At 46.6% G+C, this 487,587-nt stretch overlaps 3 protein-coding genes across 10 annotated transcripts; 1 reads left to right on the top strand and 2 right to left on the bottom strand.

Moving 5' to 3' along the window:
* Positions 1–2,817: 2,817 nt before the first annotated feature.
* Positions 2,818–140,417, bottom strand: LOC142592566 (putative phospholipase B-like 2). 8 transcript variants are annotated; one of them, XM_075704087.1, is made up of 14 exons: positions 140,346–140,417; positions 110,801–110,993; positions 109,514–109,574; positions 106,279–106,539; positions 91,939–92,185; positions 89,419–89,516; positions 88,794–89,023; positions 72,760–72,851; positions 53,348–53,508; positions 34,165–34,257; positions 34,032–34,103; positions 31,081–31,233; positions 24,841–25,000; positions 2,818–3,039 (listed from the first exon to the last, which is right to left on the bottom strand). In XM_075704087.1, the coding sequence occupies exons 4-14, from the start codon at positions 106,509–106,511 to the stop codon at positions 2,866–2,868; spliced, it is 1,713 nt and encodes a 570-aa protein (XP_075560202.1). In that variant the 5' UTR covers positions 106,512–106,539; positions 109,514–109,574; positions 110,801–110,993; positions 140,346–140,417; the 3' UTR covers positions 2,818–2,865. The 8 variants fall into 8 exon arrangements, with proteins under 8 accessions (XP_075560202.1, XP_075560200.1, XP_075560205.1 ...); XM_075704085.1 differs by lacking the exon at positions 109,514–109,574; XM_075704090.1 differs by lacking the exons at positions 24,841–25,000; positions 109,514–109,574.
* A 53-nt stretch (positions 140,418–140,470) lies between these two features.
* On the top strand, positions 140,471–228,699 carry LOC142592565 (putative phospholipase B-like 2). The gene is made up of 12 exons (XM_075704083.1): positions 140,471–140,553; positions 145,021–145,281; positions 161,516–161,762; positions 163,372–163,469; positions 163,862–164,091; positions 185,329–185,420; positions 199,747–199,907; positions 206,024–206,116; positions 206,180–206,251; positions 208,983–209,135; positions 215,665–215,824; positions 228,472–228,699. Exons 2-12 carry the CDS (start codon positions 145,049–145,051, stop codon positions 228,643–228,645), a joined length of 1,713 nt encoding a protein of 570 aa, XP_075560198.1. The 5' UTR covers positions 140,471–140,553; positions 145,021–145,048; the 3' UTR covers positions 228,646–228,699.
* Positions 228,700–243,193: 14,494 nt separating this feature from the next.
* Positions 243,194–296,148, bottom strand: LOC142558285 (dermonecrotic toxin StSicTox-betaIC1-like). Its single transcript, XM_075670439.1, has 7 exons — positions 296,047–296,148; positions 283,596–283,836; positions 268,755–268,883; positions 268,330–268,335; positions 265,830–265,955; positions 248,887–249,127; positions 243,194–243,320 (listed from the first exon to the last, which is right to left on the bottom strand). Exons 1-7 carry the CDS (start codon positions 296,146–296,148, stop codon positions 243,194–243,196), a joined length of 972 nt encoding a protein of 323 aa, XP_075526554.1.
* Between the last annotated feature and the right edge of the window lie 191,439 nt (positions 296,149–487,587).

Below are 487,587 nucleotides of genomic sequence, written 5' to 3'. Positions count from 1 at the left end.
ATTTTAGTGTCTCGTGCAAATAATGTGTGCCACTCAAAGTAATCTAGGTTAAGTAGAATTCTCTTACATGCCGCTGGTGACATCTAACTATTTGGTTAACGAAAAAAAAAAGTTCCTGCATATCTGATGAGTGTATCAATACATAATTGCATCTGTGACTGTAAAGGAAAAAAAAAATTCTGAGGTCTTAGGTGCCAAAACCACATTCTGATTATGATGCACACCTTATCGGGGGACTCTGGAATATATTTGGTCACCTGTGGTTCTTTACCGTGCCTCCTATCTATACACGTACGCGAGTGTCTTTTTTATTGCATTCTGTCTCATCAAAGTTTGGTAGCCGCACTCGGGATTGAACCCGCGACTTCGCGCTCAGTGTCCAAACAAGCCAGCCACAGATCTTCCATTGCGGAACATCGGTGACCAAGTCTCAGAAGTTTGCTTACACTAGCTGAAGCATATGGTGCACGCTAGATTGCTGACCGTAATGCCGTGAACACCGTGAAGAAAAATGTCGTACGCAGCCTGGTTGGTTACAGACTTCGGCTATTTTGATGGTAAGCGCTAGTCCGAACGCCATCAACAGACATAATTTAATGAAGTTCCCACTCGGGCAAAAGCAACCGCAGGTAAAAAGCGATTGTGGAGGTAAAGAATTCTTTCAATTAAAATGTGATTTTTTTTCTTGAGCATGCCGACGGTGTAACTGGTCCGCGTATTTCTTTCAGAAAACAAGGCAGTACGCAGTGGTGGGTGTTGGATAGTGATAACATTAGCTTAAGAAAGGTAGGTTCTATCAAGAGAAACAAGCTTAAGAGCGAACTGTGCTAATGGAAAAAGAAAACAATGCGTATGAATACATGTGTTGTCGAAACTTGAAAACGAGAAAAAATAGATGCTGGCTAAGTTTAAAAACACTGCTCGATGAAGAAATAGACAGTCATGTACAGTTAAAATTTCTTAAAAGTTACCAAAAGAAAATTACTAAAGACATGACTGTTTAAACAAAAGTGGGTGGCGAGGACCTGAGTAGCTCCTTTCAGACCATATGCCAGACTGAAGAAAGTTAGGCACTCTTCATTTAATTTTTTTTATATAATGAACATAGTGTTACCAAAAGGCACCAGCTTTTCGAAAGAGGTTCTGTAAGGTAATGTCACTCCGAGGATACACAGCCTTCAGGAATGTCTGATGGTATACACAATGAATCTCTACCATCAGCTACAACAGTCTATTCAACATCGGCATCATACAGCAATTCGTGAAGTATAATGGCATGATCTGACATTGCATCCCAATATAAAGAACACACTTGTATAACAAATACACCCAAATAAAGCACAATATTATGTATTCAGGAGACATTTTAAGAAATTTGGGGTGAGAAATTAACGTCGCGCTGAGACTCACTGGTAGCATGAGATCATAACCTGGAAAATGACGGCAGCTAATGGCATCAACATTTCTAACAAATTTGCTGATTGCATTAAACATTAACAATACATTTGAGTGCTCTTCCACTCAAATCAAGAGCAACCAAGTCATGTAACACATGATCGTGACGGAATACGCCAAATGGACGTTTTTTCACCTAAAAACGCGGCAATGAGGTTACAGCAGGACAACTCTTGCACTGCGTAAGCTATATCTATTACCGAGGTCAGTGCACTTGCTTAACACAAGCGAGTCGTGTACTCCAGACTGCACCAGCGACGTTAGCAATACCACTTGGTGCAAAACCGGCCGGACCATAAGGAACTATTTAGAGCTACTGACCGTTAGAAGGGCCTTCTAGACGTCTCTTGACCTCTGTGCGCAGTCAACTGTACAAACCTCCACTTGAATTACCGCTAAGCATGTAGGCGGCCGTGATTTCTGTCTAGCAACTTAGCCGTGCGACTTTTGTGGTGGACTATCCGGCAGATTTGCCCGCCCTGTGACTTAAGCTTTGACGAACTTGTGAGCCAGAGCTCACAGGTTCGTCCCGCTCGCATCGGCCAAATACAAGAACACGCGTATACTTTGATTTTGGGTGCACGTTAATGTACCCAAGCATGTTAAAAATAATGTGAAGGAGTCCAATAACGCGTCTTCCATAGCACCACGATTGATTTCCTGCGTTAAAGCCCATGTGGGAATCACTAAGTGTAGCCGAAATAATTCTAGCAGTATTGGTGTGCACTCCACTTTAATAGCTGGTCCACCATGCTGATTTTCCAAGATAATGCGAGTGTCCTGGTTAAATATGCTGTCAAAATCACAGCTTTTAGCATTGATCGTTTTCGATGCGATGCTGTATTACATTTCCTTGCGATAATTCATTAGGCCAATTCTGGTAATAGTTCCTGCCTTATTGCGCTGGTATCGACGGTATATCATATCCCGAGCAGTACTTTAGCAAAGTATTACAAAAACTTTAGGTACATTATAAACATATAATCTATGTTCCCAACGACTTTACTATAAATTTCATATCAAAATTCTCCGCGTAGCAACTTGCTGCCAAAGTGAATCTCAGTATGCCGATGCGCACTCGTTATAAGCTAAAACGAATTAGTGCGTGTCACAGACATGTCGTACCGGGATAATATAGTTCTATTCTAATGCTATTTCCTTTCTCGCTTCGTCACTGGTCCGAACGGCACGGTGTCTGCTTTGCAAGCGGGATCTGCCGGTCGTGAATGGCAGATGATCAAAGGGGAACGGAATCGAGCGAAAGAAATTCTCCCAAAAGACTAACCCGCTTTCTATCCGTGTTCCATCGTAGTGAAGATGATGCTCATTCCATAGAAAAAAAGTACAACAAAAGACTTGCTTGAGACAATCGCGCTATGATTTATTCATCTCCTAGTACGTGCCATCTCACTACCTGCAGGATCCCCAGTAGTTCAACACGGGGCCAAACTCCCACCGGTCGGGGTGGCCGACGTGGCTGTCGTTGAAACCACTGGTGCTCCACTGGAACACCGGCTGCTGGCTCCATGTCGGACCACTGATAGCGAAGAACTGCTGCTGTTTGAATTGTTCGTAGGTGGTGAGCTGAAAACAATAAGAAAACAAATTCATAGATGCGCACTCACACTGTAAAGTGCCGAGTATCGTGCATTGTGTGCGAGGCCCGATAACAGCTGCAGTCCAACAACGTAGCACGCCTCGAATGTTGAAGCTTCGCACTGCGTTCATACTGCTCAACGTACCGGTCAACGGTACGTTCGAGCTCGTTGGCAACTGTTTTAACGATATGAGTAGACTTGCTGGCGTGACGATGCACCCGATCTAAGTGCTGCAGCGCCGCAGTAACGGCGCCCTGACAGCCACGAGGCCTCTCACAACGCTATCATTCATTCAGATATCATTCGTACACCCGCCTACGCCCTTCTAGGGTGTGCGCGTGTATGCAAGTGCACTATACGCCAGCGGCATTAGAGGCGACGCGCATCGACGGTGCACCGGATACGCGTTCCGCCTAATAACGCGGCCGTTCGTAGCTCTTAATTTACAGTCCGCTCAGACAGCCGTAGGCACCAGTGTGCGCATGACTGCAAAGTAGCAGTGCTAGTGTTTGGCGCACAATGCGCGTGCCAGTGGCTGAACGCTGCTAACTCTGCCGTCGGGCAGTGCGTGAACCACGAACGGCGGCAGCATGACCTCTCGTGTAGGTATGATCGCAATAGCTACAAGAAGCAGAGAAATTAGCCCAAAAGACAGAACTTCCCTAACACAGCTTCCGCATAAGAGTAAGCCAAACTTCCACTAAGCGTAAGCCTAACACACACCGTCCGCAATGCCCATGCGGTGCGCTTATACTGCGCTGTCTCGGGGCCGCATCTCCAGTCCGCTTTCTTGGGTGTTTCGGTACGGGCACTACATCTATAGCCGCAGAAGTAACAGGGAGTTTCAGATCTTGCGCACCCGAAGTTAAGGGACGTCAACCAGCGGGCTTGCAAAAGAACGCAAAAAGAGTGCGAGGGATCGCGAAGGACCTACAATGGAGTTCGGGTTTGGGCAAGAAAGTCACGTTAGTAAACTATTTATAAAACTTCCTGTTGACAAGCGTCGCTCCCACTGTTTTCAACCGGAGTCACCACGTAATATGTCACCGTAGGAGCTGGCAAGACGTCAATAAACTATGTTGTGCTACCTTGTGACATCATCGTTGCAGGAGTCGATATTCCCTATATGCAATGAGGAAGGATAAGAAAAACAGAGGGTCAATCTCTTTTGTTTTCGTTACAATGACACGAATGCAGCAAATGTGGAAATAAGAAGAATGGAAGTCTACGAAAAGACATATTGCTGCAGGCAGCAACTGAACCCACAGTTTCTTCAGGGTGCTGAAGAACTACTGTCTTGCAGCTTAGTTAGTTCATACTGAGTTCTGAAATCGATGGTTCGACGACAATTAGTCTTGTCGGGAGTAGGCATAATGAAAGGTAAAACAGAGAAAAGCGAACCAAAAATGAAAAGGTTTGAAAAACATCAAAGACATGCCTACCAAAATGAAAAAAGGTTTGAAAAACTTCTAAATGGTTCCAATTTTTCTTTAAACCTTTTCGTTTATTGTCGGCGTTTGTCTGTTTTGTCTTTCATACTGAGTTCTGTAGGGTAATGTGTAATGAAATTCTGTAGTGTAGCGGATGACCTTTCCTTTCCTACCTCTACTTTTTTCGCGCACCTACACTACTGAACTGTGGGTGGTTTTTTTTATGCTAGCCCAAAATACATGTATGTGGCTTGAGTAAATGAACATCGTGGCTAAAATGTAAATACGTTAGGGACTGATTGATGAGATTTGTTGTCCAAATCGAGCATAACGGAGGTGAGGTGCAGTAGAGTACACCTTTCGTGGTAATTTTTACCGCCTTTGTGCTCTGCCATGCGTGACCAGTGCTCGACAAAAGAGCGCTCTTTATTTCACCTTATAAGAAACGCGGCCAAACCCGCAACCTCTTGCTGCTCTCCTCAACAGCATAACCACAGAGCCATTGCTGTTTTAATGAATATATTAAACATGTCTCACTTTTTCCCTTGAATACGTTCGCTACCATGAAAAGAGGCTGACGCTAGAATTTCAACAGTATACTTAGCAATTCCAGAGTACTTCTGTGACAAAAAACACAGGGGGTATTCGCATTGCGCATTAACGTAAGCAACAAATACTGAAAAGATATCACAGTTTTACTGCAAGGGCGAAGCAATGAATACGATAGCAACATGTAACAATACACAATGTAGTGTAAGAGTCGTGGCTGTATGGCAGGATGGATTGAAGTAAGCCTGAGCTGCCTAAGTAAAAATGATCTGTTGCGCTAGCGGTCCTCTGTTTGAATCCTGCCATCGGACAGCTAAGTTTCCCTTAGAGACTTTACCACTACTTTTCCGATCGGATGTGTTTCAAACCTGTTTCCTGGGCCGACCCCAGAGGTAGTCCACGGCCGCGCCAGTAAAATTACATCATTTTCAGGTTTCAGCGCTGTTACTATTTCACACTTTTTAATATTCAGCCTGAGAAGATTTAAGGTCAAAGGCATGGGCTGTCGGTGTTTTGTTTCGTGACATTTGTTTGTCGGTTGCCATTCTTAAAATTCTGAGGTACCATTTTATCAAGGATGTGAGACCTGGCATCCTGGTAAGAGCAAAAATCTAATGTGTGCATATGCCTGTGCAGTTACGGCATGTCGTGCGCGCAAAAACGCACAAAGGTCTGCTTCATTTGCAGAACGCACCAGAATACAGTTTTGAAAGTGCAACGGCGGAAGATAGTTTAAGGGAATTCGCAAAAGCGCGCACACACACACACACACACACACACACACACACACACACACACACACACACACACACACGCACGCACGCACGCACGCACGCACGCACGCACACACACACACACACACACACACACACACACACACACACACACACACACACACACACACACACACACACACACACACACACACACACACACACACACACACACACAGACACACACACACACACACACACACACACACACACACACACACACACACACACACACACACACACACATATATATATATATATATATATATATATATATATATATATATATATATATATATATATATATATATATATATATACGCCCTTTAACTGGCAAGATACGACAGATTTGGCCTAAAATTCTTATTGCTACTTTTTTTCTTTCCAATGCTGAACTACATACTGAATTGTATACAAAAAATCTATCCAAAACTAAGCCAGATGCACTATCTCAACAATACTGTTTAACTGCCCGTTTAAAGTAAATGCATGGTGCGAGATGGTTCCTATTTTTTTTTTCGAATGAAAGCCAGCAGCGCACCACCTTTTGTATTACACGAATGATGAAAAAATGAACAAGTTGCTTGCGCTCATCAAGCATAGAAACATATTGAATAGTGAACATTTGAAACCGCAAGGCCCTCTGTGCCTAATACAGCTATGGCCTCTAGGCCGAGTGCCGTCTGGAAGGAAATCGGATAGTTCCTTTCCTGCCGCAGCTAGGCAACGCGCCGCAGCCTTCTCTGGCATTTTGGAAGACGAAGTACTTCTCTTGCCGAACACATCTCGCCCGTCTCTGTGCTTTTCTGGACTTCTCACTGCACCTGTGGGGTCTTCCGCTCCCTCCATCGCGGTGATGGATGTACAACACCCCGAGGATCCTCCCAGTTCCCGTTCACCCGCGGACATCGGTTCGAGTAAGCGAGGAAATACGTCGAGTGGTAGCGAGGACACAGAGCTGTACTCCGCATCAGGTGACGAGTCCTCGGAAGACAGCTTTCGACTTGTCCAGTACCGCAAGGCCAAACGAAGAATTATCAACTCATCTTCGGCGTCCAGCTCGAACACTGTGAAAACAGCTCCTCAACGATGGCCTCGCTCCATCCTGTTTGTGCCACAGAACGCTACCGACAACCTGCGCGTCCTCAACAGGCAAGCACTCTCCGTGTATATAGAAAATACCGTGCCAAACGAGATCAAGGATGTTATGATAAACACTAGGTGAAACATCCTGGCAATCGATGTGATGAACCCGAGCGCGCTGACCATACTGCAACATGTAACGCAGCTGGGAAATATCAAGGTCCGATTCATCGTGCCAACGAATGGTGCCACAATAACAGGAGTCATCTATGACATTGACAATGAAATATCTAATGCAGACCTCCCAATTCTCATAAAACCAGCAAGCGAACACAACGTCATTGTGCATGTTCGTCGCCTCGGCAACACACGTTGTGTGAGGATAAAGTTGAAAGGCGACTGCCTTCCACCCTACGTGAAGGTCGGCCACTTTCGCCACCAGGTTCGACCATTTATTCCAAGACCAATGTAATGCTTCAATTGTCAGAAGATTGGACATGTGAAGGGTGTTTGCAGAAATTCGGCCGTATGCCCTCGATGTGCCGAACCCAACTCAGAAGACAACTGAAGCGCAACCACGTTGAAGTGTCCTAACTGTCAAGGTGATCACTGCGCCTCTTCCAAAGACTGTTCCCAGATCAAGAAAGAGATCACCATTCTTAAACAAATGGGGAGAGACAACTCTACCCACAAAGAGGCCGCTGTGAAAGTACGGCGAAGACGACGTCACCGACGAAGGTCTTCACGACGGAAAACATCAAGCTTTCAGGAAAAGTCAACTCGTCAAGCATCAACATCAGCGGAAGTTTCCAGCACTCCGAACACCGATGTTGGAAGGGAGAAAACTGCCAGATCTCTATCCACAAAGGAATGGCCGCCACTTCCACGTACACGACCGCCAGAAGAGCCACAGAAGAAGCCGCCTCCAGTACAGCAAGGTGCTGTATCCGAGGAGTCGCGGAAAACAGATGAGCAAGTGATAGCACTTATTAGGCCTTTAATGAATGCCATTGGCGTGTTGCTAAGCAACATGCACACACCGTCTGCCAGAAGTGCGCTTCAAGTACTGGACGCTCTGAGTCCGGTGCTTGCAACCCTTGAGTAGATGATGGATCCACAGCCACGGTCTTTTAGGGAAGAGGTCCGACAAGCAGCTATTTTTCAGTGGAATGCCCGCGGACTCAGAGCGCGGCTTTCGGATTTCCGTCGCTTCGTGTACTCCAATATGTTTCCCATTATCGTCATTTGCGAGCCGAACTTATCGAACGAAATCAGGCTTTCTGGATATGAATTACTTATGTCGTCAACTGTTTACGAAAACAGTAAGGTTTTGGTGTTTATTCGCCGTGACCTCACCTACACTCATCAGCCTGTACAGCCTGATGACAATGATCAATATATATGCCTAAACGTAAGGAAAAAGAATTTGGCCTTTACTTTTGTAGGCGCCTACCTATCTCCGTCAAGTCGATTTGATTACAAAAGACTACGAGACATCCTTTCCTCAACTTCCAATCCCTGGGTCATCATTGGAGATTTCAACGCCCATCATACACTCTGGGGAAGTCCGATGATCAACGCAAGAGGCAGAGCTCTGGTATATTTCGCCTCCAGTAATGAAATTTGGCTGCTGAATGATGGAAGTCCTACGTTCTTACGTGGCTCCACGTACAGCAGCTGCCTTGACTTGGCTTTCGTCTCACGAAGCCTTGTCAGACGTGCAGGGCGGTTTGCGGACATAGAGACGCACGGAAGCGACCATATCCCCACGTACATCAAGATCAGAGGATTGTCCCCTTCCAAAATACGGGATACGATTCAAAGAGTGGACTGGCCTAAATTTCAATCTATTATGGAAGAACACTGCGACGCCAATCCATCTTTCGACTTGGAAGAGGCAATCAAGAGCGCGGTGCAAGACACTATGCGTACTCTCACATGCTCTTCGAAACTGAATGAATTTTATGTGGAACTAGAACGACTTTGAGCAATCCGACGACGTGCTGAACGAAGATACCGACGTACGAAGACAATGGACGATCTACGGACCGCCAGGCGCACGCAAAAGAAGATACAGCGCCGGTTGGACAAGCTCGATTCGCAACGTTGGGCTGCCTTCTGTGAGTCGCTAGATCCACGCAAACCTTTATCTCAACTATGGAGAACGGTGCGCGGTCTCCGGACACTTCCCGTACAGCGATTCCCATTCAAGGCGCTTGCCCTCTCTCAAAAGAGATCGGAGATTGACATGACAGAGGATTTCTGCGCCAGATTACCCAGCCAACTCACAGCTACCAACATTCTATCACCTTCGAGCAGCTGTCCGCCACCACGTGATCACCGGTTGGATCTACCATTCTCAATCCACGAACTTAAGGCAGCATTAGCTTTGTGTAGCCGCACATCAGCGCCAGGACCCGACGGTATTTCCTACCGAGTTCTGTGTCACCTGGGGGAGCGAGCGAGAGGAGTTCTCCTTGAGGTGTACAATAAATCTTGGAGAAATGGCACGCTACCAACCTGGAAGACGAGTCGCCTTGTTCCACTGCTGAAGCCTGGCAAATCGCCGTTGGAACTCTCATCATATCGCCCGATCGCTTTGGCGAGCTGTATGGGCAAAATAATGGAGAGGATGGTCCTAGGACGTCTGGAGTGGTACTTGGAGTACCACAACACCTACCCAGATGCCATGGCAGGCTTCCGACGCGGTCGATCATCGATCGATAACGTCGTCGACCTGGTCACTTACATTCAACATGAGAAATGCCGTAAGCGCCTCTGCGCTTCTTTATTCCTCGACGTTAAAGGGGCGTGTGACAACGTTACGCATGAAGCCATCCTCTCTGCTCTCGCAGAGGTAGGAGTGGGTGGTCGGATGTTTCAATGGATACGGAGCTATCTATCCATGCGATCCTTTTTTGTAAGCACCGAGGAAGGCCATACTTCGCTACATTATAGCTACCGCGGCGTCCCTCAGGGCGGCGTACATAGCCCTGTGTTATTTAATCTAACACTAATTGCTCTCCTTGACCAAGTGCCAACCACAGTCAGGCTATCAATGTACGCGGATGACATCTGCATATTGACGTCTGCAGTAACACGCCTACAGTTGCGTGCGAGAATTCAGAGAGCCGCCACACAAACTGCTATCTACCTCCGTAATCGAGGACTGGAAATTTCCTCCGAGAAATGCACACTAGTTCCATTTACGCGCAAACCCATGACAAACTACAGTGTAACGATAAATGGCCAAATAATACGACGGGTCCGATCGTACAAGTTTCTAGGTGTCATAATCGACAGGGACTTGTCATGGAGCCCACACGTATCATACGTGAAAAAACGGTTGACAGGCATCTGCCACCTGTTCAAGTTTTTCGCTGGCAATACCTGGGGAATGTCGCCAAGTGCCACGTTACAACTGTACAGGCTGCTTTTTCTAGGATTTCTGCGATACAGCTTGCCAGTAATAAACAATAATAATAATAATATATGGGGTTTTACGTGCCAAAACCACTTTCTGATTATGAGGCCCGCCGTAGTGGAAGAATCCGGAAATTTAGACCACCTGGGGTTCTTTAACAGTAATAAACAACATAGGCAAAACGAATCTACGCACAATACAAAGTCTTCAGGGTCAAGTGCTCCGGCTCTGTCTAGGCCTGCCTCAGAGTGCTTCAACAGTGGCTACGATAGCAATCGCTAGAGACCACCTCGTCAAGACCCACATTGAAATTGAAGTACTCAGGACCCATAAAGGCATCTAGCCAGGACTCGTCGTCACCATTTAGCCTCTCTACCAGCGGACAGACCACACACATCTTTCAGCAAAACGATAACTGCATATGATGAATCATTGCCAGCTTGTTTCACTCCGGCTGCGAGACCTTCGATCCCTCCATGGTGCCTCGCTAAGCCAAAGATCAATCTTGCAATACCTGGTATCTCGAAAAAAGCTGATCTGTCATCACCAGCTCTTAGACAGCTGACGCTACTATATTTGTACGAGAACTGCCGTGAATCTACGAATATTTACACTGATGGATCTGTCCTTCCAAGCAACTCCGCGGCGGCAATCGTCATACCAGCGAAAGCTACAACAATCAAATTTAAGACGACCCACGCGACAACATCGACGGCAGCAGAGCTCGCAGCGCTCTTTACTGCCCTTCATCACATTGGTGATGAACCGCCACACAAGTGGACAATATTCTGCGATTCGAAGGCGGCACTGCAGTCTCTACTGTCACCTTTTCGACGCGGAACGCACGAACAACTAATATTCCATATTGCAGAGACGTTACACCATATAAGGGATGCAGGCCATGAAATAACCTTTCAGTGGCTTCCAAGTCACTGCGGGATTATCGGCAATGAACGGGCGGATCACGCTGCCTGATCAGCCCCTACCGAGGAGTGCCAAATCCCAATTCCTCTTTCTAGAACTGACGCGGCACGGAAGCTCCGCCTACTTGCTCGGCAGTGCACCGCGTCGCAATGGAATGAGCCACAAATAAGAAATACGCGACTGTACTCACTTGATCCCACACTAAGTCTTCGAGCGCCTTGACGTGGCACCGTGTCATAACATGGCGGCCGTGACTCAACGAAAAGCATCGCTGGGAAACGTGTTTGGACGCCACCTATTCCTATCAGCATCCTGCAGTGAACTTCGCCTGTACATGCCGCGCCCCCTAGCAGCGGCGTTGAGCACCCGCGACTAAGCCCTCACCGTCATTTCACCATTGTTCGTGGTGCGCTCAGGCCCGCCTGAAAGCCTGCTTTTCCAATTTTTCAATGGTTTCATCGCGGCCACTAGGCAGCTCCTCCGTGAGAAGTTTGAACAAAAAGAACAAACACAGATACTTCTGCATTAAGGAATGCCACAGCGGCGAAGGGGGTGTCGGCATCAAATTGTACCGCTTCCCTTCAAACCGGTGGAAGCAACCCGGCGACTGAAGTGGATCGTCGTGGTTCGTGTTCGTCTTGCGAATTCCTGTTAAAAGAACTAAGACGTAAATATAAACACGAAGAAGAAAAAGGAACCAGTAGCGGTATCCTTAAAAACAAACAATAAAGCGTAAACTGCATAAAAACGGATTAAAAATTAGTTTAGATAGTTGTTTAGCTCGTCTTACTCCAAAACAAATGCGCAGTGGTTGTTGCATTTCAAATGTAGCTTCGTAACAGGTGTCGGCATCAAATTGTACCGCTTCCCTTCAAACCGGTGGAAGCAACCCGGCGACTGAAGTGGATCGTCGTGGTTCGTGTTCGTCTTGCGAATTCCTGTTAAAAGAACTAAGACGTAAATATAAACACGAAGAAGAAAAAGGAACCAGTAGCGGTATCCTTAAAAACAAACAATAAAGCGTAAACTGCATAAAAACGGATTAAAAATTAGTTTAGATAGTTGTTTAGCTCGTCTTACTCCAAAACAAATGCGCAGTGGTTGTTGCATTTCAAATGTAGCTTCGTAAGCGCTCCGTGCTGGAGCTTTGTACGCACTGTGCTTATTCCCACGCTAAGATCAAGACGCAACTGCTGGCACCGGGCTCATTTCTCGCGCGTATAACCGCAGAACTAGAGTTGGAGTGCAATGCAGCACAGGTCGAGTATTCGAAAATTAGCATTTCCCTTGCGCATGCTAGCGCACATTTGTTCAGCCTTCACGTTGTTTAGTCTCAGCTGATTGCTCTCCATTATGCTTAAATGGTAATGCCCTCTCACATATGAGACCAAACGACAATACTCGAATACGCTCCAGGCACTCTCTCAACGGAGAAGAAAGCACTTACAAGCCAATTCGCCAAAACTTCTACAATTGTGAGGTGAAAGACACGCTGCAAGTAATGAATGTACAATTGACGGTTGAAAAACGTCCACGGTCGTACTTTCTCACTTAAGTGGTATAAAATAGTGATTTGCTAATTTACTTTAAGTTCAACGCGGTAAGCATGCGTGCTTTGCTGTGACAAATACTTCGCGATTGGCGGTGGTTGCTTAGTGGCTATGGTGATGGGCTGCTAACCACGAGGTCGCGAGATCAAATCCCGACCGCGGTGGCCGAATTTCGACGGGGGCGAAATGCGACAACACCCGTGTGCTTAGATTTAGGTCCACGTTAAAAAAACCCAGCAGTTCCACGAGATGTTTTTGAGACTGGTATGCACGTTTCTGGACGCACCTTTTTGCCTTCAAACAGTATTTTAGTCTCCAATTTGGTTTTCTATGAGCTACTGAAATTGCGGGAAGTAAACATGTGAAAACCTTTACTAATTTGGTTGCCCAAATTTTTATCGTAGTAAATCAGATATGACCACTACGTTTGCTAAGCAGAGATCGATGAAGCCTGCAGCTTTGTACTTCACTTTTTACTTCAGCTGTACTTCAGTATAAACGTCATCTGCGGCAGTGACGAGCTCATACAAGCAAGGATCGCCAAATCATGACCAGAAGACCATGTTCCTCAAGGCATCAACATTCCGTGGGGAATGCGACATCCTTGCAACAGAATGTCATGCTCAGAAACTACGAGGACCGCCACAGAAGCTACGACGAGCAAGCGAGACCTTATTCTCCATTTGTAGGTCAAGTAAGCCGCCGAGCTGCCGAAAATGACGCCTAACGGTCATACTCTGAAGTTAGGAACACTTTGACAAGGTGAAAGCTCCTATGTTTCAAATTGCCTTTAAAAAGTGCAGTCTATTTGTAAGAACATTCCTTGTATGTCATACTTGCGAATAAGGAGCGTAGGTTTGTGCTGTTTTCTCACGGCTGATTTAGCAAAAATGGTAGGAGTGCTGTAAATGCAGTATTTAGGGAGCATAAAGGCCTTTCTGACTAAGGCCTGCTCAGACAAACACAGCAGAGGAAAGACGGGTCCTCATGAGGAGGGTGGCGACAACTTCGACAAGAGTAAAGTTCCTGCAGTCCCCTATATACACTACTTTTCGCATAATCTAAACATATAGCGCAGTGAGCAGACATCAATGTAATATTTTCGCCGCCGAACGAACTGGGTTGCCTTTGCTGGGAGAAAATATCCCGCAAATGTCGCAAGAAGAACATGTAAAAAAAAAACCGTAACAAGAGATCGAATGCCACGTAGGCGTTACATATCCCACTCCAAAAATTGCGGAATAGGATTCATGGGCCAGACAGGCAGATGTCTGAATGAGCAACTGAGTGAACACAGAAACAAAGAGAGAAAGATACCTGAGGAGTTTTGTTTTGTAATTGACTAAAATGTAGCTGCAGTTACCGTTTTCAAGGTACGATTATTCTAGGCAGAAATTAGTATGACTTATCTCGCATAAAAGCAGACTAGAACGCCAGATATCATGATGAATGCTAATGCATGCATCACGTCTGTTGCGATGTCAAATAAATAATTTGAATTTCTGTGCATCAGCTGAAATTATAAGTGTCAGCATTTTATTTCTGCAGTCGGCGTGTACAATATTTCTTGCTTGCTATTCTTCTTTTTCTGCTTTATGAGAGACTACGCTAATATACGCATTCGCTGATGCACGGCGTAGAGGTCATAAGTATGGCATGGCACCTGCAAATAAAACATATTTTTGGAACTTTGCGTTGTGTCTGTGTTTTTCATATGCTTTCTTTTGTCTTTATCTGTGTGTTCTACAACTGCATTCAAGGAACAAGTTAAATTAGCCGTTGTATACTTAAATTTATTCGAATTGTACAGCGAATTCGTTGTAATCGTCTTCATCGTGCAGGCGTTCACGATACATATAAAAACATAGGAACTCGGTGGGGACGTAATCAATCCTTTCTTTTGCAGGCCACTCAGCTGTAGTGGTGTATGTTGTAAATGCGTACAACTGCACTAGCTCTTTCCAATCGTCGAAGTGTTGCTATCTTTGAGGTCCATCACAAGTTCGTTTACGGCGTCCTGTATCTACATCGTACCATCTGCACACATTTCTATAGTTGTTACAAATCACCGCGTAACCAGGAATACTCTATGCAGCTCAGTGCACTTAGAGTGCAGTGCAGGTACCATTACCATTTGCATAAAGTACATGGAATACGCGCAATACGCACATTTCAAGGGGAACAGGATAATCTCGTGTTGTAGATGAAGGATTATGAATCAGCCCACGTGCGTATTGGTAACGTTACGAAATGTGGGTTTTTTTCTCTTGTCAATTATCGACATCAGATGGGACAGAAGTGTGCGATGACACCCTTTATTAGTGAAAAGTTAATCGTCAGTACGGTGACGTGATCGAATGTGATGGCGGCGCATGGTCACGGAAGCCAAAACTATAGCATTTCATGGCTTTGCAGCTTTCATCATGACGGTGTGTGCTCTTTTGCTAATGCAGCTTCTCACGCACATTTTGACATATTCTCAGTGAATATTGCTTTCAGAGCTGTGAAAACTTTCGATAGTCGTTCCGGTGCATAGGTCTGGTGACAGTGGAAAATTACAGAACTATGGACCGGTGTCTCTGCTTTCTCCGTCCGCCACAATTCTAAAAAGTTCTGCTAGGCGGGAATTTGGCCTTTCATTTCAAATGCAAAATGCTACAGCAACAACATGGTTTTAAGCCTGGGCTATCTACTGAAGCCAACCTGATGTCATTGCCTAAAGGTGTTGCAGCTATTCTTGAGGACATAAATCAGGTAGACTAGGCATGTTAATTTTGAAAATCTTTTGATTTCGTTACTCATAACATTCTAGTGCATAAGTCAAATACGTATGGTGCTAGTGATATGCTCCCTGTTGGCTTCCTAAGGGCTACTTTTTATCAATGCAGAGCTTTTGTGTACTGGGAACTTTATCAGAACCCTATATTGCGAGCCGTAGTATACCCCAGAGCTTAATTTTTGGGCCTATTTTTCTAAGTGTTTTCATAAATTATCTTTGTAGTATGCTGACAATATCAAACTGTTCGCTCCTGTTAAAGACTTAAGAGCTGTCATGCTCTGCAAAGCGAAGTTAATTGGTGGTGAACTGACGCCATTCTAACGACGTACTTAGAAACTCAGAAAAGAACATCTTAATGCATTTTACAAGAGAAAAACAATCCTGTTGATCTGGTATACATTTTGGAAGGCACACTGTTGAAAAGAAAGCTATGGAACTAAAGATTAAGGTGCTCATTTTTTAGTAAGCGAAAATTCAATGACCATGTAAACCATTTCCTAAGTGCTTCTTTTTGCGTTCTTGGCTTTGTGTAACCCCGAAAAACTCATGCCTTTAGCAATTTCGATTTTTTATTGCATTGCTTCAATCTCTGAAATAACATTGACGTTGTTGTTCAGGATAAAATTAATGACACGCATATTTGTTAGTACGCTTTTCGATAATTAAGTTGTGGGGCTTTACGTGACAAAACCACTTTCTCATTACGAGGCACGCCGTAGAGGGGGACTTTAAAAATTTGGACCACCTGGGGTTCTCGAACGTGCACCTAAATCTAAGCACATGGAAGTTCTCGCATATAGCCCCCGCCATGGCCGGGATTTGATCCCACGACCTCGTTCTTAGCAGCCCAACACCATAGCCACTAAGCAACCACGGCGGTGTTGCGTTTCGCCTGCGACACGTGGTTTTGCCGGCGCGACTGCGGCGGGGCGGCAGACATTTTGGCCCGATCGTCGTCGCCGCAACACTCATCGCCAGGTGTTTCCAGGCGCGACTGCGGCGATGCGACCGCCTAGGGATCATCCTCGCATTCCAGTCATTGTGCCCGAAACAGGCGATGCCAAAGCAGGGATCTCATTCCAGTCATTGTGCCCGAAACAGGCGATGCCAAAGCAGGGATCTCGTTCCAGTCATTATGCCCGAAACAGGCGATGCCAAAGCAGGGACCATCCTCTCATTACAGTCATTGTGTCCGACCGGCAGCGCCACGACAGGGTGCTACGAGATCGTGCTCGACATGGTGCTACGGCATCGCTACGACAGTGTGCGTCACCATTAGCCCATTGTACATTCACGTGCTCGTCTTTTGAGGGGTTCCTTCTTGCCCTCAACTGCGAGAGTATAAAAACAGCTGCCCCCGGACGCCAAAAGGAGGGCTCCGATTTCTTCTGTTGAGTGAAGTGCTCTCCCGTCTCTCTACTACGGTCAAACCTGACCGCCAACTCTTTGCGATGTTAAAATAAACAAGTTGTTTCGTTGTTACCAGTCGACTCATGCTTTGCCGGGACCTTCGGATGCTTCCCGTTGTACCCCAGGCCGCCAGGCCAACGCTACCCTTGGGGCTTGCGACCCAGGTACAACCACGGGCGTCAGCGCCGAGTTCCCAACAGATCGTACCAGCAGTCAGATCCAAACATCTGGTTGGCAGCGGTGAGATCGCCTACGACTTCAAACAACTGTCTGCCAGCGGTGAGATCGCGACAACGGAGGCCAGCAGCGAAGAGATGCAGTTGACTGTATGCTGAGCAGCTCAACGACGATCCGGGAGCAGTGCAACGAGCCCTGTGTGACGACTGGTTGCCTGCAGCGGAACGACTGCGCGGAATTCCTGCCTGCGAGGTTTGGTGAGTGCGGGACTTTCTTCTTCTGAGCTTTGCCAGGCTTTTGTTAGTGTCAGAAACAGAGCTGGTAATTGTGGTTGTCGTTGCTGCCGGGTTAGTTTGCGGCAAGACAATAATAAGCAGTAGAGAAAGCAGCATTCAGAGCAGCCATGGATTTGAAGTCGTTGCGCAAACCGAAATTGTTGGAGCTTGCAAGAGAGTTGGGTCTGGATGTCTCAGACAAACTAAGAAAACCTGAACTGCTAAAGGCTATTCTTGAGTTAGAGGCTGAGGATGACGAGCTGTCGGAATGCCTTGAGACTATTGAGGAGAGGTCAAAAAGACAGGAGCGCGAACTTAAAGAGCAAAAAGAGAAACAGGAGCGCGAACTTAAAGAACAGAAAGAAAAAGAAGAGCGTGAACGTAAAGAACAGAAAGAGCGAGAGCAACAAGAGAAAAAAGAAGAGCGCGAACACGCTTTGGAAATGAAGCGTCTCGAGGTAGAGATGGAACGCGCTCGTAATGGAAGTCAGGCACACGGTGCAGGAGAACGAGTATTGTTCAAAATGACTGACCTGATGCGGCCGTTTAAGCTTGGAGAGGACATTGGTTTGTTCCTGGTTAACTTTGAGCGAACGTGCGAGAAGCAGGGGTTCTCTCGGGAAACGTGGCCACAGCGCTTGCTCACTTTGTTACCCGGCGAGGCGGCCGACGTAGTCGCTCGCTTGGATAGAGAGGAGGCAGAGGATTTCGACACAGTGAAATCGAGTCTTCTAAAGAAGTACCGGCTGTCTGCGGAGGCGTTCCGTCGGAAGTTTCGGGAAAATGAGAAAGGCAGAAGTGAGTCATATACAGAGTTTGCGTATAGGCTTATGTCGAACATGCAGGAGTGGCTCAAAGAAGAGAAAGCGTTTGGTGACCACGATAAAGTTCTGCAGTGTTTCGGGCTAGAACAGTTTTATAGTCGGTTACCTGAGAACGTGCGATACTGGGTCTTGGATAGGCCAGACGTGAGTACGGTGGCTAGAGCCGCTGAGCTAGCCGAGGAGTTTGTGACGCGTCGGGCTCGCGGAGCTAAGGACGGTCAAAAGGGTGAATTTGGCTCGAAGTTTGAGAGGCCGAAGTTCACACCCATGAGAGCAAAGGGGAACACGCGTAGTGCGGATGCGAGTGGAAGCAGTGCGACCGAACCTAAGGAGACGGCGGCAGCCGAAGCCGAACGCAGAAAGCGGTTCGAGATGAGGCGAGCGGGCGTTTGTTATACGTGCCAGAAGCCGGGTCACTTTTCGGCGCAGTGTCCGGAAACAACACCAAAAGTTGTGTTTTTTTCAATAGGCAGCACTGACGAGAACATGAAGCTTCTCGAGCCTTACATGCGAGACCTCCTCGTGAACGGGAAAGAGTGCCGAGTGCTTCGCGATTCCGCAGCTACGATGGATGTAGTTCACCCATCTTACGTAGAACCCCATATGTTCACGGGCGAGTGCGCGTGGATCAAGCAAGCCGTGGAAGCTCATAGCGTGTGTCTGCCAGTAGCAAAGGTGCTTATTGAAGGACCTTTCGGAGCGCTTGAGACAGAGGCGGCAGTGTCATCTATGCTGCCACCCCAGTACCCGTACCTATTTTCAAACAGGTCCGATGACCTCCTGCGCGAGAAGGGGCTTTTGTTTGGTGAAGCTAGTGTTCAGGCCTTAACCAGATCGAAGGTTCGGGAGCTCGCTGCAAAGGCGGTAGTTGCGGGGCCGACGTTATCAAACAACGAAAAAGGGTCAGAGGCGCAGCAAGCTGATATTCAGAGCACGCCCGAACTGAATAAAATTGAGTCTGTAGCGTTGAAGGCGCCAGATACTGGAGAGGAAAATCCCGATTCGGGAAAGTTAGAAGAGCTATCTACTGATTTGCTCATCGCGCCTACGTCAGACGGACTTGATAGGTTGCTAAAAGTCAGCCGGACGGCTTTGATAGCCGAGCAAAAAAAGGATGGCAGCCTGGAAAACGTGCGCTGCAATGTCAAAGAAGGTATCGCCAGGAAAACTGCGCGTTTTGTGGAAAGAGGTGGAGTCCTGTACCGGAAGTATCTAGACCGAAGAGGAGTGGAGTTCGATCAGCTGGTCGTGCCTCAATGCTATCGTCAGGATCTGTTGCGCTTGTCACATGGGGGTTCGTGGTCCGGACACCTAGGAGTTAAGAAAACTAAGGACCGTCTCTTGCAAGAGTACTATTGGCCAGGGTGTTTTCGGGACGCAGACCATTTCGTGAGGACATGTGACACTTGTCAGCGGGTGGGCAAACCAGGGGACAAATCGAGGGCGCCGTTGAAATTGGTACCTATCATTACGGAGCCTTTTAGACGGCTCGTTATTGATACTGTGGGACCTCTGCCGGTAACAGCCACGGGGTACAGACACATTTTGACTGTGATCTGCCCAGCGACAAAGTTCCCTGAAGCAGTGCCGCTTAAAGAACTCAGCTCAGTTGAGATAGTTAATGCACTACTGTCCATATTTGCGCGAGTTGGTTTTCCTGCGGAAATCCAATCAGATCAGGGCACAGTGTTTACTAGCGCTTTGACGACAACTTTTCTCGAAAGGTGTGGGGTAAAGCTGTTACACAGCTCAGTGTACCACCCACAGTCGAATTCCGTTGAGAAGCTCCACTCCGTCATGAAGCGCGTGTTGAGAGCGTTGTGTTTTGAACATCGAACTGACTGGGAGCTGTGTCTGCCTGGGGTGATGTTTGCTTTAAGGACCGCGCCGCATGCGGCTACGGGGTTTTCGCCAGCTGAACTGGTGTACGGTCGCTCGCTTCGATCTCCGCTTCGCATGCTTCGAGAATCATGGGAAGGTAGGGGCGACGACCCAGTCGTGGTGGAGTACGTACTTAAGCTCCTCGAACGCTTAAGAAGGGCACAGGAGTTGTCAGGTGAAGCAATGACAAAGGCCCAGCAGAGGGCCAAGGTTTATTATGATCGGACAGCCAGGGCCCGTCGTTTTGAGGTGGGCGATGAGGTCATGATATTGCGCACATCGCTAAACAACAAACTAGACGTGCAGTGGGAGGGCCCAGCACGAATTGTTCAGAAACTGTCGGACGTTAACTACGTGGTAAGTCTGCCAGGAAAGCGGAAAGCACAGCAAGTTTACCACTGTAATCTGCTCAAACCTTATAGACAAAGGGAAGCAGTGGTGTGCATGATGGTAAACGTTCCTGAAGAGCTTCCGGTCGAGCTTCCGGGACTAGGCTCAGTGACGAACAGGGAAGACACCGGTCAAGTCATTAGTGACCTTATCAGTAAAGCACCGCTGTCGCCTGAGCAGAAAACCGAACTACACCAGCTATTACAAGAGTTTGAAGGTCTGTTCTCTGAGAGGCCTGGTAGGACTTCTGTACTTACTCATGATATAGAACTTACCTCCCCAGAGCCAGTACGATCCAAGGCGTATCGGGTGTCACCCCGCCAGAGCGATATTATGGAGGCTGAGGTAAAGAAAATGCTACAGCTCGGTGTTATTGAGGCAGGTGAGAGTGATTATACCTCCCCTTTGATTTTAGTTGAGGTACCGGGCAAGGAACCTCGTCCTTGCGTCGACTACCGCAGGCTTAATTCCATCACTAAGGATCAAATTTATCCGATCCCTAACATCGAGGAGCGCCTTGAGAAAGTTAGTAGCGCTCAGTTTATTTCCACCCTAGATCTTGTCAGGGGTTATTGGCAGGTTCCACTTACAGAAGAGGCTAGTAGGTATGCGGCGTTCATTTCACCAATGGGAACATTCCGTCCTAAAGTGTTGAGTTTTGGTTTGAAGAACGCGCCATACTGTTTTTCAAGCCTCATGGATAAAGTGTTACGGGGACAGCAAGAATTCGCTTTACCGTATCTAGACGACGTAGCGATATTCTCCGCATCCTGGTCTGAGCATATGGCACACTTGCGGGCAGTGCTAACCCGCCTGCGCGAAGCGGGCTTGACAGTCAAGGCTCCTAAGTGCCAGTTAGCACAGGCCGAGGTTGTCTACCTCGGTCACGTGATTGGTCAGGGTCGTCGCCGCCCCTCTGAAATAAAAGTGGCCGCTGTGCGAGACTTTCCGCAACCGCGCACCAAGACCGATATTCGGTCGTTCTTGGGTGTCGCCGGCTACTATCAGAGGTACATCCCTAGGTACTCTGATATCGCGGCTCCCCTGACGGATGCTCTAAGAAAAACAGAGCCTCAAACAGTCGTCTGGGACGAGACAAAGGAAAGAGCTTTTAGCGCCCTAAAGAGTGCCATAACAAGCCAGCCTGTGCTACGATCGCCAGACTATTCCAAAGGGTTCGTTGTTCAGTGCGATGCTAGTGAGCGAGGCATGGGCGTTGTACTGTGCCAACGGGAAAATGGAGAAGTAGAACACCCCGTCCTGTATGCTAGTCGTAAGCTGTCCAGTCGTGAGCAGGCGTATAGCGCCACCGAGAAAGAGTGTGCGTGTCTCGTGTGGGCCGTTCAGAAATTGTCATGCTATCTAGCCGGCTCGAGGTTTATCATTGAGACGGATCACTGCCCTCTCCAATGGCTGCAGACCATCTCTCCCAAAAATGGCCGCCTCCTGCGCTGGAGCCTCGCTTTACAACAATATTCCTTTGAGGTGCGTTACAAAAAGGGGAGTCTCAACGGTAACGCCGATGGCTTAAGTCGAAGCCCCTAACGTAGGAATCAGCCTCAAAATTGTTTGTTACTGATGTTTTTCTTCCTGAGGCAGGATTTTTTTTTAACATATTGCTTTTGTTTAGTGTTTCAAAGTGATGATATGCTTTCTAGTGCAATTTTTCAATTTGTGGACGCGTTCTGAGTGACGCTAGACTACTGTAAGGAACTAGGCAGTGGTATAAAAAGGGGAAAGAGCCTGGCAGGGCTTAGTGAGGGTTGTGCCGTGCTTGCTGACTGAGCGGTTGAGTTTCAGCGTAGTTCTAACGCTTGCCGGGAACGAGAACAAAAATGTGAACTCTCCCGAAGTCACTTTGCAGTGTCCCGTGCGAACCTGAACAAGAGAACGAGGCCTTCTCTGTGCGCTGCGCTCAAGAAACGTCGAGGGACGCCCGACTTCGGTTATGAGCATCATCGAGCGACATCCCTCCGGACAGCGGATGCAGTCCCCTGTCCATCGGGATCTCCTTCCCCCGGCGGGGCGGTCTGTTGCGTTTCGCCTGCGACACGTGGTTTTGCCGGCGCGACTGCGGCGGGGCGGCAGACATTTTGGCCCGATCGTCGTCGCCGCAACACTCATCGCCAGGTGTTTCCAGGCGCGACTGCGGCGATGCGACCGCCTAGGGATCATCCTCGCATTCCAGTCATTGTGCCCGAAACAGGCGATGCCAAAGCAGGGATCTCATTCCAGTCATTGTGCCCGAAACAGGCGATGCCAAAGCAGGGATCTCGTTCCAGTCATTATGCCCGAAACAGGCGATGCCAAAGCAGGGACCATCCTCTCATTACAGTCATTGTGTCCGACCGGCAGCGCCACGACAGGGTGCTACGAGATCGTGCTCGACATGGTGCTACGGCATCGCTACGACAGTGTGCGTCACCATTAGCCCATTGTACATTCACGTGCTCGTCTTTTGAGGGGTTCCTTCTTGCCCTCAACTGCGAGAGTATAAAAACAGCTGCCCCCGGACGCCAAAAGGAGGGCTCCGATTTCTTCTGTTGAGTGAAGTGCTCTCCCGTCTCTCTACTACGGTCAAACCTGACCGCCAACTCTTTGCGATGTTAAAATAAACAAGTTGTTTCGTTGTTACCAGTCGACTCATGCTTTGCCGGGACCTTCGGATGCTTCCCGTTGTACCCCAGGCCGCCAGGCCAACGCTACCCTTGGGGCTTGCGACCCAGGTACAACCACGGGCGTCAGCGCCGAGTTCCCAACAGATCGTACCAGCAGTCAGATCCAAACAGCGGGTACACTTTCCGATAGGTAAAATGGTCGGTCCTATCATTACATTACATAAGAGTTCTTGACTCGTGCAACAAGAAAATATTTAATGGCGACACAAACAATGGGACCTGCATTTTTTTTTCAGAAGCGTATTTATGTTTCTATTGTCAGCCGATCTTGCGTCATACTTCAATATCTCTCTTCAACAACACACTCTTAAAGCAATGCTTCTGCCTGTGAATGAGCCGCTAAACCATCTTGCACATTTTTTTACCGATTTCAACTAAATGCAATTAACGTGTAGAGAATATCGAGATGGTTTTCTCTGTCGATATTTGCAGCGCCGCACGAGGAAGCAAAAAAAAAAAGCCAGAACAGCTCCGTTCCTTTCTGACGGCTTTTCCGGTCCCTCCTTGTTCATATGACGCCAACAGGGTAATAATTCTCATGATGCTCAGTAAAACAAATTCTGGTGTTTTACGTAGCAAAAGCACTCTCGATTTATGGAACGTGCCGTAGCTGGACGCGCGCAGTCGCCATATTCGTTAAAGAAATATCTCAATTGTTGAAGCGACGAGGGACGAGAACGCTAGCGCAACTGTTGACGAAAGCCGGCGGAGTGTTTTTTGAAAGAAACGGGGTCCTTGCTCACTGTGCGGTATTCATATTTGTCGGAAGGTTTCATTCGATAGGTATTGCTTGGAGTGCGATAAAAGATGAACACTAGAAGAGCCTTTCTTCTCGTTTTCTGAAATGATCTGTAGCTTTCACTGCCGTAGCATCCTTGGGGAGGGTAGCGAATACGAGAGAGAAAATGCGATGGCCACGTAGTCGTCATCAAACACCTGTAAATTCACTGCGGCGGCGCAATAGTAAAAAATTCTGGCGCCTGGAGGTGCATTGTGGACTGATAATCGCTGCCACGAGATAGAAAATAGTGGAATTAAGCCCACGCTGATGGAGACAATGTAGAGGCTTGAATAAAATTTGAGTGTTCTCGTCTTCTCTCTCCGCTGTGGCAGGAGCACTATGTTTTAGCCACAAGGTTATTTTTGATGCTATGAGGGATTACACTCAAACTAAAGTACAGTTACCCTATTCATCCAAGTTTTCCTTAGAATTCATACTATAATTACAAATTTGGTTCAACCTAGAGTGTTGGATGAAGCTTATTTTGGTCGCTTAAATGTAAGTCGGGTTTCATCTGGTTTGTACTCTGTAATAAATATTCATTTCTTCTCTGATTTTTCAATTTTGTCCGTTATGCATTCATCGTTCCTATAAGTATTACTTCGTTCGAGCACCCTGAGTCCTGTCTGATCTCCTTTCGTAGATATGTGCAAGCTCTAGAAGAATGATAATCATCATCGTCATCGCCCTCATCATCCGCGCCATCTTGGCAGCCGTTATGCACGTGTAAGTTATGTTGTAAATATACACCTTCGAGCAATGTAACACATTTCCGAGCTCACAGTGGTTGAAGAGCCCTGTAGGGACTATAACCTGAAGCTGAACTGAACTGAAAAGTACCCGGCAGATCGTCGCATACCTTCATGTCAATACCACCGACTGGCTGTGGGTACATTCTTGGAACGTCGTACTTCCCGTGCGGGTCCAGCAGGTCGTAGCGGGACGATATGGCGTACACTGGGTTGTACGGTGGAGTGCAGTTGCATTGGGAGAACGGGTCGTGGGTGTAGTCATTGTATCTTGAGAAACAAAAAAACAAACAAGAACGTCTTGGAAAGGATCACACGTACGTCACAACGAAAAAAAAAAAAACTTACTCCGCAACGCTGACAAAGCGACCTCGACAGGCCTTGCCTTTCTCTACACAGAGAGATGCTTACTTTTATAAGAAGCTGGAAATACTTGCTAGGGTGGTGGCATACGTAACATGTCTTCTTTTGTCCACAGAAAGAAGTGAAGCAGACGCTAAAAGCTGTTTGTTCTGATGGTGCATGCACCGTCAGGTATCGTACTTCTCTGTGCATACACTCCACATCGACTTTCTTCCCTCGTCAGGCAGACAGCCAGCGGCTACGCCATCCGCAACTACTTTGTCGCGAACTCAAACAAGCTTCACCTCATATATATTACGACACTGCATTGCATGTGCATGTTATTATTTTTTCGTTTTTTTTGACACGGTCTGTCTGCTCAAGCCTCGCATGAAGAGATACGTGTTCGTTGCCGCAGGAGACCTCACGCATCACCAACGGTATAGCAGAACAGTAGGCAGCACATCATTTACCTATCACACACAGACACGATACTGCGCATTGACCTTTACTACATATCCAACTCTTTATGACCCGCCGTGGTTGCCTAGTGGTTATAGTGTTGGGCTACTGAGCACGAGGTTGCGGGATAGAATCCCTGTCACGACGGCCACGTTTCGATGGGGGCGAAATGCAGAAAACACCCGTGCACTTAGATTTAGGGCGCTTTAAAGAGCCCCAGGTTGCCTAAAATAATCAGGAATCCCCCCCCCCCCCCCCCCCCCTACGGCAAGCCTAATAATAAGATGGTGGTGTTGACACGTAAAACCCCATACTTTATTTATACCTCTTTGTGCTCGCTGCACTGTGAGTAGATATAGGGAACGCGTGGTGCCTCAGGAACCTATAGGCTACACTAGGAGTTTCATGCTACTTAAACCTTGATTGAAAAGCAGGGCGGTTAGTCGGCGTATCTTTGCATTCATGCTGCTATGCAGGAAATTAGACGGAGAGGCAGAAAGGCTTTAGAAAATTTTGGACAAAGGAAAAGAATGAAATAAAGAAAGAGAAAAAAATGGTGCAGGCCTTGTGATTGAGTAACATATATTACAGTCGACAGAAACATTACGGAAAGAGTAACATTTTCCAAGAAAATGTAAATTTTCATTTGTATAGTTGTCTGCAGAGGCAAACAGTTCCGATCAGTGGTTGATAGAAGACTAAATAAACGCTGAAAGAGCTTAGTTGTTCTGTCTCATCTGCGTACAACTTAGCACTGATTAGTTCGGGATGACCATGTGGGTAGTAAATAGGATCCGCCATGTAATACAACTTTATATGCTGTAGCGACTAAGCAACACTTCAGCAACTCCGCGGCGAATATATTGGTGGATGCAATCGCAGTTCCTAGGCGAATTTCTGTGAAACGGATAGGAACACCTTGTGCTCTTTTTCGAACAAATTCGTATAGTTGCGAACTGTGTTAAAATGAAAACGCGCACATCGGACGCAACGTCGTAATTTAACTGACGCGAAGCTTGTTCATGTTAGCGGTTGACGTTAGCACAGCCTCGTAGCCAGTAGCTCTTATCTCTTTGCGTCACGAGAGCGTAGGCAATGTATGGTGCTTGTCGAGAAATAAATCCTCATTGATAGGTGTCTATATAGTGAAGTACTACTACACATATCTAAATACACTAAGGATTTCACGTCACTTGTGTCACAGTACCACATCCGATCTGGGACATTGGCCAAGACGACGCACATAACCAGTGCCACAAACTCTGTTGTGCATGCCCAGTGCCGAAGATACCCGGTGGCACGTACTTGGCCACTCCAGCTGGCTACTAGGTGAGACAGCAGCCAGCGCATAATTAGGGACCCAAGTTGTCCATACATATTTCTAAACACTAGGCGGCGAGGAAACGCATAAAAAAAGAACCCTACAGGAAGGCGGCCAACAAAGTTTAGAGTGATAAGGAGTAGGGCGTCGAACTGAAAAATAAAAAGAAGTACCGGTTCAGTTCAGGTGCTCGTTCAGCGCGCTCCAAATTTGTTCCGGTGCAGTTCCGGTTGGGCGAAATAAAAATTGGAGGACGCTTAAGCTTCGCCTTCAAGAGTGGAACGCGGTATGCTCTTGAGTCGCACAAAGACATAGTTTTCATATACAACACTTCTAAGTCCACAGCACAACTTTTTTCTAATTATTTGTTCTAGGAGCACCACGCAGACGCATGACTCCACGCCACCAGCACGGCACATGTCGCAGGGGGCGCTTTCCCCACCAGAAGCGCTACGGCGCAGCGATCACGTTAGAGGCGTCCCGCATCGGACGCTGCACCTAGGAATCGCACTGTGAGCGGAAACAGGAGCCGCGTCGCCTAAACACGAGGGTTCGAGTGACGCACACTGGAAGTTGGAAGGGGGAGAGCGAGAAAACTTATTAAACGCAAGGGTACTGGGGCATCCTCGCACCGGTGCCCGCACGGCCTCAATGCGCTCAAACGAGACGAAGGGGAGAAGCGGGCGAGTGGCGCGCCATCTGTCGGAGCAGCGCCGTACATTGCGAGGAGGGGGTCTTCAGTGTTTGCCGCAAGATGGCTCTGCGTGTGCGCCAAGCGCAGAAGAAATGTAGTGGAAACGTACTTCGCTACTTGTTTAACTGCGACTTCTGTAATTTACATGCTCATAATTACCGATATACACCACAGTATAACTTTCTACAGCCGTTTCTAAGGCAACACCGCATTCACTAGAGGTGCGTTCGTCCCGCTTTGAACAATCGAACTCACGGCTGAGTGGTAGCGTCTACGTCTCATACTCCGGAGACCCTGGCTCGATTCCCACCCAGCCCATCTTGCAAGTTGTTTTTATTTATGAATTGCCTTCCTGGATTTTTCGCTCATGGCCAACGCCGCCGACGACACCGGCTTTTGTGCGATACGAGCTCCTTAACGCTGTTGCGTTAAAACTTGACGACAGTTCGCGAATCCTTGCACAACACTGAAGCAATTAGCGAACCGGTTCGGCACAGTGATCTTTATTCTGTCCCGTGGCGACATGCTGCACAGGGCTGTCCACTTGACCGCATGGTGCACGAGCAGGCTTTGTCACGAGATGCAAGAAATGTGCTCCCTGGCACAAGGGAGACAGAAGTCAATGTTTCCATTTCCCCTGAATATCACTTAACTATAATGTTGTACAGCTACAACAACCACACAAAGACGTCCATCACGGGCAGTGTCGTCGCAAACGTGTGCGGTACGCGCTGCGGTGTCACTACGCATCATCGCTCTCTCTCTCTTTTTTTGAGTTTCTCTTCATTGTCATCTATACTGCGCACGGAGAAAACCAATCTTATAGGGGTGTTCGCAGCGCAAATTTTCGAACCGAATAGAATACGAGGATGAAGCGTAGATTCGGGCGTCCGACCACTGCCCGGCAAAGCGGACAGTGGCCGGGCGGTTCAGGGCTGGGCCGTTCTTTTTCCGTTTTTTTTTGCATACTCGTTAGAAACATGATGCGCGCTTCTCGAATAATCTTTTCGCGTTGCCGTCATCACCACAATTTTAGCAGAGGCGTTATCCAAAAAGAGGTATCGTAAAGCGGCGGAAGCACCTCTTGAAAGAATCAGTAATGACGTTTTTCTCTACAGCGTGCAGTTTACGGATAGAGTGCACACATACGGATAAAGGTTTGTGTTCATATAAAGGCATAATTAGTGAGGACACATGAATGGCCATAGGGTGGGATTAGATTTCGCGCCTTGGCAGCAGCATGGCCAGTTAATAATTTTTTTGGAGGGGGTGCTTCGAGTAATTACTACAAAACTGGTGGCGAGTATAAATTGCGGCACGTGACACAAGATGAATTCACATGGTACTACAGAAATTGCAACTCAAATTTTCTAGCCTGTAGCTAAGAAAGAATGCAACAAGTGACATTTTCCTTAGTTTACAGACCTCTTATAAAAAAAAAAGCAGGTGAGGGTCAGTAATGCTTCAGAACGATGAACAAGGGACAGTTTGTGCTAAACACCTCGGCGATCTTGTTCGTGCCATTGCACGAAGCGCAGAGCCTTACACAGATTGAACGCGGGCGAAACTGTCCAAGTCACGCACGTATTGTGACCCGGGATTCACGCTTGGAAATAGAAGAGCGCGCTGTAGTCTGCTTAGAGACGCCAATCGTGCGTTGAACCACGGCATTCCAGCGTTCTTTACAGCTGTCTTCACCGTGTACTGAAGAGATGTATGACGGCATCTATAAGCGACCACATTGTTATTGTTACAGGAAGCCGAGATGATGAACGGGTTCGTTTTCCTAGTTTCCATCCTTGATTTCACCAGATTTGTAGCTCTTTTTGCGTCCTCGGCTGCGCGTTTTATAATGTGTCTAGTAATAGTAGCGAGCTGGGCCTAACGGTCGAAGCGAGAGCTCTAGCAGAAACAGTGGCTCTGCGTTGTCCCTCAGAACGCAGTTGGCGTGACCGAGTTCCTAAGTGTAACCGTCTCAGTCAAGCTGGCCGTACACCTATCGAACATGCAGAACATACCATACAGCGCATACCTATCACCTATCCCCATTCTCGCTAATAAAGCAGCTCGTCAGCTGTAGCGACGTTCTCGTTGGGTGCACCCATAAAAAAATAATTACTTCTAAGAAGGTGCCCCTGGAAAACAATTCTGTTTTTCTGTTCATGATCTCACTTGAGCCAGTGGGAAAACTGTCTGCCGCTTAACCCTTTTGACTAGACCAGCTATGAAACTGTTCAACTCGTGACTGGAATGAGCCAAAATATTATCGCAAATGCTGCAGTAAACAGCGGTTGTCGCGGGTTGGGTGGAGTACCACCTTGCAGAATATGGCGTCAAGTGTGTAGGCTGCGGGGTGTGCGCAACCCCCCCCCCCCCTCCCAGCTGATGGTGCATCAACTAGCTTTCTAATGCGCCAGGGGAATTTCTGAAAAGAATTTGCAAAAAAGCGATCACGTGTTCGTCAAGAAGGCAGCGGCACTAAAAAATGTACGTCTACACCTGCAAATGATTGAGCTGCTACGAAGGACCCGCTGGGGTAAAGATGCCTGCCAGGAGGTTCAGGTGCGGTGGCAGGGATAGGAAGCGCAGCAACGCGTTGCCCCACATTGACCTCTCTGAGCTGCGGGCACGTGCTTAGAAGTTCCTAACAGTGAAGTCAACGAAGAACGTTGGCGTCTTGCGTGGCCGGAAGGGAGTTAAACGTAGAGCGGTTGTGTGCATTCAATCCATATGCATAGATATGTTGCCTGACTGTCCGAGAATCCGAATTCACAACATGCACCTAACGTCGCGAAATAAAAAGTGCTTGGTGAAATTTATTTATTCACTGTATGAGTCGTTATCGCATGACCCTTACGTTCATCGCTACGGATGATGCATTACTGAAGAATGCAATCAATAGCACGCCCCCGTCTATGCCGCTTCTGGGTTTCTCACTTCCGCTGCATCTTCTCTAAAGCACACGAAATATAATAGTCAATTCTGCTGGCCAATCTAGAGTGGTGTGCAGAACCTACGAGAAAGCAACGAGACCCTGCACGGGGTGACCCAACTCACATCGCCCAGCGAAAAATAAATACGCTCTGGCAGAGAGTGCAGCTAAAGTTAGGTACCGCATCCGTCCCATATATCGCGTTTTCACTTCGACCTTCAGCAGAAAACTGCCGAGTCACTCGGCTAAACCGAAAGTGACGGGAACGCGTCACCGGGCTTGAGCTGAAATCCGTCTCTCCTCGGCGGATCAACAATGAACACTCCGTCACGGTGCGAGTTGATCCGAATCGATCAGAGCAAAACTCAAAGTTACTCTTGATTTACCAGTGCAATTGCATTTTTGTGACACGGAGCAAGAAAACGTGCGGCAGGTGAACCAGTCGAATTCACTGTAAGATGCTCAAAGTTCTCAATGTTGGAAGGCTGCGTTTGAATTTCGCTATATAGGTCAGCTGTATCGATGACAATTCCGTTGACTTATGTATGGGCCGTTCATCGCCATTGGTATAGGAAAGTGGCTAGAACATACCACATTACCTCATCAGAGCCGTCATGGATTCCACGTCAGTGACGTTGGTGTGGTATCGCCTGAATATGTTTGCTCTCGGTGTCTTGTCGTAGCTGTAGTAATCTCCATACTCTTCAACAAGCTCTGTTTGACCGCTTATCACGAATATGTCCTCGAAGTAGCTGCGAAAAACAAGAGAAATCAAAATTACACTGCTTATAAGTAGTTACAATTTGCGGTTATTTACGTGCGAGCCGATTACTAATGCTCGATCACTTTGTGCTCGTGAGTGGGCCAACTTTCACACAAGTGTCCGTCATGTTTTATTGCAAAGTAAAATGTCTAACAACATAACTTTGGTTATTTATGTGCCAATATCGCTATTTTTAAATTTTTTACTGTAGGATTATCGATATTTCTTCTTACTCTTTGTAGTTATTTTCGTGTATTCGGTTTCGATATAGTGCTACTGTTTTCGCTTACTGCTACATTATTCCTGCATACATATTGCCTTTGTTTAGTGTAAAATCCTAGCCCTTGTTAAGTTGTGGTAAGAGCTAGTCAGGCCGCATCAGTGAAGTGTTTTCTCCAATCATTAAGTGTGGTATATTACAACAAAACTTCAGTTGCTATTACGATAAAACATGTTCCTCAGACAGGGAAGAAGGGCTTCGACAATCCGTTGGGCATATCCGCTAAAAAAATGAAATATCTCTTTTGCATTAGAGCGCGAAATCATAACATGTAGGCTACCTGCCTCCAGTACAAGCTTCCCCAAACTGGCTAGTATTTTGTTAATGGATTGTCACATGACACAGTATAGCAGTTAACTAGCTATGTGCAGGACGGCTGCAAGCAAGAGGCAAACAAGTGGCTTAGGCGACCAACATTTGCGCAAGTTCGTAACATCATTTATTAAATATGAGCCGCGTGCTGGATAGGAAAAACAGACAAATAGGGCAAACGGTTTGTTGTTTTCTTCCTGCGCGTCTTTCGCCTGCACTACGCTTCTCAGTTGAAGCTGCGCACGTCACTCGCGGAACTGACCGTGCACGAGCAAGCGCGCATAGTTCTCATTCTGAGACCTCCGTATTGCCGCATACTTAAACATTCTCTCTTCTGCAGACTTTATCCCCGTACACAGACACAGCGGACGATAAACATCCGGTGAAGACGCCCGACGCGGGCGGGATCACTTTCGACAGTTAATTCACGGAGCCTACAGGTGCTCGGTTTCAGGCACAAATGACGGTGCTGTATGGGCGGACAGCCAGAAGTCTCCAGATGGACACTTGTCCCGCGCAAGTAAGATAACAGACAAGAGAGCAGAAATTAGAGCACCGCAAGAGTCGTCTTTTTTGGGCGCGAGCTCGGCCCGAGTCTTAAAGTGACATGCGCAGCTCACAATAGCCTGGCTCAACACCCAGGTTGGCCCAACTTGACCAAAACTATCCGGGCCCGGCCTAGTTGGGCCTGTTAGCTTTAGACAAAGCACGGTGGAGTTTTGTGTTGATGAAAAGAGAGCACCGCACACAGATTCTTAGCAATGATATGGTGAAAGGTGGGTGAGTGTGATATATAAGACAGAAACAACTTTATTTGCCACTGCAGGGTTGGAAGTTAGGGCAGGTATGCCTAGTGTGGCTCCCAGGTGAGGGCGACGTCTTGGGCCCACGAGACGAGTGACAGTTGTGTTTTCTTGTCTGCTCTTATCAGGAACTGGTTCTAACCCTCCTAGGAGGGAGCTGGCAGTAATGATTGTGGGGGACGGCTACCCTCGAATCCCCAGAGAATGTGTGCCCGAGTGACGAACACTCCGTGGTCGCACTTAGTATAGACCGGGTCGTAATCCCTGCCAGTGATGAAATGAAGCCTAGAATGACTGAGAACGGAATCTGTCTGCAGTCTACGAAGCATGGTGGCTTGCACTCGGGCGAGGTCGGGTTGGGGAGGCGGCTAAACGCGTGTGGTCTCCTTGTAGAAGTCGGTAATTTCAGCATAGGATTTGGGGGCTTCTGCGAGAGCACCTGGGTTCGAGAGGCCGGCCGCCCGGTTACTTAGGCCTCGGGCTAAACGGTCTTCCTTGTCGGCATGAGTGTGGAGTCTGTTTAGAACTACGTGCTCCATAACCTTCCCTAGGCAAGATGTGAGCGGGATGGGGCGTAGGTTGCCCAGATCGAGTCGTTTGCCTGGTTTGGGCATGAAGATTACCTTGACACGCTTCCAGGAGTCTGGAAGGTGACCTTCATGCCAGTAGTGCTTGAAAAGGTCCGCAAGTGCTGTGACCGACTGGTCGTCGATGTTGCGGAGCATTTTGTTGGTGATACGGTCGTCGCTGGTGGCCGCGGTAGTCTTGATGTGGTTGAGAGCGGCGCGGACTTCCGACGCCATGATGTTTCTGTCCATGTGTGGGGTCTGGGAGCCTTTGTATTCCAAGGTGGTGGGAGTGTAGGTGGAGGTGTTGATGTATTTCTCTTTCAAGGTAACGAGGAGTTCCTCGTTCGTGCCTGCAAAAGCGTGTGTGACGCTGTTGAGATTCTTGCGCGAGGCAGACTTGGTGTGGGTCGGATCGAGCAAGTGCTCGAGCAGAAACGACATGTTCTTGCATCCCAACTGCCCGTTGAGTCGGTCGCAACTCTGATACCATTGTTCCTGACTAAGTTTGGTAGAGTAGGCTCCGATCTCTCGTTCGAGGCGAACGAGGCGAAGCTTGAGAGGGCGTTTGTGTTTGCGTCGGGGCCAGTGAGCGTGGAGGCTGCTGGGCCTCCCACATATGCATGAGTTTAGCATCTGTGGTGGGGCCACCCTCCTCCTGAGTGACTGTGAAATATAACTTCGTCCCTAATGAACAATCATATTAATTGGCGCAATATTTTTTTTTGTAAAGTGCGAGATTGGAACGTGAAAAGTATCTGAAAGTAAATCCCGATTCTTTTGAGAATAATGTCTGCACAAGGCACAAAACGAACCACGTACTCACGCGACGTTGTAGCTGGGCCAATACGACTTCTTTCGAAGAATGTCACTGACGTCCTTTTGGCGCATTATTCCACCGCAATGAAAAAAAGGTGTTATTACAAGTTGCACGGGAGATAAGACAAACATGTGCTTACGGCATTTGTTCGAGGATCCACAGCGTGTCGTTCACGATAGCAGTTCCAGGCTTGAACAACTTGTAGTCGACAACAATCCACTGGTTGTTGTACCTGCAAGAGTGGTAAACCTGCTACGTTTTCCGTTCAACATTGGCACGCTGCATGGAGCAATTGCTTAGAAGCACGAAAACGAGAACATTCTACAAGCTATCCAAACCACGACCAGTCTGCAAACGGTGAGGTGCGCGACGAGTTCGCGTCCTCGCCGGACCTACAATAAAGTTTATTCACTCACTCACTCACTCACTCACTCACTCACTCACTCACTCACTCACTCACTCACTCACTCACTCACTCACTCACTCACTCACTCACTCACTCACTCACTCACTCACTCACTCACTCACTCACTCACTCACTCACTCACTCACTCACTCACTCAATGTCACGTGTTAAATTGGATGACCAATAATTAAAATTAATTTCTTGATACTGAAGCGAAGGTTAAAACGACGGCATGTTACGATGCCAACTGCCTGCCCTGTGACTTCTCAAGTAAGGTAGCAATGCTCCATTGTTCCCTTACATGCAGCAATCACACAGTGGCCGTGGTGTTCTTCTGCACAGCATAAAGCAGCAGATGCCCATTATTAAACCCTGAAGCCGGTCACGCGCATTCTCAACGTATACGTATCTGCTTATTTAAAAACCACAGGTGGGCACAACTATTCCGAAGCTTTCCACTACGAGTTACCCTAGCTTAGCTGCTGACATCGGGCTTGAAAGCCGAACGATTACACATTATTCACCCCTTACCATATCATAGACGACCAGGGGTTATGCTCCACTGTGGTAAGTCATTAAAATGCTTCAATGAGATGCCACCGCAGATTCTTCAACTTCCTCTCCAAAAAAGAAAGAAAAGCTCTCAAAACAGACTCATATCGACTGCACTGGTAGGCTTGCGTACGTATATATACAATATGATACTCTGGAAGCAACATCATTGACTCATTGATGCACACGACAAAAGAGCAGGTAGATACGAGTGCCTTCTTGATCACGTTTTGTTAAAGAAAAGCCATATCTAAAGCCAGACAAGCATGTTGCATGAGAGTAATAAGCGGGATGTATATTGCCTATGCCTAGGGCATTTCTACCATTTGTACCGGCACTACTTTGCAGGCATTAACTTTTTTCACTTTGTGGGCTTCTCACACCCATGCTCTTGGGACAAAGGAACGACAGCACAGTAGTACAAACAATCACAAGGGCATATATTGCACCTTTCATAGATAAATGCCTGCTAGCCGAGTTGCTATCCACAAAACATGCAGATGGGCGCGCGACAAATCTAGAAGTGCGACTCACCGCGACCGGATAGCGAGCGAATATGTGCGCACCATGCTGGATCCCAACGCCTGGTCATTCGCGTGTAGCGTCACGGGAACGGTGGCGCGTTCCAAGGCGGCCACGCGAGACGGTCTCACAGAAGCATGGATCGGCGCACGCGCGGCACGGCACGTCAGTACTGCTTGCTGTCCCGAACCCAAGAGCGAACGCCTTGTCTTGCGGCGCCCAAGTAACCCCGCCTGTCGGCGGCGTTAGCAGCGCAACACTCGCGCCATCTCTCGTACTGCGCCTCAACCACTCCGACCGCCGCGGGCGCCAGGCCACGCCGCGAAGCCGGATTACAGGAGACGCGCTATGCGGGAAAAACATGTCAGGGGACGCGCGAGAGTCGCGCATCCCCACATCCCCCCAACCTTAAATCACTACATATTCCAGCGAAACACGTCACACGGTCTAACATCAACCCGTGCTTCGCGAACAAGATAGTACATGCAACAGTGGCCGCGCTGATAAAATGTCCACACGCTGTCCATAACATGCGAGCCCACATTGTCCCTGGGTACAGCGGTGGCGTCCGCCGGTCACAGCAGCAGCTTTGCAGACTCGACGGAACGTTTCCAGGCCAGGACTCCGGAGACGACGACGCAGTAGTCGGTACGAGGAAGCGTCGCTCGCGCCGACGCGCCCTGCTGGGAATAGCCGCCGTAACTGTCGGTGACCGCCGGCTCTTTTGTCCGCCGCCGAGGGTTGTGAGCTGGATGCAGGAGGCCGCCGAAGTCGCTGCGCCGAACTGGCCACAGCATCACCATCGCCCGGGGTGACTCGATCGTAGTCCGGGGCAGCAGCGCAGACGATGTGCATGTGACAGCAAGCCAGGGGTGACTCCAATCACGCTGCGTACACTCAACACACTCGGCAAACACTAAAGCAGTGCAAGGGAGAGGAATTATGCATGCGCATCGCCCACGTGGTACGATGTACAACTCGGCTAGCGAAAGATCGGGCAGCTACTCAGATGCTAAATTCATGTGAACGAAGCTCGCTTCCTTGTGTAGTCGAACGAGTAATTTCAATTCGTGCGAGGCTAACTAAAATGAGGGAAGCAAAGTGCAACACCTCAACGCCACGGTCCACCAAGTTGTGTCCCTCCACGTGCGACAGGCAGCTCCGTAAAGCCTCAGGCCTAAAGCGTCGCTACCCTGACAACAACCCGCATCCGAAAAACAACACCCAGAATGGGCGCAAAACAGGCAGCCGCGAGGAGACGTCAGCTCTGTTAGGTGGTCCTACTCCGCTCGGTGCACACAGCATCCGAGTTGACGGCGCCCACCGTCCCAGACGGTGTCGGAGCGCCCAGTGCCATGCCGCAATACCAGTCAGCCCGTAGTGGTACCCGTGGCCCGCGGCCACCCGGCTCCCAGAACCGTGACTTCATCAGAGTCAAAGAGATAGGAGAAGCTATTTACATGAGAAATTCGGACCACCCACGAGGCTTCCGTACTCACTCGCTTCAGGCTTGTCAATGCTCCGCGGGCGCTGAGCCTCACTCGCCAATGAGGCAGACCACGTGGCTCTCGTACCGACGAATGTCATTAAAAAAACACTTGCGAAAAGGCTTAGCACGTTGACATGTTCAAACACACTACAGCCACCGTCGCCTCGCTCAAGAAAGCACGCCGCCAACGCTAGCGATCAAAATCCACGCTAGCCCTACGCTTCGGTTCAAACAAAGGTCTCGAACGAAGCAAAACTGTTAAATCTATCGTCCGATGCCTCAAGAGGTCCACGTTGGGCAGCCAGATGTGGGCTTCTCACACCCATGCTCTTGGGACAAAGGAACTACAGCACAGTAGTACAAATAATCACAAGGGCATTTTTTGCACCTTTCATAGATCAATGCCTGCTAGCCGAGTTGCTATCCACAAAACATGCCGATGGGCGCGCGACAAATCTAGAAGTGCGACTCACCGCGACCGGATAGCGAGCGAATATGTGCGCACCATGCTGGATCCCAACGCCTGGTCATTCGCGTGTAGGGTCACGCTAACGGTGGCGCGTTCCAAGGCGGCCACGCGAGACGGTCTCGCAGAAGCATGGATCGGCGCACGCGCGGCACGGCACGTCCGTACTGCTTGCTGTCCCGAACCCAAGAGCGAGCGCCTTGTCTTGCGGCGCCCAAGTAACCCCGCCTGTCGGCGGCGTTAGCAGCGCAACACTCGCGCCATCTCTGGTACTGCGCCTCAACCACTCCGACCGCCGCGGGCGCCAGGCCACGCCGCGAAGCCGGATTACAGGAAACGCGCTATGCGGGAAAAACATATCAGGGGACGCGCGAGAGTCGCGCATCCCCACAACTTCAGGAGTACTCTGAAAACACGTGGATCTTTGAAAGCCACAAAGGCTATAATTGTATACCATATAGAGTACCGTAATGCACGCATGAAGCTAATGAACGAGTAACCTGTGAATGTTGACTATAGTAATGGCAAATAATATGAACAGAGTACACATGTGTCCGCAAGATGTCTTCGAGGTAATTCGAAGAACTAATTAGAAAACATTTGCTCGTGAATACCTCCATTCATCGTTGCAGTGGCCTCAAAAATGCGACGAATAAAAAATAAACATAGTGGAAAATGAAGACAAGAAGTTATACGGGCCCCATGCCCTGTGGGAATCGACGTAAGCGAATCTTATTGTGATGTTTGTGTTGACCGACGATAATTGGCGGCGATGTTTACAGAAAATGTTTAAGTGCTTCAGCGTTTAGTGCGACGCGAGAGCGGTGAGTTGGTGTAAAACGTTACCCCGCGTGCGCCACTTGTGTTTGTCTACGTAGTGCACAGATCAAGGAGAGACGCGTTTCCCTGAAGAGCTGTGCGCCGCTGTTCACACCTGCCTACGAGAATGTAACCACTGTTATTGCCTCACACGACGCATCGCATCGTGGCAGGAGTGTTACACTTTAATTAAATTATGGAGCTTTACAGGCTAAAACCACAGTCGGACACACCCGTAGTAGGGGAATACCGAATAATGTTCGCCACCTGGGGTTCTTTAACGCGCACCTAAATCTAAGACCCGAGCGTTTTTTGCATTACGCCCCCGTCGAAGTGCGGCTACCGCGGTCGGGATCGAACCCGAGTCCTCGAGCAACGCCGTAGCAGGAAAGCCACCGCGGCGGACACCAATGTGTTGATTTGACCTGCGGCCGCTTCCCGTATAGTGTGGCCTAGACACTACGGTGTTTTAATGCAGCTTTACGGCTGCGTGCTCTCTGTCAGTTCACCGCTTGAGAAAGTTGCGCCGTGTTTTATTTTTCAGAAATAGCAGAAACGTCACCGTACCGCACCTTCAATCTAAATTTATGCGCAACTGCTTCCGTGCCTAGTAATAGCGCGTCCTTGCGTTTTTACGTCGCATTCTCGCTACCCGCGCTCCTGGCTGCCAGGAACGAAAAGTGACATGGCTGTTATTCACTAGTTTCGTGACTGCGTCGCTTCTACGCGTTCTATGCCTTCTCTCTCTACCTCCTACCTGCCATTCTGTATTGTGGCACGTTAGTACAAAGGTAAGCGCTGCAGCTTGTACAATGCTGTTGTGGGTGTAGCGGGGGGGGGGGGGTCTCACAGACGTTTAAACCAGCATAGGAAGTGTTGTGGGGAGGCAGAGGGAGCTCTAGAGGTACTTGTGGTGACACGATGGAAAGGGCCAAAGGTGTCGCCTTCGCCCTTTCATCGCCTTTCCTCTCTGCCGAGATCCTGCCATGTACATACTAGAGTTACTGTATATGCTACCACAGGTAGCAGAGTTGCGCGTCTGTTTTATCACGCCGCTAGCGCCTCTATTGGCAGAGCGTCATCACATGGTAGTCAAGCAACCGTGCAGTGCGGAGAAGCAGATGCTCTGGCCAATTTTTGTATTTCCCGACGCCGCCGCTGCAGCGAACTGGATTGACACAAGTTATCGCCAGTCAAATTCAAAGCGAATCCGGCCGACCTTGGCGTTCGCTGTTCGCGTGCGGGCTAGCTGCGGAGAGCTAGCTATATAGCTATGTCAATGTAGCTATGTCAATCCCGTGAAAGAAAAACCTTCACTACACTACCAGAGAAGGTTACTTTTGGAATCCCTGCAGTGAAAAGGCACATAATGAAGTGGTACTTGCAGGTGTGGCTGATATCCAGTGCCTGCTAGTTGGTGGGTACGTTTCTACAGCAAGTCTAATGGGGTACCAGTGTCGATCTACTAATGGTTAGTCATTGAATCACCAGTAATGTTTTAGACTGCCTACACGTTGAGAGCTTTGGCACATAAGCAGGTATCTCTAATGCAAAACCGAGTACCCATTATCCAGTGTTCAGTGCAGCGCCGGATTATGGGCCCAGTGACGCGCGCTGGATGCTGGGCAGGCGCGGCGTACTCAGAGGCACTAGGTACTGGTGCGAAAAATAACTCTAGCGCGTTAAATACGCGGTGCCTGGACACCGTATATATTTTGTTGGAATAAAAAGAACAGAAAGCGATTTGGTGCAATAAAAAAATAAAAGAAAGCTCCGACCAGGATTCGATCGTCGTACCTACCGATCCGAAGCCCGGTATTTAACCACTGCGCCATGCCAGAAGCAGAGCGTAATTGGATAATATGCCATGTCAAGGAATGAGAGGCAGTTTTAGTTTCAGAGATGTCTCGCTCAGTCATGGTAGATGCGCTATCGCCCTGCATATGAAACTCACGCCTGTACCACAAAGAAAATATTGCTGTCCGTATTCAGTAGCATGCTCGGAAGTGCCACAACATCAATTTTCACTTGCCGCTGGCATTTTAACATTGAAAAAAGTCCTAAATGAACCGCCGACCCGGGACGCTGTATGGGCTGTTACTACTGATTTGGATAGCTGTTTCTTGTTCTTCACGCGAAGGATATGCAACGTTTTCTTAGTTCAGTGATGCCTTTCAGTCGACACGTCTGTCTAGTCATATATCTTCGTCAGAGAAGCGCAGGCTAGTGCCGGGAGCCTTCCGCGACGGCACATATATACCTGTGTTTATGACGCGTCACATCGGCGCTCATCGCTACTTGTGCTGGCACTGTAAACATGAAAAAATGGTTTATTTAAGAACATCGATGCGAAAGCTGAAATATAGAGTGATTTATCAGTGTTAGACTTCTTGATTCCTGAGCCTAGGCGCGCCGAGAGCGTACGGACGGACTCGGCGGATACGCTAGGCCGAATCTTCGGTGGGGACTGATCTCGGGGCCTTTTTCTTGACGATCTTATGCAGTCAGCTGTTTCGATGCGCTTTGTTTTCGATTAGGCGGACAAGCAGTCCAAAAGCGATGCAAAACCACCAACGGTCGATCGACAATACGGTAGGCGGATGCCGCCTGCAAAAACGGAGTGCGGCTTCGCCGCATAGATTTGGTTGCTTGCCAGGCAAGATGGCGGACCTACGCGCAACTCTGCTACCTGTGGTAGCATATACAGTAACTCTAGTACATACACGCTCCGTGCTCCCACTACCTGCCTCCCCGCCACCCCCCTCTCCCACTGCGGCGTGCAATACGGCGACGGAAGCAACGGCAGTGGTGGAAAAATCGAAGGAAGGGGCAAAGCTTCGCTGTAATGAGAGAGAGAGTAAAACATCTTTATTAATAATATTTGAATGGCGAGAGCAGTGTGGGAGGAACCCTCAGTCCAGAGTCCCTAAGATGATTCCGGCGATGTTTCGAGCCCGTTGCATCACAGCTCGGAGGACCTCGGGAGGTCCGTCGCGGAGGGCATCGCCCCACAGCTCTTTGTTGCGTAGGGGGTAAAGGAGAGTTGGCAAGGGAGGAAAGAGGTTTGCAGTGCACTCAATCGTGACGTGGAAGATTGTGGGCGAGCTGCCACAGCCAGGGCAACGATCTGCATAACAGTGTGGGTAGAATTTATTGAGAGAGACAAGATTTGGAAAAGTTGCGGTTTGTAACTGGCGTAATGCAACTGCTTCCTCCCGCGAGAAGGACGGCGGTGGTGCGGCGTGGGTGCGACGAATGCGTGTATAATGACGGAGTATGTCTTTGTAACGGAGCAAGGGATCCCCCCACTCTGAACTAGTCGCCTCACCACGGCGAGTCGCCCGGAGGGAAATTTCTCGGACAACCCCATGTGCGCGTTCGTTACCCGGCAGCGAGGTAAGACCAGGGGTCGAGAGTAAGTGGATGCGGGGAGGTGTGGTTGGTGTATTTTGCGGGATCTGTTTGAGAATTTGGTGCGCCGCTCTCGGGATGCCACGTCCTGATAGGAATGCCCGGCACGCCTGTTGCGAGTCCGTCAATATATACACTTCCTCAGGAACAAGGATGGCGTATCGAATTGCAAGAGCAACACCGAGAATTTCTCCGTAAGCGGCATTTGTGCCGCGCATTGCAGCAGAGTCTCTTAGGGATTCGGTGCCATCCAGAACTACCGAGGTATAGCCCTCTTGAGTGCGTGATGTGTCCGTGTATAAAGTATGTGTTTCCGGGATGTTTGCAAGCATGCGGCCAATGTATCGTACACGGGCTTTGCGCAGCCCTTTGTCATGCTCGGGGTGCATAGACGTGGCAATGGATGAATACTTAGTGCTTGGCGTATCGCTGACGAAAAGATCGTTGGACGGGTTTCAGACTCAAGGGGTGGGACAGAGTATCCTAGCCGTTTGAGAAGATGGCGGCCAGTAGGAGTGAGTAGCAGGCGCTGGCGATGGCTGACCCAATGTGCCTCTAAAGCTCGCCTAGTGTGTTATGTGTCCCTAAGTTCAGGAGACGGTGTGTGGAAGTATAGTTCGGGAGGCCATGGGCCAGCTTCGTCGCTTTGCGAATCATTGCGTCTATGCGAAGTTGTTGCTCTTGGGTCAACCGCTGAAATGGGAGATGGTATGTAAGGCGGTTGATTACGCATGCCTCCACCAAGCGCAGCAGGTCCTCTTCTCGAAGGCCCGAGCGCCTGTTGGAGACCCTCCGGATCATGGCCAGAGTTTGCTCAATCTGTCTGGATAGAAGGGAAGCAGTGTAGTTTGACCTGCCATCTGCTTGGACGTGTTGGCCGAGGATACGAGCACGATTAACCTGTGGTATCGTTGTGCCATCCACGTGCAAAACGGGGGAGTAGAGGAACGGCTCCTGGGGCGAATAATTTTGAGCTCCGACTTTTCCCGGGCACATCTTAAGCAGCATTTTCTCGCGTACTCGGAAACTGTATCGACTGCTTGCTGCAGTCCGTCCTGGATGGCTCCGTGGGAACCCCGTGTCCACCAGATAGTAATGTCGTCCGCATAAATAGCGTGGGCGACATCAGGGATCTGGTCGAGTAGCCGGGGGAGCCGTGCGAGCCCGATATTGAATAGAGTAGGGGAAAGAACTGAGCCCTGGGGTGTGCCACGTCCTACAAACCGAATCGTACCGGATCGATACGGTCCCATTCCTACGGTGGCTGTGCGATCTCGAAGAAATGCGCGGATATAGTTGTACATACGAATTCCACAGTGTGAATGTGCAACATTGCGAAGGATGAGGTCATGTTCAACATTATCGAATGCCCCTTTTAGGTCTAAGGCGATGATTGCTCTCGTTTGGGCGGACGACGGAGGTCCTATGACTTCTTCCGCAATTGTAAAAGCACATCTTTGGCAGACAGATGAGCCCGATATCCGAATTGAGAGTTAGAAAAGAATGATTTTTCTTCGAGGAAGGGGTGCAGACGCCGCAAGAGTACCTGCTTTATGAGCTTACCAATGCAGGATGTTAGGGAGGTGGGTCGTAAGCTTTCAACCTGAACAGGCTTGTCCGGTTTGGGACAGATCAGTGTGATGTCGGCGTGTCGCCATGCTTGGGGAAGCATGCCCTTGCGCCAGCAATCATTGAGGATATGGTTGAGGTGGTTAATATCCGCGTCACTGAGGTTCCGAAGGGTGGCGAATCGGATGTGGTCGGCTCCCGGTGCCGTGTTCCGACGTAGGTCTTGTAGGACCACCCGCACCTCGTCAGATGTGATGTCTGCATCGAGCAATTCGTTCGCCTCGCCTACATAAGGATAGTCAGGCTACTGCGGCGGCGGGCCTGTGGGTATGAAATGCTTCTCTAACTCTCTGAGGAGTGTCGAGACATCGTCCCTGTACTCGTGCATTAGGATGTGCAGCTGTTGAAATGTTTTTCCCTTTGTTGTGGTGGGATCTGTGAGTGAGCGAAGAATCGACCACGTTTTTTCTGTGCTCAATGTGCCTTAGAGGCGATCGCAAAATCCTCGCCAGTTATTCCTCCAAAAGATCTCTGCATACTCCTGAGATTCCCGTGTAAGTTGAACTATACGTTTCCTAAGTTTGCGGTGGAGTCGTTGTCGTTTCCATCGTCGTGTCAACCCTCTGCGGGCGTTCCAAAGATGAAGTAAATGCGGGTCTATGTCTGGTGTCTCGGTTGTGGTGCGCAGTGTGCTCGTGGTGGCCTCTAGATCTTGTGCGAGAGAGTCAAGCCAGCGTTCGTACCCTTGGCGCTCAGGTGGGTTCTGGCGACGTTCCCTGAATATCGCCCAATCCTTTATGAGAATTCATGAAACACCTGCCGTGATGATGATGACGGAAACAAATGAAAAAAAAATTAATCACGTCCAAAAACAGCCACACAGAAAATTTTAATAGTGGTTGTTGTATTTCACCACTAGGGGCAACTTCAAAGCAATTAGATTGCCCTATAAAGGGGGCTGATAGTTCCTGCTGTCAGTGACAGAGTTAACGATCCCTCTACTGCATGATAGCAAAGCCACCATGGTCAAAAAAGTTAAGCAGGACTTTATTTTTATTACCCTGAAGCAATACTATCAGCATAAGGAGGCAAGCGAGCATTATTTTCTTCTGCAGGTGAGCCTAACTTGCTTTTTGACGGTGCGAGGGCGAAACTTCTCTTTCAATCAGCTTGAACTAAGCGCCCTATAACGTAAGGATGTACAACATATATCAGACAACGAATGTACAACGGATGTACAACGTATTCGTTTCTTGTCTTCCGCTATTCATGTCCAACTGATTCCGATGATAACGCGCAACTCCGAGCGCTGATGAAGTGCGACAAGGAATAATGCTTGCACTAGAACAGCACAATTTTTACACTATCCGTGACCATTGTGAAGAATTTGCGCTTGTGGTTAACATGAAATGAGCTCCATCGGCAAATATGGCGGCGTTAGGTGTGGCGGTGAACTTTTATTCCTTTTGTAAACCAATAAAGATAATATTGCCGTTAACTACACCGAAAACACAGCACTCTAATTAGGGGTTATGGTCCTTCTGGTTGCATTACGTGGCAGAATGTGTTTTCGCCGTGAACAGAAATACGGTGTGGAGTGTAAGTCCTTAGTAAGGAATGTGCGGTAGCATGAATGTGACACTGCATAACTTCAGTGGTTCAAGCGTTAATTCCGACGTGTGATATATTCACTTTAGCCCGCGTACTGGTTTTTGTGCCGAGCACACTAAATAAACAAACCGTCCGCGTTTCGAACAAACCGCCGTCAGCCACAGCCGCTAACCGATATCACCGCATCAAAGCGCAGCTAAGTAAATTCCTGCGCTTTCGCTCACTTCGGCTGAACAATAATATGAATGGTAAAGCTTGCGGAGCACAGACGTCGCCAACCACCTATGTTGCGTAGGAGCCTAGATTGTTCATGAGGTTGGAGATAATGCACTGGCTGACTTCGCATACTCGCGATCGACTCTTCTGGGCTCAAGAATATTGTCACGTGGTCGTGACTTCAAAGAACACAGTAGCAATACTGTGAACGACAAAACTAACTTTTATTGGGAGAACCTGTGCCCACAAAACAGGCTACACTTAAGCACAACGATAGCGGCGAACACGGTCGGCGATCGTCGAAAATCTGATCAGCGGGTCCAGCGCGTCAGCTTTTATACAGCAGTCATCGAATGTTCCAGACTAATCGTTGGGACCTGCGTGCCTTCCACAAAGTTCTACACCATTCGCGTCACGCGATGAAATCAGATAACACAAGGTTCGGCGACAACATACAGCGGATAGAAGCATCGATAACTTTCCAGAAACTTCGGATACATGCAGGCGCGTCCCGCACTGTGCGATAAGATTTAGGCGGCGAAACGTGGTCGCCCGATAAATATAAGTACACGTGTCAATACCCCCCTCTAAAAAAGCATCGACCCGATGCTGCAAACAAACGAAAGTAATAAGGAAAAGCACTCGTAGCAAAGAAGACAACAAAATAAGAAAGTTCGTCAGCGTCGGTAAAAGGGTTTAAGGCGCACCACGTGGACCACTTCAGATCGTGCGCGGCGCCGCTGTGAATGCGAAATGCCGTCTGGCACGACCTCATAGTCCAGTGCGCCAAGACGTCGGATAAACTTGTAGGGTCCGAAATAGCGTCGCAGTAGCTTCTCACTTAGTCCTCGTCGGCGTATCGGGGTCCATACCCAAACACGGTCGCCGGGCTGGTACTCGACGAAGCGTCGTCGCAGGTTGTACTGTCGGCTGTCGGTACGCTGCTGGTTCTTGATCCGTAAGCGGGCGAGCTGTCGAGCTTCTTCGGCGCGCTGGAGATAGGAAGCGACGTCAAGATTTTCCTCGTCAGTGACGTGCGGCAGCATAGCGTCGAGCGTCGTCGTCGGGTTCCTGCCGTAAACTAGCTTAAATGGCGTGATCTGTGTTGTTTCTTGTACCGCCGTGTTATAAGCGAATGTTACGTACGGCAGGACCGCATCCCACGTCTTGTGCTCGACGTCGACGTACATTGCAAGCATGTCGGCGAGGGTCTTGTTCAGGCGCTCCGTGAGACCATTCGTCTGCGGATGGTAGGCAGTTGTCCTCCTGTGACTTGTCTGGCTGTATTGCAGAATGGCTTGCGTGAGCTCTGCTGTAAAAGCCGTTCCTCTGTCGGTGATGAGGACTTCTGGAGCACCATGTCGCAGCAGGATGTTCTGGACGAAAAATTTCGCCACTTCGGCTGCGCTGCCTTTCGGTAGAGCTTTAGTTTCAGCGAAGCGGGTGAGATAGTCCGTCGCTACAACGATCCACTTATTTCCGGAAGTTGATGTCGGAAACGGTCCCAACAAGTCCATCCCGATCTGCTGAAAAGGTCGGTGAGGAGGCTTGATCGGCTGTAGTAATCCCGCTGGCCTTGTCGGTGGTGTCTTGCGTCGCTGACAGTCTCGGCATGTCTTGACGTAACGGGCGACATCGGCGGTTAGGTGCGGCCAGTAATACTTTTCTTGTATCCTCGATAGCGTTCGGGAGAAACCGAGGTGCCCAGCGGTCGGATCGTCATGTAGGGCGTGCAGTACTTCTGGACGCAGTGCGGACGGAACAACAAGAAGGTAGTTGGCGCGGACTGGTGAGAAGTTCTTCTTCACGAGTAGGTTGTTTTGAAGCGTGAACGAAGATAATCCACGCTTAAATGCCCTAGGGACAACGTCGGTGTGCCCTTCCAAATACTCTACTAGGGCTTTTAGCTCCGGGTCGCCTCGTTGTTGTTCGGCGAAATCTTCCGCGCTTATTATGCCAAGGAAGGCGTCGTCATCCTCGTCATCTTGCGGCGGCGGGTCAATGGGGGCGCGTGATAGGCAATCGGCATCTGAGTGTTTTCGTCCGGACTTGTATGTTACAGTGATGTCATATTCTTGTAGTCTGAGGCTCCACCGTGCCAGCCGTCCTGAAGGGTCCTTTAAGTTAGCTAGCCAACAGAACGCGTGATGGTCGCTGACCACTTTGAATGGCCTGCCATATAGGTAAGGGCGAAATTTCGCTGTAGCCCAAACGATGGCGAGGCATTCCTTTTCGGTTGTAGAATAATTGCCTTCCGCTTTTGACAACGACCGGCTAGCGTAAGCAATCACGTGTTCATGTCCATCTTTTCTCTGGACTAGGACGGCACCGAGGCCTAGGCTACTGGCGTCAGTGTGAATTTCGGTATCGGCGTGCTCGTCGAAGTGCGCAAGTACGGGCGGCGACTGCATGCGTCGTTTGAGTTCTTGAAATGCGTCGGCCTGCGGCGTTTCCCACTTGAACTCGACATCACATTTGGTTAGATGGGTTAGCGGCTCCGCGATGCGTGAAAAGTCCTTGACAAAGCGCCTGTAGTAGGCACACATGCCAAGGAATCTACGCACTGCCTTCTTGTCGATGGGCTGCGGGAACTTTGCCATGGCAGCTGTCTTCTGCGGGTCGGGGCGGACTCCAGATTTGCTGATGACGTGGCCTAAAAATAGAAGCTCCTGGTAAGCGAATTGGCACTTTTCCGGCTTCAGAGTAAGTCCTGATGACATGATGGCCTCTAGTACTGTTGCAAGCCGCCTAAGGTGATTCGAAATTGCCGGCGAAGATAACGACGTCATCCAAGTAAACGAGACAGGTCTGCCACTTCAATCCTGCTAAAACCGTGTCCATCACCCGTTGGAACGTTGCGGGCGCCGAGCACAGTCCAAATGGCATAACCTTGAACTCGTAGAGGCCGTCCGGGGTGATGAAGGCGGTCTTTTCGCGATCTCTTTCGTCGACTTCTATTTGCCAATAGCCAGACTTGAGGTACATCGACGAGAAGTACTTGGCGTTGCAGAGCTGATCCAATGCGTCGTCTATCCGTGGGAGGGGGTATACGTCCTTCTTCGTGATCTTGTTCAGACGACGATAATCGACGCAGAAACGTAGGGTTCCGTCCTTTTTCTTCACCAGGACAACAGGGGACGCCCACGGGCTTTTGGACGGCTGGATGATGTCTTCGCGCAGCATTTCGTCGACTTGTTCTCTTATAGCTTCACGTTCTCGCGGCGAAACTCGGTAAGGGCTCTGGCGGAGTGGTCGAGTGCACTCCTCGGTGATTATGCGATGCTTGGCGACTGGTGTTTGTCGAATCCTCGATGATGTCGAAAAGCAGGCTTTGTATCGTCGGAGCAGACTTCTGAGCTGTTGCTGCTTGCCCATGGGGAGACTTGGATTAATGTCGTAGTTTGGTTCGGGAACCATGGTCGTCGGGGCAGATGCGGCAGAATCCGAGAGGACAAACGCATTACTGGTTTCCAGAATTTCCTCAATGTACCCGATCGTCGTGCCCTTGTTGATGTGCTTGAACTCCTGGCTGAAGTTTGTCAGCAACACTTCAGTTTTCCCTCCATGCAGTCGAGCGATCCCTCTTGCGACGCAAATTTCACGGTCTAGCAGTAGACGTTGGTCGCCTTCGATGACGCCTTCTACGTCAGCGGGTGTTTCTGTGCCGACCGAAATAACAATGCTGGAGCGAGGCGGGATGCTCACTTGATCTTCGAGCACAATCAAGGCGTGGCGACTACGAGGGCTCTCCGGCGGTGTCGCTTTATCTTCCGACAGCGTTATAGACTTCGACTGCAGGTCGATGATTGCGCCGTGTTGGTTCAGGAAGTCCATACCGAGAATGACGTCTCGTGAACACTGTTGGAGGATAACGAAGGTGGCAGGGTAAGTCCGGTTATGAATGGTTATTCTTGCCGTGCATATTCCAGTCGGCGTGATGAGGTGTCCTCCAGCGGTCCGAATTTGAGGGCCTTCCCATGCGGCCTTAACCTTCTTCAACTGGGCGGCGATGTGTCCACTCATTACGGAGTAATCGGCCCTTGTGTCCACTAAGGCGGTGACTGCGTGGCCGTCTAGAAGCACGTCGAGGTCGGTGGTTCTTTGTCTTGCGTTGCAGTTGGGTCTTGGCGTTGGATCACGGCTGCGTCGTGTTGAACTGAAGCTGGTACGTCGCGTCATGTGGTCTTTCGTCGGTGTAGTCTTGGTTTCCTGACTTCGTCGGGGCGGCGGCGTCTCGTCATTAGGTCGTCGAGATGGTTTCTTCGTCGTCTTCGTCGGCGGCGGAGGATCTTCGTCAGTTCGACGAACAGCAACCGCACCTCCATCGGTTGCTGCTTTTAGTTTTCCGGATATGGGCTCGCTGACCGGCCCCGGGCTGGGCCGGTGTATGGTCGACGCTGCGGCGACAGGTAGCGGCCTGGTGACGGCGAACGGGACGGCCGTCGTGGGCTCCACTGAGTAGCGGCGAGGTAGTCGGCGATATCGCGAGGTCGTTCGCCAATCTGTGGTCGCGGCGCGTTCACGGCGAACCCTCGGAGTCCCATCTCCCGGTATGGGCATCGGCGGTAGATGTGCCCGGCTTCTCCGCAGTGATAGCAAAGCGGGCGATGGTCAGGGGCGCGCCAAACCTCAGTCTTCCTTGGGATGCCGCGTGGGGTGACGGGTTGGCGTGCTGGCGGCGGGGTTGGTGGTGGACGACGGAACTGTGTCGTCACTGGGCCCTGCCGTGGGCGCGGAGGGGGAACGTGACGGCGGGCTACAGCGGCGTATGTCATCGCTTGCGGCTGAGGCTGCGGCGATTCAGGGGCTACTCCGAGTTGTTGTTGGAGCTCCTCACGTACGGCGTCGGCAATCGAAGCCACTTGAGGCTGCGGTGACGGGAACAGCTTTTGTAGTTCCTCCCGCACGACCACTCGGATAGTCTCGCGCAGGTCGTCGGTGGCCAGTGGCTGAATTCCTGTGTAGTTCGTAGAGTTCGTGCGGCGGTTGAATTGCCGGTTCCGCATTTCGAGTGTCTTCTCGATGCTGGTGGCCTCGTGAAGAAACTCTTCTACGGTCTTCGGTGGACTTCGTATCATAGCGCCGAAAAGTTCTTCCTTCACGCCACGCATGAGAAGGCGGACTTTCTTCTCTCCGGGCATATCCGGGTCGGCGTGGCGGAACAGGCGGTTCATTTCTTCCGTGAATATGGCGACGTTCTCGTTAGGTAGCTGCACTCGGGCGTCCAGCATAGCTTCGGCCCTTTCCTTGCGCACGACGCTTGTAAAGGTGCGCAGGAAGCCAGAACGGAACAGGTCCCATGTTGTCAATGTCAACTCCCTGTTCTCGAACCACGTTCTGGCGGCGTCTTCTAGGGCGAAGTATACATGCCGCAACTTGTCGTCGGAGTCCCAGTTATTGAAAGTCGCGATTCGCTCGTACGTCTCCAGCCAGGATTCCGGGTCTTCAGTTGCTGCTCCATGGAAGGTCGGTGGGTCCCGAGGTTGTTGCAGGACAACGGGGGTCGCTGGGGCAGCAATTGGGGTTGTCTTGGCCACGATCTTCTTGGTCTTCTCAGGTAGAAGTCCGTGTTCCGGGGGCAGCTGTTGTAGACGACGGCTTACTCGATGGACCGTGACTACGTTGGTGCTCTCTTTACGGTCCGGGCTTGGATCACGGCTTGTCGGGGGCGTCCGGTACATGGACCAAAAGCCCCTCCACCAGATGTCACGTGGTCGTGACTTCAAAGAACACAGTAGCAATACTGTGAACGACAAAACTGACTTTTATTGGGCGAACCTGTGCCCACAAAACAGGCTACACTTAAGCACAACGATAGCGGTGAACACGGTCGGCGATCGTCGAAAATCTGATCAGCGGGTCCAGCGCGTCAGCTTTTATACAGCAGTCATCGAATGTTCCAGACTAATCGTTGGGACCTGCGTGCCTTCCACAAAGTTCTACACCATTCGCGTCACGCGATGAAATCAGATAACACAAGGTTCGGCGACAACATACAGCGGATAGAAGCATCGATAACTTTCCAGAAACTTCGGATACATGCAGGCGCGTCCCGCGCTGTGCGATAAGACTTAGGTGGCGAAACGTGGTCGCCCGATAAATATAAGTACACGTGTCAATATGCAGTTCTGGTAAATAAAAAAAAAAAGACGCACACCGGACTTCCCTTTCGGCCACGGCAATTTCGGGTAAGGTTTTTTTCCCCTCCTGTCTACAGTGTGTGTACAAGAAGCAGTGAGCGCCAATGCGATGATCGCCTACGTCTCTGCAACAGCGCCATACCCCTGCACCTTGCTTTGCAGATCAAAAGAAGCCATTACTTGATAATGGATGGGTCGCGAGCATACACGGCACCATTGGCGCACTACATTGATTGTTGTGGGGAATACATGCCTATTTTCCACTACAATCAGAGCTAGCCTTTCGTTCGGCGATCGGAGAGGCATAGCTCAGCAGCTCGAGTGCCGATCCGAGAGACTGAGGGATCGCGTTCGAGAGAGCTCACTCAGCCATAGTAGGAATAATTCATAAACTCAATCCTACAGTCATCAGTATTTGTAAGGGCTACAGTCGTGCAACTTGTTGCAGAAATATGATGACTCCTCGGCTATGCACCCTCGCTTTTGACCCGTAGGGTGCACAAATGGTGTGAAAGAGGCTCGGGCAGTAAGACAAGAATTACAGTTTGCGCTCGCTAGTTTTGAACAGGGCGGGCCCCCTGCGGATATCAAGCGAGCACGCTTGCACAATTAGACCGCGGAACGCTCACTAGATACACCACTCCTTATATAGCCAAACAGGAATGCAGTATAAATAAATAAATAAATAAATAAGTAAATAAAAATTCGCCAAAAGGCCAAGCATTGATTGCGATAGCAAATTAGTGGACAGCTATACGAAGTAAGAATAGTAGCTTTGTCGGCCGTGTAATCTTGTAAATGTATACATACTTACTAACTTAACAAACATTTTAGATTGTTAATTGTTAGCGTGTTAAAAAAACGTGAACACATCTCACTCGATGACCGCGGAAACTCACTGTCAAAACGCTGGAGTGAGGAAGAGCGGCAGCAGCTGCGAGCGAATGGTGCATCTTGTGGTGCATCTCGCATGAGCGCGAACTAAGCCACGAAAATACAGCAGACTTTGTCCCCGCCGCAGATGGCTTTCGAGCTACAGAGGCTCGGGCGGACGCGCGCGGCTGCCCGGGTCATCCGGAATAGAACGCGCCCCCACCCCCTCCCTACCCTCCACCCGGAGCCAGACGGCGTCTCTTAAAAGATGCATTCCGCGCTCAAAGAAACATCCGGCACTTACTCCTTTGCGAAATATATGTTCATCTGTGTTTCGTCTACTACGAGATACGGTCATCAACACGCACATTATAGTGACACCCATGATAATCATAAACATAAACAAAGAGCTGAAAAAAGGACGGAAGTGCATAATGGCGTACTATGCTGCAGAGCAATACTTTCGTGACCGAAGTAAAGAACTAAGGCATTAGATACACATCAAGCCCAATAGATCTGGTTTACAACCCGGTGCCTCACTGCCGTCAAACTGGCATGACAGCTCGCGAAACTGACACGACAACATCGCTAATGCCCAGCACGATTTAAAGGCAGCTATGGCTCTTGCAGCTTCTCTTTTTGCTAATTCCACAATGTACGAAAAAACCGTAAATCGGAAACTATCCGATAGAGCGTCCGCGATAAGCACGCAGTATTGCCGTTGTTGCCTCGGGATATGAAAAAATTCAGATTCCTCGGCCTTAGCAACACCGACTGCCAAATCTCACGGGCTTGAGATTTTATTCCCGGCCGAGTTGCCTTCGGACATCGAAGCAACAACCGAATGTGCAGTCAACCACAAAGATTTACGGAGCACGAGATCTCGGAAAACGTTCCAATTTCTGAGTAGTCTGTAACAGCAGCAGTCAGTAAAACATAACATCAGAATGTTGTTCGCATATAGTGGTAGATGCTTGTAAATGCGGATACTAGGCTGCGTTGTGAGGCTTCCCAGACATTCAGCTTTTTCTTTTTTTCGGATTTCGTGCTGCGTAAAATTTTTGTGGTTGACAGTACCATCGCATCCGCGAGCGGAACCGGAAACTCATCACAGTGCCCGACGCGTAGGTGTTGAACGTTATGTAGAGGTCGCCCAATGTCGGGGGAGACTGCAAAGGCGCTTACACCAGCGAAATTCTTACACAGGCCGTGCAATGAGACGCTGCGCACCAGTGCAGCCATACTCACGTGCCGCTGTTTTTCTTGGCGAATATGTCGACCCATTCGCGTCCGGAGGTAGCAAGCCTTGACGCCACCATGGCGCGCACCCAGGTCAACGGCGACGCCTCTGCGTCGATCAGCAGCCACAGGTCTGGGTTGCTGTTCTCGATCGACGTCTCTGTCACGGCCTGGACGGGTTTGGATAAATTGACAGTTTTAGCAAAGCGTCGCTAGCGTACCGCGGCGCTAACGTTTCAACTTTAGGGTGCTGGAGGGTATTACACCGATTTTTTTTATATTTGATGCCTTAGCATCCAGGGTTATTATACATATAATCCGTGGCCCTAGTGTATCTATCTATGTACGCATCAAGGTAAATTTGTACCTAACCGTTTTCTCGCCTACCTCCGTGACTGGGTAGTCTACGGTCGAATGGCTAGTGCATCAGGTTGCAGTGGTGTGGAAACAGGCTTCTAAATCAACCGTCAAACCAACATTCGATCACTGCGTAGCTACCATTGGGTGTGCAGCAAGCGAGGGGAAGTATTCTCAGCGTTCGCAACGCTTTTCGTCTCGGAGGCCATGAGCGGCCTTTTTGGCAGCGCCCCTAGATGAGGCAGCATATCCAGAAAAAATCGACACAGGAGCACGGCTGGCTGCATGACACGTTTCTCAGTGCTTGCACGCACCAGCACGCCATGCATTTCGGAGGCCATGTGTAGGCTTCGCGGTGGCAGTTCTAGATGGTGCCGAGTGTTCTTAGGGAAGCGCGAAAGATGAATCCCGCTACAGAACAAGCCTCATACATAAATCGCTTTAACGGTGGCAATACGTTGTGTCGCTATATTGATTCAATGCTAACACGCATTAGCTTCGACGGTCATCGTGAGTGGGTCATGCCGGATTTTAATCCGCTAGAATTTTTTGGTGGTACTTCACAAACTTTACTGGGGCTCTCTATTTATCTGTCTATGTATGCTTGTTTATATGTTTGTACCTAACCGTTTTCCCGCCTACAGGGTCCACTGGGTAGTAAGTGGTCAAATGGGTAGAGCATCGATCTGTAGTGCTGAGGTAACAGAGTTCGAAAACAACCATCGTCATCATCATCATAATCGTCACCATCATCAGCCTATTTCATGCCCACTGCACGATGAAGGCCTCTCCCTGCGATCTCTAATTACGCCTGCCCTGCTCCAACCGATTCGAACCAGCACCTGCGAATTTCCTAATTTCATTGCCCCACCTAGCTCTCCGTCGTTCTCGACTGCGGTTCCAGTCTCCTGGCGCCAATTCTGTAACCCTAATGGCCCACCGATAAGGTAACCTACGCATTACACGACCTGCCCACCTCCAGTTTTTTCTCTTGATGTCAATTATAATGTAGTCTATATCCGTTTGCTCTCTGATCCAAAACCGCTCTCTTTCTATTTCCTTAACGTTACGCCTAAAATTCCTCATTCCATCACTGTTTGCGCAGTCCTTAACTTGTTCTCAAGCTTATTTGTCAGTCTCCAAGTTTCTGCCCCATATTTCAGCACCGCTAAAAGGCACTGATTGTACACCTTTTTTTCAAAAATAATGGTAAGCTTCAAGTCCTGAGCTGACAGTGTCTGCCGTATGCGCTCCATCCCATTTTTATTCTTCTGTAAATATCCTTCTCATCATAAGCGCCTCCTGTGGGTAATTGGCCTAGGTAGGCATACTCCTTCACAGACTCTAGGGGCTGACTGGCGATCCTGAAATCTTCTTTCCTTGCCAGGCTACTGAAAATTATATTTGTCTTCTACATATTAATCTTCAACCACACTCTCGTACTCTCTCCCTTAAAGTCCACAATCATTTATTGAACTCGCCCGCAGTGTTGCTGAACAGGACAATGTTATCTGCGAATCGAAGGTTGCTGAGATATTCGCCGTCGATCTTCACTCCTTAAGCCTTCCCAGTTTAATAGTTTGAATACTTCTTCCAAGAATGTAGTGAATAGCATTGGATAGAGCGTTTCTCTTTGCCTGACCCATTTTTTATGGGTATCTTCATACTTTTCTGGATAAGGACGTAAGCGTTCTTATCCAGAACCGTAAGTACAACGTAAGCGTGAGCGTACGTAAGCGTAAGTACAGGACGCAAGCGTCTTGTACTCGTTGAATGTGTAATGACTCTATGACTATCGGTATTTCTACTGAATCAAATGCCTTTTCGTAACCCATGAAAGCGGCATAAAACAGCTGATTGCACTCTGCGGATTTCTCAATTACCTGATTGATGACATGGATGTGATCCGTTGTAGAATATCCCTTCCTGAAGCCAGCCTGTGTTCCTGGTTTACTGAAGCTAAAGTGTTATTCTTATTCTATTAGAATTGATATTGGTGAATATTTTTATACAACACTGAATGTAAGCTAATGGGTCTATAATTTTTCAATTGTTTAACGTCTCCCTTTTTGTGGTAGTATAATGTTGGCATTCTTCTAGCTCTCTGGTACACTTTAAGTCGTGAGGCCCTGTGTATAAAGGGCCGCAAGCTTTTCAAGCACGGTATCTCCTCCATATTTAATTAAATCGACTGTGTTCTCCTTCATCTTCTCCTTCGACTCTTCCCCGTTTCATGTATTCCAAGGCCCTTCTGACCTAATCGCTAGTTATAGGAGGATTTTCTGTATCCTGTTCATTACTGTTCAAAATCGAGGTATCCCGACTCCTCTGGGTACTGTACAGGTCAGTATAGAATTCTTCCGCTGCGGTTACTATACCTTCGAGATTGTCGATGACATTACCCTGCTTATCGTTCTGTGTATACATCTTGGTTTGTCCTATGCCAAGTTTTCTTCTCACTGATTTCATGCTGCGTCCATTTATTAGTGCGTCGTCTGTATTTCTTATGTTATAATTCGATAATCCTTTATTTTCTCCTTGTTAACAAGTTTTGACAATTGCTGGAATTCAATCTGATCTCTGGAGTCGGACTGCTTAATTTTTTGTCGTTTCTTTATTAGGCCCTTCGTTACTTGGGAGAGCTTGCCTAATGGTTGCCTAGGTGCCTTGCCTCCCACTGGACTAGTCTCTGAAGCCAGCCTAGTTATGGTTTCATTCATTACCTCTATGTTATCTTCATCTCTCTGTTGTAAGGCTGCATATTTGTTTGCAAGTACCAGCCTGAATTTTTCAGCTTTTACCATTACTGCCTCTACGTTGACCTGTTTCTTCTTGACCAATTTTACTCTTTCTCTCTTCAAACTGAGGTGAATCCTAGCCCTCAGTAAGCTATGATCACTGCATCTTACCCTACCTATCACTTCTACATCCTGCACTATGATGGGGCCCGCAGAAAGTATGAATTCAATTTCATTTCTTGTTTCACTGTTAAGGCTTTTCCAGATCCAGTTTGTGTTGCTATGTTTCCTAAAGAAGGTGTTCATTATTCACAGCTTATTCCTTTCTGCGAATTCTACCAGCATCTCTCCTCTGGCGTTCCTATAATCGACGCCGTAGTGGCCAATTGCTTGTTCACCAGCCTGCTTTTTCCCCGCTTTTCGATTGAAGTTGCCCATTACTACAGTATTTATTTATTTTAAATACTTTCAAGGCCCGCAGGCGCTACAGAAAGGAGTGGTACATATACATAGAAAAAAAATGCAGATGCAGATGTATACTGAGTTTACACATTTCTCATGTCTAATTCAGCATCTTCATAAAACTGATCTACTGCATCATCATTTTAACTGGATGATGGAGCGTAGGCTTCTACTGCCTTTAATCTAGACTTCTTATGTTCGATTACGACTACGGCTACCCTCTCATTAATGCTATAGAATTCGTCAATGTTGCCCGCTATGTCCTTATGGAATACGAATCCTACCCGCATTGCTTCTTATCTGGGATACCTCTATAGCAGAAGACATGCCGTTAGGCAGCAGTGTATAAGCCTCACCAGTTCTAATCTCACTTAGGCCAATGGTATCCCAAACAATGTCTGATAGTTCCTGAAAGAGTACTGCTAAGCTAGCCTCACTCGAGAGGGTTCGGGTGTTAAACGTTGCAAGGGTCAGTTTCCATTGACTGTCCCAGAGGCGGCGACCACCTGACCAAGGCGGCGGTCACAGGTGTCAGCTCAAATTCACCTCCTCCGAGCTTGGGGATACTACATCCCCAAGCTCGGAGGAGGTGAATTGGAGCTGAATACCTTCAGATTGAAAAATAAGAAGCCGAGGATTCGAAGTTCTGGCTATGGCAACAGAGCAACCGAGACAGCTCAGTCAAATAACCCTGCAGGCGGCAAGGCCACCTTATCGCGCAGAAGTCCAGCCCTGAGGATACTACTAGTACATGCTTAAAAACTCCCTTGATTGATCCGCGATAGAGGGGTAGATAGATAGGCGGGTATAGATCGATAGAGTTATACCTTTTCGCACTGGAATGTCTGGAGTGCCGCGTCTTCCAGTAGTATCTCGGAACAGTAGCGGTGTCATAGCGAACTAGTGCGATTCTAGCGCGTTCCGTCTGAGATTGCTGGGATTTCAGACGACTAAAGGTCAACAGGCTACCCTTGTACTATACTCGCCTGCAAACATAACTTTCGGAAGCGAACGTGACGTGTATCTTCAGCTGCGACGATTACCCCGCTGCGATTGCAGACAAGCGCCCGCTTTGGATTGCCAGCATAAACAGGTGTTATTGACGCCATCCATTTCGTCGAGTGTATGTTCAGGTTTTGTCTCCAGTAAACGCACGGTGACGAACTCGGCACCTACGACAAAACTAGCATATGAACAAAAGGCGCGTAGAGTCAGTAAGCTATTGCGAACAGACGAAGTCAGCTATCCCTTCGTGCACGCAGCTTAAAGTTATTCTGTTGAAATGCATTCTAAGATTACCATGCTTGACAACCGAGAATGGTAGAAGTTGGCCGAGGACGTATTAGGAAAAAAGTAAGTACCGATGAAGAAAATAAGCGTGTGTTCTTTTCGTTCTGTAGCCAAAGCCGTGCCTACCTTGTTCCGACAGCCCCTAGTTCACGTGAGCCCTCCTGCGCTTCCGAATCTCACGGGTGAGCTGTGTGGCCGACGCATCGCATCGTGTGCCGTAATACTTAAGAAAATAGAGCTGCAGTTGCAGAGAATAGCTCGAGTCACCGAGGTGGCTTTGCACAGGCACCAATCGAGACCTAAGAGCGCGTATGTAATCTGAACGCGTCGCATGTGTCTGGTTTATCTAGGCATATTCGCGGCCACTGCCATTAGGTCTTTTTATCCATGTTAATGAGCCTTCCGGTCGAGTTATATTGCAGTTCTTTATTTTGTAAAGCTTGATGCCTTTCGCCTGGCAAAGAATGCTTCGAAAATCGTAGTGCGAAAAGTTTAGGAGCACAAGAGCTATCAAAACGTGTGCCCTCGGAGCTTCGAGCTAGTTACCTGCATTAACATCTATTTACGCTGATGAGGCATACCGCACGGCACACGGGGACGGCTTACTATAACTCAAGGCTAGATAGACATACAATATGGCATGTTGTACGTGTATTACAGGTCGTCAATGTTCAAAATTGGCCCGCCTCCCATTCCTATCGCGGGCAGAGCTGTGGTATCACCTGTATAAGCCCTTCGCCGTTCGACATTGCGGCTATAAAAACGCTCAAAGCTTACTAACGACGCGCTAAGAAGTTTTCCCCTATCGCAAAACCTTGTTGAGACCTCTCCGCAAAAACGCGAAAACTTGCCACTCGAGTTCCAATCGGTCGGCCGAAATGAACGGACGTGTCGTCCTCGCGCTCCGCAACCACCGAGACTACGCGACCTTCACCGACCGCCCTTGACCGCCCTTGCCCGGGCCGCTTTCGCCGGGAGTCATATGGGAAGCGGCTTTCTCGCCGTTTCCCACCGACCGCCTTTTCTTTCCGGGACTTTGTTGCCGCTCCCCGCGCCTCTACAGCTCTGAAGCAGTTCCAACGCGGCTGGCCCTGCCGGGGCCATAGCTGCCTTGGCGTGTTTTCTACACCATGAACCAAGAGCGCCAAGCGACCAGCTCTTCCGAGGCCCATGTTCTAAACGGGCGTGCAAAGGGCCTTCGGCCAATTCACCGCTCTGTTTCGATGGAGCATTTATCTACCGCAACGTCATTTTCCAACGAGCAGTAGACGCGATCGGCGACGGAGAACGCCGCCATGCGTTCTTTAACAACGAAGACGCCAGAGGTGGATACCGCGGGAGTGGCTGCCGATCCCATCGTCGCCAATTTTCCCTCCTAACAGCGAAAGGTGGACACTCCAACCGGGGAAAGGATGGAGGAAGGTGCTGCCCCGAACATTTACGACGACAAAACTGACGACGACACAGGTGGCTGTTGGAAGACAGTCATACATAAGCGACGCATCCGTCACACGCGCGCTAAGACGCAACCCTCCGAGAACATCTTGGGCATTCCGGACGCCTCCCAGCCTACCGTACGCAAGCGCATTCGGAATCAGAACCTGCCTCAACTTCCTTTGCACGATGAAAAGATAATTCTGCGGCCTCACGGAGGACTTTGTCTCGATAAGTGGACGCGCCCAGAACTCGCCAGTGCTCTATGGAGTGCAGCCGGCTTGACCACCGAGGATCGTCAGGACATCATATTCCGACTGCGACCTCAGCAGAACTTGGAAATCATCAGCACACCCCAGTCACACGTAGCCGACGCATTGTACAAGGTGAGGGAGCTGAACCTTGGTCAGCGGGTCTATCCCATCACGACATATTTTGCGGCCCCAGACAACTCATGCAAGGGAATTGTTCCTGGCCTTTTGCCCTGTACACCGTCTTCCAAGCTAGTGGATGAGCTTGTGGCTCCTGGAACTCAAATAGTTCAAGCACGAATGATGGGTCAAACCAACGTTGCGTTGGTAACATTTGAAGGACCTAAAGTGCCTCGCTACGTGCGTTTCTATAGTGCAGAACTCCGCTGCTACCCCATCGACCCCGCCAACTGGTTTGCAAGATATATCACAAGCTCGGCCATTCGGCTGATTACTGTCCTACGCCGCACATGGTCATTTGCGCGACGTGCGGGACTGGCAACCCCACCCCGTCACATCCGTGCACCCCACACTGCAGATCGTGTGACGGCACCCACCCTACAGCGGATCCAAACTGCCCGCGGCGTGCTAGGCAGACACTGAACAAAGCGTGGGTGCGGAAAGCTCTCGAGAAAGAGCAGCGTGAACTCCAACCCTCCAGCGACCCGACCACTACCACAGATACGGCGGAGACCCGAACGTCGCGCGCCCCATCGAAGGAGACCAGAAAAGTCAGGTCGGAGACCCGTTCGAGATCCCGTCGCAAGTTCAAGTCTCGGTCCCGATCCCGCGAGGCGTCGGTGCGCCTCCCAGAGAAGCGCCCTCCTTCCCCATCTTCCCAACAACCCTACAAGAAGGCCCTTCAGACCAACGCCCCAGCCAAGGTGACCCTGATCCCTTCAGGGATGCAGCGGACCCCAGAGAAGAAAACAGCAATGGAGGCGCCTCGGGAGGTAGGTCGGGCGGAGGGTCTCCCACAGCTCACTCCGCCCCGTAAATCTCTCCCTAACCTTTCCCCTATTACCGATTCGTTACCTAATCCCGATCCTCGAATAGAAATAGCCCGCCTACGTCGTGACATGGAGGCGCGCTGTGAGCGCCTGCAAAAACAAATGGACGCGCTCGTAGCAGACTTGAGCACTAGTATGCAGGAGGCTCTGGACAGGATAGAACGCCAAATGGAGGCCCTTCAAATAGGGATTACGGAGCAAGTGAAATCATGTATAGAGTGCACTTTCGCACGCTTACAAGCTCGTGAGCTTAGCGGTAACAACGAAAGCGCGCTTTCCGGCCGCAACCTTCAGATGTGGGCACCCGGCGCCCGCATCCCTATGCACGACCGCCTGCTTCCTCTCGCGATGATGATGGCGCCGCGTAACGCGGAGCAACTAGTGGTGTGGCAGTGGAATTGTAGGGGATTCCGCCGAAAACGAGGTTCCCTACAGCAGTATATCGCCACATCCACGAACCCTCCCGATGTCATACTCTTACAGGAAGTCAATTGAACCCCTTCTTTATCCGGCTACAGAACGCTCTCTGGTGTCTCTCCTCTTCTGGGAGCTTTAGTTTCGAAACATGTTACATGTCGCCTGCATACCACTAGCATTGATATTCCTCACCAAATATTGTAAATAATTACGCAAGGCAAACGCAGCGAGAGTCTGTTTATACTCAATGCATACAGTTCCCCCCGTTCGCAAACGCACTGTTTTCAGTACCTACTAACCGAATTTGGTAGGCTTGGACGGGTTTGTGTGGTGGCCGGCGACTTTAACGCTCCGCATACTGCATGGGGTTACGTTAAATCGCAGGCTAAAGGGACCCGCTTATGGAATGCCATCTGTAACATGAGATACACAATGCTTGCCGACCCAGAGCACCCCACTCGGATGGGCAATAGCGTATCTCGTGACACCTGCCCTGACCTTACCTTCGTGCGCAATACTGGCCCAGTCGTTGCGCACGGACCTTTAGAGGAGCACCTTGGTAGTGACCACTACATTGTAGCGACGACCTTGTCCTTACGGGGTGCGCGCAGGCCTGAGCGAAATGTGCGAATAACGGATTGGGCGAAATTCAGGGAACGTCGCCATGAACCACCTGAGCGCCAAGGGTACGAACGCTGGCTTGACTCTCTCGCACGAGATCTAGAGGCCACCACGAGCACACTGCGCACCACAACCGAGACACCAGACATAGGAACCGCATTTACTTCATCTTTGGAACGCCCGCAGAGGGTTGACACGACGATGGAAACGACAACGCCTCAACCGCAAACTTAGGAAACGTGTAGATGAAATTACACGGGAATCTCAGGAGTATGCAGATATCCTTACGAGGAATAACTGGGAAGATTTTGCGATCGCCTCTCAGGCACATTGAGCACAGAAAAAACGTGGTCGATTCTTCGCTCACTCACAGATCCCACCACAACAAAGGGGAAAACATTTCAACAGCTGCACATCCTAATGCGCGAGTACAGGGACGACGTCTCGACACTCCTCAGAGAACTAGAGAAGCATTTCATACCCACAGGCCCTCCGCCGCAGTACGCTGACTATCCTTATGTAGGCGAGGCGAACGAATTGCTCGATGCAGACATCACATCTGACGAGGTGCGGGTGGTCCTACAAGACCTACGCCGCAACCCGGCACCGCGAGCCGACCACATCCGATTCGCCACCCTTCGTAACCTCAGTGACACGGATATTAACCACCTCACCCATATCTTCAATGATTGCTGGCGCAAGGGCATGCTTCGCCAAGCATGGCGACACGCCGACATCACACTGATCCTCAAACCGGGCAAGCCTGTTAAGGTTGAAAACTTACGACCCATCTCCCTAACATCCTGCATTGGTAAGCTCATGGAGCATGTACTCTTGTGGCGTCTGCAGCCCTTCCTCGAAGAAAAATCATTCTTTTGTAACTCTCAATTCGGATATCGGGTTCATCTGTCTGCCAAATATGTGCTTTTACAATTGCGTGAGGAAGTCATAGGACCTCCGTCGTCCGCCCAAACGAGAGCAATCATCGCCTTAGACCTAAAAGGGGCATTCGATAATTTTGAACATGACCTCATCCTTCGCAATGTTGCACATTCACAATGTGGAATTCGTATGTACAACTATATCCGCGCATTTCGAGATCGCACAGGCACCGTAGGAATGGGACCGTATCGATCCGGTACGATTCGCTTTGTAGGACGTGGGACACCACAGGGCTCAGTTCTTTCCCCTACTCTATTCAATATCGCGCTCGCAGGGCTCCCCCGGCTACTCGACCAGATCCCTGATGTCGCCCCCGCTATTTATGCGGACGACATTACTATCTGGTCGACACGCGGTTCCGACGGAGCCATCCAGGACGGACTGCAGCAAGCAGTCGATACAGTTTCCGAGTACGCGAGAAAATGTGGGTTAAGATGTGCTCCGGAAAAGTCGGAGCTCATAATTATTCGCCCCCGGAGCCGTTCCTCTACTCCCCCTATCACTGTGCACGTGGATGGCACACGGATTCCACAGGTTAATCGTGCCCGTATCCTCGGCCTACACGTCCAAGCGGATGGCAGGTCAAACTACATTGTTTCCCTTCTATCCAGACAGATTGAGCGAGTTCTGGCCATGATCCGGAGGGTCTCCAACAGGCGCTCGGGACTTCGAGAAGAGGACCTGCTGCGCTTGGTGGAGGCACGCGTGTTCAGCCGCCTTACATACCATCTCCCATTTCAGCGGTTGACCCAAGCGCAACAACTTCGCATAGGCGCAATGATTCGCAAAACGACGAAGCTGGCCCATGGCCTCCCCAACTATACATCCACACACCGTCTCCTTAACTTAGGGAGACATAACGCACTCGGCGAACTGCTAGAGGCACATTGGGTCAGCCATCGCCAGCGCCTCCTACTCATTCCTACTGGCCGCCATCTTCTCACACGGCTAGGATACTCTGTCCCACCCCTTGAGTCTGAAGCCCGTCCAACGATCTTGTCGTCCGCGATACGCCAAGCACTAAGTATTCATCCATTGCCACGTAATATGAACCCCGAGCATGACAAAGGGCGGCGCAAAGCCCGTGTACGATACATTGGCCGCATGCTTGCAAACATCTCGGAAACACATACTTTATACACGGACACATCACGCACTCAAGATGGCTATACCTCGGTAGTTTTGGATGGCACCGAATCCCTGAGAGACTCTGCTGCGATGCGCGGAACAAATGCCGCTGACGGAGAAATCCTCGGTGTTGCTCTTGCAATTCGATACGCCATCCGTGTTCCTGAGGAAGTGTATATATTGACAGACTCGCAACAGGCGTGCCGGGCGTTCCTATCGGGACATGGCATCCCGAGAGCGGCGCGCCAAATTCTCAAACAGATCCCGCAGAATACACCTCCCCGCATCCACTTACTCTGGACCCCTGGTCATACCGCGCTGCCGGGTAACGAACGCGTGCATGCGGTTGCCCGAGAAATTTCCCTCCAGGTGACTCGGCATGATGAGGCGACAAGTTCAGAGGGGGGGGGATCCCTTAATTGCTCCGTTACAAAGACATACTCCGTCATTATACACGCATTCGTCGCACCCACGCCGCACCACCGCCGTCCTTCTCGCGGGAGGAAGCAGTGGCATTACGCCAGTTACAAACCGGAAATTTTCCAAATCTTGTCTCTCTCAATAAATTCTACCCACACTGTTATGCAGATCGTTGCCCTGGCTGTGGCAGCTCGCCCACAATCTCGCGCGAGGTCCTCCAAGTTGTGATACAACGGGCTCGAAACATCGCCGGAATCATCTTAGGGACCCTGGACTGAGGGTTCCTCCCACACTGCACTCGCCATTCACATATTATTAATAAAGATGTTTTACTCTCTCTCTTGCCACTTGACTTGAATTAGTCCGTACGCCGTGCACCCTCCAGTGCGATTCCACACACCGACATAGCGCCGCACGAGGTACAGTGCTATAATAAAATAATAATAATAATAATAATAATAATAATAATAATAATAATAATAATAATAATAATAATAATAATAATAATGTAAGGAGGTTTATTGGAGGAGTCCAACAAACAGGCGGTAGCTCAGAACAGTAGGTCGGGAGAGCCAGATGGTAGTGTTCGAGCGCCGATATCGTGCCCTCCGCTCTTGATGATGATCGGGATGTCATTTCTGCCTTTCTTCATTACAATTGCCCCCGTCGAGAAAGGTGGAGCCATTCTGGCGATCTAACCGATGGGGACAAGACGGTCGAAGTACGGCTTGAGGCGGTCTACGTGAACAACATCACGTCCACGTCGACGACGGTCGCCTTGCAGCGTAAGAGGTTCAATGACGTAGTTTACGGGCGAAGTACGCTCGACGGCGCGGTAGGGACCATGATAATTTGGGAGAAGTTTGGACGACAAGCCAGGGGCGCAGTGTGGTACAAGCAGCCACACAAGTGCTCCAGGAGCGAATGTTGCGGCAGGAGAGTGGTCATCATCACGGGCGTTTTTCTGGCGTTGTTGGTCGGCTGTAGTAAAGTGCTTGGCTAGTTGTCGGCAATCTTCAGCGTAACGGGCGGCTTCCGACACGGGCGTGCACTCTGAGGCATCTGGTGCGTATGGCAGCAACGTGTCGATAGTGTGCGTCGGCTGGCGACCGTACAGAAGGAAGAAGGGGGAATACGCGGTTGTGACTTGCGTAGCGGTGTTGTACGCGTATGTCGCAAATGGAAGAACCAGGTCCCAGTTGGACTGATCAGATGGAACATGTGTCGCAAGCATGTCGCCCTGTGTCCGATTAAACCGCTCAGTGAGACCGTTCGTCTGAGGGTGGTAGGCAGTACACGTCCGATGCACAATGTTGCACTGGTGGAGAAGTGCTTGGATTACATCAGAGAGAAATACGCGGCCACGGTCACTGAGGAGTTCGCGAGGAGGACCGTGTCGAAGCACAAAACGCTTGAGAATGAAAGAGGCGACGTCCTGTGCTGTCGCGGTGGGGAGAGCAGCTGGTTTCGGCGTATCGTGTAAGGTGGTCGACAGCAATGATAGCCCATCGGTTTTCCGCCGTGGTCAAAGGTAAAGGTCCATAAAGGTCGATTCCAACGCGGTCGAATGGGCGGTCTGGGCATGGAAGGGGCTGTAATGAAGCTGCGGCAGGATGCGGTGGTTTTTTTCGTCGCTGACACTCCTGGCAGCCGCGAATGAACTTGCGGACAAAGCGAAACATTCCGCGCCAGTAGTACCTTTGGCGTAAGCGTTCATAGGTCTTGAAGACACCGCCGTGAGCACACTGGGGGTCGGAGTGTAAGGATGCGCAGATTGTAGAGCGCAGCGTTCTGGGGATAACTAGGAGCAACTTCCTACCATCCGGCGAGTAGTTGCGCCGGTACAGGAGGCCATCACGGATGCTGAAGTTCGAAGCTTGGCGTCGCAGTGTTCGAGTGGTCGAAAGGGTGGGTGCCTCGGATAAAACGTCAAGAAGCGAAGCGATCCAGGGATCGTGGCGCTGTGCAGAGGAGACGGTGGCAACGTCAAGAGCTGACAGTGGGTGGTCTATAGTGGATATGGACGCAGTATCGGTGGATAGTGGTGACCGCGACAGTGCGTGAGCATCGGCATGCTTGCTTCCGGAACGATATATAACGCGGATGTCGAACTCTTGAAGTCGAAGAGCCCAGCGGGCAAGGCGACCTGACGGATCCTTCAACGAAGACAACCAACATAATGCATGATGATCCGTCACTACATCAAACGTCCGGCCATATAACTAAGGGCGGAACTTGGCAAGCGCCCAGACTAGTGCCAAGCATTCTTTCTCGGTGACGCTATAGTTTGACTCAGCCTTGGTGAGCGTTCTGCTGGCGTATGCGACGACATACTCTGCGAACCCAGGCTTTCGTTGTGCGAGAACAGCAGCGAGGCCGACACCACTGGCGTCTGTGTGCACCTCAGTTGCGGCCGTAGGATCGTAGTGGCGCAGTATAGGTGGTGACGTCAGGAGACGGCGAAGGGTGGAGAAGGCTTGGTCACACTCAGAAGACCACGACGAAAGATTTGAGGCGCTGCTTAAAAGTTTGGTCAAAGGCGCAATTATAGAGGCGAAGTTGCGCACAAACCGACGAAAGTAGGAGCATAACCCTATGAAGCTTCGTAACTGCTTTAGAGTCGTCGGTTTGGGGAAGTCGGTCACGGCTCGTAGTTTAGCCGCCGGGTCCGGAAGCACACCGTCTTTTGATACGAAGTGACCGAGAATTGTAAGTTTTCGCGCTGCAAAGCGGCACTTCTTGAGATTTAGTTGCAGTTGAGCGGTCTTCAGACACGTCAGGACATGGTTGAGGCGTTCCAGATGGGTTGCGAAATCTGGCGCAAAGACAACAATGTCGTCGAGGTAGCAGAGACATATGTGCCACTTCAAACCCCGCAGAACAGAGTCCATCATGCGCTCGAAGGTGGCAGGCGCATTGCAGAGGCCAAAGGGCATGACATTGAATTCATATAGACCGTCAGGCGTGACGAAGGCTGTCTTTGAACGGTCGGCCTCTGCTAAAGGCACCTGCCAATACCCGGAACGCAAATCTAACGATGAAAAAAACTCGGCACCTTGTAGGCAATCAAGGGCATCGCCAATTCTGGGTAACGGGTACACGTCTTTTCGAGTGACCTTGTTTAGGCGCCGGTAATCCACGCAGAAGCGAATTGATCCATCCTTTTTTTTAACGAGAACCACAGGTGATGCCCATGGACTTTGTGAAGGGCGAATAACGTCGCGTTTAAGCATGTCATCAACGTGGTCGGTAATAACTTGACGTTCCGCGATGGAGACACGGTAAGGGCGTTGTCGCACTGGCGAGTTGGAGTCGGTGTCTATGTAGTGAACAATGGTAGAAGTTCGGCCAAGGGCACGTTGGGCAACATCGAAAGAGTCGCGGAACTGGTAGAGCAGCTGGAGAAGAGCAGAGCGTTCAAATGGTGACAGTCCGTATGCGATCGACGAATCGAATGGGTCGGCAGCTGGTACATCAGAAGGATTGAGGGCACTGACGACGTCGAGGTCGCGTCGAGCTGAATTTTGCTGCACGGAAAAAATTTGGCCGATATCAATGGGTTGCACGCATCCAAGGGATTCACATTTAAGCAGTTTGATGGGATACGGAAGAGGATTTGTGAGGCAGAGAGCGCTTGTTCCATTCGAAATAGAGAGGGTCGAATAAGGCAGAAGAAGTGGCTTCCGACTTAGAAGGAGGCGTGATGGTTCAAAGAATGCAGCTTCATCACATATGCTGTTGCAGAACACGGGGAGCAAAACAGCTGCTGTCGGCGGAATTTCTGTGTCTTCTGTTACGACTAGTTTGTGTGCGGCTTGATGAACGGGGTTGTAGGACTGGTCACACAACGGAAAGAGCTCAAGTTCAGATCTGGCACAATCAATAACGGCGTGAATATGCGATAGAAAGTCCCAGCCAAGTATGATGTCATGCGAGCAGGATGAAAGGACGATAAACTCAACAGTGTAGTGCTCTTTAGCGATAATAAGTCGACTGCAGGCAGTCGAGTAGTGCAGGCAGCTATAGGCCGAAGAGGGTCTCCATTCGCTCTACGTAAGGGCATCATCTCAAGAGGCGTGGTCACCTTCCGAAGCTTGCGGCAGAATGTGGCGTCTATATCAGAAACGGCAGCACCGGTATCGACAAGAGCATATGCACGGGTGCCTTCTACAGAAACTTCGACAATATTCGACGGCAAAGTTCGAGGACTTGAGCATTTCGACAGCGCAGTTCTTGCCTCACGAACTGCGGGGGCTAGTTTCCCTCATTTTCAGGGGCTGGTCGACGACGCATGGGCGACAAGGATCGGCGACGGGGTGAAGGTGAGCGACGAGACGTGGGTTGCGGATAGTCACGTGAAGACGTGCTTGTTTGCGGACCCGGACTCTCATAACGAGAGCGGGGACGATCCATGTAGTTCGGCGAACGGGCGTCTGAGTATCCTGGCGCGCGACGGCGGCAGAATCGGGCGATATGACTAGGGCCATCGCATGCAAAACAGATCGGCCGGTTGTCGCGCGTTCGCCAGGGATTCGCAGTGATGGGAGCAGCCCATGTCACGGACGGCTGAATCGGGGATGCAGCATACGACACACCATGGGACGGTGAGGGCTGTTGAAGCTGCTGCCGCTTTACTACGTCGTCGTAACTAAGAGGCGCGGTGACAGGTTGCTGCTGAATGGGCACCGGCATGGCCTCGGAAATCTGTTCTTGGATGACGTGTCGAAGCACGGGAGCCAACGGGATTGGTAGCTGCAGTTGCTGCTGCTGTGGGAGCTCCTGACGCTGAGCAAACGGCAGAAGAGACAACTGACGGGCTACCTCCTCACGCACAAATTCTTTCATTTGTGCAGGAAGGTGTGACTGGTCAGGCACGATGTCCAGTGCAGCGAGTGGTTGACTGTGTGTGTGAGATGAACGTCGGATGAGAGCCCGCTGCCTTCTCAATTCGTCATAGCTGTGGCACAGAGTTACCACTTCAGACACTGTGCCAGGAGACTTCGCGAGAAGCATTTGAAAGATATCGTCGTCGACACCCTTCATTATATGTTGTATTTTGGCACTTTCGCTCATTGAAGCATCGGCGCGCCGGCAGAGATCGATTATGTCCTCAATATAGGCGGTAAAAGTTTCATTTGGTTCCTGTGCCCGTGTGCGCAGCCGTTGCTCGGCGCGTAACTTCCGCACGGCAGGGCGACCGAAAACGGCAGCTATTGCCTCTTTAAAAGCGGACCAGTTCTCAAATTTCGATTCGTGGTTCGTATACCAAAGCTTCGACACGCCAGCCAGATAAAAGTTCGCGGTACTCAGCTTAGCAGCGTCATCCCACTTGTTGGGTCCACTAACTTTTTCGTAGGCCGACAGCCAGTCGTCGACGTCCTGGTCTTCCGTAGCCGAAAATACCGGGGGGTCTCGCTGGCGAACAGGGCTGGGGCAAACGGCGGCCGGGAGAGATGGCGGCGGTTGGGCAGCGTCAGCTTGCATGGTCGAGTGCAACCTGCGGGATCGGAGTTCCAGGGTGTCGGTAATGTGCGTACCCAGCACGATCCTCCAAATGTAAGGAGGTTTATTGGAGGAGTCCAACAAACAGGCGGTAGCTCAGAACAGTAGGTCGGGAGAGCCAGATGGTAGTGTTCGAGCGCCGATCTCGTGCCCTCAGCTCTTGATGATGATCGGGATGTCATTTCTGCCTTTCTTCATTACAATAATAATAATAATAATAGTAATAATAATAATAATGTCTTTTGCTTCATCGCAAAATGGCGGCGCCTTCAATAGAACTGTGTAATCACCCCATAACAGTATTATATATATATATATATATATATATATATATATATATATATATATATATATATATATATATATATATATATATATATATATATATATATTCAAGGCGCAACCAAGTGTATCGCCAGTTCGAAGAAGACGATTTGACGTGTAGAGGTGTAATCGTTCTCGGCAGTCATCTTACTTATGCACCGTTCTCTCTATTGTAAATGTTATAAATACGTGTTTATATGTGTCTTCTGTGACTTTTGTGACTTCTGTCACGCAGCAAAATTGGTAAATGCCCCTACTGCAGTCCACCTCGGTGTTTCGAATACTTACGACCGCGTACGGCGCCGCTTTTACTGTCCAGGCCTGTACCGCTCTGTACACAGCTACGTTGCAGTCTGCGCGCTCTGACAGCGCCGCAAAAAGCCTTCAGTGCTACTCGCTGGAGGCCTTCATCCCATCTATGCGCCCTCAGAACTATTTTTTCGCGTCGGGCTCAATTTTTTTGAACCTTTCCCGACGTCGACGTCTGGCAATAAGTGGGTCGTTGTCGCGACTGATTACGCGACCCGGTGCGCGATCACGCGAGCTTTGTGCACAAGCTGTGCAACTGAGGGGGCAGATTTTTTTTTTACATGACGTCGTCTTCCATTACGGTACACCCCGGCATGTCCTCACTGATAGTGGCCACACCTTTTTGTCCCCTGTAGTTGAAGACCTACTTCGCTCCTGTTCTGCGGCATGAAAGTGGCAACTAGAATGGGACACTTCTATAAATAACAAGTTACACGCAATAAAACCCCTCATTGGTCAGTGGAAGTCGTGCAGTCACCAGCAACGCTTCTATGAGGTGATTCTATGTCGGCTTCGAATGGGGCATACACACCTGACACACAATTTTCTACTTCAAAACTAAAACCCGCCGACTTGCGAGAAGTGCCATGAACCACTTACAGTAATGTACATTAATATGATATGTCCACATACGGAAACAGAGACGGAAGCTTTCACAGAGTCTCTATGACCTACACATACCTTTACACCCTGCTTCAATACTGGGAGATCATCCGCTAGTGCCCTTCATTGATTTGTTGAGCTTTTTAGGAGAAACAGATTTTTCGCACAGACCATAAAGGTACGCAGCTTTCGCAGCTTTAACATTTGATTGCTTAATATTCTGTGGCTGGCTCAGCATGGCCTTAGTCGCTTTTGCGCCATTAAACCCGAATTAACTAACTCCTGTTCTGAGGAGCACAGGCTTTCTACCGCCTACCACACGCAGACTAAGGGACTGATGGAGAGGCTCAATCGCACGTTAACAGAAATGTTGTCTATGTACGTTTCTGATGACCACAGTGACTGGGACAGCATGCTACCCTCCGTGACCTTCCTCTATAATTGGTCCCGTCACAAGACCGCTGGCTTTTCATGGAAGCAGTGAAAAAAAGTTTTGGAGTAGCTCTGAGATGAGCAAATTTGACACACTGGAGCGTGAATTGTCCGTTTTGGAGCATAAATACATGTTTTGGATCAACTTGGTTAAGGTCTGTTCGGCCACCACCCTTCTATGCCCTTTGACACACTGCTTCGTTCCTCGAGGAACACTCCCACTGAATGTGCTCAATACGTTTTCGCACGGGCTCGCACGGCGCGCCAAATTGCCGGTTCCCGGCTCACCGAGTCTCAGGCCGCGCAGAGGATGCACTACGACAGCCGCCATTGGGATATTCGATTTTCTCATGGCTCTGTTGACCTCCTATGGACACCATGTCTCCGTGTCGGTTAGTCTGAAAAGCTGCTGCCGCACTACACAGGGTCTTACACGATATTGCTTCAGCTTGGCGATGTGAACTGCGAGATCGCTTCGCTGGACTCGTGTGTCCACACGGACGCTGTGCATGTGTCCCGGCTGAAGCCTTACTTTGCCGCGAGTTCACCCCCCTTATAGTTAGCGTCGAGACGGCGCCTTTACAGGCGGGGCTTATGTTACGGCGCAACCAAAAGTGGCGCCAGTTAGAAGAAGGCGATTTGACGTGTAGAAGTGGAATGGTTCTCGACAGCCAACTTGTTTATGCATCGTTCTCTCTCTTCTAAATATTGTAAATACATCTGTACATGTAACTTCTGCAACGCAACGATATATACACACAAGGCGCCGCACTGACTTTGTGGTGGCGCCACCAGAGAGCACAGCGTGTTAAGGGCACAGTCACGCGAGAAGAGCCAGGCTGCATACACGTGTAATACGCGACGCGTTTCGGTGGCGGTGGTGCTGCGGTGTGTGGTTACCTCGCTTCAGTGCGAATCGCATTAATGGCGGCACCCATCGTGAGTTGGGTTCCGCGGGAATTTTTGGAACGTTTCAGGTGCACTTACGTCAAAAACTACATTGCGCGTTACGACGCCTCAAGAGTGCTTAGGTGTCGTTAACATGTGTTACGCTGTACTTCAGAGGCTTTGATGAAACGTCACATCGAATAAATGACACGGACATATATGTAACCTGTTCACAGCCCCACGTCGGCTGTACAGTAGCATGCACGGTATCGAAGGACATCGTTTTTTCTTACCAGACCAGCGGATGTCAGGTAGAAGTCGTCCAAGGAAACCAGCTTGCCGGCGTATGAGGACATGGTTATCGTGTGGCCGGGAATGATATCACCTGTAATATAGGCACAGCCTCAGTAACCTTAAAATAAAACTGGCCGCTGCGTTAGCAATCGTGCAAGAAAACGTGAGACTTCGATAAGAAACACCAGTATTGCGCATTTGCCTGTGGATTTTCGAGTTTGAGTTTGCGTTAAGAGACTTCGGAGGACCACTATTCTGGGCAGGAGCGAAAATAAAGCTGTCAGATAGCTGGTAGAAGCTTTTGCATAGACTCGAGAGGGAATGCATGCTTTAGCAAAACTTCTATTTCGTTGTTTAGCGCCAAGCAAACGTTCATGAGCGGTATGTTGCGGTGACGTAAACATCATGCTTATAGTTCAGTGGGTTTCCTGGTTTGTTGCTACATTGGGCATATGTGGACATACGTGCCCATACCATCTCGTCCTTGTCTGTCTTTGAAGCTGTATATACAAACTTTTTCAAAAGTGCCAATACCTTCCCTTTATACTAGATCTGCATTGACATTTTCATTTTTTAAATTAGTTTCACCATTTTTGTCGTTTTTGCCATATATGAACCCTCGTTGCAAGCAATAAATTTCCGTGTGCAGTAAGCGCTGGTCCTCGCCTTTCGTGTTCCTTTCATCTTGTTTCGCTGTGTACCACCAATCTGCACCTACCATACACTGGAGACACGAGATATCAATATTCGCAAAAGTACTCAAGCAAACAATCCCTTTGTTGGAAACTATATGAACATAGGGCGGCTGCGAATGCATTGACAACCTAGCCGAAATGCTGGCGGTTGTTATAGTATATATAAAAACGTCAGAAACGTAATAGCGACTGTAAAGCTCTACTAATTTTCCGCCCCAGTTGTTTGTGAATTGAGGATTCTGTAAACATATACGCGGCTACTAAACTTGGCAATTTTAAGACGTTTGCAACTGTCAAAACTGCGACAGCACGGCTGACACGATAATTCATTACACAGAAAATGTGACCATCCCTTACGTGAAACAGCACCGACAAAACATTCCAGCCACCTTCTGTTTTCAAGGTTCTATGCACAAAACGCCAGAAAGGCTCGCGTGACTGCAAAAAAATCTTGTCATAAGCAAGAATCAAAACCAAGTTTTCTTCAACAACCAATTCAGTGTAAGAAACAAAGCGCTCTTTTATCAAGTTTTCAACCTCAAGAGAAACAAGCAGTGGCAATTTCTATGGACACAAGGTGCCATAATTGCAAGGGAAACTTTTACCAGCGCTTGCTATCAGATAATGACGGAAGTCGACTTGCGCGTCATCATGTAACACCAGGTTTTAACACCAGACAAAGCAAAAGCTATAATGGCGCTGGAACTTCTAAAACCACCTGAATTCCGTAACCGGCTGTCGAATTTATCTGACTTCTCATTATTGCAACGTACTAATGCGCGTTGACGAACTTGAGGACAAATCGCGACGCAATAACCTCATATTTCATGGCATCCGTGACTTTCGCGAATCGTGGGAACAGTCCGAATCACGCATAAGAGACGCATTAACCGATGTAATCGACAGCCTGCCTGACACGGCCATCGAAAGTGCTCATCGCATTAGTCACTACACGCCTAATAAGTTTCGCCCAATTATAGCTAAATTCACCAACACGAAAATAAAAGACAAAGTACTTTCTATGCGCGCACGGCTGAAAGAAAAGGATGTTTCTATCTCCGAAAATTTTTCGCCCGCCACCCGTCACGTCCGTAAAAAACTAATTGAGTGCGCTAAAAGCCAGCCCCAACCATGCCCTTTCCAGTTAAGGTACAGGAAACTAATAATGAATAAAAAACAGTTCGTCTATGACCCGGCAACAGACACCGTCAACGAGCATGCGCCATACGAACCACGAGATAACGGCGGGCATGCAAATTCCCAGCACGCGCCCAGTTAGGAAAACGTGAGGGGATGTGGACGAGAATCATGCATCGTATCTGTGTTCTTTACTAATATTCGAAGCATCATGAATAAGCGGACTTCCTTAGCATCTGCCTTGGAGACTTGCAACGCCAACATTTTTGTGCTTACCGAAACGTGGCTACATTCACAGATTCAAGATAACGAAATTCTTCAAACTGCGCACCATTTTTCACTGTATCTTTGTGACTGTACAATGCGTCAGGGAGGCGGCGTGCTCTTAGCCATTTCTAAAGATTTCCAATCTCAGTGCATTCATGTCAATACTGACCTCGAAACGGTTTGGGCCATCATTGAAATAAATCACCAGACGATAATCATTGGTGTTCGCTACCACCCCCAACTTATTTATCTAGTTTTGTAAATGAGATGCATGATATCATTAATATTGTTACATCTCGTCATCCTACATTACCTTTATTTTTGCTTGGGTGACAAGCATTCTCCATATAACTACCGCCCTATCTCGCTCACTTCCATTCCATGTAATATGTTAGAACATATACTTGCCTCTAATTTTTCTAGCTTTCTTGAAACTAACTCATTTTTTTCACCATCGCAACATGGCTTCCGCAAGACATATTCATGTGAAACACAACTAGTTTTATTTACGCATAAGCTAAACGTCATTCTTGACCGCTCTTCAACTGCTGACTGTATATTTTTAGACTTTTCGAAAGCGTTTGACAAAGTGTGCCATAACCTTCTTATGTTTAAGCTGCATCGAATTAACATTGATCCCAGACTGCTTGCATGGCTCGAGTGCTTTCTTTCTAACCGTTCACAGTTTGTCTTTGCTAATGACTCAAACTCTCAACCGAGCAGAGTACAGTCCGGCGACCTCAAGGGTCGGTACTTGGTTCCCTCCTTTTTTTAATTTACATGAATGATCTACCCTCTTGTGTTTCCTCTAACATTCATTTATTCGCCGACGATTGTGTAATCTTCAGGGAAATAATATGCGGCACTGATATATCTTCTCTTCAGTCCGACCTTAACGCTATTTCTACTTGGTGCCAATCATGATCAACGGAATTAAATATAAAAAAGTTGAATTTATGCGCGTGTCCAGAACTTCTAACCAGCTTCCTTCTTACTGCGTTAATAATCTCCCCTTGGACCCTGTTTCCTCCTACAAATATCTTGGTGTCCATATTACTAGAAACCTCGCGTGGTCCATGCACGCTTCTTACGTCATCAAAAACGCTAACCGCATGCTGGGATACCTAAAACCCAATTTCACTAAGGCACCGTCTTCCCTAAAATTAATGCTATACAAGTCACTAGTCCGCTCAAAGCTTGAGTACGCCGGAGCAGTTTGGGATCCCTTTCAGAAAAACCTAATTCACTCTTTAGAAATGGTACAAAATAACTCTGCTCGTTTCGTTTGTTCTAATTATAACCGAACTGCCAGCACTTCTGTAATGAAATTAAACCTTGAATTGCCATCTTTAGCCTCTCGCCGTAAAGGCCTTAGACTTTCACTTTTTCATAAGATATTTCATCATCCTTCACTTCGCGATGAAGTTACCTCCCCTCCTCAATACATTTCATCAAGGTTAGATCACAATAACAAAGTTGGAATTTCATTATGCCAAACCAATGTCATGTCTCATTCATTCCTTCCGCGTACATCTGCCGAGTGGAATCGCCTACCAGCCTCAACCGCTACTATTGTTGACCATCAGCACTTCATGGCAGTATTAGATAACATTGTATAAACAGGAGCATTTCATTCGTGTTTTTTTACTACGAATTGTATCACTGTTTTTGTATTACCGGAACACTGTATTGCTGCACTGCATGCACCGTATTTCATTTTATTTACCAGCACTCCAAGAACACTCAGATAACATTGTATAACCGAGAACCATCTATGTCTGTACTATTAACCATTTTGCTGCACTGTACTTTTTTTCTGTATTTGATGTAACCACTCCCCTCTTTAATGCCTCTGGCCCTGAGGGTACACGAAATAAATAAATAAATAAATAAATAAATAAATAAATAAATAAATAAATAAATAAACATAAGGAGCCTCTAGAAACACTACGTCCAATTTTTAGACACTTTTGCCACACTGAACTACACATTTCACTTCATTGCTTCATCGGACACTTGGTTACGCGTGTGAATATTACGCCTTACGTGGCGGTCATATCGAATTTGCATGTAGGCCACCTTTAGCCTTTCAGTATGACACGTAATGAAACCGTGCACGCGGTTGAGCCTTTTACTTCAGTGAAGACTTGACATACAAAATTAGAAACGACGTTGTATTTAGGTCCGCATGGTGCGAAGTACTTATTCATCACTGTAGCAGCTGATAAAGTATCCGAAAACATTGTGCCTCAAAAGAACAAAAGCACATTACTAGGAGTGATCTACAGGTCATCGCAGAAAAAAATGAGTTTCTGTTATAGCTAGGCAAATCACTTGAAAATAAATTGTAACATCACTACTGAGATCGTTGTATTCGGTGACCTTAATTAACCCTGAACAAAAGGAACCAAGTTTGCCAACTTCGATTACACAGATTTACTTACCAGGTGCATATTACAACAATTACATCACCAACACGCTCTACCGATTCAAGACAGGGCACACTATATCACATAATTATAAGCATACCTGACACCACGCTTTCAAGTGGAACGTTATCATCTCATAATAAAGGCCACCTTCCTGTTTCGCGACAGGGCACCCCAGTTACAATGCAAAGCCGTTTCAGACCAGTATTTTACAAAAATGTTACATTCTTTTCGATGCTTCCATGAAAAAAATTGGCATTCAGTTTACTCAGCTCTGGCAGTCGATAATAAATACGAACAGTTCATTAAAATATTTAGTAGATGAATGAAATTTGGCGGAATTGTTCTAAAGGTTACTAAACATGTGCATTGGCCATAGCCCAGGTGGCATCCCTGTGAATGGCACAACAGCTAGTGGCCCTTGTGCAATTGCTGAAAGCTGCACTAGTTACCTCACAAGTCTGACTTCCAATGTGACCCCAGTCGAGGAAAATAATCAACCATCTGACTCCAAATTGAAAACTACTTGCCCTAATTTTTCATTTTTTTCACCCCACTTACCCGCAAGAGGTCCCTAAAGTGATGTCCTTCCAGAAAACACTTCACCAACTAGTTTGGACATGTTCTTTTTCTGCGGCCTTAATAAAACATCGCTCAATTAGCATTTGTGACTACTTGTGTCATATTAATAGGTGACATGTTCCTTTCAGCCACATTTACGAGCCACCTAAAGATTTCGAAGGTTGTACTAGTGTTTAAAAATTTTAATAAGATGAATAAGCTCGATTACCGCGCGATAGGTATATTGCCTCCACTCGCCTAAACTTATTGACAAGGCGCTGTTACCTCCTTTAAGCATGTTACTTTCCAGTTATTTTCCAGTTTTTATTTTCCAGTTATTTTCGTGACGTAAACCGGCAGTGGTTATGCTCTGGCTTGTGCCTTGTTGCCACAAGCCATCTGTTGGCTTGGGCAGGCCCATTATTTTACCCTGTAAATCCACAAATGAAGAATTTATTTAATGATTTATCTGCAACACACAAAATTTATGCAAAAGAGCATTTTTAGTATATGAAAACAAGTCGACAGAGGCCGCACTACTCAACTTCGTAGAAAAAGTAAACGTTGAGACAAATAACTATGGGTGTTCTTATAGACCTCACTAAAACTTTTCATACGAATAATTACGATATAACAATGAAGAAAGTTGAGGAATATGGTCTTCGTGGCAAATCCTTAAGCCTCATTAGTATGTATTTGAGAAACTGTGAACGATATGTAGTAGTTAATATTACAGCGTCTTCAAGGCTTATAAACCACAGCGGAAAACCACAAGGATCCATGATTTCTGGCACATATCAAGGATGCACCCAGCTGTCTCCGAAAATATTGTATTTTATGGGTTGACGGCACCAATATTTTCGTAACATCCGAAACGGCAACTAAGCTTTACAAAAGAGCTGATATTGTTCGGTGAAAACTGTTGAGCTGGCTTGAATCTAATTTCCTTTGAGCAAACAGAACTTAATGCAATTATATAACATTCGCCGCTAAAAACACCCGATTTACGCACGCAAGATCTTTAAACTTTAATAGTTATCACTTGCAAAGAGCTTGTGAGACGAAACTTTTAGGAGTTGACAGCACGCTGGAGTGGCATAAGTAAATTTAGACAGTACTGAAAACGAAACAGTACCACCTTTCAAGTCACATGGCATATAGCTATATGAAACTGACATGGGACTGCCATGCAGATTACTTAGCTGTCTAGGGCTATAGGTGCTATGGGTCGCCGTAGTAATTATCTCCCTACCATAATTATTATGCTTCATATAATACAACGTTCTTCGTTAGTTCACTATGAAATTCACGTTTGGGCAAACATGGTTAAAAGGTAAACAAAAACGCAGGGCACTTCGCCGACCAAATAAAGATTTAAAAGAAAAGAAGACGATTCGGCTCCCACACGGGAGCCTTGTTCACAGGTGAAATAAACAAAGGTGCTCGAGCAGCTCGCTTAAATAGTCTTTAACACGTGACGCAGGCAGCGCGCATACACTGACGGCAGATTACCATCGCTCCTGTTCAGAGTGTGCGCCGTAGTCTGAATCATGAGGGACTCAAGATAAAGGCGTCGAGATAGCCCTTTTTCCCTGGCAAGGACACGTGCCTTCCCCCAGTCGATTGCGTGGCCGCTTGAAGTGGCATGCTCAGCCAAAGCACTGGATTTCACATTTTCTTTTTTGACGTCATAATTGTGCTGTTTAATAATATTTGGGGTTTTACGTGCCAAAACCACTCTCTGATTATGAGGCAGGCCGTAGTGGAGGACTCCGGAAATTTTGACCACCTGGGGTTCTTTAACGTATTGTGCTGTTTAAGACGCCTTTCAAAGTCACCAGTTTCGCCAATGTACACGTAGTCGCAATCCGCGCATGGGACAACGTACACAACACCTGGGAATTTCTCTTTTGGTAATTTGTCCTTAACATTGACGAGTGATTGCCGTAGTTTCTGGTTTGGAATGTGTGCCACTTGAACATTGTATGAACGCAGAATACGGCTTAGAGCTTCGCTTGTGGACGGGATATATGGTATATGGTATGGTATATGGTATGGTGTCGTTCACTTCGCACCTAAACAGCATGGAAGCAGCGATCCAGTTCACGGTAGAAGAGGAAGTCGACGGCAAGCTTCCGTTCCTTGATATGCTGATTGAAAGAAAGGGGCCTACTTTGTCGTTCGCAGTTTTCAGAAAGCCAACTCACACAGGACGCTACTTGCATTTCGGCTCCTTGCAACCTGCTTCTCAAAAGGGCAGTGGTTTCGACACTTCTACGACGCGCGGAGAAAATCTGCACGAGACAAGAAGACTACGCAGCCGACGTAAGCGTGGTACGGCGGGAACTATCAGCCTGTGGTTACCCGTGCTCTTTCTTGAATGCCGTAGAACGACAAATGGCACGTCCGCAGTTACCCTATGCTGACTCTAGTCAAAAGCGTGCCGGAATACCATATATCCCGTCCACAAGTGAAGCTCTAAGCCGTATTCTGCGTTCATACAATGAATTCAGCGTCCATGCTGCTGACGTGATGCGTAACTGGTTAGGATCATCGGTACACGGTGTTTCCTGTACACAGGGGCTGACAAAGCGTGCGACTAAAAGGGTGGAGAGTAGAGAAGGCGCCGTATATCGCCGATACTTCATGCTGGCAAGCAGTGCATTGTAGAGACTGAGCTCTGCATTATTAAAATGTCGAGGAAGCCCGTCGGCCGCAACGGAAAAAAATGCAAGCCCGACAGCTGACTTTTCAAGAACCCACAGCAAGCGTCTGTGTGAGAACAAGCTACTTTGGGCACGAAGGAAGATCCCCCAGCACTACTAGTTGGCAGAGCAGGAAAGGTGGAGCGCCTCGTAAGCACGTGCCGCGACATGGTTAATGGCGCGGCTGCGCTTGGGCTTCATGATAAAAAATGACGTACAGCGCGAATGAAAAGGACTGCGAGAGACGACATACACATCGCTGACTTCCAACAATATTTTATTGCGTTGTCACATCGTGTGCATATATACAAGAGGGGCATGCGCCGAAAATGAAAGGCGGTCACAAGGGGTGTTGTAACAGCAAGTCACTGAATTAAGAACATGGTCACTTGAAAAAAATGAACATTACGATTTCTATCTGTTGTGATACCTGACTTCACTAGTGGTCAGCGCAATAGAGGGGGCACAACGCACACACTACCCAGTTTTCTGATCGAAATCAGCTTCTATAATTTCCCGAGAAAGCAGTGAGCTGTGTCTCGCTAAAACTTCTGTATTTTCAAAGAGAGGCACGCAGCCGCAGTCCTGGCAATGGATGCCAAAGTGGCCTTGAAGAGTGTTATGGAGGTTGTTACAGGGCTCTCTTAAACGATCGTTTAAGCACCTGCCTGTCTGCCCAACATATTTACTGCCGCAAGACAGGGGAATTTGGTAAACCACATTCCTTGCGCATGTCACAACGTTTTCTGTGCCCGACAGAGCTACAACTCTGTCGAGATTTAGGCGTGTTTACGCGCTTACAGAGCCTTGCCAGCTTTTCCGGGGCTGAGAAAACGACTGTGATTCTTGCACGCTGCCCAATCTTTTTTAGCCTATGGGAGACATCATGCGCATACAGCAGCACTGCAAACCTGCGTCTTTCAACCGGCTGTTTCCTTGACTGAGCGGGCTCATCACGTTTTGTGCGCCTCAGAAGCTGTTCCGCTATGGCTGAAATTAAAGCCAAAGGGTACCAGCCCAACAAAGGCGATCAACCTGTGCAGCAAGACTACGTTGCATGTTTTGTGAGTAAGTTTTAATAATGCTGTTAACGAGACATAACTTTATAATACCTCGTTTAACGAGCTTTGAGTGTGCCGAGTTAAAGGGCAAAAGTGGCTTCTTACTTCTCACTTCGAAGCACCAGCACACATGTTTGATAGCAAGGCACAGGCTGAGATCTAGAAAGCACAAGGAATCATCAATGTGGACCTCAAGCGTAAGTTCTAGAGGCTGCAGCTCTTCATTAAATATCTCCAAGACTTCCGAAACAGCAGGCTCGAAAGCGTGATCAGTGCAATCAATAAATAGCAGGTAGTCGTGTACAAACCTGTATACTTTGAGAACAGGGGACGCGTCTAGGTGACCGTGAATATTGCGATCATGATGAGCTAGATACATATCACTTAGTGCCGGCGCCAGGCATGATCATATACAAACACCGTCCTTTGTATGAAATTTTGTTCATTATATGAGGTGAAAGTTGATTGAAAATAGAAGGTCAGCAATTCAAGAAAGCCACAAACAGAAACACCTGCGGCATTCTGAAAGCCATTTGATCCAAAGTCATCAATGCATTCTTCAACAAACAGTAGGAACTTGTCATGCGGAAGTGAATAGTACAGATGTTTAACGTCGGTCGAGAACATCTTCAGTCCCTTTTCATTCTCTCTCAAAAAATTAATAACTTCACCAGAATCTCTAACAAGGGAAGGATCACCAATGATTAGAACGTTTAGTTTACCTTACAAAAACAAGCCAACAGCTTTCTGCCAAGTCTCTGCATCAGTTACGATAACCCGCAGTGGGCAGTCAATCTTAGGCGTCTTAGCTGAAAAGAAAATATCTAGGCTTAGCTTTTAAGTTTTTTCTATCACTTTCGCTAGCTAGTCAAGATTAAGTGATTAGCATAGTTTTTTGTTTCAATTTCACGTTTGCGAGGGAAACACTGTCATCACGTTTAAAAACTGAATCAATGGCAAGGGTGGCCTTCGAATTGAAGTCACCCAACGACAGGACAGCGAAAGCACCTTCTTTGTCAGAGGGTAAAAGTGATAACCAGTTCGCTTTCAGAAACAATGTAACATATCCGATCGGGAGGACCTATGTGGAAGGTTTGCAACGCGTCAAAACTTCCACACCTTCTGCCGCACACCTTTCAGATTCGGCATCCGGGGCACGTCCTGCAACTTGCCTGACAAGTGGGAGCAGTTCATGTGGCGGCTTTCGAGGTTCCACAGCAAACTTATGCCCAAGGGCTAATAGATGCTGCACCCTTTCTGGAAGCGTCACATCTCCGACACGGCGCACATTGTTCCTCTGCAGTGGTTGCTTCTTTGGAGTAATGGCACGTAGTTGCAGAAGCGCATGCTGCCAGATATATTTAGTAGTTCTGTCGACGATATCAGACAAATCAAGCAACTTTTTCTTTGCCGTAAACGGCTCGTCAGAACTGTGAAGTTGAAAAAAAAAGACGTCACCGTAGAAGCGGCCCTGGCGCTGCCATACTGAGCGCAGAATTTTGCAGATCCGCACGCTATGCCCACAAGAGGGTTGGAATCCACTGCACAAGGCTGCCACTTCTAGAGGTAGTCAGCGCTGTGTATGTCGTCTCTCGCAGTCCTTGTCCTTCACGCTGTGTGTCATTTTTTATCATGAATTACCAACTAGCCCAAGCAACCACCCTAGCTTGTGGTTCGTTGGCATCCGCGTCTCCGTCGGCAGCCTCGTTTCTGATATGCAAGATTGTAACTTCAATCTTTACCAATAAATGAACTTCCCGTTTGATTTCGAAGGCCACTGCAACATTCCTGAACGTAACCTAGAAATTTTGCACGTTACAGAGTGGGCACGGGATAGCGGCAACCATGCAGTCGCCGCTAAACCCTTTTTGCTTCTTCATGCAGTTCATCGTGCTCCTTGGAGTATGGCTGTATCCCTCGACCTGCGCATGTGCGGTTTCACCAGTGCTAATCTATAATGACTCACCGACACCGTTGCCAGTCCTGCTATCTGACGCAAGTCAAGATCTTTGGTGCCAGCAAGTAATCCAGGGCGCCATCTTCATACCTTTGCACACGGATTCACAGCCTCCAGGAGCGACATCTCCCTTCTGGCTCTACTTAAGCAGCTGCCTTCGTCCGGCCACTTTCAGTGGGCACGGGATAGTGGAAACCATGCAGTCGCCGCTAAACCCTTTTTGCTTCTTCATGCAGGTCTGTGAAGCTCCGTCTCTTTACTCTAAACGTACGAGTAACGTCTGTCTGCTGCTTTTCCCGTGCCCAAGTGTATTTTTTGCCTCACTGTGTGAATGTGCGTTTGTTGCAAGGCTACTCATCCTATCTGGTGACGTTGAACTTAATCCGGGACCTGCAACTGACGCGCAGTACAAAGAACTTCTTGCAGCCATTTCTGCCCTTTCAGCAAAAATAGATTCACGACACACAGAGGTAATGAGTGGTCTCGCCGAATTAAAGGAAAAGCAAGCTCAATTAACTAATCAAGTGTCCGATTTAACCACTAGATTAACGACAGTTGAATCGCTTGTTGAATCACTTGAGCTTAACCCATCGTCAGCTGACATACCTGCAGTTGTAGCTCACGCCGTTAAAACTGAAAATGCCTCCCTCCTCACACGTCTCGATGATCTAGAAGATCGCTCCCGCCGGGATAACTTAATATTTTATGGTATTTCTGACACCCCGTCAGAAACATGGGCGCAGTCCGAAAAATTGGTGTGTGAATTTTTATCTCATCATCTTAAGTTTGAGGTCCCCGAGAATATGGTATGTAGAGCCCACCGACTTGGCTCGTATACTGCTAATAAGACTCGCCCGATTATAATGAAATTTTCTTGCTCAAAACTAAAGGATAAAATTCTGGCACTAAAATCTAATCTGAAATCCACCGGGGTATCTGTGGGCGAAGATTTCTGCCGAGCAACGCGCCAGTCTAGGAAAAAGCTGCTTGATTTTGCTAACGCATCAGGACAGACATACTCAATACGGCTAAATAAGTTATTTTTGAACAAGAAGTGCTACGTTTACTGTTCTACCACTGACAATGTATGCGAAGTCAACATGCCACGTGCAGCACGCTCTTCTGTTCGGTCGCGTCAAGCTATCGAAGGAAATGGTTCGACATAGCTAGCACATGCGCAGTCTAATAACACCATATCTGTTTTTTTCACTAACGTGCGAAGTCTACTAAATAAACGTGCTGCGGTGTCCTCACTGATTGATTCATGCGCTGCTGACATAGTATGTCTCACTGAAACATGGCTCTCTGCTCGGATAAAAAATAGCGAAATTTTTGATTGTGAAAAACTGTATTCATGTTATCGCTGCGATCGTGGTGTGCGATCAGGTGGAGGTGTCTTGATTGCAGTTACTGAAACGCTCACTTCAAGCTCAGTTTCCATAGAAACACCACTTGAACTTGTTTGCGTGCGCGTTGTGCTAGACAACAGAGATGTTATATTTTGCACATGCTATCGCCCTCCTACTGCTTCGACATCATTTTGCGATGACCTTCACGACGCATTGAACAAATTAATTGTCAGATACCCTAACGCTTTCCTTTTTCTTCTTGGTGACTTCAACTTTCCCGATATCATTTGGCGTAACGACACGGCAACGTCCCAGTCTTCTCAGAGTACCCGGTTTATAAACACTTGTTTGGATTTCCACTTAAACCAGCTTGTACTGAAACCAACGCGCGTGTCTGCCTCTTCATCTAACATACTAGATCTGATTCTCACTACCAACCCTGACACAGTTTCCCCAATTATTTACATAAAAGGCTTAAGTGATCACCTTGCACTCACTTTTCATATCAACACACGGGCTCCTGTTAAGAAAACTGCGAAAGTGATCCGCGATTACAGCAAAGCCGACTTGGCTTCCATTACCGCTGAAATGGAAAATTTCGCAGCTTCTTACATTGCTAATTGCGATCGGCGCTGTGTTGAAGAAAACTGGTGCATTTTCAAAAATAAATTGTTGTCATTAATCGAACGTTTCGTGCCGCAAAGAACAGTCGCTTGCAAGCCACGGTCCCCTTGGCTCAACCCCTTTTTGAAGCGACTACGTAACAAAAAAAAAGCGGTCGTTTCGTCGCGCAAAAGCTTCATGCAGTGACGTTGCTTGGTCCGCCTACTACCTCACTGAAAGTGCCTACAACACAGCCGCCGCTAGTGCGAAACAGCATTTTTATTCTGTCACCCTTCCGTCCATCTTGCAAACTAATCCTCGTAAATTCTGGACCATAGTTAACGGTACTCCAAGCAAAATAATCCAATTAACGTACCCAAATGATCAACCTGTTGCTCCTGAAGAATGCTGTAATGTATTTAATGATGTGTTCTCTTCACATGTTACCACAATGCCACGTGCATTACCGCTTGTATCCAATTCTGGTTTTTCGCCCATGGATCCAATCTCTATTGACTGGGTTGGTGTTACCTGCCTAATTAACAATCAAAAAACGTCCTCCTCTGCCGGCCCAGACTGTCTGAACTCAAAAATTTTGAAGTGTACTAATGTATTATCTGCTGTTATTTTGTCGCACATTTTCACTCAGTCATTGCAGCAGTCTGTTCTTCCACACGACTGGTGCGTGGGAAAGGTGATTCTAGTTCATAAATCAGGTAACACACACTTACCCAGCAATTACAGGCCTATCTCACTAACAAGCATTTCATGTAAAATTCTTGAGCATATAATAAATTCACATTTGGCTGAGTTTTTAGAATCAAACTCCTTTTTCAACCCCTGTCAACATGGTTTCCGTAAGTTCTTTTCCTGTGAAACACAGCTCTTAACATTTACTAACGATCTCTTTGCAATTTCTGATCTAGGTACCGACATTGACTGCGTATTTCTTGATTTTGCCAAAGCCTTTGACTCTGTGACCCATGATTTACTTCTGCTTAAGCTGTCTCAACTTAACTTGGACGCAAATGTACTCGAGTGGATAAAAAACTTTCTTTCTAACAGGACGCAGTTTGTAAACACTAATAACTGTAATTCTTGGTTTTCTAACGTACTAGCAGGTGTTCCTCAAGGGTCAGTCCTGGGTCCACTTCTCTTTCTAATCTATATTAACGATCTTCCGAACTGCGTTCTTTCCTCTTCCATAAAGCTTTTCGCGGATGACTGTGTTCTTTACCGTAAAATTACTAATCCTTCAGATTCCCAAGAGCTGCAGGACGACCTTAACCGCGTAATTGAGTGTTCTAATTGGTGCATGCAACTAAATTCAAATAAATGCAAGGCCATGCGTATATCTCGTAACACTGCCACACACACCTACTTTATTAATGGTGCACCTGTGACGTCAGTTAGCTCTTACAAGTATCTCGGCCTTCACATATCAAATAACCTTCCTTGGCACTCGCATATTGACTGTTACTAAAAACGCTAATAGCATGCTTGGTTACTTACGCCGTAATTTTAGCTCTGCCCCTTCTTCCCTGAAGCTAACTCTTTATAAAACATTAGTTCGCTCCAAATTGGAGTATGCTTCAGCCATTTGGGATCCGACTCAGTCTTCATTAGTTTCTACTCTTGAAAGTATTCAAAACCGCAGTGCACGCTTTGTATTACCTAATTATTCTCGCTATGCAAGTATTTCTTCAATGAAACGAACTCTTAACTTACCTGATCTTTCGTCACGCCGCAAATCTTCCCGTCTCTCCCTTTTTCACAAAGTTTTTCACTTGAACCCCCTTTTAAAAGAGACCCTTCTTGCCCCTCCGTCGTATATTTCTGCCCGCACTGACCACAGCCTTAAAATCGGGGTGCCATTGTGCCGTACTAACCGGTACAGTGACTCATTCATCCCCAGGACAAGCATGGACTAGAATCGCCTTCCCGCCTCAATCGCACTCATCACCGACCCTACTAACTTCAAGACCGCCAGTCAGAATGCCTTTTGTTAGTATTTTTTGTTAATACTTTTTGTTTGTATTTTTAACTGCATTACTTCTTGTTTTGACTCCACTCCTTTCTGTAACGCCTTCGGGCCTTGAAAGTACGTGAAATAAATAAATAAATAAATAAATAAATACATATATTATTTTCCTCAAGATCAAACAATTTCCCTACCAGTCTCGCATAATTTCTGTCAGGAGACAGCGAAATATCTACGGGATAAGAGATGCAGATAAAGGAGTCTTCAGTACAAAACCTTTATTTCTTCTTGCCCTCTTTGGCTTAATTGGTCATTAGTTTAATTGATTATTAGTTACGGCCAATCTAAACCCTCGCTTCAACTGATTGGCCTTTCTGATTACACAGGAAGCCTGTTGATGGTGACTTCTTTATGCATTTAGGTGCGATGAGTAGGCTTACTTTGCTGTTACCCACTGCTTGCACTTTACTGAAAGTATTTATCAGCGCAAATTCAAATACGAAGAAGCTCGGATACATTGTTGCTTTTTTTTCGCTTCATCTGCATTAGTAGCAACGTGTTCATTCATAAACGCACATTTGGGAAGGTTTCACGCTCCGATGCCGGCAATATAGCGATTACACCTCCCACGCAATTAACGCCGAGCAGGTGTTCTGATATTTTTAGACCGCGTTTTGATTTGTGCTTACCGAGCGTGTCACTCATTCGCCACGGGACGCATGCTTGCTGGCCAACGTGCAGAAAGCTGCTTTGTTCTATCACGTAAAAAAAATATTGAAGAACATGGATGCAGGGACATCTACTGATTGCACATGTAATACGAGGGCCTTTAGTAGGTCGTCTACAAGCAACGGCGAAGTTGTCATGTTGTGATTTTTCTTTTGTTACGAATTTAATGATAATCACTAGTTGATTCTTTATATCTAAATACCCGGGAATTTCAGCACAAGTTTCTCAGGTTTTCTATTCAGACGTGTGACCGTACACGCGTGTGCAGTGATTTTTTAAAATTACTGCACTTCTTCAATAATCTACAAAAGATGCTATAGTTTCTTCACTGTAGACTAAATGGGTGCCAGAGAAATTTTCTTTTTGTGTGTGTGAAAAACAAAAACGCCAGTGTCAGTCTCCGTAAAATGAAGATCAAGACTGCAATTATGTTCATGGTTGTCTTCTCAAGTGCTTCTCAAGTTACTCCTGTATGTCAAATGTCGAAGGCGCAAGTCTCACAGTTTACTATGCGGAAGGAAACGGTGCATGCAGCGACCTCGTACCGCGGCATACTCACTTGGTCCCATGGTGTCCGGCGCATAGTGCCAGGGAAATGTGTACTTCTTCTGAATTCTCAGCATGCTCTTGTACAGGAACCACGTGTTATGGGCCACGTAGAGATCTTCGTTGTCACCGACGACTTTAACCAACGCCGAACATGCTGGTACCAGGCTCAGAGAGTTCGAATCTGGAGTGCGATTCAGGGCTGGCTCAAGCTCCGACAAATCTCCCACGAGGCTGAAGAATCTGGCAAATGGGAACGGCCTTTGCTTACCGTTGCGTTTAAGTTCAGTGCATTCAAATACACTCCCGTTTCATGAAAACGAGAAAAAAGTCCTCTTACAATTATCACAGTTGCTAGTTAGGTAAAAAAAGTTGCTAATATGCGACAGTCACTACGGCACACAAGTTCAGCAGTATGGTGTGAATTCCAGCGGCTTGCGACAACGTTCATTCTTTTTTTATACTAAACGCATGAAGAACCGAAACGAAATAATGCACTTATTGACTGCTCAACACGTCTGTGTCTTTTCCCACTACATTGAATACACTGGAGTCAATGAGATTATAAACGCAGAATCGGGGATTGCCGTTTTTTTTCACTGAAGAAAAACGGCAGCTGTATAGGTGGAAGAGCTTACATCGCTCTGGTGACATTCGTAGTCTCTCGCGACCTGTCAAGCGGGACGTCCTCGAAGGCGTCGCTCAAACCACGAAGTTGCTGCACTTGTAGGTGTACCTGTCGAATGAGAAAATGAAAAAAAAGCACGATAGTTTAAATCTCACAAAAAGACATACCACGTGTACCTCATACCATGTGATCTCAATGCGAAAGGCTGAATTGTGAACTGCAGAAGGGCAGCGGATTGGGCGAGTTGGTGTTGCATGGTAACAATAAAATTCAAACAGCGCTAAACGACAGGACCAGAATGAGGAGGAGACAAACACGGCGCTGAACTTACAACTGATTTATTTGAAGTAAGAAGTCAACATTTATACGTACAAAACTGGGCACACATGCGCCCGGTGATACATCGACGATCAGATACAAACTCCGGACAGCCAACATTCGCACGCGTTGTACCTGCCTTGCAATCTACCTTTATGCAGCAATGCCATTTCTTTCGCTGACAAGATTAAAGATGTTTTGCTAACGCAACTATTAGATTTTCTGATGATATGAAATGCTTCAGCGACTTCTGTGGTAGTCTTGTCACTATGAAAAAATAACAATTTTATATCGTCAAAGAAAGGTACGCATTTACAAATACTGCAATGCTTTGCCAGGTTAGTGTCTTTTTTGTCTACTGAATTGACATGCTCCATTAGTCTAATATTGATGCAACGGCCTGCCTGGCCTATGTAAGATTGGCCACAAGATAAAGGAATTTGGTAGACAGCGCCCTTCTTGCAACTGATGTACTTCTTGACATGATTCACCTTGCATGCAGCATTCCGTTTAACGCCTTCCTGCTTCCTCTGAACTGCTGCCCCTAATTTACCCAGCTTCATCGGAGCAGAAAAAATGACTCTCACACCATACTTGGCCCCTACTCTCTTAAATTGTGAGCTTGAGTTAAACTTTCACATAACTCTGAAAGATTCAAGTTGGAAGGCCGTTAAGTTTACGCATTTTCAATGACCAAGCGAAATGGCTACAAAGCCATTCAAACGGAATCACGATGAACTTTGTTGAAATGCATATTTGATGCGTGTTTGCAGAAATGTATGTGCTCTACCAGCATAGACCAAATTTGAGAATCCGTTAGGACTCCGCACTTTGTAGGCATCGGGGGAGCTCCAGAATTCCAATGAAAGCCAGTGCTCCTGTAGGTAATGACGGTGCGGTAGAGAACCTGAAAATGATCATTGCAAAAAATCCTACCGATAAAACCTCGTTAATTTCATGTCCAATGAGCGGACTTGCCCAAGCAAGTTTTGAGGCCATTTGCATCTGCATTCTTCAAGCGTGATTGCCTGATTAGAGGCAGAGACGGTACAGCTTTCGTATACACAAACTGCATGCTAAATGCACGCTCTACCTTGTCGCACAAACAAAATGGGCAAGATGGCGACCGCTACGCCGCTGTCGATGAACTCCAACGAGCATGTTACTCTATGATTGCCATCTTATTTTGTAGGCTTCTTCACTTCTCTACTGTCGCTTTCCACCCGACGACGCACGCTGACCAACTCGTAGCTCTGTATTCATCATTTTTACAGCCTCAATGTGAGCAGCCTGCTTTTCGTCGGTCAACAAGTGTGAACCTATAAAGCACGGATGGGCTGCCATCGCTTTTTCAGCACTGCAATACAGCGAAATATGTCGTATTAAAGTCGCCTTGGACTTATGGGTAGCGAAACGGACCGTCCAGGGACCAAATGCTACTTTTAAATAAAATTATGCTAGAAACATAAACACCAACGAACTGGGTTCATGGCATTCAACCCTACGCTTTCCTGCTATTCCCAGTTCCTTCACCAGAAGCATATTTGAGTAGGTGCCACAGCTATAATGTATGTGGCCCTGGCGCAGCTTTTCTGGACGCTGACTTTCTTAAGATCTTGTCGGTAAGTGGAGAGCAAAACTGCCAAATAATCGTGTACTGTCCCAGCGATAGCATGAATGGACCACGAATCAAGGCAGAAATGCAGAACCATGATCGTGCTGCTTGTCTGAAATAAAAAGCCGCCGCAGATGCACTGTCCAAACGATACTCTTTTGCACTGGATTAGACAAACATGATTGCTGCTTTTGTAAATAAAGTTTCAAGTCTTCCTAAAAAGACTAATTCCACTCTAAGGCTGACACAGCAGTACATTGGTGAAGTCGTTCAGTAGGTGCCTAAAACTAGTCTCGCAAAGCTTCACATAAGGCTTACACAACATAGTCCCAATGGTGGTAACATAGCTTCAACAGCATTGAAGCACCCATCGTCAAGAGGATAAAAGTATCTGTGCTGATGTATTTCAAGACCCATGAATTCACCGTGACGGTATTAGTAGCGCTGTCACTCCTTGTTATACAGTAGGAAGTCACTTTATTGTGTTGCTGTTCTTTACAGTACGCCTGACATTTAACACAAAAATAAGACGTATTAGTTTCCCTTTATTTTAAATTACGGGCGTCCGCTCTTTCTAAAATTCTACGAAGCGCCTACCAAGTTCCAGTATGGGTCGACGGCTCGCAGACGCTTCTCGTTCCGGCTCGAGTACTCGAGGTTCTTTTCGAGGAAATCGTACAGTTTGGCGCAGAACTCGGTCTGGTTGTCGCAGTAGTGGGCGAACATGTTCTCCCACTGAGCCTCCATGAGACTGCGCGTCAGGTACGCCTCCAGGGCACCGGCGGCGTAAGCCTGGACTTCGTCCGGGACGTTCGGGCTCGACTCCACCTCCAGGTAGGCCCAGCTGAGAAAATCAATCGACGATGTAGCTACAGCAACAGAGTCAACGCTGGATGTACTGCAGACCTGAAAAAAAAGCATGCTTACTATCTCCTGGAGTGATACGTCTAAAGGCGTACTGATGAGGGTAACGAGAAAAGCAGCACATTAAAGCACGGAAATGCTGGCAAAGAAACTACAAACGCATGCGCTGCTTGTAGTTATTCCAGAGGACAGCGCCTTTGTTTGTAGCGGTTTCCATTAACCCCTATCCCATTTTCTTTGTGCACTTCCCCGCTTTCCGCTGCTTTTACGTCACGCACTTGAATTAACTTGCACAAATAATCATCCTAGTTTCATGCTAATACGGGCAACGTAAATATATGTCCAAATTTTATAAAGAACTCATTTCACCGTACTTTGTAGATAAAGAAGATGAAACAATACCGTAACTTCTTTCCCCGCTATAATGATGCGAGATTGCAGCATCATCTGACACTTAAAATTTACTTCATGAGCACGTTCATCGTCGGCGACAACAAAATGGTTTCGCAAAAATTCATTACCACTGCAACGAAAACTCATGAAAAGGAAGACCCGTCACAATCATAGTAAGGTGGCTACATCTCTTTCTTTTAATTTGATTTCAATGAAAAGAAAGTAAGAATTCGACCAATTTCCCCAACTTTCTTGAAGATTCAAGTGTGAGAGGACATTTTTGGCATGAAACGCATTTAGGTTGCGTTGTCAGCGACCTTCAAGTGAGCTTGAGCCAAAAGCCAGAGCCATTATCCGGCTCTGGCTTTGTACAGAACCGTATTACTTACGCTAGTTGCTGCCCAAACAAGTTACAAAAAATATTGCTTCTGAAATCTTCCTTATGTTTGTTCACTATATCATTCAACCTGTAAATTCTAGTAAGCTGAAGTTTTATTTGTCATTTCCCATAACGGACGTTCAAAAGGCGGATGCAAGGCACCATACACTTCATCATCGTCTTCCGGCGCTGAGACAGGGTTGCCTCTGCACTTTGAACGCTATCTGTCCGTGAGTTCCTCGGCGCGGGCTTTGCGTCGCCTCGAGGGATGGCGTCACGGTACGTGGCGCCTCTTACAGGCGCTTTTCTTCTTCTAAATGGGCACCGCCCACGTGGACCAGTGCACAGTATAGCGTGGCGCGTTGCAATACGGTGTGGTGTGGTGGGACGTGCCGTTGTGAAAATGCACTACACCGATTTTAAGATTGTGGCTCATATCATCTCCAACCAATCTGCTTTGCCGGTTGCCATTTCGTGCTTACATCTACTCTCGATTACGGGAGAGCCAGCAATCTTTTTCTGCTACGACTTCAGGCGTAATTATCACTTCTGGTTTAAGCTTGATAAGTAATAAAGCGGATGTCTACGAGACTGCCCAGGAGGTCTGCGCCTAGTGGATCGACTGATTGCGGCGCGATTAAAGAACTTGCTTCGGAACTTCCACACCAGCGCTACAAGGACTATGCAAGCATGAGTTAAGTGCCCTTGTCGTGACGACAGATTATCGGGTATCTGGCACTCAGCGTGTCATTATGATCTTAAAATCAGTGTGCGGCTTGTACTTTCTGCTTTGACCAATCTTCCTCATACTGTTTAACAAAAAAGCCAACAACAACGCGTGAGTTAGAAAAGCAATCAATAATGGAACTAGGTGCTAGTAGCCATAATTGGGGCACTGTATATACCAAACGTATCTACTGCAGCCCGTATTCACAGTACTTCCATTTATCGCGCATCCTGTACGTAAAACAGCCCCGCCTAAAAGATATTATTGAGTAGCGTCGTGGAACCTGTGTTATAAATGATATGTGGTGAGCCTTTATATGAAACTTGTTCGTAATTTGTATAATAATATGTGGTGCAGTGGCCAGGGCGAATGATGGAATATATATATATATATATATATATACACACGACAGCACTCCGGGAATGCAGCCACCTAAAAATCCGTTTGCCTTCATTCTTCAGCTTGGTCTCGGACTGCTGCTTCACGCCAGTCCGGGCCTTGAACCACGATATGACCGGGATAACAACGATCTCCAATGTGACCAACTGCCACGTGCCGGATGTCATGCTGATAAAGTCATGGTATTCTGTGCTGCACCCTTCGTCGGCGAGCGCAGATCGCTGGGCGCGCAACCAGCGCTCAGCGCCACCCCACAGCCCGCCTGCAAGAGCCGATCACACGCAAGCCGAGATCATTGGGCACGAACGCACTCAGAGAATGCAGCCACCTAACAATCCGTTTGTCTTCATTATTCATGTGAGAAAGCGATACGCAAAATGTATTCGCTCTAGTGACCCACTCTTGTTAGTGTTGCCGTGCCCAAGGCTGTGTGGCATCGTGTTTGAACACGCTGTGCTTATGCTAAAGCTTCTATTACTTGGCAGAGATGTCGAAAGGAATCCCGGCCCCGAAATAAGTCAACAACTGAAGGAAATAGCCGCAGATATTAAAGACATTAAGGAAAATCATCTAGCTTAAATCGATAAGAAATTGAACAGGTTGACAAGCCTAGAGCAAAATGTCGATTCTTGTAGAGAGCAAATAGCAAGCATGAATTGGGTAATAATATCACTGAAAAATAAAATCGATGTTCTAGAGAACTGTAGCAGACGCTCTAATTTGATAATATACGGACTACAAGAAGCCACTGGAAAGACACCCTTGACACTGGAACGCACAATGAATAAAGACGTTATCGAAGGCCCTCTGGAACTAAAAGCAGTAGCCATCGAACGCATACATCGGATCGGGAGAGCAGAACCTAACAAGATTCACCTGTAAGCTTCATATTACTAGATTCAAGAGATAAGCATACAATACTGAAAAAGGGGGTGCAAATACAAGGAAACTCAACAATCTATTGCAGAAGACTTCTGAAAACGCGAGCGGGATATCAGAAGAAAACTTTGGAACAGCGCGAAGGTAAACCGGTGAAAGAATGATAAGGTCTCGCTTGTTTTCGACAAACTATACATTAACAATCGCTCGTATGTTTGGAGCAACGAGCAGGATGACAAAGTGCCGCTTGAAAAAAAAAACGATTCAGAAAAGGGGCCAGAAAATCGCCGTGCCGGCAAAGCAGCGAACATCACCGGAAAAGACAAAAGCGGAGTTCTAACTCACCGAGGCGCAAAATCAGCGAACGAACACTTTTCACAGTAAATGCTAGAAGCGTCGTCAACAAACCCCAGGCCCTTGAAAACTTGATAATTGATTATCGACCTGATGTAGCAGCTATAACAGAAAAGTGGCTCACGTCCGACATTCTTGATCAAGAGTTCGCGCCGCCAAATTACTCCGTCATCCGAAAAAACTGTCCCACATGTGGTGGCAAAGTGGCGTTATTATTAAAACAAAATGTTTTGCTTTTACTGTTCTGGTTGAGACAAAAGACGCTGAGGTGGTATTTTGTAAATTGCTTTTCGAAGGTAGAAATGTTGTGTTAGGGTGTGTTTATCGGAGCCCAAACTCAGGTGACGAGTGTATCGGTGCCATTCACGACTACGTGCGACGTCACGCCCATGGTTCACGCATCGCCCTTATGGGTGATTTTAATCTTTCTGACATTAATTGGAATTACATGCACAACTCGTCAGCAGCCTCGGATGCACTATTTCATCTCAGGTTACCTTTCATCAGGCCGTTTCATGTCCAACGCGTTCGCAGGGAACTACTCAAAGCATTCTTGACCTATTACTTATCAGCCATCACTTCGATATTAAACATGTACGAAATGAAGTAAATCGTGGCATATCAGATCATGACGTATCAGTACGGTGTCACCACTTGTTGATATTACTGCCCACTTTCCTGTGTCCATAGTAAACGTCCTCCAAGACGCTGATGACAACAGCAGTCTAACATACTTGATCACGAGTTCCAGCCTTTTTCCCAAATGTGTTCCAATGCCTCCGTTGACGTAAATTCCCTTTGGCTTATGTTCAAATCTATCGTCCTCTACTGCGTCACCAACTACGTGCCTACTAAAACCAAGTGGCCGCCAAATAATAATCCCTGGATAACCCGAGAAGTAATTCAGGCAAAGCGCCATCGGAAAAGATTGCGTAGAACAACAAAAATTAAAGGAGGAGACGAATCCAGTGTGACGAAACTGCCTAATGCCATCGCGGAATTCAAGCATACAGCCAAACGTGCAAAAGAATATTATTTTAGTGTAACTATACCGAGCTTTCTTGCTAATAATCCCGGAAGGTTCTGGAGGCACTTTCTCACCAATGATAGAGAAGCGTCCCACTTACGCCCAGAGGAAGAAACTGCGAAAGCCAACGCATATAACATTTTCTTTCAATTAGTATTTACCACAGACAATAACATTATTCCCCCCATTCTAGTCAGACAGGATATAAGCATTGGCAAATTACACATTACGGACGCTGACATACATAATCTTCTGCTTAATCTTGACCCTAAAAAAGGCAGCGGTCCTGACAACATACCTAACGACTTTCTGAAAAGGCATGCGGAATGGTGCAAGATACCTCGGCATAATTTCTCGTAAGTCACTCACGACTTCACAACTAGCGAACGACGGGAAAATTGCAAAGATAATACCTATCATAAATCAGGCGACACAGCAGAAATTTCAAATTTTAGACTCATTATATTAACTAGTACATCCTGTAAACTTCTAGAGTACATAATCTTAAAGCACATAACGGTTTTTCTAGAGAGCATTGGCTTCTTGTCTCCCTACCAACATGGCTTTCGCAGTGGTTTATCAACAGTAACCCAACCAACAGAACTAGTCCAAGATCTTTCACTTATTGTCAATCACCGCGGCAAGACTGCCATGATTTTACTTGACCTATCTAAGGCATTTGATTCTGTATGCCATAACAGATTAATAGCTAAATTTGAAAGTGTTGTTGGTAAATGGCTCCTTCCAGTCTGTATAAAAGAATTTCTAGCCAATCGTTCACAAGTTGTAATCTACAAAAAAATGTTATCCATCACTGCCGCTGTTACTTCATGAGTTCCCCAAGGCTCAGTTCTTAAGCCATTACTCTTCCTAATCTATATTAATGACGTCACAGCTAACATTGGTTTTAATATAAAACTGTTCGCCGACGACTGCGTTATTTATAGCGAAATCACTAAGTATAGCGACCACATCGCACTTAATACATCCCTCAACACTCAACTATTTGGTGCTCTAACTGGCAGATGTGAATTAACGTAAAAAGTCAATGTGCATGACCATAACAAGGAAAACAAGACCATCTAACTTTACATATAAGTTTAACGGCATACCACAAACTAAAGTTGAACAACCTAAATACCTGGGAGTTACATTAACCTCAGACGTCAGGTGGCATAAACATATTTTGATTATCACCACAGGAGCATTAATCAAATTACTCTTCCTCAAAAGAAGCCTTGCGCTCTCTACGATATCAACGATTCTACTGGCCTACACAACGTTCGTTAGGCCAGTTCTCGAATATGCAAACACAGTGTGGTTTTCTCATACAACGACTAACATAATAAAATTAGAGGCACTACAATGAAAAGCTATAAGGTTCATTCCCAACAAATATAAACGCGCTGAGTCACCGACTAATATTCTAACGAAGTCTGGATTGCAAACGCTATCTACCACAGCAAAACATGCTCGCCTGAAGTTCTTGTTTCAGCTTCTAAAAAATAAGTATAAGATAGATGTGTCCAGGTACATTTCATTTTCTGAGGCTCGAAAAACACGTAACAAAGATGCGTACACTTTAACAGAATACACATGCAACAACGACACGTACAAGAATTCATTATTCCCCCTTACAGTAGCTGAAAAGAACAGACTTGATCCTGCTATAACCGCCATCGAATCGTTGTCCGAATTTATCTCACAAGTAGAAGCTGCAGTGCATAAATAAAATCATTTATTATCGCATTAATCATCCTCACAAATATTGCATTGTGTTGCTTTCGACGTCCTAATTTTCCCTTTTTTGTTGGTCGCCGTTATGTGGACATATGCTACGCTCTGTTCCCAAAATAAATGTTCATTACTGTATTACTTCTAGTCCTAAGATGATTGTTGTAACTGCCATTTTCCTGCTAATTGATCACCTATATTTCTTTCAATTCGTTTCTGCTTGGTCTCAAAGTGTATGGTTTAAGCGCATCTCTTCACACAATTTAAAAATTTCTTGACGCGTTAAGCATTATCTTTCAGTTCGCCGCTATTTCATGTATAACTGGTTACTTACATGTTCTTCACTGCTAGTACCATGTTAATAAAATGTCATGTGAAAACATGCCTTTTTTCCCTAAACTCAGCTTGCTTCTTATATTGCCATCCTTGGGCAATTGTTTTCTTTTATTTTTTTCAGTTAACTGCTCTGCCAGGATGCGTGCTGATCTAGATGTATACTGTATCGCCCAACTTCGACGCTCTCAAATGAGAGTAGCGGTATAGTACATTATATATATATATATATATATATATATCTTCATTTATCATGAACGCATAAAGCCAACAGATAATCAGGTCAATTAAAACATCCGGGAAATTAGTTGAAATTGCAATGCAGAACATAATGTAGAAATACGGTGACGAAAGTGGACAAAAAGATAACTTGCCGTCCGTGGCAGCCGAACCCACAAACTCCACAATTAGTGGCGCAACGCACACGTAATGCGGAGGTTCTGGGTTCGGCCCTCGCCGGCGGTGAGTTAACTTTTCGTCCACTTTCGTTTCCTTTCATTATTTTGTACATTTAAATTTTAACGACAGCCAATTATACGTATATAAATTCAGCAACGACCGCACATAAATTATGGCGGCACCACATTGGCAGATGAAAGCTCGGGTACAGGTGCAGAGTGCATGCAGATATTGGAAAAAATGCGTATTTTGTTTGGAAGTCTCCCAAAGCAATAGTGGATGCGGCGTTCTTGGGGAATTTCCATTGAAATATTTTCATCGTGGCCGTTTGGGGGTCCATATGAGGAATGATCAATGTCACACACACACACACACACACACGCACGCACGCACACACACACACACACACACACACACGCATATATATATATATATATATATATATATATGAAGATAGCTATAGCATTGCTAGCATAGTGTTGTATAAAATTCACTGTGTTAAAAGTTCTTCAGAGGCTGTTAACTCGCCGTGCTGGCAATAATGTTTCAATCTCTGCCTTCGTAGCTATTCTGATCGTGAAGAATTCCAACTGTCGCTGGAATTACATGCGAATTATTGTACATGTGCGCCGACTGTTTGCTGTACTACTGCCTTGTCCGTTCTTTTAGGTTACGTGAATTTTTGGCCCAAAATGTACATCCAACGTGTACACTGGGGAATAAAATTGATTTTATTTTATTTTATTTAAACAGTAGCCTCATGCGAAACGAGCATCCCGTATAGCCAAGCTGCGAGAGAAGCACGAGCTTGCGCAAAATTATAAAGATCTGTGAAAGACGCTCACGGAAGGAAAATACCCGGCAAAAATATCTGATGACGCGTTGAAGCATGCTGAAAGACTCGATCGCATGCAGCTACCCAGTGGCGAGAAATTATCTGTGCCAGCCACACAAACAAATCTCGCCCTAACGTATTCGGAATCAGACCCAAATGTAAGCCGTATTTTGGAACAAAAAAAAGAACTATTATATATTGACTCAAAGCGAACGGCTCAAATACAACTTCAGAGCACAACCCCGAACAACCTACAGGCGATCGCGCAACCTTCGCGACATGCTCGTGTCACGGAAAACTAAACTGTCTGAGCATACAGGCTGTCATGTCACCCTTGCAAGAAACCACGATGCAAAGTTTCCATTCATATGAAAACACCCCGAATGATTACTAGCAGGGCACCTGACTTTTCAATAGCAGTCAACGGTGATTTTAATTGCGACAACGCTACTGTAGTTTACTTGCTTGAATGCTGAACGTGCATTATACCAATACATTGGCCACACGTAAGCTAGCTTTCGGTTTCCTTTGAACAACCACCGAGCACATCCCAGAAGCACCCCAAATCTTTCACTGTCCAAGCACGTGAATTTGCACGGCCGCTCTCTTAAAAAGATTAAAGCCACAATGAGAGAGTCAGGCTTTAAATCGCATCACGAGCGATAATTTAACGAATACACAAATACATAAATTTAACACTATTCAAATTTAATACACAAATTTAACGCTATTCATCCGGGTATGAACTGAAATTCGTGAAAAGTGTCTTTCCTTTCACTGCTCTTACAGTGGCCATATTTTTGACCTTAGCCATCGTATTTTCATGATTTTAATTCTCATGCTATTTTTCTCAAGTTTCCATTCTGTAGCTCTTCTGATTTTGCGCCTCCTTAAGATCGTGCTACTGATGAAACGCGTGCTCAATGTTACAGTTACAATGTTACAACGCCTCTTTATCTGACCGCCTTTTAAAACATTGGTTGTCAATGTTACCAACAATCACCAATGTCACCAAACAATGTCAACATGTACTATCAATTGAACTATGGTGACTCTGTTTCTCGTTTTGACACTACGAAATATGTTTGTGGCATTATCGATATCAGAGCCCATGTAAGCGGTCTCCCTTATAACATACTGCTTAATGTGGCGAAGGCCATGAAACTATTGAAATGGTAATAAAGGCCCTTTTCCAAAATGACACCAAATATTTGCTATATATATATATATATATATATATATATATATATATAGTCATTTTTCAAGACGTCAAGAAACAACGACCTTGTCCTTGTATCTTGGCTTCTTGTGATACGACATAAAATCAGGCCCTCGGTTTTCTATCTTCTCGTCATATATGTGTATATATATATATATATATATTAGTCATATCATAAGAAGCCCTCAAACACTGACACCAAGGACAACACAGGAGAAATTACTTGTGCTTAGTTGATGAAATAAAGAAAACGATAAATTAATGGAAATGACCGTGGATAAAAAGAATTTCGAAGGTTAAAATTTCGAAATGCGAAGGTTGTGGCCTCGGTCCCCACCTGCGGCAAGTTGTTTTTTTCATCCACTTTCATTTCCATAAGTTTATCGTTTTATTTATTTTCATTTATTAAGCACATGTAATTTCCTCTATGTTGTCCTTGGTGTCAGTGTTTTTTGGCTTCTTATGATATGACAAATAAAAAAATCGGGCCCCTCGGTAAATCCATTTCCTCCTCGTTTATTACATAACGAGGGTCTCGAATCCGGCAACATTGATGCCTTCAGGTAGCATGTGTGGGTTTATTGATCAGTCACCTTCAGCCACGTGACGCCTGCGGCAGGAAGGACGTTCCACATCCGACGCCAAGGTCTGTGAGTGGTGGCGCTGGCTAACACTCCCAGGGTTCTACTATGAAACATATGTACCCAAGAAAGTGAATGGGGAAACGGCGCAGCGGTAGCTCAATTGGTAGAGCATCGCACGCGAAATGCGAAGGTTGTGGGTTCGGTCCCCACCACCTGCGGCAAGTTGTTTTTTCATCGACTTTCATTTCCATTTTTTATAGTTTTATTTATTTCATTTATTAAGCACAAGTAATTGCCCCTATGTTGTCCTTCGTGTCAGTGCTTTTTGGCTTCTTATGATATGACTAATAAAAAAATCGGGCCCCTCGGTTATTCCCCTTTCTTCTCGTTTATATGTGCATAATATATATATGTGTGTTTGTGTGTGTGTGCCTGCGGATGTCTGTGCAAGTGTGCGTGTGTACGCGTAAATAAATAGGTATGTTAACAATAATAAACACGTCCGACCGCCCGATTCATCCCGGTACCCATCGCACAGATACCTGATAGCTCAACGATTAGGTTATCTAAAAAGGCGGAATAGAGCATCCTTAAGAATTTTCCGCATGCAAGCTACCGCGTTCAGACGCTTGTAAGCTTTTCGGAACATCTACAGTTTCGCATCCGTCTGATCTCATGCATCATTGAGGCGCTACGCCTGCAACACTGATAACGCCAACGCATATGAGATGTTTGGTAGCAGAGGACGCTGTTCCTTCCAGCCAGCAGCCTTGAGTGATGCGACGCGCCAAGAGGCCTCGTATTCTTTGAACACCGTGCTATAAGTTCAAACGCCACGCTAAACTTTGCACCGAGTACCGTTAAGTCGGTGAATCTTGCTCCGAGCAAACCTGCCTGTTTTCTTACACATATGAGCCCGCACCGATCACATGTCCTATTCATCACCGGCATGTCATGATCATTATCATAAGGAAGGTTGGGTCTTCGCCGGGCCTCCCTGGCGAAATAAAGGTTCCCCTACCTCCTGTGCATCCGTTGTACTTTCTCGAGGTTCGCTCAGGTGAACACTTGCTCCTACTATCCACCACCGTGTCCCTGGACAAGATGCCCTAGACTCCCACCATCATCGCCCTGACATAGCAAGCTGCACTTTCTTTGGTATTCAGCGGCCACCAGAGGGTTTACCACCTGTTCGCTGGTATTCGAAAGGAAAAAAAAGAACACATAGGACTGCTTGGTCGATTATGACCGAATAAGTTTTGCTAACCGATGGGAATTATTTTGCTCTTACGAAGAAACGCCTCGATGCTTGGGAATAACGCATCGCTAATTCTAACACATCGCGCGTCGAGGACATTTTAGCACCTTGTCGTCGCGTCGATTCTGCTGATATCATCGCGTCAATATCATCCTTAAATGTATATAAGCTGTTACCATCAATGCCACATCCCAAGATCAACCACCAAACTACCCTCGCTGAAATCGTCGCATTGAGACAGTGGTATGACGAACGCAAATTTGTACGGTTACAGTTGGTCTCTTGTGAAAAGCCCGAAACGACAGACCGGAGCTTCGTGCCGACATTCAGGCGGTCATGCGCGCAAAAACTCTGGCCGTATATTACCTTCTAGCGTGGCGTCATTAAGAAAGAGCTAGCGTGCACGACTGCTTCTACCCATGTCCCTCGGCTTTTGAAGTCGCTGCCACACCGACGACAAATGTACGCTTAATCCCACGGCCCTACCCTGTATCTCGCATTGACGACGCATATGATCCCCTGCAAGATTCTGAGTACCTTTATTGTTCCCTTAATCTGCGTTCCCGCTATTGGCAAACTCCAGAGCAAGGAGATGACAAAAAAAAGCTTTTGCAACCTGAGATGCAGATTACGGGCCTTCTGTCACTGTCATGGAACCATAGATTTTGAGCACAGCATTATCGACGGTCTCCTGCTATACCTGAAATGAATCACTTGGTTCTGTAAGTTGAATTATATCCTTAATGTCTAATCAAAATTTGTTGAGAAACTGCAACGCTATTTAGCGTTCTAACGCTGGTCCTCAGCTCATCAGGAAAAAGTGCAGATTCAAAAGCAAGGGAATTAAAAGCTTTTTTGTGAAGCTCTCCTGACTTTAAGAACAATTTTGTGGCCTTTCGCTTTGCAGACCTCCGAAAGGACCAAACTCTCACGTAATTTCCTCCATCTCGATTTTTATTTTCACCGTTTCCCAATTCGCTTTCATCTCTCTACCAAGAAGGTTTGGTACCTGTTACCTGTTGCTTCTTTGCGGCGCTCAATTTCATTGCTCTCCAGAATGTGAAAGTGCTTTTGACCTGCTCAACGGCGCCATCACATGAAAACATTTACATCGCTTAATTGGTAAGTGAGCTGCGGCTCTCTTGCATGTGTACACCAGCGGACTTTTCTTATGTAACACAACAATCCTTCGCGCGAGAAAGTGATCGCATACTCCATCCGTGCAAACATGTCTACTGAGCCAGCGACGTCTAACGGTACCTGCTGGGTCAAGCGTGATCAGCAGCTATAGACCGTTACACGTCACTGTCTGCCTCGGAAGCACCCGGAGGCCACCGTTCCCGCGCTTTACACAAGGGTGACGCCAAATGTACATCTCTGGAGATCCGAGTAGCCTCCTTTGTCTGCAAGAATATGACCTCAGATTATTTCTAAAACTGATAAGCAGCCTCACCTTGCCATGATGTCGGCGTTCTTCTCGCTGCCTCTTTTTGCGCCTCCGCTCAACTGTCCGGAATCCCAATTGTTCCATAGGTGCTTGGACGTCTCCTCTACAGGAAAGTCTTTGCTGTCGCTAAAGACCAGCTTTCCTGAGTGGCTAACCACCATTCTTCTCTCGGACTATCTTACTCATACACTAATACCCTTGACCTACATTAGACCGTCTCTGAAAACATTCTTGGCCTCTTAACACCCAGCATCGTCGAGAACTGACAGAAGAGAAGCTGGAATGTTGCGTGAGAAGCTCGACACATTTGTCGTCCTGATGGTCAGCGCTGGCTCCCCAGTTCAGCATGCTCCCTTCTCGCTGATTTCTCTAGAGCCTTTCACAACAATTTTAGCGCTTCCTTTCTCAGTTCCCCAAAACCTACTACCTGATTAGAAGCCATTTATACTGGTCCGGCCTTTCGATAGCGAAGCAATGTACACCGCTTTTTGCGCTCATTGTCAGCGTCGCATGCATTCGAGCTACGCGCCTGCCCATCACGCACTGCCAGTTGCGTGATCCACCGTACCAGTTGGAATACGGTGGCATCGACCTTACTGCGCCCCTTCTTTTCACTATCACTGGCAATCGGCGAATAGTAAATGCCGTCGACCACCTGATTCGCGACGCTGAGACAACGTCAAAAATTTCTTCCTTCGTTCTTCAAGGTATACTATTGCGCCATGGCACTTTTATTGTCCTGAGTGACATTGGAATGCCATCATTCTCACAAATGTCAGCAAATGCGCTTCGAGCTTCTGGTACCACCCACAAGGCAAAATTTCGCTGTCATCTGCTGGTTAACGGTCACAGTTAGTGATCTCATCGCGCGCTAGATGCATGACTGCCGTCTATATTCAACCGCACCTCATAAAGTGTCACATGCTTTTGTCATTTGTCACTTGCAAAATAACATGGAGGTTAAGCGCACAAGTGCTTACTTCAGATATTTCCATTTTTCACTTCCTTACTAAACGTTTCTTTCATCACCGCATCTCTCAATTCATTTGTATATTTCCGCGCAGAATGCATTTTACGCTCTACAGCGACCCTAGTGTGATAGCATGCACAGAGAAGCCAGACAAGTCAGCGAGATTCACCGCCGCGCGGAGCTCTCTATGTGTGCAAGGAACGCCCGTGAACTTTTGAGTTTCACGTGCTTCCGTGAGACTCACGCAGACCCTTTGCGTTCTGCGCAGGCGCACTACTCACACGTAAGAGCTCTACGTACGCAAAGCCTTTACGTACGTGAAACTAAAACTGTCTAATATCGCAGATCGGTTTGAAGAGGCCCGCGCAAGCGTGCACTTTGGCCACGTCGCACACCACTTTTAAGGCGCACGAGCGCTGCCAACGCGTCCCTGTGGCACTACGGCGTCCGCGATTCACGTGGCAACGCCGTAGTAGACGCCGTGGTTGTATCCACTCTGTACGGAGCGGCGGGTGAGGCGGACGTCGAGGCATTCTAGCGGCGGCCGCAGAACACCCCTCCTCCATCGCCTGACACCCGTGCCTCGCGCGCGACAGGAGAGGGCACGCATCCGGACTGCGTTCCTCGCTCGGGCACGCGAGATTGAACCGCGTTCGCCGGCTCACCCTCGCACACTTTCACTCGCACATACAGCGTACGGCGCGCGGCGAAGGTTTTATCGCCGTTGGACTTGATACGGAACCTCACGGCGACGCCGATGGCAGGAATACACCTGGAGTGTCCTTATAATTGCTATCGCAATAAAAGCACCTCGTAAAGATATCTGTGCAAGTAATAAGAAATGAAAGTTTTGGGCTCTGCAGAGCAGCTTCAGTAGCCACGATTCATATATGCGCTGTGCAAAATATCATGGCCGCAGCATAGTTTTAATAATTTTTGTGTTTTTAACGCGTGCACTGATAGTACCGTTTAACTACAGTTCTGTCATAACAACAATATCTCCTCATCATGCTCAGTTTGTATTCTAAGTGCCTCCTTTTGCCAGCCGGTGGTGGCGATTTGTTGCACTTCCGGACGCAGTTTCGCAGGGAAAAAATGTATTCGAGCATGAAACTGCGCCATTGCTCCTGACTCACCCGCTGTTCTGGATGTCGTCTCGAAAATTCGCCCATGCCACCGGGGCCAGGTCCGATGAACCACCAAGATGAGGTGCCGACGGCGGCTTGCCGTCGTAGATTTGCAGCCGACTGGTTCCTAATTCCGGTGCAGCCCAAGCCCATTGGCAGTCAGCCGCTTCACACGCAACCAAGAAACCAGCCAGGAAAGAAAGCGGAAATAATATGCCGATGGACACCCCCGAGTGACTCATTTAGCTTTTGGTTTTCTCAGTAGAAGACCTGCACACAGCAAAAACATAAGCATACAAACATCGTAAGCGATTTCTCGATAAGGTATCTTACGAAACCCGTATGAATAATAAAATTGACCATGTTTTGTAGCTTGGAGCCCTCTGTATACATTTAGGGGGGGGGGGTGGCTTTCTGGCGTAAAATGATGTATAAATTCTGTAGACGGCACTGTATGTCTTCATGTGAACGCCAGTTTAAAAATTTGGAGGACGCTTAAGCTTCGCCTTTGAGAGAGGGACGCGATAGCGTTCAAATACCCGTACTGCTTTTTATGCTTCCCGGCAACTGCAGCTTACGCAACCGCAACGTTTACTGGAAAACACGTACGCGCAAGAACGACAGCAACTTGTCTCTTCCATAGCAAACATCCATGAGAGACCGCTATCGGACGAGTTTATTTTAGGTCCTTGGCCTAATGCAACCAGCGCAGCCCTGGTAACAAGAGCCGCTGTAGCTTTTCTCCAAGCCACTGGGCTGGACGCACGCCTTTAGAGATACCACAACTCTGTGAATTTGTATATACGCATCTCTTCCTTATACCATCATCATTCATCAGCCCTTTCCCTCCCCGTCCCTTTTCCCCAGAGTAGAGTAGCAGGCCAGAGCAAGTTATAGCTCAGGCCGACCTCTCTGCCTTTCTGTAAATAAATTTCTCTCTCTCTCTCTGGCTGCGAATGCTATGCACGAAGGCGAGCTTTCTGGTAGAAACGCGGCCTCGTGTGTGGGTCGGTCTCCTGTTATTGTATCGCACTCTTAATATTTCAGTCTGAGAAGATCCAAAACAAAGCACATGCGCTGTCGGTGTTTTTTTTTCCTACATTTGTTTGTGGGCTGCCGTTCTCAACATACCGAGGAATAACCTGTAAAGAATGAAAGACAAAGTATGAGCAAGTTTAGAGGTAGAGAAGGGGTTGGCTACGCCTGGTTGGGAATTTGATTCGCAATTCTTTTTGCCGAGGCGATGTCCAATGCGGGACGCTCGATTTTATGCGACACGGACTGCTTAACGTTATCGCGTTAATATATTGCTTAAAGGTATGATGTTTTTAATGACTTGTTATATTTAGTCCATTCATTGTTTTATTTCAAGAAGTGTCGCAATCTCTCTTCCTACTCAAGTTCATCCATCTGTACAATACCCACATTAATAAAGTTTAGATATCCTTCAATAATATTTCTTACATTTTGATACCTCATTGGAACTACTTTCCGTTCTATTCACTTGACAAAAAAAAAGGCATTGACAATTTCGGGGCCTTCGGTTGCCTTAATGAAGAATAATAGGAACACGTAGGCTTCGAAAAAAAAGCTAGCCACACCCCCAAAACGGGAAAACTTAATCAAGGCAACTAAAGCTGCAATAAATGCATTCGTATCATGCCGTTTATGCAAAGTGAAAATTGCATGCTTTGTACAATACCTAATGGAAAGGAATCTCCGTATAAAGTTACACAATTGAAAAAGTGAACACCAGGACATAAAAAGTGTCCCACCTTATGTGGACCAATATCTTAAAAACGTCCGTATACGTTATACCATGCTCACATACAGGATAATTCGCAATCCAGTTAAGTAACTTACACACCATATATTTACTTGATATACATGTATTAGTAAATAACCAGACATAACTGAACTGTTCGCATATATTCCCATTCCAGCCATTTTTTTTTCATACGAGGCATTTCTATTCAGAGTGCAACGATATTTCGTGGTTTCCTTGGGCCGATTCCTGTACAAGACATTGCAAGCACGCACACACGCGCACCCACACATACATGCACATTTCTCAGAAGTTGTTTTTATTGGCATACGCGCCGTCAACGAAACTATTTTTTCTGTCAGGATAATTTCTTTAAAAAAAAGTTCATTGTTTTGTAAAAATTTCTCGAGCAGCATGTGAAAGCTTCCCAGAGAAGTCAATGCCGGACTTCCTGCAAGGTTTGGGGTGCATATCTCAAAACTGGTGCTGGTCTGAGGGCCCTTAGAGAATGTGTCACAAGCGTCGATCAACTACTGTTTCGAAAAAAATTATTCAATAATAAGGTTACACCTTTCATGTTAAAAAATGGGTGTCTAAGGTATCCATATTAGCGCGTCAAGAAAGCACATACTTGGGGGGGTAGATGTAGAAAGCAACAGAACGGGGACTAAGCTGTTTGTGATGCAGTAGCATTGATTCTTTGGGTAGTCGGTGCGCAGGTAATCGAAACGGTGTGGCGCGAAAAAGAGGTGGACACGAAGATATATGAAATGTATGCCAACGCATTCTGAGTGCTCACCATTCGAAGGGCGTCATCGAAAGAATACGAAAAAGCAAGGTGCATTCCTGTGGCAATCGCGTCTAAAAATGTTAGCAATGCATGCATTACCGACATGCATTAACGGCACTTTTGTTTATAGTTTTGAGAACAAGATCCGGCTATTTGATACGTCGCTGTGACTTTTTGCTGCTATGTCACTAAAACCAATGCGAAGGCAAGTGCACACTTATGCCAAAATGCAGGCAACAGGAGCGTGAAAACATTAAGCGATTAAGACGGCAGCTACTGTTATATCGCCGCGGTCACATCGGTGGGTTCTGAAATACTCTTCACATTAAAAATGACTCAGCGCCCTTCCACTCTGTGAAGAAGGGTGACCAGCGAAGCTGTGTATGTGGGCCCCTTAATGACGAACTGCACTTCCGCCGCGGGTCGGCCCGGCATTGCACTATCCTAGGTATCGGAACACGTATGGGGAGTTTTTCGCTTACGACACGAAAATTTCATAGGAGGGTAGAGGTATACAGCTTCGCAGTAAAAAAAAAAAAAGAAAAAAAAATCGGCATTGGCCATAACCGTGGATAACCAGGTTTTCGTTAATATGACATCAGCATTGTTTGTGCCAATAAATGAAGGCCGGTCATCGCGCTTGTTTAGGAAGCTGTGAATATTAGAAAAAAGAAGAAAAATATTGTTACCAGAGACACCGATTTTCTTTGATAGCTGTGACGAACAGGTATCATGACCCAACAGGTGCGGCTTAATGGGCGTGAAAAGGTAAACATATATAAGGATGCACTTGTCAAGCACTATCTTTTGATGGCAGAAATATGACGCAGTTTGCTGATGTAAAGATCATCGTGGCAAAAGGAAGGGAGCTTCCCGCCAGCTTTCCTAAATTCCGACAGCCTTTTTCCGAGATGTGTGAGTGGAAATACAGTAATACTTCGTAGTATTCCGACACCACTTGTTAGAGCTTCTGTTGTCTCAGTTTCTGTGCCAAAGTCTGCGAAAGAGCTGAGGGCTTGTCTATCGTTACGGACGCTCCTGCATGCATGGGAAAGAGCCCCACTCGAAGTTGGCGATATATAGGTTCTCTCAAGATATGGCGCGAAGATAAGTCAAGTGCCGGCGATGCACGCAAATGGCTCTGCTGCACGTCGCCCACCGATATCCAGAGTATTTGACGCTATAAGAAGTTTGGGTGGCTTTTCTCGAACTTGGCGGCTGTAGTATAGTCTCGATGCCATAACACAGACGCAATATTTAGGCTGTGCACATAAATCATCGCCGTGAACGAACACACGCTCACTTATCCCAAGTTGTTTTTATTTGCATACGCGCCGTTAGCGAAGCTGTTTTCTCACGCGCGACATTTCTCTTCAAATGCACTGAAATATACGGTGTATAAGCAGCGCAATGGGATTGTGAATTGTCCTGTAAAGTGTTACCGTGGTGTAAATTATAATGACGCTCTTTAATAATTTGCCCCACATTAGGTTGGGAGACTTTGTTTGCGTTACTGTTGTCTTTGTTCATTTAAGCTACACTTATATTTCAGGGCCGGGGAGCACATGCAATGCGTTGAGCTGTTTCTTAGCGATAGCGCAGGCCAAGGCTAGTTCCAACAATGGACTCGCCGAGTACCTGTTTCGAAAGCGGAAATTTAACCTGAAGTTGCTCGCACTGCTCTTAATAATTAATAACTTGAGCCAAATTACATATCAGTCTAAAGCTAGCCATCAAGATTAGTATGGATCGAAGAAACAAGGACGCAGATCGTCTACACAGGTTTATCTGAGAAAGCTCACTCGGTGAAATGCAGAGAATTGAGGAGTTGCAACTGCGCCGACTGCTGAGCGCATTAGGAGTGACATTCCAAAGCACCGCCTCGCGATGTCTAGGCGATGTCACAATATTATCCCGAAGCTCACACGCGTTGTTTACAATCTACTCGTGGCCAACAAACGAGAAGCGAAGCTTACCGTAGGGAGACGCCGGCGCCCGTCTGTCTATGCCGCTCCACGCAGGGCACTGGCTTATCGCAACGGGGACGACGTCACGTGTTGGCGCTACTGGCGTCATCGAGCTTCCTTCAACGCTACCGTTTCAGGGCAAAAGGCGCGGGGAGACACAGGTCTCCTCGAAACGTGCTCGCATCAAATATTGTTATCCGTGCTGCAGCGCAAATAGAGAAAGGGTAAATATCCGAGAACACCTAAGCGCTTCTTGTGAGTTGTGAATGCGAAAGGATTATGTCCAACTGAACGCCGTTGAGCGGTGCTTCGAGATTGCTCGTCGGCAACGAGCGTGTTAAGATGCTTAGCCAACGCCTCGTAGATAGCACAAGGCTGGTGCACTTCGATCCGTGGCGTCATGCTAGCTTGCCCAGCTGCTATAGAATCAAACGGTGATGCTCCCGAGTAAGCCGCGGTGATTTTGACGTCACCGCCTTCGTCACGCCAGGCTTGGAAATGGAAATTTCGGTCCAAGTAGCATAATGTAATAAAGGAGAGTACACAGGTCCGCTGTCTAGGAGGCGCTGCTATATCCCAGCGGGTCTGTTTTTTATACACTCGGCTTCTGAGCGTGGAGTTGTATGTTCGAAGCTCACTTCCGCCAACGTTTTACAGCGAAAGCTGTGTATGACTAACCTTCCGCCGCTTTTCCGGCTTCCAGCTACAGACACGGGCTTAGCAATTTCTAACAAACCCATACGGGTTGTTACGGTTGGCGTGTAACACCCCGGACAGACCACCATGCCTCACCCAAGCGGTGGATGGATTCCTAATTTGCTATGGTTGTCTCGAGTGGCTGCTGGTCTCGCGGACGCCCCGCAGTGTTGACAGGCCCCTTTGTGTGCGTGCGTGAAAAACCATTTCCGAGAACTGTCCGACTGCAGGGGAGACCCTTTCCGCGAAACAACGTCGCCTAGAAGAAAGGAGCAGCCGCAAAGCAATGACAGGGACGTGCAACGTCGCCCAGGAGGAAAGGAGCAGCCGCAAAGCACTAACGGAGACTAGGTGCATGTCACGTGACGTTTACGTGAGCAAGATCCCGCCTAAGATTTTAGTGGGCCTATTTAAGGGGCCCCGCAATGTACTTTTTCAGTTCATCCATTCTCTTATTCTTATACTTCAACCTTTGAATAAACAGTGCAAGTTTCGCAGTAGTAATCGTCTAGTCCTTGCCTGGTCGCCATGGTCTACCAGACTCCTGCAGCCCACCGACAACGCCACGCTACCCAATAGTAACGCCGGTCGAGATTCAAGAAACAGGCGTCGCAACAAGGTGCAGTGCGGCAGCGCAGTTGTCAAAAGACAGAACAGATTTGAACGCTCGCCATGAACAATTGCATAACATCATGGTTATGTAAACGTTGAGAATGTAAACGGTGCCGGCGCGAAAAGACCACCGATGAAGGGTGTTCCCGCTATGCGGAACGAAAACTACAATCGCGAGCCAGGGCTCCTCCGAATGATCAAAGACGCCAGACTAGCAACGCAAATGTGACAGCCATACCACTTTATGGAGATGGAATGGCAGCGAAAGCACTTTGCTTTCCGTTTGAGAGCTTCGACAGTCGTCAGCTTGCAGGCGCATTCCTTTTCTGATGCACTGTATGCGTCCTCACGAACTGAAAGCTTTCTACTGGCGTACAGTACAGGATGCTCGTTCTCGTCATCTCTCTTTTGACAGAGCACCACCCCCATACCCCTGTCACTGGCATCACACCGAAGAATGAATGGCTTAGAGTAGTCGGACGCGTTCAACACTGGCTGACTCGTTAGTGCGTTCTTCAGCATACTAAAAGCCTTTTCTTTTGCGTCATCCCACTTTACCGTTTGTGGTTCTGTTTTTCTGAGAGCATCCGTTAAAAGACTCGCAATCTCGGAATACCGCGGAATATATCTTTGGTAATAACCCGCCAAGCCAAGAAATGATCTGATGTCCCGCTTGGTGCGTGGTTGCGGGAAGTTTTCTATTGCGGTCACTTTAACCTCGGAAGGCCGACGATGGCCTTGCCCAATACATGACCTAGATAAGCTACCTCCGTGCGCCCTAATTGGCATTTGGGAGCCTTAACAGTTAAGTTGGCCTCTCGTAGACGACACAACACGGTTCGCAGGTGTTGCATATGGTCCGCCCATGATGAAGAAAAGATAGCTATGTCATCGAGATAGGGAAGTGCAAAGTCCTCCATTCCTCGTAGCACCTGGTCCATAAGGCTAGAGAAGCAATATGGCACATTCTTCAATCCAAAACTCAGGATTTTCGGACGAAAGGTTCCCATCGGGGAAATAAACGCTGCAAGCCTGCTTGCCCTCTCGGTCAACGGAACCTGCCAATACCCTGCTGACTAAATCGAGCGTAGAAATGAAATTAGCACTGCTCACTTTCTCAAGCCTTTCCTCGATATGCGGTATTGGATAAGTCTGGTCCTTCGTGATTAAATTGAGCCTGCGGTAGTCGATACATGGGCGCGGCTCTGTTCGTGGGACCTCAACTAAGATAAGAGTTGAGGTATAATCACTCTCTCCTGGCTCGATTACACCTAGCTCTGACATCTTGTTTATTTCAGCGGTCATGACTTCACGTTGACGAGGCGAAACGCGATAAGCTTTCGAACGGACAGGGTCCGACGAAGTTAACTCGATATCGTGAACGATCGCAGTTGTCCTGCCCGGTGTGTCTGAAAAGACGTCTTTAAATTCAAACACGAGTTCCCTCACTTCGGCCCTTTGATTGGGATTCAACTCCGCCTGTTCTACTAACTTATCACTGGTATAGTCAATGTCTTTTGTCTCCGTCACTGCTATTAACTCTGGAAAGTCGACAGGCATTTCCTCAAATTGGTTCTTCAACGAGGGTTTCAGGATCATTACCTTTCCCCAACTTCAAAGCGTCGCGTGCGAGCCGTCCTGTCATAGAAGTGCTCAGCATTGTTTTGTGCGTTACGCATTTCCTGCTCAACAATCATTGTGGCAGGGCTTACGTTTAACAGTTTTCTCCTACATTCTGCCTCTCGCGACATTTCAGGCTCCGCTGCTTTCCTGGTTTCTTCATTAGCTGGCGTACTTTCCGCCTCATCCCCTATAGGGCTGTCCTGTCCAGTACTGGTTGACGAATCAGCTGTCAAACCTGTTTTCTCCACCACTGGATATTCGTACACTGCCTTGGAACGAGTTAGGGCTTGCACTGTTCCCTCACTGAACCCGATTCCCATGCGTCGTAGCAAATCCTCTGATTGGTTAGAAAACAAATATGGATACTGCGGCGGGAGATGTGACGAGACGGCGGCTTCAGTGTCCAGTACTCCGAAAGGGCCTTCAATACGAATTTTGGCCACCGGGAGACAAACACTGGAGGCCCCTACGGCTTGCCTTATCGAAGCACATTCTCCAGTGAACTGGCCTTCCTTTACGTAGGACGGATGCACTACGTCCATTGTGGCTGCCGAGTCGCGAAGCACTCTACACGGTTTGCCGTTTACCACGAGGTCTCGAATGTAGGGTTCTAGCAAGTTCAGATTGTCTGCGTTACTAGTTAGTGACATCAACACTAGTTTGGGATTTTTGCATCCTACGGAGATATGCCCCGTTTGCTGGCAGTTTTAGCAAACTATTGGTTTCTTGTCCTCGAAAGCCCTGTTCTTTTGCCTTTCTGGCCTTTGTTCGGGTGACTCCTTTTCTCCCTCGCTTTCCTCGTCACTAGTTTTCACCGAATCTGACCTTTCCATTGTTTTATACCGACTCGACTTTGACCATCGCTTTGGCTTGTCGGGTCTGTATTTATTCACCTCCTTCTTAGGAGCTTCGTTGCCATCGTCCGCACGGCGAGTTACGTACTCCTCAGCGAGATCGGCCGCTCTCGAAACTCTCTACGCCTGGCCTATCCTGAACCCAATACTTGATGTTTATTGGCAGCCGGTGGTAGAACTGTTCTAAAGCAACGCACCGCATTGTCTTTTCGGCGTCGCCGAGTGCACCCTCTTCTCGGAGCCATTCCTTCAGGTTTATCTCCAAGGTGTATGCAAAATCTGAATATGACTCACTTTTGGTCTTCTCGACTTCCCTGAACTTTCGGCTGAATGCTTCCGCTGATAGCCTGTACTTTTTAAGCAAATTTGCTTTGACTTCATCGAAGTCCTCTGCTTCTTCCTTCCCCATGCGGGCAATAATATCAGCTACCTCACGTGGCAGTAACGTAAGCAAACGTTGCGGCCACGTGTTTCTCGCGAATTTTGCCTTCTCACAGGTGCGTTCAAACTGTACCAGAAAAAGACCTATGTCCTCTCCTACTGCGTAGGGTGCCATCAAGTCATTCTGCGCTCGTTTTCACGTGCCTCTGTGTTAGGTCTCTCGCTATTTTGTGCTTTCAGAAGCTCAATCTCTAGGCGCTTCATTTCGAGTGCGTCGCGTGCAACATGGTCGCGCTCTTCTTTGGCCTCACGTCCGGCGCGCTCGCGCTCTTCTTTTTCCTCTAGGCGCTTACGCTCTTCTTTTTCCTCAAGGCGCTTACGCTCTTCCTCTTTCTCTTTAATGCTCTCGAGGCATTCCGTCAGTTCCTCGTCGTCTGCCCCGGTCGCTTCGATCGCCTCAATGATCTCCGGCTCTCTCTTTGATTCGGCAATTTGGAGGCCCAACTCTTTGGCCAAGCTCAACAATTCCTGCTTCTTTAGTGCCTTCAAGTTCATGGCTGCCCTTAGCGCTGCTAAACCTTCACTCTATACAACCTTGACGTATTCAAACTTCCGTCAACGGATTAAAGAAAAATCACTGCAATGTACTTTCCAAAAAATACGTAAAAGCCAAGTGATATCACAGTGAAGAAAAGCCGTGCACTCACCATATGCAGTCATGATCCAGACACCTTCCTTCCGAACGTTGTCGCCAGGACGAAGAGGCTACGATCTCGTAGTTGTCGTCCAAGTTGGGGTCTCCAGGATTCCGTATCCCAATCGCTGCCAGTCAGTTTGTTGCGTACTCCAGGGTAGCGTACCGTACTGCTGCCGAGAAGTAGCGGCGCCTGCCTATCGAAGCTCGACCGACATTACTTATTGGGTAGCGTGGCGTTGTCGGTGGGCTGCAGGCATCCGGTAGACCATGGCGACCAAGCAAGGGCGAGACGATTTGCTAGTGCGAAACTTGCACGGTTTATTCAAAGGTAGTTGAAAGAAAATGAGAAGAGCATGAAGTATATCAAAGTACATTTCGGAGCACCTTAAATAGGCTCTCTACAAGTGTGGGCGGGATCTTGCTTCCGTCGATGTCATGTGACAGGCACAGAGAGAGGGCCCTTCCTCCTCTGGCATTACCGAGCAAGGAAAGGAAAAGTCACGCCTCATTTCGACGAAGCCTGGTAGAAGGCCGGGTGGTAGAAGGCCGGGTGATAGAAGGCCGGGTGATAGAAGGCCCTTCGTGCGCAAGGTGCGTGACGTTAACCATCGCAGGAGAAGTCAAGCCTCCTTTCGACGAAGCCTGGTAGAAGGCCGGGCGAAATTCCTGTCACCACGTGGTGTCAGAGGCCAACCCTAACAGGCTACTAACTAATTCGTGTTGTGACAGTGCTATGGGAAGGCCACGTATAGTGAAGACAAGGTAAATATACCTGGTGGCGAAGCTTCCGTAGAAGCCCATACGTTCGAAACATGGCATTTCATCGGGGGTTCATGGGGCTTAGCGCCACCTGTGTGACGAGGAAACACTTCCACAAGAAGAAAAAATGACGTGACGCTATGCGTGTTAAAAATAGAAGTGACGTCATTTTGCCCTCAAAGACGCTAAACTTGTTTTTGTGGCCTTTCGTTAGAGCTGCGCATTCAAACGCCCACCATTTGACTTGATGGGCGTTTGGAGCCGTCAGCGCAAAATGTCAGCCGTACGGGTGTCAAAATCGCACCCCTGAACAAAACATACTTTCTTAAGAGGCGAACGAAAGCTTCAGGTCTGCGGCGAATGCATTTCGATGTGGCGAAATGCGAAAACACCAGTGTACCTAGCTTTAGGTGAACGTTAAAGAAACCCAGGCGGTCCAGATTGTTCCGGAGTCCCACACTTCGACGTGCCTCATGATCAGATCGTTGCCATGGCACGTAAAACCCCATAATTTGTTAATAATAAAGCTTCGAGTGTAAAGTGCTAGTCAGATAGTCGGACGTTGAGCCCGTCGGCCAGCGCAGTCGCACGAAAGTAGCTAAGGTAAACAATTATCTGGCTGTCGTAACTCACTACATTTGACCGAACAGGTTAGGAAGCGATTAAACTAGCCGTGCTACCAAATTCAGACAAGCGTCGACAAGCAAAACAACACAACGTGTGAGGGGGTGTATTGTAACACTTGAACACTTCAGACAGCGGTGTAAGGATGGCCACTGAAAAAAAAAGGTACTCATTCATAATGATAAAATAAAATAGTTGTCTTTTCTTTACTCAGCACGCATATATAAAAGTGACTAGGATATTTTATTTTGTTGAGGGAATCAGTGTCTTGCTACAATTAAAAAAAAGTTCTTTTTCTTTCCAAATATTTGTTTCCTCCCATAGTCGCGCTTCAATCGCTGCTCCCATAACCGCCATTAATGATATTGCTGACAATTAGTTGTGAACAACTTGCCGCCCGAAGCTTCGCGACCAATTTGGTCCCATTCCGGTGGCACGCGCTCCGCATTTTAGTCATTGTTTGCGGACGCACTGTGCTTTCTGCGCTCATTCGGTGGATGTTAATATTATGGCATTAGAAAGCTTACTTGCTGTGCTTTCTAATGAGACCTAGTATTATCGCCTAGTCTGAAGATCTTCCTGACGGCAATCAAAACAGTCAGTGTGAGCAAAAAGCTGCATTTTCGCTGTACTAACCTCCGTTGTACTGCGTTTCCGGCAAAACTGTCGAACATAACAAAATAACTTTTGCTGTGCCTTTAAACTAAATGTTATACAGGGCCTCCATGAAGAGATATTGCATGTAAAGCAATTAGGAATTTATGTAGTGTGCTATCGCGGCCGAGACAGGCACAGACAAGGCACCGCACAGACAAGCCTAGAGACACCGCACAGACAAGGCGTCCGAAAAGGCTTTCGTGTCGAACGCAACAGAGCCGAACAAGCGGGCGGTGCCAAGAAGAACGAATCTTTTTTCGCATTGAACGCGCTTGTTGTAGAGCTCGAGTTAGCAACACACTGACGCCACAGCGACGCGCCCGGCGCTTTAGAGGGACAAAACACTTTCCTCCTAAACAAAGTTTTTTTACTCTACCCATGGTATCTTCGACTGGTCGCCTCCGTGCAACAAAGCAGAGTCGCGCAGATCCGCCATTCCATGAACTGAGGAGTTAGAGGACAAGCGCGCAAGCCGAAAGTGCGACTCGCTCCGGAGGAGGAAATAGCAGATGCGAAACCACGTGAGTACTGGCAGCGTCCGATGTTTCGCCTATCCAAAGCTCCCGCCGTTGCGGGAAAAACAGGCGAACGCGCCGGTGGGACGAGCGTTCGCTTAGACGAGAGCCTGCACTGGCCTAGGTTGCCTGGGTAACGGTGGACCGTCGCCAACAGCGGCAACGCTGTGCTGTGATGACGTTGCAGGAAACGCCTCAATATCGATGACTGCTGCGACGTCAGGTCTCGGTGCGCCTCAGAGCGCTCGAAGATGAAGGAGACCGATCGAAAAGAATCAGCCGAACGCAAGGCGCTGACCCTCTTTCAACCAGCGGAAGACAACACCGCTCGCGAGACCGGTCTAGAGCGCTTCGAAAGGGCCGGCCGAAGTTGCCATTAGCCTTTTAAAGCGAAAGCTTTACTGGCCGCGAACTTGCGATTTCACCGTGACGGTGCTCCGAAGAGGCACTTGACATCCCAAGGCGTGCCTCGCCGTGGATATTTCTCTATCTCGCTCCCTAGTCACTACTACTAGTAGCACCGAGCCACAGGCGTTCCGCCACTGCGCAGCGCCACGCCTTTTGCGGCACCGCCGTTTCGTATGACGTCACACCGCGTTCCTCGTCGTTGCGCTCGCGTCCGCTCGCTTCGCCAGCTGCGTCGCATGCCTGATAACATGTGGGAGGATTGAAAAAGAGAGCTCGCGTGCGCCGCAACCACAGTTGAGGCGGCAGTATGAACGGCAACAATTCCGATAAGCACGAGGACCCCTGGAATCGACATCGGTACGAGATGAAGAGGAAACGAATCGCCCAGGAAATAGACGAACAGCGCGCCGAACTGGCTAAACGCCGCAACATAGCTAGACAACCAGACTAACCTGGAGTTGCAATTAAGATTAACCAAGGCTAACCATGCTGTGCTTTAGCATTCGCGACGTATATCCTGGCATAGCCGAGCTGAACCACTGCCATTTTTTTCTTTACGTCTTCTGGCTGATATCTGTCGGGAGGTCTTCGAGTACAGTTGCTTCTCCGTAATGATGGTGCAGCGTCTGAGTCATTAGCTGAGGTGGAAACTGTCCCTTTGGTTATTCTTGGATCAGGCTAATCTTCGTCCACGTCGACCTCGTTATACTTGTGCTTTGCTGACAAATGTGACCTGGTCCTCTCCACGTTGTCCAATCATGAGAAGAAACGCTTCAACCTGGTGTTTCCGTGCTTCCTACTGCCCTACTGAAGAGTTCACTACTTGAAATTGCCTTGTTTTCTTTGGACGGCGGTCCGATGTATGTAGTTTTGTCGTCTGAACTGCTTAGGTGTTCAGGAGCTTCTGTGCCTTGTGGTTGAGAGTGATGCGAGCTAGACGCAACACTCCATCGTTGTCGCAAGTTGTCGAAATGAGTGAATCGTACATGATCTACTAATTTAAGAAGATATGTAGCTGGGCACGCCACTTGTTCGATGATCCCCTCCTTACAAGATTCCACTTCACCTCTCATAGTATTGACATATACACTTTGTCACCAACTGAGGAGTACTCGGCTGACCCTCTTTGCAGAGTGCGTTGCTCACGATTTCTGACGATCCAACATGTTATTTGCAAAGCTTTGCACAAATAGAGACAATTTTACACCAGGCTTCAAGAAGGCTTCAGGTGGCGTCTTTGGCCCGTCGTCGTCAGACGCTGCTTGGCGACGATGGCTCAAAGCCTCCCGCTCCTGCGCAACGCTAAGAGAAGATCCTCTCATCCATGGCCAAGTTCACACTGACTTGGCGAGCGCGGCACTCCTTTTAGCCAGGCACGCGGCGAGTCACATGGTCAGGCAGCGACTCAACTGCAGAGAGCGCATGCCCCAAGCCGGCGGCGGCGGATGAGCTCGGCCATTTGGCTCGGTGCGGCGAGTGACTCACATGATACGTTGCCAAGGCTACGACGCAGCTGCGGTCAAATGGGTGTCAAATTGCTGGCGACGGCGAAAGCAGGCTCCACTAGGTTAGTAAAGCTTTCGACATAAAAGGAAACGCCAACATAGCAAAAGCCACCATAGCACCAGCCTACCTGGACTTCCCTCTTCACAGGGTGGAAGGGCTCTGCAATTTATTCGACGCCTCGCTGTTGTCAGTGCATGCCTGATTTCGCTCCGGCGCGTTCTAAGCCGCGGCCTATTATTTGATACCCATGTCACATTGTTACTTTAGATCGCCATACAGCTCGATCTGGACCTGATACAGCTGCGCGGTCACATTGGATAGCTAATTTTCCCGAATTGGATTCAGTCGATCGCGATTCGCGCATTGAGTTTGAGCTTCACGATTGCGATCGTAGGCTTTTGTCAGCACCGTCATGCCGAGTGAGCTAAACTAACTTGATTAGAATTGTTGGACCGTGTATGTGACCATGCTACGTGGTCTGTAATGGCTCACTGCTGAACACAGAACCGGGACATACTTTCAGACGTAATCGGCGCAACAATGATTCGCTTCGCGCGGCACTTAAGTGAGAGAGACGAGCTTTTATTTATCAGGTATTTTTATTCTTCACATTGTTCTCGTCAACTTGACGCACTTTGTAAACGACCGGAAAAAGCGTCGGGTTGTTAGAATGACATACGATTGTGCTTTTCTCTTCATTGACTAAATGCTTAGAGCATATCTTGGTTAAATCGTCTGGGACCCATTCGGAGCCATCTGCAGCTGAAAAATAAGATTTATTAACCACGAGATCTGAATTTCCATGACGCGAATGTTCGCTTTTTTATCATGTGCAATGATCGAGGTTCATTATGTCCTTTTCACGAGCACGCCACATACGACTCGTGAGTGTGGTGGCCAGTGGTGTAGTAATGGGGGAAGGGCGTAGGCCCCGGGTGCCAGTCGGGAGGGTGTCATATATGTCTAAAAAACCCCTCTTTCCGCCGGCTTGACTGGGTGTAAATAATAAAGAGTGTGTCGGTAACCAGGAGCCCGAGCTCATGTACTCTATGTAACAGATGTGTGATGACGCAGAATTGTCTGCTACATCTTTATCAACATATTATGTAATAAGTGAACGAATGTGCGGGCTTACAAAATTACTTCGCTAAGTGGTCGCTAAACTACTTGCCTTAGCGGAACGTTTCATGTGCGGTGCGCTCATGCTCATGCGTCTCTGAACATGAAGTCTAGCGAAGTGGCTGTGGGGTCCCTCTACTGCTCAGTCCGCACTATCTTAAAATAGGATATATGAAGTATCTGTGTAATTAGGAATTATAGAGGAAACTTTGCAGTTCGGGAATTGGAGGAAACAAAGTCGTATCAACTCAACGAAAAGTGCTTCTCTAAAGAAAGTCGTCTTGGGTGCTAGAGCGCACAGTACTGCAGCACTGTAGAGCCAGGCACTGCGGTCAGCCCAGTATGGCAGTACCGAAATATGAAATCGTACACCAGTGACGTGGGTCCCTCTATCTTATTCATTGCGAGCGCAAAGAGTTGAGCAAGCTTTAGCTGGCACCGGTCTGATGGCAACTGTTCTCTCTCTCTCTCTTTCTTTTTTTTTTTTTGCATGGTGACGTCAGGAATCGACGCCCGAAGTGTGCTCTATTTCGTTCCAAACCTTGTGGCGGTACCTTAGCTTGGATAATCACATTTGCCAATAGCAGCAAATAAAGGCTTTATGGATCAGAATGAAGAGAACTCGTAATTGACATAGCATTGGCGCCCGCGCAGTAATGAAGCAGGTGGCGTTTTCTAATAGGGTGGGGAGATCAGCGTCACTGACACGCTATTTAATTTTCGTTTGGGTTCAGGGCAGCACAAAGCTAAAATACTGCACGTCGTTGTACCTACGGCAATATTTATGAAATTGCTGTTGGGCAACATATGACTCTCAGGCTTCAATTTTGCAATTTCAATACTGCCTCTAAAATCACCAATTAAAACTTTATCAAAATATTTTCTTTGCTTGCGAGCCATATTCTTCACGAAGCCGCATTTGTATTGGCCGCCAAACCTCGCAGTCTGACAGCAGATGTGCAGATGCGCTTATCACAAGTTATCAGTGCATCACCCCGTGTTATGTAATGCAGAAAATGAAACAGCGTGTATATCTGCCGTATTCGCTATCTCTGGGAATGAAAGTGAAGGGGGGGGGGCGTCGACATGCGCAGTATCCAAAGCGGCTGTGCTGGTGCTGAATCACCAACATCTCCTCACCGGAATCGTTCGATATCCTCGCCTTCCTGGAAATACCCGGTGGGGAATTTCGCCAGACGGCCTAGCTACGCCACTGGTGGTGGCACAGTCTGCGGCGCAGCCATCTCGCATCACAGCATAAGGCTCGTGAACATCTGCTGGGTAAGTGCTGTAAGTGGGTGCATACTGCAATGAGAGAGCACGTGCCATCTTTGTGTATGACACATGAAACTCTGAATATGCTTTGGATTTCGCTTTCGAATTCGTTTGCTGGCATATGCGCTTGGCTTTTGCAAGGCAATTTCACAAATGTAAAGACGCAAGAAAAGAGGAACCATGTGAAACAACGCCACTGACTCCAGCTGCCGAAACGAGTATTGTCATGGATTAGTGCTCGCCATCGTAAAACAAGCTTCCTCAGCATAAAATTGTGCTCATCACACATGCCACTGTTATTTTGATCATACCAAATGCTAATGCTACAATAAGCGGTGGTCAGATCAGCACAGTTGTGACAAATTTCTTTTAAATGTTGAGCAGCGGACGTGGCCATGACCGCTGGCGTCGCATGAGCAGTGAAACGCGCACGTGTAGCACGATTTACAAAACAAACCTTTCTAACAAATAAGATTGAAGAAGATAACTTGCTTTACTCTCTTCAGAGCTGCGATCCATTTCTTTCGCCATTTTAGTTCGTAAGGCCTGCTAGGAAACATGTACCAATTTATCCCGTGCTGGCCTTCGTGGCTGTGAGTCTCTTACGCAGCAGTATCGCCGGTTCCACTAGTTCTTTTTCGCGCCTCCGTAATTTCGACGCTTGCCTGTGAAGCGCACGTCATTGCACTGTCGGAAGACGTATCCGAAAAAAAGGAGGGGGATGGTCCTAATTAACAAAGCGAAACGGCCCCAAACCGTGGCCGACACGAAGTGCAGTGCGCATGCAGGAATACGCGTCGAGCCGACCAAGCCGCAGAGACACCTCCCCAGTGCAGTCGTATCGCTGCGTCAAATAGCGCGCGAGTAGCCGCAAACTCGACTGTACGGAGTCTATCGGGGGTGAGGACTTACGGAGTCGCCATCTGTCGGAAGCACCACGCTTGCGTAGTATGAGGGACAACGCGGCGCGCTCCTCATAGGTTTGGCTGTCGGGGCTCAATAAGAACACCATGTGGGATCCCTTCTGAGTATTCCTGTGAGTACTCTCGAAACGAAGGAAGTTTTCTCTGTCCAAATAATAATCTTGGCAAACAAAAAGAAACACACAATAGTTTGCAGACACTATATATCTCTTTATCGAATACGTACAGTGAACACCCGCTACGCGCAGTCGCCGCGATGAAGTCTCTCGAACCGGCTTCTTGCGTGAAAGGTCGGCCATCGCTGAGCGCGAACTATGTGAAATATGTTGTTATAGTGGGCTGTCTGTATAACTAAATGGAACATGACAGAATGAAGCCTCAATGCAGGGATCGCACGGGTTCGCGGTGACCGACTGTGCATCTGCATGCATGTCCGTGCTCAATGTTTCGCTTTCGCTGCGAGCGCGTTTTCGCACCTACCGTGAGCTTTAGGCGGCAGCAATATGAGCACTTGACAGTACACCAGCAACCATTGTTGCATCAGCACTATTAGAGGTGTTCAATAATAATTTCGTTATAACTAGGGCTTTCAAAGTTTACGAGGGCGACTTGTGATGTCCCGTCGCGACGATTTAATATTTTTTTCTTAAGCCCTGGGCGTGTAAATATCATTATTTCTCAAGTTCCGTCGCACCGTATATTTATCGGCCTTCTCAGCGAGAAGTTACCCGCTGCTTCTTTTTCTTAATCCCGTACATTTCATTGTTTGGTGCTACACACACATAAGCATATGCCGTGTCTTTAGCGCACTTTTTATAGTTGCCTTCCCATTGCAATGGACCTGCCAGTATCTCGCACCAACTACTTCATAGGCCAAAGCTTCACAGCATTAGCCGGGTAGCCCTCGCGGGCGAGCGTATCAGTGCGCGCTTTTCGCTATTCACCGAACATCGCAGCCCCGACGCCGTATCAGAAATCTTCCTCCCTTTTCCCCAGCGTAGAGTAGCAGGCCAGAGCAAGTTATAGCTCAGGCGGTCCTCTCTGCCTTTCTGCAAATAAATCTCTCTCTTCCTTGTGGATGTGCTTGCTGCCCACCTGAGTTGTAGCCAATGGCTGCTTTCCACGTCTAAGTTTCGCGATCGAAGCTTTACGCATCCGCGGGTATGTGTGAAGGCTGACACGAAGCTCCGTTGTGTACGTCCTGCCCTGCAGCACCGAGCAGTAGCCTACCATCTTGGACGCCTTCGCACGCGGCCACTACCTATTATAGAACTTTGAAGGGTCATCAAGCAGACACCCAAAGCGACAAAACATCCCCACTTAATCAGAAGCGCAGTGCAGGTGGGACTTTAAACTCTCGTTTTAAGCTCGCTTCGGCGCTTTCAAAACAGCCGACGTGGCCGCTGTGTCCCCTTGATCCCTCATACCACGTCACGCCGACGGCGGCGCCAGCTTTTCCAGTGGTGGAATTTGTCCTCATATGCGTTCAGTGCGAATAAAGATGAGTTCTTCTTGGCATCACGCGCCTGTTCGGACTCCCCCATCTCTGTTGCGCTCGACACAAACGCCTTCTCGGACGCCTCCGCCTGGGCGGCGCACGAACCGTACGCCGGTTCGGACGCACGTCTCAGCCGCGATAGAACTGGAGACAAGGATGCGATGGCCGCAGTAGCATCTCGGCACGACGGTTGGTGAAGCACGGCGTAGAATAGTAGCAACGTGGGTCAGCTAGAAGCAAGAACGAGGCGAAGGACGGAGTGGTCGCCGAAAGAGATAAGTTAGCTGCTTATGCATAATGGCTACGCCTGATGCCGCAAGACGTTTGGGAAGCGTGGTCGGAATTCGAAACAGGTTGCAAAAGAAACGAAACCCGACCTTCTTCTGAGTTCGGTTATTAAATATACGGTCACAGGATGGCCAGCCAGGTGCGCTAGAGAAATACAAGCATTTCTTATGCGCAAAGATGACTTTCAATTGAACAATACTGTCTGAAGTGGGGTCATCTAGTCATTGCGCCCAAGAGTTTGCAACAGGATGTCCTGGCACTACTGCACGATGGACACCCCGGTATGACACGGATGAAGACGCTAGCTCGATCTTATGTTTGGTGGCCTTTTCTTGACAAGGACGTTGAAGACAGTATGTAACTGTCACAATTGTCAAAGTGTCCTCCCAGCCAAAACTACCGGTCTATTACAACCGTGGCCTTATCGTACAAGAGTTTGGCAACGCGTTCATATTGACCATACAGAAGGAATGATGGCAGCTGATTGAGGTGTTTTGCATGCCTGCAACAACTAGTGCAAAAACTATGCAGTGCTTGTACACTCGCTTCGCAGCCTATGGCTACCCCCAGGAATTAGTGATAGATAACAGTCCGCACTTTACCTCGGATAACTTTCAAGAGTTCCTGCGACAACGGGAAATTAAGCATGCGAAAACGCCTCCATACCACGCCTCAGCCAATGGCGCTGCAGAGAAGCTCGTTAGAACAATGAAGACGGCGCTTCTGAAGCAAGTACTCCCTGACAACGCCGCACGAGAGAGGACACTCGGCGAAAACTGGCAACGGGAAACACGTCACAGCTAGTGTTAACCCCATTTGTTAGCTGGCGCGAGCATCGGAAAAAGAGGAATGTGAAATGAGTTTACAGAAAACGTTTTTTTTTATTCTTTCCGGCTAAAAAGAAAATGCGTATAAATGAACCCATACTTTGCGACTTATTTTTCTTGCGTTACCTAGCAACAAGCTAACGGCACACCTGGCACGACCGATGAATGCGTCATGCGCCAGACAGGCCACCGGAGCCAGCGAGGCCGGTCGCGCATGTGAAGTTCGCCTGTTCGGCGAGCCGTCTCTTTTGGATGTAGCATGTTTGTTGGGCTCCCGTCGTATTCTCGCGTTCCTTTCGCACTTCGACACTGCACTACTGCACTATTGGACTACGGCAAGGTGACACATTTAGTTTGACAGTCTGCGACGCATCTCAAGCAATAGTGGCTTTTACGGTACCGAACCGAGACTTGGGGCGCAGTTAGCGAAAAACAGCTCGGCCGTCCTGGCGCAGTTAATTTGAGTTAATCCCTCGAACTGGGCGATGTTTTCGACGCTGTCTATGAGCCACAATATTATTATAAGCATTTCGGTAGTTTTCGGGCATGCTCGCCGCAGTGACTTTGTGACGCAGTTAGCGAAAAGCACTTCGGCTAAGTGACAGTTAGTTTCGCGTGTACCAAATCTTACTGGGACAAGTTTTGGGGCTTTTTCTGACCCCGAACATTATTGCAACTAATTTGGTTATTTTTGGGGACTCTTTTGATGCACGCTCGCCGCGCCTGGGGTTCTGAACAGTTAGCAAAAAAAAGAAAAGCAAGCTGGCCGTGGTGACAGCTTAGCGTGTACCGAATCTTAGTGGGACAAGTTCGTGACGCTTTTTATGGCCCCGCAACATATACCTTCTTTCAGTACTCACGCTTGTCGAACACGCGACGAGTGATTGCCTAGAGTGATAACACTGGAGTGTGTTGATTGCGCCCGCAGATGGCGCAAGAGATAACGCCGAGGAGCTCAAGAACTCGAAAATTCTGTCTTCTGAACGACTGAAAACAGGCTTTGCACCCATGCATTCCTCTTGAGTGCGAGTAGGAGGCATTTTGCGACCGTATAGCATGGTCAGGCTAAGAGCCTGTGTTGTGACCTACTCTGTGTGTGTAGCGTATAATCGCGTCAGCTGAGACCAAGTTGCTTTGGAAACGCGCAGTCGCCCGTGCATTTGTGCTCCTAAAGTGCTGGAAGCAATGCCCGGGAATGGAGGAATGCTTGGAACTCGGATGCTCTCTTCATAATTTATAGTACGGCTTGGAATGAGCCGGGTATTTTAGACACCATGTATGTAAAAGCGAATTGCTTTTGCTTGTAATGTCTCCCTTTCACAACTTGCGCACGTGTCCCCTCCCCCCCCGTTACACGCAGTATTCCTATAAGGTCTAAATACCAAACTGACGGATGCTTGTAGTTCAGTTATTTCAGCTGATGCCGCCCGGCGGAGCTTCGTACGGGAACTGCTGCTGATTACGCGATGCGATAACGTTGGATGAATGCACAAAAATTCCTGGAACGAGCGTTTATATAGAGCGAAATAAACATTTCCTGATTTACAAGGCGTTTTGCGTCTACTTTATGAAATTGCACGTGGAACAGATTCGATGGAGGCTTGTAAAGATCATTCGCAATCATTTTAATTAAATAAACGATTCCGCGCTAAGACCGGGCGCAAATGAGCAGCAGAAGCAAAAAAAAAAAGCGTGCGCGTAGCGCTGCCCGCGTAGCGCGTGTCAGCCAGCGTTCAAAACGCGCACGCCCAAAACCGAAACCGGGAGGAGTTAATCCGATTCACTTGGTGCGCTACAGTCAATTCGGCCGCTGGGTTCTATGGGAGTGTCCGCTCTACTTACGCCGCGGGGTTAAATCGTACTCTGCAAAAGCGCCTCTGTCATTTCTTGTTATCCTACCGAAACACACCGAATTCGATAACGCCAAAGACTCCAGCTGAAGCCTCCTTCAAGCGTTCGCCTCGTGTAGAGTTGTCTCTATTTATCCCAAGCTTTGCAGATAACGTGTTGGATCGTCAGAGATACTGAGCAACGAACTCGGCAAAGAGGGTCAGCCGAGTACTTCTCGGTTGGCGACACAGTGTATATGCCAAGACTCTGAGAGGTGAAGTGCAATCTCGGCAGGAGGGGACCATCGAAGAAGTTGCGAGCTAAGCTACATATCTTCTTAGAATAGGAGGACATGTAAGATTCACCCATGTTGACCACTAACGACAACGATGGACTCGCATCGCGCTCAATCACAAGGCACAGAAGCTCCTGAACACCTAAACAGCTCAGACGACGAAACCTCGGACATCGGACCGTCGTCCGAAGAAAACACGGCAATGTCAAGTAGTAACCTCTTCAGTTGGGCACTCGGAATAAGAGAACCACCAGGGTGAAGCGTTGCTTCTCATGGTTGGACAACGCGGAGGGGATCAGTCACTGCACAGTTATAACGAGGTCGACGAGGACGACGGTAATCCTGACCCTAGAATAACCTAAGGGACAGTTTCCACCTCAGCTAAGGACTCAGACACTGCACCATCGTTACGGAGAAGCAACCGTACTCGAAGACCTCCCGACAGATCATCATCACCATCATCATCATCATCATCATCATCATCATCATCATCATCATCATCATCATCATCATCATCATCATCATCATCATCATCATCATCATCATCAGCCTGGTTGCCCACTGCAGGGCAAAGGCCTCTCCCATACTTCTCCAACAACCCCGGTCATGTACTAATTGTGGCCATGCCATGCCTGCAAACTTCTTAATCTCATCCGCCCACCTAACTTTCTGCCGCCCCCTGCTACGCTTCCCTTCCCTTGGGATCCAGTTCGTAACCCTTAATGACCATCGGTTATCTTCCCTCCTCATTACATGTCCTGCCCATGCCCATTTCTTTTTCTTGATTTTAACTAAGATGTCATTAACTCGCGTTTGTTTCCTCACCCAGTCTGCTCTTTTCTTATCCCTTAACGTTACACCTATCATTCTTCTTTCCATAGCTCGTTGCGTCGTCCTCAATTTGAGTAGAACCCTTTTCGTAAGCCTCCAGGTTTCTGCCCCGTAGGTGAGTACTGGTAAGACACAGCTATTATATACTTTTCTCTTGAGGGATAATGGCAACCTGCTGTTCATGATCTGAGAATGCCGGCCAAACGCACCCCAGCCCATTCTTATTCTTCTTATTATTTCCGTCTCATGATCCGGATCCCCCGTCACTACCTGCCCTAAGTAGATGTATTCCCTTACGACTTCCAGCGCCTCGCTGCCTATTGTAAATTGCTGTTCTCTTCCGAGACTGTTAAGGATTACTTTAGTTTTCTGCAGATTAATTTTTAGACCCACTCTTCTGCTTTGCCTCTCCAGGTCAGTGAGCATGCATTGCAATTGGTCCCCTGAGTTACTAAGCAAGGCAATATCATCAGCGAATCGCTAGTTACTAAGGTATTCTTCATTAACTTTTATCCCCAATTCTTCCCAATCCAGGTCTCTGAATACCTCCTGTAAACACGCTGTGAATAGGATTGGAGATATCGTATCTCCCTGCCTGACGCCTTTCTTTATTGGGATTTTGTTGCTTGCTTTATGGAGGACTACGTTGGCTGTGGAGCCGCTATGGAAATCTTTCAGTATTTTTACATACGGCTCGTCTACACCCTGATTCCGTAATGCCTCTATGACTGCTGAGGTTTCGACAGAATCAAACGCTTTGTCGTAATCAATGAAAGCTATATATAAGGGTTGGTTATATTCCGCACATTTCTCTATCACCTGATTGATAGTGTGAATATGATCTATTGTTTAGTAGCCTTTACGGAATTCTGCCTGGTCCTTTGCTTGACAGAAGACTAAGGTGTTCCTGATTCTATTTGCGATTACCTTAGTAAATAGTTTGTAGGCAACGGACAGTAAGCTGAGCGGTCTATAATTTTTCAAGTCTTTGGCGTCCCCTTTCTTATGGATTAGGATTATGTTAGCGTTCTTCCAAGATTCCGGTACGCTCGAGGTCATGAGGCATTGCGTATACAGGGCGGCCAGTTTCTCTAGAACAATCTGTCCACCATCCTTCAACAAATCTGTTGTTACCTGATCCTCCCCAGCTGCCTTCCCCCTTTGCATATCTCCCAAGGCTTTCGTTACTTCTTCCGGCGTTATCTTTGGGATTTCGAATTCCTCTGGACTAATTTCTCTTCCATTATCGTCGAGGGTGCCACTGGTATTGTATAAATCTCTATAGAAATCCTCAGCCACTTGGACTATCTCATCCATATTAGTAATGATATTGCCGGCTTTGTCTCTTAACGCATACATCTGATTCTCGCCAATTCCTAGTTTCTTCTTCACTGTTTTTAGGCTTCCTCCGTTCCTGAGAGCATGTTCAATTCTATCCATATTATACTTCCTTATGTCAGCTGTCTTACGGTTGTTGATTAACTTCGAAAGTTCTGCCAGTTCTATTCTAGCTGTAGGGTTAGATGCTTTCATACATTGGCGTATGACCGAAGAAGCCTAATGGCATCTTCGGGAGGCCGTTTCGAAGTGCTCTGGACTGCTCTCGCGAGCGGCGTTGTCTTCCGCTGATTGAAAGAGGGTGAGCGCCTTGCGTTCGGCTGGTTCGTTTCGATCGCTCTCCTCCATCTTCGAGTGCTCTGAGGCGCTCCGAGCCCTGTCGTCGGAGCAGTCGTCGAGATTGAAGCGTTTCCCGCAACGTCATCACAACACAGCGTGCCGCTGTTGGCGACAGTCCACCGCAACCTAGGCAACTATTGGATCTTGGCGTTGAGTGCGGGAGTTGGCCGTCGTTGAGATGAAAACTGGAGGTTTATTTACATTATTTACAGTAATGAGACAAAGTAATTAACAGCTATAAAGTCATTGATGGCCTGCAGCAAATCGGACACTGCGGCCCGTGGCAAGAAGCATGAAAGAGATGAATGAATGAAGGAGTGCTTCTCTCTGCTCTCTGTATCTGGATTTTAACCCCTTCGGTGTCTCGGGGTCACGTCATTCTAGACCAATCGTCGAGCCCGCTCAGGTGTCGTCATTTTCCTCCAATGATAGGCGCCCGTGCAAGTGCAGTCACATTCGGCTCAGGGGGTCACATCAAGGGCTCCATTGTCCGAGAGGTGACTTGCCATGGCCTTTCCTCCGGGTTTGCAAGCGCTCAGCGGGAGGGGGGGGGAGAGGGGGAGACGGGTTGTTTTCGAGCGACCTTTCAGAGCTGCAAAAGAACTTTTCTCTGTACCTACATTACCTGGAACCGTGCCAGGATGCTGTTGCACTTTCGGTAAGAGTCAGGGGGACAATAGCTCGACGTGCGGCGCACGAGGGGGGGGGGTCGTCAACTTGTCTGGACGTGCGGCTCCTCGGGTGGGGGTCGCAAACTTGTCTGACAGGTCTGGGAACGTGTTAGACGAGTCTTCGCACCTTAATTCGGTGCGATGGCGATTAGATGGGGTCTGGTGAACTCGAGTGATGTTAGGAAAAGGTCCGTATCTGACGGCTCCTCCTCGCCCCGGAAGTTCGGAATGGCCAGTGAACTCAACTCGCTGTCCATGAGGAACGCTGATAGAACATGTAGGGTACTGGTGACGAGCCTCGTGTGACGAATTGTGGAACGACATAGCGCTGCACCACGTGCAAGTGCAGGCTCTTCACCTCTGACTCGCCAGGCTATTACTATGTCGAAATGAACCCTGTTTTTTTCCCCAGTTTTGATAAAGCAGTTCCAATTACCTTTCTAAACCGCCTTCCATATCTCCCCGAATGCCGACAAGGTCAGAGTTATATTGTCGTTGCAAAAGAAACGGGAGAAAGTTAAACAATTACTGAAAACGACTTGTATCACTATACACGCGCAACGTCTTGAAATTACAAGTATAACTTCCTGCCCATGGTAACACTTCCTACCTCTATAGTCAAAGGAAGGATGGTAATACGTCGGTTTACCGAAACAACCGGCTTAAACCATCCGCGTTCCCATTTAACTTGCCCTATCGCAGTTGCGTACTTATCGCACCTACTGGTGTCAATGAACAGTCTGGTCAACTCTACAAGTACGTAATCACAATTGCGCTAGCTTTGTGCTCCCTATTCAGAATGCGTACTTGTGTTGTAGACAAACGTTCCATCAAGCTTAGTCATGTTTCTTCCTTTAGTCCCTGCAGGACACGTATCTTTTTCAGAACAACTAAACTTGTGTAACTTACGCACCCCACAGAACCTTTAAAAATGCGTCTTTTAATAACTAGTTCCGTGCACGCTTACTAGAGAACTCAAAACGCGGACGTCCTCAATACACATGAGCGACCCAGTCATAAACATTCTGCGTCCTTCCGTCCGCACAGGACATGCGCTAATGGAAATAAGAACGATTTTCAGTGCAAATTAAGCGCTTACTGAAAACCTACGCGCTTAACCTTAGAAATTTCGAATACACTTCTAAAAATAAAGAAAGCTAACTAATGCACACGTGCGTTACCATAGGCCTCTCACCGATAACCTTGGCGATTCAGTTTACTCACAACAAAAAAAAAAAAGCCAATCTACACATTAATTAATACCTCGCGAAACTAAAGGTTTAGATAACACCCATCTTTCGAATGTCCGAGCTTCTCAAACGAAAACATACAAAAAGCTCATACCTTACATATTGAAAGACACTCTAGTCTCCAATCATGGAAATTTTTTATGCTCAATAATAAAACACCCAATACACGTTTTACTTCTACGGAAGCCCTCTTGGTCTCCCGTCCGAACGTTTACGACGGTCTTGTAATTTGGAACCGTACTCGAAGTGGTCGCGGTTCGAAAGCTATTGTGGCTACCCAGGAACAACAAAAGGACCGACACACTATCAGCTCATTGAAGACGTTATAGTCTCTAGCTAACTTGCGCCCTGGTGCCAGGCTTTCATCATGAACTTGACTGATCGCGTCGCGACTCCCTACAACCTCGGCTCGTCTTGCAACCTTGCGCTCCTTCGCCCCCCCCCCCCCCCGCTACATGCTGCACCCCGAAAAGAACGACGAAACGACGAGGAACATAACTGCCCCGTGCCCTTTGTCCGGGTCCGCGCAGAACATGCTTCTCGGTCTCTTTTTGACCGGTGGCTTGAAAGTGCTTGATGCGCACACGTCGTCAACGACGACCGCACCTCGTTTTCTTAGCGCCCTGCCTTTTTGCGTCTGTCGCCATCTTTGGCTGCGCTATAATATTCACCGCATTCCGATATTTACGGCGCTTCATGCAACGGTGCGTTTTCCTCGAACTTCCTTTCATGCCGACTTCTCGCGCCGCAAGCTGGCCGGCACACATATCGTCGGCCCAGATCGCTCTCCTACCCACACAGTCTGAGTGATTTTTCTTTAAATCAACTCTTTCTTTGCCGTGACTGGAGGACAGCTCAACCGACCCTGGAACAATGCAGCAGTCTTTACTCGAGCTATGCAACTCGCGTTCCTGCGAACTGCCCTTTACTGCATCGCCCAGCTCACGCTGTGCATCGGCACACAGCTCGTCGGTCTCGATCGCTGTCTCACGCGCACAGTCCGGATGATTCATAACTAAATCATCATTCTCTCAGCTACCTAGACTGGCGGACAGCTGCACCGATCCCTGAACAATGCGGTTGTCTTCCCTTGAGCTACGCAGCTCGCAATACTGCGCACTGCCCTCTGCGGCATCGTCCAGCTGGCACTTCCCTTTGGCACGCAGATCTGACTCGACATGGGTGCTCGCGTCTGTCGGGTCAGCAGTGCTCTGTGCTTCGTTAACAACCTCGTTAACATTACAAGCGACGCACACGCGCGGTGACTGTGCCAATTCGTTCACAGCTGGCCCAGCTATCTCTACAGTGCTCTGTTGGCACAGCACCTCGTCGGTCTCACTATGGCCTTTAACGGCCTCTCTTGCCAGTAAGGCATCGTTAGCAGATAGCATTTTCTGTTCACCTATGAATGTGCTGCTAATCTCACAGGCAATACTTCGTTCGTCGGCTTTTGGCGAAAATCCGCAAGCTACTTCCTAATTATTTTGCTCTGTACTACCTACAGAATTTTCAGGCAGCCGTTGGATTTGTGCGTTTATGTGCAGCAAATATTGTATCTGATTGTTCAATGCTGCCACCTCTTTCTTGTGCTTTTGCTGACGCTCACGCTCACGTTTTTGATGCTTACGCTCCCATTAATGCTCAGGTTCTTGACGCTCACGCTCCCGTGTTTCTTGTATCACCTCCCAAGCAATATTAATGCTTTCATCGTCATTGCAACTATCTTAAATTGCCTTTATGATAGCTGGCTTTTTCATCTTTTCGTCCTCCTCGACTCTCAACTCGTCGCACAATAACAAGTCTGCCTTCGTCAACATTCTAAGGTCCATGGCAGCTGCCCCGACTGGTGGTTAGAATTGTTTTCCTTAAATGAGTTGTGCGACCACACAATATGCAACAAATTCGCGATTCCTAGACCTATCGAAATAAACACGCAAAATTTGCCGTCTGGTGAATCAAAAGGCAAAAAAAAAAACCATGTGCTCACTTACGAATGCAGCACCACGTCATCTCGTTCATCGGTCCGCTGTTCCCGGTTCCTCATGGGTCGAAGACTCTTTCTTCTTCGCTGTTCCCGGTTCCACAGGACTCCCTGTGTTGAAGGTTCTTTGTTATTCGCTATTCCCAGTTCCTTAGGACTTCTTTCGACGAAGGTTCTTTCTTCTTCGCTGTTCCCGGTTCCTCAGGACTCCCTGTGTTGAAGGTTCTTTCTTCTTCGCTGTTCCCAGTTCCTTAGGACTTCTTTGGACGAAGGTTCTTTCTTCTTCGCTCTTACCGGTTCCTCAGGACTCCCTGTGTCGAAGGCTCTTTCTTCTTCGCTGTTCCCAGTTCTTCAGGACTTCTTTGGATGAAGGCACTTTCTTCTTCGCTGTTACCGGTTCCTCAGGACTCCCTGTGTCGAAGGCTCTTTCCTCTTCGCTGTTCCCCGTACTTCAGGACTTCTTTGGATAAAGGCACTTTCTTCGCTGTTCCCGGTTCCTCAGGACTCCCTGAGTTGAAGGCTCTTTCTTCTTCGCTGTTCCCAGTTCCTTAGGACTTCTTTGGACAAAGGTTCTTTCTTTTTCGCTGTTATCGGTTCCTCAGGACTCCCTGTGCCGAAGGCTCTTTCTTCTTCGCTGTTGCCAGTTCTTCAGGACTTCTTTGGATGAAGGCACTTTCTTTTTCACTTTTCCGGGTTCCTCAGGACTCCCTGGGTCGAAGGCTCTTTCTTCTTCGCTGTTCCCAGTTCCTTAGGAATTCCTTGGACGAAGGTTCATCCCTAGCGCTGCCACCAGTTATTGGATCTTGACGTTGAGTGCGGGAGTTGGCCGACGTTGAGGAGGATCTTGAGATGAAAACTGGAGGTTCATTTACATTATTTACAGTAATAAGACAAAGTAATTAAAAGTCATAAAGTGATTGATGGCCGCCAGCAAATCGGACACTGCGGCCCGTGGCAAGAAGCATGAAAGAGATGAATGAATGAAGGAGTGCTTCTCTCTGCTCTCTGTATCTGGATTTTAACCCCTTCGGTGTCTCGGGGTCACGTCATTCTCGGCCAATCGTCGCGCCCGCTCAGGTGTCGTCATTTTCCTCCAATGATAGGCGCCCGTGCTAGTACAGTCACATTCCGCTCAGGGGGTCGCTCCAAGGGCTCCACAGTCCGAAGGATGACTTGTAACCCGTGTTGCCTCCTAGCCTGCAAGAGCCGTCACAATCGGCTCAGGTGGCTCACTCCAAGGCTCCATTGTCCGAGAGGTGACTTGCCATGGCGTTGCCTCCGGGTTTGCAAGCGCTCAGCGGGGGGGGGGGGGTTGTTTTCGAGCGACCTTTCACAGCTGCAAAACGACTTCGCTCGGGACCCAGATTACCTGGGCCCGTGCCAGGCTCCCGTTGCACTTTCAGGAAGAGTCAAGCAGTGGGACAATTACTCCACGTGCGGCGCACGATGTGGGGGTCGCCAACTTGTCTGACAGGTCCGGGAACGCGTTAGACGCGCTTCTGCGCTCCTTAATTGGGTGCGACGGCGATTGGATGTGGTCTGAACTCGAGTGATGCCAGGAGAAGCGTCCGTATCTAACACAACCTAGGCCAGTGCATGCTCGCGTCTTGGCGAACGCTCGTCCCACCGGCGCGTTGCCCTGTTTTCCCGGCAAAGGCGGGAGCTTTGGATAGGCGAAAAATCGTACGCTAGCAGTACTCACGTAATTTCGCATCTGCCATTTCCTCATTCCAGAGCGAGTCACACTTTCGACTTCCGCGCCTGTCCTCTACGTCTTTAGTTTGAGGAACGGCGGATCTGCCCGAGTCTGCTTTAGGGGATGGAGGCGACCAGTCGAAGATACCATAAGTAGACGAACAAATCTTTGTTTAAGATTTAAGATTTAAGACTAAAGCGCCGGGTGCGTCGCTGTGACGTTGGAGCGTTGCTAACCCGACCTCTATAAGAAGCGTGTTCAATGCGAATAAATATTGGTTCTTGGCACCACGCGCCTGTCCGGCTCTGTTGTGTGTCTGTTGCGCTCGACACGAATGCCTTCTCGGGCGCCTCGTCTGGGCGGCGCATGAACCGTACGCCGGCTCGGACGCATGTCTCGGCCGCGATAGCACACTATATAAATTTCTAATTGGTTTAGACGCAATATCTCTTCATAGAAACCCTGTATAACTTTTCATTTAAAGGCACAGCAGATATACAGACAGAGGGACAGGCAGAAAGACAAACACACAAGAAACTTTAGTTGGTCCTGTGGGACTACGTTGTCTCAGTCGCGGGCCGCATCCGCGCCGTGAGTGGAAGAAACTTCATTTTATTATGTTGAACAGTTTTGCCGGAAACGCAGTACGACGGAGGATAGTACAGCAAAAACGCCGCTTTTTGCTCACAGTGACTGCTTTTATTGCCGTCAGGTAACACTTCAGACTAGGCGATAATACTAGGTGTCATTTGAATGCGCAGAAGGTAAGCTTTCTAATCCCATATAATTGACATGCGCCAATGAGAGCGGAAAGCACAGTGCGTACACAAACAATAACTAAAATGCGGAGCGCGTGCCGCCGGAGTTGGACCAAATAAGTCGCGAAGCTTCGGGCGAAAACCGGTTCAGAATTAATTGTCACCAACATCATCAACAGAGTAACGATTGAAAGACGACTATGTTGCAGGGAACAAACATTTGGAAAGAAAAAAAATGCCTTTTTTAATTACAGCGAAGCACAGATTCATTCAACGAAATCAAATTCCCGATCAATATGATATATACTTGCCCAGTAAAGAAAATGCAACTATATTAATGCGAAAGCCCTCATGGTGAAGTTTGTGTCAGCAGACCTGACCGTCGAAGTGTCCGCCGAAGCGTCATCACGCATATGAAGACAGATTAAAGAATGAAAATGATCAACAGTGGCAGTTGGTGAATGATAACGTTATAATAGCGATTGGTAAAGGTTGATAATGAGTCGTAATGACTAATAATGACTTGTGACTCCGGGATTACAAATATGTCTAGCGACTGCTTGTAGTGACCACAATTGATTAGAAATGGCTATAAATGTCTAGTAATGAGTAGTAAGACTGAAATGGCTCCTAATGACTTGTAATAACTACTAACGACTACGAAATGACCAATATGTCGAACGACGGCTTTTAATGACCACAATTGATTACAAATGACTAGATGTGCTTACTAGTGTGCAGTAATGACTAATAGTGACTGAAATGACTTGTGATGACTAGTAATGGCCAATATGTCTAACGGCAACTTGTAACGACTACAATTCATTATAAAAGAAAAGAAGTAAGACAAAGAAAGAAGAAATAGGTGAAGAGAAGAATGAAAGAGGGGGAAAGAAGCGAAAGGGAGAAGAGGCAAATAGAAACAGGCGAATGATAAGAGGAGGGAGCAGTAGGCTTTCGCCGTTCACCTCTTCAGAGAGATCTTATGTGACCATGTAATTTTATTTTATTATTATCAATGAATAGTAGTTTTTTCAGCACCCATCCTGACGCCGCTATCACTTGCAATGCAATGTAGCTCTTAAAGTGCGCACAAAAGCGCGCTCGTAAAGTTCATCTGTTAGAATACGCCCACCTGCCACGTTGTCTTGTTTCGCTTGTCGACATTTCTCTGAATTTGGTGGCGCGGCTAGTTTCATCGTTCTCTAACCTGATCAGTCAAATGTGGTGAGTTACGACAGCCAGATAATTGTTTACTTTAGCTGCTTTCGTGCGACTGCGGGCTTGCGACGGGCTTGACGTCCGACGATGTGATCAGCACTCTACACCCAAAGCTTTATTATTATTAAACTATGGGGTTTTACGTGCCACAACAATGATCTGATTATGAGGAACACTGTAGTGGGGGACTCCTGAATAATTTGTACCCCCTGGGGCTCTTTACCATTCACCTAAATCTAGGCACATGGGTGTTTTCGCATTTCGCACCCATAGAAATGCGGTCGCCGCGGACCCGAAGCTTTCGTCCGCCTCCAAAGAAAGTAGGTTTGCGCAGGGGTACGATTTTGACTCCCGTACTGCTGTCTATTTGCACTTAAAGCTCGAAACGGCCATGAAGTCGAATGGCGGGGCGTTTGAATATACAGCTCTAATGACAGGCCATCAATACAAATTTCGCGCCTTTGATAACAAAATGACTTCACTTATATTTTTAACACATAAAGCGTCACATAAATTTCTCTTCCACCGGAAGTGTTCCTTCCACATACAGATGGCGCTAAGCCCCATGAACCACCGATGGGCTGCCATGTTTCGAACGTATGGGCTTCCACGGAAGCTTCGCTACCAGGTATACTTAACTTGTCCTCACTATATGTGGCCTTCCCATAGCAATGTCACAACACGATCAGTTGCTAGGCGGATTCTTCTTTTGCAAATGAAAATACTTACGCCACTCCCTGCTTCGTATGCTACAATCAGCCTCCGGCAAGTGCAGCTTGTCCAACCGTAATCTTTACCGGTAAATGCTTGCGGCGAATATATGCGTGAAGACGAGCTTTCTGGTTGTTTTTTTCTCTGCACGGCCGGCGCCACCTCTGTCACCGATGCGTGGCGGCGAGTGCCATCTGCTGGTGCTGCAAGCAACCCAGCGGCGCGAGCCTCCCGCTGATTGGCTGAGTTTTTTTACCTACGGCCACGACAAACACATTTGGAGGTGGAGTTATACAGCTTCGGTGTAAAACAGAATAAATTCGAAAGGAAAAAAATGACAACCATTCCACTCTGGGAAGATGGAATGGCAGTGAAAGCTGACGACAGCAAAAGCTCTCAAACAAAAAGCAAAGTTGTTTCGCTGTCATTCCTTCTTCACTGAGTGGAATGGGTGTCATTTTTTGCGTTGCGATTCTGGCGTTGTTTCTGGTTCGGAGGTGCCCGGGATCGCGATTGTCGTTTTTGTTCAGCATCGCGGGAACGTTCTTTGTCTGTGGTCGTTTCACGCCGGCGCCGTCTGCATTCTCGCTGCTGTTCCCTCCGGCGCTCGTCGTACGCATGTTGTTTTTCGGGTGTACGAACTATACGTGCCCGCCCCACCGAAAAAGCAGCTGTTTCTAGTGCCGATACCTCTCATTTTCGCTTATATAGATTTCGCTTTTATAATGCGATAACATTGACGTCAAGCTATTGTTCACGGCGAGCGTTCTAATCTGTTTCGCATATTGACATCTGCGCCGCCACACTGCGCCCGTATGGTTTTATTAGAAGATGCTAAGTCCGTTTCGGTTTCCGAACGCCGAAAAAGCTGCGAAAGATTACTAATGTACAGATCTCGCTGTCAAGCGTTGGCGCGTGAAACTTAAAGCGTAAAGCTCACGTTTCGCGTAAATGTGAGCTTCGAACATACAACTCCACGCTCAAGCCGAGCGTATAAAAAAAAAGAGAGACCCGCTGGGCTAAAGCAGCGCCTCGTAGACAGTCAGGCTGTGTACTCTGCTTTATTACATCATGCTGCTTGGAGCGAAATTTCAATCGCCAAGCCTGGCGTGACGAAGGCGGTGACATCAAAATCGCCTCGGCTTACTCGGGAGCGTCCCCGTTAGATTCTATAGCGGTCGGGCAAGCTAGCATGACGCCATGGATCGAAGTGCACCAGCCTTGTGCTATCTACGAGGCGTTGGCCAAGCATCTCTACGCGCTCGCTTGCCCACGAACAATCTCGAAGTACTGCTCAGCTGCGTTCAGTTGGACATAATCCTTTCGCATTCACAACTCACAAGAAGTGCTTAGGTGTTCTCGGATACTTACCCTTTCTGTATTTGCGCTGCAGCTGATATTTGATACGAGCACGCTTCGAGCGAAGCCTGTGTCTCTCCGCCCCCTTTGCCCGGATACGGTAGCGTTGAAGGAAGCTCGATGACGCCAGTAGCGCCAACACGTGACGTCGTCCCCGTTGCGATAAGCCAGTGCGCTGCGCGGAGCAGCGAAGACGGACGGACGCCGGCGTCTCCCTGCGGTAAGCTTCGCTTCTCGTTTGTTGGCCGCGAGGAGATTGTCAACAACGCGTGTGAGCTTCAGGATAATATTGTGACACCGCGTGTGCACCGTGAGGCAGTGCTTTGGAATGCCAGTGCTAATGAGCCGAGAGGTTGGCGAAGTTACAACTTAATTCTCTGCATTTTACCGAGTGACCTTTCTCAGTTCAACTTGTATCGACGGACTGCGTCCGCGTTTCTGCGATCGTAACTAATCTTGATGGCTAGCGTTAGACTGATATGCAATTCGGTTGAAGTTTTTGATTATTCGGAGCAGTGCAAGCCACTTGAGATTAAATTTCCGCTTTCGGATCACGTACTCGGCAAGCGCATTATTTTCCGGACCGAGTCTTGGCCTCGGCTAGCACTAAGAACAGCTGAACGCTTTGCATGTGTTCTAGGTTATGAAGTACATCTTAAATGGACAAAGCCAACATTAACACATGTCGTCTCCCACCTAACGCGGGACTAATTCTTAAAGAGCGTCATTATACGTTACGCCACAGCAACACTTCACAGGATAATTCACAGTCCAATTGCGCTGCTTATACACCGTATATTTCAGTGCTTTTGAAGAGAAATATCGCGCGTGAGAAAACAGCTTCGCTAACGGCGCGTATGCAAATAAAAACAACTTGGGATAAGTGAGCGTGGGTTCGTTCACGGCAATGATTTATGTGCACATCCTAAATATTGCGTCTGCATCGTGGCATCAGGACTACACTACAGCCGCTAAGTTCGAGAAAAGCCACCCAAACTTCTTATAGCGTCAAATACTCTGGATATCGGTGGCCGACGTGCAGCAGAGCCATTTGCTTGCATCGCCGGCACTTGACTTATCTTCGCGCCATATCTTGAGAGAACCTATCGCGAACTTCGAGTGGGGCTCTTTCCCATGCATTCAGTACCGTCCGTAACGACAGACAAGCTTTCAGCTCTTTTACAGACTTTGGCTCAGAAGCTGAGACAACAGAAGCGCTAACAACTGCTATCGGAGTACTACGGGGTATTACTATATTTCTATTCAGACATCTCGGAAAAAGGCTGATGGAATTTAGGGAAGCTGGAGGGCAGCTCCTTTCCTTTTCCTATAGTGATCTTTATATCAGCAAACTGCGTCATATTTCTGCCGTCAAGGGTTAATGTTTGAGAAGTGGATCCTTTTATATGTTTACCTTTTAACGCCCATGAAGCCGCATCTATTGGGTCATGATACCTGTTCTTCATAGGTATCAAAGAAAATCGTTGTCTCTGTTGACGATATTTTTCATCTTTTTTCTAATATTCACAGCTTTCTGAACAAGCGCGATCACCGGTCTTCGTTTCGCGGCACAAACGATGGTGATGTGGTCATACTAACGAAGACGTGGTTAACCACGGTGATATCTAATGCTGAAATTTTTTTTTTTACAGCGAACCTGCATAACTCTACCTTCCAAGGAAATTTTCGTGTCGTAAGCGTAAAACTCCCCATACGTGGGCCGATCCCTAGAATAGTGCAATGCCGGGCCGACCCGCGGCGGAGGTGCAGTTCGTCATTAAGGAGCCCACATACACATGCAGCTTTGCTGGTCACCCGTCTTCACAGAGTGGAAGGGCACTGAGTCATTTTTAATGTGAGGAGTATTTCAGAAATCACCGATGTTACCATGGCGATAGAACAGTAGCTGCCGTCCTAATCGCGTATTGTTTTCACGCTCCTGTGGTGTATAGTTTGCAGTAAGTGCGCGGTTGCGTTCACTTTGGTTTTACTGACATGGCAGCAAAAAGTTACAGTGACGTATAAAATAGCCGGATCTGGTTTTGAAAAGGATAAAGGAAAGTGCCGTTAATGCATGTCGGTAATGCATGCATTGCTAACATTTTTCGACGTGATTTACGCACGCATGCAGCTTGCTTGTACGTATTCTTCGATACCGCCTTTCGAATGGTGTGCTCTCAGAATGCTTTAGCATGCATTTCGTATATCTTCGCGTCCACCTCTTTTTCGCGCCATACCGTTTCGATTACCTGCGCACCACTACCCAAAGAATCAATGGTACTGCATCACAAACAGTTTAGTCCCCGTTCTGTTGCTTTCTACTTCTACCCTCCCAAGTATGTGCTTTCTTGACGCGCTAATATGGATCCCTCAGACACCTATTTTGACATGAAAGGTGTAACCTTAGTATTGAATAATTTTTTTCGAAACAGCGGTTGGTCGACGCTTGTGACACATTCTCTAAGGGCCCTCAGACCAGCACCAGTTTTGAGATATGCACCCCAAACCATGTAGGAACTCCGGCATTGACTTCTCTGGGAAGCTTTCACATGCTGTTCGAGAGATTTTTGTAAAACAATGAACTTTTTTTAAAGAAATTATCCAGGCAGCAAAAATAGTTTCGTTGACGGCGCGTATGCCAATAAAAACAACTTCTGAGAAATGTGCATGTACGTGTGGGTGCGCGTGTGTGCGTGCTTGCAATGTCTTGTACAGGAATCGGCCCAAGGAAACCACGATATATCGTTGCACTCTGAATAGAAATGCCTCGTATGAAAAAAAAAATGGCTGGAATGGGAATATATGCGAACAGTTCAGTTATGTCTGGTTATTTACTAATACATGTATATCAAGTAAATATATGGTGTGTAAGTTACTTAACTGGATTGCGAATTATCCTGTATGTGAGCATGGTATAACGTATACGGATGTGTTTAAGATATTGGTCCACATAAGGTGGGACACTTTTTATGTCGTGGTGTTCACTTTTTCAATTGTGTAACCTTATACGGACATTCCTTTCCGTTAGGTATTGTACAAAGCATGCAATTTTCACTTTGCATAAACGGCATGATACGAATGCATTTATTGCAGCTTTAGTTGCCTTGATTAAGTTTTCCCGTTTTGGGGGTGTGGCTAGCTTTTTTTCGAAGCCTACGTGTTCCTATTATTCTGCATTAAGGCAACCGAAGGCCCCGAAATTGTCAATGCCCTTTTTTTGTCAAGTGAATAGAACGCAAAGTAGTTCCTATGAGGTATCAAAATGTAAGAAATATTATTGAAGGATATCTAAACTTTATTAATGTGGGTATTCTACAGATGGATGAACTTGAGTAGGAAGAGAAATTGCGACAATTCTTGAAATAAAACAATGAATGGATTAAATATAACAAGTCATTCAAAAATCATACCTTTAAGCAATGTGTTAACGCGACTGTCGTAGAAAGCCAATGTCGCATAAAACCCGGCGTCCCATGTGGGACATCGCCTCGGGAAAAAGAATTTCGAACCAAATGGCATAGCCAACCCCTCCTCCACCACCAAACTTGATCATAGCTTGTCTTTCCTTCTTTACAACGTTATTCCTCGTAATTTTATGAATGGCAGCCCACAAACAAATGTAATGGTAAAAACACCGACAGCGCATACCTTTATGTTAGCTCTTCTCAGACCGATATATTAAAAGTGCGAAACAACAAAAATTGGCAGTGGCTTAGCTCTGCTATGCCAGCATATACGTAGCGAAAGCTGAGGCATAGCATGTTTAGCCTTGGTTAATCTCGATTGCAAGTCCACGTTAGTCTGGTTGTTTAGCTATGTTGCGGCGTTTAGCCAGTCGTTCGGCGCGCTGTTCGTCGGTTTCCTGTGCGATTCGTTTCCTCTTCATCTCGTTCCGATGTCGATTCCAGGCCTACCCCTGCTTATCAGAATTGTCGCCGTCCATACTGCCGCCTCAACTGTGGTTGCGGCACACGCTAGCTCTCCTTTTCAATCCTCCGACATGTTATCAGGCATGCGACGCAGCTGGCGAAGCGAGTAGAGGCGAGCGCAATGACGAGGAATGTGGTGTGACGTCATATCAAACGGCGGTGGCGGAAAGGCGCGGCGCTGCGCAGCGGCGGGACACCTGTGGCTCAGTGATACTAGTGGCGCATGCGCAGTAGTGACTAGAGAGCGAGAGAGAAAGAGAGAAATATTCGCCGCGAAGCGAGCGTTGTGACCTCATGTGCCTCCTCGGAGCACCGCCACGGCGAAATCGCAAGTTCGCGGCCAGTAAAGCTTTCGCTTTAATAACGGGACATCGACACACGCAAGAGACCGCGTTTCTACCAGAAAGCTGCCCTTCGTGCAGAGCGTTCGCAGCCAGCGTTTACCGGTAAACGTTACTCTTACATAAGCCGCGGTTGCCAGGAAGCATGAAAAGCAGTAAGGGTCTTTGAACGCTATCGCGTCCCGCTCTTAAAGGCGAAGCTTAAGCTCCTCCAAATTTTTTGAACAGATGTGCGCACGAAGATATACAATGTTGCCTACAGCATCAGTAAAGATCATTCTATGCCAGAAAACTAAAAAATGTATACAAAACGCTCCAAACTACAAAACAACGTCAATTTTATGATTCATATGGGTTCCGCATGATATCGAGAAATTGCTGATCATATTTGCATGCTTATGTTTTCGTTGTGTGCAGGTCTTCTACTGTAAAATCCACAAGCAAAATGAGGCACTCGGGGATGGCCATTGGTATATTATTTCCGATTTCTTTCCTGGCCGGTTTTATGGTTGCGTGTGAAGCGGCTGACTGCCAATGGGCTTGGGCTGCACCGGAATTAGGAACGAGTCGCCTGCAGATCTATGACGGCAAGCCGCCGTCGGCGCCTCATCTTGGGGGTTCATCGGCCCTGGCCCCGGTAGCATGGGCGAACTTCCGAGACGACATCAAGAACAGCGGGTGAGTAAACATTTTTTTACATTTTTGTTCATGGGAAACTGCGTCTTCGCTCTAGTACAACAGTAGTGACGTGTATGGAATCATGTTGAGTAACGCTACGCAGTGCAACGAATCGGTATACCGCCACCGAGTGACGAAAGGAGGCATGTCGAATACATACTAGGCATGATGAGGAGATATTGTTGTTATGACAGAACTATACTTAAAGGGTACTATCAGTGCACACGCTAAAAGCACAAAAATTAGTAAAACTATGCTGCGGCAGTCATATGTTGCGCAGCGCATGTATGAATCGTGACTACAGAAGCCACTCTGCACAGTCCAAAGCTTGCATTTCTTATTTCTTGCACACACATATTTATTGAGTGCTTTTATTGCGAGAGCAATTATAAGGACAATCCAGGCGCATTTCTGCCGTCAGCGTCGCCGTGAGGTTCCGTATCAAGTCCAACGGCGATAAAACCTGCGCCGCGCGCCGTACGCTGTATGTGCGAGGGAAAGTGTGGGAGGGTAGCCAGCAAGGAACACGGCCCGTATGCGTGCCCTCTCCTATCGCGTGCGAGGCACGGGAGTCAGGCGAGGGAGAAGGGGTGTTCTCCGGCAGCTGCTAGGGTGCCTTGACGTCCCCCTCACCCGCCCCGTACAGAGTGGAGGCAACCACGGCGCCTACTACGGCGTTAGCGACGGGAATCGCGAACGCCGAAGGGACGCGTTGCCGACGCTCATGTGCATTGAAAGCGACAAGCAGGAGACACACGGTGCGATTCCGCGTCCGATCCAGCGTGCGGCGTTGCATGCTCCGGCATGCGGCATACGAGGATTCGGGCCACACGGTACGTGCATCCGTACGAGGGAGCGGCGCGTATAGGTCCGCCCACAGCTAGCGCTCGAGCAAGACTTCACATCCACGTCCAGAAACGCAATATAAACAATTCTGCACAACACTGCTTCGCTTTACGCGAACACTGTCAATAAAATTATGACCCTGCGAGTGATAAAACTCTTCACTACGGCGCGTTCTCCACTGACGACTCCGTTAACAGCCAGCGATAGGGCCTGTAGGCGTAGCTAGGAGGGCGCAGTGGCCTACGGCACTTGTGATCCAGCCCGAGCTCGTCGAAGAGCGCTTATTTTTGCCGAAACGATTAACACTGAACACTTAGGTCGCCCATACTCAAATACAATTGGGTTACTCGACGCAGTCGTTGTGAAGAGCAAACGTGCAAGCGAAGCGAGCTGCCTCGCTCAGACGGTCGGTTTGTGCTGTCTGCCTGCGAAATGCCCTCGCATCACGGCTCCCGATCTCGCCAGTAGCTTAGTACTGTAGTGTACTAGGCGCTCTTTTGCAGAACCGGCACACGTTCGAGATAGTTTTGCTGAACTGGCAACTATATATCGTGTCGAAAACAAACTGCAGCAGGCAAGAAAAAGAAAAGACTGCGAGAAACCAGCCCCCCGGCACCGCCTCTGTGGAGGAAACGTCAGAGAACGTCACATGCCAGCCGCGATGTCATTGGCTGCGGCCAAAGGACGGCGCTGTTGTCGGACGCGTCGGACGATGAAAATCTGCCCGGTGTGTTGAACGCCGGGCGTCCGATCTGGAACTTCGGCACGGAAAAACATCTCCATTCCGGCTACCGTGCCGGCGCGTCGGACGCCGGATCAGACACCAAATCGGACCGTGTGTCTATCGCTATGTGCGACATGGCCAAAGCGCGCGCCCCCGCGTGCCTCTGCTTTAAACCGATCTGCGATGTTTTCAGAGTGAGCACAGTGCCGGTAGCTTCGTATGCGCTGTGCTTTCGACGTTTCGTTCGCGTTGAAGCGAGAAATGCACGAAGGTCAAGCCACTTGCTGCTGCCCCGATGCCTTACTCCAGTGTTTTGACATCGAGTTTCTGCGCTCATCGAGAGGAATGTGTTCATGTTTACCTGTGCGCGCGTGACACCATGCTTGTTAATTTAGTTAAAATACGTTGGCGGGCTAGTTGGTTCGAATCCACGATAGAATGTGTAGTGCTACTGAACAAGGACGGAGAAAGAAGCAGACACACAAGACAGCGCTGGTCTCTTTGTGTCTGTTTCTTCCTACGACCTCGTTCACTTGCGCTTATATATTATATCATTGTTAATTTAGTAAGCGAGTGCTTACAAGTTATACGGCTGATAAAACGACTATCCTTACTTTGTATAGCTATCTACTAATTTGCTATCGTAATCAGTGCTTCGCTTTTCGGGCGAAACTGCGGCATTTCTTTTAGACCACACGGTATTTTAAAAATCGCCTGTGTCGGTTGCGTAATTTTCGTCCTGGAGCTGGACTACTCGAAACAGCGGAGATTACTTGCACTAGTAACGGAATTACCCAACCGACTGTTGAACACGAATTCACTAATTCACTTTTTAATGCATTATTTTACGGCTCATATTGCAACTTACGAGTTGTAGCCGATACGTTTGACAGGCATATCCACTCGGAAGGACTCCAAAGGACAGCACGTGTTCCGAGATATGCACTGTGACAGTTATCATTATAATTCAACATAGCTTCACTTACTTTATCAACAAAACGCCGTTGTATGCATTGAAGCGTAAAAGTTACTGGAACGCCCATGTATCTAGTCGCACACTGTGGAAATACCTGCAAGCTTGTGTTATCCTGAAAGCTTGTTCTATGTTGATATATCGCTTGTAGACTCAGAGTCTAAAATATGTTCCCTAATGTAATTACGGAAAAAAGTTAATTCGTAAATGTTTGTTAATCGATAATGTATTTCAATTTCCAGTGCAAGTAATATCCAACCTCTTTAATTGTTCCTACTCAATGACTAGAATTATGCTATCTGCCACAGGTCATTCATAAAAATTCCGTATGGTCTAAAAAAAGTGCCATATTGCTTACGGAAATTACACAAAGTGACGAGCAAACTATATTCACCATGAAACCGCAAGCCCGAACTAACATTTTCCGCATTCACTTCGTCCTCCGCGTCTCCCTCGCGCTTCTCAACACTGTTGCTTTGGACAGGTGCTTGGACAAATTAAACGGGGCTAGAACTTGAAGAAAAGGGGTTAACCGAGGGGCCCGATTCTTATTAATCATCTCATGAGAAGCCAACAAACAGATACACCAAGGAAAACAAAAGGAAAATTACTTGTACTTACTAATTGAATTAAAGAAATTATAAATTAATGCAATGAAAGTGGATGAAAAACAACTTGCCGCAGGTGGGGAACGATCCCACGTATCTGCATTAGGCGTGCGATACTCTAACCAAGGGAGCTGCCGCGGCGCGGTTTCCCCATACACTTTCTTGGGTATTTATGTGTCACTACTAGAACTAACCTTGTGAGTGTTAGCCAGCGCCCCAACTCACAACTTGTCACACAAGCCTTGAGTGTGGACAGGTCTTAAGAGAAGCAGCGTGTCATCAGCTGGAATGGAATAATATGACGCGATTGAAGGTGTTGTAATGAATCTCGCTGACTTGTCTGGCTTCTCTGTGCATACTATCACACTAGGTTCGCTGTGGAGCGTAAAATGTATTCTACGCAGAAACGTGCAAATGGATTGAGAGATGTGGGGAAGAAAGAAACGTTTCGTAAGGAAGTGAAAATGGAAAAATGTGAAGTAAGCAGTTGTGCTCTGAACCTCGGTGTTATTTTGCAAGTGACAAATTACAAAAGCATGAGAAAGTTCATGTGGCGCGGTTGAATATACATGACAGTCATGCATCAAGCGCGCGACGAAATCGCTAACTACGACCGCTAACCAGTGAATGACAGCGAAAATTTGTCTTTTGGTTGGTTCCAGAAGCTCGAAGCGCATTTGCTGACATTTGTGAGAGGGATGGTGTTCCAATCTGACTCGGGACATTAAAAGTGCCATGGCGCAAAAGTATGCCTTGAAGAACGAAGGAAGAAACTGTTGAAGCAGAGCTAGAATCGACAGACGCTGTCTCAGCGTAGGGAATGAGATGCTCGACGGCATTCACTATTCGCCGATTGCCGGTGAGAGTAAAAAGAAGGGGCGCAGTAAGGTCGATGCCACCGAATCCGACTGGGACGGTGGATCACGCAACTGGCAGTGCGTGATGGGCAGGCGCGTAGCTCGAATGCATACGACGCTGACAATGAGCGCAAAAAGCGGTGTACATTGCTTCGCTATCGAAAGGCCGGGCCAGTATAAACGGCTTCTAATCAGGCAGTAGGTGTTTGGAACTGAGATAGGAAGAGGTCATTTGTCGTGAAAGGCTATAAAGCAATGAGCGAGAAGGAAACGTGGTGAATTGGGGAGCCAGCGTTGACCATCAGGACGATAAATGTTTCGCGCTTATCACACAGCCTTTGAGCATCTCTTCTGTCAATTGTCGATGATGCTGGGCGTTAAGAGGCCAAGAAGATTTTCAGAGACGCTCTATGGAAGGTCAAGGGTATTAGCGTATAGTAAGATAGTCCTATAGAAGAATGGTGGTTAGCGGCTCAAGGAAGCTCAAGGAAGGAAGGTCATGGCATGTCCGTTGATGGCAACAGGTCATATACATTTAAGGATGATATACAACTCGGGTGTAGCAGAATCGACGCGGCGACAAAGTGCAACAACGTCTTCGACGCGAGATGTGTTAGAAATAGGGAGGCATTATTTCCAAGCGTCGAGGCGTTTCTTCGTAAGGGTGAAAGAATTCCTATCGGTTAGCAAAACTTTCTCGGTAATAATCGCCCAGGCAGTCATATATATGTCCTTTTTTCCCTGCGAAGACCAGTGAACATGTGGTAAACCTTCTGGTGGCCGCTGAACGCCAAAGTTGCCGCTTGCTATGTCCGGGAGGTGCTGGTAGGAATCAAGGCATCCTGTCCATGGATACGCTGGTGGATAGTAGGAGCAAGTGTTCACCTGAGCGAAGCTCGAGAAAGTACAACGGATGGACAGGAGGAAGGGGAACCTTTAATTGGCCAGGGATACCCGGCGAAGACCCAACCTTCCCTATGATAATGATCATGACATGCAGGTGATGAATGGGATATATGATCGGTGCGGGCTTATACGTATAAGAGAACAGGCAGGTTTGCTCGAAGGAAGATACGCCGACCGAATGGTACGTCGGTGCAAAGTTTAGCGTGGCGTTTGAACTCATAGCACAGTGTTCAAACCATGCGAGGCATCTTGGCGCGTCGCATAACTCAAGGCAGCCCCTGCTCGGTGGAAGGAACAGCGCCCTCTGCTACCAAACATCTCATATGGCGTCGGCGTTATCAGTCTTGCAGGCGTAGCGCCTCAATGATGCATGAGATCAGACGGATGCGAAACTGCCGATGTTCGGAAAATGTGCCCAGCGTTTGGACGCGGTAGCTTGTATGCGGAAAATTCTTAACGATGCTCTCTTCCACCTTTTCTGATAGCCTAATCGTTGGAGTATCAGATATCTGTGAGAGGTACCGGGACGAATTGGGCCGTCGGACATGTTTATTAATGTTAACATATCTATTTATCTACACGCACACACGCAGAGATGCACACATATAATGAACTAGAAGAAAGAAAAGCGAGGGCCTGATTTTTATTAGTCATATCACAAGAAGCCAAGGAACAAAGGCTTTGTCCTTGTTTCCTGGCTTCTTGTGATATGACTATATGTATAAAGGAAATATTTGGTGTCATTTAAAAAAAAAAGTCTTTATTACCATTTCAATTGGGGCATGGCCTTCATCACATTAAGCAGTGTGTTACAAAGGAGGCCGCTTACATGGCCTCTGATATCGATAATGCCACAAACATATCTCGCTGTGTCAAAACGAGAATCACAGTCACAATAGTTAAATCGATAGTACATGTTGACATTGAACAACCAATGTTTGCAAAGGCGGTCAGATAAAGTGGCGCCGAAACTGGAACATTGAGCACGCGTTTCATGAGTAGCACGATCTTAAGAAAACGCAAAGTCAGATGAGCTAAAGAATAAAAACTTGAGAAAAAGAGCATTAAAATTAAAATCAGGAAAGCATGATGGCTTTAAGATTAAAAAGATGGCCACTCTAAGAGCAGTGAAAGGCAAGACGCTTTTCCCTAACATTAGTTAATGCACAATAATGAATAGAGATAAATTTATCTATTAAATTTGAATATCGTCAAAGTTGTGTATTTGTGTAATCCCGAGCTTATCGCTCGTGATGCGATTTAAAGCCTGACTCTATCATTGTGGCTTTAACCTTTTCAAAAGAGCGGCCGGGCATATTAACGTGCTTGGACAGTGAAAGATTTGGGATGCTTCTTTGTTGTGCTGGGTGGTTGTTGAAAGGAAACCGAAAGCTACAGCTTATGTGTGGCCAATGTATTGGCATACTGCACATTCAGCATTCAAGCAAGTAAACTACAGTAGCGTTGTCGCAATTAAAATCACCGTTGACTGCTATTGAAAAGTCAGGTGCCCTGCCAGTAATCATTCAGGGTGTTTTCATGTGAATGGAAACATTGCATCGTGGTTTCTTGCAAGGATGACATGACAGCCTGTATGCTCAGACAGTTAAGTTTTCGGTGACCCGAGCATGTCGCGAAGGTTGCGCGATCGCCTGTAGGTTCTTCGGGGTTGTGCTCTGAAGTTGTATTTGAGCCGTTCACTTTGAGCCAATGTATTATAGTGTCTTTTTTCCAGAAAACGGCTTACATTCGGGTCTGATGCCGAATATCTTAGGGCGAGATTTGTTTGTGGGAGCGGCACAGATCGTTTCTCGCCGGTGAGTAGCTGCCGGAGATCGAGGCTGTCAGCGCGATTCAATGCGTCATCAAATATGTTTGCCGGGTATTTTCTTTCCGTGAGCGTCTATCACAGATCTTTATCATTTTGCGCAAGCTCGTGCTTATCGGAAGATATTCTCTCACGTCGAACGGCTTGGCTATACGGGATGCTCGTTTCACATGAGGCTACTGTTTAAATGAAACCAAATTAAAACGAGTTTATTCCCCAGTTTACACGTTGGATGGACATTTTGGGCCAAAAGTTTACATGACCCAAAAGAACGGACAAGGCAGTGGTACAGCAAACAGCCTGCGCACGTGTACAATAATCAACATGTGATTCCACGAGAGCTGGAATTCTTCACGACCAGAATAGCTGCGAACGGAAAGATTGAAACATTATTTCAATCGCGGCGAGTTAACAGCATTTCAAGAACTGTTAACACACTGAATTTTATACCATACTATTCTAGCGATGCTATAGTTATCTTCATATATATATATATATATATATATATATATATATATATATATATATATATACCCCAGGGCGGAACTGCCATATTTTTGTAAACCCTGATGAAGATTGGTCCACCAATCGAAAACTGCTGAAGTTAAATACTTGTTTACCTTGTAGCACCACTCAAGTTCTTTACGTTTGAAAGGTAGCCTGAAGAATTTCTCTTTACCTACTGTATATATGTATATATATATGTATATATATGTATATATATATATATATATATATATATATATATATATATATATATATAAGAAGGCAACAAACACTGACACCAAGGACACCATAGCGGAAATTACTTGCGTGTAATAAATGAAATAACGAAACAATAAATTAAGAGAAATAAAAGTGGATGCAAAAAGCAACTCACTGCAGGTGGGGAACGATTCCACAACCTTCGCGTTTCGGGAAAGGATGTCCCACATCCGCCACCAAGGTCTGTGAGTGGTGGCGCTTGCTTACACTCCCAGGGTTCTACTAGGGAACATAAGTATCCAAGAAAGTGGACGGGGAAACGGCGCCGCGGTAGCTCAATTGGCAGAGCATCGCACGCGAAATGCGCAGGTTGCGGGAGCGTTCACCACATGCGGCAAGGTGTTTTTTCATACACTTTCATTTCTATTAATTTATCGTTTTTTATTTCATTGACTAAACATAAGTAATTTTCCCTGTGTTGTCCTTGGTGTCAGTGTTCGTTGGCTTCTTATATGACTACTGATACTCGGGCCCTTCGGTTAACCCCCTTGGTTCTGGTTTTTATATATATATATATATATATATATATATATATATATATATATATATATTGCCCCTATGCGGTTTCGGCCTCATTGTTCGTTGGTTTCTGATGATATATATATATATATATATATATATATATATATATATATATATATATATATATATATATATATTGTAACAGATACGAAAGGCACGGACAAGAAGAAAAGAAAGAGTAGACGAAGAGGACGAGGAGTTTGAGAGGCCAGGCTGCGTTGCGATCACGCTACGATCATCGTCCATCACCTGTAAATAAAAGCATTTCTTCGCAACTCTTCGTAACGGTTGTCGTGGGAGGTGCGGGGTAATCGACACCCGAAGACGGAGGCTGAACCACAAGTTCTCCGACGGAGCCGTCGCCTTGCTGGACTCCCACCGAATCCACCGGAGCTGAATATGTCCCACGAAGCAGACGAACAACGACCCATTCCAACTGCTGCGCCGACCAGTTCCATTCTACAACTGAGAGATGCGCGTCCCTTCGCCGGAAAATCGGACGAAGACGTCGAGGAATGGCTCATCCATTATCACCGGGTGAGCGCCGCCAACAAGTGGAACAGCGCTTCTCAGCTTTTGAAAGTCGTGTTCTTTCTAACGGATACTGCGTTGTTGTGGTTCGAAAATCACGAGGAAACGTTCACAACATGAGGAAGATTTGTTTCTGAAATCAAAGAGCGATTCGGCGACTCCGCGACGAAAAGGAAAAGGGCAGAACAGACGCTACTGCAACGTGCTCAAGTGCCAGGCGAAACCTGCACGACCTACATTGAGGCAGTAATAAAACTGTGTAGGATGGTGGCCTCTGGAATGTTCGAGGAGGACAAAGTCGGGCACATCCTAAAAGGAATTGCCGAGGATGTTTATAATTTCCTCATCGCAAAAAACAACCTGGCTTCTGTCGCTGACATCATTCGGCGCTGTCGTACTTTCGAGCAACTGAAGACAAGGCGCATCACGCCGAAGTTTGGCAGGCTAGCCAATGTGATGACAGTTGCAAGCGTGGACAGCAACCAGCCCCTCGATCTGGCATCAACGATCCGACAAATAGTTCGGGAAGAGCTCAGCCTGCACGCGCAAGTGACACATCCAGGCACGCATAGCTTCCACCTACCACCAGATTTTGAGCCAAACGTGGCATCCTTCTCCCCGTATCCTGCGGCGAGCGGCACTGAGGATTATGAACTCGCGCCCCGACAGCAGCCACGTCTCTACGACAGAGGCCCTACTTATGACGCTCGGCCACAACGAGAGCAGCCGCGTTTTCACCCCCGAGGCCCTGTGACTTCTGTCAGGCCGCGACAAGAACAGCACCGACCCTACTACCACGACGCGACTTATCGACGATATAACGGATTTCAGCAAGCAGCAGAGACACGTTATTCACATGACAACGAACTTTCTCGCCGACCGCAGCCGCCTACCATTCGTTTTGAGGAAGACGCTGTGAACCGCGACCCTCTCGTGTGCTACAACTGCGGTTCCACAGGCTCGGTGTTGTCTCCAAGGTCGTCAATCACGTAGGACACCACCGATGTTCTCGCCACCCAGAACTCCTACTTCATATCACTTGCGCACGACCGATTTGCTCCCAATGGACCACTTCTTACACGAGACCAGACGCAGCGATTCGCCAGCATCTGAGCGGAGTTTGACGCCACCAAATAGCCGTTCGCGTCGCTCTCCTTCCCCTCGGCGCCGTTCTTCCTCACCGCCGTCGGGAAACTAGCATCCGTGACCAATGGAGGTGTGGTCGCCGGACGGTCTTTGCAAGAAATACCTCTGCCTGTTGTGATGTTCAAAAACAAAGTGAACCACGGCGGCCGCATTTCGATGGGGGAGAAATGCGAAAACACCCGCATACTTAGATTTAGTGCACGTTAAAGAACCCCAGGTGGTCAAAATTTCCGGAGACCTCCACTACGGCGTGCCTCGTAATCAGAAAGTGGTTTTGGCACGTAAAACCCCATAATTTATAAAAACAAAGTGAATGTCTTGATTGACGGAATACCGACCATGGCGTTAGTTGATACTGGGGCGACTGTGTCTGTGATGAGCCGCGCTTTCAAAAACCGACTAGGCCACAACGTTATGTTTTGATGGAACGACGGTACCACCTTTCGGGGAGTAGGCGGCGAGTGGCTTCATCCCCTTGGTGTTTGTGCTGTGAGTGTTTTGTTGGCTGGGAAAGTGTTTCTGTCGGAATTCCTTGTTCTTTCTCGTTGTTCGAACGACGTTATTCTCGGTATCGATTTTCTTGAACAGCGCGGCGCTTCCGTGGACTGTGGTTGTGGCGAAATATCATTGAACAAGTTATTTATATCAGCACGTTCCGAACAAAGCTCGGGTGGTGAAGACAGGGACACAGACACACTCAGTGTTCTTGATGAAGTGATTGCACCATCGTGGTGCCTGACGCCCGTACTTGTTTCTGCAACTGCTGTTGATGCTGATTGTATTGACCTTGTAGTTAGGCCTCTCCGCATAAACTGTGCTAAAAAGAGAGAGAGAGAGAGAAAATGATAAAAGAAAGGTAGGGAGGTTAACCAGGACTGAGCCCGGTTAGCTACCCTGTACTGGGGAAAGGGAAAGGGAGACGGAAAGATTAAAAGAAGAGAAAGTCCACTGGAGATATCAGTCGGTCACTCAGTCCGGATCACAGACGCTGACTCAATCCGGTCTTTTTCAAATATCGCAGCAGCGCTTTAGTGGCCTTTTGTAGCTGCGATATGCTAAAAAAGATATACTTGTGCCCTGCTCCGTCGTGTGCATGACGAAAGGAGTCGCCACATTGTGGGCGCTGAATTGTTCCGCCACGCCGGTTGTCCTTCCTCGCGGTATGAAAATCGCTCTCTTCGATGAAGCCGCATGTAGCTCAATAGCGGCACTAATTACGGACGTCTCTACAGCTTTCTCTCCTTGCAATAATCGCCATTCTGAAGAGCTAATGTTTGGCATGATCAGCAAGGCTCTCGGTACATCGGAACGCCAAGCACTGGTACAAGTCCTTGCCAGACATGGGGCTGGTTTCGACTTCACGCATGGAGATGCACCCCTTCTTTTACCGTCGTCCCGCGCTCGTCACAGAATAGATACTGGCTCAGCACACCCCATCCGCCAGAAGTCCTACCGAGTGTCATCGTCCGAGCGCAAAGTTATTGCAGAGCAAGTCAAGGAGATGATGAACGAAGGTGTCGTTCAAGAGTCATCTAGTCCATGGGCAGCCCCAGTAATCCTGGTCCGAAAAAAAGGTGGCTCCTGGAGATTCTGCGTGGAGAACAGACATCTAAACGCAGTGACGAAGAAGGATGTCTATCCACTACCGCGAATCGATGACGTCATTGATTGCTTACACACTGCTTCTTACTTCCCAACAGTTGATTTGCGATCCGGGGTATTGGCAAACACCTATGGACCCTGCCGACAAGGAAAAGACCGCTTTCGTGACTCCAGATGGTCTATTCGAATTTAATGTTATGCCTTTTGGCCTTTGCAATGCTCCTGCCACCTTTGAAAGATTCATGGACACATTACTACGTGGTCTAAAGTGGGAGATATGCATGTGTTACCTCGATGATGTTGTAATCTTTGGCCGCACATATGAAGAGCATAATGAACGCCTCAGCCTCGTTCTCGACTGCATTGAGAAAGCTGGAGTGGTTCTAAACTAAAAAAAAGTGTCGGTTCGGCGAACGTCAAACACTGGTCCTGGTACACTTAGTCGACACTTAGGCGTAAGACCCGATCCTCGTAAGATTGAAGCGGTGAGCTCCTTCAAGCCGCCACAGACAGCACGAGAACTCCGCTCATTCAATGGCCTATGTTCGTATTTTTGTCGTTTTGTTCCCCGGTTTGCCCACATCGTTTACCCGTTGACAAGTATTTTGCGACAAAATGCGTCCTTCACTTGGACAGTAGAGTATTACGCATCATTCTCTCAACTGAAGTTTATACTAACGTCAGCACCCCTCTTGCGTCACTTCGATCCATCTTGCCCGACTGAAGGCATTCCACTGATGCTAGTGGAATTGGGATAGGAGCGGTGCTTGTACAACGTCACAGTGGCGCAGAACATGTCGCATATGCCAGCCGTTTCCTGAGCAAATCTGAACGCAATTATACGGTTACGGAACAGGAATGCCTGGCAGCCGTCTTCGCCATAGAAAAGTTTCGATGTTATCTTTACGGTACACTCTTAGGCAAAGTTACACCCTTTGGCTTGCCCCTTCTGCCACACAACAATAATCGTTATCTGCCTTGATGCGTTTCCTTTCCTTAACGCTGCGAGCCCGGTACTTTCCAGTAACGAACGGCACGCGCGTTATCAGCATAGAACAGTTTACACCCATTGGAGTGCTCCTTCTGATAACGCGCGTGCCGTTCGTTCCTGGAATGTTGCGGGCTCGCAGCGTTAAAGAAAGGAAACGCATCAAGGCAGATAACGATTATTGTTGTGTGGCAGAAGGGGCAAGCCAAAGGGTGTAACTTTGCCTAAGACTGTAGACCATTCAAGATTATCACCGACCATCATTCTTTATGCTGGCTGGTCGGTTTGCGTGGTCCCTCTGGTCGCCTCGCACGTTGGGCGCTGCGCCTCTAGGAATACGACTTTGTGGTATCGTACAAGAGTGGCCGTCGTCACGCTGACGCAGACTGCCTCTCTCGGATTCCTCTTGCGACTACCGACTGCGATGCTGAGAATTTTGACGACTGTCTCGCTGCTGTTACTTCTACGTTCCCTGACGCGGCAGACTTTCAGCGAGAACAACGGGATGATGTTACGCTCGATCCGCTTTTTGCCGCCGTCCGTACTTATAAAGGCAGCGGTCGCTTTACTGTGCGTGATAAATTGCTCTGCAAAACTAATTACTCCGGGCATGGAGCGCGTTTTCTGCTTGTTGTCCCCGAGAGTCCCCGCTCCGACATTCTACGCGCCATGCATGACGATGTGACATCCGGCCATTTCGGCTTCGTACGAATGCTGCACCGCACGAAGGAGCGCTTTTACTGGCCCAAGATGTACGAAACAACCAAGCGCTATGTCGCTAGTTGTGAAACGTGCCAACGCCACAAGCGACCGATCACTGCAGCCCCCTTCGGCTACTGACACCGCCCAGTACACCGTACGAGCAAGTAGGCATTGACCTTTTGGGTCCATTCCCGTTATCTAACAACAAGAACCATTGGATAATTGTCTGCGTTGACCATCTTACACGGTATGCAGAAATTGCAGCCATACCGTCTTCCACCGCTGCTTGCATGGCGGTGTTCCTGCTGCGTTCCGTGGTCCTTCGTCATGGCCCACTACGTGTCATCATCAGCGACCGTGGTCGGCAGTTCACGGCTGATGCCATTGAAGAGTTACTTCGTTTGTGCACTTCACATTTCCGTCATTCCACGCCGTATCATCCACAGACCAATTTCCTCGTTGAAAGGACAAACAGAACGTTGACCAACATGCTTGCCATGTACGTCTCCTCCAATCATAAGAACTGGGACGATGTGCTGCCCTTCATCACTTACGCATACAACAGGACGAAGCACGAAACCATGAACTATAGCCCATTTTATCTCCTGTATGCAAGGTTACTGCGAAGCCCTCTTGACACTTTGTTACCCTTCGTTCAGCACAGTGATGATTCTGTATCGAAGACTTTGTGTCTCGCCGAAGAAGCGCGTCGAATAGCTCGTCTTCGTACTCTGGCCTCGCAAAGTCGCTCGAAAGAGCGATACGACGACCGTCACGTACAAGTATCGCTGGAAAAAGGGGACTTAGTCCTTCTTTGGACACCGCAACGCAAGCGTGGATTGTGCCAAAAGTTCTTGTCACAATATTCAGGCCCATTTGTAGTTGTGGACCACCTGAGCGAACTCACTTACGTCATAGCTCGCCTACTGTGCAATGCTCGGCGATCAAGCAGAACTCAGCTGACTCATATTGCTCGCCTGAAGCCTTTCTACCCTGCTTTTCCATCCTGACTCGCCCCACGGGCTTCGTCTCCTTGCGGGGAAATGTAACAGATACGAAAGGCACGGACAACAACAAAAGAAACAGTAGACGAAGAGAACGAGGAGTTTGAGAGGTCGGCCTGCGCTGCGATCGCGCTACGATCATCGTCCATCTTCTGTAAATAAAACCATTTCTTCGCAACTCTTCGTAACAATATGTATATATATATATATATATATATATATATATATATATATATATATGATAATTCACCCTAACCGTTGTACCACAGATTATTATAGAAATTACGACCAACTTTAATGTAAATGCTCACAACATGTAATTATAACACAGCTTCCACGACGATATTCTGTAATATCGTTTAGGCGAGGCCCTTTTATGTACAGGGTGCGCAAGAAATGCAAGTTCTGTGAAGACGGGCTGTAGTAGATGCGTTTGGAATATGCACTGTCCCAATTACGGCTACTAGCACCTAATTCCATTTTTGATTGTTTTTCTAAGTCACGAGTTGTTGTTGCTCTATTGTTAAACAGTATGAAGAAGATTGATCAAAGCAGAAAGTACAAGCCGCACACTGATTTTAAGATCATAATGACACGCTGAGTGCCAGATACCCGGTAATCTGTCGTCACGACAAGGGCACTTAACTCATGCTTGCATAGTCCTTGTAGCGCTGGTGTGGAAGTTCCGAAGCAAGTTCTTTAATCGCGCCGCAATCAGTCGATCCACTAGGCGCAGACCTCCTGGACAGTCTCGTAGACATCCGCTTTATTACTTATCAAGCTTAAACCAGAAGTGATAATTACGCCTGAAGTCGTAGCAGAAAAAGATTGCTGGCTCTCCTGTAATCGAAAGTAGATGTAAGCATGAAATGGCAACCGGCAAAGCAGATTGGTTGGAGATGATATGAGCCACAATCTTAAAATGGGTGTAGTGCAGTTTCACAACGGCACGCCACACCACACCACACCGTATTGCACCGCGCCACGCTATACTGTGCACTGGTCCACGTGGGCGGTGCCCATTTATAAGAAGAAAAGCGCCTGAAGGAGGCGCCACGTACCGTGACGCCATCTCTCGAGGCGACGCAAAGCCCGCGCCGAGGAACTCACGGACAGCTAGCGTTCAAATTGCAGAAGCATCCCTGTCTCAGCGCCGAAAGATGACGATCAAGTGTATTGTGCCCTGTATCCGCCTTTTGAACGTTGCTATGGGAAATGACAGAGAAAACTTCAGCCTACTAGAATTTACTGGTTGGGTGATATTGTGAACAAACATTAGGAAGACCTCAGAAGGAATATTTTTTGTAACTTGTTTTGGCAGTAACTAGCTTAAGTATTACTGTCATGTACAAAGGTTGGGGGCCAGAAACCGCATTTTATGAAGTTCTGACTGGTTGTTCGAATCATTTCATTTTGTTCTTTCAACTTTCCCAGAGTTTTTCGTTTCAGTGGCCAGATAATGGCTCTGGCTTTTGGCTCAAGCTCACTTGAAGGTCGCCGACAACTGCAGCTAAAAGCATTTGAAGGCCAAAATGTCTGCTTACACTTGAATCTTGATCAAAGTTGTGGAAATTGGTCGAATTCTTACTGTCTTTTACTTAAAATCAAATTAAAAGAAAGAGATGTAGCCACCTTACTATAATTGTGACAGCTGCTCCTTTTCACGAGTGTTCGTTGCAGTGGTCATGAATGTTTGCGAAACCGTTTTGAACATGCTCGTGAAGTAAAATTTAAGGGCCAGATGATGTTGCAATCGTGCATAATTATAGCGGGGAACCAAGTTATGGTATTGTTTTATCTTTATCTACTAAGTACGAAAAATAAGTTTTCTATTAAATTTGGACACATATTAACTTTGCTCTTATTTGCATCAAATTAAGATAATGATTTCTACGAGTTAATTCAAGTGCGTGACGTAAAAGCAGCATATAGCGGGAAAGTGCCAAAACAAAATGGGATAGGGGCAATGGAAACAGCGACAGACGAAAGCGCTGTCCTCGGGAATAACTACAAGCAGCGCATGCGCGTCTGTAGTTTCTTTGTCCGCATGTCCGTGCTTTATTGTGCTGCTCTTTTTCGCTACCTTCATCAGTATGCCCTTAAACGTGCTATTCCAGGAGATAATAAGTGTGTTTTTTCACGTCTACAGTACATCTAGCTCTCGTTAGCTCTCGTTACGACAGAGTACATCTACTCTGTCGTTGTAGCCAGATCGTCGGTTGATTTTCTCAGCTGGGCCTACCTGGAGGTGGAGTCGAGCCCCAACGTCCCGGACGAACTCCAGGCTTACGCCGCCGGTGCCCTGGAGGCGTACCTGACGCGCAGTCTCATGGAGGCTCAGTGGGAGAACATGTTCGCCCACTACTGCGACAACCAGACCGAGTTCTGCGCCAAGCTGTACGATTTCCTCCAGAAGAACCTCGAGTACTCGAGCCGGAACGAGAAGCGTCTGCGAGCGGTCGACCCGTACTGGAACTTGGTAGGCGCTTCGCAGAAATTTAGGAAAAAGTGGACGTCTGTAACTTAAAATAAAGGGAAACTAAGACGTCTTATTTGTGTGCTAAATGCCAGGCGTACTGTAAGGAACAACAATAAAATAAAGTGCTTGAATGCTGTTGAGGCTATGTTACTACCATTGGAATTATGTTGTGTAAGCCTTATATGAAGCTTTCAGAGACTAGTTTTAGGCACATACTGAACGACTTCACCACTAAACTGCCATGTAAGCCTTAGACTGGAATTAGTCTTTTTAGGAAAACTTGAAACTTTACTTACAAAAGCAGTAATCATGTTTGTCTGATCCAGTGCAAAGGTGTATCCTTTTTACGCTGCATCTGTGGCGGCTTTTTATTTCAGACAAGCAGCACGATCATGGTTCTTCATCTCTGCCTTGATTCGTGGTCCATTCATGCTATCGCTGGGACAGTACACCATTATTTGGCAGTTTTGCTCTCCACTTACCGACAAGATCTCAAGAAAGTCAGCGTCCAGAAAAGCTGCGCCAGGGCCACATACATTATAGCTGTGGCACCTACTCAAATATGCTTCTGGTGAAGGAACTGGGAATAGCATGAACGCGTAGGGTTCAGTGTCGCGAACCTAGTTTGTTGGTGTTTATCTTTTAAGTATAATTTTATTTAAAAGTAGGACTTGATCACTGGACGGTCCGTTTCGCTGCCATGAGCTCAGGGCGACTTTAATACGACATATTTCATTGTATTGAACAGGGGCTGAAACACCGATGGCAGCCCATCCGTGCTCTATAGGTTCACACTTGTTGACCGACGAAAAGCAGGCTGTTCACATTGAAGCCTTAAAAATAATGAATAGAGAGGCATGAGATGGTGAGCGTGAGTGGTCAGGTGCGTAAGCGACAGTAGATGAATGAAGCGTACAGAATAAAATGGCAATCACAGAGAAACATGCTCGTTGGAGTTCATCGACAGCGGCGTAGTGGTCTCCATCTTGCCCATTTTGTTAGTGCGACAAGGCAGACCGTGCATTTAGCATGCAATTTGTGTATACGAAAGCTGTACCGTCTCTGCCTCAAATCAGGTAATCACGCTTGAAGAATGCAGATGAAAGGGCCTCAAAACTTGCTTGGGCAAGTCCGCTCAATTGACATGAAGTTAACGAGATTTTATCAGTAGGATCTTCTGCAATGATCAGTTTCAGGTTCTCGACCGCACCGTCATTACTCGTGTCAAGCTGTGGGACAGGAGCCCTGGCGGTCATTGGAATTCTGGAGCTCCCCCGATGCCTACAAAGTACGGGATTCTAACGGATCCTCAAATTTGGTCTGTGTTGGCACAGCACACACCTTTCTGCCAACACGCATCAAATATTTATCGCAACAAAATTTAACGTGATTCCGTTTGAATGGCTTTGTAGCCATTTCGCTTGGTCATTGAAAATGCGTAAACTTACTTAACGGCCTTGCAACTTGAATCTTTCAGAGTTGTCTGAAAGTTAAACTCAACCTCTCAATTCAGCATTTCTCATTGAGATCACGTGGTATTGAAGTGCACGTAGTATTTATTTTTGTGAGATTTACATGGCTGCATTCTTTCATTTTTTTCATTCGGCAGGTACACCTCCAAATGCGGCAACTTCGTGGTTTGAGCGATGCCTTCGAGGAGGTCCCACTTGACGCTTCGCGGGAGACCACAAATGTCACCAGAGCTTTGTAAGCCCTTCCACCAACACAGCTACCGTGTTTTCTTCAGGAAAAAAGAAAAAAAAACAATCCCTGATTTGAGGTTTATGGTCTCATTTACCCCAGTTTATTGAATGTAGCGGGAAAAGATATTGAGCAGTCGATAAGTGAATTATTTCATTGCGCTTCTACATGCGTTTAGTAAAAAATAAATATGAAAGAAATCGCAAGCTGCTGGTATTCACACCGTACTACTGAAATTGTGTGCCCAAGTGATGATCGCACATTAGCAACTTTTTTTTTTACCTAACTATCAACTGTGATAATTGTAAGTGGACCTTTTACTCGTTTTCGTGAACTGGAAGTGTATTTGAACGCATTGAATTTAAACGCAACGGTGAAAAGATGTTACCATTTTCCAGATTCTTCAGCCTCGTGGGAGATTTCTTGGATCTTGAGCCAACCCTGAGGCGCACTGCAGATTTGCACTCTCTGAGCCTGGTGCCAGCGTGTTCGGCATTGGTTAAAGTCGTCGGTGACAACGAAGATCTCTATGTGGCCCATGACGCGTGGTTCCTGTACAAGAGCATGCTGAGAATACAGAAGAAGTACACATTTCCCTGGCACTACGCGCCGGACACCATGGGACCAAGTGAGTATGCCGCGGTGCGAGGTTGCTGCATGCACCGTTTCCTGCCACATAGTAAACTGTGAGACTTGCGTCTTCGACATTTGACATACACGAGTAACTTGAGAAGCCAATCTTGAACAGAATTACCGTCTTGGTCTCCTTTTTACCGAGGCTCGCATACACTGATGCTTTTGTTTCTCACAAGAAAAAAGAATTTTCTCTGGCACGTATTTCGTCTACAGTGACGATACTATAGTGACACGTGTACTTATCTTTATCGGGCGACCACGTTTCGCCGCCTAACAAGTGTTATCGCACAGCGCGGGACGCGCCTGCATGTATCCGAAATTTCTGGAAAGTTATCGATGCTTGTATTCGCTGTCTGTTGTCGCCGAACCTTATGTTATCTGATTTCATCGCCTGCCGCGAATGGTGTAGAACTTTGTGGAAGGCACGCGGGTCCCAACGATTAGTCTGGTACATTCGACGACTGCTGTATAAAAGCCGACGCGCTTGACCCGCTGATCAGATTTTCGACGATCGCTGACTGTGTTCGCCGCTATCGTTGTGCTTTAAGTGTAGCCTGTTTTGTGGGCACAGGTTCGCCCAATAAAAGCTAGTTTTGCCTTTCACAGTACTGCTACTGTGTTCTTTAACGCCACTACCACGTGACAATAGTGCGTTTTGTAGATTACCGAAAAACTGTAGTAATTAAACAAAATCACTACACACGCCTGTACGGTCACGCGTGTGAGTAGAAAAACTTAGAAACTTGTGCTGAAATTCCCGGGTATTTAGGTATAAAGAATCAAATTGTGATTGTCATGAAATTCGTAACAAAAGAAAGACAACAACATGACAACTTCACCGTTGCTTGTAGACGACTTTCCAAAAGACCTCGTATTACACGTGCGATTAATAGATGTCCCTCCATCCATATTCTTCAATACTTTATTTTAAGTGTTAGAACAAAGCAGCTTTCTGCATTTTGACCAGCAAGCATGCTTCGCGTGGCGGACGAGTGACACGTACGGTAAGCACAAATCAAAGGGCAGTCTAATAACATTATCAGAACACCCGCTCGGCGTTAATTGCGTGGGAGGTGTAATCGCTATATCGCATGCATCGAATCGTGAAACGTTCAGAAATGTACGTTTTGGCATAGGAATTAACACGTTGCTACTAATGCAGGCGAAATAAAAAAGAAAGCAAGAAAGTATCCGAGTTTCTTCGTGTTTGAATTTACGCTGATAAATACTTTCAGTAAAGTACAAGCAGCGGATAACAGCACAGCAAGGGGAGCCTACTCATCGTACCTCAATGCATCGAAAGGTCGCCATCAACAGGCTTCCTATGTGTAATCAGGAAGACTAATCAATTGAAACGAGTGTTTAGATTTGCCGTCACTAATAACGAATTAAACTAATAGTCAATGAAGCCAAATAGAGCCAAAGGAAATGAAGGTTTCCTACTGAAGACTTCTTTATTCGCATCTCTTATCCCGTAGACATTTCGCCGTCTCCTGGCAGAAATTATGCGAGATTGAGAGAGAAATTATTTGAATTTTGGGGAAATAGTGTATGTAACGTGCAAAATTTCTAGGTTTCGTTCAGGAATGTTGCAGTGGGCTTCGAAATCAAACGGCAGTTAATTTATTGCTAAAGAATTTGCAGTCTTGCACATCAGAAACGAGGCAGTCGACAGATACGCGGATGCCAACGAAGCGCATGCGCAACCGTGCCATTAATCATGTTGCGGGACGTGCTTGCGAGGCGCATCACGTTTGCCGCTCTGCCAACTACTAGTGCCGGGCGATATTCCTTCGTGCTCAAAATAGCTTGTTCTCGCACAGACGCTTGCTGTGGGCTCCTGAAAAGTGGGCAGTCGGGCTTGCATATTTTCCGTTGCAGCCGACGTGCTACCTCAGCATTTTATTAATGCAGAGGCCAGTCTGTGCAACGCACTGCTTGCCCGGCGTGAAGTATCGACTGTGCACGGCGCTTCGCGCATTCTCCGCCATTTCTTTCGTGTGCTTCTTCAGCCTATCTGTACAGGAATAAAGGCCGTGTACCGATGGTCCAAGCCAGTTACGCGTCACGTCGGCAGCACGGACGCTGAATTCGTTAACGCAGAAGCGAACTGTCAGGAAACTGCGATGGGTGTAGGTGTGTTTTTTTCTTTATTGAGAGTAATGCGCTTTTATTAGCAGGAACAGTTGACGGTATACCCCTATAGTAGCGAAGAACTAGTCAAGGAGTAATCGCTCCCCGCACGCGCACTTGTGGCAGCAATGATGCCGATGTCTCGGGCGCAGCAACAAGAATTGTTGCCTACAATTTAAGGAAGTCGCGTGAACATATATTCACATATGTGATAAAGGTGTACTTTTCAGGGCACTATGCAATGGTCCATGCAGCAGTCAATAACTTATGCATGCAAAAAGTTCGCAGTTTCTATTCTCACGTCGGGTGCGCGCCTACTAAGCTTGTTTTCCACGTGTTTCTGCCCAAAGCATCATTACCCGGGTCGCACAACCACCCCGAAATATCGCGTAACAATAACTTCGTGAAATACGATCTCAACTCCTCAGCAGCAAGGCGAAGCAGGTAAATTTTTACACAAGTGAGATTATGAACGAATGCACGCGACAGTATTTGTTTACTTTTTAATGCCTGGTGTATTTTCCCTTTCCCTGTGAGTCGTGTGTGAGGCTATTGGAAATGATTTATGGAAAGTCTTCGTTGCTCATCATGCGCGCCAATTCTTCACTGTTACTTTGGGAGTACCTTGAATTGAATTTATTTTCCCGCTCAGTGGAAGAGCGGAGTTGGCTCAGGCACTGATGATGCCCTACCGCAATACGCAACTTGCAGGCGCTAGGAGACTGCACCTAAACAACCGACATTAGGCGATTTGTTCGCAACAATTTGCGTGTTCTCTTCTTTTAAATCTGAGTAGCCCAGAGTAGTTCGTCAAACTTCTTGGTTCGCTTTTATTTATTCAAAAAGTAATGAATTGGCAAAACCCCCCATGTTTAAAGAAAAACATAATGCCTTTTAAGTGTATCTGGTGGTACTAAAGCTCTAGCAAAGTAAATGTTCATGGCAGCTTTCGTCTGCAACGTCCTGACAATCGTATACTTTCAATAAAATAACACAGTAAGTAAATAAAGTTGCAACTACTGCACATTAAATAGGTTTTGTCGCGGGGTCATGTATTCTGGGCTTTTACAATTTCCACCCGCCAAGGGCTTGAAGACTGCACCGGACTACTGCATCGAAATTCGAGAAGCCAGCGTGCGGTAGGAGTTCTACACGCCGAGGCACGGCTGAAAATTCAGTTTATTGAAAGTCCCTTTGATTTAACGCGTCCTTTATTTACACAAATTTCGCGATTAGAAATTGTCGCTAAATTTAAGGACATGCGAAAATTTCAGGGATGAAACATGGACGCTGTGCGGAAAGCAGAAAATTTATTTCGCCCGTTAGTTCTACTAGCTGTGCCTTAAAAACCATGACGCATTAGATTTGCTTGCCTGCGCAACCTTCCGCTGTTTCAGTTTTCTCAAATCCTGTGGAAAAATCTCCTGCATTGCTGAAAGGGAGTGCTGAACTGGGGTGAGCCGAGCCGGCAGGCAGCGGCTGCATCAGTGAGAACGTTGAGGCACTTTGTCGTATATGCGTGCTTCACCTACGTTGTGACTGTCGGCAACGATTGCGCGAACTTGGCCTGTCTTTAAAACTTGAACACTTTGTTAAAATGCAGGTCTAGGGACCGCAGATGCCTCGTCTACAGCCATCTAGCTTATAGCGGAAAGTGCCTGCTCAGTGAGTCGCGAATAATTTGACGAATACAATATAGAAGGTATTTTTAATTCACAAGCTCTATATTGCACAAAGGTATCCACACCTTGCGTATTGTATAAAGGTGGGCCCCTTTACTCTTGAAGAAGTTTTAAAGGGGGTCCCTAGAATATATGCGTTTGTATAAACACAATAAGAGAATGAATATAATAAAAAAGCCGAGAGTGTTTGGAAAAGTAGAAATCTGTTGCGTTCTTATTGGTTAAAAGATGGTAGCATGAAAGAGCGAATGTTAGTTTTCTAAGGTATAAGTTACTGTTGTGATGTTTGGTCTGTAGGTAATTTATTCCACAACTGTGCTGCCCTACACGAAGGCAAAAAATGAGCCATAATTAGTACGGCCGTTTGACACGACTAGCTTCTTCTCCGTTATTGGTCGTAGTAGGTGTGCATTATCCAGATAAGTAATCTTTATTGAAGGGCGTAAGGTAACCTTGCACAATACTTTTATAAAACAAAACGAGAACTTGATAATGGATGCCATCTTTTACGAGTAGCATGTTAAGCATGAGAGGTAAGCGAATCTAATCAAGTCCATACTTTTCATGCAGAGCATAGCTCGAAGCGCAGTATTCTTTGATACAGTAATGGGCAACAAGGTGGTGGGACATGTGAGTCCGTAAATTGTAACTGCATACGTAATATACAAATGTATGAAGTTAATGTCGAGAGTCAGAAGTGTATGTAATATGAGGCCAAGACGCAGTTTATAATTTATTTGAATGTGCTTATAGGTAGTCCATAGGCGGAGAGGCTTCATTTTTCTGGAGGAGGGGGAGGCGGTCTGGGGCCCGATTAGCTTTCCGAACCTCATATATATATATATATATATATATATATATATATATATATATATATATATATATTTTTTTTCACTTGAAGAAACTTCCTGTGGCCTCGACTAATTGAGCGCTGAAGTGACGGCGTTATGTGAGTATGTACAGGACTCATAGTAGGAGACAGTACAATTTCAGAGGCTGAGACCTCTCGGTGGTGTAACCTTCCTTCGTCTAATTGTTGCATACTTGGCTATCACTAGTACTGCTTCGCATTTCCGGTGAAAATGCAGCCTCACTCTCTCTTTTTTTCTTTTTCTGTGAGTACGAGTATAAGCTCTGCTGCGCATGAGTGCTGTATTCTGATTTCGAGTGAATTCGGCGTAGCCTCATTTCGGTTACTGAGTGAATTGTTCAGTGTTCCCCACCTATCATGCACCAAGACTTAAAAATAAAGCAGTGGCGTTACACGGAGAAAGCCTAGTCCAAATTGGTTGCAGTACAGTGGAGTAGCCGCCAGTAATACTTTCGTTACTGCGATTCAATTCGCTAATTGTAATTATTTATCTGACTCGAGAAGTACTATCCGCATTTTCAAAGTGTCAATGACTCATTTGTAGGCGCCCAAGATGACATCTAACTGCGGTGTTTTCAGCGCCGTATTAAAGTTATGTACAATATTTCTAGACTGGCAAAGAAACCTCACGAAATATGGAAAATACCACATGAGTGCGCTTACAAGGTAAATATACCTGGTAGCGAAGCTTCCATAGGAGCCCATACGTTCAAAACATGGCGGTCCATCGGCGGTTCATGGGGCTTAGCGCCATCTTATGTGGTGGGAACACTTCCGACGGAAGAAAAAATAATGTGACGCCATGTCCGTTAAAAGCAAAAGTGACGTCATGTTGTTTTCGAAGGCGCGAAATTTGTTTTGTTGTCCTGCCTTTGGAGCTATATATTCAAATGCCCCGCCATTCGACTTGATGGGCGTTTCGAGCTCCCAGCGTAAAAAGCGATGCAGGAAAAGGCCAGCTGTACTGTTGTCGAAATCACATCCCTGCACAGAACATACTTTCTTTGGAGGCCAACGAAAGCTTTAGGTGTAGAGTGCTGATCCTATTGTCGGATGCCAAGCCCGTCGGCCAGCGCAGTCGCACGAAAACAACTACACAATTATCTGGCGGTCGTAACTCACTACTTTTGACTGAACAGATTAAGAAGCGATGAAGCTACCCGCGTCGCCAAATTCAGACAAACTTCGACAAGCAATAAAGCACAAACTGTGAGGGGGGCGTATTTCAACAGGTGAACTTTACGAGTGCGCCTTTCTGCCCGTTTCAAGACGTGCATTGCATTGCATTGCGAGTGATAGTGGCGTCAACGCCCCCTGTAGCGATGGGCACTGAAAAGAAATGCATTCATTAATAATAATGAAATTAAATAAACTTGTATTTTCTTAACTCTTCACGAATATATAAAATTGCCTAGGAATTTTATTTTCGTTGAATGAATCTAACTCTGTCTCACTTGAATTAAAAAACGCGTTTTTCTTTTCCAATGTTGGTTCCCTCCAAACATAGTCGCGCTTCAATCGCTGCTCCCATAACCCCCCATGCTGATGTCGGTGATAATTTGTACTGAACCGCTTTTCGGCCGAAGCTTCGCGACCTATATGGATCGACCTTGGCGCTTACACCCGCATCATAAAGCAGCGCCCTCAACTAAGGTGGATGAAAGTAACTGCATTGCCTATCTCAAACCTGAAAAAGAGAGCGCATCACCTTGATAATACTATTGAAGAAGCAGCAACATCAGGTGTCGCGGCTTCGTAGCTACTCCTTCCTCTCATTTTTGTGTCACACTTATTATCCGTCTCTAAAGGCCGACTGATCACATTGATGACAAAAGCCCCTTGATAACGCGGCCAAAGCGCCGCTCAAAAGCAATGTAATAGGCATAAAATATTTCAAGATCCCGACTTTGCTCGCACCGCACCGAAAGAGTGCGCGCGAAGCTATATTTCGCGCCAGAAACTTGCTTCGGAACAAAGCCAAATTAAAGTGACCGTTTCATTTTTCATGAAAATGTATACGTGCTGCAAAAAACAAGATCGTGTCAAAAATAAAAGCGAAATAAACAGACCGGGAAGCGACCAACATGTAGAGAATAGGCAAAACCGATGCGTTCAACTAAGTAAATATACCGCTTCTAAATGAGACGAATAGGCAATCAAGATGTCTGCACAAAAAATAAATTAGATTTGCAGTGTGCCCTTATTATCTACGAATGCGTAAGCGCCGTTAAACACCAGTTGCTGCCTAGAAGACGTGTTCGAAGAGGTCTGCTTTTGCAGCTGCGCATGCAGCACTGTGTCCGTTTTATTACATCTTCAGTGGCTTTCTTGATGACCGACGCCGGAATTCAACGGCAAACATCCGTTATCTTTGTCTTGAGCTTATCTGACGTCCGTCTCGATCATGTAAGCGCGATCTTTCACATAACCCGAAAGAAAGAAATCGAGTGGAGAGAGGTCAGGTGACCTAGCCGGACAATTTACGGGCCCTTGCCTGCCAATCTATTGTGCATAAAAAGTCTCATCCAGCTAGCTTCGCGCTCGGCTGCTGCTGTGTGCGGTTGGCCCATCTTGCTGTTGCCACGGAAGTGGAAGATGTGATAGCAGGACTTCACTGAGAAACTCATTTCGTTCACGTAACGCTGTCCAGTCAGTGCGTGATAGAATATGATGGGACCGATTATAGCGCCGTCGTAAATTCGGAACCATGCATTGAACGACTGCTAGTACTGGTGCCGATTACACTTTACCCAGTGCGCATTGTAGTCACTACAATAGTGTGCATTATGCAAACTTATCTGGGCATTTCTGTGATAATTTGCTTCATCTGTGCACATGATGTTGCTCAATAAGTCCAGTGAGTCATCGGCTTCTGTGAGGACCCAATTCGAGAAATCTAGACGCGATTCCCAGCATTGGTGCTAGTTAAGGTGGTACGGGTGAAAGGCCGTAATTTAGAGTCCTCCAAACTGATGACTTGGAAATTGGTACCTGGGCGGCCACGTCCCGCACGCTAGCATGAGGGTTTGAGGCGATAAATGCTAGAACTTACGGGCGTAGGCTAGGACTCAAATATGGAATCCTACGCCGCTGTTTCTTGAAACTGCCGGTTTTTCTCTGGTTTTCATCATTTGTGATAGTAGTCGACGCGTTTGGTCTACCGCCACACTTCAATGAGTGATATATATTTGCAGCCTTCCTCCTGTTTTCATTTTCAGCTCCCAAGGCGAGGATTATTTTTACCTTCTGCTCAATAGAGAAAGACATGGCCGCGACTGGGATGAAACGAAAGGCACCTTTAAACCTCTGCACTGGCGTTGTGAATTTACTTGTGTGGTGACAGGTCTTGTGGCAAAAAAAGAACAAAAAAAAAACACCAGTGCAATTCATCTATGCTAAGACAACAGCTATCACAGCTTGTTTCCAACTAGCACAAAACGCGATGTGTAACTTCAACCGGGGCGCGGCAGATAAGGCACTAGCTCGATCACGACGTCTTTTTTATTTCCTTTATTTCGTTCTGGATAACTGAGAGCACGCCTGTTCGAGGGCGCTGCTTTATGCTCCAGCTGGGAGCGCAGTCACCTGGTATTCTCCATATTTCGCGGGATTTATTTATCAGTCGGGAAAAATTAGTGCGCAATTAGTACGTTGCTGAAGATACCGCAAGTTAGATGACCCTTGGCTGTATCGACAAATGCCTCATTGACAGTTTGAAAAGTAGTATAGGATGTCTCGAGTTAGATAATTATAACCACCTAATTCAATCTAAGTAAGGAAAAAGTTACTGACAGCTACTCCACTGTACTCCAAACAATAGGCACTAGGTTTTCTTCAAGTAACGCATTGTGCTGGAATGTATTCCTCTGCGGCTGAAAGCACGCTCCCGCAGGGCGCGCCGAGTCATTGCGCCTGACGCATGTATGGAACCACGTGTCACTGACGTCACGCTGGTTCTACTTAAACGGCTGTGGAAATAAAGAAGAAGAAGAAGAAGTTTATTTACCACATAAGTACACTGATGTATACAAAGCGGTAGGGATGGCAGGATAAAAGCTGCATAACGGCAGCTTGACTAGTCCCACCTCCCCGTGAACAACAGGCAGCAACATGGCAAGATAAACGCCAGCAAGGGGCTCTTTCCCCTTGCTGGCGTTTTGGACTACAGTCGTCTCCTGTCTTTCGTCGATCACGCACTGATAGCGGCGGCGTTGATACGACACGCATCGCTCTTCTTTTAAATCTTGGTGCATGATTGTTAATTGGGACACCCTGCATATATTTATGACTTTGGATGCAAGTGAGGATGTTTCCATCCCGAATAGATGTTTTAAATTATTAGAAATGTTTTTTTTTCATTAGTCGTTAGCATTGCTTACTGGAAAAAGAAGCAATACCGATACACACTATATATTCCCGTGCATTTCATATGCCATTGATAAAAAATTCTACCGAAGCGGTCACTGAAGTCTACAGTGTTTTTTTCATGGTCAGAAAAGCACGCCAAGCAATTGGAAGCGTGGTGAACTTACAGGCAACATATATATTCTCTAGGCATAAGCCATCCATACCTTTATAAATAATGTTCAAGTGGCCAGCTCCACCTACTTCTAAAATATAATAAACGTTGCCTTGTGTGTATATTTATATATATTGTGCATTGCGTTTACAGTGTAAATTTAGAACAACGTTCAAGCAAGAAAATACGGATCAGGCAGCCGCTGCTAGTGTTTCTAATGCGCGTGTCCTCCAATTGCTAGGATTTGGAGAAATAAAGCGAAAGTATGATTTAAGAGCCGTGTATGTCCGCGCCATCAGTGATGCAGTAAACTATTAACCCAGTAAATTTGCAAGTGATACAGTCGAGGAAATGCAAAAACAACCTGAAATGATGTGGGTAAAAAATTCTGGTAATGGCACTTTAGGTGTGTGCGTGTTCGGGAGAGGGGGTCCGCGCCCGGGGGTGGGGTCTCAGCCCCCCTCCCCCCCGAAAAACATTGGAGGGGGCTTGGGCCCCGGGAACCCCTCTTCCCCCCCTCCCCGTAGGCGGCGCCTCATCATCATCAGCCTGGTTACGCCCACTGCAAGGCAAAGGTCTCTCCCATACTTCTCCAACAACCCCGTTCATGTACTAACTGTGGCCATGTCGTCCCTGCAAACTTCTTAATCTCATCCGCCCACCTAACTTTCTGCCGTCCATTGCTACGCTTCCCTTCCCTTGGAATCCAGTCCGTAACCATTAATGACCATCGGTTATCTTCCTTCCTCATTACATGTCATGCCCATGCCCATTTCTTTTTCTTGATTTCAAGTAAGATGTACTTAACTCGCGTTTGTTCCCTCACCCAATCTGCTCTTTTCTTATCCCTTAACGTTACACCCATCATTCTTCTTTCCATAGCTCGTTGCGTCGTCCTCAATTTTAGTAGAAGCCTTGTCGTAAGCCTCCAGGTTTCTGCCCCGTAGGTCAGTACTGGTAAGACACAGCTATTACACACTTTCCTCTTGAGGGATAATGGCAACCTGCTGTTCATGATCTGAGAATGCCTGCCAAACGCACCCCAGCCCATTCTTATTCTTCTGATTATTTCCGTCTCATGATCCGGATCCGCCGTCACTACCTGCCCTAGGTAGATGTATTCCCTTACCACTTCCAGTGCCTCGCTACCTATCGTAAACTGCTGTTCTCTTCCGAGACTGTTAAACATTACTTTAGTTTTCTGCAGATTAATTTTTAGACCTACCCTTCTGCTTTGCCTCTCCAGGCCAATGAGCATGCTTTGCAATTGGTCCCCTGAGTTACTAAGCAAGGCAATATCATCAGCGAATCGCAAGTTACTAAAGTATTCTTCATTAACTTTTATCCCCAATTCTTCCCACTGCAGGTCTCTGAATACCTCCTGTAAACACGCTGTGAATAGCATTGGAGAGATCGCATTTCCCTGCCTGACGCCTTTCTTTATTGGCATTTTGTTGCTTTCTTTATGGAGGACTACGGTAGCTGTGGAGCCGCTATAGATATCTTTCAGTATTTTTACATACGGCTCGTCTACACCCTGATTCCGTAATGCCTCCATGACTGCTGAGGTTTCGACAGAATCAAACGCTTTCTCGTAATCAATGAAATCTATATATAAGGGTTGGTTGTATTCCGCACATTTCTCGATCACATGATTGATAGTGTGAATATGATCTATTGTTGAGTAGCCTTTACGGAATCCTGCCTGGTCCTTTGCTTGACAGAAGTCTAAGGCGTTCCTGATTCTATTTTCGATTACCTTAGTAAACTATAGGCAACTGACAGTAAGCTGATCGGTCTATAATTTTTCAAGTCTTTGGCGTCCCCTTTCTTGTAGATTAGGATTATGTTAGCGTTCTTCCAAGATACCGGTACGCTCGAGGTCATGAGGCATTGCGTATACACGTCGGCGCCTATGAGGTATTAAATGTATTTTCGCGGACGTGCTTATTGAATTGAACTGAATTTATTCTGCAACGAAGCTGTGAGAATAACCAGGCGAAAAATGCTACAGTTTGTAGCTTGAAGGGAACATGGCCACATCATACACAGGGCAGCTTCGTAGCGGTGGATAGAAAGCATGCGTTTTAGCTAACACTGTTAACAAAATGGAAAAAAAATTCGCTGTTTCTCCCGAAAGGCGAAACATCGAGTGCAATAGCAAATTAGTCGACATGTAGACGAAGCGACAATAATAGCTTTGTGGATCATATAAGCTTGTAAATATAGGCACACAAACTAAATTAACAAGCATGGTGTCACGCGCACGCAAGAAAACATGAACACAAAAACTCACTGACCGCGGGAGCTCGCTGTCAACACGCTGGAGTGAGGAAGCGTGGCGGCAGCAGCAGCGAGCGGACTGACCTTCGTGCTGCGTCTCGCATCAATGCGAACTAAGCCGCGGAAGCACAGCGTGCGGCGGACTCTCCCCCCTTCGCAGATGGCTTACAAGATACGCAGCCCAGGCGGGCGCGTGCGGCCGCCCTGGCAGAATGCGCCCCCTGCACTACCCTCCTCCCAAGGCCTCGCGTGCGGCGGAAGACGGCGCGCTTCCTCTCTGCTTCCCACGCTTAAGAGCACGAGATTGAGCCGCGATCACTGGCTCACCCTCGCAAGTTTCCACTCACACATATAGTAGATAGGGCGCGCGGCGTCGATTTTATGGCTCTTGGACTTGATACAAAACCTCACTGCGACGGCAGAAATGCGCCTGGAGTGTCCATATATTTACTGTCGCAATAAAAAGAAAAAAAAATATGCTGAAAGACACACCAATCACGATCAGATTACATAAACAAATGATCGTGGAAAAATTTGACAGCCTTGTGAAAGAAGTACGATAGTGATGAAACGAAAGGGAACTGAACTTGTCACCGGCAACAGAACTCATCGTAAAAACATTTCACGTAGTTATTTTTAATGTAGAGCAGATACGCTGAGGCTATTTTCTCTGTAGATTTAGTTCAAAATTGGCGGTAATGAATACTGACACGTGTACTTGTCTTTATCGGGTGACACGTTTCACCGCCTAACAAATGTTATCGCACAGCGCAGGACGCGCTTGCATGTGTGGGAAGTTTCTTGAATGTTATCGATGGTTCCATCCACCGTTTGTGACCGAAACTTGTGTAATATGATTGCATGTGTGCGCCACGCGAATAATGTAGAACTTTGTGGAAGGCGCGCGGGTCCCAGTGATTAGCCTATAACATTCGACGATTGATGTATAAAAGCCGATGCGCTTGACACGTTGATCAGATTTTCGACGATCGCCGACTGTGTTCGCCACTCTCGTTGTGGTTTAAGTGTAGCCTGTTTGGTGGGCACAGGTTTGCCCAATAAAAGCTAGTTTTGCCTTTCACAGTACTGTTACTGTGTTCTTTGACGTCACGACCACGTGACATCTGGTGGAGGTGCGGGGTAAGTCCGGTCATGAACGGTAATTCTTGCCGTGCGGATTCCAGTCGGCGTAATGAGGTGTCCTCCAGCGGTTCGAATTTGAGAGCCTTCCCATGCAGTTTTAACTTTCTTCAACTGGGCGGCGATTTATCTAGTGATGACGGAGTAATCGGCCCCTGTGTCGACTAAGGCGGTGACTGCGTGGCCGTCGAGAAAGACGGCGAGGTCGGTGGTTCTTTTTCTTGTGTTACAGTTAGGTCTTGGCGTCGGACCTCGGCTGCATCGCGTTGAGCTGTGGCTGGAACGTCGCGTCGTCAGGTCGTCTTTCATCAGCGTGTTCTTTGCTGCCAGTCTTCGTCGGGACGGTGGTGTGTCGTCGTTGTTATGTCGTCGAGATAGCCTTTACGGCGTCTTCGTCGGCGGCAGAGGATCTCCGTCAGTTCGACGAACAGCAACCGCCCCTCCATCGGTTGCTGCTTTTAGTTTTCCGTATATGGGCTGACGGACCGGCCCCGGGCTGGGGCAGTGTATGGTTGGCGCTGCGGCGACAGGTAGCGGCCCGATGACGGCAAACGGGATGGTCATCGAGGGCTCCACTGAGTGGCGGCGAGGTAGTCGGCGATATCGCGAGGTCGTTCGCCCTCGTTCGCCCTCACGAACCCTCAGAGTCCCATCTGCCGTTATGGGCATCGGCAGCAGATATGACCCGCTTCTCCGCAGTGGGATGAACGGGCGGTGGTCAGGAGCGCGCCAAACGTCTGTCTTCCCCAGGTAGCTGCGCTCGACGACGGGTGGGCGTGCTGGCGGCGGCGGCGGTGGTCGACGGAATTGCGGCGTTACAGGGCCCTGGCGCTGTCGTGGAGGGGGACATTGACGGCGGGCGACGGCGGCGTAGGTCATCGCTTTTGGCTGGGGCTGCGATGATTGTGGTTGCTCCTCGGGAAGTCCAAGCGATTGCTGGACTTCTTCTTTGACAATTGAGGCGATTGAGACCACTTGGGGTTGTGATGAAGGGAAGAGCTTCTGCACCTCCTCTCGTACGACTGCCCTGATAGTCTCGCGCAGGTCGTTGGTGGCCAATGATTGAACTCCGGAAAAGTTTGTTGACTTGGTGCGGCGGTCGAATTGCCGGTTCCGCCTTTCCAGTGTCTTCTCGATGCTCATCGCCTCGCGAAGAAACTCGTCGACGGTCTTCGGTGGCCTTCTTACCATTCCGGCGAAAAGCTCCTCCTTTACACCACGCATCAATAGGCGCACTTTCTTCTCTTCGGACATTTCTGGGTCGGCATGGTGGAACAGACGGCTCATTTCCTCCGTGAAGACCGCGATCGTCTCATTCGGCAGCTGTACTCTGGTCTCCAGTAGAGCTTGGGCTCGCTCTTTTCGCACGACGCTTGCGAATGTCTGCAGGAAGCCGCTTCGGAACAGTTCCCAAGTCGTTAAGGTGGCTTCTCGGTTCTCGAACGACGTCCTGGCCGCGTCTTCCAATGCGAAGAAGACATGTTGCAGTTTGTCGTCGCTGTTCCAGTTGGTAAATGTAGCGACTCTCTCATACCTCTCAAGCCAGCTTTCCGGGTCCTCGAACGTTGAACCGCGGAACGTCGGAGGCTCCCTGGGCTGCTGCAGCATGACGGCGGACGCTGGGGCTGCCAATGGGGTGGACTTGGTGGCAATCTTCCTGGTCGTCTCAGGCAAAAAAGTCCGTGCTCCGGGGGCAGTCCTTGCAGCCTGCGGCTACTTCGCTGGTTCTTGGCGACGTTGGTGTTGTCTTCCGCGTGCGGGCTTGGGTCACGGCTTTGTGGGGGCGTCCGGTACATTAACGCAAAGCACCTCCACCAGATGTCACGTGGTCGTGACTCTGAAGCCGGAAAAATGCCGCTTCACTTACGATGAGCTTTTGTTCCTAGGCCGCGTAGTCAGCAAGTCTGGTGTCCGTCCAGACCCGCAAAAGACAGCTGCCATCGCACAGTTCCCGCAACCCATCGACAAGAAGGCAGTGCGTAGATTCCTTGGCATGTGTGCCTACTACAGGCGCTTTGTCAAGGACTTTTCACGCATCGTTGCGCCGTTGACACGTTTATCTAAATGTCATGTTGAGTACATGTGGGAAACGCCGCAGGCCGACGCATTTGAAGAACTCAAACGACGCATGCACTCGCCGCCGGTACTTGCGCACTTCGACGAGTACGCCGATACAGAAATCCATACTGGCGCCAGTAGCCTAGGCCGCGGTGCCGTTCTCGTTCAGAGGAGAAACGGAGCCGAATAGGTGATAGCTTACGCTAGCTGGTCGCTGTCAAAAGCGGAAGGTAACTATTCTACGACCTAAAAAAATGCCTCGCCATCGTTTGGGCTACAGCTCAATTGCGCCCTTATCTTTATGGCAGGCTATTCAATGTCGTCAGCGACCATCACGCGTTGTGTTGGCTAGCGAATGTAAACGATCCTTCAGGATGACTTGCGCGGTGGAGCCTCAGACTACAAGAATACGACATCACTGTAACTTACAAGTCCGGACGAAAACACTCCGATGCCGATTGCCTATCATGCGCCCCCGTTGACTCGCCGCTGCAAGATGACGAGAATGATGACGCCTTCCTTGGAATGATAAGCGCGGAAGACTTCGCTGAACAGCAACGGGCAGACCCGGAGCTAAAAGGCCTAGTCGAATATTTGGAAGGGCACACCGACGTTGTCCCCAGGGCATTTAAGCGAGGATTATCTTCCTTCATGCTACAAAACAATCTACTCGTGAATAAAAACTTCTCACCAGTCCGCGCCAACTACCTTCTTGTTGTTGCGTCGGCGCTGCGTCCAGAAGTGCTGCGCGCCCTACATGACGATCCGACCGCCGGGCACCTCGGCTTCTCCCGGACGCTATCGAGGATACAAGAAAGGTATTATGGGCCGCGCCTAACCGCCCGTTGCCCGTTACGTCAAGACATGCCGAGACTGTCAGCGACGCAAGACACCACCCACAAGGCCAGCCGGATTACTACAGCCGATAAAGCCTCCTCGCCGACCTTTTCAGCAGATCGGGATGGACTTGTTGGGACCGTTTCCGACGTCAACGTCCGGAAATAAGTGGATCGTCGTGGCGACGGACTACCGCACCCGCTTCGCTGACACTAAAGCTCTGCCGAAAGACAGCGCAGCCGAAGTGGCAAAATTTTTCGTCGAAAACATTCCGTTGTGACATGGTGCCCCAGAAGTCCTCATCACCGACAGAGGAACGGCCTTTACAGCAGAGCTCACCCAAACCATTCTTCAGTACAGTAAGACAAAGCACAGGAGGACAACTGCGTACCACCCAGAGACGAATGGTATTACGGAGCGCCTGAATAAAACCCTCGCCGACATGCTAGCAATGTACGTCGACGTCGAACACAAGACCTGGCATGCCGTCCTGCCGTACGTAACCTTCGCTTACAACACGGCGGTGCAAGAAACAACACAGATCACGCCGTTTAAGCTGGTTTACGGCAGGAACCCGACGACGACTCTCGACGCCACGCTGCCGCACGTCACTGAGGAGGAGAATCTTGACGTCGCTACCTATCTCCAGCGCGCCGAAGAAGCCCGACAGCTCGCCCGCCTACGGATCAAGAACCAGCAGCGTATCGACTGCCGACACTACAACCTCTGACGACGCTTCGTCGAGTACCAGCCCGGTGACCATGTTTGGGTTTGGACCCCATTACGTTGACGAGGACTCAGTGAGAAACTATTGCGACGTTATTTCGCACCCTACAAGATCATCCGACGTGTTGGCGAACTGGACTATGAGGTTGTGCCAGACGGCATTTCGCAGTCACAGCGGCGCCGGGCACGATCTGAAGTGGTCCACATAGTGCGTCTGAAGGCCTTTTACGCTCGCTGGCGAACTTCCTTATTTTTGTTTTCGTTGATACGAGTGCTTTTCTTTATTACTTTCGTTTGTTTGCAGCATCGGGTCGATGCTTTTTAAGAGGGCGGTATTGACACGTGTACTTGTCTTTATCGGGTGACACGTTTCACCGCCTAACAAATGTTATCGCACAGCGCAGGACGCGCTTGCATGTGTGGGAAGTTTCAGGAATGTTATGGATGGTTCCATCCACTGTCTGTGACCGAAACTTGCGTAATCGGATTGCATGTGTGCACAACGCGAATAATGTAGAACTTTGTGGAAGGCGCGCGGTTCCTAGTGATTAGTCTGGAACATTCGACGATTGATGTATAAAAGCCGACGCGCTTGACCAGTTGATCAGATTTTCGACGATCGCCGACTGCGTTCGCCGCTCTCGTTGTGGTTTAAGTGTAGCCTGTTCTGTGGGCACAGGTTCGCCCAATAAAAGCTAATTTTGCCTTTCACAGTACTGTTATTGTGTTCTTTTACGTCACGACCACGTGACAGTACTTTAACATTTGGTAGCTGGGGCAAGTTTTGCTCCTCTTGACATTCCAAGGTTGTGGCTGTTGTGCGTCCAAACGGGAATATGCTGCTGTAAAGATGACAGTTTTGTTAAAGTGACATCGTTTTTAATTTTTCAAGACTATATAAGCGCCAAAGCATATAGCTGAATAAGGATTCAATCTTCAGAGCCCAAATTTTCGAAAACAAATGAGCTGTGTCACAGAGATATGTTGGTTGCACAATGTTTGTCAGTTTTGCTATACTGTCAATTTATGCATTTTTTCAGCTGAAGTGTTTCTCCAGACGTGAATTCCATACTGTACTAAAAAAAGAACATTGTATTATATTAGGCATATTAATGAATCTAGGGAGATAATTACGATGGCGACACATAGCACATATAGCTATAAATAGCTTGCTAAGTGATCTGCATCGCAGTCCCATGTCATAGTTTCAGATAAATATACGTCAGGTGATTTGAATGATGGTGCTGTTTATTTTTCAGTAATGTGTAAATATATTTATGCCACTGCCGTTGGCTGTCAAGGTAAACTCCTAAAACGTTTGTTTCATAAGCCCTTTGCAAAGGACAACTGTTGAAGTTCGAAAAATTTGCGTTCTTTAATTGGGTGTTTTTCGCGGCGAAGGTTATGTAGTTACTTTTATCTATGTTTGCTCGAAGGCAATTGGATTGAAACCAGTTCAATAGTTTTCACAGAACAATTTCAGCTCATTTGTAAAGCTTGGTAACCTTTTCGGATGTTAAGGAAATATTGGTGCCGTCAGCGTATAAAATGCAATATTCTCGGAGACAGCCGGGTACATCATTAATATATCTCAGAAATAAGAAAGGGCCAGCCATGGCTGCTTGGGGATTTCCTCTGTTGTTTATGAGCCGTTAAGACGCCGTAATATTGACCATTACTGTTGATGGTTTCTCAAATATGCACTAATGAGGCTTAAGAATTTGCCACGAATACCATATTCCTCAAGTTTCCTTAGTATTACGTTGTGAAAATTCTATGAAAATTATCTAATAAAACACACATAGTTATTATTTTTTAGATGTCTCTTTCTTCTGCGAAGTTCAGTAGTGTGGCCTCTGTCAACCTGCTTTCATATACTAAAATTGAATTTTCGCATAAATTTTGTGCGTTGCAGATAACATGTCTAAAGGAGGTAAGTGCACCTTGTTAAAAAGTTTCCGAGAACGGAGACAATATACACATCGGGCATTTGTTGAACATACTTGAAGAAAAGAGCGCTACGAAGACGCGGACTGTCCGTCATACATGTTTCTTCTTTAGTCCGCGTCTTCGTAGCGCTCTTTTCTTCAAGTATGCAAAACCAACTCGCCCACATCAAGCTTCTGCTGTTTATTGAACATATTCGTCTTATTACTTTTTTTAAAAACCTTTGAAATTTTATGGTGCGTCGTAAATGTGCCTGAAAAGAACATGCCATTATTAATATGTCACAAGTGGTCACAAATGCTAATCGGGCAATGTTTTGGTAAGGCGGCACAAAAAGTGTCTAAACTAGATGATGAAGTGTTTTCTGGAAGAGCATTACCTTAGGGACCTCTTGTGGGTCAGTAGGCTGAAGAAAGGAAGAATTAGGGCTACTAGTTTTTAATGTGGAGTCTAATTGTTGGTTATTTGTCTCGGCTGTGGTCACAGTAGAAGACTTGCGAAGTAACTATTTAAGGTTTGAGCCATTACACAAGCCTCACTTGCCATGGTGCCATTCACAGAGATACCACGTAGGCCAATGCACGTGTTTGGTTCAGTATTTGGAGATTTCTATGTTGCTCTGACGTGCCCCTGCACTTGCTGGACCCGAACAACTCTGCTTAGAAATTTGACTTAAATTTTCCAGCCTTTTCTTATATGCCCTATACTTATCTAAAGTAACGCTGTGTGGCTTTTGCTTTAGTTTCGTGAACGGAATCGTTCATATTTATTATTGGTAGTCACAGCTGAGTAAACTGTGTGCAAGTTTTTTTCATTGAAGCATCAAATACAATGTAGTATTTGTATAAAATATGGGTCTGTAAAGGCTTTGCATTACTGCTGGATTGCACTGATTCAAAAACAGCAAGGTGGTCGTTAATATCAGATGATAAAGTTCTACTTAAAAACATGGTGTCAGGTGTGTTTATGATTATGTGAGCTAGTGTGCTCTGTCTTGAATGGGTAAAGCGTGTTGGTGATGTAAATAATTGTTTAATACGCACCTGGTTAGTATATCTGTATAACTTCAGTTGGAAAACTCGCTTTGTTTAATGTCAAGGTTAATTGAGGTCGTCCAAGAAAACGATCGCAGTATAGTGAAGTTACTATTTTTTTCGAGCAATTTTCCAGCTCTAGCAGAAACTCATTTGTCTTTTTGTTCTGCCATGACCTGTAGATCACGCCTAGTAATGTGCGTTTGTTCTTGAGAGGCGCAAAGTTTTAGGATTCTTCATCAGATGCGCCACGTTGACAAATAAGTACATCGCACCGTGCGGACCTAAATGCAATGTCGCCTCTAATTTTTATATGTCACGTCTTGACTACACCAGCACACATGGTTTCAATACTTGTCATACTGGAACGTTAAAGGTGGCCGACACGCAAGGTCGAAATGATTGCCAGGTACGGCGTAATGTTTACACGCGTTTTCGGGTAACCAAGTTTTCAACGAAGCAATGAAGTGAAATGTGTGGTTCAGTGTGGTGAAAATGGCTAAAAATTCCACGTAGTGTCTCTTGCTCATTATGTTTACATGCAATAATGAGAAGTAACATAAATTCGCCAGCTGGTTAATGAATTCAGAGGGTTTTAGAAGTTCTAGCGCCGTTTTAGCCTTTGTTTTTTTTTTGCGTTAAAGCCTGGTATTACGGGATAACGCGCAAGTCGACCTGTTTTGTTATCGGGTAGACAGCGCTGGTAATATTTTTTCTTCCAATTATGGCACCTTGTATTCGTCCATAGAAATTGCCACTGCTTGTTTTTCTTGAGCTTCAAGGCCTCAGGAAAGAAAGCTTTGTTTCTTGAACTTGTGATCGTTGAAGAAAACTTGGTTTCGATTCTTGCTTATGACAAGATTTTTTGCAGTCAAGCGAGCCTTTTTGGTGTATTGTGCATAAAACCTTGAAAGTAGATGATAGCCCGAACGTTTTGTCGATACTGTTTCACGTAGGAGATTGTCGCATTTTCTTTGTGATGAGTTATCGTGTCAGCGGTGCTGTGGCGGTTTTGACAGTGGCAAACGTCTCAAAATTGCCAAATTTAGTAGCCACGTATATATGTACAGAATCCCCAATTCACTAACAACTGGGGCCAAAAATTAATAGAGCTTTACAGTCGCGATTACGTTTCTGAAGTTTCTATATAAAGTATAACAAAATAACCGACAGCATTTAGGCTACATTCTCAATGCATTCACAGACGCTGTGTATTCATACAGTTTCCAACAAAGTGATTGTTCGCTTCGGTACTTTTGCAAATATTGATATATCGTGTCTCGAGTGTATAGCAGATGCAGATAGGTGGTGCAGAGCGACACAAGGCTGAAGGACCACAAAAGACGAGGACCAGCGCTTACTGCAAACGGAAACCTATCGCTTGCAACGAGGGTTCATATACTGGCAAAAACGACAGAAGAAATGGTGAACCTCATAAAAAAATACAAATGTCAATGCAGACCTAGTATACAGGGAAGGTATCGGTACTTTTGAAAATGTTTGTATATACAGACACAGCATAAGAAAAGATGCTGCACCAAAGACAGACAAGGAGGAGATGGTATAGACACGGAAAACCGCAAGCTTTCAACTAGCTAGCTTTTGCATCACAGGCGTCAATGTAAGAGTTCACTACATATGCCCAATATAGCAACAAACCAGCAAACCTACTGAACTATGAGCATGATTTTTACGTCACCGCAACATACCGCTCATGAACTGTTGCTCGCCGCTAAACAAAGAAATATAAGTTTTGCTAACGCGTGCGTTCTCTCTGGAGTCTATGCAAAAACTTCTATAAAGTATCTGACCCCGTTATTTTCGCTCCTGCCCAGAATATTGGTCCTCCGAAGTCGCAGAGCGCGAAGGCAAAGTCGACAATGCACAGGCAAATGCGCAATACCGTTGTTTCTTATCGAAGTCTCACGTTTTCTTGCACGATTGCTAACGCAGCGGTTAGTTTTATTTTGCGTATACTGAGTCTGTGCTTATATTACAGGTGATATCATTCCCGGTCACACGATAACTATGTCCTCATACGCCGGCAAGCTGGTTTCCTTGGACGACTTCTACCTGACATCTGCCGGTCTGGTAAGAGTACACGATGTTCTTCGATACCGCACATGCTGCTGTACAGCCGACGTGGGGCTGTGAACAGGTCACATGTATGTCCGTGTTACTTAATCAATGTGATGTTTCATATACCCGTCTCAAGGACAGCGTAACACATGTTAATGACATCTAAGCACTCTTGAGGCGTCGTAACGCGCAATGTAGTTTTTGACGTATGTGCTCTTGAAACGTTCCAAAAATTCCCGTGGAACCCAACTCACGATGGGTGCCACCATTAATGCGATTCGCACTGAAGCGAGGTAACCACACACCGCAGCACCACCGCCACCGAAACGCGTCGCGTATTACACGTGTATGCAGCCTGGCTCTTCTCGCGTGCCTGTGCCCTTAACACGCTGTGCTCTCTGGTGGCACCACCACAAAGTCAGTGCGGCGCGTTGTGTATATATATCGTTGCGTTGCAGAAGTTACATGTACAGATGTATTTACAATATTTAGAAGAGAGAGAACGATGCATAAACAAGATGGCTGTCGAGAACGATTCCACTTCTACACGTCAAATCATCTTCTAACTGGCGCCACTTTTGGTTGAGTCGTAACATAACCCCCGCCTGTAAAGGTGCGATCTCGACGCTAACTATAAGGGAGGTGAACTCGCGGCAAACTAAGGCTTCAGCCAGGACACATGCAAAACGTCCGTGGGGACAGACGATTCGAGCGCAGCGATCTCGCAGTTCACATCGCCAAGCTGAAGCAATATCGTGTAGGACCCTGTGTAGCGCGGCAGCAGCTTTTCAGACAAGCCGACACGGAGACAAGATGTCCATAGGAGGTCAACGGAGCCGGGAGTAAATCGAATGTCCCGATGTCGGTTTGTACCGGATCCTCTGCGCGGCCTGAGACTCGGTGAGCTGGAAGCCGGCAATTTGGCGTGCCGTGCGAGCCCGTGCGAAGACGGATTGAGCACATTCAGTTGGAGTGCTCGTCGAGGACTCATCATCATCATCATCATCATCATCATCATCATCATCATCATCATCATCATCATCATCATCATCATCATCATCAGCCTGGTTACGCCCACTGCAGGGAAAAGGCCTCTCCCATACTTCTCCAACTAGCCCGGTCATGTACTTATTGTGGCCATGTCGTCCCTGCAAACTTCTTAATCTCATCCGCCCACCCAACTTTTTGCCGCCCCCTGCTATGCTTCCCGTCCCTTGGAATCCGGTCCGTAACCCTTAACGACCATCTTTCCTCCTCATTACATGTCCTGCTTATGTCCATTTCTTTTTCTTGATTTCAACCAAGTTGCATTAACTCGCGTTTGTTCCCTCACCCAATCTGTCTGCTCTTTTATTAGTCCTTAACGTTACACCCATCATTCTTTCCGTAGCTCGTTGCGTCGTCTTCAATGTAAGTAGAACCCTTTTCGTAAACCTCCAGGTTTCTGCCCCGTACATGAGTTCTGGTAAGACACAGCTGGGGGTGGGGGGGAGGGGTTGTACACTTTTCTCTTGAGGGTTAATGGCAACCTCCTATTCGTGATCTGAGAATGCCTGCCAAACGCACCCGAGCCCATTCTTATTCTTCTGATTATTTCAGTTTTATGAGGAAGGAAGCAGTGTGTCAAAATGCATAGAAGGGTAGTGGCCGAACTGACCTTTACCAAGCTGATCCAAAACATGTATTTGCTGCCCTAAAATGGACAATTCAGGCTCCAATGTGTCAAATTTGCTTCTCTAAGAGCGGCTCCAAAACTTCTTTGATTGCTTCCATTTTTTCCCTCTGTTTTCACATCCTGTACTATTATGTATAATCGATACGCATTTGTTCATCACTGTCCTGATCGCCGTAGCACATACGCATGTATATCACATGGGCCCACACTAGCCTTGGCTGTGGGCCCAACAGTTGTTCGTTTAGGTTGATGTACAAATTTATGATGAAATAAATAATGTCTAATGTCTAAAAGCCAGCGGTCTGGTGACGGAACGAATTATAAGCGAAGGTCACGAACAGTAGCATGCTGTCCCAGTCTTTGTGGTCGACAGAACCGTACGTAGAAACCATTTACGTCAACGTTCCCTCTCCGTCACTCCGTTTGTCGGCGGGGGTGGTAGGCGGTGGAAAGGTTGTGCTCGGCAGAACAGGAGCGACGTCGGTCTTGAACTACTCGGGACGAGAAGGTGCAGCCGAGATCAGTGAGGAGCTGCCGGGGTGCGCCGTGATGAAAGATGACGTCATGTAAGAGGGAATCTGCCACCTTAATTGCACAGCTTGCGCACAAAGCTGACGTGATCGGGTACCGTATCGCGTAAGCAGTCGCGACAACGACCCACTTATTGCCAGATGTCGACGTCGGAAAAGGACTGAGAAGATTGAGACCAACGCGAAAGAATGGTTCCGAGGGCGCATCGATGGGTGGAAGGCGTCCAACAGGCAGCACAGCAGGCTTTTTGTGGAGCTAACAGAGCGCTCAGGCTGTAACGTTGTGGTGCACAGAGTGGTACACAGGCCTGGCCAGTGCAAGCGGTGGCGTACGCGGTCGTAAGTACGCGAAACGTCGAGGTGGCCTACACTAGGCGCATTTACCAATTTTTTACGTGGCAGAAGTCAGATATAAACATGTATTTACAATTTTTACAATAAATAGAACGGTGCATAAGTAAGATGGGTGTCGAGAACGATTCGACCTCTACACGTCAAATCGCCTTCTTCGAACTGGCGCCATACTTGGTTGCGCCATGCGAATATATATATATATATATAGATTGCGACCAACGCGAAAGAATGGTTCCGAGGGCGCATCGATGGGTGGAAGGCGTCCAACAGGCAGCACAGCAGGCTTTTTGTGGAGCTAACAGAGCGCTCAGGCTGTAACGTTGTAGTGCACAGAGTGGTACACAGGCCTGGCCAGTGCAAGCGGTGGCGTACGCGGTCGTAAGTACGCGAAACGTCGAGGTGGCCTACACTAGGCGCATTTACCAATTTTTTACGTGGCAGAAGTCAGATATAAACATGTATTTACAATTTTTACAATAAATAGAACGGTGCATAAGTAAGATGGGTGTCGAGAACGATTCGACCTCTACACGTCAAATCGCCTTCTTCGAACTGGCGCCATACTTGGTTGCGCCATGCGAATATATATATATATATATATATATATATATATATATATATATATATATATATATATATATATATATATATATATAAAATACAGTAATTGTCTGAATACACAGTTCTATTGCAGGCGTCGCCATTTTGTGATGAAGCAACAAGCATTATTACTATTATTATTATTATTATTATTATTATTATTATTATTATTATTATTATTATTATTATTATTATTATTATTATTATTATTATTATTATTATTATAGCGCTTTCCTTCGTCAGGCGCTATGTCGGTGTGTGAAATCGCACTGGAGGGTGCACGGCGTACGCACTAATTGAAGTCGAGTGGGAAGTTTTCGCGTTTTTGCGGAGAGGTCTCAACAAGGTTTTGCGATAGGGGAAACTTCTTAGCGCGTCGTTAGTAAGCTCTGAGCTTTGTTATAGCCGCAATGTCGAATGGCGAAGGGCTTATACAGGTGATACCACAGCTCTGCCCGCGATAGGAATGGGAGGCGGGCCAATTTTGAACATTGACGACCCGTAATACACGTACAACATGCCATATTGTATGTCTATCTAGCCTTCAGTTATAGTAAGCCGTCCCCGTGTGCTGTGCGGTATGCCTCATCAGCGTAAATACATGTTAATGCAGGTAACTAGCTCGAAGCTCCGAGGACACACGTTTTGATAGCTCTTGTGCTCGTAAACTTTTCGCACTACGATTTTCTAAGCATTGTTTGCCAGGCGAAAGGCATCAAGCTTTACAAAATAAAGAACTGCAATGTAACTCGACCGGAAGGCTCATTAACATGGCTAAAAAGACCTGATGACAGTGGCTGCGAATATGCCGAGATAAACCAGACACACGCGACGCGTTCAGAGAACATACGCGCTCTTAGGTCTCGAGTGGTGCCTGTGCAAAGCCACCTCGGCGACTCGAGCTATTCTCTGCAAATGCCGCTCTATTTTCTTAAGTATTACGGCACACGATGCGAGGCGTCGGCCACACAGCGCATCAGTGAGATTCGGAAGCGCAGGAGGGCTCACGTGAACTAGGGGCTGTCGGAACAAGGTAGGCACGGCTTTGGCTACAGAACGAAAAGAACACACGCTTATTTTCTTCATCGGTACTTACTTTTTTCCTAATACGTCCCCGGCCAACTTCTACCATTCTCGGTTGCCAAGCATGGTTATCTCAGAATGTAATTGAACAGAATAACTTTAAGCTGCACGCACGAAGGGATAGTTGACTTCGTCCGTTCGCAATAGCTTACTGACTCTACGCACCTTTTGTTCATATGCTAGTTTTGTCGTGGGTGCCGAGTTCGTCACCGTGCGTTTACTGGAGACAAAACCTGAACATACACTCGACGAAATTTATGGCGTCAATAACACCTGTTTATGCTGGCATTCAAAAGCGGGCGCTTGTCTGCAATCGCAGCGGGGGAATCGTCGCGGCTGAAGTTACACTTCACATTTGCTTCCGAAAGTTATGTTTATAGGCGAGTATAGTAAAGCGGTAGCCTGTTGACCTTTAGTCATCTAAAATTCCAGCAATCTCAGATGGAACGCGTTAGAATCGCACTAATTCGCTATGGCACCGCTACTGTTCCGAGCTACTACTGAGAGATGCGGCGATTCGCACATTACAGTGCGAGGAGGTGTATATCTGTCGATCTATACCCGTCTATCTATCTACAACTCTATCACGCCCCGCCCTACGGATTCAGCTCGCAGTGACGGACAGCGGCCAGGAGCTGCTGGGAACATATGGGTCCCGTAACTAGGAAAGCACCCCGTCTGGTACCTGCGTGCACCACCGATTTATTTCGGGCCGAGTAAATGTTGCTTCATCATCATCACCAGTCTATCGCGGATCAATCAAAGTAGTTTTTAGGCATGTACTCATAAGATCCTCTTAGCTGGACTTCTGCGCGATAAGTTGGCCTTGTCGCCTGCAGCGTTATCTGACTGAGCTATCTCGGTTGCTCTGTTTCTATAGCCAGAAGTTCGAATCCTCGGCTTTTTTTTTTAATCTGAAGGTAGTCCGCTAGAATTAACCTCCTCCGATACACTACATCCCCAAGCTCCGAGTGGCGCCTGACACCGGCAAAAATGCCGACAGCCAGTGGGGCTATACTAATCAAGGTAGAACCATATTAGGAAGACCCACTAAGCTTCAACAAAAGACACTCCCTCACCAGAACAAGAAGTGGCGTCCCTAATGCAATATTTGGCCACTCCCTTCCGAATGACTCATTCAATAACCAATGGCCCTCAGTCCCTAGCAGCATCGGAGCACCTGACAATGGTGGCGGTCAGACCTGTAACGCAACAAAGGGTTATAAGAACCTCTGGGTCCGGACAGGCCGCCAGCGGAAACGGACCCTGTGAACGTTTAACACCCGAACTATCTCGAGTGAAGCTAGCTTAGCAGGACTCTTTGAGGAACTATCAGACATTGTTTTGGATATCATTGGCCTTAGTGAGATTAGAACATGGTGAGGCTTGTGCAGTGCTGTCTAACGGCATGTCCTCTGCTATAGAGGTCTCCCAGTTAAGAAGCAATGCGGGGTAGGATTCCTAATCCAAAAGGGCGTAGTGGGCAACACTGACGAATTCTACAGCATTAATGAGAGGGCAGCCGTAGTCGTAATCAAACTTAAGAAATATAGTATAAAGGTAGTACAAACCTATGCTCCATCGTCCAGCCACAGTGATGATGAAGTGTATCAGTTTTATGAAGATGGTGAATTAGCGATGAGAAAAGTGCAAACTCAGTATACCGTAGTAATGGGCAGTTTCAATAAAAAAGCGGGGAAAAAGCAGGCTGGTGAACAAGCAGTTGGCAACTACAGCGTCGATTGTAGGAACGTCAGAGGGGAGGTGCTGGTAGAATTCGCAGAAAGGAATAAGCTGCGAAAAATGAACACCTTTTTCAGGTAGTGTAGCAACATAACATGGGCCTGGAAAAGCCTTAACGGTGAAACAATAAACGAAATCGATTTCATGCTTTCTGCCGACCCCATCATAGTGCAGGATTTAGAAGTGATAGGTAGGATAAAGTTCAGTGGTCATAGCTTAGTGAGGGCTAGGATTCACCTCAACTTGAAGAGATAAAAAGTAAAATTGGTCAAGAAAAAACAGGTCAACGTAGACGGCAGTAATGGTAAAAGCAAACAAATTCAGGCTGGTACTTGCAAACAAATATGCAGCCTTAGAACAGAGACATGATGACATAGAGGTAATGAATGAAAGCGCAACTAGGCGGTCTTCAGACTAGAAATTCAAGTGAGTGGCAAGGCAGCAAGGGAACCAGTAGGCAAGCTCTGCCAAGCAACGAAGGATCTAATAAAGAAACGACAAAGAATGAAACAGTCCGACTCGAGAGATCTTATAGAATTCTCGAAAGTCAAAACTGATCAACAAGGAGAAAATTACGGATGATAGAAATTATAACGTAAGAAAGACTGAGGAAGCAGTAATAAATGAACGCAGCACGAAATCACTGAAAAGAAAATTTAGCATAGGACGAACCAAGATGTATGCACTGAAAGATAAGCAGAGTAATTTCATCAGCAATCTTGAAGGTATAGTAACAGCAGCGGAATAATTCTGTACTGACCTGTACAGTAGACAGAGGAGTCAGGATACCTCCATTCGAAGCAGTAATGAACAGGATACAGAAGCTGCTTCTATAACTAGCGATGAAGTCAGAAGGGCGTTGCAAGATATGATAAGGGGAAGAGGGGCAGGAGAAGATGGAGTAATCATCGATTTAATCAAATATGCAGGAGATATCATGCTGGAAAAGCTTGCGGCCCTTTATACACAATGCCTCACGACTTCAAGTGTACCAGAGAACTGGAAGAATGCCAATATTATACTACCACAAGAAGGGGGACGTCAAAGAATGAAAAAATTATGGACCCATTAGCTTACACTCAGAGTTGTAGAAAAATATTCACCATGTAAAGGGGGTTTATTCGGGTCGTAGAGAAGCAGCGACCAACGCGGCGACAGCAGGGAGGGCGCAGCCAGCGAACGAACTGGGTATGAGCCGCGCGATGGCAACGGGGCTTTTCAGCCTGCCGATCTTCGCCACAATTACCCCCGGAATTGAAGAGTAGCCATCCGGGCGACCTAGGAAGAGGTGGGCGGATCGTAATACTGCTTCAGCCGGTCAATGTGCACAGTCTCTCGCCCCCGATGACGCAGATCGGGAGATGGCGATACGCGTTCGACCACGTAGTTCACTGGTGAAGTTTGTGCAACCACTTGGTATAGCCCGTGGTACTTCGGGAGGAGCTTGGACGAAAGGCCAGGAGCAGCAACAGGCCGGACCCAAAGCCACACGAGCGAGTCGACGGGGAAGGGGTGAGGAGGAGGATTGAGGTCATTGCGCTCTTTTTGGCGGCACTGTTGAGCGGGCGTCAAAGAACGGGCCAGTTGTCGGCATTTCTCGGCGTGCCGAGCAATCGCAGAAACAGGTGAGCATTCAGCAGGGTCCGGCCGGTACGGGAGAACAGTATCAATGGTGCTGGAGGGATGGCGGCCGTAAAGCAGAAAGAATGGTGAGAATCCGGTAGTGGCTTGAGAGGCAGTGTTATATGCGTAAGTGACGAACGGAAGTACAAGATCCCAGTTGGAGTGGTCAGATGCTACATACATTGATAGCATGTCACCAAGGGTTCTGTTGAATCGTTCTGTTAAGCCATTGGTCTGTGGATGATAAGCAGTAGTAGTGGGGTGAATAATTTGGCATTTAGATAGGAGTGACTGCAGGACGTCCGAGAGGAATACGCGGTCCCGATCGCTCAACAGTTCACGAGGGGCGCTATGGCGAAGAACGAAGTTGTTTAGAATGAACGAAGCGTTGTCTTTTGCTGATGCGGCAGGCGAGGCGGCGGTTTCAGCATATCGTGTCAAATGATCTACAGCGACAACAATCTATCGGTTGCCAGCGCCAGTAGATGGAAGAGGCCCTTATATATCAATGCCGACATGGTCGAATGGCTGAGCTGGGCAGGGAAGTGTTGGAAAGGTGCGGTGGAAAGATGCGGGACACATTTGCGTCGCTGGCAGGCAATGCAGGAGCGCACGTATTTGTGGACGAAGGTGTACATCCCTCGCCAATAATATCGTAGGCGAAGCCGTGTGTAAGTTTTTGACCCTCCGCCATGACCACACTGCGGGTCAGAATGAAAAGCGGAGCATAAATCTTGTCGTAGGTGGCGAGGCACTACTAAGAGCCATTTGCGGCCGTCATTGTGTTAGTTGCGGTGGTATAACAGTCCGTCGCGGATTGTGAAATGCTGGGCCTGTCGGCGTAACGCTCACGGTGCCGAAGTTGCCGGAGGATTTGACAAAAAGTCGAATATCATGACGATCCATGGGTCTTTTCATTGCTCCGATGCCATGTCCAGGATGTGAAGTGGTGAGATGTCATGTCTGTCGGTAGAAGTGCTGCTGTCTGAAGTAACTGGGGAGCGCGAGAGGGCATAGGCGTCAGTGTGTTTGCGTCCAGAACTATAGACGACACGGCTATCATATTCCTGAATTCGGAGGGCCCACCGAGCGAGGCGGCCTGATGGGTCTTTTAGGTTGGACAACCAGCAAAGAGCGTGATGATCCGTCACCACGGCAAAACATCGACCGTAGAGATATGGACGAAATTTTTGAAGAGCCCATATGATTGCCAGGCACTCTTTTTCTGTGATTGAGTAATTGGCCTCAGGTTTCGTTAGGGCACGACTGGCATAAGCGACTACGTATTCGGCATTAGTGTTCTTTCGTTGTACGAGCACAGCACCAAGGCCGACACCACTGGCGTCAGTGTGAAGTTCTGTAGGTGCGCTTGGATCAAAATGGCGCAAGACTTGCGGAGATGTGAGTAGGCGACAAAGAGTCGTAAAGGCATCATCAGAGGCTTCCGACCAAGCAGAAAGTTCATTGTCGCCTTGGAGAAGTTGGTTAAGTGGTGTGATCACAGTAGCGAAATTGCGAACGAAACGTCGAAAATAAGATCATAGGCCAATGAAGCTGCGTAGTGCTTTCAAGTTAGTGGGTTTCGGAAATTCGGATACGGCGCGAAGTTTATCAGGATCAGGAAGAATGCCTTCTTTCAAGACAACGTGGCCTAATATAGTCAGTTTTCGAGCTGCAAATCGGCACTTCCTTAAGTTAAGCTGGAGACCAGCATTCCGGAGAGAGGTCAAAACTTGATGTGAACGCCGAAGATGGGTCGGAAAATCAGGGGAAAAGACAACAACGTCATCAAGGTAGAAGAGGCAAGTATGCCACTTCAGGCCCCGTAGGATGCCGTCCATCATGCGTTCGAAGGTGGCGGGCGCATTGCACAGACCGAATGGCATTATAGTGAATTCATACAAGCCATCTGGTGTTATAAAAGTGGTTTTAGAACAGTTAGCGTCAGCCACGGGCACCTGACAGTAGCCAGAGCGGAGATCTAAGGAGGCAAAAAAAAAAACTCCGCTCCTTGCAAACAGTCAAGTGCGTCGTCAATACGTGGAAACGGGTATACATCCTTTCGGGTAATCTTGTTAAGCCTTCGATAGTCGACGCAAAGTCGTATGGTGCCGTCTTTTGTTTTAACTAGGACGACTGGTGATGCCCAAGGACTACTAGAAGGCTGGATGACACCGCGATTGAGCATATCGTTCACCTGGTCATTGATAACGCGTCTTTCAGTCGCCGATACTCGGTAGGGATGCTCTCGAAATGGTGCATGGCTCCCAGTGTCGATAGTGTGCGAAACAGTCGTTATGCGGCCGAGTGATGCTGCTTGGCAATCAAAAGAGGAAGAGAAGGCTTGGAGCAAGCGAAGAAGTTCGTCTCGCTGCGTCGTCGTAAGGTCACTGGCAATAGCTGGCGTAAAAGAACGCGGCAGTGACTGAGGACGCGATGCCTCGAGAGCAGCAATATAAGTGGAGTCGTCCATCGTGTCAAATATTGAAGATGAGGTCAGTGGCTCTGCTCTGCCAAGGTTTTCACGGCGGCGTAAAGTAATTGGTTCAGCCGATGGGTTTGACACGCACATGAGAGAGGCGCCAGCTTTAAACTTGAGGACGGCGAACGGCAGTGGTAGAGAACGGCGGCGAACTAAGAGTTCAGATGGAGCGAAGAGTACTGTGCCGTCATCTACATAGTCACAAGAGATACTGACAAGAGTGCAAGACCAGGCAGGTATAACGGTGTCTTTTGAAACAGAGATTTTGCGACAATGGTCCTTATGGTCAGCGACAATATCGGTCGAAAACTGAAACAGCTCGATTTCGGCGCGGGCGCAGTCAATGATCGCATGATGTGTGGAGAGAAAGTCCCAGCCTAATATGACGTCATGTGAACATGATGGCAAAACGATGAATTCTATGATATAGAGGACCTCCTGAATTACGACACGGGCAGTGCAGGCGCCGGATGGCTCAACGTGCTGCGCGTTGGCAGTTCGAAGAGACAGTCCATAAAGCGTAGTCGTCACTTTTCCTATCTTGCGGCAAATACGCGCATCTATCGCTGAAAGTGCAGCACCGGTGTCGACAAGTGCTAGCGTCAATGCTTGTTCTATTGTGACTTCAATAACGTTCTTCGGAAAAGTGTGAGGCCTTATACATTTCGCTGGCACCTCAGTTCTCGCCTCCTGAACCGCGATATTTAGTTTTCCTGGCGCAAAAGGCTCCGACGCTGGTGCATGGGGCAAAGAGAGCGGCGGGGAGGAGAAGGTGAACGGCGAGCGGCGGAGAATGCGGTGTCGACGACAGGAGGAGATTCAAAGGCGTCCGAATAGTTGCGGCGTTGTTGGAAACGTGGCGCATATGGACGCACATTGTTGGGGACATTCAGTGTAAGGAGGCGACAGTGACGTGCTACGTGTCCAGCACGGCCACAATAAAAACAAAGCGAGCGATTGTTTTCCGTGCGCCAATGATCTTGAGGTCGTGCATGCACCAGTGGCCGGACTGGAGGGGATACGGGCGGGCGCAAAGGCGGGCGAAGGGGCCCGTAGGTCTGTGGTGCAGGCCTCGAAGCGACTTCGGCGTACGTCAGGGGAGTGGCAACCGGAGCCTGCTGGAGAGAAGGTGGAATGTGGTCGGCCACCTGCTCCTTGATGACAGATTGGAGAGCGGGTGCCAACGGAGAATTTGACTGGCCGTCTGTAAGGGGAAATAGAGAAAGCTGACGAACCACCTCTTCACGGACGAACTCCTTGATCTGCAGCAGTAGCGACGTGTTATCCGGGGAAACAGCCAAGCTCGACATTGAAGTCGCCTGAGGAGGAGATTGGCGGGTGGCTATGCGTTGTTCGCGGAGTTCGTCGAAGCTTTGGAAGAGACTGACGAGTTCAGAGACTGTCGCCGGATTTTTCACAAATAGCATCTGGAAGGTGTCGTCTTCAATGCCTTTTAGATATGCGGATCTTCTCGGTGTCAGCCATTGTGACGTCAACGCGGTTGCAGAGGTCGACAACATCTTCTATATTACTTGTAAATGTCTCCCCGCACTGTTGCGCACGACTACGCAAACGTTGCTCGGCGCGAAGCTTGCGAACGGCGGGCGCCCGAATACCTCCGTCAAGTTAGTTAGTCCACGTCGTGAGATCACGTTCATGGTTGTGGTGCCGCACGCTGGCGACACCGCTCAAATAAAACGATACGTAATTCAGTTTTTTTGGTGCCGTCCCAGTGGTTGTGGATGCTCACCCGGTCGTAGTCAGCGAGCCAGTCTTCTACGTCATGGTCTTCGGTACCGCTGAAGATGGGTGGGTCGCGTTGACGCAACAGGCCGGGGCAGACCACGGTTGTCACCGGGGCAGCGGGTTGTGGTTGCGGTGGTCCTTCTTCCGGCATAATGAAGAGTGGCTGCACTGTCCGGTTGCGAAGTTCTAGAATTCCGGTTGTACCCAGCAGCTACACCAATTGTAAAGGGGGTTTATTCGGGTCGTAGAGAAGCAGCGACCAACGCGGCAACAGCAGGTACGGCGCAGCCAGCGAACGAACTGGGTATGAGCCAGGCGATGGCAACGGGGCTTTTCAGCCTGCCGATCTTCTTCGTCACAGCCAAGATAAATTTCAATACAATAAGCGTAACACTTAGCTTCCGTCAACCGCCCCCCCCCAAGAAAAATAAAAAAACAGGCTGGCTTCAGGAAGGGATATTCTACAATGGATAACATCCACATAATCGATCAGGTAATTGAGAAATCCGCAAAGTGAAATCAGCCGTTTTATGTCCTTTCATAGGTAACGAAAAGGAATTTGATTCAGTAGAGATACCGGTAGTCACACAGGCATTACACATTCAAGGAGTACAGGACGCATACGTCCTGTTGTACTTACGCTTCTGGATAAGGACATTTACGTGTTTATCCAGAAGAAGAGTATGAACATACCTATAAGGAAGGGGGTCAGACAAAGAGAAACAATCTCTCCAACGCTATTCACTGCATGCTTGGAAGAAGTATTCAAGCTAGTAAACTGGGAAGGCTTAGGAGTGAGTATAAACGGAGAATATCTCAGCAACCTTCGGTTTGCGGATGACGTTATCCGGCTCCGGAACACTGTGGGCGAGTTAAATAAATGATTGTGGATTTTAAGGGAGAGAGTACATGAGTGGGGTTGAAGATTGATATGCAGAAGACAAAGATAATTTTCAATAGACTGGCAAGGGAACAAGATTTCAGGATCGCCAGTCAGCCTCTAGACTCTGTGAAGGAGTACGCCTACCTAGGCCAATTACTAACAGGGGACGCCAATCAAGAGAAGGAAATTTACAGAATAAAAATGGGATGGAGCGCATACGGCAGACACAGTCAGCTCGGGACGTGAATCTTACCATTATCTTTGAAAAGAAAAGTGTACAATGAATGCATTTTAGTGGTACTAACATATGGGGCAGAAACTTGGAGGCTGGCAAATAAGCTTGAGAACAAGTCAAGGATTGCGCAAAGAGCGATGGAACGAAGAATGTTAGGCGTAACGTTAAGAGACAGATAGAGAGAGGTGTCGACCAGAGAGCAAACGGGGGTAGCCGATATTCTAATTGACATTAGGAGAAAGAAATTGAGCTGGGCAGGTGATGCAATGCGTATGTTAGATAGCCGGACCATTAGGGCTACAGAATGGGTGCAAAGAGAAGGAAAGCGCAGTCGAGAACTGCAGAGGACTAAGTGGGGCGATGAAATTAGGAAATTCGCAAGGGCTGGTTGGAATCGGTTAGTGTAGGACAGGGGTAATTAGAGATCGCAGGGAGAGGCCTTTGTCCCGCAGTGGACATAGGAGGCTGGTGACGATGGTTATTTTCGAATTCTGTTACCTCAGCACAGCAGCTCGCTGCTTTACCCATTCGACCACTTACTACCCAGTCGCCCAGGTAGGTTGGAAAACAGTTAGACGCAAACACATAAGCAATTATACATAGAGAGATAAATAGATAGCCCCGGTAAGGTACGTGGAGTACCATCAAAGAATGCTAACGCATTAAAATCCTGCAAGACCCACTCACGATGACTGTCGACGGTAATGCATTTAGTATTGAGTCAATATAGCTACACAATGTATTGCCAACGTCGAAAACATTTATGTATGAGGCGTGTACTGCAGCGGGACTCATCTTTTGCGCTTCCCTAAGAACACTAGGCGTCATCTAGCCCTGCAGCCGCGAAGCCTGCACATGGGCTCCAAAATTCGTGGCGTGCTCGTGCGTGCAAACGTTGAGAAACGTGTCATAGAGGCCGCCGGACTCCTGTCGTGGTTTTTTCCTGATATGCTGCCTCATCTAGTGGCCCTGCCGAAAAGGCCGCTCATGGCCTCCGAGACGAAAAGCGTTGCGAACGCTGAGAATATTTCCCTTGCTTGCTGCACACCCAATGGTAGCTACGCAGTGATCGAATGTTGGTTTGACGGTTGATTTAGAAGCCTGTTTCCACACCACTGCAACCTGATGCACTAGCCATTCGACCGTAGACTACCCAGTCACGGAGGTAGGCGAGAAAACGGTTAGGTACAAATTTACCTTGATGCGTACATAGACAGATGCACTAGAGCCACGGAATATATGTATAATAACTCTGGATGCTAAGGCATCAAATATAAAAAAAAATCGGTGTAGTACCCTCTAGCACCCTAACGCTTGAAACGTTAGCGCCGTGGTACGCTAGCGACGCTTTGCTAAAACTGCCAATTTATCCAAACCCTGGCAGGCCGTGACAGAGACGTCGATCGAGAACAGCAACCCGGACCTGTGGCTGCTGATCGACGCAGAGGCGTCGCCGTTGACCTGGGTGCGCGCCATGGTGGCGTCAAGGCTTGCTACCTCCGGACGCGAATGGGTCGACATATTCGCCAAGAAAAACAGCGGCACGTGAGTATGGCTGCACTGGTGCGCAGCGTCTCATTGCACGGCCTGTGTAAGAATTTCACTGGTGTAGGCGCCTTTGCAGTCTCCCCCGACATTCGGCGACATCTGCATGACGTTCAACACCTACGCGTCGGGCACTGTGATCAGTTTCCGGTTCCGCTCGCGGATGCGATGCTACTGTCAACCACAAAAATTTTACGCAGCACGAAATCTGAGAAAAAAAGCTGAATGTCTGGGAAGCCTCACGACGCAGCCTTGTATCCGCATTTACAAGCCTCTACCACAATATGTGAACAACATTCTGATATGTTTTACTGACTGCTGCTGTTGTAGACTGCTCAGAAATTGGAACGTTTTCCGAGATCTCGTACTCCATAAATCTTTGTGGTTGACTGTACATTTGGTTGTTGCTTCGATGTTCGAAGGCAACTCGGCCGGGAATAAAATCTCAAGCCCGTGAGATTTGGCAGTTGGTGTTGCCAAGGCCGAGAAATCTGAATTTTTTCATATCCCGAGGCAACAACGGCAATACTGCGTGCTTATCGTGGACGCTCTATCGGATAGTTTCCCAATTGTGCTTTTTTCGTACATTGTGGAATTAGCAAAAAGAGAAGCTTTACGAGCCATAGCTGCCTTTAAATCGTGCTGGGCATTAGCGATGTTGTGTCAGTTTCGCGAGCTGTCACGCCTGTTTGACGGCAGTGAGGCACCGGTTTGTAAACCAATTCTATTGGACTTGATGTGTATCTGATGCAGTGTCGAAAGTATTGCTCTGCAGCATAGTGTGCCATTATGCACTACTGTCCTTCTTTCAGCTCTTTTCTTAGGCTTGTGATTATCATGGGCGTTGCTATAATGTACGTGTTGATGAAGTGTTTCGTAGCGGATGGAACACAGGTGAGCATATATCTCGCAAAGGTGTAAGTGCCGGATGTTTCTTTGAGCGCGCAACTTCTAAAGAAGCAGTCTGGCCCCAGGGGGAGTGTAGGTTGGGGGTGGGGGCGCGCTCTACTCCGGATGACCCGGGCAGCCGCGTGCGTCCGCCCGAGCCGCTGTAGCTCGAAAGCCATCTGCGACGGGGACAGAGTCCGCTGTATTTTTGCGGCTTAGTTCACGTTGAAGCGAGAGGCAACACGAAGGTCAATTCGCTCGCTGCTGCTGCCGCGCTTCCTCGCTCCAGCATTCTGACAGCTAGTTTCCGCGGTCATCGAGCGAGATGTGTTCACGTTTTTTAACACGCTAACAATTAAGAACCTAAATTTTTGTTGAGTTAGTAAGTATGCATACGTTTACAAGACTACAAGGCCGATAAAGCTACTATTCTTACTTCGTATAGCTGTCCACTAATTTGCTATCGCAATCGATGCTCGCCTTTATGGCGAATTTTTATTTATTTATTTATTTATTTATTTATATATTTATACTGCATTCCTGTTTTGCTATATACGGAGTGGTGTATCTAGTGAGCGTTCCGCGGTTTAATCGTGCAAGCGTGCTCACTTGATATCCGCAGGGGGCCCGCCCTGTTCAAAAGTGGTGGGCGCAAACTGCCATTCCTGTCTTGCTGCCCGAGCCCCTTTCACGCCATTTCAGCACCCTACGGGTCAAACGCGAGCGTGCATAGCCGTGGAACCATCATATTTCTGCAACAAATTGCACGATTGTAGCCCTTATAAATACTGATGAGTGTAGGATTGAGTTTGATGCATTATTCCTACTATGGCTGAGTGAACTGTTAGTGTGCGCACGTATTGTGTACTTCTTCTCGTCTTTCGTCCGGGTTGCGCTGCCCACCCATAGCAACATGTTCAATCACCAACTCGCCCAGCTTGCCGTGTTAACTGAGCGAGCTCTCTCGAACGCGATCACCCCGTCTCTCGGATCGGCACACGTGCTGCTGAGCTATGCCTCTCTGGCGAGCGAGAGGCTAGCTCTGATTGTATCAGGGAATATGGCTGCATTCCCCACTACATTCAATGTAGTGCGCCAATGGTGCCATGTGTGCTCGCGACCCGTCCATGGTCAAGTAATGGCTTTCTTTGATCTACAAAGTAAGGAGCGGGTGTATGGCACTCTTGCAAAGACGTAGGCGATCATCGCATTAGCGCTCACTGCTTCTTGTACACACGCTGTAGACAGGACGTAAAAAAAGAAAAAGCTTACCCGAAATTGCTGAGGCCAAAAGGGAACTCCGAAGCGCATTCTTTTTTCTATTTACCATAATTGGATATTCTTGAGGCCAGAAGAGTCGAGCACGAGCATACGAAGTCAGCCAACGCGTTATGTCGAACCTCCTGGACAATCTATGCTCCTACGCGACATAGGTGGTTGGCGATGTTTGAGCTCCGCAAGTTTCACTATTAATATTATTGTACCGGCGAAGCGAGTGGAAGCGCAGGAATTTACTTAGCTGCGTTTTGGGGCGATGATATCGATTAGCGGCTGTAGCTGATGGGGGTTCGTTCAAAACGCGGAAGGTTTGTTTATTTCTTGTGGTCAGCACGAAAACCAGTGCACGGGCTAAAGTGAACATATCACACGTCGGAACGCTTGAACCGCTGAAGTTGTGGCGCGTCACATTCATGCTGCCGCACATTATTTTGTAAGGACTTTCACTCCACACCGTCCTTATGTTCACGGCAGAAACGCTGCCTGCTACGTACAGCAATCACAAGGACCGTAACCCCTAGTTAGAGTGCTATGTTTCGTGTGTAGTTAATAGGAATATTTATTCGTTTACAAACGGAATAAAAGTTCACCGTCACACCTAACGCCACCGTATTTGTTGCTGGAAGTCATTCCACGTTAACCACGAGCTCAAATTCTTCAACATGGTCGTGGATAGCGTGAGAATTCTCTTCTAAATCAAGTATTATTCTTTGTCGCGCTTAATCAGCGGTCCTAATTGCGCTCCGCCAGCGTTATCACCGGAATCGGTTGTACATGAAGAGTGAATCGGCTAAAAATATGCGCCGTGTAACGTGAGGGTGTACAACGTTTTTCTTTTCTCGCCATCCAAAGTTTCACGTTTGCACTGTAACAAAGCAAATTAGTCTCGCCTGCAGAAGAAAATAATGCTGGCCTGCCTCCTTATGGTTATATTATCGCTTCAGAGCAGTAAAAAATGCCTGCATTTTTTTTTACCTTGGTGGCTTACTATCGTGCAGTAGAACCATCATTCGCTAACTCTGTCACCGACAGCAGGAAATATCGTTCCCCCTTTTTAGCGCAATATATTTGCCCTAAAGTTGCCTCTAGTGGTGAAATATAACAACCACTTTAAAGTTTTCTGTGTGGCTGTTTTTGGACCTGATTAGCATACTTTTTTTCCCTTTATTTCTATCTTCATCATCATCGCAGGCATGTTTCTGAATTTGTCATTAAAGCGAAGCTTTCTTTGCCTCTTCGGTTTTTCCCCTACTGCTGTTGCTTTTGTCGCTGTCTTGCTCGCCGCATTGGGGGAGCGGAGGTTAACAGGGGGGCGGCATGGAGCATGTACGTACATGGCAGGATCGCTGCAGAGGGGAAGGACCATGCGAGAAACTCCTTTGGACCTTTCCATCGCGTCCCGTAATAACCTTTAGAGCTTCCTCAGCGTCGCCACAATACTCCCTAGACTGCTGTAATTCTCCGTGAGCACTGCGCCGGTTAAACGCCGCTCGCGGACGCGGGGCTCCGCAAGGACTCTCTTCACATGTGCAACGAGATTTGAAAGCCCTATCAGCTCTGCAGTAGCGTCTATCCCCCGCCCCACGCCAAAACTCTCCAGGCATTTGTCTTCCACCCTTCGCATGCCGGAGACCCTGACCACCGAGCCGCGGGCCCGTCTAGAGGGCCTGCGGCTCGCTGGTCAGGCACGGTCTGCCCATCGCGACGTGGGAGCAGCCCACGCTAGTAATGTGGTGTCGAAGTCGCTCCTCAGGACATGAATAAAGTTCACTGCCTGCCTGCCTGCCCCCGCAAAAGCATTTCAGAAGCTGCATGGCTTACCTTTGTACTAACGCTCCACGGTACAGAATGGCAGATAGGAGGGAGGGAGAAAAGGTGTAGAACGCGTAAAACCGACGCAGTCACGAGACTAGTGAATGAGAGTATTACCACTTTTCGCTCCTTGCAGCTCTTACACATGGTACGAGCGCGGGTTAGTGAGAGTGCGATGTAAAAACGCAAGGATGCGCTACTACTAGACACGGCAGCAGTGGCGCAGAGGCTGAATAAATTTAAATTCAAGGTGCGATACACTTACGTTTCTGCTATTTCTGAAAAATAAGACAAAGTGCAAATTTGTCACGTGGACAACTGACAGAGAGTGCGCAACCGCAAAGCCGTATTAAAGCGCCGTAATTTCTAGGCGACACTACGGAAGCGGCCGCAGGTCAAATCAACACTTCGGTGCTCGCCGCGGTAGCTTTGCGGCTATAGCGATGCTCGAGGTGGAGGGTTCGATCCCGACCGTGATAGCCGCATTTCGACGGGGACGAAATCCAAAAACGCTCGTGTCTTAGATTTAGGTGCACGTTAAATGAACCCCAGGTGATGAATATCAATCTGTAGTCCCCCGTTACGGTGTGCCCGACTGTGGTTTTGGCATGTGAAACACCATAACTAAAGTATGATACTTCTGCCCAAATGCGATGTGCCATGTGAGGCAATGACAATGTTCAACCTTCTCAGAGGTTAGAAAGTATGGCGCACGACAACGCCTCATGCAAACACCTCCCCCTGTGTGTGTTCTGTGTACTACGCAGACAAACAGCAGTGCTTCACGCAAGGTAACGTTTAACACCAACTCACCGCTCTCGTTTTGCACTAAAACGCCGAAGCACTTAAACATTACCTGTAAACATCGCCGTGAATTATCGTCAGTCAACGCAAAAATAACACAAATATTCGCTTACATTGATTCGCGCACTGCATAGAGTCCGTATAACTGGTCTTCATTTTCCACTATTCTTTTTTTTATTCCTTGCGTTTTTGAGGCCGCTGAAACAAGTAATGGAGGTATTTATGAGCGAATGTTTTCCATATACATGCTTTAGATTATCGCGAAGACATATTGAGGACATCAGAGTACTCTATTCATTGTATTTGCAATTACTATAGTGAACAGTCACGTATTGCTCGTTTATTAGCCTCCTGCGGACATTAAAGTACTCTGTATAGTAGAAACTTATAGTGTCTGAGACTTTTAAAGACGCATGTGTTTTCTGAGAACTCCTGAAGTTAACAATGTTAATGCCTGAAAGGTGATGCTGGTACAAATGGTACAGTTGTCCTACGCATACTGGACAATATGCATCCCCCTTATTACTCTCACGCAAAATGCTTGTCCGGTTTTAGATACAGCTTTTCTTTTTTTGAAGAGAACTTAATAAAGAAGACATTCGTACGTATCTGTGCTTTTGTGGTGTGCACCCGTGGTTCAACGACGTTGATTCCAGAGCATCATATTGTACGTACGGAAACCTATAAGTGCTTTTAATATAAGGCTGTGTTGTGCGCTTCTTTCTTCTTCATTGGGGGGAGGGGTAGAGGGACGATTTGCGTTCGCATCTCATTAAAGTGTTTTAATTACTTACCAGAAGTGGAGCATAGCCCTTGGTTTTCTATAAAATGGTAAAGAATGAAGAATGTTTAATTGTTCAGGTTTAGAGTCCGATGTGAAAAGCTAAGATAGGGGAAGTCGTAGTGGAAATCTTCGGAATGATTGTGTCCACCTGTGGTTTTTAAACAAGCAGATGCGTATACGCTGAGAATGTGCGTGCCTGGCTTCAGGCTTTAATAATGGGTATCTGCTAGTTTATGCTGTGCAGAGGAACACCATGACCACTGGTTCACTGCTGAAGCAAGGGAACAATTGAGCAGTGCTACCTAACTTTGAGAAATCCCTGGGTAGTTGTCATCGTAACATGCGGTCTTTTTAACCTTCGCTTCAGAATCAAGAAATTAATTTTAACTATTGGTCATCTAATTTCACATGTGACATTGTCACCGTGTGCAGAGACTGCTCGTGGTTTGGAGAGCTTGAAATATGTTCTCGCTTTCGTATTTCTAAGCAATTGCTCCATGCAGCGTGCCAATGTTGAACGGAAAACGTAGCAGGTTTACCACTCTTGTAGGTACAACAACCAGTGGATGGTTGTCGACTACAAGCTCTTCAAGCCTGGAACTACTATTGTCAACGACACGCTGTGGATCCTCGAACAAATGCCGTAAGCACACGTCCTTCTCATCTCTCGTGCAACTTGATATAGCACTTTTCTTTTTCATTGCAGTGGAATAATGCGTCAAAAGGACGTCAGTGACATTCTTCGAAAAAAGTCGTATTGGCCCAGCTACAATGTCGCGTGAGTACTCGTTTCATTTTGTACCTTCTGCAGACATTATTCTCAAATGAAATGGCACTTACTTTCACATGTTTTTCACGTTCCAGTCTCGTACTTTGCGAAAAAATATTGCGCCAATACATATGATTGTTCATGGGGGACGAAGTTGTATTTCGCACTTGCTCGCCTTTCACCATATCATTGCTAAGAATCTGTGTGCGGGTGCTATGTTTTCATCAACACAAACCTCCACCGTGGTTCCTTTAGCCACAAAGGCTAACGGGCCCAACCACGCCGGGCCCGAATATTCTCGGTACCCATCAAGTCTAGGCAATAGGGCGTTGGGCCATGCTCGTGTGGGCTGTGCATGGCAGTTTAGGATTCCGGCCGGACCCGCGCCCGGAAAAGACGACTCCTGCGGTGACCTAATTTGTGCTCTCTTGTCTGTTATCTTACTTGCACGGGGCAAGTGTCCATGCGGAGACTTCTGGCTGTCCGCCCATACAGCACCGTCACTTGTGCCTGAAACCGAGCACCTGTTGGCTCCGTGAATTAACAGTCGAAAGTGATCACGCCCGCGTCGGGCGTCTTCACCGGACGTTTATCGTCCGGTGTGTCTGTGTACGGGGATAAAGTCTGCAGAAGAGAGAATGTTTAAGTATGCGGCAATACGGAGGTCTCAGAATGAGAACTATGTGCGCTTGCTCGTGCACCGTCAGTTCCACGAGTGACGTGCACAGCTTCAACTGAGAAGCGCAGTGAAGGCGAAAGACGCGCAGGAAGAAAACAACAAACCGTTTGCCCTATTTGTCTGTTTTTCCTATCCAGCACGCGGCTCATATTTAATAACTACTGTTACGAACTTGCGCAAATGTTGCTCCCCTAAGCCACTTGTTTGCCTCTTGCTTGCAGCCGTCCTGCACATAGCTAGTTAACTGCTATACTGTGTCGGGTGACAATCCGTTAACAAAATACTAGCAAGTTTGGGAAAGCTTGTACTGGACGCCGGTAGTCAGCATTGTATGATTTCGTGCTGTAGTACCGAAGCAGACATTTAATTATTTAGTGGATACGCCCAACGAATTGTCGAAGCCTTTTTTCCCTCTCTGAGAAACGTGTTTTACCGGAATACCAACTGAAATTATTTATATTGTCGTGTTTCATACTTAAAGAATGACAGGAGAAAAAAGCTGCACTGAAGCAGTCTGACTAGCCCTTACCATAACTTAACAAGTGCTAGGTAATTATACTAAACAAAGGAAATATGTATACAGGAATAACGTAGGAGTCAGCGAAAACAGCAGCAGTATAACGCGACCGAATACACGAAAATAACTACAAAGAGTTAGCTGAAATGTAGGTAATTCTACGGTAAAAATAAAAAATAGAAATAATGGTGCATAAATTCCAATAACCAACGTTATATTGTGAGACATTTTCTTTGCAATAAAAATGACGTACACTTGTGTGAAAGTTGGCCCATTCACAAGGACACAGTGATCGAGTATTAGTATTCGGCTCGCATATAAATAAACGCAAATTGTAACTACGTACGACCAGTGTCTTCTGCCGTCCTCGACTGCGCTTCCCTTCTCTTGGTACCCATTTTGTAACCATAAGGGTCCAACGGTTATCTAAACTGCACATTACATGAGCTGCGCAGCTATACTTTTTCTCTTAATGTTAATTAGAATATCAGCTCTATCCGTTTGCTCTCTGATCCAAATTGTTTTCTTTGTGTCTCATAACGTTACGCCTAATATTCTTCGTTCCATCGCTCTTTGCGCGGTCCTTAACTTGTTCTCAAATTTCTTTGTCACTCTCCAAGGCTCTACCACATATGTCGGCATCGGTAAAGTTCACTGATTGTGCACATTCCTTTTCAGTGATAATGGTAAGCTTCCAGTCAGGAGCTGACAATGTCTACGTATGCGAGCCAACCCATTTTTATTCTTCTGTAAATTTGCTTCTCATGGGGGGGGGGGGATCAGGGTTCCGTGTGATTAATTGACCTAAGTAAACGTACTCCTCATAGACTCTATAAGCTGACTGGCGATCCCGAACTGTTGTTCCCTTGCTCGGCTATTCATCATTATCTTTGTCTTCTGCATATTCATATTCAACCTCACTCTTGCACTCTCTCTGTTTAAGTCGTCAATCATTCGTTGTAACTCGTCTGCATTGTTGCTGAATAGAACAATGTCATCGGCAAACGGAAGGTTGCTGACATATTCGCCGTCGATCCTTACTCCTAAGCCTTTCCAGTTCAATAGCTTGAATACTTCTTCCAAGCACTCAGTGAGTAGCATTGGAGAGATTTTGTCTCCTTCTCTGACCACTTTCTTGACAGGTATCTTCTTACTTTTCTTGTGCAGAATTAAGGTAGCTGTGGAATCTCTGTAGATATTTTCCAAGATATTTACGTAGGTGGTCTGTAGTCCTTGATTACGTAATGCCTCTATGACTGCCGGTATCTCCACTGAATCAAATGCCTTTTCGTAATCTAGGAAAGCCATATACAGAGGCTGATTGCATTCGCGGATTTCTTGATTACCTGATCAATGACACATATGTGATCCTTTGTAGAGTAAGTTAGGAAATTTGCGGGCGCTATTTGATATCGCTTGGCGCAGGACAGCGGTAATTAGGGATCGCAGGGAGAGGCTTTCGTCATGCATTGGACATAAAATTGGCTGATGATGATGATGATGGTGATAACCAGTGTGATTTTGATTTGTTGTGTTTTTTGCAGCTACTTCGAAGACATATTTGTGATAAGCGGTCAAACAGAGCTTGTGGAAGAGTATGGAGATTACTACAGCTACGACAAGGCACCGAGGGCAAACATATTCAGGCGATACCACACGAACGTCACTGACGTGGAATCCATGACGGCTCTGATGAGGTAATATGACACGTTCTAGCCACTTTCTCTTACCAATGGCGAGGAACAGACGATACATAAGCCAACAGTACTGTCGTGAATACAGGTGACGTACATAGTGAAATTAAAGCACCGCGTTCCAACACTGAAAACATTGAGCACCTTACAGTGAATTTCGACAGGTTGACCGGCCCCCCGTTTTCTTGCTCGGTGTCAGAAAAATAAAATTGCACTGGTTGATCAAAAAGCAAGTTTGCGTTTTGCTCTGGTAGATTCGGATCAACTCGCACCGCGACGGAGCGCTCACCGTTGATCCGCCTAGGAGCGACGGATTTCAGCTGAAGCCCTATGACGCGTCCCCGTCACTTCCGGTTTAGCCGGGTGACTCGGCGGTTTTCTGCTGAAGCCCGAAGTGAAAACGCTATATGGCGGACGGATGCGGGGCCCAACTTTCGCTGCGCTCTCTGCCAAAGCATATTTATTTTTCTCTGGGCGATCTGAATTGGGTCAGCCCGTTGCTTTTTCGCAGATTCTGCACACCGCTCTAGATTGGCCAGTGGAATTGACCATTATATTTCGTGTGCTTTAGGGAAGATGCAGTGGAAGTGAGAAACTCAAAAGCGGCTTAGATGAGGGCGTGATAGTGATTGCCTTCTTCATTAACGCATCATCCGTAGCGATGAACGTACGGGTCATGCGGTAATCGCTCATAAAGTGAATAAATAAATTTCACCAAATACTTGTTACTTCACGACGTTAGACGCATGTTGTAAAGCCGGATTCTCGGACAGTCATGCAACATATCTATCTGCATGAATTGAATGCACACGACCGATTTGCGTTTAACTCCGTCGCGGTCACGGGTGACGCCAACGCTGTTCGTTGACTTCTCTGTTAGCAGCTTCTAAGCACGTGCCCGGGGCATGGAGATGTCGAAGGGGGGCAGCGCCTTCCTGCGCTTTTGGTCCCTGCTATCGCGCCAGAACGTTCTGGCCGGTATGTTTGCCCAACATTTCCTCTGGTCCCCAAAGCAGTGAAATGAAATTAAATAAAAACGGGGAAACCCGTGCCTATTAAGAAGCAGTAACGGGTTTAAATCCGATGAAAACGAAAAAATGAGGGGTTGCAAAAAACTCAAAGTGCATAACTTAAGATAAAAGCCATTGGGAAAAGAAAACGTAGGCATCGTAACTCCTCATGTCCTAAGGGTCGGTCAGCGAGGGCACTAGGGCCTCGTGGAGAGCGTTTAATGAGAAAGAAGCAGGATGCTAGTGTGAATGATATGAGCAATTGTCAGGTCGGAAGTGCCCGTAAAGAAGATGTAGACGGCAGGCTTGATTCAGCATCAGGAACTCCTGGCCCACGATTCTGGCAACAGAACCCGCAGGCGAGGGTAAACAAGCGAGCATAAAACAAAGAACATGAGAGAAAATTAATAGGTAAAGAGAAAGGAAAGAGAGAGAAAGAGAAAAAAGGAAAAACAGTATTCCATCTGCGGAATGTGGCTATATGGAAACGTGCTCCAGCAGTGGTCAGGGGTATGCTGATGTGGGCCAGGCATGTTGGGCTCGCCCGCTACTGGGGCTCAGACTTGAGACATGGGGCACACGCGGACGCCAGCAACATGGCCCCACGCTCTGGACGGCGTCTCCTTAGCATACACGGCAAGCAGGAGTCAACGCTGGCCACGAATGACCCAGCCGGTCATTCGTGGCAGCTCAATGATTTACGAGTGTTCACTTACATTTTTTTAGGGCTGCTGCCTTCTTTGTGAACACGTGGTTACTGCCAAGTTCTTTTCGAACTAGTCCTGGTGCATTTTTGGCTACTTCATACAGCCTACATACTTCATGCCATATTGCACAACGTTTTGCGCCACCCAACCACGGACCACCGCTGTTTACGGGAGCATTTGCGATAAATATTTTGGCTCATTGTTGTTTCAGTCATGAGTTGGACGGTGTGATAGCTGCTCTAATCAAACGGGTGAAGTGGCAGACAGTTTTGCCACTGATTCAAGGGAGATGATGACCAGTAAAAAACACAATTGTTGTCTCTGGGTTCTTGTACTTTCACGCGTAAACGTAGATAGTATTGTCGCGAATAGGTATACGCATTGCCACCGTAACTCACCAACATTTATGTCACATCGCTACGCCCATCAGTTAGTCTAGCATTGCCGTGCATGTTTGAACTAGGTGCTTGTTACGGAACAATCTGCACAGCTCAACAACTCAGTCGCTGAAAACAACCAAGAAAACATTTTAGCGTCCTTTTCGGTTTATAAAAGGGTGCTATGTTTGCCCATTAACACCTTCCCGCTTAAAGGGCAAGACCATTTGTTTATTGTGAGAAATAAAGTATTCTTGACGATTTTCGCGCCGAGTAAACGGGATATTTGTTGGGGAAGGACCCAAATACATTATGAAATAATCCCTAGCAGCTATCGCTGCCGAACTCCAGAGTTAACTATTTTGATGCTCACCAGGTAGCCAGAATTAAGACACAGTTTAAAAATGAGGTTTCCTTTATCGCAGATTTGGTTTGAGCAGTCGAGAAGAATAAAATGCCCTATAGCCACAAAAATAGGAGCCGTAGCCATGGTACACGATGGTACAAAGCAGCACTTTTAACGGCGTACAATATCTTATAATGCACCTCGATGGGTGGCCACTTCACTATGGGTTACTATGGTGAGGTGAAGTATCTCGAGAAGCAGTCCTGGGATTCTGTGTCAGAAATAGTACCACAAAAACCGTTGGAGTTTTATGCCAGGGTGTCGAACCGAACCTTAATCCGAACCGAAAGGTGTACTTGAACCGCAATCGTAGCCGGAAGTGAACCCGAACCCGAACCGATATTCTTAGAACCTGCCTACACCGGAACTGAACCTGAACCGCAAAAACTAATAAAGGTTACCGGTTAGGCACGACACGGTTCAAGCATATAGGGGCGCCATAACGTAAAGATATTTCAAACTTTTCCAATTGTGCAATCAGCTCTCTGGGATTGGTAAAAAATTGTCGGACCACCCACAATTCGCCTTCACCTGCCTGTTACGCGACGTCACTAAAACCGCGATAGCTTCCCGTATATTATGTGTACACACTGATTATGTATTAATAGCCCGAACAAGAAAATAATTATTTTTTACTCGGAGCCTTTTCGGCATTAGCCTGTAGCTATTAGTCAAAAGTTTTCGGGCTGCGCCCGCTTCGCCTGTCACGCGACGCCACAAAACCGCGAAAACTCACCCCGCCAAAGTGGCGTGTACGCGTGAAAAATTCATTAATGTGCCGAACGAAACTGAATTTTCTCATGAATAGCCAGAGCCTTCCGAAAGGAACAAAAGATGACTGCTTGCCGATCGCTCAGCCACAAACTATTGGCACCTGCTGGAGGGCATAGATTTATTTGCATATAATATTTTTTTTGCGTGGGAGTATAACGTTATCGAGCCCTTTCGGCACGTATGCGACATCGCCACGCCAACTTTTCATTGCTGAGGATCCGTTTTAGCGGCATTCTTAACCTTCCGTTGCACGCCGCTGTGATTTTCGACCAACCACCGCAAGCTAACGGGAAGCCGACCACTTGCAGACGCCAGCACCACCCTCCTGATCCGGTTGTCTATATTCGCTGCGTTGCCTCGCCCTATCGACACTTAGCGTGCCCATCGCGTCTTTTCAGCGAATTAGATAAGAAAAACCGCTCAATGTAGGTAATCTTATTCATTTTGAAAGTAAACAAAAGTGACGTCTTATGACCGAGGAGAGCGTTTAATTGGGCTGTTCAGACAAAGCTGAGGGTCACCGCCCGATGGTTGCGTCGGCCGTTACGGAAATTTGACGTCAGGAGATTGGAATAGTTTTAACGCTATCGGGCGCAGGATGCAAATAGATGCTAATAATAGGCGATTCTTCGAAGGAATCATTCTTCAGTCGGCGCACCCGTCCAGGATGTCATTACGGGTCACGAGTTGCGTTATGAGCGAGGAAGGGGTAGGCGATAACTATGTACTGTATGGTATGTCCTGTATCTGCGACAGGTACACGGCTACTTCGGCAGAGACGATTGCACTTCGGGACTGGGCCACGCCAGCTGCGTTCTGTGGGGCAATGCAGAACCATTGTTTGTGCTGAAGCTCCCGCTTCGACCGTTATGCCAACTCGCTGCTATTACTAGATGGATTCTCAAACGCGCAGGCCAGGGCGCACAAAGAGCAAGAAATGTGGTGAGATCAAGGATGAAAAGTGGGAAAACCAACCTGTTCATCTGCTCGGCCTCCTGTAATAATAACAATGTGGTCGCTAATAGATGTCGTCATGCATCTTCTCAGTGCACGATGGAGACAGCTGCAAAGGACACAAGAATGTCATGGTTCAACGCACGATTGGCGTCTTTAAGCAGAGTAGAACGCGCTCTTCGATTTCCAAACGGGAATTCCGGGTCACAATATGTGTGTTATTCGAACCATTTTGTCCGCATTCAATCTGTGCAAGGCTCTGCGCCACATGTAAATGCGCAAAGAAGATCGCCGCGGCGTCTAGCACAAACTGCTCTCGTTCATGGTGGCGAAGCATCAATGCCCTCATCTGGTTTTATTTACAACATAACTGTAAACTAAGGACCAATCCACTTGCTGGCTTCTTTCTTTGCTGCATACTTGAAGTTTGGAGTTGCACTTTTTGTAATGCAATGTGATTACGCCCAGCGTCACGTGCCGCAGTTTATGCTCGCCACCAGTCCAGTATTAATGACTCGAAACGCCCCAAAAACAATTGGCTACGCCAGCTATTGTCAAGGCGTGAAACCTAAGCCCACCCTATGCTTACACAGGCGTTCTCACTAATTAGCGCTGTATATGAACATAAAGATGTCTCCGTATCTGTGCACTCTATTCGTAAAGTGCACGATGCACAGAAAGACGTCATTACAAATTCTGTCAAGGGGTGCTTGGGCCGCTTTCCGATAGCTCATGTTCAAAAACACCATTGCTAAAATCGTGGCTATGGCAGCAACACAAAGGGTTTATCCAAGCAGCGTGCATCACGCTTCGAACGAGTATACAAAAATAAAAAAAATAAAGGGAAATAACACAGCACTGAACCATAGCATAGCTGTATAACTGACATGTACGACTCCTGAAGTGCCACGGCTTCCCTGTATCCTCTCATATCGCCGCGAGCACAAAGAGTTGGAAATGTAGAGATGGCTAATGCGCACTTTTGTGCCCGTGCTTGATCGGCAAACGATGCGCTGAAAGTGCCTTTTCTCCTATGCTGTGGTGGTGGTGCTTGCGGCAATGAACATGTATCTCGTCATTCAAGGCATGCGCAGAGGGGCCGTGTCGCAAAAAAAGAAAACGAATATCATGCACATTCAATGCAATGTTGTAACCTTAATGAGGTGAAGGTCGCTTGAGCTAGCGACATGGAAGCAGTTGCGGATAGCGTAGCCGTTAGCTGTTTGCCTCACAAAGGAATAATGTCGATGACAGGTGTATGCACAATTAAAGAAGTACGATGTAAGGCCTGACGCACCGTCAATTGTGCACCGTCAGAGCGTACGGTCTTAAGCGTCTGCTTTGCATCTCTACGTACACAAAATAGTTTATTGATTCATTGAGTCATTCATGTAGTTAGTTTTTTATTCATATCTAAATACGTTGGAACGACCTTTCTAGGGGATCGGCCAAGAATGGGCACATATTTAGCGGCGCATACCAGGTTGTGCGTACCTAGTGAATAGAACTGGCAGCAGCCAGCAGCAGGTTTATTTGGACACGTGCTCAGCGGAAAAAGTTGTCCATGTATATTCACAATGTATCCCGCGAAAAAATGGTGACGAACGCCCCACCACGAAGAAGAGAAAAAGCTTCGCTTTAAAAACAAGCGCGAACAAACGTTGTACTGAGGCAAAGGTTGAGCTCTTTCTTCACGCAGAACTCTCAGCTGCGGGTGTCGTTGTCACGGTATTCAAAGTGCACTGCGCACTGCGGCACAACCACTGTGGGGGCTCAGTTTTTACGAGGTTGCGGTTTATCACGTAGTCGCGGAATCAATTCCCGGCTGTATCAACCATGTGTCAGACTAAGATGATGGTCTCAGGATCCCCGGTGAGAAGTTATCCGGTACCAATTACTGCGGCTTCCTCCAAAGCACCGTTATTGTTCAAAGAATTGAACTCCATTACGAGTAAGTCATGAAACTAAAGGCGAGAATTAGCAATATTTCTTTTAGCATGAACTTGGTCATGGTGAAGGCTGTCGTCTCACAATCAAACACTGATACCCACTTAGCATGCAGTGCTTGTACGTGTGTGTGGCCATGGAGTGTATCACATATCTCGCTGACCGCCTGGAGTAGTACGTTATGCCATCACCCAGGCAAATATTTCCAGTTTCCTATTGAAGTAAGCAACTTTCTATGGAGTGAAAGGCAAGACCTGTCGAGGTCATTTTGTCAGCGTTGTGCAGTCTGAGTTTTTTGTCATAGTGATGTGCGCGTGCTCCTTTGCAAGACGCTCTTGTTTGTTTTTGTTCCTGAAGGTACAATGACTACACCCACGACCCGTTCTCCCAGTGCAACTGCACTCCGCCGTACAACCCAGTGTACGCCATATCGTCCCGCTACGACCTGCTGGACCCGCATGGGAAGTACGACGTTCCAAAAATGTACCCACGGCCAGTCGGTGGCATCGACATGAAGGTATGCGATGACCTGCCGAGTACATTTAAAGGGACTGACATTTCCATCAACGTGAGACGTTGATGGAAATGAAATTACCCTGGTTTATAATGATAGAATGCAGCACGCTGTTCGGGATTTAGGTAGGAAATATAATTTTAAATTCGCAAAGAAAGTCAGAAAAACCAGTATGTGGCGAGGCCTGACGGTGAAACCTTGATACTTCAAAATGAAGTCAAGCGATCACTGTACGTAAGTCAACTGTCATTAATTCCAGTATAGTTATTGCTTAAAATTGGAGTTCGTATATTATTAGACACTTGCACTTTATGTTATTGCGTATTACGAAGAAAAGAACGTCCACGCTAACGAGCGGCGCTCGCGTCGTCCCATACGTATGACGGTGCGCATGCTGTTGTACGCAGGCGAGCATAGCACGAGTTTGCAAGTACCCAGAGTTTTGTGATCTCCCGGTGATACGAGATGCCATCGACGAGATGTGCCCTAAATGGCTGCGTTTTTTACCTTTGTGTCGCCGCATCTGTCACACTGTAGCGATGCCGAGCTCTCCACCAACCGTCGGCAGATTGTCGGTGCCAGTACAGTATGACAGAGGCGCCGACATGAAGGAAAAAAAAAACGCTGTAGCCGACAGTCGGCAGGCCGAAATCGGTGTTGGGTCGGCCTACTGTGAATCAGCATTTACCAATAGGCGTTCCCCAGGCGCGCTGCTTGTGGCGGAGACGGTGGTCTATCGTGCAAGTGGGATGCATCGCCTCCGCTGCCGCTTTCGTCCATCGAAGCATGACCTTCGGGTGTTACTTCGTAAGGATCTAAATTCTCAGCATGCATGCGAGCTCAAATCCTTTGTTCCAGCTCACTCAGGTCTTTGAGAGACGACATCGGAAATAGGCGCACGCTTGGCTACAGCAACACGAACCATGTGTCACGTGTAAAAGCGTCGTCTCGTTTTCGGTGTGCTTGGTTTCGTTTTGACTACTCACATTCCAAAGCAGTTGGACAGGAAACTGCAAAACACGTAGCTATTATCGCAGAAATACCTTAAAACTTTGGAAAACATGAACCGCAGCAACATCGTTTTTACAAAAAAAGAAAAAGCTCCCTCACACCCACTCACACCTACGGCCGCACTTATCGCCTGCCTCCCACTAATGTCGGCCTATAATCGCTATCGCGCTCACTTATCACAGTTTCCAGCATGCTTCCAGTGAACGACTTCATCGTCACTGCAGATCGAAAAATTCTTATTAAAAATGTTCTACAGTGTTTTCCGCGTTACTACTTCATAACGAGACGCTCTGGCCGGTAAGCTTTCGATCGCACTAAAGAAAGTGGGTACCGTGAAAATTGGTTGTCAGTCCCTTTCAGTTCAGTTCAGCTTCAGCTCGTGTTCAGCTCATCTTCTACAATGTGCTCCTCAACTACTGGAGCTCGATAGCTTGTTTTAATATTGGGCGACAAACGCATATGTACAAAATAAGTTGCAAATGCATAACGGCAGCCAAGACGGCGCGGATAGTGACCGTGTTGATGATGAGGATGATGATAATAATAATTATTCTTACAGATTTGGCACGTACCTACGAATAGAGATGAGACAGGCTTTGAAAGTACTGATATTTGTAGGAGCGAAGAATCGATAACTGGCAAAGTTGAAACATCTGAGAAGAAATGCCTATTTGGTACAGAGTACGAACCAGATTATGAGACGATTCTATTTAAGCAAATAAAATAAGCTTCGCTGGACAATTTAGGTTGAAAGAAACTCAGAATTTTAATACAAATTGCAAGAAGACTTGGATCACCATAGTTACTGTTTTGGTAGCTTGAGTGTAATCACTCAGAGAGTTGAACATATCCTTGTGGCTAACACCTTGTTATCCTGCCACTGGGGAGAGCGAAGACCAGAGCACTTAAATCTTTTTTCTAAATTTGCGAGGCGGATCTTGAAGCAACGTTTTTCTTTGTACCACCAATTGGCGACAGAATAAAGACTAGTGGTCGATAGGTTCCAGGCTCCTGGACAAGTTGCAAGACTGATCAACCTCTACATCTTCTTCGTCAGTGTTGGCCTAATTCAAATGTCTTCTGTCTCGTGGCAGTATGTCTCGTGGCAGCGGTGTGTCAGTCAACAATGGACATCCAGCCGCCAGGGTTTGAAAAAAACTTTGCCGTAGCAGTGAAGTTACGTGTGTTTAATGAACGACTACGTGGTCACCGCGCTTTCTTTCTGGCATTCCATACCCTCCCCAAGGGCACTACGGCAGTGAAAGCTATGGGATGTTTTAGAGAACCGCAATAAGGGCTCCTCCATTATTCGTCTTTGATTACAATCGGTGCCATGTCAACTGAATGGCACCTTTCCGGAAGTATCAGTTCAGCAAGATGAACAAGATCCCCGTTTTTTTCAAAAAAAAAAAAAAAACACACAGCCAACTTTCGTCAAGTGTCACATTAGCGAGCTCGTCCCTCGTAGGTGTAACAACGAACATGTTTTACCAGACCTGGCGGTGGCGCGCGTACCACTACGACGCGCCTCATAAATCGATCACGGTTTTGGTGCATAAAAAGACTACAATTTATTTTACTGTACATCATGGGTATCACCCTGCCCGCGTGACGATGCCCATGGAGGCACCGGAAAAGCCGCCAGAAAGGAATGACACTGTTATGCCTTCGTTTTTGGCTTCCTCATGACGCACAGCGCTTCAAATTTCGGCAGAGAAAATATTCTCGGGGTTCTCGAAACGATAATTGCGTTTACTTTAAATCAGTAAAAAATTATGAAAGAAGGTTTAGCGGCCGTCTCAGAGGAAGAGGCATTGCTTTAAGGGTGGGTTTCGAGGCTCAATCAAGAACGGACGATCAATAGAAGCTTAAGTACACTTCTAGAAAAAAAAAATCCAAGTCCCGTGGTTTATGTCGCCGTTTAGTATTTTTCATGTTGCCATTTCCAATTCTAAGAGCAGCTGTCCTTCGAATGCGCTCATACAATGGTTCGGGTGCTTGTTTTGAGCTTGTTCTTTACTGAAACGTACGCTGTTCTGTATGTTGTATGCGTGATTTCAAAGAATGTGTGCACTATTCACTTTGCCGAGTGCCTGCAGCCTCTGCCTTACGGAGGTAGGAGCCATTGCATCTGGGGGCATGAGTCATTCATGAAGATAGTTTTCTGTCGACGTTACGACACAAATAAATCCCGTGATTCCAGCCATAGACCGCTTCGCTGTAAAAGTGAGTGGTTCTGAAAACTCTCATGTAGTACTAAAACGAACAGAACCAAGTTCCTCAATGCACCTCTCAGCAAAATTTAATAGGGCTGTGGCAAGCAATAGTAAAGGTATTCTACGTATGCAGAAGAAGGCCTTAAGGCCCTTGCCTGAGTGATTATTTTTAAAATGAAGCTCATGCTCCGATGTTTTTTGCAAGTAATGAGCTGTCCCGGGCAGTATCGAAGATACATGTATCTTAGATAACATGCAGCTTAGATAATTTTTTTGTATCTTTTATTTGTGCGCTGATACTTCTGGCAAGACATGTATCAGTATCCGCATTTCCGGTACATAAAAGAATATATTGCGTATCTTACGATACATGATACTACTGTCGCAACATTATTGTGCGAAACTATAAGCGTTGGCTGAATTCCGCTTCTCAAGCAGATACTGCTGCCACTAAGCCATCTGAATAAAACTAAAGGCAGCGACATTATATATCCTTGACAGCCTCCTTCCCGCTAGGGCAGGCGGTGTTTGCGCGTCCCTAGCTGTTGTTACAGCAGAATCACGTGAGGGCGCTCGCGCCGTCTCGACAAAAAGAAGCGCCCGAATGTCTGCGCGCACCCGACCTTTTGCTTTCTTGATTTTTTTGTTTTTAATCGCATAGATCCTATGACATTTGCTCGTAACCACCTTATTGTGCTGCGTACGCCAATGCGTGCGGCTTCTTTTGCGCAAATTCTGATGCCGCTGTAGTGTCGTTATCGAAGTTCCTCTCGCATGATGTTTGTTACAAAGTCTGAAGAATGCAAGAATGGGGTTACCTTTATTTTTTTCAGTATTACTTTGCGTTAAGAAGCAAACTGAAGTTCTGTGTTTTTTGTCAGAAAAGTACTATGGAACTGCTAAGTATGCAGTTAAAAGTCCAATGTCGCCATCTTAACTTGGTAGCGAACGCATCGAACGAGAACAAATAAACTGTTTTCAATATATTAATTAAAACTGCGATGAATCTGCGCTTATGCCGTTAAGCAGCTCAGTAAAAGATCTCGGGCTTCAGCGCTTTTTGAATAAGGCGGAATAACAAGCGCTCTTATACGCCGAGATCTGGTTGCTTATCGTTGATCCAAAGCCGGCCCAAACTACCCAGAAGGCGTCCACTACATAGTGAACTTCACCATCCTTATGTTAAATTGGGGCAATAAATCTTATCAATCAGTCCTTAACGTATGTGCATCTTAGCCACAGTGTTCCCTTACTCAAGCCGCATAGATTTATTTTGGGGCACTATACGATACACTAAATACACTATACAATTCTGTACCGCACCGCGATTCCGCACGGCAAGGGGCATGAAAAAAGCAGAGGTAGGTGAGAAAAGGCGATCCACAACACTAGAGAATTTCACTACACATTACACTACAGAATGCAGTATGAACCAACTAGCCTGCAAAAAACCAAAGTTGTATTTGAGCACTCTGACAATATTGTGGGTGCGGTTCATGCCTTGTTTGGATCGCACCGCTGGTACGATCTGTTGGGAACTCGGCGCTCACGCCCGTGGTTGTACCTGGGTCGCAAGCCCCAAGGGTAGCGTTGGCCTGGCGGCCTGGGGTACAACTGGAAGCATCCGAAGGTCCCGGCAAAGCATGAGTCGACTGGTAACAACAAAACAACTTGTTTATTTTAACATCGCAAAGAGTTGGCGGTCAGGTTTGACCGAAGTAGAGAGACGGGAGAGCACTTTACTCAACAGAAGAAATCGGAGCCCTCCTTTTGGCGTCCGGGGGCAGCTGTTTTTATACTCTCGCAGTTGAGGGCAAGAAGGAACCCCTCAATAGACGAGCACGTGAATGTACAATGGGCTAATGGTGACGCACACTGTCGTAGCGCTGCCGGTCGGGCACAATGACTGGAAGGGGAGGATGACCCCTGCTGTCGTATCGCCTGGTTCAGGCACAATGACTGGAAGGAGAGGGTGACCCTTTTCGGTCGCATCGCCGCAGTCGCGCCTGGAAACACCTGGCGGGGAGCGTTGCGGCGACGACGAACGGGCCAAAATGTCTGCCGCCCCGCCGCAGTCGCGCCGGCAAAACCGCGTGTCGCAGGCGAAACGCAACAGACCGCCCCGCCGGGGGAAGGAGATCCCGATGGACAGGGGACTGCATCCGCTGTCCGGAGGGATGTCGCTCGATGATGCTCATAACCGAAGTCGGGCGTCCCTCGACGTTTCTTGAGCGCAGCGCACAGAGAAGGCCTCGTTCTCTCGTTCAGGTTCGCACGGGACACTGCAAAGTGACTTCGGGAGAGTTCACATTTTTGTTCTCGTTCCCGGCAAGCGTTAGAACTACGCTGAAACTCAACCGCTCAGTCAGCAAGCACGGCACAACCCTCACTAAGCCCTGCCAGGCTCTTTCCCCTTTTTATACCACTGCCTAGTTCCTTACAGTAGTCTAGCATCACTCAGAACGCGTCCACAAATTGGAAAATTGCACTAGAAAGCATATCATCACTTTGAAACACTAAACAAAAGCAATATGTTAAAAAAAAATCCTGCCCCAGGAAGAAAAACATCAGTAACCAACAATTTTGAGGCTGATTCCTACGTTAGGGGCTTCGACTTAAGCCATCGGCGTTACCGTTGAGACTCCCCTTTTTGTAACGCACCTCAAAGGAATATTGTTGTAAAGCGAGGCTCCAGCGCAGGAGGCGGCCATTTTTGGGAGAGATGGTCTGCAGCCATTGGAGAGGGCAGTGATCCGTCTCAATGATAAACCTCGAGCCGGCTAGATAGCATGACAATTTCTGAACGGCCCACACGAGACATGCACACTCTTTCTCGGTGGCGCTATACGCCTGCTCACGACTGGTCAGCTTACGACTAGCATACAGGACGGGGTGTTCTACTTCTCCCTGTTCCCGTTGGCACAGTACAACGCCCATGCCTCGCTCACTAGCATCGCACTGAACAACGAACCCTTTTGTATAGTCTGGCGATCGTAGCACAGGCTGGTTTGTTAGGGCACTCTTTAGGGCGCTAAAAGCTCTTTCCTTTGTCTCGTCCCAGACGACTGTTTGAGGCTCTGTCTTTCTTAGAGCATCCGTCAGGGGAGCCGCGATATCAGAGTACCTAGGGATGTACCTCTGATAGTAGCCGGCGACACCCAAGAACGACCGAATATCGGTCTTGGTGCGCGGTTGCGGAATGTCTCGCACAGCGGCCACTTTTATTTCAGAGGGGCGGCGACGACCCTGACCAATCACGTGACCGAGGTAGACAACCTCGGCCTGTGCTAACTGGCACTTAGGAGCCTTGACTGTCAAGCCCGCTTCGCGCAGGCGGGTTAGCACTGCCCGCAAGTGTGCCATATGCTCAGACCAGGATGCGGAGAATATCGCTACGTCGTCTAGATACGGTAAAGCGAATTCTTGCTGTCCCCGCAACACTTTATCCATGAGGCTTGAAAAACAGTATGGCGCGTTCTTCAAACCAAAACTCAACACTTTAGGACGGAATGTTCCCATTGGTGAAATGAACGCCGCATACCTACTAGCCTCTTCTGTAAGTGGAACCTGCCAATAACCCCTGACAAGATCTAGGGTGGAAATAAACTGAGCGCTACTAACTTTCTCAAGGCGCTCCTCGATGTTAGGGATCTGATAAATTTGATCCTTAGTGATGGAATTAAGCCTGCGGTAGTCGACGCAAGGACGAGGTTCCTTGCCCGGTACCTCAACTAAAATCAAAGGGGAGGTATAATCACTCTCACCTGCCTCAATAACACCGAGCTGTAGCATTTTCTTTACCTCAGCCTCCATAATATCGCTCTGGCGGGGTGACACCCGATACGCCTTGGATCGTACTGGCTCTGGGGAGGTAAGTTCTATATCATGAGTAAGTACAGAAGTCCTACCAGGCCTCTCAGAGAACAGACCTTGAAACTCTTGTAATAGCCGGTGTAGTTCGGTTTTCTGCTCGGGCGACAGCGGTGCTTTACTGATAAGGTCACTAATGACTTGACCGGTGTCTTCCCTGTTCGTCACTGAGCCTAGTCCCGGAAGCTCGACCGGAAGCTCTTCAGGAACGTTTACCATCATGCACACCACTGCTTCCCTTTGTCTATAAGGTTTGAGCAGATTACAGTGGTAAACTTGCTGTGCTTTCCGCTTTCCTGGCAGACTTACCACGTAGTTAACGTCCGACAGTTTCTGAACAATTCGTGCTGGGCCCTCCCCACTGCACGTCTAGTTTGTTGTTTAGCGATGTGCGCAATATCATGACCTCATCGCCCACCTCAAAACGACGGGCCCTGGCTGTCCGATCATAATAAACCTTGGCCCTCTGCTGGGCCTTTGTCATTGCTTCACCTGACAACTCCTGTGCCCTTCTTAAGCGTTCGAGGAGCTTAAGTACGTACTCCACCACGACTGGGTCGTCGCCCCTACCTTCCCACGATTCTCGAAGCATGCGAAGCGGAGACCGAAGCGAGCGACCGTACACCAGTTCAGCTGGCGAAAACCCCGTAGCCGCATGCGGCGCGGTCCTTAAAGCAAACATCACCCCAGGCAGACACAGCTCCCAGTCAGTTCGATGTTCAAAACACAACGCTCTCAACACGCGCTTCATGACGGAGTGGAGCTTCTCAACGGAATTCGACTGTGGGTGGTACACTGAGCTGTGTAGCAGCTTTACCCCACACCTTTCGAGAAAAGTTGTCGTCAAAGCGCTAGTAAACACTGTGCCCTGATCTGATTGAATTTCTGCAGGAAAACCAACTCGCGCAATTATGGACAGTAGTGCATTGACTATCTCAACTGAGCTGAGTTCTTTAAGCGGCACTGCTTCAGGGAACTTTGTCGCTGGGCAGATCACAGTCAAAATGTGTCTGTACCCCGTGGCTGTTACCGGCAGAGGTCCCACTGTATCAATAACGAGCCGTCTAAAAGGCTCCGTTATGATAGGTACCAATTTCAACGGCGCCCTTGATTTGTCCCCTGGTTTGCCCACCCGCTGACAAGTGTCACATGTCCTCACGAAATGGTCTGCGTCCCGAAAACACCCTGGCCAATAGTACTCTTGCAAGAGACGGTCCTTAGTTTTCTTAACTCCTAGGTGTCCGGACCACGAACCCCCGTGTGACAAGCGCAACAGATCCTGACGATAGCATTGAGGCACGACCAGCTGATCGAACTCCACTCCTCTGCGGTCTAGATACTTCCGGTACAGGACTCCACCTCTTTCCACAAAACGCGCAGTTTTCCTGGCGATACCTTCTTTGACCTTGCAGCGCACGTTTTCCAGGCTGCCATCCTTTTTTTGCTCGGCTATCAAAGCCGACCGGCTGACTTTTAGCAACCTATCAAGTCCGTCTGACGTAGGCGCGATGAGCAAATCAGTAGATAGCTCTTCTAACTTTCCCGTGTCGGGCGTTTCCTCTCCAGTATCTGGCGCCTTTAACGTTACAGACTCAAGTTTATTCAGTTCGGGCGTGCTCTGAATATCAGCTTGCTGCGCCTCTGACCCTTTTTCGTTGTTTGATAACGTCGGCCCCGCAACTACCGCCTTTGCAGCGAGCTCCCGAACCTTCGATCTGGTTAAGGCCTGAACACTAGCTTCACCAAACAAAAGCCCCTTCTCGCGCAGGAGGTGATCGGACCTGTTTGAAAATAGGTACGGGTACTGGGGTGGCAGCATAGATGACACTGCCGCCTCCGTCTCAAGCGCTCCGAAAGGTCCTTCAATAAGCACCTTTGCTACTGGCAGACACACGCTATGAGCTTCCACGGCTTGCTTGATCCATGCGCACTCGCCCGTGAACATATGGGGTTCTACGTAAGACGGGTGAACTACATCCATCGTAGCTGCGGAATCGCGAAGCACTCGGCACTCTTTCCCGTTCACGAGGAGGTCTCGCATGTAAGGCTCGAGAAGCTTCATGTTCTCGTCAGTGCTGCCTATTGAAAAAAACACAACTTTTGGTGTTGTTTCCGGACACTGCGCCGAAAAGTGGCCCGGCTTCTGGCACGTATAACAAACGCGCGCTTGCCTCATCTCGAACCGCTTTCTGCGTTCGGCTTCGGCTGCCGCCGTCTCCTTAGGTTCGGTCGCACTGCTTCCACTCGCATCCGCACTACGCGTGTTCCCCTTTGCTCTCATGGGTGTGAACTTCGGCCTCTCAAACTTCGAGCCAAATTCACCCTTTTGACCGTCCTTAGCTCCGCGAGCTCGACGCGTCACAAACTCCTCGGCTAGCTCAGCGGCTTTAGCCACCGTACAAACGTCTGGCCTATCCAAGACCCAGTATCGCACGTTCTCCGGTAACCGACTATAAAACTGTTCTAGCCCGAAGCACTGCAGAACTTTATCGTGGTCACCGAACGCTTTCTCTTCTTTGAGCCACTCCTGCATGTTTGACATAAGCCTATACGCAAACTCTGTATATGACTCACTTCTGCCTTTCTCATTTTCCCGAAACTTCCGACGGAACGCCTCCGCAGACAGCCGGTACTTTTTTAGAAGACTCGATTTCACTGTGTCGAAATCCTCTGCCTCCTCTCTATCCAAGCGAGCGACTACGTCGGCCGCCTCGCCGGGTAACAAAGTGAGCAAGCGCTGTGGCCACGTTTCCCGAGAGAACCCCTGCTTCTCGCACGTTCGCTCAAAGTTAACCAGGAACAAACCAATGTCCTCTCCAAGCTTAAACGGCCGCATCAGGTCAGTCATTTTGAACAATACGCGTTCTCCTGCACCGTGTGCCTGACTTCCATTACGAGCGCGTTCCATCTCTACCTCAAGACGCTTCATTTCCAAAGCGTGTTGACGGTCACGCTCTTCTTTTTCTTTCTGCTCTTTAAGTTCGCGCTCCTGTTTCTCTTTTTGCTCTTTAAGTTCGCGCTCCTGTTTCTCTTTTTGCTCTTTAAGTTCGCGCTCCTGTTTCTCTTTTTGCTCTTTAAGTTCGCGCTCCTGTCTTTTTGACCTCTCCTCAATAGTCTCAAGGCATTCCGACAGCTCGTCATCCTCAGCCTCTAACTCAAGAATAGCCTTTAGCAGTTCTGGTTTTCTGAGTTTGTCCGAGACATCCAGACCCAACTCTCTTGCAAGCTCCAACAATTTCGGTTTGCGCAACGACTTCAAATCCATGGCTGCTCTGAATGCTGCTTTCTCTACTGCTTACTATTGTCTTGCCGCAAACTAACCCGGCAGCAACGACAACCACAATTACCAGCTCTGTTTCTGACACTAACAAAAGCCTGGCAAAGCTCAGAAGAAGAAAGTCCCGCACTCACCAAACCTCGCAGGCAGGAATTCCGCGCAGTCGTTCCGCTGCAGGCAACCAGTCGTCACACAGGGCTCGTTGCACTGCTCCCGGATCGTCGTTGAGCTGCTCAGCATACAGTCAACTGCATCTCTTCGCTGCTGGCCTCCGTTGTCGCGATCTCACCGCTGGCAGACAGTTGTTTGAAGTCGGAGGCGATCTCACCGCTGCCAACCAGATGTTTGGATCGCACCGCTGGTACGATCTGTTGGGAACTCGGCGCTGACGCCCGTGGTTGTACCTGGGTCGCAAGCCCCAAGGGTAGCGTTGGCCTGGCGGCCTGGGGTACAACTGGAAGCATCCGAAGGTCCCGGCAAAGCATGAGTCGACTGGTAACAACAAAACAACTTGTTTATTTTAACATCGCAAAGAGTTGGCGGTCAGGTTTGACCGAAGTAGAGAGACGGGAGAGCACTTTACTCAACAGAAGAAATCGGAGCCCTCCTTTTGGCGTCCGGGGGCAGCTGTTTTTATACTCTCGCAGTTGAGGGCAAGAAGGAACCCCTCAATAGACGAGCACGTGAATGTACAATGGACTAATGGTGACGCACACTGTCGTAGCGCTGCCGGTCGGGCACAATGACTGGAAGGGGAGGATGACCCCTGCTGTCGTATCGCCTGGTTCAGGCACAATGACTGGAAGGAGAGGGTGACCCTTTTCGGTCGCATCGCCGCAGTCGCGCCTGGAAACACCTGGCGGGGAGCGTTGCGGCGACGACGAACGGGCCAAAATGTCTGCCGCCCCGCCGCAGTCGCGCCGGCAAAACCGCGTGTCGCAGGCGAAACGCAACAGCCTGCAGCAGACTGTCTTGTCGTCCCCTTCCATTCCTCTTTTCGCATGTCCACATTGCTAATAAAAGAAACTGTTCTTCGCCTGACCACACTGTTTGTTGCATTGATGTCATCGCGACAACAAGAACACCCCCCCCCCCCCCGCCTCTGTTCTTCTTATTCTCCATAATTGCATACCGAGAATATCGACTTCTACAACGGTAATGTCACAAGGTAGCACACAAAAGTTTATTGACCTCTTGCCAGCTCCTACGTTCGCATATTACGTGGTGACTCCGGTTGAAAAGTGCGTGAGCGACGCTGGTCAATAAGGAAGTTTTAGAAATAGTTTACCCAAGTGACTTTGCTTGCGCGAACCCCAACTCCATTGCACTTCCTTCGCGTTCCCTCGCACTCATTTTGCGTACTTTTGTAAGCCCGCTGGCTGACGTCCATTAACTTTGGGTGCGCAAGATCTGAAACTCCCTATTACTTCTGCAGCTAGATGTAGGGCTCGTACCGAAACACACAAGAAAGCGGACTGGAGATACGGCCCCGAGACTGCTCAATATAAGCGCACCGCATGCGCAGTGCGGAAGGTGTCTGGTAAGCTTACGCTTAGCGGAAGTTTGGGTTACTCTGATGCGGAAGGTGTGTTGGGCAAGTTCTGTATTTTGGTCCACTTTCGTTGCTTCTTGCAGCTATTGCGATCATACGGACACGAGAGGTCGTGCTGCCGCGGTTCGTGGTTCACGCACTGCCCGACGGCAGGGTTAGCAGCGTCCACCCACTGGGCCGCGCATTGTGCGCCAAGCAGTAGCGTTCCTGCTTTGCAGTTATGAGCACAATAGACCCTGGTGCCCACGGTGGTCTGAGCGGGCAGTAAATTAGGAGCTACGAACGGCCGCGTTATTAGTCGGAACGCGTATCTAGTGCACCGTCGACGCGCGTCGCCTGTAATGCCGCTGGTGCAAGGTGAACTTGCGTACACGCACACACCATAGAAGGATGTAGGCGGGTGTACGAATGATATCTGAATGAATGATAGCGTTGTGAGAGGCCTCGTGGCTGCCAGGGCGCCGTTACTGCTGCGCTGCAGCAGTTACATCGGGTGCATTGTCGCGCCAGCAAGTCAACCCGTATCGTTAAAACAGTTGCCGACGAGCTCGAACGTACCGTTAGCCGGTACGTTGAGCAATACTAACGCAGTACGAAACTTCGATGTTCGAGGCATGCTACGTTGTTGTACTGCAGCGGTTATCGAGCCCCGCAAGTAAATTCACGTTACTCGGTAGTTTACAATGTGAGGGCGCATCTGTATGTTTTTTCTTATTGTTTTCAGCTCACCAACTACGAACAATTCAAACAGCAGCAGTTCTTCGCTATCAGTGGTCCGACATGGAGCCAGCAACCGGTGTTCCAGTGGAGCACCAGTGGTTTCAACGACAGCCACGTCGGCCACCCCGACCGGTGGGAGTTTGGCCCCGTGCTGAACTACTGGGGATCCTGCAGGTAGTGAGATGGCACGTACTAGGAGATGAATAAATCATAGCGCGATTGTCTCAAGCAAGTCTTTTGTTGTAGTTTTTTTTCTATGGAATCAGCATCATCTTCACTACGATGGAACACGGATAGAAAGCGGGTTAGTCTCTTGGGAGAATTCCTTTCGCTCGATTCCGTTGCCCTTTCATCATCCGCCATTCACGAGCGGCAGATCCCGCTTGCAAAGAAGACGCCGTGCCGTTAGGACCAGTCACGAAGCGAGATATGAAATAGCATTAGAATAGAAGCACTATATTATGCCGGTACAACGCTTCTGTAACACGCACTACATTATTTTAGCTCTGAACGAGTGTACATCGCCATATTAAGATTCATTTTGGCAGCAAGTTGCTACGCGGGGAATTGTGATATGGAATTCATGGTAAAGTCGATGGGCACATACGTTATATGTTTCTAATTTACCTAATGGTTTTGTAATACTGTGCTAAAGCTCAGCTCGGGATACGATAAACCATGGATGCCAGCGCAATAGGGCAAGAACTATTACCAGAATTGACATAATGAATTCTCGCAAGGAAAGACAATACAGCATCGCATCAAAGGCGAGCAATGCGAAAAGCTGCGATTTTGACAATATATTGCACGGGGCACTCTCATTATCTTAGAAAATCGGCACGGTGGACCCGCTAATAAAGTTGAGTGAACACAAATACTGCTAGAAATATTTCGGTAACATTTATTGATTCACATATGGGGTTTAACGCGCGAAATGAATCGACGGGTTATGAACAGCCCATTATTGGACTCCTTCAGATTATCTTTAACATACTTGAGTACATTAACGTGCACCCAAAGTCAAAGTATACTCGTGTTCTTGTATTTGGTCTCCGACGAAAATGTGGCCGATGCGTACGGGATGAATCTCCGCTCTGGCTCAGCAGTCACTGTGCCTCCAGGGTGGGTAAATCTGCCCGAAAGTCCACCTCAAAAGTTGCACGGCTAAGTTGATAGACAAAAATCACTGCCGCCTGCATGTTTAGCGGTAATTCAAGGGGAGGTTTTTACAACTGACTGCGCACAGAGGTCAAGACACGTCTGGAAGGCTCTTCGAACGGTCAGTAGCTACAAATAGTTCCTTATGATCCAGCCGGTTTTGCACCAATTGTAATTGCTAACGTCGCCAGCGCAGTCTGGAGTTCTCGACTCGCTTGTGTTAACCAAGTGTACTGACCTCGGTTTGCTAAAAAAAAGTTTGCTAAATAACTTTCATCTTTTTTTTCGTTTATGACCCATATTGTGCTTTGCGAATTGTAGCCAGTGATTTAAAAAGCGAAATACACTTAGAACGAAATCTGATGATCACACCAGTTCGATGATATTTGTTCCCAAATTTTCTCACCTTCAGTGCACAAAAAAAGGCGTTTTGTTAAAATGATAAGTACAACGGCGAATTTTTCCTGGAAGTTGAGCAGCGCTTATCTAAAATTGGTGCTAGTGTTAAAATTATTTGCAAGAAAATGTGCCTGGGGAGATCGTTGACCTCAATTGGTATTTCGCAATATGAATGCTCAAGTAATAAGGTAAGAAGCTTATTAGAGAAATTTTAGCAATTAAGTGCCAAGTTTGACTTCCAGTGGAGCTAAAGTCCACTTCCCCGAGTAATCTAGCCTAATAAATGGATTTGCGCAGCATGACGCGGACATTGAAAAATGCGTTAACGTTAAAAAATACACCCGGCATATGCAAAGGGGAAGAAGACGCAGAAGAGAGCGGACGTGCCCCGCATCGGTTCCGTCTTTTTGAATGATTCTGCAGGCGATTTTGGCAGGACCTCGCATTGAAGCACATCGGATTCGCGAGGTTAACGCAAATCGGCGGATATTTTGGACAAGGTGGGCCAGCATTTTTTGGACTTATATCACCTTTTCTGTGCATCGCGCGTGGCCGCCACGCTGGGCCTAACGCAACTTGGGTTTAGCGAGCCCGCCAAGCCGGCACGGCTGATTTACGTATCGACGACGAACTCTCCTCGGAGATGGAAGACGGCGAGGAAAGAATGGGTTGACAGGTGATCACCAACCGAAAATCGCGATCTGCGAAAAAGACGTGGGGAGCTGGTGGAGCCGCCAATTTTACCCAATAATCACAAGGAAAGGAGATCGCCAATAAAGGTGCTGCCGGGGCTGACAAGCTCAAGCGCCGCATTGTCAAGGCGTCAAGGATGCCGGAACTGCCGGAGGAGCAAAGGAAAATCATTGTTAGGCCTCGGGGAAGCCTCAACCTCAACCAAGTCAGCCCAGCTATTGGAGAAGCGATCGTCGAAGCGGTCGGACTTACAGCCGACCGAGCGAAGGAAGACAACGTCTGCCCCAACTTCACACAGAATATCGTGGTGGTTAGTACACCGGAGAGCGATCATGCCGAATGGTAAGTAAGAATCAACTCCGTTACAGTTATGGAGGCGGAATATGAAGTGAGCGCTTATAATACGCCCCCCGCACTCTACGTGCAAGGGGGTTATTAGAAGAGTGAACCTCACTGACAGTCAAAGTGTGATCACGAAAACGATTGTACATGAATACAACCCAACTGCGTTGGCTGCACAGCGTATCAAAGCTACGGGCTCGGTTATTGTGCTTTTCGACGGAGTCAGGGTGCCCAACTTCTTCAAGTATGGGTCAAACTTCGTGATGTGCTATCTGTACAGGAAGCAATTTAACGTATGTTACGCATGTCGAAGAATTGGACAAAGATCAGACGTTTGCCCCACACCTGATGGTATGCAGTGCAGGTAATGTGGTATGCAAGACAAAGGGGAGGATCATAGCTGCTCTCCCAAATTCAAGTTCTGCAGCGAAGGTCACCCCACAGGTGACAAGGCTTGCAAGCAGCTGCACCGAGTACCATATGTAGTAAGAATAAGAAGACAACGCACCAAAGTGGACACCGAAATGGAATTGGCCCAACCGACAAAGGAACGCTCTCCGGGCGCCGGCAAGTGCTCATGCTGAAGAAGCACATCAATATCAAGACAGCGTTCAACAATCAGGGGAAGAAACCGTTCCAGATCTCAGGCGGCGCAGAAGCGGTTCGATGACCAGGAGCTGAAGACAAACACGAAAAACGAGCCAGGAGCGACCAAGGCCCAGAAAGTCAAAGGTACTGTGAAAATCACAGGTGCAATAGCCTTGCAGGAACAAAGCAATGATGCCAGAGTAGAACAGCTGATCAGCGAGGTTATATCACTAAAGAAAGCAAATAAAGAACTTAAGAAGCAGATGCAGGAAATGAACAAAGCGTTTAGGGCAGAAAGCGGCTGTGTGGCAATAGCTAAGCTGGTGCAAAGAAGAAACAGCCACAAGGAAGGAGGCAGACCGGCGCCCAAAAAGAGAGCTGTAGTTCCGGAGGTGGAATTGCTGTGCTCAGTTCTGGAGGAGATTAGGTATGCGATTAGGGACCTAAAGTACGCGGTAGACAGTGTTAACCTCAAGGCGGATAAAACATAGAAGTGTAATAGCCGAGAAAAGGCTGAAAAAGCTAGAGCCCAAGGAGAGGATGAGGGATATGTGCCGTCGGAAGCCGATAGCGGTAGAACACTCCCAGGAGCACTAGATGGTACAGTCAAGAGAACAGTGACAGAGGGTTGCATGTAACAGGGCAACGGCAATAATAACGGATAGCAGAAAGAGAGTGTGTGGAAGTGCAACTGCAGAGGATTTCAGCAAAAAGCGTCATTAGCAGATATAATCAAAGCGGTTGAAAATAGGTTGAAGTTACTAATGCTGCAGGAAACTCTAGCGGAGCAAATCGGGCTCTCCGGCTTTAACTCGGTCTGCAAAGGCAAGGAACTAGGCAGAGAAATTGCCAGCCTGATTGACGAGAAAATTCACTACATAGAGCATGATCTTAAATTAGGGGCGAGTAAAATTGAATACATATCCATAGAAATAGTCCTAAAAGGCACAGAGGTAAAGCGCAATGCTTGTTCTGCCTCTACATATATAACAATCGCAGAGAGATGAGGCAGAGCTTCAGAGCAATTTTTATTAAGGCCATGGGGGTAGCTAAACTGCGCCCCTCATAATAGGAGGGGACTCCAACGCCCCACACCAATCTTAGGGTTACAGCTTCAGTAGTAAGAAAGGAAAGAAATCAGACATCTCATCACGGGATTACGCCACTATCTTACGACGGGCCCAACCTATCCTACTAGGTGTGGCACTTCCACTTTTAGGGACACTACCCCTGACTTATCCTTACCTTTTATCTTACCCAGGGCAGACTGGATCAACTCTGGCGCGGAACTAGTGAGTGACCTTTATAAACTACACATAATGGTGGAAACGACGGGGGAGGAGGTAAAGCATTTCACTTACATAGACTGGGATCAATTTGGAAAAATGAGACGAAAAGACAGAGAACACACACAGATAGAAAGGGGTGCATCATACTACCAGAGTAGGTGGTTCGGATTAGGGATGACTTGAATGCAGCAACTAAGGCTATAGAGATAGAGGAAGAGGTCGAACAAATTTAGAGTAGACAGGCGCATTTGACCTAGCCAAGCAGTCGATTTCACAAAGATGGAAATCGCAACGCTTAAACAGAAGACTTAGGAAACAAATTGCTCAGCTCAATAGGGATCTCGTGGAGCACGCACGATATTTGCAGAAAAAAAAATGGGATGAGGTGTGTAAATGTGCAGATGGAAGTATAAAACGTGGAGGAAATTGGCATGTGCTCAATCAAAAAGGCGCTAAATCGAATAGACGTACGGCAGTGGCGAAGCTGGTGCACCAGGAAAATCAGACTACAAGCGCAGAGAGCATAATGGAGTGATTGGCAGCTAAATACTTGCCTCTCAGGAAAGAGTATCAGCTGGGGACGATCAGGTAACAGCAGATTTGTTGAAGGATGGTGGGCAAATTGTTCTAAAAAAAACGGGCAACCGTGTATACGCAATGCCTCATGGCCTCGAGCGTACCGGAATCTTGGAAGAACGCTAACATCATCTTAATCCATAAGAAAGGGGACGCCAAAGACTTGAAAAATTATAGACCGATCAGCTTACTGTCCATTGCATACAAAGTATTTACTAAGGTAATCGCAAATAGAATCAGGAACACCTTAGACTTCTCTCAAGCAAAGGACCAGGCAGGATTCCGTAAAGGCTACTCAACAATAGACCATATTCACACTATCAATCAGGTGATAGAGAAATGTGCGGAATATAACTAACCCTTATATATAGCTTTCATTGATTACGAGAAAGCGTTTGATTCTGTCGAAACCTCAGCAGTCATGGAGGCATTACGGAATCAGGGTGTAGACAAGCCGTATGTAAAAATACTGAAAGATATCTATAGCGGCTCCACAGCCACCGTAGTCCTCCATTAAGAAAGCAACAAAATCCCAATAAAGAAAGGCGTCAGGCAGGGCGATACGATCTCTCCAATGCTATTCACAGCGTGTTTACACAAGGTATTCAGAGACCTGGATTGGGAAGAATTGGGGATAAGAGTTAATAGAGAATACCTTAGTAACTTGCGATTCGCTGACGCTATTGCCTTGCTTAGTAACTCAGGGGACCAACTGCAATGCATGCTCACTGGCCTGGAGAGGCAAAGCAGAAGGGTGGGACTAAAAATTATTCTGCAGAAAACTAAAGCAATGTTTTACAGTCTCGGAAGAGAACAGCAGTTTACGATAGGTAGCGAGGCACTGGAAGTGGTAAGGGAATGCATCTACTTCGGGCAGGTAGTGACCGCGGATCCGGATCATGAAACTCAAATAATCAGGAGAATAAGAATGGGCTGGGGTGCGTTTGGCAGGCATTCTCAGATCACGAACAGCAAGTCACCATTATCCCTGAAGAGAAAAGTGTATAAAAGCTGTGTCTTACAAGTACTCACGTACGGGGCAGAAACCTGGAGGCTTACGAAAAGGGTTCTACTTACATTGAGGACGACGCAACGAGCTATGGAAATAAGAATGATGGGTGTAACGTTAAGGGATAAGAAAAGAGCAGATTGGGTGAGGGAACAAACGCGAGTTAGTGACATCTTAGTTGAAGTCAAGAAAAAGAAATGGGCATGGGCAGGACATGTAATGAGGAGGGAAGATAACCGACGGTCATTAAGGGTTACGGACTGGATTCCACAGGAAGGGAAACATAGCAGAGGGTGGTAGAAAGTTAGGTGGGCGGATGAGAAAAAGAAGTTTGCAGGGACAACATGGCCACAATTAGTACATGACCGGGGTAGTTGGAGAAGTATGGCAGAGGCCTTTGCCCTGCAGTGGGCGTAACCAGGCTGATGATGATGATGATGTTGAAAGAGAATCAGGATGTAGGTTATCCCGAATGCTTAGAGGTAGAATGCAACTGTGTGGCAATATATATATATATATATATATATATATATATATATATTGCCACATCCTATATGGTCACTGCGGGTATGTGCCAGGCGATGAGAACGACGCTGAAGTAGCGCGCGAGTGGAAAAACAGAGACGACAACGACGTCGCGTTGACTGCTCTGATAAAGTGCTTCCATACGTCCTCTACGCCGGCTTTCCCGTCTTCTACTAGGCTGCGACACTGGTGGAGGTGCTGCGTAGGATTGCCTCATGCTCGGCACCCCTTCGCGGAGCCATACCTCGAAAACGGAATCACCTTCGTTCGTCGAAACTCCTGTTCACCGGTACAGTCGCCGCCTGCTCGGCCTGACGCCCGAGTTCAACCCTTTGCAGGACCCCGCTGGAACGCGTCTACCTACTTCCGCCATGGCTACTGCAACTCCATCGCAGGTGACGCTGCAGAATCCTAAGATACCAGAAAGCTTCCATGGCGACGCTTTTGAAGATGTCCAAGATTGGCTTGACCAATTTGAGCGTGTCGCCAGTTATAATGACTGGGGCTCCCAGCAAAAGCTGTCTAATGTCTACTTCGCGCTTCAAGACAGCGCGCGGACGTGGTTTGTGAACCGGGAGCGAAGTTTGACCACATGGGATGCCTTCCGCACCCAGCTGCTAGACACGTTCACTAGTACCGACAGAAGAGACACTGCGCAGCGCCTACTCGAATCCCGTATTCAAGAACCAAACGAGAGCGTAGCCACGTATGCAGAAGATATGACCCGCCTTTTCCGCAGAGCAGACCCTGAGATGGCCGAAGAAAAGAAGTTACGCTACCGACCACCGACGACAGTGGTCGAATTCACCAAGGAGGCTACCGCTATAGAACGGGCACTAAAGCAACGGTACCGCCAATATGATCGCGCGAACTCACCGGTGAATGCTTCAGTTCTACCTGAGAGCTACGGCACGTCTCTGCGTGAAGTCATCCGGGAGATTGTGCGAGAGGAGATCCGGCAGCTCGGGATTTCTCCTATGGCACCAGCGGTGGCTTCTGTCGCTGATATCGTTCGGGAGGAAGTTCGACAGGCCTTTTCGTCCTCCGACCGGCAGGCGGTGCCGCGACGGCTAACCGACGCGGAAGCTGTCTGTCGTCCACCTCCCGTGCCTTCGATGCTGCTGACACTGTCGACCACTACGGCGCAGCCAGCACCGCCACCCCCGACGCCATATTTTCGCCAGTCACAGCCGCCGCCAGCTATGCCGTATCGCCGCCAGCCGATCGCTGCGCCTCGGTCTTACGGCGAATCCCATGTGGGCTACCCGCTTCGAAAGACCGATTTGTGGCGCACCGCTGACCGCCGGCCGCTGTGCTTTCATTGCGGCGAAGCTGGACATGTTTATCGCGCGTGCCACTACCGCGCAGCCGGGTATCCAAGGTTTCCCAACTGCAATTACCCTGTGTTTGATGCTGCACGTACCTGCGACGACAATTCTACAAACTTTCGGCCAGAAGGTTCAGCGACGCCTCGATCACGTTCCCCTTCTCCGGCTCGTTATACCCCACCGACCCGTCGCGATTTTTCTGACGCCTCTAGGGGCAGGTCCCCTAGCCCACGCCGGGGAAACTAGAAGTAGCGACCTCCGGGGTTGAGGTTGCAAACCGTCTAGCTTTCCAAGAGCCCCCATCACCGACGACCGACGACTCTAAAACTCCGACGTCTCCAACCGCACCCCCTGTAACCGATGCCGTCAGCGCCGATCTTGTCGTTTTCATTGACGTCGATACTGGTTCGCATTTTTCGATAAGTCAAAAGCTGGCCGACAGGTTGAGAAAAGTGAAGACGCCGTGGACCGGGCCCAGTATTAGAACTGCCGGCGGCCAGTTGATGACGCCGATCGGAAAATGCACAGCCAGGATAGTAATCGCCGGTGAAACCTTCGTCGCACCCTCGTCATTCTCTTTGAGTGCTGCAAGGAACTTATATTGGGCATGGATTTCTTGAGAGAGTACGGTGCAGTGATTAATGTCCGTGACCTTGTCGTCACATTTTCTACGAGCTCAGACGACGTCGACTACGCGGAGCACCAGCGACCCCGCTTACGTATCGCCGACGACGACGTCACGCTTCCGCCGCGAAGCTGTGCCCTCGTACCTGTTATCTGCGACAACTTGAACACCGGGACTGGTGTCGCTGAACACATCGACGCACTGGTACTGAGTCAAGGCGTTTCCATCGCCAAGGCCGTAATTAACGTACACGACGGACGTGCTGAACTCCTGCTGACGAATTTTACCAGGGAACGTCGACACATTGTTAGAGGCACGGCTGTTGCGTACTTCGACGAATTTACCTCAATACAAGACTGCCTCTCAGTGGAGCACGTGACGGCCACCGTGGCCATGCCTGCCCCTGTGGTTGATATCAGTCCCACCTTGTTACCCGTCGAACGTAACAGCCTTCTTGAGCTCATCGATGAGTTTGAGAAATGCTTTTCATCTACCTGACGAGTCAGCCAGACGCCGCTCACTAAGCACCGTATTGTCACCGAAGCCGACGCCAGACCAATTCGGCAGAATCCTTATCGTGTGGCACCGAAAGAGCGCGAGGCGATACAAACGCAAGTGAAGACGATGCTTGAGGACGGGGTTATTCGGCCATCTAAGAGCCCTTGGGCATCGCCTGTCGTGTTGGTGAAAAAGAAGGACGGTAGCCTGCGCTTCTGCGTCGACTACCGAAAACTCAACCAGATCACAAAGAAAGACGTTTATCCGCTACCGCGTATCAACAATTCACTGGACAGGCTACAAAACGCACGTTACTTTTCGTCGATGGACTTGAAAAGCGGCTACTGGCAAATAGAAGTTGATGAGAGAGACCGTGAGAAGACCGCATTTGTGACGCCCGACGGACGTTATGAATTTCAGGTGCTCCCCTTCGGTTTGTGTTCTGCGCCAGCAACGTTTCAGCGACTAATGGACACGGTAGTCTCAGGCCTCAAATGGCAAACCTGTTTGGTGTACCTCGACGACGTGATTGTTTTCTCCGCCACGTTCGAGGAACACTTACGGAGACTAAAGACGGTCTTTGAAGCAATACGCTCAGCTGGTCTAACTTTGAAACCTGAAAAGTGCCATTTTGGCTTTGAGGAACTTCAATTTCTCGGTCACGTTGTCAGTCGTGAAGGTGTCCGACCTGACCCTGATAAAACCTCTGCCGTTGCCAATTTCCCAACGCCATCAGATAAAAAGGCCGTGCGACGTTTTCTGGGCCTTTGCGCCTACTACCGACGCTTTATTGCGGACTTTTCGCGCATCGCATGGCCATTAACGCATCTAACCAGAGAAGATGTCCCCTTCGTATGGGGTGAAGACCAGCAACGGGCATTTCACGACCTACGGCAACGCCTGCAGACGCCTCCCGTGCTCGTACACTTTGATGACGACGCTCCTACGATTCTTCATACCGACGCTAGTAATGTCGGCCTCGGCGCAGTGCTTGTACAGCGGCAGGACGGTGCCGAAAGAGTGATTGCTTACGCCAGCAGGACGCTATCAAGAACGGAGGCAAACTACTCCACGACAGAAAAAAAATGTCTCGCACTGGTGTGGGCCCTCCTGAAATTTCGGCCATATTTGTATGGTCGGTGTTTCACCGTTGTCAGTTATCATCATGCACTTTGCTGGCTGACTAATTTAAAAGATCCAGCTGGTCGGCTAGCGCGCTGGAGTCTTCGTCTCCAAGAGTTCGACTTCACGGTTGTCTACAAATCAGGGAAACGACACACAGACGCCGACTGCCTTTCTCGGTCTCCTGTTCAGACTGCAGTGCACGACGATGATGACACGGCTTTTCTAGGCGTGCTAGATACTGTCGCCGTTTCACGCCACCAACGCGAGGACGCAGAACTGGTTCCTCTTTTTGATTACTTAGAGGGAAGAACAGGCAGCGTGCCGAGGTTATTCGCCAGAGGGCTGCCTTCATTCTGCTTGCGCCGCGACGCTCTGTATAAAAAGAACTTTTCACCTAGTGGCAGCAGCTACCTACTCGTCATTCCCGCATCTCTTCGCGACGAAGTCCTACACGCCTGTCACAACGAGCCGACCGCTGGTCACTTGGGCTACACTCGGACATTAGCAAGAATTAGGCTCAAGTACTATTGGCCGAGACTTGCGTCGATCGTGAAACGTTACACACAGACATGCCTGGATTGCCAGCGCCGCAAAGCCCTACCCGGCAAGCCAGCTGGACTGCTGCATCCTGTTCAGATACCGCAAGCGCCGTTCGAACAAATTGGCATGGACCTTTTAGGTCCGTTTCCACTGTCTATTGCCGGAAATAGATGGATAATCGTCGTCACGGATTATCTTACGCGATACGCCGAAACAGGTGCTATCCAACGTGGAACAGCAGCCGAAGCAGCGCGATTTTTTGTCGAAGCCGTCGTCCTAAGGCATGGCGCTCCCGCAGTGGTCATAACAGACAGAGGATCTGCGTTCACGGCTGCGCTTCTGGATACCGTGTTGCGACTAAGTGGTACCACTCACAGAAAGATCACGGCTTACCATCCCCAAACCAATGGGCTGACAGAACGTCTGAATAAGGCTCTGGCAGACATGATGAGTATGTACATCGACGTCGACCACAAGAACTTGGACGAGATTTTACCATATGTTACATTTGCATATAACACGGCTCGCCAAGAGACAACACGCGTGACGCCTTTCAACCTCGTTTACGGACGCGAAGTGACAACCATGTTGGACGCAATGCTGCCGCACGAGTGCGGTGACGACGAGACTGGTGCCGAGGAGTTTACGCAACGCGCAGAGGAAGCCAGGCAGCTTGCGCGTTTGCGAATCAAAGCACAACAGGAATACGATGCCCGACACTACAATCTTTGACACAGACCCGTCACGTACAACGTCGGTGACCAGGTGTGGGTCTGGACTCCGATTCGTCGGCGGGGGCTGTCTGAAAAGCTCCTGCGAAGATACTTCGGCCCGTACACAGTTCTGCGCCGCATCAGCGATGTTAATTATGAAGTTGTCCCCGACAGCCATAACTGCTCCAAACGCCGGCGGCATCTGCCCGAGGTTGTGCATGTGCTTCGTATGAAGCCATACATTTCCTCATGACCTCAACTTTGCACCGTCTGTGCACAGCCTTCGGACGTTGGTGCATCGGGACGATGCCCTTTTTTTCAAAGGGGGGGGGGGGCAAATGCCACATCCTATATGGTCACTGCGGGTATGTTCCAGGCGATGGGAACGACGCTGAAGTAGCGCGCGAGTGGAAAAACAGAGACGACAACGACGTCGCGTTGACTGCTCTGATAAAGTGCTTCCATACGTCCTCTACGCCGGCTTTCCCGTCTTCTACTAGGCTGCGACAATATATATATACAAGGACTCAGGTTAGTACTAACCACGAAGGCAGGCGAATTTAAGCGAGTAGAAGCCATGAGAATCTTAGGGTTATTCCTACAGGCAAACGGGACAAACAGAAGAACAACACGTCGCAAGCAAGACTGCTGAAGTAGTAAGATTGCTTAGGAGAATCACTAACAGACACAGAGGGTTGGGAGAGGAGAGCGCCATGATATTGGTCCACTCTTTCGCCCTGTGTCACTTCTCATATGTAGCTGGGATGCTCAGTTGGACACCGAGAGTTCATTAACACTTTGAACAAATTAATTAAAAGGCTTGTCAAAACAACAGTGGCATTACCAATTAACACGTCAGATGATAAATTAACGAAACTGGGGTTCCACAACACAATAGCCGAGATAGTTGATGCTCAGCAAATTGCCCACAGAGAGAGGCTCTCTGGAACACGGTCAGCTAGAGCAATACACGAAGAGGTAAAGTGGTGCCCAGCCAAATACAGAACTTCACGTGAAGACACAGCAGAACTAAAAGATAGCATAAGAGAGATAATCAAGACGACTCCTTTCCCCAGAAATATGCACCCGGTGCACAACCTGGAAAGACGAAAGGCAAAGCACAAAGCTCTCCCGCAAGAGATAAAGCAAGACAGAGAAGCTGCGGCTTTTGTAGATGCTGCATGGGTCAGAGGAAAGAAAGCCTTCACGGCAGTAATAGTAGATGCAGATGGTCTCACTTGGGATGTTATTACAATCATGCCTAAAGACACGACAGCCACGGAACAAGCAGCGATAGCGTTGGCTTTAAGGAATAATAGGTGGACGCGAATCTACAGGGACCGTAAGATGGCTATTAGACATTTTACCAAAGGCTTTGTAACCAAAGGGCTGCCCAGCTGATTGGAGAGATGGACAGACGAGGGATCGAAATTCGCTGGTGTCCTGCACACACGGGTCTGTCAATCCATCACGGAAGAATTTAAATAAGATGGCTAACGCAGCTGCACCAGGACGTACTATCCGTGCACTACGCGATAAGGACTATAACAATATACAGGAGGAGAACAGGGACCAATTACTTACTTATAATGAAATCACGAAGCATTACTACATAATCAGAAGGGAATTCCCAGTGCCACACGCTAAGCTCAATAGAGCTCAAGCGGTGAGTCTGAGATTGTTACTGACAAGACCTTATCTGAGTCCAAACTTTATTAACAAGCTATATCCGGAAAGAGAAATACCAGTCAATTGCGAGAAGAGTAATGACATCATTTCTCTGGATCAATGGCATCATTACTCTGGATCATATGCTTCGGCAGTGTCCTGTGTCTTTGACAGACTGTGACAAGGAAAGAGACTGGTGGCGAAGAGCCCTTCACAATGTAGTTCTTTTAGATCAAGTACAGGCCGTGTCCAGAAGACCCATTATACGGCGGTAAGGTTAAACCTTACTGTCCCGACGTGGAAGCCGCCTGCGTCAACCTAAGGGTTGATCTTCAGGACCTTAAGTTCATCATACCATAGCATATGCAAAGCAATGACATTCACAATGACTACGCAATATAACACACACAATGACGACCATCAAACAGGCTGTTCATACTTAGAGGCATGCCACTAACATTCATACTTTCCCTAAATGTGGCAAAGATAAGCCTGTCGTCCATATAGCGCACCAACTTTGGCCTGGAAAATCCAGACCTGTGGCGTTGCTACGTGACGCACCACTGCCCGTACTGAGCACAAAAGAGAGCGGCGACGTCCAGCTCTACCCAGCGGTCTGACTGCAAGACGTCTGCTACACGATCGCGTTGACGAAGCTAACGATGCAGCATCCCGCGATAGTGAAGCACTTCACACAGACTGGCATTGCGGCGGGCGGCAACGTCGCAGACCTTTCCAAACGCCGTAGGATGGCCATCATTGAGTATAAATTGCATGCTGCGCGTGTTTCGCTTAATGTGTCAACGCTGAAAAGACAGCGCGCTGTGGACAAACTGAAATAGTGGAGCCACATACGAGCCTGTAATTAAGCAATGCTGTGGTACCTGAAGGGCGTGTTTTGAACCGAGATGACCGCGAAGAGCTGACAGAGCTCCTGGTCCCTAACACGCTTCCTTGAGCAGGCCACAGTGAAATATTATGAATACTTCGGGGAACAGAAGAACAGAAGGACGGGAATAAAGGACCCTTTGAAACGTTGCCGAAGTCCAGTCGGTCAGCGACGTTCCTTATGCAGGCTCCGATTGCGACACGCAGTCGTCTCACAGCTCATCGGATGTTGTAGAGCACCACAGAGTGCCAGCGTAATATCGGTGACCACGTAATCTCTCAACAGCGATGTTATCTGTTACACGAGGAAGTCCTTAGTCAAAGTAAACCACAGAAAGCAGGACACCCAATCCTATGCTTTTAATGTAAGAGATGAACACCTGGGTGAGATCATTTTGTGTCATAATGACTGGACTTCCTCTTCCTGATTACTATGTGAGCAGTTATTAGTCAACATAAGTTCAATAATAGCATCATTGTATTGCATATTGCATCATTCGATTACAAAACACGATTGTATGTTTGTTGAAGAGACTCACGTGATACCCTCTAGCATGTGCGCACCGACATGTGTGCGGCATGCGTCACAAATATTTATATCGTGAAGTCAGTTATCTATATGTAATATTATCATTATTTTTCATGCAACGTAAATGCACTAAAGCGATGAAAGAATCAGACAAGAATTAGCAAGTTTTTTAATATGTTTGAGAATGGGTAGCAGCGTGATTCTTGGTACCCTGGGGAAACAAACTGTTATACTTAAACAATACGCTTCCATGGGCTGTCCTGGGCGGTTGCAAGCCTGTACATATTTGAGAACTCGTCTTCCTTGAGGATACCGAGGACATTTGCTGGCACGTTGGTCATAATGCCGTCAATATTCTTCCTAAAAGAGAAAAGAAGTACAGCTGAAAGCTTTTTTCACTTTTTCCAGGAGTCGGCATATAGCATTGGTCAAGTTTTAATGCAAGAGCATCAAGCGGTCCATTGAGCGAAAAAGGTCGTCATCTTTTTTCGAGTAGGAGGGCGTTGACCAAGCGTCTCAACGCGCTCGCCTGTCCGCGAGAAGTTCGTAACTCAAAGGATCACGCAGCGGCTTCGCCTTAGCAATTCATATGACGTGCTTAGGTGCCCTTGTATTATTTATTGAGCTTATTGGTTATGGCGAAAATTTGTGTGCATATATCTGCGTAATAGCGTGGTAAAGGAAACAGACAATGAGGCCCAAGAAAGCACCGGGGAAATTAGGTGTGGTTGAAATTGGAACGTAGAAAACAATAAAGGAAACGGAAATGAAAGTGGACGAAAAGATACCCTGTCGCCAATGGGAGCCGAATCCCCTACCTGCGGGTTATGCATGTGTTGCACTGCCAGTTGTGCTACGGTGACGCTTATGAACTCGTCCACTAAATTCAGTATTTATGTTTAGTAGATCTAGCCTTAGGGATGTTAGTCAGCGCCACTCAGAGCCATCATGGGCGGATGTGGAGTATTCTTTGTGCCCCATGGCGTAACGTGACACATGATATTAGGAGAGCAGGCACGTGGCTAATAAACTCTGGTATGCTATCTATGACATTAAGGCTGTCACATTCGAGACCCTCGTTGTGATTAGACGAGTTAAGAAGGGGAACTGAGGGAATCGATTTCGTTAATTATATTGGGAGCTCAGTTTGGAGGAGGCAAGGAATACAAGTTTGGTAGCTTGAGAACGGAGAGTCGACTGGCTTTGTTCAAAAGTACAAGCACGTTTGCCGAGTGGCTATGGTGGTGCCCCAGACGGGCAGCCACTTCTGTTCCAAGAAAGAGCAGGTGGCAATGACCCCCCAAGGCGAGGCACAGCTAGGTAAACGGAATCTCTGGAGCGAGGGGAAATAACCCCCACCGCGAGGCACGGCGAAGTGGCAGACGGTCGCTATAATTATAACCAGATAAAGTCAAGAGACCATGAAACCAAGGAAAGCGTCGGGGAAATTAACTGTGGTTGAAATTGAAATGTAGAAACTTAAAATAGAAATGATACGGTGCTCTCAGGCAGCTAGATTAGTAGCAGCGCCAGACGAAGATTTTCCACTGCTTGCATCGCTCATTGTCCCATGTGCGTATCGGCCCACGCGCTCCACGGGAACGCCTGGGTCGCGCGCAGCGCATCCTCTAGCGACAGGGGCGGCATTGAAGTACCACACGCGCAATGGGTCCGAAGGCAACGTTAGCGGTGGACGCGCTCGCGACATGCCTTGTCGCCGCCGTGTAGCACGTCTCGTGCGGCACTTCGTTTTCCCCCTCCGCTTTCCTTCTCATGCATCGCTGCACCCTCCTCCTCCGCTTTGCTCTTCGCGCTCTCTTCGATATGGCCGTCTCTTGACCCCCGTTGCGCTCCGAGTTCGCTTTTTCATCGTTCGCTGTGCTCGTCCACTCGGTTTCGCCGACGGATGCTGCCGCTCAAACGCTCAACGCAGAAACAGGCGCCTAAGATCTGCCCTCTAAAAAAAATTGGAGGGCGCTTAAGCTTTGTCTATAAGAGTGCAACGCGATAGCGTTCGAAGATCTCTGATCTCACGCTTCCCGGCAACTGCAGCTTATGGAAACGTAATATATGGCGAGAAACGTGCGGTGAACGGTATGCACGAAGGTGAGCTTTCTGGTAGAAACGCGGCCTCTTGCGTGGGCCGTGATGCGGTGGAGGCGAGCGCCATCTGGAGATGTTGCAGGGGAGCGGGCGCGCCGCTTCATAGCCTTTGAGATTTGGGCGCGCAAATCTGGGACGCCATGGCTGCTTTATGAATAGTAGAAACACTGAAAAAGGTGTTTGCGTTTTGCTTTCAGTTTTCGCGAAGAGAATTATGTTTTCTCGTGTATTAAAATTACAATCTGACTCTATTATGTCTGTAAGTTGTGTGTAACTCTTACTTTACGATTTTTCTACGTATGTTACCTTCGGAAATTCAATTAGTTGAGTAATTTCCTTGCGCCACATAGAGGGCCTGCGCGTTTGGGAATGTGTGGTTTGGAATTCTTTTTGCTCCAGCGGCGTTCGAAGCTAGACGTCGCATTTCGTGCGACACGGGGTCCTTAACCCTGTCGAGAGGACTCTTCATGCGTCGAGGAAGCTTTCGCACGCTGCGTTCTTTCTTTTTTTTTTGCTGCGCCTTGGACGACGCGAGAGAAACGGGGATTTCGCAGGATTTCGTTACTATTAGGAAATGATAGCTTAAGGTGTGCGGTGGGCAAATATCGTTCTGGCGGGCATTTATTCTCAATAGCGTTAATATATGATGTGCACACATATTCCCACTACATCCACGTGGGTATGTAGAAGTGGTATATCTCTGGAAGAGTTGGTCATAAGATGGATAGAGATTATGAACAGCCACCCACTAATCCCTTTCACCGAACTTTTGAACTACGTGCATAGCGTTTGCTTGGTTAACGAACGAACAATCGTAATTCGCAGAAATAAGGGTGCCAGTTCAAAGGAAAATATTCAAGATGAAGTGTCACTGAAAGTGCAGACACGCAATGAATGTTTCAGCTAAGGCGCAGCAAGCTTTAAAAAAGGTTTTATTGCGGATAAAAGAAAATCCGCGAATTGTTTTGCGTTCGTTCGCCTGCCACTGCCTGCAGCGTGCCGCAGTTTCACGGCTTGATGGAGCAAGAAATTGTGCAAGATGCGTGAAATGATAAATTATGCAATTATTGAGTCGGTTATTAACATATCGGAGAGATTGCGTCGCCTTGCCTGGCCCCTTTCTTGATAAGTACGTTTCTACTTGTGGAAAATAAGGTAGCTGTGGAATCTTTGTAGATATTTCCCAAGATATTCCCGCAGGCGTCCTGTACTCCAAGAATACGCAATGCTTCCGCGACTGCTGGTATCTCTTCTGAATTGAATGCCTTTTCATAATCTATGAAGTCCAATAGAAAGGTTGATTATACTTCGCAGATTTCTAAATTACCTGACTGATGACATGGATGTGTTCCATCGTGGAATATACTTTTCTGAAGGCAACCAGCTGTCTTCTTGGCTGATTGAAGTCACGTGCCGCCTTGATTCTATTGGATCGGGGCACCACTTGACTTCAATCAACAAAGAATCTCCAATGCATGCATGCTTAGAAGAGGCATTCAAGCTATCATACTGGGAAGGCTTAGGAGCGAGGATCAACAACGGATATCTCAACAACTTCTCCACTACTGTTCAGGAACATTAGTCACGAGTTACAACAAATGATTGAGTGCCTTACCAGAGACAATGCAAGTGTGAGGTTGAAGATTAATATGCAGAAGACAAAGATAATGATGAATAGCCGGGCAAGGGAACAAGAGTTCATGATCGCCAGTCAGCCTCTAGATTCTATGAAGGAGCATGTTTACCTAGGTCAGTTATCCAAAGGGAATCCTGATCATGAGAAGGAAATTCATAGAAGAATAAAAATGGGTTGGACTCCATAAGGCAGGCATTACCAAATCCTGACTGGGAGTTTACCACTGTCGTTGAAAATTAAATTGAACAATCATTGCATTCTTCCGCTGTTAACAATGGGGTGGAAACTTGTAGGTTAACAAAGAAGCTCGAGAACAATTTGGGGACCGCGCAACCAGTGAGAGAACGAAGAATGTTAGGTGTAACTTAAGAGATAGGAAAAAAGCGGTGTGTATCAGAGAGCAAACGGGGATAGCCGATATTCTGGTTGGCATTAAAATAAATAAATGGACCATAAGTTCTATAAGCGGTGCACCATTAGGGTTACATAATGCGTGCCACGAGAAGAGAAGGGCTATCGAGGACGGCAGAAGACAATGTGGAGTAATGAAATTAGGCAATTTGCTGGCGCAAATTGGAATCAGCTAGCACAATACAGGAGTAACCGAAGATCGCTGGAAGAGGCTTTCGTCCTGCAGTGTACATAAAAGAATAAGCTGCTGATGCTGCTGCTGATGACTAGTACATTATAGATGTCAATCTAACGGCATGATCATTAGTATGAACATTAAGGCTGAAATTTTAATTATACCAAAGACAAAAATTCGCGTCTCTCATATCACGTGTCTGCTTACGGCAAAGTTATCTTATTCATTAAAAAAATATATTTATAGATTAATACCTGACAGAGCCTTCAGGAAGTGGAAAACTGTAGTTAAATTCGTCCCGGACCAGGACGAATTTTTCTCAAACTGCGAGGCTTTTCTTTCGATGAACCCGTGTCGGTTTCCTTTGTAGCAGTTGCTACAATTGGGTGGATGTCTCATTTTCCCTAATTAATTACGGTTAGATCAACGTAAAACAAGCGTTATGCAACAAAGCAAAAACAAAACATCAACGTAATGGTAGCTTTATTGACACAACTTAGCAGCGTGCAGTAATAGTTCAGTCACTGCAAAAACTACAATTGAAATCAAAACCAAGAACTGAAAAAAGTACGCGCGGTAAGGTACTAAAGGAAAAATTACACGAATATCCCCGCACTACAGTGTAGGCGTATAGCATATCAACTCTTATATCAAATGATGACTCACCGAAACGATAAGTGCAGAAAAATGAACAAAGTAAGGTAAGGCAGCAACAATTAAATTCCGCCGTATACAATAAACTACAAGTTCGGAGACAATGAATGGCGTGTGAACGTACATATGATTTCTTTAAAAAATAAGTTAATAATGATAAGTAACACAACATCAATGGATAAGAATATAGAAAAACATTGAAAAAAAAGGTGCTAGAGAACGGGATGGTTGAAACGTCAAAATGTTCGAGGCAGAGCTTAGAACTCGGACGGGATGTATTCTTGGAAAATGTTCCGCAACACGCGAAAAGACAAGGAATGCGCACATTGAGATCTCTCGCGGTGTCCCTTCTACGGCCGTCTACGCATTCGCTGGACCCCTCGGCTAAGAGCCATCCAGAAGTGGCGGAGCGCACGCACTTTATTACATTTCTTTTTCTTTTCTTTTTTCTTTCTTTTTCGCTGGGGAGCGCACCGAATACGTCGGCCGGAGAAAAACCTGCCAGCGTGCGCAGTATCGGAGGCCATGCCACGCTATCCGTGGTTTAGCCAGTGCCCGCCAGGCGGCAACTCTGGTCGACATCACGACCAATGGGGAGTTCTCTAAACTGCACGTTTGAAGAGCTCTGGGCATCGTCACGTCTTACATACACTGTCTCCGCGAAACACTGTCCTGAAAGAACAGCCGCTGCATTGGCTCCACGAGTGTAGTGTCCTGTTCCTGGACTCAACGTCAGGAGTCCTATTCCTGGCGGCGATGGCGTTATTTTGACGGGGGTGGATTTTCGGAACCCTGCAATATACTGAGGAATTGGTATATGTTGATGAACTGACTTTTAAATTGTTGCCAAGGTCTGCCTCCTAAAAGAAAGAGCACCTTAGTAACTCTAATTGTGCTTACCCACGTGTTCACACTCGAAGATCGTGAATAACGCAAACAAGCCATACCTCAGGAATCGACGCACGCTGAGTGGAGTGTCAACCGTCCACACGTACGCCTTGTCCACATAGTCATGCGTCGTGTTCGCCGCCGTTCGTCGTGACGTCACTGCTTCCGTGCGTAAATCCCCGTAGCCGTCAATGACGCAATTGGCCGAGCCATCACCTTGCCAGCGATGTTGCCAAATGCCCAGCTCTTCGTACGTGTTGGCTATGATGCTCAGCAACTCGTGTCCACTGATGTCAAAACCTGCGAAGCGAATTGTTTCTGTGGTTGTTCTTTTCGCGTTCTCAAGAAAAAATGTTCAGCAGAGACACTTAAGACTGCTTACGTGCGCGAATGCGCAGGAATTGTAGGCGATTTGGTGAAATGGCGCCCCATAACGCAGGACTGTTCCAGTCCATTTTTTATCCAAGTTTCCTGACATTAATTTTATGTAACGACCGACGCAAGCGTTGGTCAGTAACCCGCAGCGTTGTTTGAGAAGCCAAATCAAACGCTCTCCTCGCTTATAGGAGCTCACTTTTTTGCATTCAGAGCGAATAGTATTGCCTATATTGAGCAAATTTTCTCATTGAATTGGCTGACAAGAGGCGAGGGGCTCGCCGAAGTGGAGATGGTTTCAATGGGGCCGAGCCAGCAGAGTGAATGTAGATAACCGAATGAAGAGGATGGTGCCGGTGTCTGGGATTAGTCCGCATCCCCTGACTTAGCTTGCGGTGGCTGCAGCCACCGCAAGCTAAGCGTGCATCAGAAGGTAAAAGATGCCGCCAGAACAGATCCTCAGCAAAGAAGTGTTGCCAGAGCGATGCCGTATACATGCCGAAAGGGCTCGATAACGTTATACTGCCATGCAGAAATTTAAATTACATGCAAATAAGTGCGTGCTCCTCGGCAGCTTCGAGAAGCCAATATCAGAGCGATCGACGGGCAACCACCTTCTATTTCTTTCGTACCGGGATAGTCTTCGGCTATTCAGGAAAAGAAAATGTTTTGTTCAGCATATATTTGCGTCTTTAACGCGCACATGTTACTTTGACGTCGACGGAGTGAGTTTTCGCGATTTTGTCACATCGCGTGACGGACAGGCGAAGTGAGCGCAGCCCGAAAACGTTTGACTGATAGCAGAGGACAAATGGTGAAAAAGGCATTCGATCGGAAATTATTATTTTTCTTTATTTTTGCCTAATCATCCATAATCAGTGTGCACACACCATATCAGATGGCGCGTTTTCACACTTTTCGTGACGTCGCGTGATAGACAGGCAAAACGGGGGTGAGTGGCCGGAAAACTTTTTGAACAATCGTGGAGAGCTGATTGCAGAACTGGAATAAAAAAGCTTGCAATAGCTTTACGTTATAGTGCCCTTGCTTTCGCTTGCGTATTCTTCCGCACGTCGTGGTGCACGTTGTAAACTTGCAAGACATTTCTTTTGAGACATGACGGCGGGATACACCTCATTTTGTACCCTCATGATTTGGCATCGAGAGTACTGTTGTTGTTTGCGGCCACACATTCGTATGTCGCTTGTTACATCTAAACACGGCTAAGTGCATTAATCAGACGTTTGCTACGAGGCAACCCCGCCGTTATTCAGCGCCTATCCAGAAGTCCATGCAGGGTTGACACCGATTGTTGACGGGTCCACAGAGGACCCCTCCTCCTGTACCTGACAACCTGAACCAATGATGAAAAGACCCAACATCGAATGCTACCGAGGGAACGGCTTCGACCTCAGATTCTCAGATTGCTACGTCCTTGCATATATAGCACCATCGGAGGCAGAGTTCGCCGGAACGGTGCAATATCATGGGTGGGATATTGCGTCCGACTCGACGATTGTGATTGGCCGCGATTAAGTCATCAGATTCCCCTAAGTCTAGTCACCTAGGGAAGACGACGGTGTTAAAAGTGGAGACCTCTCGTGCCGGGAAGGGCTGACGTGTCCTGATGTGAGCTCACACGTTTAATATGCTCCTGCATGAAGTGGGCTTCCATATCTGGAGCCAGTGTGCGTAACGCAAAATAAACCCTTTTTCCTTCATTACTACTACTTGACGCACTGGTCGATGGGCTTGGTGGATTCCTGGTCGAAACGCCACTTCGAGCCGCAGAAGGCAGTCTTCACGATCTGGGATCAACGAACCTGGAAGCCTTTGCAAGTTCGAGGTAACCTGCGGATGGAAGAGCTACTTTTAACTTGTGGGAGGGCGGGAGAGGTCCGGTTAAAGTATTATAATCAGCCGTGCCCAAAGATTGGTGTGTGTCACGGCATGATATCGTTGGATTGTCAAACGCTCAAACTATTGAATCTCCGTGCACAGACAGTCTACAAAGCCATTGCAGTCTCAGTGTCTCATCACCATCAAAAATATAATCAAACCTCTTATAGGTATAACTGTCGCATTTCATTGTGTAATCCCGAATTATCGTAGATATGTTCGTGAAAATGACCGTGGTCGAACGTGCAGAGCCATTTCTAGTCCAATAGAACAGTGACCTGTATTTTTTTTTTCAAGGCATGTGTCATTTCTGATTTCGCCGATTTCAGTTTCAGGCTGTTTCTAAATAGGAGCTATATGCGCTATTACGTGTTTTCCGGCAGGACAAAAAACAGCGGATATTACATATCTTGAAGAAATGAAGGCCACTTTTTGGAGAGGTGTACCGGAAACTTGAACTGTGTAGGTTGCTTATGTGCTCCGAAAAGAGACACCGAATATTCGCTTTCTCCTCATTTTTATGCGTTATACACACGATTTAGTTGTTTTACCTCGTTATCGCAGGTGAACTATGTGCTGCATGGTGCTTATATTTATTCGAAGTACGAAGCTGTGTTCTTAGTGACGAGCGATATACGTTTTCTCTGGGTAGGTTCATTACAGCCTTTGTAGAAAGTTACGCATTCAAGCGTTCCAGGGTGTCATACTGCCGCTAGTCAAAATGTTTCCCCGACTCCTAATACAACTCCAAAAGATACAGGCTTCGAATTCCGCGAAAGTAGGGAGAATTGCAAGCGCAATGCATTGCGAAACTTTCACTTTCCTGTTTTATATGCAGCTGCTGCGGATAACTTACAAAACCCTCGTTTTTCCATGTGTTTTCCCGCATCATACAAGACCGTAGATACGGTGAGCTAAACAAGGCATCTTGTTTATATCTGGGAAAAGTTCGGGCATGGTATGGGCAATATGCAGGCAATGCTCCAAAATGAGTGAGTGAAATGCGCTTTTTCTAATAGAATATCTACGCAAGCGGTCCATTGCGTTATAAGTCTGTTTTAGGAATCGTGTAAAACTTGGACGGCTGCGCTGGCATAATTACAACTGCAACTGAGGTCAATTTTGCCAATATAGGGTGGCCAATACATCAAGTTTATGTGCGATTGTAAATGCGTGTTAATCAAGCACAGCTTGAAGAGAAAACCGGCAGATCGCACGCCCTGTGGGAACGGATGTGAAGCAGTGGGCAGGGAGCCTACCAAGTTAAAGAACGACCGTGCGAGCACCAAGACATAGGCGGCTGGTTGATGACCATAGGCAGCTGTTTCATGACATACCTGACACGCATGTTATGAAATTCATGTCATGCCCTAGCATTTATGTTCGCCGTACGTACTTGTCATGCTATGTCAATTTTAGTACATACCAAATTGACGAAATGACCATGACAGCATCAAGACGTAGGCGGTTGTTTGAAAACCTACATGACAAACATATCATAATATTCTTGTCATGACCTATCATTTGTGTTCGCTATGCACTCTTGTCATACAATGTCAATTTTAGTACATAAAAACCTAATGACATAATAATTATGCGGAAACCCGCAAGGTGGAAAGAAGTAACTAATAAAGGGAAAATCGGACATCCACCAGTTTGTAGCAATTGCTACAAAGAAAACCCACACGGTTTCCTCGAAAGAAAAGCCTCACAGGTGAAGAAAACTTCGTCCTGGTCCGGGACTCGAACCCGGGACCACCGCCTTTCTGGGGCAACCGTTCTACTATCTGAGCTAACCAGGCGGCTAGCAGATGTCAGGGCGAAGTCGAATTTGTGAACAACTCGAGGCACAGGCAACAGTTTGACATAATAATTCTGTGGAAGCTCGCAACAGTTTGACATTATTATTGTGTCAAAGTGTTGCCTTTGCCTCGAGTTGTTCACAAATTCGACTTCGCCCTGACATCTGCTAGCCGCCTGGATAGCTCAGATAGTAGAACGGTTGCCCCAGAAAGGCGGTGGTCTCGTGTTTGAGTCCCGCACGAGGACGAATTTTTTTTCACTTGTGAGGCTTTTCTTTCGAGGAACCCGTGTGGGTTTTCTTTGTAGCAATTGCTACGAACTGGTGGATGTCCGATTTTCCCTTTATTAATCACAACTTAATGAAACGACCATGAGAGCACTTAGACGTAGTCGGCTATTTCATGACCTACATGACACACATGTCATGATATTCATGTCATAACCTATCTTGTATGTTTGTCATACACTCTTCTCGTACTATGCCAATTTCCGTGCATACCAACTTAACAAAACGACCATGAGAGCACCAACAAGTAGGCGGCTAGATGCACACTGTCAAAGTAGCACATGTTCGCCAATAAATGCTTCGCATTTAAAATGCTGTAAGCAAGTATTCCAAAGTATAACGCTGCATTTATTAGCTAGGTTTTCCAATGTCCCAAGAGAACTCTTCGGTTCAGGTGTTTTACACCTTGAAGGAATAGCCAGCATTTTAAGTACACTGTGTCGCAAAATTTCAACGTTTCTGGCTGATTTACAAGCGATACGAATAACTATTGAACCTTCATTTCTATTACTTTTTACATTTTCATGCGTGATACATAAGTTTCGCCTGGTGTTCTCACGGAACTCATGGAGGCCTCTTCGTTATTTTTGGTGAATGTAAAGAAAAATTAATGGGCGATGCGCAGGTGAGGTTCAATATAAATGGTTAATGGGGGTGTTCGAAATAAAGTACGTATGCAAGCAATCTAGCGTGTTATGGGCGTATCTAACGAGCGGGGAAGAATTGAGCCTGCTGCCGTGGCGGAACTATAAAAGCCACCAAGACAAAATTTAGCGAACATTGGTGGTACGCTATGGAAACTCTCAGTGCCAAGTGCAATGTGGTTGGAACAAACAGCCTCTGTAAAAAAATTATTATTTGTATGCACGAGCGTGGGATATGGCCAGTTTCAGCTATGCTTCCCAGGGTCGCAACATAGCTGTGGTTTACAACAGATTTATATACCGTTGAAGGATGAGGGCCGGGTCATGATAAATGCAATGCGCGACAAGATTTTTACGTTCCGGGTCCCGTTAGTAGCGTTGCAAATAATTATTGAGCCGCTGTTCCCTCCCCCCTCCGCATTTTCATGCGTAAAAGGATGTACCTAGATGGCTTCAGCGATGTCCTCGATGAACTAGACAAGACACTTTGTTTATACTTTGCGAAAGTAAAGAGGGTGGTGTGGACAATATGAAGATAAAATTCAAAGACAGGAGGCTTATTATGACATTTGCAGTAAATTACGCATGTAAGCGATTCCGAGCTGTATAAATGTGTTTTACGAACAAAGTAAAATTTATCCCGTTGCCCTGGGAGAATTGTGAACTCACCACATATCAAATATAGCGAAAATTGGGTGAAGGGGTGGGGGGTAAGGGAGGTACGACACCATGACAAATGTTATGTTGAAGTAACATCTGTGTTGATGAATTACTGGCTTCTTAAAAATTTCATCAAGAAGGGCTCCAAAGCATTACACGCGGCCAAAGTTTCAAACGGAACAGTCGTGTATACGGGCAACTTTATGCGATATAATTAGAGGAAACAAACTTTTCGCAACTGTTCGAAAGAAGGAGCTTCGCTGCAAATTGGGTTGTAATTCTCTATGGTCGCACACATCATGTGTCTTTTTTTCTTGACAATATTGCAAGGCACTTATGTTGAGTGTACTTCGTTGTTTACAACCTCGCCACTTTATTTGTCGGCGAGGTTTCATACAACAAAGTACATTGGTAAATAAAGGTATTGCTATAGTGCTACTTTTTTTTATCAATGTAGGGGGTGCCAATTTGGGGTCGCGGTTCTAGCTTAGAGCTCAGTAGGGAATCTAGTTCTGTGCATGGGCGAGTTGCACGTAGTGTGGGTGGTTGTTGCTGTGTATTAGCTGAGCATGGTTCCAACCAGCTGGCCTTGATAAGCTTTATATTAAAAGGGTGAACACATACTTTTCTTATCAGTATCTCAGTACTACCTTGCCATTGTTACACGGGCCCTTGTAATTTCCTGAAGGACGGAAATCCGGTAGACCTCAACGACGCGACAAGGCGAAGACACTACGCCGCATAAGAATACGCTTTGAAAACCGGCAATAAGGATATTGTTAGATCTGCAGACTCACAATATATTCAAAAAACTTTACAAGCTGCTTGAGAGCTGCTCTATCAGCTACGTAGGCGTCACCTTGGCCTTGAGTAGGCGAAGCAAGTGGCCTTATAAGTGAGGGTTCTCGCTGTCGTTTAAACATGACTCAAGAGTGGCCATCGGACGGACTGGACGAAACGTTTGCAGCATTCTGCGAGGCATTGGAAGGTTAAAATAGCAATACCACCAAAGATATTTGTCACCCAGGACAATTTGACAGTGAAATTGTAGCAAACCTATTCGAAAAAGAATGTGGCGGAACGAATCGAAGCAGGTGTAAAGATTTTAGTGGAAACAATCAAATTCTTCAGGGTCTACTAGTGCCGGAGTAGACACAATTCCAGTATCCTGCAAGTTCCTGTGGAAGCAGAGGGCCAGCCACTCCTAATACTGCAACACTTCATGAACCAGTACGAAAACGAAAGACTACTACAGATGAGAAGGATCGTCCAAGAAGTAATCAAGATGCTCACTCAAACGTACCACCCAAGAAAAGAAGGGTTGTTGCGCCAATAGATGATGGCATCACACATGTTAAGCTTCAAAATGGGGAAGCAGAAGTACCGGAACTTCAATAAGACGTGGGCGGAATTTCTACTACTGCTGTACTGCGGGATGGAAGCGCCATGCAAGCTTTGTGGCGTGTAGGAGTGCGCTGTGGACAGTCCTTATGCGGACTGCATCAATTTGTTGACGCGTGTACGTGCAAAACGTATAGACTTATTCATGCAATTTTACCCGACATGGGCGGTACAACAACTAGCCGGATATTGCAGCAGTTGCATACCACTCGACGAAGCAATGGCATGTGGCTCGTTGTCTATTCGTGCTAGTGAAAGCGTGGAGGAGCCAAATATCACTTCAATGCGTTGAGAAGGACTTGGAATCGGACAAGAAATAAACAGAAGTGTTCCATGTGGACCCTGGAGACACAGCAATGTTGTCCACTGCAAGCTGCTGTCGCTCCAAGCTTTTACATCGGATCACACTCAAACGAAGAATAATACCTTAAAAGCAATGGCAACTGCTGACCGAACAGTATTTTGCCGAGTTGTTGTTATACTTTCTGTCGCGCCCCGACAGTTGTGCTTCATTGAAATTTGGAGGCACCGCTATCAGCACCGCATCTCGTTCAGGAAAGTGTTGTCAAGTAATTTTTTACGCAATGCCTAATATAACTCTGTATATGTAGCTCCGAGTGGAGAAGATGGAGCCACCGATAGGACCTGGGAGCCTGCCTATACGACCGTTCATTGCTACGCATGACTGTACAGATTGGGCTAGAATAAGACTGGGATTCTGCAGCAGACGCAACAGAACATGAATCGCATCTTGCAAACCCACTTGCAGAATTGCACGAAGTGTTGAAAGCAGGACTCTACAGGGGGTTATTGGTACATGTGAGTCTTCAAAGTCTGTTTGTTTATCACCACCCAAGTCTACCTGTTCTACATTGAAGTGGGTCAATGGTCCATTTGGTTGTCCTCCGCTAAAGACGGTGAATACATAGAAGCAGTATGTAGATGCAAGATTGAACTTTATTATTGGAACACTGAAGATTTCCTTCATCACTACCAATGCGTTCAACATAACCTCGTGTTTGTCCCTATGTGTCAGTACATAATTATCACAGAGAGTGTAGTTATACTTGAACACATCCTTATATTGGAAGCAAACAATAATGCGAAACAGTTTATAAATGAAGTCTAAGCTGCACTAAAAAAAGCTTCTAAAAACTGCTTTTACATTATTAGCGCGCCAAGCTCTGCGAAAAACTGTTTTTGACGGCATCATTTCATTATATCTAAACACTGGTAAAATGGGGACTTCAACAAAATTACTAACTTTCCATTTCAAGACGTCAAGGGAGCCTTTGATAACGTTAGCCACACGCGATTCCCAGCAACCTCGAAGGCACCGGTTGCGGCACCAGGACCTGCGTGTACGTCAGAAACTATCTGATGGACCGCACAGCAACAGTCGGGATCTGCAACATCCGCAGAGAAAGCCTCCTACTTCCAAACCGAGTCGTAGATAACATCGAAAGCTATCTCCGAAACTGCGGCCTCCGCTGGCGCCCGAGATGTCTGAGCACCTCGTCCTGAAAGCAAGAACGAGAGGCCGGCCACCAACTACGAAGAGCCCGACCCCAGTGTCACCCTCAACGGGACAACAATCCCTAAAGTCGACACTATACGAATACTTGGACTCCACATCCTCAAGGACGGATCGGAAGCTGCTAGCCTACCGAGACTACAACGCACCCTTTCGCAACTACTACACCTCGTCAAGAGGATCTCAAGCCAAAGAAGCGGGTGAGCAAGACATGCTAAGAATAATACAAGCACTGCTCAGCAGCTGCATCACATACGGCACGTCGTATCTGGCTTTGAAGAACGCTGAAATACAAAAGCCCAACATCATGATAAGGAAGGCAATCAAAGTTGCCCTGGGACTCCCCGCCATGGCCTCCACTTGACGTCTCCTTACGATGGGCATCCATAACACGTGGCAAGAGACCACCGAAGCGCGCAAGAACAGGCAACTGCAACGACTCAAACTCACCTCCACAGGGAGATCAGTACTCCGACACCTGAACTACAGCGAGACGTACGTCGCATACACGGACATGAAAGAGTGAATCTCACCGGACGTTCGAGAGTTCATTTGTATCATACTTGTTCCGCGCAACATGCATCCCTTATACCACAAGAGTAGAAGACAGGCTAGAGCTAACGCCATCAAACGAAGTTTCAAGCATGACTCGAATGCCCGCTACACCGACGCGCCAAGTATCCGCATCGAAACGCGTACGCTCTGAGCGTCGTAGACTCCCGAGGCTGCGATTTAGCATTGACAACCGTCAGGGCACGCAACCCGGAAACGGCAGAAGAAGCGGCAATCGCTCGCGCCACCACCACAAGCACAGATGCAGCGGTTATGTTATGTACACCTGCGCTTATGTACACCTGCGTAACGTGGGTACCCGGACACGAGGGACTAGAGGAGAACGAAGCGGCCCGCGCGTCTGCACGTGAGCACGTCAGCCGGGCTCCCATCTCCCCACACGCTCTCCGACGCGCGATAGAATTACAACGCTACAGGCTCGAGCGTCGAGTGTACCTTCCACCGCACCCTAAACTCGGTAGGGAAGAAAGCATGATCCATCTATAACAGCAAAGTAACTCGTACACTCACGGAACGTTAATGCATCGCCTCTACCCGACGCTCCACGGCTACCTCTGCCCACTCTGCAGCGTACCCGACACTCTGGCCCACTTGCTCCTGGAATGCCCGTGGCAGGAAGGCAGCGAAATGCAACCGGAAACGGACGTAAAACGAGCACAAGAAGCAAACCACCTATTCGAAACGTAGGAGGTCAAGCTCACGCTCTGGGATCTGGAAGATCAACTACGACTCGTCGCCAGGACCAAGAGGGCAGTCGAAGCCAGAGGGTTCCTGGACTAAGGAGCCTTCCCATCTTAGGGTGACACCAGGCCTCGGTCGGGACACTGCTTCAAATAATAAACGTTCCTTTCTCTCTGTGTTCATTTCAAGACTGTGAGTGTTGTCGTGTTATACTTTGACATGAACCAAACATTCAGCCCAGCTCCTATGAAACTGTACAGATTCTCGTGGGTGGTGACAAACTAAGCGCAATAAAAATATTAAGATCCGGTAATCATGCTCACTAACACTGAAGTGCTGCCAGGGCAGCCAGTGTGTACTGACATATGATATTCAGAGCACCGTTGTTAGGTGCCTGTTCCTGCGACGAGCGTCGGCGGCGGTGGTGCTCAACCGAGCGAACGAGCGCAGCGAAAGATGAAAGCGAACGAGGAGCACAGCGATGGTTCAAAGACGCGGGGACGTATTATTGCAGTCTATAGGACAATGCATTGGGGCTGGATATTACTTTAGTATGCTTCACTGCTGAACCTGTCTCTTGTCTGCAGGAGGAAAATATATTGTTGCGCAAATCAAGGAGTGAATATACGGAACACTTTTTGCAAGACACCAAGACGTGCACAATCATGGCACTCTACGGGTGCTACCATATGGGGGAGAAACTTAGAGCTTTACAAAGAAGCTCGATAACAAGTTAAAAACCGGGGAAAAAGCGATGGAACAAATTACGTCAGGTATGATGTTGAGAAGCAGGAAGAGACCAATTCAAATTAGAGAGCAAACGGGGATAATTAATGTTCTAGTTCACATTCCGAAAAAAAAAAGGGGCTGGGCAGGCAATGTGATAGTTAGGGTAGACAGCCGGTGGACTACTAGAGTTACAGAATGGGTGCCAAGGCAAGGGAAGCACAGTCGACGACGGCAGAAAATTAGGTTGGGCGATCAAAATTAGGAATGTGCACGCGCAAGTTGGAATCAGCCAGCAAGACACGGGTAATTTAAGATCACAGGAAGAGGCCTTCGTCCTGAAGTGAATATAAAAATAGGCTGGTGATGATAATGATGACGAGTGACCCCTGACAGTGTCGTCGTCATCTTTTTCAACCCTTTTCTCACACCGACACAATAGGAAGACACTCTAAGAAAAAAGAGAGTAAAAAGTGAGTCAAGGCAACTTGACTTTCCTTTTTCTTCCGAAGACCCATTTTTTGCGGAAGTCACAAAACAAGAGTCAACATTTGTGCATGAGTCATTTGACTCTCAATAGCAGGCGAAGAGTCGCCGTGGAAGGTCGCGACTCCTCTGATATTCGAGGTGAGCCTGGCGAGAGAAAGATTATAATGCAGAAGAATTACCAGATAACATCTTCTGGTTTAGGCAGGCTCTCGGGTTCCTGTGCCTGGTTGTAATGCAGTGTATCATTCGTTCGTCCTTGTCATGTTCTGCAATTACTTCTAACTCTAAATATTGGTTTTCCTTGACCATGTTTGCTAATATCTCACATGCTTAAGCGATAGCTGGTTTCCTGTGCTAACGAAGACCTGGATTTGTCACACTGGATTCTGACCATAAGAAAGTGTAAAAGAAAAGGTATTGGCTACTAAAGAAAGCAAAGCAACGAGATGAAAAGTTCAGTAGGCGCACTCAACAGTGTCGATTGTAAAAGTAATTCTGCGACATAAAATTAAATCTTGAGGATTTAGGTTCCGAAATCAAGATCTTGTTATAAGGCGCACGGTAATGGAAAAACTGCAGATTCATTTTCAGCAGCTCGGGTTATTTAACGTGCACGGAATGCACGCTATACGCGCGTTTTCGCATTGTACCCCCATTGGAATGCGACTGCCGCGGTTGTGATTGGATCCGTGACCCCGAGCTCAACAGCGCAAGACCAAAGCCACTGGGCTACTGCAGTGCGTTGCGTTCCGCAACAAGAAACAAATATTAGCGTACGCACCACTGCTTTTACACCCCTCTAGAAATATAAAACAAAAGATGTAGCAGTTTCACCCCAATGCTGCGTGAACCACTGCACGAACAACTGCACGAACCAAGGTTCGTAGCTTCATCGGCTAAATAAACTGCAGTAAACATTCGCTTGCTCCTTAAATTAGCAAGCACGGGGTCACGCGCGCACGTGCAAACATAAACACATCTCACTGAATAACCGCGAACGCTCGCTGTCACAGCGTTGGGGTCATGAAGGGCGCGAACAGAGCGGACCGAACGCTTCTGCTGCCTCTTCCTTCAAAGCGTCTCCGAAACTTGAACTTGTGCTATCTCAGCGCCCCCCAAGCTTTGCACCCATCGGAAATTATCTCCAAGACAGCGCGAGGGTAGCGCAAGACCGGGCTAGAGCAACGGCCAGAGGAGGAGAGGCGTGCTAAACCAGCGCCTCCCTTCCACGGCTTGCGGGCGTTTTATCACGTGACCACCTATAGGTACTAGGGGCGACCATCCAGCCACTATACATCTCGGCTCACTCTCGAACACTTAGTCAGCGTTAGAATACGAACGTTGCAGCATTTCTGACACTTCCACGAGGAAACAAAACAAGAGGTGAAAGGCAGAGAGGTTAACGAGATTAAGCGTCTCTTACTCCCACGAGAAAACATGTTTCACTGGATGCCTGGAAATATGTTGAAATATTCGTCCAAAAACGGACGAATAATATTTTCAAGCTAAGCGAATAGCCTTCGGCAGACAACATAAATCAAATAGACTCATCAGCGCTACTTTCGAAGTAAATTGATGACATCGATCGGAGCGCATAATGATTGCCCTTCTAATTATCGTCTACGTATTTGGGCAGACGCCATTTCAACGTGGCTATGATGGGGGAGACGAAACGGCGACGGCACGACGAGGATGGAATGACGACGACAGGGTTGATGGCGCAACGACGATGGCAAGACGATCAAAACGGCGGGACGACAATGGAATTGCGACAGTTTGACGACAATGGCAGCGTGATGACAACGTAGTGATGGCAGCGTGACGAAGGACCACGGTGACATGACAACAATACAACGACGACTGCGTGAAAACGATGGCATCGCGATGGCTGCGCATGTGCGCTTCTTTGTCAGCTCGGTTGCTTCGTGGTTGCCCAACACTCTTCAGACCATTCGGTTCAGACCAAACACCGCAAAGGGACGCGCAGCGGAGTTCGGCGAAGAACCTGCTGCATAACCGTCAACCTACGCGGTGGGCAGCCAAGACGCAGCGCCACTATCAACCACATCATGTAAAGGCCCACCCACACGGGGCTGATCGTACGCGCCTGGATACGAATCACGTGTCCCTCTAAGGAAAATGCACGGGTGGCGCCGACATCTGCCCGTTCCAAATATGAGCGTACACTCCAGAAGTGGCAGGTTGTGCGCCGACATTACGTGACTGGCATACACACATCTATATCGTGGGTACTGAAAGTAGATGGCTTCTGTTTCGCGGATGTACACATTTAAACTTTGTTTCTCTATGTGAAAAAGAACGTAGTGCCACTGATATCGACAAAGTAAATCTAGAGATAAGGTAGCCTAATGAGGTTCGCAGTAAACTTTTCTCAAGCCCACACACCAACAGTTCATATTAATGTAGTCTAGAGCACTTCATCTATTCCTAATGAAACGGGCATTTCGAGAACGCATCGCACGCCCGGTCAGCATTCCCGTTCTCACATGCGCACTGACTCCGAGGCGCGTATGCGCAAGCATACGCGTATGCTGTGCTCCATGTGGTTAGGCCTCAAAGATTCGGATCCCACCAAGTTCTCGCACGAGGGCAGGTGCGTCTCAGTAAAACATTAGCGACACATACTCCCGGAAATCTTACTCCTCTCCCTCCGTTACTCTCTGCCATCTCCTATGCCAGTGCTGGCGCTCAGTATTTTGAGAGCGGTGTCAGTCGTGACAGATGCACTGGCGCTGCCAGTGGGTAAGCGTAGCAGAGATAAATCAGCGAGAGGTCTCTCCGTTTTGGACTTTTTATTTATTTATTTATTTATTTATTTAGGAGTACTGCAGGCCTTAAAGGGTCCAGGCAGGAGGGGAAAGGTACATACAAAAAGAAAACACAATAGATTGACGAAGGAGTAAAAAAAAGCTCCGGAAAAATGTAATAGAAAGTACAATTACATAATGAGTAAAGCACCTCTAAATAATGCATAGAGAGTGACAGATACAAATTGAAACGCTGTTTCACAAGCACAATTTCAGAGCACAGGAAATGTAATAGAAAAAAAAGGAGGAGTGCATAATTCAAAATTACTACAACGCGCAAATCAATAAATATTGCACAACGATACAAATTGAAACGAGATTTCGTAAGAACAAGCACTAATATTAGATAGTAATAGACGCTATTGAGTCAGTGCTGAGAAGTTTGTTATAGGGTAGGCTGTTCCATTCCGTTACTGTTCGAGGGAAAAAGGAAGACATAAAGACATTGGTTCTACCATTATAAGGCGTTAATGCTGCAGCGTGGCGATGTCTAGTTCGGCGGGCAGTAAGGGGTGTTATGTAAGGTTTGGGAGAAAGAGATAGTATATTGTTACTCAGCAAGAAGAGAAATTTGAGCCTGTGAATTTTCCTTCTTAGTTGCAAAGACTGAATGTTGTGTTCAGCCATTAACTGAGTTGGAGAATCACTTGAGCGATATTTAGAGAAGATGAACCATACTGCTTTACGTGTATCATTTCTAGCGCATCGATGTTAGCTTTAGTATAGGGATCCCATACAATAGCTGCATATTCGAGCTTAGGACGGACAAGAGTGGTGTAGGCGATAACACGGGTTTCAGAAGGAGCGTGTTTTAATTTATGCCTGAGGTAGCAAAGCTTCTTAAAAGCCGAGTCGCAAAGATGGGAGATGTGCGAGTTCCAACTAAGGTTACTGGTTATTGTAACACCGAGGTATTTATATTCATTCACCTCCGTAAGAGGTTTGGATGCTAGGCTATAGGTAAACGACAATTTATTAATTTTTCTAGTGATCTACATAAATACTGTTTTATCAATGTTAAGCTGCATATCCCAGCGCGCACACCAAGCTACTATGTCTTGAAGGTTATAGTTTAGAATAACTTGATCTTGTCGGCAAGTGATCTCATTAAAGAGGAGGCAGTCATCAGCAAACAGTTTTATTTGTACGGGTTGAGTAACAGTGTCTCCAATGTCATTAATATATATGTTAAATAATAATGGTCCAAGAACACTACCCTGAGGAACACCAGAAGTGACAGGAAGGGTGCTGGAAGAGCAATTATCAACTACTACGAATTGCGTACGGTTAGAAATATAAGCGCGAATCCAATTTACGAGATGTGAAGGAATGTTGAAATGTTCAAGTTTTTCTATTAGCTTTGCGTGCGATACAAGATCAAATGCTTTCCTGAAGTCCAAGAATATGATGTCAGTTTGCCCTGATTTGTCGATAGTGCTAGCGAGGCTGTGAACTACAGTGGTTAATTGGGTTACAGTGGAGAGGCCCTTTCGAAACCAATGTTGCATAGGAGATAGAATGGCTCTATCGTCGAGAAATTTATTGATTTCAGAAGCAATAATATGTTCTGAAAGTTTGCAACAAGTTGAGGTTAGTGAAATGGGACGATACTTTGCCACTAGTGATGGATCGCCTGTTTTTAGTATCGGAACAATACGAGCAGAAAGCCAGTCGTTACGAAGCACCGCCGATGAAAGGGATGCACGAAAGATGATTACGAGAAAGCGAGATAGCATTTCAGCGTACCTGTGAAGAAACACGTTTGGTAGGTTATCAGGCCCAGGAGATGATTTTGTTTTAATATTCAGAAGCATAGAAAAGACGCCAGACAAAGAAATAAAACTAAAATCGTTGTTGTGTGCTACGCCATTCACACGAGGGGAAACGGGCGAGTTCGAAAAGACACTGTTAAAATAAGCATTGAAATGAACAGCGATATCTTGTTTAGCAACGACAGGATTTCCCTCATGCATAATATGGTCAACTGATTTACTTTTTTTACTAAGATAACCCCAAAACTTGGAAGGAGCAGTTCTGATGAAGTTAGGAAGGGTGAACTGGTAATAGCGAAGTTTAGCAACACTGATAGCCTCATTTAATTTTGCTTGGTAGGGTTCTACTATGTCACGAGAAAGACCCTGTCGTCTTAGTCGTTTGGCCTTTCTCTTTATGTGCACTATGTCACGCGTCATCCAGGGAGTAGCTCTATATGTTCTCTTGGTTTTATTTGGAATAAAGTTGTCAATACAGTGCGTACAAATATTCTTAAATTCATCCCAAAGTTGAACGGTGTCATGTCCCCCAAAACTGCTAAGACGAAAGTCAAGATAATCCGGTATGCTCTCATCCCTGGCGCGTGAAAAATCTTTTACAGTAATAGTTTTACAATGAGTAGATCTGAGAGGATCAAGGTAGCAAGAAAAAGCCACAAGTTCATGATCAGAAATGCCATGTTCAACAGAGACAGAATAATTATCTAAAGTCCGGCTAATAAACACAAGGTCAAGTATTGAGGCAGAAGTAGTGCTAATTCGTGTTGGCTCAGTAACCACTTGCTGCAAGTTGTGCATCAAGATTATATTACGCAACTGCTCATTATTGATATTAACATCAGCGCTAGGAGTTCCGTGAATCCAGTCAACTCCCGGAAGATTGAAATCACCTATCAGAAAAATTTTTTCGTGCACAAAATTCGCCATGTGATCACGCAGATCATTAAGAAATTGCGGAGCGGAATCGGGAGCGCGGTAAACAGCAAAAATCAAAACAGAAGCATTATGGCATACAATTTTTAGAGAGATCACTTCAAGATTATCAGCTTGACGTAGGAGAACTGCCGAAATATCTTGTCTCACTAAAATTGCAACACCGCCCCCTCTAGTAGGTCTATCACGACGGAAAGCACGGTAATTAGAGGGAATTAGAGGGACTTATGTCATTTTTCGGGCTGTCCTTTCGCTCTGGCGAGATTCCTGGCCGTGGACGTCTAATTATGGAAGACGCTAGCCGAAAAAAAAAACTATTCAGTTTAAATAAAAGATCAAATCAAAAGTGACTGGAGGTATTGCTAGTTTTCTGGAGCTTGAAAATGTACCGTCCTTACCCACGTGGTCGAGATATTGCGAGGAATTGTCGGCCCGCTTGATGGTATCCAGTGCTCCCGAGATGATGTATTTGTCCAGCGTTGTGAAGACAGACAGGATCACGTTCAGCTTGCTCTGGGACGTAACTGCGCATTGTAAGGAAATGACAATGAACTTTGGTAGTTAAAACGTGGATACTGTTAACAAGAATGCAAAAACGTGCAATGGCAAGAGGGCCCGCAATGAAGTTCGAAGGTAAAGTTACTGATAACTAGACGCCCTTGCTGGCAAGCGTTAAAAAAGCTATTTTTTCGTAGAGAACCAGTGGCGAAGGCGACATGGCTAAGTAGCTAGGATCTGGCAGTGCTGCCTTAACAATCCACGGGAGGCAGAGCTGTAAAAATATTTCAGAAAACTCTACTGCTGTGAATTCTCTTATAAGGAAAGAATAACAGTTCATTATCATCATCATTATCAGCGTATTTTATGTCCACTGGAAGACGAAGGCCTCTCTTAGCGATCTCCAATCACCCTTGTCTTGCGCTAGCTCATTCCCACATGCGCCTGCTAATTTTCTAATTGGATCACCGCACCTAATTTTCTGCCGTCTTTGAAAGCGCTTGCCTTCCCTTGGCACCCATTCTGGGACGCTAACGGTCCAACGATTATCTACTCTACGCATTAGATGACTTGCCCAGCTACATTTTATTCTCTTAATGTCAACTAGAATATCGGCTATTCCCATTTGCTCTCTCATCCACGTCGCTGTCCTCCTGTCGCTCGACGCTACGTCAATATTCATAGTTCCAGCCCTCCTTGCGCCGTCTTTAACTTGTTCTCGAGCTTCTTTGTAAATCTCCAAGTTTCTGCCCCATATGTTAGCAACAGTACAATGCATTCATTGTGCAACTTTCTTTTCAAAAGTAGTGGCAAGCTTCCAGTCAGGGTCTAACAATATCTACCGTACGCACTCCAACTCATTTTTTTCTTCTCTAAATGTTATTCTTTAGTATTTCTGTTAGTAATTGACCTAAGTAAGCGTACTCCTTCACAGACTCTAGAGGCTGTTGTCTTCTGCATATTAATCAACACCACTTTTACACTCTCTATGTTAACGTCCACAATAATTAGTTGTAACTCATCCCCAGTCGTGCCGAACAAGACGTCACCTGCAAACTGAAGTTTGCTGAGATATTCGCCGTTGATTCTCCCTCTTATGCCTTGCTAGTTTAAGAGCTAGAATAACAGTTCTGGCAGAGTTACTGATAATCGCTTGTCAAAGAAAATTGTTGGAAAAGGCAAGCAGCAAGGAAGTGTAACGTATTCGCCCGCTCTATTTGCCTGCGTTGTGCCTTTGCGTTTGCGGATTCTCAGGTGCGTTTATATATGCAGTTTCGGTCGAGTTTCTTTGAACATAAGCCTCAGGTTAGGAAACAGCCGTCCGTATTAAATTTTTACGTCGCCTGAGGCTCTTGTTTTTCCGAGGAAGATGAAATAAGGTGAGCATTAAATCAATGAGGGTCAATAGGCATCTAACAAAAGCAGCACCAACTAGTGCGGCAATTATGGGAGTATTTTAATATGAGAACAGTACTGAAATAATCTCTTGTCTTAAGCAACGTGGAACAAACAGACAAAAATTGGAACCAGAGTGATTTCTACACTGGTAACATCCTCGGTAGTGTAGTCCTGGTTGCGCTATTGGTAATGACAGCTGCTTTAGAAATTGTACGGTTAAGGCATAGTGCCTCTGCAAAATCTACGTGGCTAACTTGATGAACCAGCTTTCACTAACTCTAAGTTCTCTATTTTTAAATGCAGTCAGATTATACAGCTTTCTTATGTTTGATAAAATTCGCTATATTGCTAGGCTTTGTTGTGTGGAACAACAACAACAAAAAAAAACATGCGATTCTTTCCACTCAACAAAAAACTGCCCTTAACCGTCTTTATTGAAGAAAGAACACGATTAAATTGCAATAAAAAATTGTCCTATATAATATTGGAAGAACAAAAATCAGTTCCACACCATGAAAAAATCTGAGGAGATAGAGAGGCAGCTTTGATTGGGGGGGGGGAGGGGCAGAAATGTTGCTTAGAAGAACTTTCTGTGGGCCTAGTTGGTGCATAACTGATAAATATTTTTCAATGCACAAACAAGGAACACAGCACAAAAGGAAGGTCATTCACAGGACAGGGGCCTGTCCTGTGAATGACCTTCCTTTTGTGCTGTGTTCCTTGTTTGCGCTTTGCAAAATATTCGCACAAATGTCTACTTTGCTGCCTTCTTAAAAATTCCTCACCGGCTCATCTGTGCGATATGTTGCGAGAGGAGATGGTATATAAGGGACGATAATTGATATTCTTAGCTTAGAGCATAGGCCTAGCAGGCAAACAAAAATTAATGTCATAAAAATAGTGAATGCAATAACGAAAACATCTATTAGTTACTATGCAACCGAGCAGCCGTGGTTGCTTAGTGACAATGGCGTTGGGCTGCTAAGCTCGAGGTCGCGGGACCAGATCCTGGCCATGGCGGCTTCAACACAACGTGGTCCAATTTCCCCGAGTCCTCCACTACGGGGAGCTTCATTATCAGGTCGTTCCTTTGGCACGCACAGCGTCAAAATTTTTTTCAATCATGCAACCTGTAACTGCACAGAACATTTTAATTAACTTTAGGTAATATGCGATATCACGCAATAACCACCTTAATAGCGTTCACTATGCAGTGTCATAGGTGTTGTTATTACGTTTCTACGCTCAATATTGTCGCGGATAATATGAATACTGCACTCAAGAAATAATTCTGGTAACTGACTGCGCGGAGTAGCGCCTGCACAATAGGGAATGATGAGTGTGTATTCACATTCATTCGGGCACTGTAAGTGCAATAATCGGGAGTATTATGAAAATTGAATTGGATAGAAGTCGAAAGAACCAACCGTTGTTCCACAGGTAGCGCAATAAGCTTTTGGCCAAGTTGATGCCGGCTTCGTATTTCTTGCCAGGAAGAAGGTTTCCGGCCTTCGCGTTGATGTGAAGGAGCTGCAACTTGCCGGTGAACTTGCCACCTTACGTTGACGAGAACAAGCAAATTCGGAAAGTTGCGTTTCCAGCGAGACATTTTACACTAAAAGATATCGCGCATTCATGGTTAAAGCACATTTCTTACAAAAATTGTATCCGACTTAACAGACGCGTCAGTCTCCTTGGTGAAAAGGTTAACTGAAGTTAACAACGTTATTAGCATACTTTGGGAATTTCAAGCGCTCTTGGATTTTGGACATGCTATGTCCGTTTCATACTTTTTCACGTCAACGTCGGCCACTGGGCATGTGCGCGAAGTAAACAACTTCGGCTTCTGAACATCTACAACCGGGTACATACCACTGTGCATGTGCCCCTACAATATGTGCTATCAGCAATGCGTCGTGGGGTCATACGAAAAGCTCGTATTCCATATTAGATACCTACTCCATACATAACATGAGAAAGGACACCACGTGACGTTTCAGTGGCTTCCAAGTCACTGCGGCGTCATGGGAAACGAAGACGCCGATAATGCCGCTCGGGCCACTCTTGAAGGCACGCAGGAAGAGGCCATACCACTTCCACAGTCCGACGCAGCCAGCAGACTTCGAATGTTTGCACAGAAGATCACGCTCTTTCTATGGTGCACATCAAGCAGCCAGACCAACCGGAGCAATCGTCAATACCACCTACCGTCTTTGATGCATCTCTGTATACCAACTGGAATCCGCCGAAGAGAGGCCTCTCTGCTTTATCGCCTATGGCTAGAGGTGGCATTCACGAAATCTTACTCATTTCGCATTCGAATGACCGACAACGCTTTCTGCAATGCCTGTCTTTGCGAGGAGACGCTAGAACACATTCTGTATGACTGTCCTGAATATAATTTTTAAAGACAGTCCCTCGAGTCAGTTCTAGAGCACCTTGACAATATACCATTGTCAGTTGAAACGATTTTCACATGTCGCCGACAGTAGACATCGCAGCTGAAGGCGACGAAGGGACTACTTCGGTTTTTGAAAGAGATGGGGCTTGGACACGCGGCTGCGACAGTGATGTGACGTACCATGCAAGAGTGACGGACTGGAACTGACGATGTGTGTGCTGTGCTATGTGCTATCTCTCTCTCCTCCCCATCTTTCATCCCCCTCCATCCCACTCCCACGTGTAGGATAGAAAACCGGTTGAGCTAAACTGGTTAACCTTCCTGCATTTCGTTCTCTACTTTTGCCTTCCTTCCTTCCGAATATACAAATTGAGCCACTGGCTACGTGAAACTAGACGTGTGCCATTTGGATTGTGCACGAATAGACAACTTGGGACACTGGGTAAGTGCGGCTGTCATGTCCCATTGGGTATGTGTAACGGGACATGTGACGCGGACACGCTAACATTTTTGGCCACTCCTTCAGAATGGCTAGGTTCGACTGGGTAGGTGCCCAAATAGACGAGCAGAAGGAGATGCGTGATGCGAAGTCAGCAACAGAAAATTGAAGAAATCAGTAAAAGGAATTTAAAAAGGCACCAAAAGCAGCCGGCTGCCGAGAAATAAGCGAACAGAATGGGATGAGCGTGTGCATTTAGCCAGGACTGTCGATCTACAAACAAGTGAACAAGATGTCCGTAAGAAAAGACTGGGGCAGTCGGCTATGCGGTGTGTCGCTAAGTTGCTTTATTGCTTATTGTATGACCATCGAAAGTCATCGTGTGATGGGTGCGGCCGCATACTTTCTCGCTTACTATGTGCATTTGCACCTCTCTTGTTGCAATAGCAGATTTAGACACAGCCTAGGCAAATTTTCGCTGTCGTCATCACCGTGGCTATCAGCGTGATGTTGCTTATATATAAAATATCAAAAGTGACCCTATATATAGTTTCTTTTGTGCTTCAATGCATAAAACAGCGGCTTCATAACAAACTAACTGGAGCGCCAATGCATTTCGTCTGACACTTCGCAAATTATTATCTCGGAACTGTTGCTGTCCGGAGAATTCGTTCGAAGCCGATACGCCATGCGCACTCAGTCGCTCTAATTGGTAGATTTAAATTTGTGCCGTGCCGTAAATAATTAAATGTTAATTAGCGTAATTATATTAATTATTCAATTGAACATTTCGATTTCTCGTACTAAAGGTCGCCTAATCGAGTAACTTAGGCCATCAATTAGAAATGGGCTATCTGCAAGAGGCAATCATTAAAAAATTAGGTGCAGCTGCAAGAAACACCCTGGACATATAAAATTATGGTGAAACTGCCCATGATGTAGTTTGCTTATATATATATATATATATATATATATATATATATATATATATATATATATATATATATATATATATATATATATATATATATATATATATATATATATATATATATATATATATATATATATATATGGACAAGTGGATAATAACTGCTCGGCTTACTGCAACCTTTGCCGATAGAAAGCAGTCAAGAGCAAATACCTTGTACGGCTTCCCCGTTCCCATAGGGAAACGTTGATAAATTGATAAATTGCTGCACATCAGGCAGCAATCTGAATATATATATATATATATTACAGTAAAGTGAAGGGGGAAGTAGTTGGATTGGACTAGAGAAAGACGAAGTCTGGCAAGTGCCTGAACGCCATACACCATTTGTAAATATACATTATTTTACACTCATGGGCCTGCTTTCTCCCTCATCATCGTTCCTGCAACATTTTGGTGGAAGGTGCGGGATACAATCCCGGAACTTCGCAGCGGACGTCATCTGCCTGTCGCCACATTACAAATCAACCGAAATAAGCGACAGCGCCTCAGCAGCCCGTGCCAACGGTCATACTCACTCATCCGAGGGACCAGGGGACATATTGTGGCACGGACAACGCTGACATCGAGGAGTGGCTTACGATGTACCAGTGAGTGTGCGACAACAACAGGTGGGATGCAACAATGATGCCAGCAAACGTGATATTTTATCGAAGGGGAACTGCGAAGAAATGGTACCACACACATGAAGCTGACCTAACGAGCTGGGATGTCTGCAAAGAAGAAATGCGAGACCTGTTTGGCAGACCTGTCGGTCGTCAGCTGGCAGCAAAAAAAAAAAGAACTTCCGTGCCGTGCTCAGGCGTCCACAGAATCCTATGTCGTGTACATACAGGATGTGCTGGCCCTCTGTCGCAAGGCTGATGACAAGATGACCGAGGCAGACAAGATTGGTCATATACTGAAAGGTATTGCAGACGATGCCTTCAATCTCCTGATGTGTAAGGATTGTGCCACTGTGGATGCAATTGTGCCACTGTGGAGGCCAGCGCTTCAAACAAGCGAAGGGCCGTCGCCTCGCTCAAACTTTCGACCGAATGCCGAACGCCGCCTCGACATCTTCTTGCGAAGACCCGCCGCGTTTCGCTCAGCCCACAGGAGCGGAAGAAGTAACGCACATGGTTCGCCGTGAGCTTGAGGCCATGGCCCCGGCTCCACTTCGTTCCGACTGTCGGGAAAGCGTACCCGCTATCTCCCTTATACAAGCGGTCGTTCGGGAGGAATGAGCAAGTTCGGGCATTCCATCTCTCTGCTCGGGCCGCCATACCAACACCTACCAGATTTCTCCGGCCGCTCGCTCCCAGACGCAAAGTTTTCCGCCACTCCGTCACAACCCAGCTGACTGGCGCACAGCGGATGATAAAGCCATCTGTTTTAATTGTTCCGGTATTGGACACGTCGCCCGTCATTGCCGCAGCCACTAGTCGTCGCATCCTCGGTGGTCGTCTCCGAGTCACTACCGCCAAGTACCAGACAATCAAACTTTCTCGCCCTATACGCCGACTATCAACATCAACGCCGACAGTGCTCCACCAAGATCCAGCCGCTTCCCGTTTCCGCAAGGTCGTAGGTCCCGTTCGCCTCTCGTTCACCGCTCTTCGTCCCCTTCTGCAACCGGTCGCTTCGCTTCGGGAAACTAGGCGGTGCAGCTCCCGGAGGTGAAGCTGCAACTCAGATCCGGCCAACAAGTCCTCTGTTGACTTTGCCTACATGTGGAAACCTACTGGACATTGAAGTGGATGGCGTTCCTGTTAGATATCTCGTTGACACAGGAGCGCAGCTTTCAGTTATGAGCGCTACTCTCCGCCGAAGGCTCAAAAACTTTCTGACACACGCGGTACCATGCACTGTGCGAGTCATCCATGGGAGTACTTCACCTGTCCTTGGAATGTGCACAGCACGTGTGACCATTCAGGGCCATTATACCGTTGTTGTATTTATCGTCCTTGAACACTGTCCACACGACATAATTCTCGGCCTCGACTTCCTTTCGAAACACTCTGCCCAAATTGACTGCTCCGCAGGTGTTGCACAGTTGGATCTGCCGCTTCCTGCCGACGCAACCACTAGTGCTTCACACCGCTTATGTTCTGCTGAGTTTTCAAGGCTGCCTCCACAGGCGGCTACAAATGTCCTCCTGACGCCCTGTCCTCCCGTAACTGATGGCGAGTACGTCGTGTCGCCACTTACTGACGTGGTTTTGTCGCGCAATATTGCCCTACCGAGCACCTTAATCCGGATCCGCGAAAACTGCACTCACGTGCCCATCCTCAATTTTGGCTTTTCGTCGCATGTGCTGCCACACGGTATCGCCATAGCGCATATCACTCCTTTGGAAGAATTTCAGATTTCTTCTTTGACCTCTGAATCCTTCCTCAGTACCAACGGACCTTTGTCACCCAATACTTCGTACTCGATGCCTGCAGACGATGTTTCTAAGATGATTGCCCCTGACCTTCCTTCCGAGCAAACAACAGCTCTTCGTCACCTCCTGTCATTTTATCGGGACATCTTTGATTTGGGCGACCGCCCACTTGGCCAGACATCTGTGGTCACGCATCGCATCAACACCGGTGACGCTAGCCCCATTCATAGACGGCCATATCGAGTCTCGGCAACAGAAAGGGCCATCATACAGAAAGAGGTAGGCAGGATGATGAACAAGGACATCATTGAACCTTCCAGTAGCCGGTGGGCATCACCGGTTGCCTTAGTCAAGAAAAAAGACAACTCGTGGCGCTTCTGCGTTGACTACCGTCACCTCAACAGGATAACAAAGAAGAATGTTTATCCCCTGCCTCGTATAGATGCCGCTCTTGACTGCCTTCACGGATCCCAATACTTTTCATCACTTGACCTCCGCTCTGGCTATTGGCAGATTAGCGTTGATGAGATGGACCGCGAGAAAACCGCCTTCGTCACACCGGACGGTCTGTACCAGTATAAAATCATGCCCTTTGGATTATGCAATGCGCTGCTAGATTCGAGCGCATGATGGGCTCTCTCTTGCGCGGCCTGAAGTGGTATACATGCCTTTGTTACCTCGACGATGTGATTGTGTTTTCGCCGAACTTTGAGAGCCACCTGCAGGGCCTCACAACCATACTCTCCGCAGGGCTGGCATTCAGCTAAACTCCTCCAAGTGTCATTTCGGTCGCCATGAATATAACATGCTCGGCCATCTCGTAAATGCCGCCGGAATCCAACCTTATCCACAGAAAGTTCACGCCATGTAAAATTTTCCTGTGCCTTGTTCAACAAACGAAGTCCGTAGTTTTCTGGGCTTATGCCCCTATTTCCGGAGATTTGTGAAAAATTTTGCCGACATCGCTTACCCTCTCACTGACCTTCTTAAGAAAGACGTCTCTTTCTCTTGGGGACCACTGCAGGAGAAAGCCTTCTCTACTCTTATTGAGCGGCTTAAAACTTCCCCGATTCTGTCACACTTTGACCCTTCTGCGCCCACTGAAGTACGAACTGACGAGAGTGGTCATGGCATCGGCACTGTCCTCGCTCAGCGTAAGCAGGGCCAAGACCGTGTCATCGCTCACGCTAACCACCTTCTTTCCACGCCCGAGCGAAATTGCTCCATTACTGAGAGAGAATGTCTCGCGCTCGTATGGGCGGTCGCGAAATTTCGACCGTCCCTTTCCGGTCGGAGCTTCTGCGTCGTAATCGATCATCACGCCCTCTGCTGGCTCTCCTCTTTGAAGGACCCAACTGGACGGCTTGCACGTTCGGCATTGCGTCTTCAAGAATATACATTTTCTATTATGTATAAGTCAGCGCGCCTGCATAAAGACGCTGACCGCCTGTCCCGCAATCCCGGGGATCAACCGGACGATACAGATGCAGATTCGGACATCAGTGTTCTATCCCTCTCCAGCTTCCTCCATATTGGCGATGAGCAGCGCGAAGATCCACTTCTTCGAACAGTTATGGAACGCCTAAGCTCCTCGCCCAATGACCCGTCCCTTCGGATGTTCACCTTGCGCGATGGAACTTTATACCGTCGCAGCGTTCGTCCTGACGGCCCGGAACTCCTCCTAGTCGTTGCCAAGCACCTTCGACACGCCGTGCTCCAGCAACTTCACGACGCTCCTGCTGCTGGACATTTGGGCATCACTCGTACTTACGACCACCTGCGGCGCCGCTTCTTCTGGCCCAGCATTTCTCACTCTGCGCGCCATTATGTCGCTTCTTGAGACCTGTGTCTGCGCCGGAAGACGACTGCTATGCCTCCCGCTGGTTTGCTTCAACCAATTGATATACCTACAGAGCCCTTCTTCCGTGTGGGCCTTGACCTCATCGGCCCCTTTCCAATTTCCATCAAAGGAAACAAATGAATTGCTGTAGCAACCGATTATGCTACGAGATATGCCGTCGCACGAGCGCTGCCAACCAGCTGCGCTACAGATGTCGCCGACTTCTTACTACACGACGTCATTCTGCATCACGGCCCCCCTCGCCAGTTGCTGACGGACCGCGGCCGCTACCTTCTATTGAAGGTCGTCGATGATCTGCTCCGCTCCTGTTCTACAGAACACCAGATTGCTACCGCGTACCATCCCCAAACGAACGGTCTCGCCGAGCGACTCAACCGCACACTAACTGAAATGCCCGCCATGTACGTTTCTGACGATCACCGCGACTGGGACATCGCTTTACCCTACATCACTTTCGCATACAAATCGTCCCGTCACGACACTGCCGGATTTTCACCATTTTACCTTTTGTATGGCCGCGATGTCACCTTGCCTTTTGACACGTTGCTACCATCCGCAGTACAATCACCGAGCACTGGTTACGCTCGCGATGCTATTTATTTAGCCGCCCAGGCCCGAAATGTCGACCGTCATCGCCTCACAGTCTCGCAAGCTTCTCAAAAGCGACGCTACGATCTTCGGCACCGAGACCACCATTTTTCGCCTGGTTTCCTTGTTCTTCTCTGGACGCCTTCACGTCGCGTCGGCTTGTCGGAAAAATTACTTTCCCGTTATTCTGGTCCGTACCAAATCTTACGCCGACTGTCCGACGTGACATACGAGATCGCCCCAGTCGGTAAGCCTTCAGTGCCTCCCAACGTGACCAGCGATGTTGTTCACGTCGCCAGGCTCAAGCCGTATGTCACCCCATTAAGTGAGGCTCTATAACTTGCACCGGGAGGGAGCTACCCCGCCGGGAGGGTGATGTAACGGTGAAGTGAAGGAGGAAGTTGGATTGGACTAAAGGAAGACGAAGTCTGGCAAGAGCCTGAACGCCATATGCAATTTGTAAATATACCTTATTTTACACTCGCGGGCCTGCTTTCTTCCTGCAACAATATATATATATATATATATATATATATATATATATATATATATATATATATATATATATATATATATATATATATATATATATGAGGAAATTTTCAGACTAGCTTTCAAACGTAATGAACTTGAGCGGTGCTACAAGATCAACACAACAAGCACTTAATTCCAACAGTTTCGACCGGTGGACGAATCTTCCTCAGGGTTTACAAGAAAATGGCAGTTTGGCGCTGATCGGCCATTTCAGCGTGGCATTGCCATTTTCTTGTAAACCCTGATGCAGATCGGTCCACCGGTTGAAACTGTTGTAATGAAATGTGCTGTGTACGTTGCAGCATCGCTCAAGTTCATTATATATATATATATATATATATGAATGAGAAGAAAGGGGTTAACCGAGGGACCCGATTTTAATTAATCATAAGAAGCCAACAACCATTGACACCAAGGACAACATAGGGGAAATTACGTGTACTTGCTAAGTGAACTGAAGAAATGATAATGCAAATGCAAATGGATGAAAAACAACTTCCCGCAGGTGGGGAAAGATTCTACGTCTTCGCATTACGAGTGCGATGCTCTGTCAATCGGGCTACCACAGCGCCGTTCTCCTATAAACTTTCTTGGTGATTTATGTTTTTACTACTTCAGCTAACCCTGGGAGTGTTAGCCAGTGCCACCGTGCACTTACAAACCTTCGCGGCGGATGTGGAACATCTTTTCTGCTGCAGGCTGGCCACGGCGGCCGCATTTCGATGGGGGCGAAATGTGAAAACACCCGTGTACTTAGATTTAAGTGCACGTTAAAGAACCCCAGGTGGTCCAAATTTCTGGAGCCCTCCACTACGGCGTTCCTCATAATCAGAAAGTGGTTTTGGCACGTAAAACCCCTCAATTTTTTTTCTGCTGCAGGCGTCACGCGCACGTGATCTTTTTTGGGTGAAGGCAACTGGTCAATAAACCCACACGTACTCCTTGAAGGCATCAACGTTGCCAGATTCTAGACACTCGTTATGGAATGAACGAGAAGAAGGGGGTTAACCGAAAGCCCATTTTTATTAATGATATCATAAGAAGCCAACAAACAATGAAACCAAGGACCACATAGGGGAAATTAGTTGTATTCACTAACTGAATAAAAGAAATGATAAATTAAGGGAAATGAAAGTGGAAAGTGGCCCCTAGGCTAACCCCTTTCTTCTTGTTCCCTACATAACGACGGTTTCGAATACAGCAACAATGGTGCCTTCAGGATGCCTTCAGGAACAAAATTGTATATAAAGTATCATGCAGTGTTTAAAGATCTTCATAAAACAGGCACATAATTGTGAAAACACTATTATAGAGACGAGAAGGAAAAATACGGAGAAAATGAAACGAACTTCATTTCAGTTATCACAAAACATTATAACATTGACAACGAGCCTGCTGGGACAAGTGGTTGCTAAGATTGTTCCAGTGTCTACTCCGTACGGAAGAACAGGACACCTATAACTGGATCTATAGGAGCGAAAAGGCGTTATTGCGTAGGTCGTACCTCTGATATTTAGAATAAGAGGAAGTGAAACCTATTCACTAATGTCAACTTTATAGCCTCCTTTAAATAAATGATATGAAAACTTTAGTCTTGATGGGTGGTTGCATTTGCATAAGTAAGCTGGACTAAGAAATATTTCAAGTCAATAATTGGGCTGGGCCTGACATCCGTATCAATGAACTGTACGGTCCCTTTATGGCCTTTCTGAAGTTTCCGAAAATTAGCTTTTGCACACGGGTCCCATATAAGAGCAAAGTCGAGAATTGCGAGGAAAATGGACTTGTGTACCAATCTTCGCAAAGCGGGCGGTATCTAGAGTCCGTGCTCTTATCAAGAAAAATAAATTACGGTAGGCGTTAGCTGTAACATGTTCAATATACGTATTCGAACTGAGATTACTGGAAACCGACCACCCGAGATGTTTGTAATAGGACATTTCAGACCAAAACAAATTGTTGAAATCGTATTAAATCTCCAAGGGTGCTATTTTCAGGAACGATCCGCATAAAAACAATTTTGCCCAAGTTTATGTACATCTGCCAACACTTGCACCACAAAACAACACGCTCAAAATTCTCATTTGACAATACGTGATCAGATCGACTGTCAACCTCCGTGTAGAGAACACAGTCGACTGCATATGCTTATATTTTAGCATAGATCATTTGTATATAAAAGAAAAAGAAGTGGCCAGAAATCCGAGCCTAGTGGGACACGTGATCTCACCGGTAGTTGTTTCGATTGATGGCTTTTAACTGAACAAACAGGCGGCGGATACCTAAAAATACGGAAACCCGCTTAACGAGCTCTAAATATCATCTAAGCAAAGTATGCAATATAAATAGTACTTATGGCCACATGTGTTGATGGAAGAGCTGTTGGCTGCATGCAGGGGCACGGTTTTATTTTTGGAAGGCTGCCGGTCTAGTCACGCGGCAGGAACGACGCTGACCTCTGTACCTGTGTCTACAAGAAATCGTTGTCCAGCTATCATGTCAGTTACGTAGAACAGGCGGCTTGTCGTACGGCAAATGTCACCGGCCACCATCAGTGACTGTGCGGCATGCTTCCCTGCCAGCTGCAAGGGCAACGGCACTGACGTGCGCTGGCACTAAATTCGTTGTAGTACAAGCAATATGCGCCTCGACGAGGGCCAGAAAGGGAGCTGGACCGAGATGGCTACCTGCGACGGCAATCGCGGTTGCGCTGATGACGGTGGGGCTATGTGCATAGTGCAGTAATGGTCTCAGCAAGTTCGCCAATCGTTTGTTCGAGGCGAAACTGCCAATCTGTGGGGTGCCACAGGGGAATGGTCGTTGTTACCACAGTACCCTGTGCTGAACATTCAGCGATGCTGTCGGCCAGCTCTGCAAGGTATTCGAGGGACATGTCTTCTGGTGCGGTAAACAAGGCAACCACACCTCCAGATTCTGCGGCAGGCGCTGAAGGAATAGTTCACGCAGCAGCGGGTAGTTTGCGTGCAGCCTACAGTCCCTGAGAAACCACCGCACACAATGTAGAAGTTTCGAGAGTCTACAATCGACGAGCTCCTCTTCGTTGAGAAGCTGCTGGTGGCGCCTACTCACAGACACAGATATGCGTTGCAGCACTGTCGTTTTGAAGTGATTGTAGGAGGTGGTGTTTCGGGGTGCGTCCACAACGTCTTGGAGCTTCTCCACCACCTCCGCAGGGAGTGCCGACACAGCGTGGAGGAAGCTCGCGCAGTGCGAGGTAATTCGCCGAATGTCGAAGATGGCCTCAACCTGAGCGAACCAGGCTGCAGGAGTTTGTCGCGAAAAAGGCAGAAGGGTGAATTTGCACTACGGAGGGGGTCTCGGCGCTGGTCGTCAGTCTCTGGTTCGTATCCTATTCCGTGACGTCGTGCTCGCCGTACAATCACGTCCGGCTCACCACGTTAAAGAGACCGAGGTTAGGTCCACCACAACAAATCCAGCGAGCGAAAGGCCCGAGAACCGTTCTGTCCGATGGAACGATTAGGATGATGATGATGATGATGATGTTGAAGCCTCACTTAATGACACAGAGCCACTGTGGAGGATAGGCCACAAACTGGAAAGTAATCCGATTGAAAATGGAATAAATTACTGAATAAACAAATAGGTAATAAAAAGGGAAATGAATAATCGAAGATGACAAATAAACCGAAAATGAATAAAATATCGTATCGTATCGTAAAATATAATAGAGTTGTCAGCCTTGTCCAGACAGGAATAAGCCGAATAAACTTTCTCTTTTATTTTACTTCTGGCCTTGCAGCTCGCAGCACGAGGCACGAGGCACACGCCCCAGAGCGCGCCATGTATAAAAGGCGGCCGAGGAGGAGGATTACTTATTTATTAAATGGCTGATAGAATGAGCCGTTCCATTTGGTTGCTTCCTTGCGGCCGTATGAGCCAATGCTGGTGATGACGGAAGCTTGTTGTGAGCTTGCTGTTCATTGAAGCGTACGCTGTTCTGTACGTTTTATGCGTGATTCCAATGAATGTATGTATTATTCGCTTAACTTTGCTGAGCGCTTGTAGCCTATGCATTACGACGCGGATGAGCCATTGCCTTTGTGTTTGTTTAGGGGGTATGAGCCATTGCTGTTGATCATAGTTTTTGTTCACGGACGGATACTTAAAATGGCGCCCGCAGAGACGCTAGCAACTTCGCTGTAAAATGTTTCGTAGCAGAGTGATTATGCAAGGCACACTTGCAAAATAGAAACGTTTATCGTTTTTCTACACTTTGTGATACTGAACAATAAAAGCGTCTTTGTCTGTGTATTAGTAAAATCTGTCGTGTGGATTGCTACTTATCTAAAATAGTAATCAAACATCACTGAGCTGATCGTGGTTTATGATATTGCAATACGCATTCATGGGATTTCTCTGCATCATAGGTACCAGTTCTTGCATATGACACCTTTTTACTTTTAATGTTGTAGTATTGTGTATTTTCGAGACTTCGAATATAGGAATGACATTATTAAGTTGCACAGAATACAGAAGGTGGCACTATCCGATTTATGTGAACCCGCATTCCCGTCAGTTACACTCACAAATCATACACGTTCGCTTAAATTTTTGTGTCATCTGGTAGCTGCTTATTATAGTACTGATGGTTTGAAATTCTTCACTTATAGAATAGGTCCCCACCACAACGAAAACAGAATATACCTGTGAACTAAAAAACGACTTTGATTTTCTGTTTTCGCGGAATATGACGGTGAGGAAATTAAAGAAAGCTTCGGCTTGGAGGATCCTATTAAAATGGTTGGAAACATTAAATGTGTTTTTATCTGCTACTACTAATCAAATTTTAGGAAAGTTTGTAGCATATAAAAAAAACGAATAAAAGTGTAGTGGTCGTAGGAGGCAGATTTTTATTTTGGTGTACCATTGTTTCTATATTGTTAATGATAGCGAAATTCTAAGATATGAAACCATGAAATTTACAGATTTGCAACTCAGCAATGAAAATTATTATAACGATTCGGTGGACCGCACGTAATAGTGCCTCTAAAGAGTACAAAAACTGATGTACCACTCTCAAACCGCATTGAAAAGCGAATAATTCGAGTGTAGAACTTTTGTAAAATCGTTTTAAACACTGTAACAATGAAACGGAAGCTGTAAATTCAAATATCAAATTTTTCCGTCTAAGTTGCGCTAACAAGTGCAGTGTAAATAACTGCGATATCTCCTTCTAGCGCAGAGTTAGGATTTACAAGATCAATGCTTAACACTTTTTAAACTTACCAAATTTCGGAAATTTTTGTAACAACGTCGAAGCTCTAAGCAAAAAATCGGCTTCCTACATTGTCTAGGATTCAACTTTCTCTCTCAACTGCAACGAACTTCATTATTATCGGTTCGGTGGTTTTCTCATACAAGTACTTTTGCGTTTTACATGTATTTGATTAGGCCGCTTTGGAGTTAGTCTTGAGTTAAAGCTTGCTTATAACTTTACTGACGGCATTTTCAGCGCGTCCTCTTTTTGTGGCCCCTTTAGGGTGGTGATATGTGCATTTTTCTCTAGGAATCAACTTTATGCTCAAGTATGCTCTTCCTTAAATTTTGTCCTCTGTGTTAAATCGTGTGTAAATTTAATTTGAAGAACTTTTGTACAAATCGCTCAGTGATGCTGGACGTCGCATAAGAACCATCGATTTATCTCCGACGATTGTACTGCCTAACATAAGATATCGGGTTGTAGCATCGCTGAAAGGGAATATGTTGTTATGTCACTTAGTACATGACAGGACGAGACATCTTAATTGGGCAAAATTGACACTGTCAGAAACTGAGCCTAAGGTTTGCACTTAACACATTTTCTCCATATTGTAAAATATATGAGAACTTGTTGCTGGGCGAGTTGGTTGGGATCTAATGAATACACTGTTGCGCCAAAAAGGAAAATAAAGATTTGGGAGGGAGAGTATGAAACGACAGATTCAGCGCTCGATATATCGTTTCATGCTCTCCCTCCCAAGTATTTATTTTCCTTTTTGGCGCAACAATGTATTAATTGTAAAATATATATCCCGGTACATATATCCTACCGCATTGAAGCTCTTGTCCATGACCTATAGTTCTTAAGTTCAATATGAAACATCTTGGACATCCTAGAATACAGCGACAAAGTCAATGTTACGCGGGTTTTCAGAAAACGGACGCCCGACCAAGGATTTGCACTGTCGCCTGTTTGTGCTGCAGGACCACTACGCGAGGCTTCAAAAGATAAGCGTGGTGCGATAAATGCGGGAGCTTGGTTCACCAAGAGTGCCGACTGACCGCAGGCACAAGCTTTATTGTTATTACGTAGTACGTGATGTAGGTATATGGCCTGATGCTCCTTATTGTCTGTAGCGCTTGCTTTAAAATGTTTTCTTAGCCTTGTTTTTGTTTTTGTTTCTCCAAGAGACGTCCTTGCTGCGGTAGCACGCTGCACCCGAAATTTGCATTAGTATGCCATCTAAGTGATCAAGCTTTACGCATCCCCGTATTCTAGAATGTTCCTCCACTGAGAGCTCCGCCTCATCTCAACGATGAGAACGATGTTTATTGGCATATGCACTGAAACGAGGCGGCGATCTAGCCTAATTCATTCATTGAAGTTTCACTGGATTTATCGCCATCAGCTCTTTTCGCCTATTTGATCTCGTTTTGAACTTTCGTATTTAAAACGTGTATTCTCATAGTGTATCGTTACCTACGCTTCCGATGACTCCGGTTCTATCAATCTCTTCCCGGTTTTTTTTTGACGAATACTCTAAACGTCTTAGTTATCTCGACTGCTGACCAATTATTCTGCTCAAGAAAGTGGACGGCACCGCCACCCATAGATAGGGGTGGTCACTGTTCTAAATTGCCAATCAGCGGTAATTCTAGGAAGTGTAATGTATTGATTGGTCAAGGGACGGCGCCATGGTCAACTCTGTGATGTCTGCGAATCGAGGACCATGTCATAATGGGGCGGGGGAGGGGGGGTTAAGTCTGCCTTTTTACGCTGATTCACCAAAATTGTACGTGGAGATAGGTTTCGCACAGCCAGTCACTTTCTTTGTTTCTTGAACTGACCTTCATTGACCGCGTCCCTCAGGTAGGACAGGTACTCGGGAACTTCCGCTGATTTTAGGCATTCGCGACTACAGCCGCAAAGCGCGCCGTGATAGAAATCCAGCGCCGTTCCGTCGGAGGCAAATCTGAGGTCAGCTTCGATGGCGTTTGCACCCTGCGTCACAAAGTTGTCCACGTCTGCCAGGCTGTTCGCCATGTGTCCGAATAAGTAGAAGGGCCGATGGCTTGTCGAGGTTGATCCCTGCTAGGGACGAAAGCAGCGGCAAAATTTTCGTTATTTTTACATTTGGGCCTCATATCCACAAACGGGGCGACGACTAGGATTGTTTACTCGATGCTGTATACTATTGTGAAACTGCTGCGTCTACATCCACATCTCCTCCGCATGGCTTACCGATAAAATGGTCACTTCCTCAACGAAATAGATGTAGGGAAAATTCTGTAAGCAGATTTTCTTAAACATTTGAGTTGCCCAAACTGAGACGGCCGCTTTCCTACCAGCAGCATTTTAAAGCTGAAACGCGCATGTTGAACGCTTGGAAGGCGCGGGGAAACATAGGGACAGAAATGATGTCCAGAGCCTATTACGCTCCTAGCCCAAGGTCCACAATCTTGGTTAGGTCCCAGAAGATATCAGTTCTCAAGCAGTGCACAAATTGACAAAGACAACAGGAGGCGGTCAGGACAAGCGATGGTCTAACATTTGGGAATTTTATTTGGAAACAACGGGCTGTATAAACGTTGAAAAGGAAAACATCAGGATCACGTGTGCGTGCTCGGCACGGCGAATCAGTAAAAGTGATCTCGTCGTTCGATAAGAAACGGAAGGTCGACCAACACACATGTTCTATAACTATTACTGATGTACACCTTTTTGCTTTCACGTTCGCGCTTGCCGCAGTACTTCATAAAGGCCAATATATCCGTAAAAGAAGCGTACTTGAAAGTTTTGGATATCGTCTGTTAGCCTGCTTGGTAAGGACTATGAACAATTATTCTACCAACATAGCTAAAATTCAAAGATGCAGGTGTAATCAGAATGAGTCATAGTACACTAATGCTATAAGACAAACTACCACAGCTATCAAAATTATGTTGTAGTCATAACGGGTCCACAAAAAGTAAACCCGAAAGAATTGCATGCCTTGTTTACCTGTTTGTGAATCGCTGATTATTAAGATATCATTGTAAACTAGGATGTTACCTCATATGCAAATTATAAACCACTTTAAGGAAAACAGCTTAGGCAACTTATAACGTTCTAGCTTTTTGTTTACTTATACGACACACAGGGCTAACCGACATTTTTCTGTGAAAATTTGTTCCCTGTTTGTGAATGTTTTGTAGAATTCGTTGTTCTACTGTAAGTCCTTAGCTAATTATGGGTAATGAGCCAATAATAATAATAATAATAATAATAATAATAATAATAATAATAATAATAATAATAATAATAATAATAATAATAATAATAATAATAATAATAATAATAATAATAATAATAATAATAATAATAATAATAATAATAATAATAATAATAATAATAATAATTCATGTTCACTGCAGGACAAAGGCGTCTCCCTGCGATCTCCAATATTGCCTACTTTAAAAAAAATATTTTAATGCAAGAAAGTTATTTAGATTTCTGTGCGGTTTGCTGCTAGAAATATTTTCGAACTAAATCCTGTTATTTTTTCAATGAAAAGAGAAAAAAATCTCACATTAAAAAACAAGAAAGAGACTATGTCACGTATCGATGACGGCTACTATATTCTCGCGATCGCAGTAACACTAAGAATATTACTGTAAGAAGTAATGTTATACGCATACGGCCTACGCACACTAAAACATACCGAAACAAAAGGCGAGTAGAGGTTGTGTCATGCACTATCTGCATCCGCTGAGTTCGAAAGCGTTGTCTTTTTATTGATTTTATTTCTGGGAGCCCAGTAGCCAGTTGAGTGATTTTCTCAGCTTTTCTTTTACCAGTCTTCATTTTATTTACGACAAAAATGTAGCAAATACTACAGGTATTGATTATTTAATGTCCTCCGTGTTAAGCAGGGCGCTGCCACAAGAATGAAGAAAGCGGAGTGCTTCATAACAAACTTTGATGATTCTGACAACTGTTCCTTGACAAGTGCTGCTTCAATTCAGTGCACAGCTACTGTCTTCATGTGACCCGTGATGCTCTTGGTGGCAGGTTATTATTATTTCTTTCTTGCTGAGATATTTCCGGACAGGGGCAAATAAGAGCAGTGACTATTTCGGCGGAGAGCAGCACTGCTACGCAGTATGCTGCAAAATATCCAGAAGCAAGCGCAAGTTTGTTGCCTGCGGTTATAGAATACATATTATTGTTTGTTCAATTTTGATTAACAAGTGTTGCTGTTTAAAAAAATGAAATGCAAACAAAGCAAGATGCCAACTGATTTAATGTGAAATATATGAGAAAGTTTAGTTATAACTTTGCGAAAGTTAAATTCACTCACAGGTGCACACGAAAATGCAACGTTCCACTAATTTACGTATTTGCGTACTGTGAGTAGATTATGAAATAAAGAAAATACTTGCCGAGTCTCTTTTTTATTTTCGGTATCCATTACATAACGCTGTAAATTTTCTAACAGCGTGCGATACCTGAATAATTAAACGACGACAAAAGTTCGTCAGCTCTCACTCCTATCACGCATATTTCGGTTACTATACTGTGTTACAGTCATCTTCATATGCGAGACATGTTTCAAACACGATAAAAGCCGATGCAATTCGCAACTTACCGTCCTGAAGGACTGAATACATACAAGGTGTCCTTTTGAAACATAAGGACGTTTCATCAAAAGGCTACGGTGTAATGGACGTTGCGTTTTAGAAGATGCGGTTTTCGGCGAGTCGGACGTACATTGCTGCTAATAATGACAGTATCAGAAAAATGAGAAGAAACAAAATTGAACCTTGAAGGCCGTAGTGCCAAATAGCGAATTGGGAGGCAGTCACATTTCGATGCCACTGCTTCTTCTTTGCTTCTTGAAAGTAATACCTATTTGAAGAAATTCGTCATCCGATTTCTACGCTTAATTCAAGCAGTATCGTAACCGACTACACCGTGAGCGAACATGTGTGACTGAAACTCCACTTGAGGAAAAGTGCGATGAAGTTTCAAACGGAACGCCACGGTCAGTCGCGGCATAGACTGATACGGCGCGTTTTCCCGAGCAAGGATTTGCGGCGACTCGCTGTATCAGTACTTGTAGCCACTCGTCATCCTTTAAACTTTGTGTGACACTTAGTCATGCGAGAGAAGGGGAACCGAGGGGCTTGGTGTTGTTAATCATGACCACATAAACCCCAAGAGACAATGCAGCCAAGAAAGCATCGGGAAATTAACTGTAGTCGTAATTGAAATTTGAGAAAATAATGAAGAAAAGGGAAATGAAAGTTGACGAAAAGATACATTCTCATCGGTGGAAGCCAAACCCACTACCTCCGGAATATGGCGGTGTTTTTTTCTTACTTGGCTGCAGCGTGCGCTCTGTTTCGGTATTGTTTGGGTTGAGCGTTGAAATTTATTTATCAATATGTTGAACTAGGCCTTGATTTTCAAGGTTTGTCAAAAGAGCGGTGCGATAAACGCGACTGCTTTCTAATTTGCCATACAAACAGTTTGCGGCACGGCTCTAATAAAAAAGTTATTAGAAAACCATTCGGGAAATATTTTTTCCAACACTCACGCTATTGACGCAAAATGTGTCCACCTGACCGAAGAACTTATCACTAACACTCAAATAGCCTTTAATCAAAAACATGTACGTTCTAAAATAACATCTCGTGTATTTAATATCCCCCACTTCCTTCCGCGGTAAAACCGAAGAACCAGTGTGAAAAATACTTGCAGCACAAATCGACAGCATGAACAGGCATGTCGCTTCGAGGAACATGATCCGGACTCCTCCTTTCAGTAACCAAGCCCTGAAATTCCCTGAAAAAGAATAAAGGACGAAAATATTTATTAGGCGTTAAGCCATTCATTAGTCGCGATGCACCAGCAGCCATCCACATTTTCTGTGTACTGGCCGCTCGAGCACATTCCATTTTGTTAAGCCCCCAATTCGAAATTTCGGCCTGAGAATGGAAACACTTCGCAGGAAATTACGTATGTGGCGGTGTCTCACCGTGGATGCGTGATGTAATATTGTGGCGATTCCTTTTAACCTTTAAGAAGCCGATCAGCAGGGAAAAATAGGAAGGCGGAAAGTACTGGCGTAATAGCTACGGGAATGTTTGCGAAGTATTCAGAGAATACTCATCGCAATGGAACGTTCTGTATTTGTTTTTGCGAGCAGTGCTCAAAAGGTACATCGTGCGAAGTCACATGTGATTGCTAAATTTGTGGTTTGATAAATCCGTGGGTAACAAGCTCTTCGAATACACGTGCCGTTTAAAACATTTACTGCCATTATTTTTACAAAACTGGTATGTTAGCTAAGCGAGTGACTCTGGCACTGGTTGTTCGTTCGCTTCGGTGTGCATTTTTAGGAGTGAGCAAATACATAAATAAAGGAAGATTTCTTGAACACCTGTTTTTTTCCTCTTAATTTACAGATATGACGTGCGTTATTAGCATTCCTGTCTTTCGTTCCTCTACGCCGATTTCGCTTCTACATATTACTAATTATTTTTGATACGCGACATTCTACAGTGGCACAGGTGACATTCTCGATAGAAACATAATTATCTTGCATCATGTAGCCGATTGTCAGGAAAAATTAAAGCCAATGTTTATGCCAGACGAAAGCAGAAATGCAGCTGTTATTAACTTTGCCCGGCTATTAAACAGGCCTGGTATGCGAAGTCATCAGCATCAACTCAGCATGTTTCTCTTTGTCTCGAGACTGCTGTTCCTGGATGCTAAATTGGCTTACAGAGTTTCAGATTTCCTGATGGATATTTCGTCAGAGAAGCGCTCTAGAAAAATGAAATACATTCCAGTCATCTAAAAATACGGATGCACTGACGTTTTCTGATACAAACAACAGCAATATGTCAAAATAAATAAAATATTTCGCAATTTCGGTTGTTTATCTTGCAGCTGTATGATTCATTCACTAAAACTGTGTACTTAAAAACGCATTGTGCGAGAAGCATGTGCTTACGCTCGCACATTGCATATAGCATGCATTGCATATTCCATGCATTGCACATAGCATTATTATGTCCGCCGCACGCACCATTATGCAATAAATTATCCTGGATTAACTTTCGTCAGGTTTCGAAGAAAGAAAGTAGATGCTTGGATCAGCGGTTTCAGTGTTAGAGTTATGTTTGTTGGTCGGATCTGCAAGGATCATCTGCCTTTCTTTTTTCAACCCGCCATGTGGTGGGAATGGCATTTCATTATTCATCACGAGGTCGCAGGGTAAAATCAGGGGGGGGGGGCAGAATTTTTCGGGACGAAATTCAAGAGGGCTCGTTTACTATGCTTTTGAGAGCTCGTTAAGGAACTCAAGAAACTCCATACTATCAGCATTGTTCCTCAGTTTAATTTAACCACGCCCACTCTTGTAGCCTCAGTGTTGTCTTGGAAAAAGCAACCACATCAGTAAATAAATGAATGAATGAATGAATGAATAAATAAATAAATAAATAAATAAATAAATAAATAAATAAATAAATGCTTCATCTGAGGTCACAATGTATATGGTATTCTTAATGATTCATTGCATGTTTTGTGATTATCGCAGTGCATGAAATATTCTGGTCGTTGAATAAATGTTCCACAGTTTGTGCTGGTCGCAATGTACGTGGCAGTGTAGGCCGACCTGACGGTGGCCGACGAAGCGTGTGGTCGTCCCTGCATTTACTCGGGAAAGTGAAGGCGAAGAGGGGAGCGGTGACCACGCTGGCCAGAAGATGACAGATAATGCTGTGCGATGAAGACGACGCTACTGCAGCCATAATGCATTTCTTTTTGTGGGGGACAGAGAGAGAGAGAGTCGACATTTATTGATGCCAGCATTCACGGGGTTGGACGCAGCTTCCCTCCGCTAAGCAGGTGGTCGAGATCGCCTGGTTCTGAGTGGTTGTCTCGGCTAGCTGGACGGCGCAGAGCTGGCCTTGCTGGTCTGAGCTCAGCAGCAGGGTCTGCAACTGCAGCCGGTTTTGAATTTTGCGGTCCTTGAGAGAAGCCGCCGTCGAGCATGCTCAGAGAATGTGTGGCAGATCCGCCCTATGCTTAGATAATTTGCAGTGATCATTGTTTTGCCCTGGATAGAATCTGCTGCAGACCTCCGGGTTAGGATACACGTTTGTTTGCAGGAGCCGCCAGTTAGGCTACCGCCTTTTTCTTGGCTAGCTCGGGATGAGCTGGTGGGTACCGGGCCCATCCCAGCCGATAGTAATCGATTACTTCTTTGTAGCTGATCATGCGGTCTCCTCTCGTTCCCGGCTGGGCTGGCTAACTTGCTCGGTGACTAAGACCTCGAGCTACGCGGCGAGTCGCCTCGTTCAGAGAGGTGTGCGCGGGCACCCAAATAATTTGCATCGTCTCCCGATGATGGTCGGTGTTATTACTTAGAATTTTCAGCGCCTCTGGCGAGATTATGAACTGCGATCCTTGAGTCACTTATAATAATTCTTGATTTGGTGGAGGTCACCGCTAATGCAATCTCTATACATATATATATATATATATATATACTTATTTATATATTTACCCTCCGGGCCTGCGGGGTAACTATTGCTTATTCCTCCGCTTCTTCGGCGTTGTAAGTTTTCGCAATTCCATTGGTGAGGGGTTCTCCGTTCCCGTCTACCGCTACGACGACGGCCATCCCTTTGCGTTCTCCATGTTCTACGGCGTCTACGTAGGCCACCCTCTTTAGGAGAAAATATTTTTTTTTGGCTGAATTATCTCGTGAAATTATCTGACGCACACATTAACATAGACAACGTCAGTAACCCGACGCGGCATAAATTCCTTATTTTATAAGCTTAGCCTACTCAGCGTCACGTTGTTAAATATAATCCACTCAATTTTCGAAAAGAAAGCGAATGACTCACTTTGCGCTCATTCTTATTTTGCACCGTAGTTAAACGCAGATAACATTCGATAATCAGTCTGGACGACAATGCAGATGAGAGGAGGAGCTGCGTGTGAAGTGCCCACGGCTACAGATGAATGAGTGACGAAACCGGCACCTGTTCTAAATGCTAGAACGGGGATGTAATCCCACAAGCAGGTTTGCGAAAAAAAAAAACACAGCGACAATTACGCAAAACTTACTTAACCATTTCGTAAAGCAACTGAAAGAAGTTCGAACGCCTTTTCTTAGAAAATACATTGTGCACTCAGGTTCGATTTCTTTGGTAACATAACAGTTCATAAACATTTGAAACTCACCTGAAACGCAGAAGCACTAGTCCTTAGTTTGCAAGAGGCGCTGACTGTGCTATAGTATTTAAGGAAAAACGGCACTCTAAGGCTGTCATGACACTGCCTCAAAACCTCTAGGTTCCTCGACATGACGTATTTAAACAACCTGTCAAGTCTCCACAAAAAGTTCAGTAACATTTATGACGCATATTTGCGGTCACATAAGCGGGAGACACGAGGCGTAGGCTACAGCTGTTGTAAATTTGCCGTGTTCGAGGCACCCGATTTGCGTCTGCTCCAGTTGGTTGGTGCACACTAGTGTAGTCCCTTCACGATAGCCAAGAATGCAACCAGATAGCTCTTTCGAGCTCACTTGCGTCATATTTCACACGTAATTGCTTGGAAGGAGAGCAAAGCATCTGTTCCCATTGTTCCACGGCCATTTTTCAGAGAAACAAAAGTTGGGACACTACACACAATAGCACACACATGCGCTAGCTCGCAAATTTTTGTTGTTAGATGAAAATATGCGATGGAATCACAAATTCAACGCACAACTACTGTTCCTTTAGGAGGAGCGAAAGAAAAGCCGAAGGCAGGAAGGTTGACGAGAATAACGTCCGGTTGGCTACTGTACGCCGAGGTAATGGGCAAGGGGAAAGCAAAGATGACGGCGAGAGAGAAAAGGGAAGGAAATGAGGAAATTAGCGATGAGCACGCTGACGCATGTGGTTCTTTAAGAAATTTGGTTTTTTGCAATACCAATCATATGGACACTTCAGACGCATTTCCGCCGGCGTCGTCGCCGTCGGCGTGGCTTTGATGTTCCATATGATGTCCAACTGCGATAGCATCGTCACCGCGCGCCGTATGCTGTATGTGCGAGTGAAAGCGTGCGAGGGTGAGCCGACGATGGTGTCCCAAGTTCACGCGCAAGGGAGGAAAGCGGGGAGGTAGCGCAGCTTCTCTCTCCATCGCATGCAACGCACCGGGGGGGGGGCAAGGGGAGATAGGGCCGCGCCGGCCCAATCTTGAAAGCGATCTGTGATGGGGACAGAGTGTGCCGAGTGCTGACAGCTTCGTGTGGGCTGGGTTTAGTTCGCGTTGAAGGGACAGGCAGCACCGAGTTCAATCCGCTCGCTGCTGCTGCCGCGCTTCTTCACTCTGGCATTTTGTCAGCAAGTGGGCGCTGTCATCGAGGGATATGTATTCATATTTACTTTTGCGCAACTGACAAGTTGCTTGTTCTTTAATTAGTAAGCGAATGTTTACAATTTCACGCTGCCGATAAAACTACTATACTTACGTTGTATAGCTGTCAACTAATTTGCAATCGCAATCGATGCTTCGGCTCTCGGACGAAACTGCCACTTTTTTGATCGCTATCTTAATTTTGAAGTAGAGCATGTTACTGCAGTAACTAGGACAAGGGAAATTCCGGTTATAGAAAAAGAAAAGCGGCGTTCGGCATCGTTTTTGTGTGACGATAGCTCATGGCTACTATCTTTTCAAGCCGCCGAACGTCTTGAGCATGTGACAAGAGGAAGTGCCGGATGTAATTCGGCTGCCCAACTAGGAGGATTGTCAAAGAGGCAAACATTTACTGGGTTAACCGATATTAGCAAAAGAGAGTACAGGTGGGAACGTGTCGCGAAGCTTTAGTGATGGGGGAATCGGCAAGCCTGTATTCACAATGATGAAATAGCAATAGCCTGCCATGTATAAATAAATAACTTAATGCGTGAGGCTTTACGTGCCATGATAATGGGCTGATTATGAGGCATGTGACAGTAGGGGGACTACTGAATAATTTTGTACCACCACCTAGGGTTCTTTATCGAGTGTTCTTGTATTTTGACCTCATGGAGGTCGCCGCGGCCGAGATTGATCCCGGGACCTCAAACTCAATAGCGCGACGCTATAACCACTAGACTACGGTGGTGGGGCTTTCTATATACAGGGTGAATCAGCGAACATTTAAAGAAAAATTTGCCTGTGACATATAGCAGAAGTCTAGTCCATGAGCTAGCCTACTCGAAGAGCCGGACATTACTTGCACATAAAATTGAAATGCACAACCGACTAATTAGTAGAAATTCACTAATACAGTTGTAGCTAATTACATTATTGCACATATTGCAATTTATACATTCTTGCAGGTGAGACTACAACGCATATACGCTTGAAAAGAACTGTGAGCATGACACCAGTTACGATATATGCGCTGTCATATTTGTGGCAAAAGGGCACTGCCATTCCAATTTCCTAACCAAATGTCGCTTTATGCATTGAAGCCCGAAAGTAACTGGAACGATAATGTATTTCACCACAAAGTTCGTGAATTAATAGCCCAAACTTGTGTTATTCTGAGAATTAGTTCCAGGTGAATCCACCTTGCGAACTCCCCGGGGCGTGACATTATGATGAGCATGAGCCCACGAGCATTCGCGAACATTTTTGTATTGTTTTATGAAAGTTACTCATAGGCACGCCGGGCCAAGAAGAATGAGAAGCAAGAATAATAACTGTTTATTTTTTTATTTTCCTGGAATTGAATTGCTGACCACGTTGATACCATTCGAATCGAATGCTGACGATAAAACGTACCTGCTCAGATGGTGTGTTTTCTAATAAAAGAAAATACAATAAATTCTACGAGCAAACCGCACTCCATTGATGTGATTAGCTTCGTGAAAAATAGAAATAACTCAAAATTCTCCCGCTCAAAAATAGCGTCAGCATTTAACAGGCCGTCAAAAAGTGGACTGCAGAAAAGTTAGCAAAACCCTTTATTGTTCCTTCTCGCGAAAACATCTTCTAGTTCTCGTCCCGTACGTAGTTTTAAGAAGCGGGAATCCCGGGAGTCAGGTGGCTCGGATCTGTGGAGCGACTGCATGAATTCGGCGGTCAGTGAAGAAAAACGCCTACGTGAGATGCAAAGAGCGTTTATTGTACAGTTGCCACAGCTGTCACGCTGTCGTTAATCACAATCTCATTAATTGGAGTTTCTCCATATAACTTCACCATAAAAAAGCAAAAGGAAAAAAAATTGCACATGTGTTGCAAGCACAACGCATATTTCATATGTTTAAACGAGGTCAATGTACATAGTTCATAATGTATAATTTAGCGCTGTATTAAAACGTTTCGTACTTAGATTTAGGTGCACGTTAAAGAACCCCAGGTGGTCAAAATTTCCGGAGTCCTCCACTACGGCGTGCCTCATAATCAGAAAGTGGTATGGCACGTAAAACCCCATAATTAAATTAAAACGTTTTGGAGCGCATCTCTTAGGCACCCGTTGCTACGGTGAACGTCGGCTTCGGTGTGACCGAGCAAACGAGCACAGCGAAAGATGAAAGCGAATGCGCAGCGCTGCGTGGGATGAAAGACGCAAGGAGGAAATCGGGGGAGGAAGTTACAGCAGTACCATGAGGCGAAAAGCGGAGGAGGAGGGTATGGTGAAAAGGTGAGAGGAAAAGCATAGTGCGGCGACGATGCATAAGAGATGGAGCCAGAGCAGCGCTCGTCGTCTGGGAGGTTTGTCGGAGGCGGCTGCTGTGAATCGCGCCCACGCGTCACCCACGCGCTGCCTGTCGTGATCTCCCGATTAGCGAGGTAGTTGCAGCACACTTCGCTCCGTTTGCGACGTGCCCCGTGAGGCACATCGTCCGCGCCAGCCAACACATCGCGAAAACGCGTCTAGAGTTGAACTGATATCTCGCATAAGGGAGTATTGTAATCATCGGTGAATTTCTTTTTACAGATATACAGTATCGGAGAACAGAGGCGGAACACCACTGCCACGAGTGAGAGACCACATATTCCACTTTTATTCTTTGTTTCTTCCACCCTTCTTAACGTGCACGCTGCTATAGCGATGCCATAGTCATGCAAACATAGCGACGGTTGCGCTAATAATATGGTACTTCTAAATAGTATTGCTGCTGATTTTCTGCTTTTGTTAGTCTTTGGTTCAGTCGCAGGATATTCCGAAGCAACAATTTTTCGTCGTTCCTTACCTGTTGAACAAGAGTTGTTGAACAAGAGAACACCAGTTGCAAAGCATCTCACGATAACCGAGGAGTCCGCTAGACCACTCCACCAGATCCCTTGGATTGGAAAAACTTGAATAAAAGTCCTGCAGGACGCATGTCAGCGCGCAGTGGGCGTCTCCCACGCTGGGACCGACAGGGAGTACCTGGCGGCCGCTGCACGAGCATGCTGGACAGCCCATTCCTGGCCTTGTAGAAGCGGGCTTCGTATGGTTTTCTCGCAGTTGTCGGAGGTAGAATCCGGCGGAACGTTTCTGCACGCCCAGAGCACCTGTGCGAGTGTCGCCGTGACCCCACACGGGGGGCACGCGTCGTCGGGGTAGACGTCCGGGTAGATGATGTGTTAGGTGGCGGGGTTGGGATAGGTATCTGTCTGTAACAAGCGTAGTGTTAGCGCCTGCGGCCTCTTTAGTTTGGGGTGTGGGGGCGGAAAGAGATGTCGTCCCAAGTAAAAGTGTTTGGTAATATCATTGTAGGTTACTGGGGTGTCCCTGTTCGCCTCCAACTCATCGAGACGTGGTTGCCCGGAGGGGACGGCGCGGTCGGTAAGCGCACGCACAGCGTCGTGGGCTGTCTCGTTGAAGTTGGGCGGGGCTCGCGGTATCCGACCCAGGTGGGCAGGAAACCAGATGACGGTGTGGTGTTTGAGGGTGCTCGTATCAGCGCCGCGGAGGACGCGTTACGCCTGGTCGGAGACGACTTCTCTCTCGAACGCTTTGATGACCGGTCTCGAGTCACTGAATATTGTCGCTCGCTTATCGTCGAGCATTGCCAGGGCTATGGCCACTTGCTCCGCCACCTAGGAGACACGTGTGCGTACCGTGGCGGCGTTTAAAGTGCGTAGCGAGGACCAGACCACTACCGCGGCGAAGGCTCGGTTGCATCGGTAGGCGGCGGCGTCCACGAAAGCGACATCGCCCGCTTTCCTATTTATGCGTTTGAGGAATGCAGTGGCCCGGGCTAGGCGCCTGTCTCGATTGTGTTCCGGACGTACGTTTCACGGAATGGGTGCAATCGTGATCACGTCATGGAGCTCGCGGGGAACTGGCGTAAACACCGGTGGATCCTGGGTGTTCGGTGGGAAGTAGCCGAGCTCGCACAAGATGTGACGGCCGGTCTTGGTCATCGTCAGGCGTATCATCTGCGTTCTCTCCTGAGCCTCAGCGATCTCTTCGATGGTATTGTGCACCCCGAGCTCGAGGAGTCGATACGTCGGTGTGGTGATCAGGAGCCCAAGGGCCCGCTTCACTACCTTTCGGATGCGTGCATTTAGCTTGTCACGCTTCGATTGTTTCCACTTATGCACTGCTGCAACGCAGGTGAAGTGACATAGGACGAACGCGAGTGCGAGACGCAGCAGATTTTCTTCCTTGAGGCCGTCGTGATGGTTGGCCACTCTGCGTACGAGTCGTATTGCGTTGTCCGTCTTTGTCGTCAGCTTGTGGACCGCTTGGATGTTTGACCCGCCCGCCTCGATAATCGTTCCCAGTACTCAGATGGACTTGACCCTGGGGATTGGGCGACCGTCTCTGGTGCGGACGGTGATGTTGCGCTCGGTCGGTGGTTTTCATGCCTTAGGCCTTTTGCCTTGTCGTTTTGGGCAGTACAACAACAGCTCCGATTTGGCGGAGGAGGCCAGAGCCCTTACCGAGTTCCCACGCGAGAACTTGAAGCTATAAGGCAAAAATGCAGAAAATGCTGCGCGACATCATCGAGCCGTCGAAGAGCCCATGGGTATCTACTGTAGCCTTGGCGAAGAAAACAGATGGAACCCTTCGTTTCTGTGTCGATTATCGTCGACTAAACAAGATCAAGCAGAAAGACGTATACCGCCTTCAACGGATAGATGACACATTGGATCGGCTCTGCAACGCCTAATACTTCTCGTCCATGGATCTGCAGACTGGCTACTGGCAAATATAAGTCGACGATCGCGAAAAGACCGCCTTCATCACATAAGACAGCCTCAATAAGCCCAAGGTTTTGTCATTCGGACTGTGCTCGGTGCCTGCAATGTTCCAACGCGTGATGGACACCGTTTTAGCAGGATTGAAGTGGCAGACCTGTCTTTTTTTATTTGGATGAAGTCGTCGTCTTCGCTGCAAATTTTGACGATCACTTAAGCGGCTTGCGACAGTACTAAAGGCCATCAAGTCATGAGGGCTCACTCGGAAGCCGGAAAAGTGCCGCATCGCTTACGAAGAGCTTCTGTTCGTGGGCCACGTCATCAGCAAATCTGGAGTCCGCCCTGACACGCAGAAGCAGCTGCCATCACAAAGTTCCCGCAGCCCATCGACAAGAGGGCCGTGCGTAGATTCCTTGGCATGTATGCCTACTACCGACACTTTGTGAAGGTCTTTTCACGCATCGTTCAGCCGCTGACACATCCAACTAAATGTCATGTCGAGTTCAAGTGGGACACGCCGCAGGCCGATGCAATTCATGAACTCAAACGACTCATGCAGTCGCCTCCAGTACTTGCGCACTTCGACGAGGACGCAGATTCCGAAATCCACACTGTCGCCAGTAGCCTATGCATCGGCACTGTACTGCCCGAGAAGACGAACTTGAATGGCTGATAGCTTACGCTAGCCGGCCGCTATCAAAAGCGTGAGCTAATTATTCTAAGAGGGAAAAGGAATGTCTCGCCATCATATGGGCTACAGCTAAATTCCACCCTTACCTATATGGTAGGCCTTTCAACGTCGTCGGCGACCATCACGCGTTGTGTTGACTTTAGAGGACACTTCAGGACACCTGGCACGGTGGGGCCTAAGACTGCTAGAATATCATCATGATCATGATCATCATGATCATCATCATTATCATCAGCATCATCATCAGCCTGGATACGTCCACTGCAGGGCAATGACCTCTCCCATACTTCTCCAACTACCCCAGTCATGTGCTAATTGTGGCCATGTTGTCCCTGCAAACTTCTTAATCTCATCCGTCCGCCTAACTTCCTGCCGTCCCCTGTTGTGCTTCAATTCTCTTGGAATACAGTCCGTAACGCTTAATGACCATCGGTTATCTTCCCTCCTCATTACATGTCCTGCCCATGCCCATTTCTTTTACTTGATTTCCACTAAGATATCTTTACCTCGCGTGTATTCGCTTACCCCATCTGCTCTTTTCTTATCCCATAACGTTACATCCATCATTCCTCTTTCCATAGTTCGTTGGGTCGTCCTCAGTTTAAGTAGAACCCTTTTCGTGAGCTCCAGGTTTCTGTCCCTTAGGTGAGTACTGGTAACAAACAGCTGTTATACACTTTTCTTTTGAAGGATAATGACAACCTGTTGTTCATGATCTGGAAATGCCTGCCAAACGCGCCCCAGTCCATTCTTATTCTTCTGATTATGAATATGACACCACTGTAATCTACAAGTCCGGACGAAAACACTCTGATGGCGATTGCCTATCACGCGCCCCCATTGACCCACCGCTGCAAGATGATGAGTGTAACAACGCCTTCCTTGGAATAATAAGCATGGAAGACTTCGCTGAACAGCAACAATAGACCTGGAGCTAAGAAGCCTTGTCCTTTATTTGGAAGGGAACAGCGACGTTGTCCCTAGGGCATTTAGGCGAGTATTGTCTTCGTTGTCACTTCAAAACAATGCACTCGTACAGAACTTCTGACTAGTCTGCGCCGACTACCTTCTTGTTGTTCCCTCAGCGCTGCGTCCAGAAGTACTGCAGGCCCTACATGAAGATCCGACCATTGGGTACCTCGGATACTCCCGGACGCTATCGAGAATACAGGAAAGGCATTAGTGGCCGTGCCTGACCGCGGACGTCGCCCGTTACGTCAAGACATGCCGAGACTGTCAGCGACGCAAGACACTAGCGACAAGGCCAGCAGAATTACTACAGCCGATCAAACATCCTTGCCAACCTTTTCAGCAGGTCGGGAGGGATTTGTTGGGACCGTTTCCGACATCAACATCCGGAAGTAAGTGTATCGTCGTGGCAACGGACTACCTCACCCGCTTTGCTAAAACTAAAGCTCTGCCGAAAGGTAGTACTGCAGAAGTGGCTAAATTCCTCGTCGAGGACATCCTGCTGCGACATGGCACCCCAGAAGTCCTCATCACTGACGGAGGAACGGGCTTTGCAGCAGCGATCACCCAAGACATTCTTCAATACAGCCAGACAAGCTACAGGAGGACAACTGCCTACCACCCGCAGTGGAATCGTCTTACAGAGTGCCAGAATAAGACCATCGCCGACATGTTAGCAATGCACGTCGACGTCGAACGCAAGACCTGGGATGCCGTCCTGCCGTACGTAACCTTAGCTTACAACAAGGCGGTGCAAGAAACTACACAGATCACGCCATTGAAGCTGGTTTACGGCAGCAATCCGACGACGACGACTCTCGTCGTCACGCTGTCGCCGGTCAGCGACGACGAGAATCTTGACGTCGCCACCGGTGTCCAGCGCGCTGAAGAAGCCCGACAGTTCGCCCGCCTGCGGATCAAAAACCAGCAGAGGACCGACAGCCGACGCTACAACCTTCGAGGACTCTACGTTGAGTGACATCCTGGCGACCGTGTGTGGATTTGGGCCCCAATACGCTGACGATGACTTAGCAAGAAGCTTTTACGCCGCTATTTCGGACCCTACAAGATCATCCGACGCATTGGCGCGCTCGACTATGAGGCTGTGCCAGACGGCATTTCGCTATCAAAGCGGCGCCGCTCATGACTTGAAGTACTCCATCTTGTGCAACTCAAGCTGTTTAAGAGCGCTAACGAAGTTTGGCACTTTGTATAGCTCAACTTAGGACTTTATTAGGGCTGTGTCACGTTGGACTTTGTTTCTTTGTTTTTTGTTACGTTAGTAAGTGTCCTTTTGTATTTTGCTGTACTGTTATGTTTGTAGCATCGCGAAAATGCTTTTTGAAGGGAGGTATCGACAAGTGGACATGTTAATAATTATTGGTTCAACGCTTTCCACTGCCTAACAAATATTATTGCTCGCCACGGGACGCGGCCACATGTATCGGAAGTTTCTCGAACGTTATCGATGGTTTTGTTGTCACCTGACCTTCTGTAAGGTGATTGCCTGTATGCGCGACGCGAATTGTGTAGAATTTTATGGAAGAGACGCGGGCACCACCGCTTACTCTGGAAAATTCGATGACTCGTGAATAAAAGCCGTTACGCTTAACCGGCAGATCAGATTTCTACGATCGCCAATCGATTTCGCCGCTATCGCTGTGCTTTAAGTCTAACTTCGTCATTCAAACGATTGAAACATTCGTTTAGACAGGTTCCGTTTGTGATATCACTTTCGTTTAAACATATGAAAATATTTGATTTGGTACTGTCCCCTCTGCGTCCGTGTACTTGTAGAAAAAAAATGAATAGATAGGCCACATCTCTAATTATTCCGCCCGTATTCAAACTATGCACAAATATTTCAAAATGCTCTTCTTCTGGAGATAGCACAATGCTCAAGTGCCATTGCTACAATAGTTTCTGAGGGCATCGGCGTCGGGCTTTCTTTTTATTTATTTTACTGTTCTTAAAATATTGGAGATAATTGTGGGGTCCAGCAAGGGGGACCGTACAAAATGCAGAATAGCAAGATGAGACAACAACGACAACAACAAAACAAAAAACAAGAAAACGCGAGAAAAGGAAATACAGAAAGAATAAGTTAGTACAAGTAGAACTCAGCAATATTGTAATCCTGATTGTCGACAGGTACACAATGTTTGCGCACTGCTATTCGGTGATACCCGCTATGAGGGATTGGCCAAGATTGGGGGCGGAATTAGGAGGCGATCAGTAATTTTTAGCCACACAGATTTTCGTTCTTCTCTTAAATGCGTACGTGAATATACGTATATGGATATACGGAGAGCACTGGTATCAATGGCCCGTCGCGTGGCCGTGCCAGGTATTGGTATCAATCATCATCATCATCATCATCAGCCTGGTTATGCCCACTGCAGGGCAAAGGCCTCTCCCATACTTCTCCAACTACCCCGGTCATGTGCTAATTGTGGCCATGTTGTCCCTGCAAACTTCTTAATTTCATCCGCCCACCTAACTTTCTGCCGCCCTCTGCTACGCTTTCCTTCCCTTGGAATCCATTCCGTAACTCTTAAATTGGTATCAATACCCGCCCACTATGAATTGTGACCGAGAAAATGTCAGTCCAGAATAACACAATGAAGAAAAATATATCAAGAAGCAGAACTTGGCAAGAACAAACATAATCAATCGACGAAATAAAAGAAATCAAATGAATACGACCGAAGTAAAACCTAAATGTTGCGAAATAATAAACACAATCAAGTAGAAATTTCGAATTTGAATCTAGTTAAAAGTTAACAGACCCAAATCATGAGTAAATTGCATAAAACCCAAAAGAAAGTCTTGAACCCTAGTGTACATCTAAAAAAGATTGTAAATGTGGTGATTCAAAATAATGAAATTGGAATGGTTAATCTAATCCTAGAAGATGGAGTGGTGTTTGTGTGGTTAATTCGGTGTGCCAATGTGCAAAGTAGCAAACATGTGGAAAGAAGGCGATAAAACGCCGGGGTTTCTTTTATTCATATTAAAGGATCATTGAAAACGCCATAAAATAAGGATCAAGAATATCATTCTCTTCACAAAAAGAATTACGTGAGCGCTCTAGACGAGCTTTGCGTAAGAAATGTAAATGTGGCATTCGATAGCGTAGCCTAGCGATGGTGACTTCGTGTATTTGCGCTTCAAAGAGTTCACTATTCTAAAGAGGGGATAGATGCCGGAAATGTGGAAATTTCGTAAGAGATGTGGGCATAAAATTCAGGCAGCATCATTTGTTTCTGAGATCTGTCCGCTATGACGAAAGCTGATGAACGTAGGATATAATTTACAGGGACCAAGGAGAAACGCCTTCGCCAACGAAGCTACCATTTCCTTGATGAATACGCCATTCTACCCAGGCACTCAAAATATGAGCAAAGCGAAATGGAGTGAGAAGGTGCGGGGAAGTATTGTTGCCAAGGCTCGCAAATCACGCGAAGCATTTAGATAGGAGGGACCTGCTTTGGGGCGATTTTGTTTGCGCCTTCAGTTCACAGATGGCTCGAATAACAGCCAGAAGTTATCCTTAAGGTTGCTCATCTGTTCGCCTGGTAAGCAAGAGACAACGACCAATCGAGAATAGGAGATAACATTTCAATGCTACAGCTTTTTTCGCTTTGTGAAGCACCAGTGAACAAAACTGAAACTTTGCTAATGAGTCCCAGAAAGGGTTTGGATAAATTTTGCAGACGCGTAGCGAAGCGAATCATATTAATAGCGCTACTGACGATTACAATTTAAGCTACCCTTCTCCTTAGTCATGCTTCTTCAACTCAACTCGTTCTCCGAGTGGTCGGGGCTTCGCTTCGCTTCCCCTGGCTCTGCGTCATGGTGTAACGTCATGGGCCGAGGCGAGAACTAAAGTTCCTCCATTCTGGAAGAACTTTAGTTCCTCAAGAAGGCGCTAGCCCCTCCAAGAGAGGCTGGCACGGTTCAGCTACGTGGTTGTGCAAAGCCTAACCAGCAAAACACAGAGCTCGCGCGGTCATTCCGCGACACTAGTGTTGCAGATCGCATCGTCTGAGTTCAAACACACGGGTAATTGGAGGCCGCTGAGAAAGACCGTCCTCGAGTTGATATAAAGATACGCAGATGATAATAATTATTCTAATTTTTTGCAGCCGCCATGAATCGTGCGGCTATACGAAACGTTCGCCCACGCTGCCGGAGTTCTTCGTAACGCCAGCTTCATGACAGCCAGTGCTCGTTGTCACGCCGTGAGATATCTACAGGTTGAGATTACCTGTAAAGTACGTTACGCTTGTTACTTTAATTAAGTTGATATTTACTGCAATTTATATGACCGATATGACTAACGCATAGAGCCATGTAGGGCTGCACTTTTATGTCTCGACTTTGACGAGCCATACATGGGACCGGGCTATCTGGCCCAAGCTATCCAACTACGTTTATGAAATCCGCCGTAAATCCGCGCGATCGCCTCCACTCAGCTTAGAGACGCCGAAAAGTTGAGTAATAGCCCCTCCAAAGTAGGGACGCGCGAAAATTCTCTGTCGAGCGCGATCCGAATCAGCGCAGCGAATGCGACTGCTTCTTGGTCGGATTGTTTTTTTCCTAATACTGGCTGTCAAGTGGGGGGTGCGGCCCTTACACAGATTCAGGCAATAAGAATCTTCCTTCGTGTACTTGTCCTGTACTTCGCTATCACTACTACTGCGTTGCCCATCCAGCGAAACTGCAGCCCCTTTTTTTCCTTCTTTTACTGTGAGTACGAGTATAAGCACTGCTGCGAATGACTGCTATTGATTCAGGTTTCAAGTGAATCCGGTTCGGCCTCATTTCGGTCACTAGTGAATTATATGTATTTAAGACATCTGCAATCTGAAGGTGGTAAGCTCGAATTAACTTCCGCCAGTACACTACATTTGCAGGCTTTTAGTGGTGCCTAACACCGGCAAAAATGCACAGAGCCAGTGGTGCAATACTAATGCACTTATGAAGACCCACGGAGCTCCGACAAAACACACCTGCTCACCATAACAGGAATTGCCTCGCTGGTGCAGTACTCAGCCACTCCCCCTCAAATGACTCATTCAATCAACCAATTCCCCAGCAGCCGCGGAGCACCTGACCAAGGCAGCGGTCAGACCATCCACAGTAAGTGCTAAGAATCTCTGGACCCGCATAGGCCGCCAATAGAAATTGACACTTTCAACATTTTAAGCATTTAACACCCGAACTTTCCCAAGTGAAGCTAGCTTAGCAGGCCTCTTTAATGAACCATCAAGCATTGCTTGGGATATAATTGGTTTTAGTGATGAATAATAGCCTTGTCCTCTGCTGCAGAGGACCTCCAGATAAGAAGCAGTAGGAATAGGATTCCTAATTCTTAAGAGCGTATCAGGCAGATTGAGGAATTCTACAGCATTAATGAGACGGTAGCATAAGTCGTAAAAAACATATAAGAGGTATAGATTAAAGGTAGCCAAGCGTGCGCTTCTAACCTCCAGTCATGATGATGAAGTAGATAAGTTTTATGAAGATGTTGAATTAGCGATGAGAGAACTGCAAACTCGCTATAGTGTAGTAATAGGACGATTTCAGTGCATAAGTTGTGAAAAAGCAGGCTGGTAAACAAGCAACTGGCAACGGCGCCGATTCTAGGAACGCTAGAGGAGAGATTCTTGTAGAATTCGCCGAAAGGAATAAGCTATGAATAATGAACACCTTTTTGAGGAAGCGTAGCAACATGAAGTGGACGTGGAAAAATCCTAATTGTGGAGCAAGATATAAAATTAATTTCATACTCTCTGCGGGGGGGGGGGGGGGGGCTGTGATATCCAGAGTGTGAAGACGTGTCCCACTTTGGCTCTTCGATGTTTTCTTTGAAGTTCTTGTGGAACTATCATTCAACGTGGTAAAATACGGAGAAACGACACTGTGAGTACTTTCTGTGAGTGTGATGTGCTTTTTCATGGCTCCAGTTGGCTTTTTTTCTGGCCAAGAGGACATTTTCGACGGCGACCCGCTGACCTAAGCCTAACCACGTCTGGGCCTAGCCCCAGTGCGGCCTCGGCGAGGCCGGCCAGGTGAGCACGACGTCATGTCGCCACCAAAGCAACGTTCGCACTCGAGTGGACCTAGCGCGGGAACTCCATGCTCACCTCAGCTTAGAGACGCCGAAAAGTTGAGTAATAGCCCCTCCAAAATGCAGACAACGCGAAGAGCGAAGCGCGCTGAGAGCGTCGAAACGCCGAGTGAACGCCGAGCTGCAGCCGAAGACGCCACGGCGCGTCCCTCGATGGAAGAGGCCAGAAGGGAGTCGCAAGTTAACGACCAAATGGATATTCAGGATGTAAGCGAAGACGACAACGACGATGGCAATGACGAAGACAACGAGAAGGACAACAGAAGCCAAGAATGGTCCTTTTTCAGCAAGCGGAAACCAAACAGAAAAGTCAAGCCCGAACAGCTTCGCCTCGAGCGGGTAAGTCGACCTCATGTTGCGCTCTCAATCAGGCCACTTAACAAGGTACACGTGCATGACATACCTAAGCAGGCTATGACAGCAGCACTAGAGATGACGGCAAGAAGTTGGGAACTTCCAGAATTATCAATTTTCTGCTTTGACCCTGCAGCTAACTGCATAAAGCTTACTGTTAGGGATAAAGAACACGCGAAGAGGCTTGCCGCGCTGACACGACTGGCTGAGAAAATGAGCGGTCGCGTTCTTAGTGTGAAGTTATAATTGAGAGAACGCCGACACAGAAGGCGGGGAACAGTCGGGGGGTCATCAAGGTGCGTCCCGGCCAGACCATTGCATATATCAAGGATCACTTGAGATGCGAGACGGCAACTATCTTACAGGCACGTCTGCTCGGTAGGACGAACATGCTGCTGCTAACATTTAACGCGGGATCTCTATTCTATTCTATTATGAGATCACAATGGTGCATGAGTACAGACCGAAGATTATAGCTTGCTACAATTGTCGCGGAGGGGGACACATTGCCAAGTATTGCCCTTCAGACGAAGTTCATAAGCAGTGTGGTAGAAACACATTGAAGACAGCGAATGCGACGAAGAGCTATTCTGTGTCGCATGCCAGAAACAGGGCCACATATCGCTAAACTCAGCATGTCCTAGCCGTGCACCGAAAGACATCAAGAAAGTCGTGCAGAACATAGAAGAAGGTCAGAAGACAGTGACCTGGTCTGAGAAAGTGAGGGCGGGAACATTCATAGAACCCACGCTATCCGCTCACTACGAGCAACAAAGAACTAAGAAAAGAAAATCAACAGTTGAGAGCAATGCTACAGCAAATACTCGCACGACTACCACCAGAGCAACCAGATACGCAACCACCCCCAACGCCAGGGCAACGTGAATCAGAGAGGCTGGCAGACCGAGAAAAACGCACGCGTTCGAACAGTCAGGTCGGGCGATCAATTAGGCGGAAAACCACGGCAAACTCTAGAAAGCTGCAACACGCAGGACCTGCACAGACTCAGCAGAACCAGGCACCGTCAGTGTCAAAACCACTAACAGCCCAAGACTCGGCGTATGCGCAGGTGCTAAGTATCCTAAGGCAGGAAAGACACACTCAGACCCAGTGCCTCGAAAAGAACCTAAGGGAGGAGTTTCAGACAGTAACAACTGCAATACAAACTCAGATGCAGGTGATATGCACTGAAATTCGGAGAAATATTCAGAAGCAACATGATGAACCTGAAAGGTGAAACCCAGCAGATGAACGATGACGGCACGGCTTATATGCATCCGATGGAACTGTTAAAGTTTTACGCAGAATGGATCCACACTAAAACAGCAAATAAAAAAATGCAAACCCATTGTCGTGCTTCTACAGGAGACAAGGAGGCCGTGGACTATTTGAGGTTACCGAACCTCTCAGCAGGCTAGGATACTACACCAGGGCAAAGGAAACCAACAAGCGCAAGGCCAAGCTGCTCTTTTAGTTAGACATGATTGCGCTGCAACCGAACTGCAAATGCCTGATTCGTGTAGTGATTTCAGAGAAATTGTGGCAGTAAAGCTATGTCCGCGCGGCCACCGGCCAATGGTTGCAGTCTCCATGTACTACAGACCCCTAACGGGCAAGCACCGGAATGACTCGGTAAGGTATAGGCACAAGACGGAGGCAGTCCCATTCTAGTGGGGGGAGACTAACGCCAAGCATCAAACATGGGGCTACTCGAAAGCTGACCCGAGAGGACGCATACTGCATGGTGCAATAGAAATGTAAGCTCTGGACATATGCAACACACCAGAAACACCACCCCGCATAGGGCTACACGCGCGACAACAGGACACAACGCCCGATCTGACACTAGCCACTCTAGGGCTCATAAGGCAATGGAACGTAGAATTGACATGGGGAAGCGACCATTTACCAATAATTATCACGCTCAATCGCAAAAAGATCCGAGAGAGGAGAGAAAGGATGTTTTTTGACTGGAGAAGATTTCGAATGGCCACCGGGGACTCTTTTGCTGACTTTGAAAAATTCAGCGCTATGATAGCGAGGGCACGGCTGGAGGCCAGAGAAACTATCCCATGCGATGACAATACAAATCACATGGATATGCACCTTGCAAACCTATTGGGGAAGGTCAACCGCCTCACATAGCAATACCGGTTTAAAGGAAAGCGCCAAAAGATCTAATGCGGCTTAAACATCAATACCGACTCATCAAGGATTACCAACAACAACTCGAAGAAGACACGTGGCACAATACGTGCGCGAAGCTTGGCCGGGAACTCGGTCTAAAAAGGCTATGGCAGATTTTAAGGAGCCTGCTTGGGAGCAAGAAGGGCACGCCTCCTCTGACGGAGCTCTTTTTGAGAGAAGAGCCTGCCGTGCTGGAGGACCGCGTCATCCACACTTTCTTCCCACATGCTGCTGAGGCACCTCCGGAACCGCTGCCTTCTGCCGCGATACACAACGCGAAAGAGGAGCCAGACATGCCCTTTACGCTGAGTGAACTCGTAGTGGCCCTTGCACAAGGCAAAACGAAGTCAGCTCCCGGGAACGATGCAGTGATTTGGCAGGAACTTGGAAACCTCAGCAATGATGCTCAAGAACAGCTCTGAACAATTGTCAATGAATCCTGGGAATCAAGACTAGTGCCAGATTCACTAAAACTATCTCTCACCTACCCTATACCGAAACCGGGCAAAGATCACACGAAGCCAGCTAACCTACGCCCCATAGCTCTAACTTCATTTGTCTGCAAATTGATAGAAAGAATGCTAGACACAAGAATGCAGCACTACATCGAATATGTACAACCGTATTTGCATCAAGCGCAAGCAGGTTTTTGTGCGAACATGGGCACACATGACTGCCTCTGGTTGCTCCGCAGAGTGATCAACTGTAGGTCTCGCAAACGGACGCCTGACTATATTGTTCAAATTCAAATTTTATTTTGCCACCATGGTACAGATGATGGCGGGGACCCGTAGTAAAAGCTGCCGTTGGACAGCTTGACAAGGCCACGGGCCCCCACTTTGACAGCAATACAGTGGTTGTTTTTCTTTCCCTTTTTTTTCCTTCTTTTCCCTTTTTTCACACACACGAAAAAGAAAAGAAAATACAGGAAATACAGATAACAAAGGAAAAAAAAAAAAAAAAAATACATATAGCAGAGTTGTTATCCGGTTACAGTAGTCAGCATAAAATCAACAGCATTGTCTTGGCTGGAAAGAAAACTTACAATGATGGTGAAAGAAAGAAGAATTGGGTAGACAAATCACAGAAAAAAAAAGAAAAAAAAAAAAAAAAAAGGTTAGGTGTAGTGTAAAAAATACTCGAACAGTTTGTGGCGTGTTGTGTTTTGGAGATCAATATCGTTTTGTGCGAGTTTGTTAAGAAGTCGTGGTAGTTTATTTTCTAATGTTTGATTACCATAGAAAGTTCTGTATGTTTTTACGTTCCATTGTGCTATGTTTCTTGTGCTGTACATTGCATCTCGTTTTTCTAAACCAGCTAATTTTGATAGAAAAGATATGTTCTTCAACACCTCGTTTTTCACACACTTGCTCAGACGATAGTCATAAAGTTTAGTAATTGGTAGTAAGTTATACTTTAAGAAAAGTGCGGCCGTATGGTAGGTATGCGGAACATTTTCAACAATTCTTAGAAATTTTTTCTGTAACAAGTGTAGTTTCTGAAGATTGCCTGCTGTTGTTGCACCCCAGGTTAAATGGCAATAGCTGAAATGCGATTGTATCAATGAATTATATAGCATTAGCATTACATTTCGCGGTAGTATCTCACGGTTCTTGTAAAGAAGACCAATAATACGTGAACATTTATTTGTTACAAAGCTAACATGATCATCCCATGACATTCTTTCATTAAATAATATACCTAATGTTTTAAATGAAGGCACAACTTCTAAGGGTACGGACTGAAGGAATATATTCTTAGTGAGACGGACCTTCTTGTTTCTACCTCTGAAAACAACGACTTTAGTCTTTGCTGTGTTAATTCGCAACGCATTTCTGCTACTCCAGTTTTCTATTTGCCTCAGTGCATTGTTTGCAGTATCTGTGAGTTCGGCTGCATTATCTCCGGCAAGAAAAATACTGGTGTCGTCAGCATAGATGATAAATTTAACGAATGGAGTTGCATGTACAATGTCATTGATGTAAAGATTAAACAGAAATGGACCCAAAATGCTACCTTGTGGAACGCCACAGCCTACAGATTGCATATCTGAGAGGAGACCATTTATTGCTACTGCCTGTTTGCGATCCATGAGGTATGACTGCACAAGCGATAGTGCATGGCCGCGGAAGCCACAACGCTCAAGTTTACGAAGAAGTATTGTATGGTTTAATAAGTCGAATGCCTTCGAAAAATCAAGAAAAATACCAATGACTATCCTATTATGTTCGAGTTCGTTCAATATATATTCTCGTTGATCTAATAGTGCAAGTTCAGTAGAGCGGTGCTTACGGAAGCCATACTGAGCTGCTGTTATAATTTTGTGTTTTTCTTCAAACTGCAAAAAGTTTTTAAGTATTACTTTTTCTAGTAGCTTAGAAAACACGGGTAAGATAGATATTGGCCTGTAATTCCCGAGCTGGTTTTTATCACCCTTTTTAAAGATAACTGTTACACGTGCAATCTGCATTTTACGAGGAAATACAGCGGTACTGACACAAAGGTTTAAGATATGCGTGATGTATGGTAAAATAAGGTCAAAAATATACCGTATAGGCTTTATCTGGAGGCCATCAATATCAATGGATGTGCTATTGTTTAGTTCGTGGAAGGCTGTCATTACATCTGCTTCTTCAACCGGTTTGAGAAATATAGTGTCGCTTATATGAACGACATCACTGAGATTGTTATGTGGGACTTGATTTCTAGAAGCGCAAATAAAGTGCGTATTAAACGTATCTGCTAATTCTTTTCCAGTTATACTTACACCATCGATATTTAGCATATTTAATTCACCTGATTTGCTGTTTCTCCCCAAAATGGCGTTTAGCCGCTTCCACATAATGTCGACACGACCACAAGTTGACGTGAATTGATTTGTGTAATAGGCGTTTCTGGTTTTCTTGAGTTCAGTATTCAAGCGGTTTCGATATTTTTTAAACGCTGTCAGATCACATTCAGCTCTCGATTTAATAAACTTATGATATAGGATGTTCTTTGTGTTTATCTTTGCCACCAACTCCGGTGTGACCCATGGTTTGCGACTGTGACGCCTTTGTTTTTTTGTTAATATTGGGAAACAGGCCTCGTAAATCGGCTTCAGAATACCTAAGAATGCCTCGTAAGCATTATTGGCGTCATTTTCTAAAAGGACAGGCCTCCAGTTGTTCTTTTCTACCGAGTTTCTAAATGTCGACAGTGTTTTTTCAGATATAAGTTGGAAAGAATATGTTGAACTACGTTTCTTTTTAGACATGTTTTTAACACACATAAATATTGGCAAGTGATCGCTGATGTCAGAAATTATTACTCCAGATGTGATCATACTAGGGTCATGGTTAGTGATAAACAGATCGATCAGCGATGAAGACGTGATCGTAACACGCGTTGGCATTTTGATTGCATTCAGAAGTCCATGTGTTCTAAGCAATAAATCTAAACTCATTTGGGATGCATCAACCGATAACATATTAATGTTTAGGTCACCACCAAGGACAATGTTTAAATGCTGACTGGTTGCAAATGAAATCAGGCTTTCAAGAAAATTCAAGAATATGGCTACGCAACCCTTTGGTGGACGATAGCACACTACAAAAATAGTGTTGTTCAAACACATTGTTAAGATTTCATATTCTTTCACAGAAACTGTGAACCGCTCTAATATTTCAGGCCGCCACTTCTTCTTAAATGATATGGATACGCCACCACCAATACCAGCGTAACGATTCAGAAAAAATGTCTCATAGCCAGGAATTCGAAAGACATCATAATCACTTGTAGACCAAGTTTCGCTGATCATGATAGCGTCAATGGGAACATTTAGTTGTTGAAAGAAAGTGTCGAAATATGCTTCTTTACGTCTGACAGATCGAGCATTGATATGAAGACATTTGAATGACGTCTGGAAAACCGGGCCAAGGTAATCTTTGAAGTTCTCTGGGAGTAGATAATTCTTTTCTGTTACAGTCTGCATTTTTGGCAGGAAACAAAAATAAAAAATCAATTCTCCCTTCTTATTGCAGCTTGCCAAGGTCGCAAGAGTGCTGCACTAGCATTGCTGACGCGCCATCAGTCTTTCTTATCAGAATCTTGCCGTTGCTGTGCCAGACATACTTGTACTGATTTGTTTTTGCCCATTCTTTCACTTCCCTCAGCAGTTCTCGATTTCGCCTGGTCAGGTTTTCCAACATGTGAACATTGGCATCCGCAGTGGTCAACTCCCGCCTGCTAGCCCACCATTTGTCCCTCATGCTCTGTCTCGCGAAACGGCAGATGATGCCAGGCACTTTGTCACGCTTTGCCGGCAATCGATGAATTGCCGTGATGTCGTGTTCTGATAGCTGGGGCAATCCACTTTCACCGGCCAAAGCATTAAGTTTGGACAAAAGATTTTCGCCTTCCGTTTGTGGTACACCATGAATTTCTAAGTTCAGTTTCCGGTTGCGCCACTCGAGGTCATCGAGTTGGACACTGAGCGATTCAAGCTGCTCTTTGTTCATTTCTGTTTTTGCGAGCCTAGTCTGGATTGCTTTAATATCTCGCTCATTTTGTTCTGTGCGCGTCAACAGGTCTGTCATCTGTTCGGACATAAACTGCACCGATTGCTCAATTCCATCGACAGTTTCTTTCAGTGGCAACAAAACATCAAGTTTTCGGTTAATCTCCTGAAGTACGACCAACATATCTTCTACGGTCAACGGTGCTTTTTCTTTCTCATCCTGGTTAACATGTGAGGTTGGTAGCCTACATTTCGGGCATTTCCATTTCTGGTAGGTTGATTTCTTAGATTTTATTGTTGCCTCCGACACTCCTGCGCAGCTTCCTACATGGTACGAAAGCTTACAAGTCATGCAAGATATACTCTCTTTGGGATCCAAGATTTCTTGTTCACACTCAACACACTCCATACTGACATAAACAAGGTTCGCTCCTTTGGCAGCAGCAGTGGCAGCAACACAATAACACCCCCCTTAAAAAAGCCACTAACCTGTAACAGTATGCAGGAGCATTTAGGCAAACGCTCTTCCGAACACTGCTGCTGCCAAAGTGCCGTCTTGGATGCGATGCCGTAGCTTTATAGCAGATGCGTCGATGCAAGCGCCACGCCAGGTGATGCCAGCCGGTGACGTCCGTCCTTGATAACTCTTAGTTGATAACCGGAGTCGAAATGCAGCCTCAGAAAACGTGCGCTTCTCGGCTTATAGTGGTGTCGTCCTAGGATCCAGGGTTATCTGTAACAGTATGCAGGAGCATTTAGGCAAACGCTCTTCCGAACACTGCTGCTGCCAAAGTGCCGTCTTGGATGCGATGCCGTAGCTTTATAGCAGATGCGTCGATGCAAGCGCCACGCCAGGTGATGCCAGCCGGTGACGTCCGTCCTTGATAACTCTTAGTTGATAACCGGAGTCGAAATGCAGCCTCAGAAAACGTGCGCTTCTCGGCTTATAGTGGTGTCGTCCTAGGATCCAGGGTTATCTGTAACAGTATGCAGGAGCATTTAGGCAAACGCTCTTCCGAACACTGCTGCTGCCAAAGTTGTAGTCGATATGCGTAAAGCATTCGATAACGTGAAACAAGAGGCCATCTTACAAGAATTGACAACCAGGTACCCTAGCCAAAGAGGATACAATTGGATTCATAGCTTCCTCCAAAGCTGACCAAGCGAGCTCCATGGCAAGGCGCCGGGATGGAGTCCGAAGACCTACTACTTGGCTAGGGGAGTGCCCCAGGTCTCCATCCTCGGACCTATGCTATTCAATCTGGCCATGACACAGGTGGCAGAAAGTTTTGAGCGAGACACTTCAGCCCGTTTTACTATTTACACGGACAATGTAACAATATGGACGGAAGCGGCGGCTTATTCCCACATACAGAGCATGCAAACTGAACTGCAAGCAGCGATCCTGAGCCTTATCAACACTTTAGATAACCTCGGACTGCAACTCTCGCCAGTGAAGACGGAAGTGATCAGCGTAGACGGAAAGAAAGCGACCAACGTAAACAAGCAGATCACTTTACACATCGGCCAAAGCGATATTACGTCGACCAATGGACAAATTAGGATCCTCGGAGCACAGATTGCTAGCTGCAACAGCCCCCAGCTATGGATTCGCATACTAAAGCAAAAATGGAGACCGCTGTTGCACATGGTTAGACGAATATCGAGCAAGTATAGCGTAGCGCGTCAGAAAGCGTGCCAAACGCTTGCAAAAGCTGTTGCGGTTGGACGGACTCTTTACGGGGAACCCGTGTACGAATTCTCTTAACGAGACCTCGGCGACATCGAAAAGTTACGCAGGGCCACTTTCCGCACGACCACTGGGCTACTGAAGCACACGAGGAACGAGGACCTGCTCAAGCTCGTAACGATTCCACCCCTACGGGACATAATCAATGAAGCACGAATTCGAATGCGATCCCGGTTGGAAAACACGACTCAATGAAGACAGGTCATGGCATGGGATAAACAAGTCCGTGCGAAGCCAGAGCCCGCGGAAGCGACCATAACGCCACCATGGGAAGCACCACTGGGCATACGGAGGTAACAACGCCCTACCGCCAGACGAAACGCGGAAGCTAGAAAAATATTTGAAAAGAGACTGGAACTAAGAACGTCGCTGCACACCATTGACATCTACACGGACGTTGCAATCACAAACGACATAGCAAGCATGGCCTGGGTTAGCACATCTGCACCCCAACACAATGGCTATCACACATGTCAGCTTCCCGGGGGTGCAACCTTGCACACTGAACTCTTAGCTATATGGGGAGCGGTCGACACCATTCCCATTAACATGGGAGACAGTGTAGAGCAGAATGTGGGAAATGATTATCGGATCCTTACTGACGCGTACGAAGCAGTGACCGAATTAACGGTGCCTACGGCAGATGATGCTGTGGCCAACGATACCAGAAAAAAGCTAAGAATACAGGACAATGGGACAAATGTTGAAATCCTATGGACACCGGAGCACACCGGCACGAATGGGGGAAACGCAGCCGCTCACGCAGCTGCCGCGCAAGCGAGTGGGCTTGATTACTCGTAAAGCTCCCCACACTCCATTTCCTCGCCAAAACCCGAAGACCAAAATCAATACCTAAAGATACTGGCCGTAGGCTCTCCTAGCAGAGCACTGATGCATTGCATTCGCACTAAAACAAAAGCAGACTATAAACGGAGACTACCAGAAGCTACACCAGTACATGTGTTTGACGACAAGGGCGGGCTTACTCGCACGGAAGAGGTTTTTTTGAATAAGTTTATGGCCAACGCTGCATACACACTGCACATACTTGTGAAATGGCACCAACCCAGACAAGCTACGATTGCGAACGCTTATACCTGATGCACACATTGCCAGGAGTCATGCAGAGCCGACTTGCAACACCTCATTTGGAGCTGTGCAGATTTTTCACAAGGGAGACCCAACATTCAACATTTACTACACGGAGACGTTAGAACACTAGGAATTGGATTGCAAACTAACCCTCAAACACAGAAAGCCATTGCAACGTATGGCAAACAAAGTGGCTTGTTTCGAGTAGGGCAGACGGGGTCGTCCAGCCCATGCGAGAGTGGCCGTACTGAATATGCACCTGAGTCTGCATAAAGCGGAAGATCAAAGACTGAGATGAAGATGTGCTTCAACCGACAATCCGGGATCCCACATTCCTTTCCCACCTAATCCCCAACAGCGGCCTAGAGCCGTCCCCTTCCTTATATTAAAGGCTTCATTCATTAATTCATACTTTCTGCCGACCCCAGCATAGCGCAGGATGTAGAAGTGTTAGCTAGGGTAAAGTGCAGTGATCATAGGTTAGTGAGATCTAGGGTTCATCTCAATTTGAAGAGAGACAGAGTAAAATAGGTGAAGAAGTAACAGGCCAAACTAGACGCAGTAAGGGTTGGCCTTACCAAAGAAGCCAATTCAGGCTTGTGCTTGCAAACAAATATGCAGCATAGAAGAGGGAGATGACATATAAGTAATGAATGAAAACATAGCTAGACTGGATGCAGAAGCAGCCGTTGAAGTGGGAGGCAAGGCACCAATGCAACTACTAGGTAAGCTTTCCCAAGGAACCAAGGACCTGATAAAGAAACGACAAAGGATTAAAGTGTCTCGCACCAGAGATCAGATGGAATTCGCGGAATTGTCCAAAGTGATAAAGAAGGAAAAAATAAGGGATATTCAACATTACAACATAAGAAACACTGATGAAGCAGTAAAAATGGACGCAGCGTGAAATAAGTGAGGAGAAAACTTGGCATAGGACAAGCCAAGATGTATGCACTTAAAGAAAGCCGGGGTAATATCATCAGCAATTTGGAAGATATTGTAAAACTAGCGAAGGAATTCTATAGTGACCTGTACAATACCCAGAGCAGACACGATACTTCCATTCGAAGTAGTAATGAACAGGTTACAAAGGTTCCTTTTGCAAATAGCGATAAAGTTTGAAACGCCTTCTAGACGTGGAAAAGCGGCACGAGAAGATGGAATAACAGTCGAATTAATCAAAGATGGATCAGACCTAATACTTGAAAACTGGCGGCGTTCTGTACGAAGTGTGTATCGGCTTCAAGAGTGCCTGAAAACTGGAAGAACGCAATCATTATAACAAACAACAAGGGAGACATTTAAGAGTTGAAAAATTCTAGGCCCATCAGCTTATTCCCAGTATCATATAAAATATTTTACGATATAATTTCCAATAAAATGAGGGCAACACTTAACTTCAATAAACCAAGGGAACAGGCTGGTTTCAGGAAGGGATACTGTACAATGGATCAGATCCTTGTCATGAATCAGGTAATCGAGAAATCTGCAGACAGCAACCAGCTTCTCTATCCGGCTTTCATAGATTATGAAAAGGCATTTGATTTAGTAGAGATACCAGCAGTCACAGACACATCACTTAACGAAGAAGTGCAGGAGGCTTATATAAGTAACTTGGAATGAATCTGCAGAGATTCCACAGCTACCTTAATTCCCCACAAGAAAAGTAGGAAGATACCTAGAAAGAAAGGGGCGAGGCATGGAGGCACGATCTCTCCAATACTATTCACTGCATGCTTGTAAGTATTCAATCTATTAAACGGGGAAGGCTTAGGAGTAAGAATCAACGAAGAATATTTCAGCAATCTTCCGTTTGGAGATGACACTGTCCTGTTCAACAACACAGGGGACGAGTTACAACAAATGATTGAGAACCTCAACAGGGAGAATGTAAGAGTGGAGTTGAAGATTAATAAGTAGAAGACAAACCTAATGATCAATAGCCGGGCAAGGGAACAATAGTTCAGGATCGCCAGTCAACTTCTAGAGCCTGTGAAGGAGTACGTTTACCTAGGTAGATTACCCAAAGGGGACGCTGATCATAAGAAGAAAATTTGCAGCAGAATAAAAATGTGTTGCAGGGCATACGGCATACATTGCCAGATCCTGACCCGAAGGTTATCATTAAAAAGAAAGGTATACAATCAGTGCATTTTACGGGTGCTAACATATGGGGCAGAAGCTTGGAGACCGAAAAAGAAGCTCGAGAACAAGGGCAGCGCAAAGCGATGGAACGGAGAATGTTAGGCGTAACGTTAAGAGACAGGAAGAGAGCGGTGTGGATCAGAGAGCAAACGGGGATAGCCGATATTCTAATTGTTATTATGAGAAAGAAATGGAGCTGAACAAGTCATTCATTGCGTAGGTTGGACAACTGTTGGACCATTAGGATAACATAATAGGTGCTAAGAGAAGGGAAGCGCAGTCGAGGACGGCTGACGAATAGGTGGGGTTATGAAATTAAGAAATTTGCAGGCGTTAGTTGGAATCGGTTGGCGCAGGATAGGGGTAATTGGAGAATGCAGAGAAAGGCCTCTGTCCTGCAGTGGAAATAAAATAGGCTGGTGATAATGATGATGAGGAGGCGGACTTCTGCATACGAGTGCCGATGTTTCTGTGCCTGAAGAATGTTGTACAATACTACAACAGCTTTTTTATGAGTCGATAACGTTGCGGACTTGAAAAAGAAGTTGTGGCGACGAGCGACCACGTAGACCGTTAAAGTCTCGGGCTATCTCAGGAGAGGAAGAACCGACAGTCCGTCTCTTAGCGTAGCATTCTTTTTAATGATCTCCTTCGGAACGCTAGCCCGTGCCGGAGCGCCAGCCGCTCGAGCCTCGTGTAGACGCTAGCGTCTACGTCATCCCTCGTGCGACGCCGATGCTGCTGCTGCTACAAAGTAATACTGAGACACATATAAATCGCAGGTATTTCGCTCGTCGTTGACTGAAGGCTCTGACGGAGGGGTCACAGAAGTCTCCATGTGTTTTATAGAGCAAAAAAAACGGAACCCGGCACGCAAAGCAATTTGAAGCGAGCTGAACATACTGCCGCATATTCGTTCTCCAGGCACGGCCTATCCATGCCATTACAAATAAGTTTTAGTTGGCTGCGTTCTTATGTGGAAAAACATAAATTTTTTCCTGTGCATAGCTTTAAGTATAATATGTCTGAGAATGGATGGTGTTGCACAGTGGAAATTTATTAAAAAAAACGTTGAAGCGACCAAATACGGACGAGGTAGCCGTCGGTGGTGCTTCTAATGTACCTTTTCTCCAATTTTGAGCAGTTGCAGAAGTAAAGCTAAAGTATCAATTAAAAGCCCTGCAAGTCCGCACCTACAATGGTGCAGTAAGCTTTAAGCCACGACAGAATTTTAAGTAAAAAGCTAGAGGGAACTCGAAAGGCACCTCCAATGATGTGGATGACAGAACTTTGGTAATGCCGTGTGTGTGTGGGGGGTGGGGGTGGGGGAGAAGTAGGCTTTGGCATCGCCGGATGGGCAGAGACCCCCTCTCCCCCCACGCGGAATAGTTCGGAGGGGACTCGTGCTCCGGAGCCCCCCTCTCCCCTCCCCCTTGTAGTCGAAGCCTATGGCCCACGATGCGGCAGCTTGACATGTCGCCAATCGCCAGGTTCGCAGCCCGCAACGTTACAAGTACCGTGACCGCGAAAAGAAGGCTCCAGATCAACATTGAGCGTGCAGCTCACGTCAATAAGGAAAACATCGTGGCACAAGCGGACGACACATGCTGTGGGCCAGAAGTGCTCGAGCGTAATGTTAAGGAGCCGTTGTGTATTATCTTTCTGATACTTATTTATCAAAAAATTTTACCAACAATGCAATTATAACGAAGAACATTTCTCTCTAGCCTCTATAGCGTAGACTGCTATGCGTGGAACGGAGTATACGCGACAAAAATGCAGGTGCTAAGCTTTAGAGGCGGCGTGCTGGGATGTTACAGTATAAACATTACAATCGTCCAAAGCCTGAAGAGAGCGCTCGTTGCTAGCGTATCAACAGCGTGCTCGTCAGGCATGGAGAGAGAGCATGCAAACATGTGTCAGCAAGATGGCTCTAAAAGTTGCAAAGGCTCAGCGTGGAGGAAACCCAGGCCCGAAAGAAGCGTCGCGTGCAAGAAGGAGCGTCTTCGCTACGCACAGAAACGTCGTGCAGACAGCGAATGTAAGTATACAATGTAAACGTAAAATTTTATAATAAAAATTGAAATAGGCACAGCCCCGTAATTATATTAGTGTTTAACGCTTCTGCCACAATGCGATGTGTCATGTGATGCAATGATAACGCACAACCCTCTCAGAGATTATTGCTGCCTAGCAGGGACGGTGAAAAAAGGTTACAAAACTGTGCGTGACGAAACTAGCGTTTTATTTGGCGAACCTGTGCCCTCCAAAAGAGGCTGCACTCAAAGAACTAGAGTGGCGAACACGGTCGGGGAAGGTGGAAAATCGGATCTGCCGGTCAAGCGCGTCTACTTTTGTACATGAACCATCGAGCGTTCCAGAGTGATCGCTGGTGCCCGCGTATCTACCAGAACGTTTATAACCATTCGCAGCTCACGTGCAATCAGACTACACAAGCTTTGGTGATAACACACAGCACATAGAACCACCGATCACATACGAGAATCTTCCGATACGTGGGGACGCGTCCAGCGCTCAGAGGTAGCATTTGTTTGACGCTGAAAAGCGGTCACCCGAAAAAGATTAACAAGTACATGTGTCATTATAAATAATTAGGCCCAACAACGCCTCAAACACGTCTCCCTACGTTTTCTGCGGACTACGCGGACAAACAGGAGTGGTTCACGCAGGGTAACGTATAACATCAACTCACCCCTCTCGTGTTGGGCTAAATGCCGAAGGAATTACACATTCACCGCCAATATCACCGCTAATCATCGTCAATCAAAGTAAACAGCATACAGAGCTTCGCTTACATCGATTCCCACAGTGCGTGGGATCCGCCGCTTTTCAAATGAAGCCCCGGCAGTTTGGTTACCTTATGTGCAGTAGACCAATGATTAAATTCTGGGAAGGGCTGGAGATGGGGGGGTCCGGGAGCTTCGTACCCAAGCGCGGGTTGCGGGTCGGGCCTATTTTCATTTATTTGACCGAATCGAGTATACCTGTTTGAATAATCACTTCAAGGGTTTGAAAGGGAGGGTAAGAAAATTTTGAAATGGAACTGGAATGGCGGCGCACGAGCAGTGGCTGTGCGGCTGTGGCGGAAGGCTGTTTTTCCGAGTCCCGAGCGATGGCGAGCCGGCTGCTTCTCTTATCTTAACCCAGGATGCCAGACGCCGGAGGCTTGAAATGCCCTAGCAATTCAATGCATATTACAGCAACCTGGTCGTTCGTCGTCATTCCACTCTCAGTCGACTAAAGACGTGGCACAACATGCGCCCCAGTATGGAGGATGTATTCGACAGAGCGATGGAGGTCATATCGATTGAAGCAAATATGTAACGTTCGAGCATCTATGTATTCTGGCATGCTGGTTATGTGGCCATTCAAAGAAGGTCCTAAACCTGTAGTTTTCGTTCTTGCTTAGCATATTGTGATTTCTGTCATATTTAAGTTGGACTTCACCTTTCACTTTTGCCATTTTCCATCTTTCAATAATTCTACTCTACAGAGATTGAATAGTGCCATGCATGTTTAATTCTGCACTATCTGCCATTGTATAACATATATTATTGATTTCTTCCAAAGCCACTAGCACCAACTACGCTTACTTTTTAAAAAGGTAAAGATTATCCTTTATCAAACGATTCTAACATCCTGTTTCAAACTTGTTTCCACCTCTTCAATATTAAATGAGCTTCCTTCAACAGAGGATAAACGTGTTTCAATCATTACAGACGTGCCCGGCAAGAGTTTTGATTATTCAATTATTGGCCGAAACACCCTGCATACAAAGAAATGAACCAAATCAAGTACATATAATGAATGATTATTCCTTAACCGAAAAAAAATAACTTACCATCATTACGTCTCGGCACCATCACGGCCGTGTCCGACGAAGTGGGACAACAGTCGGTCAGAAATTATGTCTATTGACTGCAAACGGCAGGAGCTCCACCTTAATCTGAGGTCACACGGCCAGGCCATGCTGAATGTCATCATGAAAGAGGTCACGGAGCGACCACCAGAAATAGCTCCCATGCCGCCAGAGAAGCGGCATTTCCTCAACATGGCCCTTTTACCTAGCAATAGGTATCCAACTCACCACGCCGAAAGACGCAGTCAACGTGTTCTGCGCTACACTGAACGCACTCTCAGGTATTCTAACACACACCACTTCAATGCAGACGCCAACATAGCAAGCAAAAGTGCGTCCACAGCATTTGTAAAGAACCATGGACCTACGATTGTGACCTTTATAGAAGCGATATATAATACTTACTAGAGTGAGTTTCAGGAAGTGGTGAACGCCAGAACGCCTACCATCCTTCCTTCCTACGTCTCCTCCCGTCGTTTTCGGTGACTCTATTGAGGCGGTCAGGTGTCTGCAAAATGACAACTTGCGAACACCCATGGCTTCAGTCATCATGGGGTGCGTAGCCCATGGAGATAACATGAACGCGAGGCAATGCTGCATTGCCAGGTTATCACACATCTGACCAGCTTGCCTGCTGTACCCTTCAACGGACGCCTGGCATTGGGCCTGCACAATCAAGATAACACCTTTATCAATCCCCCCTTTCGAGTTACTGCCTGAACCGCCGTCGGTACCTTCCCCTCAAGCTATCGCTCGCGAGATGACAGGAAAGACTCATCCGTGAGGTTCATACAAGCACGTTGCTTAATATTGAGCATTGCCGTAATATATATGGAGGCACGGGTCCTCCGCCGAGATTTGCACCCTGTAGATGTTACCATAATAAAGCCCACATACTCAGGAATTGTTCATTTCTTTAACCTTCTCATTCACATTCGCCCCCTCGGCCCCCTTCTGCAACTTGGCTTATCCGTGATCCGTACGCAGAAAATCGGCAGTTCCCTAGCAGCAAACATCACGACAATGAACAAATGATAAAGTTTAACCCATTCTTGAAATGTAGTCTGTGACGTGCTGGCCTTGCACAAAGCCGAGATGCATCAAGATGGCCAAGGGGTTCTCGACAGAGGGACTCAGCTCCAAAGGCCATCGCCAATTCTAGCGGAATATTGCGGCTCTGGATTTATGTCTCCCTACGAATTGTCCCGGACTGTCAAGGACTGCCCTACTCGCTACATACCGAGCCCTCATTGGCTGGTAGCACCACCTTAGGCAGTGCAGGACTGTCAGGCTTGGGTGCTTGCTTGCCAGAGTTCTTGTTTTCTAAAAAAAATCATGCGACTAGTGTGTCGCTTTCTTTGGCTGCATGCTCTGCAGCGGTTGACTTGTTTCCATCTGTAACAATAGCTGTAATTGTAGAATATTTGGTGACCCGTTTGCGTGAAATATCTTTCCTACTCTCCACGGAATCGCTGGCACGATTGCGAATGGAGCCGAGTAAAACTGGCACCTCTGCATTACGATACTAATAAATACCATCCGAAATTATCTGGAGGTAGAGGCAGTTTGCAAAATATTCTAATAACGGAACAATGTTCCGGAAACACTTTAAAAAATCACGTAAAATATTGTGCCCGACTGCATTATTTTATTCTATTTTACAACTCCGACAGCAACAAAACGAAAGGGTTAACCAAATGTCGACGCAGAGGAAGGTAAGGTCTGCGTGCATGGCTCCTCAAGGGATTCGATGAATAAATGGTGATTGTATATTTATTCTGTTACTTTTCGATGCGGCAGCGTTAAGGAGCTAGTGTCGCAGAAAAGCCGGTGTCGTCGGCGTCTGTGTCAGCGCGTTGGCCGTTAGCGATAAATCTGGAAAGGCACTTCATAAATAATGAAAAACAAATTGCAAAATGGTCTGGGTGGGATTCGAACCAGTGTCCCCTGAGCGTGAGATGGAGATGCTACGACTGAGCCACGAGTTTGTTTTTTCTATTTTGCCGGCTTTGACATACACAAACAATACAGAAAAAGGAAAAACATGTCAACAAGGATTTTGCTGGCACGATATATCAAAATTTTTTCAATGCTGCAAGTTTATCTAGCATTTAAATCCATGTTGGTTGTTCAGGGAGCGCCCGATGGACATCCCTGAACCGTACTACAGATTCAATGAAGTGATCACGTGTAGGTCGCGAATTGACATCAGCATTGTTGAACTGCGTTCTAGCTTTCCACAAACTGTGGAGGCCCAGGAGCATTATAGCGTCATACGGAAAAGCCTCCGTTTCTACCGGTAAGAATCTTATCCCATGTGGATCTAAAGGTAACACTTTCTTTAAAGTCCTTTGTAGCACATCGCAGAAAAAGATGGGATCCCAGCAATCTAGAAACGCATGCTCTATCGTTTCGGGTTTCCTGCATAAGAAACAGTTAATGGACCACGGGACAAAAATACCCCTGTTATGCATCCATCTTTTAACTGATAATGTGTTAGTGTGTAGTTTAAAGAAAAAAGTTTTTACCGAAGGGGGTACTGGCATTCTTTTAACCCTTTTGAGGACATCTCCTGGGCCTCCACGGTTTGACATACGGTAAATCGGTACAGGGAGCATAGTGTCAATTAGGTCCTTATACAGTTTTTTCCTAGTAATATTGGCGAGATACTGCACAGAGAACCGCACATGCAACATTCTGTACGCAAGCACGACTTCTCGCAGGTAACCTTTAACGGAGCCATGCATTGCTTCACACGAGCATACAACAAATCCTGGAAGGTGACGACATAAAAACACTTTCATGACTGTGCGAAGGAACACATCATTCTGATCGCGAAGGTACATAAAGCGCGACACAACTTGTCGCACAAATAAATGTGCCAAACCAAGGCCCCCTTTCTTTAATGACAAGAACAAGTTTGTGCGGCTGGTCCTTTCCCAAGTCGATGCCCATATGAAAACGGCGAAGATACGGTGGATTTTTGGATGTTGATCCGCGAAGCACACAGCACATTCATGACATACCACATCTTGGACGTAAGAAATAGGTTACATACCGTGGCGCGCGAGAACATTGACAGCTGTCGCCCCTGCCACGCGTTAGTCTTTTCCTTTGCTCTCGTCACTTGTTCATTCCAGTACGGCTCGGGGTCGCGATAAGAGTCGAGAGGCACGCATAGGTAGGTTGTTGCAATGGTTGACCACCGAAGTCGAGCGAAGCAGTCTGGCGTTTCTTCCCATTCACCATGCCAAAACCCATAACTCTTCTCCCAGTTTATTTGCGCCCCGGTGCACTTGCAGAAGGATTCAACTACCGCCACGGCCTCACAAATACTATTTCTATTTGAACAGAATATGGCGATGTCATCGGCATACGCCAATATTTTCACCTGTGTGGACTGTAACCTGAAGCCAGTTAGCCGTTCATTGTTTCGGATGGCCTTGCACAAAGGCTCAAGGTAAGCCGCGAATAGCAGGGGCGACAGCGGACATCCCTGCCTCGCAGAAGACAGCACTTGCACGCTGTCTGTCAGGTCCCCGTTTACAATGACCCGAGTTGAGCAGTTAGCATACGCCATCCTGACACCGTCTGTTATTACGCTTCCCACGTTGGAATGCTCTAATATGGCGAAGAGAACATCGTGGGAAACATGATCGAAGGCTTTAGCGAGATCTAGTTGCATCCATAGCCACTCGATCGCCAAATACATCGAAACATTCTAGCACACTTCGAGCTACGAGTATGTTCGTGGCGATGCTTCTACCCTTTATACCACAGGTCTGATGCGTGCCAACCAGCCTCGTTTGGCCAATACCTTCATAAATATCTTGTAGTCGACGTTGGTAAGGCTTATCGGGCGATAAGACCCCACCAACTGACGTTTGTTAGGTGCCTCAGTTTTCGGGATGAGAACGATGTGCGAAGTTGTGAAGGACAGTGGCATATGTTTTTGCTGATACGATTCGGCGATAACTTTCAGTAGAATCTGGGCTATAATTGTTTTGAATGTTTTATAAAATAATACTCCTAGGCCATCAGGGCCGGGTGCCTTGCCGACAGGTAGTGCATCTATCGCATCCTCTATTTCTTTCATAGAAATTGGCTGTTCCAAACGCTTTCTTTCTTCTTCTACCAGCTTTGGCAGTAACGACAGAAATTCCGCTTTAAAGCCCCCTATAATGGTGCGCGGTTGACCGAGCAATTCTTTGAAATGATCAGCGACGACGTGTTTGATTACATTGCGGTCCTCCGAAACGTCATTACCGTTTCTTATTTGCCGTATTTCCTTATTGCAAGCGTATTGTTTTTCGTCCGATAACGCACGCTTTGTGGGCGTTTCATCGGCCCACAGCTTCTCGGCCCGTGCACGGATAACCGCCGCTCTGTACTTTTCTGCATCAATTCTCTCTAACTGAATTTTTATTTCTTAATTCGTTGGTGTAAGTACCGCATGAGTCATGTGTGGGCGGTTACATTCAAGGATGCCGACGCCGCGAAGAAGATTCTCAACATCGGCGAGTTGAAAGTAAAAAAATGCGAGATGTCTCGTGATCGACCCTGCAAACCGGGATGTTCGAATAAAGCTGCACTGGCTCCTTCACAGCGTACTAGACGAGGACGTGCGTCTTGCCTTCTCGCCATTTGGGAAGGTGACGGACGTCTCAAGAGAGCTGTGGCGCGCTCACGGCGTGTCTGATAAGGGGTCAACTACGAGGATGGTGACCTTGAAGTTGAACGCTGGCGTGAAGCTCGACGACCTGCCGTACCAGGTGAACGTTGCTGGAGAGCTGGCGCTTGTTGTCGTATCGGGCTGGCCACCCCTGAGCCTTCGCTGCCGTGGCACAGGTCATATTCGGCGTGACTGTCAAATTCCATGGTGTGGTTCGTGCCGTCGCTTTGGACATGACGAGGGCCACTGCGCACGGACGTACGCCAGCGTCGCCGGGCCAGTGAGCAGTGATGAGACGTCAGCACTTCTCATGGATGAGGCTGACGCGGAGGAGGCATCGAAAGAAGCTAGCGGATCAGCGGTGCAGGAGACCACGTCGGCTGCTCCTAGGGCGCATCAGTTGGACGCGCAACCCAAGGCTCGCGCATCTCCTGGACAGACGCCTCTACCTCCGGCACAGGACGCCGTGGCGGCGTCAAAGAACGCAGCGTAAACGCCTGACGCGTCTTCGGAGAACGCCACCCAACCGGTGGCGGAGCCCATGGACTTTTCCCCTGAAGGGATCAGCCACATGGCCGGAAAGCGGTCGCACGATGAGGCCGTGAGCAAGGCGTCGCAACCGGATGATATAGGCGGTGATGAGCCTCCTTTTAAAGCAGCAGGTATGAGGCGAACGTCCTGGAAACTGCGGCCTAACATTCCGGCCGAATCACGGCAGGCGGGGAAACCGCCTCCGAAGTTTCGTGCTGTAGATACCGAAATGGGGTATGGGGGCGTGCAATGTTGTCGTGAGGGTAGACACCATAAGATAGGGTTTCTTTTCTCTCGATATGGCGATCCACCTTCCTGAAGCACTACGTGTAGCGACTCTGAATGTACGATGTCTTGGAGCAAGAAGGCGACAGTGTCAACTTAGTCGCCTTCTCTTAGAAAACAATCTACACGTGGTGGCAATCCAAGAAACCAAAATTGATAGCTAGGAAGCGACTGATCGAATGGTGTCCACTTTCCGTCAGCATTACGATGTTTGTGTGTGTCCTTCTGTCGGTGTCTCTGGTGGTTGTACCCTTTTCATCCGCAATAGGGTCGGTATAACTGTGCAATCGCTCTTTTCGTGCCAAAGTGGACGCCTCCTGGTTGTCGATTTTTTTTCAATACGGTCTGAATTTCCGTGTCATTTGTGCTTACGCTCCAAATGTAGAGGCGGAGAGAAAGGAGTTTTTTAAGCGTTTTCAGATGTATCTCGATTGTAAAAAAGTACTAGTTTTGTTGGGTGACTTCAATTCTGTTTGTCGTTCGGTAGACCGTGTAAAAGGTTTGCCAGTGCGAGATAAGAGTGCGGAGGTCTTGAATGTTGTAGTTCACGACCACAACTTAGAAGATATTGGAAGTGTTGTCACAAATGGTGCCCGTCCGCAATTCACACATTTTCAAGGGGATAGCCATGCACGACTGGACAGGCTGTATGTGTCGCTTGAACTTGTGCCACTATGCACATCGTACGAGGTTAAGCCAGTGTCTTTTCAGTGACCATTGTCTAGTTATTGCAACCTTTGGTAAAAAAGAAAGCCTCGAGTTCAATAGTTCCAAGTGGGACGAAAGCGCCTCTAGTGAATGCGGTGTTGCCTTAGAAACGTGCCGCAGAAAGTTACACTGCGGTGTATATCGGTAATTATGAGCATGTAAATTACAGAAGTCGCAGTTACACGAGTAGCGAAGTACGTTTCCGCTATATTTCTTCTGCGCACACGCAGAGCCATCTTGCGGCAAACACAGAAGACCCCGTCCTCGCAATGTACGGCGCTGCCCCAACATGTGGCGCGCCACTCGCGGGGCTTTACCCATGATCGCGCCCGCCTTCGTGGCTCGTCGCGGCCTGGCTGTTCGTGCCAATCGCGGCGTTTGGCTCGCGTATATCGTTTGAGTGGGCGGTGCGAACGGAGTGCGATAACGCTATCGCGTTCCACTCTTGAAGGCGAAGCTTAAGCGTCCTCCAATTTTTTTTCACAGCGAAGTAAATAGCCTTTAGGTGGTCGCAAATGTCAGGTCTGTGCTCACTGCACATAAATCAACCGCCGGAGAAGGGCTTTTTTGTTTCCGCGTAAAATAATCTTATTTTCTCGTATATTCACATTACAATCTAATATCACGTATTCAGGTTTTGTGAGAGTAGGTCTCTGGAAGTATTAGGGTATTTGTCACTTTGAGAAATTGGATTAGCTCAATACTGCAATTGTACCAGGCAGGTGGCCTCCTAGAATAAGGGTGCATGCTGCCCCCCCCCCCCCCCCCCCCCCCCCCCCCACGCCTGTGTGTGCGCCCGAGACGAGCGCATGCACACAATGCATCTGTCCTGCTCACGTGGCCGCTTCGCGCGACACTTACTTGCTGCGGGGCCTTTTCTAAGCCGCAAAAACACGGAGCACAGCGGACCGTATCCCTGACGCAGATGGCTTTTTAAACACAGCGGCGCGGGCGGGCGCATGTGGTTGAATGCTCCCACCCCTTCCGTACCCTTTTTCCGGAGCGTTGCGCAGCCGTGCGGCCTGAGCCGCCCGGGCTTACGCCGTATTCTTGAGTTCCATCTACACTTCGACACGGCACCACGGCAAGGTGGCAAATTTTGTGAGTCTGCGACGCATTTCAAGCACTCTTGGCTTTCACGGCACCGAACCGACACTTGTGACGCAGTTAGCGAAAAATAGGTCGGCCGTCCTGGCGTAGTTAATTTGAGTTAATTACTCGTACACGGAGATGTTTGCGACGCTTTCTATGAGCCCCAACATTATCATAACTTATTCCGGTAGTTTTTGAGCCCGCTCTAAACACCCGGTTTTGTGACACAGCGAAAAGCAGCTCGGTCGGGCGACGCAGTTTCGCGTGTAATTCATCTTACTGGGAAGCGCTTTGGCGCTTTTTTCTGACTGTGAACATTACTGCAACTAATTTAGTTAATTTTGGGGGTACTTTTCATGCACTGCGGCCACGCCCGGCGTTGTGACGCAGTTATCGAAAAGCAGCTCGGCCGTGTACCGCAGTTTGCTTCGCGGGTACTGATTGTTACGGGGACAAATTCGCGATGCATTCTCTAACCCCCAGCATTATTGCAATTAATTTCATTAATTGCTGGATACCTTTCAGGTACGCTCTACGCGACTGACTCTGTGACACAGTTAGCAAAAAAAGCAAGCCGGCCGCGGTTACAGTTACATTGGCGTGTACTGAATCTTAGTGAGACAAGTTTGGGCGCCCTTTGCATGGCCCCACAACATAAACCTTTCGGTAGTCACGCTATTCGAAGACGCCACCAGCCCTTGCCAAGAGTGATAACACTGCAGTTTGTTGCTTGCGTCGGCAGAACATGTGAAATACAACGCCGAGAAGCTCAAAAACCAAGAACTCTAAAATTGTCTGTTCTGAGCGACTGAAAGCAGGCTTTACACCCACGCATTTCTCTTGAGTGCGAATAGAAGGCATTCTGAGAACCAGCGTTGTGGCCACGTGTATTTATGCAGCGTACTTACTACCGCGTCGGTTAAGTACAAGTTGTTTTGGAAACGCGCAGTCGCCCAGGCTTTAGTGCTCATAAAGAGCAGAAAATAATGCCCGGCTAGGGAGGAGTGCTCGATAATCAGATATATTTTTTTCATAATGAAGAGTATGTCTTCACATGAATCGAGTATTTTCGACGCCATCTATGCAAAAGCGAATTTAATTTGTTTGTAATGCGGCCCATTCACCAATTTCGCACGATTCTTCTCTAAACTCAGTATCTCTATATCAGGTCTAAGTACCAAAAAGACACGCTTGCAATTAACCTTTTTTCAGCCGATGTATTGTCGTGGAGCTTTGTACAGGAACTACTCCTGCTTACCTGGTGCCACAACGCTGGATGAATGTGCAAAAAGCTCGAAACGATTATTTATATAGAGCGAAATATACACTCATTCACAAGGCGTCTTGCGTCTATTCTATAACATTGCACGTGGCACTGATTCGATAGAGGCTTGTAAAGATCACTCTCAATCATTTTAACTAAATGATTCCGCACTGTGACCACGCGCGATTGTGCAGCAGAAGCAAATAATAATAATAATAATAATAATAATAATAATAATAATAATAATAATAATAATAATAATAATAATAATAATAATAATAATAATAATAATAATAATAATAATAAATACTGCACCGATTAGCGTAGCCGGCATTGCAAGTGACAGCTATACTCGTATGCAACTTTCTGTGGCAATGAAGGGAAAGCTACGGAGGCAAAGCGCGCACAAATGAGAGCGCTTCTGAAAATTGTTCCGTGTTTTCATCCGCGTCAGTTTAGGCTGGGGAAGAGAAAGTAGAAACACGTTATTACCAATAGTTAAACAAGATAAAAGACACCACTGAATGGAAATGTTTACGTATTTTCCGACTTTTCCTTTACACGTCTGGGCAAACGCCAAACCGTCGGATGTGAGGCTGCTCCAATTTATTGTTTCTTCCGAGCAACCAAAAGCACTATCAAACGCTGGCGGATTACTTGGCGCCATAACACATGTGCAACAGCCACGCGCCCGTAGCTTTGCCTTCATTCTAACAGAAAGTTTTTCGCGAGCATAGCGTTCAAGACGCGCGAGCCCAGAACCGATATCGAAAGATGTTCATTCCATCCGCTTCCTACGCTGCAGTCGATTCGGCCGTTGGACTTCATGGGAGTGTTGTTGCGTACTCCAGGGTAGCGTACCGTACTGCTGCCGAGAAGTAGCGACGCCTGCCTATCGAAGCTCGACCGACATATTGGGTAGCGTGGCGTTGTCGGCGGACTGCAGGCATCCGGTAGATCATGGCGACCAAGCAGGGGCGAGACGATTTGCTAGTGCGAAACTTGCACGGTTTATTCAAAGGTAGTTGAAAGAAAATAGGAAAAAGCATGAAGTATGAAGTCTCAAGTATGAAGTCTCAAGTATGAAGTCTCTCAAAGTACATTTCGGAGCCCCTTAAATAGGCTCTCTACAAGTTGTGGGCGGGATCTTGCTTCCGTCGAATGACACGTCACAGGCACGGAGAGAGGGCCCCGTGGGCTCCGGCTCAGGGGGTGGGAGAAGGGGATGAGGCAAGCACACACGATGCCACGACCATGAGAGGCGACGGGGATGAGGTCAGCACACGCGATGCCACGACCATTAGAGGCGACGGGGATGAGGTCAGCACACGCGATGCCACGACCATGAGAGGCGACGGGGATGAGGTCAGCACACACGATGCCACGACCATGAGAGGCGACGGGGATGAGGTCGCTCGTGGGCTCCGGCTCAGGGGTAGGGTGAATGACCTCTCGCCACGTGGTGTCAGACGCCAACCCTAACAGCATCTCCGGCGGGGGAGGAAGATCCCGACGTGTAGTGTTTGGATCCCACCGATGGCATCGGTTGTTGGGAACTCGGCGCTGACGCCCGTGGTTGTACCTGGGTCGCAAGCCCCAAGGGTAGCGTTGGCCTGGCGGCCTGGGGTACAACTGGAAGCATCCGAAGGTCCCGGCAAAGCATGAGTCGACTGGTAACAACAAAACAACTTGTTTATTTTAACATCGCAAAGAGTTGGCGGTCAGGTTGACCGAAGTAGAGAGACGGGAGAGCACTTTACTCAACAGAAGAAATCGGAGCCCTCCTTTTTGGCGTCCGGGGGCAGCTGTTTTTATACTCTCACAGTTGAGGGCAAGAAGGAACCCCTCAATAGACGAGCACGTGATTGTACAATGGGCTAAGGTGACGCACACTGCCGCCGGTCGGGCACAAAGACTGGAAGGAGAGGGTGACCCCCTGCTTTCGCATCGCCTGGTTCGGGCACAATGACTGGAAGGAGAGGGTGACCCCTGCTGTCGCATCGCCTGGTTCGGGCACAATGACTGGAAGGAGAGGGTGACCCCTGCTGTCGCATCGCCTGGTTCGGGCACAATGGCACATACACTCACACACGCACATGAAGACACGTGGCATCGGAACATGCCTGGAAACGCCTGGAAACGCCTGGCGGGGAGCGTTGCGGCGACGCCGAACGGGCCAAAATGTCTGCCGCCCCGCCGCAGTCGCGCCGGCAAAACCGCGTGTCGCAGGCGAAACGCAACAGACCGCCCCGCCGGGGGAAGGAGATCCCGATGGACAGGGGACTGCATCCGCTGTCCGGAGGGATGTCGCTCGATGATGCTCATAACCGAAGTCGGGCGTCCCTCGACGTTTCTTGAGCGCAGCGCACAGAGAAGGCCTCGTTCTCTCCTTCAGGTTCGCACGGGACACTGCAAAGTGACTTCGGGAGAGTTCACATTTTTGTTCTCGTTCCCGGCAAGCGTTAGAACTACGCTGAAACTCAACCGCTCAGTCAGCAAGCACGGCACAACCCTCACTAAGCCCTGCCAGGCTCTTTCCCCTTTTTATACCACTGCCTAGTTCCTTACAGTAGTCTAGCATCACTCAGAACGCGTCCACAAATTGGAAAATTGCACTAGAAAGCATATCATCACTTTGAAACACTAAACAAAAGCAATATGTTTAAAAAAAAATCCTGCCTCAGGAAGAAAAACATCAGTAACCAACAATTTTGAGGCTGATTCCTACGTTAGGGGCTTCGACTTAAGCCATCGGCGTTACCGTTGAGACTCCCCTTTTTGTAACGCACCTCAAAGGAATATTGTTGTAAAGCGAGGCTCCAGCGCAGGAGGCGGCCATTTTTGGGAGAGATGGTCTGCAGCCATTGGAGAGGGCAGTGATCCGTCTCAATGATAAACCTCGAGCCGGCTAGATAGCATGACAATTTCTGAACGGCCCACACGAGACATGCACACTCTTTCTCGGTGGCGCTATACGCCTGCTCACGACTGGTCAACTTACGACTAGCATACAGGACGGGGTGTTCTACTTCTCCCTTTTCCCGTTGGCACAGTACAACGCCCATGCCTCGCTCACTAGCATCGCACTGAACAATGAACCCTTTTGTATAGTCTGGCGATCGTAGCACAGGCTGGCTTGTTAGGGCACTCTTTAGGGCGCTAAACGCTCTTTCCTTTGTCTCGTCCCAGACGATTGTTTGGGGCTCTGTTTTTCTTAGAGCATCCGTCAGGGGAGCCGCGATATCAGAGTACCTGGGGATGTACCTCTGATAGTAGCCGGCGACACCTAAGAACCACCGAATATCGGTCTTTGTGCGCGGTTGCGGAAAGTCTCGCACAGCGGCTACTTTTATTTCAGAGGGGCGGCGACGACCCTGACCAATCACGTGACCGAGGTAGACAACCTCGGCCTGTGCTAACTGGCACTTAGGAGCCTTTACTGTCAAGCCCGCTTCGCGCAGGCGGGTTAGCACTGCCCGCAAGTGTGTCATATGCTCAGACCAGGATGCGGAGAATATCGCTACGTCGTCTAGATACGGTAAAGCGAATTCTTGCTGTCCCCGCAACACTTTATCCATGAGGCTTGAAAAACAGTATGGCGCGTTCTTCAAACCAAAACTCAACACTTTAGGACGGAATGTTCCCATTGGTGAAATGAACGCCGCATACCTACTAGCCTCTTCTGTGAGTGGAACCTGCCAATAACCCCTGACAAGATCTAGGGTGGAAATAGACTGAGCGCTACTAACTTTCTCAAGGCGCTCCTCGATGTTAGGGATCGGATAAATTTGATCCTTAGTGATGGAATTAAGCCTGCGGTAGTCGACGCAAGGACGAGGTTCCTTGCCCGGTACCTCAACTAAAATCAAAGGGGAGGTATAATCACTCTCACCTGCCTCAATAACACCGAGCTGTAGCATTTTCTTTACCTCAGCCTCCATAATATCGCTCTGGCGGGGTGACACCCGATACGCCTTGGATCGTACTGGCTCTGGGGAGGTAAGTTCTATATCATTGAGTAAGTACTGAAGTCCTACCAGGCCTCTCAGAGAACAGACCTTGAAACTCTTGTAATAGCTGGTGTAGTTCGGTTTTCTGCTCGGGCGACAGCGGTGCTTTACTGATAAGGTCACTAATGACTTGACCGGTGTCTTCCCTGTTCGTCACTGAGCCTAGTCCCGGAAGCTCGACCGGAAGCTCTTCAGGAACGTTTACCATCATGCACACCACTGCTTCCCTTTGTCTATAAGGTTTGAGCAGATTACAGTGGTAAACTTGCTGTGCTTTCCGCTTTCCTGGCAGACTTACCACGTAGTTAACGTCCGACAGTTTCTGAACAATTCGTGCTGGGCCCTCCCACTGCACGTCTAGTTTGTTGTTTAGCGATGTGCGCAATATCATGACCTCATCGCCCACCTCAAAACGACGGGCCCTGGCTGTCCGATCATAATAAACCTTGGCCCTCTGCTGGGCCTTTGTCATTGCTTCACCTGACAACTCCTGTGCCCTTCTTAAGCGTTCGAGGAGCTTAAGTACGTACTCCACCACGACTGGGTCGTCGCCCCTACCTTCCCACGATTCTCGAAGCATGCGAAGCGGAGATCGAAGCGAGCGACCGTACACCAGTTCAGCTGGCGAAAACCCCGTAGCCGCATGCGGCGCGGTCCTTAAAGCAAACATCACCCCAGGCAGACACAGCTCCCAGTCAGTTCGATGTTCAAAACACAACGCTCTCAACACGCGCTTCATGACGGAGTGGAGCTTCTCAACGGAATTCGACTGTGGGTGGTACACTGAGCTGTGTAACAGCTTTACCCCACACCTTTCGAGAAAAGTTGTCGTCAAAGCGCTAGTAAACACTGTGCCCTGATCTGATTGGATTTCCGCAGGGAAACCAACTCGCGCAAATATGGACAGTAGTGCATTAACTATCTCAACTGAGCTGAGTTCTTTAAGCGGCACTGCTTCAGGGAACTTTGTCGCTGGGCAGATCACAGTCAAAATGTGTCTGTACCCCGTGGCTGTTACCGGCAGAGGTCCCACTGTATCAATAACGAGCCGTCTAAAAGGCTCCGTTATGATAGGTACCAATTTCAACGGCGCCCTTGATTTGTCCCCTGGTTTGCCCACCCGCTGACAAGTGTCACATGTCCTCACGAAATGGTCTGCGTCCCGAAAACACCCTGGCCAATAGTACTCTTGCAAGAGACGGTCCTTAGTTTTCTTAACTCCTAGGTGTCCGGACCACGAACCCCCGTGTGACAAGCGCAACAGATCCTGACGATAGCATTGAGGCACGATCAGCTGATCGAACTCCACTCCTCGGCGGTCTAGATACTTCCGGTACAGGACTCCACCTCTTTCCACAAAACGCGCAGTTTTCCTGGCGATACCTTCTTTGACATTGCAGCGCACGTTTTCCAGGCTGCCATCCTTTTTTTGCTCGGCTATCAAAGCCGACCGGCTGACTTTTAGCAACCTATTAAGTCCGTCTGACGTAGGCGCGATGAGCAAATCAGTAGATAGCTCTTCTAACTTTCCCGTGTCGGGCGTTTCCTCTCCAGTATCTGGCGCCTTTAACGTTACAGACTCAAGTTTATTCAGTTCGGGCGTGCTCTGAATATCAGCTTGCTGCGCCTCTGACCCTTTTTCGTTGTTTGATAACGTCGGCCCCGCAACTACCGCCTTTGCAGCGAGCTCCCGAACCTTCGATCTGGTTAAGGCCTGAACACTAGCTTCACCAAACAAAAGCCCCTTCTCGCGCAGGAGGTGATCGGACCTGTTTGAAAATAGGTACGGGTACTGGGGTGGCAGCATAGATGACACTGCCGCCTCCGTCTCAAGCGCTCCGAAAGGTCCTTCAATAAGCACCTTTGCTACTGGCAGACACACGCTATGAGCTTCCACGGCTTGCTTGATCCATGCGCACTCGCCCGTGAACATATGGGGTTCTACGTAAGACGGGTGAACTACATCCATCGTAGCTGCGGAATCGCGAAGCACTCGGCACTCTTTCCCGTTCACGAGGAGGTCTGGCATGTAAGGCTCGAGAAGCTTCATGTTCTCGTCAGTGCTGCCTAATGAAAAAAACACGACTTTTGGTGTTGTTTCCGGACACTGCGCCGAAAGGTGACCCGGCTTCTGGCACGTATAACAAACGCGCGCTTGCCTCATCTCGAACCGCTTTCTGCGTTCGGCTTCGGCTGCCGCCGTCTCCTTAGGTTCGGTCGCACTGCTTCCACTCGCATCCGCACTACGCGTGTTCCCCTTTGCTCTCATGGGTGTGAACTTCGGCCTCTCAAACTTCAAGCCAAATTCACCCTTTTGACCGTCCTTAGCTCCGCGAGCCCGACGCGTCACAAACTCCTCGGCTAGCTCAGCGGCTTTAGCCACCGTACAAACGTCTGGCCTATCCAAGACCCAGTATCGCACGTTCTCCGGTAACCGACTATAAAACTGTTCCAGCCCGAAACACTGTAGAACTTTATCGTGGTCACCAAACGCTTTCTCTTCTTTGAGCCACTCCTGCATGTTTGACATAAGCCTATACGCAAACTCTGTATATGACTCACTTTTGCCTTTCTCATTTTCCCGAAACTTCCGACGGAACGCCTCCGCAGACAGCCGGTACTTTTTTAGAAGACTCGATTTCACTGTGTCGAAATCCTCTGCCTCCTCTCTATCCAAGCGAGCGACTACGTCGGCCGCCTCGCCGGGTAACAAAGTGAGCAAGCGCTGTGGCCACGTTTCCCGAGAGAACCCCTGCTTCTCGCACGTTCGCTCAAAGTTAACCAGGAACAAACCAATGTCCTCTCCAAGCTTAAACGGCCGCATCAGGTCAGTCATTTTGAACAATACGCGTTCTCCTGCACCGTGTGCCTGACTTCCATTACGAGCGCGTTCTATCTCTATCTCGAGACGCTTCATTTCCAAAGCGTGTTGACGGTCGCGCTCTTCTTTTTCTTTCTCTTTTTGTTGTTTAAATTCGCGCTCCTGTCTTTTTGCAGTCTCCCTTTCCTCAATGGTCTCAAGGCATTCCGACAGCTCGTCATCCTCAGCTTCTAACTCAAGAATAGCCTTTAGCAGTTCTGGTTTTCTGAGTTTGTCCGAGACATCCAGACCCAACTCTCTTGCAAGCTCCAACAATTTCGGTTTGCGCAACGACTTCAAATCCATGGCTGCTCTGAATGCTGCTTTCTCTACTGCTTACTATTGTCTTGCCGCAAACTAACCCGGCAGCAACGACAACCACAATTACCAGCTCTGTTTCTGACACTAACAAAAGCCTGGCAAAGCTCAGAAGAAGAAAGTCCCGCACTCACCAAACCTCGCAGCCAAGAGTCTAGCGCAGTCGTTCCGCTGCAGGCAACCAGTCATCACACAGGGCTCGTTGCACTGCTCCCGGATCGTCGATGAGCTGCTCAGCATACAGTCAACTGCATCTCTTCGCTGCTGGCCTCCGTTGTCCCGATCTCACCGCTGGCAGACAGTTGTTTGAAGTCGGAGGCGATCTCACCGCTGCCAACCAGATGTTTGGATCCCACCGATGGCATCGGTTGTTGGGAACTCGGCGCTGACGCCCGTGGTTGTACCTGGGTCGCAAGCCCCAAGGGTAGCGTTGGCCTGGCGGCCTGGGGTACAACTGGAAGCATCCGAAGGTCCCGGCAAAGCATGAGTCGACTGGTAACAACAAAACAACTTGTTTATTTTAACATCGCAAAGAGTTGGCGGTCAGGTTGACCGAAGTAGAGAGACGGGAGAGCACTTTACTCAACAGAAGAAATCGGAGCCCTCCTTTTTGGCGTCCGGGGGCAGCTGTTTTTATACTCTCGCAGTTGAGGGCAAGAAGGAACCCCTCAATAGACGAGCACGTGATTGTACAATGGGCTAAGGTGACGCACACTGCCGCCGGTCGGGCACAAAGACTGGAAGGAGAGGGTGACCCCCTGCTTTCGCATCGCCTGGTTCGGGCACAATGACTGGAAGGAGAGGGTGACCCCTGCTGTCGCATCGCCTGGTTCGGGCACAATGACTGGAAGGAGAGGGTGACCCCTGCTGTCGCATCGCCTGGTTCGGGCACAATGGCACATACACTCACACACGCACATGAAGACACGTGGCATCGGAACATGCCTGGAAACGCCTGGAAACGCCTGGCGGGGAGCGTTGCGGCGACGCCGAACGGGCCAAAATGTCTGCCGCCCCGCCGCAGTCGCGCCGGCAAAACCGCGTGTCGCAGGCGAAACGCAACAGTAGGGGCCAACAGCCGCTGTATGAAGGATCGGCGTTTCGGTATCAGGATTCCCCGTAGAGGTCACGAACCCTTCGTTCGTAGCAGGTAGATTCCGGGGAGTGGTCTACCGTCCTCGTGGCGCTCTTTTGACTTTTCTCCTTTGTCTGGTCCGGTGAAATTGGTCTTTGGAAGCAGGTCTCGCAACTTTTCGTCTCCTGCGTGGGCAAGCAATCACCCCAGAACAGTGCCGCACCCACAACCACAAAGCAGCGAGCACAAGGCCACTCTCCCCCAAGACACACCCGGCTTTTAACAAAAAAAAAAAAAAAAAACCGCTACACTTTCCCCATTTCCTACGCGCGTCTTCCGCCCCCTTAACACTAAAAACAGCCATTTCTTGAAAGCGCTAAGACGTGGTTATTAAAAATCAGCTAACAATCGGCTTCACTTCGGAAAAACATATGAATGCACGAAAAATATGCCTCGGAAACCCGGATGAGCATGAGGCTTTCGATACTCTAGGGGCAACGACTTAAACCGTCGGCATTGCCGTTAAGCTCACCCTTCTTGTAGCGAATATCGAAGGTGTACTGTTGAAGAGCCAAGCTCCAGCGCTAAAGTCAACCGTTTTTCGTAGACATGAACTGCAGCCATGTGAGAGGACAGTGGTCAGTCTCTATGGTGAATCTTGAGCCAGCGAAATAGCAAAAGCTAGCTTCTGTACCGCCCAAACTATGCAGGCGCATTCCTTTTCTGATGCACTGTATGCTTCCTCACGAACTGAAAGCTTTCTACTGGCGTACAGTACAGCATGTTCGTTCTCGTCATATTTCTTTTGACAGGGCACCACCCCCATACCCATGTCACTGGCATCACACTGAAGAATGAGTGGCTTAGAGTAGTCGGGCGCGTTCAACACTGGCTGACTCGTTAGTGCGTTCTTCAGCATACTAAAAGCCTTTTCTTTTGCATCATCCCACTTTACCGTTTGCGGTTCTGTTTTTCTCAGAGCATCTGTTAAAGGACTTGCAATCTCGGAATACCGCGGAATATATCTTTGGTAATAACCCGCCAAGCCAAGGAATGATCTGATGTCCGGCTTCGTGCGTGGTTGCGGGAAGTTCTCTATCGCGGTCAGTTTAACCTCGGAAGGCCGACGATGGCCTTGCCCTATTACATGACCTAGATAAGCTACCTCCGCGCGCCTTAATTGGCATTTGGGAGCCTTAACAGTTAAGTTGGCCGCTCGTAGCCGACACAACACGGTTCGCAGGTGTTGCATATGGTCCGCCCATGATGAAGAAAATATAGCTATGTCATCGAGATAGGGAAGTGCAAAGTCCTGCATTCCTCGTAGCACCTGGTCCATAAGGCTAGAGAAGCAATATGGCGCATTCTCTAATCCAAAATTCAGGACTTTCGGACGAAAGGTTCCCATCGGGGAAATAAACGCTGCAAGCCTGCTTGCCCTCTCGGTTAACGAAACCTGCCAATACCCTCGAGCGTATAGATGAAATTAGCACTGCTCACTTTCTCAAGCCTTTCCTCGATATGCGGTACTGGATAAGTCTGGTCTTTCGTGATTAAATTGAGCCTGCGGTAGTCGATACATGGCCGCGGCTCTTTGCCTGGGACCTCAACCAAGATAAGAGGTGAGGTATAATCACTCTCTCCTGGCTCGATTACACCTAGCTCTAACATCTTGTTTATTTCAGTGGTCACGACTTCACGTTGACGAGGCGAAACGCGATAAGCTTTCGAACGAACAGGGTCCGACGAGGTTAACTCGATATCGTGAACGATCGCAGTCGTCCTGCCCGGTGTGTCTGAAAATACATCTTTAAATTCAAACGCGAGTTCCCTCAGTTCGGCCCTCTCAATGGGATTCAACTCCGCTTGTTCTACTAACTTATCAATGATCTCGTCAATGTCTTTTGTCTCCGTCACTGCTGGTAACTCTGGAAAGTCGACAGGCATTTCCTCAGGTTGGTTAAGGGACATGTTCACAATGGCTTCCCTCTGCCTGTAGGGTTTAAGTAGATTGCTATGGTACACTTGTGGTGTCCTTCGTTTTCCCGGTACCGTGATTACGTAGTTCGTTTCAGATAATTTCTGAATTATGTCAACCGGCCCTTCCCATTGAACCTCTAGTTTGTTTTTCAACGAGGGTTTCAGGATCATTACCTTTTCCCCCACTTCACAGCGTCGCGTGCGAGCCGTCGTGTCATAGTAACGCTTAGCCTTGCTTTGTGACTTACGCATTTCCTTCCCTGCTAATTCCTGAGAAGCGTGCAGACGGTCCAACAGCTCTAGCACGTATGCCACAACCAAAGGATCGTCTGCCCGGCCTTCCCAGGCTTCTCGAACAATGCGGAGAGGGGAGCGAAGGCAGCGTCCGTAAACGAGCTCAGAAGGTGAAAAACCTGTTGATTCGTGCGGTGCAGTTCGAAGCGCGAACATTGCTGCAGGCAAGCAACTCTCCCAATCGGCTTTGTGCTCATGACAAAGGGCTCGCAAAAGCCGTTTCATGACTGAGTGGACTTTCTCTACCGCGTTTGACTGAGGGTGGTACACTGAGCTATGGATAATTTTAATACCGCACCTTTCCAGAAACGTCGAGATCAGTGCGCTCGTAAAGACGGATCCTTGATCTGACTGGATTTCTGCCGGAAACCCTACTCCCGCGAAGATAGATAAAAGCGCGTTGACGATCTCCGCCGAGCTTAGTTCTTTGAGAGGCACGGCCTCGGGAAACTTCGTTGCGGGGCATAGTGCCGTAAGAATATGTCGATAGCCAGACTGCGTCGTAGGAAGTGGTCCCACTGTGTCTATTATGAGCCTGCGAAATGGCTCCGTGATAATGGGAACAAGTTTCATTGGCGCTTTAGCCTTATCTCCGGGCTTGCCTATGCGTTGACATATGTCGCAGCTTCTTACAAATGCTTCTATTTCTCGAAAGCAGCCGGGCCAGTAAAATTTCTGCAATAAGCGGTCCTTTGTTTTACGAATGTCCAGATGCCCTGTCCAAAAGCCTCCGTGAACCAGGTGCAGGAGCTGCTCACGATAGGGCGCGGCACCACGAGTTGGTCGAATTGCACACCCTTTCGACTGGTGTGCTTTCTATAGAGGACGCCTGCCCTCTTGAGGAACTTCACATTCTGTTTGGCCACACCTTCCTTAGCGTCCGGCCTTAGGTTACGCAGGGTGGAATCTTTTTCCTGCTCAGCGATTAATGTGGCAGGGCTTATATTCAATAACCTTTGCCTGCATTCTGCCTCGCGAGACATTTCAGGCTCCGCTGCTTTCCTGACTTCTTCATTAGCTGGCGTACCTTCCGCATCATCCCCTATAGGGCCGTCCAGTTCGGTACTGGTGGACGAATCCTCCTTCAAACCTGTTTCCTCCACTACTGGACCCTCATACACTGCCTTGGCCGGGAGCTCCCGTGCCTTGGAACGAGTTAAGGCTTGCACTATCCCTTCACTAAACCCGATTCCTCTGCGTCGTAGCAAATCCTCAGATTTGTTAGAAAACAAATACGGATACTGAGGCGGGAGATGTGCCGAGACGGCAGCTTCAGTGTCTAATACTCCAAAAGGTCCTTCGATACGAATCTTGGCCACAGGGAGACAAACACTGGAGGTTCTTACGGCTTGCCGTATCCAAGCACATTCTCCCGTGAACTGGCCTTCCTCAACGTACGACGGGTGCACTACATCCATTGTGGCTGCTGAGTCGCGAAGCCCTCTACACGGTTTGCCGTTCACCACGACGTCTGTAATGTACGGTTCGAGCAAGTTCAGATTCTCTGCGTTACTACTTAGTGACATCAACACTAGTTTGGAATTTCTGCATCCCACGGAGATATGCCCCGTTTGCCGGCAGTTGTAGCAAACTACTGGTTTCTTGGCCTCGAAAGCCTTTTTCTTTTGCTTTTCTGCCCTCTGTTCGGGTGACTCTTTTTCTCCTTCGCTGTCCTCGTCACTACGTTTTCCTGAATATGATCTTTCCTTTGTTTTATACCGACTTGACTTTGACCACCGTTTTAGCTTGTCGGGTCTGCATTTATTCATCTCCTCCTTAGGGGCTTCGCTGCCTTCGTCCGCACGGCGAGTTACGTACTCCTCAGCGAGATCGGCCGCTCTTAAAACAGTGTCCACGCCTGGTTTATCGTGAAACCAATACTTGATGTTTACTGGCAGCCGGCGGTAGAACTGTTCTAAAGCAACGCACTGCATTGTCTTTTCGGTATCGCTAAGTGCACCGTCTTCTCTGAGCCATTCCTTCAGGTTTACCTCCAAGGTGTATGCAAAATCTGAATATGACTCACTTTTGGTCTTCTCGACTTCCCTGAAGTTTCGCCTGAATGCTTCAGCTGATAATCTATACTTTTTAAGCAGATTTGCTGTGACTTCATCGAAGTCCTCTGCTTCTAATTTCCCCATGCGGGCGATAATATCAGCTACCTCTCGTGGCAGTAACGTAAGCAAGCGTTGCGGCCACGTGTTTCTCGCGAATTTTGCCTTCTCGCACGTGCGCTGAAACTGTACCAGAAAAAGACCTATGTCCCCTCATACTGCGTAGGGTGCCATCAAGTCTGTCATTCTGCGCTCGCTTTCACGTGCCTCTGTGCTAGGTCTTTCGCTATTTTGCGCTTTCAGAAGCTCAATCTCTAGGTGCTTTATTTCGAGGTCGCGCTTTTCTTTGGCCTCACGTGCTGCCCGCTCGCGCTCCTCTTTTTCCTCTAGGCGCTTACGCTCTTCTTTTTCCTCAAGGCGCTTGCGCTCTTCTTTTTCCTCAAGGCGCTCACGCTTTCTCCTTCTTTAATGCTTTCGAGGCATTCCGTCAGTTCCTCGTCGTCTGCCCCGGTCGCTTCGATTGCCTCAATGATCTCCGGCTTTCTCTTTGATTCGGCAATTTGGAGGCCCAACGCTTTGGCCGCTCAATAATTCCGGCTTCTTTAGTGCCTTCAAGTTCATGGCTGCCCTTAGTGCGGCCAAACCTTCACTCTATACAACCTTGACGTACTCAAACTTCCGTCAAGGGTTTAAAGAAAAATCACTGCAATATACTTTCCAAAAAATACGTAAAAGCCAAGTGATATCTCGGTGAAGAAAAGCCGTGCACTCACCATATGCAGTCATGATCCGGACACCTTCTTTAAGAACGTTGTTGCCAGGACGAAGAGGCTACGATCTCGTAGTTATCGTCCAATTTGGGGTTTCCAGGATTCCGTATCCCAATCGCTGCCAGCCAGTTTGTTGCGTACACCACGGTAGCGTACCGTACTGCTGCCGAGAAGTAGTGACACCTGCCTATCGAAGCTCGACCGACATATTGGGTAGCGTGGCGTTGTCGGCGGACTGCAGGCATCCGGTAGATCACGGCGACCAAGCAGGGGCGAGACGATTTGCTAGTGCGAAACTTGCACGGTTTATTCAAAGGTAGTTGAAAGGAAATAAGAAAAGCATGAAGTATGAAGTCTCAAGTATGAAGTCTCAAGTATGAAGTCGCTCAAAGCACATTTCGGAGCCCCTTAAATAGGCTCTCTACAAGTTGTGGGCGGGATCTTGCTTCCGTCGAATGGCACGTGATAGGCACGGAGAGAGAGCCCCCGTGGGCTCCGGCTCAGGGGTGGGGGAAGGGGATGAGGTAAGCACACGCGATGCCACGACCATGAGAGGCGACGGGGATGAGGTCGCTCGTGGGCTCCTGCTCAGTGGTAGGGTGAATGACCTCTCGCCACGTGGTGTCAGACGCCAACCCTGACAGTGTCCGCTCTTGTTGAATGTCATTCTTTATGGTGGAACTCTATACTTCTCAGAGTTTACGTAAGGAATGAGACTGCTTGAAAAATTCAGAAGAACAAAAGGCTTACTAGATGGATAAACATATACCACGTAGATGTAGATCATGCAGATGTATAAACATGTATCACATATATAAATTATAATAAATATATGTTTCAGCCTACTGGACATTTCATTGCCGTTGATTGTTCACAGCCGTTTTTCACTACACTGCATGGACCTTGATGTAATTATGAATAAAAGATATATACCTTGAATGACTGCACAATTTGGCCGGGATCCACTGTGTGCAAAGGCCGTTGTGCAAACAGCGATGTAAGTAGAAGGACGACAGCAAGAAAAACGGCGTCTTTTCTGTCCGTCTCGGTGTTCTTTTAAATGCGTAAGCGTTTCTGTGGTTACCCAACGAGAGAACTGTCCGTCCATCTCTCCATCTCGTGAGACGATCGCTCTGAAGATGGAGCCAGAAACCTGTGGAAGAAGACGACGACGATCGCGCGAGCAGTGGCAAGTTGTTGTTGTTGAAAAACTTTTATTGCTCTCAGACGAGAAGCACATGGAGGCACGCACATGGGCCGGTCCTTAGGGGCCCGGCCCTTAAAATACTGGGTGGAATCCCTAGTACGGCACCCCAGTGGCGTCGGCAGCTGCCCGGGCGCGCTCGACCAAGGCCCTTTGGGCCTGCAGGTCATAGCAGCCGAGCAGGGTCGCCTCCCAGTCCTCCCGAGTGGGGTTTGGGTGAAGGGCAATAGCTGGGTTAGATGGGCAGGCCCACACCATGTGGTAGATGTCCGAAGACGTCTCCGCACAGTGCGGACAAGTGCCCGTGAAAGAACGATCAAAATGTTTGAGTGCTGCCGGGCACAGCAGAGTGTTCGTATAGAGACGGAGTAGAAGCCGCTCCTCTGTCTTAGATAGACCTTTACTCGGGCGAGGGTAAAGGCTATGGCCAGATTGATAATGCAGGACAATGTCTTTAAAAGAATACGCGGGATTGAATTCAAGATCCTGATCTAGGGGGTCGAGAAAAGAAGCCCGGAGAGAGAGCGCGCGGGCGGCGGCATCGGCTGCCTCATTCCCCTCGAGACCCATATGAGCAGGAGCCCATACTATGTTCCGGTGAGCGGGGTCCCCGGTGTAGGTGCAACTTTGAAGTAGTCGGTAGGCTAAGTATGGAGCCCAGCCTTGCTCGACGTTCCGACAGGCCCCTCGCGAGTCGGAGATAATTGTTTTGGAATCAGAGTGGGTAGCAGCCAGTGAAATGGCGACCTCCTCCGCATGAGTTATGTCGCGGGCGCGAAATGTAAGCCCGTTAACTGTTTTGGACTGGTGGACGACTGCGGCCGTGTACCATCCCCCATGGTGGGGGCCGGAGGCGTCCACGTAATAAGTGCCGGGTTTCGACCCATAGTGGCGGCCCAGGGCTTCCGCCCGCGCCAGGCGCCGACCATTATGGTCCTCACGTGTCATGTTGTTAGGAAGAGGGCGTACGTGGAGGGCGCATCCCACTCGAAGGGGAGTCGTACTCGCTCTTCCATAAGGGTGGTGTGTTGGATGTGTAATCGGGCAAGGAGGCGGCGACCCGACAGTGTCTTAGAGAGGCGTGTGTATTGGTTAGTTAAGTGAGCCTCTCGGAGCTCCCGGAACGTGTTCACCATGCCTAGACCCAGGAGTCGCCGGTTGGAGGTGTTCACGGGGAGATCGAGGGCTCTCTTAATAATTTTGCGGAGGATGACTTCGAGTGCATCCTCGTCTTGTTTCCGAAGGTGGAGGTAAGGAGTCGAATATAAGATTCGACTGGTCACGAATGCATGCGCCAGCCGCAAGGCGTCTTTGCACCGCAACCCCCCGCGTTTGTTGGAAACCCGGCGGACCATGCGGCCCACCTGGTCCCCCACCTTACGGAGCTGGGCCAGGGTAGTGTTCGACCGTCTATGTTGATCAATGAAAAGCCCCAGTACCCGGACTTCTGTGTGTTCAGGAATTGGTCCTGTCTCCAGAAAGAGCTCAATTTTGGCTGTACACTTTAGTGAGGGGCGTATGTGTACAAATTCAGACTTTTGAGGGGAGCATTGCAAACCACAGTGGCGAGCATAACGGTCCACTATGGTCGCCGCTTGTTGCAGGTTGGCCTCAATGTCTCCGAGTGAGCCCTGCGTGGCCCACAGGGTGATGTCGTCGGCATACAGCGCATGCTGCACACCAGCGACAGCACCCAATTGGGCCGGCAGGTGCATCATAGCCAGATTGAATAGGAGAGGAGACAGCACTGCACCCTGTGGTGTTCCTCTGGTTCCAAGTCGGAAGGGACCGTGTTCAGTGTCCTGGATTTTAATGTAGGAGTCACGATCTGTCAAAAATTGCCGAATGTATCTGAACGCGTTGCGTCCACAGCCGGTTTGTGAAAGATGGGTGAGTATTACCTCGTGAGTAACGTTGTCGAAGGCCCCCTTCAAGTCTAAGGCGAGTACGACCTTATCGTTGTGGGGGCATTCGACCGGGTCAAGGATGTCCCGATTGAGTTGTAGCAGAACATCCTGTGCGGACCTGTGCGGGCGAAATCCGAACATGGTGTCTGCGAAGATGTGTTGATTTTCCATGAACTCGGACAACCTGTCACGCACCATCGTCTCCATTAGTTTGCCCACACACGAGGTGAGAGAGATGGGGCGAAGGTTGTCCGTGTTGATGGCCTTGCCAGGTTTGGGAATGAAAGTGACCAGAGCGGTTTTCCAATCGTTGGGGAGTGGCGCGTCCCCGAGCCAGATTGAATTGATGTAATCCAATAAGGACTGGTAGGCCGGGTCGGGTAAGTTAGCGAGTAATTTGACCGTAATTTTGTCCCGACCCGGGGCTGTGCCACGTTTCATTTTCGCCAGGGCTGCCCGCAAATCGTGGAGCTGGAACGGCTGATCCAACTCAGCGTTCTCCGAACCTGCATAAGAGTACGCCGATCCGCAGGGGTCCTGGGTAGTGCACAAGTATTGGTCCCGTAACTTGTGCGCTAGCTGAGTTGTGTTGCCGTGAAAACTGTGTATGGCACGTTGTAGATGTTTATGAGTTTCTGTGCGTGTCTGCGTTGGGTCTATAAGGGCGCGGAAGAGCCGCCAGGTATTCCTGCTGGACATCTGCCGCGCCGCCGTGTTGCAACGATTCACCCAGTTGGCGTCGGCGAGCTGGGCCGCATAATCGGCCGCCCGCTGGGTGAGCTCGGCAATTCGAGCCTTAAGTTTGCGGTTACGCTTCTGTCGGCGCCACCGGCGGACGAGGCAACGCCGCGCTTCCCAGAGGTGGAGGAGGTGGTTATCCACGTCCGATACCGCCTCGGAAAGCTGAATTTTGGTTTCGGTGGAGCGAAGGCTAGAAACCAATTGTTGGGACCATGACTGGTAGCCTTGCTCGAGTATAGATGTCGCTGTGTTGTAATTTTGCCTAAACTTGGACCAATCTGGGAGTCGGGCCTGTGTTGTGGGTTTTGCTAATTGCTTGGTCCGAATTGTAGTGTTTAGGATGCAGTGGTCGCTACCGAGGGTTTACTCTGTGTTGACCCAGTCTGCATACTGAATGTTGCGGGTAAAGGTCAAATCCGGACATGTATCCCGTGTCACGGAATTGCCTATACGGGTTGGGTGGACGGGGTCCGTGTGAAGAGTGAGGCCCAACGTTGACGCAAGCTCCGCCAACTTGCGTCCCCGTTTCTCTTCACGCTGGTACCCCCAGACTCGACTGGGGGCGTTGAAATCGCCAACAATCAAGAGGGGGTCCCGACCCGCAACTCTTAGCGCACGGCTAAATATGTCGGAGAATGATACATTCGGCAATTTGGGTGTGCAGTAGACATTTAGAATGCGCAATGGTGAGTCCTGTTTGCGGAGGGGGAGGAGAGTCACAATTACATCGGAAAACTGAAGGTGGAGGTCTAAGTCGACCATATTTGCAGTATAATTTTTATGAACGCATATACAAGACGAGGGGTCCTGCTGAAACGTCGTATAGTTTGTTAAGGTGGCGCCCCTTCCTGGCTCTTGAAGGGCCACCACGGCGGGCATATGCTCAAAAGTTGAAAGGAAAAGCCGAAGGTTGGCCCGCTTAGTACGAGACCGTAGTCCTCGGCAGTTCCATTGAGTTACAGTGACAGGATATGCCAATTTAGATAAGGGGGAACGCCTACACCGAGGTTGTCCCGCCATGTTCGGATTTAGGGGTTAGAGGAGAGAAGGTAGGTGTCCCGGAGCCAGCAACCAGGGGCTGAAATTCAGCTCCTGATAGGGGGCAGCTGTCCTCATCATCTTCCAGATCAATTGCTCGACGCGACGATTTGGAGGGCCGGCCGGATACATCTTTAAGAGGACCGGCCCTGCGAGACGTGCGGGGGAGATTCGCGACATGTTGGGCAATCATGGTAGGAAGGGCCTCCATGACCTTGGCAATGATGCGTTCCATTGCCGTCCCGATAAGGGTCTCGAATTTGGCGTTAAGACGGGCTTCAAGATTGGCCACAAAGGCGTCCGACGTCACCGGCGCCGCCGCGTCGCTCTCCATGGCTTCTGCTAGGGGTGCAGATTGGGGGGGAGCAGCGGTTTTAGCTTCTAAGGCTTCAATTTTGGCAAGTAGCATCTCGTTTTGGACCCGGAGAGATGCTACCAAGTTGTGAAGCTCGGCGTCGGTCGCCGAGCTAGGGGAAGGAGAGCGTAGTTGGGAGGAGGAGGCAACCCTGCCCGAGCCGCTCACCTGTTTTCCCTTTTTGACCGCAGTTGCCCAGGCACCGGTCTCGCCTTGGTAGTGGGCTTGCTTCCCCAATCCGCCGTGTGGGGGCGGTGGTGGCGCTTGGTCGCCCTTAGCGTCACGCCCGTTTGGGGGCGCTTGCTTCTTGGAGTTGGTGACGTCACCGCGGGGAGCTGAGCCACCGCCGGTGGCGCGTTGCTGCTGACCTGGCTTCTTCCTCGTCGCGCCAGGTTTTCCGCCCTTTTGGGCGGCCGACTTGGTGTCGAGGCGGTACTTGGCAGTACAGTCTCTGGAGTTTGTGGCATGGCCGCCACCACAAATAGCACATTTCGGATTGCACTCATGAGGGGCCCGCAACCCTTCCACGAAAGGAGCCTGCAGTCCACACAGGCCGCACTTGTCTTGCATTGGATTTGGACATGAGTCTGCTCTATGGCCCACGGTGCCACACACACCACAGGCAGGGATAGTGCGTAGGTAGGGCTGCACTTGGACAATCTCCGAGTTGTAGTTCACTGTCCGGGGCCTCACTTTTCCGGCAAAGGTCAGGCGAGCCTTATTGGAGGTTCCAAATTTACGAATTTCTAAGATGGTGCCATGCCTCCACTGGATACCGTCTTTCAGAGTTTCCCCTGTTTCTTGATTTGCTACAGTGATGACGCCGTAGCAAATTTCTTCGCCATTTTGCTTGAGATGGCCCCGCAGTGGCACGTCTCCCTGAGCCGCTTTGATCACGAAATCACCAAGCAGGCGGTCCGCCAAGTAGGCGTTTTTGGTGCTCGTAATGAGTAGATTTTGCTCGCGGGAAAAGACGAAGCTGAGTTCCGCCGCCATTTGCGGTCCGAGGTAGGCACGCAAGGCCAGGCCCAGCTCACCATATTGGAAGGCACTCCCGATGGCCACAGCGGCTCGGGGCTTGATGATCACGACGAAATCGTCGGGTTGGAACCTGGGGAGAGGTTTGGGCCTCCATGTTGATTTAAGTTGGCAGTCCTTGGCCACACGCGAGACGGGACCGTGCTGAGGTGAGGTCGACTTGCCGGTTGTCGTTGTGGCGTCTGCCGTCATTTTGGCGTTCCGGCGCTGAGAGCGGCTCTCAACGAGACGCAGGAGATTTTCGTTCCGGAGCTGGCCCGATGTTGCTGAATTGGGTTCCTTGGCTTGAGGAATCGTCGACCAGGCCACGGCCTCCGGGTCGTAGCCGCGTTGAGGTGGGGAGTTCGCCATGTTGGTGCGGAGAGCGGTTTCTTCGACGCCGGGTGCCGGTGCAGCCGTTAGGCTTAGCGGCGGCGCCGCCAAGCACGAGTGAAAGTCCGCTCTAAATTGGCGAAAAATTTGGCCCACCTGGATGAAAGTGATGTCCCTGTGTGCCGGGCAACTTGCTGCGTCCGATGGATGCAAAATTGGCAGGGTTCGACGAATTGGTTCGTGGCTCCTGTCGAAAAATGACGGAGCCGAGGTGACATGCGTCCGATCGCTTCACTCGCCGCGAACGCTCCCCCCCAGTGGCAAGAGCGCGTCTCTGTGACCATTTGACGCGTACGATGAGGCACGCACCCGAGCTGTGGAGCTGCCATGCCTTTGGACTGGAACTATGGTGTACTGGAATAGGGTAGTGTGTCGTCCGGCGGCGAAAACGTGCCTCTTCTTGTGATGACCGCCGGGAGTGCTTGAGCACACCGGTCTACGGCAGCGCCATCTGTCGCTGTAGCCTGGAGTCATTGCTGGGAAGAGGAAAAATAATCGTGCAACACAGAGCCTCCGGATTGGCAGTTATGGTTCTCGGGGAGGTCATGGATGCGCGTTTGGACAGTGGCGTAGCAAAAGGGGGGGGCCGGGGGGCCGTGGGCCCCGGGTGCAAGGGGCCAGAGGAGGGCGGGGTGTCATACGCCTGAATACACCCCTCTTTCCGCCGGCTTGACTGGGCGCAAATGGCAAAGAATGCTCCAGTATCGTGTAGCCCGAGCTCATGCACCCGATGCGTTGCGCCGCAGAATTGTCAGCTGCAGCTCTAGCAACACTCCACAAAATAATTGCACGAATGTTAGGGCTAAAAAATTTAATTCGCAAAATGGTCACTAAACTATACGCCTTAGCTGAATGTTTCATGTGGGGGTGCGCTCGTGCCGTGCGTTCATGCGGGAGCAGGAGTCGCTAAACATACAGTGAGGCGTTCTAAGGCGTTGAGGCTCTCGGGTCACTCTTCCGTTCAGAACGCGCAGCAAGGACGAACAAAGACTGCAGAAAGAGGGCGTTCAACCAGCGCGCCCGGGGCTCGCGTTTACGTCGAAGCGTTCGTTGAGAGCGACGTTGCATAAGTGCGGCCGTCAAAAGTCGCGAATGGGATTCGCTGGATCGTCTTCAGACTCGGTGTGGTCGAAGAGTTCGGCGGCGTGTGACTCGACAGGTTGTATGCGCCGCGATGTTCAGCTCGCTTTTACTTCCCCTCTCTCGCTAGCTCCGATAAGCCACTGCGAAACCTGCCGTTATGTTTCACGCTTTCCTTCTTACCCTGGAAAGTTTCAGAAAACTGTTGTTGTTGTATGATTTCATGTCACAAGTACAGTGTCTGTGTCAGCTGCAGAGAATTTTACAAAAATAAGCTATAATTTTGTAAGGATATTTCCCGATATCCTATGAAGTTATGTGTCTTTGTGATTACTAGTATGCCGGTAGCGTGACAAATATGGCAGATAAGTAATAACCATAAGCTTAATAATCCCTTAATTAGTACTTATAGAGGAAGCACTTCAATTTCAAGAATTGAGGACTCAAAGTCATATTATGAACTCAAGAAAAACTTCTTAAACAAAATTGTTTTGGGTGCTACAACCTACAGTAGTTTAGCACTGCTGTCGGCGCCCAGTATGGCAGTAGCGAAAGCAATATGAAATAGTGGACCAGTGACGTTGATCCCTCAACCCTCTCCATTGCGAGTGCAGACCAACAGGTTTCGCTGGCACGGGCTTCATCGTGGTCTTCTATTTTTTTATGGTGACGCCAAGAATCGACGCGAAGCGTGTTCTATTCGGTTCACAATCTTTTGGTGGTACCACAGCTCGGATAATCACGTTTGTCCGTATAGCAGCAAATGAAACAAGGCTTTATTGCTCAGAATGAAGAGAACTAGTAATTGTCATAGCATTGGCGCCCGCGCAGCAGGGAGGCAGGTGTCGTTTTCCGTGTTTCTAATATGGAGGGGAGATCAGCGTCACTGAGAAAATTTAATTTTCGTTTTCGTTCAGGGCTGCCCACAGCCAAAATACTGCGGGCCATAGTACCTACGACGAGTTTTGTGAAGTTGTTGTTGGGCAAGATATGGATGTCGGCCTTCAATTTTGCAAATGCAATGTTGCCGCTAAACATGGTAATTAAAACATTATAAAAATGTTTTTTTTACTTGTGAAGGAAGCCGTATTTGCCACGATGCCGCATTTGTATTACAGTCTGACAGAAGATGTCCACATGCCCTTATCTCAAGCTATCAGTGCAGCACCCTGTGTTATTTGGCGCAGAAAAAACAGCATGTATTGGACTCGAGCTCCACCTCAGGAAAGCTGGCGCCACCGTCGGCGTGACGTGCTATTAGGGATCACGTGGACATAGCGGCCGCGTCGGCTGCTTCGGGAGCGCCTAGGCGAGTTGGAAACGAGAGTTTAAGTTCCCTCGTAAGCTGCGGTCCTCAATAAGTGGCGAGATTTTCCCGCTTCGAGTGTCTCCTTTACAACAATTGAAAGCACTAGAATAGGTAGTGGCTGCCTTTGAAGGCGCACAACATGGTAGGCTACTGCTCAGTGCCGCAGTGCCGGACGTACGTACGCAACGGAGCCCGGTGTCAGCCTTATTCATACGTAGCCGCAGGACAAGAAGCTGCGTGAAGCTTGGCTCGCGAAACATAAAACCGGCAAACAGTCATCGCCTACAACTCGGGTATGCAGCAAGCATAGACGCGAGGAAGATTTCTGCTACGGCGCCGGGTCTGCGATGTTCGAAAAACGCGCACTGAGACGCTCGCCCGAATCCGCTACCCGAATGATGTCATGACGGTTTGGTCTATGAACTTGTCCATGCTATAGATACTGGCAAGTTCAATGGAGTGGAAAGGGAGCGGTAAGAAGCACATTAAAAAAAAAGCATGGCATATGGTCATGTTTGTGTTATGAAATAATGCACTGGATTACAAAAAAAGAAGCAGCGGGAAATCGCACGCTGAGAACACCGATAAACATATAGTGCGACGCAACTCGAGAAATAATATTGAAACGTCCAAGAATTTAGAAAAAAAAATATTGAATCGTCGCGACTGCACATCACAGTCCCCGTAGGCATTGAAGTCTCTACAAAGAAATTATTTTTGAACAGTTTTGATAGCGCCCACGCAACAATGGTCGCTTGTATACTGTCAAATGCTCATATTCTGCGACCTAAAGCTTATGGCACGGTGCGAAAACGCGCCCGCGGCGAAAGCGAAACAGTGCACGGACAAGCATGCAGACGCGCAGTCGGTCGCTGCGAAGCAGTGCGATCGCTGCACTGAGGCTTCGTTCTATTACGCTCTGTTTAGTTATACAAACGCTATAAGAACATATTTCACATAGTTTGCTCACAGCGTTCGCCTACCTTTCACGCAAGAAGCCGGTTCGGGAGACTCCATCGCGGCGACCGCGCACAGTGGCGTTCACTGTACGTATTCGGTAAAGAGATAGCGTCTGTAAAGGATTCTGTGCTTTTAGTTTGCCCAATATTGTTATTCAGACAGTAAAAACCTTCTCTCGTTTCGAAAGTACTTACAGAAATGTCCGGGAGAGCTCCCGCGTGTTGTTTTCACTGAGCGCTGACAGCAAAACCTATGAGGAGCGCGCCGCGTGATCCCTCATACTACGCCAGTGAGGCGCTTCCGATAGATGGCGACTTCGTAACCCCTCGCCGCCAATACCTGCTGCATTCGCGATCTCTGGGAAAGAAAGCGAAGGAGAGGGGGACCCGGAGCACGTGCGCGGTATACAAGGCGGCTGTACCGGTGCTGAAACCCGGAAATTGTCGATATCCTCGCCTTCCTCGACAGCACCCCGGGGGGGGGGGGGGGGCAGAAGACCTATGGGCCCCGGGTGCCAGACGACCTAGCTACGCCACTGCGTTTGGAGCGGGTGGATTGCTTGCTGTGGTTTTTCCTGAAGCGTTCGCACATGCTTTATGTGCACGGCAAGCGCTGGGTTTGCAAATGTGCTTCAAGCGTGTGCGTCCGTCCGTGTGTGTGTGTGTGTGTATGTGTGGAACCTCAATTTGCGCAAGAGATGCGAGATCGGGCACATTGAGAACATTGACTGTATTCTTATCCTTTAGCACCCTTTTACGGAGCGAAATATCTAAGCGTTAGTGGCTGCATTCGTCATAATGCAGTATATTTTTTTCCAGTGAAACCTGGGTGACTAATTTTCTGGCTGATACAAAATGAAAGGAGTCCCGTGCAACCGACCAGGCACAGTGGAGGGGCTCTTTCAGGGCTTTTCATCCTCGTGTCTCTCGAAATACTAAAGAAACATATGCGTGCTTACCGAACGGATCGGGTAGACGAGTGTTCGTTTGCTTTCTTCAATCGAAATGCTGAGGCATAGGCTGAGCAGACGATCAGGAACACCGCATGATATGTGGTCCGAAACATGCAAGCATAGAGTTTCTCACTATCTGCGAATTATGCCGGCATCTCTCTTCTAGGGTTCCTAGAATCGACGCCGTAGCTGCCAATTGCTTGTTCTTCAACCTGCGTTTTCCCAACTTTTCTATTGAAGTGGCCCATTACTATAGTATACTGAGTGTGCACTTTTCTCATCGCCAATTAGGGGCTTTTAATTCGTCTTCGAGGTCTTGACTGGCCCGGCACAGTCGTGGTATAATGAGAAACTCTATGCATGCAAGCATAGACGGCGTTATCGGTGTATCTTAACAGTTTGTACTATTTATTGTGCTAATTATAAGAATTTCAGTTGTGTTTTGCGATCGTTTTAGTTTATAAATGCAAACGGTTTTGCACAACATGTTTAACTTTAGCGCGCTAGGCACACCAGTTGATCGCAGCGCCCAACTGGTGGCGTCATCGCAGAAGCGTCCCCAGTTCTCCCATTGTTTCTCCGTACAAACGACACACTGCCCCATTCCATACACCATATCGGAACGTCACCAGTCCACCTGGCGCCGCCACCTGTAGTAGTTCTTCTTGCCTCATCAGGTCACGTGGCGCCGCCTTGCGCAGCAGTTCGTGTCGCCGCAGTGCTGTAGCATTTACCGTAATGGCGGCAAGATGCCCGCAGCAGCTTAGTGATGAAGAACGGAAACGCAGGAGTGCAGGGTATCAGCGTAAATACAGATTATGCCAGAAACAACTGAGCAACGCTGCGCAGAGCGTGGAACTACAGCTACACGCTGCCGAACCCTGCATACAAGTGGAATGACGCCATGCCGACTCCGCCCGATACCAAAGTTCCAGGGAAAGCTGAACACATTTGCTTCGTTTCCTACATCACTGTCATCATTTCATCCCACGTCCAAATTCCCTGCAAGGTATTTATAATACGACTGAACATTGCTTCTACTCGCCTCTTCTAAGTCGTCTCCTGCAGGTCTAACTTAACAGTTCGGTGTTGAAACCGCGCTTCTCCGTTTCACGTGTCTTTCACGGTCGTTCTCGCAATTATACTAAGCACAGCAGCGCAAGACCACTCAACACTACGTCGTTACTATGAAATGCTTACGCATCATGGAGATAACTCCCTGACGAGACAACGTACACTTTTTGGCCACGTTTACAAACCGGTCTTTATGTGTCATGAACACACGCACGTTGCATTTCCAGATTGCACGACATTTCAGCATAACTACATGCCATCAGAAGGCCCTATTACCCCAGCTGCTCGTATCATGGCTCCAAGCACGGAATTATCAAAAGAAATTGGGTAAAAAGGAAGGGGCGTGGCTGGTTATATTTACTTTATGTTATCAACCAATAGACCTACGCTAGAGAATGTTGATCGATGGTCAGATGCGAATATACCCGATTTCTCGCTCATACCTGAGCCATATTTTTTTCAAAACTGGAAATGAATTTACTCTGCACTGGGATAATCACTAACACCGGAGAAATCGCGCTTTGCTTAAAACAAAGAAATGGGAATTTCTACAGAGTTTCAGCTCCGGTTACTCAAGGTAACGATGAAGAATGAAAGACGCGTCACTGGGCAATGACTTGCGCTGTAAAATATCCGTCCAACCAGCTATCCGGTTCAACCGCAGGAAAGTGACTCTGGTCTCGAAAACCGGTTATCTGGTAAACAGGATTTCAAGAAACGGATATTCAGGATATAGATTCAGGTTAACCGGATATTCGAATAGTCGAATCTCCTAGGTTTTCCCGATCAAATTAGTCAGTGCACCGCCTATTGTGGACCAAGTGCCAGTCAACCTTCCCGCATATTTCAGCAGTATTTAATAAGCTCCTCAAGAGCATTATCAATGTAAAATCTGTTAAGAGCTTAAATATTTCTTATTGTTAAATTTTTCATAGCTGCGTATTACCCTCTTAGTTTTTTTTTGTGTCTTGGTTTATGGTTTGCCTATTGCAACGACTTACTTTTTCGCTTTACTGTTTTCTCGGTTGACTTTGCCAATGGTTTCCTGCTGAAGTTAGTCTTACTCTTTTTTACCTGAACTTCCTGTATATCTATCTGTATTTTATTTCCGGAGTCAGTCCTTTCTTTACCAATGCATACCTGAAATGCCCCTTGCTACAATGCCCTTATGGCACTGCGGGTATTCGCATAAATAAGTTTCATATTTGCGCCACACATTTATTCCCAGTACCAACTAAACTAGTCTACGCGCCACGTATATTAATCCCCACGCCAGTGAATTTAAACCAAAGTAAAGATACATTTGCTGAGATGTTCTAGGAAGTTTTAAATAGCGCAGAAATTTTATAATCTTGCGCCGACTAAACATATATGAAGTTACTCACTGAAGAGTATTGTCAACGAAAAGGCGTTTCCCGCGCACTAAATCATCTAAATGCTGCAGTGTTATCGGCACTATATTTTGCCACAAAAAGGTCATGAAAAGCGCAGAAAGTTCGTTGCTTTCCTGACATGCATTGAAATAAGTGGTTATCCAGCAAACAAGCCGTTCACTTCTAAATCTGGTAAAATCAGGCTGAAAAGTGCGCCACGTGACACCTGATCATTTTGTTTTCTACAAGCCCCGTTCAGATAGCTATCTAATGAATGAGCATGGAACAGTCTCAGCGATTAGGACCACGTAAAGCATCTCAGATCACGTGAAAGAAGGCGTCACAGGACCTCATGTAACAATCGCAAGCCTATTCTGGTGTCCCAAATATATTGGCGCGTATATCAAACTATCGGGATTTCGGAGGGATCTGTGAGCATAACCATTCAGGACACGCCTGACCACGTGGTAACTTATGTCACGTGCGATAGCGTAACTTTTGGAAGCCCACATGCGATTCCCGCACACACTCACACGGGTGTTAAATGAACGGGAATCACAAAAGCTACGCAATGCTGAAGGTGAAACCATTTAGAAAAGGCTGTCGCTTGACATCACGTAACTTTCTCCCGCCCAAGGGCAATGCCCAACGACTCAAAAATGGTTATCAAACGAACGGGAAACTTAACAGCTACGCGAAGATACCCACTTAGCAATCATCAAATTACAGAAGAAAAGCTGTCATGTGATGCCATATCCTGAGCTAGCTCATGCGTAATTCCCAACCTTGCCAACATGCATGTGAAACGAGCAGCAATGGGAGAAGGTATGCGGTGATACCCGCTTAGCGAACTTCAGACCATATCGGAAAGGATGTCACGTTACCATGATTATCTTTAGCTATCCCGTGTGCGATTCCCTACCACACTTACATGAAGATAAAACGAATGAACTTCGAAAAAGTTGTTCGAAGGTGCGCAGGTCCAACCTCGAGGAAGAGGATGTCACGTGATTTCAAGTAAATTTTCCAGACCCATGGATCATTCGCCAACATACTGACATTGATTTCAAACTAATGCCAATCGCAATAGCAATGAGGTGGAATTCACGTAGGGAATGTAAAATCACGTGGAAAAGGATGTCCTGTGGCGCCACGTAAACAACGCTAGTCCATGCGTTTTCTCCAACCATATTTACACGGATATCAAACGAATGGGAATAGCAAAATGTATCTTTATAAATTATGTGGTTTCACGTGCCAAAGCGACCTTCTGAAGTACGCCGTAGTGGAGGACTGAAAATTTCGACCACCTGGGGTTCATTAACGTGCACCTAAATCGATGTACACGGGTGTCTTCGCATTTCGCCCTCATGAAAATGCGGCCGCCGTTGCCGGGATTTGATCCAGCGACCTTGTGCTCAGCAGCCTAACACCATAGCCACTGAGCAACAACGGCGGGTGAGCAAAATGTTTGCGATAGCACCCACGCCGCGAACCTCAAAACACGTGGAAAAGGGTATAACGTGATCTCGCCTATCATACTCTTGCCCTACGTGATTCACTACCATACTTACCTGGATATCAAACGAATGGTCTTCAAAGAAGATCTTTGATCGCACCCACACAAGACATGTCAGACGAGATTGTAAAGGCTATCGAGGGATTAAAATTAGATAGAAAGGAGAAATTAAAAACATCCGGGATCATATTGACGCGAAATAACTTTGCACGTGATGACACGGGACCCTTAAGGCGAGAACGACGAAATGCGTGGTTGCGCGCGCGCTCTCCGAGGACCAGCCATCGCTAAAGGCAGACGTTTTTTTGCCAATCTGTCGTTGGTAAACTGTTTTAGTTGTAATAGCTGGGTGACAATATGAACAAATGTTTTGAAGAAATGTGTAACCACCATGAAGGACATTCAGAGAGAAAACCGTGAGATCAAGACCGAGAATCAGTTCCCTCACTTTTGCGTGCGCACTACTGAATAAGCGTGTACAGGAAGCTGAATTCAATATCGTACAGCTACACCAATACTCCAGAAATAAGAATCTGGAAATCAAAAGTATTGTAACTGCACAGTGTAAAAACCTATGTATCATTCTGAAAAAGTTGGATAAGTTATAAGTGAGCCGATTATTTAATATGATGTTGAGATGTGACACAAGGTTCCCATGAGGGACTTCGGGCAGTCAAACATTGTGGTACAGTTCCGCAGCCGGTCAAAACGCGACGCAGTCCTCAGCAAAGCTCGCAAGAAGCAACTGTCGGCTACTGATCTTGGCTACACATAGTCTTGGGCTGTGCATGTCAATGAAACCTTGTGTGCTGAATTGAAAAGAAAAGTTTGGGGCATTGCAAGCGCATGGAAAAAAGAGAAGAATTTGTGTTTCGCTTGTACACGGGACGACAAGATTTTTGCTAGAAAGACAGAGTTGGCAGGGTCGTTGCAAATAAGGCATGTCTCTAACCTAAATAAAATTGACTAACCAAGGTTTCATGGCTTTTAATGATGACATCACATGTGGAATTGTTATGCATGCATCGCATCTTGCAACGCATGAAATTACTTGTATAAAAAAGAATAAAGAATTTAAAAATAACTGCCTATCTTTTATCCACCTTAATGTGCAGTTTGCCCGAAATGAATTCTTGCACTCATTGCTACGCTTGGCTTTGCTCCTGATCTACAGATGATGGGAGAAACGTGGTATCAGTGCGAATCGGAAGTTCATGTTCGAGTGAGAATCAGTCTTGTCGAAGAGGAGCTGGCTTTATGGTAACGGCAAAAAGCGCAATCTGTTGCAATATTATGGTATCATTTTCCCTTGGTACGTGGCACTATGAAGTACTTGCTGTTAAGTGCAATGATGTTTTCTCAGTCTTATATCGACCACCAGGAGCAACCATGCATGCCTTTCTCTCTTCTTTAGAAAATAAATTGAGCTGGGCGAATCATAATGACTACAAGTTAATTTTGGGCAGGAGACCTAAGCATTGATCTTTTTAAAAGCTTCTACTTCTAGAGAAGAACATAGCAAAACAATCGAATGAAATGGTTTTGAAAATAATATATATAGTCCGACTCGTGCTTCAACTCATAACCTGAACATTACCTAACATCCACCACCCTAACATTGTATCTGGTCTTGTGAGTGCGTCGAATATTGACTTTCATGGCCCAGCGTTTACTACGAAATGCAAAAACCGCGTCGACGCAAATGGTTCGAGGTATGAATATGCACAGCTCGAACAACTTTCCTGACACAATGTCGCTAATCGATTGATCAGAGCTGATGCGTACCAGACAAACAAAAACTGCTTATGAATATTTTTGCACTAGGTTTAAGGCTACCTATGATAAATGCTAAAAATACAAAGTGCTCAACCTGTACGTAAAGGCAAAAAACCATAGATAAACAAAAATTCTATCAGTTAAATTAGCGCCACAAACCGCCTATACAAGTTTCTTTTAATGACACCAGAACTGAAAAAAAGCACCGCATGATTTCATTGCACAAAGGAACAAAGAAAATATTTTTTTTTGCGCAGAGAGAAGAGACAGTATTTACGTAGTGTGTTCAATAACGACGTTATAAGGAAATACGGTGTTGCTTGGTGGCCTAATAACGGTTTGCCCGGGGAGAAGGGAGAACGACTATAAGAGAAATGACATAATCAAGGCTTCGACGAAAGTTCGTCTGGTCAGGCATGGAAATGAAGGGAATTACTGTCACTGACCAAGTCTGATGAATAATCTGACGTTTCGGAACCGCCTACGGGTTCCTTGTTCACTGAGTTGGACAGGAAATCGTCGTCACTTATATAGCCAGAACGTGACACAATGAACATGCATAAACGGCAGGCATAGTCCCTGGTGTCCGGTTCATCGTAGCTGGCGTCGATTGAATGATTAGAGATTCTAGCAGCCGTCGGGATGACACGTTCTGTTCTTTGGCAACAACAGTGGCATTGTCCCAGTCAATCTTGTGATTATATTCCTGCGCATGCTCGGCAATGGCGTTCGTCGAGTGACTATTATTTCTTACGTCACGTTTATGTTTCCTGAGGAGTCTGGAGAACGTCCATGTTTCACGAATTTATGCTTTGTGGCAATTAGCCCATGGTATCTTATACACAGCACCTGGGAATGATTCAACAGGTAACCTGTCTTTCCCATTCCTGAGCTGGTTCCGGAGCTTGCTGGTCGGGATGTGGGCAATGCGCAAGTCGTATTTTCAAAATACGCGCGACAGTGCCTCGCTGATTCCTTGGACTTAAGGGATGGCTGCACGTGCACAGATTGTCATGTTGCTCTCCGAGCTGGCTCAAAACCCCGCTGCTCGGTCCTGCATATGAAACGACTAGGGTAGCCGTTGCGGTTTAGTTCACGGTGGATCGTCCATAATTCCTTTTTCAGTACATCGTCGCCTGAGCAGGCATTTGTAGCAAAGATAAAGGACATCACGTTGAGTGAAGATGACGCCTTGGTCTCGTTCGACGTCACATCGCTTTTCACTAGTGTCCCAGTAGATTTGGCAGTAGCCACGTGTAAAGAAGATATAGAAGCAAACAGTGGTCTTCCTGGTCGCACGTCCTTCGACGTCCCCGAACTTAGCGAGCTGCTGCGGTTTTGTCTAAGAAACACGTATTTTTCTTATGGTGGCAGCCTTTATCAGCACAGGCACGGCAATGGGAGCGTCAATATCGGTCACCACGGCCAATCTAGTAATGAAAGCCTTGGAAGGGAAAGTGCTGGCCACATTCAACCCGGCACCTAAAGTTTTTTATCGCTACGTGGATGACTGCTTCTGTATTTTGAAGAAACAAGACATCCAACGCTTCGTGGACTGCCTGAACGCCCAAAATGCGCATATACAATTCACTGTGGAACACGAGATGGACAACTCGTTGCCTTTCTTGGATGTACTGGTTCGTCGGTTCGTCGCCTTCTTGGTATACAGGAAGCCTACACACACAGGTCGTTACCTCAAGTTTAATTCTTGTCATCCTGTCGGCCACAAGACATCCGTAGTGTCGTCCCTGATAACACGTGCCGTACGCGTCTGCTCAGGCGATGATGCACTGAAAAAAGGAATTACGGACGATCCACCGTGAACTAATCCGCAGCCCCCTACCCTAGTCGTTTCATATGCAGCACCAAGAAGCGGATATTAGAGCCAAGCTCGGAGAAGAATACGACAATCTGTGCCCGTGCAGTCATCCCTTACGTCCAAGGAATCAGCGAGGCACTGTCGCGCGTATATTCAAAATACGACTTGCGCATTGCCCACATCGCGACCAGCAAGCTCCGGAACCAGCTCATGAATGTGAAAGACAGGTTACCTGTTGAATCATTCCCAGGAGTTGAGTACAAGATACCATGCGCTGATCGCCACAAAGCATAAATTCGTGAAACATGGACGTTCTCCAGACTCCTCAGGAAACATAAACGTGACGTAAGAAATAATAGTCACTCGACGAACGCCATTGCCGAGCATGCGCAGGAATATAATCACAAGATTGACTGGGACAATGCCACTGTTGTTGCCAAAGAACAGAACGTGTCATCCCGACGGCTGCTAGAATCTCTAATCATTCAATCGACGCCAGCTACGATGAACCGGACACCAGGGACTATGCCTGCCGTTTATGCATGTTCATTGTGTCACGTTCTGGCTATATAAGTGACGACGATTTCCTGTACAACTCAGTGACCAAGGAACCCGTACGCGGTTCCGAACGTCAGATTATTCATCAGACTTGGTCAGTGACAGTAATTCCCTTCAAGAGAAATGACATTAGGTGATAAAGTTTGATCTGATGAAGCGCTGCCAAATATTTTCAATATGTATTTTACAACCTTAGTAAACAGTACTCACGATTGTTTCTCTGAATCATCTTGACAAATGGACTAATCAATCTGTGTTTATAGCGGCGACTACGGAAACTGAGGTATTCACTACCTTTATCAACAACAGCCGATGTGATGTCGACGGACTCGAGACCATGCCAACTAAGCATGTCCTGGACCCAATTATACATGCATTACCTCACATTTTAATGTGAAGTGTTCTGCAGCGGTACATTCCCGAAAACAATTCAGATTGCGATGGTAATAGTTTTGCACAAAGGCCGTGATAAAAACGAATTAGCAGACTACCGACCAATATCAGTGTTGCCAATTCTTTCTAAGGGTATAGAAAAGCTAGTACATGTCCGTATGACATCATTTCAAATGAAACACAATCTGATTACTATTATGCAGCATGGCTTTGTGAAACGGAAATCAACAGAAACGGCCTTACTTATTCAAAAAGAAAGTATATTGCAGTCGAGTGAACGGCAGTTATGTACTCTGGTATGATTGTTGATTACTCCAAGGCGTTGGATTTTAACAACCATAATACGCTACTCAACAAACTGGAACATTATGATTTTCGAGGCGTCTTTCTTGATCTATTACGATCATATCTTCATAACACAGTACGCTACAAGTGACCATAGACAGATATATGTCCAATTTATGGCCAGTTCACGCGGGAGTGCCACAAGGAAGTATCCTGTGAACACTGTTTTTTGTTTTTATATATATGCTTTAGTTACTATGGATAATAATGTGAAAGTCATGTGCGCGTACGACACAACTATTCTAGTTACTGAACCGAGTTCCACTGAGGCAATTGGTATTGCAAATTAGGCTATAATAAAACTGTCCCCTTGGTCTACCCCACCCGCCGTGGTTGCTCAATGGCTATGGTGTTGGGCTGCTGAGCACGAGGTCGCGGGATCGAATCCCGGCCACGGCGGCTGCATTTCGATGGGAACGAAATGCGAAAACACCCGTGTACTTACATTTAGGTGTACGTTAAAGAACCCCAGGTGGTCGAAATTTCCGGAGTCCTCCACTATGGCGTGCCTCGTAATCAGAAAGCGGTATTGGTACGTAAAAGCCCATAATTCGATTCAATTCTTGGTCTACCCCAAATTCACTTGCCAAAATACTAAAAAGACCACTGTTTAGTTAAAAAATCATAATATCCCTAGAGACTTAACATTACAACTCAATTATTCCAATTGCGCCTACTGTTAAATGCCTTGGGATTATATTCCAGCAGAATTTGTCGTGGAACGCACATGTGTATTTAGTCGCTGATAACATATTCCGTCTAAGTGCAGTTTTGTGCAGGTTAATGTTTTTTTCTGCCTAAAAGCAGCAAGCTTCTCCTGTACAAGTCCTTACTTCTTAGTCAAACTAACTATTGCCATGTTGTTTGGGGTACTGCGTCTCTTAATAATATTGTCACAGTACACAGAACACAAAAGAAGGCCGCCCGGAGTATTCTGGATGTTCCCTGCGGCACCCAAACGCACCCACTTCTGAAAGAAAAACTGAATTTATTTCCTGTGCTTGATATTTGTGACCTAATATTGATTCACTGGTATAAGATTGGTATTAACAGAAATAATAGATCGTTAAATACAATCTCGAAATTAAAACGTACAGATAGGAAGCTAAATACGCGCAGTTGTGAACTCTGAGATACCATGGGCAAGGATTAATTACAACTACCAAATCAGGAGCTTTAGATTACCGCCTTGTATAAACAAGACGTCCATTTTCTAAACATTCGTTATTGTGCTTTTTGTTTTTTCTCTTTGTTTCCGCGAAAAGTAAAAAAAGAAAAAATATTGCATTTTGTGTTAGAGTGTACTTGCCGAATTGTGCATTGCACAATGTATCGCATTACACATTTTTTAATTTCATATATAAATAACGTGCATGCGTAATTACCTCCTCTTTTTTCCGCTTCAATTGTATCATTAGATACGTTCATTTTATATGTGCTATGTATGCATTATCGTCCACTTGTATTAATTCTATATGCTTGCGTTATGTTTGTCAATCATCTGATTGGGACTCACTTGACTCTTATTGAATATGTAATACTTCACCTTATGCTCTGTCACTGCCTGTTAAAAAGAACTGCGGACCACGCCAACCCATAAAAAGGCTTTTTGTTCGCGGCACTGAACATAATGGTTCTGAAATAAAGTGAATTTTCACAATTTCCCAATGCTAGCAGCATTGTGAAAAAGGTTGAACTTGAATGCGTGTCGCTATTACATGATCCACATATATGAGCAATAACTGAAACGTGGCTGCATGAGGGTATCGCGGACGATGAAGTTTTTCCCGGCGCATATAACCTCCTGCGTACAGATAGGGCGTCGAGAGGCGGAGGCGTTGCACTGTTAGTTAAAAGATACTTAGATACGAAGTTCTGCCGTCAGTTTATGCGCATGAAAGCATATGGTGTAAGTTGTTTTTTCAGCATTTTGCGTTGGTGATCGGTGTAATTTATAGACCCCCGGGAAGGCTTATTGAGTTCTTTGAGAAGATTGATTAGCATTTAACAACAATAACTACAGATAGAAGTAAAGTTATTTTGATGGGTGATTTCAACTTACCGGGAGTAAATTGGGATGCAAGAACCTCTGGGACACTTGAGAGGCCACATGCGGAACTTATGCTGGAACTCATGGTGAAACATGGCTTGGTTCAAGTGGTCGAGAATCCTACGCGAATTCATGGAAATTCCAGCGCCCTTTTAGACCTCTTATTCGTATCGGAGAGTATATTTGAATATAATACTGAAGTGGTGGAAGGAATCTCGGACCATAAGATAGTTGTAGCCACTTTAAAAAATATAAACTGTTTAAATAAAAACCGGATAGCTCATGTCTATAATTTTAACCGAGCCGATGATACGACCGTCTTAGATTATTTAGAATTGGCTTTAGACCGTATGCCGGAAGAAAATGATGTAGATAAATTATGGAGGTATTGTACAGAAGTGGTGACCTGTTCATTATCTCTCTTTGTCCCAAAAAGAGCTAAGCGTTTACATAAAAGCAATCTATGGGTTTCTCGTGAGTTAATACATTTAAAACGTCAACCAAAACCGCGGCAACCAAAACCAAAAAATCCCGAGAGAATATCGGCCCTTAGCACTCAAGTTCGTCAGAAATTAAGAGGGTCTAAAACGTCTTTTCTTGCTACAACACTGACTAATTACCTTAAAACATCACCTCAAAAATTTTGGCGATACGTTGCCCGATCAAAGCCTTTAATCAAAGGAATAGTTGTAAATGATACCGTGTGCTACAATCCGCCAATTATTGCCCAAGAATTCAACACTTTTTTCGGTTCTGTATTCAGCCGAAGAGATGAGAGTGCTGCAATAGATTTAGAATGCGAGGACCATACTAATGATAGCATTTTTATCTCTAAAGAAGGTATAGTCGACATATTGCTAAAAGTGGACGTAAAAAGTCTCCTGGCCTTGACAAAATACCAAATGAGTATTTAAAGCGATACTGTGAATGGATTGCATGCTTCGTGGTTAAAATCTTTTCTCTGTCATTAATAAATGGGGCATTACCAAGTCAATGGTTATTAGCGAGGATTGTGCCTGTTTATAAGGCTGGAGACAGGCTAGACATTAGGAACTACCGCCCGATTTCCATAACCTGTACGGCTTGCAAAATCTTAGAACATATAATTAGTAAACAGTTTGTAGAATATTTTGAAAACAATTATATTTTTACAACCAACAACATGGTTTTCGAAGGCGTCTGTCAACTGTCACGCAATTATTTGAAACAATGCACAGTTTAGCAGAAGCCCTTAATTGTCGCGACCAAGTTGATGTCATCGCTCTAGAATTATCAAAGGCATTTGATAGGGTTAGCCATAGCAAGCTAATTGAAAAACGTTATGGGTATAATGTAAATTCCGAAAATTATTAAGTGGTTCAGGCCTACTTACACAACAGACAAAAGTTTGTTGAAATAGATGGCGAGTGCTCCTCTTTCCTTCCTGTATCATCAGGTGTACCTCAGGGCTCGGTCTTGGGTCCAATTTTGTTCCTACTGTATATTAATGATATAGCAACTGATGTACATCCTATGATTGAAGTGCGGTTGTTTGCCGATGACTGCCTCTTGTTTTGTTACGTTAAAAGTGTTTCTGATCAAGAACGACTAAATGATGCTTTATGTCGAATTTATAACTGGTGCGATAAATCACATATGCAAACCAATTTTGCTAAATCTGTTTGCATGACAGTTACGAATAAGAAAACTCCGTTGATGTTTTCGTATGCTGTAAATAATAATGTCATTAAGCGTTCCACAAAGCTGAAATATCTTGGCGTAACTATCACTAGTAACCTCAACTGGAATGAACACGTCGAAAACATATGTGGATCAGCCCAGCGCAAGCTTGGTTCGTTACGACGTAAATTGAGAGATGCTGCACCAGATAATAAACTTAAGGCATACACTACCATTGTTAGACCAAATTTAGAGTATGCTTGCATAATTTGGGACCCTCATCAGCAACACATAACAGATAAATTAGAGCGCATTCAGCGAATGGTGGTTAGGTTTATTTTTTCTGATTACGACGAAACGCACTCAGTAACCTCCATGCTCGCCAGGGCTGGTCTCACTACGTTGGCTGTGCGCAGGAAAATTGCGCGCCTTAAGTTTTTATATCAACTTTATCACAATAAGCTGAACCTCAATTCCAGTTTGTATTTGAAGCCTCCTGGAAGGGTTTCACCACGAACTAACCACAATCACGCTATAATGCCTTTTGTGCCAAGAGTTGATGTCTTTAAGCACTCTTTCATTGTCAAGGCAATTGTTGAGTGGAATAACTTGAATTCTTGTTTGTTTCCGAGCAATAACAGGGTTGGCTGTTTTGAAGAAAACTTGACTGCGTTCTTCGCGTGAACTTTGTGCTCTGTATTCCCACCCTGTAACAGCCCGGCAGGGCTCACAGTATAGGAAATAATATCAATAAATAAAATTGAAATAAATCTTCAGTGGTTCACAGGGTGCGCTTATATTACGTAAGTATTCCACTAAGCAGATATAATTTTGCCTCGCTAGTGAGTTTTTCGATTTGGTGCCTTATCTGCTGTAAAACGTAAACGTAAACGGTGTATTACAAGATGATGATATGTAACATAGCAGTTACTATACAGAGGACGTCGAAGACCTGAGTTGCATCAGGCTAATGTAATAACCGCTTCATCGTGGTGTTGTTAGCCTGACGCAACGTAACGACCATTATTTTCAGAAATAAAGAAAACAGCGTTATAAGGCTTGCGGCCACTCAAAATGACGGAAAATGGTTCATGTGACTCTCATGTACGCCAGGGAAAAGACGGGCAATGCGGGAGATTGAAATTCAAGACGATGAGCAAAACGTGAACAAGGTGAATGCAGGAGCCAACGTTTCGACAAGTGGACTTCTTCAAGGCGACGTACGCTTTCCTCGCCACAGTATATATAGGTGGGGTTCTTCTAAAGGGGAGAGGGTGTGAGGCGGGAGGGTGCGGAAACGAGGGAAGGTGTGTTAGCGTGTCGAATTGATAGTAAAGCAACGCGGTGCACAAGGTCAAAGCCAGGGCCACCCCTCACCCCCCACCCGGGTCTTTTAACCCACTTATTTAACAGGGATAAGCGGGCTAGTTGGTGGTGGTTATTGGAATGCATCATGTAACCGCACAAAAACTAGGGACAAAGAAGGAACACACAAGACAGGCGCGGAAAAAAAAGAAAGAAAGAGGGGGAGAGTAATGGAAAGGAAAAAAAAGAAAAAAAGAGGGGCGATACGCCAAGAAATTCAACTAAGTGTTGCCTATAGCTTGAAGTTTAGCATAGCGAATAGATTCTAAAGCTCCCTTTGAAACGTTTATGCCTATTGGTTGCAATGTCTTGAACTTGCTTGAACTTGCTTGAACAATGTCTTGAGCAAGTTCAAGACATTGCAACCAATAGGTATAAACGTTTCAAAGGGAGCTTTAGAATCGATTCGCTGTGCTAAACTTCAAGCTATAGGGAACAACACTTAGTTGAATTTCTTGGCGTATGGCCCCCCTTGTGTTTTTCCTTTCTTTTTTTCCTTTCCATTCCTCTTCCCCTTCTTTTTTTTTCTTTTTTTTCAGCCGGCGTGTCAGATGCCCTGGACACGCCGGCTAACACGCGTGGGTTAAAAGAACGGGGTGGGGGGTGGCCCTGTCTTTGACCTTGTGCACCGCGTTCCTTTACTTTCAATTCGACACCCTAACACGCCTTCCCTCGTTTGCGCACCCTCCCGCCTCACACCCTCTCCCTTTTAGAAGAACGCCACGTATATATACTGTGGCGATGAAAGCCTACGTCGCCTTGAAGAAGACAAGTCCACTTGTCGAAACGTTGGCTCCTGCATTCACCTTGTTCACGTTTTGCTCATCGTCTCATGTACGCAACAGTGTAAAAGCAACCTTCTTTCTTAACTGCTGCGTTTTTAATGCTACATTTGAATGCTAAAAGTTTGTGAGGCCACTTGGTGGTCCGGCCACAGTGAAGTCAGTCCCATAATTGCGCACCTTGTAGAACTAAGCTTAGCTAGTATTTTGTATTTTACAGCGAAATTAATAATAAGTAAAATTAGTAATGTATGCGTACAATTAGTAAAGTATAGTACCAATAACTTGATAATTTAACACCAGTTTGGAGGAATACAGGCATTTTTATACCCAGCGCAATAATAGCAGAAATTTGACTCGGCTAACGGTAGAGCCAATAGAATGGGCAGAACACAAGCCAAATATAAACGAAGCGAACTCTGGAAATGAGAAAACAAACTGGGTATTGTGCTCCGTTCGCGTATAGTAGACATTTTCTGTGTGCTTCGTGCAAGGCCATGGCATTGAAGTGCAATATGGTACACCTTAACTGCAGTCAGTCGTTTCATAATAAAAATACGCAGAAATCTATAATTGCGAAGTGCAGCTCTGTACATTTCAATGCGCCGCCGATTAACCATCCACACCAACGCGGCGAAGCCCGATATCGCGGCAACTTCAGTGAAGCACGCGATGTGATTGCCACAAGAACGGCTATGTAGCTCAACACATTGATCTCCAGAGCTCACTCAACTGCACGTACGGTTGCCCTACTTCTACGCCATGCGCAGAGTCTGCGCAAATTGAAACAGACACATCGTCGCCGATGGTGTGACGCCGCCGAATGTACGGCTTGTTTTCAGGCGTTTGGTAGTGCACATCCGGTAATTTCTGTTGCTTCTGCAGCGTGGTTGTGTTTCGTGAAATTCTCTTCATGAAAGCGCAGAAGGCGATGAATCAACATAGAAAGAAGGCGGAATTTGTTTTGCGATATGGCACGGTATGGTAATACTTTATTGAGGTCCTGCAGATCCTGAGTCCTCACGAAGCAGGCCACTTCCACGTGGGAAGCGGAAGGCCAAGCCTCTTGGACACATCATGGGCCTGCTGGACAGCTCACAGTTGGTCAGCACGAAGAGGGCTGCAGAGAACCGCCTCCCATCTGGCCGAGCTGCTATCGATGATAGAGCATGACCAGGCATACCGCCAGAGCACGTGTTCTAATGTGGCTTTTTATCCGCAATTGCGCAAGTACCATCGGTGTGTGTATCCAGATAGATCATATGTAAGAGCGACGGATTGGGACACCTATTCGTTTGTAGTAAGCGGAGCGTTAGTGCTTGATCTCTACTGAACCACGAATGAGGACGGAAATAGGTTCTAGGGCTGAGATAGTAATTATTAGTAATCTCGTTATAGGTGGAGGGCGTGTCCCTGTTCTGTGAGGAGTCGCCTTCCGATTCGTTGGGAGTAGCGTGGGGGCCAAGTTCGTGCGCAACCCCGTCCCCCTACTCACTGAGGTTGGGAGGAGCACCCTCTATGTAACCCTGATGTGCTGGAAACCTTTACAAGAAGTGGTGCGTGATTTCCTTGTCCCCAAGAAGTGTGGGGGCCTGTTTGGAAGCGGTGCGTTTGGAGGCAGACGTTGAATCGCTATATATAACATCCCATGAGCTATGCAGTAGGGCTAGTGCGACAGTCATTTATTCAGCAAATTCCAAGCCCCTGGTCGAAACCCAGGCAGCATTTGTGATACCTTGTCTACCATCGACAGGGACGATGGTGAACGCCCGAAGTCCCTTACAAGACGCGGTATCCACGAAGCTGAGCGGTCGCTGATCACTACGTATCTGCCTAAGGAGGTTGGCCGCCCTTGCCCTCCTTCTACAGCGATTATGATGCATGTTCTTAGGTATAGGCGCTACCGTAATGTCCTGACGAATCGACGAAGGAGCGTCAGGGAACTCCTCCGCTACTCTGTTGCGGTGATGTGCAAGTTCCTACAAGATTTATCTCCATGCCTTAGTTGCAGTGATGAGAGTTAGCTGTGCGCGCTTCTGGGCCTCTGGAATCTCTTCAGAGAATTGTGAATGCCGAGCTACATTAAGCGATCTGTGCAAGTGTATATGGGTTACCCTAGGACCCACTTAGTAATACTCCTACGTTGTGCATTCAATTCATTCCGCTCTGCTCATTTCCATCAATGCATGCCTGCCGCGTATGTAAAGTGGCATAGAAGAAAAGCATGCATTAGTCGAATGAGGTTATCCTCCTGAAGTTCATGATGCCGCTTTGATACCAACTGAACTATACGAATAGCAATTTCAGCTTTAGGAATTAGCTTGCCCATGGTTTTGCCATTTGTAACCCCTAAATAAACGATCATGCCAAAGACCTTGAATCGACTCTGGGTATGCGGCAACAGTTTCTATTATACAGGTTGGTGCCTCTCTCTTCTAACGATGTTGAACCCTCGGGCCTTGGACCACGTTCCTTGGGTCTATACAGTAGGAATTCCGACTTCAAAGAGGAAAATTTGAGACCGGTGGGTTTGAGTTATGTATTTACCGTCTCCCGCATTGCTCTTTCAACCTGACCGTCATTGCCTACTGTGCGCCGTATAGTGACATCATCAGCATACATGGTGCGCTTGATGCCCTAAATCTCGAGAAGCTTTCTGCTCAGGCCGACCACGACTATATTGAATGAAGAGGAGGAAATGATAGCCACCTGTGGCGTGGCCCTGTCACGAAGTTCCAGCAGTTGTGATTCCAGACCGGCGACCTGGAGGTTAGCCTTCCCATTCGCAAAGAACGATCTGACATAGTTGCGAAATCTCTCATTCAGACTGAGCAGAGATAACGAGGCTAGGATATGTGAATGCAGAACGTTATCGAAGGCCTTCTAAAGATCAATTCCCAAAATGATCCGTGTCGCTAGAGTCGTCGTCTATGATTTGATGCTTTATCTGTTTTATAGTATCCTGTGTGGATAGGTCCGCTTTGAATCCTATCCTACTATGGGGGTAATTGTGGTTATTTTCCAAGAAGCAGGACAGTCGATGGAGAACCGCATGCCCCGCTACCTTACCCACACAGGATGTAAGCGAGATGGGCCTGAAGTTGTCAGCACAAGGTGATTTCCCAGGTTTGGGGATGCGAACTTCGAGAGCAGTCTTTCAAGGCAAGGGACGGTTCTATTGCTCTTAAATTTCATTAATTTCCTCAGTGAGGTATGCGATGGATTTATCATGCAGATTTCGCAACGTCTTCATGGACGTTCAAGCCGACCTCGGTGCGGATGTACCATTGACTCCATGTAGAACCCTACGAATATCCTCAACGCCAAACTCCGCATCCATGTAGAAATTGGCCTGGCCCTGGCAATCAGGATGCACGGCAGACCACCTTGACCCGACTGGGACATATTTGTTAGCAAGCGTAGGGATTAGCTAATCCTCGCAGGTCATTCGCGCGGCCTCGTGTATGGTTTTGCCAATGACATGACTCTGATTAGACTTAGTATTAGTCTCGTTCTAAATTCTACACTTACACGTCTGGCCGCCTATGCAATTGCAAACATCGTTCCAATGCTGTTTCAAGAGGGTTATGCAATGCTGCTCAATGTGATTGTTAATCTAAGATATCATTTTGCGTGGCCTAAGATTAAGTCGCTGAGTCTTCTATCTATTTAGAATGAACTGTTTGGGCTCGAACAGGGGGGCTAATCTGCTGTATTTTTTTCTCAACAGAAAGGTCCATGCAGACCTTCGAGTTTGCACGCGGAACGTCCTCCGGGCCTTTACCCATCCGTTGCTCTATGGGAAGTCGGTAATCTGAGGGCGGCCTCTCTTCCCGAAGCTTGCGGAATTCATCGTAGTCTATGTACGAGAATTCGCGCTGTAAGACTCACAATAGGAAGCTGTGCCTCACAGATGTAATGGCCATTATCTAGGTTTTTACCCTAGGTATTTCGTTTGGTCTTACTCAGGTTCTTGGCAACTATGAGATCAGGGGTACAGTCTCTAAGCGTGGATGTCCCGGTTCGTGTCGCACGTCAGGTCCAGATCAATGTCAGCGTCAGGTCCAGATCAATGACATTCTTCCACAGATGCTTACCCTTATTGATATCACATTTATAACACTTGACTTAAAGTAATGCATTAAAGCCTCCTGCGATAACAAGAGGGCTACAGCCTGCCAGGTCTGCGGCCTTGCAGAGCAGCCTTAAACCACTGTCTTCTGTCGTTAGGAATACTGTAAATGTTAAAAACATATATGCTGCTTCGACTGGAGCAGCTAAGTATGCTCTCTACCATGACATAGTCGATAACACTACAAGCCATTTCGAGATCTTGTGTTACAAGAGTGAGCTTGTTACTAATGAGAGTGCATACCCCCCTCCACCAAGACTGCACGGCGACCGGCCGAAACCCAGGAGAGAGGGTTTTCTGTAATAGGATAACCTGGGGCTTCTTTTCACAGGTGAATAGATAATGTTGTAGGGAAGCCTTCTTCCTAGAGAAGCTCCTACAGTTCCACTGCCAGATTCGGTGTGTTTCAAGGGTGTCCTATGATCTGGACACCGATCCTAGTTGGGGCTAGAATTGTGGCTACATTACTAGCTGCTGGGTCAGAAAGACGTATCGGTGGGTTCGGTGGCGTTACCGGGTCGACAACAAACTCGCGAAAAGATTCCATTTTCGCCAACCGCTGGATGGTGTTTGGTTCTAACGTGGTCATCTTGCTTTACATCTCAGTGATCCTATCGCCTGTTTCATACCTTCGCTGAAAGCGGTTAACATTTTTCACGCCTTTGATTTTATTTTACGCGGCACATTCTCCCGATCGCAAGCTATTGCCCTATTCTTGAGGGAAGGGGGGGGGGGGTCGCGACGCGACGCTACTCTCAGCCATCGAGGCTTCGGGCATTTCCGCATTGACGGTAGCGGTGGTCTGCGGGTTTGTAGCGCCCTTAACCTCCGCTATCTCATCCATTAGCCTATTAATGTTCTCTCTTGGCCGCGTTCACGCACTTAAATCTCTAGATTTTTTCAAACGATCATGACGCACTGGCCGCAATCTCGACATCACCTTTGGTGGCCCTCTACGGACCCGATCTGCCCAAGTGAGGCGGCCTTCTTTGTAGACGACCTGCTGCTGCTGGTGGGGTTCCCTGCCCCTGTATCTGGGCCTGGATCGGGTCCTGAGCTCGAAGTGTACCGTGAAAGCAGATCGTCCTCTTTATCGACTACAAGAAGGGCTCCGGGATTAACCCCTAGAACGGTAGTGACCATTAGACCGTGATCTGGAGCAACGGCTACCTCCCTCGGTGTCTGGTTGCTGGGGGCGATGCTGGTCGAATTCCGGGAACTGCCGTTCATCACCGCGGTAATCTGGTACTTTCTTATCCGGTTCCTTTCAGGTCTGGCTCGCTCTCTTAGATAACGTCGAACGACGTGTGGGATTTGAAAGCATTGTCTGCATTTTTTTCCCTGCTGTGAGATGGCTCTCGCCGCAGAACTTCTATTTAGGCATGCGCTGATGCTGCTCGTCTTAGTTCAAAGCTCCACATCCTCTGCAAAGGGTTCATTGGACGTCGCAGAAACGTCGGCACGATGGCCGACCCTTCCGCAAACGTAGCAGATGTAGATCTGCTTACGATATAAGGTACATCGGACCAATGCATTGTCACACCTGACGTAGTTCGGTACCCGGTATCTTTCAAAGGCAATTAAGACGGTGCCGGTATTGGTGATTCTATTTTCTGCCAGTGCCAGGGGGTTTCTTACATTGACATTCTTGCCCTGTAATACCTCGGGCCCGTCACAACGGGCAACATCTCTTATTACTCATTTGCACGAAGAATACCGTGCCCTGTGGTATGCCGATACCTCGTGCAGACGACCCGCCACCAAAATATTCTGGATCCTGACATACTTGGCTGCATATACTCCTCCTCGTGAGTGCTGACCCCGACGATATGCTGTTGGAAGTTGGGACAGACTGCGTGGGCTTCACGCTTCGAATCCTGCATGCAAGCAGCGGTGTCGATTGCATCAGCCACCACAGTCGAGCCTATTTCGCAGATAAAAAGGCCATTCCTCACTCTAATAACAATCTCGGTGTCTGCCCTGGGAAGCGCCGACATTCTTCCACGATGAATAATCCGGCTATTGGCACAAGCGCCGGTCCTGCCACAATAGTTGTGCGTGGGCGCCACCCTAGGCCTACTCGTACAGTGAGCTCAATTGCTGGAGCTGTCTTTCGATTATTTGGAGAAATGGCTAATTTGGTCGGCTACTTTCCAGATTTGTTGAAGCATGGTGGGCAGATTGTTCTCGAAAAACTGGCCACCCTGTATACGCAATGCCTTATGAATTCGAGAATACCGGAGTCTTGGAAGAAGGCTAACATAATCCTAAACCATAAAAAAGCGCCAAAGACTTGAAAAAATTATAGACCGATCAGCTTACTGTCCGTTGCCTACAAAGTATTTACTAAGGTAATCGCAAATAGAATCAGCAACACCTTCGACTTCTGTCAAGCAAAGGACCAGGCAGGATTCCGTAAAGGCTACTCAACAATAGACCATATTCACACTATCAATCAGGTGATAGAGAAATGTGCTGAATATAACCAACCTATATATATATATAGCTTTCATTGATTATGAGAAAGCGTTTAATTTTGTCGAAACCTCATCAGTCATGGAGGCATTACGGAATCAGGGTGTAGACGAGCCGTATGTAAAAATACTCAAAGATATTGCCACCTGGTGTTTTGAGTCAGCGTTGCGTGCCCAGCAAAAACGGTGATTGCAGAAGACGAAGTCAAGGTTCTTGCGCCAGCTGGTGAACCGTTCTCCTTGTGTCTGACATTTTCGTGTCTGGCTGCTGATACTGCTGCTTATTCTTGCCTTAGCGTGTGACAAACTGGTGGAGGTGCTGGGTAATCTAATCTATGCACCAAACCCCTCCGGGCAGCAGGAGCTCCAGCCCCGTACCGGTGGTTACGCCTGCACACCGCGCTAGCAGAAGGATCCGTGGACAAGCCCCTGAGTTTGGACTCCTCCCAGAGAAAATGGCAGCTCCGACCACCCCAACCGGTAGAGAAGGCACAACGCCGATTCATTGTACGCTATTCAATCCGCGAACGCCGAATCCCTTCCACGGCGCCATACATGAGGACGTTGAAGATTGGCTGGTGCACTATGAACGTGTTGCCGCGTTCAACAAGTGGGATGACGCAGACAAACTGAAAAACGTCTATGTCAGCCTTAACGATGGCGCACGTGTTTGGTACGAGAACCGTGCAGATGCCTTAACTTCATGGGCAGAATTCAAACGCCGGATTCTTGAGACGTATGCGAGCCCTGATCGCCGAGAGCGAGCTGAGCGTGAACTCCAGTCCCGTATACAAATGCCGAACGAGGGTGTCGCAATGTACGTCGAGGACATGACGCGTCTCTTTCGACGAGCCTACCCCAGCATGTCGGAAGAAAAGAAGGTGCGGTACCTGATGCGCGGAGAGAAAGAGCAGCTATTCGGCGGTCTCGTGCGCAGTCCTTCCAAGACTGTGTCAGAATTTCTTTCCGAGGCCATAACCATGGAGCTGACTCTTCGCAAGCGGACACCATCATACGAACGTCAAGTTAACACTGCCTCACCTACAGACTTCTTCGGAGCTCTCGGGTGTCACGTCGATTTCTTTCGAGAGCTCATTCGTTCCGTGATCCGCGAAGGACTCCAGAAACTGTCGGTACCTTCACAGCCGACGCTCAGCTCCTTGTCCAGCGTTCTCCGTGACGAAGTCCAGCATGCGCTAAGAGAACCACCCTTCAACGCAGAAGCTCGACCGCTAAGAAATGGCAGCCCACATATGTCATATTCGCAAGCTTTGGGGCAACCTGCCCCACCTCCCTCCCCGCTTCGCGCCGCGCGCCCGGCCATGCTAGAGCCCGTCCAAGCTGCCTCGTATTACCAGGACCACCGAAAGACCCCTAAGAAATCAGACGTGTGGCGGGCACCTGATCGCCATCCCCTTGGCTTTCACTGTGGCGAAGCTGGGCATGTCTACCGACAGTGCTCCTATCGAGAGCTCAGACTACGCGGATTCCAGCGAACTCGCCGCGACCTAGGTTCGGCCAGCGTCCTCCTGAAATTGAAGAATACGTTGCCCAGCAGCGCGCAACTCCATCAGCTCGACACCAGTCACGCTTCCCTTCGCCGCGGCGGTTTTCTCCGACTCGCCGTACGTATTCAAGCGTGGTGCAGGGTCGGTCGCCCAGCCCACGACGGGAAAACTAACCACAGCGACCTTTGGCGGCGAGGCCGCTCAGTCTGGACGTGCTCAAGGACCCCTACTGACGCGTACGCGGACCGACGATACATCGACGACGACAGTACTTGCTGATTACGGAAGAATTTCTTTAGACATTCCTGTACTGCTTGACGGTCGTGAATTGACTGCTTTAGTGGACACTGGAGCCGATTTTTCTATAATCAGCGAAAAACTGGCCACCCTTCTGAAGAAAGTGAGCATGCCTTGAATCAAACGCCAGTTCGTACAGCTGGCGGGTACATCGTCACACCACTCGCATGTGCACGGCACGAATACAGATTCGCGGCTCTACGTTTGTTGCCAGTTTGAGCATTCTCCCTCAGTGTTCTCGAGACCTAAGCATCGGCATGGACTTTCTCAGGGAGCCCGGCGCTATCACGAACATTCGACAACGCCTGGTCACTTTCTCGACAAAGAGCGCCACAGCGATGACCAACACCATCCACCCTCGAGCATCTCTTCGTGTCATCGATGACGCTGTCACGTTACCACCGCGTGCAAGTGTCGTGGTTCAAGTGGCATGTGACAAGCGCATACACGGTGAAGCGGTCGTAGAAAGCAATCGCTCTCCTGCTTTCTCATGGTGTTTGCGTAGCAAGAAGCCTTGTCGATCTCCACGATGGTCACTGTGAGGTTCTTGTCACCAACTTCAGCTACGAACACCGGCACCTTTTCCCCGGTACTGTCATCGCCTACGCCGACCCGATCGCCGATGCCACTGAGTGTTTTGTTTCCGAGGCAATCGGCACTGCTGAAGCACCTCTACGCAACGTCGACATTAGTCCAACGCTTCCTGAAGAGAACAGACAACCCCTGCGCGAGCTGTTGCTTGAGTTCCACTCTTGCTTTGCCCGGTCGTCGAAGGTACGTCAAACATCGATTACGAAACACCGTATCATCACCTAAGACGACGGGCCCCCCATACCGAACGACGTGCTATTCAAACGCAGGTGAAGGAAATGCTTCAAGACGACGTAATCCAGCCTTCATGCAGTTCCTGGTCATCGCCAGTCGTTCTTGTTAAAAATAAAAATGGCACGTTTCGATTTTGTGTAGACTACCGGAAGCTAAACAACGTCACAAAGAAAGACGTGTACCCGTTGCCTCGTGTCGACGATTCTCTGGACAGGCTGAGGCACGTGAAGTATTTCTCCTCTATCGATCTGAAAAGTGGCTACTGGCAAATTGAAGTAGATGAGCGTGACCGCGAGAAAACTGCTTTCGTAACTCCGCACGGCCTTTACGAATTCAGAGTACTCCCTTTCGGCCTCTGTTCCGCTCCAGCCACATTCCAGCGAATGATGGATACCGTTCTCGCTGACCTGAAATGGAAAAGCTGCCTCGTCTATCAAGATGATGTCGTTTCAGAAACTTTTGACGAGCACCTTCGACGCCTTCGGAATGTACTCGAAGCCATTCGATCGGCTGACCTTACACTCAAGCTAGAGAAATGCCATTTCGGTTACGAGGAACTGAAGTTCCTTGGTCACGTCGTAAGCGCGGCAGGTATTTGGCCCGATCCCGAGAAGACTGCTGCCGTAGCAGCTTTTCCCGCTCCAACCGATAAGAAAAGTGTGAGATGATTTTTGGGTTTGTGTGCATATTATCGACCCTTCATTGTAAATTTTTCGAAGATTGCAGATCCGCTATTTCGCCTTACGCGTGAAGACACGCCATTCCTCTGGACTGATGCACAACAGACCGCCTTTGCGGAGCTACAACGTCGCTTGTCTTCTCCCGTGCTCGGTCATTTTGATGAGGATGCTGACAAACAAGTACGCACTGACGCCAGCAATATTGGTCTTGGAGCTATCCTGGTGCAACGACAAGACGGGACTGAACGAGTTATCGCCTACGCGAGCCGCACTCTGTCACCCGCAGAGTCCAATTATTTCACCACAGAGAAGGAGTGCCTCGCGGTTATTTGGGCTACCACAAAGTTTAGGCCGTATCTCTACGGGCGGCCATTTAAAGTTGTGACCGACGATCACGCTTTGTGCTGGTTCACCAACCTCCCAGACCCTTCTGGACGATTGGCACCTTGGAGTCTGCGACTCCAGGAATTTAACATCGCCATCGTGTACAAGTCAGGCAGGAAACATGAAGATGCTGACACGTTATCATGGGCACCTGTTAAATCTCAGAATCCTGGCGAGGAAGACGAAAGCGCCTTTCTGGGAGCCCTCAGCGGGCCGGATCTGCTCGCTAAACACCGATCGGACGCTGAGTTAAGACCCGTCATCGATCACTTAGAAGGCGGCATCGCGTCCATTCCTCGCCCACTTTCGCGACGGTTGTCGTCATTTTGCCTACGAGGGGGCATCTTATACAAAAGAAACACAGGTGCCGGCTACAAACCACATCTGCTAGTAGTACCTCAAGCCCTTCGCGACGACATCCTATTAGCTTGCCACGACGTGCCGACATCTGGTCACTTGGGCTAGTCAAGGACTCTGGACAGGGTACGGCAACTGTACTACTGGCCTAGACTGACTGCTAGCGTCAAACGCTACGTGAAAGGATGCCGTGAATGCCAGCGCCGCAAGTCACCACACTTGAAGCCTGCAGGCCTCCTACAACCCATCGACCCTCCGCGTACGCCGTTTGATCAAGTTGGAATGGACCTTCTTGGACCATTTCCCTTGTCTTCCTCCGGCAATAAGTGGATCATTGTCGCAACTGACTACTTGACGCGTTACGATGAGACGAAGGTACTACCACGCGGGACAGCATCCGAAGTTGCCCAGTTTTTTATGCATCACATTGTGCTTCGGCATGGCGCACCGTCATTCATCATCACTGACCGAGGGACGGCATTTACGGCAACGCTTCTGGACGACATCTTCAAGCTGAGTTACACGAGTAATCGAAAGGCCACTGCATACCACCCTCAGACTAACGGCTTGACAGAAAGACTAAACGAAACACTGGCAGACATGATCGCTATGTACGTGGATGTGCAGCACAAAACGTGGGACGAAATCCTACCGTACGTAACGTTCGCGTACAACACTGTCACGCAGGAAGCTACACGCTTCCCGCCATGCCGCCTCGTTTATGGTCGAGATGTCCAAACTATGCTAGACGCCATGATTCCATATGAAGATACCGACCAGCTCGACCAGTTAGCTCCTGACGTCGAGGAGTACATTCAGCGCGCCGAGGAAGCGCGTCAACTGGCCCGCGTGCACATAAGACAGCAGCAGTGTACCGATGCAATAAGGTACAATCTCCACCATCGACAAGTGACCTATGAGCCTGGTGACCAAGTTTGGGTTTGGACACCCATTAGACGACGAGGCCTCAGCGAGAAACTCCTCAGCAAGTACTTCGGACCATACACAGTACTAAGGCGTGTAAGCGACGTGAACTATGAAGTGATTACAGATGGAGACCTGCCATCGCCCAAGCGCTGTTTACCACGCGCAGAGACTGTACATGTGGTCCGCCTCAAGCCGTATTTTACACGGTGAAGTGTACTAGTGAAACAACCTTTCTTTTTTTTTTGCTGTCGTCGCTTCTTCCTCCAAAGAACTTTGAAGCGTTTTTTTTTGTTCCCGACCACAGAACACATTTTCTCGTGTGCATTTCCGTATGTGTGCTAGCGCGTTTGCCCCCCCCCCCTTTTTTTGTTTTACCTAATTTGTCTAGTTTCCATGTACGTTTTGTGTTTGAGCATCGAGTCGATGCTCCATTGGGAGGGGGAATAATGCCACCTGGTGTTTGAGCCAGCGTTGCGTGCCCAGCAGAAACGGTGATTGAAGACAACGAAGTGAAGGATCTTGCGCCAGCTGGTGAATGGTCCTCCTTGTGTCTGACATTTTCGTGTCTGGCTGCTGATACTGCTGCTTATTCTTGCCTTAGCGCGTGACAATATCTATAGCGGCTCCACAGCCACCGTAGTCCTCCATAAAGAAAGCAACAAAATCCCAATAAAGAAAGGCGTCAGGCAGGGAGATACGATCTCTGCAATGCTATTCACAGCGCGTTTACAGGACGTATTCAGAGACCTGGATTAGGAAGAACTGGGGATAAGTGTTAAGGGAGAATACCTTAATAACTTGCGACTCGCTGTTGATATTGCCTTTCAACTCAGGGGACCAATTTCAATGCATGCTCACTGACCTGGAGAGGCAAAGCAGAAGAGTGGGTCTAAAAATTATTCTGCAGAAAACTAAAGTAATGTTTAACAGTCTCGGAACAGAACATCAATTTACAATAGCTAGCGAGGCACTGCAAGTGGTAAGGGAATGCATCTACTTATGGCTGGTAGTGACCGCGGATCCGGATCATGAGACGGAAATGATCAGAAGAATAAGAATGGGCTGAGTTGCGTTTGGCAGGCATTCTAAGATCATGAACAGCAGGTTGCCATTGTCCCTCAAGAGAAAAATGTATAATAGCTGTGTCTTACCAGTACTCACCTATGGGCAGAAACCTGGAGGCTTACGAAAAGGGTTTTACTTAAATTGATGACGACGCAACGAGCTGTGGAAAGACTGATGGGTGTAACGTTAAGGGATAAGAAAAGAGCAGATTGGGTGAGGGAACAAAGGCGAGTTAATGACGGTTTAGTTGAAATCAAGAAAAAGAAATGGGCATGGGCAGGACATGAAATGAGGAGGGAAGATAACCGATGGTCATTAAGGGTTACCGACTGGATTCCAAGGGAAGGGAAGCGTAGCAGGGGGCGGCAGGAAATTAGGTGGGCACATGAGATTAAGAAGTTTGCAGGGACGAGATGGCCACAATTAGTACATGACCGGGGTAGTTGGAGAAGTCTGGGAGAGGCCTTTGCCCTGCAGTGGGCGTAACCAGACTGATGACGATGATGATGACTTGCCTGCGGCAATCCTCTATAAAATTGTCGAGGGGAAGTTCCTCCCTTTGCACCATGTGTTCCATGGGAATATGTTTCGCTGAGCGGCCATGAGGCCCGGAGCGGTTTCCCGGCACAAAATGTAGTGGTAAAAGGCGGCGTGGTTTGAGTGAAAAAAGCCGTAAAATGTGAAAAATTCACTCACTGTCAGCAGCCTCGTATCCAGTTGTAGCCACAACTTAACGGGTCCGTCAGCCGTGAAATTGGGTGGCCACAAGCAATACATTTTGTAGCAAACTTCTGAAAAACGGGCGCCAATACGGGCAAAGCATCGCCTTTCTTCGTTTTCTGATGCTCCTTGTTTTGCGTCGCTCACATATTAATAGTATATATTATAACATAATATATTTAATATAATAAAATATTATAGAAGGATCTAAGATTTACAAATTGGCGACTTGGCGTATTAAATTTGAATTTTGTGGTTCTCAGACATTATTAAGCGGATCGCAAATTTATGAATTTGCGATCTGTCTATAGCTGATATAACTTGGGTAGTCACGCCACTAGCTTTCTTCGTAAGGTGGTTTTTCTGAGAACCCTTGTTAAATAGTTTAGACGACTGCATGTAGGTAAAGTAGTTACATATGTGCTTTCGTGCTCATAACCACAAGACATTACAGAATTATCTGCACATTTTTTCTGATCATTTGCCTTGTTTGAATTATGAAAGCTTGCAAAAAAGATTCTGTCTAAATAATACCAATCAAACTGGCCGACAAAGCAAAGCGCGTATCTCCCTTAGTACCTAGGCCAACCCACATTTCGAGGGGTAAAAGAGGCAATACTCCAAAACAAAATGTCCCTAATCGGATGAAACTTCCCTCCAGAAAGTCACAAAATTTATCTCTGGGGACTATTTTTTGATTGTGTAAACGCGAGAAAGAAGCTCTCGCAGCGAAAGCGGCACGCTGGCCTCAGAACTTCTTGGTCATTGGCCACGGAATCCAGGATGCACGGATGTACAAAATACCCTAGCAACAACGCATTGCAACAGCACACATTTGTTGAATTCTTCAACGGGGCAATGAGGACACAGTGAAAATCGGACTATGCCCCTCCGTTGTAGTCTGTCACACATTGGTAGTACTTGCCACCATAGACGCCACATGAAGTCGTGTAAGTGACCAGGTAGAAATGACGCCGTTATCGCATCCCACGACACATTTTTGGAAATTGCACGGCGCTCTTGGGAAACTTGAGGAAGCGGTAAGGCCGACATTGCATCTACAACACTGGTTTTCGAGAACGACTACATCAGGACATACTTGTAGTAGGTACCCATAAAATGTCGTGGCCATATAGTAAACTACAGGTGCGTTTAACACTTGTGGTTGACTATCTTCCAGCTGCTGAGACATTGAAGATGATGAAAATCCCCACCTCGACAGAAGGCACCTGTTGTGTGACCTCCACTGACCCCTGAGTTGAACGAAACTACGTTCCATTGCTCTCTTTGTACAATTGGTACCTTTGCGGCTGCAGGCAGCCTCCACAAGGTCGCAGCTGCTGCCAACCTCTGTCTCACCTTTCACATCTCCCTATATACCAGTGGCTACGTTTGTCATCTTGCCTTGTGACCACGATTGAATGTGCACCTGTTGATGTGGGGGTCATTTACAAACAGCTTACCTGTTTCACTTTCCTTTATGATTGTTCTCGTGTTTTTAGTTTATTTTTCGCGCAAGTTTACATTGACGCGTTTTTTGTTGGCTTTGATATGAACCAATTTACATGTGGTTGACATGTAAATTACATGTGGTTACATGACACCACTTAACGTATTTTTTTGTTTAGTTCAACAGTCGAAAGCTCGTAAAGTTTGTATTCCCGTAACTCTTCTTACTAAGAAAATGTATAGATTGAACTTTCTGTACTTAAATTCGCACTCTTGATGAAGGCTGGACACCGGCTGAAACGGCTGTAAAGTCCACCTCCTCTTCACCTAACAAGGGCCTTTCGTCCACAGCGGCAGAAACTTGTACGTGACATTAACCCCCCGCGGCAGAAGCATCATCTCGATGCTTCCTAGGGCGTGGAATCAGTGTGCGAGTTACAGCGCTTTATTCGCGAAACGTGTACGATATCAGTGCTTGGTGGCGTAGAAGACGTCGAAGTCAGAGGTGATATCTCATATGTGAGGCTGGTGACTTGGCGAAGAACTCGGTATGGCACGACGTATCGCCACAGCAGTTTTTCGCAAAGGCCGACGCGACGGGAGGGTATCCAAAGCAGGACAAGTGACCCAGGGCTGAAATGAACGTCCCGACGATGACTGCCATAACGGTGCTTTTGGCATTTCTGAGATGCGAGAAGACGGTCACGGGCAATGTGACGTGCTCTGGCCACGCGAACAATGGCGTCGTGAGCATAGAACGTGGTAGTGGTGGTATGGGAAGGGAGCAGCGAGTGAGAAGGCAAGAATGGGTCACGGCCGTATAGTAGATAGAACGGTGAATAACCAGGAATATCGTGACGCAACGAATTGTATGCAAACGTCACCAAGGGTAAGGAACACTCCTATCCCGGTGATCATCGGACACGTAAATGGAGAGCGTGTCCTTGAGTGTACGGTTGTGAAGCTTGGTAAGTCCGTTTGTCTGTGCGTGGTAGGCCGTCGTGAGCTTGTAGGACGTGGAGCAAGATTGAAGAAGGTCGTTGACAACCTTAGAAAGAAAACAGTGGCCCCTCTCAGTGAGTAGCTGACGAGGGGCACCATGATGTAGGATCACCTCATGAAGAGGAAAATCAACCACATCAGTTGCATAGCTCGTAAGGAGAGCCTGCGTTATGGCATTACGCGTGGTATAGTCCGTCGCGACGGCCACCCACTTGTTGCCGGATGATTAAGGTGCAAATGGACTAAGGAGGACCAGGGCGACGAAGAAAAAAGGCTCACTGGGGATATCTATAGGATAAAGCTGCCCAGCGGGAGACAATGGAAGCTTCTTGCTGCGTTGGCAAAGTTTGCAGGCAGCGACGTAACTTGGAAAAGAGCGATATAGCCCAGGCCAGAAAAATCGCCTGCGTACACGGTCGTACGTACGGGGCACACCCAAATGATCAGCAGTGGCGACATCGGGCTACTGCGAGAGTTGCCGAGCGCAGGTGCTGGGGAACCACGAGAAGCAGTTCAGCCCCCTGTAGACTCACATTGCGTCGGTGTAAGGTCGCGGCCTGGAGAAGAAACATACGGAGGGAAACGTCCTGTTGCTCCGATGTAAGGCGTTCGATGATGGATCGCGAATATGGGTGACGACGCTGCTCGACGGCGATGCGTGAGAAGTAGGAGATTGACAAAACGTAGGTATCTGTATAGGTTTCGGTGCCATCGGGAGGGTCGACAGGATAGCGGGAGAGGCAGTCGGAGTCCTTACGTAGCCGTCCAGGTTTGTAGGACGCGGAAAATGTGTACTCTTGCGGGCGTAAAGCCCAACGGCCCAGACGGCCTGTCGGATCCCTGAGTGAGGATAGCCAACATAAGTCATGATGGTCTGTCACGACAATAAAATGTCGACCGAACAGGTTAGGGTGGAACTTAGTAATGGGCCAAACAAAGGCCAAGCATTCACGTTCTGTTATGGTGTGTTTGCGCTCTGCTGCGGAAAGAAGACAGCTAGCATACGCGATCATGCGATTGGTGTCTCGTTGTCGTCGGGACAACATGGCGCCAATGCCATGGCTGCTTGCATGAGTGCGAACTACTTTGTAGGCATGCGGATCAAAATGACCCAACACGGGTGCATTGATAAGGTGACTGATAAGCGCTGAAAATGCTGCAGCCTGGTCAGGTCCCCAACAAAAAGTGGTGTACTTTTTGAGGTGGTCTGTGAGAGGATAAACGATTTCGGCAAAGTTCTGGATAAATCGCCGAACATACGAACACAGCCATAGGGAACTTCGGACATCGGTAGAAGAACGTGGAAGCGGAAACTAACCTACGGCACGAACTTTATCAGGATCAGGCTGGACGCCTGCAGCGTCAACCAAGTCACCAAGTACTCGTATTTGGCGGTGCCCGAAATGGCATTTTGCAGAGGTGAGTAGTAGGCCAGCTCATCGAAAAAAGAGCAAGGATAGCTGAGAGTCGGTGGAGGTGACTCTCACACGTCGGGGAAAAAACAATGACTTCATCAAGGTAGCAAAGGCCCGTGGTCCATTTGAATCCGCGCAGAAGAGAGTAAATAATGACAGTAAATCAGACAGTAAATCTGGGATGACGAAGGCCGTCTTTTCGGGATCTCGTTCATCCCCTGCGATTTTCATCCCGCTGACTTGTTAACATTCAGTTTTAAAAGCCTGTTGAAGATACCTTGTTCTGAGATTATGAGGTCTGGAATACGTGGCAAGGAGACGTAAAAGCAACGATGGTAGCATAATCTTTAGTAAAATAGATTTGAAGTGGTCGTTAAATGAGTTAGATATTTATTCAAAACCAGCTACCTGTTACGCGTTAATATCGAAGGTCCCAGTACAAGGATTCAGGGGAAATAGTTCTCCAAACTTTTTCTGTGATGCTGTAATGAAACTAGGAATTGATTCCGCGTAGTAACGTGTTTTGCCTACGCCCACTTAATTGTTAATTTCTGGGGACAAACCTGAAATTAAATTTTCACGATAGGAATCGTTCGAGCAAGATTTTTCTCTCCTTAAGTTCCTTTAGCGGCCTCCGTAATATCAGTTTCGACCTGGAAATGCAGGCATTCTTACTTTTCGTTTCTCAACAACGTTTGGCACAAAACGCATACAACGGTTCAACGCTTAAATGAATTCGAACGGCTGAAAAAAGAAGCCGCACCCAGGCGCAAGCAGTCTGGCTGTCCGACTTTAATATCGCGGAAACGGACGACGGCTCGGCCCGGATTCCGGGCAGCAAACACGAGCGCTGAATTCGAAGTGCGTTGAGATCCTCAACTTTGCGACGTGAAGGGGAGCACAAAAGTTACAGCTTAAAACAAAGGGAATTAAACGTAACACAAACGTAGGCTACGTGGCTGGGCAATGTGCGCTAGGATTCAATGCCCAAATTAACAGCGCGGTAGACAGACAGTTGAACATAGCCTAAGTCCGAAATTGAAATCCAAGAGGGTCATGGAAGTGTGGCAGGAAACTAGTTTCACGTGCCTAGTAATCCAAGTTAATGTGAACGAGGTTGATTGAACGGCGGCACGTACGTTGCACCACAGATTCAGTAATATAAGTTGGAGGAAATACGGCGAATTCGCATTGTGGGATTACCATGATCCAAGTTTGCCCGACGATTGCCTGCGAATCTGGTTCCCTGATATCAAGTAGAACCGGGAAGCTGTGAACCATAGACTATGCAGTGATCCAAGTTGGCGGGAAAACGGTAGAGGCAGACATAAAAGCAGGCAGCCATACATACAGACAGCACGTGGAAAGTGCTTGAAGTGCCCTAAAATGATAATCACAATGAAATTATAATGGCATTGAAACTGGAACACTTTGTGTCCTGCCCTTCTCCGTCTCCAATCCTTGTGCAGACGCAACTGTACATGTTGTCCTGCAAAGCTCACAGATCATATCTACTACTGCATTCGCGTTGTCGCAGTCTACGACGCAATGACCCCATCGGCAGCCACATATACCAACACGGACTATGATGTGGTAACCAGCTTCGTGACAAGATGCGATGAACGCTTCTTCCTTCGAATATGGGAGGTGGCGGGTTCAAAGACCTTGCGGTGTATATTGTGAACCCACTACCGGTGAAGCCGGGATTACGTGCAGCTGTGCTTGGCGCCTCTGCGTGGAGTGCGTAATTAGCCGCAACGCGAACTATCCCTGGAGGTAGTTCACCATAGTGGAGGCTGTACGACGCGGTGTCACTTTCATTCCGACTGCGGAGTCGAATCTCGGCAGAACAAAGTGCGTGGCATTAATATGGGCAGGAGAGACTTGGGGTGGGAAAAGGTGTTAAGGGTTTGGTGCCGCGCAATTGACAAACGTCTCTGTTAAGACAAAGACACGCAACAAGAAAATAATTGGGCCCGCTGGTTCTCCCAAGCCCCGCCAGCGACACAGATGCCAAGTTTGTACACTAATGTTCCAAACGCGGTATGTTGTGGCGGTTCGGCAAATTAACAACTGCACCCTTTTCTGTTATGCGCTAACATTTTTAGGGTGCTTTACAGCTGATACGTATGCATCTGTGCACGCTCTTTTTTGTTTGATTTGTGCACGTCAGAGGCCACGCACCGGTTCGACGCCGGCACGCTTTGTGCTAGATGCCAACATCTAGCATAAGGAAACACAAAACAGTACTGCCGCTGCAGTACCCGCCTGCAGTACACGCGTTCCGATGATGGCAATCCGTTTTGTCGCTCAAGTAATTCGATATAAACGCATTACCATCGACCGTCACCGCAGGATGGATCGCACCGCGTTTTTTAAGGCGAGATCATTACGTGGCTGCTGAGGCGGATAATCCGTTGTTGGCGTGACTACGCCATGGTCCAAAAAGGCTAGGAATCTTTGAAATTTTGGTGGAACTCGAATCTGCGACGTTTGTGTTATTAAAAGTGGAGTTAATCAAAGTATTGTAAATAATGCCCTCGCAACCACGATCTTTGGTGTGTGTCGAAGTCACGACCTTCGTTGTTCAATAAGACGATGTCAATTAAAGCACAATTAATTCAGGTAGAGTGAATTAGGACGCTATAACCCACGCCATTTGGTAGGAGTTCAAGTGGAAGGCAAGAACCCCAGCTGGTAAAAATTATTCCTGAACTGCTCATTGTCCCTCAGAAGACACTATCGAGTTTGGGGGCATTAAACTACACAAGAGTTCCTTTTTCGCATTCTGCCAAAAAAAAAAAACACTGCTGCAGTGGAGGTGTTTGTTATCAATCCCTGTACCTCTCGCAAGCTAAGCAAGCGCTCTACCTCCTGATGTACATCCATTTTTTTTCCTAATTTTTATTTGAGGCACTGGTGACACTGCAGGAAACAGATAAACGAGCTAAGGACTCTATTCGAGATGCGCGGCAGCAAAGACAAATACGCAGAGCACCGTAGAGTTCCTCTTCATTCTTGAAATGCACTGCTCAGGTCGCGTTAAATATCCACAAGAAGCACTAATATGGGGCTAAGGATAAGTACTTTACCAATACAGCATACCCACCTTGACGAAAGTCGATTTGTTCTTGTAGAGGTATCATTTGGACGATAGTTTAAGAAGAATGAGCTGCTGATGAAATTATGGGCTCGGTATTTCGATCCAACATGTTTGTTTTCCACAGGCTATGGATTCCAATGACCATAAACCTATCCAATGGTACGACGGAGAACATGTGGAATTGCAGAGGCTTTTCGTCGCTTTTTATTTTTTTAATACTGCAATCATTATGCAGTGATTTTAGCAGGGTGATACAAGCGTAATATATACAATAGTATGTACAGAAAATGCACAGGTTAATAAACTATTATATTTTGAGGTGCCTCAAAAAAGGACTGACGACGTTTAATGGGGACAGCTGGCTTCTGAAAAACAACGGATGGGGGTAGCATGCGCACTTCTTCCTTCTTGGCCTTCCTGTCTCTTGTTTTGAACTGTCCCCACTACTACAGGTGGTATTTCCCCCCTTCCTCGAAAAGAGAATTGGCTCGATTGTTAAGAAGCGGTACAACGGAAACAGAAAACGTGGTCAAGGCTGATGCTGGTGGAAAGAACAGTGACCGCCACAGGAAAAATACAAGGACAAAAGAAGTGAAACGTGACGTGCAGAGTCTAAAGAAATGTTGGTAACCCGCGTTAGCTGCACATATGAGCGCAAATATGAAAAAAAATGTATAAATGAAGAAAAAATAATAACGAATTCCTAACATATTGCTTCATGTGGACGACGTGAACGATGTCAGGAATATGTTGTATACGACGTGTGTGAGCCGCACTGCCCGGAACGACTTCGTAATTCTCCTTTCTAATTCGGCGCAGCTATTTGTATGAGCCAGAATACCGGCTGAGAAACTTTTCACTAAGGCCACGGCGTCCAACAGGAGTCCACATCTGCACTTGGTCGTTGTGATTGTAGCATGCTTCTCTGTGGCGGATGTTGTAAAGCGTAAGCATGTTGTAAAGCGTAAGCACGTTGGTCTGCTGCAGCAGACCAACGTGCAGCCGCGCAAGCTGCCGAGCATTCTCAGCGGGCTGGGCATTTTCTTCGGCGTCAGTAGTTAGGCGCTCGTCGTCGTGACACCGTTTCATAGCGTCCAGCATAGTCTCAACTTCGCAGCCGTAAGGAGACGAAATGGTGTAAAGCGTGTCGTTTCTTGTACGGTGGTATTATACGTGAAGGTCAGGTAAGGCATGATCCCATGTTTTGTGCTGGACGTCGATGTACATCGAGATCATGTCCTTGATGGTCTTATTTAGGCGCTCCGTAAGTCCGTTGGACTGTGGATGGTAAGCAGTTGTCTTTCGATGCCTGTGTTGCTCAAGTGAAAAAATTGGTCCATGAGCTGTACTGTAAACGCTGTCCCTCGGTCTGTGATTACAGTGGACGGGTCACCATGACGCAAGACAATATGGCACATGAAAAACTGCGCTACCTGAGAAGCCTTGTCGTGTGGGAGCGCCTGTGTTTCGGCATAGCGGGTTAAATAGTCTGTCGGGATAATCGCCCAGTTGTTACCGTCGGCTGACACTGAAGAAGACCCAAGAATATCCAAGCGTTATTGGTCGATTGGCTTATGAGGTGCTTCGATGGATTGCAATAACCCGCGGGGCTTCATGGGCGGTGACTTTCGGCGCTGACATTCGCGGCAGCGTTGAACGTTCTGTTTGGCGCTTGCCGAAAGGCCAGGCCAGTAATACATCCCACTTACTCTTGCAGGCGTTCGTGAGGAGCCAAAGTGGCCACATGTGAGCTCGTCATGGCAAGTGAAAGGAATGTCGTCCCCCAACACATTTGGAACCACCAGGAGGTAGGCTCGGTCATTTGAACAAGCGTTCTTCTTGTAAAGCACGTTGTAGCGCAGACAGAAGGACATCAGTACGCGACATAGATGGCGAGGGATGGCCCTTGGCCGGCCCTCTAAGTGGTTGATGTTAGGTCAAATTTCAACAACTTCACGCTGTCGTCTTATCAAGTCTGATGCAGTAATGGTGCTCAGAAACCCGTCATCGTCCTCTGATTCCAGACTGACAGATTGGATGGGTGCACGCGAAAGTGTGTCAGCGTTTTCGTTCTTGCGGATGGACTTGTAAGCGATGGTGACGTCAAATTCCTGTAGCCGCAAGCTCCACCTTGCCAGTTGTCCTAAAGTATCGCGTATGTTTATCAACCAACGGTGGGCATGGTGGTCAGTCACCAATTTGAAAGGACGGCCGTAGAGAAAAGGGTGAAATTTTGTGATTGCCCACACAGCAACGAGACAATCTTTTTCTTTGGTAGAGTAGTTCGCCTCGGCACGGGGCAGCGAGCGGTTAGCATAAGCTATTACTTTTTCATTGACGTCTCGATGTTGGACGAGTACTTCCCCAAGACCAATGTTACTGGCGTCAGTATGTACTTCGGTGTCAGCCTCGTCATCATAATGTGTCAGGACGGGTGATGACTGCATACGTTGTCGTTGTTCAGCGAAAGCCACCTGTTGCTCATTCGTCCAGACAAATGACGTGTCATCCCTTATAAGGCAAGTCAGGGGTTCCGCTATCTCCGAGAAATTGTCAATGAAACGAGGATAATACGCACACACACCTAGGAAACGCTGAACGACCTTATTGTCGACAGGAGGAGGAAAAGCGGTTACCACGGCAAGCTTGTCTTGATCGGGTCGGACACGTCTAGCACTTACGACGTGTCCGAATAACTTGAGCTCTTCATAGCCAAAGTGCACTTTGCTGGTTTAAGCGTGAGATCAGCCGATCAGACAGCTTCTGGCACATTACGCAGACGATGAAGATGTTACTCAAATCTTTCAGAAAAGACTACTACGTCATCGAGATGCAGGAGACAACTCTGCCGCTCCAGTCGAGTGAGGACAGTATCCATCATTCGTTGGAACATAGCTGGAGCTCAACACAAGCTGACAGGGGGCACTCAAAATTCATAGAGGCCTTCGGTAGTCGCAAAGGCAGTTTTTTCGCGGTCTCTTACGCCTACCTGGATTCGCCAGTATCCGCTTATCAAATCTAGTGACGAAAAATACTGAGCGCGCTGCAGTCTATCTAACGAATCTTTGACACGTGACAGTGGGCAGATGTACGTTTCAGTTACGTTGTTGAGCTTCCTGTAGTTGACGCTGAAGCGTGGTGTTCTGTCTTTCTTTTGGGAAGAACGACCGAAGACGACCATCAGCTCTTGGATGGTTCGATAACGCCGTTTTCAAGCATCTCTTTTACTTGCTTTTTAATGTCCCCAAACAATAAAAATAAATAAAATTAAAATGCGTAAGCCCACACCACCAGAAAGGTATTGCAGTGTTGCGTTTCGCCTGCGACACGTGGTTTTGCCGGCGCGACTGCGGCGGGGCGGCAGACATATTGGCCCGATCGTCGTCGCCGCAACACTCATCGCCAGGTGTTTCCAGGCGCGACTGCGGCGATGCGACCGCCTAGGGATCATCCTCGCATTCCAGTCATTGTGCCCGAAACAGGCGATGCCAAAGCAGGGATCTCATTCCAGTTATTGGGCCCGAAACAGGCGATGCCAAAGCAGGGATCTCGTTCCAGTCATTGTGCCCGAAACAGGCGATGCCAAAGCAGGGATCTCATTCCAGTTATTGGGCCCGAAACAGGCGATGCCAAAGCAGGGATCTCGTTCCAGTCATTATGCCCGAAACAGGCGATGCCAAAGCAGGGACCATCCTCTCATTACAGTCATTGTGTCCGACCGGCAGCGCCACGACAGGGTGCTACGAGATCGTGCTCAACATGGTGCTACGGCAGCGCTACGACAGTGTGCGTCACCATTAGCCCATTGTACATTCACGTGCTCGTCTTTTGAGGGGTTCCTTCTTGCCCTCAACTGCGAGAGTATAAAAACAGCTGCCCCCGGACGCCAAAAGGAGGGCTCCGATTTCTTCTGTTGAGTGAAGTGCTCTCCCGTCTCTCTACTTCGGTCAACCTGACCGCCAACTCTTTGCGATGTTAAAATAAACAAGTTGTTTCGTTGTTACCAGTCGACTCATGCTTTGCCGGGACCTTCGGATGCTTCCAGTTGTACCCCAGGCCGCCAGGCCAACGCTACCCTTGGGGCTTGCGACCCAGGTACAACCACGGGCGTCAGCGCCGAGTTCCCAACAGATCGTACCAGCAGTCCGATCAAAACATCTGGTTGGCAGCGGTGAGATCGCCTACGACTTCAAACAACTGTCTGCCAGCGGTGAGATCGCGACAACGGAGGCCAGCAGCGAAGAGATGCAGTTGACTGTATGCTGAGCAGCTCAACGACGATCCGGGAGCAGTGCAACGAGCCCTGTGTGACGACTGGTTGCCTGCAGCGGAACGACTGCGCGGAATTCCTGCCTGCGAGGTTTGGTGAGTGCGGGACTTTCTTCTTCTGAGCTTTGCCAGGCTTTTGTTAGTGTTAGAAACAGAGCTGGTAATTGTGGTTGTCGTTGCTGCCGGGTTAGTTTGCGGCAAGACAATAGTAAGCAGTAGAGAAAGCAGCATTCAGAGTAGCCATGGATTTGAAGTCGTTGCGCAAACCGAAATTGTTGGAGCTTGCAAGAGAGTTGGGTCTGGATGTCTCAGACAAACTAAGAAAACCTGAACTGCTAAAGGCTATTCTTGAGTTAGAGGCTGAGGATGACGAGCTGTCGGAATGCCTTGAGACTATTGAGGAGAGGTCAAAAAGACAGGAGCGCGAACTTAAAGAGCAAAAAGAAAAAGAAGAGCGTGAACGTAAAGAACAGAAAGAAAAAGAAGAGCGTGAACGTAAAGAACAGAAAGAAAAAGAAGAGCGTGAACGTAAAGAACAGAAAGAGCGAGAGCAACAAGAGAAAAAAGAAGAGCGCGAACACGCTTTGGAAATGAAGCGTCTCGAGGTAGAGATGGAACGCGCTCGTAATGGAAGTCAGGCACACGGTGCAGGAGAACGCGTATTGTTCAAAATGACGGACCTGATGCGGCCGTTTAAGCTTGGAGAGGACATTGGTTTGTTCCTGGTTAACTTTGAGCGAACGTGCGAGAAGCAGGGGTTCTCTCGGGAAACGTGGCCACAGCGCTTGCTCACTTTGTTACCCGGCGAGGCGGCCGACGTAGTCGCTCGCTTGGATAGAGAGGAGGCAGAGGATTTCGACACAGTGAAATCGAGTCTTCTAAAAAAGTACCGGCTGTCTGCGGAGGCGTTCCGTCGGAAGTTTCGGGAAAATGAGAAAGGCAGAAGTGAGTCATATACAGAGTTTGCGTATAGGCTTATGTCGAACATGCAGGAGTGGCTCAAAGAAGAGAAAGCGTTTGGTGACCACGATAAAGTTCTGCAGTGCTTCGGGCTAGAACAGTTCTATAGTCGGTTACCGGAGAACGTGCGATACTGGGTCTTGGATAGGCCAGACGTTTGTACGGTGGCTAAAGCCGCTGAGCTAGCCGAGGAGTTTGTGACGCGTCGAGCTCGCGGAGCTAAGGACGGTCAAAAGGGTGAATTTGGCTCGAAGTTTGAGAGGCCGAAGTTCACACCCATGAGAGCAAAGGGGAACACGCGTAGTGCGGATGCGAGTGGAAGCAGTGCGACCGAACCTAAGGAGACGGCGGCAGCCGAAGCCGAACGCAGAAAGCGGTTCGAGATGAGGCGAGCGGGCGTTTGTTATACGTGCCAGAAGCCGGGTCACTTTTCGGCGCAGTGTCCGGAAACAACACCAAAAGTTGTGTTTTTTTCAATAGGCAGCACTGACGAGAACATGAAGCTTCTCGAGCCTTACATGCGAGACCTCCTCGTGAACGGGAAAGAGTGCCGAGTGCTTCGCGATTCCGCAGCTACAATGGATGTAGTTCACCCGTCTTACGTAGAACCCCATATGTTCACGGGCGAGTGCGCATGGATCAAGCAAGCCGTGGAAGCTCATAGCGTGTGTCTGCCGGTAGCAAAAGTGCTTATTGAAGGACCTTTCGGAGCGCTTGAGACAGAGGCGGCAGTGTCATCTATGCTGCCACCCCAGTACCCGTACCTATTTTCAAACAGGTCCGATCACCTCCTGCGCGAGAAGGGGCTTTTGTTTGGTGAAGCTAGTGTTCAGGCCTTAACCAGATCGAAGGTTCGGGAGCTCGCTGCAAAGGCGGTAGTTGCGGGGCCGACGTTATCAAACAACGAAAAAGGGTCAGAGGCGCAGCAAGCTGATATTCAGAGCACGCCCGAACAGAATAAAATTGAGTCTGTAACGTTAAAGGCGCCAGATACTGGAGAGGAAACGCCCGACGCGGGAAAGTTAGAAGAGCTATCTACTGATTTGCTCATCGCGCCTACGTCAGACGGACTTGATAGGTTGCTAAAAGTCAGCCGGACGGCTTTGATAGCCGAGCAAAAAAAGGATGGCAGCCTGGAAAACGTGCGCTGCAATGTCAAAGAAGGTATCGCCAGGAAAACTGCGCGTTTTGTGGAAAGAGGTGGAGTCCTGTACCGGAAGTATCTAGACCGCAGAGGAGTGGAGTTCGATCAGCTGGTCGTGCCTCAATGCTATCGTCAGGATCTGTTGCGCTTGTCACATGGGGGTTCGTGGTCCGGACACCTAGGAGTTAAGAAAACTAAGGACCGTCTCTTGCAAGAGTACTATTGGCCAGGGTGTTTTCGGGACGCAGACCATTTCGTGAGGACATGTGACACTTGTCAGCGGGTGGGCAAACCAGGGGACAAATCAAGGGCGCCGTTGAAATTGGTACCTATCATTACGGAGCCTTTTAGACGGCTCGTTATTGATACAGTGGGACCTCTGCCGGTAACAGCCACGGGGTACAGACACATTTTGACTGTGATCTGCCCAGCGACAAAGTTCCCTGAAGCAGTGCCGCTTAAAGAACTCAGCTCAGTTGAGATAGTTAATGCACTACTGTCCATATTTGCGCGAGTTGGTTTTCCTGCAGAAATTCAATCAGATCAGGGCACAGTGTTTACTAGCGCTTTGACGACAACTTTTCTCGAAAGGTGTGGGGTAAAGCTGTTACACAGCTCAGTGTACCACCCACAGTCGAATTCCGTTGAGAAGCTCCACTCCGTCATGAAGCGCGTGTTGAGAGCCTTGTGTTTTGAACATCAAACTGACTGGGAGCTGTGTCTGCCTGGGGTGATGTTTGCTTTAAGGACCGCGCCGCATGCGGCTACGGGGTTTTCGCCAGCTGAACTGGTGTACGGTCGCTCGCTTCGATCTCCGCTTCGCATGCTTCGAGAATCATGGGAAGGTAGGGGCGACGACCCAGTCGTGGTGGAGTACGTACTTAAGCTCCTCGAACGCTTAAGAAGGGCACAGGAGTTGTCAGGTGAAGCAATGACAAAGGCCCAGCAGAGGGCCAAGGTTTATTATGATCGGACAGCCAGGGCCCGTCGTTTTGAGGTTGGCGATGAGGTCATGATATTGCGCACATCGCTAAACAACAAACTAGACGTGCAGTGGGAGGGCCCAGCACGAATTGTTCAGAAACTGTCGGACGTTAACTACGTGGTAAGTCTGCCAGGAAAGCGGAAAGCACAGCAAGTTTACCACTGTAATCTGCTCAAACCTTATAGACAACGGGAAGCAGTGGTGTGCATGATGGTAAACGTTCCTGAAGAGCTTCCGGTCGAGCTTCCGGGACTAGGCTCAGTGACGAACAGGGAAGACACCGGTCAAGTCATTAGTGACCTTATCAGTAAAGCACCGCTGTCGCCCGAGCAGAAAACCGAACTACACCAGCTATTACAAGAGTTTCAAGGTCTGTTCTCTGAGAGGCCTGGTAGGACTTCTGTACTTACTCATGATATAGAACTTACCTCCACAGAGCCAGTACGATCCAAGGCGTATCGGGTGTCACCCCGCCAGAGCGATATTATGGAGGCTGAGGTAAAGAAAATGCTACAGCTCGGTGTTATTGAGGCAGGTGAGAGTGATTATACCTCCCCTTTGATTTTAGTTGAGGTACCGGGCAAGGAACCTCGTCCTTGCGTCGACTACCGCAGGCTTAATTCCATCACTAAGGATCAAATTTATCCGATCCCTAACATCGAGGAGCGCCTTGAGAAAGTTAGTAGCGCTCAGTTTATTTCCACCCTAGATCTTGTCAGGGGTTATTGGCAGGTTCCACTTACAGAAGAGGCTAGTAGGTATGCGGCGTTCATTTCACCAATGGGAACATTCCGTCCTAAAGTGTTGAGTTTTGGTTTGAAGAACGCGCCATACTGTTTTTCAAGTCTCATGGATAAAGTGTTGCGGGGACAGCAAGAATTCGCTTTACCGTATCTAGACGACGTAGCGATATTCTCCGCATCCTGGTCTGAGCATATGACACACTTGCGGGCAGTGCTAACCCGCCTGCGCGAAGCGGGCTTGACAGTAAAGGCTCCTAAGTGCCAGTTAGCACAGGCCGAGGTTGTCTACCTCGGTCACGTGATTGGTCAGGGTCGTCGCCGCCCCTCTGAAATAAAAGTGGCCGCTGTGCGAGACTTTCCGCAACCGCGCACAAAGACCGATATTCGGTCGTTCTTAGGTGTCGCCGGCTACTATCAGAGGTACATCCCTAGGTACTCTGATATCGCGGCTCCCCTGACGGATGCTCTAAGAAAGACAGAGCCTCAAACAGTCGTCTGGGACGAGACCAAGGAAAGAGCTTTTAGCGCCCTAAAGAGTGCCCTAACAAGCCAGCCTGTGCTACGATCGCCAGACTATACAAAAGGTTTCATTGTTCAGTGCGATGCTAGTGAGCGAGGCATGGGCGTTGTACTGTGCCAACGGGAAAATGGAGAAGTAGAACACCCCGTTCTGTATGCTAGTCGTAAGCTGACCAATCGTGAGCAGGCGTATAGCGCCACCGAGAAAGAGTGTGCGTGTCTCGTGTGGGCCGTTCAGAAATTGTCATGCTATCTAGCCGGCTCGAGGTTTATCATTGAGACGGATCACTGCCCTCTCCAATGGCTGCAGACCATCTCTCCCAAAAATGGCCGCCTCCTGCGCTGGAGCCTCGCTTTACAACAATATTCCTTTGAGGTGCGTTACAAAAAGGGGAGTCTCAACGGTAACGCCGATGGCTTAAGTCGAAGCCCCTAACGTAGGAATCAGCCTCAAAATTGTTTGTTACTGATGTTTTTCTTCCTGAGGCAGGATTTTTTTTAACATATTGCTTTTGTTTAGTGTTTCAAAGTGATGATATGCTTTCTAGTGCAATTTTTCAATTTGTGGACGCGTTCTGAGTGATGCTAGACTACTGTAAGGAACTAGGCAGTGGTATAAAAAGGGGAAAGAGCCTGGCAGGGCTTAGTGAGGGTTGTGCCGTGCTTGCTGACTGAGCGGTTGAGTTTCAGCGTAGTTCTAACGCTTGCCGGGAACGAGAACAAAAATGTGAACTCTCCCGAAGTCACTTTGCAGTGTCCCGTGCGAACCTGAACAGGAGAACGAGGCCTTCTCTGTGCGCTGCGCTCAAGAAACGTCAAGGGACGCCCGACTTCGGTTATGAGCATCATCGAGCGACATCCCTCCGGACAGCGGATGCAGTCCCCTGTCCATCGGGATCTCCTTCCCCCGGCGGGGCGGTCTGTTGCGTTTCGCCTGCGACACGTGGTTTTGCCGGCGCGACTGCGGCGGGGCGGCAGACATTTTGGCCCGATCGTCGTCGCCGCAACACTCATCGCCAGGTGTTTCCAGGCGCGACTGCGGCGATGCGACCGCCTAGGGATCATCCTCGCATTCCAGTCATTGTGCCCGAAACAGGCGATGCCAAAGCAGGGATCTCATTCCAGTTATTGGGCCCGAAACAGGCGATGCCAAAGCAGGGATCTCGTTCCAGTCATTGTGCCCGAAACAGGCGATGCCAAAGCAGGGATCTCATTCCAGTTATTGGGCCCGAAACAGGCGATGCCAAAGCAGGGATCTCGTTCCAGTCATTATGCCCGAAACAGGCGATGCCAAAGCAGGGACCATCCTCTCATTACAGTCATTGTGTCCGACCGGCAGCGCCACGACAGGGTGCTACGAGATCGTGCTCAACATGGTGCTACGGCAGCGCTACGACAGTGTGCGTCACCATTAGCCCATTGTACATTCACGTGCTCGTCTTTTGAGGGGTTCCTTCTTGCCCTCAACTGCGAGAGTATAAAAACAGCTGCCCCCGGACGCCAAAAGGAGGGCTCCGATTTCTTCTGTTGAGTGAAGTGCTCTCCCGTCTCTCTACTTCGGTCAACCTGACCGCCAACTCTTTGCGATGTTAAAATAAACAAGTTGTTTCGTTGTTACCAGTCGACTCATGCTTTGCCGGGACCTTCGGATGCTTCCAGTTGTACCCCAGGCCGCCAGGCCAACGCTACCCTTGGGGCTTGCGACCCAGGTACAACCACGGGCGTCAGCGCCGAGTTCCCAACAGATCGTACCAGCGGTGCGATCCCAAACAGCAGGCAGAAAGGCCAATTAAGATTAAACGAGAAGTGGCTGCAGAGGCAACCCATGAAAAATTAAAAAAAGCAATGTAATAAAAGAAGAAGGCGGAGGTAAGCTTGTTAATGTCAGAAATGAGAAGTTAAACAGACAATTTAGTGGGTGGGAAAGGCATTATCAGAAGGCTCTCTGAAAACAGTCTCCGGCCAAATTATTTTCTGCGGGAAACGCCCGAACCAGTACCCAGACAGGCCCCCAAAGCCACCCCCTGACGCCCGCGCAGGGTCCCGCAAAACGTGTGTGTTTTATTGCATCATTTCATATGCGCTGGTGGCTTCTTCTCTTTTTCTTATCGCAATGAAGACCAGAGCTTCTGCAATAGCGATTGTCTCACCACTGTACGCGCTTGTGGCGTTTTCCGCCCTAAACTTCCGCACTGCGAGGAGCCGGCCGCTCTGGTCGAATACAACATACGCTGCACTCGCCGCGACACCCGTGAAGGCGCCGTCGGTGCACAGATGGTAGGCAGGCGAGGACGAAATAACGGCAGCCTGGCCGGGATTCAAGCGCTCGAAGGAAAAGCGACGTGCAGCGCGAGGGTGATGCGCCCATTGGTCAAAGGGATGCGCGATGTAGTTCGGATAAAATGTGTCCTGGCCATAATGAGTTATTTGGCGGAGTGCAAAGATGGAAAATTCCGTCGCCAACCGATCCAGCTTCACATTCAGCGGTTGACAGTTTGCAAGAACATGTAGTGCCGCGGTGCGCGTGATATGATATTCGCCGATCAAAGCTACGAGAAAGGAGCGCTGCACAGATAACATGCGGGTGGTCAAGGAAGATGATGGAAACACCGGCCACCACACCGGAGGCGCGCATGCAATCGCAGGAAGCAGAACCTGTCAATACAGACGCGGTATAAGCACGGGACCCATCGAGAAGTGCATGCGTAGAAACTTGAGGGATCGCGCTACGAATACCTAGGCCTTGGTGTTAATAAAGTCAACATGGCCAGTTTGTCGTTAAGTTTGTCGTCAAAGACCACGCCGACAATTTTAATATGGTCTTTGTGTTTTAGGTAAGCGCCGTGCAATCTAAATGACAGACGTCGCTTAAAAGTGGCAATTCCCATTGTTGAAAAAGACGAAATAAGACTTTCGATGACTAATTTTGACCTTGCTTTGCGTGCCCAATTGCAAACCAAGGTGAGCACAAATTCTGCCAGAGCCTGTAATTGCAAGCGCGAGGAACCGAAACGAGTACGATGGTGTCATCTGCGTACGCCTGGATGTGAACTCCTTGTGGAAGTGGAAGGTGTAGCAGGGAGTGAACGACCAAATTCCACAACAAGGGGCTGATTGGCGATCCCTGGGGACTTCCAGTGGACGGACCTGCCGACGCGTCTCCCGCATTTGCACGAAAGACGACATGGCGGTCTGTCAGGGATGACTGGAGGGGATGGTACAAATTCGCAGGGAACCGGTGCTGACGCAGAAAATACAGGACCGAATCACACCACACGCTGTCGAAGGCGCAGGTAAAGTCGAGCGAAATTAAGAGCGTTGGCGTCTTTGCTGCTTTAATCACACTGAGGCGTTGTTTATGTTCGTACAGAGCAACAGGGGCACCCCGCGCGTGCATGAAGCCGAACTAATGGGCGTCAAGGAGGTTGTGTGAATGTAAAAAAATAATAAATACGGGAAGTGAGTAGGCGTTCCAATATTTCTACACGCGTGTGGTATTTGATTGATTGCACGAGCCGCGTGGGCGCCATAACTCGAGAAAAGAGGAGGAAGAACGAACTGGGATCGGCGCTGTGAATCTAACCGGTCAGCGCTGCAAACCCTGTTGTAAATATAACCTGTGAATAGTTGCTATTCTTTGTGGTTCATCCTTCGCGTAACATTGCGGGGGAGGTGGAACGTCCCAGGTCCTCGCCACGGAGCTCCGAAGCGGCCGCACCGTCTCAGCCATGGCTTCCGATGGAACCACACCATCGCCACGTACACCTGCGGCGTAAACCACAACGTACACTGTCAACGGAAATAACTCCCAGGTGGGAGTATATTGCTTGTCCTCTAGTGCAATTTGTGCAAAATAGTGGTAGCGTAGCAAGAATTTATACAATGTGAGCGTGCCGCGCAGCAGCAGACGTAACACCGAAAAGTGCGCAGTCATACATTTTCTAGACCGCACTACTTGTTCAGCGTCCAAGCAATTTTTCTCGGTTGTGAAAAGGAGCTACATCGCTGATCTGTTGAGCGAATCCTCAAAAGCAGAGCCAGCAGGCATGTTTCTAAATCAGTGCCTGTGATAGAGCATAATGTGAATGCAATATCGGAAGCAACGACGTGATCAAAACCGAAAGGCGCGATAACAATTCGATTCACATCGCTCAGTAAGAAGCTTTATTTACAGTACGCATACTTATGTCCTACTGTTTTTCTTGGGCGAGGATATCCGTACACAGATACATAAAAACAGTTGCTTGCAGTCCGGTCTTTCTCACTGGCCACACAGAGCCGCAACGAACTTGGAGCATGCCATTCATGTGCGACTGGCACAGACGTCGTCGCTCGAACAGTCGCTGCTGTTGCCATTGCTACGCGGTCCTGTCAAACATTACACCGGCCGCTGTCAACATGTATTCACAAGGACATACAAGTCGCATTTCACGTACTGAAGAACACCAGCCACGGTCACGCAGCACGAAAACACAGTCAGAACCTGACCCGACATCACGAGTCAGTGAGCAGCTTGGAGGTATGCCTAAGCCTTTTTCCTCTCTTGAGAGCGTTTTTCTTGCCTTCATCGCTGTCAGCAAAGCGATCACCGTTAACGCACTTGAAGCTGAGATACAGTGAGCTTCAGGCACGCCTATAACACTTCCTGGAAGGAAATGCAGGAAACAAATTGACGAAAAGCTATGACGGAACGACACTTCACAGATGTAAACAAACCGTCAGCCAATGAGCACTGCCGACTCCGCCGAACCCGCCCGGTCGCTGGCGCGGCGCACAGCCTCATGGGAAGTCTCGACGGAGGGGAGTTTTTTAAAACTGTCTGTCGGAGTTTCCCAGAACAAGATTTTGAAGCGGAGTAAAATCGCGTCAGGTCGCCTATAATCATCCCGCAGCTAGCCAACGGAGTGAAATGAGGGAATGGCGCTGTATTGCTCCCATACATGGGAGTAAATATTCGAGGATGGGAGGTTTAGGCGCATATCACCTGTTAAAAACTCCCAGGTGGGTTTATTTTCGTTTACAGTGTACGTTTCGGTTCCTGGTATCCGTGATCCTGGGACATTCTCCGCCCAAGATGGCGTTGACGTCGACGACTGGCTCAGCATGTACGAGCGTCCTAGCCGACGCCACCACTGGGACCCTACCATCATACTTGTCAATGTGATCTTTTACCTGCATGGGATACCGCGTGTCTGGTTTCACACCCATAAGGTCGAGCTCTCCAGCTGGGACATCTTAAAAGAGAGGCTTCGCGACCTATTTGGCAACCCGTTAGGTGGCCAAGAGGCTGCGCGAAAAGAGCTTGCCACTTGTGTCCAGTCGTCGAACATTTGTATGTCTCCCACATACAGGAAGTGCTCGCGCTTTGCCGGATAGTCGACGAGCACATGACCGAGGTTGATGATGATGATGTGTGGTGTTTTATGGCGCAAGGGCCAAGTTTGGCCAAAGAGTGCCATGACAAGTGGTAATGTTGACGATGTATTGTGGGTGACGTGCACAATGAATTCCTCATGGTAGATAAGACAAGGCTGTAAAACGGCCTAATAATAATAATAATAATATTTGGGGTTTTACCTGCCAAAACCACTTTCTGATTATGAGGCACGCCGTAGTGGAGGACTCCGGAAATTTTGACCACCTGGGGTTCTTTAACGTGCACCTAAATCTAAGCACACGGGTGTTTTCGCATTTCGCCCCCATCGAAATGCGGCCGCCGTGGCCGGGATTCAATCGCGCGACCTCGTGCTCAGCAGCGCAACACCATAGCCACTGAGTAACCACGGCGGGTGGTAAAACGGCCTAAAATGTGTCACTGTAAATGATGTAGAATATATAGGTACTAAAATTACGACACTGACCACGTAATGATGTGGACTATGGCAATGAACTTTCATTAAATCATGATGCAATAAAACATAACAGGGACAACAGAGTTTCAAGAGAGCCCTTGAACGCAGGGCTGTTAGTCGTGTGCTAAATGCTGCCTCGCCAAATGACTTCCAGGGTGTCGGTTTCGGCTAAAGAATCTAAGACTGTTTCCAGATTAAAAAGCGGTTCATCGCTAAGTAAAAATGCAGGTTGAAGGGGTATATTCTCGTGGTATGCAGCAGGGAAATACTTTTTCCTCTCTGGTTGTATGGCAGGGCACTGAATAAGAACATGGATGACTGTGAGACTATTGCCGCAGTTAATACAATTTGGAGTATAGCCCCCTGTCTAGAGATAAGAGTGAGTATCGTATGTGTGGCCTATCCATAATCGGCAAAGAAGTACTTCCTTGTACCGTGCTGTTTTTCCACTTATCCAGTTTGCAAGTTTTGGTTTTAAAATGTGAAGCTTATTCATTGCTTGTGTATCCCACTCGCCTTGCCAATGATTCCTCAATTTACGGCGCAGAAAAGGCTTTAGGCCTGGTGCAGGGATGGGTGTATTTCCATCTTTGTCGCTAAAACGCACTGACTTAGACATTTCGTCAGTAGCCACATTGTCTTCTGTGCCCCTGTGGCCAGGTTCCCAGCATAAGATGATCACTTGGTTTCACATATTTGCAGAGCACAACAAGGTATATAGTTCATTCAAAACGCAGTTGTAGTGTTTTCGTAGGCTAATTAGGGCTCTCACTACACTTAATGAGTCTGTGAAGACAATAGCCTAAGCGATATTTGTGAGCCGTATGTGTTGAATAGCCTTAAGTATAGCGTATGCTTCCGCTGTAAAGATACTGGCGTTTGGGTTTAGTGCTCCCGATGTTGAAAAGGAGAGTCCTAGAGCTGCGTAAGCAACAGCAGCTAGGAGACCTCGAAGCATCTGTATGAAGCTCATCAGAGGAGTACTTGTCCTTAAGTTCCAGAAAATGCGAATATATGTGTGCCTCCGGAAGTTGTTTCGATATTTCTAAGAAAGAGATGTCACCTCGGATAGTCTGCCACTCCCAAGGCGGTGGAAGCCGTGTAGGAGCCATTAGGACATTGTGTAAAAGAGAGACCCCTGCTTTTTCTGAGAGTGATTCCAACCGGAGGGACAGAGGAGGCCTAGTGGCTGGGCAGTTACGAAACAGCCTAGCAGCGGACAAGTCGCATATAGTAGAATGACAAGAATGTTTAACATCTGAGTTAACTTTTAGGGAGTATGAGAAAGTTAAATATGTCCTTTGGTGGTGCAATGACCATTCTTTTGATTCAATGTAGAGGCTTTGAACAGGGCTAGTCCTAAAGGCGCATGTAGCAAGGCGGATACCTAAATGGTGAATAGGATCTAGCATATTCAAAGCGCTAGTTGCAGAAGAATTATAGGCTATTGCTCCGTAGTCAAGCCGTGTTAATATTATAGTTTTGTAAAGTTTTAAAAGACACCACCTGTCGCTTCCCCAAGATGTGCGTGACAAGAGCTTCAGCAGATTCATAGCCTTGAAGCATTTCGATTTTAGATACTTCAGGTGTGGTACAAAAGTCAGCTTACTATCTAAAAGGATTCGTAGAAATTTGTGTTCATTGCTCACACATCGCCGTTCTCCATTTAGATCTATTGCGGGGTCCGCGAGAACGCCTCCCTTGTTAGAAAACACGGCGCATGTACTTTTTGGTGGGTTTAGCTTGAAACCATTTTTGTCCGCCCACTTCAATAATTTATTTATGCAAAGGTGTACTTGCCGCTCGCAGATACTTAGGTTACATGATTTGAAACCTATCTGGATGTCATCCACATATACAGGATAAAACATAGTATGTGGTATGGCAGTCTGGATTGAGCTCATTTTGACAATAAAAAGAATGCAGCTCAGCACACCATCTTGTGGAACACCTGCCTCTTGCGTAAATGGACGAGACAGAACATATGCTCAAGTAAAACTCTTGCTTGGGCTAGTTGGTTCATGCTTGAAGTAGTAACGGCAAGGCGCAGAAGACCATGACTGAGGTCCTGGTCTTCTGCGGCTTGCCTTAACCTTGCCTTGCCTTCTGCACCTTGCGCCTTGCCACCTTGCCTTCTGCGCCTTAACATGGTGCCGGTCCTGTGGTTTGTGTTCTTCTTCCTGAGTCCTGGTCTTCTGCGCCTTGCCTTTACTACTTCGAGACAGAACGTTACCCACTCTAACACGGAACGTGCGATTGGAGAGGTAACTCTGAATCACGTTCAGCAAGTTGCCTCGAACTCCCATTTCAGACAGGTCACAGAAGATTCCAAAGCACCAGGTTGTGTCGTATGCCTTTTCCATATCTAAAAATACTGACAGGAAAGACTGTTTGCGGACAAAGGCATTACGGATATTTGTCTCGATGCGGACAAGGTGATCTGTTGTGGATCTACCCTCCCTAAAACCGCACTGAAAGGGATGGAATATCTTGTTGCTTTCAAGAAAATGGATGAGGCGACGTTTAATCATTTTCTCAAATAATTTGCATAGACAACTTCTCAGAGCTATAGGCCTATAATTGTTGGGTGAGGAAGGGTCCTTGCCCTCTTTGAGAATAGAGATTACGATTCCTTCTTTCGAGACAGAAGGAATGTAGCCGGCAGAGAACATGGAATTCAAGAGTGACAGTAGTGTTTTTTTGGTGTCAGGGTGTAAGTGTCTGATCATCTCATACATTATTCTGTCACTTCAAGAAGCGGACTTGTTGCAATAGTTCAGTGAGGCCCGGAACTCAGCCATTCGAAATGGACGATTGTATACTTCATGAGATGTTCTTTTCCTATCCAAATGCAGCTGTTCTGCCAGTCGCTGGTATTTTAGGAATGTATCTGTGTAATGAGATGTACTAGAAATGTGCTCGAAATGTGTTCCCAGACAATCAGCTTGGTCCTCAAGAGTGTCTGCTTGCGTGTTTACTAATGGTAGAGGATGAGTTTCGCGGCTTTTTAATTTGTTTATCCTGTTCTAGGCTTTTCTTTCGTCGGTATATGAATTAATGCCGGAAATGTACCTTTGTCAGCTATCGCTTTTGGCACGGAGGCACGTTCTTCTGCCTTCTGATTTTATGTTCTTAACGCTGATAAGGTTTTAGATAGTCGGAGAGTTACGGGGCTGATTCCAAACCTTATTCTGTTTCTTTCGTGCTTCCTTACATTCCTCGTTCCACCATGGAACACGTCGTTTATTAGGCGATGCATTTGTTTGCGGGATACATATTGACGCTGCGTAGACAATAAATGTGGTTAAATATGACACTGCATAGTCAATACTAAGAGCACGAATATCATCCCAGGTCATACATGTCAGCTCCCTGTATCGCTGCCAGTTCGCTGAGTCAGCATACCAGTGGGGTACATGTGGATAACATTCGTCGCGTTTCCTTAATTTTAAAACCATCGGGAAATGACCGCTGCCGTATGGATTTTTATATACTTTCCAATCCAAGAACGGCACGACGGCACTTGAAACAATGGATAAATCTATAGATGAAAATCTCTTGTTCGCAAAGCTGTAAGAAGTTGGCTCCTATTTGTTTAGCAAGGAGGCACCTGTACTGAAGAGGAAGTTTTCAATCAGACGTCCTCTGGCATCACACGGAGAGTCACCCCACAAGGTATGATGAGTATTTAAGTCCCCAACGACAATGTAGTGTTCCAGGAGTTGCGCAATGAAGCTGTCAAATTCAATTTTGGAGAGTTGACAGTTGGGAGGAATGTATAAAGATGCAATTGTCAGCAGCTCACTAAAAAGCACTGGTCTGACTGCAACTGCCTCTAGGGGCATTTTAAGCTGTAACTGCCGGCAAGCAACACACTTATCTACTATTATTGCCACACCGCCCGACGAGGCAAGGGCCTCATTGCGGTCGTTTCGGAAAATGAAATACTGTCGGAGAAAGTCTGTTCGTCAAGGTGTAAGATGTGTTTCTTGGACACACAGAAACTTTGGGGTGTACCTATGTAAAAGTTACTTAATGGCGTCTAGGTTCTGGAGTAAACCTCTTACATTCCACTGTAATATCTGTGTGTCCTTAATATGTATGTTTTGTGCTGTGTGTCTAAGAGATATATATTAAGTTAGCTCACGAGGCCTTTCCAGGCCCCTTAATACGAGCTCTCTCTTTCTTCCCGGCACGCTCGAGGGAGCTGCGCCGTTCCTTGGTCGTCGGAGACGCCGGATTTGTGTTCTTATCCATCACCTCGTTTGAGGCGGTGGATAGTGCCTACGGAGCGGGCGCGTTCGCGGGGTGTTGGGCCTATTTGCAGGCGCAGTGGCTTTGGGTCTAAAAGGCCCGAGAGTCTGCTGTTCCTCCTTTGCGGGTGCCAGAACAGCGCTGGCTGTTCCGGCCGGGGACGCTGATTGCGTGACCGCCGTCACACTCCGTGTGACTTGGGTGGCCGCCGAATGATGTAGCGCTGCACCCGGCGCGCCACATCGGTGTAGGACGGACTAGATTGGTTCATCGAGAAGCGCTTGCGCGCGTCTTGGAAGGAAAGGTTCAGTTTGATTTAGATTTCAATGATTTGTTTTTCTTTTTTCCAGGATGTTCAAGAACGGGAGTACGCTGGGTGATCACAGTTAGCCCAAGGGGTGGTGGAAGTGCAAGTGTCAGATCCGTGCTCGTTTGATGCACATTTTGCATAAGTAGTGCGCCCTTCACAGCTTTGCGAACCGTGCCCGAACCGCTGACACTAGAAGCATCGGCATGGGTTAGGAATGCACGGCCTTACACAGAGTTTGCAGTATCCTGTTTCTATTGAGTCTGGCAAATTGCTTGTTCCAAAAGTTAAGATTACCTCTTTCGTGGGGATTTCATTGCCGTCCCGCGCAATCGTTATTCTCTGGACCTACTACATTTTGGCCTTGCCATCCCTCAAGTAGCTAACTTTCAGTAAGATAGAGCAGGTCACCTTCAGAGCCGACACCGCGGACAGCGTTCAAAGATCAGTGTGGGCCTACTGAAACTGGAATGTCCCGAAAAGCAATTAGTTTTGACAATTTACTATACTGTGTTTTTGTCACGAAGTTCAAGAAGAAGGTCGCCGCTTTCCATTTAATTACTTTGTAGCCTGGACCGATGGAGTTTGTCAATGATTTTGCCACAACAAAAAGGAGATATTGTTCGGACTGTCTTGCTTTCATGTTGACTGTGAATTACATGGAAATTTGGGAATGTTTCTTCATTACTCATGAAGAAGTTGAAGGAATATGCGGTGCGCCCCCTCTTGAAGGAGCGATCAGGGAGTGGAGGGAAAGTTGATTCCATAAGTAATAATAATATATTCGGCAGGGTTGGCCGCAACCCACCATGGAGCCCAACCAAGGGACGAGACAGGACGGGAAGTATTTAGTTCTGCACACGCCAGCGGTACATCCTCACTATAACCAAATACCTACACCCAATGCTGGGCATAATGCACAAGGTTAACCCTTGCCGCCAGCAAATACAGAAGCAATAAGAAGTGAAGAGAAGACAGCAAAGCGGAAAAGGTGAGAGAGAAAGACGAAGAGGGAGAGGAGGATAGAAAAAGGCGACTACCGATTTCCCTCAGGTGGGTCAGCCTGGAGGTGCCGTCTATGTGAAGCGGAGGCGAAAGGTGTGTGTTGCCTCCGCCAAGGGGCCTTCAAGGTCCGAACACCCAGCATCGGCTCAACTCCCAGGATACCCCTTTTCCCAGACACGGCTAAGCCGCGCACGGCTACACGCGGGAGGTTCCGGCCCTCGTGTGCTCGGGTCCGTGTTGTCGCAACACACCAAACGCCTGCTGACGCAGACGCCCCTGCAGGGGACCGAGGTTGAAAAGGTGAGCCATATCCTAAAAGGTATCACGGACGACGCCTTCAATTTGCTCGTCTATAACGACCTTTCTACCATCGACGCCATCGTCAAAGAATGTCGCCGCTTCGAGGTAGTCAAAAGCCGCCGCGTCATCCCACAGTTTTCCCATCTCCCAAACACCCCAGCCACGTCCTCCTGCTTCGGTCGTACCAGCACACGACCATTTCAAGAGAACGTCACAAGTATCGTTCACCGTGAGATTGAAGCGGCGATCGTGAGGTCACAAAACCGCAAAAACTTACCGCGTCAAAGTGACGCGTACGCGTTAAAAATGCATTAATGTGCCGAACGAAACTGAATTGAATAGCCGCAGGCTTCCCCGTTCCGAATGGACTAAGAGATGGCTGCTGTACTGGCTCCGGTACTGGCTACTCGTCCCTGTCGGAGAGCATTGGTTTATTTGCGTGTAATGAAACTTTTTGTGTGGCCGTGTAACTTTTTGAGAACTTTCGGCACGTTTACGACCTCGTTCTGCCAACTCTTCGTTGCTGAGGATCCGTTTTAGCGTCATTAAGCTTCCCTTGCATGCCGTCGCGATTGTCGACGAGCCACAGCAAACTAAGAAAAAGCGGAACCATCGTAGATGCCGACACCACTCTTTCTATCCGGTTATCGATATTCAGGGCACTGGCTTGGCCCCATAGAATCCCTGTCCACTGGAGCATGCGCCTTACCTCTTGTGAGCCGATTATATAAGACAGGCTACTAAATGCAGGCAATGTTTATCGTTTTTGAAGCAAACTAATGTGACCTCCTATGAACGAGGGGAGCACTTGATTGGTTTGCCCAGGCAACCCTATGGGTGACCGCCCGATGTTTGCGTCGGCGGTTACGCAAACTTGACGCCAGGAGATTGGAATAAAGACATATTGGAATTGTTTACGTTTAACGGCCCCTAATTGAAGTAGACGTAGATGGTGTTCCGCTGATGGAATTATTTCATACTGGAGCCCAAGTGCCCATAATGAGTGCACTTATGTCGTCGCCTCTAAAACGTTCTTACGCCTGCCATCACTAGAGCCGTACTCGTCGCCAGTGGCGCCACTGTTGCCGTCCGGTGTAGGTGCACTGCTCGCATAGGAATTGCTGGCCGCCCAGTCCTGTTCACCGTGCTGACTAGTTTCCCTCATGACCTAATGTTTGGATTCAAGTTTCTGACGAAGCATCCCGCTCTCATCGAGTGTTGCACCGATGCGCTGTGCCTCTAGCTTCCTCTTCTTTCAGGCGTTCTCCCCGAACAACCGAACACTCTCTGCACTAGAGAGTTTTTTCGGTTACCTCCAAAAGCCCTAACCATTATCGGATTGGCCTCAGCGGCAACCATGCCAGAGGGTGACTATGTCGTCGCACCTATTTTTGATGTCCTCCTGGCGCACGACACCTCTGCGCCACACTTCGTCGTAACCATTGCTGCAAATCGAATGTGTCTCCCCGTTATGAATTTTGGCTTGACGAAGCAAGTGTTACCTGAAAGCATAGCGGTGGCCACGCTACGGTCCAGTGACAGACGACCACGCCACTACTTTTGCAGCGGACTCGCCTCCAGATCCTCCTGATTAGGCCGCAGAATGCCTTGAAAGTCGCCGGCCCATGGTCGCGCCGGACCTCGCTACTGACCAAGCAGCTGCCCTATATCACTTTGGCTTTCCTACCGCGATGGATTTGACACTGACAATAGACCACTTAATCAGGCGTCCCTGGTTAAGTATCGGATAAACACTGGTGACGCTGTTCCCATTCACCTCCGACCAGTATCGCGTGTCCACGGCAGAGCGGCAATTTATTCATCAAGAAGTAAACAAGATGCTCACCAGAGGTACTGTTGCGCCATCGTCGACTACTTTTTGGGTGCCGGCTGTCCTGCTCGTCAAAAAGAAAGATGGCACGTGGCGTTTCTAAGTTAATTGCCGTCACCTAAACCGAATCACTAAAAAGGATCTTTACCCTTTACTACGAATCGACGAAGGTCTTGATTGTCTTCACGGTGCCAAATGCTTTTCTTCCATCGACCTTCGGTCTGCTTATTGGCAGATTTTCATAGATGAGCAAAGCCAAGAAAAGGCAGCTTTCGTTCCTCCAGATGGCCTCTACCTATTCAAGGTAATGCCGTTCGGTTTATGCAATGCTCTCGCCACGTTCGAACGGATGATAGACTCATGGCACGAAAGAATGAGAGAAACTCTGTGGTTGCGTGTAGCACAATAGAATGAGAGAAACTCTATAGTTGTGCGTGGCACAAAAGAATGAGGGAAACTCTATAGTTGTGCGTGGCATGATAGATTGAGAGAAAATCTATATTTGTGCATGGCACAAAAGGACGAGAGAAACTCTATGGTAGTGCTTGGTACGAAAGAAATACAGACACTTAGTTGGGCGTGGCACGAAGGAAAGAGAGAAACTCAATAGTTGTGCGTGGCACGATAGAATGAGAGAAACTCTATAGTTACGTATAGCACGAAAGAATTAGAGAAACTCTATAGTTTGGCGTGGCACGAATGCATGAGAGTAAGTGCATAGTTGTGCATGTCACTATAGAATGAGAGGAGCGCCATAGTTGTGCTTGGCACGATAGAAAGACAGAAACTCTATAGTTGTGCATGGAACAAAAGAATGAGAGAAACTCGATAGCTGTTCTTGGCACGAAACAGTGATAGAAACTCTAAAGTTTTGCGTGTCACGATGGAATGAGAGAAACTCTATACTTGTGCGTGTCACGATAGAATATGGAAAATCCGTAGTTGGGCGTTGCACCAAAGAATGATGAAAACTCTATGGTTGTTCGTGGCACGAAGGAATGGGGGAAACCCCATTGTTGTGCGTGGCACGAAAGAATGAGAGAAACTCTATATTTGTGCGCGGCACGAAAGAGTGAGAGAAACTCTATGGTTGTGCGTGGAACGAAAAATGAGAGAAACTCTATAGTTGTGCGTGGCATGATAGAATGAGAGAAACTCTATAGTTGCGTGGCACGAAAACATGAGAGAAACTGTATAGTTGTGAATGTCACGATAGAATGGGAGGAACTCTGTAGTTGTGCTTGGCACGATAGAATGAGAGAAACTATATATTTGTGCATGGAACAAAAGAATCAGAGAAACTCTATAGTTGGGCTTGGCACGAAAAATTGACAGAGACTCTATATTTGTGCTTGGCACGAAAGAATAAGAGAAACTCTATAGTTGTGCGTGGCACGAAAGAATGAGAGAAACTCTATAGTTCTTCGTGGCCGGGCAGAATGAGAGCAAAACTATAATTGCGCATGCCACGATAGAATGAGAGAAAATCTATAGTTGCGTGTTGCCCGATAATATGAGAGAACTCTAGTTGTGCGTGAAAAGAAAGAATGAGATAAACTCTATAGTTGTGCGTGGCACGAAAGCATGAAACTCTATAGTTGTGCGTGGAACGAAAGAATGAGTGAAACTACATAGTTGTACGTGGCACGAGAGAACTATAGAAAGTCTATAATTGTGCTTGTAACGAAAGAATGCGAGGAATTCTATAGTTGCATGTAGCACGATTGAATGAGAGAAACTCTAAAGTTGTTTTTAGCACGAAAGACTGAGAGGAACTGTATAGTTGTGCATGGCACGAAAGCATGACAGGTAGCCTCTCATTGTGCGTGGCACGATAGAATAGGGTAAACACCAGATTTGTGCATGTTACGAAAGAATGAGAGAAACTGTATAGTTGTGTCTGGCACTAAAGAATGAGAGAAACTCTATAGTTGTGGTTAGCACGAAAGACTGAGAGAAACTGTATAACTGTTCATGTAACGATAGAATGAGATGAAGTCTATAATTATGCATGGCACGATAGAATGGGGTAAACTCCATATTTGCGCATGGTACGAAAGAATGAGAGAAACTCTTTATTGGGTGTAGCACGATATTTTGAGAGAAACTCTTTAGTTGTGCTTGGCACGAAAGCATGAGAGAAACTCTATAGTTATGCATGGAACGAAAAAATTAGAGAAAATCTATTGTTGCACTTGGCATGAAAGAATGAAAGAATCTCTATAGTGCGTGGCACGAAAGCATGAGAGAAACACTATAGTTGTGTATGGCGCGAAATATTGAGAGGAACTCTATAGTTCCTCGTGTCCCGACAGAATGAGGGCAACTCTATAGTTTTGCGTGTCACGATAGAATGAGATAAACTGTATAGTTGTGCGTTGCACGATAGAATGGGGAAACTCCAAAGTTGTGCGTGGCACAAAAGAATGATTAAATCTCCATAGTTGTTCGTGGCACGAAAGAATGGGACGAACTCTATAGTTGTGCATGGTAGGAAAGAATGAGGGAAACTATATTTGCGCGTGGTTCGAAGGAATCAGAGAAACTCTATTGTTGCGTGTGGCACGACAGAATGAGAGAAATTCTATAGTTGTGCGTGGCAGGATAGTATGGGGAAACTCCATATTTGTGCGTGGCACAAAAGAATGATTAAAACGCTATAGTTGTTCGTAGTAAGAAAGAATGAGACTAAATCTATAGTTGGGCTAGGAACGAAAGAATCAGAGAAACACTAAAATTGTGCGAGGCACAAAAGAATGAGAGAAACTCTATAGCTGTTCGTGGCACAAAAGAATGGGAGAAAATATATTTGGGCGTGGTTCGTAAGAATCAGAGAAATTCTACAGTTGCATGAGGCACGAATGAGTGAGAGATACTCTAAAGTTGCGTGTAGCACGATGCCATGAGAGAAACTTCGTAGGTGTGCGTGGCAGAAAAAAATGAGAGAAACTTTATAGTTTTGCTTGGCACGAAAGAATGAGAGAAAATCTATAGCTACGTGTAGCACGATAGAATGAGAAAAGCTCTATAGTTGGGCGCGGCACAATAGAATGGGGCAAACTCCATACTTGTGTGTTGCACTAAACAATGAGAGAAACTGTATAGTTGTGTGTAGCACGATAGAATGAGACAAACTCTATAGTTGTGCGTGGCACGATAGAATGGGAGAAACTCTATAGTTGGTCGCGGCACGGAAGAATGAGACGAACTCTGTACTTGCGTACGGTACGAAAAAGTGAGAGAAACTCTATAGTTGCGAATGGCACGAAAGAATTAGAGAAACTCTATATTTATGCATGGAACGAAAAAATGACAGAAACTCTATAGTTGTGTGTATCACCACAGAGTGTGAGAAACTCTATAGTTGTGCGTGGCACGACAGAATCAGAGAAACTCTACAGTTGTGCATGGCACGATAGAATGAAACTCTATAGTTGTGTATAGCACGAAAGAATGAGAGGAGCTCTATGGTGGCGTGTAGCACGATAGAATGAGACAAGCTTTATAGTTGTGCGTGGCACGATAAAATGCGGAAACTCCATTTTTGTGCGTGGCACGAAGGAAGGAGCGAAACTCTATATTTGTTCGTGGCACGAAAGAATGAGACGGACTCTATACTTGCGTACGGCACGAAAGAGTGAGAGAAACTCTATAGTTGTGCGTGGCACGAAAGCATTAGAGAAACTCTATAGTTGTGCATGGAACGAAAAAATGAGAGAAACTCTATAGTTGTGCTTGGCACGTAAGCATTAGAGAAACTCTTTATTTGTGTGTTGCATGAAAGAATGAGAGAAACTCTATAGTTACATGTAGCTCGACAGAATGAGCGAAACTCTATGGTTGTGCGTGGCACGATAGAATGAGAGAAACTCAATAGTTCTGTATAGCACGAAAGAATGAGAGAAACTCTATAGTTGTGCAAGGCGCGAAATAATGAGAGGGACTCTATAGTTCTTAGTGGCTTGACAGAATGAGGGCAACTCTATAGTTTTGCGTGTCACGAAAGAAGGAGAGAAACTCTATAGTTGTTCGTGGCACGAAAGAATGAGAGAAACTCTATAGTTGTGTGTGGCACGAACGAGTGAGGGAAACTCCATAGTTGCGTGTAGTACGATAGAATGAGAGAAGCGCTATAGTGTGCACGGCACGATAGAATGGCGTAAGCTCCATATTTGTGCGTGGTATGAAAGAATGAGAGAAACTCTATATTTGCGTAAAGCACGATATAATGAGAAACTCTATACTTGTGCGTGGCACGAAAGAAAGAGAGAAACTCTAGAGTTGCGTGTAGCACGATAGAATGAGAAAAACTCTAGGGTTGGGCGCGGTACGATAGAATGGGGGAAACTCCATAGTTGTGCGTTGCACGAAAGAATGAGAGAAACTCTATAGTTGCGTGTAGTACGATAGAATGAGACAAACTCTATAGTTGTGCGTGGCACCATAAAATGGGGTCAACTCTATAGTTGTTCGTGGCATGGAAGAATGAGACGAACTCTATACTTGCGTACGGCACGAAAGATTGAGAGAAACTCTATAGTTGTGCGTGGCACGAAAGCATTAGAGAAACTCTATAGTTGTGCATGGAACGAAAAAATGACAGAAACTCTATAGTTGCGTGTATCACCACAGAATGTGAGAAACACTATAGTTGTGCGTGGCACGACAGAATGAGCGGAACTCTATGGTTGTGCGTTTCACGATAGAATGAGAGCAACTCTATAGTTCTGTATAGCACGAAAGAATGAGAGAAACTCTATAGTTGTGCATGTCGCGAAATAATGAGAGGAACTCTATAGTTCTTCGTGGCCCGACAGAATGAGGGCAACTCTATAGTTTTAGGTGTCACGATAAAATGAGAGAAACTGCATAGTTGTGCGTTGCACGATAGAATGGCGAAACTCCAAAGTTGTGCGTGGCACAAAAGAATGATTAAATCTCTATAGTTGTTCGTGGCACGAAAGAATGAGACGAACTCTATACTTGTGCGTGGTAGGAAAGAAAGAGGGAAACTCGATTTGCGCGTGGCTCGAAGGAATCAGAGAAACTCTATTGTTGCGTGTGGCACGATAGAATGAGAGAAACTCTATAGTTGTGCGTGGCAGCATAGAATGGGGAAACTCCATAGTTGTGCGTGGCACAAAAGAATGATTAAAACGCTATAGTTGTTCGTGGCACGAAAGAATCAGACGAACTCTATAGTTGGGGTTGGAAAGAAAGAATCAGAGAAACTCTAAAATTGTGCGTGGCACAAAAGAATGAGAAACTGTATAGCTGTTCGTGGCACAAAAGAATGGGAGAAAATATATTTGGGCGTGGCTCGTAAGAATCAGAGAAATTCTACAGTTGCGTGTGGCACGAATGAGTGAGAGATACTCTAAAGTTGTGTGTAGCACGATAGAATGAGAGAACCTTTATAGTTTTGCTTGGCACAATAGAATGGGGCAAACTCCATACTTGTGTGTTGCACGAAACAATGAGAGAAACTCTATAGTTGCCTGTAGCACGATAGAATGAGACAAACTATATAGTTGTGCGTGGCACGATAGAATGAGGAAACTCTATAGTTGGTCTTGGCACGGAAGAATGAGACGAACTCTCTACTTGCATACGGTACGAAAAAGTTAGAGAAACTCTATAGTTGTGCGTGGCACGACAGAATCAGAGAAACTCTACAGTTGTGCGTGGCACGATAGAATGAAACTCTATAGTTGTGTATAACACGAAAGAATGAGAGGAGCTCTATAGTGGCGTGTAGCACGATAGAATGAGACAAATTTTATAGTTGTGCGTGGCACGATAAAATGCGGAAACTCCATTTTTGTGCGTGGCACGAAGGAATGAGCGAAACTCTATATTTGTTCGTGGCAAGAAAGAATGAGACGGACTCTATACTTGCGTACGGCACGAAAGAGTGAGAGAAACTCTATAGTTGTGCGGGGCACGAAAGCATTAGAGAAACTCTATAGTTGTGCATGGAACGAAAAAATGAGAGAAACTCTATAGTTGTGCTTGGCACTTAAGCATTAGAGAAACTCTTTAGTTGTGTGTTGCATGAAAGAATGAGAGAAACTCTATAGTTACGTGTAGCTCGATAGAATGAGAGAAACTCTATAGTTGTGCGTGGCACGACAAAATGGGGGAAACTCCAGAGCTGTGCGTGGCACCAAGGAATGACTGAAACTCTGTAGTTGTTCGCGGCACGAAAGCATGAAACGAACTCAATAGTTGTGCGTGGCAGGATAGAATGAGAGATAGCCTATAGTTGTGCGTGGCACATAAGAATGAGAGAAAATCTATAGTTGTGCGTGGCAGGAAAGAATGAGAGAAACTATAGTTGTGCGTGGCTCGAAGGAATGAAAGAAACTCTATAGCTGCATGTGGCACGAAAGAGTGAGAGAAACTGTATAGTTGTGCCCAGCATGAAAGAACGAGAGAAACTCTATTGTTGTGCGAGGCACGTAAGCAGGAGAGAAACTTTATAATTGTGCGTTGCACGCAAGGATGAGAGAAAATCTATAGTTGTGCGTCGCACGTAAGCATGAGAGAAACTCTATTGTTTTGCGTGGCACCAAGGAATGAGAGAAGCTCTATAGTTGTGCATTGCACGAAAGAATCAAATAAACTCTATAGTGCGTGGCACGAAAGGATGAAACTCTATAGTTGTGCGTGGCACGAAAGAATAAGTGTAACTCTATAGTTGTATGTGACACGAAAGAACGAGAGAAAGTCTACAATTGTGCGCGGCAGGAAAGAATGAGAGAAATGCTATAGTTGCATGTAGCACGATAGAATGAGAGAAACTCTATAGTATATTTAGCACGAAAGACTGAGAGAAACTGCATAACTGTGCGTGTACGATAGAATGAGAGAAACTCTATAGTTGTGTGTAGCACGCAAGAATGAGAGGAAGTCTATAATTATGCGTGGCACGATAGAATGGGGTAAACTCCATATTTGTGCATGGTAAGAAAGAATGAGAGAAACTCTTTATTGGGTCTAGCACGATATCTTGAGAGAAACTCTTTTGTCGTGCGTGGCATGAAAGCATGAGAGAAACTCTATAGTTATGCATGGAACGAAAAAATGACAGAAACTCTATGGTTGCGTTGGCATGAAAGAATGAAAGAAACTCTATAGTTGTGCGTGGCACGAAAGCATGAGAGAAACTCAATAGTTGTGCATGGCGCGAAATAATGAGAGGCACTCTATACTTCTTCGTGGCCCGACAGAATCAGGGTAACTCTATAGTTTTGCGTGTCACGATAGAACAAGAGAAAGTCTATTGTTGCGCGTGGCACGATAGAATAATTAAAACTCTATAGTTGTTCGTGGCACGAAAGAATAAGGCGAACTCTATAGTGGTGCATTGCAGGAAAGAATGAGGGAAACTCTATTTGCGCGTGACTCGAAGGAGTCAGAGAAACTGTATAGTTGCGTGTGGCACGATAGAATGAGAGAAACTCTATAGTGCGTGGCAGGATAGAATGGGGAAACTCCATAGTTGTGTGTGGCACAAAAGAACGATTAAAACGCTATAGTTCTTCGTGGCACGAAAGAATGAGACGAACTCTATAGTTGGGCTTGGAACGAAAGAATCAGAGAAACTCTAAAATTGTGCGTGGCACAAAAGAATGAGAGATACTCTATAGCTGTTCGTGGCACAAAAGAATGGGAGAAAATATATTTGGGCGTGGCTCGTCAGAATCAGAGAAATCCTACAGTTGCGTGTGGCACGAATGAGTGAGAGATACTCTAAATTTGCGTGTAGCACGATAGAATGAGAGAAACTTCGTAGTTGTGCGTGGTAGGAAAAAATGAGAGAAACAGTATAGTTTTGCTTGGCACAAAAGAATGAGAGAAACTCTATAGTTGCTTGTAGCACGACAGAATGAGAGAAACTCTATAGTTGTGCGAGGCACGAAAGAATGAGAGGAACTGTATAGTAGTGCATGGCATGACAAAATTAGAGAAAATGTATATTTGTGCGAGGCACAAAAGAACGAGAGAAACTCTACAGTTGTGCATAGTACAAAAGGAATGGACAGACTCTATTGTTGTGCATGGCATCAAGGAATGAGACAAACTCTATAGTTGTGTAGGCACGAAAGAATGGGGGAAACTCCATAGTTTTGCGGGACACGAAAGAATGAGAGAAACTCTATAGTTGTTCGTGGCCCGAAAGAATGAGAGAAACTCTATATTTGTGTGTGGCACGAATGAGTGAGTTGAACTCTATAGTTGCTGTAGTACGACAAAATGAGAGAAACTGTATAGTGTGCGTGGCACGATAGAATGGCGTAAGCTCCATATTTGTGCGTGGTACGAAAGAATGAGAGAAACTATATTTGCGTACAGCACGATATAATCAGAAACTCTATACTTGTGCGTGGCACGAAAGAAAGAGAGAAACTGTATAGTTGCGTGTAGCACGATAGAATGAGAAAAACTATATAGTTGTGCGCGGCACAATAGAATGGGGCAAACTCCATACTTGTGCGTTGCACGAAACAATGAGAGAAACTCTATAGTTGCGTGTAGCACGAGAGAATGAGACAAACTCTATAGTTGTGCGTGCCACTTTAGAATGGGGGAAACTCTATAGTTGTTCGTGGCACGGAAGAATGAGACGAACTCTGTACTTGCGTACGGCACGAAAAAGTGAGCGAAACTCTATAGTTGTGCGTGGCACGAAAGCATTAGAGAAACTCTATAGTTGTGCATGGAACGAAAAAATGACAAACTCTATAGTTGTGTGAATCACCACAGAATGTGAGAAACTCTATAGTTGTGCGTGGCACGATAGAGTGAGAGAAACTCTATAGTTGTTCGTGGCACGATAGAATGAGAGAAACTCAATAGTTGTGTTTAGCACGAAAGAATGAGAGAAATTCTATAGTAGGGCGTGGCACGATAGCATGAGAGATACTGTATAGTTGTGCATGTAACGATAGATTGAGAAAAACTCTATAGTTGTGCGTGGCACGATAGAATGGGGGAAACTCCATAGTTGTGCGCGGCACGAAATAATGACAGAAACTCTATAGTGGCGTGTAGCACGATAGAATGAGACAAACTTTATAGTTGTGCGTGGCACGATAGAATGCGGAAACTCCATTGTTGTGCGTGGCACGAAGGAATGAGCGAAACTCTATATTTGTTCGTGGCACGAAAGAATGAGACGGACTCTATACTTGCGTACGGCACGAAAGAGTGAGAGAAACTCTATAGTTGTGCGCGGCACGAAAGCATTAGAGAAACTCTATAGTTGTGCATGGAACGAAAAAATGAGAGAAACTCTATAGTTGTGCTTGGCACGTAAGCATTGGAGAAACTCTTTAGTGGTGTGTTGCATGAAAGAATGAGAGAAACTCTATAGTTACATTTAGCTCGATAGAATGAGAGAAACTCCATAGTTGTTCGTGGCACGATAGAATGGGTGAAACTCCATAGCTGTGCGTGGCACAAAAGAATGACTGAAACTCTGTAGTTGTTCGTGGCACGAAAGCATGAGACAAACTCAACAGTTGTGCGTGGCAGATAGAATGAGAGATAGCCTATAGTTGCGCGTGACACAAAAGAATGAGAAAAAATCTATAGTTGTGCGTGGCAGGAAAGAATGAGAGAAACTATAGTTGTACGTGGCTCGAAGGAATGAAAGAAACTCTATAGTTGCGTGTGATACGAAAGAAAGAGAGAAACTCTATAGCTGCATGTGGCACGAAAGAGTGAGAGAAACTCTATAGTTCCGGGTAGCACGATAGAATGAGAGAAACTCTATTGTTGTGCGTGGCCCGAAAGCATTAGAGAAACTCTATGGTTGTGCATGGAACGAAAAAATGTGAGAAACTCTATAGTTGTGCTTGGCATGAAAGAGCGAGAGAAACTCTATTGTTGTGCGTGGCACGTAAGCACGAGAGAAACATTATAATTGTGCGTTGCACACAACGATGAGGCAAAATGTATAGTTGTGCGTAGCACGTAAGCATGAGAGAAACTCTATAGTTTTGCATGGCACGAAGGACTGAGAGAATCTCTGTGGTAGTGCATTGCAGGAAAGAATGAAATAAACTCTATGGTTGTGCGTGGCACTAAAGCATAAAACTCTATAGCTGTGCGTGGCACGAAAGATTAAGTGTAACTCTATAGTTGTATGTGACACGAAAGAACGAGAGAAAGTCTATAATTGTGCGTGACACGAAAGAGTGATAGAAATGCTATAGTTGCATGTAGCACGATAGAATGAGAGAAACTCTATAGTTGTGCTTAGCACGAAAGACTGAGAAAAACTGTATAACTGTGCGTGTACGATAGAATGAGAGAAACTCTATATATGCGTGTAGCAGGCAAGAATGAGATGAAGTCTATAATTATGCATGGCACGATAGAATGGGGTAAACTCCATATTTGTGCATGGTACGAAAGAATGAGAGAAACCCTTAATTGGGTGTAGCACGATATCTTGAGAGAAACTCTTCAGTTGTGCGCGGCTCGAAAGCATGAGAGAAACTCTATAGTTGTGCAAGGAACGAAAAAATGAGAGAAACTCTATAGTTGCGCTTGGCATGAAAGAATGAAAGAAACTCTATAGTTGTGCATGGCACGAAAGCATGAGAGAAACTCTAGAGTTGTGCATGGCGCCAAATAATGAGAGGAACTCTATAGTTCTTCGTGGCCCGACAGAATCAGGGCAACTCTATAGTTTTGCATGTCACGATAGAATAAGAGAAACTCTATAGTTGTGCGTGGCATGATAGAATAAATAAAACTCTATAGTTGTTCGTGGCACGAAAGAATGAGACGAACTCTATAGTTGTGCGTGGCTGGAAAGCATTATGAAACTCTATAGTTGTGCATGGAACGAAAAAATGACAGAAACTCTATAATTGCGTGTATCACCACAGAATGTGAGTAACTCGATAGTTGTGCATGGCACGACAGCATGTGAGAAACTCTATAGTTGTAGGTGGCACGAAAGAACGAGAGAAAATCTATAATTGTGCGTGGCACGAAAGAATGAGAGAAATGCTGTAGTTGCATGTAGCACGATAGAATGAGAGAAACTCTATAGTTGTGCTTAGCACGAAAGACTGAGAGAAACTGTATCACTGTGCGTGTAACGATAGAATGAGAGAAACTCTATAGTTGTGTGTAGTACGCAAGAATGAAAAGAAGTCTATAATTATGCGTGGCAGGATAGAATGGGGTAAACTCCATTTTTGTGCATAGTAACAAAGAATGAGAGAAACTCTTTATTGGGTGTAGCACGATATAATGAGAGAAACTCTTTAATTGTGCGTGGCACGAAAGCATGAGAGAAACTCTATAGTTATGCATGGAACGAAAAAATGAGAGAAACTCTATAGTTGCACTAGGCATGAAAGAATGAATGAAACTTTATAGTTGTGCGTGGCGCGAAAGCATGAGAGATACTCTATAGCTGTTCGTGGCACAAAAGAATGGGAGAAAATATATTTGGGCGTGGCTCGTCAGAATCAGAGAAATCCTACAGTTGCGTGTGGCACGAATGAGTGAGAGATACTCTAAATTTGCGTGTAGCACGATAGAATGAGAGAAACTTCGTAGTTGTGCGTGGTAGGAAAAAATGAGAGAAACAGTATAGTTTTGCTTGGCACAAAAGAATGAGAGAAACTCTATAGTTGCTTGTAGCACGACAGAATGAGAGAAACTCTATAGTTGTGCGAGGCACGAAAGAATGAGAGGAACTGTATAGTAGTGCATGGCATGACAAAATTAGAGAAAATGTATATTTGTGCGAGGCACAAAAGAACGAGAGAAACTCTACAGTTGTGCATAGTACAAAAGGAATGGACAGACTCTATTGTTGTGCATGGCATCAAGGAATGAGACAAACTCTATAGTTGTGTAGGCACGAAAGAATGGGGGAAACTCCATAGTTTTGCGGGACACGAAAGAATGAGAGAAACTCTATAGTTGTTCGTGGCCCGAAAGAATGAGAGAAACTCTATATTTGTGTGTGGCACGAATGAGTGAGTTGAACTCTATAGTTGCTGTAGTACGACAAAATGAGAGAAACTGTATAGTGTGCGTGGCACGATAGAATGGCGTAAGCTCCATATTTGTGCGTGGTACGAAAGAATGAGAGAAACTATATTTGCGTACAGCACGATATAATCAGAAACTCTATACTTGTGCGTGGCACGAAAGAAAGAGAGAAACTGTATAGTTGCGTGTAGCACGATAGAATGAGAAAAACTATATAGTTGTGCGCGGCACAATAGAATGGGGCAAACTCCATACTTGTGCGTTGCACGAAACAATGAGAGAAACTCTATAGTTGCGTGTAGCACGAGAGAATGAGACAAACTCTATAGTTGTGCGTGCCACTTTAGAATGGGGGAAACTCTATAGTTGTTCGTGGCACGGAAGAATGAGACGAACTCTGTACTTGCGTACGGCACGAAAAAGTGAGCGAAACTCTATAGTTGTGCGTGGCACGAAAGCATTAGAGAAACTCTATAGTTGTGCATGGAACGAAAAAATGACAAACTCTATAGTTGTGTGAATCACCACAGAATGTGAGAAACTCTATAGTTGTGCGTGGCACGATAGAGTGAGAGAAACTCTATAGTTGTTCGTGGCACGATAGAATGAGAGAAACTCAATAGTTGTGTTTAGCACGAAAGAATGAGAGAAATTCTATAGTAGGGCGTGGCACGATAGCATGAGAGATACTGTATAGTTGTGCATGTAACGATAGATTGAGAAAAACTCTATAGTTGTGCGTGGCACGATAGAATGGGGGAAACTCCATAGTTGTGCGCGGCACGAAATAATGACAGAAACTCTATAGTGGCGTGTAGCACGATAGAATGAGACAAACTTTATTGTTGTGCGTGGCACGATAGAATGCGGAAACTCCATTGTTGTGCGTGGCACGAAGGAATGAGCGAAACTCTATATTTGTTCGTGGCACGAAAGAATGAGACGGACTCTATACTTGCGTACGGCACGAAAGAGTGAGAGAAACTCTATAGTTGTGCGCGGCACGAAAGCATTAGAGAAACTCTATAGTTGTGCATGGAACGAAAAAATGAGAGAAACTCTATAGTTGTGCTTGGCACGTAAGCATTGGAGAAACTCTTTAGTGGTGTGTTGCATGAAAGAATGAGAGAAACTCTATAGTTACATTTAGCTCGATAGAATGAGAGAAACTCCATAGTTGTTCGTGGCACGATAGAATGGGTGAAACTCCATAGCCGTGCGTGGCACAAAAGAATGACTGAAACTCTGTAGTTGTTCGTGGCACGAAAGCATGAGACAAACTCAACAGTTGTGCGTGGCAGATAGAATGAGAGATAGCCTATAGTTGCGCGTGACACAAAAGAATGAGAGAAAATCTATAGTTGTGCGTGGCAGGAAAGAATGAGAGAAACTATAGTTGTACGTGGCTCGAAGGAATGAAAGAAACTCTATAGTTGCGTGTGATACGAAAGAAAGAGAGAAACTCTATAGCTGCATGTGGCACGAAAGAGTGAGAGAAACTCTATAGTTCCGGGTAGCACGATAGAATGAGAGAAACTCTATTGTTGTGCGTGGCCCGAAAGCATTAGAGAAACTCTATGGTTGTGCATGGAACGAAAAAATGTGAGAAACTCTATAGTTGTGCTTGGCATGAAAGAGCGAGAGAAACTCTATTGTTGTGCGTGGCACGTAAGCACGAGAGAAACATTATAATTGTGCGTTGCACACAACGATGAGGCAAAATGTATAGTTGTGCGTAGCACGTAAGCATGAGAGAAACTCTATAGTTTTGCATGGCACGAAGGACTGAGAGAATCTCTGTGGTAGTGCATTGCAGGAAAGAATGAAATAAACTCTATGGTTGTGCGTGGCACTAAAGCATAAAACTCTATAGCTGTGCGTGGCACGAAAGATTAAGTGTAACTCTATAGTTGTATGTGACACGAAAGAACGAGAGAAAGTCTATAATTGTGCGTGACACGAAAGAGTGATAGAAATGCTATAGTTGTATGTAGCACGATAGAATGAGAGAAACTCTATAGTTGTGCTTAGCACGAAAGACTGAGAAAAACTGTATAACTGTGCGTGTACGATAGAATGAGAGAAACTCTATATATGCGTGTAGCAGGCAAGAATGAGATGAAGTCTATAATTATGCATGGCACGATAGAATGGGGTAAACTCCATATTTGTGCATGGTACGAAAGAATGAGAGAAACCCTTAATTGGGTGTAGCACGATATCTTGAGAGAAACTCTTCAGTTGTGCGCGGCTCGAAAGCATGAGAGAAACTCTATAGTTGTGCAAGGAACGAAAAAATGAGAGAAACTCTATAGTTGCGCTTGGCATGAAAGAATGAAAGAAACTCTATAGTTGTGCATGGCACGAAAGCATGAGAGAAACTCTAGAGTTGTGCATGGCGCCAAATAATGAGAGGAACTCTATAGTTCTTCGTGGCCCGACAGAATCAGGGCAACTCTATAGTTTTGCATGTCACGATAGAATAAGAGAAACTCTATAGTTGTGCGTGGCATGATAGAATAAATAAAACTCTATAGTTGTTCGTGGCACGAAAGAATGAGACGAACTCTATAGTTGTGCGTGGCTGGAAAGCATTATGAAACTCTATAGTTGTGCATGGAACGAAAAAATGACAGAAACTCTATAATTGCGTGTATCACCACAGAATGTGAGTAACTCGATAGTTGTGCATGGCACGACAGCATGTGAGAAACTCTATAGTTGTAGGTGGCACGAAAGAACGAGAGAAAATCTATAATTGTGCGTGGCACGAAAGAATGAGAGAAATGCTGTAGTTGCATGTAGCACGATAGAATGAAAGAAACTCTATAGTTGTGCTTAGCACGAAAGACTGAGAGAAACTGTATCACTGTGCGTGTAACGATAGAATGAGAGAAACTCTATAGTTGTGTGTAGTACGCAAGAATGAAAAGAAGTCTATAATTATGCGTGGCAGGATAGAATGGGGTAAACTCCATTTTTGTGCATAGTAACAAAGAATGAGAGAAACTCTTTATTGGGTGTAGCACGATATAATGAGAGAAACTCTTTAATTGTGCGTGGCACGAAAGCATGAGAGAAACTCTATAGTTATGCATGGAACGAAAAAATGAGAGAAACTCTATAGTTGCACTAGGCATGAAAGAATGAATGAAACTTTATAGTTGTGCGTGGCGCGAAAGCATGAGAGAAACTCTATAGCTGAGCATGGCGTGAAATAATGAGAGGAACTCTACAGTTCTTAGTGGCCTGACAGAATGAGGGCAACTCTATAGTTTTGCGTTTCACGTTAGAATGAGAGAAACTCCATAGTTAGGCGTTGCACGATAGAATGGGGAAACACCATAGTTGTGCGTGGCACAAAAGAATGATTAAAACTCTATAGTTGTTCGTGGCACGAAAGAATGAGACGAATTCTATAGTTGTGCGTGGCAGGAAAGAATGAGGGAAACTACATTTGCGCGTGGCTCGAAGGAATCAGAGAAACTCCATAGTTGCGTGGGGCACGATAGAATGATAGAAACTCTATAGTTGTGCGTGGCAGGATAGAATGGGGAAACTCCATAATTGTGCGTGGCACAAAAGAATGATTAAAACGCTATAGTTGTTCCTGGCACGAAAAAATGAGACTAACTCTATAGCTGGGCTTGGAACGAAAGAATCAGAGAAACTCTAAAATTGTGCATGGCACCAAAAATGAGAGAAACTCGATAGCTGTTCGTGGAACAAAAGAATGGGAGAATATATATTTGGGCGTGGCTCGTAGGAATCAGAGAAAATCTACAGTTGCGTGTGACACGAATGAGTGAGAGATACTCTAAAGTTGCTTGTAGCACGATAGAATGAGAGAAACTCTGTAGTTGTGCGTGGCATGAAAGAATGAGAGGAACTGTATAGTAGTGCGTAGCATGACAAAATGAGGGAAAATCTATATTTGTGCGTGGCACAAATGAGCGAGAGAAACTCTATAGTTGAGCACAGTACGAAAGGAATGGAAAGACTCTATTGTTGTGCGTGGCAGGAAGGGATGCGAGAAACTCTATAGTTGTGTAGGCACGAAAGAATGAGCGAAACTCTATAATGTGCGTGGCACGATAGAATTACGTAAGCTCCATATTTCTGCGTGGTACCAAAGGATGAGAGAAACCCTATATTTACGTACAGCACGATATAATCTGAAACTCTATAGTTGTGCATGGCACGAAAGAAAGAGAGAAACTCTATAGTTGCGTGTCGCACGATAGAATGAGAAAAACTCTATAGTTGTGCGCGGCGCAATAGAATGGGGCAGACTCTATAGTTGTGCGTTGCACGAAAGAATGAGAGAAATTCTATAGTTGCGTGTAGCACGATAGAATGAGACAAACTCTATGGTTGTGCGTGGCACGATAGAATGGGCGAAACTGTATAGTTGTTCGTGGCACGGAAGAAATAGACGAACTCTATACTTGCGTACGGCACGAAAAAGTGAGAGAAACTCTATAGTTGTGCGTGGCACGAAAGCATTACAGAAACTCTACAGTTGTGCATGGTACGAAAAAATGAGAGAAACTCTATAGTTGTGCTTGGCACGTAAGGATTAGAGAAACTCTTAAGTTGTGTGTTGCATGAGAGAATGAGAGAAACCCTATAGTTACATGTAGCGTGATAGAAAGAGAGAAACTCTATAGTTTTGCTCAGTACAAAAGACTGAGAGAAACTGCATAGTTGCGCATTGCACGAAAGCATGACAGAAATTCTATAGTTGCGTGTAGCACCACAGAATGTGAGAAACTCTATTGTGCGTGTCACGACAGAATGAGAGAAACTCTATAGTTGTGCGTGGCACGATAGAATGAGAGAAACTCTATAGTTGTGTATAGCACGAAAGAATGAGAGAAACTCTATAGTTGGGCGTGGCACGAAAGCATGAGAGAAACTGTATAGTTGTGCGTGGCACGATAGAATGGGATAAACTCCATAGCTGTGCGTGGCACCAAAGAATGACTGAAACTCTGTAGTTGTTCGTGGCACGAAAGCATGAGACGAACTCAATAGTTGTGCGTGGCAGGATAGAATGAGAGATAGTCTATAGTTGTGCGTGGCACAGAAGAATGAGAGAACATCTATAGTTGTGCGTGGCAGGAAAGAATGTGAGAAACTATAGTTCTGTGTGGCTGGAAGGAATGAAAGAAACTCTATAGTTGCGTGTGATACGAAAGAATGAGAAACTCTATGGCTGCATGTGGCACGAAAGAGCGAGAGAAATTCTAGAGTTCCGTGTAGCACGATAGAATGAGAGAAACTCTATAGATGTGCGTGGCCCGAAAGCATTAGAGAAACTCTATAGTTGTGCATGGAACGAAAAAATGAGAGAAACTCTATAGTTGTGCTTGGCATGAAAGAACGAGAGAAACTCTATTGTTGTGTGTGGCACATAAGCCGGAGAGAAATTTTATAATTGTGCGTTGCACGCAAGGATGAGAGAAAATGTATAGTTGTGCGTAGCACGCAAGAATGAGAGGAACTCTATAATTATTCGTGGCACGATAGAATGGGGTAAACTCTATATTTGTGCATGGTACGAAAGAATGAGAGAAACTCTTTAGTTGTGCGTGGGACGAAAGCATGAGAGAAACTCTATAATTATGCATGGAACAAAAAAATGACAGAAACTCTATAGTTGCGCATTTCGCGAAATAATGAGAGGAACTCTATAGTTCTTCGTGGCCCGACAGAATCAGGCGAACATTATAGTTTTGCGTGTCACGATTGTATAAGAGAAACTCTATAGTTGTGCGTGGCACGATAGAATAATTAAAACTCTATAGTTGTTCGTGGCACGAAAGAATGAGTGAAACTCTATAGTTTTGCGTGGCAGGATAGTATGGGGAAACTCCATAGTTGTGCGTGGCACAAAAGAATGATCCAAACGCTATAGTTGTTCGTGGCACGAAAGAATGAGACTAACTCTATAGTTGGGCTTGGAACGAAAGAATCGGAGAAACACTAAAATTGTGCGTGACACAAAAGAATGGGAGAAACTCTATAGCTGTTCGTGGCACAAAAGAATGGGAGAAACTATATTTGGGCATGGCTTGTAGGAATCCGAGAAATACTATAGTTGCGTGTGGCACGAATGAGTGATTGATGCTCTATAGTTGCGTGTAGCACGATAGAATGAGAGAAACTTCATAGTTGTGCGTGGCAGGAAAAAGTGCGAGAAACTCTATAGTTTTGCTTGGCACGAAAGAATGAGAGAAACTCTATAGTTGCTTGTAGCACGATAGAATGAGAGAAACTCTGTAGTTGTGCGTGGCACGAAAGAATGAGAGGAACTATATAGTAGTGCATGGCATGACAAAATGAGGGAAAATCTATATTTGTGCGCGGCACAAAAGAACGAGAGAAACACCATAGTTGTGCATAGTATAAAAGAAATGGAGAGACTCTATTGTTGTGTGTGGCAGGAAGGAAAGAGAGAAACTCTATAGTTGTGTAGGCACGAAAGAATGGGGGAAACTCCATAGTTTTGCGTGACACGAAAGAAGGAGAGAAACTCTATAGTTGTTTTGTGGCACGGAAGAATGAGAGAAACTCTATAGTGTGTGGCACGAATGAGTGAGCGAAACTCCGTAGTTGCGTGTAGTATGATAGAATGAGAGAAACTCTTTAGTGTGCAAGGCACGATAGAATGGCGTAAGCTCCATATTTGTGCGTGGTACAAAAGAATGAGAGAAACTCTATATTTGCGTACAGCACGATATAATGCGAAACTCTATAGTTGTGCGTGGCACGATAAAATGGGGTCAACTCTATAGTTGTTCGTGGCATGGAAGAATGAGACGAACTCTATACTTGCGTACAGCACGAAAGAGTGAGAGAAACTCTATAGTTGTGCGTGGCACGAAAGCATTAGAGAAACGCTATAGTTGTGCATGGAACGAAAAAATGACAGAAGCTCTATAGTTGCGTGTATCACCACAGAATGTGAGAAACTCTATAGTTGTGCGTGGCATGACTGAATGAGCGAAACTCTATGGTTGTGCGTGGCACGATAGAATGAGAGAAACTCTATAGTTCTGTATAGCACGAAAGAATGAGAGAAACTCTATAGTTGTGCATGGCGCGAAATAATGAGAGGAATTCTATACTTGTGCGTGGCAGGAAAGAATGAGGGAAACTCGATTTGCGCGTGGCTCGAAGGAATCAGAGAAACTCTATAGTTGCGTGTGGCACGATAGAATGGGAGAAACTCTATAGTTGTGCGTGGCAGGATAGAATGGGGAAACTCCATAGTTGTGCGTGGCACAAAAGAATGATTAAAACGCTATAGTTGTTCGTGGCACGAAAGAATCAGAAGAAATCTATAGTTGGGCTTGGAAAGAAAGAATCAGATAAACTCAAAAATTGTGCGTGGTAGAAAAGAATGAGAGAAACTCTATAGATGTTCGTGGCACAAAAGAATGGAAAAAAATATATTTGGGCGTGGTTCGTAAGAATCAGAGAAATTCTACAGTTGCGTGTGGCACGAATGAGTGAGAGATACTCTATAGTTGCTTGTAGCACGATAGAATGAGAGAAACTCTGTAGTTGTGCGAGGCACAATAGAATGGGGCAAACTCCATACTTGTGTGTTGCACGAAACAATGAGAGAAACTCTATAGTTGCATGTAGCAGGATCGAATGAGACAAACTCTATAGTTGTGCGTGGCACGATAGAATGGGGGAAACTCTATAGTTGGTTGTGGCACGGAAGAATGAGACAAACTCTGTACTTCCGTACGGTACATAAAAGTGAAAGAAACTCTATAGTTGTGCATGGCACGAAAGCATTAGAGAAACTCTATAGTTGTGCATGGAACGAAAAAATGACAGAAACACTATAGTTGTGTGTATCACCACAGAGTGTGAGAAACTCTATAGTTGTGCGTGGCACGACAGAATGAGAGAATCTCTACACTTGTGCGTTGCACGATAGAATGAAACTCTATAGTTGTGTATAGCACGAAAGAATGAGAGAAACTCTATAGTGGTGTGTAGCACGATAGAATGAGACAAACTTTATAGTTGTGCATTGCACGAAGGAATGAGCGAAACTCTATATTTGTTCGTGGCACGAAAGAATGAGACGGACTCTATACTTGCGTACGGCACGAAAGTGTGAGAGAAACTCTATAGTTGTGCGTGGCACGAAAGCAGTAGAGAAACTCTATAGTTGTTCGTGGCACGATAGAATGAGAGAAACTCAATAGTTGTGTTTAGCACGAAAGAATGAGAGAAATTCTATAGTAGGGCGTGGCACGATAGCATGAGAGATACTGTATAGTTGTGCATGTAACGATAGATTGAGAAAAACTCTATAGTTGTGCGTGGCACGATAGAATGGGGGAAACTCCATAGTTGTGCGCGGCACGAAATAATGACAGAAACTCTATAGTGGCGTGTAGCACGATAGAATGAGACAAACTTTATAGTTGTGCGTGGCACGATAGAATGCGGAAACTCCATTGTTGTGCGTGGCACGAAGGAATGAGCGAAACTCTATATTTGTTCGTGGCACGAAAGAATGAGACGGACTCTATACTTGCGTACGGCACGAAAGAGTGAGAGAAACTCTATAGTTGTGCGCGGCACGAAAGCATTAGAGAAACTCTATAGTTGTGCATGGAACGAAAAAATGAGAGAAACTCTATAGTTGTGCTTGGCACGTAAGCATTGGAGAAACTCTTTAGTGGTGTGTTGCATGAAAGAATGAGAGAAACTCTATAGTTACATTTAGCTCGATAGAATGAGAGAAACTCCATAGTTGTTCGTGGCACGATAGAATGGGTGAAACTCCATAGCCGTGCGTGGCACAAAAGAATGACTGAAACTCTGTAGTTGTTCGTGGCACGAAAGCATGAGACAAACTCAACAGTTGTGCGTGGCAGATAGAATGAGAGATAGCCTATAGTTGCGCGTGACACAAAAGAATGAGAGAAAATCTATAGTTGTGCGTGGCAGGAAAGAATGAGAGAAACTATAGTTGTACGTGGCTCGAAGGAATGAAAGAAACTCTATAGTTGCGTGTGATACGAAAGAAAGAGAGAAACTCTATAGCTGCATGTGGCACGAAAGAGTGAGAGAAACTCTATAGTTCCGGGTAGCACGATAGAATGAGAGAAACTCTATTGTTGTGCGTGGCCCGAAAGCATTAGAGAAACTCTATGGTTGTGCATGGAACGAAAAAATGTGAGAAACTCTATAGTTGTGCTTGGCATGAAAGAGCGAGAGAAACTCTATTGTTGTGCGTGGCACGTAAGCACGAGAGAAACATTATAATTGTGCGTTGCACACAACGATGAGGCAAAATGTATAGTTGTGCGTAGCACGTAAGCATGAGAGAAACTCTATAGTTTTGCATGGCACGAAGGACTGAGAGAATCTCTGTGGTAGTGCATTGCAGGAAAGAATGAAATAAACTCTATGGTTGTGCGTGGCACTAAAGCATAAAACTCTATAGCTGTGCGTGGCACGAAAGATTAAGTGTAACTCTATGGTTGTATGTGACACGAAAGAACGAGAGAAAGTCTATAATTGTGCGTGACACGAAAGAGTGATAGAAATGCTATAGTTGCATGTAGCACGATAGAATGAGAGAAACTCTATAGTTGTGCTTAGCACGAAAGACTGAGAAAAACTGTATAACTGTGCGTGTACGATAGAATGAGAGAAACTCTATATATGCGTGTAGCAGGCAAGAATGAGATGAAGTCTATAATTATGCATGGCACGATAGAATGGGGTAAACTCCATATTTGTGCATGGTACGAAAGAATGAGAGAAACCCTTAATTGGGTGTAGCACGATATCTTGAGAGAAACTCTTCAGTTGTGCGCGGCTCGAAAGCATGAGAGAAACTCTATAGTTGTGCAAGGAACGAAAAAATGAGAGAAACTCTATAGTTGCGCTTGGCATGAAAGAATGAAAGAAACTCTATAGTTGTGCATGGCACGAAAGCATGAGAGAAACTCTAGAGTTGTGCATGGCGCCAAATAATGAGAGGAACTCTATAGTTCTTCGTGGCCCGACAGAATCAGGGCAACTCTATAGTTTTGCATGTCACGATAGAATAAGAGAAACTCTATAGTTGTGCGTGGCATGATAGAATAAATAAAACTCTATAGTTGTTCGTGGCACGAAAGAATGAGACGAACTCTATAGTTGTGCGTGGCTGGAAAGCATTATGAAACTCTATAGTTGTGCATGGAACGAAAAAATGACAGAAACTCTATAATTGCGTGTATCACCACAGAATGTGAGTAACTCGATAGTTGTGCATGGCACGACAGCATGTGAGAAACTCTATAGTTGTAGGTGGCACGAAAGAACGAGAGAAAATCTATAATTGTGCGTGGCACGAAAGAATGAGAGAAATGCTGTAGTTGCATGTAGCACGATAGAATGAGAGAAACTCTATAGTTGTGCTTAGCACGAAAGACTGAGAGAAACTGTATCACTGTGCGTGTAACGATAGAATGAGAGAAACTCTATAGTTGTGTGTAGTACGCAAGAATGAAAAGAAGTCTATAATTATGCGTGGCAGGATAGAATGGGGTAAACTCCATTTTTGTGCATAGTAACAAAGAATGAGAGAAACTCTTTATTGGGTGTAGCACGATATAATGAGAGAAACTCTTTAATTGTGCGTGGCACGAAAGCATGAGAGAAACTCTATAGTTATGCATGGAACGAAAAAATGAGAGAAACTCTATAGTTGCACTAGGCATGAAAGAATGAATGAAACTTTATAGTTGTGCGTGGCGCGAAAGCATGAGAGAAACTCTATAGCTGAGCATGGCGTGAAATAATGAGAGGAACTCTACAGTTCTTAGTGGCCTGACAGAATGAGGGCAACTCTATAGTTTTGCGTTTCACGTTAGAATGAGAGAAACTCCATAGTTAGGCGTTGCACGATAGAATGGGGAAACACCATAGTTGTGCGTGGCACAAAAGAATGATTAAAACTCTATAGTTGTTCGTGGCACGAAAGAATGAGACGAATTCTATAGTTGTGCGTGGCAGGAAAGAATGAGGGAAACTACATTTGCGCGTGGCTCGAAGGAATCAGAGAAACTCCATAGTTGCGTGGGGCACGATAGAATGATAGAAACTCTATAGTTGTGCGTGGCAGGATAGAATGGGGAAACTCCATAATTGTGCGTGGCACAAAAGAATGATTAAAACGCTATAGTTGTTCCTGGCACGAAAAAATGAGACTAACTCTATAGCTGGGCTTGGAACGAAAGAATCAGAGAAACTCTAAAATTGTGCATGGCACCAAAAATGAGAGAAACTCGATAGCTGTTCGTGGAACAAAAGAATGGGAGAATATATATTTGGGCGTGGCTCGTAGGAATCAGAGAAAATCTACAGTTGCGTGTGACACGAATGAGTGAGAGATACTCTAAAGTTGCTTGTAGCACGATAGAATGAGAGAAACTCTGTAGTTGTGCGTGGCATGAAAGAATGAGAGGAACTGTATAGTAGTGCGTAGCATGACAAAATGAGGGAAAATCTATATTTGTGCGTGGCACAAATGAGCGAGAGAAACTCTATAGTTGAGCACAGTACGAAAGGAATGGAAAGACTCTATTGTTGTGCGTGGCAGGAAGGGATGCGAGAAACTCTATAGTTGTGTAGGCACGAAAGAATGAGCGAAACTCTATAATGTGCGTGGCACGATAGAATTACGTAAGCTCCATATTTCTGCGTGGTACCAAAGGATGAGAGAAACCCTATATTTACGTACAGCACGATATAATCTGAAACTCTATAGTTGTGCATGGCACGAAAGAAAGAGAGAAACTCTATAGTTGCGTGTCGCACGATAGAATGAGAAAAACTCTATAGTTGTGCGCGGCGCAATAGAATGGGGCAGACTCTATAGTTGTGCGTTGCACGAAAGAATGAGAGAAATTCTATAGTTGCGTGTAGCACGATAGAATGAGACAAACTCTATGGTTGTGCGTGGCACGATAGAATGGGCGAAACTGTATAGTTGTTCGTGGCACGGAAGAAATAGACGAACTCTATACTTGCGTACGGCACGAAAAAGTGAGAGAAACTCTATAGTTGTGCGTGGCACGAAAGCATTACAGAAACTCTACAGTTGTGCATGGTACGAAAAAATGAGAGAAACTCTATAGTTGTGCTTGGCACGTAAGGATTAGAGAAACTCTTAAGTTGTGTGTTGCATGAGAGAATGAGAGAAACCCTATAGTTACATGTAGCGTGATAGAAAGAGAGAAACTCTATAGTTTTGCTCAGTACAAAAGACTGAGAGAAACTGCATAGTTGCGCATTGCACGAAAGCATGACAGAAATTCTATAGTTGCGTGTAGCACCACAGAATGTGAGAAACTCTATTGTGCGTGTCACGACAGAATGAGAGAAACTCTATAGTTGTGCGTGGCACGATAGAATGAGAGAAACTCTATAGTTGTGTATAGCACGAAAGAATGAGAGAAACTCTATAGTTGGGCGTGGCACGAAAGCATGAGAGAAACTGTATAGTTGTGCGTGGCACGATAGAATGGGATAAACTCCATAGCTGTGCGTGGCACCAAAGAATGACTGAAACTCTGTAGTTGTTCGTGGCACGAAAGCATGAGACGAACTCAATAGTTGTGCGTGGCAGGATAGAATGAGAGATAGTCTATAGTTGTGCGTGGCACAGAAGAATGAGAGAACATCTATAGTTGTGCGTGGCAGGAAAGAATGTGAGAAACTATAGTTCTGTGTGGCTGGAAGGAATGAAAGAAACTCTATAGTTGCGTGTGATACGAAAGAATGAGAAACTCTATGGCTGCATGTGGCACGAAAGAGCGAGAGAAATTCTAGAGTTCCGTGTAGCACGATAGAATGAGAGAAACTCTATAGATGTGCGTGGCCCGAAAGCATTAGAGAAACTCTATAGTTGTGCATGGAACGAAAAAATGAGAGAAACTCTATAGTTGTGCTTGGCATGAAAGAACGAGAGAAACTCTATTGTTGTGTGTGGCACATAAGCCGGAGAGAAATTTTATAATTGTGCGTTGCACGCAAGGATGAGAGAAAATGTATAGTTGTGCGTAGCACGCAAGAATGAGAGGAACTCTATAATTATTCGTGGCACGATAGAATGGGGTAAACTCTATATTTGTGCATGGTACGAAAGAATGAGAGAAACTCTTTAGTTGTGCGTGGGACGAAAGCATGAGAGAAACTCTATAATTATGCATGGAACAAAAAAATGACAGAAACTCTATAGTTGCGCATTTCGCGAAATAATGAGAGGAACTCTATAGTTCTTCGTGGCCCGACAGAATCAGGCGAACATTATAGTTTTGCGTGTCACGATTGTATAAGAGAAACTCTATAGTTGTGCGTGGCACGATAGAATAATTAAAACTCTATAGTTGTTCGTGGCACGAAAGAATGAGTGAAACTCTATAGTTTTGCGTGGCAGGATAGTATGGGGAAACTCCATAGTTGTGCGTGGCACAAAAGAATGATCCAAACGCTATAGTTGTTCGTGGCACGAAAGAATGAGACTAACTCTATAGTTGGGCTTGGAACGAAAGAATCGGAGAAACACTAAAATTGTGCGTGACACAAAAGAATGGGAGAAACTCTATAGCTGTTCGTGGCACAAAAGAATGGGAGAAACTATATTTGGGCATGGCTTGTAGGAATCCGAGAAATACTATAGTTGCGTGTGGCACGAATGAGTGATTGATGCTCTATAGTTGCGTGTAGCACGATAGAATGAGAGAAACTTCATAGTTGTGCGTGGCAGGAAAAAGTGCGAGAAACTCTATAGTTTTGCTTGGCACGAAAGAATGAGAGAAACTCTATAGTTGCTTGTAGCACGATAGAATGAGAGAAACTCTGTAGTTGTGCGTGGCACGAAAGAATGAGAGGAACTATATAGTAGTGCATGGCATGACAAAATGAGGGAAAATCTATATTTGTGCGCGGCACAAAAGAACGAGAGAAACACCATAGTTGTGCATAGTATAAAAGAAATGGAGAGACTCTATTGTTGTGTGTGGCAGGAAGGAAAGAGAGAAACTCTATAGTTGTGTAGGCACGAAAGAATGGGGGAAACTCCATAGTTTTGCGTGACACGAAAGAAGGAGAGAAACTCTATAGTTGTTTTGTGGCACGGAAGAATGAGAGAAACTCTATAGTGTGTGGCACGAATGAGTGAGCGAAACTCCGTAGTTGCGTGTAGTATGATAGAATGAGAGAAACTCTTTAGTGTGCAAGGCACGATAGAATGGCGTAAGCTCCATATTTGTGCGTGGTACAAAAGAATGAGAGAAACTCTATATTTGCGTACAGCACGATATAATGCGAAACTCTATAGTTGTGCGTGGCACGATAAAATGGGGTCAACTCTATAGTTGTTCGTGGCATGGAAGAATGAGACGAACTCTATACTTGCGTACAGCACGAAAGAGTGAGAGAAACTCTATAGTTGTGCGTGGCACGAAAGCATTAGAGAAACGCTATAGTTGTGCATGGAACGAAAAAATGACAGAAGCTCTATAGTTGCGTGTATCACCACAGAATGTGAGAAACTCTATAGTTGTGCGTGGCATGACTGAATGAGCGAAACTCTATGGTTGTGCGTGGCACGATAGAATGAGAGAAACTCTATAGTTCTGTATAGCACGAAAGAATGAGAGAAACTCTATAGTTGTGCATGGCGCGAAATAATGAGAGGAATTCTATACTTGTGCGTGGCAGGAAAGAATGAGGGAAACTCGATTTGCGCGTGGCTCGAAGGAATCAGAGAAACTCTATAGTTGCGTGTGGCACGATAGAATGGGAGAAACTCTATAGTTGTGCGTGGCAGGATAGAATGGGGAAACTCCATAGTTGTGCGTGGCACAAAAGAATGATTAAAACGCTATAGTTGTTCGTGGCACGAAAGAATCAGAAGAAATCTATAGTTGGGCTTGGAAAGAAAGAATCAGATAAACTCAAAAATTGTGCGTGGTACAAAAGAATGAGAGAAACTCTATAGATGTTCGTGGCACAAAAGAATGGAAAAAAATATATTTGGGCGTGGTTCGTAAGAATCAGAGAAATTCTACAGTTGCGTGTGGCACGAATGAGTGAGAGATACTCTATAGTTGCTTGTAGCACGATAGAATGAGAGAAACTCTGTAGTTGTGCGAGGCACAATAGAATGGGGCAAACTCCATACTTGTGTGTTGCACGAAACAATGAGAGAAACTCTATAGTTGCATGTAGCAGGATCGAATGAGACAAACTCTATAGTTGTGCGTGGCACGATAGAATGGGGGAAACTCTATAGTTGGTTGTGGCACGGAAGAATGAGACAAACTCTGTACTTCCGTACGGTACATAAAAGTGAAAGAAACTCTATAGTTGTGCATGGCACGAAAGCATTAGAGAAACTCTATAGTTGTGCATGGAACGAAAAAATGACAGAAACACTATAGTTGTGTGTATCACCACAGAGTGTGAGAAACTCTATAGTTGTGCGTGGCACGACAGAATGAGAGAATCTCTACACTTGTGCGTTGCACGATAGAATGAAACTCTATAGTTGTGTATAGCACGAAAGAATGAGAGAAACTCTATAGTGGTGTGTAGCACGATAGAATGAGACAAACTTTATAGTTGTGCATTGCACGAAGGAATGAGCGAAACTCTATATTTGTTCGTGGCACGAAAGAATGAGACGGACTCTATACTTGCGTACGGCACGAAAGTGTGAGAGAAACTCTATAGTTGTGCGTGGCACGAAAGCAGTAGAGAAACTCTATAGTTGTGCATGGAACGAAAAAATGAGAGAAACTCTATAGTGCTTGGCACGTAAGCATTAGAGAAACTCTTTAGTTGTGTGTTGCATGAGAGAATGAGAGAAACTCTATTGTTACATGTAGCTTGATAGAATGAGAGAAACTCTATAGTATGCTTAGCACGAAAGACTGAGAGAAGCTGTATAACTGTGCGTGTACGATAGAATAAGAGAAACTCTATAGTTGTATGTAGCACGCAAGAATGAGAGGAAGTCTATAATTTTGCGTGGCACGATAGAATGGGGTAAACTCCATATTTGTGCATAGTACGAAAGAATGAGATAAACTCTTTATTGGGTGTAGCACGATATCTTGAGAGAAACTCTTTAGTTGTGCGTGGCACGAAAGCATGAGAGAAACTCTATAGTTCTTCGTGGCCCCACAGAATAAGGGCAACTCTATAGTTTTGGGGGTCACGATAGAATAAGAGAAACTCTATAGTTGTGCGTGGCACGATAGAATAATTAAAACTCTATAGTTGTTCGTGGCACGAAAGAATGAGACGAACTCTATAGTTGTGCAGGGCAGGAAAGAAAGAGGGAAACTATATTTGCGCGTGGCTCGAAGGAATCAGAGAAACTGTATAGTTGCGTGTGGCACGATAGAATGAGAGAAACTCTACAGTGCGTGGCAGGATAGAATGTGGAAACTCCATAGTTGTGCGTGGCACAAAAGAACGATTAAAACGCTATAGTTGTTCGTGGCACGAAAGAATGAGACGAACTCTATAGTTGGGCTTGGAACGAAAGAATCAGAGAAACTCTAAAATTGTGCGTGGCACAAAAGAATGAGAGATACTCTATAGCTGTTCGTGGCACAAAAGAATGGGAGAATATATATTTGGGCGTGGCTCGTGAGAATCAGAGAAATTCTAGAGTTGCGGGTGGCACGAATGAGTGAGAGATACTCTATTTTTTCTTGTAGCACGATAGAATGAGAGAAACTCTGTAGTTGTGCGAGGCACGAAAGAATGAGAGGAACTGTATAGTAGTGCGTGGCATGAGAAAATGAGGGAAAATCTACATTTGTGCGTGGCACAAAAGAACGAGAGAAACCTTATAGTTGTGTAGGCACGAAAGAATGGGGGAAATTCCATAGTTTTGCGTGACACGAAAGAATGAGAGAAACTCTATAATTCGTGGCACGAATGAGTAAGGGAAACTCCATAGTTGCTGTAGTACGATAGAATGAGAGAAACTGTATGGTGTGCGTGGCACGATAGAATGGCGTAGGCTCCATATTTGTGCGTGGTACCAAAGGATGAGGGAAACTCTATATTTGCGTACAGCACGATATAATCAGAAACTCTATAGTGGTGCATGGCACGAAAGAAAGAGAGAAACTCTACAGTTGAACGCGGCACAATAGAATGGGGTAGACTCCATAGTTGTGCGTCGCACGAATGAATGAGAGAAATTCTATAGTTGCGTGTAGCACGACAGAATGAGACAAACTCTATAGTTGTGCGTGGCACGATAGAATGGGGGAAACTCTATAGTTGTTCGTGGCACGGAAGAAAGAGACGAACTCTATACTTGCGTACGTCACGAAAAAGTGAGAGAAACTGTATAGTTGTGCGTGGCACGAAAGCATTAGAGAAACTCTATAGTTGTGCATGGAACGAAAAAATGAGAGAAACTGTATAGTTGTGCTTGGCACGTAAGCATTAGAGAAACTCTTCAGTTGTGCGTTGCATGAAGGAATGAGAGAAACTCTATAGCTACATGTAGCTTGATAGAATGAGAGAAACTCGATAGTTTTGCTCAGTACAAAAGACTGAGAGAAACTGTATAGTTGTGCATTGCCCGAAAGCATGACAGAAATTCTATAGTTGCGTGTAGCACCACAGAATGTGAGGAACTCTATTGTGCGTGTCACGACAAATTTAGAGAAACTCTATAGTTGTGCGTGGCAGGATAGAACGAGAGAAACTCTATAGTTGTGTATAGCACGAAAGAATGAGAGAAACTCTACAGTTGGGCGTGGCACGAAAGCATGAGAGAAACTGTATAGTTGTGCATGTAACGATAGAATGAGAAAAACTCTATATTTGTGCATGGCACGATAGAATGGAGGGAACTCCATAGTTGTGCGTAGCATGAAAGAATGACTGAAACTCTGTAGTTGTTCGTGGCACGAAAGCATGTTTCGAACTCAATAGTTGTGCGTGGCAGGATAGAATGAGAGATAGTCCATAATTGTGCGTGGCACAAAAGAATGAGAGAAAATCTATAGTTGTGCGTGGCAGGAAAGAATGAGAGAAACTCTATAGTTCCCAGTAGCACGATAGAATGAGAGAAACTCTATAGTTGCGCATGGAACGAAAAAATGAGAGAAACTATAGTTGTGCTTGGCATGAAAGAACGAGAGAAACTCTATTGTTGTGCGTGGCACGTAAGCAGGTAAGAAACTTTATAATTGTGCGTTGCACGCAAAGATGAGAGAAAATGTATAGTTGTGTGTAGCACGCAAGAATGAGAGGAACTCTATAATTATTCGTGGCACGAAAGCATGAGAGAAACTGTATAGTTGTCCATGGCGCGAAATAATGAGAGGAACTCTATAGTTCTTCATGGCCCGACAGAATCAGGGCAACTCTATAGTTTTGCGTGTCACGATAGAATAAGAGAAACTCTATAGTTGTGCGTGGCACAATAGAATAATTAAAACTCTTTAGTTGCTCGTTGCACGAAAGACTGAGACGAACTCTATAGTTGTGCAGGGCAGGAAAGAAAGAGGGAAACTATATTTGCGCGTGGCTCGAAGTAATCAGAGAAACTGTATATTTGCGTGTGGCACGATAGAATGAGAGAAACTCTACAGTGCGTGGCAGGATAGAATGTGGAAACTCCATAGTTGTGCGTGGCACAAAAGAACGATTAAAACGCTATAGTTGTTCGTGGCACGAAAGAATGAGGGAAACTCTATAGTGGCGTGTAGCACGATAGAATGAGATAAACTCTATAGTTGTGCGTGGCACAATAGAATGGGGGAAACTCCATAGCTGTGCGTGGCACCAAAGAATGACTGAAACTCTGTAGTTGTTCGTGGCACGAAAGCATGTTTCGAACTCAATAGTTGTGCGTGGCAGGATAGAATGAGAGATAGTCCATAATTGTGCGTGGCACAAAAGAATGAGAGAAAATCTATAGTTGTGCGTGGCAGGAAAGAATGAGAGAAACTCTATAGTTCCCAGTAGCACGATAGAATGAGAGAAACTCTATAGTTGTGCGTGGCCCGAAAGCATAGGAGAAACTATAGTTGCGCATGGAACGAAAAAATGAGAGAAACTCTATAGTTGTGCTTGGCATGAAAGAACGAGAGAAACTCTATTGTTGTGCGTGGCACGTAAGCAGGTAAGAAACTTTATAATTGTGCGTTGCACGCAAAGATGAGAGAAAATGTATAGTTGTGTGTAGCACGCAAGAATGAGAGGAACTCTATAATTATTCGTGGCACGAAAGCATGAGAGAAACTGTATAGTTGTCCATGGCGCGAAATAATGAGAGGAACTCTATAGTTCTTCATGGCCCGACAGAATCAGGGCAACTCTATAGTTTTGCGTGTCACGATAGAATAAGAGAAACTCTATAGTTGTGCGTGGCACAATAGAATAATTAAAACTCTTTAGTTGCTCGTTGCACGAAAGACTGAGACGAACTCTATAGTTGTGCGTGGCTGGAAAGAATTAGGGAAACTATATTTGCGCGTGGCTCGAAGGAATCAGAGAAACTGTATAGTTGCGTGTGGCACGATAGAATGAGAGAAACTCTATAGTTGTGCGTGGCAGGATAGAATGGGGAAACTCCATAGTTGTGCATGGTAAAAAAGAACGATTAAAACGCTATAGTTGTTCGTGGCACGAAAGAATGAGACGAACTCTATAGTTGGGCTTGGAACGAAAGAATCAGAGAAACTCTAAAATTGTGCGTGGCACAAAAGAATGAGAGATACTCTATAGCTGTTCGTGGCACAAAAGAGTAAGAGAAAATAGATTTGGGCGTGGCTCGTCAGAATCAGAGAAATTCTACAGTTGCGTGTGGCACGAATGAGTGAGAGATACTCTAAAGTTGCGTGTAGCACGATAGAATGAGAGAAACTTCGTAGTTGTGCGTGGCAGGAAAAAATGAGAGAAACATTATAGTTTTGCTTAGCACGAAAGAATGAGAGAAAATCTATAGTTGCTTGTAGCACGAAAGAATGAGATAAACTCTTAAGTTGTGCATTGCATGAAAGAATGAGAGAAACTCCATAGTTACATGTAGCTTGATAGAATGAGAGAAACTCTATAGTTTTGCTCAGTACAAAAGACTGACAGAAACTGCATAGTTGTGCATTGCACGAAAGCATGACACAAATTCTATAGTTGCGTGTAGCACCACAGAATGTGAGAAACTCTATTGTGCGTGTCACGACAGAATGAGAGAAACTCTATAGTTGTGCGTGGCACGATAGAATGAGAGAAACTCTATAGTTGTGTATAGCACGAAACAATGAGAGAAACTCTACAGTTGGGCGTGGCACGAAAGCATGAGAGAAACTGTATAGTTGTGCATGTAACGATAGAATGAGAAAAACTCTATAGTTGTGCATGGCACGATAGAATGGAGGAAAACCCATAGTTGTGCGTTGCACGAAAGAATGAGAGAAACTCTATATTGGCGTGTAGCACGATTGAATGAGGTAAACTGTATAGTGTGCGTGGCACGAAAGAATGGCGTAAGCTCCATATTTGTGCGTGGAACCAAAGGATGAGAGAAACTCTATATTTGCGTACAGCACGATATAATCAGAAACTCTATAGTTGTGCATGGCACGAAAAAAAGAGAGAAACTCTGTAGTTGTGCGCGGCACAATAGAATGGGGCATACTCCATAGTTGTGCGTTGCACGAAAGAATGAGAGAAATTCTATAGTTGCGTGTAGCACGATAGAATGAGACAAACTCTATAGTTGTGCGTGGCACGATAGAATGGGGGTAACTCTATAGTTGTTCGTGGCACGAAAGAAAGACACGAACTCTATACTTAGGTACGGCACGAAAAAGTGAGAGAAACTCTATAGTTGTGCGTGGCACGAAAGCATTAGAGAAACTCTATAGTTGTTAATGGAACGAAAATTGAGAGAAACTGTATAGTTGTGCTTGGCACGTAAGCATTAGAGAAACTCTAAGGATGTGCGTTGCATGAAAGAATGAGAGAAACTCCATAGTTACATGTAGCTCAATAGAATGAGAGAAACTCTATAGTTGTGCGTGGCACGATAAAATGGGGGAAACTCCATAGCTGTGCGTGGCACCAAAGAATGACTGAAACTCTGTAGTTGTTCGTGGCACGAAAGCATGAGACGAACTCAACAGTTGTGCGTGGCAGGATAGAATGACAGATAGTCTATAGTTGTGCGTGGCACAAAAGAATGAGAGAATATCTATAGTTGTGCGTGGCAGGAAAGAATGAGAGAAACTATAGTGGTGCGTGGCTCGAAGGAATGAAAGAAACTCTATAGTTGCGTGTGATACGAAAGAATGAGAGAAACTCTATAGCTGCATGTGGCACGAAAGAGTGGGAGAAATTCTATAGTTCCGTGTAGCACGATAGAATGAGAGAAACTCTATATTTGCATACAGCACGATATAATCAGAAACTCTATAATTGTGCGTGGCACGAAAGAAAGAAAGAAACTGTATAATTGCGTGTAGCACGATAGAATGAGAAAAACTCTATAGTTGTGCGTGGCACAATAGAATGGGGCAAACTCCATACTTGTGCGTTGCACGAAACAATGAGAGAAACTCTATAGTTGCGTGTAGCACGATAGAATGAGACAAACTCCAGGGTTGTGCGTGGCCTGAAGGAATGAGCGAAACTTTATATTTGTACGTGGCACGAAAGAATGAGACGGACTCTATACTTGCGTAAGGCACGAAAGAGTGAGAGAAACCTTATAGTTGATCGTGGCACGAAAGCATTAGAGAATCTCTATAGTTGTGCATGGAACGAAAAAAATGAGAGAAACTCTATAGTTGTGCTTGGCACGTAAGCATTAGAGAAACTCTTTAGTTGTGTGTTGCTTAAAAAAATGAGAGAAACTCTATAGTTAGATGTAGCTTGATAGAATGAGAGAAATGCTATAGTTGTGCGTGGCACGATAGAATGGGGGAAACTCATAGCTGTGCGTGGCACCAAAGAATGACTGAAACTCTGTAGTTGTTCGTGGCACGAAAGCAAGAGACGAACTCAACAGTTGTGCGTGGCAGGATAGAATGAGAGATAGTCTATAGTTGTGCGCGGCACAAAAGAATGAGAAAAAATCTATAGTTGTGCGTGCCAGGAAAGAATGAGAGAAACTATAGTGGTGCGTGGCTCGAAGGAATGAAAGAAACTCTATAGTTGCGTGTGATACGCAAGAATGAGAGAAACTCTATAGCTGCAAGTGGCACGAACGAGTGAGAGAAACTCTATAGTTCCGTGTAGCACGATAGAATGAGAGAAACTCTATATTTGCGTACAGCACGATATAATCAGAAACTATATAGTTGTGCGTGGCACGAAAGAATGAGAAAAACGAGCACAATAGAATGAGAAAAACTCTATAGTTGTGCACGGCACAATAGAATGGGGCAAACACCATACTTGTGCGTTGCACGAAACAATGAGAGAAACTCTATAGTTGCGTGTAGCACGATTGAATGAGACAAACTCCATGGTTGTGCGTGCCATGAAGGAATGAGCGAAACTTTATATTTGTTCGTGGCACGAAAGACTGAGACGGACTCTATACTTGAGTACGGCACGAAAAAGTGAAACTCTATAGTTGTGCGCGGCACGAAAGCATTAGAGAAGCTCTATAGTTGTGCGTGGCACAAAAGATTGAGAGAAACTCTATAGTTGTGCGTGGCACAAAAGATTGAGAGAAAATCTATAGTTGTGCGTGGCAGGAAAGAATGAGAGAAACTATAGTTGTGCGTGGCTCGAAGGAATGAAAGCAACTCTATAGTTGCGTGTGATACGAAAGAATGAGAGAAACTCTATAGGTGCATGTGGCACGAAAAAATGTGAGAAAATCTATAGTTGTGTGTCGCACGTAAGCATGAGAGAAACTCTATTGTTTTGCGTGCCACGAAGGAATGAGAGAAGCTCTATAGTTATGCATTGCACGAAAGAATGAAATAAACTCTATAGTTGTGCCTGGCACGAAAGCATGATACTCTATAGTTGTGCGTGGCACGAAAGAATAGGTGTAACTCTATAGTTGTATGTGACACGAAAGAACGAGAGAAAGTCTATAATTGTGCGTGGCACGAAAGAATGAGATAAATCCTATAGTTGCATGTAGCACGATAGAATGAGAGAAACTCTATAGTATGCTTAGCACGAAAGACTGAGAGAAACTGCATAACTGTGCGTGTACGATAGAATTAGAGAAACTCTTTAGTTGTGTGTAGCACGCAAGAATGAGAGGAAGTCTATAATTATGCGTGGCACGATGGAATGGGGTAAACTCCATATTTGTGCATGGTACGAAAGAATGAGAGAAACTCTTTATTGGGTGTAGCACGATATCTTGAGAGAAACTCTTTATTTGTGCGTGGCACGAAAGCATGAGAGAAACTCTATAGTTATGCATGGAACGAAAAAATGACAGAAACTCTATAGTTGCGCTTGGAATGAAAGAATGAGAGAAACTCTATAGTTCTTCGTAACCCAACGGAATCAGGGCAACTCTATAGTTTTGCGGGTCACGATAGAATAAGAGAAACTCTATAGTTGTGCGTGGCACGATAGAATAATTAAAACTCTATAGTTGTTCGTGGCACGAAAGAATGAGACGAACTCTATAATTGTGCATGCCAGGAAAGAATGAGGGAAACTATATTTGCGCGTGTCTCGAAGGAATCAGAGAAACTGTATAGTTGCGTGTGGCACGATAGAATGAGAGAAACTCTACAGTGCGTGGCAGGATAGAATGTGGAAACTCCATAGTTGTGCGTGGCACAAAAGGACGATTAAAACGCTATAGTTGTTCGTGGCACGAAAGAATGAGACGACCTCTATAGTTGGGCTTGGAACGAAATAATCAGAGAAACTCAAAAATTGTGCGTGGCACAAAAGAATGAGAGATACTCTATAGCTGTTCGTGGCACAAAAGAATGGGAGAATATATATTTGGGCGTGGCTCATCAGAATCAGAGAAATTCTAGAGTTGCGGGTGGCACGAATGAATGAGAGATACTCTAAAGTTGCGTGTAGCACGATAGAATGAGACAAACTTCGTAGTTGTGCGTGGCAGGAAAATATGAGAGAAACATTATAGTTTTGCTTGGCACGAAAGCATGAGAGAAACTTGCTTGTAGCACGATAGAATGAGAGAAACTCTGTAGTTGTGCGAGGCACGAAAGAATGAGAGGAACTGTATAGTAGTGCGTGGCATGACAAAATGAGGGAAAATCTACATTTGTGCATGGCACAAAAGAACGAGAGATACTTTACAGTTGTGCATAGTACAAAAGCAATGGAGAGACTTTATTGTTGTGCATGGCAGGAAGGAATGAGAGAAACTCTATAGGTGTGTAGGCACGAATGAGTAAGGGAAACTCCATAGTTGCTGTAGTACCATAGAATGAAACTGTATAGTGTGCGTGGCACGATAGAATGGCGTAAGCTCCATATTTGTGCGTGGTACCAAAGGATGAGAGAAACTCTATATTTGCGTACAGTACGATATAATCAGAAACTCTATAGTTGTGCATGGCACGAAAGAAAGAGAGAAACTCTATAGTTGTTCGCGGCACAATAGAATGGGGCAGACTCCATAGTTGTGCGTCGCGCGAAAGAATGAGAGAAATTCTATAGTTGCGTGTCGCACGATAGAATGAGACAAACTCTATAGTTGTGTGTGGCACGATAGAATGGGGGAAACTCCATAGTTGTTCGTGGCACGGAAGTAAGAGACGAACTCTATACTTGCATACGGCACGAAAAAGTGAGAGAAACTCTATAGTTGTGCGTGGCACGAAAGCATTAGGGAAACCCTATAGTTGTGCATAGAACGAAAAAATGAGAGAAACTGTAAAGTTTTGCTTGGCACGTAAGCATTAGAGAAACTCTTAAGTTGGGCGCTGCATGAAAGAATGAGAGAAACTCTATAGTTACATATAGCTTGATAGAATGAGAGAAACTCTATAGTTTTGCTCAGTACAAAAGACTGAGAGAAACTGTATAGTTGTGCATTGCACGAAAGCATGACAGAAATTCTATAGTGGCGTGTAGTACCACAGAATGTGAGAAACTCTATTGTTGTGCGTGTCACGACAGAATGAGAGAAACTCTATAGTTGTGCGTGCCACGATAGAATGAGAGAAACTCTATAGTTGTGTATAGCACGAAAGAATGAGAGCAACTCTACAGTTGGGCGTGGCACGAAAGCATGAGAGAAACTGTATAGTTGTGCATGTAACGATAGAATGAGAAAAACTGTATAGTTGTGCATGGCACGACAGAATGCAGGAAACTCCATAGTTGTGCGTTGCACGAAAGAATGAGAGAAACTCTATAGTGGCGTGTAGCACGATAGAATGAGATAAACACTATACTTGTGCGTGGCACGATAGAATGGCGAAACTCCATTGTTGTGCGTGGCATGAAGGAATAAGCGAAACTCTATAGTTATTCGTGGCACGAAAGAAAGAGACGAACTCGATACTTGCGTACGGCACGAAAGAGTGAGAGAAACTCTATAGTTGTGCGTGGCGCAAAAGCATTAGCGAAACTCTATAGTTGTGCATGGAACGAAAAAATGAGAGAAACTCTATAGTTGTGCTTGCCACGTAAGCATGAGAGAAACTCTTTAGTTGTGTGTTGCATGAAAGAATGAGAGAAACTCTATAGCTGTGCTTTGCACAAAAGACTGAGAAAAACTGTATAGTTGTGCATGGCACGAAAGCATGACAGAAACTCTATAGTTGCGTGTAGCACCACAGAATGTGAGATACTGTATAGTTGTGCATAGGACGACAAAATGAGAGAAACTCTATAGTTGTGCGTGGCACGATAGAATGAGAGAAACTCTATAGTTGTGTATAGCACGATAGAATGAGAGAAACTCTAGAGTTGCGTGGCACGAAAGCATGAGAGAAACTGTATAGTTGTGCATGTCACGATAGAATGAGAGGAACTCTGTAGCTGTGCTTGGCACGATAGAATGAAAGAAACTCTATAGTTGTGCATGGAACAAAAGAGTGGAAGAAACTCTATAGTTGGGCTTGGCACAAAAAATTGAGAGAGACGCTATATTTCTGCTTGGCACGAAAGAATGAGAGAGGCTCTATAGTTGCGCGTGGCACGAAAGAATGAGAGAAACTCTATAGTTCTTCTTGGCCCGACAGAATGAGAGCAACACTATAGTTGCGCATGCCACGATAGAATGAACGAAAATCTATAGTTGCGTGTAGCCCGATAAAATGAGAGAACTCTAGTTGTGCGTGGAAGGAAAGAATGAGATATACTCTATAGTTGTGCGTGGCACGAAAGCATGAAACTCTATAGTTGTGCGTGGTACGAAAGAATGAGTGAAACTATATAGTTGTACGTGGCACGAGAGAACTAGAGAACGTCTATAATTGTGCGTGTAACGAAAGAATGCGAATAATTCTATAGTTGCATGTAGCACGATAGAATGAGAGAAACTCTATTTTTGTTTTTAGCATGAAAGACTGAGAGAAACAGTATAGTTGTGCGTGGAACGAAAGCATGACAGGTAGCCTCTAATTGTGCATGGCACGATAGAATGGGGTAAACACCATATTTGTGCATGGTACGAAAGAATGAGAGAAATTCTATAGTTGTGTTTGGCACTAAAGAATGAGAAAAACTCTTTATTGGGTGTAGCACGATGGAGTGAGAGAAACTCTATAGTTGCGCGAGACCCGAAAGCACGAGAGAAACCCTATAGTTGTACATGGCGCGAAATAATGAGAGGAACTCTATAGTTCTTCGTGGCCCGACAGAATGAGGACAACTCTATAGTTTTGCGTGTCACGATAGAATGAGAGAAACTCTATAGTTGTGCGTGGCATGCTAGAATGGGGAAACTGCATAGTTGTGCGTTGTACGAAAGAATGACTGAAACTGTGTAGTTTTTCGTGGCACGAAAGAATGAGACGAACTCAATAGTTGTGCGTGGCACGATAGAATGAGACATAGTCTATAGTTGTGCGTGGCACACAAGAAGGAGAGAAAATCTATAGTTGTGCGAGGCAGGAAAGAATGAGAGAAACTGTATAGTTGCGTTTAACACGACAGAATGAGAGAAACGCTATAGTTGGGCGTGGTACGATAGAATGGCGTACACTGTATAGTTGTGCGTCATACGAAAAAGTGAGAGAAATACAGCACGATATCATGCGAGAAAGTCTATAGTTGTACGTGGCACGAAAGGAAGAGAGATAATCTATAGCTGCGTGTAGCACGATAGAATGATAAAAAATATGGTGTTGCGTGGCACGGTAGAATGGGGGAAACTTCATTGTTGTACGTGGCACGAAAGAATGAGAGAAACTCTATAGTTGTGCGTGGCACGAAAGAATGAGAGAAACTCTATAGTTGGGCTTGGAACAAAATAATGACAGAAACTCTATAGTTGTGCTTGGCACGAGAGAATCAGAGAAAATCTAAAATTGTGCGTGGAACAAAAGAATGAGAAACTCTATAGCTGTTAGTGGCACGAAAGAATGAGAGAAAATCTATATTTTGGCGTGGATCGAAGGAATCAGTGGAATTCTATAGTTGCGTGTGGCACGAATGAGTGAGAGAAACTCTATAGTAGCGTGTAGCACGATAGAATGAGACAAATTTCATTGTTGTGCGTGACACGAAAAAATGAGAGGAACTGTATAGTTTTGCTTGGAACGAACGAATGAGAGAAATTGATAGTTGCGTGTAGCACGATAGAACGAGAGAAACTCTATAGAGTTACGTGGCACAAGAGAATGAGAGAAACTGTATAGTGGTGTGTGGCATGACAATAAGACGGAAAATCTATAGTTGTGCGTTGCACAAAAAAACGAGAGAAACCCTATAGTTGTGACTAGTACGAAAGAAATGGAGAGGCTCTTTAGTTGTGCGTGGCAGAAAGGAATGAGAGAAACTCTATAGTTGTGTATGCACGAAAGAATGGGGGAACTCCAGAGTTTTTCGTGACACGAACGAAAGTGAGAAACTCTATAGTTGTTCGTCGCAAGTAAGAATGAGAGAAACTCTATAATTGTGTGTGGCAGAATGAGTGGAGGAAACTCCTTAGTTGCGAGTAGTACGATAGAATGAGGGAAACTATATAGTGTGCTTGGCACGATAGAATGGCATAAGTTCCATATTTGTGGATGGTACGAAAGAATAAGAGAAACTCTCTTTGCGTACAGCACGATATAATGAGAGAAACTTTATAGTTGTGCGTGGCACGAAAGAAAAAGAGAAACTTTAAAGTTGCGTGGAGCACGATAGAATGAGAAAAACTCTATAGTTGTGCGCGGCACGGTATAATGGGGGAAACTCCATAATTGTGCATTGCACGAAAGAATGAGAGAAACCTTATAGTTGCATGTAGCACGATAGAATGAGACAAACTCTATAGTTGTGCGTGGCACGATACAATGGGGGAACCTCCATTGTTGTGCGTGGCACGAAGGAATGAGAGAAACTCTATAGTTGTCCGTGACATGGAAGATTGAGATGAAGTCTGTACTTGCGTACGGCACGAAAGAGTTAGAGAAACTCCATAGTTGTGCGTCGCACAAAAGCATTAGGGAAACTATAGTTGTGCATGGAACTAAAAAATGAGAGAAACTCTATAGTTGTGCTTGGCTCGTAAGCATTAGAAAAACTCTTTAGTTGTGGGTTGCATGAAAGAATGCGAGAAACACTATACTTACATGTAGCTCGATAGAATGAGAGAAACTCCATAGTTGTGCTTAGCACAAAAAACTGAGAGAAACTGTATAGTTGTGCATAGCACGAAAGCATGACAGAAACTCTGTAGTTGCGTGTAGCACCACAGAATGTGAGAAACTCCATAGTTGTGCGTGGCACGACAGAATGAGAGAAACTCAATAGTTGTGCGTGGCACGATAGAATGAGGGAAACTCTATAGTTATGTATAGCACGAAAGAATTAGAGAAACTCTATAGTTTGGCGTGGCACGAATGCATGAGAGTAAGTGCATAGTTGTGCATGTCACTATAGAATTAGAGGAACGCCATAGTTGTGCTTGGCACGATAGAAAGACAGAAACTCTATAGTTGTGCATGGAACAAAAGAATGAAAGAAACTCGATAGCTGTTCTTGGCACGAAACAGTGATAGAAACTCTAAAGTTTTGCGTGTCACGATGGAATGAGAGAAACTCTATACTTGTGCGTGTCACGATAGATTATGGAAACTCCGTAGTTGGGCGTTGCACCAAAGAATGATGAAAACTCTATGGTTGTTCGTGGCACGAAAGAATGGGGGAAACCCCATTGTTGTGCGTGGCACGAAAGAATGAGAGAAACTCTATATTTGTGCCCGGCACGAAAGAGTGAGAGAAACTCTATGGTTGTGCGTGGAACGAAAAATGAGAGAAACTCTATAGTTGTGCGTGGCATGATAGAATGAGAGAAACTCTATAGTTGCGTGGCACGAAAACATGAGAGAAACTGTATAGTTGTGAATGTCACGATAGAATGGGAGGAACTCTGTAGTTGTGCTTGGCACGATAGAATGTAAGAAACTATATATTTGTGCATGGAACAAAAGAATCAGAGAAACTCTATAGTTGGGCTTGGCACGAAAAATTGACAGAGACTCTATATTTGTGCTTGGCACGAAAGAAAAAGAGAAACTCTATAGTTGTGCGTGGCACGAAAGAATGAGATAAACTCTATAGTTCTTCGTGGCCGGGGAGAATGAGAGCAAAACTATAGTTGCGCATGCCACGATAGAATGAGAGAAAATCTATAGTTGCGTGTTGCCCGATAATATGAGAGAACTCTAGTTGTGCGTGAAAAGAAAGAATGAGATAAACTCTATAGTGGTGCGTGGCACGAAAGCATGAAACTCCATAGTTGTGCGTGGAACGAAAGAATGAGTGAAACTACATAGTTGCACGTGGCACGAGAGAACTATAGAAAGTCTATAATTGTGCTTGTAACGAAAGAATGCGAGGAATTCTATAGTTGCATGTAGCACGATAGAATGAGAGAAACTCTAAAGTTGTTTTTAGCACGAAAGACTGAGAGGAACTGTATAGTTGTGCATGGCACGAAAGCATGACAGGTAGCCTCTCATTGTGCGTGGCACGATAGAATGGGGTAAACACCAGATTTGTGCGTGTTACGAAAGAATGAGAGAAACTCTATAGTTGTGTCTGGCATTAAAGAATGAGAGAAACTCTATAGTTGTGGTTAGCACGAAAGACTGAGAGAAACTGTATAACTGTTCATGTAACGATAGAATGAGATGAAGTCTATAATTATGCATGGCACGATAGAATGGGGTAAACTCCATATTTGTGCATGGTACGAAAGAATGAGAGAAACTCTTTATTGGGTGTAGCACGATATTTTGAGAGAAACTCTTTAGTTGTGCTTGGCACGAAAGCATGAGAGAAACTCTATAGTTATGCATGGAACGAAAAAATTAGAGAAAATCTATTGTTGCACTTGGCATGAAAGAATGAAAGAAACTCTATAGTGCGTGGCACGAAAGCATGAGAGAAACACTATAGTTGTGTATGGCGCGAAATATTGAGAGGAACTCTATAGTTCCTCGTGTCCCGACAGAATGAGGGCAACTCTATAGTTTTGCGTGTCACGATAGAATGAGATAAACTGTATAGTTGTGCGTTGCACGATAGAATGGGGAAACTCCAAAGTTGTGCGTGGCACAAAAGAATGATTAAATCTCCATAGTTGTTCGTGGCACGAAAGAATGAGACGAACTCTATACTTGTGCGTGGCAGGAAAGAATGAGGGAAACTCGATTTGCGCGTGGCTCGAAGGAATCAGAGAAACTCTATAGTCGCGTGTGGCACGATAGAATGAGAGAAACTCTATAGTTGTGCGTGGCAGGATAAAATGGGGAAACTCCATAGTTGTGCGTGGCACAAAAGATTGATTAAAACGCTATAGTTGTTCGTGGCACGAAAGAATCAGACGAGCTCTATAGTTGGGGTTGGAAAGAAAGAATCAGAGAAACTCTAAAATTGTGAGTGGCGCAAGAGAATGCGAGAAAATATATTTGGGCGTGGCTCGTAAGAATCAGAGAAATTCTACAGTTGCGTGTGGCACCAATGAGTGAGAGATACTCTAAAGTTGCGTGTAACACGATAGAATGACAGAAACTTCGTAGTTGTGTGTGGCAGAAAAAAAATGAGAGAAAATTTATAGTTTTGCTTGGCACGAAAGAATGAGAGGAACTCTATAGCTAAGTGTAGCACGATAGAATGAGAAAAGCTCTATAGTTGTGCGCGGCACAATAGAATGGGGCAAGCTACATACTTGTGTGTTGCACGAAACAATGAGAGAAACTCTATAGTTGCGTGTAGCACGATAGAATGAGACAAACTCTATAGTTGTGCGTGGCACTATAGAATGGGTGAAACTCTACAGTTGGTCGTGGCACGGAAGATTGAGACGAACTCTGTACTTGCGTACGGTACGAAAAAGTGAGAGAAACCCTATAGTTGTGCATGGCACGAAAGCATTAGAGAAACTCTATAGTTATGCATGGAACGAAAAAATGACAGAAACTCTATAGTTGTGTGTATCACCACAGAGTGTGAGAAACTGTATAGTTGTGCGTGGAACGACAGAATCAGAGAAACTCTACAGTTGTGCGTGGCACGATGGAATGAAACTGTATAGTTGTGTATAGCACGAAAGAATGAGAGGAGCTCTATAGTGGCGTGTAGCACGATAGAATGAGACAAACTTTATAGTTGTGCGTGGCACAATAAAATGCGGAAACTCCATTTTTGTGCGTGGCACGAAGGAATGAGCGAAACTCTATATTTGTTCGTGGCACGAAAGAATGAGACGGACTCTATACTTGCGTACGGCACGAAAGAGTGAGAGAAACTCCATAGTTGTGCGTGGCACGAAAGCATTAGAGAAACTCTATAGTTGTGCATGGAACGAAAAATTGAGAGAAACTCTGTAGTTGTGCTTGGCACGTAAGCATTAGAGAAACTCTTTAGTTGTGTGTTGCATGAAAGAATGAGAGAAACTCTATAGTTACATGTAGCTCGATGGAATGAGAGAAACTCTATAGTTGTGCGTGGCACGATAAAATGGGGGAAACTCCGTAGCTGTGCATGGCACCAAAGAATTACTGAAACTCTGTAGTTGTTCGTGGCACGAAAGCATGAGACGAACTCAATAGTTGTGCGTGGCAGGATAGAATGAGAGAAAATCTATAGTTGTGCATGGCAGGAAAGAAAGAGAGAAACTATAGTTGTGCATGGCTCGAAGGAATGAAAGAAACTCTATAGCTGCATGTGGCACGAAAGAGTGAGAGAAACTCTATAGTTCCGTGTAGCACGATAGAATGAGAGAAACTTAATAGTTGTGCGTGGCCCGAAAGCATTAAAGCAAATCTATAGTTGTGCATGGAACGAAAGAATGAGAGAAACTCTATAGTTGTGCGTGGCACGAAAGAATAAGTGTAACTCTATAGTTGTATGTGACACGAAAGAACGAGAGAAAGTCTACAATTGTGCGCGGCACGAAAGAATGAGAGAAATGCTATAGTTGCATGTAGCACGATAGAATGAGAAAAACTCTATAGTATATTTAGCACGAAAGACTGAGAGAAACTGCATAACTGTGCGTGTACGTTAGAATGAGAGAAACTCTATAGTTGTGTGTAGCACGCAAGAATGAGAGGAAGTCTATAATTATGCGTGGCACGATAGAATGGGGTAAACTCCATATAGGTGCATGGTACGAAAGAATAAGAGAAACTCTTTATTGGGTCTAGCACGATATCTTGAGAGAAACTCTTTAGTTGTGCGTGGCACAAAGCATGACAGAAACTCTATAGTTGCGTTGGCATGAAAGAATGAAAGAAACTCTATAGTTGTGCGTGGCACGAAAGCATGAGAGAAACTCTATAGTTGTGCATGGCGCGAAATAATGAGAGGAACTGTAAGTTCTTCGTGGCCCGACAGAATCAGGGCAACTCTATAGTTTTGCGTGTCATGATAGAATAAGAGAAACTCTATAGTTGTTCGTGGCACGAAAGAATGAGACGAACTCTATAGTTGTGCATGGCAGGAAAGAATGAGGGAAACTATATTTGCGCGTGGCTCGAAGGAATCAGAGAAACTGTATAGTTGCGTGTGGCACGATAGAATGAGAGAAACTCTATAGTGTGTGGCAGGATAGAATGGGGAAACTCCATAGTTGTGCGTGGGAGAAAGAACGATTAAAACGTTATAGTTGTTCGTGGCACGAAAGAATGAGACAAACTCTATAGTTGGGCTTGGAACGAAATAAGCAGAGAAACTCTAAAATTGTGTGTGGCACAAAAGAATGAGAGATACTCTATAGCGCTTTGTGGCACAAAAGAATGGGAGAAAATATATTTGGGCGTGGCTCGTCAGAATCAGAGAAATTCTACAGTTGCGTGTAGCACGATAGAATGAGAGAAACTTCGTAGTTGTGCGTGGCAGGAAGAAATGAGAGAAACATTATAGTTTTGCTTGGCACGAAAGAATGAGAGAAACTCTATAGTTGCTTGTAGTACTATAGAATGAGAAAAACTCTGTAGTTGTGCGAGGCACGAAAGAATGAGAGAAAATCTATAGTTATGCGTGGTAGGAAAGAATGAAAGAAACTCTATAGTTGCGTTTGATACGAAAGAATGAGAGAAACTCTATAGCTGCATGTGGCACGAAAGAGTGAGAGAAACTCTATAGTTCCGGGTAGCACGATAGAATGAGAGAAACTCTATAGTTGTGCGTGGCCCGAAAGCATTAGAGAAACTCCATAATTGTGCATGGAACGAAAAAATGTGAGAAACTCTATAGTTGTGCTTGGCATGAAAGAACGAGAGAAACTCTATTGTTGTGCGCGGCACGTAAGCACGAGAGAAACATTATAATTGTGCGTTGCATGCAACGATGGGGGAAAATGTATCGTTGTGCGTAGCACGTAAGCATGAGAGAAACTCTATAGTTTTGCATGGCACGAAGGACAGAGAGAAGCTCTATGGTAGTGCATTGCACGAAAGAATGAACTTACTCTATAGTTGTGCTTGGCACTAAAGCATAAAACTCTATAGTTGTGCGTGGCACGAAAGGTTATGTGTAACTCTATAGTTGTATGTGACACGAAAGAACGAGAGAAAGTCTATAATTGTGCGTGACACGAAAGAATGAGAGAAATGCTATAGTTGCACGTAGCACGATAGAATGAGAGAAACTCTATAGTTGTGCTTAGCACGAAAGACTGAGAGAAACTGTATAACTGTGCGTGTACGATAGAATGAGAGAAACTCTATAGTGGTGTGTAGAACGCAAGAATGAGATGAAGTCTATAATTGTGCGTGGCATGATAGAATGGGGTAAACTCCATATTTGTGCATGGTACGAAAGAATGAGAGAAACTCTTTATTGAGTGTAGCACGATATCTTGAGAGAAACTCTTTAGTTGTGCGCGGCTCGAAAGCATGAGAGAAACTCTATAGTTATGCATGGAACGAAAAAATGAGAGAAACTCTATAGTTGCGCTTGGCATGCAAGAATGAAAGAAACTCTATAGTTGTGCGTGGCACGAAAGCATAAGAGAAACTCTATAGTTGTGCATGGCGCGAAATAATGAGAGGAACTGTATAGTTCTTCGTGGCCCGACAGAATCAGGGCAACTCTATAGTTTTGCGTGTCACGATAGAATAAGAGAAACTCTATGGTTGTGCGTGGCACGATAGAATAATAAAACTCTATAGTTGTTCGTGGCACGAAAGAATGAGACGAACTCTATAGTTGTGCATGGCAGGAAAGAATGAGGGAAACTATATTTGCGCGTGGCTCGAAGGAATCAGAGAAACTGTATAGTTGCGTGTGGCACGATAGAATGAGAGAAACTCTATAGTGTGTGGCAGGATAGAATGGGGAAACTCCATAGTTGTGCGTGGCAAAAAGAACGATTAAAACGCTATAGTTGTTCGTGGCACGAAAGAATGAGACAAACTCTATAGTTGGGCTTGGAACGAAATAATCAGAGAAACTCTAAAATTGTGCGTGGCACAAAAGAATGAGAGATACTCTATAGCGCTTCGTGGCACAAAAGAATGGGAGAAAATATATTTGGGCGTGGCTCGTCAGAATCAGAGAAATTCTACAGTTGCGTGTAGCACGATAGAATGAGAGAAACTTCGTAGTTGTGCGTGGCAGGAAAAAATGAGAGAAACATTATAATTTTGCTTGGCACGAGAGAATGAGAGAAACTCTATAGTTGCTTGTAGCACTATAGAATGAGAGAAACTCTGTAGTTGTGCGAGGCACGAAAGAATGAGAGGAACTGTATAGTAGTGCGTGGCATAACAAATGAGAGAAAATGTATATTTGTACGTGGCACAAAAGAACGAGAGAAACTCTACAGTTGTGCATAGTACAAAAGGAATAGAGAGACTCTATTGTTGTGCATGGCATCAAAGAATGAGAGAAACTCTATGGTTGTGTAGGCACGAAAGAATGGGGGAAACTCCATACTTTTGCGTGACACGAAAGAATGAGAGAAACTCTATAGTTGTGTGTGGCACGAATGAGTGAGGGAAACTTTATAGTTGCTGTAGTACGATAGAATGAGAGAAACTGTATAGTGTGTGTGGCACGATAGAATGGCGTAAGCTCAATATTTGTGCTTGGTACGAAAGAATGAGAGAAACTGTATATTTGCGTACAGCACGATATAATCAGAAACTCTATACTTGTGCGTGGCACGAAAGAAAGAGAGAAACTCTATAGTTGCGTGTAGCGCGATTGAATGAGAAAAACTCAATAGTTGTGCGTGGCACGATAGAATGGGGAAAACTCTATAGTTGTTCGTGGCGCGGAAGAATGAGACGAACTCTGTACTTGCGTATGGCACGAGAAAGTCAGCGAAACTCTATAGTTGTGCACGGCACGAAAGCATTAGAGAAACTCTATAGTTGTCCATGGAACGAAAAAATGAGAGAAACTCTATAGTTGTGCTTGGCCCGTAAGCATTAGAGAAACTCTTTAGTGGTGTGTTGAATGAAAGAATGAGAGAAAATCTATAGTTACATGTAGCTCGATAGAATGAGAGAAACTCCATAGTTGCTCGTGGCACCATAAATGGGGGAAACTTCATAGCTGTGCGTGGCACCAAAGAAATACTGAAACTCTGTAGTTCGTGGCACGAAAGCATGAGACGAACTCAACAGCAGTGCGTGGCAGGATAGAATGACAGATAGTCTATAGTTGTGCGTGGCACAAAAGAATGAGAGAAAATCTATAGTTACGCGTGGTAGGAAAGAATGAGAGAAACTATAGTTGTGCGTGGCTCGAAGGAATGAAAGAAACTCTATAGTTGCGTTTGATACGAAAGAATGAGAGAAACTCTATAGCTGCATCTGGCACGAAAGAGTGAGAGAAACTCTATAGTTCTGGGTAGCACGATAGAATGAGAGAAACTCTATAGTTGTGCGTGGCCCGAAAGCATTAGAGAAACTCTATAATTGTGCATGGAACGAAAAAATGTGAGAAACTCTATAGTTGTGCTTGGCATGAAAGAACGAGAGAAACTCTATTGTTGTGCGTGGCACGTAAGCACGAGAGAAACATTATAATTGTGCGTTGCATGCAACGATGAGGGAAAATGTATAGTTGTGCGTAGCACGTAAGCATGAGAGAAACTCTATAGTTTTGCATGGCACGAAGGACAGAGAGAAGCTCTATGGTAGTGCATTGCACGAAAGAATGAACTAACTCTATAGTTGTGCGTGGCACTAAAGCATAAAACTCTATAGTTCTGCGTGGCACGAAAGGTTATGTGTAACTCTATAGTTGTATGTGGCACGAAAGAACGAGAGAAAGTCTATAATTGTGCGTGACACGAAAGAATGAGAGAAATGCTATAGTTGCATGTAGCACGATAGAATGAGAGAAACTCTATAGTTGTGCTTAGCACGAAAGAATGAGAGAAACTGTATAACTGTGCGTGTACGATAGAATGAGAGAAACTCTATAGTGGTGTGTAGAACGCAAGAATGAGATGGAGTCTATAATTATGCGTGGCACGATAGAATGGGGTAAACTCCATATTTGTGCATGGTACGAAAGAATGAGAGAAACTCTTTATTGGGTGTAGCACGATATCTTGAGAGAAACTCTTTAGTTGTGCGCGGCTCGAAAGCATGAGAGAAACTCTATAGTTATGCATGGAACGAAAAAATGAGAGAAACTCTATAGTTGCGCTTGGCATGCAAGAATGAAAGAAACTCTATAGTTGTGCATGGCACGAAAGCATGAGAGAAACCCTATAGTTGTGCATGGCGCGAAATAATGAGAGGAACTCTATAGTTCTTCGTGGCCCGACAGAATCAGGGCAACTATATAGTTTTGCGTCTCACGATAGAATAAGAGAAATTCTATAGTTGTGCATGGCATGATAGAATAAATAAAACTCTATAGTTGTTCGTGACACGAAAGAATGAGACGAACTCTATACTTGCGTACGGCACGAAAAAGTGAGAGAAACTCTATAGTTGTGCGTGGCACGAAAGCATTTGGGAAACTCTACAGTTGCGCATGGAACGAAAAAATGACAGAAACTCTATAGTTGCGTGTATCACCACGGAATGTGAGTAACTCGACAGTTGTGCATGGCACGACAGAATGTGAGAAACTGTATAGTTGTACGTGGCACGAAAGAACGAAAGAAAATCTATAATTGTGCGTGGCACGAAAGAATGAGAGAAATGCTATAGTTGCATGTAGCACGATAGAATGAGAGAAACTCTATAGTTGTGCTTAGCACGAAAGACTGAGACAAACTTCATATCTGTGCGTGTAACGATAGAATGAGAGAAACTCTATAGTTGTGTGTAGCACGCAAGAATGAGAAGAAGTCTATAATTATGCGTGGCAGGATAGAATGGGGTAAACTCCATTTTTGTGCATGGTTACAAAGAATGAAACTCTTTATTGGGTGTAGCACGATATAATGAGAGAAACTCTTTAATTGTGCGTGGCACGAAAGCATGAGAGAAACTCTATAGTTATGCATGGAACGAAAAAATGAGAGAAACTATAGTTGCGCTTGGCATGGAAGAATGAAAGAAACCTTATAGTTGTGTGTGGCACGAAAGCATGAGAGAAACTCTATAGCTGTGCATGGCGCGAAATAATGAGAGGAGCTCTATAGTTCTTCGTGGCCTGACAGAATGAGGGCAACTCTAAAGTTTTGCGTTTCACGTTAGAATGAGAGAAACTCTATAGTTGGGCGTTGCACGATAGAATGGGGAAACACCATAGTTGTGCGTGGTACAAAAGAATGAGAAAAACTCTATAGTTGTTCATGGCACGAAAGAAAGAGACGAACTCTATAGTTGTGCATGGTAGGAAAGAATGAGGGAAGCTATATTTGCGCGTGGCTCGAAGGAATCAGAGAAACTCTATTGTTGCGTGTGGCACGATAGAATGAGAGAAATTCTATAGTTGTGATTGGCAGGATAGTATGGGGAAACTCCATATTTGTGCGTGGCACAGAAGAATGATTAAAACGCTATAGTTGTTCGTAGTAAGAAAGAATGAGACTAAATCTATAGTTGGGCTAGGAACGAAAGAATCAGAGAAACACTAAAATTGTGCGAGGCACAAAAGAATGAGAGAAACTCTATAGCTGTTCGTGGCACAAAAGAATGGGAGAAAATATATTTGGGCGTGGTTCGTAAGAATCAGAGAAATTCTACAGTTGCATGAGGCACGAATGAGTGAGAGATACTCTAAAGTTGCGTGTAGCACGATACAATGAGAGAAACTTCGTAGGTGTGCGTGGCAGAAAAAAATGAGAGAAAATTTATAGTTTTGCTTGGCACGAAAGAATGAGAGAAAATCTATAGCTACGTGTAGCACGATAGAATGAGAAAAGCTCTATAGTTGGGCGCGGCACAATAGAATGGGGCAAACTTCATACTTGTGTGTTGCAGAAACAATGAGAGAAACTGTATAGTTGCGTGTAGCACGATAGAATGAGACAAACTCTATAGTTGTGCGTGGCACGATAGAATGGGAGAAACTCTATAGTTGGTCGCGGCACGGAAGAATGAGACGAACTCTGTACTTGCGTACGGTACGAAAAAGTGAGAGAAACTCTATAGTTGCGAATGGCACGAAAGCATTAGAGAAACTCTATATTTATGCATGGAACGAAAAAAATGACAGAAACTCTATAGTTGTGTGTATCACCACAGAGTGTGAGAAACTCTATAGTTGTGCGTGGCACGACAGAATCAGAGAAACTCTACAGTTGTGCATGGCACGATAGAATGAAACTCTATAGTTGTGTATAGCACGAAAGAATAAGAGGAGCTCTATGGTGGCGTGTAGCACGATAGAATGAGACAAGCTTTGTAGTTGTGCGTGGCACGATAAAATGCGGAAACTCCATTTTTGTGCGTGGCACGAAGGAAAGAGCGAAACTCTATATTTGTTCGTGGCACGAAAGAATGAGACGGACTCTATACTTGCGTACGGCACGAAAGAGTGAGAGAAACTCTATAGTTGTGCGTGGCACGAAAGCATTAGAGAAACTCTATAATTGTGCATGGAACGAAAAAATGAGAGAAACTCTATAGTTGTGCTTGGCACGTAAGCATTAGAGAAACTCTTTATTTGTGTGTTGCATGAAAGAATGAGAGAAACTCTATAGTTACATGTAGCTCGACAGAATGAGCGAAACTCTATGGTTGTGCGTGGCACGATAGAATGAGAGAAACTCAATAGTTCTGTATAGCACGAAAGAATGAGAGAAACTCTATAGTTGTGCAAGGCGCGAAATAATGAGATGGACTCTATAGTTCTTCGTGGCCTGACAGAATGAGGGCAACTCTATAGTTTTGCGTGTCACGAAAGAAGGAGAGAAACTCTATAGTTGTTCGTGGCACGAAAGAATGAGAGAAACTCTATAGTTGTGTGTGGCACGAACGAGTGAGGGAAACTCCATAGTTGCGTGTAGTACGATAGAATGAGAGAAGCGCTATAGTGTGCACGGCACGATAGAATGGCGTAAGCTCCATATTTGTGCGTGGTATGAAAGAATGAGAGAAACTCTATATTTGCGTAAAGCACGATATAATGAGAAACTCTATACTTGTGCGTGGCACGAAAGAAAGAGAGAAACTCTAGAGTTGCGTGTAGCACGATAGAATGAGAAAAACTCTAGGGTTGGGCGCGGTACGATAGAATGGGGGAAACTCCATGGTTGTGCGTTGCACGAAAGAATGAGAGAAACTCTATAGTTCCGTGTAGTACGATAGAATGAGACAAACTGTATAGTTGTGCGTGGCATGGAAGAATGAGACGAACTCTATACTTGCGTACGGCACGAAAGAGTGAGAGAAACTCTATAGTTGAGCGTGGCACGAAAGCATTAGAGAAACTCTATAGTTGTGCATGGAAGAAAAAATGACAGAAACTCTATAGTTGCGTGTATCACCACAGAATGTGAGAAACACTATAGTTGTGCGTGGCACGACAGAATGAGCGAAACTCTGTGGTTGTGCGGTTCACGATAGAATGAGAGCAACTCTATAGTTCTGTATAGCACGAAGAATGAGAGAAACTCTATAGTTGTGCATGGCGCGAAATAATGAGAGGAACTCTATAGTTCTTCGTGGCCCGACAGAATGAGGGCAACTCTATAGTTTTAGGTGTCACGATAAAATGAGAGAAACTGTATAGTTGTGCGTTGCACGATAGAATGGCGAAACTCCAAAGTTGTGCGTGGCACAATAGAATGATTAAATCTCTATAGTTGTTCGTGGCACGAAAGAATGAGACGAACTCTATACTTGTGCGTGGTAGGAAAGAAAGAGGGAAACTCGATTTGCGCGTGGCTCGAAGGAATCAGAGAAACTCTATTGTTGCGTGTGGCACGATAGAATGAGAGAAACTCTATACTTGTGCGTGGCAGGATAGAATGGGGAAACTCCATAGTTGTGCGTGGCACAAAAGAATGATTAGAACGCTATAGTTGTTCGTGGCACGAAGGAATCAGACGAACTCTATAGTTGGGGTTGGAAAGAAAGAATCAGAGAAACTCTAAAATTGTGCGTGGCACAAAAGAATGAGAGAAACTGTATAGCTGTTCGTGGCACAAAAGAATGGGAAAAAATATATTTGGGCGTGGCTCGTAAGAATCAGAGAAATTCTACAGTTGCGTGTGGCACGAATGAGTGACAGATACTCTACAGTTGTGTGTAGCACGATAGAATGAGAGAACCTTTATAGTTTTGCTTGGCACGAAAGAATGAGAGAAACTCTATAGCTACGTGTAGCACGATAGAATGAGAGAAACTCTATAGCTACGTGTAGCACGATAGAATGAGAGAAGCTCTATAGTTGTGCGCGGCACAATAGAATGGGGCAAACTCCATACTTGTGTGTTGCACGAAACAATGAGAGAAACTCTATAGTTGCCTGTAGCACGATAGAATGAGACAAACTCTATAGTTGTGCGTGGCACGATAGAATGAGGAAACTCTATAGTTGGTCGTGGCACGGAAGAATGAGACGAACTCTGTACTTGCATACGGTACGAAAAAGTTAGAGAAACTCTATAGTTGTGCGTGGCACGACAGAATCAGAGAAACTCTACAGTTGTGCGTGGCACGATAGAATGAAACTCTATAGTTGTGTATAGCACGAAAGAATGAGAGGAGCTCTATAGTGGCGTGTAGCACGATAGAATGAGACAAACTTTATAGTTGTGCGTGGCACGATAAAATGCGGAAACTCCATTTTTGTGCGTGGCACGAAGGAATAAGCGAAACTCTATATTTGTTCCTGGCAAGAAAGAATGAGACGGACTCTATACTTGCGTACGGCACGAAAGAGTGAGAGAAACTCTATAGTTGTGCGGGGCACGAAAGCATTAGAGAAACTCTATAGTTGTGCATGGAACGAAAAAATGAGAGAAACTCTATAGTTGTGCTTGGCACTTAAGCATTAGAGAAACTCTTTAGTTGTGTGTTGCATGAAAGAATGAGAGAAACTCCATAGTTACGTGTAGCTCGATAGAATGAGAGAAACTCTATAGTTGTGCGTGGCACGACAAAATGGGGGAAACTCCATAGCTGTGCGTGGCACCAAGGAATGACTGAAACTCTGTAGTTGTTCGCGGCACGAAAGCATGAAACGAACTCAATAGTTCTGCGTGGCAGGATAGAATGAGAGAAACTATAGTTGTGCGTGGCTCGAAGGAATGAAAGAAACTCTATAGCTGCATGTGGCACGAAAGAGTGAGAGAAACTGTATAGTTGTGCCTAGCATGAAAGAACGAGAGAAACTCTATTGTTGTGCGAGGCACGTAAGCAGGAGAGAAACTTTATAATTGTGCATTGCACGCAAGGATGAGAGAAAATCTATAGTTGTGCGTCGCACGTAAGCATGAGAGAAACTCTATTGTTTTGCGTGGCACCAAGGAATGAGAGAAGCTCTATAGTTGTGCATTGCACGAAAGAATCAAATAAACTCTATAGTGCATGGCACGAAAGGATGAAACTCTATAGTTGTGCGTGGCACGAAAGAATAAGTGTAACTCTATAGTTGTATGTGACACGAAAGAACGAGAGAAAGTCTACAATTGTGCGCGGCAGGAAAGAATGAGAGAAATGCTATAGTTGCATGTAGCACGATAGAATGAGAGAAACTCTATAGTATATTTAGCACGAAAGACTGAGAGAAACTGCATAACTGTGCGTGTACGATAGAATGAGAGAAACTCTATAGTTGTGTGTAGCACGCAAGAATGAGAGGAAGTCTATAATTATGCGTGGCACGATAGAATGGGGTAAACTCCATATTTGTGCATGGTAAGAAAGAATGAGAGAAACTCTTTATTGGGTCTAGCACGATATCTTGAGAGAAACTCTTTAGTCGTGCGTGGCATGAAAGCATGAGAGAAACTCTATAGTTATGCATGGAACGAAAAAATGACAGAAACTCCATGGTTGCGTTGGCATGAAAGAATGAAACTCTATAGTTGTGCGTGGCACGAAAGCATGAGAGAAACTCAATAGTTGTGCATGGCGCGAAATAATGAGAGGAACTCTATACTTCTTCGTGGCCCGACAGAATCAGGGTAACTCTATAGTTTTGCGTGTCACGATAGAATAAGAGAAAGTCTATAGTTGTGCGTGGCACGATAGAATAATTAAAACTCTATAGTTGGTCGTGGCACGAAAGAATAAGACGAACTCTATAGTGGTGCATGGCAGGAAAGAATGAGGGAAACTCTATTTGCGCGTGACTCGAAGGAGTCAGAGAAACTGTATAGTTGCGTGTGGCACGATAGAATGAGAGAAACTCTATAGTGCGTGGCAGGATAGAATGGGGAAACTCCATAGTTGTGCGTGGCACAAAAGAACGATTAAAACGCTATAGTTCTTCGTGGCACGAAAGAATGAGACGAACTCTATAGTTGGGGTTGGAACGAAAGAATCAGAGAAACTCTAAAATTGTGCATGGCACAAAAAATGAGAGAAACTCGATAGCTGTTCGTGGAACAAAAGAATGGGAGAATATATATTTGGGCGTGGCTCGTAGGAATCAGAGAAAATCTACAGTTGCGTGTGACACGAATGAGTGAGAGATACTCTAAAGTTGCTTGTAGCACGAGAGAATGAGAGAAACTCTGTAGTTGTGCGTGGCATGAAAGAATGAGAGGAACTGTATAGTAGTGCGTAGCATGACAAAATGAGGGAAAATCTATATTTGTGCGTGGCACAAATGAGCGAGAGAAACTCTATAGTTGTGCACAGTACGAAAGGAATGGAAAGACTCTATTGTTGTGCGTGGCAGGAAGGAATGAGAGAAACTCTATAGTTGTGTAGGCACGAAATAATGAGCGAAACTCTATAATGTGCGTGGCACGATAGAATTACGTAAGCTCCATATTTCTGCGTGGTACCAAAGGATGAGAGAAACCCTATATTTGCGTACAGCACGATATAATCTGAAACTCTGTAGTTGTGCATGGCACGAAAGAAAGAGAGAAACTCTATAGTTGCGTGTAGCACGATAGAATGAGAAAAACTCAATAGTTGTGCGCGGCACAATAGAATGGGGCAGACTCTATAGTTGTGCGTTGCACGAAAGAATGAGAGAAATTCTATAGTTGCGTGTAGCACGATAGAATGAGACAAACTCTATAGTTGTGCGTGGCACGATAGAATGGGCGAAACTGTATAGTTGTTCGTGGCACGGAAGAAATAGACGAACTCTATACTTGCGTACGGCACGAAAAAGTGAGAGAAACTCTATAGTTGTGCGTGGCGCGAAAGCATTACAGAAACTCTACAGTTGTGCATGGTACGAAAAAATGAGAGAAACTCTATAGTTGTGCTTGGCACGTAAGCATTAGAGAAACTCTTAAGTTGTGTGTTGCATGAGAGAATGAGAGAAACCCTATAGTTACATGTAGCGTGATAGAAAGAGAGAAACTCTATAGTTTTGCTCAGTACAAAAGACTGAGAGAAACTGTATAGTTGCGCATTGCACGAAAGCATGACAGAAATTCTATAGTTGCGTGTAGCACCACAGAATGTGAGAAACTCTATTGTGCGTGTCACGACAGAATGAGAGAAACTCTATAGTTGTGCGTGGCACGATAGAATGAGAGAAACTCTATAGTTGTGTATAGCACGAAAGAATGAGAGAAACTCTATAGTTGGGCGTGGCACGAAAGCATGAGAGAAACTTTATAGTTGTGCGTGGCACGATAGAATGGGATAAACTCCATAGCTGTGCGTGGCACCAAAGAATGACTGAAACTCTGTAGTTGTTCGTGGCACGAAAGCATGAGACGAACTCAATAGTTGTGCGTGGCAGGATAGAATGAGAGAAACTATAGTTGTGTGTGGCTCGAAGGAATGAAAGAAACTCTATAGTTGCGTGTGATACGAAAGAATGAGAAACTCTATGGCTGCATGTGGCACGAAAGAGCGAGAGAAATTCTATAGTTCCGTGTAGCACGATAGAATGAGAGAAACTCTATAGATGTGCGTGGCCCGAAAGCATTAGAGAAACTCTATAGTTGTGCATGGAACGAAAAAATGAGAGAAACTCTATAGCTGTGCTTGGCATGAAAGAACGAGAGAAACTCTATTGTTGTGTGTGGCACATAAGCCGGAGAGAAATTTTATAATTGTGCGTTGCACGCAAGGATGAGAGAAAATGTATAGTTGTGCGCAGCACGCAAGAATGAGAGGAACTCTATAATTATTCGTGGCACGATAGAATGGGGTAAACTCTATACTTGTGCATGGTACGAAAGAATGAGAGAAACTCTTTAGTTGTGCGTGGCACGAAAGCATGAGAGAAACTCTATAAATATGCATGGAACGAAAAAATGACAGAAACTCTATAGTTGCGCATGGCATGAAAGAAACTCTATAGTTGAGCGGTGCACGGAAGCATGAGAGAAACTCTATAGTTGTGCATTTCGCGAAATAATGAGAGGAACTCTATAGTTCTTTGTGGCCCGACAGAATCAGGCGAACATTATAGTTTTGCGTGTCACGATTGTATAAGAGAAACTCTATAGTTGTGCGTGGCACGATAGAATAATTAAAACTCTATAGTTGTTCGTGGCACGAAAGAATGAGTGAAACTCCATAGTTTTGCGTGGCAGGATAGTATGGGGAAACTCCATAGTTGTGCGTGGCACAAAAGAATGATCAAAACGCTATAGTTGTTCGTGGCACGAAAGAATGAGACTAACTCTATAGTTGGGCTTGGAACGAAAGAATCAGAGAAACACTAAAATTGTGCGTGACACAAAAGAATGGGAGAAACTCTATAGCTGTTCGTGGCACAAAAGAATGGGAGAAACTATATTTGGGCATGGCTTGTAGGAATCCGAGAAATACTATAGTTGCGTGTGGCACGAATGAGTGATTGATGCTCTATAGTTGCGTGTAGCACGATAGAATGAGAGAAACTTCATAGTTGTGCGTGGCAGGAAAAAGTGCGAGAAACTCTATAGTTTTGCTTGGCACGAAAGAATGAGAGAAACTCTATAGTTGCTTGTAGCACGATAGAATGAGAGAAACTCTGTAGTTGTGCGTGGCACGAAAGAATGAGAGGAACCATATAGTAGTGCATGGCATGACAAAATGAGGGAAAATCTATATTTGTGCGTGGCACAAAAGAACGAGAGAAACTCCATAGTTGTGCGTGGCAGGAAAGAATGAGAGAAACTATAGTGGTGCGTGGCTCGAAGGAATGAAAGAAACTCTATAGTTGCGTGTGATACGAAAGAATGAGAGAAACTCTATAGCTGCATGTGGCACGAAAGAGTGAGAGAAACTCTATAGTTCCGTGTAGCACGATAGAATGAGAGAAACTCTATATTTGCATACAGCACAATATAATCAGAAACTCTATAATTGTGGGTGCCACGAAAGAAAGAAAGAAACTGTATAATTGCGTGTAGCACGATAGAATGAGAAAAACTCTATAGTTGTGCGTGGCACAATAGAATGGGGCAAACTCCATACTTGTGTGTTGCACGAAACAATGAGAGAAACTCTATAGTTGCGTGTAGCACGATAGAATGAGACAAACTCCATGGTTGTGCGTGGCCTGAAGGAATGAGCGAAACTTTATATTTCTACGTGGCACGAAAGAATGACACGGACTCTATACTTGCGTAAGGCACGAAAGAGTGAGAGAAACCTTATAGTTGATCGTGGCACGAAAGCATTAGAGAATCTCTATAGTTGTGCATGGAACGAAAAAAATGAGAGAAACTCTACAGTTGTGCTTGGCACGTAAGCATTAGAGAAACTCTTGAGTTGTGTTGCTTAAAAATGAGAGAAACTCTATAGTTAGATGTAGCTTGATAGAATGAGAGAAATGCTATAGTTGTGCGTGGCACGATAGAATGGGGGAAACTCATAGCTGTGCGTGGCACCAAAGAATGACTGAAACTCTGTAGTTGTTCGTGGCACGAAAGCAAGAGACGAACTCAACAGTTGTGCGTGGCAGGATAGAATGAGAGATAGTCTATAGTTGTGCGCGGCACAAAAGAATGAGAAAAAATCTATAGTTGTGCGTGGCAGGAAAGAATGAGAGAAACTATAGTGGTGCGTGGCTCGAAGGAAAGAAAGGAACTCTATAGTTGCGTGTGATACGCAAGAATGAGAGAAACTCTATAGCTGCATGTGGCACGAAAGAGTGAGAGAAACTCTATAGTCCCGTGTAGCACGATAGAATGAGAGAAACTCTATATTTGCGTACAGCACGATATAATCAGAAACTATATAGTTGTGCGTGGCACGAAAGAAAGAGAGAAACTCTATAGTTGCGGGTAGCTCAATAGAATGAGAAAAACTCTATAGTTGTGCACGGCACAATAGAATGGGGCAAACACCATACTTGTGCGTTGCACGAAACAATGAGAGAAACTCTATAGTTGCGTGTAGCACGATAGAATGAGACAAACTCCATGGTTGTGCGTGGCATGAAGGAATGAGCGAAACTTTATATTTGTTCGTGGCACGAAAGAATGAGACGGACTCTATACTTGCGTGCGGCACGAAAAAGTGAAACTCTATAGTTGTGCGCGGCACGAAAGCATTAGAGAAACTCTATAGTTGTGCGTGGCACAAAAGATTGAGAGAAACTCTATAGTTGTGCGTGGCACAAAAGATTGAGAGAAAATCTATAGTTGTGCGTGGCAGGAAAGAATGAGAGAAACTATAGTTGTGCGTGGCTCGAAGGAATGAAAGAAACTCTATAGTTGCGTGTGATACGAAAGAATGAGAGAAACTCTATAGGTGCATGTGGCACGAAAAAATGTGAGAACATCTATAGTTGTGTGTCGCACGTAAGCATGAGAGAAACTCTATTGTTTTGCGTGCCACGAAGGAATGAGAGAAGCTCTATAGTTATGCATTGCACGAAAGAATGAAATAAACTCTATAGTTGTGCCTGGCACGAAAGCATGATACTCTATAGTTGTGCGTGGCACGAAAGAATAGGTGTAACTCTATAGTTGTATGTGACACGAAAGAACGAGAGAAAGTCTATAATTGTGCGTGGCACGAAAGAATGAGATAAATCCTATAGTTGCATGTAGCACGATAGAATGAGAGAAACTCTATAGTATGCTTAGCACGAAAGACTGAGAGAAGCTGCATAACTGTGCGTGTACGATAGAATTAGAGAAACTCTATAGTTGTGTGTAGCACGCAAGAATGAGAGGAAGTCTATAATTATGCGTGGCACGATGGAATGGGGTAAACTCCATATTTGTGCATGGTACGAAAGAATGAGAGAAACTCTTTATTGGGTGTAGCACGATATCTTGAGAGAAACTCTTTATTTGTGCGTGGCACGATAGCATGAGAGAAACTCTATAGTTATGCATGGAACGAAAAAATGACAGAAACTCTATAGTTGCGCTTGGAATGAAAGAATGAAAGAAACTCTATAGTTCTTCGTAACCCGACGGAATCAGGGCAACTCTATAGTTTTGCGGGTCACGATAGAATAAGAGAAACTCTATAGTTGTGCGTGGCACGATAGAATAATTAAAACTCCATAGTTGTTCGTGGCACGAAAGAATGAGACGAACTCTATAGTTGTGCAGGGCAGGAAAGAAAGAGGGAAACTATATTTGCGCGTGGCTCGAAGGAATCAGAGAAACTGTATAGTTGCGTGTGGCACGATAGAATGAGAGAAACTCTACAGTGCGTGGCAGGATAGAATGTGGAAACTCCATAGTTGTGCGTGGCACAAAAGAACGATTAAAACGCTATAGTTGTTCGTGGCACGAAAGAATGAGACGAACTCTATAGTTGGGCTTGGAACGAAAGAATCAGAGAAACTCTAAAATTGTGCGTGGCACAAAAGAGTGAGAGATACTCTATAGCTGTTCGTGGCACAAAAGAATGGGAGAATATATATTTGGGCGTGGCTCGTGAGAATCAGAGAAATTCTAGAGTTGCGGGTGGCACGAATGAGTGAGAGAGACTCTATTTTTTCTTGTAGCACGATAGAATGAGAGAAACTCTGTAGTTGTGCGAGGCACGAAAGAATGAGAGGAACTGTATAGTAGTGCGTGGCATGAGAAAATGATGGAAAATCTACATTTGTGCGTGGCACAAAAGAACGAGAGAAACTTTATAGTTGTGTAGGCACGAAAGAATGGGGGAAACTCCATAGTTTTGCGTGACACGAAAGAATGAGAGAAACTCTATAATTCGTGGCACGAAAGAATGAGAGAAACTCTATAGTTGTGTGTGGCACGAATGAGTAAGGGAAACTCCATAGTTGCTGTAGTACGATAGAATGAGAGAAACTGTATGGTGTGCGTGGCACGATAGAATGGCGTAGGCTCCATATTTGTGCGTGGTACCAAAGGATGAGGGAAACTCTATATTTGCGTACAGCACGATATAATCAGAAACTCTATAGTGGTGCATGGCACGAAAGAAAGAGAGAAACTCTACAGTTGAGCGCGGCACAATAGAATGGGGTAGACTCCATAGTTGTGCGTCGCACGAATGAATGAGAGAAATTCTATAGTTGCGTGTAGCACGATAGAATGAGACAAACTCTATAGTTGTGCGTGGCACGATAGAATGGGGGAAACTCTATAGTTGTTCGTGGCACGGAAGGAAGAGACGAACTCTATACTTGCGTACGGCACGAAAAAGTGAGAGAAACTCTATAGTTGTGCATGGCACGAAAGCATTAGAGAAACTCTATAGTTGTGCATGGAACGAAAAAATGAGAGAAACTGTATAGTTGTGCTTGGCACGTAAGCATTAGAGAAACTCTTCAGTTGTGCGTTGCATGAAGGAATAAGAGAAACTCTATAGCTACATGTAGCTTGATAGAATGAGAGAAACTCTATAGTTTTGCTCAGTACAAAAGACTGAGAGAAACTGTATAGTTGTGCATTGCCCGAAAGCATGACAGAAATTCTATAGTTGCGTGTAGCACCACAGAATGTGAGGAACTCTATTGTGCGTGTCACGACAAATTGAGAGAAACTCTATAGTTGTGCGTGGCACGATAGAACGAGAGAAACTCTATAGTTGTGTATAGCACGAAAGAATGAGAGAAACTCTACAGTTGGGCGTGGCACGAAAGCATGAGAGAAACTGTATAGTTGTGCATGTAACGATAGAATGAGAAAAACTCTATATTTGTGCATGGCACGATAGAATGGAGGGAACTCCATAGTTGTGCGTTGCATGAAAGAATGACTGAAACTCTGTAGTTGTTCGTTGCACGAAAGCATGTTTCGAACTCAATAGTTGTGCGTGGCAGGATAGAATGAGAGATAGTCCATAATTGTGCGTGGCACAAAAGAATGAGAGAAAATCTATAGTTGTGCGTGGCAGGAAAGAATGAGAGTAACTCTATAGTTCCCAGTAGCACGATAGAATGAGAGAAACTCTATAGTTGTGCGTGGCCCGAAAGCATAAGAGAAACTCTATAGTTGCGCATGGAACGAAAAAATGAGAGAAACTCTATAGTTGTGCTTGGCATGAAAGAACGAGAGAAACTCTATTGTTGTGCGTGGCACGTAAGCAGGTAAGAAACTTTATAATTGTGCGTTGCACGCAAAGATGAGAGAAAATGTATAGTTGTGTGTAGCACGCAAGAATGAGAGGAACTCTATAATTATTCGTGGCACGAAAGCATGAGAGAAACTGTATAGTTGTCCATGGCGCGAAATAATGAGAGGAACTCTATAGTTCTTCATGGCCCGACAGAATCAGGGCAACTCTATAGTTTTGCGTGTCACGATAGAATAAGAGAAACTCTATAGTTGTGCGTGGCACAATAGAATAATTAAAACTCTTTAGTTGCTCGTTGCACGAAAGACTGAGACGAACTCTATAGTTGTGCGTGGCTGGAAAGAATTAGGGAAACTATATTTGCGCGTGGCTCGAAGGAATCAGAGAAACGGTATAGTTGCGTGTGGCACGATAGAGTGAGAGAAACTCTATAGTTGTGCGTGGCAGGATAGAATGGGGAAACTCCATAGTTGTGCATGGTAAAAAAGAACGATTAAAACGCTATAGTTGTTTGTGGCACGAAAGAATGAGACGAACTCTATAGTTGGGCTTGGAACGAAAGAATCAGAGAAACTCTAAAATTGTGCGTGGCACAAAAGAATGAGAGATACTCTATAGCTGTTCGTGGCACAAAAGAGTAAGAGAAAATAGATTTGGGCGTGGCTCGTCAGAATAAGAGAAATTCTACAGTTGCGTGTGGCACGAATGAGTGAGAGATACTCTAAAGTTGCGTGTAGCACGATAGAATGAGAGAAACTTCGTAGTTGTGCGTGGCAGGAAGAAATGAGAGAAACATTGTAGTTTTGCTTAGCACGAAAGAATGAGAGAAAATCTATAGTTGCTTGTAGCACGAAAGAATGAGATAAACTCTTAAGTTGTGCATTGCATGAAAGAATGAGAGAAACTCCATAGTTACATGTAGCTTGATAGAATGAGAGAAACTCTATAGTTTTGCTCAGTACAAAAGACTGAGAGAAACTGCATAGTTGTGCATTGCGCGAAAGCATGACAGAAATTCTATAGTTGCGTGTAGCACCACAGAATGTGAGAAACTCTATTGTGCGTGTCACGACAGAATGAGAGAAACTCTATAGTTGTGCGTGGCACGATAGAATGAGAGAAACTCTATAGTTGTGTATAGCACGAAGCAGTGAGAGAAACTCTACAGTTGGGCGTGGCACGAAAGCATGAGAGAAACTGTATAGTTGTGCATGTAACGATAGAATGAGAAAAACTCTATAGTTGTGCATGGCACGATAGAATGGAGGAAACCCCATAGTTGTGCGTTGCACGAAAGAATGAGAGAAACTCTATATTGGCGTGTAGCACGATTGAATGAGGTAAACTGTATAGTGTGCGTGGCACGAAAGAATGGCGTAAGCTCCATATTTGTGCGTGGAACCAAAGGATGAGAGAAACCTAATATTTCCGTACAGCACGATATAATCAGAAACTCTATAGTTGTGCATGGCACGAAAAAAAGAGAGAAACTCTATAGTTGTCCGCGGCACAATAGAATGGGGCATACTCCATAGTTGTGCGTTGCACGAAAGAATGAGAGAAATTCTATAGTTGCGTGTACCACGATAGAATGAGACACTCTATAGTTGTGCGTGGCACGATAGAATGGGGGCAACTCTATAGTTGTTCGTGGCACGGAAGAAAGACACGAACTCTATACTTAGGTACGGCACGAAAAAGTGAGAGAAACTCTATAGTTGTTAATGGAACGAAAATTGAGAGAAACTGTATAGTTGTGCTTGGCACGTAAGCATTAGAGAAACTCTTAGGATGTGCGTTGCATGAAAGAATGAGAGAAACTCCATAGTTACACGTAGCTCAATAGAATGAGAGAAACTCTATAGTTGTGCGTGGCACAATAAAATGGGGGAAACTCCATAGCTGTGCGTGGCACCAAAGAATGACTGAAACTCTGTAGTTGTTCGTGGCACGAAAGCATGTTTCGAACTCAATAGTTGTGCGTGGCAGGATAGAATGAGAGATAGTCCATAATTGTGCGTGGCACAAAAGAATGAGAGAAAATCTATAGTTGTGCGTGGCAGGAAAGAATGAGAGTAACTCTATAGTTCCCAGTAGCACGATAGAATGAGAGAAACTCTATAGTTGTGGGTGGCCCGAAAGCATAAGAGAAACTCTATAGTTGCGCATGGAACGAAAAAATGAGAGAAACTCTATAGTTGTGCTTGGCATGAAAGAACGAGAGAAACTCTATTGTTGTGCGTGGCACGTAAGCAGGTAAGAAACTTTATAATTGTGCGTTGCACGCAAAGATGAGAGAAAATGTATAGTTGTGTGTAGCACGCAAGAATGAGAGGAACTCTATAATTATTCGTGGCACGAAAGCATGAGAGAAACTGTATAGTTGTCCATGGCGCGAAATAATGAGAGGAACTCTATAGTTCTTCATGGCCCGACAGAATCAGGGCAACTCTATAGTTTTGCGTGTCACGATAGAATAAGAGAAACTCTATAGTTGTGCGTGGCACAATAGAATAATTAAAACTCTTTAGTTGCTCGTTGCACGAAAGACTGAGACGAACTCTATAGTTGTGCGTGGCTGGAAAGAATTAGGGAAACTATATTTGCGCGTGGCTCAAAGGAATCAGAGAAACGGTATAGTTGCGTGTGGCATGATAGAATGAGAGAAACTCTATAGTTGTGCGTGGCAGGATAGAATGGGGAAACTCCATAGTTGTGCATGGTAAAAAAGAACGATTAAAACGCTATAGTTGTTTGTGGCACGAAAGAATGAGACGAACTCTATAGTTGGGCTTGGAACGAAAGAATCAGAGAAACTCTAAAATTGTGCGTGGCACAAAAGAATGAGAGATACTCTATAGCTGTTCGTGGCACAAAAGAGTAAGAGAAAATAGATTTGGGCGTGGCTCGTCAGAATCAGAGAAATTCTACAGTTGCGTGTGGCACGAATGAGTGAGAGATACTCTAAAGTTGCGTGTAGCACGATAGAATGAGAGAAACTTCGTAGTTGTGCGTGGCAGGAAGAAATGAGAGAAACATTATAGTTTTGCTTAGCACGAAAGAATGAGAGAAAATCTATAGTTGCTTGTAGCACGAAAGAATGAGATAAACTCTTAAGTTGTGCATTGCATGAAAGAATGAGAGAAACTCCATAGTTACATGTAGCTTGATAGAATGAGAGAAACTCTATAGTTTTGCTCAGTACAAAAGACTGAGAGAAACTGCATAGTTGTGCATTGCGCGAAAGCATGACAGAAATTCTATAGTTGCGTGTAGCACCACAGAATGTGAGAAACTCTATTGTGCGTGTCACGACAGAATGAGAGAAACTCTATAGTTGTGCGTGGCACGATAGAATGAGAGAAACTCTATAGTTGTGTATAGCACGAAGCAGTGAGAGAAACTCTACAGTTGGGCGTGGCACGAAAGCATGAGAGAAACTGTATAGTTGTGCATGTAACGATAGAATGAGAAAAACTCTATAGTTGTGCATGGCACGATAGAATGGAGGAAACCCCATAGTTGTGCGTTGCACGAAAGAATGAGAGAAACTCTATATTGGCGTGTAGCACGATTGAATGAGGTAAACTGTATAGTGTGCGTGGCACGAAAGAATGGCGTAAGCTCCATATTTGTGCGTGGAACCAAAGGATGAGAGAAACTCTATATTTGCGTACAGCACGATATAATCAGAAACTCTATAGTTGTGCATGGCACGAAAAAAAGAGAGAAACTCTATAGTTGTGCGCGGCACAATAGAATGGGGCATACTCCATAGTTGTGCGTTGCACGAAAGAATGAGAGAAATTCTATAGTTGCGTGTAGCACGATAGAATGAGACACTCTATAGTTGTGCGTGGCACGATAGAATGGGGGCAACTCTATAGTTGTTCGTGGCACGGAAGAAAGACACGAACTCTATACTTAGGTACGGCACGAAAAAGTGAGAGAAACTCTATAGTTGTGCGTGGCATGAAAGCATTAGAGAAACTCTATAGTTGTTAATGGAACGAAAATTGAGAGAAACTGTATAGTTGTGCTTGGCACGTAAGCATTAGAGAAACTCTTAGGATGTGCGTTGCATGAAAGAATGAGAGAAACTCCATAGTTACACGTAGCTCAATAGAATGAGAGAAACTCTATAGTTGTGCGTGGCACAATAAAATGGGGGAAACTCCATAGCTGTGCGTGGCACCAAAGAATGACTGAAACTCTGTAGTTGTTCGTGGCACGAAAGCATGTTTCGAACTCAATAGTTGTGCGTGGCAGGATAGAATGAGAGATAGTCCATAATTGTGCGTGGCACAAAAGAATGAGAGAAAATCTATAGTTGTGCGTGGCAGGAAAGAATGAGAGAAACTCTATAGTTCCCAGTAGCACGATAGAATGAGAGAAACTCTATAGTTGCGCATGGAACGAAAAAATGAGAGAAACTCTATAGTTGTGCTTGGCATGAAAGAACGAGAGAAACTCTATTGTTGTGCGTGGCACGTAAGCAGGTAAGAAACTTTATAATTGTGCGTTGCACGCAAAGATGAGAGAAAATGTATAGTTGTGTGTAGCACGCAAGAATGAGAGGAACTCTATAATTATTCGTGGCACGAAAGCATGAGAGAAACTGTATAGTTGTCCATGGCGCGAAATAATGAGAGGAACTCTATAGTTCTTCATGGCCCGACAGAATCAGGGCACCTCTATAGTTTTGCGTGTCACGATAGAATAAGAGACACTCTATAGTTGTGCGTTTCACAATAGAATAATTAAAACTCTTTAGTTGCTCGTTGCACGAAAGACTGAGACGAACTCTATAGTTGTGCGTGGCTGGAAAGAATTAGGGAAAATATATTTGCGCGTGGCTCGAAGGAATCAGAGAAACTGCATAGTTGCGTGTGGCACGATAGAATGAGAGAAACTCTATAGTTGTGCGTGGCAGGATAGAATGGGGAAACTCTATAGTTGTGCATGGTAAAAAAGAACGATTAAAACGCTATAGTTGTTCGTGGCACGAAAGAACGAGACGAACTCTATAGTTGGGCTTGGAACGAAAGAATCAGAGAAACTCTAAAATTGTGCGTGGCACAAAAGAATGAGAGATACTCTATAGCTGTTCGTGGCACAAAAGAGTAAGAGAAAATAGATTTGGGCGTGGCTCGTCAGAATCAGAGAAATTCTACAGTTGCGTGTGGCACGAATGAGTGAGAGATATTTTAAAGTTGCGTGTAGCACGATAGAATGAGAGAAACTTCGTAGTTGTGCGTGGCAGGAAAAAATGAGAGAAACATTATAGTTTTGCTTAGCACGAAAGAATGAGAGAAAATCTATAGTTGCTTGTAGCACGAAAGAATGAGATAAACTCTTAAGTTGTGCATTGCATGAAAGAATGAGAGAAACTCCATAGTTACATGTAGCTTGATAGAATGAGAGAAACTCTATAGTTTTGCTCAGTACAAAAGACTGAGAGAAACTGCATAGTTGTGCATTGCACGAAAGCATGACAGAAATTCTATAGTTGCGTGTAGCACCACAGAATGTGAGAAACTCTATTGTGCGTGTCACGACAGAATGAGAGAAACTCAATAGTTGTGCGTGGCACGATAGAATGAGAGAAACTCTATAGTTGTGTATAGCACGAAACAATGAGAGAAACTCTACAGTTGGGCGTGGCACGAAAGCATGAGAAACTGTATAGTTGTGCATGTAACGATAGAATGAGAAAAACTCTATAGTTGTGCATGGCACGATAGAATGGAGGAAACCCCATAGTTGTGCGTTGCACGAAAGAATGAGAGAAACTCTATATTGGCGTGTAGCACGATTGAATGAGGTAAACTGTATAGTGTGCGTGGCACGAAAGAATGGCGTAAGCTCCATATTTGTGCGTGGAACCAAAGGATGAGAGAAACTCTATATTTGCGTACAGCACAATATAATCAGAAACTCTATAGTTGTGCATGGCACGAAAAAAAGAGAGAAACTCTATAGTTGTGCGCGGCACAATAGAATGGGGCATACTCCATAGTTGTGCGTTGCACGAAAGAATGAGAGAAATTCTATAGTTGCGTGTAGCACGATAGAATGAGACAAACTCTATAGTTGTGCGTGGCACGATAGAATGGGGGTAACTCTATAGTTGTTCGTGGCACAGAAGAAAGACACGAACTCTATACTTAGGTACGGCACGAAAAAGTGAGAGAAACTCTATAGTTGCGCGTGGCACGAAAGCATTAGAGAAAGTCTATAGTTGTTAATGGAACGAAAATTGAGAGAAACTCTATAGTTGTGCTTGGCACGTAAGCATTAGAGAAACTCTTGAGTTGTGTGTTGCTTAAAAAAATGAGAGAAACTCTATAGTTAGATGTAGCTTGATAGAATGAGAGAAATGCTATAGTGGTGCGTGGTACGATAGAATGGGGGAAACTCATAGCTGTGCGTGGCACCAAAGAATGACTGAAACTCTGTAGTTGTTCGTGGCACGAAAGCAAGAGACGAACTCAACAGTTGTGCGTGGCAGGATAGAATGAGAGATAGTCTATAGTTGTGCGCGGCACAAAAGAATGAGAAAAAATCGATAGTTGTGCGTGGCAGGAAAGAATGAGAGAAACTATAGTGGTGCGTGGCTCGAAGGAATGAAAGAAACTCTATAGTTGCGTGTGATACGCAAGAATGAGAGAAACTCTATAGCTGCATGTGGCACGAAAGAGTGAGAGAAACCCTATAGTTCCGTGTAGCACGATAGAATGAGAGAAACTCTATATTTGCGTACAGCACGATATAATCAGAAACTATATAGTTGTGCGTGGCACGAAAGAAAGAGAGAAACTCTATAGTTGCGGGTAGCACAATAGAATGAGAAAAACTCTATAGTTGTGCACGGCACAATAGAATGGGGCAAACACCATACTTGTGCGTTGCACGAAACAATGAGAGAAACTCTATAGTTGCGTGTAGCACGATAGAATGAGACAAACTCCATGGTTGTGCGTGGCATGAAGGAATGAGCGAAACTTTATATTTGTTCGTGGCACGAAAGAATGAGACGGACTCTATACTTGCGTACGGCACGAAAAAGTGAAACTATATAGTTGTGCGCGGCACGAAAGCATTAGAGAAACTCTATAGTTGTGCGTGGCACAAAAGATTGAGAGAAACTCTATAGTTGTGCGTGGCACAAAAGATTGAGAGAAAATCTATAGTTGTGCGTGGCAGGAAAGAATGAGAGAAACTATAGTTGTGCGTGGCTCGAAGGAATGAAAGAAACTCTATAGTTGCGTGTGATACGAAAGAATGAGAGAAACTCTATAGGTGCATGTGGCACGAAAAAATGTGAGAAAATCTATAGTTGTGTGTCGCACGTAAGCATGTGAGAAACTCTATTGTTTTGCGTGCCACGAAGGAATGAGAGAAGCTCTATAGTTATGCATTGCACGAAAGAATGAAATAAACTCTATAGTTGTGCCTGGCACGAAAGCATGAAACTCTATTGTTGTGCGTGGCACGAAAGAATAGGTGTAACTCTATAGTTGTATGTGACACGAAAGAACGAGAGAAAGTCTATAATTGTGCGTGGCACGAAAGAATGAGATAAATCCTATAGTTGCATGTAGCACGATAGAATGAGAGAAACTCTATAGTATGCTTAGCACGAAAGACTGAGAGAAGCTGCATAACTGTGCGTGTACGATAGAATTAGAGAAACTCTATAGTTGTGTGTAGCACGCAAGAATGAGAGGAAGTCTATAATTATGCGTGGCACGATGGAATGGGGTAAACTCCATATTTGTGCATGGTACGAAAGAATGAGAGAAACTCTTTATTGGGTGTAGCACGATATTTTGAGAGAAACTATTTATTTGTGCGTGGCACGAAAGCATGAGAGAAACTCTATAGTTATGCATGGAACGAAAAAATGACAGAAACTCTATAGTTGCGCTTGGAATGAAAGAATGAAAGAAACTCTATAGTTCTTCGTAACCCGACGGAATCAGGGCAACTCTATAGTTTTGCGGGTCACGATAGAATAAGAGAAACTCTATAGTTGTGCGTGGCACGATAGAATAATTAAAACTCTATAGTTGTTCGTCGCACGAAAGAATGAGACGAACTCTATAATTGTGCATGCCAGGAAAGAATGAGGGAAACTATATTTGCGCGTGTCTCGAAGGAATCAGAGAAACTGTATAGTTGCGTGTGGCACGATAGAATGAGAGAAACTCTACAGTGCGTGGCAGGATAGAATGTGGAAACTCCATAGTTGTGCGTGGCACAAAAGAACGATTAAAACGCTATAGTTGTTCGTGGCACGAAAGACTGAGACGAACTCTATAGTTGGGCTTGGAACGAAATAATCAGAGAAACTCAAAAATTGTGCGTGGCACAAAAGAATGAGAGATACTCTATAGCTGTTCGTGGCACAAAAGAATGGGAGAATATATATTTGGGCGTGGCTCGTCAGAATCAGAGAAATTCTAGAGTTGCGGGTGGCACGAATGAGTGAGAGATACTCTAAAGTTGCGTGTAGCACGATAGAATGAGACAAACTTCGTAGTTGTGCGTGGCAGGAAAATATGAGAGAAACATCATAGTTTTGCTTGGCACGAAAGCATGAGAGGAACTTGCTTGTAGCACGAAAGAATGAGAGGAAGTGTATAGTAGTGCGTGGCATTTCAAAATGAGGGAAAATCTATCTACATTTGTGCATGGCACAAAAGAACGAGAGATACTTTACAGTTGTGCATAGTACAAAAGCAATGGAGAGACTTTATTGTTGTGCATGGCAGGAAGGAATGAGAGAAACTCTATAGGTGTGTAGGCACGAAAGAATGGGGGAAACTCCATAGTTTTGCGTGACACGAAAGAACGAGAGAAACTCTATAATTCGTGGCACGAAAGAATTAGAGAAACTCTATAGTTGTGTGTGGCACGAATGAGTAAGGGAAACTCCATAGTTGCTGTAGTACCATAGAATGAAACTGTATAGTGTGCGTGGCACGATAGAATGGCGTAAGCTCCATATTTGTGCGTGGTACCAAAGGATGAGAGAAACTCTATATTTGCGTACAGTACGATATAATCAGAAACTCTATAGTTGTGCATGGCACGAAAGAAAGAGAGAAACTCTATAGTTGTTCGCGGCACAATAGAATGGGGCAGACTCCATAGTTGTGCGTCGCGCGAAAGAATGAGAGAAATTCTATAGTTGCGTGTCGCACGATAGAATGAGACAAACTCTATAGTTGTGTGGCACGATAGAATGGGGGAAACTCCATAGTTGTTCGTGGCACGGAAGAAAGAGACGAACTCTATACTTGCATACGGCACGAAAAAGTGAGAGAAACTCTATAGTTGTGCGTGGCACGAAAGCATTAGAGAAACCCTATAGTTGTGCATAGAACGAAAAAATGAGAGAAACTGTAAAGTTTTGCTTGGCACGTAAGCATTAGAGAAACTCTTAAGTTGGGCGCTGCATGAAAGAATGAGAGAAACTCTATAGTTTCATATAGCTTGATAGAATGAGAGAAACTCTACAGTTTTGCTCAGTACAAAAGACTGAGAGAAACTGTATAGTTGTGCATTGCACGAAAGCATGACAGAAATTCTATAGTGGCGTATAGTACCACCGAATGTGAGAGACTCTATTGTTGTGCGTGTCACGACAGAATGAGAGAAACTCTATAGTTGTGCGTGCCACGATAGAATGAGAGAACCTCTTTAGTTGTGTATAGCACGAAAGAATGAGAGCAACTCTACAGTTGGGCGTGGCACGAAAGCATGAGAGAAACTGTATAGTTGTGCATGTAACGATAGAATGAGAAAAACTGTATAGTTGTGCATGGCACGACAGAATGCAGGAAACTCCATAGTTGTGCGTTGCACGAAAGAATGAGAGAAACTCTATAGTGGCGTGTAGCACGATAGAATGAGATAAACACTATACTTGTGCGTGGCACGATAGAATGGCGAAACTCCATTGTTGTGCGTGGCATGAAGGAATAAGCGAAACTCTATAGTTATTCGTGGCACGAAAGAAAGAGACGAACTCGATACTTGCGTACGGCACGAAAGAGTGAGAGAAACTCTATAGTTGTGCGTGGCGCAAAAGCATTAGCGAAACTCTATAGTTGTGCATGGAACGAAAAAATGAGAGAAACTCTATAGTTGTGCTTGCCACGTAAGCATGAGAGAAACTCTTTAGTTGTGCGTTGCATCTATAGCTGTGCTTAGCACAAAAGACTGAGAAAAACTGTATAGTTGTGCATGGCACGAAAGCATGACAGAAACTCTATAGTTGCGTGTAGCACCACAGAATGTGAGAAACTGTATAGTTGTGCGTAGCACGACAAAATGAGAGAAACTCTATAGTTGTGCGTGGCACGATAGAATGAGAGAAACTCTATAGTTGTGTATAGCACGATAGAATGAGAGAAACTCTAGAGTTGCGTGGCACGAAAGCATGAGAGAAACTGTATAGTTGTGCATGTCACGATAGAATGAGAGGAACTCTGTAGCTGTGCTTGGCACGATAGAATGAAAGAAACTCTATAGTTGTGCATGGAACAAAAGAGTGGAAGAAATTCTATAGTTGGGCTTGGCACAAAAAATTGAGAGAGACGCTATATTTCTGCTTGGCACGAAAGAATGAGAGAAGCTCTATAGTTGCGCGTGACACGAAAGAATGAGAGAAACTCTATAGTTCTTCTTGGCCCGACAGAATGAGAGCAACACTATAGTTGCGCATGCCACGATAGAATGAACGAAAATCTATAGTTGCGTGTAGCCCGATAAAATGAGAGAACTCTAGTTGTGCGTGGAAGGAAAGAATGAGATAAACTCTATAGTTGTGCGTGGCACGAAAGCATGAAACTCTATAGTTGTGCGTGGTACGAAAGAATGAGTGAAACTATATAGTTGTACGTGGCACGAGAGAACTAGAGAACGACTATAATTGTGCGTGTAACGAAAGAATGCGAGGAATTCTATAGTTGCATGTAGCACGATAGAATGAGAGAAACTCTATTTTTGTTTTTAGCATGAAAGACTGAGAGAAACAGTATAGTTGTGCATGGAACGAAAGCATGACAGGTAGCCTCTAATTGTGCATGGCACGATAGAATGGGGTAAACACCATATTTGTGCATGGTACGAAAGAATGAGAGAAATTCTATAGTTGTTTTTGGCACTAAAGAATGAGAAAAACTCTTTATTGGGTGTAGCACGATGGAGTGAGAGAAACTCTATAGTTGCGCGAGACCCCAAAGCACGAGAGAAACCCTATAGTTGTACATGGCGCGAAATAATGAGAGGAACTCTATAGTTCTTCATGGCCCGACAGAATGAGGACAACTCTATAGTTTTGCGTGTCACGATAGAATGAGAGAAACTCTATAGTTGTGCGTGGCATGCTAGAATGGGGAAACTGCATAGTTGTGCGTTGTACGAAAGAATGACTGAAACTGTGTAGTTTTTCGTGGCACGAAAGAATGAGACGAGCTCAATAGTTGTGCGTGGCACGATAGAATGAGACATAGTCTATAGTTGTGCGTGGCACACAAGAAGGAGAGAAAATCTATAGTTGTGCGAGGCAGGAAAGAATGATAGAAACTGTATAGTTGCGTTTAACACGACAGAATGAGAGAAATGCTATAGTTGGGCTTGGAACGAAATAATGACAGAAACTCTATAGTTGTGCTTGGCACGAGAGAATCAGAGAAAATCTAAAATTGTGCGTGGAACAAAAGAATGAGAAACTCTATAGCTGTTAGTGGCACGAAAGAATGAGAGAAAATCTATATTTTGGCGTGGATCGAAGGAATCAGTGGAATTCTATAGTTGCGTGTGGCACGAATGAGTGAGAGAAACTCTATAGTAGCGTGTAGCACGATAGAATGAGACAAATTTCATAGTTGTGCGTGACACGAAAAAATGAGAGAAACTGTATAGTTTTGCTTGGAACGAACGAATGAGAGAAATTGATAGTTGCGTGTAGCACGATAGAACGAGAGAAACTCTATAGAGTTACGTGGCACAAAAGAATGAGAGAAACTGTATAGTGGGGTGTGGCATGACAATAAGACGGAAAATCTATAGTTGTGCGTGGCACAAAAGAACGAGAGAAATAGTTGTGACTAGTACGAAAGAAATGGAGAGGCTCTTTAGTTGTGCGTGGCAGAAAGGAATGAGAGAAACTCTATAGTTGTGTATGCACGAAAGAATGGGGGAAACTCCAGAGTTTTTCGTGACATGAACGAAAGTGAGAAACTCTGTAGTTGTTCGTCGCAAGTAAGAATGAGAGAAACTCTATAATTGTGTGTGGCACGAATGAGTGGAGGAAACTCCTTAGTTGCGAGTAGTACGATAGAATGAGGGAAACTATATAGTGTGCTTGGCACGATAGAATGGGATAAGTTCCATATTTGTGGATGGTACGAAAGAATGAGAGAAACTCTCTTTGCGTACAGCACGATATAATGAGAGAAACATTATAGTTGTGCGTGGCACGAAAGAAAAAGAGAAACTTTAAAGTTGCGTGGAGCACGATAGAATGAGAAAAACTCTATAGTTGTGCGCGGCACGGTATAATGGGGGAAACTCCATAATTGTGCATTGCACGAAAGAATGAGAGAAACCTTATAGTTGCATGTAGCACGATAGAATGAGACAAACTCTATAGTTGTGCGTGGCACGATACAATGGGGGAACCTCCATTGTTGTGCGTGGCACGAAGGAATGAGAGAAACCCTATAGTTGTCCGTGACATGGAAGATTGAGATGAAGTCTGTACTTGCGTACGGCACGAAAGAGTTAGAGAAACTCCATAGTTGTGCGTCGCACAAACGCATTAGGGAAACTCTATAGTTGTGCATGGAACTAAAAAATGAGAGAAACTCTATAGTTGTGCTTGGCTCGTAAGCATTAGAAAAACTCTTTAGTTGTGGGTTGCATGAAAGAATGCGAGAAACACTATACTTACATGTAGCTCGATAGAATGAGAGAAACTCCATAGTTGTGCTTAGCACAAAAAACTGAGAGAAACTGTATAGTTGTGCATAGCACGAAAGCATGACAGAAACTCTGTAGTTGCGTGTAGCACCACAGAATGTGAGAAACTCCATAGTTGTGCGTGGCACGACAGAATCAGAGAAACTCAATAGTTGTGCGTGGCACGATAGAATGAGGGAAACTCTATAGTTGTGTATAGCACGAAAGAATTAGAGAAACTCTATAGTTTGGCGTGGCACGAATGCATGAGAGTAAGTGCATAGTTGTGCGTGTCACTATAGAATTAGAGGAACGCCATAGTTGTGCTTGGCACGGTAGAAAGACAGAAACTCTATAGCTGTGCATGGAACAAAAGAATGAGAGAAACTCGATAGCTGTTCTTGGCACGAAACAGTGATAGAAACTCTAAAGTTTTGCGTGTCAAGATGGAATGAGAGAAACTGTATACTTGTGCGTGTCACGATAGAATATGGAAACTCCGTAGTTGGGCGTTGCACCAAAGAATGATGAAAACCCTATGGTTGTTCGTGGCACGAAAGAATGAGAGAAACTCTATATTTGTGCGCGGCACGAAAGAGTGAGAGAAACTCTGTGGTTGTGCGTGGAACGAAAAATGAGAGAAACTCTATAGTTGTGCGTGGCATGATAGAATGAGAGAAACTCTATAGTTGCGTGGCACGAAAACATGAGAGAAACTGTATAGTTGTGAATGTCAAGATAGAATGGGAGGAACTCTGTAGTTGTGCTTGGCACGATAGAATGAGAGAAACTATATATTTGTGCATGGAACAAAAGAATCAGAGAAACTCTATAGTTGGGCTTGGCACGAAAAATTGACAGAGACTCTATATTTGTGCTTGGCACGAAAGAATAAGAGAAACTCTATAGTTGTGCGTGGCACGAAAGAATGAGAGAAACTCTATAGTTCTTCGTGGCCGGGCAGAATGAGAGCAAAACTATAGTTGCGCATGCCACGATAGAATGAGAGAAAATCTATAGTTGCGTGTTGCCCGATAATATGAGAGAGCTCTAGTTGTGCGTGAAAAGAAAGAATGAGATAAACTCTATAGTTGTGCGTGGCACGAAAGCATGAAACTCTATAGTTGTGCGTGGAACGAAAGAATGAGTGAAACTACATAGTTGTACGTGGCACGAGAGAACTATAGAAAGTCTATAATTGTGCTTGTAACG

The sequence above is a fragment of the Dermacentor variabilis genome, chromosome 9 (assembly GCF_050947875.1).
Source record: "Dermacentor variabilis isolate Ectoservices chromosome 9, ASM5094787v1, whole genome shotgun sequence".
In the NCBI taxonomy this organism is placed as follows: Eukaryota; Metazoa; Arthropoda; class Arachnida; order Ixodida; family Ixodidae; genus Dermacentor; species Dermacentor variabilis.
The sequence above is the reverse complement of the archived record's forward strand: the minus strand, read 5'-3'. Positions and strand labels throughout refer to the sequence as shown.

Excerpts from the sequence above, each read along its gene's own strand:
- LOC142592566 (XM_075704087.1), bottom strand. The coding sequence starts at position 106,511 with ATGAGTCACTCGGGGGTGTCCATCGGCATATTATTTCCGCTTTCTTTC. Across the intron at positions 53,509-72,759 it reads ACCTGACATCCGCTGGTCTG|GCCGTGACAGAGACGTCGAT; the intron begins GTAAGAAAAAAC and ends AAACCCGTCCAG. Across the intron at positions 34,104-34,164 it reads TGGATCCTCGAACAAATGCC|TGGAATAATGCGCCAAAAGG; the intron begins GTAAGCACATGT and ends TTTTCATTGCGG.
- LOC142592565 (XM_075704083.1), top strand. The coding sequence starts at position 145,049 with ATGAGGCACTCGGGGATGGCCATTGGTATATTATTTCCGATTTCTTTC. Across the intron at positions 164,092-185,328 it reads GCCGGACACCATGGGACCAA|GTGATATCATTCCCGGTCAC; the intron begins GTGAGTATGCCG and ends CTTATATTACAG. Across the intron at positions 215,825-228,471 it reads TCGGTGGCATCGACATGAAG|CTCACCAACTACGAACAATT; the intron begins GTATGCGATGAC and ends TATTGTTTTCAG.
- LOC142558285 (XM_075670439.1), bottom strand. The coding sequence starts at position 296,148 with ATGACCAAGACCGGCCGTCACATCTTGTGCGAGCTCGGCTACTTCCCA. Across the intron at positions 249,128-265,829 it reads GCAATATCTCGACCACGTGG|GTTTTGACATCAGTGGACAC; the intron begins GTAAGGACGGTA and ends TTCGCTTCGCAG. Across the intron at positions 243,321-248,886 it reads AGCGTGCGTCGATTCCTGAG|GAAGAATATTGACGGCATTA; the intron begins GTATGGCTTGTT and ends TTTCTCTTTTAG.